General features: G+C 40.2%; 11 protein-coding genes and 3 long non-coding RNA genes across 22 annotated transcripts in view; 9 read left to right on the top strand and 5 right to left on the bottom strand.

Moving 5' to 3' along the window:
* Positions 1-40,159: 40,159 nt before the first annotated feature.
* On the top strand, positions 40,160-41,496 carry LOC130912337 (uncharacterized). Its single transcript, XR_009062597.1, has 3 exons — positions 40,160-40,366; positions 40,997-41,125; positions 41,225-41,496. It is a non-coding gene; the product is annotated as an uncharacterized LOC130912337 (long non-coding RNA).
* A 3,800-nt stretch (positions 41,497-45,296) lies between these two features.
* Positions 45,297-80,931, bottom strand: LOC130912159 (6-phosphofructo-2-kinase/fructose-2,6-bisphosphatase-like). The gene is made up of 14 exons (XM_057830033.1): positions 80,873-80,931; positions 64,316-64,441; positions 64,139-64,235; positions 60,926-60,992; positions 60,592-60,666; positions 57,325-57,381; positions 55,433-55,554; positions 55,162-55,369; positions 52,575-52,721; positions 52,399-52,503; positions 51,312-51,441; positions 51,179-51,241; positions 51,050-51,114; positions 45,297-45,437 (listed from the first exon to the last, which is right to left on the bottom strand). The coding sequence occupies exons 1-14, from the start codon at positions 80,919-80,921 to the stop codon at positions 45,378-45,380; spliced, it is 1,371 nt and encodes a 456-aa protein (XP_057686016.1). The 5' UTR covers positions 80,922-80,931; the 3' UTR covers positions 45,297-45,377.
* An 8,263-nt stretch (positions 80,932-89,194) lies between these two features.
* On the top strand, positions 89,195-128,697 carry LOC130912354 (UDP-glucuronosyltransferase 1-2-like). Of its 3 annotated transcripts, none has more exons than XR_009062598.1 (3): positions 91,221-91,287; positions 91,482-91,616; positions 91,852-92,016. XR_009062598.1 is itself a non-coding variant. In XM_057830391.1 (3 exons), exon 3 carries the CDS (start codon positions 124,019-124,021, stop codon positions 125,615-125,617), a length of 1,599 nt encoding a protein of 532 aa, XP_057686374.1. In that variant the 5' UTR covers positions 91,221-91,287; positions 91,482-91,616; positions 124,017-124,018; the 3' UTR covers positions 125,618-128,697. The 3 variants fall into 3 exon arrangements, 2 of the variants coding, with proteins under 2 accessions (XP_057686375.1, XP_057686374.1); XM_057830391.1 differs by lacking the exon at positions 91,852-92,016 and adding an exon at positions 124,017-128,697; XM_057830392.1 differs by lacking the exons at positions 91,221-91,287; positions 91,482-91,616; positions 91,852-92,016 and adding exons at positions 89,195-89,271; positions 124,017-128,697.
* Positions 128,698-139,286: 10,589 nt separating this feature from the next.
* LOC130912508 (UDP-glucuronosyltransferase 1A5-like) lies at positions 139,287-152,717 on the top strand. 2 transcript variants are annotated; one of them, XM_057830640.1, is made up of 2 exons: positions 139,287-139,317; positions 150,923-152,717. In XM_057830640.1, the coding sequence occupies exon 2, from the start codon at positions 150,925-150,927 to the stop codon at positions 152,521-152,523; it is 1,599 nt and encodes a 532-aa protein (XP_057686623.1). In that variant the 5' UTR covers positions 139,287-139,317; positions 150,923-150,924; the 3' UTR covers positions 152,524-152,717. The 2 variants fall into 2 exon arrangements, with proteins under 2 accessions (XP_057686623.1, XP_057686622.1); XM_057830639.1 differs by lacking the exon at positions 139,287-139,317 and adding an exon at positions 144,497-144,896 and having other exon boundaries at positions 150,923-152,715.
* Positions 152,718-157,873: 5,156 nt separating this feature from the next.
* Positions 157,874-162,991, top strand: LOC130912035 (UDP-glucuronosyltransferase 2C1-like). The gene is made up of 2 exons (XM_057829800.1): positions 157,874-157,916; positions 160,929-162,991. The coding sequence occupies exon 2, from the start codon at positions 160,931-160,933 to the stop codon at positions 162,527-162,529; it is 1,599 nt and encodes a 532-aa protein (XP_057685783.1). The 5' UTR covers positions 157,874-157,916; positions 160,929-160,930; the 3' UTR covers positions 162,530-162,991.
* LOC130912036 (UDP-glucuronosyltransferase 2B20-like) lies at positions 157,877-185,720 on the top strand. The gene is made up of 2 exons (XM_057829801.1): positions 157,877-157,916; positions 182,081-185,720. Exon 2 carries the CDS (start codon positions 182,083-182,085, stop codon positions 183,679-183,681), a length of 1,599 nt encoding a protein of 532 aa, XP_057685784.1. The 5' UTR covers positions 157,877-157,916; positions 182,081-182,082; the 3' UTR covers positions 183,682-185,720.
* Positions 185,721-207,365: 21,645 nt separating this feature from the next.
* tmem115 (transmembrane protein 115) lies at positions 207,366-240,298 on the bottom strand. Of its 3 annotated transcripts, none has more exons than XM_057829572.1 (5): positions 240,205-240,298; positions 239,913-240,017; positions 239,040-239,627; positions 225,875-226,239; positions 207,366-208,785 (listed from the first exon to the last, which is right to left on the bottom strand). In XM_057829572.1, exons 3-5 carry the CDS (start codon positions 239,529-239,531, stop codon positions 208,521-208,523), a joined length of 1,122 nt encoding a protein of 373 aa, XP_057685555.1. In that variant the 5' UTR covers positions 239,532-239,627; positions 239,913-240,017; positions 240,205-240,298; the 3' UTR covers positions 207,366-208,520. The 3 variants fall into 3 exon arrangements, with proteins under 3 accessions (XP_057685555.1, XP_057685556.1, XP_057685554.1); XM_057829573.1 differs by having other exon boundaries at positions 207,366-208,417; positions 208,495-208,785; positions 239,913-240,255; XM_057829571.1 differs by having other exon boundaries at positions 239,913-240,255.
* Positions 240,299-252,081: 11,783 nt separating this feature from the next.
* Positions 252,082-397,597, bottom strand: mtcl2 (microtubule crosslinking factor 2). Of its 3 annotated transcripts, none has more exons than XM_057860533.1 (24): positions 396,459-397,597; positions 384,582-384,683; positions 378,849-378,971; positions 345,880-346,029; positions 311,957-312,019; positions 310,503-310,670; positions 307,444-307,597; positions 303,034-303,559; positions 302,660-302,951; positions 298,391-298,612; positions 289,056-289,166; positions 285,176-285,322; positions 284,819-285,049; positions 284,193-284,297; positions 280,190-280,357; positions 276,282-276,431; positions 276,092-276,193; positions 275,482-275,546; positions 275,275-275,401; positions 272,003-272,509; positions 266,599-266,857; positions 266,324-266,533; positions 263,148-263,458; positions 252,082-255,465 (listed from the first exon to the last, which is right to left on the bottom strand). In XM_057860533.1, the coding sequence occupies exons 1-24, from the start codon at positions 397,278-397,280 to the stop codon at positions 255,319-255,321; spliced, it is 5,262 nt and encodes a 1,753-aa protein (XP_057716516.1). In that variant the 5' UTR covers positions 397,281-397,597; the 3' UTR covers positions 252,082-255,318. The 3 variants fall into 3 exon arrangements, with proteins under 3 accessions (XP_057716516.1, XP_057716508.1, XP_057716500.1); XM_057860525.1 differs by having other exon boundaries at positions 252,082-255,462; positions 289,056-289,169; XM_057860517.1 differs by having other exon boundaries at positions 289,056-289,169.
* LOC130931624 (uncharacterized) lies at positions 396,864-402,266 on the top strand. The gene is made up of 3 exons (XR_009067261.1): positions 396,864-397,094; positions 401,831-402,073; positions 402,147-402,266. It is a non-coding gene; the product is annotated as an uncharacterized LOC130931624 (long non-coding RNA).
* A 10,926-nt stretch (positions 402,267-413,192) lies between these two features.
* On the top strand, positions 413,193-416,359 carry LOC130930499 (uncharacterized). 2 transcript variants are annotated; one of them, XM_057858489.1, is made up of 2 exons: positions 413,193-413,207; positions 413,426-415,798. In XM_057858489.1, exon 2 carries the CDS (start codon positions 413,978-413,980, stop codon positions 415,334-415,336), a length of 1,359 nt encoding a protein of 452 aa, XP_057714472.1. In that variant the 5' UTR covers positions 413,193-413,207; positions 413,426-413,977; the 3' UTR covers positions 415,337-415,798. The 2 variants fall into 2 exon arrangements, with proteins under 2 accessions (XP_057714472.1, XP_057714469.1); XM_057858486.1 differs by lacking the exon at positions 413,193-413,207 and adding an exon at positions 416,221-416,359 and having other exon boundaries at positions 413,244-415,371.
* A 14,319-nt stretch (positions 416,360-430,678) lies between these two features.
* LOC130912088 (uncharacterized) lies at positions 430,679-457,732 on the top strand. The gene is made up of 3 exons (XR_009062537.1): positions 430,679-431,018; positions 457,345-457,456; positions 457,527-457,732. It is a non-coding gene; the product is annotated as an uncharacterized LOC130912088 (long non-coding RNA).
* LOC130912087 (beta-1,3-galactosyl-O-glycosyl-glycoprotein beta-1,6-N-acetylglucosaminyltransferase-like) lies at positions 431,488-461,885 on the bottom strand. The gene is made up of 4 exons (XM_057829892.1): positions 461,395-461,885; positions 452,491-452,584; positions 444,969-445,376; positions 431,488-432,747 (listed from the first exon to the last, which is right to left on the bottom strand). Exons 1-4 carry the CDS (start codon positions 461,703-461,705, stop codon positions 432,259-432,261), a joined length of 1,302 nt encoding a protein of 433 aa, XP_057685875.1. The 5' UTR covers positions 461,706-461,885; the 3' UTR covers positions 431,488-432,258.
* Positions 461,886-490,172: 28,287 nt separating this feature from the next.
* On the bottom strand, positions 490,173-524,887 carry LOC130912563 (beta-1,3-galactosyl-O-glycosyl-glycoprotein beta-1,6-N-acetylglucosaminyltransferase-like). Its single transcript, XM_057830727.1, has 5 exons — positions 524,872-524,887; positions 504,436-504,752; positions 503,426-503,519; positions 501,242-501,649; positions 490,173-495,163 (listed from the first exon to the last, which is right to left on the bottom strand). Exons 2-5 carry the CDS (start codon positions 504,744-504,746, stop codon positions 494,639-494,641), a joined length of 1,338 nt encoding a protein of 445 aa, XP_057686710.1. The 5' UTR covers positions 504,747-504,752; positions 524,872-524,887; the 3' UTR covers positions 490,173-494,638.
* Positions 524,888-532,508: 7,621 nt separating this feature from the next.
* LOC130910518 (oxysterol-binding protein-related protein 2-like) overlaps positions 532,509-576,716 on the top strand; it is a 52,824-nt gene continuing 8,616 nt past the window's right edge. Inside the window, exons 1-13 of the mRNA XM_057827904.1 lie at positions 532,509-532,656; positions 543,512-543,746; positions 543,815-543,935; positions 551,434-551,509; positions 552,166-552,300; positions 552,632-552,729; positions 556,419-556,601; positions 556,664-556,771; positions 560,873-560,962; positions 561,048-561,165; positions 561,237-561,362; positions 568,916-569,039; positions 569,185-569,275. Coding sequence (XP_057683887.1) covers positions 543,710-543,746; positions 543,815-543,935; positions 551,434-551,509; positions 552,166-552,300; positions 552,632-552,729; positions 556,419-556,601; positions 556,664-556,771; positions 560,873-560,962; positions 561,048-561,165; positions 561,237-561,362; positions 568,916-569,039; positions 569,185-569,275 — 1,307 coding nt within the window. The 5' untranslated portion in view covers positions 532,509-532,656; positions 543,512-543,709. The remainder of the gene's footprint in view (positions 532,657-543,511; positions 543,747-543,814; positions 543,936-551,433; positions 551,510-552,165; positions 552,301-552,631; positions 552,730-556,418; positions 556,602-556,663; positions 556,772-560,872; positions 560,963-561,047; positions 561,166-561,236; positions 561,363-568,915; positions 569,040-569,184; positions 569,276-576,716) is intronic.

A 576,716-nucleotide genomic window follows, 5' to 3' on the forward strand; every position in this document is an offset into this window, starting at 1 on the left:
AGTGCAAAGGTTGTTTTGATTTGCAAACATGGCACGAGATTCTCGGCCATTGCAATTACAATGATGTGCAAAAGTTGACAAAACTGGTTGATGGTATGGTAATCAAAGGGAAGTGTGAAAAACCTGTATCACCATGTGAAGTGTGTATTCAAGGGAAGTTTGTGCAAACCAGAAACGGAGAGCCGGATGCAAGAGCAACAGAGGTGTTTGGCTTAGTGCATACAGATCTGGCAGGACCCATAGATCCCATTTCTATAGATGGACACAGATTTGCAGTGTCATTTACTGATGACTTCTCCAGTACAGTTTTTGTGTACTTCCTCAAACACAAGAGTGACACAGTGACTGCCACAGAAAGCTTTTTAGCAGACACTGCCCCCTATCGGAAGGTTAAGTGTATTAGATCGGACAATGGTACTGAGTTTATGTCCAAAGAGTACCAAGAACTTATGCGTAAACATGGCATTAGACACGAAACCTCAGCACCATACTCACCACACCAAAACAATACAGCAGAGAGAAACTGGAGGACTTTATTTGACATGGCTAGATGCATGTTACTTGAAAGTGACCTACCCAAAACTTTGTGGACTTATGCAGTGCAGACAGCAGCAGTGGTCAGGAACCGATGCTTTAATAATCGCACAAGGCAGACTGCTTACTTTATGTTGACTGGAAAGAAACCAAATATTTCACAAATGCAAAAGTTCGGTGCTGTATGCTATGCATACAAGCATGACAAGAAGAAACTTGACTCTAGAAGTGAAAAGGGAGTTTTCATTGGATATGACAAAAATAGTCCAGCTTATTTTATTATCCAAACAGTGAAAAAGTACTAAAACACAGAATGTTGAAATTTGTGACAAAGCCATCTACGCAGCAACAAATCCAGACAGAAATGAGCTCAGATCAGGATGATAGTGATGATCATTTGGACTCTGGTTGAGCAGACAGACAGCCATATACAGTGGAAACAGTACAGGATGTGCAGAAATGGGCAACCCTGTATCTAACATGGTAACATAGCCGAGCAGTGCAGACAGTGTGAGACAATCAACTCGAGTCAAAAAGAAGCCTAGTTACCTAAATGATTATGTGACTGATGATGATGACCAAGTGTTTTCTAACATTGACTACTGTTATAGAACTGGCGTGCGACGTACCACAGACATTTAAAGAGGCAAAAAGTTCACTTAATGCTGACAAATGGACCAAAGCTATGGACGAAGAGATGGAGTCATTGAATGAAAACAACACTTTACCCTAACAGAGCTACCCCAAGGAAAGTGTGCAGTGGGGGTATATTGGGTTTATGCATTAAAGAGAACTGAGGATGGCACAGACAAATATAAGGCTTGTTTCGTTGCTAAGGGCTACAATCAAAAACATGGCATAGATTTGAAGGAAACATTTTCTCCAACAGCAAATATGTCAAGCGTGAGAGTACTAATGCAGAAAGCGGTTCAGGAAAATTTGGTACTCCATCAAATGGACGTAAAGACAGCTTATCTTCATGCACTCATAGATTATGAACTCTATGTAGAACAACCAGAGGGTTATGAGGTAACAAGTACTGAACAGAAGCTTGTGTGTAAACTTGAAAAGTCACTGTACGGCCTTAAACAGGCAGGTCGTAATTGGAATCTGATGTTACATTCTTACTTGATTGACAACGACTTCATTCAGAATGAAGCTGATCATTGTGTCTATTTCAAAGAAAACGGAAATGAAAAAGTCATAATAATATGGGTTGATGATTTAATCATAGCTGCTACTGATGATGAAATAATGCAAAATGTGAAAAACATGCTTGCAGCTAGATTCAAAATGAAAGATTTGGGAAAACGGACACATTTTCTGGGTATTGATTTTGATCAGTCAGAAGAGTGTGTGAAAATGTCACAAAAAACCTACGTGGAAAAGTTACGTGTGAGATTTAACATGGAGGACTGTAAAGCTAGAAAAACACCATGTGAACAGAAATCTGACTACTCTGATGATGCAAAGCCACTAGACAATGTAACTAAGTATAGACCCTACCCACGTGACGTCACAACTCCTTCCTCCTGACTGGTGCCGCCCAATTGTCCGTCAACACATCATGTTTCCCTGTTACGGCTACGTACATTCCTCCTATTTACAACGTGTTTTTCTGCTCGTCAACATTAATAATCAAAATGGTGAAGGCGTGTGTGGCGGTCGGTTGCAATAACAGAGAAGATAGACGGAGAAGACGGAGAGACTTGAAGTTCTACCGGATTCCGAGAGACCCGGAGAGAAGAGAGCGAGATGGGCTGCTGCAATTCAACGAGAAAACTGGGCTCCAAACGATTACAACAGATTATGTAGTAGTCATTTTATATCTGGTAAGATGCATTTAATATATATTTAGAGGGTTTTGGGCTGACAACCACAATTAAGATCATTGCTAGGCTAATCGCCGACAACATACACGTATGTATGTAGTGAGAGTGCTATCGCTAAACCATATAAACATTAAAAGCCCTAACTCCATTGACAAACGACATGAAATACATGAGACTTGACAGTGGATGTTAGCAATAACAAAAGATTTTGAATTGAAAATTTCGTAACTCACCTTTCCAAGCACAAGATGGATTCCTGCCGAATTTTCGTGGACGAGGACCTGTTTCACCCAACCAGCAACAAAGTATTTATAAGCCTCCAAGCTCTTAAAGTTTTTTAAACTTTCGTGAGAATAGGCTGATTTTGTGTGGACAAGATAGTTGTACAGTTCAGGGTAGCTAGCAGATGTCAGGCAAATACGGCGGAGACAGCGGGTCGAAAAACATCGATTTAGGCATCAAATATGGATCTGGCGAATGGATAAACTGAAGCTTTTCCACATAACGCCTTTTATGCAACGCATCAAGTGAGTTTACGGCATCCGAAAGCACCGGGTCTTCCATGAAATGCATTATAAATTGCTTGATCAATTGAGACCATTGATAATACAGACACAAAATGACGGACAAGAGGGCGGAACCATACAGCGAGCACGTGATTTTGTGACGTCGGTGGGTAGGGTCTATAGAGAAATGGTTGGAAGTTTCATTTACTTGTCTATATGCACACGGCCTGATTTGAATTTTGTAGTTAGTAGGTTATCACAGTCATTTACAAATCCCACTGAAGAGCACTGGGTAACTGCCAAACATGTACTGAGATATCTGAAAGGTGCTACAAACAAAGAACTATGCTACCGAAAATGTGACAGACTACAGATACAAGCCTACAGTGATGCCGACTGGGCAGCAGATGTTCCTGATAGACGCAGCACAACTGGCTATTGTGTATGTCTAAATGAAAGAGGTCCTGTTGTGTCATGGAAAACCAAAAAGCAGCAAACTGTGGCATTATCGACTTGTGAGGCCGAATACATGGCACAAGCTGCGACTATTCAAGAATGTTTACATTTGACCCACCTACTGAATGGTATGAAAACATGTGGGCATTCACCTGCCAGAGTGTTTGAGGATAATCAGGGTACTATAGCTCTAGCAAAGAATCCTGTGAACAGGCAGAGGAGCAAACACATTGACATTAGGTACCATTTTATTAGGTCTACTGTAAATGATGGCAAGGTAGACCTACAGTATTGTCCAACTGAAGTGATGCTTGCAGATTTTGTGACGAAACCTGCATCACAAATTAAGTTGTCGAATTTTTCCAAGTTGTTACTTGGGTCATGAGTATTTTATTTATTTTTGATGTTAAGTTACAAGGATGCCAATAATGTGAGAGCAAGTGGGGGTGTTGTGGACTGACAAATATGCTCTCAATTATTTCCTGTTTTACTTTGAAGGACCCGTCCCAACTTCCGGTTTGTCCGTTGTGTGTGTTATGCTACTTTATAAATAAAACTTGTTCCAGTGTTTGCAAAGCAAGAGACGTGTCACGCATATTTTTCCTCCGTTAAATATATAACTTATCCAGCCAACTTTGAGGGGTAACACGCGGGTATACTGCATAAGTAAGCCGCTGACAACATAGGGATCCGGAAGAAACTCAATGGTGTTCCGTCGAGCTGTACATTCTCCTTTCTATTCGATCGGTTGTTGCAATTCTTTACTGCACAATAATTTCCAACCATTTTTAAAGAGCGACCTGTGTTGAAATGCCTCACTGTTTATGTTTTCCGCTTCCAAAATGGCGATAGCGGCGGAAACCTCGCGAGTGCCACGTCATACGCTCGAGCCCAATTGATGCTTGTGGGTTTGTCAGTTTGTCAACAACAGAAAATAGTGTTCGAGTATTGTTGGTGTTTCTACTAATGATCTCTGAAAAATATCACTGTCTAGCATTTTTTAGTTCCTGGTTGTATTTACGAAGACTTTCTTTGTAGATATCATAAAAAACTAGGAGTTTGTTTTTTCGCCATCTGCGTTCCGCTCGTCTACAATCTTGCTTTTGTTTTAAAGCTAGTATGGCATTTCTCCAGGGTGACCTCTTCTTTCATGACAAAGTTTTTGTCTTAATCGGGGCAATAGTGTCAATTACAGTCATCACACTGGAACTGAAACTATTTTAAGTTCTTCCACTGGAGCTTTTGTAGCGGTTAATGGTGAGGCATAGGCCTTTGTGAATAACGCACAAGTGTTATCACTTATGTAACGCTTCCTAATCACCTCTGTTTCCCTTTTCAGAGGATGGACAGGGGTGGTCATTTTAAACATAATGCAGTAGTGATCAGACAGAGCAACATCATTCACTGTGACCTCAGAGATGTTAAGACCTTTGGATATTATTAAGTCCAGTATGTGCCCTCTGTTATGTGTTGGAACTCTGACATGCTGAGATAAACCAAATGTATCCAAAATATTTAAAAGCTCTCTAGCACATCCTTCTTCATGATTATCAACATGAATGTTAAAGTCACCCACTAAAACAACACAATCAAAGTCCATGCAGACAGAAGACAGTATTTTGGTAAACTCATCAAAAAACATTGTGTTATACTTTGGTGGTCTGTAAATTGTTACCAAGGCAACTCTGCAAGGGCTTTTTAGCTGAATGACAATATATTCAAAGGAATCAAACTGACCACATGAAATATTCGTGCATTGAAAACTGTCCCTGATCAGACTGGCAACCCCACCTCCTTTCTTATGGGTTCTTGGCGCACTAAAGAAATTTTAAAGAAAGTTTGTGGGAGTTACCTCAATCAGAACTGTAGAGCTATTATCTTGATCTAACCAAGTTTCTGTTAGGAACATGTCAAGGTTATGTTTGCTGATAAAATCATGAACTAAGAATGATTTGCCAGCTAAAGATCGGATATTTAGAAGAGCCAATTGCAGATTCCAGACTGGATTCACTGGTGAGTTTTGGGAATGACATACTATGCTTAAGAGGTTGGCAGAGTTGATTGAACGTTTTTTATTTCTCGCCAATCTAGCCCTTTTTTGTTGTTTATCACCACTGGGATTGTTGAGCATACAGACTGTACTCCATAGGGCCTCGGCTTTTGCTGGGACAGAACAGTCTTTGTAATGTTGTCACAGCCTGGACCCGGTGTGTATCATATTGGTGTCGCCAACATGGCTTCCTCGATAGAAGGATAATACCGTGTAGTTCCAGAGTTGTAGTGCTTTGGCTTGGCCCCGAGAGAATTCCAGGGTAGGCTGGTTGGTTTGTTGCCATCTTCCCCTGGCACCTGTCGGGTGAGACAGGTACAGGGTGGAAGTGAAGACATGAACTTGAGGAGATCAAGAGACTGGTTAACCTTGCTATTTAGATTTATGGAGTCCCGACCAGGTTGACTCATTATTCCATCCAAACTAAGTCGTCGGCGGGGTGGCTTCCGGAACTGTGGGGATTTAGGCTTTGATGAGGCCTTAGCCTGACTGAGTCGGCAGAGTGGTGGCGTCTTGGAGTGTGAGGATTTGGTGCTGGATGGGGCCTTAGCCTGGAGTCGGCGGCGTGGTGGCGTCTTGGAGTGTGAGGATTTGGGGCTGGATGGGGCCTCGTCAGTAGAGGATTGCACAGTCGGGTGGTTCTCCTCCTGTTGAGCTGATGGAGCCACTTCTTGGGTCTCGTCTGAAGGCTGAAAACCACGTGACTCCATACAGTGCTGCTCGAAAGTTTGTGAACCCCACAGCGATGGTCAGATTTTTTGTAAAAAAAACTAAAATAACCTTATTAAATGTTAAGTTATACCCAAATCCACAATACTGACATTCCAAATAATGGACTGAAACAAAAGAAATAGTTATATTGTCATTCTTTATTTAACAAAAGTGGTTGATTTAAGAAAAACTCAGATATCATGTGTGCAAAAGTATGTGAACCCCTTCAGTTAATAGGATATTGCGCCTCCTTTTGCAGAGATTACCTCAACCAAACGGTTTCTGTAGTGACTAATCAGCCTCTCACATCTACTTTGGGGGATTTTTGCCCATTCTTCCTTGCAGAACGCAGTCAGTTGAGAGAGGTTTGATGGGCGTCTGGCATGAACTGCTCGCTTCAGGTCCCGCCACAGCATTTCAATGGGATTTAGGTCAGGACTTTGACTGGGCCAGTCCAGAACACGAATCTTCTTCTTTTTCAGCCATTCCTTGGTTGTATTGCTGGAATGCTTTGGATCATTATCATGTTGCATGATCCACCTTCTGCCAAGCTTTAACTTCAAAACAGATGGCGTCAGGTTATGTTCTAGGATTTGACAATATTCCTCAGAATTCATGATTCCCTGGACTATGTGGAGTTGTCCAGATCCTGAGGATGAAAAGCAAGCCCAGATCTTGACATTCCCACCTCCATGCTTCACTGTTGGGAGAAGGTTCTTTTGGTGGTATGCAGTGTTGACTTTTCGCCAGACATGTCGGTTTTGGTTGTGACCAAACAGTTCAATTTTGCACCTACATCAGTTGATGAAAACTCTTTTTAATTTAGTCTCGACAACACAACTGTTAAAAAAACAAAAAAAAAACTACTGAATTGATTGATTAGGAAATCAGGTTGAAATAATAGAAAATTCCAAAATGTTGAGGGGGTTCACAAACTTTTGAGCAGCACTGTACGTAAGCACACTGACTGCTTTTTTAAAGGGGAATGAACATAGCCGAACAACACAGAGTCAAAGCGGGATGAAAAGACTATATTTTCTTGTTTTATTAAATTACCGAATTTACCGACATGGTCCAAATTACGTCGGTCATCGTGAAGAATTTCGGTAACGGTAAATTTTCGGTTTACCGCCCTGCTCTAGCTCAAACAACATTGCGGAATTATGGAGAGAGCATTACTATGACCTGTTCAACTTTATTAACGGAGATACATTCATACCCGATAATGGCGATCTCAATGAGATTTTAGTGACAACACCGGCTGAAAGCCATAAAGCCATTATTGATTTAGAGAACAATTAGGCTTGTGGTGCTGATTGCATCACAGCTGAACATTTAAAACACGCCAGTCGCAAGGTAATTCCTCTCCTTTCCTCGTGTTTTTATGGTTTTTTCAAGCATGGGATTCTACCCGATTCTATGATGGCAGTACAACTTGTGCCTGTTATAAAAGATAAGACTGGTAAAATCAATAGTAAAGAGGAGGATTTGGGCCAAAATACCAGCAACAGTGTGTGAAAAGCTCGTGAAGGGTTACAGAAAACATTTGGCCTCCGTTATTGCCAACAAATGTTAGGTTTTGTGTTAGTTTCCTCCTAGTGTGTCCCCGTGATTGCCTATTAATTTCACCTGTTGTGCCTTCTCCTAGTTTATCTCTGAACTTGCGTCCTCCTGTGCTCACCTGTTCCTCGTTGTCTCGTTACCCCTTGTCTGCATGTGTGTGTATATAAGCTCCCAGTTTCTTTTCATTCCTTGTTGCGTCATTGTCAATGTACTGGTCCACGTTCATGCCTGCGCCCCCCCCCCCCAGTTCCTCGTGTTACTCGCCCTGCTTTGAAAGTAAGTTTATTTGTTAGCCCGACTTTTGTTTGTTAAGAGTTGGTACTTTGTTTTTTGTTGGCATTAATTAAAACCTTTTGCACCGCCCTTCTGCCTCGTCTCCTTTCACTGCAATTGGATCCAGACAACCTGCCTGCCTGCCCGCATTCCTGACAGAATGTTTAATTAATGCCAACAAAAAACAAAGTATCAACAAACGACTGGGGTATCCAAAACCTCTTAACAAAAGTCGGGCTAACACATAAACTTACTTTCAAAGCAGAGCGAGTAACACGAGGAACTGGGGGGGGCGCAGGCATGAACGTGGACCAGTACATTGACAATGACGCAACAAAGAACTAAAAGAAACTGGGAGCTTATATACACACATGCAGACAAGGGGTAAAGAGACAACGAGGAACAGGTGAGCACAAGAGGATGCAAGTTCAGAGATAAACTAGAAGGCACAACAGGTGAAATTAATAGGCAATCACGGGGACACACTAGGAGGAAACTAACACAAAACCTAACAACAAAGGGTACAGTGCCCTCCATAATTATTGGCACCCCTGAAAAAGATGTGTTTTTTAGCTTCTAATATTTTTTTTTAATTCACATAATATGAGACCTTAATGGGAAAAAAAGAAAAATCCAACCTTCAGTACAAGTGCATTCATTCAGTGGGGGAAAAATCCCACATAAAGAAAAAAATATTTGACATCAAATAATGTGTGTCACAATTATTAGCACCCCCGGTGTTAATACTTTGTACAGCCCCCTTTTGCCAACAAAACAAGGTCTGGGGACCTAGATGGCCATGGGAGCAGCTTGATTTTGTGTCTGGTGAACCATTTCTGTGTAGATTTGGCCATATGTTTAGGGCCATTGTCTTGCTGAAAGACCCAGTGACGACTCATCTTCAGCTTTCGGGCAGAGGGCAACAGATTTTGACTGAAAATGTCCTGGTATTTCAAAGCATTCATGATGCCATGCACCCTAACAAGGTTCCCAGGGCCTTTGGAAGCAAAACAGCCCCACAGCATCACTGACCCACCCCCATACTTCACAGTGGGTTCAGGATCTTGGGCGAAAAATGCAAACACAACAATTGTTGGTTATATTCTTATGATACAATTCACCAAATTTTTTTTGAACACATTTAAATGAAAGATTGTTAAAACTGGAGAGTCCATCTTGTTAAAAAAAAACTTTTCTTTTTAATGAAAAAAAACAAAAAAAACAAAAAAACAAAACACCGGCAATCGGAGCGAACAGAAAAAAATGCCAGGTCAAATTTTAAAAATCATCACTCACTTTGGAAATGAGTGTCTGTTTCTGAAGGGGATGCTGACGATTCACCGTCCAGTTCATTCCGAAAACGATTCACCGTCCGGTTCGTTCCGAAATCCAAAACGTTCAAATATTCCTAACAAAAAAATTGTTAATGAAATACTCTTAAGATACATTTCACCAAACGTTTTTCGAACACATTTAAATGAAAGATTGTTAAAACTGGAGACTCCATCTTGTTAAAAAAAATCTTTTTAATAAAAACAAAACCAAAACAAAACACCGGCAATCGGAGCGAACAGAAAAAAATGCCAGGTCAAATTTTAAAAATTTTCACTCACTTTGGAAATGAGTGTCTGTTTCTGATGCTGCCGATTCACCGTCCAGTTCATTTGGAAATCCAACATGTCCAGATATTCCGAACAAAATAATTGTTAATGAAATACTCTTAAGATACATTTCACCAAACTTTTTTTGAACACATTTAAATGAAAGATTGTTATAACTGGAGAGTCCATCTTGTTAAAAAAAAACTTTTATTTTTAATAAAAAAAACAAAACAAAACAAAACACCGGCAATCGGAGCGAACAGAAAAAAAATGCCAGGTCAAATTTAAAAAATTTTCACTCACTTTGGAAATGAGTGTCTGTTTCTGAAGCGGATGCTGCCGATTCACTGTCCGGTTCATTCCGAAATCCAAAACGTTCAAATATTCCTAACAAAACAATTGCTCATGAAATACTCTTAAGATACATTTCACCAAACTTTTTTTGAACACATTTGAATGAAAGATTGTTAAAACTGGAGAGTCCATCTTGTTGAAAAAACACCGGCAATTAGAGCGAACAGAAAAAAATGCCAGGTCAAATTTTAAAAATTTTCACTCACTTTGGAAATGAGTGTCTGTTTCTGATGCTGCCGATTCACTGTCCAGTTCCATCAAAAATACAATAGGTTCATTTAGTCCTAAAAAAAAACAATTGTTAATGAAATACTCTTAAGATACATTTCACCAAACTTTTTTGGAACACGTTTAAATGAAAGATTGTTATAACTGGAGAGTCCATCTTGTTAAAAAAAAACTTTTCTTTTTAATTAAAAAAAAAAACAAAAACACGGGCAATCGGAGCGAACAGAAAAAAATGGCAGGTCAAATTTTTATTGAGGAAGGGAAAAATCATCACTCACTTTGGAAATAAGTTGCTGGTTCTGAGGGGAATGCTGCAGATTCAACATTCGGTTCTTTCCAAAATCCATTCCAACGTTCAACTGATCCTTGCAAAACAATTGTTAATTAAATGCTCTTAAGATACATTTCACAAAACTTTTTTTTTTATAAAATACGGAGCAAGATGGCGCCACCGGGAGGCAGCGGTGTAGCTACTGTCTTGTGTAACAAGTGTGAGCCGTGATGATCTGTTTCTGAAGGGGATGCTACCGATTCACCGTCCGGTTCGTTCCGAAATCCAAAACGTTCAGATATTCCTAACAAAACAATTGTTAATGAAATTCTCTTAAGATACATTTCACCAAACTTTTTTTGAACACATTTGAATGAAGGATGGTTAAAACTGGAGACTCCATCTTGTTATAAAAAAAAAAAAAAAAAAATCTTTTTAATAAAAACAAAAAACAAAACACCGGCAACGGAGCGAACAGAAAAAAATGCCAGGTCAAATTTTAAAAATCATCACTCACTTTGGAAATGAGTGTCTGTTTCTCATGCTGCCGATTCACCGTCGGGTTCGTTCCGAAATCCAAAATGTTCAAATATTCCTAACAAAACAATTGTTAATGAAATACTCTTAAGATACATTTCACCAAACTTTTTTTGAACACATTTAGATGAAAGATTGTTAAAACTGGAGTCTCCATCTTGTTAAAAAAAAACTTTTCTTTTTAATTAAAAAAAAAAAAAAAAAACGGGAATAGGAGCGAACAGAAAAAAATGCCAGGTCAAATTTTAAAAATCATCACTCACTTTGGAAATGAGTGTCTGTTTCTGATGCTGCCGATTCACCGTTCGGTTCCTTCAGAAATCCAAAACGTTCAAATATTCCTAACAGAGAAATTGTTAATGAAATACTCTTAACCCTTGAGAGTCGAAGGACGCGCCGGCGCGTCCTCAGCGCACGTCGTCTTTGAAGCACCCTCGCGTTTTAATTACGTCACCCACATGCCGTTGGTTGGTCTCGTTTTAAAGTGCGGAAGTTGCGGTTTACTCTCGTTGTTATTTGAAGTCAATCGACCAACTAAAACGTGAGATATTGTCATTTAAGTTTTATAGTTTTATTGTCGTCTCAAAAAAACATTAAAACGCTGCATGGATCATTTGTTTATGTCAATATTTCCATCATTTCTTGTCCTTTTTGAAAACGGAAGCTCCATGAAAAAAATCACAAATCAAACGAACCCTTTCGAAGTCACAGTGGAAGCACAAAATGTGTTTTTTTTTTTTTATAAATATAACTGCCGTGCGAGGTTCCACCGAACGAGAGGCAGGAGTGTTCTGAAGCAGCGAGGGGGCAAGCGACGGCCGTTTGAATCAAGCAAGCGAGCGAGCGACTTTGTGTGACTTTGAGGATGAACGGAAAACTAAATTTAGCGCAAGCAATTGTGCTTTTTGATCAACTTCAGGAAGAGGGTGGTCCAAATTCGTCATCATCGTCTTCTTCGGAAAAGTCCTCGAGTGAAGATAGTGACGGATTTGAACACGTGGGTGACGCCATCGACGAGCAGAGGTAAGCCAACTCGCTTTTTTTTTTTTTTTTTTTTTAATGCTGTAAAAGTTTCTTTTGATATTGCAAGACAAAATTAATTTTGATGCAATATAAGTGCGTGTTTGTGTATGTAATAATAAAATGTGCATATCAGATCAAAGTATAATTTGTGGTCTTCTTTCTATATGAAGATTAGGTATGTAGCACATATTCAGCTACGGTATTCTTTCTATTGTCATACATATAGATTTCCATTATTATTTATTGCTGTATATATTTTTATTTTATACTTTATTATTTTCATAAATACTGACTTTTGTTTCATGTACATTTATAGTGACAATGAAAGTAAAGTGAAATGAAAATGGAAGGGTGGAAAGAGGACCGACACCCCATGGAAGTGTGGGCTGTGATGTAGACCTGTGCCTAATTCCAGGACGAAACTGCTTTTCGGAGTGGCATGCCTGAAAAAAATTTAACTTGTTTATTGTAAATATTTTTGAAAAGACTTTTTTCCCCAATGTTATATATATATATATATTTTTTCCCCACAATCAGTCTTCTCAATTTGTGTATATAAATGTGTGTTCAAGAAGCTTGATTTGTGTACATAGTTTTCATCAGGTGATGGGCCGCAATACCTAAACTCATAAAGGGATGGCCTCTAAACACTTTTTGTGTTAGATGGTATATTTTTTCACTGTTCTTCACTGTTTGGTCTGCTGTATATAACCTGTTTTGACTAGAGCATGTATAAATGCAAAAAACGCCTATGGCTATACCTGTTGTTTATGTTGAATTGTCAAATAAAAGACTATTTATTCTAAATTTTTTTGGTTGAATGTTCATCCTAACATGTTGAATAAATATTACAAAGTTTCAAAACGGTTCGTTACGCATGTTTGGTTGTCAATTGGACATCAATATTAAAAATTTTGACAAAACGATTTTGGAATTTTTGGTCTTTTTGGGCCCAAAATTATGATTTATAATTGGTCAGTGAAGGAAACAACAGTTTGGACATGAAGTTCAAGGTGTCACAAAAAAAGGGACCAAACCAGGCCATCGTAAACAATTCTGTCTTTGAAATATAAAGGCAACTTCAAGGGCATGCAAAATCAGACAAAATAGGCCCAGACCTTAAAGGGTTAAGATACATTTGACCAAACTTCTTTTGAACACATTTAAATGAAAGATTGTTAAAACTGGAGTCTCCATCTTGTTAAAAAAAACTTTTCTTTTTAATAAAACAAAAAAACAAAAAACAAACAAACAAAAAAAAACACCGGGAATAGGAGCGAACAGAAAAAAATGCCAGGTCAAATTTTAAAAATCATCACTCACTTTGGAAATGAGTGTCTGTTTCTGATGCTGCCGATTCACCGTCCGGTTCCATCAAAAATACAATAGGTTCATTTAGTCGTAAAAAAAAAAAAAAACAATTGTTAATGAAATACTCTTAAGATACATTTCACCAAACCTTTTTGGAACACATTTAAATGAAAGATTGTTACAACTGCAGACTCCATCTTGTTAAAAAAAACTTTTCTTTTTAATTAAAATTTAAAAAAAAAAAAAAAAAAAAAAACACCGGCAATCGGAGCGAACAGACAAAAATGCCAGGTCAAATTTTAAAAATCATCACTCACTTTGGAAATGAGTGTCTGTTTCTGATGCTGCCGATTCACCGTCCGGTTCATTCCGAAATCCAAAACGTTCAAATATTCCTAACAAAACAATTCGTCAAACCCTCTTTTATCCCAGGCAATAGTAGGTAGTTTTATTTACCTTACCTGACATGTTTCGGCGGGCACTTCCGCCTTCGTCAGAGGGTCACTGATGTTGGTGTGACGCGTCTTTATCAGCTGATGGATGAAGGTGTGACTCACCTGCCAGAATGACAGGCGAGTCACGCCCTCTGCTGCCCATTCACTCTTCCAAGATGCTGTTCCAGGTCGTAGAGAGCAAGTATGCCCCCTCGTTCCTGTTGATGGTCCTCGGGCCCCGCTTGCGGATCTCAATGGCCTCCCTGATCCAGCGCTGATGTTTGTTTTCTTCGGTGCGGATGACTCTGGCCTTTTCCCAGTCCATGATGTGGTTTTCCCTTTTGCAGTGATCGGTGATGGCTGATTTGTGATGTTCTTGTTGTGATTGTTCTTTTATTGCCCTTGTTTGTCTCATTGTTGTCTCCTTTTCACATTTCTTCTTGTGTTCTTTTTTTCTTGTAATGAAGCTCCTCCCTGTCTCCCCGATGTACAGTTGTGGTCAAAAGTTTACATACACTTGTGAAGAACATAATGTCATGGCTCTCTTGAGTTTCCAGTTATTCTACAACTGATTTTTCTCTGATAGAGTGATTGGAACAGATACTTCTTTGTCACAAAAACATTCATGAAGTTTGGTTCTTTTATGACTTTATTATGGGTGAACAGAAAAAAGTGATCATATCTGCTGGGTAAAAAATATACATACAGCAGCGCTAATATTTGGTCGCCCTCGTCTCTGGTCTCGACCGGTCGATTCCGATCGCCGTGCCCGTCGCCCTCGTCTGCAGCCTCGACTGGGTGGTGCTGCTCGTCGCCAGTCTCGACCTCTTCCCCGACCGCTGCTGAGCAACGCGTGCCGCCTCTTTCGGCGTCCGCTTCTCCGGCCTCGCCTGGGCGGTGCTGCACGGCGCGCTCCTCGTCATGGGCGTCCTCCAGACCGTTCTGCTCGGACGTCCCGCATCTGGCGTCCTGGACAGCCGCCTGATCGTCGCGTTCCGTTGCCCGCCGCCTGGCATCCTGGGCGTCCTCCAGATTGTTCTGCTTGGGCGTCCCGCATCTGGCATCCTGGACGGCCGCCTGACCGTCCGTTCGGTCGTCTTCCACAGATGCCCCAGCCGCGCAACCCATGCGTTCTGTTCTGTTGATTCGGGTTGCGCCTGGCGTCCTGTGTGGGTGAATTCTGGGGGGACCTGTGTGGTGACCCTTTGTTTGTCATAATTCACCCAACGTACTTGTGTGTCTGTTTGGCCGAGCGCGTTACCGGCTGCGTCACAGTCACGTGACAGAGACACTATAAAGTAAGAGTGTGACAATATCTCGATACAGCGATATATCGCGATATTTTGCAACCCGATGGGTTATCGATATGCTCCCGCCAAGAATCGATACATTTATTTAACATATTGGCCATACAATGGAGTATGGATGCTGTAAACTGCTCAATGTTTGTTGAGCAATTCCTTGGCGGTCCACTAGGGGCGCTCGGGAGTGGCGGTGAGGGTACAGTGCGCACAAGTTATCTAGAGAAGAAGAGAGGAAGCTCCAAGTGGGTTGAAAAAATAAAAAAGCTCCGTGAGAACGGTGGAGGAAAAAATGAGAAAAATATTGCTACAAATCACACACGGGGACACACTTTAGATTTTACACCAACAAGAAAGGAAGTAAGGTGAACAAGGACTTTGCTGTATGCAAGAATTGTCTAAGAAAAATAAGTTTCACTGGGAGCTGGTGACGTAGTGGACACTGGAGTTTGTGAGCTTCGCTTTCATCACTTGAGGTAAGAACATGTATTATTTTGATGACATTTGGTGTTGAATGATATAAAATAAACCAGGACCCTAAACTGGATGAAAATGAATATCGAACAAGCCCACGTGAATTTACCGATTTATTTGAGAACCAATTTCCATCTAGTTTACTACACAAACTGTTATTACTGTCATTTTGATACAATAAGCTATAAAAATGGTTTGAATAGGTTCCAAGATATATAAAGTGATGTGCATGATAATTAATGTAGCCTACATATTAAAAATAGGTAATTATTGATGTAGCCTACATATTAAAAATAGGTAATTATTGAATTTTTAATGTCTATACATTCAATTCATATTTTTAAAAATTCAATACTTCCAACACAAAAAAAATCAGGATTTCAACTCAAACGCTATGAAGTAGCTAATATTTTTTGTTTTATTTTGTTGTTTTTAAGGTGAGGAAGACTGTGACTGAGCAAGTCTGACATCTTAAATGCTGAAGCAGATAGCGGAAGTGCTCAAACCAAGCAACAAAGGTCATATACGAAGAAAAGACCCACCAATTTTATCATTGCCCCACTCCAAGCTCAGCTGCTGACACCTACGGCACTTTTTATTTATTTTTATTTTTTTTTAAAGATTTAAAACTTTAAAGAAATTAAGGGTGCCATTCATCATGATCTCTCCAAGCGATATCAGTGGTCGTGGTTGGTTTCCTCTATATGTGCAGGGGCACAATTTGCAGTAGATTTATATTTTACAGCAATGTTGCACAGAAAAGGTGTCACTGTTTAATAAATGACTTAAACAGTATTTTTTCTATTTTTAAATATCTTTTTATTTTTTTTTTCCGTTTCAACAGTTGTATCGTAGAATGTCATGTATCCAATTTCTGACCAATATATCGATAATCGCTGTATCGTGATATAATCGTTATTGTGGGCCTTGTATCGCGAATCGTATCGTATCGTGAGGTGCCCTGAGGTTCCCACTTCTACTATAAAGAGCCGCACGCGTTCCGGCTCATTAGAGAGTGCACGAGAGTTCACAGAGTGCAGAGAGTTACAGCGCTGGACACAGCAATTGAGCTAACGACTCTATAAACATTGCAAACCGCTTCACGGTACATATTTTTTTTATTTCAGATTACTTACCTTGAATCGTACGAATTTGTCAAGTAGGTGACGAGAGGTTGGTCGTGACTCACAACTTGAACATCGCGGTCCAGGAAAAGATGTGGTGTCGTTTCTGGTCGGACCCGACTGAAACTATTGCTTGAAGTAGGTTCCTAGGCAATAAATCGACCGGCAGTGAACAAAGGCAGATGGTATTTTGGCCGCATTTTGAGCGGAAACAGTTTAATGCCGAATCGGCACGTATGGCATTAAGGGGTTAAATTGCATCGCCTCCTCGTGTCTGTCGGCAGTGACTCATGATAATAGTAAGCCACGTTTAAGACGTTTTTAGGAAAAAAGATGCAAAACACATCTGAAATATATGAATTTCAGACGTTTGTCTATGGAATGTTTAGCTGTGCGTACCCCCTACACAAAATGGCGACCCGTTGCTAAGCGAGGTGACGTCATCGTGACATCACGCCGACTTCCTCCATTCTTCCCTACATTTTAGGGGCGGGAAGTCGCTTCGTTGCCACAAAAAAAAAAAAAAAAAAAAAAAAAAAAAAAAAAAAAAAAAAAAAAAAAGGGGGTGAAAAGACCAATGTGATATCCAGTGTTGGGCACATAACTTTAAAAAAGTAATTAGTTACATTGCTCACTACTTCTTCCAAAAAGTAACTGAGTTAGAAACTGAATTACTCTATAGTAAAAGTAACTAGTTACCAGGGAAAGTAACTATTTCCGTTACTTTAAAAAGAACTTGTTGTATGTCATAGAATTGGAAATTTTCTGAGCAGTATTCGAGTCAGTGGAATAGAGAAAAACAGACAGGTTGTTAACTTGTTAGGTGCTTCAGCAGATTTGAATTGCTTACCACAGATGTCGACAAAAGCTTTGCCCCGGGACATAAATTACACATTACATGCAGGTTCTTTCCTTTAATTTCGACAAACTTGAAATAGTGTCTATATCTCCACCTCTTAAAGGACAATTTTTCTTCTGACTGCTCTGCCATTCCGACCCTGTGCATCTGTTTTGCGTGTGTGTGTTTGCCGCACGCGCTGTTCCGGTTTGCTTGTGAAATCACCGGCTCTGATTGGCTTACCGCGACACATGACTCTAACCCTCAGCCAATCACAATCACTTCCATCGCATCTTTCGAGGGGCTGCATTCAGGTAGGCTATTTTCCCGACAATTCACGTCACCTTCAAAGCGTCTGCCGTCCTCAAGATGGAAGCAGAATTATTGCTGGCTGACAGTGGGAGATGAGAACGAGGCTAGCATCAGGTGTAGCAAACACAGAAACGTTACCAAACTTTGGAAAGCATTGTCTAATTGAATGAGCAGGGACAAACAGCTTGGAGTCAGAAGTACGTGCGCTATTCTCGAACCTGAACGCACCCCAAGTCTTGGATGACAAATCAACAGAGCAGAGAGTCGACTCGACACGGCTGGTAGTTTCTTCAATTTATTCAGAGTAAGTAACGCACCGCTTTTGACCGTCAGTAACGGTAACGGCGATGTAACGGCGGAAAAAGTAATTAGTTAGATTACCCCGTTACTGAAAAAATAACGCCATTACGTAACGGCGTTATTTATAACTGCATTACTCCCAACCAGGGGTCGCGTTAACCGAATATTTTCCGTCGTTGACCGGTTTTTTAAAACGGTGACGGAAAAAACTGAAGTCCGTCCGTCATTTTGACAGGTTGCAATTCACAACCCAGACCACAGGGTGGCGAGTGAGCATATTAATTAGCTATTGTCTCTCTTAATGCATGACGTCGTTGGCTATTCTGTCAGAATACTGTAGAGTCGCCGGGGTCTGGCGGCAGCACCGTGATTGACACATCAACGCGAGGTTCTTATTGCTGCACCCGGTCTGCCAGCGCGTCATCCACAGGGCCTGGTCATCCAATTGGTGGACTAGATTGCCGCCTGTGTATAGACCCCAATCACATGACGTCACAACTCCGCCCCCCTGACTGGAGCCGCCATATTGTGTGTCAGCTCGTCGCGTTTACACATTACCGCTACGTACATGCCTCCTATTACGGCGTGTTTTTCTGCTCGTTAACATTAATAATCAAAATGGTGAAGGCGTGTGTGGCGGTTGGTTGCAGTAACAGAGAAGATAGACGGAGAGACTTGAAGTTCTACCGTATTCTGAGAGACCCGAAGAGGAGAGCGAGATAGACTGCTGTAATTCGACAAGAAATCTGGGCACCAAACGATCACCGCAGACTATGTAGTAGTCATTTTATATCTGGTAAGATGCATTTAATATATATTTAGAAGATTTTGGGCTGACAACCACAATTAAGATCATTGTGTGACGTTGGTGATTGGGGTCTATGTAGTTGCCTCTTTTTCTTTGGGGGCGGAGTTGTTGTTTTGTTGGCGGTAAGCAGAGTAAAAAGAGGGAGAAAAATACCACAACTTCCGTGTCTAATTTTTCGCCGCCAAGCAAGCGTTACAATATTAATTAGAAATGAATGAAAACTAAATATGTCATCATTATCATTTTAAAAATTTAAGTGACGGGTAAAAATAGATTATGACCGGATTTTTATGACCCTGTCAGTCAAAATGACAGACAACGAAAATGTCTAGCGCAACCTCTGCTCCCAACACTGGTGATATCCCTGCGCCCAGCTTGCTTTCTTCTCTGCAAAGCAACTGAGTTACTAATGTTGCTGTTCTTACTGCAGTTATTGACATGGAATGGTAAGTTTTAATAACTTTATCCTGAAAACATAGCCAACACTATTTATTGCATGCGTCATCGATGATTCTCCTGCGTGCATGTTTTTTTTTAATAGTATGCTAATTGGCCATATTGACCTGCATTAGCATAGCCACTCCGGAGCCCTGAAAAATAATAGAAGACTAACAAACGATACGGAAAATTTTCAATCAACTCCACTGACGAATAACCCCCCCCCAACTCGAAGATTAAGCCTGATGTCAAAAATTCTTTTAAGTGTGTTTTTCCCCAACCACGATTGCACCTGCAGCAGCTCCAATGATTCCATGCGCACGGCGAGAGCAAGCCTCTCTTTCTCAGAGCGGGGTCGTACCATTCTCGGCTAAAACAGAGGGGGTGGGGAGGGCGTTGAGTAAAAAGGAAAAAAATATACTGTGCATTTGAAGTATTTAATATGTTAAAGTTTTTAACTATATCTCGAGTAGAACATAATATTTAATCACACAATGATTTAAATAAAAAAAAACCAACATGTGAGGCCCGGGGCAACGTACCCGGTTGCCCCCCTGTGGACGGGCTTGTATTTATCAACTGCTAAAACAGTTAAAAGACACTATCACTTTCTTCTATTTGCCGTTAACTGCTGACCAAACAAAATGGGTTGGTTGTTTAAATTTAGTCTGGCTGTTATGATGGCTTTAGGTGAGTTTTATTTATTTCTAAAAGTTTTTTAAAAAGATGGAATCTGCAATACACGTACTACTGTGGTCACTTTTTTGTAATGACGACGTTAAAGCGCGGTGGTGACGCCGATTGTTAACGCCACTTTCACTTGCTCGTTCGTTAGCATCCTCGCTCTATCACTTTTCCGTGAATTTAATTGAACAAGTTCGCTTATCTTCACCTCGAAATACTGTACGTAGCTTTACTGGAACTCTTCTTTGCGTTAGCCCCTCTTCTGGTAACTTCGTCCGACAACTTTCACTGAGCACTGGGCCCGTTCTTCAGTTCTCACGTGTCCGAGTGAGAGGCGCCGTGTTCGGCATGGGAGCGTCACGACGACCGCCCTCACCTACGGTTCCCTCCTGGCGGCTTTTTCTCGTTTGGCTTTTAATACAGTGGGAGACGAGGAAAGACCACTATGTCTAAAAATTTTTGTAGCGGACAGCGGGAAGCCAAATCCATTAAAGTAACCCATTTAAGACGTTAGACCCCAATCTCATTGCTAAGCCGCTTGATTGTTTTTCTGCAAAAACGTGCCAACAACCTCCAGCTTTGTCAGTGTTACATTAGTAAACTCAGTGCTAAATAACCCAAGAGCGTAGGTTAGGTCTCAATATTGGTAGGGACGATATACAGTGGCATTCATTCATTCATAAAGTCACCTTTCGCTACTTCGCGCTTCAGATTTCGCGCCCTCAGTCCATCGCGGATTTTTTTCAATTAAAAAACATAATAAAATACAGATGAGCTCTAGAGTATGTACAGTAAAGTCAGGGGTGAAAGTGGGCCAGAACGGTCAGGAACGCAGTTCCGGTATAAGATTCAGGGCCGGAATGCTGTTCCGGTACACAGTGCTTTGATTCCGAAAATATGACAGCAACTGTCAAAACGCTTTGTAAAAAGAAAAAAAAATTTTTAAATGCTAAGCTGCCACACATGTATTTCATCTCCAAGAAGAAAAGAGTCTACCAACATCAGATTTACATACACAACTGTTAACAACAAGCATTATAAAGTGCTTGTGTAGACTAATCCGTTTCCACCTATATTATTTATTTTATTCCACGGACGGCATGGCGGTTGTCCCAGCTGCTGCAGTTATCTGAGTCTGACGATGATGAGTCACGTCAATGTGCGAATGCACGCAGCAAAGCAAAACGCCTGGACTCATTTATCCGTTCATTTGGCTGACATACTGACATGTGATCAGCAGAGATAGTGAGCTCTGATTGGTTCAAATGTGCATGTTTTCTCGAACAGAAAAAAAAAAAAAAAAAAAAAAAGGTTGTGTAGATGCGACAAAAAAAGGACATGCAACATAAAATGGATCAAATCTTTAAGAGCAACGAAAGAGTTGAGGAGGCTTGTTTATCATATTTTATTTGTTTTGATGGGGAGGTTCAGAACATCTTAGCTGTCAATGTGCACTTTGTACTTATATTTGTTCATTTCTGTTAGGCTACTTATTAATTTCCTTATGATTTAAAAAAGTCAATGTTTGCGCGATCTTCAAAATATATTCCATTTCATTCTCTATAATATGGGATTTGTACTTATATTTTTCTGAATGTATGTTACTTATATCTTTGTTTTAAAAAAAAAAAAAAAAAAACAAAGTAAATGTTTACATTAACTTAAATTTTAATATACATCCTATGTTCTTAAGTAGTTAAAATTGAGATTTGGCATTTAGTATGTGAGGAAATGAGGGAAAATAAAAATTTTAGGAGATGGAGGTTGGGGTTATTGCTGTTTTTGTAAACTTTTATTTTGCAAATCATTGAAAAAATACAATTTTGAATGAAAATCCGTTTTTGTATGTGTTATAGAAATAACTGCTAAAACTGTTTTCTTTGCATTTTAGTAGTTTAAGAGGTTTGAGCCCCCTGCCCCCCCAAAAAATGAAAGAAAAAAATCAATAGATAAATAAAATGTCTGGCTCCGCGGCGAACTTCACGTCTGGGAATTCTGGCAAGAAATTCTAGCCACTTTCGGCCCTGAGTAAAGTACAGTAGAGTATGTACAGTATGATAATGTTACATGATGCTAGGCCTGTCGCGATATCAAATTTTAGTGTGCGATAATTATTCTCATAAAGTATTGCGATATGCGATATTATTGCGCCCCCCCCCCCAATTTTTTAAACCAATTTACAATAACACAGTGCGAATACAGTATATATTAATAGATGAAGTACACCCATTTAAACGCGATATTTACACTTAAATTCAAATATACTTTTTAAGAAATCACAACTAAAAACAATAGACCATACCTCTTAAGTAAAAAACAACAATATTGATACCGCACAGAAACACAGAATAAATAAAATGTGTTTAAAAAAAAAAAAAAAAAATTGCACTTAACAACTTCAGCATTTAGAAAAATGAAAACTTTTCCCGTCATAGCTTCTGCAATGGTGTTCCATAGGGATGCAATGATACAGTTAAGTCATGGTTCGGTACGAATTTTGATACGAGGGACACGATTTTCGATCCGATTCAATACATTTAATGCTCTGTAAAAAAAAAATATAACAATTGTATTTTTTTTTTTTTTTTTTTTGCTAACGAGCAAAAATTAAATTGCCATCATATAAACATGCATTTTAGTGCATAATATTTATGTGCTTACTTCTTACTGATATGAAAAAAAAATTGTATAAAAGTGCTGAGAACAATCTTTACTGTTTGTAAAGTGAGGCAGGGCACACCGTTGATTGCTACAGCTCTCTTAGTAGCTAGGTTTACTACATGAGCAAGACATCCTATTTATGGTCCAAATCCATTTGTGTCACGTACTGAATTAACAATATTTGCAACATTATCTATAGTCACTGGTATGGATTGATTTGGCCTTCTTAACCTCATGTGACAAATGACAGTTTAGAATTCATCGATGTAGTATATGGACTACATGTCCCATAATCACTCTGGGCTCACGTAGCCAATGGCATGAGAAGTAGCACATCTAGTTTGCCATTTCAGGATATCTAGTGTGTGCGCGCAACCGCGCATTAAAAAAGTTAGCAAGCGCCGCTGAAGTCACGTCTGCTCATTACTACACAACACCAGCATATGAGGGCTTTCATATACAGGACGAGTTTGAAGCACAGCGCTCTTACCGGTAATTTCATTCAGCTGTTCGTTGTCAAAGTGAGGTTATTCGTAGCAGCCAAGTCGGTAACAATGTTTTGGCGGACTTAATTGTAAATATCCAGCGTTGTGCCGAAAAATAGCCGCCCCGCGTGAAATGTCACTCCTGACGGGAGCGCCCACACGTCAACAACACCGGCGCGCCATAGATGGTCCACAGTCACTCCGGAGCACTGACGCGGCCGGTATACGTTGAACAGTAGGATATAATGGGAACAATTGGCTCCGGCGCTAGTTTTTGGCGGACCTGGAACGAAGATGCATTTTGCGCAGTTGGTAACGAACTTTTAACAGCACGTCTGCCGCACGCGCACACACACGTGCACGCGAGGCGATAAATCGCAGCAGAAAAGTTACCGCCTTCATTTTTATATATCGCGCGATAAATGGAATTATTGCATATTGCGACAGGCTTACATGATGCATGAACAATGAAATGCGAACGTGGCCGTTATGTTAAGGTAACAAAGCTATTACGAGTTATTCAGATAACTATAGCATAAAGAACAAGCTAACAAGTTTACCAAACCATCAGTGTTTCTCCAAAACACCAAAATAACATGTGAAATGATATCATAATGTGTTAATAAGTCGCACTCCCAGCCAAACTATGAAAAACCTGCGACTTATAGTCTGAAAATTACGGTACTTTCATTTTTTAAATGACATCAAAATTTCATGAGAGTATCTTAGTTCGTGTCTTGGGGTCTACAAGTACTACATACATCAGAAGTAGAACTGTCGTCGGATATCCCTGTAAATTTTTAATATTTTTTAAAAATCAGTCTTGGGGTTGTTTAGTATACTTCAGAAGTGAAAGGGTCCTTGGATATCTCCCAGATTCTTTGAAATGAATTTTTTTAATCAGGTGAAAGGACGCCCATATTAGAATTTTGAGAGCACTTTTATTTTGAAATCCGAGGTTCATTTTTATATTACAATGCTTTACCGTAATTTCCCGAATATAACTTTTTTTCCCCCAAAATCAACTTGTAAAATCATGGTGCGCATTATAAACGGGTACATGGATGGAGACAGAAATATATATATATATATATATATATACTGTATACATCCTGAATTTTATATGTATATACTGTATATATTAGGGCTGTCAAAATTATCGCGTTAACGGGCGGTAATTAATTTTTTAAAATAATTACGTTAAAATATTTGACGCAATTAACGCACATGTCCCGCTCAGATAGATTTAAATGTCAGTAGAGTGAAATGCCCACTTGTTAATTGTGTGAATTGAATTGAATTTTATGGAGTTTTGCCGCCCTCTGCTGGCGCTTGGGTGCGACTGGTTTTATAGGCTTCAGCACCCATGAGCATTGTGTAAGTAATTATTGACATCAACAATGGCGGGCTACTAGTTTATTTTTTGATTGAAAATTTTACAAATTTTATTAAAACGAAAACATTAAGAGGGGTTTTAATATAAAATTTCCATAACTTGTACTAACATTTATCTTTTAAGAACTACAAGTCTTTCTATCCATGGATTGCTTTAACAGAATGTTAATAATGTTAATGCCATCTTGTTGATTTATTGTTATAATAAACAAATACAGTCCTTATGTACCGTATGTTGAATGTATATATCCATCTTGTGTCTTATCTTTCCATTCCAACAATTTATTTGACAGAATATATATATAATTTACAGAAAAATATGGCTTTTTTTATAGATGGTTTGAATTGCGATTAATTGCGATTAATTACGATTAATTAATTTTTAAGCTGTAATTAACTCGATTAAAAATTTTCATCGTTTGACAGCCCTAATATAAATCGATTTTTTTTTTAATTGACACGGCCACGTTGTGTTGAAGAAACGTATGCGGCGATCCGTTGCTGACCATTACGGTACGTGACGTCACCATTTTGTTTCGGTAATACTTCAATCTGATCGGCCGAATATTTCGTCTGTGTTAAATTCTGCTTTTTTCACTCTTCATAAAGCACAGAATTTAGTTTCTTGAACTCATTTGAGTCAACGTTTATTGCAGCTCCGCAACTCGGACTATAACAAACGTAACAACAGACGTCCTGTGTGTGTCCGTCAACTATATCTGTCCCTCGGGAAACTCAAACCCAATAACAATAGTTCCTATTGTTACTGTTGTGTCCACAGCGATGAGCGCTCTCGGATTTCCGACTTTTAATTTTACTGTATCAATCCATGGAAGAAACATTTATTCATCATGATGAAACGAGCAAGTTATACAGCAGCCTGTAAAAGAAAAATCACATCTGTTTTGTTTTCTCCTAGATTCTGGTAAGTTGGAGAAGTAGTCAAATCATATTATTACCGTAAATATCGTCAGTTTATGGTAATGTTTTGAACTACCAATATGCTATGCTTGTGCTGTGTTTCACCAGTCAGTAAAATGACATTTCTGTATCTGTACACGAGCTCTGTTTTCTTGTATTCTTCTATTTATTGGTGCTAAAATTAGGATGCGCGTTATAAACGGGTACAATAATTTTCTCTAGATTTTACAAGTAAATTTGGGGTGCGCATTATACACGGATGCGCCTTATATTCAGGAAATTACGGTAGTTTGAGTCTACGGGTGCTCCAGTGTCCCTCTAAAGTGGACCTGTTCTTGGATAGCTCCCTGTTTTTTTGTTTGTGTGAGTGAACCCATTTTTTGAATAAAGCATGAGGTTTCTTCTCGGCACTGTACGAAATCCTTGTCGAATACACAAGACTAAGACGAGAATTAAAAGGGCTGCCGAAAACAACACCGGTTCCAAATAAAAAGGTTGAGTCAGTGGATAAAGACAGAAAAGTCTTTGGCTCTTTCCTCGCTGCGACACCTCCCACTTGAACTCCTGGCGGGGACCGAAGGAGGTCACACAATTCTTTGGGGTCACACAGTTTTTCAGGTGTTAGGTGATTCTGGTTCTTCGACGGGTAATTGGACAAGAGGATGTCTCACATCCCTTTGGAGGATCGTGGTTGGAATTTTGTTCCTGGCTTGCTTTGTGGGGTTTATCTGGACTGGGTAACTTGGGAACACTTTTATATGAGCGTCCCTCACAATTCCTTTCTTTCCTATCTTAAGAGTATAACTTTAACAATTGTTGTGTTTGCAGTTTTTGCCTCAAATGATGGGTCATCAAAAAAAAGCTTGTCCGACGATCTTAAAGGTGAGTGATGATTTTTCTCTTTCGCTATAAAAATGTGCTTTTTTTTGTTTGTTTGCTGCGATTACAGGTTTTTTTTTTTTTTTTTTTTTTTTAAACAAAAGTTTTTTTTTTTTTTTTTAAAGGGTATTACAACACCTGGAGAAATGCTAATATTCCATTATTTATCCATAAACGCATGTCTTTTGGATTCATATCATGCCACTTTGTGTAATTACACACATCGCAACACCAAGAAAATGATAGAAATTTGAATCGATTGTCAAGCTAAAACGAACGGCGCCCGAGATCCCGGAAATCTAGCATATTGTGTGCGTGATGTCACAACAAGGAAACAACCGCATTAGCATTGAATGGCGGCGATGATGGCGGACAATTTTGTTTCTAGTTGCAGCGACGAATCCGATGTAACGAACGTTCTTCTAATGGTGACGAGGAGAGTTATGAACCTTTCTTTGGTGTTTTGGGTTATCAATTTGAGCCCAAACGAAAGCCAATGCAGCCTAATGAAAGGATCATTGAGGGGAGCAATCACACTGATGAAACACCGGCAACAGATCGTGTGGGAAACACCGAATGGTTTGTTTTGCATTTCTTTTTGTGAAGCTGATACACCATCACCGCAAAATAAAGTATAGAATAATTATCATTTATTTTGCTATCATAGGTTTTCGCCCTGCCAACAGACACAATTATGAATGGGATTAGAGGATTTGTTCTATATATTTTATGAGCGATAATTTATACATGTGTCCAATCCAGAGGTTACGCTAGACTTTTTCGTTGTCTGACATTTTGACTGACAGGGTCATAAAAATCCGGTCATAATCTATTTTTACCCGTCACTTACATTTTAAAAATGACTATATCTTGATGCAGTCACTATATGTCTATACACAATAATACAGTAATACTTTATAATATAAAGTAACTAACATTAATGCAGTCATGGATTACAGTAAGCAGGGCACTACTGTGTTTCCATATATATTTTTATTATATTATGTATATACAGGATATATATATATATATATCCCCCCCCCCCCAAGTGGGACCTTCCATGATCCTAATACATTTAATAATAATAAAATATTATATAATTCCATTTTATAAATATAATTTATTATTATTATTAAATAAAAATGCACGTTGATACGACGCACATAAAGGCAACTTCCAATTTTTTAAAAAATCGTTAGAAAGTTGTATGGACTTACAATCCGCTAGCTTGTTGTTTCCTGGTGTCTTCCGAAATACACCTGGGTGACGGCGCGTCAAGTGTTCGTTCATAGCCGACGTGCTACCGTGGTATGCGAGCTCAGCTTAGCAAAAAGACTACACACAGTGGTGGCACCCTCCATATTTTCCTTGAAATAATTTCAGGCTCTGGCTAGTCTGGTCCGCTTTTTTGGCTTTATGCCGCTTTTACCGTGTTACCAGTTCTGCCCTTCTTGGTAATTGGCGGCGTTTTCAACTGCTCGCCGCAGTGAAGAGTGAACCGGCGATTCACTTGATTCGTTGTCATCCTTCACTGCATCAGTCCTTCTTTTTTCAACTCTTTTATCAACACCATCGTCGTTTTGGGGCTTTTTGAAGAAACTTCGGACACTCAGTTGCCTTGACATTTTTCTGAGTAAGGCCAACAACGTCACGCATCAAGAGAGACAATAGCTAATTAATATGCTCACTCGCCACCCTGTGGTCTGGGGTGTTAATTGCAACCTGTCAAAATGACAGATGGACTTCAGTTTTTTCCGTCACCGTTGTAAAAAACCGGTCAACGATGGAAAATATTCGGTTAACACAACCCCTGGTCCAGTCCTATATCCAATACGTGATATGTTTTTTATTATAAAAGAGTATTCACTCTGGCCATTTCGAGCTTGGCTGCTCCGCTCCTTTGGTTAGCCTGGGGTGGTGGGGTGGTCTCATCAGAGCCAGTCATCGTCCTCTTTCTTGATATCTCTAAAGAAAGGTCAAAGATAAGCAGCCAACTTAGCACAATGTCACTTACAGCTACAAATCAAGTCAGAAACCTTGGCGTAATTATTGACTCAGACCTAAAATTTGATAGCCATCTAAAGTCCGTCACTAAATCCGCTTATTACCACCTAAAAAATATAACCAGAATTAAGGGGCTTCTGACTCAACAAGACATGGAAAAACTTATGCATGCATTCGTTTTCAGCAGATTGGACTACTGCAACGGTATATTTACAGGTCTTGATAAAAAATCAGCCAGGAAGCTGCAGCTAGTACAGAATGCTGCAGCCAGAGTCCTCACAAATACAAGGAAGCTGGACCACATTACACCGGTTTTGAAATCGCTACGCTGGCTTCCAGTGAGTCAAAGGATAGACTATAAAATACTACTGGTCGTCTACAAAACACTTAATGGCCTTGGACCAAAATACATGCTTGACTTGTTAGATTCCTATGAGACATCTAGACCCCTAAGGTCGTCTGGAACGGGTCTTCTGCATGTTCCAAGAACAAGAACCAAGCAGGGTGAGGCAGCATTTAGTTATTATGCTCCTCACCTCTGGAACAAGTTACCCGAACGTCTGAAGTATGCTCAAACCGTTAGCTCCTTTAAATCAGGGCTAAAAACGCTTTTGTTTAGCACTGCATATCCATAACTGTCTATATATTTCAATCTACCTGCCTTCTATTCCTCTTGTGCTTATCTCCATTGCTGATTTCAATGATTATTATTAGTAGTAGTTTTTGCTTTATTTCTATTTTTGTTTTATTTTTATTTATTTATTTTTATTCTGTGATTAAATGCGATCTTTTGTCTTGGTTTTTACGTTGTGTTGATTTAAATGTGATTTTTATGGTTTTCATGTGATGTAAAGCACTTTGAATTGCCTTGTGTTGAATTGTGCTATATAAATAAATTTGCCTTGCCTTGCCTATCTCGGGACATTTAGGTGGCTGCGCGTGTATGGTGGGCACCGCATCTGCTTTCAGCAGCAATTTCTTAGGAAAACCTGATTTCATTTGTCCATAGTTCGAATAGCTTTCAGGTGTAAACTGCGCACCACACAAAACCGTGCCGAATGCTGGGTCTGCAAAATTAGCCCTCTTAGCACGGACGACCTTTACTCATTGTCTGCGTAGTCCAGCTCTTTTTCTCGCGTTCGGGAACTCATGGGTACTACATTGGGACAAATGGCTATTTGTACACCACATAGCATGACAGGTTTGAACCATTTTAGCAATTTTTTGATAAAACACAAACGCAACTCTCTCTGGTCGATAAACAACGATGGCACCTGCCTCGACCTTTTGTTTCCCTGTTGTGACGCCTCCGCCCCATTCGGCTGTTTCCGGAATACTTTCAGAAATGTTCGTAATTTTCGATCTATTTTCGATAATTGCTCATGAAAGGACATGTGCCAGTTATCGGTTTCAAGGTTTACCGTGGTATGAAAACGCCACGGTTTCGAAACCACTAAAATTTTCAGTTATAACACGGTATTCGCTATTTTACATGTCCCAAAAATGCAGCCAGAAGTGTTTTGGAGCGGTAGCGCTCCCTCTCCTCCGGTTGTTGTTGTGTGTGTGTCACTAACACTATTCTGCTAGACATCTAGCGAACCAAAAAAGAAACTCCAAACAAAAAGCGTACTTTTCTGAATTTATGAAGGTCTCATATCATGGTAACTGAAAAATACAAAGTGTATACATTTAGTATTTTTAACACGTGTGAATAGCTTCATTAGCACAAACACAACAGAATGTGAGGAAGTTATATCCATGAACGCCATGAAAAAGTTAGCTAAAAACAAAACACACATTTTCCTTTCAAATTCAAAATACAAACTAACCAAAATCTTACAAAGACGAATGTTAGCCTAGTCTTAGCTGGGAGAGCAACTTTGTCGAGATTATAGCCGCTGACAAACAAGCTTGAACGAAGGGGAAAAGAATAGCGTCAAAGATCGCTAATTGCGACAGATGATCTTGCCCTAAGCACAAATCCACGTCCGCTGGACAAGGTGAGGTCTCACTCCCAATGTTTTTTTAAGATGAAACCTTTACACAACAATGTTTACATTTTGGCTAACTTATACATTTTTAACTAACTTAATAACTTATGAATTCTTTGTCTTTTTAACAAAAAGGCAAGACATGTAGACTAGAGTTGACACGATAGCTAAAAATAGTGAAACTTCACTTGCGCTTCCCCACCCTAAAAAAAAAAACAATAAGTGTGGATTTTTAAATTTTATTTAGAAGTGTTTTTACTTTTTTATAGCAATTATTTTTGTCTTGCGCTAATCTTGAGCAACCTGAGCTGTGGCTAGTCTATAAGTGCTATTTATTTTAATTTTATTTAAAATATTTGTTATTTTTTTGTTAATTAATTTATCTATTTTAACATTGTATTCATGGACCAATTTGCAAATATGTTCAAAAAAATTTTTTTTAAATCCTTTTCAATCGAAAAAAGTTTTTTTCAACCCATTCATCTCAAAATAACACATTTTGGAACTATAATTGCTGTACCGTGATACTGCGGTATTTTTGCTCAAGGTTATCGTACCGTCAAAATCTCATACCGGCACATGCCTACTCATGAATGTGATTTATTTTTTTGTTAACTTTATTAACCCTTTAACACCTAAGCCTATTTTGGCTGAATTTGCATGCATTTGATGTTGCCTTTATATTTCAAAGAAAAAATTTTTTACAATGGCGAAGTTGGGTCCCTTTTTTCAGGACACCTTGAATTTCATGTCTAAACTGTTGTTTTATTCACTGACCAATTATAATCCACCTTTTCGACCCAAAAAGACAAAAAAAATCCCAAAATCTTTTTTCAAAATTTGTAATTTTGATGTCCCATTGACAACCAAACATTCTCGACCAACCGTTTTGAAGCTTGATAATATTTATTCAACTTGTTAGGATAAACATTCAATAGAAAAAAAATAAGATTGAATAGTTTTATGGTTGACAATTCAACACAAACAGCAGGTATAGTCATAGGCGTTTTTGGCCTTTACACATACTATGGTCAAAACAGGTTATATACTGTGCAAAATAGTGAGAAAAAAAATTATATCTATAATTTAACACAAAAAGGGTTTGGAGGATATCTCTTTGTGAAGTTAGGTGTTGTACCCATCACCTTATCAAAAGTATACACGTACATGCAATCAAGCTTCTTGAACACACATCTACATAAAAATTAAAAAGATTATAGTGAAGAAAATATATATATATAACATTGAAAAAAAGTATTTTAAAAATATTGACAAGTAGTTTAGTTCATTCAAAATTTTCAGGCATGCGACCCAATAAAGTTTTTTTTTTTTTTTTTTTGCGCACTCAATAAAGCTTCTTCTTGAACAGGTCACGGAGCTGCGTCACCACACACAACGTCACACAACCTACTCTTTCGCCGTTTGCGCGCTGCTGTCACTTCTACTCGCCGAGACGCTGACTCATCCCAAGAAAACAATGACAAATACGGCACATCTTCTTCCTTGAGTTCATGAAATAATGCATTAGCTTGGGCTAAATGTAGTTTTAGATTCATTCTGCACATTTCAAAGTCGCTTGCTCAAACCAACCGGCCGTTGCTTCCTTCGCATGCCTCCCTTTCAATAGCTGGCGCCTCGCTTGGAAATTTATTAAAAACTATCACATTCGGTTCGTCCTTCTTAACATCACAACTAGGGATGGGAATTGATAGGATTTTTACGATTCCGATTCCATTATCGATATTGCTTAACGATTCGATTCTTTATCGATTCTCTTATCGATTCTAATTTGGGGAAAAAGAAGAACAAACGTTTTGATTGGCATCGAGTTTGTTTAATCAGAACTCACAACCTTACAAACTCACAACGAAATCAAAAGAGGCCCAAAGCCTCAATGTTAACTGTGGCAATAAGTGGCAAACACACAAGAATGTGTAACATTTTACTGAAACATTTATCTAATAGAAATAAAAAATATTGGTATATATTGGCAGATAGGTTGTTGTTCTGCCTTTGGCAATATGTGTTAAAGCAGGGGGTCCCCAAACTTTTTCCTGTGAGGGCCACATAACTTTTCCCTTCTCTGATGAGGGGCCGGGGTCAGTTTGTAACAGAAAAAGTGTGACGATTGCAGAAGTGCATATATGTAAAAAAATTATTGTTTTTCAGAAAGCCACAATCAAATAACCCTTTCTGGATTCTTCACGAAATGAAAATAAATAAAATAAAAATAATAATATAATAATAATAATTAATAAAACACTATTAATTAAATAGATAATAACCAAATAACCCTCTCTGAATTCTTCAAGGAAAAAGGCCAGGAAATAAATAACACGATTGAAAAAAAAATAAAAAATTCAAAATGGCCGGACCAAATGTGGAGGCGGGCCGTATTTGGGCCGCGGGCCGCAGTTTGAGGACTGCTGGAGCGCGCATACACCCAAAGAAGAAATGCCGCATCCAAGTGAGTGAGAGAGGGAAACACTTCTACGAGCCTACGTTCTTTGTTAATGTTAATATCTACAGAGGCAACGCCTGTATGTATCATCTTTTGTGTTGTTGTTGTTGTGTTTCCACTCGCGATCGGACACTTAAATCCAGTTGTGTAGTGGTTTGAACGATGTGCTAATGCTAGCGAACGAATGCTAACCATACTGTTATTAGCAGCTAATCATCGCTGTTTACGTTGATGCAAACCTGTTTGTTATTGGGGACGAAATTAATTTGTTTCATTTCTATTCTTAGTTTCACTCTTCAATTGATGGTTGAATAAAGTCAGCAAATTATACCAACGTCTTCTACATCGTCATTTGGGAGTTTAGCTAGCTGTATAGCCAGAACTGAGCTTTAGCCTCTCTGCGAGGACAGCGCAGTTTTATTCCCTCCCGATGCAGTTACCTCCACATTGCAATGACTGCAAGTCGCTTTGTTGTAATTTTTCCTCGTGAAGTGAAGACACACTTTAGAGCGTTTGAACCTACGTGCTGTCATTGTTATGTTTATGGCTGCAATGCTCGTGCTTACCCGTCGTAACCTTTCATTTTCACACTTTCCTGGTGAAGTGTAGGCAAACTTTGGAGCGAGTGGTTCTTGGCGCCATGCTAGTTTGATGCGTCTGGACAACAAGACACGTCACGACGCAATACGCGTCTTTAGGAATCGTTAAAGGGATTGTTAAGGCTTTTTCATTGTGATGTCGAGGCCTCGAAACACTCGGAACCGGTTCCGAATTGGAATCGGATTTCGATTCCCATCCCTAATCACAACGGCTCTTGGGATATGTAGTCTTTTGTGCTGCTTTCGGTTTTGAAAAAGGACAAGAAATGATGGAAATATGGAGATAGATACATGGTCAATGCAGTGTTTTAATGCATATTTATGAGTGCAATGACACTATTAGTGCTGCAACGATTAATCGATTAACTCGAGTATTCGATTAGAAAAAATATCCGAATTAAATTTTGCAGCTTCGAGTATTCGTTTAATTAAAGTGGCGTTGTAATGGTTAATTTTGAAAGTGTTTGTATTTAGTTTTATTGATTTGGGTGGATACACTGCCCTCCAGTCTGTCTCGTTTAACATGGCTGAATCCAGCTGCTCCATGTTAAGACCAACATAAGCAAGTTTTTGTTTGAGCTAATGTTTTTTTTAATGGATTCGTCATTTAGTTTATCGGTATCAGTGTTTCCCACCAATGAACGAACCCCCCCGCCGAAAAAAAAAAAAAAGATAATAATCAGATGCGTCAGTCAGCCGATTACACAGCTGTAGCCCACTCCACTCTACTACCCGCGCGAGCGTAGTAGAGTAGCATTTTAGAGTAGTATTTTATTTATTTATTTATTTAAGAGACGCAAGGGGAACGAGTAGGAAGAATGGGAGAACGAGCGAGATAGCGAGAGATAGCGGTCGCATGTCTTAGCAGCCCGCTGTTATTTTGTTATTGTTTTTCTTTATTATTGTTACCACAATCAAGTGGGTAAGCAAATACAGACTTCTCTCCTTCTTCCCCATATCCGGGGCATTACAATAGTTTGGATCGGCGAAAGTGAGCGGTGGACGGTCGTCTTGGACGGAAAGCAAACTTTGATTGAACTTGCGTGGAGAGGCGGGGCCCAAAATAAAGCCTTGCTCTATTTTCAGAGCGTTGGTCACAGTAAAATATTTATTAGTTCAAGCAGAGTAAAATGATACATATTCACGGTACAAGAACGTCGTTTCCGTGTCCATCGATTGGTAAGAAAAGGCTGTTTGTACGAGTGACGTGTGGGCGCTCCCGTCAGGGGAGACATTTCGCGTGGAGTGGCTATTTTTCGGCACAACACCGGCGTGCCAACTTCAGACAATTACGGCTGACGAAACTTGGATAAATGCGCCCCCCCCCCCCCCAATTTCGCGAGCTCTGGGACACTCGAAAAATGACTCTCATACCTCTCCTTGCCAAGTTAATGGTACCTCGATGTGCGTTTGTGTGGAAATTTAGTTCACGAACAACGGGGAAAAAAACTATTCACCTTCTCACCGAATCAAGTAAAACTCTTTACACGGCTATTAGAATTCCCCCAGTCCTGTAAATGGGTCAGTTGACAGAAGGACTGTTATTGTTGTGGTAATGTAGTACTTATGAGGGTCAAATAAAAAGGAAAAAGGAGGACTACGACGGCGGTCTGAAACCCGCGGCTCTCGGGCCGCATGCGGCTCTTTAGCGCTGCTTCGAGCTTTTTTTTTTTTTTTTTTTTTTTTAATGGAAAAAGATGGGGGAGGGAAATATATTTTTTGTTTTAATAGGATTCCTAGGAGGACAAACATGACACAAACATTCTTTCAATTCATTAATATTGTAATGAAGTTAAACTTGTGGTGGCATCGTACAACAGAGTAGTCACGTGGTGCGCTATAGGATCCACTGCAGGGAAAATAAACATTTAATCATGAGGGCTAATTGTGTATTTCTAGCCAACTTAGTCATTTTTATAGTAGGCTAATATAGCTAGTATTGATAATTATAAGGCTTGTACAAGGCTTTGAATTTTTTGCTGCTCCAGACATACTGTATCAGTTTTTTTTTTTTTGGGGGGGGGGGGGGGGGGGGGGGTCAAATATGGCTCTTTCAACAGTTTGGGTTGCCAACCCTGAGTCACTACGAGATGTAAGTCGTACTATTGCTACGAGGAAAAAAGTCGCATTATTACATAGGGTAACGTAGCTGTAATCAGCAACGCATTTTACATACATGTACCGTAGCTGAGAGCTATAACATTAGCCTAGCTAATGAAATATTTCAAATATATCTTTTTTATGGTTCTTCTTGGGGGAAAAAAATAATGAAAAAAAATAAAAAATCGCCGTGGCACGAAATGGTGTGGCTGTCCGACTCCGATGCAGCCCACCACCAGTTTCAAAAAATCCTATGGTCAGAGACCCTCCCACCACAGTCTCCTAAAATCCTGTGGGAAACACTGCGGTATATTTAGCCGTTTTTTGTAGGAATATTAGGAATATGTCTCTGAACCATTTGTTAAGAGCATTGTAAAAAAAAAAAAAAAAAAGTTAGCGTTTTATAGCATTTAAGCTAGCGGACTTTTGCTATGTAAGTTAGCCAATTGTTCTTTTGTTGTAAATAGATCCTTGTTTATTTTTTTTTTTTTAGCTCAGTTCAGGTATTTTAATTTTTCATGTTTCTTATCCGATTACTCGATTATTCGAACTAACTAGTTCATCGATTAATCGACTACTAAAATAATCGATAGCTGCAGCCCTAAACACTATAAAACTCAAATGACATTATCTCCTGTTTTTCTTGGTCAATTGACTTCAAATAAAAACTGGTGTGGACATCAACTTCCGCACTTTCAAACGAGACCAACCAGCGGCTCGTGTGTGACGTAATTACAGCGTGACGAAGCTTCAAAGACGATAAGCGTAAACGCGTCGCTGCCGACACGTTCGGTGTAAAGGGTTAATATTTGTTATCTTGCCACAAAACGGTTCTATTGCTATCTCACAGCCCCTTAGTATTATAATACCCTTTAAAAAAAGAAGGCGTCTGCGGTACTAACAGTCTTGCATTCAAATGTTTTAAAAAAAAAAACTTGGTTAAATGTATCTTAAGTCTATGTCTGCATTAGTTTGTGCTCTCTTTCTAGATATACAGATGATGTCGGATTTAATCAAGGAAAAATTGGAGTCCATCCAGACTTGGCTGTTAATGATTGAGTTTGGGACCAACGTTATCCTCGTACTGCTCATTAAAGATATCCTTGATCTTATTTTAGGTGAGTACATACATACGCTGGTTTCAAGTTTACTTTTCCATCGGGAAAAAAAAAAAGTCTGAATAAACTGACAATATAGATTTAGGGAGCCACATACCATAGGATCATGACTATCTCGATACAACAATGATAGATTCATTTAACGACAGTTGCCAACACAACAGAAAAACAAACTCTTTTCCGCTAGTTTTGTGCTTTTCTTCTTCTGATTCTTTAACCCCAACTCGCACTCAAAAAAATCAAGTTGTTGGATCAACATTAAAAAATTATGGAAAGTACTTCCACCGAATTATTCCAGTTTGAAGCGATTGCTTTGGATCCATTTAATTTGCTTGAGTTGGGGCAATTTAATCTAATCCAATTGTTACAACTGTATTCATTGACGTATGATTCAATACTAGCAGTGGATTCAGCATAGCTATGCCTTTGACCTAACCAGATTTTTCATGATCAATTGAACATTATTATAATGAACAAAACAAAGACAAGAACAGTTTTGACTTCAAATAAAGTGCCACTATTTATTTTTTTCAAATAAATATAATTTGAGTCATGACAATCAATCAGTCAGTGTCATTGACAATGTGTTCCCCTGAACAATGAGCAATAAACTAAAAGAAACATACATCCAACTGGTATAGTGCTTTGTCAGCGGATAAAACATTTGGTGCAACTGGAGAGGAAACTGTAGTGGTCTTGGTCTATGAAACAACTTTCTTAACCTGGCAATTATAGGACAGCAAGCCTATCAATAACAAAAATGCCTCTCAATGACTTGTAAACATAACATTGTAAAGTGCAAACATTTGCTAATGATGATGAAAAATAGGGCCTCTAGAACAGTAATAAAACATACAAATAAAACAAACGCATACATCCAAATACACCAACACCGTGCCAAAAATATTAAATATTATCGGGGCTATTAATAACGTAATTGGACTTATTGGGATGACGTCATAATTCCTATTATCAGTTCGATAATTATCTGTCCGATAAATATTGTGCACCTCTAATATATATGAAAGTTCTGTGCTGGGGATATGAACAATATACAAAAAAGAAATTGACCAAATATCACTGAGAGGACTAATGACAAGATGAGTAGAGGTAAAAGCTAAAACTTTTCTGTCTCTTCATCACAGACCGCTGATACAACGCACCAACCCTGAAGAAGCCACCACTGCTGATTTTGGCTGCCAAGCACAAGTTCGAGACATGATATTTTTGACAAAACCAGGGAGATACTGATTGTTATCATTGATAATTATTAAATGGTTACTAGAAACTGCAATTTCTGCAGAAATTACTCTGGCTCTTTGCTCTGTGGGGATACAGATCTTGGCCCCGCCCAGGTTGGTTTGGGGACATTTCGGGGACAATATCAGGTCACTTCCTGTTGATTAGGAGACATTTGGGGGGCGTGGCCTGATATATCAGGTCATTTGGGGGGCGTGGCCTAGTCATATCAGGTCATTTGTGGACAATTGGGGCGGGGCCTATTTATATCGGGTCATTTGGGGGCGTGGCCTAGTCATATCAGGTCATTTGTGGACAATTGGGGCGGGGCCTATTTATAGCGGGTCATTTTGGGGGCGTGGCCTGGTCATATCAGGTCATTTGGGGACAAGTAGGAGGCGTGGCCTAGTCATATCAGGTCTCTTGGGGACAAGTAGGAGGCGCGGCCCAGTCATATATGGTCATTTTGAGACAATTAGGCGCCGTGGCCTATTCATATTAGATCATTTGGAGACAAGTAGGAGGAGTGGCCTAGTCATATCAGGTCATTTGGGGACAAGTAGGAGGCGTGGCCTAGTCATATCAGGTCATTTGGAGACGATTGGGGTGCATGGAAGAGTCATATCAGGTCGTTTGGAGACCATTGGGGGCCGTGGTCTAGTCATATCAGGTCATTTGGGGACAAGTAAGAGGCGTGGCCTAGTCATATCAGGTCACTTGGGGACAAGTAGGAGGCGCGGCCCAGTCATATCAGGTCATTTTGAGACAATTAGGGGGCGTGGCCTAGTCATATCAGGTCTTTTGGAGACAAGTAGGAGGCGTGGCCTAGTCATATCAGGTCATTTGGAGACAAGTAGGAGGCGTGGCCTAGTCATATCAGGTCATTTGGAGACAATTGGGGTGCGTGGAAGAGTCATATCAGGTGGTTTGCGGACCATTGGGGGCCGTGGTCTAGTCATATCAGGTAATTTGGGGACATCTGGGGGGCGTGGCCTGGTCATATCAGGTCAGTTGGGGACTATTAGGGGGCGTGTCCGATTGATATCTGGTCATTTCCTGTTGCTTTGTTGACATTGTTTTTTTTGCAATTGAAAATGAATGGGGAAAATTTTGGACGTCTGTGGCCGTCAGTGGCTTCGACTTACATAGGCATCAATGGAATCCTAGTACATTGGCGTCAATAGAATGGACAAACATGCCCGTCAATGGCATTAAACAAAGTAAATGCCATTGTAAATGAATGGGAAATTTGGACGGCCTTGGCAGTCAAAGGAATCACCTTCCATAAGCGTCAATGGAATCGGGGGCTTTTGGTGGACACGTTCTATTAATAAATGGTAATTTCCTGTTGATTTAGGAATATTGTTTTTTTTTCCCATATAAAATGAATGGGAAAAAATTTGGATGTCCATGGCCGTCAATTGCATTCACTATCATAGGTGTCAATAGAATCCAAGTACATTGGCATCAATACAATGGACAAACATGCCAGTCAATGGCATTAAACAAAGTAAATGCCATTTTAAATGAATGGGAAATTGGGACGTCAATGGCATCGATTTACCTCCAGTTTGGGCACCTGTGACGTTAGTTCCCGCTTGGACTGCTGAAGAGATTTGGGAGTTGCCAGGTCGGAAAATTTCTCTCATTTCACTTTCAACAGCGTTAGTCGTGACGTTGGGTGCAACTGATCCTGTCCTCTGCCGCTCGAAACAGGATGACAGTCATGTGACTGTTTCGGGGGTCGACAAAATATTTCGTAATAGCCCAACTACTTGCCGAAGCGCTCGCATCTCCTCTTCCATGTTGACCTGTCCTCGACAGGAATTTGCTTCAGGTTCTCAGCCAATCACAGCTGCCTTCGGTTTCCACTATACATTCACTCACAAGTACATATATTCTCCTCTCACACGGATACATATTCACTCTTTTACCGGTATATTCTTCTCTCATTTACATATATTTTCTTTCTACATACTTACATTTCACAGAGTGAAAATGTAGGAATGTGAAAGTAAAAATGTATGACTGTGAGAGTGAGTATATATATTTGCATGTGAGAGGAGAATGTATGTGTGTGAGAGGGCCAGAATGAAATATGTCTTGCACGGACCCTCATAGCGATAATTTCCCACTCGCGTCACACTGGCGATGAGTTATCACTGTGATTGCCTCTTGAGTCGAAATCACGAACCAAGTTGTTTCTCTTTTACGGGCTTTAATCACAGAACTTGATTTGCTGTGACAATGCTGTGAGAACTGAGCAGCACAGATAAAAATACTAGGGGTGTCAAACGATTAACCCCTTAACGCCGAATGTCGCGATTCGGCATCGTACCGTTCCCGCTTTGAAAGCGGCCAAAATATCGTCTGCCTTTGTTCACTGCCGGTACATTAATGTCAAACACATGCCTAGGAACCTTTTTCAAGCATTAGTTTCAGTCGTGTCCGACCAGAGACAACACCGCTTCCTTTTCCGGACCGTGATATTCAAGATGAAAGCCACGTCGAAGTCCTGCGCACCAACTTGACTAATTCATTCAATTCAAGGTAAGTCAGCTAAAATAAAAAAAAATGTACCGTCTTATTGTGTACTTGTGTTGCTAACACGATGAGATAGAGTTTCTATGATGAGTATTTTTGAAGCTCTATGACGATTTTGGTTTGTAGCGCTATCGCTACAGCCGGCATCATCGGAAAAGCAGCCCCCCCCTCCCCCGACACCCCGCAAACGTAAATGCGTTGTTTGTCGAAGGTTTGCAACACTCGCACGCGTTTTATCTATAAACTATCACTCTCGTTATCATCTGTAAACATTACAAAAGTAATGTGTTGCATAAAAAAGGGCATTTGTGGTTACTATTTTTCTGTAGAACAAATAAATGAACGCATCCTTTATATGCAACGGTGCACACGGGTGCCTCCATGACGTTCCACTTTTAGACACGTTTTATTCAGACATTGCCACACTTGTTGTCATCTGTAGACATAATAAACATAACGTGTTGCATAAACAATGTCATTGCTATTGATTTATTTTTCTTATTTCTATATAATGAAAAATGAACACAGCATGAGCTGATAACTATCAAACAGAAGCAAATGTATGTATGTTGATGGTTTTCAACACATTTTGTTTTGAAATTATAACAGTAATTTCTTTACCTTGTTTTTCTGCAGAAATACAAATGAATGCAGCAGCTTTTTACGCAAAGCTAGCACACCGGGCCAAACCACCTCCTGTTGAGAGTGCTCTCAGTGAGAGTGAGGGCAGCGATGAGGAGTACAATCCTAATAAAGCAAGTGAAGGTGAGTTTGTTTGACATCTATGGATGTAACTACGTGAACACACTGAAAAGATAAAAATGTTTGGTGTTTCCTGAAGTGATTTATTATTTTCTGCACCAGGTGATGAAAGCAGCAGCAATGACTCTACAGTGGACATTAGCAGCAGTGAGGAAGATGATGATGATCCGCCTCATCCACCTCCAACCACCAGTGCTGCACCTGCAAGACCTGCAAGAGCTACATCAAGGGCAGATCGAGCCTAAAGCAATATATCCCAAAAAAAGCCATACAAATTGGGATACAAGATTTTTGTACTGTGCGACACAAGAGGTCTGGTGCACTCATTTGACATATTCACAGGGAAAATAGATCCAGTACCAGGCCAACCAGACATAGGAGCCAGTGGTAACATTGTGCTCAAGCTTGCAGAAGTCATTCATCCTGCTGTTCTTTGATAACTGGTTCTCATCTGTAGATCTGTTTGTTGCTCTTGCAAAAAAGGGCATACCTGCACTTGGGACCGTGCAGCACAATCGCCTGCGTGGGTGCTGTTTCAGTGCAGACTCATAGATGAAGAAGAAGCGAAGAGGGACATTTGAAGAGCAAGAGGCTCTTGTGGACAATGTCTGCATAAGAGCAGTCAAATGGTTTGACAATAGAGGGGTGATTGTTGCCAGTGCCCTGCCTGTTATGATAAAAATAATCTTTTATTTATTTATTTACATTATATGTCTTCTAGTCTGATTAAAAATGTGATGTACATCTGTGTTTAAACAAAAACAATAATTGTTTTTCAGAATTTCACAAGCAGTGAAAAAAGATGTTGCGATAAAAGTGTGTTCAGACCTGAGATGGGAATGTGCCTTTTTTGCCATTTGTTTTCCTTAATTGCCTGTTGTCGCTAATCGGCATCATACCTAAATGTATGACTATTTTATGGGCTATATTCAAATGAACACTTTCAATTTAATTTAGCATCTATTTGAAAGTAAAAACACACCCCAATTATTTTTTTTATGATTGGAAAAAAAATTAGGCATTAAGGGGTTAAAATTTTTAATCGAGTTAATTACAGCTCAAAAATTAATTCATCGTAATTAATCGCAATACAAACCATCTATAAAATATGCCATATTTTTCTGTAAAGTATTGTTGGAATGGAAACATAAGACCGAGATGGATATATACATTCAACGTACAGTACATAAGTACTGTATTTCTTTATTATAACAATAAATCAACAAGATGGCATTACCATTATTGACATTCTGTTAAAGCGATCCATGGATAGGAAGACTTGTAGTTCTTAAAAGATAAATAAAAATAATAAATAAAATATATAAATATTTTATAAAAATGTATAGAAAATAAAAGATAATAAGTAGTACAAGTTATAGAAATTGTTTTCGTTTTAATAAAATTTGTAAAATTTTCAATCAAAAAATAAACTACTAGCCCGCCATTGTTGATGTCAATAATTACTTATACAATGCAAATTGGTGCTGAAGCCTATAAAATCAGTCGCACCCAAGCGCCAGCAGAGGGCGGCAAAACTCCGAAAAACACAACAAGTACACCTTTCACTTTGCTGTCCTTTTGATATTTTTGAGCGGGGCATTTGTGCGTTAATTGCGTCAAATATTTTAACGGGATTAATTTAAAAAATTAATTACCGCTCGTTAACGCGTTAATTTTGACAGCCCCATAAACTACACATTAAAGAGTATACGACATGAGAAAAAAAGTCTTAAATAGCATTGTTATGTGAATTAGAATCATATTTTGAGACGATTTGACTGTATACAAAAATTTAGCAAAGAGCAGATGACGAGAAATTAGTCTTTTAATCTGCTGGTTAGCCACGCCTACCATTATAGGGCTCTAGCGTCCCCAACAGGTGGATGACGTCAGCGGGAGACTGGGCTCATCGGTGTTACTATTCAGCCCATTGAGGGGGAATTATTCAGAATGAGGAAAACGCGACGAAGAGAGCCACAAAATGTCATTGTTTCAGTCTCTCTTCTCCAAAATTTTTACAGGATATTCTTTTTAACCAAGTATTTTTCCCCAATTGCTAAATAAATGGCATGGTCATGACAAATAACAGTCTTGTGCTAAATGGAATATGAAATAATAAAAATGCACTTATTCAGGACGACATGGCAAAATTACTCCATAATGGTCAAAACTGTCGACTTCACCTTTACTGTCGCACCTCCCGAACGATATTTTATGACACCTAAATCCGACGTATGTCATTTCCCTTCCCCGGCTTCGGAGAATGTAAACAAACCAAGAGGCGTGACAGCTAGCCGACATGCTAACCCGAACCGAGTGATGTTTCAAAGTCTTCGAAGTGGAAAATCACACATAACTAGCCCGGATTATTTGACACGACGACTGGGTTGTCGATTGTCTTTGCGGATCGGCAAACCACCCGGCGGAGAGCAATTTACAGTTCGTTCCCCGAAGACGGGCGGCTGCAGTTGTTGTGCAGTTAATGTGCACGAGGAGAGCTTTTTACATGCCTATCAATGATCAAACGTAAGTAGTCCTTTATTTAAAGAAAGTTTGTAGTGTTTACTTTGTAATCGCTGTATTAATATTTGACATAATACAAAACAAGATGTTTACTCACTTCTTCGTAAGTCCAATGGTCCCACAGTAGTAGGGCTTGGCCAATATCCACGGTGAATGGGAACCTTTTGATACTCCAAAAAGGCGCACACGCCTCTCCCTCATGGAGCAAGATTTTTCTGCAGCTGTTTGGCTGGCGTGATGCGAAAAATAAACGTATGAATCTGCAAAATCAGCTGAATCCTTAAGCCTGAGTTATACTCCCGCGTTGCGGTGACGGCGCAGCGACACGGCGTCATTCGACATTCGATAGTTCTGTGGTGAGGGAACGCGTTGCTCTGTAATTCACCGCCAAGCCACTAGAGGGGTGTGGCGTTATGTTTGTATCATGTGTGAACTGTCTGTTATTGAAAATTAAAGATCAAAACAAGTCTTTTGACACCAAATCTGTGCTTTATTCTTCATATACTTGAAGTGTGACACGTAAATAAGTCACAGACTCACAGCAAACATATGTACACAATAAATGATGAAGTGCACCAACCAAAAATACGACTTAAATAGATTTCAAGGTCCTGGAGTGGCCTAGCCAGTCTCCAGATCTCAACCCCATAGAAAATCTGTGGAGGGAGTTGAAAGTCCGTGTTGCCTAAAGACAGCCCCAAAACATCACTGCTCTAGGGGAGATCTGCATGGAAGAATGGGCCAAAATACCAGCAACAGTGTGCGAAAAGCTTGCGAAGAGTTACAGAAAATGTTTGGCCTCCGTTATTGTCAACAAAGGGTACATAACAAAGTATTGAGATGAACTTTTGGTATTGACCAAATACTTATTTTCCAGCATGATTTGCAAATAAATTCTTTAAAAATCAAACAATGTGATTTATTGTTTTTTTTCCCCACATTCTGTCTCTCATGGTTGAGGTTTACCTATGTTGACAATTACACGCCTCTCTAATAAATTTCAAGTGGGAAAACTTGCACAATTAGTGGTTGACTAAATACTTATTTACCCCATTGTAAGTCCCGGATTATGGAGACGCCAAAATCAAGAGGTCTCTGATCCTGTTCCGGAAGGATCCGGCATAAATTAACCCCTGATTATACATACTGTGCATTATACATCTATCAAATCCTGAGTTTTTGAGTAAGTCTGACGAGCTTCTGGCAAGCTTTATCGGTGCTAGTGCAGCGATTGAAAGCTATGTCATGGCAAAATTTGGAAAGACATTCTTTTAAAATATGTCTAATTATCCAATTTTATCATTTTTCACAAAATATGACGCTAGCTTGTAAAAAAAAAAAAAAAAATCCATAAATAACCCGCTTCCTTATAAAAGCCACAGGGTATAAGCGGCGAGAAAAAGTAGCGGTTTGAAGCCTGAAAAATACAGTAGTGTGATTTTTAAACAATGTTAATATGTTTTAAAACATATTTACAGTCCAAACCAATGTTGTTAGCCAGGAACGTATCAGACGGTCACTTTTTGGAGCACATGTCCTGACAGACATGCATGTTTTCAAGTCACGTACTGTAGCAAGAGTAGCAGCACCAATTGACCTTTCAGCTGCTGCTCGTGGAGTATTCGGAGCAGCTGGTCACTGGAAGGTCCAGGCCAAGGAACCCGCAGTGCGGTTTCTACCAGGTCCCAGTTGTCAGCAGTATCCCATCTTAGACGTTTCTGCGCCACGTTGTTTACACGTGATCGGGAGCCGTCTGTAGAGCTTCTTCTGGGTTCCTGTTGATGTCTACATTCTGCAATGTGAAAATACACCCAATGGGCTATTAATATATACACACATACACGTATATAAATACATGGAGTATATACAGTGAGAAACAGTATTTGCACTCCATGCGATTTTCAATGTTCACCCACTTAGAAAATAGGAGGAGGTCTGAAATTTCAATCTTAGATGCATTTTCACTAATAGATACATAATCTAAAAAAAATCCAGAAATGAAATGTTTTTTTAAAAATAATTTATTTGTAATTTACTAGGCTTCAAAAGTATTTGTACACTTGAGAATCAGCAATTATGACACTCAAAAACTTGTCAGTCTACCTTAAAGTGATCCTCTACCTTAAGTACATGTACGCTCTAATTAACCACAATTGTTCTCTTGTACTAAAATATGTTGTTAGAAACACATAAAATGTTAACTCAATGGCAATATTTTATAATATTTAGTACACATTTTGACCGATAGTTGGCGCCATGTTTTGTGGGCTCACAGTGATGACGTAAATGGGATGTTTCCAAATGTCTATCGTATACAACAATTGCGTATTGCTGCCTAAACTCGCGAAATAAAATGCCACGATGTGCTGCTTTTGGATGCAATTTCCAGTCAAATGGTAACAAGTGGAGTGACGTGAGTGGTCAAGGTGGAATTATTATTTTTTGTGAATAAATGTGCATAAGTGGGAGCTTTTTGGTAGCCTACCTACCGCACGTTACAACTGGCGCCCGGACATTTTTCCTGGATCCTCAGTCAAGTGAGGGATCCGTCTAATTTCTGGATCCGACGGTCCCACGGCGGCGGCAATATTGGTTTAGGATCTGTCTAATTTCTGGATTTGTCGGTCCCACAGCGGCTTTTCGGATCAGTCTATTTTGTGGATTCAACGGCCTGATGGCGGTTGCAACATTGCCATGTGATCGGTCCAATTTCTAAATCTTCGAGTGAGTCAAAAAACGCAGATTTGGATTCCTATTGCTATCTTTTTTTCGACTATTCGTGGGAGTTTTCCCCAAATCATACCAAATAATTAAAGCACTATGGCACGCTACAGTGAAGACAGTGACTCTGACATGGACGTTACTTTTATGTTGGAGTTCGTCTGGGAACGCGTGTGTGCGTACCACTGAGGTCCCGAGTGACGAGTGGTCAAGGTGAAAATATTATTTTTTTTGTGAATAAATGTGCATACAGTGCCTTGCAAAAGTATTCGGCCCCCTTGAATCCTGCAACCTTTCGCCACATTTCAGGCTTCAAACATAAAGATATGAAATTTAATTTTTTTGTCAAGAATCAACAACAAGTGGGACACAATCGTGAAGTGGAACAACATTTATTGGATCATTTCAACTTTTTTAACAAATAAAAAACTGAAAAGTGGGGCGTGCAATATTATTCGGGCCCTTTACTTTCAGTGCAGCAAACTCACTCCAGAAGTTCAGTGAGGATCTCTGAATGATCCAATGCTGTCCTAAATGACCGATGATGATAAATAGAATCCACCTGTGTGTAATCAAGTCTCTGTATAAATGCACCTGCTCTGTGATAGTCTCAGGGTTCTGTTTAAAGTGCAGAGAGCATTATGAAAACCAAGGAACACACCAGGCAGGTCCGAGATACTGTTGTGGAGAAGTTTAAAGCCGGATTTGGATACGAAAAAGATTTCCCAAGCTATAAACATCTCAAGGAGCACTCTGCAAGCCATCATATTGAAATGGAAGGAGCATCAGACCACTGCAAATCTACCAAGACCCGGCCGTCCTTCCAAACTTTCTTCTCAAACAAGGAGAAAACTGATCAGAGATGCAGCCAAGAGGCCCATGATCACTCTGGATGAACTGCAGAGATCTACAGCTGAGGTGGGAGAGTCTGTCCATAGGACAACAATCAGTCGTACACTGCACAAATCTGGCCTTTATGGAAGAGTGGCAAGGAGAAAGCCATTTCTCAAAGATATCCATAAAAAGTCTCGTTTAAAGTTTGCCACAAGCCACCTGGGAGACACACCAAACATGTGGAAGAAGGTGCTCTGGTCAGATGGAACCAAAATTGAAATTTTTGGCCACAATGCAAAATGATATGTTTGGCGTAAAAGCAACACAGCTCATCACCCTGAACACACCATCCCCACTGTCAAACATGGTGGTGGCAGCATCATGGTTTGGGCCTGCTTTTCTTCAGCAGGGACAGGGAAGATGGTTAAAAAACACGGGAAGATGGATGCAGCCAAATACAGGAACATTCTGGAAGAAAACCTGTTGGTATCTGCACAAGACCTGAGACTGGGACGGAGATTTATCTTCCAACAGGACAATGATCCAAAACATAAAGCCAAATCTACAATGGAATGGTTCAAAAATAAACGTATCCAGGTGTTAGAATGGCCAAGTCAAAGTCCAGACCTGAATCCAATGGAGAATCTGTGGAAAGAGCTGAAGACTGCTGTTCACAAACACTCTCCATCCAACCTCACTGAGCTCGAGCTGTTTTGCAAGGAAGAATGGGCAAGAATGTCAGTCTCTCGATGTGCAAAACTGATAGAAACATACCCCAAGCGACTTGCAGCTGTAATTGGAGCAAAAGGTGGCGCTACAAAGTATTAACGCAAGGGGGCCGAATAATATTGCACGCCCCACTTTTCAGTTTTTTATTTGCTAAAAAAGTTTAAATTATCCAATAAATTTTGTTCCACTTCACGATTGTGTTACACTTGTTGTTGATTCTTGACAAAAAAATTAAATTTCATATCTTTATGTTTGAAGCCTGAAATGTGGCGAAAGGTTGCAAGATTCAAGGGGGCCGAATACTTTTGCAAGGCACTGTAAGTGGAAGCTTCTCCCCTTTTTGGTACTTTTATGCACGTATCCTACCTACCACGCGTTACAATGTAAAAGACATGGATTACACTCGATTCCAGGATTTGCTCCCGTCAAACTGTTGGCTTGTACTGTATGTAAAGCATACGACAGCTCTGGGCACTAACAATCTACATAATTATACTGGGATGAGTTTGAAAACGCAATATCTTACCTTGAAGATCTGCCAACAAAAACAAGAGTTCTCAACAGCATACACTCTCTCGCTCTGTTGTCAATGAGACGCACTTGCAGCGAGTAAATCACCAGTTTTGCCCAATTCTTCTCTTATAAGGTACTGTATTCCTGTTCTCATTTTGCCTTTGATGCTCGTCTTGTGAACGACCGACAGTGCTGTCCTGCTCTTCACTTTTCCGATCTGGTTCAAATTGGAAGGGCAGAACCGATGACATGTTGGGGTAGCTAAGAGTGACACGCTGGAAGTTCGGCCCGGTGACGTCACTCACTGCAACGTAACAAGAATGGCGAACTATCACTTAAAATAATTTTAGAATTTTTATTAAAACGAAAACATTAAGAGGGGTTTCAATATCAAATTATTTTAACTCATACTAATATTTATCTTTTAAGAATTACTTGTCATAAAGATCGAGGATCACTTAAAAAAAAAAAAAAAAGTCCACCTTTACCCCATGAGTAAACACCCACCCATCACCCATTTGAGCTCAATATAGTCACCTGTGCACTCCACAGTCAGTCATGAACCAACTGCTACCGTAGGCAAGACCAGATAACTTTCGAAAGACACCAGAGAAAAAAATTGTTGAGCTCCACAAAGCTGGAAAAGTAAAAGGCTAAACGTGACTGATAATCAACCTCGGACTGGGGCGCCATGTAAAATCTTGTGGAGAACTAGAAACTGCAATTTCTGGAGAAATTACTCTGGGTCTTTGAAATGTGGAGATACAGATCTTGGCCAAGCCCAGGTTTGTTGGGGACATTTCGGGGACAATATCAGGTCACTTCCTGTTGATTTGGGGACATTTGGGAGGCGTGGCCTGGTTACATCAGGTCATTTGGGGACAATTGGGGTCGTGACCTTGTCATATCAGGTTGTTTTGGACATTTGGGGGCGTAACTTAATCATACCAGGTCATTTGGGGAGGTTTGGGGGGCGTGGCCAGGTCATATCAGGTCATTTGGGGACAATTGTGGGCGTGTCCTATTTATATTTGGTCATTTCCTTTTGATTTGGGGACATTGGGAAAAAATTTGGACGTCATTCGCCGTCAATGACATCCAAGTACATTGGCATCAATAGAATGGCCAAACATGCCCGTCATTGGCATTAAAGTAAATGTCATTGGAAATGAATGGGAAATTTGGACATCCATGGCCGTCAATGGCATCGACTTACCTATGCGTCAATGGAATCCGAGTACATTTGCATCAATAGAATCGACATACATGGCCGTCAATGGCATTAATGCAATGCAAATGCTATTGGAAGTTCCTTTGAAAGTGAATGGGAAATTTCCCCATTAAAAATAAATGGGAACGTTTTTGGCAAATTTCCGGGGAACCATAAATTTTTTCAAATTCTGTATACAACTTTTAATGCTCCTCACCGTCCCGGAATTTTTGATGTCCAAATTACGTGATTTGGGTAAAAATTGCAGGTCTAGATACATTTTTAATTTTTTTTATTTTTTTCCATAAGTTTTTTCAAAGACACAGATAATCACTTGTGATGAGAAAAGTGAGGGTCCAGCCCAGAATTACACAACAGGAGCTGGTCAATGACCTGAAGAGAGCTGGATGCACAGTTTCAAAGGCTACTGTCAGTAGAACACTATGGTGCAATGGTTTAAAATCGAGCATTGCTCAGAAGGTTCCCCTGTTGAGGTCAGTACACGTGAAGGCCTGTCTGAAGTTTGCCAGGGACCATCTGAATGATGCAGAGGTGTCATGAGAGAAAGTCATGTGGTCAGATGAAACCAAAGTAAGACCATGTCATCTGTTCAACCCTTTGAGCCCGAGAGGAACATTAATGAGCATGACAGCACTGTCGACATTTCACAAAATGAGCAGCAAAAGCAAAATGAACAGGAAAGACGGGATGAGACAAGAGTAGGAAACAAAAAACGGTGCTCTGGCAAAATGTGCTCCACTGGCGAAACGTTTTACAAGAGCCGAATTGACACCCAAAGTACTACTGTGCGCTTTCAGCTTGTTTTGTGTAGATGCATTCAGACAGAACATACTAAAGATGCCTTAAGAAAATACTTAAATGTAGTAATATCAAATAAGGGTGGTTTAAATAAGCTACGTGACTCATATGGTCAACACGTCAACGATCTGCTTTGAAGCTCCCACAAGAAAACATGCAAAAAGTACAGTGTATCACAAAACTGAGTACACCCCTCGCATTTCTGCAGATATTCAAGTATATCTTTTCATGGGACAACACTGAAAAATGAGACTTTGACACAATGAAAGAGTCTGTGTGCAGCTTATATAATAGAGTTCATTTACAGTGGGGAAAATAAATATTTAGTCAACCACTAATTGTGCAAGTTCTACCACTTGAAAATATTAGCGAGGCCTGTAATTGTCAGCATGGGTCAACCTCAACCATGAGAGATAGAATGTGGGGAAAAAAAAAAACAGAAAATCACGTTGTTTGATTTTTAAAGAATTTATTTGCAAATCATGGTGGAAAATAAGTATTTGGTCAATACCGCAGACATGAGAATTTTCCCCAAGACTAGCAATATCGGCGTTTGATTTCTGTTCATTTGTCCTTACCCTCGGCTTCTCTCTGTGCGTGTTGACTGCCTCGATGTTAAGGTAAAACGATTCCACTTTGCACCCTAGCAGCAAAAACAACGTCAGGTCATAAAGGAAATAAGGAGTCCAGACAAGACCACTACTTACCGTATGCTATTGGTGTGAGTTTGAGCACCGTGTGGAGAGGACATCGTAGATAGGGGAGCTTGTCTTAAACCAGAGCGAAGGAAAGCTGATTATGAAGGAATGTAGACAACGGTGAGCGCAATGACTGGTGTACCTGCGGGTTTGTCCAGGAAGTAGGCCAAGAGACAGCGCATGACAGCTTGGTGGCAGACGACCAGAACATTCTCTTGCCTCTCCAGTTCCATGATGACTGGCTCTAGGCGATGGACCAGGTCTTCATAGGACTGGCACATAGAAAAATATTCATGTTGCAAAGGATTTATTGAACGCATGTAGAAAACTCCAATATCACAGTCAATGGCAGCCAATAAGATCATACTTTCCAATCCTCTGTTTTAACAAATGAAAGTGGAAGAATTTCAAGTTAGCCCTGACCTTTAATTGTTCTGAACATGGCTGATGTGGGAAAATATTACATTATGCTTTTGTGATGTATGATTGCTTCTGTGACATAGATTGTAACAACTTCTATTGTTTTTCACCTTGTTCCCATAGTTAGGAGACGCGCTTGAGTAGGGAATCTCACGAGATGACTTGTTTTGCACCATAGTACACGCCTGGGTTCCATAGAGATAACTTGTTTTGCACCAATAATATTTACCATTTGATGCATCTGTTGCAGCACAGCTCATTTGTCCCATGTGAAAAGTCATTTTTCAAGGGGGCTGAACCAAAAGTAGCTTGAGTGTTTGTGATTGGACGGAGCCGCGCCGCTCGGGGGCGGAAGTTGGCCTCTCCGCCTCCGAGGGGCGCGTCCCTATTAAAACCCGACATTTCCGGGCGACCAGTGAAGTCTACCAGCTGGTCGTGTACGGATCGCTTGGTTTTGTTCCTTTGCCGCGTTACTGGAGTGTTGTTGGCTTCCCACTCATTTGTCACGGCAAGCAATTTTCATTTCTAAGGGACAGATGTGCTGCAACGTAACGCGGGGATTCTGAGAATGACAAACTCAAATCTAGCATCACGTTACCATTTGTCTGCTTGTTTTTGATATCTGTTTGCTTGCTTTTGTGGGATTGTAATCAATAAATCTCATTTATTCTGCATTTTCTAATCAATAAACATCGTCTATTGAGCAAAAGTGTGCCTGTTGCTGATTCACTGCGAACCTGGAAATTTCGGAAAACAATGGCTCTCAGAATCAAAAGTTTGGACACCCCTGGAATAGACGGAGCACTTACTTCACCCTTTGGGTAACGGTAACGAAACTTGTCCTGGTCCCGAAGCGCAAACTCTTCGGGGAATTGCTCTTGAATCTCCTCGTAGGTTAATTCTTCACACACACCCTGTGAAAGTTTAAAAAAACACAACTGGGCTCTCTCAATAATACCATTTCATAGTTCTGAATGGACATTACCGCGTCAATCTCATTGAGAGCTTTCCACTGCTCATACTGGACCCCCAGAGTATGGGCCGTCTGGATGGTTCTCTTCATGTGGCTGGTCCATACCTTTAAGTCGTGGATTTTCTGACTCTGAATGAAGGTCTTCAAAGCAGCAGCGTACTGCAAGCAAGGAATTATGGATCTAATTTAGTTTGTTGATTTGTAAAAGATATGATAGAGGGGTCCATGCAAAGAATAAGTCAAGTACCGAATAAAAGACAACCCATGGAGCCCCATGTTAGCACAAACGTGAAACACTTTGGCTGAACTCACAAAAGTACCATATTCAATGTGAGGACTAGCCCACTCAGTAGACTACAGTTAAACCTTGATTTGACTGACCCAGAAATAAACCCTTTGCCAATGACAACAAAGACTAGTCTAGTCCAACTTTCAGTACAAGTCCTTGTCCAAGCCTCAGTCTAGTATGAATCCAAACCTATTTCTAGTCCAGTCCAAGCCCTAGTACAAGGCTAGTCCAAGTTTAGTTTAGTCCAACTCCTAGTCCAAGTCCTTGTCCAAGTCTAATTCAAGATTAGTCTTTGTGTAGTCCTAGTCCACATCTTGTCCTAGTCCAAACCTAGTCATAGTCCAAGATGATTCCCCATACAAATCTAATCCAAATTCAGCCATTCCAAGTCTAATCCAACTCTAATCAAAGTCTTAGTCTAGTCCCAGTTAAAGTCTAATTCAAGTTTAGTTTTAGTGTAGTCCTAGTCCTAGTTCAAGACTATTCCTCATACAAGTCTAATCCAAATTCAAGTTCAAGACTATTCCTCATACAAGTCTAATCCAAGTTCAGACAGTCCAAGTCTAATCCAACTCGAATCCAAATTTTAGTCCAGTCTTAGTCCAAGTGTCATCCGAGGCTGGTCCTAATCCAAGCCTATTCCCTGTCCAAGCCTATCCCTAAACCAAGTCTAGTCATAGACTAGTCCTAGTCAAAAACTAGTCCTAGTCTAGTTCCAGTTCAAGTCTAGTACTAGTCCAAGACTTTATAGTCCAAGTTCAGACAGTCAAAATCCAGTCTAATCCAGGTCTTGTCACAGTATAGCCCAAATCTAATTCTAGTATAGTCCTAGTCCAAACAGTCAAAAAGTACTCCTAGTTTAATCGTAGTCCAACTTTAGTCCTAGTCCAAGCCTATTCCTAGAACAAGTCTAGTCCAAGCCAATTCCTAGTCCAAAACTAGTCCAAATCTAATCCAAGTCGTTTTTAGTCTGGTGCTAGTCCACACCCAGTCCAAGCCTAGTTTTTCCAACTCCTATTCCAAGTCCTCGTCCTACTCTAGTCCAAGTCTAATTCAGTATTAGTCTTTGTGTAGTCCTAGTCCACGTCTAGTCCTAGTCCAAGACCATTACTCATACAAGTCTAATCCAAATTCAACCAGTCCAAGTCTAATCCAACTGTAATCCAAGTTTTAGACTAGTCCTAGTCAGAGTCTAATTCAAGATTAGTTTTATTGTAGTCCTAGTCCACGTCTAGTCCTAGTCCAAACCTAGTCCGAGTTCAAGACTATTCCTCATACAAGTCTCACCCAAGTTCAGCCAGTCCAAGTCTAATCCAAGTTTTAGACTAGTCCTAGTCCAAGTGTAATCAAAGACTGGTCCTAGTCGAAATTTACTCCCTGTCCAAGCCTATTCCCAGTCCAGGTCTAAACCATGTCTAGTCTTAGACTAGTCCTAGTTTAGTTCTAGTTCAAGTCTAGTCCTAGTCCAAGACTTTCTAGTACTAGTCCAAGTTCAATCAGTCAAAATCCAGTCTAATCCAGGTATTGTCAAAGTCTAGCCCAAATGTAATCCAACTCTAATCCAAGATTACACTTGTTTGGACTAGTTTTAGTCCAAACAGTCAAAAACTAGTCCTAGTCTAGTCGCAGTCCAAGTTTAGTCCCAGTCCAAGCATATTCCTAGACCAAGTCTAGTCCAAGCCCATTCCAAGTTCAAATCTAATCCAAGTTGTTTTAGTCTGGTCCTAGACCACACTGAGTCCAAGACTAATCCTCGTCTATTCGTTAACCATGTCTAGTCCTAATCCATGCGTATTCCTAATCCAAGCCTATTCTTAGTCCAAGTCTAGTCCAAATTCAGCCAGTCTAAATCCAATCCAAGTACAGTCGAAGGACAGCATCAGCCAAATTAGTAGTGTCTATCTGAAAATCTAAAAACTTGATTAACCATATTTTTGGACTATGAGACATGGTTTTCTTCTCCATAGTTTTGCCAGTGGGGCGATTTATACTCCAGTGTCGTGTATAGTAAATGCGGCGTAAAAGACGTCTGTTTTGGCAGAGTGCGCATGCGCAGTCAGTGGCCAGAAGTACCACCAAAAAATAAGTAGGGTTTGTTTTGTTCCATGCAAACATCAGAGCAGAGGAGGAACCCTGGACAAGAGACATTTGAGGATTTCTCAAACATAGGTTAACTGCTCAGAAAACCACTCCTGTGTTTTTAACCAGGCAATGAGCTTATAGCATGATTCAAAGCTCAAAAAAGTGACATTAGCCTGCAACCCCTTCATTAAGTCTTTTCAAGCGTGTCACTTCACTTCTGTCACTCACTTCATGTCCTCTGGCAGATAGACTGGAATCACCACCGATGCGACCAAGAAGATTGAGTTCGCTTTCCCCATGGCGGCTCAGGTAGATGGACCTCGGAGCGACGTGGATGTTCATTAGGTAGTAGACAATCCGACTCTGGATGTGGTCCTGAACCAGATTCACCAAGTACCTTTTCCCCACTTCGTAAATTTTGATGTAGGAAAGCTTCCTGTTCCACGAGAATAAACCTTTAGAGACAAATTTAGCCAGCATATCAATTTTGAATTCTGACCTGTCTTTCTCATCATCTATGGGCGAGTAGCTTGACTTGTAGCACTCAATGCGCTGGACAAAGTCTTCCATGGCTTCCTCCATGCTGCGATTCACATAATCCGGACTCCCAAATTTCACTTGCTACAAAGGACAGGCAATTGGGAGTACACATTTAAAGTCTAATCACACGTTTTTGAACCTTTATTCACTTCTACCATTACGGTGAACTAAATTTTACCTTCTTGAAACTTTTCAGTGTCAAGTTTTAGCACATTGTTTGTATATACAGTGGTATGAAAAACTATCTGAACGTTTTGGAATTTCTCACATTGCTGCATAAAATCACCATCAAGTATGATCTGATCTTTGTCAAAACCACACGAATGGGAAAAAAAAACCTTTTACCTAAAACTGCCCAAACATTTATAGGTTTTTATATTTCAATGAGAATAGGATGCAAACAATCACAAAGGGGTTAAAAATAAGTAAGTGTAACCTCTGCCTAAGGAGACTTAAAGAGCAATTGAAACCAATTTTTACCAAACGATTTAAGTCAGATGTGTGCCCAATCACTGTTGAGCAGTGTTGGGCACGTTACTTTAAAAAAGTAATTAGTTACATTACTCACTACTACAGAAAAAGTGATCAAATCTGCTGGGTCAAAAATATACATACATGGATCTGAAAAAGCGAATCATTGACTTGAACAAGTCAGGAAAGTCACTTGGAGACATTTCAAAGCAGCTGCAGGTCCCAAGAGCAACAGTGCAAACAATTGTTTGTAAGTATAAAGTGCATGGCACTGTTTTGTCACTGCCACGATCAGGAAGAAAACGCAAGCTATCACCTGCTGCTGAGAGAAAATTGGTCAGAAGGGTGAAGATTCAACCGAGAATCACCAAAAAGCAGATCTGCCAAGAATTAGAAGCTGCTGGAACACAGGTGTCAGTGTCCACAGTCAAGCGTGTTTTGCATCTCCATGGACTGAGAGGCTGCCGTGCAAGAAGGAAGCCCTTGCTCCAAAAGTGGCACCTTAAGGCTCGACTGAAGTTTGCTGCTGATCACATGGACAAAGATAGACCTTCTGGAGGAAATTTTTGTGGTCAGACGAAACAAAAATCGAGCTGTTTGGCCACAATGCCCAGCAATATGTTTGGAGGAGAAAAGGTGAGGCCTTTAACCCCAAGTACACCATGCCTACCATCAAGCAAGGTGGTGGTAGTATTATGCTGTGGGGCTGTTTTGCTGCCAATGGAACTGATGCTTTACAGAGAGTAAAATGAATAATGAAGAAGGAGGATTACCTTCAAATTCTTCAAGATAACCTAACATCATCAGCCCGAAGATTGGGTCTTGGGCGCAGTTGGGTGTTCCAACAGGACAATGACCCAAACACACATCAAAAGTGGTAATGGAATGGCTAAATCAGGCTAAAATAAAGGTTTTCGAATGGCCTTCCCAAAACCCCCATTGAGAACTTGTGGACAATGCTGAAGAAACAAGTCCATGTCAGAAAGCCATCAAATTGAACTGAACTGCACCAATTCTGTCAAGAGGAGTGGTCAAAGATTCAACCAGAAGCTTGCCAGAAGCTTGTGGATGGCTACCAAAAGCGCCTAATTGAAGTAAAAATGGCCAAGGGACATGTTACCAAATATTAGCACTGCTGTATGTATATTTTTGACCCAGCAGATTTGGTCACTTTTTTCTGTTCACCCATAATAAAGTCATAAAAGAACCAAACTTCATGAATGTTTTTTGTGTGACAAAGAATTATCTGTTCCAATGTCTCTATCAGAGAAAAATCAGAGTTGTAGAAATAACTGGAAACTCAAGAGAGCCATGACATTATGTTCTTCACAAGTGAATGTAAACTTTTGACCACAACTGTAAGTGTTGAAGAATTCTCACCTTGACATTCTCTGCAATTATTTCTGGGTCATCACAGATGGACTCCACAAAGAAAACCTGCATTTAAAAAAGTTTTAAAACAGTTATAATGGGGTTCAGGATAGGTCGTTTAAGGAGGAGGGATATATAGAGAAATTGGGAGATTCTTTTCAGGGTTTGGAAATACTAAATTCAACCACAGAATGTGGAGTAGAGGAAAAACAGAGTTGCACTTGCTCGCTTTGATTTACAGAGCGAGTCAAAAATGATCCGCACGTTGGTTTTTAGCATACTTTTTCATGTGTAACGGGTGCACGCTGATCCGTTGTGTGTGTGTGCAATGCATGGAAACTTTCCTCTTGATGCCTTCAAGAGGGCGCGCTGGCAGCTAAAGCTGCTAGCCTGGGCTTTTAGCTTGGCGGTTAGAGCGCTCGCTCGCCATGCTGGATGTGTAATGTGGCGCGGGTGCGAGTCCTGACCGACTGTATACACATGCATGAGCCTACTGCGATACCCAGTTTTTACTTAGTTACTCAGTTGTGGTGCCGTCTTGCCTGGGAGAAGCTGATGTCTCAGAACTGGCTGTGGGACTCTTTAAACGAGTAGTCTCCAAACTATTCCACATAGGGCCGCTGTAGGTGCAGGATTTTGTTCCAACAAAACAAGACGGCACCTTTGCACCAATCTGGTGTCTTACAAGTGTAATCAGTTGATTGCAGTCAGGTGCTGCTTGTTTTAGCAGACACCTCGTTGGTTAAACCAGGGGTATCCAACTCCGGTCCTCGAGAGCCCTTATCCACCTTGTTTTTCATGTCTCCCTCCTTTAACACACCTGAATCAAATGATCAGCTCATCAGCAAGCTTTGCAGAAGCCTGATAACAATCCTGATTATTATTACCATAGTCAGGTACGACTTACAGTGCCCCTCCATAATTATTGGCACCCCTGAAAAAGATGTGGTTTTTAGCTTCTAAAATATATATTTTTTTTATTCAAATAATATGGGACCTTATTTTTTCAATGAAAATTTTACAAATTTTATTAAAACGAAAACATTAAGAGGGGTTTTAATATAAAATTTCTATAACTTGTACTAACATTTATCTTTTACGAACTACAAGTCTTTCTATCCATCGATCGCTTTAACCGAATGTTAATAATGTTAATGCCATCTTGTTGATTTATTGTTATAATAAACAAATACAGTACTTATGTACCGTATGTTGAATGTATATATCCGTCTTGTGTCTTGTATTTCCAGTCCAACAATAATTTACAGAAAAATATGCCATATTTTATAGATGGTTTGAATTGCAATTAATTACGATTAATTTTTAAGCTGTAATTAACTCGATTAAAAAATTGTAATCGTTTGACAGCCCTAAATATAATATAATATAATATAATATAATATAATATAATATAATATAATATAATATAATATAATATAATATAATATAATATAATATAATATAATATAATATAATAAATAATAATAACACTATTAATTAAATAGATAATAACCCAATAACCCTCTCTGGGTTCTTCACAGAAAAAAGCCAGGAAATAAATAACACGATTGAAAAAAAAAAAAAAGTTTTTTTTTTTTTTCAGGGGGCCGGACCGAATGTGGACGCCGTAGTTTGGGGACCCCTGCCCTAAAGGTACATCGACAGAAATAAAATAAATTTAAACCATCTGGTGCGCACTAGAAACTATCTGGTACGCACCAGAAACAACCTATTAAACGTTAGCATCATATAGCATTTAAGCTAGCGGACTTTTGCTATGAAAGTTAGGTAATTGTTCTTTTGTAAGATACTTATTTATTTTTATTTATATCATTTGAGGCTAAGCTCAGGTGCCCATCAGATGCCAGCCGTTTCGGCGTGCAGAAAAAAAAAATACAGGATTTAGTTGAGCTTTACTTCACTCTTGGACTCAACTAGCGCCTGATGAGCTTTGCCTCAAACGATATAAAAGAAAAAAATAAATGAGGATCGAAGTACAACAAAAGAACAATTGGCTAACTTGCATAGCAAAAGTCCGCTAGCTTAAATGCTATTGTACTGACTAAGCCCTGTACCCAATCAAGTACTGGATGATATACAGTGCCCTCCATAATTGTTGGATTTATAATGATTATGTGTTTTTTAGCTTCTAATAATTTTTTTCTTCTAAATAATATGGGACCTTAATGGAAAAAAGAAAAATCCCACCTTCAATACAAGTGCATTTATTCAGTGGGGAAAAAATCCCACATAAAGAAATAATTATTTGACATCAAATAATGTGTGTCACAATTATTAGCACCCTGGTGTTAATACTTTGTAGAACCCCCTTTTGCCAACAAAACAAGGTCTGGGGACTGAGATGGCCGTGGGAGGAGCTTGATTTTGTGTCTGGTGAACCATTTCTGTGTCGATTTAGCCATATGTTTAGGGTCATTGTCTTGCTGAAAGACCCAGTGACGACCCATCTTCAGCTTTCGGGCAGAGGGCAACAGATTTTGATTTTGAATGTGCTGGTATTTCAAAGCATTCATGATGCCATGCACCTTAACAAGGTTCCCAGGGCCTTTGGAAGCGAAACAGCCCCACAGCATCACTGACCCACCCCCATACTTCACAGTGGGTATGAGGTGCTGTCTACACGCCAACAAGCTGTTTGGGAGGCATGCACCAAGCGATATTGGGGCTTCAACTGGGACCGTGTGCTTTGGTCAGATGGGACCAAGATTGAGCTTTTTGGCAACAAAAACTCTAGGTGGGTCTGGCGTGCCACAAAAGATGCGCATGCTGAAAAGCACCTCATACCCACTGTGAAGTATGGGGGTGGGTCAGTGATGCTGTGGGGCTGTTTGGCTTCCAAAGGCCCTGGGAACCTTGTTAGGGTGCATGGCATCATGAATGCTTTGAAATACCCAGTTGAGGACTGGGACCGTGTGCTTTGGTCAGATGAGACTATTATTGAGCTTTTTGGAACCAAACACTCTAAGTGGGTCTGGCGTGCCACAAAATATGCGCATGCTGAAAAGCACCTCATACCCACTGTGAAGTATGGGGGTTGGTCAGTGATGCTGTGGGGCTGTTTCACTTCCAAATGCCCTGGGAACCTTGTTCGGGTGCATGGCATCATGAATGCTTTGAAATGCCAGGACATTTTAAATCAAAATCTGTTGCCCTCTGCCCGAAAGCTGAAGATGGGTCGTCACAGGGTCTTTCAGCAAGACAATGAAAACAAGACATAACAGAGTATGTCCATTGATCCTTTTTATTTCCACTTGCCTTGTAGCCTCTCTCCTTAGCAAAGCTGGAGATGATCGCCCTTCTCTCTCTGGTAGTGTTCGTGGCATCAAAAACCTGCGTGATACCACAAGCGAGAAAAAATACAGTCAGAAAGAAATAAACATTTCAGGGCCATTGATAGCGATACACGTCAGATCCAATTACGTGAAATCATGCATATTTGTTCATTGATGTTCTATCACAGTATCACTGTATACTGTACTGGACTGTACCACACAAAAAAAACATGTTTTTTTTTTTTTTCTACAGGACGTACAGCGTCTAGCGCCATCAGTTGTACCCAATGTGTTATTACATCCCAATTGCGACTCACCGCCACTTGACCTTCCTCGCTTGCAAAGTAGGTAGCAACGTCACGGAGGGCAGCCGCCGCGCAGGCCCTGCAAGCAATGCACAATCGTGACATCTCTTAATAACAGTGCTGCAACGATTAATCGAATAACTCAAGTAATTCCGATTAAAAAAAAGCTTCGAATCAAATTTTGCTGGTTCGGGGATTCATTTAATTGGTGTTATCATGGTTTGTTTTAAAAGTGTTTGCATTTAGTTGTTGTTATTTGGGTGGATTCTCTGCCCTCTAGTGGTAACAGTGAATATGAAATAACTCATCTAACATAGCTGGATCCAGCTGCTCCCTGTTATGAATCGTATCGTCAGATATGAGGCAGTACACACCCCTAGTAAGCTCATGTACACGGAGAAACATATTTAAAACTATCATATATCTCCGGTTTTCCAAATAAAACTGCGAGAGAGTTTGGAATCTGAATTTTCAAGTAATATAGTCAACAATACTCCATTTGAAACCATAGACTTTTTTCAGGCGCCACGTGATCAATAACACTTGCGTAATCATAGGACTCAAAAGGTTAATTTATGAATCTATTTATATTAGGGCTGTCAAAATTATTGCGTTAACGGGTGTTAATTAAATTTGTAAATTAATCAGGTTAAAATATTTGACGAAATTAACGCACATGCCCCACTCAAACAGATTAAAATGACAGCAGTGTCATGTCCACTTGTTACTTGTGCTTTTTGTCTCCCTCTGCTGGCGCTTTGGTGCGACTGATTTTATGGGTTGACATCAACAATGGCGAGCTACTAGTTTATTTTTTGATTGAAAATTTTACAAATCTTATTAAAACGAAAACATTAAGAGGGGTTTTAATTAGGGCTGTCAAAACTGTCACGTTAACGGGCGTTAATTAATTTTTTAAATGAATCATGTTCAAATATTTGACGCAATTAACGCAGATGCCCCGCTCAGACAGATTTAAATGACAGTACAGTGAAACGCCAAATGACAGTACAGTGAAACGCTCACTTGTTATGTTTTATGGAGTTTTGCCGCCCTCTGCTGGCGCTTGGGTGCGACTGATTTTATAGGCTTCAGCACCCATGAGCATTGTGTAAGTAAATATTGACATCAAAAATGGCGGGCTGCTAGTTTATTTTTTGATTGAAAATTTTACAAATTTAATTAAAACGAAAACATGAAGAGGGGTTTTAATATAACATTTAACATATAGCTTGTACTAACATTTTACTTTTAGGAACCACAAGTCTTTCTATCCATAGATCGCTTTAACAGAATGTTAATAATGTTAATGCCGTTTTGTTGATTTATTGTTATAATAAACAAATACAGTCCTTATGTACCGTATGTTGAATGTATATGTGTGTGTGTATCTTGTGTCTTATCTTTCCATTCCAACAATAATTTACAGAAAAATATGGCATATTTTATCGATGGTTTGAATTGCGATTAATTGCGATTAATTACGATTAATTAATTTTTAAGCTGCAATTAACTCGATTAAAAATTTTAATCGTTTGACAGCCCTAGTTTTAATATAAAATTTCTATAACTTGTACTAACATTTATCTTTTAAGAACTACAAGTCATTCTATCCATGGATCGCTTTAACAGAATGTTAATGTTAACGCCATCTTGTTGATTTATTGTTATAATAAACAAACACAGTACTTATGTACAGTATGTTGAATGTATATATCCGTCTTGTGTCTTATCTTGCTATTCCATCAATAATTTACAGAAAAATATGGCATATTTTATACTAGATGGTTTGAATTGCGATTAATTACGATTAATTAATTTTTAAGCTGTGATTAACTCGATTAAAATTTTTAATCGTTTAACAGTTATTACGCATTATAACAATATATTTGAGAGAAAAAGCATGTTATTTTGCCTCATTCAAATCTTAATATCTGAACATTTAAACATGTAAACTAAAGCGCAATCACATTCGTAAATGAATGGCTTCTGGTTTTTGAAATGTAAACAAACCAATCTATTGTGATAAAACAACAAAATTGCAATAACTGCATTAACCATCAAAGTGAAGTCTAACTGTAACTGTAGTCTACAAACAAATATGAATAAGGAAAAACATTGCAATAAAATAATGCAACCTCGTTAAACTTGAGAGTTGCTGAGATCTGTCATCGCTTCAATTATATCTGGCGCCATCTAGCGTCATGAATGGGTATAACGTCTAGACCGTGAATATAAGACGACCCCCCACTTTTTCAGTCTTATTTCAATGCAAAAAACACAGTCTTATATTCGGGCCAATATGGTATTTGCTTAAGTTGTGTCAAGTTTGGAGCTCGCTCAACATTTTGCTGTGAAATAAACTAAAAGCCGATTTCTAGTGCTATAACGATTAATCGATTAACATAAGTAATTGGATTAGCAAAAAGCTTCGAATCAAATTTTGCTGCTACGAGGTTTCCTTTAATCAGAGTGGCACTGTCATGGTTTGTTTTTAACGGATTTGCATTTAGTTTTATTGATATGGGTGGTGGGAGGCTCTGCCCTCTAGTGGCAACAGTGAATATGAAATAACTCATCTAACATGACTGGATCCAGTTGCACCCTGTTAAGACCAACATAGGTTGGAAGTTTTTGTTGGAGCTAATATGATTGTTTATGCATTTGTAATGTAGTTTAGAGGTGTATTTTAGAGCTGTTTTTTGAGGGAATATATGTTTGGACAATTTGCTATGATTTGATTGAATATTGATATGAATTTGGTTTAATTTGTAATTTAGTTTAGAGGTATATTTAACAATTATTTGCAATTTGTTAAAAGCATTGTAAAAAAAAAAAAAAGTTTACATTTTATAGCATTTAAGCTAGCGGACTTTTGTTTTGCAAGTTAGCCAATTGTTCTTTTGTTGTACTTCAATCCTCATTAATAATTGTTTTGATATAGTTTGAGGCTAAAATCAGGTATTTAATTTTATTTTTAAATGAAATTGCAATTCCGCGTAGTTATTTTGTTTTCACATTTAATGCTCTTTTGAAAGTGAAATCTAAGCAAGGCTTTGTTTTACATCTCCTAAAATTGATTCTGCAATGCATTAAATGTTCCTAATCCGATGATTTGATTATTCAAACTAACTAGTTGACAGATTAATCGATTACTGAAATAATTGATAGCGGCAGCCCAACTTAATAATAATAATCTTCTCAAGTTTAGCTCTTGGTTCTTACTTGCGGATCCTCATGGCTTCCTCATTGTCAGGTTTAAAAAACTCAAAATTCTCATAGGTCTTGACGGCCTGTCGGCGGTACTGACCCACGTTGAACGCTGGCAGAAATGGACAACAATAAGCAAGGGCGTCAATCGCTTACGTCACTGGAAATTGTGTTTATTGCCCTAAAACTGACTTTTTGTGGGAACGCCGATCCAGTTCAGATAGCGGGTGAGCTTTTTGGAGATGTAGGTCTTCCCTCTGGCTGGCAAGCCTACCATGACGATGAGTGTAGGAGAGTTGCAGAACTGCGGCACTGATGCTGGACAACAAACACCATTTTTGAGTCACTGAAGTCATTTAGTAGATTACTATTTTAACACAACCCCAATAAAAATTGCCCTCAATAGATCCAAAAAATATGTGAAATTGCTTCCAGACATTAAAACATTGTACGTTATTGAAAAATGATGAAAACAGTATACAAAACTACGGAGCCCCTAAAGCAGGGGTCCCCAAACTTTTTCCTGTGAGGGCCACATAACTTTCCCCTTCTCTGATGAGGGGGCGAGGTCAGTTTGTGACAGAAAAGGTGTGACGATTGCAGGAGTTCCTAAATGTAAAAATAATGTTTTTCAGAAAGCCACAATCAAATAACCCTTTCTGGATTCTTCACGCAACAAAAGTAAATAAATTTAAAAAACAACAACATAATAATACAATATAATTAGGGCTGTCAAAATGATCGCGTTAACGGGCGATAATTAATTTTGTTAATTAATCACGTTAAAATATTTGACGCATTTAACGCACATCCCCCGCTCAAACAGATTAAAATGACAGCACAGTGTAATGTCCACTTGTTACTTGTGTTGTTGTTTTTTTGTGCTTTGTCGCCTTCTGCTGGCGCTTGGGTGCGACTGATTTTATGGGTTTCAGCACCACATGAGCATTGTGTAATTATTGACATTTAACAATATTGACAATTATTGACAGTCTTTCTATCAATCGATCGCTTTAACCGAATGTTAATAATGTTAATGCCATCTTGTTTATTTATTGTTATAATAAACAAATACAGTACTGATGTACCGTATGTTGAATGTATATATCCGTCTGGTGTCTTATCTTTCCATTCCAACAATAATTTACAGAAAAATATGCCATATTTTATAGATGGCTTGAATTGCGATTAATTATGATTAATTAATTTTTAAGCTGTAATTAATTCGATTAACAAATTGTAATCGTTTGACAGCCCTAAATATAATATAATATAATATAATATAATATAATATAATATAATATAATATAATATAATATAATATAATATAATATAATATAATATAATATAATATATAGGGCTGTCAAACGATTAAAATTTTTAATCGAGTTAATTACAGCTTAAAAATTAATTAATCGTAATTAATCGCAATTAATCGCAATTCAAACCATCTATATAATATGCCATATTTTTCTGTAAATTATTGTTGGAATGGAAAGATAAGACGCAAGATGGATATATATATTACACATGCGGTACATAAGGACTGTATTTGTTTATTATAACAATAAATCAACAAGATGGCATTAACATTATTAAAATTCTGTTAAAGTGATCGATGGATAGAAAGACTTGTAGTTCTTTATGAAAAATGTTAGTACAAGTTATAGAAATGTTATATTAAAACCCCTCTTAATGTTTTCGTTTTAATAAAATTTGTAAAATTTTAAATAAAAAAATAAACTAGTAGCCCGCCATTGTTGATGGCAATAATTACTTACACTAGAAAATCAGTCGCACCCAAGCGCCAGCAGAGGGCAGCAAAACTCCGCAAAACACAATTAACAAGTGGGCCTTTCACTTTACTGTCATTTAAACCTGTCTGAGCTGGGCAAGTGCGTTAATTGCGTCAAATATTTTAACGTGATTAATCAAAAAAAATAATTAACGCCCGTTAACGCGATAATTTTGACAGCCCTATTAATATAATATAATATAATATAATATAATATAATATAATATAATATAATATAATATAATATAATATAATATAATATAATATAATATAATATAATATAATAACACTATTAATTAAATAGATAATAACCAAATAACCCTCTCTGGGTTCTTCACAGAAAAGAGCCAAGAAATAAATAACACTATTGGGGTAAAAAAAAAAAAAAGTTTTTTTTTTTGTTCAGGGGGCCGGACCGAATGTGGACGCCGTAGTTTGGGGACCCCTGCCCTAAAGGTACATCAACAGAAATAAAATAAATTTAAACCATCTGGTGCGCACTAGAAACTATCTGGTGCGCACCAGAAACAACCTGCTGAACGTTAGCATTATATAGCATTTAAGCTAGCAGACTTTTGCTATGAAAGTTAGGTAATTGTTGTTTTGTAAGATACTCATTTATTTTTGTTTATATCATTTGAGGCTAAGCTCAGGTGCACATCAGACGCCAGCCATTTCGGCGTGCTAATAAAATGATAATACAGGATTTAGGCAAGGCAAGGCAAGGCAAATTTATTTATATAGCACAATTCAACACAAGGCAATTCAAAGTGCTTTACATCACATGAAAACCATAAAAATCACATTTAAATCAACACAACGTAAAAACCAAGACAAAAGATCGCATTTAATCACAGAATAAAAATAAATAAATAAAAATAAAACAAAAATAGAAATAAAGCAAAAACTACTACTAATAATAATCATTGAAATCAGCAATGGAGATAAGCACAAGAGGAATAGAAGGCAGGTAGATTGAAATATATAGACAGTTATGGATATGCAGTGCTAAACAAAAGCGTTTTTAGCCCTGATTTAAATGAGCTAACGGTTTGAGCATACTTCAGACCTTCGGGTAACTTGTTCCAGAGGTGAGGAGCATAATAACTAAATGCTGCCTCACCCTGCTTGGTTCTTGTTCTTGGAACATGCAGAAGACCCGTTCCAGACGACCTTAGGGGTCTAGATGTCTCATAGGAATCTAACAAGTCAAGCATGTATTTTGGTCCAAGGCCATTAAGTGTTTTGTAGACGAGCAGTAGTATTTTATAGTCTATCCTTTGACTCACTGGAAGCCAGTGTAGCGATTTCAAAACCGGTGTAATGTGGTCCAGCTTCCTTGTATTTGTGAGGACTCTGGCTGCAGCATTCTGTACTAGCTGCAGCTTCCTGACTGATTTTTTATCAAGACCTGTAAATATACCGTTGCAGTAGTCCAATCTGCTGAAAACGAATGCATGCATAAGTTTTTCCATGTCTTGTTGAGTCAGAAGCCCCTTAATTCTGGTTATATTTTTTAGGTGGTAATAAGCGGATTTAGTGACGGACTTTAGATGGCTATCAAATTTTAGGTCTGAGTCAATAATTACGCCAAGGTTTCTGACTTGATTTGTAGCTGTAAGTGACATTGTGCTAAGTTGGCTGCTTATCTTTGACCTTTCCTTTTTTGGCCCAAAAATGATCACCTCTGTTTTCTCCACATTTAACTGGAGAAAATTCTGGCACATCCATTCATTGATTTGATGAATGCATTTACTCAGGGAGACTAAGGGACTATAATCATGTGGGGACACAGAAATGTACAGTTGTGTGTCATCTGCATAGGCGTGATAGGAGATGTCATACTGTTCCATTATCTGAGCTAACGGAAGCATATAGATGTTAAATAAGAGTGGTCCAAGAATTGACCCTTGAGGGACTCCACACGTGAATTTGGTTCGTTCTGACTGATAATTTCCGATTGACACAAAGAAATCCCTATCATGTAAATAGGATGTGAACCACTGAAGAATAGTGTCAGTAAGCCCTACCCACTGTTCCAATCTGCTGAGTAGTATGTTGTGATCAACCGTGTCAAATGCGGCGCTGAGATCCAATAGTAGCAGAACAGATGATTTGCCTGCATCGGTATTCCGACGAATATCATTTAGGACTTTGATAAGCACGGTCTCGGTGCTGTGTTGTGGCCGAAATCCAGACTGAAATGAGTCAAAAAGATTGTTTTGGATCATAAAAGTCTGGATCTGTTCAAACACAACCCTTTCGATAATTTTCCCCAGGAATGTCAGATTTGATATTGGCCTGTAATTACTAATGGTTGAGGCATCCAGATTAGGTTTTTTTATGAGAGGTTTTATTACTGCAGTTTTTAAAGTCTGAGGAAACTCTCCTGTTTGGAGGGAAGTATTTATAATCTGAAGTATGTCTGGGGCTATGCAATGAAAAACAGTTTTGAAAAAGTTTGAAGGAAGGATGTCAAGGCAGCATGTTGTGGGCTTTAGTTTCGACACAATTTCTGTTAAAGTGGCATAGTCCAAGAGGCTAAACTGTCTAAGATTGACGTGGGGGACATGTTGGGAGGCATTTAGTGTAACATTTGTTAATCCGGAGTTGCACACAGTCTGTCTAATCATTAGTACTTTGTGTGTAAAAAATGCTGCGAAATTATTACAGGACACCTCAGATGCCAATTCCTGAGGTATTGATGCTTGTGGGTTTGTCAGTTTGTCAACAACAGAAAATAGTGTGCGAGTATTGTTGGTGTTTCTACTAATGATCTCTGAAAAATATGATTGTCTAGCATTTTTCAGTTCCTGGTTGTATTTGCGAAGACTCTCTTTGTAGATATCATAAAAAACTAGGAGTTTGTTTTTTCGCCATCTGCGTTCTGCTCGTCTACAAACTTGCTTTTGTTTTATAGCTAGTATGGCATTTCTCCAGGGTGACCTCTTCTTTCTTGACAAGGTTTTTGTCTTAATCGGGGCAATAGTGTCCATTACAGTCATCACACCGGAACTGAAACTATTTACAAGTTCTTCCACTGGAGCTATTGTAGGGGTTAATAATGAGGCATAGGCCTGTGTGAATAACGCACATGTGTTATCACTTATGTAACGCTTCCTAATAAACTCTGTTTCCCTTTTCAGAGGATGGACAGGGGTGGTCATTTTAAACATAATGCAGTAGTGATCAGACAGAGCAACATCATTCACTGTGACCTCAGAGATGTTAAGACCTTTGGATATTATTAAGTCCAGTATGTGCCCTCTGTTATGTGTTGGAACTGTGACATGCTGAGATAAACCAAATGTATCCAAAATATTTAAAAGCTCTCTAGCACATCCTTCTTCAGGATTATCAACATGAATGTTAAAGTCACCCACTAAAACAACACAATCAAAGTCCATGCACACGGAAGACAGTATTTTGGTAAACTCATCAAAGAACATTGTGTTATACTTCGGTGGTCTGTAAATTGTTACCAAGGCAGCTCTGCAAGGGCTTTTTAGCTGAATGACAATATACTCAAAGGAATCAAACTGACCACATGAAATATTCGTGCATTGAAAACTGTCCCTGATCAGACTGGCAACCCCACCTCCTTTCTTATGGGTTCTTGGCGCACTAAAGAAATTGAAGTTTGCGGGGGTTGCCTCGATCAGAACTGTCGAACTCTTATCTTGATCTAACCAAGTTTCTGTTAGGAACAACATGTCAAGGTTATGTTTGCAGATAAAATCATTAATTAAGAAAGATTTGCCAGCTAAAGATCTAATATTTAGCAGAGCCAATTGGAGATGCCAGACTGGATTCACTGGTGAGCTTTGGGAATGACATACTATGGTTAACAGGTTGGCAGAATTTATTGAACGTTTTTTATTTCTCACCAGTCTAGCCCTTTTTTTGTTGTTTATCACAAAGGGATTGTTGAGCATACATACTGTACTCCATAAGGCCCCGGCTTTTGCTGGGACAGAAAAGTCTTTGTAATGTTTTCACAGCCTGGACCCGGTGCACATCATATTGGTGTCGCAAACATGGCTTCCTCCATAGAAGGATAATACCGTGTAGTTCCAGAGTTGTAGTGCTTTGGCTTTGCCCCGAGAGAATTCCAGTGGAGGCTGGTTGGTTTGTTGCCATCTTCCCCTGGCACCTGTCGGGTGTGGCAGGTACAGGGTGGAAGCGAAGACATGAACTTGAGGAGATCAAGAGACTGGTTAACCTTGCTATCTAGACCCATGGAGTCCCAATCAGGTTGACTCATTATTCCATCCAAACTAAGTCGTCGGCGGGGTGGCTTCCGGGACTGTGGGGATTTAGGCCTTGATGAGGCCTTAGCCTGACTGAGTCGGCGGAGTGGTGGCGTCTTGGAGTGTGAGGATTTGGTGCTGGATGGGGCCTTATCCTGGAGTCGGCGGCGTGGTGGCGTCTTGGAGTGTGAGGATTTGGGGCTGGATGGGGCCTTAGCCTGGAGTCGGCGGCATGGTGGCGTCTTGGAGTGCGAGGATTTGGTGCTGGATGGGGCCTCGACAGCAGAGGATTGCACGGTCGGGTCGTTCTCCTCCTGTTGAGCTGATGGAGCCACTTCTTGAGTCTCGTCTGAAGGGGGTCGATCACCTGCTACCAGGGTCTCCTTCCGTTGAGGCAGTGGAGCCTCAGCAGAGGAGGGTTGGTCACAGCCTGGCGGGGCTAGCTTAGTCACTTCCCCTTCAGCGACTATCGGCTCCATTTTTGGAGGAGAGATTGATCCTGCGTGCACACTGTCTGATTCAGCACTCATCCCAGCCACCATGTTTATCCGATGTTTTGGGACAGCTTGCCTCCTTTCCTCGAGATAAGCAGACTGTCTGTGCCTCAAGAGATAAAACATGCTGCTGCTTAGTAACCGCACTCCTGACTTATTTAGGTGAAGGCCATCGTTCTTAAAGAGGTGCCTGCGCCCTGAAAATATGTTGAAATTGTCAATGAAGTACATCGATTGTCCAGCGCATGTTGCTTTGAGCCATTTGTTAAGCATCATCACTCTGCTGAAACTTTCATCCCCCAGCCTGGGCGCGGGTATGGGTCCACTGAAAAACACCTCAGTATTTAAAGTTCCGACTTTGTTTATCAGTTCAGTGAAGTCTTGCTTTAAAAGCTCTGATTTTTGCTTCGCAATATCGAGGGCTCCTGTGTGTATTATCAGACTAGTGGCTGTTGGATGCTGAGCAGCAATGCTCAGGATACGTTCAGAGATAACAGACACCGTAGCTTTGTTTAAACAACATACTCTGGTATTGTTGCTACAAAAGTGTTTCATCCCATTCACAGCAAAGTCGCCCACTATCAGAGTGCGGGGCCCATTGGGTCGCTTTCTCTGTAGCCTGCTAGCACATGCATTAGCATCGTACCTCTCTTTCGAGCTGGGTGTTCCAACTTTCCCTGGGTCAGGAGTCTCGGAGAGTGGCGTAAATCTATTTTCCAGTAGAATTCCAGCAGCTTGAGGCACTTTGCTTTGAGCCTTTGTTGTTGCCTTGATCTGTGATAATTTTCCTTCTGGTGCCGGAGTAGATGACGCATTCTTCTGCAGAGGTGGCCATTCCTTTTCATCGTAAATCTGCCAGTGCTGGGTTCTGCCAGGGTCCCGTTGAGTCTCGATGGTGTTTGTTTGCATTCTGTGGGTCCGCTCCCACTCGCTGTTTTGGGAGATCGGCAGAGTGGTTTCATTCCCGAGCTGTCCATTTACCTCCATATTCACTTCAAGCCGGTAGATTTTTGTTTCCAGTACTGCTATCTTCTGGAGCAGTTTGTGGTAATCATCCATTGACAGGGGAGGCATGTTGCTGCTACTTAGCTTTCGTTAGCCGAATTCCTCAGCTCCGATAAGGCAGACTTGTGTTCCAGTAACGACAAAAAAGCACTTTAAAAGGCTCAAAAATGCTCAAAAAGCCTTTGTTTGAATATAAACATGATTAAAAGATAATTCCAAGACCTCCTGAGTAATTTAGAGGTGTTTAAAAATGATTAAAAAGATGATTGAAGCTTGAGAAGCAGGAGCAAAGCAGAGAGACGTCTGCACAGTAGCGAAGCAGCAATGGTTAGTTGTTAGTTGAGCTTTACTTCACTGTTGGACTCAACTAGCGCCTGATGAGCTTTGCCTCAAACGATATAAAAGAAAAAAATAAATGAGGATCTAAGTACAACAAAAGAACAATTGGCTAACTTGCATAGCAAAAGTCCGCTAGCTTAATGGCTATTGTACTGACTAAGCCCTGTACCCATTCAAGTAATGGATGATATACAGTGCCCTCCATAATTATTGGATTTATAGTAATTATGTGTTTTTTAGCTTCTAATATTTTTTTCTAAATATTATGGGACCTTAATGGAAAAATCCAACCCTCAATACAAGTGCATTTATTCAGTGGGGAAAAAATTCACAATTATTAGCACCCCTGGTGTTAATACTTTGTACAACACCCTTTTGCCAACAAAACAAGGCCTGGGGACTGAGATGGCCATGGGAGGAGCTTGATTTTGTGTCTGGTGAACCATTTCTGTGTCGATTTGGCCATATGTTTAGGGTCATTGTCTTGCTGAAAGACCCAGTGACGACCCATCTTCAGCTTTCGGGCAGAGGGCAATAGATTTTGATTTAAAATGTCCTGGTACTGTATTTCAAAGCCATGCACCCTAACAAGGTTCCCAGGGCCTTTGGAAGCCAAACAGCCCCATAGCATCACTGACCCACCCCCATACTTTACAGTGGGTGTGAGGTGCTTTTCAGCATGCGCATCTTTCATGGCACGCCAGACCCACTTAGAGTGTTTGGTTCCAAAAAGCTCAATCTTGGTCTCATCTGACCAAAGCACACGGTCCCAGTTGAAGCCCCAATACCGCTTGGCGAACTCCAGACTTTTGCGTTTATGATTGTGAGTGAGGAAAGGTTTTCTCCGTGCATGCCTCCCAAACAGCTTGTTGGCGTATAGACAGCACCTCATACCCACTGTGAAGTATGGGGGTGGGTCAGTGATGCTGTGGGGCTGTTTCACTTCCAAAGGCCCTGGGAACCTTGTTAGGGTGCATGGCATCATGAATGCTTTGAAATACCAGCACATTCAAAATCAAAATCTGTTGCCCTCTGCCCGAAAGCTGAAGATGGGTCGTCACTGGGTCTTTCAGCAAGACAATGACCCTAAATATATGGCCAAATCTACACAGAAATGGTTCACCAGACACAAAATCAAGCTCCTCCCATGGCCATCTCAGTCCCAAGACCTCAACCCCATTGAAAACCTATGGGGTCATCCAGAACCCAGGTCTCTGGATGATTTAGAGAGATTCTGCAAAGAGGAATGGCTGAAGATCCCTCGTTCTGTCTTTTCCCATCTTGTGAAACATTATAGGAGAAGATTAGGTGTTGTTTTGTTGGCAAAAGTGGGTTGTACAAAGTATGAACACCAGGGGTGCTAATAATTCTGACACACATTATTTGATGTCAATTATTTCTTTATGTGGGATTTTTTTCCCCACTGAATAAATGCACTTGTATTGAAGGTTGGATTTTTCTCTTTTTTTCCATTAAGGTCCCATATTACTTGGAAGAAAAAAAATATTCGAAGCTAAAAAACACAAAATTATTATAAATCCAATAATTATGGAGGGCACTGTATAATGCAAATTTTTACCAGACTAGAAGCAATCCGGTGCTCACCAGATGGTTTAAATTTTTTTTATTTCTGTTGGTGTCCCTTTAGGGGCTCCGTACAAAACATTTGATGACCAAATGTGCCTTGTTGAAATGTTTGCTTTGTCAGCATTATTCAGTCTTCAGAAAATTGAAATTTATCACCCGGACAGATTGTTGACACTTTGTACAGTAAAATAATGGCCTCTTGGAGTGGTCACAGAAATGTACTGTACACTGTTTTTTCTGTGAAACTTGGAAGACGCTGTGTTATTTTCTGGGGTTGGTTTGGGTGCGACATAGAATGTCGATTGAAGAAATGAAATCTCATGACTCGAAATATACGAAAGGTTCAGTACACAAAAACAAACAAAATATACACATCACAGTGTCCTACACAATGCTCATGAATATGAACAAAAATAAGAATATCATTTTTTCAAAGCAGAAACACCGAGATTAAATGGCCAACAATGGCTGCAGAAGTTAGCTCATCTATTTTCGCGCTGTGTTTGCTATGAGCTTCAGTAGTCATGTAATAACTAGGGCTGTCAAAATTAACGCGTTAACGAGCGGTAATTAATTTTTTAAATGAATCCCGTTAAAATATTTGACGCAATTAACGCACAAATGCCCCGCTCAAACATATTAAAAGGACAGCAAAGTGAAAGGTGTACTTGTTGTGTTTTTCGGAGTTTTGCCGCCCTCTGCTGGCGCTTGGGTGCGACTGATTTTATAGGCTTCAGGATCCATGTGCATTGTGTAAGTAATTATTGACATCAACAATGGCGGGCTACTAGTTTATTTTTTGATTGGAAATTTTACAAATTTTATTCAAACGAAAACATGATGAGGGGTTTTAATGTAAAATTTCTATAACTTGTACTAGTTATTATCTTTTATTTATTTTCTATAATTTTTTTGATAAATATTTATATATTTATTATTTTTATTTATCTTTTAAGACCTACAAGTCTTTCTATCCATGGATCGCTTTAACAGAATGTTAATAATGGTAATGCCATCTTGTTGATTTATTGTTATAATAAAGAAATACAGTACTTATGTACCGTATGTTGAATGTACATATCCATCTCGGTCTTATCTTTCCATTCCAACAATAATTTACAGAAAAATATGGCATATTTTATAGATGGTTTGAATTGCGATTAATTGCGATTAATTACAATTAATTAATTTTTGAGCTGTAATTAACTCGATTCAAAATTTTAATCGTTTGACACCCCTAGTAATAACATCTGTAGAATGAGCCGAAATCTAAAAAAAAAAACACTGAAGTGCCACTAGGAGGTGACAAAGCATTACAAATAAAGACAGGCAATCACATGACAACAAATTTAACGTGTTTTCAATTTTGGAAAAATGTTCATGACAAAAATCATCTAATTTCACAAAAAATGCTCAGTGTATAGAGTTAATAGATCAATCGAACTGCTCCAAACTGGTTGGCTCTTTCGTTAAGAAACGTCAACTATGAGAAGAACACGTCTCTTACCCAGTCGTGATTCTGTTGCTGCATGCCATGACTAAAACCAAAAAGGTTCAGTCATTTATATAAGGTGGCCCGCAGATGCTTGCGCCACCCACCACATCTGTGAATGGCTTATGAAGGGGGTGCTGGGTGCTTGCCCATTACTAACGGATTATGCCGCATGGGCAAAATGTCGAAAGGGCCGCGTCATTGACCTGGCCTACTAGTCAGGTCTAGACTGGCTGGCATGACATCAAGTCTGTCTGGATCCCCCGACAGCATGTGAGTGACGCAGAATGAAGACACATCAGGCATTCAGTGGGAAACAAATCAATCTGTTTATGGTGGCAAACCACAGCCAACTGTCTGGTGCCTTCTCCATTCCTCTGCAACCTTGTTTTACATTCAAAAGTACTCCAACAATAGAATAGTGTCTAAGTTAGCTTACTGGCTGACTGGCTAGACCGCCAATTCATTTTGACAGGATTGGAGGTCAAGCACCGTCAATGGCGCTGAAACTAGACCATTCACAGCCAGTCTATTGTAGGCATTCACTTTCTATTGATTTTAGGGCATTTACAGGTCAGTTGGGGATATTCTCTAGTCACTTCCTGTTCAGTAAACCAGAATAAACAAGAAGACATGTAAATGCCCCAAAATCAACAGGAAGTGATTCGTAAATGCCTCATAAGAAAAAGGAAGTGACCTGTAAATGCCCTAAAATTAATAGGAAGTGACCTGTAAATGCCCCAAAATCAACTGTGGACTGAAATTCAACAGAAAACATCCTTGAGTCACTTCCTGTTCAGTAATTCAACATAAATAGGAAGTGGCTTGTAAATGGGGGAGTGAGAATGAGAAAAATGAGAATGGAAGTCTAAGTGTCCGGATGGTCTAAACAGTTTTAATATTTCACATTGAGAGTATGACATACTCCCATTGTGATCATTCAACATACAGTGCCTTGCAAAAGTATTCGGCCCCCTTGAATCTTGCAACCTTTCGCCACATTTCAGGCTTGAAACATAAAGATATGAAATTTAATTTTTTTGTCAAGAATCAACAACAAGTGGGACACAATCGTGAAGTGGAACAACATTTATTGGATAATTTCAACTTTTTTAACAAATAAAAAACTGAAAAGTGGGGCGTGCAATATTATTCGGCCCCTTTACTTTCAGTGCAGCAAACTCACTCCAGAAGTTCAGTTAGGATCTCTGAATGATCCAATGTTGTCCTAAATGACCGATGATGATAAATAGAATCCACCTGTGTGTAATCAAGTCTCCGTATAAATGCACCTGCTCTGTGATAGTCTCAGGGTTCTGTTTAAAGTGCAGAGAGCATTATGAAAACCAAGGAACACACCAGGCAGGTCCGAGATACTGTTGTGGAGAAGTTTAAAGCCGGATTTGGATACAAAAAGATTTCCCAAGCTTTAAACATCTCAAGGAGCACTGTGCAAGCCATCATATTGAAATGGAAGGAGCATCAGACCACTGCAAATCTACCAAGACCCGGCCGTCCTTCCAAACTTTCTTCTCAAACAAGGAGAAAACTGACCAGAGATGCAGCCAAGAGGCCCATGATCACTCTGGATGAACTGCAGAGATCTACAGCTGAGGTGGGAGAGTCTGTCCATAGGACAACAATCTGTCGTACACTGCACAAATCTGGCCTTTAAGGAAGACTGGCAAGAAGAAAGCCATTTCTCAAAGATATCCATAAAAAGTCTCGTTTAAAGTTTGCCACAAGCCACCTGGGAGACACACCAAACATGTGGAAGAAGGTGCTCTGGTCAGATGAAACCAAAATTGAACTTTTTGGCCACAATGCAAAACGATATGTTTGGCGTAAAAGCAACACAGCTCATCACCCTGAACACACCATCCCCACTGTCAAACATGGTGGTGGCAGCATCATGGTTTGGGCCTGCTTTTCTTCAGCAGGGACAGGGAAGATGGTTAAAATTGACGGGAAGATGGATGCAGCCAAATACAGGAACATTCTGGAAGAAAACCTGTTGGTATATGCACAAGACCTGAGACTGGGACGGAGATTTATCTTCCAACAGGACAATGATCCAAAACATAAAGCCAAATCTACAATGGAATGGTTCAAAAATAAACGAATCCAGGTGTTAGAATGGCCAAGTCAAATTCCAGACCTGAATCCAATGGAGAATCTGTGGAAAGAGCTGAAGACTGCTGTTCACAAACACTCTCCATCCAACCTCACTGAGCTCGAGCTGTTTTGCAAGGAAGAATGGGCAAGAATGTCAGTCTCTCGATGTGCAAAACTGATAGAAACATACCCCAAGCGACTTGCAGCTGTAATTGGAGCAAAAGGTGGCGCTACAAAGTATTAACGCAAGGGGGCCGAATAATATTGCACGCCCTACTTTTCAGTTTTTTATTTGTTAAAAAAGTTTAAATTATCCAATAAATTTTGTTCCACTTCACGATTGTGTCCCACTTGTTGTTGATTCTTGACAAAAAAATTAAAATTTTATATCTTTATGTTTGAAGCCTGAAATGTGGCGAAAGGTTGCAAGGTTCAAGGGGGCCGAATACTTTTGCAAGGCACTGTACATCGTTTATTATGACAAAGCAGCGAACAGGAAGGGGTTATGGGGGAGCAGAAGAAACGAAAAGAAACACAGGAAAAGAAACACAAACAACAACAAGAAATACATTGAATGCCTAATAACATCAACGCCCTACCACAGACATCTAATATCTCCTGGGGACCTGCCTTTGTTCGTGAAGGGGCCACAGCTGCCATGAGGTCTACTACACCATCAGAGAGAAGCCAGTTGTTCCCAACACGCGACTGGGTGATGCTGGCAAATGTTGGCAAACAGCTGGTGTTCCCCTCAGAGATCGCCACTACCACCTTGAGGCCTGACCTAGTGCTCTGGTCCCCCTCCTTAAAAAAGGTATTTATCATCGAGCTCTCTGTACCATGGGAGGACTCCATAGAGGAGGCATATGAGCGAAAACACCTGCGGTATTTCGAGCTAGCCGCTGAAGCTCAACAGCGTGGCTGGAACGCTGAAGTCCGCCCAGTGGAAGTCGGATGCAGAGGCTTTGTAGGAACAACTTACACAAAGCTCCTGAGGGACTTGGGAGTCAGGGGCCAGAGCCAGCGCACAGCCATCAAAGCTGCGTCAGAAGCAGCTGAAAGAAGCAGCCAGTAGCTATGGCTAAAGAGGAACGACCCAAGCTGCAGCCCCAGGTAGTGCGTCAGGAGGTATGCGGTCAGCCTTAGCCTGGCTCAGGGAACTGGACACCCCTTCCATGCATAGTCCCCCTGAGGTTTTTTGCCACCTTGCGCCAAGGTGACTGCCTTGGCTAATTGGGCCTGGGACGCGAGCTCAGGGCTGATCACCCTGCAGCTGGCCGCTTCTGGGGAGGGTGTATAGTGTCAAAGGCCGAAACACCCCATGACCCAGTGGAACACTACTGAGGATGCGTACCCACAAATTAATTCCCCCATCTTTTCTACCAGCATTCATTGAAGTCTTTTGCATGTGCCTGCACAGGAATTATACCATCCCATTCTGTGTTTTCTGGAAACTACACTATGAATATATTGGTGCTATCGTCAGCTAGATATATTTCCGGTTGACACCATGTGGGGGGCCTGTTCACCAGGGAAAGAAGGGAAGGGGGTGGGGGAGTCGCTACGCTGAGTGATTGGGAGGGCTAGAGTGTACACTAATCAGCTCTGTGATCTAGGAACCAGTAATCGTGTGAATCCTATGTGGGTGTAAGCCCGTTGGCAACCGATCCACCGGCACCGGAACCTCCCACCTGAGTGCGCCCAATCACATGCGAGCCCCACCCAACACGCGACAGCCACGCAGATGAGCGGAGACACCATGTGGGCGCCAACCCAGGGCCACGGCCCCCACCCAGCCAGCCCGGGGAGGGGGGGTTGTGGGCAGCGCAGCCCATCTCTCCTCCCACAGCCCAGCAAAGGAGCCATCGTCGGGGCCACCCGCGCCCCCATCAACTGGCCTTCAGGGTTGGGAAGAGGGGACGCACCACCCCCTCCACCCCCGTCCCCCCACCCGGCCCACGAGCCACATCTGCAGCCCCCCAACTGGCACAGCACGCCACGGGACCCCCAGCGGCCCACCAAGCCCAGGGCAGGGTCTCCCGCCGGAGCAGGTGACATCCAGCCAATACACCGGCGTTCAGCCAGCGACCCGCGACGGAGCGCAGGGCGGATACCCAGGCAGAGAAACGAGGGGACAACAAAAATTTCATTGCTAAATTAGTTAAAAAAAAGAAAATTATTAGATGAGTCGATTAATCGTAAAACTAGTCGGCTAACTAATCAGGAGAAAATCTGTCGTTTAGGACAGCCCTAGTGTACCAGAACATATTTCCTCCACACCCTTCTCACCTTTTTAACCCCTGACCCATGAAGAGGGCCCCTGGATATGTTCGCCTTAGGCCCCAAAATTGCCAAGTCCGCCACTGGCCATAGCACACTACAGTCAATGTTTAACAAGTTAAACGAGTTGGCGCCTTTGAAATGTAGTACTCTCAAGTTTCTCAGGCAAGTTCAAAGCAGCTCCCTTGTCACTCATCGTTAACTTTAACCAGCTGCAGCTGCCTGGGGAGAAGGAAACGTTTCAGGAGGTAGAGCGCAACAAATCCAGCATTTCTTTTTTAATAGAAAGTAAAAAAAAAAACATCAGCGATGGACTGAGGGTGCGATGTTTGAAGTGCGAAGTATGGAGGGATCACTGTAGTTGTATACTTCAAAATAAATACTTTGTGGTGACCCTTTGTTGTGACATAATTCACCCACAGAAACCTTGTGTGTACATTTGGCTGAGCACGTTACCGGACGGATACTTAACAGCTGTGCGCCTTCCGGCTGAGTTCAGAGTTCACAGAGAATTCAGAGAGAGTCCCAAGCGGCCGGACACAGCAACTCGTCTACTCAACGAGACAACAAGACTCCCCGCATCTCTATTCAGCCACTTTTTTTTTTAATTTACTTTTTTCTATGGCTGTCAAAATTATCGAGTTAACGGGCGTTAATTTTTTAAACTAATCACGTTAAAATATTTGACGCAATTAACGAACATGCCCCGCTCAAACAGATTAAAATGACAGCAAAGTGCAATGTCCACTTGTTACTTGTGTTTCTTGGGAGTTTTGTCGTCTTCTGCTGGCGCTTGGGTGCGACTGATTTTATGGGCTTCAGCACCCATGAGCATTGCGTAATTATTGACATCAACAATAGCGGGCTACTAGTTAATTTTTTTATTGAACATTTTACAAATTTGTTAAAACGAAAATATTAAGAAGTGTTTTAATATAACATTTCTATAACTTGTACTAACATTTATCTTTTAAGAACTTCAAGTCTTTCTATCCATGGATCGCTTTAACAGAATGTTAATAATGTTCATGCCATCTTGTTGATTTATTGTTGTAATAAACAAATGCAGTACTTATGTACCGTATGTTGAATGTATATATCCATCTTGTGTCTTATCTTTCCATTCCAAGAATAATTTACAGAAAATATGGCATATTTTTTAGATGGTTTGAATTGCGATTAATTAATTTTTAAGCTGCAATTAACTCGATAAAAAATTTTAATCGTTTGACAGCCCTACTTTTTTCTCTTTTTACCTGGTTCCAATCCTTAGTTCAACAAATGAAAGTGGAAGGATTTCAATCAGACAAATGGGTGTAACATCCTGTCAAAAATCAGACCTTCACAATAAGTTTCAATAACCCTTTGACCACAACTCCCTCCCAATCTTACCTGTGTTGCTGTCGCACCTTCTCCGTCTCAACGGCTGGAGAAGCTCCATCGCGGGCGACCGATCGCGCAACTCGGTGGCACAAGAAGTCATGCTGTTTTTAAAGATGTCACACCCCCACATGCCGGAGTTATTTTCTTGCAGACCCCTCTCACCCACCCGCTGCCCAACCTCTTTTTAATGACACACGGACATACGATAGCAGCGCACTGGTGATGTCCTTTAATGTTTGCCAGGGCCGGAGTTCATAACACACACACACGCGTAAACACCTAATCTGGATGCAGTGGGTGGGTCCTAAAATGTACAAAGGTCACCAAGAAAGTGATAGTGTCTTGCTTGCTGCTGTTGTTTTTTTCATTAGCTAACCAGTGGGTGGCAGTCAAGGTGGGTAGTAACTCGAAGTGTGACGATATACAGTGGGGTAAATAAGTATTTAGTCAACCACTAATTGTGCAAGTTCTCCCACTTGAAAATATTAGAGGCCTGTAATTGTCAACATGGGTAAACCTCAACCATGAGAGACAGAATGTGGGGGGGAAAAAATCCCAGAAAATCACATTGTTTGATTTTTAAAGAATTTATTTGCAAATCATAGTGGAAAATAAGTATTTGCTCAATACCAAAAGTTCATTTCAGTACTTTGTTATGTAGCCTTTGTTTGCAATAACGGAGCCCAAATGTTTTCTGTAAGTCTTCACAAGCTTTTCACACACTGTTGCTGGTATTTTAGCCAATTCCTCCATGCAGATCTTCTCTAGGGCAGTGATGTTTTGGGGCTGTTGTTGGGCAACAAGGACTTTCAACTCCCTCCTCACCCCATGATATCAAAATGATAAGAACGGTGAGCAAAAATCCCAGAACCACACTGGGGGGACCTAGTAAATGACCTACAGAGAGCTGGGATCACAGTAACAAAGGCTACTATCAGTAACACAATGCGCCGCCAGGGACTCAAATCCTGCACTGCCAGATGTGTGCCCCCTGCTGAATAAAGTACACGTCCAAACCCGTCTGCGGTTCGCTAGAGAACATTTGGATGATCCAGAAGAGGACTGGAACCAATGTGTTATAGTCAGATGAAACCAAAAAAGAACTTTTTGGTAGAAACACAGGTTCTCGTGTTTGGAAGAAAATTAATACTGATTTGCACCATACCCACTGTGAAGCATGGAGGTGTAAATATCATGCTTTGGGGCTGTTTCTCAGCATAGGGACCAGGGCGACCGATCTGTGTAAAGGAAAGAATGAATGGGGCCATGTATCGAGAGATTTTGAGTGAAAATCTCCTTCCATCAGCAAGGGCATTGAAGATGAGACGTGGCTGGGTCTTTCAGCATGGCAATGATCCCAAACACACAGCCAGGGCAACAAAGGAGTGGCTTCGAAAGAAGCATTTCAAGGTCCTCGAGTGGCCTAGCCAGTCTCCAGATCTCAACCCCATAGAACAGGGGTCCCCAACCTTTTTTGCACCACGGACCGGTGTTATTTGGGTCTTTCTTTCACGGACCGGTGTTCCGACAAATTTTGCAACCCATCAAAAATTGTAACAGTGCGGTTCTGCGCATGCGCGTAACGTTAAACATAGCCGCAAAATGCCCAAATGCAGCGATTCCAAGGTAAACACTAAAAACTTTCTTGAAAGAATGGAATATTAACTTACGTTTGATCATGAAAGGACTTGTAGAAAAGTTCTCCTCAGATACATCCTGCCATGTAAGCTGCACACAACTGCACACCGCTCTCACCATTAACGACTTCGCCTTGTCGTTAAACAGAAGCCCGCTTCACAAAGATACGATGTTGGAAATTGTAGTAAGGTTTTCAATGCTCTTGTCGCAATGTCAGGATATTCCAGAATGACTTTAATCCAGAACCTCGGTAGAGTTGTTGTCTCAAATGTACGTTAAATAAGGTTGCCGTCATTTGCGATCTCTACAAGTTGATCTTCCTGTTGAACAGACATGCTCAAATCACTCGATTTATTCACAAACGGGTCACGAATCCACTCCTTCGCAGTTCGTGGGTCTTCGAGGTTGTAGGCTCGTCAGGTGCCCTTTTCGCCGTAAAAATATCTCCAAAAGTTTTTCAGTCATATTCGCTCGTGTGGGGGCTAATTATTTCCGGGAACAAATGTGCTGCGCCCGCGGCCTAGCAATACGTTATTATAGAGGACAAGCGCACATAGATAAATTATATACACAAACAAGATGTACTGCTAGCGGTCCAATTAATAGACTTCTATGATGACATCCTAATCTATCCCGTAGTATTATATCTAGAGTAGAAAGGGATATTGGTGTGTTAAGCAGGGGCACAGGGTTGATTCAGCCAGAATGCGATCATTATTAAATTATTATTTCTGTGCAGCCCGGTAGCAAATGCCCCCTGCCATAGAAAATCCGTAGAGGGAGTTGAACGTCTGTGTTGCCCAACGACAGCCCCAAAACATCATTGCTCTTGAGGAGATCAGCATGGAGGAATGTGTCAAAATACCAGCAACAGTGTGTGAAAAGCTTGTGAAGATTTACAGAAAATGTTTGGCCTCCGTTATTGCCAACAAAGGCAAACAAAGTATTGAAATGAACTTTTGGTATTGACCAAATACTTATTTTCCACCATGATTTGCAAATAAATTCTTTAAAAATCAAACAATGTGATTTTCTGTTGGTTTTTTTTCCACATTCTGTCTCTCATGGTTGAGGTTTACCCATGTTGACAAGTACAGGCCTCTCTAATATTTTCCAGTGGGAGAAGTTGCACAATTAGAGGTTGACTAAATTCTTTTTTGCCCCACTGTATATGTAGAACTATATGCAAAATGACAGACAATGGCGGTGGTAGAACATGTAAAAAGAACTAGATGCAAAATGACAGACTTGCCGTTTAGTAGTTGCCGCGTTGTTAACAGCCGCCATCTTAAAGCAGTAGACTTCTCTAGAAGGCTCTATTGTAGCAAACCTAATGAACTTTTTATATAAAATACTCCTAAATCGGCAAAATCTTAAACTTGAATCAGTCTTTAAATGATGAAACAGTTTTAAAACTTTGATATGTCAAAAGTAGACAGAAGGGAAATGGTGGAATAACGGGAGAATTTTAACAACTTTAACGGTTGATTCACATCATTAAATTAATTGAATGTAGTTTAAAGCTGCTGATACAGAATGGGACTTGAGTATTTTATTTACTGTTTTAAAAAGGTGAGAAGGGTGTGGAGGAAATATGTTCTGTTTCACTATGGCTTTCCTAAACGACAAATTTTCTTCTGATTAGTCAGCCGACTAGTTTTACGATTAATCGACTAATTTTCTTTTTTTTTTTTACTAATTTAGCAATGACATTTTTGTTGACGCTTATAAATTCACAAAACTATTTTGGAACACTTACATTTTTTTATTAAAGTGTAAATAACAATAATTAATCACAAATAAACAATGAGGTTTGTAGTGGACCAACATAAACACGAGGACACTGGTGTTTCAACTCAGGTTAACATTCAATTTAATAAAGTCACAAAAAAATCCAATATAACAAAATATTTTGGGCCCAACATAAAGGAGGCCAATCATAACAAAATGCTTTGACCAAAACTGACCTGCAGACCCATCACTGGGGCTGCTTAAATAAGGACAGACCACTAACGACCACCAGATGCCAGACCATGAACAGCTGTGGTCGCTACCTCTAATTAGAAGAAAAAATCAGATCCCATAAGCATTCAAACAAACTTTCACCAAAGTGTACATGTTCAAAGAATATCACATAAATAACAGTCCTGTAACACTAAATGGAGGTGGTAGCCACCACAAGGTTAAATGCTAATAGCATTTACTAGTGCAAAAGAATGGAAAGTAAACAGATTCAGAACACTGACTTTGCCTTTCCAACATTATTCAAAACAATTCTTTCAAAAAAAAATTCTAGAAATATTATTACAGTATATGACTATATATAATAGTTGTGTAATCATTATAATAATTATTCATTGCCAATCATATTTGTCATGAAGAGTGTCATTTGAAAGCTACAGTTGTGGTGAAAAGTTTACATACGCTTGTGAAGAACATGATGTCATGGCTCTCTTGAGTTTCCGGTTATTTCTACAACTCAGATTTTTCTCCGATAGAGTGATTGGAACAGATACTTCTTTGTCACAAAAAACATTCATGAAGTTTGGTTCTTTTACGACTTTATTATGGGTTAACAGAAAAAGTGATCAAATCTGCTGGGTCACAAATATACATACATGGATCTGAAAAAGCGAATCATTGACTTGAACAAGACAGGAAAGTCACTTGGAGCCATTTCAAAGCAGCTGCAGGTCCCAAGAACAACAGTGCAAACAATTGTTTGTAAGTATAAAGTGCATGGCACCGTTTTGTCACTGCCATGATCAGGAAGAAAACACAAGCTATCACCTGCTGCTGAGAGAAAATTGGTCAGGAGGGTGAAGATTCAGTGGGAAGTGGGAAAACCAGCAAAATCGGCAGTGTATCAAATACTTGTTCTCCCCACTGTAGCATCTCCATGCTATGAAGCAACGCTGTGTTGGGTGAGGCTTCCCCGGCTGACGTCACATTCGCATTCGTCCTAAACTCGAGACTGAAGCCGGAAATCACTCATTTTCATGGCGTGGGATTCAAAAATTTAATATATAAAACGATCGCTTCCACACACATCCAAGTGGTCCATTTCATTCAGGAGCATAAAAAACGCGTGAAATATGAAATAAACATGCTTTTTGGTGTCATATGCACTTTAACACCAGAAGTCCCAGACAATTCTGGTACTCCTAATAGTCCCAAGCAATGGCCGATTGGTGATAGCAGTATTCAAAAAATTATACAAAACAATAAAACAAAAGAACAACAAAACCGTTCATCATAAGTCTTTAAATAATAATGAAATCATTTTTCTAGCGTGCCTTCCGCCCGTTTCACTTTTTCCTGTGATGCGATAATTTCACCACAGACCCTGTAGTCTCACTCACCACCCAGCAGACCAGCGAGCTACCTGAAGGTGCTATTTTTAGCCCCCGCAGTAATTGAGTGACGTTACGGTGACAAGTCAACTTCATGAAAAGACAAAAGCCCTCCAGATCGGACGTGAAGAAAAACAGAGGTTTGTTGTTGTCAAGTTCAAAAATAGATCCTTAGGTAGACATTGTAAAATTACCCAAAAATAAGGAGAGAAGACACTCAGTTTTCTTGGCCAAGGAGAGCAAAAAGTGACTCGTGACAGTCACCAAAATTGATCTAAAGAAAAAAAAATCCTCCTTGGTATTTTATTTAGGGGTTTGTCCTAAAAAAAAAAGGATGCTACCCTGAGGGAGGGGAGAGCAAGCTGGAGACACCCATGTGGTTTTCGATTGGATATGTGTGTGCATGTAGGTGGACCTAAGTAAATACACTTGTGTAAGCAAGAGGTCATGTAAACAATCATGTAAACAGTCAAAACAATCATGTAAACAGTCAAAATGACCCAGACACTTCAGTTATGTAACGCTGCAGCCATGGAAGATGTCCTCGGATGGAAAATTGTCCTCGAAGGTCTAGACGAAAGTCCAGACGCCAGGTGCTGAAGATGCCTCGGAAGGTCTAGTTACGCAATGATGCGGCCATGAAGCAAAGCAGTTGTCATCCCGACCCTCTTTTACTCTTTGTAACACTTAAGCATTATACTACAACCTGGTATAGCAAGCAATTATCATCTACTGGTTATATTAGTAAGAAAAATATGGCAATATGATTTTTTCAAGATGATTTTTTTCAACAGCATAAGCATGTAGACTGAGGGGCGTAGCAAGGGTCGTCGGGGGCCCCAGGCAACAAGCAACATGGGGCCCTTCAAGCGTGTGTAGGAAAGGGGGGCAGTTGGACTTGGAGCAAATTGCTCCAAATCCAACTGTCCCCCTTACTTGCACATGTGTATGTGTAAAGGCTTTACACATACCGTATTCTACTGACTAGCTGGTAAGTTATATTGCTTTTACTTAGTAAGGATAACATTCTGGCACAGAAGTGAATCATGTAACATCTTATCAGTTTGGCTGATCAGTGTATGTAGATACTAAACACTGATTTTATGTTCTAAGTAACCTCTTTATGTATGAAGAAACGCTAGCATGCTGCAATGCTGTTAGCAAACGCTAACAAGCTAGTTACAACCAGTCAAGGCAGTTAATTGGTTTAGGACATAAAAATTAAAGATGCACTGATACTAGTATCGGCAGGGGGTGCCGATCCGGCCCGAAATGTTGGTATCGGTATCGGCGAGTACCAACAAAGACGGCGCCGATACCATTTACCGGTCCATTATTATAACATTTGACGGCAGCCTTTTTTTTTCTCCAGGCGCTCACTACACTCTGTCTCTGTGTTGTGTGATGACACGTGAACACCAAGCAGCTATCGCTATTGGCCTGCACGGGTAAACCTCAACCATGAGAGACAGAATGTGGAGAAAAAAAACAGAAAATCACATTGTTTGATTTTTAAAGAATTTATTTCCAAATTAGAGTGGAAAATAAATATTTGGTCACCTACAAACAAGCAAGATTTCTGGTTGTCAAAGAGGTCTAACTTCTTCTAACGAGGTCAAACGATGCTCCACTCGTTACCTGTATTAATGGCACCTGTTTTAACTTATTATCGGTATAAAAGACACCTGTCCACAAGTGTCAGTCACACTCCAAACTCCACTATGGCCAAGACCAAAGAGCTGTCGACGGACACCAGAGATAAAATTGTAGACCTGCACCAGGCTGGGAAGACTGAATCTGCAATAAGTAAAATGCTTGGTGTAAAGAAATCAACTGTGGGAGCAATTATTAGAAAATGGAAGACATACAAGACCACTGATAATCTCCCTCAATCTGGGGCTCCATGCAAGAGCTCACCCCGTGGCGTCAAAATGATAACAAGGTAAGCAAAAATCCCAGAACCACACGGGGGGACCTATAGACCCTACTCACCTACGTCACAAAATGGGCGTGTCGCTGTTTCCGGCCGCCATATTGTACCTCTTTTTTAGACCTATTCTCATTGTTTTCAATTAGTCGAGCAAGTTATAGAGCAATTCATGGAAGCCCCGGTGTTATCTGACGCTGTAAACTCATTGGATGCGTTGCATAAAAGGCGTGACGTGGAAAAGCTTCAGTTTATCCATTCGCCAGATCCGTATTTGATGCCTAAATCGATGTTTTTCGACCCGCTGGCTTCGCCGTATATCTGCTATCCTGATATTTACAACTATCTTGTCCACACAAAATCAGCCTATTCTCACGAAAGTTTGAAAAACTTTAAGAGCTTGGAGGCTTATAAATGCTACGTTGCTGGTTGGGTGAAACAGGTCCTCGTACACGAAAATTCGGAATCTTGTGCTCGGAAGGTGAGTTACGAAATTTTCAATTCAAAATCTTTTGTTCTTGCTAACATCCACTGTCAAGTCTAATGTATTCCATGTCATTTGTCAATGGAGCTAGGGCTTTTAATGTTTATATGGTTTAGCGATAGCACTCTCACTACATACATATATAATATGTAATAAATATGAAGTGCGATAGCACTACTCCAGATTGTCCTTAGTTGAATTTATTTTTTGGCTTTTGGCCTCAATAGTGAAATTGTAAATTAATTGTATGACAACTGTCTGATTATCCCCTTATAATTATATATTTTTAGGTAGTTCATTCACAACGTCTGAGTGTATGTTGTCGGCGATTAGCCTAGCAATGATCCTAATTGTGGTTTTCAGCCCAAAACCCTCTAAATATATATTAAATGCATCTTACCAGATATAAAATGACTACTACATAATCTGTGGTAGTCGTTTGGAGCCCAGTTTTCTCGTCGAATTGCAGCAGTCAATCTCGGTCTCCTCTTCGGGTCTCTCGGAATACGGTAAAACTTCAAGTCTCTCCGTCTACTTTTTTTTTGCAGCCGACCGCCACACACGACTTCACCATTTTGATTATTAATGTTAACGAGCAGAAAAACACGCCATAATAGGAGGAATTTACGAAGCGCTAATGCATTAACATGACGAGTATACGGACAACATGGCGCGGGGGTGTGGCTGTGACGTCACGTGAGTAGGGTCTATAGTAAATGACTTACAGAGAGCTAATTTCTCGTCATCTGCGCTTTGCTAAATTGTTATATATAGTCGAAACATCTCAAAATATGATTCTAATTCACATGACAATGCCATTTAAGACTTTTTTTCTCCTGTCGTATGCGCTTTAAAGCATCCTGTTCCTTTAAGAGACTGCTTGCTTGAGACTAGTCACGTGATCTCACACCAGATGTGGTTAGAGTCAAAAGAATTTACCCGTGTCCTCGCACACTCTGTGGATACGTAGCAGCTGTATACATCCCATGCACACGAGGCATCGTCGGTATGTATCTTTTATTTTTGTTAAATCTATTAGTTTTAATATTTCTAAGCATTTTCCCGGAATGTGTATGCTGAGAGACGTAAGAGTAAGTACGTTTTCATGTTTTAGCACTTGTTGCTCAGTAGGTAATACGCGCCACCTTGTGGCCATATCGAGTCTTTCATTGTCTCGTGATGCATTCTAAAGTTGTTGCCAAATGCTGCCATCATTATGGAGGTAGATTTCTATGGAGGACCAAAGCTGCCAAAAATAAAAATAAAAATAAATAAATCAATAAAAAGCTAAATAAAAACGAATATAAATACAAAATTAAGAAATATACAAAAAATGAAAATAAATACAAAAATAAATATGGAAATAAATAGCTAATTAAATAAAAGTAGAAATAAGAATGAATATATATATATACAAAAAAAAAAGAAATAACATAAAAAAATGTAAGAATAAATACAAAAATAAATGTGGAAATAAACACAACAATAAATATATTGATTGAAATAAAGGTCAATCAATAAATAAAAGCGCATTGCCTTATATTTACTTCTTCATTGTCTGCGGCAACTTGCAAGTGGAAATGTAATTCTTTTTTTTTTAACCTGTTCTGTTCAGCTGTTTGACACAGAGAATGGAAGTCTAAGAGCCCGGGTTGTCTGAACAGTTTTAATGTTTCACATTAAGAGTCTGATATACTCCCACTGTGATCATTCAAAATACCTTTTTATTACGGCAAAGCCGCGAACAGGAAGGGCTTATGAGGGACAGAAGAAAAGCAACACAAGAGAAGAAAGAAAAGAAGCACATACACGAACAACAACAAGAAATACATAGAACATTTAGACTAATTATTAATATGCTAGTGCCATCGTCAGCGAGATGTATTTCCGGTTTATACCATGTGGGGGCCTTTTGGCCAGGGAAAGAGGGAGACGGGGGTGGAGGTGTCTATAAGCTAAGTGATTGAAAGAGTGTACACAAAACAGTTCTGTGGTCTAGAACCGGTAATCATGTGAATCTCTTAGAATGTAAGCCCGTTGGCGACCAACCCTACGCCGCTCCATCGCCAATCCCGGCACCATGACCCCCAACCTGAGCATGCCCTACCGCATCCAGCAGCACGCGAGCCCCACCGGGCGCGCGACAGCCACGCAGACGGGTGGAGAAGCCGCGCGGGTGCCAACCCAGGGCCACGGCCCCCACCCAGCCAGCCCGTGGAGGGAGAGCGGGCGAGGGGGCTTTGGGGGGTCAAGCGCAGCCCATCCAGGGTGGTCCCCCGGGCCACCCTTGCACCCATCAACCGGCCTTCAGGGATGGCAGGAGGGGACGCATCACCAACCCCACGTCTATCCCCACCCCCACCCGCCCACCCGGGCCATGAGCCACAGCCCCCCAACCGGCATGGCACGCCACAGGACCCCCAGCGGTCCACCAAGCCCAAGGCAGGGCAGGCCCCCCCGCCGGTGCAGGCAACACCCCGCTGATACACCGGCGCCCAGCCAGTGACCCGCGACGGAGCGCAGGGCGGCTGTCCAGTCAGGGCAGGAGAACGCCGAGGAACTGCCACGGGGCGATGCAAGGTCGGAGCCCCGACCCCACACCCCACTCCCACGGCCGGCCGCCCAGGCGAAGGGGAGGCCACACCCCAGGAGCCACGCCATATAGAAAAAGTGGGGGATCCACCTATCACCCTATTACTGTGGCTGCCAGGTTCCCAGCTGGCAGCCATCCCCCAGCACCGTGATGGGATTGTGAGGGGAGGGTAGTGCAATGTATGCATTAAAATAGGAGAGCTTGGCTTGGGGCTGCGCCAACTTGCAAGTGGAAATGTAATTCAAATGAGGAGGCGTTCCTAAGGGTGCCATGGGTTGAAGTATTCGCTTATTGGCTGATCGACATTCTGAAATCTACTAGCCATGCCTGGCACCAAAAAACGTGGAGATTTACAGTTAGCGAATTAGCCGACCTACTTGGTGAGAAGCGAGAGAATGTCCACCGTCGAATGTCAGAGCATGGGAAAAGGTGAGTTTGTATGACAGTGGCATATTTTAAAATGAAAACTTGGTTATTCGTATGGCATGCTGCACTCTCTATATAGCTCACTGCTACTGGTATCAAAGCTATTATTTGTAACTGCTCCAGTGTAGCTTAGCAGAAGTTACAAGTTCTCATGAAAACAAACGATATTCCTGCTCACCATGTAACGTTGTTTTTAGAGTCTCTGACATGAATAATTCCACTGACATCGCAACGTTGGATGCTGGATGATTACAGGGATCCCAGGATCTCATCCAAATTCTGGGTTCAAAATATGCAAGGACATCTCCGGTTCTGACATACAAAGGTTCAACGTAAGTGAATGTCATTGATAATTTGACTTTGATTGTAGTTTTCATTCATTCAAATGAAGTGTCAAGAGAAAATATTTGTGTTAAAAAAAGATAACAAACAAGCCGAATCATGATTTTGCCACGAGGGTTAAACCATTTTGTTAATTCAAGTCCTGTTTAAACACTAGAAATTCTTTTTGCTTTTATACAATGCAACTTTTTAAATTGCAACTTGCTTTCCTGTTTTTTCATGGAGGACTTTGTGTGCAAGAATCCATACCACGTCTGGATCCACTGGGAATTGTCCGCACACTACAACTACAAACTGTTCGCCGTAGAAGATATTCTGTGCAAGCCAAGGCATATCTATGGCAACCATAAAACTCATAAATTAAAGCAGTAATGTGAAGTAATTTCTTCACATGCCAAATAGGGTCACAAGTAAAGTAATTAAACATTGTCCAACTAATAAAGTATGAAAAAATAATTTATATGTTGTATATTTGACAAAATAATCACGTTTCCGAAGTTTGAGCCTGAAAGGGGACGAACCCGGAAGTGATATGTCACACCGGGAACGCGATGGCACCTCCATACATACGGCCGCCTTACAAAGCCCTTCAAACAATGATTCAAACAGCGATATAAGCGATAGATCAAGCGCAAGGGAGGAAATTCAAGTTTTTGAAGAGTTGGAGGAAGAAGAGGAGATAGGAATTTTATGTTATTAGCCAGACGCTAATCAGGATGCAAACAATGTGCCTAGACTACATGACATGGAATGGATACAAGACCCATCGAGATTACAATATTGGTAAGATATAGGCTGTTATTATTTTCATGATTTGAAGATGCAGGCATTTGCACATAATTTTATGTTTTTGTCTATCTGATGACATTGTTAAAAAAAAAAATAATCACACTTCATGTTCATTTTGGCAGATCCGGCAGCTCTCGTGTATATAAAATAACAATATAAAAACTTTGGGGGGGAAAGAAGGAAATGAGTCGTTGTGATATCTTGACCGAGTGACCCACACGACACCTTTATTGGCTTTTACAACTTTACTCAATGTCTTGCCAAGTAACTCTGAACAACAATTTTTGTCTCTTTTAGTGAAGGAGTAAGGCACAAACAATACCACATCTAAATGACATGCGTACCCTCTACTGGATAACTCCCGTATTACAACTAAATAATATCCACTATATAACAGTCGTCAATGGCTTTCTCCACTTTGTTGTGGCAACAATAAGAAAACAAAGTGGCGTCTAATGGCGTGAGGAAATGTAGTTTTTTCACACAAGCGAACAGATTACAAAGCACCACTTCAGTGTTGTCCCGAGACTACATTTCCCATGATTCACTGCGTGACCTGCGCGCTCGCTGATTCGCTGCTAGACATTAACACCAACATGCTTGTTGTTGTCACCTGTCAGCGGCTCTCGCACATAAAACACAAACTAGAAGGCTATGAAGCAATCACCGTGAAAGAAACGCCGAACCGTACAAATGCAATGCAATGCTAGAAGCATGAAGGTGGAAATACATAATACAAATGCAAATAAATGTGCACGAACTCACCGGCGGCGTGTGTCTCTTACTGCAACGTGACCGTGAATTACAGCGACGCCGACCCGCTTATGTGCACATCCACACCCCTTTCCCGATTGACAGTGGATTAACCCTTTCGGACAAGATCGTAGATGACGCACAATTTAAACACGCTTAACCTAGCGAATGCAACAACAACTATGATCGGGGATTGCAACGAGTTAACTTGCGGCTAACGTCGCTAGCTTATACTGTTCATTCCACAACAGTTGGCAGCTCTGCTTTGACAAAGTCATCAGTCATCTATCCAAAAATCACACTTACTTTTTGGCAAATGCTTGATCATAAGCAGACCGGTTAAGGAAGCAGGCATCTTCGAAGTGTTTGCAGTAGAGAACACTACTCAATGATGGCATGAAATTCATTCGCTTCGTGCGAACGAAAGATGTCCATTTACGTGCCCTGCTGTCCTTTGGCCACTCATACAACTTTTCGTTTGAGTGAGAACAAAACATCGCCACACACCGCCGTGGCATCTTACCGATAAGCAATGCAACAAACAATACTGTTCTACTTCCCGCGCTCTTCCCGGTGTGACGTAATTTCCGAAGATTTCCGAAGATTGCCGAAGAAAAGCATTTTCGTTGTCAAGGGCGTTGCTATGGGTTAAACAAAGAATCTGGAAGGGTTACGTTAAAAAAAATAATGAAAATATGCTTATAACTGTTAATAATAATAATAATAATCTTTCGTTCGCACGAAGCGAATGGGAATCGTAGTCTCGGGACAACACTGAAGTGGTGCTTTGTAATCTGTTCGCTTGTGTGAAAAAACTACATTTCCTTTTCTTATTTTCTTATTGTTGCCATAATAAAGTGGAGAAAGCCATCGACGACTGTGATATAGACCCTACCCACGTGACGTCACAACTCCGCTCTCCTGACTGGCCACTTGTCCGGCAACACATCGTGTTGACCTGTTACGGCTACGTACATTCCTCCTATTTACGACGTGTTTTTCTGCTCGTTAACATTAATAATCAAAATGGTGAAGGCGTGTGTGGCGGTCGGTTGCAATAACAGAGAAGATAGACGGAGAGACTTGAAGTTCTACCGGATTCCGAGAGACCCGGAGAGGAGAGAGCGAGATGGGCTGCTGCAATTCGACGAGAAAACTGGGCTCCAAACGATTACCACAGATTACGTATGTAGCAGTCATTTTATATCTGGTAAAATGCATTTAATGTATATATTTAGAGGGTTTTGGGCTGACAACCACAATTAAGATCATTGCTAGGCTAATCGCCGACAACATACACGTATGTATGTAGTGAGTGCTATCGCTAAACCATATAAACATTAAAAGCCCTAGCTCCATTGACAAATGACATGAAATACATTAGACTTGACAGTGGATGTTAGCAAGAACAAAAGATTTTGAATTGAAAATTTCGTAACTCACCTTCCGAGCACAAGATTCCTGCCGAATTTTCGTGTACGGGGACCTGTTTCACCCAACCAGCAACGTAGCATTTATAAGCCTCCAAGCTCTTAAAGTTTTTCAAACTTTCGTGAGAATAGGCTGATTTTGTGTGGACAAGATAGTTGTAAATATCAGGGTCAGGCAGAGACGGTGAAGGCAGCCGGTCAAAAATCATCGATTTAGGCATCAAATATGGATCTGGCGACTGTATAGAACGAAGCTTTTCCACATAACGCCTTTTATGCAACACATCCAGTGAGTTTACGGCATCAGAAAGCACCGGGTCTTCCATGAAATGCATTTTAAATTCCTCGATCAATTGAAACCAATGCTAATACAGAGACAAAATGACGGACAAGTGGGCGGAACCATACAGCGAGCACGTGGTTTTATGACGTCGGTGGGTAGGCTCTATAGTGGATATTATTTAGTTGTAATACGGGAGTTCACCAGTAGAGGGTACGCATGTCATTTAGATGTGTTATTGTTTGTGCCTTACTCCTTGACTAAAAGAGAGAAAAGTTGTTGTTCAGAGTTACTTGGCAAGACGTTGAGTAAAGTTGTAAAAGCCAATAAAGGTGTCGTGTAGGCCACTCGGTCAAGATATAACAACGACTCATCTCCTTCTTTCCCCCCAACGTTTTTATATTATTATTTTATATGCACGAGAGCTGCCGAAGTGAACATGAAGTCTGATTATTATTTTTTTTAACCATGTCATCAGATAGACGAAAACATAAAATTATGTGCAAATGCCTGCATCTTCAAATCATGAAAATAATAACAGCCTATATCTTACCAATGTTGTAATCTCGATGGGTCTTGTATCCATTCCATGTCAGGTAGTCTAGCCACATTGTTTGCATCCTGATTGGAATTTTATGTTATTAGCCAGATGCTAATCTCCTCTTTTTAAAAACATGGATCTCCTCCCTTGCGCTTGATCTATCGCTGTTTGAATCATTGTTTGAAGGGCTTTTGTATGGCGGCCGTATGTATGGAGGTGCCATCGCGTTCCCGGTGTGACGTATCACTTCCGGGTTCGTCCCCTTTCAGGGTCGAACTTCGAAAACGCGATTATTTTGTCAAATATACAATATATAAATTATTTTTTCATGCTTTATTTGTTGGAAAATGTTTAATTACTTTACTTGCGACCCTATTTGGCATGTGAAGAAATTACTTCACATTACTGCTTTAAAGCAGTAAAAAACACACCAAATTACCGATTTAATACGTACCTTATCCTCATCCAACCGATTGCCAGCTTTTCGTTGCCGTAGCCGCTTGGACGCCGACCTTGTCGTCGACTCCCATTATTTTACGAAGCAAGCAACAGGCAGCCAGGCAGGCCGGTGTTGTGCCGAAAAATGGCCGCCCCACGGCCAGGCAAAGTTGATCGAGAGGATCGTTGTCGATTGACCAATGGGAGAATAGTTCAACACATGTAGGACCGCCCCCTCATTTGAATTACATTTCCACTTGAACGTTGTCGCTGACAATGAAATAAGTAAATATAAGGCAAAGCGCTTTAATTTATTGATTGACAATTATTTCAATCAATATATTTATTTTTGTATTTACGGTTACATTTTTTATGTAATTTTATTTTTTGTATATATATTCATTTTTATTCTTTTATTTAATTACCTATTTATTTCCATATTTATTTTTGTATTTATATTTAATTTTTGTATTTATATTTGTTTTTATTTTGACTTTTATTTATTGATTTATTTTTATTTTTAATTTTGGCAGCTTTGGTCCTCCACAGATTTGTGTCTTTAATATTCAATCAAAAAAAGTTGCTTCAATCAAAGAAAAAGTCACTTCAATCAAAAAACGTGTTTGAATGCAAAAATAAATTTGAAACACAGTTATTTGGAACCTATTTTTCTTTGAATTTTTTTTTGTTTTTTTTTGTTTTTTGATTGAAACAACTTTTTTGATTTACGTAATGTAGTTTTGCGTTTGGACCACATTTTGACTAGGACATTTGTGTCTTTATTATTCAATCAAAAAATAAGTTGCTTCAAACAACAAAATATATTTTCAAAAGAAAAATCACTTCAATCAAAAATAAAAAAAGATTCCATCGTAGAAAAAAATGTTGAATGTGAAAAATGATTTGAGACGCAGAAATTCTCTTCTGAACACTTCATTTTTCATTGAAACTGTTTTCTTTGATTGAAGCAATGCTTTTTGTGTTTGGGCCATATTACGGGTAGGACATTTGTGTCTAAATCACTCAATCCCAATAAAAGTTGCTTCAATCGAAAAAAACTTTTTAATTAAAGAAAGAAAATCACTTGCAAAAATTTTTCTTTTGAAAATATTTTTTTATTTGAAATATTTATTTTTTTATTGAAGTGTCACTATTGACACGCTGGAATTTCGGCAACGGGCCCAGTGACGTCACGCACTGCGACGTAACAAGAATGGCGACCTATCACCTAAAATAATTTTACAAACTTTATTAAAACAAAAACAAGAGGGGTTTTAATATCAAATTATTATAACTCATACTAACATTTATCTTTTAAGAATTACTTGTCTTAAAAATAGAGGATCCCTTTTAAGTGGAAAAAGTTTTGAAGGCACTTTTTTTGATTGAATCATTTTGACGCAAAGATTCAACTTCAACGCTACTTTCGACGTGTTGGAGTTACAAATGAATGGGAAATTTGGACGTCTATGGCCGTCAATGGCAGCACCCTTCAAAAGCGTCAATGGAATCGGGGAAGTTTGGGGGACACATCCTATCGATATCTGGTCATTTCCTGTTGATTTGGGGAATTTTTTGTATTTCCCATTGAAAATGAATGGGAAACATTTTGGACGTCCATGGCCGTCAATGGCATTGAGTTACGTAGGCGTTGATAGAATACAAGTCCATTAGCGTCAATAGATTTGACATACATGGCCGTCAATGGCAACAATGCAATGTTGATTCTAGTGGAAATCCCATTGAAAGTGAATGGGACATTTCCCATTAAAAATGAATGGGAAAGTTTTTGGCAAATTCCCGGGGAACTGTAAATCTTTTCCAAATTCTGCATACAATCTTCATGCCCCTCACTGTCCCGTAATTTTTTATGTCCAAATTATGTGATTCGGTCAAAAATTTGTAGGACAAGTAGCGTTTTGAATTTTTTTTAAAAAATCAGAAAATCGGCGTTTACGTGAAAACGGAAAAATTTTCGGGGCCGTTTGACAAAAAGCCACAGTCACACGGAAATTCCGGACGTGTCGATACCTGAATGGTGCCGATCGGTGCAGCGGTATGGGCTGTGAGGCGCGCCGAAAAAACACGGAGAATAAGTTGATTACAAAATAAATAAATGAATAATAATAAAGTCGCAGAATAACATTATCTGGCCTTTGCCAAAAAGGCAAAGACCAGATAATTATGCTTGCAATGAAAAAACACAAAAGAAAATGAACAAAAAAAAAAAAATCATTATAATTTTACACAAAACTCCAAAATGGGCTGGACAAAAGTATTGGCACCCTCAGCCTAATACTTGGTAGCACAACCTTTAGAAAAAAATAACTGTGAACAACCGCTTCCGGTATCCATTAATGAGTTTCTTAGAATGCTCTGCTCGAATTTTAGACCATTCTTCTTTGGCCAACTTCTCCAGGTCTCTGAGATTTTTCAGGGTGCCTTTCCAGACTGCCATTTTCAGATCTCTCCACTGGTGTTCTATGGGATTCAGGTCTGGACTCATTGCTGGCCAAGTCTCCAGTGCTTTCTCTCAAACCATTTTCTAGTGGGTTTTGAATCATTGTCCTGCTGCAGTGCTTCTCAGTTATTTTCTGTTACACCCCCCCAAGGAAGACGTAAATGTTTCGCGCCCCCCCAAACTCTGCCACCACTGTAAATAGTATCATTTGTCTATAACATTACCATTTTAAGTACGCCTCTGTCTCACATTGTGTCCTTTTTTTCTATAGGAGAAAATAACAGATCAACTTATATAGTATAACTTTATTAACATTGTTTTGTTTGTAACAGAAAAGACTTAACGCGCATCAATTTGCCTGGATTAAAAAAAAAAAAAAGTCGCATCCAAACTGTAAAATACACTCGAGGCACATTTTTTACCATTTGATACTGAAAAATAAAATCAGTAAATAATAATACATTCAAATGGATTAGAAACATTAACTCATGAGGACAATATGCCAAAAAATTTTACCGAAAAAACAAAACTGAATAGAAGAAAAAAAAAAAGTGTTTTTGTACAGAAGGACATTTTTTATTTTCGCTGCTCGCTGCTCACAGTATCACCTACAGTTTGCAATGGTGTGGGGTTATTTTGCACTAAGCATGCTAACAGTGCTCACTGGTTTACTGATATAACACTGACAAAGCGGGACGATTGTTGGCAATATTCGGCACGTTTTCGCTGAAAAACAACCAAGCGGCTTATCAATGAGATTGGGGTCTAATGTCTTTAAGTGGCGTCTTAATTGATTTGGCTTCCGGCTGTCCGCTATAATCATTTTTAGACACAGTAAACAGTGGTCTTTCCTTATCTACCACTGTATTAAATGTCAAAGCCAAAAGGCAAACAGCCCGAAAAAAGCGCATTCTCGGCGGCCGAGGGAGAACCGTAGGTGAGGGCGGTCGTCGTGACGATCCAAAGCCGAAAATGGTACTTCTCGGGCGGACACGTGAGAACCGGAGAAGACAGTGGGTCGCTGCGTGAGTCCGGCCGGAAAACGGCTTTCGAAAACGACGCACAGCTCTTCATATCTCTCTTCTGTGTGCTCTTGCTTACTTCAAAAATACTGCGCGCGCTTTGAAAATGAGAGCGCCACTGCCACCAGCTGAGTGGATGTGCAAGTACACTTTATTCTAGTACGGCAAAAAAAAAAAAAAAACATGTTCCCCGAGGTCACATGCGCCACCCCTGGCATCGCTAGGGGGGCGTGCCCCACTATTTGAGAAATACTTTCCTGTTGGAAGACCCATGACCTCTGAGGGAGACCCAGCATTCTCACACTGGGCCCTACACTATGCTGCAAAATTTGTTGGTAGTATTCAGACTTCATAATGCCATATACACGGTCAAGCAGTCCAGTGCCAGAGGTAGCAAAGCAACCCCAAAACATCAGGTAACCTCCGCCATGTTTGACTGAGGGGACCGTGTTCTTTCCTTTGAAGGCCTTGTTTTTTTTCCTGTAAACTCTATGTTGATGCCTTTTCCCGTAAAGCTCTACTTTTGTCTCATTTGACCAGAGAACATTCTTCCGAAACGTTTTTGGCTTTCTCAGGTAAGTTTTGGCAAACTCCAGCTTGGCTTTTTTATGTCTCTTGGTCAGAAGTGGGGTCTTCTTGAGTATCCTACCATAGAGTCCCTTTTCATTCAAACGCCGACGGATAGTACGGGTTGACACTGTTGTACCCTCGGACTGCAGGACAGCTTGAAATTGTTTGGATGTTAGTCGAGGTTTTTTTTTTATCCACCAGCCGCACAATCTTTCGTTGAAATCTCTCGTCAATTTTTCTTTTCTGTCCACATCTAGGGAGGTTAGCCACAGTGCCATGGGCTTTACAATTATTGAAGACACTGCGCACGGTAGACACAGGAACATTCAGGTCTTTGGGGATGGACTTGTAGCCTTGAGATTGCCCATGCTTCTTCACAATTTTGCTGTTCTTTGGTCTTCTTTCATTTCTCCATGCTCAATGTGGTACACACAAGGACACAGGACAGAAGTTGAGTTAACTTTAATCCATTTTAAGTGGCTGCAAGTGTGATTTAGTTATTGCCACCACTTGTTCTGTGCCGCAGGTAAGTAACAGGTGCTGTTATGACACAAATTAGAGTAACTCAAGTTCTAAGAGCTCTAACTTACTAAGATAAGAGCTAAGAGGCGCATCACATGATTTTTCAAAGGGTGCCAATACTTTTGTCTGGCCCATTTTTGGAGTTTTGTGTAAAACGATAATGATTAAACAAAAATTCCCATTCTCTTTTGTGTTTTTTTTTTTCATCGCAAGCAAAGTAAATGAGGATATTACTACCAAAACATTTGTAATTGCAATCATTTTCTGGGAGAAATTGAGCAATATTTGACAGAATTGCAGGGGTGCCAATACCTTTGGCCAGCAGTGTATATATAATAGTAATAATAATAATATACAGTGCCTTGCAAAAGTATTCAGCCCCCTTGAATCCTGCAACGTTTCGCCACATTTCAGGCTTCAAACATAAAGATATGAAATTTAATTTTTTTGTCAAGAATCAACAAGTGGGACACAATCGTGAAGTGGAACAACATTTATTGGATAATTTAAACTTTTTTAACAAATAAAAAACTGAAAAGTGGGGCGTGCAATATTATTTGGCCCCTTTACTTTCAGTGCAGCAAACTCACTCCAGAAGTTCAGTGAGGATCTCTGAATGACCAATGATGATAAATAGAATCCACCTGTGTGTAATCAAGTCTCCGTATAAATGCACCTGCTCTGTGATAGTCTCAGGGTTCTGTTTAAAGTGCAGAGAGCATTATGAAAACCAAGGAACACACCAGGCAGGTCCGAGATACTGTTGTGGGGAAGCTTAAAGCCGGATTTGGATACAAAAAGATTTCCCAAGCTTTAAACATCTCAAGGAGCACTGTGCAAGCCATCATATTGAAATGGAAGGAGCATCAGACCACTGCAAATCTACCAAGACCGTCCTTCCAAACTGTCTTCTCAAACAAGGAGAAAACTGATCAGAGATGCAGCCAAGAGGCCCATGATCACTCTGGATGAACTGCAGAGATCTACAGCTGAGGTGGGAGAGTCTGTCCATAGGACAACAATCAGTCGTACACTGCACAAATCTGGGCTTTATGGAAGAGTGGCAAGAAGAAAGCCATTTCTCAAAAATATCCATAAAAAGTCTCGTTTAAAGTTTGCCACAAGCCACCTGGGAGACACACCAAACATGTGGAAGAAGGTGCTCTGGTTAGATGAAACCAAAATGGAACTTTTTGGCCACAATGCAAAACGATATGTTTGGCGTAAAAGCAACACAGCTCATCACCCTGAACACACCATCCCCACTGTCAAACATGGTGGTGGCAGCATCATGGTTTGGGCCTGCTTTTCTTCAGCAGGGACAGGGAAGATGGTTAAAATTAACGGGAAGATGGATTCAGCCAAATACAGGAACATTCTGGAAGAAAACCTGTTGGTATCTGCACAAGACCTGAGACTGGGACGGAGATTTATCTTCCAACAGGACAATGATCCAAAACATAAAGCCAAATCTACAATGGAATGGTTCAAAAATAAACGTATCCAGGTGTTAGAATGGCCAAGTCAAAGTCCAGACCTGAATCCAATCGAGAATCTGTGGAAAGAGCTGAAGACTGCTGTTCACAAACACTCTCCATCCAACCTCACTGAGCTCGAGCTGTTTTGCAAGGAAGAATGGGCAAGAATGTCAGTCTCTTGATGTGCAAAACTGATAGAAACATACCCCAAGCGACTTACAGCTGTAATTGGAGCAAAAGGTGGCGCTACAAAGTATTAACGCAAGGGGGCCGAATAATATTGCACGCCCCACTTTTCAGTTTTTTATTTGTTAAAAAAGTTTAAATTATCCAATAAATGTTGTTCCACTTCACGATTGTGTCCCACTTGTTGTTGATTCTTGACAAAAAATTAAAATTTTATATCTTTATGTTTGAAGCCTGAAATGTGGCGAAAGGTTGCAAGGTTCAAGGGGGCCGAATACTTTTGCAAGGCACTGTAGTTCCGCAAGCACATTCATATCATTTTCTTCAACAAAAAGCAATAGAATTCTCAAAAGTAGGGATGGGAATCGAAATCCAATTCCAATTCTAGAGCTGGGAATCTTTGGGCACCTAACGATTCGATTACGATTATGATTCAGAGGCTCCGATTCGATTATAAAACGATTATTGATGCACCCCCTCCTTTTTTTTTTTTTTTTTTTTTTTTGTACATTAGTTCCAAAATTGTTCAAAAATACTCTCAGGCTAAACCAAACTACTATTTCAGTATCAAGTTAACATATAGCAGTAAACAAATATACAAAAATAACATTAAATAAAAAAACTCCAGTCCCCATTCTGTATCAGCAGCTTTAAACTACATTCAATTAATTTAATGTTGTGAATCAACCGTTAAAGTTGTTAAAATTGCTCCCGTTATTCCATAATTTCCCTAAAGTTTTAAAACTATTTTAAAGATAGATTCAAGTCAATATTTTACCGATTTAGGAGTATTTTAGATAAAAAGTTAATTAGGTTTGCTTGGAAGGTTCGCTACAACAGCCTTGCAGGGAAGTGTACTGCTTTAAGATGGCCGCCGTTCACTAACGCCCGCATCTAGCTTTTTGGAGATGTGCTGTTAACACTACCAAATCTATAATGCATCTAGTCTTATATAAATGATATCTACCGAAACATTATGTGGCTGTACTTTGTAGGAGCTTTTCGGCAGCAGTCAGGTATGTTGTTGTGTTTTTTTTATCTCGTGGCATGAGTTGAGCTAGAGCCGTGAGTTGAGCATTGGCATTACCCGAGGGGCCGGGTAATGAGAAGCATGATGTTTAGCTACTCTCGCTCCGTTCCGTCCCGAAGACCGCGCGGCGCGCTGAGTGTGTTGTACTTCCGCTTTACTTGGCATCTTTCAATCATCGGAATTTGGATGTTTGTGAATCGTTCTCGAATTTTCCACGGCCGAATCGCGAATAATCTAAGAATCGGAAATTTTGCACACCTTTATCCAATTCCGAAACGGTTCCGAGTATTTCGAGGCCTCGACATCACAATGAAAAAGCCTTAACGATCCCTAAAGAAGCATATTGCGTCGTGACGTGTCTTGTTGTCCAATTGCATCAAACTATCATGGCGCCAAGAACCACTCGCTCCAAAGTTTGGCTACACTTCACCAGGAAAAAAGGGTGAAGATGAAAGGTTACGATAGTTTAGTACGAGCATTGCCGCCGTAAACATAACAATGACAGCACGTAGGTTCAAACGCTCGAAAGTGTGTCTTCACTTCACGAGGAAAAATTACAACAAAGCGACTTGCAGTCATTGCAAGGTGGAGATAACTGCATCGGGAGGGAATAGACTGCACTGTCCTCACCGAGACGCTAAGGCTCAGTCCTGGCTATACAGTTAGCTAAACTCCCAAATGACGATGCAGAAGACGTTGGTATAATTTGCTGACTTTATTCAACCATCACTTGAAACTAAAAATAGAAATGAAACAAATCAATTTGGTCCCCAATAACAAACAGGTTTGCATCGACGTAAATCAGCGATGATTAGCTGCTAACACAGTAATAACAAACAGTTAGCATGTGTTCGCTAGCATTAGCACATCGTTTAAACCACTACACAAATGGATTTAACTGTCCGATCGCGAGTGGAAACACACAACAACAACACAGAAGACGATACATGCAGGCGTTGCCTCTGTAGATATTTTACAAACATTAACAAAGAATGTAGGCTCGTGGCAGTGTTTCCCTTTCTCACTAACTCGCTTGGATGCGGCATTTCTCCTTCTTCGTGTGTAAGCGCGCTCTTCTTCACGCGAGCGCGTTCTTCTTCGCGTAAGGAAGCGCAAGCGCGCCACCACTTGAGCGTGAAAGCACCATAAAAACTAAAAGGCATGCATTTCAATATACTGGTAAATAAAAACAGGGGTCTCCAAACTACGGCCCGCGGCTCCATATTTGGTCCGGCCTCCTGAACAATTCCAGAGAGCATTTTGAATTTTTTTTGTTTTTTTTCTCCCTCAGTAGTGTTATTTATTTCCTGGCCTTTTTCAGTGAATAACTCAGAGAGGGTTATTTGGTTATTATCTATTCAATTAATAGTGCTATTATTATTTATTATTATTATATTATGTTATTATTTTAATTTTATTTACCTTTGTTCCGTGAAGAATCCACAGAGGGTTATTTGATTGTGGCTTTCTAAAAAACAATAATTTTTTTACATTTACGCACTCCTGCAATCGTCACACTTTTTCTATTACAAACTGACCCTGGCCTCTCATCAGAGAAGGGAAAAGTCATGTGGCCCTCACAGGAAAAAGTTTGGGGACCCATGCTTTAACACATATTGCCAAAGGCAGAACAACGACCTATATGCCAATATATACCAATATTTTTTATTTCTATTAGAAAAATGTTTCAGTAAAATGTTACACATTCTTGTGCGTTTGCCACTTATTGCCACAGTTAACATTGTGGCTTTGGTCCTCTTTTGACCTCGTTGTGAGTTTGCAAGGTTGTGACTTCTGATTAAACAAACTCGATGCCAATCAAAATGTTTGTTCTTCTTTTTCCCAAAATTAGAATCGATAAAGAATCGAATCGTTAAGCAATATCGATAATTCAATTCAATTCAATTTTATTTGTATAGCCCTAAATCACAACAGATGTCTCAAGGGGCTTTGCAGAGGCAATATGATACACAATTAGAAATGAAGCAACAAAGATGAATGGATACAGTTCAAGTCCTGGGTATCCCCTATCCTTAAGACCCTCCATGCTGGCAAGGAAAAACTCCAAAAACTCCAGAGTCAATTGGGAGAAAAATGAGAAACCTTGGGGAGTACCACAGCCAGGAGAGATCCACTCCCAGGACGGCTAGACAGGCTGCACCAGGACTGCTAATGGGAATTAGCAGGCGAAGTTACAGTCCGTAAAGATGCAGTGGAGTAAAGGAACAAGAAGAGGTCCATCTAGCCAGATGAGATGGGGATAGCAACGAAGACGTCCATCCAGCCAGGGGTCCGGACAGTCAGTAGGCTGCAGATGAAAAATAGCCCCTCCCCAGAGGGGAGGGGGGAAAGGGGACACCGGGTGACTAGTGATGAAGCGACTAGACAACTAGATATTAACATTGGAAAATACAAATAAAGTAAGACAAGTGGTAGGTAGAGTGAGAAAAAGGAGATAGAACTCAGTGGCTGTACTCCCCCCCAGCATTATAGCTTCTAGTGCAGCTTAGACTAAACTGCGAGTCTACTCCGACTTCAACTAGCCTGACCATAAGCTTTGTCGAATAGGAACGTTTTTAATCTAATCGTAAATGTGTAGACTGTCTCGACTTCTTTAATATTAGCTGGAAGCTGATTCCATAAAACAGGGGCTTTGTGGCTAAAGGCTTTAGCTCCGGCAGTACTTTTATAAACCCTGGGAACTACCAGTAGACCTGCATTCTGAGATCGGAGTGTTCTGTTGGGGCGGTATGGAACCAGAGCATCTGTGAGATAAGATGGCCCCAACCCATTAATGGTCTTAAATGTAAGAAGGAGTATTTTAAATTTAATTCTAAACTCGACTGAAAGCCAGTGAAGTGCCTGGAGCACAGGGGTGATGTGCTCTCTTCTATTGGTTCCTGTTAAAAGCAGTGTTGTTAATCTTACTGAAAAAAAGTAATTAATTATAGTTACAAATTACTTCTCCCAAAAAGTAATTGAGTTAGTAACTCAATTACCTGAATGTAAGAGTAATTAGTTACTTGGCAAAGTAATTGGTGATAATTACTTTTTTTTTCCCCTCAAAAAAAAAAAAAAAAAAAAAAAAACATTGGCCACACTATGTGAAGTTTTTTGTGAAGGTTTTTGGTACAATTGGCCCGAGCCCAATTCTTTACCCTAATTTACCCTTTACCCTGAATCAACTGTTAAAAGTTGTTAAAATTGCTCCCATTATTGCATTTGTTCCCTTCTCTCTACTTTCGACATATGAAAGTTTTAAAACTGTTTCATCATTTAAAGATAGATTCAAGTCAAGATTTTGCCGATTTAGAAGTATTTTAGATAAAAAGTTACTTAGGTTCGCTAGGAAGGTTCTCTACAACAGAGCCATCCTAAAAAGTCTACTGCTTTAAGATGGCGGCTGTCTACTAACGTATTTAGTGCCATGCAGTGTTGTTAATTTTACTTTAAAAAGTAATTAATTACAGTTACAAATTACTTCTCCCAAAAAGTAATTGCGTTAGTAACTCAGTTACCTGAATGTAAGAGTAATTAGTTACTTGGCAAAGTAACTAGTGATATTTTTTTTTTCTCAATAAAAAAAACAAAACAAAAAAAAACAGGTCACACAATGTGAAGCTTAAAGGGTTTGGGGGACAATTGGCCCAAGCCCAATTCTTTACCCTCCACTTAACTAGACACAAGGGTATTGCGATAACTAGCTAGTAACCTTTGCTATGTGTGGAAGTCATTTAAAGTTGTGAATCAATCGTTAAAGTTGTTAAAATTTCTCCCGTTATTGCATTAGTTCCCTTCTGTCTACTTTAAACATGTGTAAGTTTTAAAACTGTTTCATCATTTAAAGATAGATTTAAGTTAAGATTTTGCCGATTTAGGAGCATTTTAGATTTTAAAAAATTACTTAGGTTCGCTAGGAAGGATCTCTACATCCGGGCCTTCCTGAGAGGTCTACTGCTTTAAGATGGCGGCTGTTTACAAACGCATGTAGTCCTTAAAACATGTTGGCAATGCAGCAGTGTCTGACATATGCATCTAGTTCTATAATATGATATCTACCGTGTCATGTGGGCGTAGTTTGTCGGCTATGGCTGCAGTCAGGTATTATTGGAGCCATCTAGCATCGCGGTTGCAACGGCGTCTTCCCCACTGATGCTCTGCTCTCGTCCCCGTGAGTCCGTTTCTCTCAGACTTTTTTTATTCAACCAACTTAGTAACGCATAGTAACGCACGCCTTTCCCGCCTCAGTAACGGTAACGGCGTTGCCAAGATGAGAAAAGTAATTAATTAGATTACTCATTACTGAAAAAAATAACGCCGTTAGTAACGCCGTTATATTGTAACGCCGTTATTAACAACACTGGTTAAAAGTCTTGCTGCTGCGTTTTGGACTAGCTGAAGACCTTTTAGGACAAGCTGCAAGCAGGGAGTTACAGTAATCCAATCTCGATGTAACGAACGCGTGAATTAATTTTTCTGCATCGCTTTTAGATAAAATATTTCTAATTTTGGCGATGTTGCGCAGGTGAAAGAAAGCCGTTCTACAGGTAATGGAATAATGGAATGGAATAATAATGGAATCGGACTCGTAAAAATCGTATCAATTCCCATCCCTACTCAACAGTGATCACCTCTTGGGCTTCAACACCAGTTGAGAGCAAATGAAACACCCTGAAGCTTTGAACCAATTTGGGTGCCAAGCTTCATTGCTTCAATAAGCTTCATTTGGCCATTACTGCTTAATGTAATTTCTCACTTCCCTTGGAAGAGATAGACAACCTCTACTGTCATCTGCTGCAGGGGTCCCCAACCTTTTTTGCACCACGGACCGGTGTGATTTGGGTCTTTTTTTCATGGACCGGTGTTCTGTCAAAATTTTCACCCGCACATGTAGAATTTGTCAGAACACCGGCAATGTGCGGCGGAAAAATACAGCAAATATAAAATAACATTTGTTTTTAGCCCCGTCGTGTTAAGTGCAGGGAAAATATAACTCACCCACTGAATCAGTGGGAGGCCTTGAGCTTGTTTCGTTGAGACGAGATGGTCCCATCAATGTGTGATGGCTGAGTCAGAGAAGCCCGCTCCACAAAGATACGATGTCAGAAATTGTAGCACGGTTTTCAGTGCTCTCTTAGCGATGTCAGGATATTCCGGAATGACTTTAACCCTTTAACACCAAACGTGTCGGAGGCGACACGTTTACGCATACCATCTTTGAAGCCTCGTAACGCTGTAATTACGTCACCCACGTGCCCCTGGTTGCTCTCGTTTGAAAGTACGAAAGTTGATGTCCACACCAGTTTTTATTTGAAGTCAATCGACCAAGTAAAAGGGGAGATAATGTCTTTTGAGTTTCATAGTTTTATTGCACTCATAAATATGCATTAAAACGCTGCATGGACCATGTGTCTATCTCCATATTTCCATCATTTCTTGTCCTTTTTTCAAAGCTGAAAGCAGCACAAAAGACTACATATCCCAAGAGCCGTTGTGATTTCTAGAAGGACGAACCTAATGTGAACATTTTTAATAAATTGACGAGCGAGGCGCCAACTAAGGGAAAGGAGACACGCGTAGCAAGCAACGGCCGGTTGGTTTGAGCGAGCGACTTTGAAACGTGCAGAATGAATCGAAAACTAAATTTAGCGCAAGCTAATGCATTATTTCATTAACTCAAGGAATAGGATGAGCTGTATTTGTCATTGTTTTCCTCGGATCAGTTGGCGTCTCGGCGAGTAGAAGTGACAGCAGCGCGTAAATGAGTAGGCTGTGTGACGTTATATGTGACGCAGTTTAGTGACATGTTCAAAAACAAACTTTATTGAGTGCGGAAAAAAACCCAAAAGCTATTGGGTCGCATGCCTAAAAAAATTGAAATGAACTGAACTACTTGTCAAGATTTTTGAAAAGACTTTTTTTTCAATGTTATTTTTTCTTCACCATAAATCTCTTCAATTTTTATATAGATGTGTGTTCGAGAAGCTTGATTGCATGTAGGTATATACTTTTGATAGGGTGATGGGTACAATACCTACCTTCGCGGGGTTCTTCCGGCTACTAAAAAAAAACTGATGGCGTAGTCAGGAGAATACAAGTGTTGTGAGTTTTTAATAGGTTCGAACCTTAGCAAAAACGAAGTGCACCATTGGATTATATACAAAAAAGAAAAATTTTATAATTATTTACAGCAAAAGTCAAAATCACAAAAAAAAAGGAAGAAAATACTAGTGATGTTACGCTCGAAGCAGACGCTCGAGACAAGTGTCGAGCGCTCGCGGCAGAAGTATTACGAATCAGTCGTCCCAATGTCTCGCTGGATCCGGTGGAACAGCTCGTGACGTCACGCTCGAAGCAGACGCCCGACAAGTGTCGAGCGCTCGCGGCAACAAGTATTCCGATACGTTGTACTGATGTCTCGCTTCATTCAGTGGAAAAACACCTGGCCGCGGAAGTAAAGCGTTGTGATGTCACACGCGTGTCGGCCGTGACCGTGTCACTCAGGTAGCGAGGGGTCGAGTCAGTCAATTTGGTTCAAACTCACAATGCTTATAAAAAGGGGAAATATCGCTCAAAATGTTGTGGGTTGTGAGGAGAGCTTTTGCGCGCATTACATCATATTGAGAACGAGGGAGAGTAAAGTGAAATTAGATCAGATTACACATTAATTTGCAAAGGCACATAGTATAGGCCAGGGGTCCCCAACCTATTCCACTAAGGCACACTGTGGGTGCAGGATTTCATTCTTACCAAACAAGATGACAACACTTTTTCCCCAATCTGGTGTTTTACAAGTGCAATCAGTTGATTGCAGTCAGGTGTGGCTTGTTTTAGCAGAAGCCTCATTGGTTCAACTGTCTCTGCTGGATCGGCTGGAACAAAAACCAGGACCCACAGTGTGCCTTGAGGACTGGGTTGAAAACCCCTGGTATAGGCATTCATTGACACACTATACACTGATTTATATAATACGCACACACACACACGCACCCCTCCGCCCCCCACCCCCACACACACGTTACTTTTTGTGTCTGTCAGTTAGTCAGTTTTTGTGTTTGTTTTTCTATCTGCCAGTTTTTATGTTTGTTCGTGCCATGTGAGAATATTCTCAAAAGCTGGAGAGGTCATTAGCAAAAAGAGGAACCGGCTGAAACCAGATACTGCTGAGATGATTTTGTTTTTAAATAAAAATTTGTGAAACACCCAAATCCACATCCCAGTGTCACTAGCATTCTATAGACCCTACCCACCGACATCACAAAATCACGTGATCGCTGTATCGTTCGGCCCCATTGTCCGTCATTTTGTGTCTGTATTATCAATGGTCTCAATTGATCGAGCAATTTATAATGCATTTAATGGAAGACCCGGTGCTTTCGGATGCCGTAAACTCACTGGATGCGTTGCATAAAAGGCGTTGTGTGGAAAAGCTTCAGTTTATCCATTTGCCAGATCCATATTTGATGCCTAAATCGATGTTTTTCGACCCGCTGTCTTCGCCGTCTTTGCCTGACATCTGCTAGCTACCCTGATATTTACAACTATCTTGTCCACACAAAATCAGCCTATTCTCACGAAAGTTTGAAAAACTTTAAGAGCTTGGAGGCTTATAAATACTTTGTTGCTGGTTGGGTGAAACAGGTCCTCGTCCACGAAAATTCGGCAGGAATCTATCTTGTGCTTGGAAAGGTGAGTTACGAAATGTTCAATTCAAAATCTTTTGTTCTTGCTAACATCCACTGTCAAGTCTAATGTATTTCATGTCATTTGTCAATGGAGCTAGGGCTTTTAATGTTTATATGGTTTAGCGATAGCACTCTCACTACATACATACGTGTATGTTGTCGGCGATTAGCCTAGCAATGATCTTAATTGTGGTTGTCAGCCCAAAACCCTCTAAATATATATTAAATGCATCTTACCAGATATAAAATGACTACTACATAATCTGTGGTACTCGTTTGGAGCCCTGTTTTCTCGTCGAATTGCAGCAGCCCATCTCGCTCTCCTCTCCGGGTCTCTCGGAATCCAGTAGAACTTCAAGTCTCTCCGTCTATCTTCTCTGTTATTGCAACCGACCGCCACACACGCCTTCACCATTTTGATTATTAATGTTAACGAGCAGAAAAACACGCCGTAACAGGTAAAAACGATGTGTTGACGGACAATTGGGCGGCACCAGTCAGGAGGGCGGAGTTGTGACGTCACGTGGGTAGGGTCTATACACCTACCATCAAGAGTTCCTTATTGCACAAGCATTTCCGTATTTCATTTAAAAGTAACAAAACAGCTTTTTTTGTTTTTGTTATTATTATTATTATTTTGAATTAATCTGGGGAAGAATAAAGATTAAATTTCATGCTAGGGGTCGCACCCACTACTGCTTGCACACTAGGCAAATTCTGTAACCACCATATGACCCACATATTTAGCTGCTCAGATGACACTTGGTTATATGAAAGTTCAATATATTTTTGTCCAACAGATGTCATCAAACTGAATTGTGTCAAATGCCTCGTCGCACTGAACCATTTCAACACATTTGCTTCAGTGATACAGAAAGCAGTGGTGAAGCAGTGTCGTGACTCACCACACTGATTCGTGGCAAACGCTTCATAACACTGAACCATTTCGACACATTGCTGGATATTGATTCACTGCTTCAGAAAGCTTCGGTTTCTCCATCACTGCCATTAACAAAAAATATGAATGGATTTCCACAGCAACATCCAGACACATATACACACAAGCAAAAGTGGGATTACGCTCAGACAAAACTACCTTTCTGCTCTGGCATGGACAAACCCACCTCACGCTTCCCTCTACCTTCTTCTTCTTTTTGTTTATTGGCAGTTTACCCCTCGCTGCCGTGGGGCATTACCGCCACCTACTGGACCGACGGTTTAGCACGAGATCAGGCAGTTACAGACTAAAAGTAATCCCTCCTGACAACCAGTGAAACACACCCAGAGTGTAGACAAAACCCGAGCCAAAAAATTGGATAAATGTAATACTAACAGCCAAATTAAATACTGATGAATTACCCTCTTCCTATATCCTGTCCAACAGCCCTGTGTCCCTGAGAAACTTTATTAGCCCTTTTTGAATATTGGCCCTTTTCATCTGCAGAACATTTCCCATCCCAAATGTCTCTTCTGCCTGGTCCAGCACCATTCTGAACCGATCCCTCTGCTCTCCATACTTCCCGCATACCATTAGAATGTGTTCAACCGTTTCACGCTCCCCACAGTGTTTACATTTCCCATCCTTGTGTTTTCCTATCCTATGCAACGAATCATTTAGCCCCGTGTGCCCTATCCTCATTCGACTCAACACCGCCTCCTCCCTTCTGCTTCTCCCCAATCTCCTTCCCACACCCACCTGTGACTGTATTGAGAATAAATGTCTCCCCGTTTCTTGTGCTTCCCAATACCCTTGCCACCTCTTTTGTATGTAGCCCCCAATAATGGATTTCCCTTCCGCTCTACTCAGGACGCCCCGCCTTTCTATCCCCGGTGCTCGCAGCGATTGCTTGGCCAGGATGTCCACCACCTCATTTCCCTCAATCCCCACGTGCGCCGGGACCCACACAAACTCCACCCTGAGCCCACCTTTCTGTGCTTCGTACAGTAGCCTGTGCGACTCAAATACTAAGTCAAGTCTACTGGACTTCATGGTTAAAATACTTGTGAGCGCCGACCAACTGTCTGAAGCAATCACTGCCAATTTTATCCCATTTGTTTGAACCCAACCAAGTGCCATTATAATTGCTGTTACTTCCACTGCATACACAGACAAGTGATCCGTACACCTCGTTTTAATGTCCACATTGTAGCTCGGCACATGTCCCGCCGCCCCAGTACGTCCAGTTTTAGGATCCTTCGACCCGTCCGTAAATATCAGGACGCTTTGCCCATACCTCTGTCCCAGATACTCCTCGGCCACCATACCTTGGTTTCCCCTCTCCCGGATCACTTCCTTGATCTCAAAATTTACCACTGGCATGGTGAATAGCCAGGGCGCAACACTGGACACTGGTACTGTTTTGCCGAACTCCAACTGGCTAAGCCCTGCCAGTTCTGCCACTGCATTCCCTACCCCGCTGAAGGTCATCTTCTGTTGATTTATGTCCTCCCACCTGTCCATCAGCACTTTCTTTACTGGATGTGTATCTCCACGGCCCCTTACACTCACCCAATACGCAAGCATAATTTTCAATCTTCTAAGTCTTAAAGGGAGCTCCCCCAATTCCACCTGTACTGCTGCGACTGGTGACGTTCTGAAAGCTCCACTGCATATTCTCAGACCGTGCGCTTGTTGCACCTCCAGCTTTCTGAGGTGGGAGTTCGCTGCCGAGGCATAAGCCATACACCCATAATCAATAGAAGACCTCATGATCGCCCGATATATATTGAGTAAGGCAGCTCTCGCTGCTCCCCTTTCCCTCCCTGACAGGCACCTCAATATGTTATTGACCTTTTTACATTTTTCCACCAATCTATCTATATGCTGTGCCCATGTAAGCTTTTCATCAAACCACATCCCTAAAAACCTCACGCTTTTTACCTGTTCAATTACTCGTCCATACAATTTTAACACCACCTCCCTATGTCTCCCAAAGAAGCATATTGCCTGCGTCTTCACAACCAAGAACCTAAACCCCCACCTGTCCGCCCACTCCTCAACCCTATTAATAGCCATTTGCATCTTCTTTTGAAGAAAGTCGCCATTTCGCCCTCTCACCCACAATACCCCATCATCAGCATACAATGCCCTCCCTACTCCTGGTCCAACATCATCAAATATATCATTAATCATAATATTAAATAAGGTTGGACTACAGACACTCCCTTGGGGAGTCCCATTGTCCACCTGGTACATCCCAGAAAAGTCTGCACCTACCCGCACTTCTATTTTTCTATTCAACAAAAAACTCAATATCCAATTATACAATCTGCCCTTTACCCCCAATCTAGTCAATTTAATAAGAAGCCCCTCTATCCACAACATATCATATGCTTTTTCAATATCAAATAATACAGCTATCACCATTTCCTTATTTACTCGGGCTCTACTAATCTCGGGATTCTAGACATATTACATTATCCATCGTTCCTCTTCCTTTTCGGAACCCACTTTGACTTCCCTCTACCTGTAGAAAATGCCTCTTTTTATACTAATAGCTCCTCCCCTCAAGCGCACCTGCTCCCAAATTACGCAGGAACTTTTCCCATTTAAGGGTCCCAAAACCTACACGCCTGTTTGGCTCTCCTCACTTCCTCCTTGCCGGTAAGTGATAACTGATCAGAGTGAATGGATTGTTTGATTGTATGTGGAATGGATTTATTTAACAATGTGTAGAGCGACGAGTGTGCACACCCGGTCGCTCTACCAATTGTGAGAGAATATTAGAAAGAGAAAAGTGTCCCGATTGTCCAAACAACGGCGTGAGGAATACAAAACGAGCGCCATGTGCGTGAGCGCAGCTGCTGCCTATTGTGTATGTGTGTGCGTGTATGCATGCGTGCGCCATCAGTGACGGAACCACTCCGTCACATTCACAAAGAGATATCCTCCAAATCCTTTTTATGTTGGATAATATGTATTTTAAAAATTTCTTACTATTTGCACTGTATATAACATTTTTTGACCATAGTATCTGTGAAGGCCAAAAACGCCTATGTCCATAGCTGCTGTTTGTGTTGAATTGTCAAACATAAAACTATTCAATCTTATTTTTTCCTATTGAATGTTTATCATAGCAAGTTAAATAAATATTATCAAGCTTCAAAACAGTTGGTCGAGCATGTTTGGTTGTCAGCGGGACATCAACATTACAAATTTTGAAAAAAGATTTTGGGATTTTCTTGTCTTTTTGGGTCCAAAATGTGGATTAAAGTTGGTCAGTGAAGAAAACAACAGTTTGTATTTGTATTTATTTTGATCTCCATTAGTTGTAACAGGTACAACTACTCTTCCTGGAGTCAATTCAGCCTGCTCCGTTCAAACATTTACACCAGTGCTTGCCTCACCAACCAAAATGCATACGGAAAAAAATAACAATAAAAAAACCCACACCCACCCCCTCCCCTCCCTCCCTATCCATACACTCACACACACACCCCTACATATAAATGCACATATAGTACAGACATACACATTACATATATCTCTATACATATCTATATACTACATGCATGTGCATGTACACATGTACAGAAAAGACCCAGTCTTTGTTTTCCTGACGTTCATTGAAATTATCTGGCTCATGGCGGTTAGTTATTTCGATTCAGAATTCATTACTAATGAAATGTCTCTTCAGAAGGAACTTAAACTAATTTTTACTGTTTGCAGAAATAATTTCAATTGGCACAGTGTTCCAGCCCAACATCGCTCTATACATGACTGAACTTTTTCCATGGTTTGTTTTGACACGAGGCAAAATGAATCTACCCCCCATGGCATGACGGGTCTCATGTTGATGTTTGGACATGAAGTTCAAGGTATCCTGAAAAAAGGGACCCAACCTGGCCATTGTGAACAGTTTTTTCTTTGAAATATAAAGGCAACATCAAAGGCATGCAAATTCGGCCAAAATAGGCTTAGGTGTTAAAGGGTTAATCCAGAACCTCGGTAGAGTTGTTGTCTCAAATGTACAGTACTTTTAAGCTCGCTGTCATTTACGATCTGTACAAGCTGATCCTCCTGTTTCACATGATGCTCGAATTACACGGTTTATTCACAAACAGGTCACTAATCCACCCCTTCGCAGTCCGTGGGTCTTTAGTGATTGGGAAGTAGCGTGGATTTTGTTTTCTTCAAGGTTGTAGGCTCATATTCTGCCTCGTTGGGTGCCCTTTTCCCTGTAAAAAATCTTGTCCAAAGACGACTTTTTTTCAGGCATTCTAGTGTTGGGGCTAATTATTTCCAGGAACAAATGTGATGCGCCCGACCTACGTTATACGTTATTATCGAGGACAAGCGCACATGGATATGGCGGAAAACACAAACAATACTGATAAAGCAGTTTCTGCTCTTGCACCCCTTTTTAAAATAAATTGCTGTACTTTAAGCCAAAATGACTGTTGTGTTTGATAGAACAATATGTCTATATGCTGCCATAGCAGATTCATGGCGCATGAAGCCTCTGAACTATTTTTAATTTGTCCGTTTTACCCTAAAAACCCACGTTTACTGACGTCGCGCAACCGCTTTTGTTTTAACCCAGCCATAAAACAAAGGTAATTAATTATATTTACTATTCAAAATGTCATTTTTAGCTTAGAATCATTAATTCAAAATGTCTAATATTTCGTTTAAAAAGAAAAAACATCTTTAAAAAATTATTCAATTGCATATTTTAAACTTTTAAACAAATTACGTTAAATTGAAAAAAAATGGCGTCTGTAAAAAAGTCACGGATATTTACCTCATAACTATCGCTTCATTGTATTTTTTTTGTTACTGTCGCATTTTCCCCAATATTTTAGATGATAAATAATCTATCCAAACAAAGAAAAATAGAAAAAAAAAGTTTAAAGGGGTAAATATATTAAAAAGAAAATCTCAACCACTCCTTGATGTCTGCGATTTCTGTAACACGACCCTTGTTATATTGCCATGTTTCACCCATAAAATCCCCCCAAAATCCAGCTCTGGGCATTCACAACTGTATCTTGACACTCAATGATACATGCTACATGGAGTTTTTGGATCGAAACAAGTTAAGTACGCGACAATATCTCGTTAAAGTCATGACGTCTGTAATCCTGCTCTCGCGTGCTCTTGCCTCCAGATAGGGTTTTACTGTTTAAAAAACTTTTTTTTTTTTTTTTTTAAAATGGCCCCTTGTTCAAAATTTTTCTTCCCCCAGAAAATTGAGATTTTAAGCTTTCCAATGATGTATCACACATGCATATTGGACAATTTTGAAAGTTGGCCAAATTGGGGGTCTCAGAGCGGAATTTCAAGTCACCTGAGTGTTTTACGCCATATACAAAACAAAATGTACTGCTGGCAGTGCAATCAATGGATTTCTATGACGACATTTTTTCCTGAGGTATTACTGTATATCACAGAATGCAGCCGTAAAAAATGAATATTTCTGTGCGGCCCGGTAGCAAATGCGCCACGGACCGGCACCGGTCCGTGGCCCGGTGGTTGGGGACCCCTGACCTACTGTCAACACTTGTTGTACAATCATTTCTCAACCATGCCTCATGCCTCCCAATATACCCTACCCACATGACGTCACAACTCCTTCCTCCTGACCAATTGTCCGTCAACACATCATGTTTACCTGTTACGGCTACGTACATTCCTCCAATTTACGACGTGTTTTTCTGCTCGTTAACATTAATAATCAAAATGGTGAAGGCGTGTGTGGCGGTCGGTTGCAATAACAGAGAAGATAGACGGAGAAGACTGAGAGACTTGAAGTTCTACCGGATTCCGAGAGACCCGGAGAGAAGAGAGCGAGATAGGCTGCTGCAATTTGCCGAGAAAACTGGGCTCCAAACGATTACCACAGATTATGTAGTAGTCATTTTATATCTGGTAAGATGCATTTAATATATATTTAGAGGGTTTTGGGCTGACAACCACAATTAAGATCATTGCTAGGCTAATCGCCGACAACATACACGTATGTATGTAGTGAGAGTGCTATCGCTAAACCATATAAACATTAAAAGCCCTAACTCCATTGACAAACGACATGAAATACATTAGACTTGACAGTGGATGTTAGCAAGAACAAAAGATTTTGAATTGAAAATTTTGTAACTCACCTTTCCAAGCACAAGATAGATTCCTGCCGAATTTTCGTGGACGAGGACCTGTTTCACCCAACCAGCAACGAAGTATTTATAAGCCTCCAAGCTCTTAAAGTTTTTCAAACTTTCGTGAGAATAGGCTGATTTTGTGTGGACAAGATAGTTGTACATATCAGGGTAGCTAGCAGATGTCAGGCAAATACGGCGGAGACAGCGGGTCGAAAAACATCGATTTAGGCATCAAATATGGATCTGGCGAATGGATAAACTGAAGCTTTTCCACATAACGCCTTTTATGCAACGCATCAAGTGAGTTTACGGCATCCGAAAGCACCGTGTCTTCCATGAAATGCATTATAAATTGCTCGATCAATTGAGACCATTGATAATACAGACACAAAATGACGGACAAGGGGGCGGAACCATACAACGAGCACGTGATTTTGTGACGTCGGTGGGTAGGGTCTATATGCAATGCGGCGCTACAGATCTAAATAAAGTACTAAGTTCATGTCCTGTGCTAATTGTTTCTTCCGTTACTGTTCCATTTGTTTTATTACTTGCTAGTCATGCGATTTAGTTTGTGTTTCTGTCATCATTTTTGTTTAGTTTTGATACAGGGAGTTTGAATAACCTTGATTTAATCGCTTACCATCAGTGTTGTTAACTCATTCACTCCCAGCCATTTTCACCAGAGCAAGGCCCTTTGCTCCCAGCCGTTTTACTGGATTTTGACTGATTTTGCAAGCCCCACAGAAAGTTCTGTTCTATTGCTATATAAACATCGAACCCACCAAAAGAAAGATTAGACTCTCTTCTTTTTGCAGGAAAAAAAGCAAGTTCATATCTTTTTCCATTCTTTAGAAATCAGCATGAGAAATAGCTTAGGTTGAGCAATTTTCCAATTTCTGATGAAAAAAACAGACATTAGCTTTTTGTAAACACATTAGGGTTGTTCCGATCATGTTTTTTGCTCCCGATCCGATCGTTTTAGTTTGAGTATCTGCCAATCCCGATATTTCCCGATCCGATTGCTTTTTTTTTTTTTTTGCTCCCGATTCAATTCCAATCATTCCCAATAATTTTTACCGATCGTATACATTTTGGCAATGCATTAAGAAAAAAAATGATTAAAACTCAATTCAATTGCTCCAAGTATGCTTTTTTTTATTGTCCAACATGACAATGCTCACAATGTTCCAAGTTTTTTTTTTCGGTGCCACACTTTGTGAGTGCAACAATAAATGGCAGGGGAGGATGTTTGTTGTTATTATGAACCAATCTTTAAACCAAAACTGAAGACTCTGGATGAGTGTAAGACATTTTGTCTGTAACATTAAATACAATTAGAAAACGATTTAATTAAAAATATTAGGGGTGTCAAACGATTAAAAATTTTAATCCAGTTAATTACAGCTTAAAAATTAATTAATCGTAATTAATCGCAATTAATCGCAATTCAAACCATCTATAAAATATGCCATATTTTTCTGTAAATTATTGTTGGAATGGAAAGGTGAAGACTGATTTATACATTCATAAGTACCGTATTTGTTTATCATAACAATAAATCCACAAGATGGCATTAACATTATTAATATTCTTTCTGTGAAAGGGATCCACTGATAGACTTGTAATTCTTAAAGGATAAATGTGAGTTTGTCTAGTGTATTTGTTGAGCTTTCATTAAATGATACTGAAGTGTTGTGCCCAAATGCAAGTGGCCATGACTACGTGGAAGTGGTGCAACCATGGCTTTGTGTGGTGGCTGCAAATGCTATATCTTCTCTGCGTTGGGTATATTGCATGGTGTTAAGATAATGATCAATCCTTGTCCAACTACTCCAAAGCGACTCCCACAACATTCATAGTCACTTTGGGAGTGTTGTAAAGCTTCTGCCCATTAATTGCACGGCTTTAATGAATGTTTGCATGTACTTTACTTGTTTGGCGTTGGCTCTTATCGCTGTACATAAGCAAACCAGCGATATTATAGGCTGTAACGACAATGCGTGAATGGGTCGTGCCGCGCATGCCTTAATTGCGTTAAATGTCCGATATTTTTTTGCCGATTCTGATACTTTGAAAATGACGTGATCGGAACATCTATGAAACGCATACATTTCAAACATAACTTTGACTTTAACACAGCTACTTTTTGCTTTAGTTACATCCCAAACATCTGAATAATGTTTTCCTTTTACAAAATATCATAAAGAACAAGACAAATAGATCTTTTGATAGCAAAGTAACAATTTATTTACACTTGACTGAGAGATGACGCTGTTGTCGCCGCGTCAGCCGGGTAAACTTTTCCCTCATCGTTGCCTGTCTCATAAAGATGGATTTTTTTGAGTCTTTGCGGGGTCTGCTCGGCGAGCCCGCTGCACTGGTGGTCCCAGTCGTTTTGCTCGGTCGTCCAGCGCTTGGCATCATGCCAACAGTGCTCCGAGCGTGAAGCCCGGCCTTTCATTGCTGTTGAATCGGGTTGCGGGTCTTACAAAATGCGCTACTGCCCTCCAGTGGCCAGTTTTATTGCTTTAAAATGGGTTTGGAGCTTTGTTATTTGTTTCTCAGATAGAGCGGAAGCAATAGATGCTTCTTGTAAAAAAAAAAAAAAATTTTAAACGCAAAAGACATATAAATATGTTTTTGGGACAATGAAGCATTTAAAAATAGACCGTATCTATACGTTTTTGGGAGCAAATGAGTTAATGATGGTGTTAAGAGTATAACTGTGTTTCTAACTAATTACCATAATTTTCGGACTATAAGCCGCTACTTTTTTCCTTCCATTTTGAATCCTGCGGTTAATATTCCAGTGCAGCTTCTTTGTTGATTTATTTGGGTTAATAGGCAACACATCAAGTTCCAGTTGTTTCATTAATTGCTTGTAATGGTATTTAGTAACACTTTGTTTGACAGTGGCGTCATAAGACTGTCATAAGCCGTAATTTTAATTATGACATAATACTATCATGGGCATTACTGAATGCTTATGGCAGATGTCATTAAGTGTCATCCGGAAAATTATGTCACTTACTCTATTTATGGCCAGCTCGGATCATTTACATCCATTCAAAATGGATAATTTGAATTCATTAATGCTCATGACAGTGTCATGTCATAATTATGATTGTCTAATGCCAGTCATATGCCACCACTGTCAAATACAGTGTTACCAAATACCATAACTAGCAATTAATGAAACAACTGGAATAGTAACTGAAGAAATAATTAGCACAGAACATGAATTTTGATAGCAATTTACATCTGTAGCGTTGCAATGCATGGTAGAAGGCATGTTTGACAACAGTGTTGACAGTAGGTGGCAGCAATGGTTGACTGTCTCCCTTAAGGGAGCAGTGATGGCCAAATGAAGCTGCTTGAACCAATGAAGCTTTGAAGCCAATTGGTTCAAAGCTTCATGGTGGTTCATTTGGTGCTATGAGTGTCGTATAAGGTCGCTGTCAAATAAAGTGTAATATCTTTTGGTGTAAATATCCCATAATACAGTGAGGACAGCTGCAGCTTATAGTCCAATGCGGCTTATCGAAGAACAAATGCCGTTTTTGTGCAAAATTTGGTGGGTAGCAGCTTAGGTGTGCCTTATAGGGCAAAAATTACGGTATTTAGTTTTCCCATCTTTGCAACGCGTTACCATTACGAAGGATGTGAAGGGGCGTGTTACAAAAATTTGGTCTAATGAACACGAGTTGTCTGATTTTGTCACAGCTGCCTGGCAGAGAGAGACAGAGCAGAGCAGAAGGGGTAATGGAAGGGGGTGGGGACGCCGTCGCAAACACGATGCTGATTGGCTAGGTGGCTCGGAGCATTAGCATAGCATTCACGTTCTCGTTAGCATTAGCATTTAGCAAGGCAAGTGTCATCTTAATGCAAAACTGTGTAACTTTTCAGTTTTAGTTGATTTTAGTGACACCGGTGGACAAAAGTGGTAGCGTTTTGCCTTAAGGAAGACTGCGCTTCCCATGAGGACAAGCGCACACCCACAGTGTCATAACATCATCAATCAATTAAAAATCAATCTAACGGTTGCCTGGAGATGGATTAAACAACATTTTGGTTTCTCGCGGCAAAATGAAGGATGGTTAAGGTAATGGGTCCAGTAGTGGCTAAACAATAGGATATGACGGTTAGCAACCTGTGGCTTAGTGTGACTAACTCCCCCACCCCACACGAACTCGTCAGCGCTGACGCGTTTGGTTGAGGGGGGGGTGTCATGCCAGCGAGTGAAAGCCTGGCCAATGTTTATTGTGCATGCCCTTTTTTCCCCTCTCAGACAAAACTTTTTGTCCCTTATGTTGCTCTGCCATCTATGCAGAATTTGCGCGAAAGTGTTCGCATCGACTTCCGTCTTTATAACAAATGGGGAAAGGACGTATGCCGTAAAGCAGTCAACACATTTGTAGTTTTTTTGTGTGGCAGGGTTCCTGCCATCCTCCTCAAAGTTAATTAGTGCCGGTGAAAGCCGTACAGACCCTTTAAGATATAAAAGAGGTGTCATTCAACTAGGTGTCAGTCAACAAATCATCACAAATGTTCTGAAAATATTTTATAAAGGTTTAAAAGTTACCTAGTAATTACCTGGGTAATGGCTGCCAAGTCCGGCAGCCACACTAATAGGGTGGGAGGTGGGTCCGACACTTTTTCTCTATGGCGTGGCTCCCGGGGCATGGCCTCCCTTCTGCCTCGTGTCGTGCCGTGGCGGCTCCTTGGCATTCTCCTGCTTCCGCCTTCCCCTCTCTTCTCTGCCTGGGTGTCTGCCCTGCCTTAGGCTTGGTGGGCCGTTGAGTGTCCCCTGGTGTGCCGTGTTGGTTGGGGGGCTGCAGCTGTGGCTCGTGGGCCGGGTGGGGGGTGGGGATGGTCGTGGGGCTTTGTGGTGCGTGCCCTCTTCTCATACCTGAAGGCTGGTCGATTGGGGGCGCGGGTGGCCCGGGGGAACACCCTGGATCCCTGGGGGGTGACGATAGACCCTTAGCTGGCCTGCGGGACGATAATGGCCTGCGCTGGCTCCCCACCCCACCCGCCCCCCTCCCCGGGCTGGCTGAGTGGGGGCCGTGGCCTTGGGGTAGCACTCGCGTGGCGTCTCTGCTCATCTGTGTGGCTGTCGCATGTTTAATGGGACTCGCGCATGGCTGGACTTGATTGGGTGCACTCGGGTGGGGGCCTCGTTGCCGGGATTGGCGATGGGGCAGCGTAGGGTCAGTTGCCAACACGCTTGCACTCATAAGGGATTCACACGATTACTTCTCTTTCTAGATCTAGATCTTTCTAGTTGTAGATCACAGGGCTAATTTGTGTACACTCCACCCTTCCCGATCACTTATCTTATATGACCCTGGTCAACAGATAGTGTCAACCGGAAATACATCTAGCTGACGATAGCACCAACATATTCATAGTTAGTGTAGGCATTCAATGTATTTGTTGTTGTTTGTGTTTCATCTCTCCTTTTCTTCTTTTCCCCCATAGCCCCTTCGTGTTCGCTGCTTTGTCTTGATAAACGAGGTATATTGAATGATCACAATGGGAGTATGTCATACTCCAATGTGAAACATTAAAACTGTTCAAACCAACCGGACACTTAGACTTCCATTCTCCCTGTCAAACTGCTGATCAGGACAGGTTTATTTAAATGAAATTGAAAAAAAAAAAAAAGAAAATTGCCTAGTCGTTTTGTAAACTTATTTTACACATCATTGAAAAAAATACAATTTTGAAAGAGAATCAGTCTCTCGTGTATGCCTTGTTACAGTAAGTGTAATGCAGTAGCCTAATGAATGTGTAAAACCTGTTGTGTTTTGTATGTATAACTGCCAAAAGCAGTTTACTGAAATGCAGAGAAAACTGCTTTTGGCATGGTTATACCTATAACACATCCAGCCCCGTCAATGGCAGTGATGGGGCTAACAGGGTTAGCTAACGTAGACGCTATTCTCGTGGTTTTTGTTTTGGTCGCAACTGACTGGTTCCTTTTTAAAACGATACATCAATTATTGGTGGGAGCATGACCTTTTGAGCTACAAAGTATTGCAATACATCACCTTTTCGATATATTGTCAGACCCTTCTATGTACTATGTGTGCCCTCTTTAGCGATGGCGCCATATCGGAGCCTGGCACTCCTGCTGGTGATGTCTGCCACGTGTTGGGGAGGGAAAATTCTGGTCTACCCCTTTGATGGCAGCCACTGGCTGAACATGAACCTTTTACTGGAGGCGCTTCACGCTCAAGGCCACCAAATCACAGTGCTGAGAACCTCCACCAGCTGGTACGTATCGGAGAAGTCGCCCTACTACAGCTCCATCACCATCGTGCAGGAAGAGTCTACCAATGTCGAGAACCAGAACTACATGACCGCCTTCTTGGAGAGGTCCATCCAGATCCAGAGACACAGGGGCTCGCTGTGGGCCTTCGTGGAGTTCTACAGGAACATCTATAGTTTGATTAGAGAGAGCCAGGTTTCCGTGGCCAAAATGGTTGTCAGCATATTTGAGAATCAAACTCTAACCACGCAACTGAAAGAAAGTCAATACGATGTTTGCTTGACAGACCCGGGCTTCCCAGGTGGGGTTTTGCTGGCTCATTATCTGGACCTCCCAACGGTCTTCAACGTGCGCTGGCTTTTTAACGGCGAGGGACACTTTGCCATTGCGCCGTCACCTCTGTCCTACATACCGCAACTCTTCTCCAATTATTCGGACAAGATGGACTTCACCCAAAGGGTCAACAACGTCATCTATCACGGCGCTCTGGTTTACATGCACCACTTTGTGTCCAATCCGCCTTACCGGGCCGTGTGTGAGCGATATTTCGGCGGTGACGTCAACGTCATGTCTCTCATACAGGGCGCCGATCTTTGGCTGATGAGGGTGGACTTTACCTTCGAGCTCCCCCGTCCCACCATGCCCAACGTGGTCTACATCGGAGGGTTTCAAGGGAAGCCCTCAAAGCCTCTCCCGGCGGATTTGGAGGACTTTGTGCAGAGTTCTGGGGAGCACGGAGTGGTGGTCATGACTTTAGGAACGCTGCTAGGCGACCTTGGACCGGAGATCTCACAGATCATCGCTTCTGCTTTCGCTAGGATTCCTCAAAAAGTCGTTTGGAGACATATTGGGGAGCGACCCGCCACTCTGGGGAACAACACTCTATTAGTGGACTGGTTACCCCAGAACGACCTCTTAGGTCATCCCAAGACCAAAGTCTTTGTAACACACGGAGGCACCAACGGCATATACGAGGCCATCTACCACGGGGTCCCCATTTTAGGGATTCCGCTCATCTTTGACCAGCATGACAACATGGTGCGAGTAAAAACCCGCGGCGTTGGCGAGTTTGTAGACGTGACGGCGCTAGATGTGGAATCTTTCACCGCTTCCCTCAGAAACATTCTAGATCCCCGGAAGTCCTACAAGCAGGACATGATGAAACTTTCCCAACTTCACCATGACAAACCCATGAAACCCATGGACACCGCTATCTTCTGGGTAGAGTACGTCATGAGGCATAGAGGTGCGCCACATTTGCGCACAGAGTCGTATAAGTTGCCGTGGTACGTCTATCACTCCCTGGATGTTATTGCTTTCCTTGCTCTTTTCAGTTTTCTGGTCGTCGCCTTCATTTGGCTTTCCTTTAGAATTCTCTGTAGGCACTTGATGAAAGCTAAGAGTTACATATTCAAATCTAAGAGTGAGTAGAATGAAAAACAGTTGAAATTTGGTCTTCGGAAGGCCTCCTCAGGGGCGCCGTATAGGGGTGAAAAGTGAGACTGATTCTAAGGGCCCATGCCCTGATGCGGGCCCACAAAGAAAATTAGAACATTAGGTAATCGTTTGCAAATTTAAATATTAATCATTATCATTTTAATAGGAATCAAATGAAGGGTTTCGTTTTCTTGTTTTGTTTTTGGCAAAAAGTAAACACCCAGAGCGCATATTTATTGCCAGGCCCCTCCCCCCCAAATTTTCATTAAATGGTTGGGTCCGCCCTTCCTTCAATCAGACCGGGAGCATCGCGGTGCGCATTTACTTTTACACTAGGGGTGCGCGATATCCATTTTTTGAAACCGATATCGATAATTTCCTGCTCCTCAAAGCCGATACCGATATCGATAACCAATAATAAATATATATATTTTTAAATGTATAACCTGAGTTTTTGAACACCTGGAGGTTAAAAAAAAACTAGTGGTGGATTCAACATAGATTTGCTTTTGATCTCACCAGATTTTTCATATTGACATGAACAAAACAGTGCGTTTCACTTATACACTGCCTGACAGCCAGTTAAAAATGAATGCACTTCCATAAACCACAAGGCTTGGTCTTTTCTTGCTTTTATGGGAAGACACTCGTCTTAATAATGTGAAAGTACAACAGAAAAATACACATATTCAATACTCAATATCCAACAAACTGCACAATACACTTATATACACAACTATTATATGTATAGCATAGCATACTAGCTTGAGCTACTAAAGCATTGGCTGGCTTCTATAACACGACAACTCATTAAGTTCTGTACATATGAACCTTCACCACAGAAGTAAACATATGGTGCACATCCATATGTTATAGTAAACATAAAATACTTACAGACATATTTCCGAGGCGGAAACGTAACAGAAAGCATTCATGATTGTCAATGCGACCGCTAGACACCGCAATGTGTATGTGAATGAGCTTGTAATGTGAACAAAACTACAGTGACAAAAAATAGATGCAACGAATTATTCTGACCAGCAGGTGGGAGCTGCTTTCCTATACTAGTGTGTAAAGTCACTGTAAACTGTAAAGCCAGCACAATACATATTATCGGTCCTATTAATAATGTTATTGGATTTATCGGGATGACGTCATAATTCCCATATCGGACCGATAATTATCGCACCAATAATTATCGTGCACCAGTATTTTACACCACTCAATGACTCAAATTGCGCGCAGCGCAGTACTGCAGAACTGCAGTACTGTTTTCAAAACAAAAATCGGGTTTTCAAAAGAGGAAAGAAAAGAAAGCAAAACAGGAGATGGGTAGAAAAGTCCAACGGGATTTGACAAAGTACTTCACAAAGGAAGGTTGGTGTCTTGTGTCAGTGTAGTGCTGAAAATTAACCTGTTATTTTAGCTCCGAAGCGAGGTCCCAGCTCACTCCGTAAGAAATACGGGATTTTCCCGGCCTCAATGAGCGACATGCCCCTATTAAAAAACATGAATTCCAAATAATGACGGCATTTTTTTGTATCCTACAGATGTTGAAAGTTGGTGTGGAAATTTTCTTTTTTAAATTTGGCTTGAATCCACTTGGTCAAGAATTTATTGAATTTAGTTTGTCATCAATTGAATTTAGTTTGTTAACAAGGGACCTCGCTTCGGAGCTGTAGCCTATAGGGGAGATTGCGAGTTTCCAGATGAGGCTAAGCTAGGGTGACCATATTTTGATTTCCAAAAAAGAGGACACTCGGCCCGGCCTTGAGATACTTGAATTTTACTCGCAGTTCACTCAAAGATGCTTATATCACTTTAATATATTTAATGTGTGCCTCCTTAGTCTGGACAGAATTTTTTTTTTTTTTTTAAATGTCATATAGTATATATTATATACTATATGGAAATAGGTTTTTTACTTAGCAGGCTTTATTCTCATAAAACATAAAAAAAAAAAAAATAGCATGCAGACCCGTAGAAATATAGTACAGTCAATACAGACACACAGTAGGCTTGTGCCACATAAATTTTATAAATTACTATCATGACAATTGTCTTTGAGAAATTGTTACTCCCACTCAATTTTTATTCCCATTCAATGTTCTAGATTACACGCAAACAATAACCAAAATAAACTGACAAACTATTCAACCAGCATGTTTCCAAACGCAGCAGTTCAAAACTACGTTTCCCATAATGCCTAGCGCGGATTAGCTCACTGATAGCTACCCTATTAGCGAGGCAAAATCAAACTTTGCTATCTAAGTTTACTACAATCATCGGTAGCGCAACGATTTGACACCAAACGAGATTTTACAGAACACGCCAGTACAAAGCTCCGACAGAAGTCAACAGTTGCCATTATATACGTATTCATCTTTAAAAAAAAAACTCTTAACTACTGGGCTACTGGGCAACTAGGCTACTTAAAATATAATAGTAACATTAAACCAAATACACTAACGCAGAACAATTAATACAAGACTAATACAACATACTGCATTTCTTTGTACCCATATAATGTATAATGTATAACAGAAGACACATGAGCCACATTAACAGAAGATAAATTTACAGAAAGGTGTACGGAGCACGATAAACGTCTCTTAAAACTACTCCTTATTGTAGTCTGTAACTGCCTCTTCTCTTGCCAAACCGTCAACCCAGTAGATGGCGGTAGTGGCCCATAATACAAGGGGTAAAATGTACTCCTTCTCCCGCACCTACTAGTAGGAGCCACGACAACGCAGGCAAGCGCTGCCCCCCAGCGGCCGGAGATATTGTCTTCAAATTGGTCCTGTGAAAAATCATAAAAAATGGACATTTTCATGGATTTATAAAACCCGGCCGGATGACGAGGACAAGACGTGAAAGGTGGACATGTCCGGGCAAAAGAGGACGTTTGGTCACCCTAGGCTAAGCCTACTCCATAATGAAATACTGTAATTGTTTGCTAGCTAGTGTTTGCTCCACTTTTAGCTTACATTTAATCCTGAGCAATCTCTTCATACTAATACACTTGTATACTGTATACTGTCGTATAGTTAAGTTCAAACAAAACATTTATTTTTAAGTCATTCATTACTGTATTTGCTTTGAGAATATTTCTAATAAAAATATATTTAGATTGTAAAAGATGGCCTTCAGTACATTTCTTATAGATGATATGAGTATTCATTATTGCTCTATACACTGTATGTTTACTTAAATATATTTTCATCTTATATTAATGCAGAAAATGTACAAATTAGTGTGTAAAGATTCACCAGAATGCAGGAAATTATCTAGTTGATACTCTAAATGTGTGTGTGTCCCCTGGCACTGGTGGTGATATCTTTTCATGGAGCCCAAAATCCCTGGCAGCGCCCTGGGCTTCCTGTTTTTACGATTTGACCCATACTTATTCTAAATATCATAGATAACAGGCGTCAAACTCATTCATTGCAATTAGATCTCATCTGAGCCTGGCCAGTATATTTTTGGCCAAATAAATTAACTCCGTGTCTGCCATTGACTGCGCCAAGACGTCTAATCCATTTTGACTGGGAGGGGGCTACATTTTGCAGACTAGTCTAAAACCTGTCCACACTATGTTGAAGGTGCATTTAAGCCCCCCCAAAACCTCCACCCCTGCTTCTGCAAGGTACTCAGAGGTGTAGCAAGGGTCCCCGGGGGCCCCAGGCAACAAGCAAAATGGGGCCCTTCGAGCGTGTGCAAGTAAGGGCGACAGTTGGACTTGGAGCGAGTAGCAACACAAAAATAACACCATCGGATGCGGAAGTATATACCTTTGTGTGAAATCAGTAGTCAGATTGGCCCTGCGACCCACCAAATTCAAATTATTCCGTAAAAACCACTGATTGGTGGACTACCAACCGAAGTGAGTATTAAAATTGCTAATAAAATTGTTTAGGATTATTTTAGATGCATATATGTTATATTTTTCTTATAGAGTATTCGACGAGGAATACGATAGACCCATGAATAGACTGTTTTGGAAAAATCACAATTTCTTTAAGTAGTCACATGAATAATGAGGTGGCCTGTGAAAATTAACGTACAACAACTCAGCAAGGACTTTCCAGAGAGTACTCGGCGAGTCACTCTTAGACAATCATGTGGTATTAATAGCTGATTGGACTGTCTTAAATATGTATAATGGTGGTTAGTGCTGATTGGGATTGATAACAGAATCATTAGGTAATCTGCCAAATGAGTTCATGGTATTGAAACACTCCCTACACTTGTCGCTACGACAGTGCAGTATAGCTGAGTCTGCTAAATCTGTTGGCCTTCTGGGGGCCCCTGCTGGCTAGGGGCCCTAGGCAATTGCCTGTTTTGCGTAATGGGACGCAACGCCTCTGAAGGTACTGCTACATTTATGCAAACTACGTATCCGTAGAAAGAAGCGGCCTCATGTGTTAAGTCATCGTCCACGCTTGCCTGGAACTCCAGATTCACCACTGTTCCAGCGATAGAGTCTGGCGACTGTTCTGCGGATAATAATCCCTGGGCGGAGCAAGCCACAGCAAACCGAAAGCGGAGTGGACCAATCAGCGACGGGCGGACGTGACGTTGGTAAGCGACAAGAAACTCTAGCGTGAGGAAGCACATCTTCTTTTAACTCATTAACTCCGAGCCATTTTCACTGGTGCAACCCCCTTCGCTCCTGGCCGTTTTACTGGATTTTGACTGATTTTGCAAGGCCCACAGAAAATTCTGTTCTATTGCTACATAAACATGGGGCCCACCAAAAGAAATATTACTCTTATTTCAGCTGGAAAAAAAGTTAGTTCATATCTTTTTCCATTCTTTAGAAATCAGCATTAGAAAATAGCTTAATTTGAGCAATTTTCCGATTTCTGATGAAAAAAACAGAAATTGAGCTTTTTGTGAAAGCATACATTTCTAACATAACTTTGATTTTAACACCGCTATTTTTTGCTTTTGTGACATCCCAAACATCTGAATAATGATTTCCTTTTACAAAATAACAAACAACAAGACACATTGAGCTTTTGATTGCAAAGTAACAATTTGTTTACACATACAGTGGGGCAAATAATTATTTAGTCAAGTAGTCCTACTTGAAAAGATTAGAAAGGCCTGTAGAGAGGACATACAAGACCACTGATAATCTCCCTCGATCTGGGGCTCCATGCAAGATCTCACCCCATGGCGTCAAAATGATAAGAACAGTGAGCAAAAATCCCAGAAACACACAGGGGGACCTAGTGAATGACCTACAGAGAGCTGGGACCACAGGAACAAAGGCTACTATAAGTAGCACAATGCACCGCCAGGGACTCAAATCCTGCACTGCAAGACGTGTCCCCCTGCTGAAGAAAGTACACGTCCAGGCCCGTCTGTGGTTCGCTAGAGAGCATTTGGATGATCCAGAGGAGGACTGGGAGAATGTGTTATGGTCAGATGAAACCAAAATAGAACTTTTTGGTAGAAACACAGGTTCTCGTGTTTGGAGGAAAAAGAATACTGAATTGCACCATACCCACTGTGAAGCATGGGGGTGGAAACATCATGCTTTGGGGCTGGTTTTCCGCAAAGGGACCAGGACAACTGATCTGTGTAAAGGAAACAATGAATGGGGCCATGTATCGAGAGATTTTGAGTGAAAATCTCCTTCCATAAGTAAGGGCATTGAAGATGAGACGTGGCTGGGTCTTTCAGCATGACAATGATCCCAAACACACAGCCAGGGCAACAAAGGAGTGGCTTCGTAGGAAGCATTTCAAGGTCCTGGAGTGGCCTAGCCAGTCTCCAGATCTCAACCCCATAGAAAATCTGTGGAGGGAGTTGAAAGTCCGTGTTGCCCAACGACAGCCCCGAAACATCACTGCTTTAGAGGAGATCTGCATGGAGAAATGGGCCAAAATACCAGCAACAGTGTGTGAAAAGCTTGTGAAGAGTTACAGAAAATGTTTGGCCTCCGTTATTGCCATCAAAGGGTACATAACAAAGTATTGAGAGGAACTTTTGGTATTGACCAAATACTTACTTTCCAGCATAATTTGCAAATAAATTCTTTAAAAATCAAACAATGTGATTTTCTGGGTTTTTATTCCACATTCTGTCTCTCATGGTTGAGGTTTAACCATGTTGACAACTACAGGCCTCTCTAATATTTTCAAGTGGGAGAACATGCACAATTAGTGGTTGACTAAATACTTATTTGCCCCACTGTAATCACATTAAATAATGACATGTCAAATAGACAAATACAACCGAAATAACAAGATTTTTTGGAATATTCCAATTTATGGCCTTTCTGTGAAGACTTCATTGACAAAATTATTCAACCCATAAGGTATGTATAAGCTGTGAAACGATCACCACCAGGTGGTGTGTTGGCGCCGATGGCGGAGGAAGATGCTGGCCAGACATGGCAGCCCCAAACGTATTGTGAGGGTCTGCTGGGAACTTCTGGAAGAATCCCCTGTGAGAAACAGAACTTCTCCTTTGTCCCAGGGGAGGTGAGGGACATTGAGTCCGTGTGGGCCGGGTTCTGCACCTTCATTGTTGAGGCGGTCGATCGGAGCTGTGGCCGCAGGTGGTTGGTGACTGTTGTGGCGGCAATCCCTGAACCCGGTGGTGGACACCATCAGTAATGGATGCCGTCAAGCTGAAGAAGGAGGCCTACCGGGCCTTTTTGGCCTGTGGGACTCCGGAGGCAGCTGACAGGTACCGGCTGGCCACGCGGACTGTGGCTTCGGCGGCCGCCGATGTAAAAACTCAGACATGGGAGTCTGGTGAGGCCATGGAAAACGACTTCTGGACGGCTTCGAGGAAATTCTGGTCCACTATCCGGCATCTGAGGAGAGGAAAGCATTGCACCATTAACACTGTGTATAGTGAAGATGGGGTACTGCTGACCTCGACTCGGGACGTTGTGAGTCGGTGGGGATACTTCGAAGACCTCCTCAATTCCATCGACATGCCTTCCTTTGAGGAAGCAGAGTCTGGGGACTTTGAGGTGGGCTTTCCGATCTCTGGGGTTGAAGTCACTGAGATTGTTGGAAAGCTCCTCGGTGGCAAGGCCCCAGGGGTGGATGAGATCCGCCCGGTGTTCCTAAAGGTTCTGGATGTTGTGGGGCTGTTGTGGCTGACACGCCTATACAACATCGCGTGGACATCAGGGACAGTGCCTCTGGATTGGCAGACCGGGGTGGTGGTCCCCCTTTTTAAGAAGGGGGACCGAAGGGTGTGTTCCAATTATAGAGGGATCACACTCCTCAGCCTCCCCACTAAAGTCTATTCAGGGGTTCTGGAGAGGAGGGTCCGTCGGGAAGTCGAATCTCGGATTCAGGAGGGGCAGTGTGGTTTTCGTCCAGGCCGTGGAACAGTGGACCAGCTCTACACCCTCGGCAGGGTCCTCGAGGGTGCATGGGAGTTCACTCAACCAATCTACTTGTGTTTTGTGGATCTGGAGAAGGCGTTCGACTGTGTGCCTCGGGGAGTCCTGTGGGGGTTGCTCCGGGAGTACGGGGTACCGAGCCCCTTGGTAAGGGCTGTTCGGTCCCTGTACGACCGGTGTCAGAGTTTGGTCCGCATTGCCGGTAGTAAGTCAAATTCGTTCCCAGTAAGGCTTGGACTCCGCCAAGGCTGCCCTTTGTCACCAATTCTGTTCATAATTTTTACAGACAGAATTTCTAGACGCAGCGAGTTGAGGGCGACCGGTTTGGTAACCTCAGCATTGCATCTCTACATTTTGCAGATGATGTGGTGATGTTGGCTTCATCAAGCCGTGACCTCCAACTCTCATTGGAACGGTTCGCAGTTGAGTTTGAAGCAGTTGGGATGAAGATCAGCACTAAGCCTGTCGCAATATGCAATAAATCCATTTATCACACGGTAAAAAAAAATTAGGCGGTAATTTTCCCCACTGCGAGTTATCGCTCCGCGCGGTTACTATACTGTAAATTTGGCTTCCTTGTTGTTACCAGCGATGCAGTATGCTGTGATAAGAACTCACTCTGTTTTGACTTCTGGGTATGTTCGTTTTATACATTTGAGTTTGAGTGACCATCATGTCAATCATTCAGTTGAGGGAGGCGGGGCTGAGTGCACAGTTGACTGCCACCAAAACAAAAAGAAGCGTGCACAGTCGACGCGCAGCAATGAGCGAGCACAGTGGGATAGATGAAAAAGGAAGAATCCTTATTTCAAGCCAAACACCACAGCCTCGGTGTGGGAATATTTTGGTTTTAAACCAAATGACAATGGCGAGGCAGGCAACAAGGACGAACCAGTCTGCAAAATTTGTTTTGACGTTGTTTCAACGAAGAGGGCCAACACAAGAAATCTTCACGCTCACTTGAGACACCACCACCCTCTTCAATATTCACTGCTTGGTAAGCAAACTGCACCGCAGCGAGCAGAGCCCCTCTCGCTACGTCAATCAACAATTACGGAAGGGTTTGCTCGATGTCTAAAACACAAACGTGACAGCGCGAAGTGGCGTTCCCTCACAGTGTTGTGCGCTACATTGCCAAAGAAATGAGACCGTTTAACACTGTTGAAATCAGAGTTTGCGCTAGACATTTTCGTTGTCATTTTGACTGACAGGATCATAAAAATCCGGTCATAATCTATTTTACCTGTCACTTAGATTTTTAAAAAATGATAATGATGACATATTCAATAGTATTTAGTTTTCATTCATTTTTAATTAATATTGTAACGCTTGCTTGGCGGCGAAAAATTAGACACGGAAGTCGTGGTATTTTTCTCCCTCTTTTTACTCTGCTTACCGCCAACAAAACAACAACTCCGCCCCCAAAGAAAAAGAGGCAACTATAGACCCTACCCACGTGACGTCACAACTCTTTCCTCCTGACTGGTGCCGCCCAATTGTCCGTCAACACATCATGTTTACCTGTTACGGCTACGTACATTCCTCCTATTTACGACGTGTTTTTCTGCTCGTTAACATTAATAATCAAAATGGTGAAGGCGTGTGTGGCGGTCGGTTGCAATAACGGAGAAGATAGACGGAGAAGACGGAGAGACTTGAAGTTCTACCGGATTCCGAGAGACCCGGAGAGAAGAGAGCGAGATGGGCTGCTGCAATTCGACGAGAAAACTGGGCTCCAAACGATTACCACAGATTATGTAGTAGTCATTTTATATCTGGTAAGATGCATTTAATATATATTTAGAGGGTTTTGGGCTGACAACCACAATTAAGATCATTGCTAGGCTAATCGCCGACAACATACACGTATGTATGTAGTGAGAGTGCTATCGCTAAACCATATAAACATTAAAAGCCCTAACTCCATTGACAAACGACATGAAATACATTAGACTTGACAGTGGATGTTAGCAATAACAAAAGATTTTGAATTGAAAATTTCGTAACTCACCTTTCCAAGCACAAGATAAGATTCCTGCCGAATTTTCGTGGACGAGGACCTGTTTCACCCAACCAGCACCGAAGTATTTATAAGCCTCCAAGCTCTTAAAGTTTTTCAAACTTTCATGAGAATAGGCTGATTTTGTGTGGACAAGATAGTTGTACATATCAGGCTAGCTAGCAGATGTCAGGCAAATACGACGGAGACAGTGGGTCGAAAAACATCGATTTAGGCATCAAATATGGATCTGGCGAATGGATAAACTGAAGCTTTTCCACATAACGCCTTTTATGCAACGCATCAAGTGAGTTTACGGCATCCGAAAGCACCGGGTCTTCCATGAAATGCATTATAAATTGCTCGATCAATTGAGACCATTGATAATACAGACACAAAATGACGGACAAGGGGGCGGAACCATACAGCGAGGTAGGGTCTATATAGACCACAATCTTCAACGTCACAAAATGATTTTAATTGTGGTTGTCAGCCCAAAATCTTCTAAATATATATTAAATGCATCTTACCAGATATAAAATGACTACTACATAGTCTGTGGTAATCGTTTGGTGCCCAGATTTCTTGTCAAATTACAGCAGTCCATCTCACTCTCCTCTTCGGGTCTCTCAGAATACGGTAGGACTTCAAGTCTCTCCGTCTATCTTCTCTGTTACTGCAACCAACCGCCACACACGCCTTCACCATTTAGATTATTAATGTTAACGAGCAGAAAAACACGCCGTAATAGGAGGAATGTACGTAGCGGTAATGTGTAAACACGACGAGCTGACGGAAAATATGGGGGCTCCAGTCAGGGGGCGGAGTTGTGACGTCATGTGATTGGGGTCTATACACAGGCGGCAATCTAGTCCACCAATTGGATGACGCGCTGACACACCGGGTGCACCAATAAGAACCTCGTGTTGATGTGTCAATCACGGTGCCGTCGCCAGACCCCGGTGACGCTACAATATTCTGACAGAATAGCCAACGACGTCATGCATTAAGAGAGACAATAGCTAATTATTATGCTCACTCGCCACCTTGTGGTCTGGGGTTTGAATTTCAACCTGTCAAAATGACGGACGGACTTCAGTTTTTTCCGTAACCGTTTTAAAAAACCGGTCAACGACGGAAAATATTCGGTTAACGCGACCCCTGGTTGAAAAAGCAGCATTTCGAGACATGCTGCGAACATTTGACCCTCAATATGAAGTACCAGGGAAGTCATACAGTGCCTTGCAAAAGTATTCGGCCCCCTTGAATCTTGCAACCTTTCGCCACATTTCAGGCTTCAAACATAAAGATATGAAATTTAATTTTTTTGTCAGTGGTACACAATCGTGAAGTGGAACAACATTTATTGGATAATTTAAACTTTTTTAACAAATAAACTGAAAAGTGGGACGTGCAATATTATTCGGCCCCTTTACTTTCAGTGCAGCAAACTCACTCCAGAAGTTCAGTGAGGATCTCTGAATGATCCAATGGTGTCCTAAATGACCGATGATGATAAATAGAATCCACCTGTGTGTAATCAAGTCTCCGTATAAATGCACCTGCTCTGTGATAGTCTCAGGGTTCTGTTTATAGTGCAGAGAGCATTATGAAAACCAAGGAACACACCAGGCAGGTCCGAGATACTGTTGTGGAGAAATTTAAAGCCGGATTTGGATACAAAAAGATTTCCCAAGCTTTAAACATCTCAAGGAGCACTGTGCAAGCCATCATATTGAAATGGAAGGAGCATCAGACCACTGCAAATCTACCAAGACCCGGCCGTCCTTCCAAACTTTCTTCTCAAACAAGGAGAAAACTGATCAGAGATGCAGCCAAGAGGCCCATGATCACTCTGGATGAACTGCAGAGATCTACAGCTGAGGTGGGAGAGTCTGTCCATAGGACAACAATCAGTCGTACACTGCACAAATCTGGCCTTTATGGAAGAGTGGCAAGAAGAAAGCCATTTCTCAAAGATATCCATAAAAAGTCTCGTTTAAAGTTTGCCACAAGCCACCTGGGAGACACACCAAACATGTGGAAGAAGGTGCTCTGGTCAGATGAAACCAAAATTGAACTTTTTGGCCACAATGCAAAACGATATGTTTGGCGTAAAAGCAACACCGCTCATCACCCTGAACACACCATCCCCACTGTCAAATATGGTGGTGGCAGCATCATGGTTTGGGCCTGCTTTTCTTCAGCAGGGACAGGGACGATGGTTAAAATTGACGGGAAGATGGATGCAGCCAAACACAGGAACATTCTGGAAGAAAACCTGTTGGTATCTGCACAAGACCTGAGACTGGGACGGAGATTTATCTTCCAACAGGACAATGATCCAAAACATAAAGCCAAATCTACAATGGAATGGTTCAAAAATAAACGTATCCAGGTGTTAGAATGGCCAAGTCAAAGTCCAGACCTGAATCCAATGGAGAATCTGTGGAAAGAGCTGAAGACTGCTGTTCACAAACACTCTCCGTCCAACCTCACTGAGCTCGAGCTGTTTTGCAAGGAAGAATGGGCAAGAATGTCAGTCTCTCGATGTGCAAAACTGATAGAAACATACCCCAAGCGACTTGCAGCTGTAATTGGAGCAAAAGGTGGCGCGACAAAGTATTAACGCAAGGGGGCCGAATAATATTGCACGCCCCACTTTTGAGTTTTTTATTTGTTAAAAAAGTTTAAATTATCCAATACATTTTGTTCCACTTCACGATTGTGTCCCACTTGTTGTTGATTATTGACAAAAAAATTAAAATTTTATATCTTTATGTTTGAAGCCTGAAATGTGGCGAAAGGTTGCAAGGTTCAAGGGGGCCGAATACTTTTGCAAGGCACTGTATAACCCTATGTACAACAGAAGACACGTGATCGACATTAACAGGAGAAACTTACAGAAAGGTGTATGGAGCCACGTCTTTTAGAATTTCTTATTGAACTCCTTACTGTAGTCTGAGCTCTCGCCAAACCGTCAGTAGATGGTGGTAATTCCCCGTGAAACAAAGGGTGAACTGCCAACAAAGAAGAAGAAGAAGATCTACTCCTTCTCCCGCCCCTACTAGTAGGAGCAACGTCAACGCAGGCAAGCGCTGTCCCCTAGCGGCCGGAGGAATTCTCTTCAAGTTGGTCCCGTAAAAAAAAATCATAAAAACCGGACATTTTTATGAATTTATAAAACCCGCCCGGACAACGAGGATACTGCGTGAAAGTAGGACTTGTCCGGACAAAAGAGGACGTTTGGTCACCCTACTGTTGTCCCCTTGGACTGCGGGACAACTTGAACTTGTTTGGATGTTAGTCGAGGTTCTTTATCCACCATCCGCACAATCTTTCGTTGAAATTTTTCTTTTCCGTCCACATCTAGGGAGGTTAGCCACAGTGCCGTGGGCTTTACACTTATTGATGACACTGTCACACGGTAGACACAGGAATATTCAGGTCTTTGGACATGGACTAATAGCCTTGAGATTGGACATGCTTCCTCACAGTTTTGCTTCTGAAGTCCTCAGACAGTTCTTTGGTCTTCTTTCTTTTCTCCATGCTCAATGTGGTACACACAAGGACACAGGTTGAGTCAACTTTAATCGATTTTAACTGGCTACAAGCGTGATTTAGTTATTGCCGCCACCTGTTATGTGCCACAGGTATGTAACAGGTGTTGTTAATTACACAAATTAGAGAAGCATCACATGATTTTTCAAAGCATGCCAATACTTTTGTCCGACCCATTTTTGGAGTTTTGTGTAAAATGATAATGATTTAGTTTTATTTTCCATTCCCTTTTGAGTTTTTTTCATTGCAAGTAAAATAAATGAAGATATTACTACGAAAGCATTTGTAATTGCAATCATTTTCTGGGAGAAATTGAGCATTAGCTGACAGAATTGCGAGGTGCCATTACTTTTGGCCAGCACTGTAAGTCCTTGTCAATGGATTGGAGATCTATTATGAACTCTCACCTAGGGCACCAAATAATCCAGGGCAGGCCTGTGGTATCTTCATTCTTAGCTGCAGATAAATCTTTTATCTCATAAATTCCTAACAAGTTAATGTTTGACCACATCAAAGAAACCAGTCAGCACATGTTTTTGAAATATTCAGTGTGTTCAGATTCACTTTAGAAAAGATATGATTGCTTAAAACGTCAGATGTTGGACAAGATTGATAGGTGTCAAAAAACTAAACTGGTTTTGGACAAACAGAAGTTGTACATTAACTTAGATTTGGAGAGCAACCGCTGCACAGGATATGCTTCAGGATAACGACACACTCAGGATCTTCTCTGGTGGAGTGCTGACAAGAACTCAGGTGAGGATCTAATTCTAATGTGGAGTGTGTTTAATCATTAGTCCCTTCAGTTTAATAATCAGTAATTAGACATTTTTTGTGATTTATTTTTTGATTGCCGTGGAGAGACAATACAATTATTCCATACATATACTGTACTTACATGTAGGGCTGCAGCTAACGAATATTTTAGTAATCGAGTAATCGACTGAAAACTCTAACGATTAATCGAGTAATCGGATAAAACAAATATAATTTTAGGTGAAGAGCAATTATAAATATACATGAGAAAACAAGACATTTCATCTAATCTTCAACCATTTTCAGTCAATCAGTTTTAATTTTCGATGTATTTTGTTGAAAACGGGCAACAAGTGCATCTTAGATGTAACTAGAATAAAAAAATAAGACTAATTCACTGCTTTCATTCAAAACTTTTAGATCTTATTTAAAAAAAAAAAAAATATATATATATATATATATATATATATATATCTTACCTAAAACTTCCGTTACGCTTGATAACACACATCACTTAAAAGTTAGGATTTTTTCCCCACGTGTTTCAATTGAATTTCTATTTGTGTCAAGCCATGTATGAGCCATAATGTCTATTAGTGTTGATTTGATAATGTTAAACTATTTCTTTTGTTTAGGAGCCTGGTTATCTTCCTTTGCTTATTGTTTTGACTGTCTACTTTGGTTTCTAATTGGTAGGTGTGGGCGTGGTTTTAGGTAATCAGCCTTTGACACATTTCAGCTGTTATGCCTACTTCAAATGGGGATGTCAGAAGGAGCCAAGTCAGTTGAACACACAGAGCGAGGGGGTTACCTGGCTCAAGGCATATTTTCTGTTGACCGTTGTTTCACTGCTGCACGTTATTGTTTAGTTCTGTTTATTTGATATAGAAACCACAAGTAGTACTGTTTGAATTTTGAGTTGGAATAAACACCTTAAACTTTACGTTCAGTTTATCTTGAATGATTCAACGAGTCAAGGAACCCAGAGCCTTATAAGCCTCTCGGTGGCTATTTGTCAAAAAATAGTCCCCACAAGCCATTTTTAAGTTCTAGTTAAGTATTAAGTTAGTCTAAACTGTAAGTCCTGATAGGATTTTGAGTTTTTGCAGAGTTCAAAATAAATGTATGATACAGGCTGTATTGGAGCACATTAGGAACCAGTGCTACTCGGTGTTTTATCCAGCAATGACTACTGAGCTAAAATTGATAGTTAGCATTATTAAGTTTTTATTTTACACCCTCATCACTCCATAACGCTATGTTATGATAAAGCATGTAGGTAAGACACGTTAGCTACCCATCGACAGTGGTCATAATTAATAGAAACCTAGCCCTCCATAGGGCTATTGTTAGCGCTCTTTATTAGCGCTTAGCGCTCTACTGTTTTAAGATGGCGGCTGTTTACTAACGCTGCCCAGACGCGGCCTAGTCTGTCATTCCGCATCTAGTTCAACATACATGTGATCTCTATAGACCCTACCCACGTGACGTCACAACTCCGCTCTCCTGAATGGTACCGCCCAACTGTCCGTCAAAACATAGTGTTAACCTGTTACGGCTACGTACATTCCTCCTATTTACGGCGTGTTTTTCTGCTCCTTAACATTGATAATCAAAATGGTGAAGGCGTGTGTGGCTGTTGGTTGCACTAACAGAGAAGATGGAAGGAGGGACTTGAAGTTTTACCGTATTCCGAGGGATCCAAATAGGAGAGCGAAATGGACGGCAATTCGACGTGAAAACTGGGCACCAAAAAATCACCACAGACTATGTAGTAGTCATTTTATATCCGGTAAGATGCATTTAAGATATACTTAGAGGGTTTTGGGCTGACAAATAACCACAATTAAGATCATTGCTAGGCTAATCGCTGACAACATACACGTATGTATGTAGTGAGAGTGCTATCGCTAAACCATATAAACATTAAAAGCCTTAACTCCATTGACAAACGACATGAAATACATTAGACTTGACAGTGGATGTAAGCAATAACAAAAGATTTTGAATTGAAAATTTCGTAACTCACCTTTCCAAGCACAAGATAGATTCCTGCCGAATTTTCGTGGACGAGGACCTGTTTCACCCAACCAGCAACGAAGTATTTATAAGCCTCCAAGCTCTTGAAGTTTTTCAAATTTTCGTGAGAATAGGCTGATTTTGTGTGGACAAGATAATTGTAAATATCAGCGTAGCAGATGTCAGGCAGACAGGGCGAAGACAGTGGGTCGAAAAACATCGATTTGGGCATCAAATATGGATCTGGCGACTGTATAGAACGAAGCTTTTCCACATAACGCCTTTTATGCAACACATCCAGTGAGTTTACGGCATCAGAAAGCACCGGGTCTTCCATGAAATGCATTTTAAATTCCTCGATCAATTGAAACCAATGCTAATACAGAGACAAAATGACGGACAAGTGGGCGGAACCATACAGCGAGCACGTGGTTTTGTGACGTCGGTGGGTAGGGTCTATAGACCCTACTCACCAACGTCACAGAATGACGTGTCACTGTATCCGGCCGCCATATTGTCCGTCACTGTTTAGCCCTATTCTCAATGGTCTCAATTGATCGAGTAATTTATAATGCATTTCATGGATGACCCGGTGCTTTCGGATGCCGTAAACTCACTGGATGCGTTGCATAAAACGCAACAAATGTGTCTGCCTCATTTGCAAAGAGACAGTCGCTGTTTTCAAACAGTTCGATGTGACGCAATAGACCCTACTCACATGACGTCACAACCACGCCCCCGCGCCATATTGTCCGTCAACTCATCGTTGTTGATGCATTACCGCTACGTAAATTCCTCCTATTATGGCGTGTTTTTCTGCTCGTTAACATTAATAATCAAAATGGTGAAGGCGTGTGTGGCGGTCGGTTGCAATAACAGAGAAGATAGACGGAGAGACTTGAGGTTCTACCGTATTCCGAGAGACCCGGAGAGGAGAGCGAGATGGACTGCTGCAATTCGACGAGAAAACTGGGCTCCAAACGATTACCACAGATTATGTAGTAGTCATTTTATATCTGGTAAGATGCATTTAATATATATTTATTATAGGGTTTTGGGCTGACAACCACAATTAAGATCATTGCTAGGCTAATCGCCGACAACATACCGTTTCAAATTCAAGATGCTTATTTCCATCTTTATTTTTTGAATAATATTTAGCTGGTAACAAGTGAAAGAAGCTGGCCTCGCCTACGGATCATCGGTTAAACAGGGGTGTCAGGCGTTTCACTTCTGCACTGCCCGACAGCCAGCTAAGAATGAATGCACTTCCATAAACCACAAAGCTTGGTCTTTCTTGCTTTTATGGGAATGCACTCGTCTTAATATTGTGAAAGAACAACAGAAAAATACACATATTTAATACTCAATATTAGGCCTGTTGCGATAACAAATTTTAGTGTTCGAAAATTTATCTCATAAATTATTGCGATATGCGATATTATTGCCCCCCAATTTACAATAACACAGTGAGAACACAGTACAGTTGTGGTCAAAAGTTTACATACGCTTGTGAAGAACATAATGTCATGGCTCTCTTGAGTTTCCAGTTATTTCTACAACTCTGATTTTTCTCTGATAGAGTGATTGGAACTGATACTTCTTTGTCACAAAAAACATTCATGAAGTTTGGTTCTTATATGACTTTATTGTGGGTGAACAGAAAAAAGTGGTCAAAAATATACATACAGCAGCGCTAATATTTGGTAACATGTCCCTTGGCCATTTTCACTTCAATTAGGCGCTTTTGGTAGCCATCCACAAGCTTCTGGCAAGCTTCTGGTTGAATCTTTGACCACTCCTCTTGACAGAATTGGTGCAGTTCAGTTAAATTTGATGGCTTTCTGACATGGACTTGTTTCTTCAGCATTGTCCACAAGTTTAAGTCAGGACTTTGGGAAGGCCATTCGAAAACCTTAATTCTAGCCTGATTTAGCCATTCCATTACCACTTTTGATGTGTGTTTGGGGTCATTGTCCTGTTGGAACACCCAACTGCGCCCAAGACCCAATCTTTGGGCTGATGACGTTAGGTTATCTTGAAGAATTTGAAGGTAATCCTCCTTCTTCATTATCGCATTTACTCTCTGTAAAGCACCAGTTCCATTGGCAGAAAAACAGCCCCACAGCATAATACTACCACCACCGTGCTTGACGGTAGGCATGGTGTACTTGGGGTTAAAGGCCTCACCTATTCTCCTCCAAACATATTGCTGGGCATTGTGGCCAAACAGCTGGATTTTTGTTTCGTCTGACCACAGAACTTTCCTCCAGAAGGTCTTATCTTTGTCCATGTGATCAGCAGCAAACTTCAGTCGAGCCTTAAGGTGCCGCTTTTGGAGCAAGGGCTTTCATCTTGCACGGCAGCCTCTCAGTCCATGGAGATGCAAAACTAGCTTGACTGTGGACACTGACACCTGTGTTCCAGCAGCTTCTAATTCTTGGCAGATCTGCTTTTTGGTGATTCTCGGTTGAATCTTCACCCTCCTGACCAATTTTCTCTCAGCAGGAGGTGATAGCTTGCGTTTTCTTCCTGATCGTGGCAGTGACAAAACAGTGCCATGCACTTTATACTTACAAACAATTATTTGCACTGTTGCTCTTGGGACCTGCAGCTGCTTTGAAATGGCTCCAAGTGACTTTCCTGACTTGTTCAATGGTAAATGGTAAGTCAATGATTCGCTTTTTCAGATCCATGCTGAGCCCCTTTGACTTTCCCATTGTAGCGTTTGTGGGCGTTTGCATCCAATGAGCCCTATTTAAATGGCCTCAGAGAAGTCAAAATTACTAATTCGTGTTGCTGTATGTATATTTTTGACCCAGCAGATTTCATCACTTTTTTTGTTCACCCATAATAAAGTCATAAAAGAACCAAACTTCATGAATGTTTTTTGTGACAAAGAAGTATCTGTTCCAATCACTCTATTGGAGAAAAATCAGAGTTGTAGTAATAACTGGAAACTCAAGAGAGCCATGACATTGTTCTTCACAAGTGTATGTAAACTTTTGACCACAACTGTATAGATTAATAGATCAAGTACACTCATTTAATGATAAATATTTACTCTTAAATTCAAAATACTTTTTAAGAAATCACAAATAAAAACAATGGACCATGCCTCTGAAGTAAAAGACAACAATATTAAAGTGCTTGTGACACGAAAAAGCATGTTTATTTCATAATACACGCGGTATTTTATGCTCCTGAATGATATGGACCGCTTGGATGTGTGTGGAAGCGATCGCTATATTTATTTAGTTTTTTGAATCCCGCGCCAGGAAAATGAGTGACTTCCGGCTTCGGTCTTGCATTGAGGAGGAGGGCGCTGTGACGTGTACGGTAGAAGACGTCCTCTTCACGCTACAGTGTACTGTTGTGTATGAGGACGAAGGATTCAGCTGATTTTGCGGATTAATACTTTTATTTTTTGCATCACGCCAGCCAAACGGCTGCAGAAAAATCATTCTGTATGCGGGAGAGGCGTATGTGCCTTTTTGGAGTTTCAAAAGGTTCCCATTCACCGTGGATATTTACTGTGGGACCATTGGACTTACAAGGAAGTGAGTAAACATCTTGTTTTGTATTATGTCAAATACGAATACAGTGATTACAAAGTAAACACTATAAAATTCCTTTAAATAAAGGACTACTTACGTTTGATCATTGATAGGCATGTAAAAAGCTCTCCTCATGCTCGTTAGCAGTTAGCTGTTAGCACGTTAGCTACACAACAATTCCAGCCACCCTCCTCCAGGGAACGAACTGTAAATTGCTCTCCGCCGGGCGGTTTGCCGATCCGCAAAGAAACTCGACAACCGGGTCGTCATGTCAAATAATCCAGGCTAGTTATGTGTGATTTTCCACTTCGAAGACTTTGAAACATCCCTCGGTTCGGGTTAGCATGTCGGCTAGCTGTCACTCCTTCTGGTCTGTTTACATTCTCCGAAGCCGGGGAAGGGAAATGAGATATGTCCGATTTAGGTGTCATAAAATATCGTTCGGCAGGTGTGACAGTAAAGGTAAAGTCGACTGTTTTGACCATCATGGAGTAATTTTGACATGTCGTCTTGAATAAATGGATTTTTATTATTTTATATTCCATTTAGCACAAGTTATTTGTCATGACCATGCCATTTATTTAGCAATTGGGGAAATTACTTGGGTAAAAACAATATCCTGTAAAAATATTGAAGTAAAGAGACAGAAACAATGACATTTTGCCGCTCTCTTCGTCGCGTTTTCCTCATTGTGAATAGTTCCCCCTCGACGGGCTGACTGGTCCTTCTCAAGCCATTTATATAGCTATTGGGGAAAAATACTTGGATAAAAAGAATATCCTGTAAAAATATTGACGTAAAGAGACAGAAACAATGACATTTTGCCGCTCTCTTCGTCGCGTTTTCCTCATTTTGAATAGTTCCCCCTCGACGGGCTGACTGGTCCTTCTCAAGCCATTTATATAGCTATTGGGGAAAATACTTGGATAAAAAGAATATCCTGTAAAAATATTGGGAGTAGAGAGACAAACAATGACATTTTGCAGCTCTCTTCGTCTCGTTTTCCTCGTTCTGAACAATTCCCCCTCAATGGGCTGAATAGTAAAACCGATGAGCCTAGTCTACCGCTGACGTCATCCACCTGTTGGGGACGCTAAAGCCCTATAATTGTAGGCGTGGCTAACCGGCAGATTAAAAGACTAATTTCTCGTCATCTGCGCTTTGCTAAATTGTTGTATATAGTCGAATCGTCTCAAAATATGATTCTAATTCACATAATAATGCCATTTAAGACTTTTTTTCTGGTGTCGTATGCTCTTTAATACCGCACAGAAACACAGAATAAATAAAATGTGTTTTTCAAGGGAAAAAAAAAAAAATTGCACTTAATAACTTACGCATTTAGGCAAATGAAAACTTTTCCCCTCAAAGCTTCTGCTATGGTGTTCCATAGGGATGCAACGATACAGTTAAGTCACGGTTCGGTACGATTTTCGATACAGGGGACACGATTTTCGATCCGATTCAATACATTGAATGCTCTGGGGAAAAAAATAACAATTGTTTATTTTGTTCCGAGGTTTTATTTTTTTGTGCTAACAAGCAAAAATTAAATTGCCATCATATAAACATGCATTTTAGTGCATAATATTTATGTGCTTACTTCTTACTGATCTGAAGAAATTTTGTATAAAAGTGCTGAGAACAATCTTTACTGTTTGTAAAGTGAGGCGGGGCACACAGTTGATTGCTGCAGCTCTCTTAGCAGCTAGGTTTACTAGATGAGCAAGACATCCTATTTGTGGTCCGAATCCATCTGTGTCACGTACTGAATTAACAATATTTGCAACATTGTCTATTGTCAATGGTATGGATTGATTTGGCCTTCTTTACTTTCATTCAGTCATGGCGGTTTATAATTCATCGATGTAGTATATGGACTACGTGTCCCATAATCACACTGGGCTCACGTAGCCAATGGCATGGGATGTAGCACATCTAGTTTGCCATTTCATGATATCTAGTGTGTGCGCGCATTAAAATAGTTAACAAATGCCCCATTCGTCACGTCTGCTCATTACTGCACAACACCAGCATATGACAATCGACTTTCATAAACAGGACGAGTTTGAAGCACAGCGCTCTTAATTTGCCACTCAATGTCCATTCAGCTGTCCGTTGTCAAAGCGAGGTTGTTCGTAGCAGCCAAGTCGGTAACAATGTTTTGGCGGACTTCGTTGTAGATATCCGGTGTTGTGCCGAAAAATAGCTGCCCCGCGTGAAATGTCACCCCTGACGGGAGTGCCCATACGTCAACAACACCAGCACGCCGGAGATGGCACGCAGTCAATCCGGAGCACTGATACGGCTGGTATACTTTGAATAATAGGATATAATGGGAACAATTGGCTCCGGCGCTATTTTTTGCCTGACCTGGAACGAAGATGCATTTTGCGTAGTTGGTAACAAGGAATCCGAAAATTTAACAACACGTCTGTCATACGCGCGCACGTGCACGCAAGGCGATAAATGGCAGCGGAAAAATTACCGCCTTCATTTTTATTTATCATGCGATACATGGAATTATTGCATATTGCGACAGGCTTACTCAATATACAACAAACTGCGCAATACACTTATATACACAACTATTATATGTATAGCATAGCACACTAGCTTGAGCTACTAAAGCATTGGCTGAGTTCTATAACACAACAACTTATGAAGTTCTGTCCATAAGACCCTTCACCACAGAGATAAACATATATTGCACACCCATATGTAATATAGTAAACATAAAATACTTACAGACATATATTTCCGAGGCGGAAACGTAACAGAAAGCATTCACGATTGTCAATGCTACCGCTAGACACCGCAATGTGTAAGTGAATGAACCAAACTACTGTAACAAAAAATAGATGCAGCGAATTCTGACCAGCAGGTGGCAGCAATGCCCCGCAAATGGTCAACTGATTTCCCATATTAGTGTGTAAACTGCAAAGCAAGCACAGTACATATTATCAGCCCAATTAATAATGTTATTGAATTTATCGGGATGACGTCATAATTCCTATTATCGGACTGATAATTATCGGACCAATAATTATCGTGCACCAGTAATAAAATCACCATCAAATGTGATCAGATCTTTGTCAAAACCACACAGATGAAAAAACAGTGTTTTAACTAAAACCACCCAAACATTTACAGGTTTTCATATTTTATTGAGGATTGCATGCAAACAATGACAGAAGCGGGAAAAAATAAGCAAGTGAATCATCTGCCCAAGGGGGACTTAAAGAGCAATTGAAACCAATTTTTGTCAAACAATTTAAGTCAGGTGTGTGTCCAATCACTGATGAGTGGTTTAAAGCTGCCATGCCCACTATAAAACACACACCTAGTAAGAATTGTCTTGATTAGAAGCATTGTCTGACGTGCATCATGGCTCGGTCAAAAGAGCTGTCTGAAGACCTGCGATCAAGGATTTTACATTCGTATAAAGCTGGGAAAGGATACAAAATTGTCTCTAAAAGTCTGGATGTTCATTAATCGACAGTCAGAGAAGTTATCTACAAATGGAGAGAGTTTGCCACTTGCTTTTTTCCCAAGGAGTGGCCTTCGAGCAAAGATGACGCCAGGAGTTCAGCGCAGAATACTCAGAGGTAAAAAAAGAACCCTAGAGTATCTGCTAAAGACTGACAGAAATCACTTCCAATATCTATGTGCACACATCAACTAGATGTAAAACTATGGCCAAAAATGGTGTTCATGGGAGGACTCCACGGAGGAAGCCACTGCTGTCTAAAAAAAATATTGTTGCTTGTTTGATGTTCGCAAGAAGGCACTTGGAAACTCCACAGAACTTTTGGCAAAATATTTTGTGGACTGATGAAACCAAAGTTGAATTGTTTGGGAGTAACACACAGTGTCAAAGTGTGGAGGAAAAATGGAACAGCTCAAATAAAATATTAAATGTGATTGTTCACTAACTTTTTTCACCCTTCTGTCATTGTTTGCATACTATCTCATTGAAATATGAAAACCTAAAAATGTTTGGGTGGTTTTAGTTAAAGCAGACAGTTTTTTCTGTGTGATTTTGACAAAGATCTGATCAAATCTGATGGTGATTTTATGCAGAAATGTGAGAAATTCCAAAAGGTTCAGATACTCTTTCATACCACTCTATAACTGCCAAAAGCAGTTTTCTTTCCATTTCTGTGGAGCTAGAATTTTTAATATTATTTTTTTGTGGGTTCGAACCTCCTAAAATCAATGAACTGCAGAGAAAACGGCTTTTGGCACAGTTATACAGTTGTGGTCAAAAGTCGCAATTCAAACCATCTATAGAATATGCCATATTTTTCTGTAAATTATTGTTGGAGTGGAAAGATAAGACACAAGATGGATATATATACAGTTATGGTCAAAAGTTTACATACACTTGTGAAGAACATAATGTCATGGCTCTCTTGAGTTTCCAGTTATTTCTACAACTCTGATTTTTCTCTGATTGAGTGATTGGAACAGATACTTCTTTGTCACAAAAAACATTCATGAAGTTTGGTTTTTTTATGACTTTATTATGGGTTAACAGAAAAAAATGATAAATCTGCTGGGTCAAAAATATACATACAGCAGCGCTAATATTTGGTAACATGCCCCTTGGCCATTTTCATTTCAATTAGGCACTTTTGGTAGCCATCCACAAGCTTCTGGCAAGCTTCTGGTTGAATCTTTGACCACTCCTCTTGACAGAATTGGTGCAGTTCAGTTAAATTTGATGGCTTTCTGACATGGACTTGTTTCTTCAGCATTGTCCACAAGTTCTCAATGGGGTTTAAGTCAGGACTTTGGGAAGGCCATTCGAAAACCTTAATTCTAGCCATATTTAGCCATTCCATTACCACTTTTGATGTGTGTTTGGGGTCATTGTCCTGTAGGAACACCCAACTGCGCCCAAGACCCAATCTTCGGGCTGATGACGTCAGGTTATCTTGAAGAATTTGAAGGTAATCCTCCTTCTTCATTATCCCATTTACTCTCTGTAAAGCACCAGTTCCATTGGCAGCAAAACAGCCCCGCAGCATAATACTACCACCACCGTGCTTGACGGTAGGCATGGTGTACTTGGGGTTAAAGGCCTCACCTTTTCTCCTCCAAACATATTGCTGGGCATTGTGGCCAAACAGCTCGATTTTTGTTTCGTCTGACCACAGAACTTTCCTCCAGAAGGTCTTATCTTTGTCCATGTGATCAGCAGCAAACTTCAGTCGAGCCTTGAAGTGCCGCTTTTGGAGCAAGGGCTTCCTTCTTGCACGGCAGCCTCTCAGTCCATGGAGATGCAAAACATGCTTGACTGTGGACACTGACACCTGTGTTCCAGCAGCTTCTAATTCTTGGCAGATCTGCTTTTTGGTGATTCTCGGTTGAATCTTCACCCTCCTGACCAATTTTCTCTCAGCAGCAGGTGATAGCTTGCGTTTTCTTCCTGATCGTGGCAGTGACAAAACAGTGCCATGCACTTTATTATTACAAACAATTGTTTGCACTGTTGCTCTTGGGACCTGCAGCTGCTTTGAAATGGCTCCAAGTGACTTTCCTGACTTGTTCAAGTCAATGATTCGCTTTTTCAGATCCATGTATGTATATTTTTGACCCAGCAGATTTGATCACTTTTTCTGTTAACCCATAATAAAGTCATAAAAAAAAAAACGAACTTTACGAATGTTTTTTATGACAAAGAAGTATCTGTTCCAATCACTCTATTGGAGAAAAATCAGAGTTGTAGAAATAACTGGAAACTCAAGAGAGCCATGACATTATGTTCTTCACAAGTGTATGTAAACTTTTGACCACAACTGTACCTATAACACATCGAGCGCTGTCAATGGCAGTGAGTTAATTAACGTAGACACTATTCTCATGGTTTTGTTTTGGTCGCAACCTGCTGGTTCCTACAGTAATTAAAACAGTACATCGATTACTGGTGGGAGCATAACATTTTGGGCTACAAAGTATTGCAATACATCACCTTTTCGATATATTGTAACACCACTTCTTTGTACTATGTGTGCCCTCTTTAGCGATGATGCCATATTGGAGCCTGGCACTCCTGCTGGTGTTGTCTGCCACGTGTTGGGGAGGGAAAATCCTGGTCTACCCCATCGATGGCAGCCACTGGCTGAACATGAACATTTTACTGGAGGCACTTCACGCTCAAGGTCACCAAATCACAGTGCTGAGAACCTCCACCAGCTGGTACGTATCGGAGAAGTCGCCCTACTACAGCTCCATCACCATCGTGCAGGAAGAGTCTACGAGTATCGAGAGCCAAGACAACATGACTGCCTTCTTGGAAAGGTCCATTCAGATCCAGAGGAACAGGGGCTCGCTGTGGGCCTTTGTGGAGTTCTACCGGAACATCTATAACTTCTTAGGAGAGAGCCACGTTTCCATGGCAAAAATGGTTGTCAGCATATTTGAGAATCAAACTCTAATCAAGCAACTGAAAGAAAGTCAATACGATGTTTGCTTGATAGACCCGGGCCTCCCAGGTGGGGTGTTGCTGGCTCATTATCTGGACCTCCCAACGGTCTTCAACGTGCGCTGGATTTTTAACGGCGAGGCACACTTTGCCATAGCGCCGTCTCCTCTGTCCTACATACCCCAACTCTTCTCTAATTATTCGGACAAGATGGACTTCACCCAAAGGCTCAACAACGTCATCTATCACAGCGCTCTGGTTTACATGCACCACTTTGTGTCCGATCCGCCTTACCGGGCCGTGTGCGAGCGATATTTCGGCGGCGACGTCAGTGTCATGTCTTTAATGCAGGGCGCTGATCTTTGGCTGATGAGAGTTGACTTTACCTTTGAGCTCCCTCGTCCCACTATGCCTAACGTGGTCTACATCGGAGGGTTTCAGGGGAAGCCCTCGAAGCCGCTCCCGGCGGATTTGGAGGACTTAATGCAGAGTTCCGGGGAACACGGTGTGGTGGTCATGACTTTAGGAACGCTGCTAGGTGACCTCGGACCGGAGATCTCCCAGATCATCGCTTCTGCTTTTGCTAGGATTCCTCAAAAAGTCGTGTGGAGACATGTTGGGAAGCGACCCGACACTCTGGGGAACAACACTTTAATAGTGGACTGGTTGCCACAGAATGATCTTCTAGGTCATCCCAAGACCAAAGTCTTTGTAACACATGGAGGCACCAACGGCATATACGAGGCCATCTACCACGGGGTCCCCATTTTGGGGATTCCGCTCATCTTTGACCAGCATGACAACATGGTGCGTGTAACAGCCCGAGGCGGCGGCGAGTTTGTAGACGTGACGGCGCTAGACGTGGAGTCTTTCACCGCTTCCCTCAGAAACATTCTAGATCCCCGGAAGTCCTACAAGAAGGACATGATGAAACTTTCCCAACTTCACCACGACAAACCCATGAAACCCATGGACACCGCCATCTTCTGGGTAGAGTACGTCATGAGGCATAGAGGTGCACCACATTTGCGCACAGAGTCGTATAAATTGCCATGGTACGCCTATCACTCCCTGGATGTTATTGCCTTCCTTGCACTTTTCAGTTTTCTGGTCATCGCCTTAATTTGGCTCTCCTTTAGAATTCTTTGTAGGCACTTGATGAAAGCTAAGAGTTACATATTCAAATCTAAGAGTGAGTAGAATGAAAAACAGTTGAAATTTGGTCTTGTAACTGCCTCCTGTTTATGATTTCACGCATGCTTATTCTAAATATGATAGATTACGTTTGTCAAACTCATTAGATCTCATGTGGGCCAGACCATTATATTTTTGGCCAAATAAATTAACTCACTGTCTGCCATTGACTGTGCCAAGACGTCAAATCGATTTTGACTGGGAGGGGGCAAATGAACGAATGATCAAACAAAATTGCGATTTGAATGGGACTCACTGTCCACCATAATTTCCCGAATATAACGCGCACTTTTTTTCCCCAAAATCAACTTGTAAAAGCATGGTGCACATTATACATGGGTACAGGGATGGGCACAGAAATACAGTGGTACCTCTACATACGAAGTTAATCCGTTCCAGGACCTTGTTTGTAAGTCGAAATGGTCATATGTCGAGCAGGATTTTCCCATAGGAATACATTATAATTCCATTAATTCGTTCCACAGCCCAAAAACCTGCACTAAATCCTTAAAAAATACTGCTGGTACTATTACAAATGGCAATTACATATAGCAAAACAAATAAATAATAAATAAAAATCGGATTAATAATATAATAATAATAATAATTCCTGTAATAGTGTAACGAAATGGGTTCTAATAAGGCGGATGTTTTTTTCTGTACCTGAAGGCACCGCGGGGCTGACGTGACAAAAGGGAGGGGAGCGGGTGAGAGTTTACTTTCGCTTTCAATGCTTTCTTGAGAACATCATCAATTGCGGCAGACAGCAGGCGTTTTGTGTTGAATAATTTGTGAAAGAAATGATGAAAACGTTGCGAAGCTGGCGATTTCTCTGGAGATGTTACCACAATAAGAATTGTCAGCTTAACTTATAAAGACTGGCGAACGATGGTCGGAGGAGGACCGTGGAGATGTATTGTTCAGCCATTTCACGGATGCCCACCCTACGCTCATATTTTTCTGTCATTTGCATCTTCATTTAGAAGGTAAGCGTCAACTTTTTCCTTGTTTCACCACCTGTACCAACCTTTTCTGAAACCTGTGTTGATTTGTCACACAAGAAAATCCGCCGTGCATTCGTCTGCGGTGCTGCCATTGTCGTCGTATTTCGAGCATGTCGTCGGATGTAGAAACAAATGGCGAGTCAAATTGTACGTCGGATGTCGAAAAGTTCGTGTGTCGAAGCGATCGTATGTAGAGGTACCACTGTATATATATTAGGGGTGTCAAACGATTTTAATTTTTAATCGAGTTAATTACAGCTTAAAAATTAATTAATCGTAATTAATCGCAATTCAAACCATCTCTAAAATATGCCATATTTTTCTGTATATTATTGTTGGAATGGACAGACACAAGATGGATATATACATTCAACATACAGTACATAAGTACTGTATTTGTTTATTATAACAATAAATCAACAAGATGGCATTAACATTATTAATTAAAGCGATCCATGGATAGAAAGACTTGTAGTTCTTAAAAGATAAATGTTAGTACAAGTTATAGAAATTTTATATTAAAACCCCTCTTAATGTTTTCGTTTTAATAAAATTTGTAAAATTTTCAATCAAAAAATAAACTAGTAGCCCGCCATTGTTGATGTCAATAATTACTTACACAATGCTCATGGGTGCTGAAGCCTATAAAATCAGTCGCACCCAAGCGCCAGCAGAGGGCGGCAAAACTCTGAAAAACACAACAAGTACACCTTTCACTTTGCTGTCCTTTTAATATGTTTGAGCGGGGCATTTGTGCGTTAATTGCGTCAAATATTTTAACGTGATTAATTAAAAAAATTAATTACCGCCCGTTAACAGCCTTGATATATTCATTCATTCATTCATTTTCCATGCCGCTTTTCCTCACGAGGGTCGCAGAGGTGCTGGAGCCTATCCCAGCTAAGCCTTGATATATATATTATAAATATATACAAAGACCGATTAAAAAAAAATTTTTTTTTTAATTGACACGGCCATGTTGTGTTGAAGAAAATGTATGCGGCAATCCGTTGCCGACCATTACGGTACGTGACGTCACCATTTTGTTTCGGTAATACTTCACTCTGATTGGTCGAATGGTTTTGTCTGTGTTAAATTCTGCTTTTTTCACTCTTCATAAAGCACAGAATTTAGTTTCTTGAACTCATTTGAGTCAACGTTTATTGCAACTCGGCAACTCGGACTATAACAAACTTAACACAACACAGACTTACCCGACTGTGTCCGTCAACTAAATCTGTCCCTCGGGAAACTCAAACCCAAATAACAATAGTTCCTCTTGTTAGTCTACAGCGATGCGCTCTTTCCAATTTCCGACTTCAGTCCTCACTTTTATTTTACCATATCAATCCATGGAAGACACATTTATTCATCATGATGAAACGAGCAAGTTATAAGTTGGAGCTGCGGCAGCGTGGGTCTGGCGGTTCGCCTGGCTCAGAGAGTTCTTTGGTCTTTCTTTTCTCCATGCTCAATGTGGTACAAACAAGGAACCAGGACAAAAGTTGAGTCAACTTTAATCCATTTTAACTGGATGCAAGTGTGATTTAGTTTTAATTTTTGGAGTTTTGTGGAAAATGATAATGATTTTTTTTTTCATTCTCTTTTGTGCTTTTTCATTGTGAAGGGAATAGTTACCTTTCTCGCACACACCATATAATTGTTTGCATTACTCTAACACGTAATACAATCAATCAGGGAATAGTATTATTTCTCATATTTACTGTAGGATCGTTTGTATTATTCTAACACATCTAATATAAAATAAATTGCACTTCTACAAGTTTAATGAGAAGAAGCAAAATACAGGGCATAAAAGACACACAACGCCATCTTATCACAGAAGCCCAACGCGTCATGAGCAAGATTGACGCACCATCTCTTGCAATCAGTTCTCCCAGGCACTCCAGGACAAAGAGCAGGGCGCTCTGTCCTCAAACAAGTGGCTTCCCTCGCCCAATCAGGATAACAACTTGATAGCGCGGGCGCCTTGGAAGTCAAGACCTGCGTCGGTCGCCTTGGCAACCCGTCCCAGTCACGAAGGATGTCGCACGAACAAGACCTGCCACAGAGGGATGATCCCAAGACAACACCCAGCCACGCCTTCGGCCCGGCCCACTCCACCGCAGCTTTAAAAAGACTAAACACTGAGATGACAAACTGTCGCTGCTAGGGAACATTTCTACAGTGCCCTCTATAATTATTGGCACCCCTGGTAAAGATGTGTTTTTTAGGTTCTAATAATTTTCTTTTAATTCAAATAATATGGGACCTTAATGGAAAAAAAGAGAAAAATCCAACTTTCAATACAAGTGCATTTGTTCAGTGGGGAAAAAAATCCCACATAAAGAAATAATTATTTGACATCAAATAATGTGTGTCACAATTATTAGCACCCCTGGTGTTAATACTTTGTACAACCCCCTTTTGCCAACAAAACAAGGTCTGGGCCTAAAAGCTCTATTTTGGTCTCATCTGACCAAAGCACACAGTCCCAGGCTTCAACTGGGACCGAGTGCTTTGGTCAGATGCGACCAAGATTGAGCTTTTTGGCAACAAACACTCTAAGTGGGTCTGGCGTTCCACGAAAGATGCGCATGCTGAATTGCACCTCATACCCACTGTGAAGTATGGGGGTGGGTCAGTGATGCTGTGGGGCTGTTTTGCTTCCAAAGGCCCTGGGAACCTTGTTAGGGTACATGGCATCATGAATGCTTTGAAATACCAGGACATTTTAAATCAAAATCTGTTGCCCACTGCCCGAAAGCTGAAGATGGGTCGTCACTGGGTCTTTCAGCAAGACCAAATCTACACAGAAGTGGCTCACCAGACACAAAATCAAGCTCCTCCCATGGCCATCTCAGTCCCCAGACCTTGTTTAGTTGGCAAAAGGGGGTTGTACAAAGTATTAACACCAGGGGTGCTACTAATTGTGACACACATTATTTGATGTCAAATAATTATTTCTTTATGTGGGATTTTTTTCCCCGCTGAATAAATGCACTTGTATTGAAGGTTGGATTTTTCTCTTTTCCCATTAAGGTCCCATAATTTTTGAATAAAAAAAATTATTAGACGCTAAAAATCACATCTTAACCAGGGGTGCCAATAATTATGGAGGACACTGTATGTAACCTTGTTTTGGATCTATCAGGGTCCCTCCGTCGTCTGTTTTTGCCTTGTTTTTTTTTTTTTTTTTACCATTGTCGACGAATAAATTGTCAACCTGTTTCGGTGAGCCTTCTTCAAACTTTTGGAACATGGAGTCAGTGCAAAGGGTTAACACGGGCGTGAACGCGCGGAATTTGGCCCCATCTGCTTGGCTCACAGTAGCGGTCTGACAAGGATTCACTAAGGACCCAAATGCACGAATGTTCCGTTTAAACAAAAATATTTATTTTCAGTTCACAGGAGTTCAAAAAGAGCCAACGAAAAATCACAGCGCTTGTTGGACACCAAACATCTGAGCAAAGTCAACAAAGTAACAAAAAGGGCATTTGAACCCAACATAAATCTTGGTCAAGAAAAGGCTTACATGAGCTGGTAACATGGAACATGGCAGGATACAAGACGAGCCGACACCGGGCAAGGTTAGATGCAGACTATATATAAAATGGATCACAGGTGGATACGATCAGCCTGATTGGGTAGAGCAGGAAGTAAAGCTGGAACCAGGCAGAATGATATTACCAAAATAAAAGCAGGAAATTCTGCACCAACAAACAAAACACTAACATGACTTCCTAGACATGACACGGTCTCAGCGGAGCACCGTTTCCGTTCGACTGTTGCCGTTTCCGCGGCTTGGCCGGGGGAGCCAGATTCCTTCAATTGCAAGCAAAATAAATGAAGATATTACAACCAAAGTATTTGTAATTTCAATCATTTTCTGGGAGAAATTGAGCATTATATGACAGAATTGCAGAGTGCCAATACTTTTGGCCAGCACTGTAAGTCCTTGTCATGGGATTGGGGCTCCATTGTAAACTCTCACCAAGGGCACCAAGTCATCCAGGGCAGGCATGTTGTATCTCGATTCCTAGCTGCAGATAAATCTTTTATCTCATAAATTCCTAACAAGTTAGTTAATGTTGACCTCGTAAAAAAAAAAAAAAAAAAAAAAAAAAAAAAAAAAAAAAAAAAAAAAAAAAAACAGTCAACACATGCATTTGACATTTTTAATGTGTTCAGATTCACTTTAGAAAACGATACAATTGCTTAAAACGTCATCTGGTCAGAGGTTGGCCAAGATTGATAAGTGTCAAAAAGCTAAACTGGTTTTGGACAAACAGAAGTTGTACATTAACTTGGATTTGGAGAGCAACCACTGCTCAAACGCTTCAGGATAACGACACACTCTGGATCTTCTCTCTTGGAGTGCTGAGAAGAACTCAGGTGAGGATCTAATTCTAATGTGGAGTGCGTTTAATCATAATCATTAGTCCCTTCAATTTCATAATCAGTAATTGGACATTTTTTGTGATTTATTTTTGATTGCCGTGAAGACACAATACAAATTAGTCCATACATGTACTTACGTGTACAATGCACTGCACTGGTTCATCGAATTATAGTACAAAGGTCAGAAAAGACTAATGGAACATTAATGGGACTTTGATCTTATATGCATTTTTTTTTAAATAAGTGTTTTTTAGTTGTTTATTTTTAAGTATGAACTCATTGTCTACCATTGACAGCGATTGACGTCCAATCCATTTTCACTGGGAAGGTTGAAAGTGATCAAACTCATCAGTTTTATGACTCTGATTTAGAGGTGTGCATCGGTACTGCCCTCACTATTGGATTCGATTATGATTCGGAGGGCCACGATTCGATTCGATTCGATTCAGGGGGTCACGATTCGGTTCGATTCGGCAATGCATTGCGATGCCTTAAAGCCTGGGATGCATTAAAATTCTAAAGCAAAGCATATTTTTCGTGAATCTTGAGGCAACACAAGCGGTCAGACATTAAACAACTTTTTATTGGCTCTTGTGTCACTCCTGGTTGAAGTCAAATGAAAATACTTTCAGATATATATTTAAAAAAAAAAAAAAAAAATCACAGCATTTCATTGGTGCTTTGAATGAGACCAGGGCTTTCTCTTCTTTTTACACACAGTAGCAGCCTTTCACACAGTGCAACATCTGAACTCCTGTGCAAAATCAGTAATAACAGTCACTGTATTTTAGTCACAACAACCCATCGATAAAAATATTCAAGTAAATATTAAAGAAAGCGACAAAGAAGGTATTGTAGTGCAGCAATATCAATCCAGGGATCAGTTCAGTTGCAAACAAAACATCCAACTAAATTGCAATGTAGAACAAAAGTAAAATGTAGGCCTAGCCCACTATATATGTGCAATCAACTTAGAAATGCAATCAGTAAGTACCACATAACAATAAAAAATAATGAATTAAAATGAAGTGCAGCAGAATTTTAGCAGCCATAACAATCTGTTTCAACATGAGGAAATATCATTTTTTTTGCAACTGAGAGAGCAGAGAGATAGTAGAGGTTAGATAGGGCCTAAAAAATCCAGCCCGACCCGACACGGCCCGCTGGTATTGAAGCCCGACCCGGCTTGGAGTGACGCGAAAAAAAACAAACGCAGCAGCAGCAATTTATTTTCATTTCTTCGAGATGGCAGAAAAAAACGCATGTTTCTTAATGTTTAAATAGTCTACATATTTTTGTGATCTTAATAGAAGCATTTACACAACGAAATAACGCTGGAAAAGTTTAATATTAAAAAAAAAAAACATGCGATTTTGCAGACACACAGAGGAGATGCAAAAGGATCACATTTGTGCTTTCTTTGTGTGCATAAATAAAAGTGTCTTTCGTAACGAATCGCAAGCGCCACAGCGGAGGAGAAGAAGAAAAAGCGGGCGGCGCCACTGCTTCATGTGAGTGCACAAGCAAATGCACAATACAGAGAGCTTGCTCTCGGTTTTATCCCATTTTTTAAAAATATAATTTATTAGTCCGGCGCGGGGCGGCCCGACCCGACCCGACCCGAACGTGAATGCTTAACATTTTGAGCCCTACCCGTTCGGACTCGGGCACAAGATCTAACCTCTAAGAGATAGGACATAACATAACAATGGCTGAAGCGGAGAAAGAGGGAGCAAGAAAGATTCTTGATGCACCTAAGACATTGAAAGCTGACATCTGGAGACATTTTGGCTTCTATGAGGTTGGTGGGAAACTTGACCAGAGTTATGCAGTGTGTAAAAAAATGAAACATGACAATAATAATACAAATGGGGAAACCAAATCCATTGCATCACCGGAATTGCGCAGGGAAGATTTTTGAACGTACTTATATATTTTAAAATGCGCTGAATCGATTCGGCTTGTTGCCCACATCGAATCGAATCGTCCATGCCCCGCATCGGGATGCATCGCCGCATCGATTATTGTTGACACCACTACTCTGATTTTTACATTTATCAAGCGCAAGGTGGGTGACCAGGTGCGCTAGGCAAAAGTGTAACTAGGAGCTCCCTCCCCCCCAAAAATGACGATATAACATTTTGTGAGGGTGAGGAGGGAGTTGAAAGTCCGTGTTGCCCAACGACAGCCCCAAAACATCATTGCTCTAGAGGAGATCTGCATGGAGGATTGGGCCAAAATACCAGCAACAGTGTGTGAAAAGCTTGTGAAGAGTTACAGAAAACGTTTGGCCTCTGATATTACCAACAAAGGGTACATAACAAAGTATTGAGATGAACTTTTGGTATTTACCAAATACTTATTTTCGACCATGATTTGCAAATATATTCTTTAAAAATCAAACAATGTGATTTTCTGTTTTTTTCCCCACATTCTGTCTCTCATGGTTGAGGTTTACCCATGTTGACAATTACAGGCCTCTCTAATATTTTCAAGTGGGAGAACTTGCACAATTAGTGGTTGACTGAATACTTATTAGCCCCACTGTATGAAATAAACATGCTTTTTGGGGTCATTCGCAACTTTAAGTACCAGAGGCCAGTTCTGCTGGTGACCAAGAAAAACAGTATGGTCGCACTGCCTTTCAGGAGGGAGCGTGTGAGAGGCTGTACTAGCATGAATTAGAACAACATAAATATATTTTTTAAATTAAAAAAACAGATCCTTTTCAACCGATTCCGATCTTCTGAAAAATGGCGCAATCAGCATTGGGACATCTCTAATAAATACAGTGGGGTCATAGTGAGTAAACCAAAGTCTTTACAAAGAGAGTTATTCATCTAGTGAAAATTATTCTAGTTTTAATACCGTAATATTTCTCGCAGTATATCGCAAACCCCCCCCAAAAATTGAAATGTCAGTTTTTTTCCAACATCATTCAGCTCGCGATACCTCACCTTTTCGATTTGTCACACCCCTACTATGTACTCTGTGTGCCCTCTTTAGCAATGGCGCCATATCGGAGCCTGGCACTCCTGGTGGCGTTGTCTACCATATGTTGGGGAGGGAAAATTCTGGTCTACCCAATTGATGGCAGCCACTGGCTGAACATGAACATTTTACTGGAGGCACTTCACGCTCAAGGCCACCAAATCACAGTGCTGCGAACCTCCACCAGCTGGTACATATCGGAGAAGTCGCCCTACTACAGTTCTATCACCATCGCGCAGGAAGAGTCTACGAGTATCTGGAATCAGGACTACATGACCGCCTTCTTGGAGAGGTCCATTCAGATCCAGAGGAACAGGGGCTCGCTGTGGGCCTTTGTGGAGTTCTACCGGAACATCTATAGCTTCTTAGGATTGCACCACGTTTCCATGGCCAAAATGGTTGTCAGCATATTTGAGAATCAAACTCTAACCAAGCAACTGAAAGAAAGCCAATACGATGTGTGCTTGATGGACCCGGGCTTCCCAGGTGGGGTTTTGCTGGCTCATTATCTGGACCTCCCAACGGTCTTCAACGTGCGCTGGATCCTTAACGGCGAGGCACACTTTGCTATTGCGCCGTCTCCTCTTTCCTACATACCCCAAGTCTTCTCCAATTATTCAGACAAGATGGACTTCACCCAAAGGCTCAAAAACGTCATCTATCACGGCGCTATGGTTTACATGCACCACTTTGTGTCCGATCCGCCTTACCGCGCCTTGTGCGAGCGATATTTCGGCGGCGATGTCAGCGTCATGTCTCTCATGCAGGGCGCCGATCTTTGGCTGATGAGGGTGGACTTTACCTTCGAGCTCCCTCGTCCCACCATGCCCAACGTGGTCTACATCGGAGGGTTTCAGGGGAAGCCCTCGAAGCCTCTCCCGGCGGATTTGGAGGAATTTATGCAGAGTTCCGGGGAACACGGAGTGGTGGTCATGACTTTAGGAACACTGCTGGGCGACCTCGGACCGGAGATCTCCCAGATCATCGCTTCTGCTTTCGCTCGGATTCCTCAAAAAGTCGTGTGGAGACATATTGGGAAGAGACCCGACACTCTGGGGAACAACACTCTATTAGTGGACTGGTTGCCCCAGAATGATCTCCTAGGTTATCCCAAGACTAAAGTCTTTGTAACACACGGAGGCACTAATGGCATATACGAGGCAATCTACCACGGAGTCCCCATTTTGGGGATTCCGCTCCTTTTTGACCAGTATGACAACATGGTAAAAGTAAAAGTTCGCGGCGGTGGTGAGTTTGTAGATGTGACGGCGCTCGACGTGGAATCTTTCACCGCTTCCCTCAGAAACATTCTGGATCCCAGGAAGTCCTACAAGCAGGACATGATGAAACTTTCCCAGCTTCACCACGACAAACCCATGAAACCCATGGACACCGCTATCTTTTGGGTAGAGTACGTCATGAGGCATAGAGGTGCGCCACATTTGCGCACAGAGTCGTATAAGTTGCCATGGTACGCCTATCACTCCCTGGATGTTATTGCCTTCCTTGCAATTTTCAGTTGTCTGGTCGTCGCCTTCATTTGGCTTTCCTTTAAAATTCTCTGTAGGCACTTGATGAAAGCTAAGAGTTACGTATTCAAATCTAAGATTGAATAGAATGAAAAACAGTTGAAATTCGGTCTTCTGCTTCCAGTTTGTATGATTTTACTCATACTTATTCAAAATATGGTAGATTACAGGTGTCGAACTCATGCATTGCAATTAGCTCTCACGTGGGCCAGACCAGTATATTTTTGGCCAAATACATTAACTCGGGGTTGTCTACTGTCTTCGCCGATCGGCAATCCTGTGATGCTTCTCTAATTTGTGTAATTATCAGCACCTGTTACTTGCCTGGTGGCAATAAGTAAATAACACTTGATATACTGTAGAACACCTGTGGAGAGACCTGAAAATGGCAGTTTGGAAAAGGCACCCTTCAAATCTCAGAGACCTGGAGCAGTTGGCTAATGAAGAATGGTCTAAAATTCCAGCAGAGCATCGTAAGAATCTCATCAATGGATTCCAGAAGCGGTTGTTCGCAGTTATTTAGTCTAAAGGTTGTGCTACAAAGTATTAGGATGAAGGTGCCGATACTTTTGCCCGGCCCAGTTTTGTGTAAAATGTAGGGCTGTCAAACGATTAAAAATTTTTATCGAGTTAATTATAGCTTAAAAATGTATTAATCGTAATTAATCGCAATTCAAACCATCTATAAAATATGCCATATTTTTCTGTAAATTATGGTTGAAATGGAAAGATAAGACACAAGACGGATATATACATTCAACATACTGTACATAAGTACAGTGGTACCTCTACATACGATCGCTTCGACACACGAACTTTTCGACATCCGACGTAAAATTTGACTCGCCATTTGTTTCTACATCCGACGACATGCTCGAAATACGACGACAATGGCAGCACCGCAGACGAATGCACGGCGGATTTTCTTGTGAGACAAATCAACACTGGTTTCAGAAAAGGTTGGTACAGGTGGTGAAACAAGGAAAAAGTTGACGCTTACCTTCTAAATGAAGATGCAAATGACAGAAAAATATGAGCGTAGGGTGGGCATCCGTGAAATGGCTCAACAATACATCTCCACGGTCCTCCTCCGACCATCGTTCGCCAGTCTTTATAAGTTAAGCTGACAATTCTTATTGTGGTAACATCTCCAGAGAAATCGCCAACTTCGCCACGTTTTTATCATTTATTTCACAACTTATTCAAAACAAAAACACCTTCTGTCTGCCGCAATTGACGGTGTTCTCAAGAAAGCATTCAAAGTGAAAGTGAAACTCAAGCTCACCGGTCTCTCTGGCACGTCAGCTCCGCGGTGCGTTCAGGGTCAGCAAAAAACGTCCGCCACATTAGAACCCGATTCGTTACATTAATACAGGAATTATTATTATTATTATTATTCCGATTTTGATTTATAATTTATTTGTTTTGCTATGTGTAATTGCCATTTGTAATAGTACCAGCAGTATTTTTTAAGGATTTAGTGAAGGTTTTTGGGCTTTGGAACAAATTAATGGAATTATAATGTATTCCTATGGGAAAATCCTGCTCGACATACGACCATTTCGATTTACAAACAAGGTCCTGGAACGGATTAACTTCGTATGTAGAGGTACCACTGTACTGTATTTGTTTATTCTAACAATAAATCAACAAGATGGCATTAACATTATTAACATTCTGTTAAAGCGATCCTTGGATAGAAAGACTTGTAGTTCTTAAAAGATAAATGTTAGTACAAGTTATAGAAATTTTATATTAAAACCCCTCTTAATGTTTCCGTTTTATTAAAATTTGTAACATTTTTAATCAAAAAATAAACTAGTAGGTCGCCATTGTTGATGTCAACAATTACACCATGCTCACTCATGGTAGTAACCCATAAAATCAATTGCAGAGGGCGCCAAACACCAAAAAACAAGTAACAAGCAGACATTACATTGTACTGTCATTTTATTCTGTTTGAGCCGGGCATGTGCGTTAATTGCATCAAATATTTTAACTAGGGCTGTCAAAATTATCGCGTTAACGCGCGGTAATTAATTTTTTAAATTAATCACGTTACAATATTTGACGCAATTAACGCACATGTCCCGCTCAGACAGTATTCTGCCTTTTGGTAAGTTTTACAGCAAGGCTTTTTGTGCTGTCTAACAGCGAACTCTTGTGGTCGCTTTGCGACATGGTTTATTGTTTTCTTGCCATTTCAATATGGCTGCACGACGTCTCGGGCTGACGCATACGTTGTAATGTTGTGGTTATATGATCCTTGGACAAGATTTGTCCGTAAGTATGGTTGTTGTAAAGAATGTACATATTATGTTAGTAAGCGAAATGTTATATTTTTTGTATGAGACGCTTTTTGTTTATGTTTAGTAAACCTGTATAGCATGCTAAGCTAACGTTGTTGCCAATGCAATGCTTGTGTACTTTTTTTTGTAGTTTTACGACGGTCTAGAGAGGACAATGGTTTGAGGCCATCTTATTAATAAATCAGATGAAAAAGGAAGAAGTCTGATTATTAAGGCGTCGTTCACTAGCTGTCTAGCTTTGGAAAAAGTAGACGCTTCGGAGTGAGGACAGCATAGACAGATTTAAATGACAGTAGAGTGAAATGCCCACTACAGTCCTTATGTACCCTGTGTTGAATGTATATATCCATCTTGTGTCTTATCTTTCCATTCCAACAATTTTACAGAATATATACATAATTTACAGAAAAATATGGCATATTTTATAGATGGTTTGAATTGCGATTAATTAATTTTTAAGCTGTAATTAACTCGATTAAAAATTTTAATCGTTTGACAGCCCTAATTTTAACGTGATTGATTTAAAAAATTAATTACCGCCCGTTAACGCGATAATTTTGACAGCCCTAGTAAAATGATAATGATTAATTTTTTTCCCCTATTCTCTTTTGTGTTTTTTCCATTGCAAGCAAAATAAATGAAGATATTACTCGCAAAGCATTTGTAATTGCAACTGTTTTCTGGTAGAAATTGATCATTATCTGTCAGAATTGCAGTGGTGCCAATACTTTTGGCCAGCACTGTAAATCCTTGTCACGGGATTGGGGCTCCATTGTAAACTCTCACCTAGGGCATCAAATCATCCAGGGCAGACCTGTTGTATCTAGATTCCTATCTGCAGATAAATCATTTTATCGCTTAAATTCCTAACAAGTTAGTTAATGTTTGACCACATCAAAGAAATCAGTCAACACATGTATTTGAAATTCTTAGTGTGTTCAGATTCACTTTAGAAAAGGATACCATTGCTTAAAAGTCTGTCAGATGTTAGACAAGATTGATAGGTGTCAAAAAGCTAAACTGGTTTTGGACAAACAGAAGTTGTACATTAACTTGGATTTGGAGAGCAACCGCTGCTCAAACGCTTCAGGATAACGACATACTCAGGATCTTTTCTCTTGGAGTGCTGAGAAGAACTCAGGTGAGGATCTAATTCTAATGTGGAGTGCGTTTAATCATTTGTCCCTTCAATTTCATAATCAGTAATTGGACATTTTTTGTGGTTTATTTTTTCATTGGCCTGGAGACTTAATACAAATTAGTTTATACATGTTAGGGGTGCATGGTATCCATTTTGTTGAAACCGATATCGATAACTTCCTGCTCCTCAAAGCGGATACCGATATCGATAAATATCGCAAAAATTGTTTTTAATGTATAACCTGAGTTTTTGAACTACCTGGAGGTTTAAAAAAACAAAAAAACTGGTGGATTCAACATAGATTTGCCTTTGATCTCAATAGATTTTTCATAATGACATGAACAAAACAGTGCGTTTCACTTCTGCACTGCCCGACAGCCAGCTAAGAATGAATGCACTTCCATAAACCACAAGGCTTGGTCTTTTCTTGCTTTTATGGGAAGACACTCGTCTAAATATTGTGACAGTACAACAGAAAAAATACATATTTAATACTCAATTTACAACTAACTGCACAATACACTTATATACACAACTATTATATGTATAGCATAGCACACTAGCTTGAGCTACTAAAGTATTGGCTGCCTTCTATAACACAACAACTTATGAAGTTCTGTACATATGACCCTTCACCACAGAAGTAAACATACAGTGCCTTGCAAAAGTATTCGGCCCCCTTGAACCTTGCAACCTTTCGCCACATTTCAGGCTTCAAACATAAAGATATAACATTTTAATTTTTCGGCAAGAATCAACAACAAGTGGGACACAATCGTGAAGTGGAACAAAATTTATTGGATAATTTAAATTTTTTTAACAAATAAAAAAGTGAAAAGTGGGGCGTGCAATATTATTCGGCCCCCTTGCGTTAATACTTTGTAGCGCCAGCTTTTGCTCCAATCACAGCTGCAAGTCGCTTGGGGTATGTTTCTATCAGTTTTGCACATCGAGAGACTGACATTCTTGCCCATTCTTCCTTGCAAAACAGCTCGAGCTCAGTGAGGTTGGATGGAGAGAGTTTGTGAACAGCAGTCTTCAGCTCTTTCCACAGATTCTCGATTGGATTCAGGTCTGGACTCTGACTTGGCCATTTTAACACCTGGATACGTTTATTTTTGAACCATTCCATTGTAGATTTGGCTTTATGTTTTGGATCATTGTCCTGTTGGAAGATAAATCTCCGTCCCAGTCTCAGGTCTTGTGCAGATACCAACAGGTTTTCTTCCAGAATGTTCCTGTATTTGGCTGCATCCATCTTCCCGTCAATTTTAACCATCTTCCCTGTCCCTGCTGAAGAAAAGCAGGCCCAAACCATGATGCTGCCACCACCATGTTTGACAGTGGAGATGGTGTGTCCAGGGTGATGAGCTGTGTTGCTTTTACGCCAAACATATCGTTTTGCATTGTGGCCAAAAAGTTCAATTTTGTTTCATCTGACCAGAGCACCTAGACGTGAGCATATTACCCCCGTGCTATCATCACTCCACTGGCTTCCAGTCCATTTTAGAATTGATTTCAAACTTTTACTGTTTGTTTTTAATTCTATTTATGGCCAGGCTCCATCATATCTATCGGAAATTTTAACTTTTCGTAACTCTGGCAGAACTCTTCGCTCGACCGGCCAGCTTTTTTTAGATGTTCCGAGGTCAAAACTTAAACAGTGGGGAGACCGATCCTTTGCGGTTGCTGCCCCCAGGCTGTGGAACAGCCTTCCCTCCGAAATCCGCACCACCACGGATGTAGGTCTTTTTAAGTCTCGGCTAAAAACGCACCTTTTTAGACTCGCCTTTTACAAAGATTAGGATAGCCTGGTTTTATTAGCTTAAGGACTTTTTTTTTAATGTTTTTCGATTTTATCGGTTTTATTGTTTTACTTGCTGGACTTTTATTGTGATGCGCTCTTTGTTTTACTTTATTTTTTAAATGTCATTGTATAATATTTTCCTGCCTTTTATTTATCTTGAGCCATGTTTTGTTGTAAAGCACTTTGAGGGCCTTTCGGGTTTTTGTAAAGGGCTATATAAATAAATTTGATTGATTGATTGATTGATTCTTCCACATGTTTGGTGTGTCTCCCAGGTGGCTTGTGGCAAACTTTAAACGAGACTTTTTATGGATATCTTTGAGAAATGGCTTTCTTCTTGCCACTCTTCCATAAAGGCCAGATTTGTGCAGTGTACGACTGATTGTTGTCCTATGGACAGACTCTCCCACCTCAGCTGTAGATCTCTGCAGTTCATCCAGAGTGATCATGGGCCTCTTGGCTGTCTCTCTGATCAGTTTTCTCCTTGTTTGAGAAGAAAGTTTGGAAGGACGGCCGGGTCTTGGTAGATTTGCAGTGGTCTGATGCTTCTTCCATTTCAATATGATGGCTTGCACAGTGCTCCTTGAGATGTTTAAAGCTTGGGAAATCTTTTTGTATCCAAATCCAGCTTTAAACTTCTCCACAACAGTATCTCGGACCTGCCTGGTGTGTTCTTTGGTTTTCATAATGCTCTCTGCACTTTAAACAGAACCCTGAGACTATCACAGAGCAGGTGCATTTATACGGAGACTTGATTACACACAGGTGGATTCTATTTATCATCATCGGTCATTTAGGACAACATTGGATCATTCAGAGATCCTCACTGAACTTCTGGAGTGAGTTTGCTGCACTGAAAGTAAAGGGGCCGAATAATATTGCACGCCCCACTTTTCACTTTTTTATTTGTTAAAAAAGTTTAAATTATCCAATAAATTTTGTTCCACTTCACGATTGTGTCCCACTTGTTGTTGATTCTTGACAAAAAAATTAAATTTCATATCTTTATGTTTGAAGCCTGAAATGTGGCGAAAGGTTGCAAGATTCAAGGGGGGCGAATACTTTTGCAAGGCACTGTATATCATATAATATCATCAAACATGTTTACATACATGATTTACGTACATGTAGTTCGCTTGTCACAAAAGAAAATTGATCTACCATTTATAATGAACTCCGTAATCAAAACTAGAAACTGCAATTTCTGGAGAAATTACACCTGGTCTTTCCTGTGTGGCTATACAGATTGTAGCCCTGCCCAGGGCTATCAATAGAATGGAACAACATGCCTGTCAATTGCATTAAACAAATTAAATGCCATTAGAAATGAACGGAAAATTTGGACGACCATGGCTTTCAATGGCCTCCAAGTACATTGGCATCAATAGAATGGACAAACATGCCAGTCAATGGCAATTAACAAAATACATGCCATGAGAAATGAATGGGAAATTTGGACGTCCATGGCCTTCAATGGCAGCACCATCCATAAGTGTCAATGGAAGCGGGGAAGTTTGGGGGACACGTCCCATTGATATCTGGTCATTTTCTGTTAATTTGGGGATATTGGACTTTTTGCCATTAAAAATGAATGGGAAAAATTTTGGACGTCCATGGCTGTCAATGGCCTCCAAGTACATTGGCATCAAAAGAATGGACAAACATGCCAGTCAATGCCAATAAACAAAGTAAATGCCATTAGAAATGAATGGGATATTTGGACATCCAAGGCCGTCTATGGCAGCACCCTCTATAAGTGTCATTGTAAGCGGGGAAGTTTAGGGGGACATGTCCTATTGATATCTGGTCATTTTCTGTTGATTTGGGGAAATTTGGTTTTTTCCCCATTGAAAATGAATGGGAAAAATTTTGGACGTATATGGCTGTCAGTGGCATCGATTTACATAGGCGTCAATGGAATCCAATTACATTGGCATCAATAACCCTAACCCGTCACCGCAACGCGGGAGTATAACTCAGGCTTTACCTGTCAGTGACTACCCCGCCCCTTTTCTGACACCCGAGTTAAATCCAACAATAGTCCTGGCTGTGCATTTGGGATGAAATGTATAACTGATGCTACAACAATCTAATGATATACTGGCAAGCGGGGTGGCCACTGGGGTGGCCAACACATTTATAGGGGTGGCCACCCCTTAGTGGCGCCAAGTTGATTTACTTTAGTGTTTTGGATAATCGTCTTGTTGCAGCCTCCTAGGCCGTCAGGTCACCTACCTTTTCGTTCAGTTTCGCTCCACTACCAGGGGCACTAAATAATTTCTTCTTCATAAAATAGATTTATTAGTTCTAAGTAAGAATCCGTGGAGTTCACCCTCTGAAAACGTGTCAATTTTTTATTCACTGTGTTGAAACCCCGGGAGTATTTTGCGTTGAGGCGCATTGATCTCTGGTGTGCGCGTAGTACCATTAGGTCGGGAGTGGTGTGATTTTGGTCACATGAGCTAATCAGGTAGCCGCTTTCTCCTCACCATAACAACCAGATATCAAAAATGGCGACTACAACATCGGAGAGCAAAGACGAGCGAATGGAGAAAAAAGTTCAAAAGAGCGCAGAAAGTGGGAAATAAACGATGCTACATGCATCTTTTTTCCGTGAAGAATGAGGTCGGACGTCTTGGACCTCACTTTTCAACGGTGGAACCTGTACAGAACCTGCTTAAAAAAGTTTCTTTGTCTTCACGGCGCTAACAAGGAGCTTGCAGGAATATACAAACATTGCGTGGATATGGATTTTGAAAATATTCCTGGCGACGCTGGATTCCACACTACATGCTACCGGCGTTTTACTGATAAGCAGAAATTGTTAAAGGCTGAGAAAAAATTCGCACGTACTGGGGGAGAGCCATCTGCAGCCGCGAGCCATTCTGACCCCCCCTGCGAGTACGAACGAAAGTTGCAGAAGCGTCTGAAACTCCCAGAAAAAACTTCGTTCCTGTTCAGGTTTGCCCATCGCTTCTGCTGGCCCTGTCCTTCCAGCCATCTGCATCATTTGTAAAAAAGTGTCAAAGTATGCTCGTTTGGGATCGGAAGGCAAACGGCAGCGGGATCATCTCGCCAAAGCAGAGACATTGTCGGCAGGTATGTGCCTCACACACACGCGCCCATTTTTATTTACAATATGACCAATATTTATTAATGGACTGAAAAAAATTTGTTAATTTTTAAGGCTATAGTTTAGTAAACACGCGAGCTGCTGAATGATTTATCGAGTGAATCCAGCAGTGGTTACCAAACTCGGGTTAGCTGTGCCCCTCACAGTAAAGCCTGAGTTATACTCCCGCGTTGCGGTGACGGCGTAGCGACTACGGCGTCATTCGACATTCGATAGTTCTGCGGTGAGGGAACGTGTTGCTCTGTAATTCACCGCCACGCCACTACAGGGATGTGGCGTTATGTTTGTACGGTTTTGGGGCATGCTTGTTTACTTCCGCTAGTCCGAGAAAAAATAAACAATGCAAGATGGAACTCTTGAAAGTAAACATTCTGCTCATCAACACTGAATTAATATTGAACATACAAATGTTGACGGGCAGGCGACGCAGAAGACGGTTTCGAGGCGGTCTGGCCGACTTTTGATGCCGCACAGAGAGTTTTAGACTCGGGTGGAGAGAGCTAGCTGTGGCGGCTAGCTTCAAACTGGCGTCGAGCACTGCGTTCAAGGTCTGCAAAGCCCTCCAGCCCGATTTGTTTGCCGTGTCCTACAACCAGCCAGTGGGAAGCCATAGCAGATTTCTGGCGTCTAGGGAACTTCCCAAACTGCGTTGGGAGGCTTGATTTTAAGGTTATCATAAAAAGCACCGAGGCACTCTCAATCAGTGATGATGTATTGTGTGTGTGAACTGTCTGTTATTGAAAATTAAAGATCAAAACAACTCTTTTAATCTGTGCTTTATTCTTCATATACTTGAAGTGTGACACGTAAACAAGTCACAGACTCACAGCAAACATATGTACACAGTAAATGATGAAGTGCACCAACCAAAAATACGACATAAAGTGATAAAAAGTTGGCAGTTTTTGGCCGACTGGGTCACCGCTTCGTGTGGCCACTCGATTCCGAAAACCCACGTCTCGGTGGTTCTTCCATTTTTTTTTTTTCCCGATCGCCGACCTTGCCATTTGGCAATCATAATAATAATGTCTTGACGAGACTTGCTCTTCGATGATACTCCCGTCGGCTTGGTCCATTTTTGCGTGTAGAAAACAATGTTTGATTCTGTTCTACAATGGCGGTGTTTTCGTGGTAAACCGGAAACAACAGTCTGAGCGGACCAATCACAGTCCGTTTTCGCTACGTCATACGCGTCTACGCGACGCGAAGGTTACAAAAATCGAGAGGTGCGCGTCAGGCTACGGCGTAGGGTCGTAACTCGATTCTTCCTTGACGGCGTAGGTCTGACGCAGAAGTATAACTCAGGCTTAATAGATCACAGCTACACCCCACCCCCCCTCCCCACCAACCTCAACAAACCCTTTACTTTTAAATCTGTGATATGCATATACTGTGAAAAGCGGTGATGTGACAGTAATACTTATTATAATTCTTTTTTGTGTAAAGGCCGGTTGCTATAGGCAGCAGAGATGAAGACTCTTCAATCCTTCAACATATCAAAGACAAAGACTGCGTTGCAATGGAGATGCGGTACCATAAATCCTGTTACCGAGATTACACCAGGTTCCGAACCAAGTCAACAGCAACAGAAACTGCAACGAGGGACGAAGAACTGTGAGTTATTACATTGCACTACTCCATTGACACTTTGCTAAAATTACACATTTCAAAGGTAAAGCATTGTTAACAACATGTCACTTGTATTCTGCTTGCCTTTAGCCAAAGCATTGAAAGCGTTACCCTTTCCGCATCCTAAGTATGTGTGTGTTTCAGACAACCCTATGCCGAGAGCTACAAACTCTTTTGTGAACAAGTGGTCCGTCAAAGGATTATCGTTGACAAAGAAGTGCTCAGAATGGACAAGCTAAAAAGGTTGTTTGTGAACACCGTGAAGAACCATGAGGATCTTGATGCTTCAGACTACAGGTAATATATAAATCTTCATACTATTTTTTTTTTTTATATAAATTTAGTCTCTAATAAAAAAGGCTTTGAGAGAATGTTTAATTTTGTTCTCTTTGGTGTATTCGTGTGAATGAGAAATATAAGTGCAAGAGTGAATGTGGGTGTGTGTGATGTGAATATGTGTGTCTTGTGCTCATCTTTCCTTTTAACTTTGTTTCAGGTAGGTTTTGCTGAAAAGAAGATTGAAGTGCGATTTCCTCCAGTTGGTTTTTCACACCCCTTTCCAGCGCAACATGTCTGAAAAAAATTTTTTTTTTTTTTTGAGACATTATCAACAACAAACTTTTAGACAGGATACCTCAGTCATCGGGTACATCAGCTACCGAATCTACTGAGGTAAGCCAAGAAAGTGACACTGAAAAAATGGCTAGCACAACATCTGGTTGGAAAACCAGCTCTGGGCCCAAGTGTTTGTTCAGCCCTCATTGGCATCCATACATTCACAGGTTGTGACTCGACCAGTGCCTTTCATGGCAAGGGCAAAACAAAGACATTTTATCTTGCTTGTCAGCAAGTAGAATACCTGACTGCGTTTACAGATCTGGGTAGTAGTTTTAACCTTGACCAGTCTACATTTGAGGCATTGAGCAAATATATGTGCCATCTATATGGCCAGTCAACTGCCTAAAATGTCAACGATGCAAGATACAAGGCATTCTGTATGGCATCGTCAGCTTTGCCAGAACTGTCCATTCTTCCAACAAGTGATGCTCTCTTCCAACACAGCAAAAGGGCAAACTACCAAGCAGCAGTAATGCGACATTCTCTGACTGGTATGATGTGTGCCCCTTCACCAATTGGCAATGGATGGGACATTGAGGATGGTGAATTAACAGTAAAATGGATGACTAGAAATCCTGCCCCAGATAGTGTGCTACAGGTAGTCCACTGTGGTTGCAAGATAAGCAAGTGTGAGACTGAAAGATGTTCATGCTTGTCTGCAAAAATGTCTTGTACAGATTTATGCCACTGCCAGAACTGTGAAAACATTTCAAAGGAAACAGAAAGAGGCACATGGGATAATGACACTAATAGTGATATTGATGAGTAATCACCCACCATGTAAAATCTGTCCTAAGTTTTGATTCATTATCAAGATGGTACTCTCCATTTTAACACTTTTAAAACAAAAACAAATGTCTGTATTGCCTTTCCCCAAAACATAGACCTTTGTTCAATTTGACTGCCAAAAAAGATGGATGTTCCAATGAAGTGCCATGGTTTTATTGTGAATGCACATTTGATATATGTATATATTATTTTTTTGTGTGAGGCAGGGGTGGGGGTGTAAATGACATGCTGTGACATAATCTGACACTTTAATAAATACTCTTTGTTACAATTATCTGGGCTCTTAATGCATTTATTTTTATCCAGTCCATTTTGCCTTGTTCCAGTTTTGAGGTGCATGGTAGGATTTTCAGCCATTTTTGGCCAATGTGTGCTGCTTCTTGTGTACCTTTCATTACATAGTAGGTTGTGAATTGTTTTCATATATAAAACATAAGCTTTTAGATAAATGTAACATATGTTCTTCATGTGCTCGTGTCACCTCTAGTTGAAGTGATTTTTTTTTTTTGCACAGATTTGCTACATTTAATGATCTAAATTCACATATGAGTATACTAAACCACCAATACTTGTTTCTGATATTAGGTACATGTATGTATGACATTTGGGAAAGATTTTGTGTTGCCAAATTTAATGGAAGACATTTTACACCCAGAAATGGCAGCACCAGATTTTCGTTTTTTGTTATTTCCCTATGTATATATTCCTGGCTTTTGACAAAATTGGTGCAGGGAAACGTTGGGTGAACTTTTAACCCAAAGTTCAGAAGGGTATTATCTATCAAAAAATGCATTGAACAAGTAGTGCCCAGACAGTGGAACGAAACTCATTTTCTAGGCACTTTTTCAGGGTCCACCCCAAGGCCTATCCATCCTCTTTTTAGCTTCAACTGTCTACAGACAGCCTCAGGTTTTCCTGCAAAACATCCTGACAAACTTTTCAATTCATTCTTCCATTAATGATTGCAAGTTGTCCAGGCCCTGAGGTAGCAAAACATGATGCTCCCTTCACCATGCTTCACTGTGGGGACGAGGTGTTGATGTTGGTGAGCTGTTCCATTTTTTCTCCAAACCTGACGTGGTATCTTACTGCCAAACAATTCAACTTTGGTTTCATCAGTCCACAAAATATTTTGCCAAACTTCTGTGGAGAGTCCAAGTGCCTTTTTGCGAACATTAAACGAGCAACAGCAGTGGCTTCCTCCGTGGAGTCCTCCCATAAACACCATTCTTGGCCATAGTTTAGTTAATTTGTGCACCGAGATATTAAACTGTGCCCGTGATTTCTGTGAGTCTTTAGCAAACACTCTAGGGTTCCTTTTTACCTCTCCGAGTATTCTGCACTGAACTCTTGGCATCTTTGGTGGACGGCCACTCCCTGGGAGAAAAGCAATAGTGCCAAACTCTCTCCATTTGTAGACAACTTCTCTGACTGTCGATTGATTAACATCCAGACTTTTAGAGATGATTTTGTATCCTGTTGGAATTCGCCCCCCCCCGGCCAAGCCGCACGCGGGAGTGTGCCAACTGGGAAGGCGGATATTCCGCGCGTTCACCTCTGAGGTTAACCCTTTGTACTGACTCCATGTTCCAAAAGTTTGAAGAAGACTCACCGAAAGCAGGTTGACAATTTATTTGTCGACAATGGTCAAAAACAAGGCAAAAACAGACGACGGAGGGACAATTCTGGATCCAAAACAAGGCTACATAGAAAATGTTTTTTCGAGCAGCATATCTGTGTTATCTCAGAGTCCAGGGTTGTTTAAGTCCATGGTGGAGTAGGCCGGGCCGAAGGTGTGTCTGGGCATTGCTTTTGGGACCTTCCCTCTGTGGTCGGTTTAGGTTCGTGCACGGATGAGACGTGGTTGCCAAAGCGACCGAAGCTGGTCTTGAGGTCCCAAGCGCCCGCTATCAACTTTGTTATCCGGGCTGGCGCTACTTGTTTTAGGACAAAGCGCGCTGGTCTTTGTCCTTGTTCGTTGTCGGGAGAACTGATTGCCAGAGTTGGTGCGTCAATCTTGCTCGTGACGCAAACGTTGGGCTTCTGTGATAAGATGGCGTTGTGTATCTATTCTGCTTCTTCAGACTATGGTCTGCTATTTATTTTATATTAAGTATTTCTCATACTTATAGTAGTGCAGTCCTACAGTAAGTATGAGAAATGATACTATTCCCTGATTAATTATATTACGTGTGTTCGAGTAATACAAACAGTTAGACGGTGCCTACGAGAAATGATACCATTTTTTCAATTTCTCCTCATGAGCTCCGATAAAGTGATTCACTTTACTGTGTCAAGGGCATGGAGTGAAGTCTGCCTAAACTATAGTTACATGAATGTGTTAGACTAATGCAAACAATTATATGGTGTGTGCAAGAACGGTACCTATTCCCTTCAATCCTTTCCCAGCTTTATACAAATCAACAATCCTTGATCGCAGATCTTCAGACAGCTCTTCTGACTGAGCCATGATGGACATCAGACAATGCTTTTCATCCAAACAATTCTGTCCAGGTGTGTGTTTTATAGTGGGCAGGGCAGCTTTAAACTACTCATTAGGGATTGGACACACACCTGACTTAAACTGTTTGGTAAAAATTGGTTTCAATTGCTCTTCAGGTCTCCTTAGGCAGAGGTTTCACTTGCTTATTGCTCCCCCTTCTGTCATTGTTTGCATGCTATCCTCATTAAAATATGAAAACCTATAAATGTTTTAGTTAAAGCAGACGTTTTTTTTCATCTGTGTGATTTTGACAACAATTAGAACAGATTTGATGGTGCTTTTATGCAGAAATGTGAGAAATTCCAAAAGCTTCAGATACTTTTACTTCCTAATAAGGAAGTAACCTGGAAATTCCCCCAAATCAACTGTAAACGATTATCCGTCCCAGTGTAGACGTAGCCTCAAGCTCCTTGTGTGGGACATATTCAGTGATATTTTCATAATTTGCGCCAAGCCGATAAAAACTGAGTGGTGGGCCGCAGTTGGCCCGCGGACCGCAGTTTGGACATTTGCTAGCTTAAACCATCATTTGTCAGAAATTGGCCGTAAAGAGGGATTGTTGCCAGAGAACAAACTGTTTATGTTTTTGTTATTGTTGAGGGTTTTGGACAAACAGGCGGCAGAGTTGAGCAGTTGTACATTAACTTGCACTTGGAGACCAAGCCATGCATAAACGATTCGTGATAACAACACACTCGGGGAATCTTCTTTTTTGGAGTGCTAACAAGAACTCAGGTGAGGATCTGCTTCATGTGTAGCACTTGTTTGTTCATTACTATTCTCTAAATTCCATCAACAGTCATTTAAAGTTTTTTGTTGCTGTTATTTCACTGCATTGCAAAAACAAAAGAAATAGGCTACTCCATTAAACTGAGAACTGGTTTCACAAGAATGATTGACTGAATGTACTGAATTGTCGAAGTACAGCGCACAAGTCTGCAAGGAATTAAGAGAGCAAAAACAAACTCCGAGACCTTAAATAGAACTTCGATCATTGTTTATTTGCTACATGCTATAAATGATTGCACTACGAATTTGAGAAGCATGTTGTTATTAGTTTATAAAGAACAATAAAGATATTTATTGCCTTGTGTCTGAGAGGAAGTAATCTTTGGTTCAGTCCTGAGTTACAGTCTTTCCTTTTTAAAAAGTTTCTATTGCTATCACTGTCATGGTTTTGCTAGCTAGTCCCTAGTGAGAGTAGTGTTCCTTCAAAATAATACCGTCATTTTCGGATTATAAAACACTACTTTTTGAATCTCGCGGTTTATAGTCCAGTGCGGTTTATTTGTTGATTTATTTGGATAATAGGTAACACTTTACTTTGACAGCGGTGTCGTAAGACAGCCATAGGACCGTCATAATTATGATATGACACTATCACGGGTATTAATGAATGCTTATGACAGATGTCATTAAATGTCATCCGGTAAATTATGTCAGTAACTCCATTTACAGTGGGGCAAATAAGTATTTAGTCAACCACTAATTATGCAAGTTCTCCTACGTGAAAAGATTATAGAGGCCTGTAATTGTCAACATGGGTTAACCTCAACCATGAGAGCCAGAACGTGGGGGGAAAAAAAACAGAAAATCACATTGAATTTATTTCCAAATTAGAGTGGAAAATAAGTATTTGGTCACCTACAAACAAGCAAGATATCTGGCTGTCAAAGAGGTCTAACTTCTTCTAACGAGGCTCCACTCTTTACTTGTATTTATGGCACCTGTTTTAACTCATTATCCGTATAAAAGACACTTGTCCACAACCTCAGTCAGTCACACTCCAAACTCCACTATGGCCAAGACCAAAGAGCTGTCAGAGGACACCAGAGACAAAATTGAAGACCTGCACCAGGCTGGGAAGACTGAATCTTCAATAGGTAAAACGCTTGGTGTAAAGAAATCAACTGTGGGAACAATTAGTAGAAAATGGAAGACATACAAGACCACTGATAATCTCCCTTGATCTGGGGCTCCATGCAAGATTTCACCCTGTTGCGTCACAATGATAACAAGAACGTTGAGCAAAAATCCCAGAACCACCCGGGGGGACCTAGTGAATGACCTACAGAGAACTGGGACCACAGTAACAAAGGCTACTATCAGTAACATATCAGCCGCCAGCCTCAAACCCTGCACTGCCAGACGTGTCACCCTGCTGAAGAAAGTACACGTCCAGGCCCGTCCACGGTTCGCTAGAGAGCATTTGGATGATCCAGAAGAGGACTGGGAGAATGTGTTATGGTCAGATGAAACCAAAATAGAACTTTTTGGTAGAAACACAGGTTCTCGTGTTGGAGGAGAAAGACTACTGAATTGCATTCGAGGAACACCATACCCACTGTGAAGCATGGGGGTGGAAACATCATGCTTTGGGGCTGTTTTTCTGCAAAGCGACCAGGACAACTGATCTGTGTAAAGGAAAAATTGAATGAGGCCATGTATCGAGAGAATCTGAGTGAAAATCTCCTTCGATCAGCAAGGGCATTGAAGATGAGACGTGGCTGGGTTTTTCAGCATGACAATGATCCCAAACACATAGCCAGGGCAACAAAGGAGTGGCTTCCAGGCCATAACACATTCTCTCAGTCCTCTTCTGAATCATCCAAATGCTCTCTAGTGAACCGCAGACGTGCCTGGACGTGTACTTTCTTCAGCAGGGGGACACGTCTGGCAGTGCAGGATTTGAGTCGCTGGCGGTGTATTGTGTTACTGATAGTAGCCTTTGTTACCGTGGTCCCAGCTCTCTGTAGGTCATTCACTAGGTCCCCCCATGTGGTTCTGGGATTTTTGCTCACCGTTCTTGTTATCATTTTGACGCCACAGGGTGAGGAGGGAGTTGAAAGTCTGTATTGCCCAACGACAGCCCCAAAACATCACTGCTCTAGAGGAGAGCTGCATAGAGGAATGCCTCTGTTATTGCCAACAAAGGGTACATAACAAAGTACTGAGATGAACTTTAGGTATTGACCAAATACTTATTTTCCTCCATGATTTGCAAATAAAGTCTATAAAATCAAACAATGGGATTTTCTGTTTTTTTCCCCCCACATTCTGTCTCTCATGGTTGAGGTTTACCCATGTTGACAATTACAGGCCTCTCTCATATTTTCAAGTGGGAGCACTTGCACAATTAGTGGTTTACTAAATACTTATTTGCCCCACATTAAATATCTGCAGAAATGCGAGGTGTGTACTCATTTTTGTGATACACTGTCCCTACTGGTGACGTAGCACCAGGAGCAATGTGGGGTTAAGTATCTTGCTCAAGGATACTTAGCCTTAAACTTGTACTTAGTTCATCAGGGTAGAGAATTGAACCCACGACTTGTGGGCTGGGGAACAACTACTACTGAGCCACGCCACCCCAGATATAACGCAACAGCACAGCAGTTGAAAAACACCGTCCTATGCAACTGCCTCAGTAGACTGCTAAGGCTACGTTCATACTACAGGTCTTAATGCACGAATCCGTTTTTTTGTCATATCTGTTTTTTTGGCGTGCCCGTTCAGACTGCCTTTGTCCATTGAGACCATTCAAGTATTACGCATGCGCACTAATTCGCAGTCCAACAAGCGCTGAGCATGCGCAGAAGAATCAAAACAAATGACCACACATGCTGGCTGTCATCCGTCATTCCAGGAATATCATATTTTGCTTTTTAAAAAGAGAAGACAAATAACAGACAAAAATAATCCCAGTTTAGGCTTATATTGAAAGTATATGGATCGACAGCATGCACGCACTGTCCGTGCATGTCACACACACATACGCGCAGTTTGCCCCAACCCTCGGCCGTGTAAGCAATGTTGAAATATTGCTTATATGGAGCAGACAGAAAACCGATCATTCTCAGGCTTATCCTCAACCCATTTTTATTTTTTTAATGACTGTTGTCAAGTCATATCCTTCCTAAAAAGCCGTGTTCAAGGCTAGCTAGGCGCTAACAACTAGGAGTGGGAACCTCAGGACACCTTACGATACGATACGATTCGCGATACAAGGCTCACGATAACGATTATCTCACGATATCACGATACAGCGATTATCGATATATTGGTCAGAAATTGGATACATGACATTCTACGATACAACTGTTGGACAAAAAAAAAATTTAAAATGGAAAAAATACTGTTTAAGTCATTTATTAAACAGTGACACTTTTTCTGTGCAACATTGCTGTAAAATATAAATCTAATATAAATATAAATCTAAAATAATATATGTACCGTAATATAAATCTGATGAATGGTACCCTTAATTTCTTTAAAGTTTTAAATCTTAAAAAAAAAAAAGTGCCGTAGGTGTCAGCAGTTGAGCTTGGAGTGGGGCAATGATAAAATTGGTGGGTCTTTTCTTCGTATATGACCTTTGTTGCTTGGTTTGAGCACTTCCACTATCTGCTTCAGCATTTAAGATGTCAGACTTGCTCAGTCACAGTCTTCCTCACCTTAAAAACAACAAAATGAAACCAAAAATATTAGCTACTTCATAGCTTTTGAGTTGAAATCCTGATTTTTTTGTGTGTTGGAAGTACTGAATAAAAAAAAAAAAATGAATTGAATGTATAGAAATTAAAAATGCAATAATTACCAATTCTTAATCTGTAGGCTACATTAATTATCATGCACATCACTTGGAACCTATTCAAACCATTTTTATAGCTTATTGTATCAAAATGACTGTAATAACAGTTTGTGTAGTAAACTAGATGGAAAGTGATTCTCAAATAATATCAAATAAATCGGTAAATTCATGTGGGCTTGTTCGATATTCATTTTCATCCAGTTTAGGGTCCTGGTTTATTTTATATCATTCAACACCAAATGTCATCAAAATATTACATGTAAATTAAAAAGTCAATTACATTGCAAAAACTTTCTTACCTCAAGTGATGAAAGCGAAGCTCACAAACTCCGGTGTCCACTACGTCACCAGCTGCCAGTGAAACTTATTTTTCTTAGACAATTCTTGCATACAGCAAAGTCCTTGTTCACCTTACTTCCTTTCTTGTTGGTGTAAAATCCAAAGTGTGTCCCCATGTGTGATTTGTAGCAATATTTTTCTCATTTTTGTCTTCCACCGTTCTCACGGAGCTTTTTACTTTTTTCAACCCACTTGGAGCTTCTTCTCTTCTTCTTTAGACGACTTGTGCGCACTTTACCCTCACCGCCACTCCCGAGCGCCCTCTAGTGGACCGCCAAGGAATTGCTCAATAAACATTGAGCAGTTTACAGCATCCATACTCCATTGAATGGCCAGTATGTTAAATAAAAGAATCGATACTTGGCGGGAGCATATCGATAACCGATCGGGTTGCAAAATATCGCAATATATCGCTGTATCGAGATATTGTCACACTCTTACTAATAACGCACAGCTGCACCGCTACCGTAGCGCGTCTCTCGCTTTTTTGATGACGTAATTGCTGCATGAATTCCGATTTGAGAGACTGGACAGTACAGACCGCCACGACAGTCTGGAAAAATGTGGCCCAGATCGGATTTGAACCACATACGAAAGTGACCCAGATCGGATTTGAAATGGTCCAGTTCGATGCGACTTGTCACGTTCAGACCGCCTCACTCGAGTTGGAAAAACACAAAAAAATCGGATTCGTCCATCAAGACCTGTAGTATAAACGTAGCCTAATTGTATTCACTCTGTTATTGTTTCTGTCTTTGAACTGTGTGTGCCCTCTTTAGCAATGGCAGCATGTTACAGCCTGCCGCTCCTGCTGGTGTTCTTTGCGACATGTTGGGCGGGAAAAATTCTGGTTTACCCCTTTGAAGGAAGCCATTGGCTCAACATGAAAATCCTGCTGGAGGCCCTTCACGCTCAAGGCCACCAAATCACAGTGCTACGAACATCCACCAGCTGGTACGTATCGGAGAACTCGCCCTTCTATAGCTCCATCACTATCGTGCAGGAGGAGTCCATGAGTATCGAGAGCCAGAACTACATGACCGCCTTCTTGGAGAGGTCCATCCAGATCCAGAGGCACAAAGGCTCGCTGTGGGCCTTCGTTGAGTTCTACAGGAACCTTTTCAGTTTTCTTAGGGACAGCCAGGTGGTCGTGGCCAACATGGTGGTCAGCATATTCGAAAATCAAACTCTAATCAAGGAACTGAAAGAAAGCAGATATGATGTTTTCTTGATCGATCCGGCCGTTCCAGGTGGAGTACTGCTGGCTCATTATCTGGGCCTCCCGACGGTCTTCAACGTGCGCTTGCATTTTAGAGGGGAGGCACATTTTTTAATCGCGCCGTCACCTTTGTCCTACGTCCCTCAACTCTTCTCCCAATACTCGGACAAGATGGACTTCTCCCAAAGGCTGAAGAACATCATCTACCACGTCGCGCTGCTTTACATGTATCACTTTGTGTCCAATCCGCCTTACCAGGCTGTGTGCGATCGCTACTTCGGCAGCGACGTCAGCGCCACGTCTCTCATGCAGGGAGCCGATCTCTGGCTGGTAAGGGTGGACTTTACCTTCGAGCTCCCTCGTCCCACCATGCCCAACGTGGTCTACATCGGAGGGTTTCAGGGGAAGCCCTCAAAGCCTCTCCCGGCGGATTTGGAGGACTTTGTGCAGAGTTCCGGAGAACACGGAGTGGTGGTCATGACTTTAGGAACGCTGTTAGGCGACCTCGGACCGGAGATCTCCCAGATCATTGCTTCTGCTTTTGCTAGGATCCCTCAAAAAGTCGTGTGGAGACATATTGGGAAGCGACCAGCCACTCTGGGGAACAACACTCTATTAGTGGACTGGTTGCCCCAGAACGACCTCTTAGGTCATCCAAAGACCAAAGTCTTTGTAACACATGGAGGCACCAATGGTATCTACGAGGCCATCTATCACGGGGTCCCCATTTTGGGCATCCCGCTCATCTTTGATCAGCATGACAACATGGTGCGAGTAAAGGCACGTGGCAGTGGCGACTTTGTTGACGTGACAGCGCTAGACGTGGAATCTTTCACCGCTTCGCTCAGGAATATTCTGGATCCCCAGAAACCGTACAAGCAGAACATGATGAAACTTTCCCAACTTCACCACGACCAGCCTATGAAACCCCTCGACACTGCCATCTTCTGGGTAGAGTACGTCATGAGGCATGGAGGTGCAGCACATCTGCGCACAGAGTCATATAAGTTGCCGTGGTACGCCTATCACTCTCTGGATGTAATTGCTTTCCTTGCGCTTGTCTGTTTTCTGGTCATCGCTTTCATTTGGCTTTCCTGTAGATGTCTCTGTAGGTTCCTAATGAAGGCTAAACATTACAAATTCAAATCTAAGTGTGAGTAGAATCATTGTTTTTGCCCTGTTTGCCGTTTGCAGAAGGAACCTGTTAACTCTTTAATCATCACTCTGTTAACTCTTTAATCATCAAAGTTCTATGTGTGTTTGTTTTCTGTTAGGAAAATTGTACAAAGAGTTAACTAATTTTATGCTTTAATTACATTGTTCTGATTTGATGTTTCCTTCTACATTAATGTCACATGAAAATGTTCAAAGGATCGTTGTATGTGGCTCAGTTCTTGTACTTTTGAACGGACTGTATGTGATCTACTGTGATTACAAAGTGGTTGCATAGACTTCACTATCGGTTGACAGGACACGGGGCTCAGGGCCGATCCGTAGAGAGCAGTGTTGTTAAAGTGATCCTCTAACTTAAATACATTTAGGCTCTAATAAACCACAATTGTTCTCTTGTACTAAAATATGTTGTTAGAAATAGGGATGGGAATTGATACGATTTTTACGATTCCGATTCCATTATCGATATAGACCCTACCCACGTGACGTCACAACTCCTTCCTCCTGACTGGTGCCGCCCAATTGTCCGTCAACACATCATGTTTACCTGTTACGGCTACGTACATTCCTCCTATTTACGACGTGCTTTCTGCTCGTTAACATTAATAATCAAAATGGTGAAGGCGTGTGTGGCGGTCGGTTGCAATAACAGAGAAGATAGACGGAGAAGACGGAGAGACTTGAAGTTCTACCGGATTCCGAGAGACCCGGAGAGAAGAGAGCGAGATGGGCTGCTGCAATTCGACGAGAAAACTGGGCTCCAAACGATTACCACAGATTATGTAGTAGTCATTTTATATCTGGTAAGATGCATTTAATATATATTTAGAGGGTTTTGGGCTGACAACCACAATTAAGATCATTGCTAGGCTAATCGCCGACAACATACACGTATGTATGTAGTGAGAGTGCTATCGCTAAACCATATAAACATTAAAAGCCCTAACTCCATTAACAAACGACATGAAATACATTAGACTTGACAGTGGATGTTAGCAATAACAAAAGATTTTGAATTGAAAATTTCGTAACTCACCTTTCCAAGCACAAGATAGATTCCTGCCGAATTTTCGTGGACGAGGACCTGTTTTACCCAACCAGCAACGAAGTATTTATAAGCCTCCAAGCTCTTAAAGTTTTTCAAACTTTCGTGAGAATAGGCTGATTTTGTGTGGACAAGATAGTTGTACATATCAGGGTAGCTAGCAGATGTCAGGCAAATACGGCGGAGACAGCGGGTCGAAAAACATCGATTTAGGCATCAAATATGGATCTGGCGAATGGATAAACTGAAGCTTTTCCACATAACGCCTTTTATGCAACGCATCAAGTGAGTTTACGGCATCCGAAAGCACCGGGTCTTCCATGAAATGCATTATAAATTGCTCGATCAATTGAGACCATTGATAATACAGACACAAAATGACGGACAAGGGGGCGGAACCATACAGCGAGCACGTGATTTTGTGACGTCGGTGGGTAGGGTCTATTGTTTAACGATTCGATTCTTTATCGATTCTCTTATCGATTCTAATTTCGGAAAAAAGAAGAACAAACATTTTGATTGGCATCAAGTTTGTTTAATCAGAAGTCACAACCTTACAAACTCACAACAAGGTCAAAAGAGGCCCAAAGCCTCAATGTTAACTGTGGCAATAAGTGGCAAATGCACAAGAATGGGTAACATTTTACTGAAACATTTTTCTAATAGAAATAAAAAATATTGGTATATTTTGGCATATAGGTCGTTGTTCTGCCTTTGGCAATGTCCCCAAACTTTTTCCTGTGAGGGCCAAATAACTTTTCCCTTCTCTGATAAGAGGCCGGGGTCAGTTTGTAATAGAAAAAGTGTGACAATTGCAGGAGTGCGCAAATGTAAAAAAAATATTATTTTTCAGAAAGCCACAATCAAATAACCCTCTGTGGATTCTTCACGGAACAAAAGTAAATAAAATAAAAATAATAATATAATAATAAAAAATAATAATAGCACTATTAATTAAATAGATAATAATCAAATAACCCTCTCTGAGTTATTCACTGAAAAAGGCCAGGAAATAAATAACACTACTGAGGGAGAAAAAGAAACAAAAAAAATTCAAAATGCTCTCTGGAATTGTTCAGGGGGCCGGACCAAATATGGAGCCGCGGGCCGTAGTTTGGGGACCCTTGTTTTTATTTGCCAGTACAGTATATTGAAATGCATGCCTTTTAGTTTTTATGGTGCTTTCACGCTCAAGTGGTGGCGCCCTTGCGCTTCCTCACGCGAAGAAGAGCGCGCTCACGTGAAGAAGAGCGCGCTTACACCGAAGAGAAGAAATGCAAGTATCCAAGTGAGTGAGCGAGTTAGTGAGAAAGGGAAACACTGCCACGAGCCTACGTTCTTTGTTAATGTTTGTAAAATATCTACAGAGCCAACGCCTGTATGTATCATCTTCTGTGTTGTTGCTGTGTGTTTCCACTCGCGATCGGACACTTAAATCCAGTTGTGTAGTGGTTTAAACGATGTGCTAATGCTAGCGAACGCATGCTAACTGTTTGTTATTACTGTGTTAGCAGCTAATCATCGCTGATTTACGTTGATGCAAACCTGTTTGTTATTGGGGATGAAATTGATTTGTTTCATTTCTATTTTTAGTTTCAAGTGATGGTTGAATAAAGTCAGCAAATTATACCAACGTCTTCTGCATCGTCATTTGGGAGTTTAGCTAGCTGTATAGCCAGGACTGAGCCTTAGCGTCTCGGTAAGGACAGTGCAGTCTATTCCCTCCCGATGCAGTTATTTCCATCTCGCAATGACTGCAAGTCGCTTTGTTATAATTTTTCCTCGTGAAGTGAAGACAGACTTTCGAGCGTTCGAACCTACGTGCTGTCATTGTTATGTTTACAGTGGCAACGCTCGTGCTAAACTATCGTAACCTTTCGTTTTCACCCTTTTGCCTGGTGAAGTGTAGCCAAACTTTGGAGCGAGTGGTTCTTGGTGCCATGCTAGTTTGATGCGTCTGGACAACAAGACACGTCACGACGCAATATGCGTCTTTAGGGATCGTTAAAGGGATCGTTAAGGCTTTTTCATTGTGATGTCGAGGCGTCGAAACACTCGGAACCGGTTCCGAATTGGAATCGGATTTCGATTCCCATCCCTAGTTAGAAACACATAAAATGTTAAATCAATGGCAATATTTTATAATATTTAGTCCAAATTTTGACCGTTAGTTGGCGCGATGGTTTGCGGGCTTGCAACAATTGCTTATTGCTGCCTAAACTTGGGAAGTAAAATGGCACGATGTGCTGCTTTTGGATGCAATTTCCAGTCAAATGGAAACAAGGGGAGTGAAGTGAGTGGTCAAGGTGGAATTATTATTTTTAGTGAATAAATGTGCATAAGTGGAAGCTTCTCCCCCTTTTTGGTCCCTGTATGCACGTATCCTACCCACCACGCATTACAACTGGCGCCCGAATATTTTTCCTGGATCCTCAGTCAAGTGAGGGATCCGTCTATTTTCTGGATCCGACAGTCCCACCGCGTCTGCAATATTTGTTTCGGATCTGTCCATTTTTTTGATTCGTCGGTCCCACAGCGGCTTTTCGGATCATTCTATTTTGTGGAATCGACGACCTGATCTCGGCTGCGACATTGCCATGGGTCTAATTCCTGGATCTTCGAGTGAGTAAAAAACGCAGATTTGGATTAGTATTGCTATCTTTTATGTTGACTAGTCTTCGTGGGAGTTTTCCCCAAATCATACTTAATAATTAAAGCCCTATGGCACGCTACAGTGACGACAGTGACTCTGACGTGGACCTCACAACAATGTTGGAGTTCGTCAGGGAACGCGTGTTTGCGTTTTGCTGAGCTCCCGAGTGAAGAGTGGTCAAGGTGGAAATATTATTTTTTGTGAATAAATGTGCATAGTGGAAGCTTCTCCCCTTTTTGGTACTTTTAAACACGTATCTTAGCTACCACGCGTTACAATGTACAAGACATGGATTACACAAGGTGTGCTCTTTGGCCTGTACTGTATGTAAAGCACATGACAGCTCTGGATGCTAACAATCTACATAATTATATTGGGATAAGTTTGAAAACGCAATATGCTTACCTTGAATATCTGCTAATAAAACCGGATTTTCAAACAGCATACACTCTCGCTCCCAACCGGAGTTCCAAACAGCATACACTCTCGCATCACCAGTTTTGCCCAACTTTTGTCTTATCAGGTATTTGCTGCACGCATTTTTCCCTGAAGCTCGTCTTGTGAACGACCGACAGTGCTATCCTGCTCTTCACTTTTCAGATCTGGTTCAAATAGGAAGGGTAGAACTGACGACATGTTGGGAAAGCTAACGAGTGACACGCTGGAATTTCGGCAACGGGACCGGTGACGTCACGCACTGCGACGTAACAAGAATGGCGACCTATCACTTAAAATAATTTTACAAACTTTATTAAAACAAAAACATTAAGAGGGGTTTTAATATCAAATTATTATAAGTCATACTAACATATAGCTTTTAAGAATTACTTGTCTTAAAAATAGAGGATCCATTTAATCTTACTTTAAAAAAGTAATTAATTACACTCACAAATTATTTCTCCCAAAAAGTAATTGCGTTAGTAACTCAGTTACCTGAATGTAAAAGTAATTAGTTACTTGTCAAAGTAACTGGCGATAATTTTCATGTTTTTTTTTTGTTTTTTTTTTTAATTTAAAAAAAAAAAAAAAACTGGTCACACAATCTGAAGTTTAAAGGGTTTTTGGGACAACAGGGGTATTGCAGATATTGCGATAACTAGATAATAATGATAATAATAACTACATAATAACATTTGTTATGTGTGGAAGTCATTTAATGTTGTGAATTAATCGTTAAAGTTGATAAAATTGCTCCCATTATTGCATTAGTATTGCATTTTCGACATGTGTAAGTTTCAAAACACTTTCATCATTTAAAGATAGATTTAAGTTAAGTTTTGCTGATTTAGGAGCATTTTAGATAAAAAGTGACTTAAGTTCGCCAGGAAGGTTTTCTACAACAGAGCCTTCATGAGAAGTCTACTGCTTTAAGATGGCGGCTGTTTACGAACGCATCTAGTTCTTTATTATATATGTTGCTAATGCCGCCGTGTCTGTCATTTGCATCTAGTTCTGTATATATGTGATATCTACCGAAGCATCATATGGGCGTAGTTTGTAGGCTATCGGCTGCAGTCAGGAATTATTGGAGCTACTGTACCTAGCATAGTAGCAGTAGCATCGCGTTTGCAACGGCGTCACACTTGCTTGCACTTTCGGAAGCATGGAAGACGAAACCCAAGAATGTTGATGAACTATGGGAGGCATGCAAGACTGCTTTCTTTGATGTTCCTGATGAATTCATCAAGAAACTGTATAAATCTTTGCCGAAGCCCATGGAAGTCATACAAAATATTAAATTGGGATCTCACAGCACCATGATTTAATTAGCTTATTTTATGACACGTTTTTGTATTTGAAGTACATTTTTTGTTCAATTTTCACACTAATTTCTGTAGACGAAAAACTTTTGTCTTGCCAAAATTTGACCTTTATGTCTTCATTAAATGATCTTTTTTCAGTGAAACAAATATATTTTTGTACATTCAACATCATTTGGGAGGGTCTTAGCTTTCATATGAGCCATTTCTGAAACCAATTGAATAATTAAAAGTCAGGTTATTAGCAATTGTTTCTACAAAATGGATAAGCGACAAGACTTTTGTCAGGGACTGTATAACAAAACTTAAAGTGGCTAAAAATTCTCAAATATTAAGCTTGATGGACCAAAAAAAAAATCACCAAATGAAGAGATAATCACCTATATTTTCGGGATCAATAGCAATATTTAACATATATTTAAGATTTTTCCCAAAATAGCAACTTATTTTTTTAAATTTAAGTTTTCAGCAGCTAATAAATCACTCAAGTTTCAGAAACTTCATACTTGTGGAAAGCATGCAGGATAATCTTAATTTTACTCAACAAAAGCCAAATTTGCAGTTTTTATATACAATCACAACTTATTTAGGTTGAATTCCGCTATTGTGTAGCGATACTAAATCCAACATGGCGGCCGTCACAAAACAGAGCTTTGAAAGTTGAAAATTCTTGTACATAAATGCTTAAATTGCGGAATTTCTCCAGATATGAACGTAAAACAGTCTAGATTCTTGGTTAAAAGCAAAAAACGCAGTTATCGTTCATTTAACGTAAATATTTCAAGCAAAAGTTACGATATTGTGTAATCCAACATGGCGGCGGTCACGAAACAAAGAGCTTTTCAAGTTGAAAATTCTTGTAAGTCAATGCTTAAATTGCGAGATTTTTATAGACATGAACGTAAAACAGTCTAGATTCTTGGTTGAAAGCAAAAAATGGGCAGATATCGTTCATTTTACGTAAATATTTCAGGCAAAAGTTACAGTTTCGTGTAATTCAACATGGCGGCTGCCACGAAACTAAGCTTTTTAAGTTGAAAATTCTTGTAAATAAATGCTTAAATCCGGAATTTCTATAGATATGATCATAAAACAGTCTAGATCAGTCATGTCCAAAGTCCGGCCCGGGGGCCAAATGCGGCCCGTGGTCAAATTTCATCCGGCCCCCAGCCTCTGTCATAAAATCAATAACGTCCGGCCCGCACACAGACTTAATAAATTGGTCAGCAGTACTGCCACCAGCATATGAAGTAGCTTACACACTAAATGCTGCTCCTCATTTACCCACTAAAAGGCAGCAGCACTCTAAGCAACATTACCCCGCGTTACCCTTCATTCCCTATTTCTAAAATGGCGACAATCAAAAAAAAAAGAAAGTTGACTGTGACGGCCGACGCTTCAAGGATAGGTGGGAATTGAACTACTGTATTTCTTCTCTAAAATATGCAACAACTGTGTCTGCGTCATTTGCAAAGAGACAGTCGTTGTTTTCAAAGAGTTCAATGTGAGGCGATATTAACAAACAACGCGATGACATGTACGACAAGATTACAGGGAAGATATGTTGCGAGAAATTGAAGCAACTTGAAGCTAGTTTAATTATACAGCAGCAGTATTTCGCAAGAGCCCGAGAGTCGAAAGAGAACGCCACAAAGGGTAGTTGCTAGGTTGTTGAAATAATTAATTTAGGGCTGTTAAACGATTAAAATTTTTAATCGAGTTAATCACAGCTTAAAAATTAATTAATCGTAATTAATCGCAATTCAAACCATCTATAAAATATGCCATATTTTTCTGTAAATTATTGTTGGAACGGAAAGATAAGACACAAGACGGATATATACATTCAACATACTGTACATAAGTACTGTATTTGTTTATTGTAACAATAAATCAACAAGATGGCATTAACATTAACATTCTGTTAAAGCGATCCATGGATCGAAAGACTTGTAGTGCTTAAAAGATACTTGTTAGTACAAGTTATAGAAATGTATTAAAACCCCTCGATGTTTTTGTTTTAATAAAATTTGTATAATTTTTAATCAAAAAATAAACTAGTAGCTCGCCATTGTTGATGTCAGTAATTACACATTGCTCATGGTGCTTAAACCCATAAAATCCGTCGCACCCAAGCGCCAGCAGAGGGCGACAAAACACCAAAAAACACAAGTAACAAGTGAACATGACACTGTGCTGTCATTTTAATCTAATTGAGCGGGGCATGTGCGTTAATTGCATCAAATATTTTAACGTGATTAATTAAAAAAATTAATTACCACCCTTTAACGCGATAATTTTGACAGCCCTAAATTAATTTTTAAAAAATAATAAAGCAAATGTGACACACAGAATGGCTTGCTAAAATTTGCTCAAATATATTGTTCTACGTAAACGCCAAGGTCGGCCCTCCACATTTTTAACGCACCAAATCTGGCCCCCTCTGCAAAAAGTTTGGACACCCCTGGTCTAATGGTTTGGCATACTGTCCTCTTTAGTAAATGTTGGTAATTGCTTTGACTTTAGAGGGCAACTGAAGACCTTTCCGGATTTTGGTGTCATTTTATGAATATAAACTTTGGACGAGTTCGTCAAAACAACCATGACATTATCAACACGTAATTGTAAGGATAATTTGCGTTTTTTTAGTTTTTTTGCACACCGTTAATGGTCCCTTCGCAAACCCGGAAGTGTGACGTAGGCAACAGAAGACTACCCACAGCTAGCATAGCAGCAACAACGATGTCAGTGATATTTCCACCAAAGGTAACCATTCAGGATCGCTCTTTCGTGACGCTACCGATGGCAAAGGCTCCCAGGAAAGATGAACTACAATTAATCCCTACATGTTTGAACCTGAGGCGTCAGATGACGCCAATTGACAGCTCGACACTTCACGAACGGGAGAGTGAGTGGTAAGTCCAGCATCGTGATTTTTTTTTATTAGAATGCGATTACATGGTTGTATATTTTTCCATGCTCTACACATAGCTAAAACTGGATATTAGGTAATGGGACAGCTCCTACCGATCTAAATAGCCCAAATGTGGCTAAATGAATGCGCTACACATAGCTAAAACTGAATATTAGGTAATGGGACAGCTCCTACCGATCTAAATATGATAAAGCTAGCCCAAATGTGGCTAAATGAATGCTCTACACATAGCTAAAACTGGATATTAGGTAATGGGACAGCTCCTACCGATCTAAATATGATAAAGCTAGCCCAAATGTGGCTAAATAAATGATATGTTATTGATATTTCAAAATAAATGACAAAACCATTTTATTTTCCAGGTGTTGCTGTAAACCGTCAAGTAATTACCCTTCCAAGAGTATGCCTGTGTCATCAGGAGATCACAGACGTGAGAGCCAAACTTGAGGAGGCTGAAGCACTGACAGGGGCATGAATTACATTAAAAAAATAAAACCATAAATTGTTAACAACATTGACACATTTTGTTGACTGTTTAATGTATTCTATTGGTATATAATATATTGTAATTATATTACATTCTGAAAAAATATTCAATAGGCCACAGTAAGAAATGATACCAGATTTATGTTGAATCAGCATTAGCTTTCGTTGTCAGATTGTGACACATCATATGTTATACCAAGCACACAATGGCACACATCAAAGAGCATAATTTTAGTAAGCAACACAAAGTTAGGATAGCAATGGACTAGCGCAACATTGAAAAATGATAATGGCAGTGGGAAATATGTACTCTTTTCTGTAGCATGAAGTGTTCTTTATACAAAGATAATGCATTATCATTAAAATATGAAGGTAACTAGATTTTTCTTTTTAAAAATGTGTACTGTATATATGACTAGTTTATGATTTCATGTCATCAAAATTTGCTACATTTATTTCTCCTAAATCATCGTCATCTGATGTCGCAGACGGAAGAAATTCAGCATCTGGCAGGCCTCATAGGATCTCTTCAGTCGTCATCGCTGGACACCGCATCACTTCGGTCATCATATGACTCGACCCACTCTCTCTTGATTTTGGGAAACTGGGTGGCAACTGACTTGCAACGCTTTTTTCATCGTGTTGAGGGTTTCCGCCACTTAATTTTTTATGTTTGGCTTCCTGGAGAAAAAAAAATCACAGCAGCATGAAAATATTGGATGAATCCTAATTTCAATTTAATAATTTCTTGGTGATCAAATAATAATGCCCCAGTCATAGCAGCATCTATTTGATATAGAAAACAACGAGCCAAGGACCTATTTGGTGCTGGGGACATTTGAATTTACATAACACCTATTGATATAGTAATAAAATCACATGAGTAGACGACATGTCAGCCAACCTATCTACTTATGACAGGCCAACAGCAAAAAAAAAAAAAAAAAAAAAAATGTCGCACTTCAACAAACAGGCAGTAGGAGTCCCCGTCGTTTATCAAAAAAAGCCATTAATGTTCTACTTACGTCTTTTTAAAACCAAGGTTGCATTGTTGTAGGTTTTCAAAGCTGTCGTGGCTGAAATGATGAAAACAATGAGCCGATTGGGGACCTGTATGCATGCTAACAAAAACGGTCCAAACCTTTGCAGGAGAAGTTGTTTTGGGACCACTCCTAGAGTCTCGAATCTTCCTGTGAGTAATTCATCGCTACACATCGAGATGGCATGACGAATCCCGCTAGTAAAACCCAGAAAATGTTTGCAATATATGGCGAGGATAGCGTGGTGCTATATTTCCGCGTTCAGAGTGGTGGCGAGGCTTCCTGGAAGTTACGTCATGAGGTAGGGGTCGGCAGGACGGCGCGTCCCTCGTTGCTATGGTGTTGCTATGGCCATAACTCAAAAAGTACGCGGCCAATTATTATTGTTTTTTTTTATGTGACTTTTTGAGAGAGTGAATGACGCATTTAATACAATTCGACTGAGTAAAACACTTAAGAGCGAAATCTGAAAAGCTCTTCAGTTGCCCTTTAGGATTATTTTTTGATTTTATTATTTTTTTTCAGTGTCATACGGTCAAAAAATGTATCTTGAGTCTATTTTTACAGTATGGATGTGTTCTTTTTTTAACACTATTTTTTTTCTTCTTTAATATTAAAAAGGACACAATGTTATGCAAAGGTGTACTTATATTATAATAATAATAATTTTGTATATTTACAGTGGCGGCAGAGAGTTGGGGGGGGGTGCGGAACGTTTACGTCTTCCTGTGGGGGGGCATAACAGAAAATAATTGAGAAGCACTGGTGTAATCCACTGTGGCGGCTGCCACGAAACAAAGCTTTTTAAGTTAAAAATTATTGTAAATAAATGCTTAAATTGCGGGATTTCTATAGACATGAATGTAAAAAAGTCTAGATTCTTGGTTGAAAGCAAAATATGGGAAGTTAACGTTCATTTTACGTAAATATTTCAGGCAAAAGTTACGGTATTGTGTAATTCAACATGGCGGCTGCCACGAAACTAAGCTTTTCAAGTTGAAAATTCTTGTAAATAAATGCTTAAATTGCGGGATTTCTATAGACATGAATGTAAAAAAGTCTAGATTCTTGGTTGAAAGCAAAATATGGGAAGTTAACGTTCATTTTACGTCAATATTTCAAGCAAAAGTTACGGTATTGTGTAATCCAGTACTTCTCAAATAGTGGGGCAGGCCCCCCCAAGGGGGCGCAGAGTGATGCTGGGGGTGGTGAATGAGACCTTGGGGAACATACTTTTTTTTCCGAACTAGAATAAAGTGTAATTGCACATCTGCTGAGTGAGTGGCAGTGGCGCTCATTTTCAGCATGTGCGCAGTATTTTTGAACCAAACAAGAGCACACAGCAAAGAGCACTGGACATATAAAAAGCTAAGACAAAAAAATATGACGAAGCGTATGTAGCATTTGGCTTTTGACTTTTAGTACAGTGGGAGACGAGGAAAGACGAGTCTGTTTACTTTGTCTAAAAATGTTAGCAGCGGACAACAGGAAGTTTTTTTTTTCAACGAAAAGGTGCTGAATATTGCCAACAATCGTCCCGCTTTGTTAGTGTTACATCAGTAAACCAGCGAGCACTGTCAGCATCACATAAGGTGGCATACCAAGTTGCTCAATGCAAAATAACCCAACACCACAGCAAAGGAGCTGATACTGCCTGCAGCAAAAATAAAAACTGTCTTTCTGTCCAATCACACTGTCGTTTTTGTTCAATTAATTTTTGTTTATTCAGTCTAATGGTTTGGCATATCGTCCTCTTGAGTAAATGTCGCTAATCGCTTTGACTTTAGGATTATTTTTTTATTTTATTATTTTTTTCAGCGTCATACAGTCAAAAAATGTATCTTGAGTCTATTTTTACAGTATGGATGTGTTCTTTTTTTAACAATTTTTTTTTCTTCTTTAATATTAAAAAGGACACAATGTTATGCAAAGATGTACTTATATTATAATAATAATAATTTTGTAGACAAATGATACTACGGTATATTTAGAGTGGCGGCAGAGAGTTGGGGGGGAGGGGGGGTGGGCGTAACTTTTACGTCTTCCTGTGGGGGGGCATACCAGAAAATGATTGAGAAGCACTGGTGTCATCCAACATGGCGGCTGCCACGAAACAAAGCTTTTTAAGTTCAAAAGTCCTTTAAATAAATGCTTAAATCGCAGAATTTCTATAGATATGAACGTAAAATAGTCTAGACTCTTGATTAAAAGCAAAAAACGGGCAGTTATATTTCATTATACGTAAATACTTCAAGCCAAAGTTACACTAATTTTAACCGTTGATTTTTTTTCACGTTTCAAAGTGTATGCATGGTGCTATTTAATGTAATAATTACCTTGAATCCTCAACCAAATCACTCTTGAGACACTCCAGCCTACTTGTATGCAGTAAAACCTTTGTCCGATTTCCACCTAAATCTGGCGTTAGAACGCAGCGCGTTTGAGTTTATCACAGTGAAAGCCAACTCAACGTTCCGCCTTGGTCGGCCCCCTACAGGAAGGCGTGGCACAATGTCTGTGGGTACTGTCTTGTCAACTGATGGTGGAGTCTATGGTCACACATTGTGAACTTATGACGGAAACCAATTTTTATTTTGTTCTCGTCTCGCCAGACAAAAACTGGCATCCATCTCATAATGTTTTACTCACCCAAGACACGTTTTGAGCTTGTCATGACAAATAGTTCGTTGACAAAATATTTTCGTTATTGTCATCGTTGACGCAAACAATGATGAAGCAGCCGCAAAACGCAACGAAGATCGCCTGTCACCTCACATTTTGTGGATTTTGGGTTGTGAAAGAATAATCCATAGCCAGTGAAATACTTTACCTAATAAAAAAGAAACATACTAAGCCAGGGGTGTCCAAACTTTATGCGAAGGGGGCCAGATTTGGTGTGGTAAAAATGTGGGGGGCCGACCTTGGCTGACGTCCTTTACGTAGCACAATATACAGTGCCTTGCAAAAGTATTCGGCCCCCTTGAACCTTGCAACCTTTCGCCACATTTCAGGCTTCAAACATAAAGATATAAAATTTTAATTTTTTGTCGAGAATCAACAACAAGTGGGACACAATCGTGAAGTGGAACAAAATTTATTGGATAATTTAAACTTTTTTAACAAATAAAAAAACTGAAAAGTGGGGCGTGCAATATTATTCGGCCCCCTTGCGTTAATACTTTGTAGCGCCAACTTTTGCTCCAATTACAGCTGCAAGTCGCTTGAGGTATGTTTCTATCAGTTTTGCACATCGAGAGACGGACATTCTTGCCCATTCTTCCTTGCAAAACAGCTCGAGCTCAGTGAGGTTGGATGGAGAGTGTTTGTGAACAGCAGTCTTCAGCTCTTTCCACAGATTCTCGATTGGATTCAGGTCTGGACTTTGACTTGGCCATTCTAACACCTGGATACGTTTATTTTTGAACCATTGCATTGTAGATTTGGCTTTATGTTTTGGATCATTGTCCTGTTGGAATATAAATCTCTGTCCCAGTCTCCGGTCTTGTGCAGATACCAACAGGTTTTCTTCCAGAATGTTCCTGTATTTGCCTGCATCCATCTTCCCATCCATTTTAACCATCTTCCCTGTCCCTGCTGAAGAAAAGCAGGCCCAAACCATGATGCTGCCACCACCATGTTTGACAGTGGGGATGGTGTGTTCAGGGTGATCAGCTGTGTTGCTTTTACGCCAAACATATCGTTTTGCATTGTGGCCAAAAAGTTCAATTTTGGTTTCATCTGACCAGAGCACCTTCTTCCACATGTTTGGTGTGTCTCCCAGGTGGCTTGTGGCAAACTTTAAACGAGACTTTTTATGGATATCTTTGAGAAATGGCTTTCTTCTTGCCACTCTTCCATAAAGGCCAGATTTGTGCAGTGTACGACTGATTGTTGTCCTATTGACAACTCTCCCACCTCAGCTGTAGATCTCTGCAGTTCATCCAGAGTGATCATGGGCCTCTTGGCTGCATCTCTGATCAGTTTTCTCCTTGCTTGAGAAGAAAGTTTGGAAGGACGGCCGGGTCTTGATAGATTTGCAGTGGTCTGATGCTCTTTCCATTTCAATACGATGGTTTGCACAGTGCTCCTTGAGATGTTTAAAGCTTGGGAATTTTTTTTGTATCCAAATCCGGCTTTAAACTTCTCCACAACAGTATCTCGGACCTGCCTGGTGCGTTCCTTGGTTTTCATAATGCTCTCTGCACTTTAAACAGAACCCTGAGACTATCACAGAGCAGGTGCATTTATACGGAGACTTGATTACACACAGGTGGATTCTATTTATCATCATCGGTCATTTAGGACAACACTGGATCATTCAGAGATCCTCACTGAACTTCTGGAGTGAGTTTGCTGCACTGAAAGTAAAGGGGGTGAATAATATTGCACGCCCCACTTTTCACTTTTTTATTTGTTAAAAAAGTTTAAATTATCCGATAAATGTTGTTCCACTTCACGATTGTGTCCCACTTGTTATTGATTCTTGACAAAAAAAATAAATTTCATATCTTTATGTTTGAAGCCTGAAATGTGGCGAAAGGTTGCAAGATTCAAGAGGGCCGAATACTTTTGCAAGGCACTGTATTTAAGCAAATTTTAACAAGCCATTCTGTGTGTTATATTTGCTTTATTATTTTTTTAAATTAATAATTTCAACAATCTCGCAACTAGCCTTTTTGGCGTTCTCATTTGACTCACAGGCTCTTGCGAAATACTGCTGCTGTGAAATTAAACTAGCTTGAAGTTGCCTCAATTTCTCGCTGCGTATCTTCCCTGTAATCTTGCCGTACATTTCAGCGTATCTTGTTTGGTAATATTGCCTCACATTGAACTCTTCAACCCTTAAAGACCTGCAACATTAAGCAATTATCAGAGAATCCCAAAATTTGAAAAATAAGGTCCTAATGAAACCTTTTTTTTCCAAATTTGTAAAAGAAATGCCAAAATGAATATGTGTAATAGGCACTGTAATATCTATAACCTGAAGGGGAAACGATATCGTCATCGCACACACCATATAACTGTTTGCATTAGTCTAACACATATATAGTCTAACACATACATATGGTACAGGTTTTCGTAGGCACCGTCTAACTGTTTGCATTAGGCTAACACACGTAATATAATTAATCAGGAAATGTGTATCATTTTCATATTTACGGTAGGACTACACTACTAATATAAAATAAATAGCACACCATAGTTTAATGAGAAGAAATAGAGATACACAATGCCGTCTTATCACAAGAGTGACGCACATACTCGGGGAATCTGCTCTCAGCAAACTCCAAGGACAAAGCGCTTTGTCCTAAAACAAGCACCACCAGCCCGGACAGCAAAGTTGATAGCGGGCGTCCCAATCCGCGCACGAACCTAAACCGCCCAAAACCGGCCACAGCGGGGGCGGCCCCAAAGCAACGCCCAGAAACGCCTTCGACGAGACCCGCGTCAGCAAAGACTTCAAAAAGACTGGACACTGAGATAAGACAGATTTTCTTCTGCTCGGAAACATGTAGCCTTGTTTTGGATCCAGAATTGTCCCTCCGTCGTCTGTTTTTGCCTTGTTTTTTACCATTGTCGACGAATAAATTGTCAACCTGTTTTCGGCGAGTGTTCTTCAAGCTTTTGAAACATGGAGTCAGTGTGCAAAGGGTTAACACAGGAACGCGCGGAGTTTAGCTTCCTCCTTAGCCTGGCTCCTCGGGGGAGTCAGCGACGGAGCACATTTCCGTTCTGTTGCCGGCCTCCCCTTGCAGTTTGGGCTGGGAGGACTAAATTCCTTCAAACCCTAGCTAAATCCTGTTTTTTTTCTCGTGGAATCTGCAGATGCACGTGTTGCATCCATCTTTTTTTTTTTTTTTTCAAAAAGAAATGTCAAAATTCTGAATTACTCTCAAAATCATGAAATTTTAGGTATTTCAAATGTAAAACATTTGGCAGTAAAGGGTTAAAAACAGCGACTGTCTTTTTGCAAATGAGGCAAACACAGTTGTTGGATATTTTACTGATGAAATAGTCCAATTTCCACCTATCCTTGAAGCCAACTCTTTTTTTTTTTGTTGATTATCGCAATTTTAGAAAATTGGAAGGGTCACACGGGGTAATATTGCTTAGAGTGCTGCTGCCTTTTAGTGGGTAAATGAGGAGAAGCATTTAGTGTGTAAGCTACTTCATATGCTGGTAGCAGTACTGCTGACCAATTTATTAAGTCTGTGTGCGGGCCAGACGTTATTGATTTTATGACAGAGGCTGGGGGCCGGATGAAATTCCACCACGGGCCGCATTTGGCCCCTGGGCCGGACTTTGGACATGTCTGTACTAAGCCAATATGTGGGAAAGCTAATATTTCTAAATAAAAATGAATCTGAAATTATAGCACTTGTTGGATTTCGTCACTATAGTAAGGCAAACACATTCATACAATTTTCTCATATAGTCATATAATTCTCTACACTGTTGGACTCTGGCTTCAAGACCACTTGAGAGAAAATGAACCACCACAAAGCTTTGAACCAGTTAGTTGCAAGAAGCTTCATTTGGCCATCACTGCTCAATCTCTCACCTTGGAAGAGACTTCTAGTGCTACCTGATGTCAACACTGTTGTCCCAAAATATTGCAATTCATGACTCATGCCTCCGAACATGCAGTGCAGCACCACAGATGTAAACAAACTTCAAACTTCTCTGCTAATTGTTTTATTCCGTTACTGTCCCAGTTATTTCATTAATTACCGTATTGGCCCGAATATAAGACGGTGTTTTTTTTTTGGCATTGAAATAAGACTGAAAAAGTGGCGGTCGTCTTATATTCGCGGTCTAGACATTATACTCTGTAAGATGTGCTTTAATGCTTTTGCACGCTAAGGTTAATAATGTGTGTTTAAAACTAATAGCTATAACTACTGTCTTACTTAACAGTCTTAAGGCCTTACAAAAAGAAAGAATGTGCTGTGTAAGGTCACATCCAACTGAAGGACAGATGTCAGCATGACCCAGTGGGGCAGATTTCCTGGTTTAGGTTTCTATTGCTGACCATAAAGTTTCAACACAATGAGAAGACAAATAACTGCCCGCACCCATTCCTCAAGATAACAGCTATTTCTCAAGATGTGAAACTCACACATGTATGTTGAAACTCTCCCACTTTGTCAATAAAAGCAGCGACCCCAGGAAGGGAGCTGAGAGAGAATTACTGACTTGCGAGTAAAGCGTACAGCTCTGTCAATCCTCTTCCTGGCGGCCGCCGGTGAAAACATATCTCCGTTCCAAGTCTGATCCTTCTCAGGTCCCTCTCTGGGTCTTTAATTAATTACAAAAGTGAGTTTAGACCTAACATACTCATTCACGACGCTAGATGGTGCCAGATATCATTGAAGCGATGTTCTGTCATGACAGATCTCAGCTACTCTCAAGTCTAACCAGTTTGCATTATTTTACTGCAATGTTTTTCCTTATTCAGATTTGTTTCAAGACTACAGTTAGTTAGACTTCACTTTAATGGTTGATGCAGTTATTGCAATTTTGTTGTTTTATGACAATAGATTGGTTTATTTACATTTCAAAAACCAGACGCCATTCATTTACGAATGTCATTGCACTCTAGTTTACATATTTAAATGTTCAGATATTAAGATTTGAATGAGGCAAAATAACATGCTTTTTCTCTGAAATATATGGTTATAATCATTTGTTTCAGATGTACTGTAATTATTTTCTGTATAAAAATTAATTTGGTGTTCAAAAAGTCTTTTTTCAAACTTGAGCCTTGAAAAAGAGGGGGTTGTCTTATAATCAGGACAGTCTTATATTCGGGCCAATACAAAACTAGTTATGCAATTTTGTTATGTGAACATTTTAGTTTTGTTTTTAAGAGTTCGAATGACCTTTGATTAAATTGCCTGCTATAATATTTCAATATTTGCGTAACGGGTGGAAACCTGTTCCACTGGTTTGTTCTCATTAGTGCCACAAAATGGCAGGTGGCTACTCGTAATAAGGTTGCTGGGTCAGTAATACGATCTTACTATGTATTATACTGCTCAAATCATGTGGCAGTGCATGTGATTGTTGTATTTCGATCCTTTATTTCAAAGTAGATGTGCGTCGAGAGATTTTGTATTGTGATATATCGTCAGTCGATATTTTCTCCTGAATCTAGTGGAATGTTGGAATTTCCACTACGGCTGGGAACCCCTTGGTAGCTCATGATGCGATAAGCGATACATGATAACGATATTACGATAAGGCGATACAATAATTAACGATGCATGGGTCAGGAAATCATTTTGGGATATTCTACAAAACTAATAAATAGACAAGCTATTTTTTATCATTTTGTTGTGAATTGGAATGAGTTTATCACAAGTAGACGTCCAATCCGTTTGAAGTGGGAGGGATGTCAGCGAACCATTCGCTGCCATACTTCAAACATCTATGGCCGTCAGTGGCATCCAATGCAAGGCAAGGGGTTCATTTTGGTGCATTTCTGGGTCACTTCCTGTTGATTTTAGGGAATAGCGTACCGCATGTAACAAGTCACCTTTGCTCATTAATATTCATGACGTTAGCAACTGTTGCTAGGGCGGTCAAGCTCGTGTTTGTCCCTCATGCTAGATACTAGACCTGGGAATCTTTGGGCACCTAACGATTCGATTGCGATTCAGAGGCTCCGATTCGATTATAAAACGATTATTGATGCATCCCCCTCCTTTATTATTTTTTAAAAAATGTTTTGTACATTAGTTCCAAAATTGTTCAAAAACCCTCTCAGGATAAACCAAACTACTATTTCAGTATCAATTTAACATATAACAGTAAACAAATATACAAAAATAACAGTCAATAAAATACTCCAGTCCCCATTCTGTATCAGCAGCTCTAAACTACATTCAATTAATTTAATGTTGTGAATCAATCGTTACAGTTGTTAAAATTGCTCCCATTATTCCATAATTTCCCTTCTGTTTACTTTTGACATGTCAAAGTTTTAAAACTGTTTCATCATTTAAAGATAGATTCAAGACAAGATTTTGCCGATTTAGGAGTATTTTAGATAAAAAGTTAATTAGGTTCGCGACAAAAGACCCTTCTAGAAAAGTCTACTGCTTTAAGATGGCGACTGTTTACTAACGCCGGCAAGTCTGTCATTTCGCATCTCTGTTCAATAATACATGTTATAACATCACCGTCGTCTGTCATTTTGAATCTAGTTCTACATATATATATGATATCTACTGTAGCCCAAGGGCGTAGGTTTGGTGTCAACATTGGAAGGGACGATATAACATCATATACTGCATGTAAATTTTTGCTGGGCACGGGACATCAATAAGACCAAACAGATTATTGAACTGGGGTCCGGGGCTACATTTCTCAGGCATAGGAACCTAATAATTCATATGCTAAATGATCAATGCAAAAAAAAAAAAAATCTGTATTGATTGAACTTTCACGTGTATGTCATCTAGTGACCTGCCTGTTCAATTCAAAACTGCTAAAGAAACATTTTGAAAACTTCCAGAGTAAATGACCGGATTTTATTAGCAAATTTAAATTGCAATATTTCAACATAAATTATATTAACATGCACAGTAACTACAAACTTGTAAATAATCTCTTAACTATCCAGGAATGCAAAATATAAAGATTTGTCTTAAGACCACTCAACATTATCTGTCGCAATAAAGAAATTAAAAATAACTGAAAAAAACTCAAGTCAGGGTATAATAAAAATGGAGCCTTCGTTCAGGTAAAACACTACTGCTTTTGTCAACAAGTATAGCCAAACTCAACAAAATATGAAAACTTATTACCTCGATTATGATTAATGTATGATTATCTGTGGTTAAAAAAAATGTCTGCGTAGGCTGCAAATAAAAAACTTTTTCTAAATAAATATAGTAGAAAATAAATAAATTTGAAATAAATCCAAGTCATCAGCCAATCAAATGTGTGTTTGAGGAGGGATGGTAAATGTAAGTCTAAACATAATGAAAATGAAGCATTTGTAATTGCAATCATTTTCTGGGAGAAATTGAGCATTATCTGACAGAATTGCAGGGGTGCCAATACTTTTGGCCAGCAGTGTACGTAATAATAAATGTATGTCGTGTCATGTGTTTGCCACAGGATGGCAGTAAATACATATATTAGAGAGAGCCATAGAGCCAAAAATAACAAATTAATCAATGTGTAAACTTGAAATGATGTTCAACACATGTGTCCAAGCTAGAGTTTTGTAATATTTTTCATTTTTGACATGTTATGATTTTGGCAGATTCATCTTGACTCACCCTATAATGCAGTGCTTCTCAATTATTTTCTGTTACGCCCCCCCAATCAAGACGTGAATGTTTCGCGCCCCCCTTAACTCTCTGCCGCCACTGTAAATAGTATCATTTGTCTATAAAATTACTACCATAAATACGCATCTGCCTAACATTGTGTCCTTTTTTTCTAATAAAGAAAAAAAGTAACATAGATCAACTTATAATAAAGTATAACTTTATTAACATTGTTTTGTTTGTAGCAGAGAAGACTTGACGAGCATCAATTTGCCTGAATTAAAATTTTTTTTAAAAAAAGTCACATTCCAACTGTAAAAATACACACTCAAGGTACATTTTTGACCATTTGATACAGAAAAATAAAATGTAAAAAAATCAGTAAATAATAACAAATTCAAATTGATTAGAAACATTTACTCATGAGGACAATATGCCAAAAAATTTGACCGAAAAAAAAAAAACTGTATAGAAGAAAAAAAAAAAGTGTCTTTGGACAGAAGGACAGTTTTTATTTTTGCTGCTCACACTCAGTATTACCTCCTTTGCAATGGTGTGGTTATTTTGCAATGAGCATGCTATCAATGCTCACTGGTTTACTGATATAACACTGACAAAGCAGGACGACTGTTGGCAATATTCGGCACGTTTTCGCTGAAAAACAATCAAGCGGCTTATCAATGAGATTGGGGTCGAACGTCTTTAAGTGGCGTCTTAATTGATTTGGCTCATGGCTGTCCGCTATAATTATTTTTAGACACAGTAGAGCAAAGGGTAAACGGCACGAAAAAAGCGCATTCTCGGCGGCCGAGGTAGAACCGTAGGTGAGGGCGGTCGTCGTGACGATCCAAAGCCGAAAATGGCACTTCTCGGGCGGCGACGTGAGAACCGGACAAGACAGTGGGTCGCTGCGTGAGTTAGTCCCGTCGGAAAACGGCTTTCGAAAACGGCGGCGGCGCACTGCTCTTCATAATCTGTTTTCTGTGTGCTGAGTGCTCTTCCTTAGTTCAAAAATACTGTACGCACTCTGAAAATGAGAGCGCCACTGCCACCCACTGAGTGGATGTGCAAGTACACTTTATTCGAGTAGGGCAAAAAAAAAAAAAAAAAAAAAAAAGCATGTTCCCCGAGGACACATGCTGGCATCGCTCTGCGCCCCCCCAGGGGGGCGCGCCCCACTATTTGAGAAGTACTGCTATAATGCAAATAAGGTTGCTTAAAAGTTGGTGGGGACAATTTGAGGATCCTGAAAAGTTGCCAGTGTTATGTCCCTACCGTCCCGATGCAAACCTACAACCTTGCTGTAGCCGTATGTTTGTAGCAACTAGCAACTGAGCGTTGTTTGTAGCGGCTGTTGCGTATGATTGTTTTTTTTATCTAGCGGTATAAGTTGAACATGATATTTACTCTCGGTCCGTTCCTCATTTCGTCCCAAAGACCACGCCTACTGTGTTTTACTTCCGCTTTACCTGGTATAATTCAATAATTGGATTTTGGATGTTTGTGAATCGTTCTCGAATCTTCCACGGCCGAATCGCGAATAATCTAAGAATCGGAAATTTCGCACGCCTCTACTAGATACATGTAAATAGTAGGGCTGTCATAATTATCGCGTTAACGGGGGGTAATTAATTTTTTGTAATTAACCACGTTAAAATATTTGACGCACTTAACGCACATGCCCCGCTCAAACATTAAAATGACAGCACAGTGAAATGTGTACTTGTTGTGTTTTTCGGAGTTTTGTCGCCCTCTGCTGGCGCTTGGGTGCGACTGATTTTATAGGCTTCAGCACCCATGAGCATTGTTTAAGTAATTATTGGCATCAACAATGGCGGGCTACAAGTTTATTTTTTTATTGAAAATTTTACAAATTTTATTAAAACAAAAACATTAAGAGGGGTTTTGATATAAAATTTCAATAACTTGTACTAACATTTATCTTTTAAGAACTACTAGTCTTTCTATCCATGGATTGCTTTAACAGAATGTTAATAATGGTAATGCCATCTTGTTGATTTATCGTTATAATAAATACAGTACTTACAGTTGTGGTCAAAAGTTTACATACACTTGTGAAGAACATAATGTCATGGCTCTCTTGAGTTTCCAGTTATTTCTACAACTCTGTTTTTTCTCCGAGAGTGATTGGAACAGATACTTCTTCGTCACAAAAAACATTCATGAAGTTTGGTTCTTTTATGACTTTATTATGGGTGAACAGAAAAAAAAGTGATCAAATCTGCTGGGTCAAAAATACACATACAGCAGCGCTAATATTTGGTAACATGTCCCTTGGCCATTTTCGCTTCAATTCGGCGCTTTTGGTAGCCATCCACAAGCTTCTGGTTGAATCTTTGACCACTCCTCTTGACAGAATTGGTGCAGTTCAGTTAAATTTCATGGCTTTCTGACATGGACTTGTTTGTTCAGCATTGTCCACAAGTTCTCAATGGGCTTTAAGTCAGGACTTTGGGAAGGCCATTCGAAAACCTTAATGCTAGCCTGATTTAGCCATTCCTTTACCACTTTTGATGTGTGTTTGGGGTCATTGTCCTGTTGGAACACCCAACTGCGCCCAAGACCCAATCTTCGGGCTGATGACGTTAGGTTATCTTGAAGAATTTGAAGGTAATCCTCCTTTTTTATTATCCCATTTACTCTCTGTAAAGCACCAGTTCCATTGGCAGCTAAACAGCCCCACAGCATAATACTGCCACCACCGTGCTTGACGGTAGGCATGGTGTACTTGGGGTTAAAGGCCTCACCTTTTCTCCTCAAAACATAATGCTGGGCATTGTGGCCAAACAGCTCGATTTTTGTTTCGTCTGACCACAGAACTTTCCTCCAGAAGGTCTTATCTTTGTCCATGTGATCAGCAGCAAACTTCAGTCGAGCCTTAAGGTGCCGCTTTTGGAGCAGGGGCTTCCTTCTTGCACGGCAGCCTATCAGTCCATGGAGATGCAAAACACGCTTGACTGTGGACACCGACACCTGTGTTCCAGCAGCTTCTAATTCTTGGCAGATCTGCTTTTTGGTGATTCTCAGTTGAATCTTCACCCTCCTGACCAATTTTCTCTCAGCAGCAGGTGATAGCTTGCGTTTTCTTCCTGATCGTGGCAGTGACAAAACAGTGCCATGCACTTTATACTTACAATTGTTTGCACTGTTGCTCTTGGGACCTGCAGCTGCTTTGAAATGGCTCCAAGTGACTTTCCTAACTTGTTCAAGTCAATGATTGTTCAAGTCAATAATCACTCACAAGAAATTGCTAATTCGTGTTGCTGTATGTATATTTTTGACCCAGCAGATTTGATCACTTTTTCTGTTAACCCATAATAAAGTCATAAAAGAACCAAACTTCAAGAATGTTTTTTGTGACAAAGAAGTATCTGTTCCAATCACTCTATCGGAGAAAAAGTTGTAGAAATAACTGGAAACTCAAGATAGCCATGACGTTATGTTCTTCACAAGTGTATGTAAACTTTTGACCACAACTGTATGTACCGTATGTTGAATGTATATATCCATGTTGTGTCTCATCTTTCCATTCCAACAATAAGTTAGAGAAATATACTGCATATTTTATAGATGGTCTGAATTCCGATTAATTACAATTAATTTTTAAGCTGTAATTAACTCGATTAAAAATTTTATTCGTTTGACACCCCTAGTAAATAAGTGTACGAACAAGATGTTTCCTGAGCTAAACCTACCAATTCTGTCCGAAAATGATGTCCCCGGTGCCAAATTAACTGGGAAAGAAACATTAAAACTGTTCAGTTCATCCGGACACTTAGACTTCCATTCTCCGTGTCAAACAGCTCAACAGGACAAGTTTTATTAAAAAACAAAACCAAAAACAACTGTTTCCACATATGCTAAACAACCATGAACCGTTCTGCGCGTATGAAATAATGCAGTAAACACAATTTGATTTTACCCATTTTTATTATGTTTTCCGCATTTTGGCTTCTTCTGCGTTGAACATTTAACATGAATAACCCACCAAAGAAATCATTTTGGCTTTAAATATGAAAAGCCCTTCATCCCACTTAGCATGGATCGGAATCTGGGCTACAGAGCCCTTTCCGATCGTGGAGTAAACTCCGTATATAAAGTAATCCGTTCCAACTGGGATGGCTTGCAATGTCTGACCACGGTAGACGTGCGATCCGTTTGAACTGGGATGGCTAGCAGCGACCGTTCACCGATTTGGAGTCTATTGCCATCACTCAATGTATTTGTCCACACAAGTGCAGCAATAACTTTCACGAGTTATAGCAAACTAATAATAAAGGCGAGTCAAGTAGGACAGTTCAGAATTAGACTTGGAGTAAAATTAAATATCAGACAGATCAGAAAATGTTAAGCTAAGGACTGCACGAAAAATTGCCGAATCTTAAGTTTTGCGCTTCATGTTTAAATCCCAAAAACTGATCTCTCACCTGGAGCTGTAGACACCTTTAGTCAAGTCAAAATCTTCGTCGTGAAAAAGAGTTCTCTTGGCAAACATCTGTGGCTGCAGTGAAAAGACGCAAGAATGTAGCCAAGTTTGGACTTGACGTTCGTATTAACAGAGTGCGAAATGTCCGACACCTTCCGTGCCGACGATCTGAAGAGGGTTACGACCGAGAAGGCGCGTCCTCGAAGCTGATGATGCTCGATTCCGGGTTGCCTTGCGCTCCGTTGCCGGCGGAGGACGAGGGATTAGCGGAGAGCGCCGTGCCGACGGCGCCTCCGGAGGAAGGAGGATCGCGCTGAAGGAGAGGCCGAGTTTCGGTTCGGATCTCGTCGGCGTCTTCGTCTTCCTCGTCGTCCATGCTGGGCCAAGCTGACTGGTCCTCCACCCGTTTTAGACGCTCGTTAAGCGCTTTAAGCGCCAGTTGTCTGCGAGGAGAAGACATTTTCTTAGTGAGTGTTAGCGGTAGGAACTTGTGTGTGCCTCACGATGCAACAATTATCGATACATGAGTAAGAAAAACGTTCTAGAATATTCTACAAAACAAATAAAACAGAAAAACAGGCAAATTTCGTCCTTCTGCTGTCATTCGCTGCCACCATCTCACTTCAAACGGATTGGACATCTATGGCCATCAGTGGCAGCAAATTACAGCCAAGGGGTTCATTTTGGGGCATTTAAAGTAATTTCCTGTTGTTTTTGGGGCATTTAGGGGTCACTTCCTGATTATTTTGGGGCATTTACAGGTCACGTCATCTTGATTTTGCGTTATGAAGTCAGTATGCATCTCGCCTAATGCAACATTTCGATATGCTTGCTAAAAGTTAACAAACATTACCATGAATGGAGTTGTTCCTCACAGAAACTGCTGATAGTTATTTTCGCCTCAGATAATCATGAACCTTCCTGACCACGGAATGTCCCAGACCCGGCCTGTCTACTTTCTATATGTGTCAATGTATAACTGCCCACCAGCAAGGTGTATGACCCATTTTGCAAGAGAAGAGCAAACCACCAAATTTTCCAGACACACCTTATCTGTATAAAGGAAGACTGGCCCCTCTACTTGTGCATTTTATCCATTCAGCGTTATCTGTAACTAAATGCACCCAGAAATTTCTGAAATTTAAACTGCGTAGTATTCATCTCTTGCCTCCAGTCTTCATTTAACAATCTAGTCTTGCTGTCTCACCTGAACTGAAAAAGAACACGCAGAGGACCTGAAAAACTGCCTCCAACAGTTAGTGAAAAGGAAGTGACTCAATAAAGGCCCCAAATGAATAGGAAGTGACTCAAAATCAACAGGATGTAACCAGTCAATTCCCTAAAATGAACAGGAATAGACCTGTAAATGCCCTCAAAAGACTGGCTGTGAATGCCAAATCCAGTCAAAATGAATATGATGTCTAGTACCGTCGATGGCACCCAGTGAGCTCACAGAGACAATATTGTAATGGAAAATTTTGGTCGTCTTCTTTTGTTGTTTAACGGATAAAAAGACTTGTAGTTTTAAAAGATAAACGTTATTATGAGTTAAAATTAGGAGTGGGAACCTCTTGGTACCTCACGATACGATACGATTTGCGATACAAAGCTCACGATAACGATGATCTGACGATAAGGCGATACAACGATTATCGATACATTGGTCAGGAAATCATTCTTGGATAGTACAAACAACTAATAAACAGAAAGAAAAGTTTCTGCTGTGAATGGGAATGAGTTTATCACTAGTAGACGTCCAATCCATTTGAACTGGCATCCCTCCCACTTCAAACGGATTGAACGTCTATGGCTGTCAGTGGCAGTCAATGCCAGGCCATTAGGTAATTTTGGGCCATTTAAGGTCTCACTGGAACAGGTTCTTCAGGGAACAATCTTTGTAAATCTCACTGGAATGGCACCAAACAAAAGTTCCAGCATCATCACCTTGTCAAGAGTCAAGAATCTGCATTGGACAAGGTGATGATGCTGAAACTTTTGTTTGGTGCCATTCCAGTGAGATTTACAAAGATGGTTGCCTGAAGAAGACATCAAAATTCCCTCAGTCCTTGATGATGTAGGGCTGCATGTTAGGCAAAGGCACTGGAGATATGGCTGTGGTTAAATCTTCAATAAATTTCAAGAGTTTACATTGAAATTTTAGACATTTTAGATTTCTTATCCCTTCAATTGAAAATATGTCATTTTCCAAGATGACAATGCATCATGCCACAGAGCTAAAACCGTTAAACCAGTCCTTGGAGAAAGACTTATCCAGTCAATGCCATGGCCTACAAATAGCCCAGATCCCAACCCTCTTGATAACCTGTGGTGGAAACATTGACACCTTTTAAAAACGATATCTCGATTCTTGGCAGGAGCATATCGATAACCTTTTGGGATACAAAGTATCACGATATATCACCATTTCGATATTTTGTCACACCCCTAGTTAAAATAATTAGATATTGAACCCCCTCTTGATTTTTTCATTTTTATACAATTTGTAAAATTATTTTAACTAGTAGGTCACCATTGTTGTTGACGTCACATGGTTATGCTGCCGGCCTTCCAGAGTAAGACTTTCGCGACATAAACGTGTCATCTGTTCAACTCTTTCAATTTGAACCCGAGAGGAACATTAATGAGCATGACAGCACTGTCGATATTTCACAAAACGAGCAGCAAAAGCAAAATGAACAGGAAGGACGGGATGAGACGTGACGACAGTCGGGGGAAAAACACGTGGGAAAAAAAACGGTGTTCTGCCAAAATGTGCCACACTGGCAAAACGTGCTACAAGAGGCTAATTTGACACCCAAAGTGCAACCCAACCAGAGCGCTTGTAACTTGTTTTCTTTAGATGCATACAGACAGAACATACTAAAGGTGCCTAAAGAAAATACTTAACTGTAGTAACACAAAATAAGGGTGTGTTACGGATGGGGAGTAATTTTTCCTTTTTTTCAGGTATGTATGGTTTTCCTTTCACTTTATACTGGTTATGTTGGTTTTCACCTGTATTTTTCATTTGCTGTAGTTTCCACCTGTGTGATCTCAGAAGGCCTCCACAGCTGGAACCACTTCCTCATTAGTCAATCATCTGTTCGTCCTGCCACTATATAAGTTGAATTGTTTGCTCTGTTCAGGAGAGGCGGTGGCAGCTCTCAATTTGGTTGTATTGGTTTGTTGAAGCCTGTTATGTTTTGACTTTGATTCTGTTTGTGAAGTTTGCTTTCTGCCACTTGTTTATTAATGATCTCTTTTTTTCTTTTTTCTTTAGGTTGGCGCAGAGCACTAGTGACGGGATCTGTCGTTCACTTGAGTAAACGAATCCATTCCGGTTCGTTCAGTAAAACGATTCGTTCAAACGAATCGTTCAACGAATCGTTCGCCCCCCTCATCTCCCTCCCCACCCAAATGAATCGTTCGGTTAGTGAACGGGAAGTGACGTTGCCGAACGAATCACCAAAGACCGCTTCGCAGTATAACTGAACGGGAAGTGACATTGCTTGGTCCCTCCCTCTCTTGCACATTGACCACTCGTCGTAGTTTCAGAAATGAGTGACAGGCGATATCATTCTGCTCTCAGAGACAGCCTCGTCTCCCTCCCGCTGCTGCAAAAGCGAGGGAGAACTTCCGCGTCGTCTGTCCTAGTTCTATGGGCTCAAAGTCATGGCTCGTGCTTGCATTTCGAATTAGGACACGGTTAAACATTTTCCTTTTGAGGGGGAAGTCGGGGTTTGGGGTCGGGGGCGCACGGACTTTCTTTAGCATGATCTTGCTCACATATACAATGCTGCTGCTAACAGCCAACGCGGCATGCCTGCTGTCACGAAAATAAAAATAAATCGAAAGTTTAATTTCTAATTATGGAACGACCAACACATCATATTAACCTCTCGCTCTGTTGTATTTTTGTTTTTTATGATTAAGATGATCGTTTTGAATTTTTGCACTGGTATTAATAAATAAAATAATCCGGTCAGCTCCCCTGTCGTCCCCGCATCTCAGATCGTCAAATGCTGACGAGAAATAATTGTTTGCTTTATGATTTCGCCTTTCTACTCTCATTAGTCTGTTAAGAAAAATGTAGACATATTGCGACATCTCCCGTGTCCGCGCGCTTTGTTTTTGGGGCGCTTGAGTAGCACATGATGGACGGATTGACATAATTTGTCAAACCAACCGACACCCTCTGACACGAAAAAAAAAAAAAAAAAAAAAAAACACTCGGAAAAAATTGACATGTATATACAGTTTCATTGCAAATCAGTATTATGGTGATCATACTAAATATTATTTTTTTTTCTGTGCACATATGAGGTACATATCGCTGCCATGAAGCCTCCATATAGTGACAGTTCTCTGCCCGCTTCACTGCCGTCACGCGACCGCAGCTCAGGTTTTGCTTGCCTCGTAGCTACGCGTGTTTCAAATTACTGTAAATTTGATAGTATATCGTCATAGGCACAGTCCCGAGTCTGTTGAGAAAAGTAGAACACTAAACCATGCTCGCTAGATTTGTGTGGTGTTTTTGTCTTTTTGAGCAGCATTTGATAGGCTCCACGTTAACAAATATGTGACAAAGTCGTTTCCTTTCATTTTATGACTCGTTCACCGCATAGTCATTACTGGAAAGTCAAGTTAGCAGCAAGCTAGGTCAGGAACCGGAGGACCGAATCACTGAACGGGAAGTGACAAAACTCAGTCTTTCCCCCCTGCCTGCACGCTGGCTACTTATTGGCCACACGTGGAAATGAGTGACATACGCCATGATTCTGTTTCCGCTCCCTCCCCTGCCCGCGATGAGGCTGGCGTCTGATTGGTCGTGTGCGATGTCAGAAGACGCTGCCGCTTGCTCAACGCCCTCCCACGCAGCGAACAAGCGCCACCAACTTCATAGAACGAATCAGTGCAGAAGGTGATTAGTTCGGTCTCGTTCACCCAAACAATTCGTTCAAAAAGAACGAATCGTTCGCGACCGATACAACACTACAGAGCACAGAGGTAGGGACTTTAGCTATACACCTGCAGGTATACATTGTGTCTCCCACCTCACGTAGGTAACCCTCTGTATTAGTTCATTAGATAGAGCGGCAACACCACCCATGCATTTTGGGGTACACTAGGTGCCTGTCACGGTAGTGTTTTAGTTTGGGGATTGTTTTGGGCTCTAGTTTTAGTTGGGGTTTTTGAACTATTTGGTGTTTGCTGCATAGTGCAGGGGGTTGGGTAAATGTTTGTGTGCTCTGTGTCCATTGTTTCTTTTCTGTTAAATAAACTTTTTATTTGCAATTTTGACTTGACACTGCCTCCTCCTTGCTCACCTGCCGTCTTATGTTACGCTCGCGGCCCCTGACCACCAGGGGTACTCGTAACAGGGTAGAGCTGGGCGGTAAACCGAAAATTTACCGTCACCGAAATTCTTCACGATGACCGACGTAATTTTGACCATGTCGGTAAATTCGGTAAATTAATAAAACAAGAAAATAGTCTTTTCATCCCGCTTTGACTCTGTGTTATTCGTCTATGCTCATTCCCCTTTAAGAAAGCAGTGAATGTACTTACGTAGGGAGTCACGTGATCATCAGGAAGCCAATCAAACAGAAGCCCGGTAAGCTAACGCTAGCAGCTAATGCTACAAGCAAAACGTGATGGAGTGTGGCTTAAGGGAGGTTCGCCAAACTTTCACCCGACATTTAATAGACTCTTGGTGGCATCCAGACGGGCTTTCACCAGCTGTCCTCCCTTGTTCTCACAATTTCCGGAGATGGTGTGTTCAGTGCTTTCTACCGGTAGCCAGGCCACAGGCTAACGCTAGCCGCTAGCGCTAGCGGCCGCTAGCGGCTAACGCTACAAATGAACGTGATGGAGTCGGATAGCGGCTCTAACCTTGTCGAAACGGCTGAATTTAATGAGTGGATTGGGCATGGACTGCATCTAGCAATTACTATGTCGCGTTATTTTGTATCTGACTGTGTGTGATTTCTCTGATAGCTTTTGTGATGGTAAAGCATTCAGCATAGCACAAATGGCCCCAGCTATTTTTCTGTATGTGTTTAATTCTGTGTCATTATTGCTATCATAAAATCTTAAGTGTTTCATTTGCAGAAGATCAATATAGCTTTAATGTGTGTCTGTCTGTCTGTCTGTTTGGGGGTTCATGTATGTGTGCATTTATTAAAAAATGCACTGGGGGGGGGGGGGGAGACCCTGAAACCATAAAGTAAACACTTGTATTGAATAATTATGTCACAGCAGCCATTAACAATAAATTGTCTTTTTGAAGTGTACTGTTCGAGCTGCAAATCATTTGTGTTACAATGACATGTTTGCACAGGCATATCGATTTTGACAATGTACATTGTTTAAGCCATACACTCTGTTAAAAATGCTCATACTTGAATTCTTATTGTTTACAATTCATTTGTATAAACCTAATGTCTAGACTGCATGTACATTTGTTAAATATATCAAATTGAATGCTGGTAACTAAATCAACAAGAAACTGTTAATCTGTATTTCATGCATTGATTCAGATTTTCAAATTATATAACAGTCCGCTTGGACGACTTTATCGTCATTTATCGTTATCGAGATAAATCTGCTCCATTTATCGTGATACATGTTTAAGGCCATATCGCCCACCCCTATAACAGGGTGGTTTAAATATGCTATGTTACTAATCTGGTCAACAGATCAACAATCTGCTTTAAAGCTACCACAAGAAAACACGTGACGTTCATTTATTTTGAAATGTTCACCGGAAGTACGTTCACTAAACCGCTACCCGTACGTATGCTTTACACTCCGCAAAAAAGCTCTTTTTGTCATTGCACGTGGTGTCATTTATCAAATTTTTTTTATTTCCAAATGCTGTTAAGCAGCAATTTTTCATGTTTGAAGTGTCACCTTTCAACCGCAAGTTTGCGTTTTGAAGACTGCCAATGTTTTATAGCAGGCTAAAGTAGGTTGTCTTTTCCCCCCATTAGCCTCAATGTAGCAATGCTAACGTTTACAGCGTTTAATATAGATGTGTTTCCAAGTCTTGTATGTCGGAACTTTAATTCTACAGCGTGTTGATGACCAATAAACGTCTGTGAAAGGAACTGGAGTCTCATATCCCAACTACACACACGCACAAATGCATGCACACTAGGGCTGCAGCTATCGAATATTTGAGTAATCGAGTAATCGACTGAAAATTCTATCGATTAATCGAGTAATCGTATAAAACAAATATATTTTTAGGTTAAGAGCAATTATAAATATACATGAGAAAACAAGACATTTCATCTAATTTTGAACCACTTTCAGTCAATCAATGTCTTTATTTTCGATGTAGATTGTTGAAAACAGCCAACAATTGCATCTCAGATGTAACTAGAATAAAAAAAAAAAAAAAGACATTCACTGCTTTCACTCAAAAAACTTTTAGATCTTATTAAAAAAAATGTATATATATGTATATATATTAGGGCTGTCAAAATTATCGCGTTAACGGGCGTTAATTTTTAAAATTAATCCCGTTAAAATATTTGACGCAATTAACGCACTATGCCCGCTCAGACAGATTTAAATGTCAGTACAGTGAAAGGCCAACTTGTTAATTGTGTTTTATGGAGTTTTTCCGCCCTCTGCTGGCGCTTGGGTGTGACTTGCATATGTTATGTGGCGTAATGTCGCCCTCTGCTGGCGATTCAGTGCAGCGGATTATTTGGGTTTCGGCGCGCTTTTCTGATGTGATTATATGTGGACGCGAACTCACACTAATAGACAGTGCTATTCAGACCAGCTAACGTCCGCATCCAGTATTCAGTGGCAGTTCTCATAGCCCCATCACACTGTTTGTGTCTAATACATGCATCGCTTGTGAGTTATATTCCTCCTTTGTTTATATTCATGAGCATTAGATAGTTATTCTCCTCCTTGAGCCATCACCTTATCGTGGTGGAGGGGTTTGCGTGTCCCAATGATCCTAGGAGCTATGTTGTCTGGGGGCTTTAAGCCCCTGGCAGGGTCACCCATGGCAAACAGGTCCTAGGTGAGGGGCCAGACAAAGAATGGCTCACAAGACCCCTTATGATGGAGAAAATTACAGGATCCAAGTTTCCCTTGCTCGGACGCGGGTTACCGGGGCCCCCCCCTGGAGCCAGGCCTGGGGGTGGGGCTCGAAGGCGAGCGTCTGGTGGCCGGGCCTTTTCCCATGGGGTCCGGCCGGGCACAGCCCGAAAAGGCAACGTAGGTCCGCCTTCCCATGGCCTCACCACCTGTGGGAAGGGCCAAAGGAGTCGGGTGCGTAGCAATTTGGGCGGCAGCCAAAGGCGGGGGCCTTGGCGGTCCGACCCCCGGCTACAGAAGCTAACTCTTGGGACATGGACCGTCACCTCTCTGGCGGGGAAGGAGCCCGAGCTGGTGTGTGAGGCAGAGAACTTCCAACTAGATATAGTTGGACTCTCCTCCACACACAGTTTGGGCTCTGATACCAGTCCTCTCGAGAGGGGTTGGACCATCTTCCACTCTGGAGTTGCCCACGGTGAGAGGCGCCGAGCTGGTGTGGGCATACTTATTGCCCCCAGGCTTGGTGCCTGTACGCTGGGGTTTACCCCAGTAGACGAGAGGGTAGCCTCCCTCCGCCTTCGGGTGGGGGGACGGGTCCTGACTGTTGTTTGTGCTTATGCACCAAACAGCAGTTCAGAGTACCCACCCTTTTTGGAGTCCTTGGAGGGTGTGCTGGAGAGTGCCCCCTCTGGGGACTCCCTCGTTCTGCTGGGGGACTTCAACGCTCATGTGGGCAATGACAGTGAGACCTGGAGGGGCGTGATTGGGAGGAACGGCCCCCCTGATCAGAACCCGAGCGGTGTTCTGTTATTGGACTTCTGTGCTCGTCACGGATTGTCCATAACAAACACCATGTTCAAACATAAGGGTGTCCATATGTGCACTTGGCACCAGGACACCCTAGGCCGCAGTTCGATGATCGACTTTGTGATCGTGTCATCGGACTTGCGGCCGCATGTTTTGGACACTCGGGTGAAGAGAGGGGTGGAGCTGTCAACTGATCACAACCTGGTGGTGTGTTGGCTCCGATGGTGGGGGAAGATGCTGGTCAGACCTGGCAGGCCCAAACGTATTGTGAGGGTCTGCTGGGAACGTCTGGCAGAATCCCCTGTCAGAAAGGGCTTCAACACCCACCTCCGGCAGAACTTCTCCCTTGTCCCGGGGGAGGTGGGGGACATTGAGTCCGAGTGGGCCATGTTCCGCACCTCCATTGTTGAGGCGGCCGATCGGAGCTGTGGCCGTAAGGTGGTTGGTGCCTGTCGTGGCAGCAATCCCCGAACCCGCTGGTGGACACCAGCGGTAAGGGATGCCGTCAAGCTGAAGAAGGAGGCCTATCGGGCCTTTTTGGCCTGTGGGACTCCGGAGGCAGCTGACAGGTACCGGTTGGCCAAGCGGACTGCGGCTTTGGCAGTCGCCGAGGCAAAAACTCGGACATGGGAGGAGTTCGGTGAGGCCATGGAAAACGACTTCCGGACGACTTCGAGGAAATTCTGGTCCACCATCCGGCGTCTGAGGAGAGGAAAGCAGTGCACTATTAACACTGTGTATAGTGAAGATGGTGTACTGCTGACCTCGACTCGAGACGTCGTGAGTCGGTGGAGAGAATACTTTGAAGCCCTCCTCAATTCCACCGACACGCCTTCCTTTGAGGAAGCAGAGTCTGGGGACTCCGAGGTGGGCTCTTCGATCTCTGGGGTTGAAGTCACTGAGGCGGTTGGTAAGCTCCTCGGTGGCAAGGCCCCAGGGGTAGATGAGATCCGCCCGGAGTTCCTAAAGGCTCTGGATGTTGTAGGGCTGTCATGGCTGACACGCCTCTACAACATCGCGTGGACATCGGGGACAGTGCCTCTGGATTGGCAGACCGGGGTGGTGGTCCCCCTTTTTAAAAAGGGGGACCGGAGGGTGTGTTCCAATTATAGAGGGATCACACTCCTCAGCCTCCCCGGTAAAGTCTATTCAGGGGTGCTGGAGAGGAGGGTCCGTCGGGAAGTCGAATCTCGGATTCAGGAGGAGCAGTGTGGTTTTCGTCCCGGCCGTGGACCAGCTCTACACCCTCGGCAGGGTCCTCGAGGGTGCATGTGAGTTCGCCCAACCAGTCTACATGTGTTTTGTGGATTTGGAGAAGGCGTTCGACCGTGTGCCTAGGGGAGTCCTGTGGAGGGTGCTCCGGGAGTACGGGGTACCGAGCCCCTTGGTAAGGGCTGTTCGGTCCCTGTACGACCGGTGTCAGAGTCTGGTCCGCATTGCCGGCAGTAAGTCGAATTCGTTCCCAGTGAGGATTGGACTCCGCCAAGGCTGCCCTTTGTCACCGATTCTGTTCATAATTTTTATGGACAGAATTTCTAGGCGCAGCCGAAGCGTTGAGGGTGTCCGGTTTGGTGGCCTCAGCATTGCATCGCTGCTTTTTGCAGACGATGTGGTGCTGTTGGCTTCATCAAGCCGTGACCTCCAACTCTCACTGGGGCGGTTTGCAGCTGAGTGTGAAGCGGTTGGGATGAAGATCAGCACCTCCAAGTCCAAGACCATGGTCCTCAGCCGGAAAAGGGTGGCATGCCCTCTCCGGGTCGGGGATGAGATCCTGCCCCAAGTGGAGGAGTTCAAGTATCTTGGGGTCTTGTTCACGAGTGAGGGTAGGAGGGAGCGGGAGATTGATAGGCGGATCGGTGCAGCGTCCGCAGTGATGCGGACTCTGCACCGGTCCGTTGTGGTGAAGAAGGAGCTGAGCCAAAAGGCGAAGCTCTCGATTTACCGGTCGATCTACGTTCCTACCCTCACCTATGGTCACGAGCTGTGGGTCGTGACCGAAAGAACAAGATCACGGATACAAGCGGCCGAAATGAGTTTCCTCTGCAGGGTGTCCGGGCTCTCCCTTACAGATCGGGTGAGAAGCTCGGTCATCCGGGAGGGGCTTGGTGTCGAGCCGCTACTCCTCCGCGTTGAGAGGAGCCAGTTGAGGTGGCTCGGGCATCTGGTTCGGATGCCTCCTGGACGCCTCCCTGGAGAGGTGTTCCGGGCATGTCCCACCGGCGGGAGGCCCCGAGGTCGACCCAGGACACGCTGGAGAGACTATGTCACTCGGCTGGCCTGGGAACGCCTTGGAATCCCGCCGGAGGAGCTGGCTGAAGTGGCTGGGGGGAGGGAAGTCTGGGCTTCCCTGCTGAAGCTGCTGCCCCCGCAACCCGATCCCGGAATAAGCGGAAGATAATGGATGGATGGATGGATGGATGGATGGATGGATAGATAGTTATTGATGATGTGTATTTAAATTTGTTGACATATATGGTGAAATGCAGTTACATTGTTAGATGCTTGTGAGCTAATTGGCTAGTGCTACTGCTCAAATGGACACGTGTGTGTACATTTTATGTTATTTTGTGATTTATGCAAGTTATTGACACATTGCCCTGTTATTTTCAGTTTTACAAAAATACAAGAAACGTGCTCCTGTCAAAAAGAGATGACTTCAGTAAAGCCCATGCAACTTTGCCACACCGTCTGATTTCTTTTTGGAACTTATGTTCGCTATCTGTCAATTTGTGTACTCACACACATTGAGGACAGAATAGGGCTACTAGTTTATTTTTTGATTGAAAATTGTACAAATTTTATTAAAACGAAAACATTAACTCATTTGCTCCCGGAACCGTATAAATACGTTCTATTTCCAAATGCTTCAGTGTCCCGATTACGTATTTATACGTCTTTTGCGTTTTTTTGTACAAGAAGCATCTAGAGCAGGGGTCCCCAAACTACGGCCCGCGGGCCGGATACGGCCCGCAGCCACATTTGGTCCGGCCCCCTGAACAAAACAAAACAAAAAATTGTTTAAAAAAAAAAAAAAAAAAAAAAAAAAAAAAAAATTTTTTTTTTTTTTTTTTCAATAGAGTTATTTATGTCCTGGCTTTTTTCTGTGAAGAACTGAGCAATGGTTATTTGGTTATTATCTATTTAATTAATACAGTATTATTATATTATATTATATTACATGATATTATATTATATTATATTATATTCAGGGGTGCACATAAGTGGTCCGCACATGCGTACTGGACGTAGACAAACGCGCTGGCTCTCAACGGCTTCCATACGCTTTTGCGTACCGATGGCTGACCGCTCTATTTGCGGCGGACACGAGAAAATAACTTCTCAAAATGTCGATGAGGCAGGCCACACTGAGTAATTACTTCCGTGTTCCCCCACCCCCGTCAAAAGACAGACAGACGACAGAGACGTCACCGGAGCTACCGAAAAAAAGGACTTTTGCTGAAAAGTGGCTACAGGAGGTACCATGCCTAGAAGCGAATGATGCTCGCACGGAAATGCGGTACAAAATGTGCCGTGAGAATCCCAATGTCGCCGATTAGAGCAACGCATTTTATGTAGGGTCAAAGAATTTCAGCCATCCAAACTTTGAAAAGCACGAAAAAAAGAGAGCATGTGGCAATTAAGCAAACTATCGATGTCAAACAGGACCCCACTCGCCCTATGGACATGTGGCGGAATAGGGCGGAATAAAGGTAATGAACAGCGACATGCACTGACAAACGTGTTTTTGCTCGCATTTTACAAAGCTAAACATGCACGTTCAATGAGGTCTTATGAGGAGGACATCCCACTTTTAAAAAGGCTTGGAGTTAATGTGGGAGCCGCATAATGCCCTTTATTTTGAATTGGTGCTTTTATGTTTATTTCTTTACATTTCACTTCAAAGTAATGGCAATTTTGTTGTGCCAGTTGATGTTAATCAAGCATTAACTGTTAATATAATTAATCAAAGTTAATTGGCTCTAAGTAAAGCTTGTCATAAATTTATCGCATCAGGTGGGTCGGCTCTCAAGCTCAATGAGGACCAAGTCACATCTCCAGGTCCTCCTCTGAGAACCTGGGCAAAAAAATTATGTGCACCCCTGATTATATTATATTATATTATATGATATTATATGATATTATATGATATTATATGACATTATATTACATTATATTATATTAAGGGCTGTCAAAGTTATCGCGTTAACGGGCGGTAATTAATTTTTTTCATTAATCACGTTAAAATATTTGACGCAATTAACGCATATGCCCCGCTCAAACAGATGAAAATGACAGCAGTGTCATGTCCACTTGTTACTTGTGTTTTTTGTCTCCCTCTGCTGGCGCTTGGGTGCGACTGATTTTATGCACCATGAGCATTGTGTAATTCTTGACATCAACAATGGTGAGCTACTAGTTAATTTTTTTGATTGAAAATTTTACCAATTTTATTAAAACGAAAACATTAAGAGGGGTTTTAACATAAAATTTCTATAATTTGTACTAAAATCTATCTTTTAAGAACTACAAGTCTTTCTATCCAGGGATTGCTTTGACAGAATATTAATGTTAATGCCATCTTGTTGATTTATTGTTATAATAAACAAATACAGTACTTATGTACAGTATGTTGAATGAATATATCCGTCTTGTGTCTTATCTTTCCATTCCAACAATAATTTACAGAAAAATAAGGCATATTTTAGAGATGTTTGAATTGCGATTAATTACAATTTTTAAGCTGTGATTAACTCGCTTAAAAATTTTAATCGTTTGACAGCCCTAATTATATTATATTATATTATACTATATTATATTATATCATTTTTATTTTATTTACTTTGGTTCCGTGAAGAATCCAGAAAGGGTTATTTGATTATGGCTTTCTGAAAAACAATACATTTTTACATTTAGGCACTCCTGCAATCGTCACACTTTTTCTGTTACAAACTGACCCCGGCCCCTCATCAGAGAAGAGAAGGGTTATGTGGCCCTCACAGGAAAAAGTTTGGGGACCCCTGATCTAGAGCTTTCGATCTATCGCCAAAACAAAAAACAAGCCTCAAAACACATTTTAAAGCAATAAAACTGGCCACTGGAGGGCAGTAGCGCATTTGTTAAGAGCCCACAACTCAATTCAAACAGTACAACTTTATTAGGGAAGCTAGCAGAGCCCCTCCGCAGCTTGCTGGTCATGTCCCACGCACGCTCGAGGGTCCTGCACGGAAACGCGCACGGCCAAACCAGTTCCCCCCCAGGAACATAAGTTCCCCTGGTGAACGAGACAGTGGTCACCACAAAAAAAGACTTTAAAAAAAATCCATCTTTACGAGACAGTCGGCAATGAGGGAAAAGTTTAACCGCTGTCGCAGCCACCAAACGTCATCTCTCAGTTAGGTAAGTGTGAATAAATTGTTACTTTGCTATGAAAAGCTCTATTTGGCTGGTTGTTCATGTTATTTTGTAAAAGGAAAACATTATTCAGATGTTTGGGATGTCACTGAAGCAAAAAATAGCCGTGTTAAAGTCAAAATTATGTTTGAAATTTTTGCGTTTACAAAAAGCTCATTTTCTCCGTTTTTTCATCAGAAATTGGAAAAATGCTCAAACTAAGCTATTTTCTAATGCTGATTTCTAAAGAATGAAATAACGTATGAACTTACTTTTTTTTCTGCTGAAAGAAGAGAGTCTAATCTTTCTTTTGGTGGGTTCCATGTTTATATAGCAATAGAACAGAATTTTTTGAGGGCTGTGCAAAATCAGTCAAAATCCAGTAAAATGGCCGGGAGCGAAGGGCCTTGCTCCGGTGAAAATGGCTGGGAGTGAATGAGTTAAGAGGCGTTTTAATATAACATTTTATCCATGGATCACTTTAACAGAATGTTAATAATGTTAATGCCATCTTGTTGATTTATTGTTATAATAAACAAATACAGTCCTTATGTACCGTATGTTGAATGTATATATCCATCTTGTCTTATCTTTCCATTCCAACAATAATTTACAGAAAAATATGGCATATTTTATAGATGGTTTGATTTGCGATTAATTGCTATTAATTACGATTAATTAATTTTTAAGCTGTAATTAACTCGATTAAAAATTTTAATCGTTTGACAGCCCTAATATATATATATATATATATATATATATATATATATATATATATATATATATATATATAAAAATGCCGTTACGCTTGATAACACACATCACTTAAAAGTTAGGATTTTTTCCCACGTGTTTCAATTGAATTTCTCTTTGTGTCAAGCCATTTTAAAGTTCTAGTTAAGTTTTAAGTTAGTCTAAACTGAAAGTTCTGAAAGGATTTTGAGTTTTTGCAGTGTTCAAAATAAATGTATGATACAGGCTGTATTGGAACACATTAGGGACCTGTGCTATTTGGTGTTTTATCCAGCAATGACTACTGAGCTAAAATTGATAGTTAGCATGATTAAGTTTTTATTTTACACCCTCATCACTCCACAATGCTATGTTATGTTAAAGCCTGTATGTAAGACACGTTAGCCACGCATCGACAGTGGTCATAATTAATTGAAACCTAGCCCTCCGCAGGGCTAACGTTACGTGAGCTAGTAGTGACAGTGACGTTAATCTTACTTATTAGCGCTTAGCGCTCTTTATCAGCGCTTAGTGCTCTACTGCTTTAAGATGGCGGCTGTTTACTAACGCTGCCCAGACGCGGCCGAGTCTGTCATTTCAAATCTAGTTCAACATACATGTGATCTCTATGAGACGCACCAGACGCTACCTGTACCAACGTAGCATCGTGCGGGCTAGTATTTAGCAACGTCGGCATCGTTTGTGGCGGCTGTCGGCTGCAGTAAGTTTTTTTTCCTTTCCTTCTTCCTCTCCGCACGTGACAGCGCGTTGTCCCGCATTAAAAGTAGTCCGAGCAAAACGTGATGCTTAGAGCTGTCAAAATAAACGATTACTCGAGCTGAATAAAATTACTCGGATCAGTTTTTAAACTCGAGTTACTCGAGTTGCTCGAGTACTCGTTTCAGCTCTAATGCACACGTACGTGATGATAAAACGCAGCTGTGAAAATTACTGCCCTCATTTTTATTTACCGTGAGATAAATTGACTCATTGCATATTGCGACAGGCTTAGCAACTTCAATAAAACACATTTGTTAGTTAGTTAGTTAAATGGACTCACGATCTGCTAGCTTGTAATTCTCTCCTGTAGTCTTCCAAAATTACAACTGGGTGACAGCGCTTTAGGTGTTCATTCAGGGCTGACGTGCAGCCAACCTTAGCATTGAAGAGACAGCACACAACAGCGTACCCTCCTTTGTTTCATCAAAATAGTGCTTGTTTTGGCTACTCTGGTGCGCTTTGTCCGACATTAAAAAAAAAAATCTCCCGATAACCCCCGCCCCCCTAAATATTTTCTCCTCAGATCTACACAATTCACGTAGGTCACCCTTTTTGACTTCAAAATGGCGAACTTCGCGGAAGGGTGAGAGATTTTCCAGTTTTCCGTGGTGTATTGGTGCCAAATAAAAACTGACAGAGGTTCAAATCTGCGCTTTCGAGTTATGTTGATAGGAGGAGTGGGAACCTCTGGGTAAATCACGATACAAGGCTCATGATACGGCAAAACAAATATTCGATACATGGGTCAGAAAATCTTCCAACCGACTACTAGAGGTGGGAATCTTTGGGCACCTAACAATTCGATTACGATTCAGAGGCTACGATTCTATTATAAATCGATTATTGATGACACCCCCCCCCCCCCCCCCCCCCGCTATTAGCTGCTTTTAAGGTTTTGTACATTAGTTACAAAAACTATTTATTAAAAAAATAAATAAAAATAAAATAAAATAAAAAAAAGCTTCGCAGGCTTAAATAAACGACTATTTCAGTATCAAGTTAACAGTTAAAAATAAATATACTCAAATCCCCATTCTGTATCAGCAGCTTTAAACTACATTCAATTAATGTTGTGAATCAACCGTTAAAATTGTTAAAATTGCCCACGTTATTCCATAATTTCTCTTTTGTCTACTTTCGATATGTGAAAGTTTTAAAACTATTTTAAAGATGGATTCAAGTCAATATTTTACCGATTTAGGAGTATTTTAGATAAAAAGTTAATTAGGTTTGCTTGGAAGGTTCGCTACAACAGCCTTGCAGGGAAGTCTACTGCTTTAAGATGGCGGCCGTTTACTAACGCCCGCTTCTAGCTTTCTGTACATGTGCCGCTAACGCCACCGAGTCCATTTTGCATCTAGTCATATGTAAATATGATATCTACAGTACCATTATGTGGACGTACTTTGTAACAGCTGTCGGCAGCAGTCAGGTATGTTTTTTTTTTTTTTTTTTTTTTTTTTAATCTCGCGGCATGAGTTGAGCATTGGCATTACCCGAGTGGCCATGATGTTTAGCTCCTCTCGCTCCGTTCCTCATTGTGTCCTGAAGACCGCGCGGCGCGCTGAGTGTGTTTTACTTCCGCTTTACTTGACATATTTCAATAATCGGAATTTGGATGTCTGTGAATCATTCTCGAATCTTCCACGGCCGAATCGCGAATAATCTAAGAATCGGAAATTTCGCACACCTCTACCGACTACCCTAAATAATCATTTGTGGCAGCCCTAAAATGACTTCCACCGCCACCTCCCGACTCACCTCCTCCTCTCGGCATCTTGCGGGTCCGTCCCGGGCAGACTGATGGTGATTGCGGAAGGCGCGCCCACGTCGTACCTCTTGACCATCTTCCTGCACACCTTCACTTTGACCAGGGCGGCGTGAACCAACGCCGCCAGCAGAGCCACCGCCGGCTGCACCGCCTCCGGGAAGAAACTGGCAAAAGCAAAGTGGTCGGACATGTCGCCGCGGCCCCGACTGTGTCTCTGGTAGAAGCGCAGGTACACCCAGCCGGACAGGGCTCCGTAGCTGTAGGCAGCTAAGGGGGCGGAGCTCTCCAGCAGACCCGAGAGGCGGAGTAAGGCCAGGAGTAGAAGAATCAGTGCTGGAGCCGCTTTCAGACGGACCTGTTTGATGATGAAGAGTGGCTTTAATTCTTGGGAGGAAAATTTTAGCCTATTAAATTGATTGCTTAATCATCTGGTATGTTAATTATTTAGGTTTTAAGTTAATAGAAAACTGACCTAGAAAAAAGTATGGAATCACCGGTTTTGGACGAGAACTCACTCAAGACATTTTACCATATAGACCCTACTCACCAACGTCACAGAATGACGTGTCGCTGTATCCGGCCACCATATTGTCCGTCATTGTTTATCCGTATTCTCAATGGTTTCAATTTGTCGTGCAATTTATAATGCAATTCATGGAAGCCCCGGTGCTTTCAGACGCTGTAAACTCATTGGATGCGTTGCATAAAAGGCGTTATGTGGAAAAGCTTCAGTCTATCCATTCGCCAGATCCATATTTGATGCCTAAATCGATATTTTTCGACCCGCTGTCTTCGCCCTTTCTGCCTGACATCGGCAACCCTGATATCTACAACTATCTTGTCCACACAAAATCAGCCTATTCTCACGAAAGTTTTAAGAGCAGCACTCTAAGCAACATTACCCCGTGTGACCCTTTACTTCCAATTTTCTAAAATGGCGACAATCAATTAAAAAAAAAAAAGTTGACTGCGATGGCCGACGCTTCAAGGATAGGTGGCTATTGGACCATTTCTTCAATAAAACACGCAACAACTGTGTCTGCCTCATTTGCAAACAGACAGTCGCTGTTTTAAAAGAGTTCGATGTGACGCGATAATGGTATTACCGAACAAGACACGCTGAAATGTACGACAACATTACAGGGAATATACGCAGTGAGAAATTATAGCAACTTGAAGCTAGTTTAATTTCCCAGCAGCAGTATTTCGCAAGAGCCCAAGTGTGAAAAGAGAACGCCACAAAGACGAGATTGTTGAAATTATGAATTAAAAATAATAATAAAGCAAATGTGACACACAGAAGGGCTTGCTAAAATTTGTTTAAATATATTGTTCTATGTAAATCAGCCAAGGTAGCCCCCCGCATTTTTACCACACCAAATCTGGCCCCCTTTGCAAAAGGTTTGGACACACCTGTTTAACCAATGATCCGTAAACGAGGCCAGCTTCTTTCACTTGGTACCAGCTAAATATTATTCAAAATATAATGATGGTGGAAGAAATAAGCATCTTGAATTTGAAACTGTATGTTGTCGGTGATTAGCCTCGCAATTATCTTAATTGTGGTTGTCAGCCCAAAACCCTCTAAATATACAGTGCCTTGCAAAAGTATTCGGCCCCCTTGAACCTTGCAACCTTTCGCCACATTTCAGGCTTCAAACATAAAGATATAAAATTTTAATTTTTTGTCAAGAATCAACAACAAGTGGGACACAATCGTGAAGTGGAACAAAATTTATTGGATAATTTCAACTTTTTTAACAAATAAAAAACTGAAAAGCGGGGCGTGCAATATTATTCGGCCCCCTTGTGTTAATACTTTGTAGCGCCACCTTTTGTTCCAATTACAGCTTCAAGTCGCTTGGGGTATGTTTCTATCAGTTTTGCACATCGAGAGACTGACATTCTTGCCCATTCTTCCTTGCAAAACAGCTCGAGCTCAGTGAGGTTGGATGGAGAGTGTTTGTGAACAGCAGTCTTCAGCTCTTTCCAGATTCTCGATTGGATTCAGGTCTGGACTTTGACTTGGCCATTCTAACACCTGGATACGTTTATTTTTGAACCATTCCATTGTAGATTTGGCTTTATGTTTTGGATCATTGTCCTGTTGGAAGATAAAAAATCTCCGTCCCAGTCTCAGGTCTTTTGCAGATACCAACAGGTTTTCTTCCAGAATGTTCCTGTATTTGGCTGCATCCATCTTCCCGTCAATTTTAACCATCTTCCCTGTCCCTGCTGAAGAAAAGCAGGCCCAAACCATGATGCTGCCACCACCATACTTGACAGTGGGGATGGTGTGTTCAGGGTGATGAGCTGTGTTGCTTTTACGCCAAACATATCGTTTTGCATTGTGGCCAAAAAGTTCAATTTTGGTTTCATCTGACCAGAGCACCTTCTTCCACATGTTTGGTGTGTCTCCCAGGTGGCTTGTGGCAAACTTTAAACGAGACTTTTTATGGATATCTTTGAGAAATGGCTTTCTTCTTGCCACTCTTCCATAAAGGCCAGATTTGTGCAGTGTACGACTGATTGTTGTCCTATGGACAGACTCTCCCACCTCAGCTGTAGATCTCTGCAGTTCATCCAGAGTGATCATGGGCCTCTTGGCTGCATCTCTGATCAGTTTTCTCCCTGTTTGAGAAGAAAGTTTGGAAGGACGGCCGGGTCTTGGTAGAGTTGCAGTGGTCTGATGCTCCTTCCATTTCAATATGATGGCTTGCACAGTGCTCCTTGAGATGTTTAAAGCTTGGGAAATCTTTTTGTATCCAAATCCGGCTTTAAACTTCTCCACAACAGTATCTCGGACTTGCCTGGTGTGTTCCTTGGTTTTCATAATGCTCTCTGCACTTTAAACAGAACCCTGAGACTATCACAGAGCAGGTGCATTTATACGGAGACTTGATTACACACAGGTGGATTCTATTTATCATCATCGGTCATTTGGGACAACATTGGATCATTCAGAGATCCTCACTGAACTTCTGGAGTGAGTTTGCTGCACTGAAAGTAAATGGGCCGAATAATATTGCACGCCCCACTTTTCAGTTTTTTATTTGTTAAAAAAGTTTAAATTATCCAATAAATGTTGTTCCACTTCACGACTGTGTCCCACTTGTTGTCGATTCTTGACAAAAAAATTAAATTTCATATCTTTATGTTTGAAGCCTGAAATGTGGCGAAAGGTTGCAAGATTCAAGGGGGCCGAATACTTTTGCAAGGCACTGTATATTAAATGCATCTTACCAGATATAAAATGACTCTAAATAATCTGTGGTGATCGTTTGGTGCCCAGTTTTCTCGTCGAATTGCAGCAGTCCATCTCGCTCTCCTCTCCGGGTCTCTCGGAATACAGTAGAATTTCAAGTCTCTCCGTCTATCTTCTCTGTTACTGCAACCAACCGCCACACAAGCCTTCACCATTATGATTATTAATGTTAACGAGCAGAAAAACACGCCATAATAGGAGGAATTTACGTAGCGGTAATGAGTAAACACGACGACCTGACGGACAATATGGCACGGAGGCGTGGTTGTGACGTCATGTGAGTAGGGTCTATAGAACAAACTCAGATAAAAAGCTTGAAAAAAATAATGAATTAGTTCAAAAGTGAAACTCTTTAGCATTCAGATACACTCCTTGTCAAGAGTCAAGAATCTGCATTGGATAAAGCGATGATGCTCAAACTTTTGTTTGATTGCACATCCCAATCCGACACCGTGCCAAAAATATTATTAACAGGCCCGATAATATATAATGTTAACGGATTTATTGGGATGACGTCATAATTCCTATTATCGGACCGATACTTATCAGACCGATAATTATAGTGCACCTCTATTTTGGAGTAAAGCTACTCTTACTTGAGTAAAATCTTTGGCTACTCTACCCACTGGTGTGTATATATAATATAAACACCAAGTTGTGATTGATGAAAATCTTGAGAAAACGACAACGAAAGCCTAACATCGTTACTTGAAATGTTACAATCATTGCTCAGTTGTGCATTCACCGAGTGGGAAAACAAACAACTCGAAACATGGATTGTTTGCGTATATTTCCTGGAAGTGGAAACCACAACCAGGTGGACGTGTGCATCACAGCATATCATTTCGACATATGTTTGAAATGTCCAAGATCAATGTGTGAATGCGCCATCAGCTCATCACAGTTCGTTTATATGAAGCAAATTCAAAATTACGGGTTGGCTGAGACCCAGATGCACTCCTCAAAAGAGCCAGATATGGCTCACAAGCCATAGGTTCCTGACCCTTGCTCTAAAAAATAGGCAAAAAAAATATGTGTAAATGTTTTCTGTGAGAGCTTTAAAAAAAAAAAAAAAAACATCTTTGTGAAAGTGCACTCCTGTGGAAAGAAACTTCATCATATTCAAGTTCAAAGACCGATATTTACACAAAATAGTACTGTGAGAAATTCATAAAGTTAATTGAAAGTTCATGTAATTTAGAAAATAATCAAGAAATTAAGAAATTAATATAAACTATGCAAATTTTGTTGACAATGCCTATTAACAGTTTGGAACCGGAATCAAAATGTGGAATCTGAATTGGAGCCGTTGAAATTCAAACGATGCCCAACCCTAATCCCAAAGTAGAGCCAGGCGGTATACTGAAAATTTAACGTTACCGAAATTCTTCACGATGACCGATGTAATTCTGATCATGTCGGTAAATTCGGTAATCTAATAAAACAAGAAAATATAGTCTTTTTATCCCGCTTTGACTCTGTTTTGTTCGGCAATGTTGATTCCCCTTTAAGACAGCAGTCAGTGTGCTTACGTATGAAGTCATATGGTTATCAGGAACTCAAACAGAAGCCCAGTAGGCTAATGCTAGCGGCTAACGCTAGCAGCTATCGCTACAGGCAAACGTGTTAAGTTGGGCTTAAAAGAGCCTTGCCAAACTTTCACCCGACATTAAGTAGTAAAAGTTCTCAAAAAGAAAAGCACTTTAGTCTATAGTAATGAGGCCCTATTCAGACTCACAGTTCAACAACAATGCTAAATAAACTGGCATTCCATATCAATTTAGCTATGCAAAATACACGTTAAACTTTTCACTCTATTTTTATTATTATTTTTATTCTTATTATTATATTAACTCTACTTTTGATTGAAAATTTTACAAACTTTACTAAAACAAAAACATGAAGAGGGGTTTTAATATAAAATTACTATAACTTGTTACTATAACATTTATTGTTTAAGAACTACAAGTCTTTCTATCCATGGATCACTTTAACAGAAAGAATGTTAATGCCATTTGTGGATTTATTGTTAGAATAAACAAATACACTACTGATGTACAGTATGTTGTATGTATACATCCATCATGTGTCTTATCTTTCCATTCCAACAATAATTTACATAAAAATATGGCATATTTTAGAGATGGTTTGAATTGCGATTAATTGCGATTAATTACAATTAATTAATTTTTAAGCTGTAATTAACTCGATTAAAAATTTTAATCGTTTGACAGCCCTAATATATATATATATATATATATATATATATATATATATATATATATATATATATATATATATACCTAAAAATGCCGCTACGCTTGATAACACACATCACTTAAAAGTTAGGATTTTTTCCCCACGTGTTTCCATTGAATTTCCATTTGTGTCAAGCCATTTTTAAGTTCTAGTTAAGTTTTAAATTTGTCTAAATTGTAAGTCCTGATAGGATTTTGAGTTTTTGCAGTGTTCAAAATAAATGTATGATTACAGGCTGTATTGGAGCACATTAGGGACCAGTGCTTCTTGGTGTTTTATCCAGCAATGACTACTGAGCTAAAATTGATAGTTAGCATTATTGCGTTTTTATTTTACACCCTCATCACTCCACATCGCTATGTTATGTTAAAGCCTGTATGTAAGACACGTTAGCCAAGCATCGACAGTGGTCATAATTAATAGAAACCTAGCCCTCCGCAGGGCTAACGTTACGTTAATCTTATTTATTAGCGCTTAGCGCTCTTTATTAGCGCTTAGCGCTCTACTGCTTTAGGATGGCGGCTGTTTACTAATGCTGCCCAGACGCAACCGAGTCTGTCATTTTGCATCTAGTTCAACATACATGTGATCTCTATGAGACTCATCAGACACGACCTGCTACCAACTAGCATCGTGCGGGCTAGTATTTAGCAACGTCGGCGTCGTTTTTAGCGGCTGTCGGCTGCAGTTTTTTTTCTCTTCTTCTTCTTCTTCCTCTACGTACGTGACATCAGCGCGTCCCGCATTAAAAGTAGTTCAAGCAAAACGTGATGCTTAGAGCTGTCAAAATAAACAATTACTCGAGGTGAATAAAACTACTCGGATCAGTTTTTAAACTCGAGTTACTCGAGTTGCTCGAGTATTCGTTTCAGCTCTAGTTTGAAGTCTTTTGTTCAAATTGTCATTTGTGTTACAATGACATGTTTGCACAGTCGTCTTATTGATTTTTATAGTGTTGTACATTGTTCAAGTCGTACAAGCTGTTATAAATGTTCATAATTGAATTATTATGGTGTACAAGACATTTTTATATACTTAATGTTTAGACTGCATGTACAATTGTTTAATTACAGTCCGCTTGGGCGAATTTATCGTCACTTACCGTTATCGAGTAGAGGTGCATGATAATTATCGGTCCGATAATAGGAATTATGACGCCATCCCAATAACTCCAATAACATTATATATTATCGGGCCTATTAATATTTTTGGCGCGGTGTCGGATTGGGATGTGAGCGTTTGTTTCCACTCCTGTTTTACCAGTATGCAAAATTTTGTTAGTGTTCTAGATGCTGTATTTTTCCTTCAATGAGTTATAAACCTTACTATGGCAATTAGCAAATGTTTGCATTTTACAGTGTTATGTTTACAAGTTCTTGAGAGGCCTTTTGGTTATTGATAGGCTTGCTGTTCTATAATAACCAGGTTAAGAAAGTTGTTTCATGGACCAAGACGACAAAAGTCTCCTCTCCTGTGGCACCAAATGTTTTATCTGCTGACAAAGCACAATACATGTTGGGTCTATGTTTGTTTTAGATCACTGCTCATTGCTCAGGGCAACACATCGTCAATGATATTGACTGATTGTGATTGACTCAAATTATATTTATTCGAAAAAAATAATATGGGCACTTTTTCAGTCAAAACTGTTCTGGTTTTTGTTTTGTTCATTATAATAATGTCATCATAAAAATTGTGGTTTGGTCAAAGACTAATCTATGCTGAATCAACCCAGTGTTTCCCACCAATGAACGAGACTGTGGCGGCCCGCCACAGTCTCGTTTGGGCCCGCCACAGTCTCGTTTGCCCCCCGCCCGCCGGGGGGAAAAAAAAAAAAAAAAAAAAAAAAAAAGATAATGATCAGATGCATCAGTCAGCCGATTACACAGCTGTAGCCCACTCCACTCTACTACCCGCGCGAGCGAGAGCGCGCGCGTGCGTGCACACACACAGACACACGCGCCAACAGGTCGCGCTCATAGACGGGACTACTAGCCTGGTACACCAGACTCATAGCTGTGCTATGCAGGCATGAAAATCTCTCACCTTTCGGCGAAATTCGCCGTTTTGAAGTCAAAAAAATTGAATTGCGTAGATCCGAGGAGAAATTCTTTTTGGGGGGGGGGGGGTCGGGAGGTTTTGTTTAATTATTATTATTATCATCATCATGTGATTAACTTAGTACGTAAACTGAGCACTTAAGAACACAGTCAGCAAATCCTTCTAGATGCTTCGCTGACGAGAACCAATCATTGGCCCAAGCTGCGTTCCATTATTCCAAACGCGCGCACTCCTTACTGTACATGGAGTGCTCGGAGAGCCTTTGGTTGCATTGCAAAGCTGCGAAAACAAAAAGCAGGCCTTATCCACACCGGGGCAGACCAGAGCGCAGCATACACACTTGCCTGTATTTGCCAGCAGATTGAATTTGGTGAGTAATGGTTTCAATCGTTTTCACATTTTGCGATATAAAAAGTTACTGCCATTCGTTGCATCTTGCGTTGAACACTGCCAGAGCTAGCCAAATCTCCCATGAAAAAAAATAGCTCCCGTTAAATTGGCGTCAAGCTTGTGTATTTAGCGGTAATATAAACGAAGAAACACACTGTTGAGTCAAATTAAGGGGCATGCTCTCGGATGGAGGGGGCGCCTCACATCGCTCCCCTCGTCCGCCGGAGACGCGTTATTTTCGGCTTGGATTTGAGCTGACGGCCGGTGTCGGCACAACACCGGCCCGACGAGTGGTGGGAATGAGTCCTGCCTCTTAAAGCTTTTCAGAAATACAGGGATCCCTCGTTTTTCGCGGTTAATGGGGACCAGAACCCGCCACAATAAGTGAAAACCGCGAAGTAGCGCCCCCCCCCCCCATTTTTTTTGTGCGTGTTCAATGCATTTATTCAGATTTTACATTGGAAAAAAGAAAATGTTTGATTTTATTAAATGCTTCATAGTGAGTCTACTCAAACCCTCTCAGGCTTTGGTAAACGGTGATTGACACATGTGCAAAGTTTTTCTTTTTATATATATTTTTTTGTTTGAAGCAACTTATTTGATTGAATAATAAAGACACAAATGTCCTAGCCAAAATGTGGCCCAAACGCAAAACAACATTACTTCAATGGAAAAATTTGTTTCAATCAAGAAAAATAGTTTTCAAATGCTTTTTTTTGTCTTAAATTTATTTTTGCAATCAAAAACATTTTTTTTTTATTGAAGTGACTTTTTGGGGATTAAAATTATATACTGTATTTTGATTGAAGCAACTTTGTTTTTGATAGAAGTAACTGTTTTTTTGATTGAATAATAAAAACACCAATCTACCTCCATCGTTATTGAGAGAGAAAGAAATTAAGAAAGCTTTAAAACTAAAAGCCACCGGGGAGTCTTTTTTTTTTTTAAATATTTATATTTCATTACATAGACATGCATCGTAGGGAAGGGAGTTTGAGGGATAAAAAAAAGGAGTTAGATGAGGCTGCTAAAGGCAGTGGATACCTCATCAGCTGGGTGAATAGCAGACCTGGTAAGAACAAGTTTGCAAGGATAGTCGGGTATTAAATACAATTATAAACACAATTACAATGTTATTTTTCTATAAGATTTTTATGTCATTGCTTTATTAATCATTAGGTGCTAGAGTTGTTAAGTATGGATAATAATGAAATAATAGTTTTAAGAAAACTGTGCTGTTGGTGGCTCAGTGACCATCTGATGTGGTTTGTTCTCAAATGAACAAGTTGAGGAAGGAAGTTTTGATGCAGAGGTTGACGGAAGAAAAGAGGCAGACTGACTGAGTCACAGCCAGAAAGTGTTGATGACAGTTTTGATTTCCATTCACTGTTGCCCCCTCCCAATTAAAGTATGTCACAGTCGCAGCCAATTATTATCTAAAGCTGGTTAAAATTGAAGTTATGTTGTTTTAAGGTGTATTAAATACTTGTTCATGTGCCCCTTTTGATCTACGAGCACCCGCCCCTCCACCGGTCTCTGCATGGCCCTGCTGAAACACAGTGTGGGTCGACAGAGCTCAATATTTTGTTGGAGTGTACAGTGTACTGGAACATATTTCCTCCACACCCTTCTCACCTTTTTAACCCCTGACCCATTTTCATGCCTGGCTATGAGAGTATGAGTCTGGCCACCATTAAGCAGAAAAAAATTTCCAGGGCGGAGCCAGCCACAGCAAATAGACCGCGGAGCGGGCCAATCAGCGACGGGCTGACGCGATGTCGGTTAAGCGACAAGAAACTAGCGAGAGACATTTCAACATATTCAACATGGCGAGCGCGAGACAGACTGTTGGTTTTAGCGACTCGATGTGTTTTTGGTCATGTAAAACCGAATTTACCGCGGATTGGAACATATTGCCGCTGAGTCTGGTGTACCAGGCTACGGGACTACTGTCTGCTGCATTCTGCTGCATTTGGCGCGATCCGGCGACACCGCATACAGCAATTTATATTACATTCAGTGGTCTCAAAATGCCCTAAAGAGATACACCAGGCTTGAAAATGTACACACACACCCTACCCCGAGGGTCAGAGACCCTCCCACCACAGTCTCCTAAAATCCTGTGGCACTGCAACCACTAATATTTTTGACCTACAGGTGTTCAAAAACTTGGGTAAATATACATTGGAAAATTATATATATATATATATATATTATCGGTTATCGTATCGGTATCGGCCTTGAGGAGCAGGAAGTTATCGATATCGGTGTCCAAAAATGGATACCGTGCACCCCTATTATCGAAGTAAATCTGCTCCATTTACCGTGATACGTACTTTAGGAGATATCGCCCAACCCTATCCTAACGTCATCAATAATTATTCATCAATAATTGGCGCCGGTGAAAGAGATACCAACCCCCTCAAGATATAAATGAGGCGTCATTCAACTAGCTGTCATTCAATATATTATCACTAGGGCTGTCAAAGGATTAAAAATTTTTAATCAAGTTAATCACCGCTTAAAAATTAATTAATCGTAATTAATCACAATTTAAACTATCTTTAGAATATGCCATATTTTTCTGTAACTTATTGTTGGAAAGATAACACACAAGACGGATATATACATTCAACATACTGTATACATAAGTACTGTTTTTGTTTATTATAACAATAAATCCACAAGATAGCGAGTTTTAAATTAACTTAGAAATCAAGCCAAATAGAGTGTTTTGTCCCTCGACTGACGCAGTAGTTTACTGGTCCATGCATTGTACCTCACGGTCATTTGAGTGCTGGCTTCATAACGTACGAGACCTCTGATAATTTGTATAGTGTGACTAAATATTGCCATCCAGTGTTTTTGTTGAACTAAACGAATTGTTTGAATAGTGTTTGACCAGAGTCTGAGTAAGTTTTATGTGTATTTTGCATAGCTATTTTGATTGGGAATGCCAGTTCCCTTTGCAATGTTGTTTAACTGTGTGAGAATAGGGCCTTATTAATACAGATTAAAGCAAGTTTCTTTTTGTGAACATTATTTTTTGAGCGATATATTTTTATTTTATTTTCACTATATGAAACTTATGTTTGTCGTGAAGGGGTTGCCGAAGATTATGCCAATAAACGGGGCGGTCCAATGAACGCCCGTGTCCACTCGCCTTTTGTAATATTCTGATTAGGGCTGCAGCTATCGATTATTTTAGTTGTCGATTAATCGATGAACTTGTTAGTTCGATTAATCGAGTAATTGGTTAAGGAACATGAAAAGTTAAAATACCTGAGCTGAACCTCAAAAGGTATTAAAAAAAAAAAAAAAAAAGATCTATGTACAACAAAAGAACAATTGTCTAACTTAAATAGCAAAAGTCCGCTAGCTTAAATGCTATAAAATGCTAACTTTTATTTTACAATGCTCTTAACAAATGGTTTAGACACACATTCCCTCAAAAAAAAAAAAAAAAAAAAAGGCTAAATATGCCTATGAACTAAATTATGAATGCATAAAAAAACATTAGCTCAAACAAAAACTTAGCTTACATTGGTCTTAACAGGAAGCAGTTGGATTCAGCCATGTGAAATGAGGCAGACCAGAGGGCAGTATATCCACTAGAGGTGTGCGAAATTTCCGATTCTTAGATTATTCACGATTCGGCCGTGGAAGATTCGAGAATGATTCACAAACATCCAAATTCCAATTATAGAAATATGTCAAGCAAAGCGGAACTAAAACACAGTCAGCGCGGTCTTCGGGACGCAGTGAGGAACGGACCGTATTGCGTCCCGAGAGTAAACATCATGCTTGTCAATACCCAGGTAAGGAAAATGCTCACGTGAACTCACGTCTCTGGCTCAACTCAGGCCGCTAGATAAAAAAAACAATAATACCTGACTGCTGCCGATAGCCCCTACAAACTAAGTCCATCATGCTACGTTAGATAATAGATATATCTATATAGAACTAGATGCAAAATGAGACTCGACGCCATTAGCAGAACATGTATTGTAAACTAGATGCGAAATGACAGACTTGCCGGCGTTAGTAAACAGCCGCCATCTTAAAGCAGGAGACTTCGCTAGAAGGCTGTTGTAGCGAACCTTCCAAGCGATTAATCGTTGCAGCACTAATTCTGATATAGACTTATCCGAAGCACCCAGAAGTGCACGTGGCGCCAAAGCTGTTTACTGACATGATGCAGGAGTGAGTTAGAGTTACGGCCTGCCAAGAGCCGTAAGCTTTGTGAATGTTGAAGCTGAATGTGCTAATAAAGAAACAAAGTGCCAGCACATCGTGTGTGGTATACCTTTGTTAAGAGAAAGCACAAAACAAGAGATATTTCTCTGCCTCTTAGCTCTCAAGTGCGTCATTGTAATCTGTTTGAGGAAATACATGAGCGGGTCATGCGGTAATTGCGTTAGTGCTGCAACGATGAATCAATTAACTCGAGTATTCGATTAGAAAAAATATTCGAATTAAATTTTTTTTGCTTCGAGTATTCGTTTAATTAAAGTGGCATTGTAATGGTTTATTTTGGAAGTGTTTGCATTTCGTTTTATTGATTAGGGTGGATACACTACCCTCTGGTCTGCCTCATTTCACATGGCTGAATCCACCTGCTCCCTGTTCAGACCAACGTAAGTTAAGTTTTTATTTGAGCTCATGTTCTTTAATGCATTTGTAATCTATTTTATTGGTATATTTAGCCTTTTTTTTTGTGGGAATATGTGTGAACCATTTGTTAGGAGCATTGTAAAAAAAACGTTAGCTTTTTGTAGCATTTAAGCAAGTGGACTTTTGCTATGTAAATTAGCCAATTGTTCTTTTGTTGTACATAGATCTGTATTTATTTTTTTTTTTTTAAACCGTTTGTGGCTAAGCTCAGGTATTTTAATTTTTCATGTTCCTTATCAGATTACTCGATTATTCGAACTAACTAGTTCCTCGATTACTCGACTACTAAAATGATCAATAGCTGCAGCCGTCAAATATTTTAACGCGATTAATTTAAAATTAATCCCGCCTGTTAATGCGATAAATTTGACAGCACTAATGGTCACAAATGTTATGGAAACATTTGATAAAGGTTGAAAAGTTACCTAGTGTTGCTTTAAGGACCACATTTTCAATGTATTTTTTCATATTACATTCTATTACAAGTACTGTATTGTCGGCATCACCTGTGGAACTCGGAGCACTGTGGTATCCCCCATGGTCTGCTTCAGCGCCACGAGTACGCCTCCCAAGAAGCCGGCTGCCCCGTGGACGCGGACGGCGAACAAGTAGTCCAGGTTGAAGGTGGCCGCGTAGGTGAAGAGGTAGGAGAGTCCTGCTAAAAGGCCCGCTGATACATTCACCACCACAAAAAATATCAGCAGTTCCAGGGCACCCCACAAAGGTTCTAGCAGGCGTCCGCAGGACATGACAGTCGCAATGTTGACCAGCACGCCCCATGCGTGCTCCTCAACGACCCCATGGCTGAGCAATGTCCAAACCCAAAAGTTAGGAGGAAACAGGTACCCTGGAGTAACCCCCAGTGCATACGTCGTGTCCAAAGCCCAGGAGAGCAGATAAAGGATCACCACCAAAGCACTGATGGCTTTCACCACCACGCTAGTGCTAGCTAGTGCAGCCAGGAAGTGCTGTCTTGCCACAGGTAGATAACGATTCATGTTGGAAAGTGAAGTCCGTTGGGCTAACAGCAAGCCAAAGAGATGACAGTTGAAGCGTCACACAGCGGCACAAGCCGCATTTCTTTGGGGGGCGACCTGAAAACATAGAGTCAATTAAGCAGAGATTTCAAATATTGGGCACTGCAACATAAATAACGATAAAACGCTGTGACGTTTTATCTTCGTTTAGGGGAACAAATACGACACAAACATAACTAAAGGCGGTCTCAAGTCCTCTATATATACTTACGGTACCTTGATAGTTAGCTGAACAACACAGTGGAGCTAATGTTAGCTAGCGAGCTAACAGTGAAATGATATTATGCCCTCCGTGAACGAGAACAAAACAACGTCTTAGTTCGGTTCGGAGACTAGGCAAACCTTTCAGGTAGCTCCGGTTGCGCTCCTCTGCTAACCCGCGGCTCTCGGCGCCATTTACCGGGCGGGATAGTCCAATACTCCGAGGATTCCTCACCAGCAACAGGCCTTCCAAACGTTCAAAACAACAATTGGGTGCGTTTCACCAAGCAGGGACAATATTAGTTATCTAACGGCTAAATATATGTCAAAGTATTAGCGGCACATGGTTTCATATGAATCTAATTTGTTCTCAGAATGCTGGTGGAAGTAGAAATATTAGCTAGCATGAAGTACGTCCGCTGTCATAACAAACCTTTGCCGACAAACGACGGCCAGGAGAAAAGCGTCAAGTCACGGAACTTGGTCTTGTTCTTCTTTTGAATTCCAGCAGACTAGACACCGAAATGGCGCAGTGCTTCCTCACCCTGGTGATATTTGGTATTACGTCCCCTTCAGTTAAGAGTCAGAGGCGTTGCCACATTCTCTTAATTTTTGTTGTTGTACGCAGTGTTGTTAATCTTACTTTAAAAAAGTAATTAAAAAGTAATTATTCAACCCCTAGCAAAAAGTATGGAATCACCAGTCCCGGACGAGCACTAGGGTTGGGAATCTCTGGCATGAAGCCGATTCGATATGTATCTAGATACAGAGGTTACGATTCGATTAAGAAAACGATACATTCTTAAGGCCGAGCGATTCGATACAGTTTAAGAACGATACGGTTCGATACAGAGTGAAAACGATACGATAGTAAACATTTGTTGTGTGTGTTCATACAGTATTTTAAACAAATAAAAAAAAAAGATTAAATCTTAAATTAAACAACAAAATGTCATACCAATGTTATGTTTCATTTTTTTATGAAAATAAGCTGACTATACGACCGTCATTTTGTTGGATGGGATTGATTATAAAATAAAACTCCAGTGACAGACAATAATAGTTAGAAAAAAAAGCTGGAAAAAAGTAATCAAACCTGCTAGTGTTATCAAAAATAAATAATAAATTATGCTTTACCACTGGTATAACTGGGGGAATAAAAACAGCATTTTAGACATACAGGTCTATAATCATTACTTTAACCTTATACACAGCAAAGTCATTCACTTATGCCTGTGCTTCCACATTTTTTTATTCCTCATCACTGTCTATATCTTTTTTGAAGGGCAGATTTTTCTTGAGGAAGATCAACTGATCCACATGTTCATGTATAAGTAGACTGCGTTTCGTGGAAACAATATGCCGCCCTTTCCACCATTGTAGTGGGTTATTTTTCAGGGTTAAAAACTCACGATCTCTGTACCGCTTCATACTAGCTCTGTCCCATACGAACAGATCTGGCTGCCTTCGTCATTTCAAAGTCCGACTTTTGTTTTCCGGGGTGCGTTGACAATCAATCGCTGCACGTTGCTGGTGTGGTGTGCAAACTGTCCATTGTATTAGTATGTTGCTTCGTTGCCACTACTAGTGTCGTTTTGGGCTGTGAAGAAAACGCTACGGAGTACGGAGCGCGCGTTACAGTGGTTTTGTTAGCTCTCGCGTTGTTATGACACGCCCGTGACGATCAGGTAATGACGGTGACTACTAGCGGTTCTGCCTAAATGAATGGGAAGTTGAGGCAACCACGACGGCGGTCACAATCTAAGTGCGCTGTGTGGTGAATGACACAAGTGCAGCATGTGAGGTAAAAGCTAAATTATTATCATATTAAACAATGCATTGAACTAGGCATTAGAAGCCGATTCTTGTGTTCGTGATAGCTGAATTCTATCTCTACTATCGGTTCATTGAATATTTAATGGCTAATTACTGTCGAATGGTAAGTTTACTATCGATACAGCTGTATCACTCACCTGTAAAACCGGATATCCGGTTGTATCGGTTTATCGTTCTCAAGCTTAACGAGCACCCACTCAAACATTTTATCATGTAGAACAAAGTCAGATAATTATCTTTTTAATAAAAAGCTTGAAAAAATAATGAATTAGTTCAAAAGTGCAACTCTTTAGCATCCAGAAACACTCCTAAGCAACAATCAAGATTCCTTTCCAAGATTCCAAGCTTTTAGTAGCTTCTTAAGGAGACCTGGCTCATACGTAATCTTGGCTCAGCACACTTTGTAAATGTGTGTGTGAATAAATTTAAATTTAAATTCGAACACACTTGATATAATCAATCAGGGAATAGTATCTTTCCTCGTATTTACCGATCGACTGTTTGCATTACCCTAACACACCCAATATAAAATAAATAGCACTTATACCATAGTTTAAGGAAAACAGGCAGAATATAGGGCATAAGAGATACATGACGCCTCCTGATCACGGAAGCCCAACGTGTGCATCATGCAACCGACTGAGCTAGATTGACGCTGACATCTACAAGCCCACATCTGCATTACCAACTCTAGCAATCAGCAAATGGCGGGACGTCCTGTCCCAACAAGAGCCCCTTTAACGCTGAGGTAGTAAAATCCACAACCCTTGCTGCCCTGAAAACAGTAATCCCCGAATCCTCCTGTCCAATCCACAAACAGACAATAATCCTAAACAACGCCCAAACACACCCATCTTCCTGCCCAGGGCCTGCCCAGCGAGAGCCTTCAATAGACTGAACGTTTAACTAAGTAAGCATTGTCATTTTTTTTCTCTGGAACCTTTTGTTGACTTGTGATATGGTGATCTTGGATCCTCGCCTCTGTCCCTCTGTGCTATATGACTGCTGTCGACTCCGAACAAATTGTCAACTTGTGTTTCGAAGCCATATTCCAGCCTTCAAAATGGAGTCAGTACAAGGGGTTAAAACTAAGGTGAACGCGTGGAGTTTGGCCTTTTGGCCGGAGTCTCGTCGGCCCGGGTCGCTAGAGCTGTGCCAGAGTTGATCCGACAGTTTGATCCCGGCAATCTGGCTAAGGGGTCCGTTTCCTTCCACTTTCACTTGAGTAATATTATTTTGACGTAACGCTACTCTCGCTTGAGTAAAATTTTTGGCTTCACCCAAACAGTGAACATAACCGTTATCATATGATACAAGCTATACATTGGCCAACGGCCGATCTTGAAAAGCAGTCCACATATCGGCCCGATATATCGGGCGACAGAGATACAGGTAATTGGTCAAACGTGCTTTTTAAGCATCGTCGTCGGTCTTGTTGACATGGAGTAGCATCACGTCAAAGAGCACCTGGTGTCTGTTGTTCCACCCGATATATCGGCCGACCGATATATCCGTCCACCTTTAGTTAAAAATGAATTGCATAAACTTCATAATGATATTGACAGGACACGGGGCCGATTAATAGGGGGCCTGCATTGTTGGCGTGGCTGTCAAAGCTCAATCATGGGCTCATCTGACCAAAGCACACGGTCCCAGTTTGGCAACAAACACTCTAAGTGGGTCTGGCGTGCCACGAAAGATGCGCATGCTGAAAAGCACCTCATACCTACTGTGAAGTATAGGGATGGGTCAGTGATGCTGTGGGGCTGTTTTGCTTCCAAAGGCCCTGGGAACCTTGTTAGGGTGCATGGCATCATGAATGCTTTGAAATACCAGGACATTTTAAATCAAAATCTGTTGCACTCTGCCCTAAAGCTGAAGATGGGTCATCACTGGGTCTTTCAGCAAGACAATGACCCTAAACATATGGCCAAATCTACACAGAAATGGTTCACCAGACACAAAATCAAGCTCCTCCCTTGGCCATCTCAGTCCCCAGACCTTGTTTTGTTGGCAAAAGGGGGTTGTACGAAGTATTAACACCAGGGGTGCTAATAATTGTGACACACATTATTTGATGTCAAATCATTTTTTCTTTATGTGGGATTTTTTTCCCCACTGAATGAATGCACCTGTATTGAAGGTTGGTTTTTATCCCTTTTTTTCCCCATTAAGGTCCCATATTATTTCAATTAAAAAAATATATATTAGAAGCTAAAAAACACATCTTTTTCAGGGGTGCCAATAATTATGGAGGGCACTGTATGTCGAAGTACGATGCTAGTCTGTCAGTCATTGTGGCGGCCGCCATATGTAAACAGAGCTTTTCCGGTGAAAATCCTTGTGAATAAATGCCTGAATACCTGAATTGTTTATCGATATTGACGTAAAACAGTCTTGATTCTTGGTTAAAAGCAAAAAAAACGTGCAGGTAGCATTTATTTTACGTAAATATTGTGAACTATGAGGGTAGTCAGTAAGGAAATTAGCGGCCGTCATATGTAAACAAGGAGCTTTTTCAGTTGAAAATTCTTGTGAATAAATGCTTAAATCCCCAAATTCTTTATAGATATGGACGTAAAACAGTCTCGATTCTTGGTTAAACGCAAAAAAACGTGCAGTTAGCAGTTATTTTACGTAAATAATACGAAGTATAATGCCAACGCTTTAGCGGCTAATTTCTCCCATTTATTTCTTTTACAACGTTTCAAAATGCATGCATGGTACAAAAACATAATAATTACCTTGAATCCTTGAACAAATCACTCCTGATACAATCATTCCTGTTTGAATGCGGTACAGCTTTCGTACTTTTTCAACCTAAATCTGGCGTGAGATCGCTGCGTGCATTTGTTTGAGAATAACTCCTCTTGATGCTGGATGTGGGCTGCCCCCTACTTGAAGGCGTGGTGCAGTGTGTGACGGAAGTGACCCTTCAATATCATTATGAAGTCTATGGTCAATCTTTAGTTAAAAATAAATTGTTGACATATTCAAACAATGAAAAGATTTCCATTTTTGGCAGAATTCAATCTTTAGGAACCACAAAAGAACCTTGAAGAAAATTCAAACATTTATTTGTGATTTCTATGACAAAACACAGTGGGGAATTCAAATATTTTACAAGCTACGTCGATTGGGGGAAAGAACATTAAAAAGCCATCTCGGGATGACTAAGTTGTTTTTTTATTCACTACAAAGTAAGCGTACTTACAGAGAAAAATGCTCAAGTGTGGTCCGGGAAAGGCATAGCTACATAATTCCACGGCGAACTGTATTTCGTTCAGCCGTTGACATTCAGCTTTCCTCAGAAACAATAAAAGAATCAGTTAAATCTACCACGTCTTGAAAATGTAACTTTCATCGCATTCTCCTTATTATTGGGAAAAATAAAAAAAGGCAAGCCTATCGTACACCTCCATGAAGTTGGCCCCCCATCAGACATAGATGTACAGTATAAAACATGTCAATCGTTTGTGCTACTGTTTTTTAGATATTTACAATTCTTTCATAGGTCAAGCTGAGGTCAACCAGCTCATTTTGATTCAAAATGTCTAAAAATTTAGTCTGAATATTTGTTTGTGCTGCAAGTTTTGTAAATAATATACTTTCAATTTGTCATGATGACATCCAGTGTTGTTAATAACGGCGTTACAATATAACGGCGTAACTAACGTTATTTTTTTCAGTAGTGAGTAATCTAATTACTTTTCTCATCTTGGCAACGCCGTTACCGTTACTGAGGCGGGAAAGGCGTGCGTTACTATGCGTTACAAAGTTGGTTGAATAAAAAAAGTTAGAGAGACGGACTCACGGAGACGAGAGAGCAGAGCAGGAGCAGGGAAGACGCCGTTGCAAATGCGATGTTAATTGGCTCCAATAATACCTGACTGTAGCCTACAAACTAAGCCTGAACGATATATCGTTTAAACATCGCCATCGCGACATGCGCATGCGCGATAGTCCCATCGCAAGGACGTGCGATAGTTTTTTTGTTTTTTTTTCTGATCCTCAAACACTTGATCTGCTTCATTCGCCCGCACAGCCTCTCTCACCCCCTTTCGCAGCTCTCAGTCACTGCGGCACTTGCTTATTAAAGTTAACGATGGCTTTGATCTGGTCAAAGAAGCCGGGCAGCAATCTGTCAATCAAACTGTTTAACTTGTTAAACAGTTTCTGCAAAGGAGCGCGGGCTGGAATGAATGTGTTTGTCTGTGGGGGAAGAATGTGGAGACGTTCGAGACATATAAAATAAACGCAACAAGTAATTATGAGGAGTTTGTAATTTCTACATGTCACTCCAAGAGTCACAGCCATGTTAGGTAAACAAAAGCATTTAATAAAGCCAAGCATTTTTCTACTACAGTACTTTATTCTTGTTTAAAAATGATTCAGTGGGACAGTTATGTTTAAAACTGATCATAATTACCGTATTTTTCGGACTATAAGTCGCGTTTTTTTTCATATTTCGGCTGGGGGTGCGACTTATACTCAGGAGCGACTTATGTGTGGAATTATTTACACATTATGATATAATTTCACATGTTATTTTGGTGTTTTGCAGTGACACTGATGGTTTTGTAAAGTTGTTAGCATGTTCTTATGCTATAGTTATCTGAATATCTCTTTATAGCTATGGCCACGTTCGCGTTCTGCCTTTGGCAGTGTATGTTCAATTGTATTATTGACTTTTTTATCTTGAAATGGATGCATTTAGTTTGTGGCGCTTTCACGCCAACGTGAGGGCGCACTCGCACTTGTTTACGTGAAGAAGAGTGCTCACACGCCAGAAGAAGACGGACAGCTACGTAGCTCTGAGTGAGTGAGTGGGCGAGTTAGCGAGAGAGAATAGATGGCTGCGAACCTACTTTCATTGTTTATGCTTTTAAATCATCTCTACAGAGGCAACGCCTGCGTGTATCATCTTTTCTGTTGTTGTTGTGTGTTTTCCACTCGCGATCGGACACTTAGAGCCAGTTGTGTGGTTGTTTTAACGATGTGCTAATGATAGCGAACGCATGCTAACCTGTTACTTATTACTAATAGTACCTAATTATCATTTATTTACGTTGATGCGAACCTGTTTTCTATCGAGGACCAAATTGATTCAGCAAATTATACGGACGTCCAGCATTGTCTTTTGGGAGTTCGCTGTATAGCCAGGACCGAGCCGTAGCGTAGGACAGTATATTCACATTTCGTTGTTCATGCACTGCACACTGTACACTTATTTAGCATGTTGTTCTCTATTGTATTTTTATATTAAATTGCCTTTCAAGATGACATGTCTGTTCTATGTGTTGGATTTTATCAAGTAAATTTCCCCCAAAAATTCGACTTATACTCCGGTGCGACTTGTATATGTTTTTTTCTCTTCGTTGGGCATTTTATGGCTGGATCGACTTATACTCAGGAGCGACTTGTAGTCCGAAAAATACGGTATTACATTTAAAGTGCTTAAAAAGCATTTATTAAATGGGGGGGGGGGGGGGGCGTTTACGCGCTACTTCGCGGTTTTTCACTTATCGCGGAGGGTTCTGGTCCCTATTAACCGCGAAAAACGATGGAATACTGTACACTGTGGTCATGATGAGTCATCCAAAGTCTTTCCAAAGAGCTAGTCAAATCATCTAGTAAAAATGTCTTTAAAAAAAAAAATATATATATATAATTTTTTAATGTCGCAATATAATACCGCAATTTATCGCAAACCCCCAAAAAATCGCAGCAATAGTTTTTTTCCAATATCGTTCAGGCCTACTACAAACTACGTCCACATGATACGGTAGATATCACATATTATAGAACTAGATGCAAATGATAGACACGGCTGCATTGGCAACATGCTTTAAGGACTACATGCATTAGTAAACAGCCGCCATGTTAAAGCAGTAGACCTCTCAGAAAGGCTCTGTTGTAGAGATCCTTCCTAGCGAACCTTTTTTTTTTTTTTTTAAAATCTAAAATGCTCCTAAATCGGCAAAATCTTGACTTAAATCTATCTTTAAATGATGAAACAGTTTTAAAACTTACACATGTTGAAAGTAGACAGAAGGGAACTAATGCAATAGCGGGAGCAATTTTAACAACTTTAACGGTTGATTCACAACTTTGACTTCCACACATCACAGCAAAGGTTACTATCTAGTTATCGCAATACCCTTGTTTCTAGTTAAGTGGAGGGTAAAGAATTGGGCAAGGGCCAATTGTCCCAAAAACCCTTTAAACTTCCCATTGTGAGACCTTTTTTTTTTTTTGAGAGAAAAAAAAAACATGAAAATTATCACTAGTTACTTTGCCAAGTAACTAATTACTCTTAAATTCAGGTAAGTGACTTACTAACGCAATTACTTTTTGGGGGAGAAGTAATTTGTAACTGTAATTAATTACTTTTATAAAGTAAATTTAACAACACTGATTATTGACATCACCATTTTGTAGTAAATGGGATGCTTGAGATATTCATTTCAAGTGTTGACGTGACTCGCAGCCCCCCGAAAGGGGTGTAATTTATCTGTGCAGTGTTTGCACTAGTTGTTGGGACACCCCTTAGTTATGTAGAGAGTCGGTACACTTCGTCAGTCGCGACGGAAGTGCTGCAATTGACGTCATCACTCGAAATGAATATCTCAATATCTATAAAATGAAAGCAGGATAAAAGAAATTTTTTACAGCACAAATGAGCAAAAACATAGCACAAACGAATGACACCATCGCATTGCAGTTCCGTTACGCCATCGATAGGGGTTTGTGTGACGTCATCGCTACAAATTAAAAGCAGAATATTTACAAAACCATTGCAGCACAAACAATTGACAACATTTAATCAAAATGGGGGACTGGATGACCTCAGATTAACTGATATTTTAAATATCTCAAAAACGATAGCAGCACAAACTATACTTTTTACAGCACAAATGTAACACTAATACAGAGACCCTAAACGGACATCAAGAGAAATAAAATAAATTTAAACAATCTGGCAAACATTAGCATTAAATAGCATTTAAGCAAGCGGACTTTTGTTATGCAAGTTAGCCAATTGTCGTAAACATTAACATTATATAGCATTTTAGCTAGCGGACTTTTGCTATGCAAACCTTAGCTATGCAATCCTCAGTAGCGTAATGCTAATGTTTACAACAATTAGCTAACTTGCATAGCAAAAGTCCGCTATTTTATTATTATTATTATTTTTGCTATGCAGGTTAGCCAACTGTTGTGAACATTAGCTTTATATAGCATTTAAGCTTGCGGAATTTTGCTATGCAAGCCTCAGTAGAGTAATGCTAATGTTTACAACAATTGGATGACTTGCAGCGCGAAAGTCCGATAGCGTAAATGCTACATAATACTCATGTTTACCGATACCACCAGATTGCTTAAATTTGTTTAATTTATGTCGAAGTCCCTTAGCGCCTCCGTACACAAATGATTGACACCATTTTAATATAAATTTGCATCTGAAGGGGGGCCAAATTCACGGAAGTCCATCGTACTTGTATCAGTTCTAGCTCATTTACAGACAGTTGGTCTTGAACCCTAAATATTAGCTGCTACTATGAACAGTATGCGTGTGTAATGTACGTATTGCAAATAGATGCGATGAAGACAAAGAAGTTTAGGTAGTTTCTGAATATTTTTTTCATGGAATTCAAAATGATGACATCACTTTAAGGGAATGAAGCAATTATTGACAAACATTTCTTTATGAATACAGTAAAAACTCTTGGAATGGATAGAAAAAATGTGCATATTAACTAGAATAACCCAAGTTCTAATGTTTATTAGAATAAAGTAGAAAGGGAGCGGTGAGTAGAAAGCTAAAAACGTTTTGTACATTTTTTTGGGGCCATTTTAGTAATATCGTGCGTAAGAAGGCTTAAAGTTTTGACAATTCTTAATACCAATAATCCTACTAGAGTATTTTACATGTATGTACTTCAATGAGGTTTTTATGAAGGTCCAGAAGTGCCAAAATAAAATCAAGTTTGCAAGGGAAGCTAATGTTAGCTCGTGAGCTAACTGTGAAATTAAAGAAAAAAAATGAAATGTCATTAAAAGCGGAATGGAAGATAAAGTCTTAAATATTCTTTCAGTATTTATTGATTCATTTGTTTCAAATTGTATTTAAATATTTGAAGTTCTATTTGTTTAAACATTTCTATATTTGTATTTATTAGGGCCCAAGCACTAAGTGTGTGAGAGCCCTACTGGAATGCAAAGGATTAATATAATTTTTTTCATGGCAAATAACGGTCAATTTGGAGGCCTTCAAATACTCGAAAATCCTAATGTAACGAAAGGGCTCAGTGGCGCCCCCTTGAAATTTTCAAAAAGGCCTCTCCTATTTTTCAATGTAGAGCGATGAAATTTGGTGAGTCGATACCTTGTGCAAAACTGCTCCAAAAAGTCTCTTGCACCCATATTTCAAACCCAACAGGAAAATGGGTATTTTGGATTGAATGTGAAATTTGTATCGAGTTGCAGGTAGCATATCTGAGACATTGGCACCAAGGGAGTTAGTTGCATCCTCCTCAAAATAAGTGAGACTGTTCATGAGACATATGATATCTTAAGTTATCAAAATGGTGAGTAGTCATTCAACTGCCTGACCCAGTCGGGTGCCAAAGTCGGCCATTTTTTGTCAACACGCTGAATTCAGTGAATGAATAATAACTCCCGATACAAGGTTGAATACATGTATGAGAGGTATCCCAGCCTGAACACGACTGCATTGAAAAATTACCCATTACACACAAAAAAAAAAATAACAGGTGGATTTACTTGATAAAATCATTGTAACAATTTGCACTTACTTACTTTAATACCTTGTGCAAAAACCGCTCCAAAAAGTCTCTTGAACCCATATTTCAAACCCAACAGGAAAGAGGGTATTTTGGATTGAATGTGAAATTTGTATCGAGTTACAGGTAGCATATCTTAGACATTGGCACCTAGAGAGCTAGTTGCATCCTCCTCAAAATTGGTGAGACTGTTCATAAGACATATGATATCTTAAGTTATCAAAATGGTGAGTATTCATTCAACCGCCTGACCCGGGTGGGGTGCCAAAGTCGGCCATTTTTTGTCAAAACGCCAAATTCAGTAAATGACTAATAACTCCCAATACAAGGTTGAATACATGTATGAGAGGTATCCCAGCCTGAACACGACTGCATTGAAATATTACCCATGACACTGAAAAAAAATAACTGGTGGATTTACTTGATAATTAATTATTAATTTTACTGATTGTGAACTAAACTTAATATTGCAAGCAGTAAAATTGCACTTACTTTTATGAAGTAATTGTTACTGCTTGCAATATTAAGTTCAGTTCAATTGCACTTTTATTAAGTAAATCTTACTGCTTGCAATATTCAGTTCACAAGCAGTAACATTTACTGAATAAAAGTAAGTGCAATTTTACGGCTTGCAATATTAATTATAGTTCACAAGCAGTAAAATATACTTAATAAAAGTATGTGCAAATTGTTACAATGATTTTATCAAGTAAATCCACCAGTTATTTTTTTCAGTGTAATGGGTAATATTTCAATGCAGTCGTGTTCAGGCTGAGATACCTCTCATACATGTATTCAACCTTGAGTCAGGGAGCTATTAGTCATTTACTGAATTTGGCGTGTTGACAAAAAATAGCCGACTTTGGCACCCCGCCCAGGTCAGGCTGTTGAATGAAAACTCACCGTTTCGATAATTTAAGATTAGGGCTGTCAAAACTATCCCGTTAACGGGCGGTACATAATTTTTAAAATTAATCACGTTAAAATATTTGACGCAATTAACGCACATGCCCCGCTCAAACAGATTAAAATGACAGCACAGTGCAATGCCAACTTGTTACTTGTGTTTTTTTGAGTTTTGCCGCCCTCTGCTGGCGTTTGGGTGCGACTGATTTTATGGGTTTAAGCACCCATGAGCATTGTGTAATTATTGACATCAACAATGGCGGGCTACTAGTTTATTTTTTGATTGAAAATTTTACAAATGTTATTAGAACGAAAACATTAAGAGGGATTTTAATATACAATTTCTATAACTTGTACTAACATTTATCTTTAAAGAACCACAAGTCTTTCTATCCATGGATCGCGTCAACAGAATGTTAATAATGTTAATGCCATCTTGTTGATTTATTGTTATAATAAACAAATACAGTACTTATGTACCGTCGGTTGAATGTATATATCCATCTTGTGTCTTATCTTTCCGTTCCAACAATAATAATTTACAGAAAAATATGGCATATTTTAGAGATGGTTTGAATTGCGATTAATTACGATTAATTAATTTTTAAGCTGTAATTAACTCGATTAAAGATTTTAATCGTTTGATAGCCCTACCTAAGATCTCTTATGTCTCATGAACAGTCTCACTAATTTTGAGGAGGATGCAACTAACTCCCTAGGTGCCAATGTCTCAGATAAGCTACCTGTAACTCGATGCAAATTTCACATTCAATCCAAAATACCCATTTTCCTGTTGGTTTTGGAATATGTACAATTTTACTGCTTGTGAACTGAACTTAATATTGCAAGCAGTAACATTTACTTAATTAAAGTAAGTGCAAGTTGTTACAATGATTTTATCAAGTAAATCCACCAGTCATTTTTTTTCAGTGTACAGACATTTCCTATAGGGGGCCGTGCCAGGCAGAGCAGAAGCTTTAAAGCTTCCACGACGCTCAATTAAAGATGTCCGTTGTAGTTCCCATAGGAGCTGTCCTGTCAACTGATAGTGAAGTCTAAGATCTTATATTATCATCCCACTGTCCTCACTTTGGGACACAAATCAAACTTTGTTTCGAAACTTAGGTCTTATTAATCTCAAATAGCAAAGAGAAATGAAAGAAGAAAAAAAAAGCTCTGGTCTCAGGACGTTAAATAATAATTTCGACATTCAGTTGTTCAAATTTGGATATATTTATTTTATCATTCACTCAAATCAAGATTCCATCTGAATATTGAAATCTTTGAATGTATAAATAAATACTGAAACAAAATGAATGAAAAATGAATGATTAGTTAATTGATGTGTTTCATTTTGGCACTTATGGTCCTCTGAAGATTAGCTAAAAACAACCGAGTGGCATAAAAGCCCCCCAAAATGACTATAAATGTATACAATTAAAAAAAATAAAAATAATTTATTCCCAGATATAGTATTTGTATAAATGTGCAGTAGACATAATCCTGTAAACCCTTTGTTTGTTGTCCCTCAAGCATTTGTTGTTCTGCATAAAAACAATCATTGTCGTGAAAATAAAAGGCCTGCTGGCTTTGTTAGACAGGCACTTTCAATTGTAAAAGATGGAGGTGACGCAGCGCAATAAAATGCAATATGTAATGAAAGTTAAAACAACTAGAGATGACTTTTCTGCACTAACAGTCCAATCAGTAAATCCTGTTATAGTTTAGTAAGGGTTTAATACTTGTTACTTTTAATGGATACATATTCTGTTTTTCTTTTTTAACAGTAATTTATAGTTGAGGACCAGGAGTGCTCAAAGTAGATCAATAAAAACATAATAACTAGAGATGTTGATCGGGTCCGATCACGTCATTTTCAAAGTATCAGAATCGGCGAAAAAATATCGGCCATGCCTTTTTTTAATATATATATATTTTTTAATTAAATCGTTTACTAATTGTATTTAACGTTACAGACATAATATGTTTCACTCATCCGGAGTCTTTAGTTTAGGCTTAAGGTAGGGTTATCAAATTTATCCCGTTAACGGCGGTAATTCATTTTAAAAAAATGTATCACATTAAAATATTTAACACAATCAATACATGCGCTGCACAACCCACCCACGCATTGTTGCGCTCAATCTGTAATGGCGCCGTTTTACCTATATAGAGAGATAAAAGGCAGCGTAAAATCAGCAGAGTGAATTTTGACAGCCTTTGGAGCCTTTTTTAATTGGCTAAAACCTTAAATCCCTCTCCCTACGATTAGAAATATTATGGGAAGCAAGGTAGCAATTGATCTTTGTCTTAACACCTTATGTTATTACCCAACGCAGAGAAGATATGTCAATTGGTAGCACTACGCACAGTCATGGTTCCACTTGCCATCATGCATTTGGCCATGGCTACAGTATCATTTACTGAAAGCTCAACAAATACACTAGATGGCAATATTTAGTCACAATATACAAAGTCACAAGTCTTTCTAAACGTGGATCCCTCTCACAGAAAGAATGTTAATAATGTAAATGCCATCTTGAGGATTTATTGTCATAATAAACAAATACAGTACTTATGTACTGTATGTTGAATGTATATATTTCGTCCGAGTTTTATTCATTTTTTTCTTAATGCATTGCCAAAATGTGTATGATCGGGAAAAATTATCGGGAAAGATTGGAATTGAATCGGATCGGGAAATATCGGGATCGGCAGATACTCAAACTAAAACGATCGGGTTAAGATCGGGAGCAAAAAAAACATGATCGGAACAACCCTAATAATAACATAAAATAACAATGATGTTATGTTTTATAAAATGTTTTTGTTTTATTTATTTACGTGATTATTTCATTGCATATGTATTTTTGTTTTTCAATATTAACGGCTATTTAAATTTTATATTATTTTGGTACAATTTTTGTTCCGCAAAATTTTCTCGATTTGTATGTTAAATTAATTTAAAAATGTATTTATTTATTTTAACGTTGACGGAAGATGTAATGCGTTTATTTCAATTTGGATTTGTTGTTCGCTGTGTTCAAAAATGTGGAATTGAATCAATAAATATATGAATAAATTCATAAAAATTGAAATATATAAACATTGAAAAATAAACACTAATAACATTGATTGACACATTTAATCATTTATTTAAACCTCTCATAGCTGAATTATGATTTTTTTCCCCCACTCTTTTTTTAAATTATATTAATATAGGAAAGAGGTCTGAAATGTGTGGCTAAGGGGCCAATTGCGGCCCCTCCAACCTCATTTTTGACATTTGTAGTTTTTTTTTTTTTTTTTTAATAAATGAATTAATTGAACAATCCATTTTTTAAAGAATGAATCAAAAAATTTTTAAAAAAATGCTAATTAAAAACGCCACAAACAATTGAAAAAATATAAAGTTAAACAGTTGAAACTTTTTTTTTTTTTTTAAAATTAAAAAAATACAAAAGGAAATGTATATATTGAAATACTGTAAGTGTGGCAAGAGTGCATTTTTCTTAAAGGATTTTTATTTTTGTTTCGTTTTATAAATCTTATGACCGCTCATAGCTTAACTCTTTGGCTGCCATTGACAGTAATAGACGTCCAATTCATTTCAACTGGGAAGGGCTAGAAGCAATCCCTCCCATTTGAAACGGACTGGACGTCTATTCCCGTCAATAGGTGTTTTTAAATATGCATTTCCCTCTTATGATAACTACCACAGCGTATATTCTGTGACCTGGGCTAGCAGTAAATGAGTTAAGCTAATGCTAACTTTTGACTTATGTCCACTTTAATCACCACTCTCCCTGAAATGGTTACTCACGCACGCGCTTATTTCATTTGGCACTCCTGGTCCTCTATGTACGAGGGTTTATTGGCATTTAATTCTTGAAAATGTATTAGTTTCACGATCTGAGTAAAACAATGTGTTGACTTTGTCAGTGAATTTACAGCAAGTGTTGGGTTAAGCAAGTGGTAAAAGTGAACGTGTTGCAGTGTCACTCTGTCAAAAGGTCGCTCTTGTCCTCGACGGAGGCCGTCGACTCGTGCGGGCGGTGTTTGCATTGTCCCGGCGAACTGCGAGGGCCTCGAGAAGGTCGTCCGTGGCAATGGGACGGGGTTGCGCAGTCGCAGGCTCCATCCTGCTGAATCCAAACAATGAAAAGTTTCGTTAGCTGCTGGTAATTGTTGTATCGCCATATCCCTAGATCAAGTTCAAGTTTCAAGTTTATTGTAAGGGGAAACTTATCTTACAGCAGGTGAGCACACAGATACACAACAACAGATAACACATATAGTGCCTTGCAAAAGTATTCAGCCCCCTTGAATCTTGCAACCTTTTAGCCACATTTCAGGCTTCAAACATAAAGATATGAAATTCAATTTTTTTGTCAAGAATCAACAACAAGTGGGACACAATTGTGAAGTGGAACAACATTTATTGGATAATTTAAACCTTTTTAACAAATAAAATAGTGAAAAGTGGGGCGTGCAATATTATTCGGCCCCTTTACTTTCAGTGCAGCAAACTCACTCCAGAAGTTCAGTGAGGATCTCTGAATGATCCAATGTTGTCCTAAATGACCGATGATGATAAATAGAATCCACCTGTGTGTAATCAAGTCTCCGTATAAATGCACCTGCTCTGTGATAGTATCAGGGTTCTGTTTAAAGTGCAGAGAGCATTATGAAAACCAAGGAACACACCAGGCAGGTCCGAGATACTGTTGTGGAGAAGTTTAAAGCCGGATTTGGATACAAAAAGATTTCCCAAGCTTTAAACATCTCAAGGAGCACTGTGCAAGCCATCATATTGAAATGGAAGGAGCATCAGACCACTGCAAATCTACCAAGACCCGGCCGTCCTTCCAAACTTTCTTCTCAAACAAGGAGAAAACTGATCAGAGATGCAGCCAAGAGGCCCATGATCACTCTGGATGAACTGCAGAGATCTACAGCTGAGGTGGGAGAGTCTGTCCATAGGACAACAATCAGTCGTACACTGCACAAATCTGGCCTTTATGGAAGAGTGGCAAGAAGAAAGCCATTTCTCAAAGATATCCATAAAAAGTCTCGTTTAAAGTTTGCCACAAGCCACCTGGGAGACACACCAAACATGTGGAAGAAGGTGCTCTGGTCAGATGAAACCAAAATGGAACTTTTTGGCCACAATGCAAAACGATATGTTTGGCGTAAAAGCAACACAGCTCATCACCCTGAACACACCATCCCCACTGTCAAACATGGTGGTGGCAGCATCATGGTTTGGACCTGCTTTTCTTCAGCAGGGACAGGGAAGATGGTTAAAATTGACGGGAAGATGGATGCAGCCAAATACAGGAAAATTCTGGAAGAAAACCTGTTGGTATCTGCACAAGACCTGAGACTGGGACGGAGATTTCTCTTCCAACAGGACAATGATCCAAAACATAAAGCCAAATCTACAATGGAATGGTTAAAAAATAAACGTATCCAGGTGTTAGAATGGCCAAGTCAAAGTCCAGACCTGAATCCAATCAAGAATCTGTGGAAAGAGCTGAAGACTGCTGTTCACAAACACTCTCCATCCAACCTCACTGAGCTGGAGCTGTTTTGCAAGGAAGAATGGGCAAGAATGTCAGTCTCTCGATGTGCAAAACTGATAGAAACATACCCCAAGCGACTTGCAGCTGTAATTGGAGCAAAAGGTGGCGCTACAGAGTATTAACGCAAGGGGGCCGAATAATATTGCACGCCCCACTTATCAGTTTTTTATTTGTTAAAAAAGTTTAAATTATCCAATAAATTTTGTTCCACTTCACGATTGCGTCCCACTTGTTGTTGATTCTTGACAAAAAATTCAAATTTTATATCTTTATGTTTGAAGCCTGAAATGTGGCGAAAGGTTGCAAGGTTCAAGGGGGCCGAATACTTTTGCAAGGCACTGTATTTATTTTGTTTAATGATGGAGGATCAACGGCCCTCTGGTGGCAGCGGTGGTCTGGCTGAACTGTCACCTTGTACAGCGACACAATCGTCAAAGTGTAGCGGATAAGGGTGTAATGGCAGGGGTGAAAGTGGCTAGAATTTCTTGCCGGAACTCCCCAACATGAAGGTTGCCATGGAGCCAGAAATTTTTTTTGTTTCTTTCCTTTTTTTTTTTTTTTTTGTGTGTGTGTGTGGCGGGGTCAAACCTCCTACTGAAATGCAAAGAAAACTGTTTTAGCACAGTTATTTCTATAACACATACAAAAACTGATTTTCATTCAAAATTGTATTTTTTCAATGATTTGCAAAATAAAAGTTAACAAAAACAGCTATTACCCCAACCTCGAACTTGTTTTCCCTCATTTCCTCACATACTAAATGCCAAATCTCATATTTTAACTACTTAAGAACATAGGATGTATATTAAAATTGAAGTTAATGAAAACATTTTTTTTTGTTTTTGTTTTTTAATAACAAAGATATAAGTAACATACATTCAGAAAAATAAGCACAAATGACATATAATGCAGAGTGTGCACATTGACAGCTACGAAATTCTGAACCACCCCATCAGAGCAAATAAAACTAAATATGATAAATAAGCCTTCTCACGTCTTTCGTTGCTCTTAAGATTTGATCCATTTTATGTTGCATTGCCCTTTTTTGTCGCATCAATTCAACAACCTTTTTTTTTTTTTGCAGTTCCAAAAAACATGCACATTTGAACCAACCAGAGCTAACTACTGTATCTCTGCTGATCACATGTCAGTATGACAGCCAATTGAACGGATAAATGAGTCCAGGCGTTTTGCTTTGTTGCGTGTATTAGCACATTGACGTGACTCATCATCGTCCGACTCAGATAAACTGCAGCAGCTGGAGAAACCTCCATGCCGTTCATGGAATAAAATAAATAATAAATATCGGTGGAAACGGATTACGCTACACGAGCACTTTCATATGCTTTTTGTTAACACTGTGTATGTATATCTGATGTTGGTAGATTGTTTTCTTCTTAGAGATGAAATGCATGTGTGGCAGCTTAGCATTTTTTTTTTTACATAGCGTTTTGACAGTTGCCGTCATATTTTCGGAATCAAAGCACCGTGTACCAGAACAGCAGTCCGGCCCTGAATCTCATACCGGAACTGCGTTCCTGATCGTTTTGGCCCACTTTCACCCCTATGTAACGGTACATGTATTTGTATTGAACCGTTTCGGTACGTGGTGCTCGGTTCGCAACGGAGGCGTACCGAACGAGTTTCTGACGTAATATAACCCTTACTTTTCGAGTCGACAGTTTCTTTGTGTAGATTATATTTACTCCGTCTTGTCTACTATAATGAGGACCAACACGGTAGGACAGTATAACCCAGAAACGTCAACGGTGCGACAACGTGGCGGCCGCGAGAACGCAGTGAAACGCGGGCGTTAAAGTCAATCAGCCAATGCACACCAGTCGCAGTGCGGCTGCGTGTTAGACCCGTCCCAAGCGGCTCAACATGACGCACGCGAAAACAACGGCAGTGTTTAATATTTGACGCGAGACGCGACCCTCCTGCGTCAATACTACTACCGGTAGATAGGATCGGGCAGACCGGAAGTCACTCGTGTAAAAATACGGTGGATCCGGTCGATTTTCAAACTTATATGCAATCGTAACCCACTTTTTGAGTTCATCAGATCACTTGAATGGTAGATCAGGGCACAGTTGACTTGACTTTGTTGATTTACTGCTGTCTTCTCTGCTATCATAATAACCAACACGGCCCCGTGTTCAAAACAAAACCCTCCCACCACAACAAAACAAGCAGGAACTAATATTCACATAGGAACTAAAGTTATAAAACATAAAACATACAATATAAATGAATACTATATCACATTTGTAAAATATAAACACATAATAAAATAAATAATAGCCCATTTAAATAAAATAAATTGAAATGAGCTAAAACGCCTGTAATTAAATAATAAGAATAATACACACATCCTGCTTTTTTGGCCCCGATACCGATACCTGGCTGTGCAGTATCGGCCCATACCGATACCACCCCGATTATATTATATATATTTTTTTTTTCTTAGTTTTTTTTTTTCTTTTCCCAAAGAGCTACATAATTGGATGTGAAATCATTGCTATCAAGGCTTTGTCAGGCTGTTGCTTACCTTTGCAAAATAGGAAAAAGTACACTAAACCCTAGTAGACAATAGTTGAATAAACCTTCTGCTCTCAAAGGCCAAAATAGTGCTAAATTTGTGAAATTAATAAAACATGTATAATACTAGCCCAACAGTAAGAAAGTAAAAATAAATTCATAATATTAAACTCTGAATGAACTGAATAAACTTTTTTAAACATCTCAAAGTCCAAACAGTGCAACTTTCATGAAATTATTGTCACATTCTGCTGCTGGTTGGATTGTGTTTTGTTGCTGGGCGTGGGGGCGTGGCACTTGAATCCAATGCAGGCTCGTCAACGCAGCATTTAAGTACGGGTGATCTCAGAGAAGGCTGCCGAGATATTTGCCTTGCTGATCGGTATTTGACATCTGGCACAATAATCTCGCTACATTTGATTGTTATGCCCCTGCATTGGGTTTTTCTGTTAGTGTGCTGCTCTCGTTTGTAACCGCTGCCTATCGTCTTAGTTTGTCTGTCGACCTGCTGTCACGGACTCCTTTTGTTATTTCTACTATCCCGCGATCGCGTGTTATTTCTTGTTTGCAATCATTAAACCCTTTTATGTATCCCCCGCTTGTCGTCTGCTTCGAGGTTCAACCTTGTTTCCGCATTTGCGGACGCTAACAATTATAAGTAATAATAATTGACCACAGCATCCCGTCTCTCCTTTTTTTCGGGAGGTGGGAGTCCCTTATTTCTATTTCTGAAAGGTGGCAACAATACTTTGGAAACACTTCCCAAATTACTGCGGCATTTCTTTCAGTAAAAGACAATAAAAGTAAAGTAGACGAAGTGAACTGACCAGAGATTGTTGCTCCGGTCCAGCGGCCTTCTTCCTCTGGATAGCAGTCAAACTCGTTGTGTTCGTTCACGTTTTGTCTTCAAATGTTTTATCAAGTTCGAGGTATTGAAACTGGCCGATTTAACTCCACATCTCCAAACTTTCAGGCCGCAAATCTTGCATGCAGCCATTGATTTTAATCGACGGGATTTCTATTTGGAAATATTTCCCGACCGCCGCCATATTTCCTGGTTTGTTTTTCGTCCATATGAAAAAGCCCCCTTTTGATTGGTCAGGAGTGGCTATTGGCCCGCTCTCATTGGTCTGGAGCAGGCCAATAGCGATAGCTGCTTGGTGTTCACGTGTCGTCACACAACACAGAGACAGAGTGTAGTGAGCGCCAGGAGGAGACAAAGGCTGTGGTCAAATATTATAATAATGGACCGGTAAATGGTATCGGCGCCGTCTTTGTTGGTACTCGCCGATACCGATACCACCATTTCGGGCCGGATCGGCGCCCCCTGCCGATACTACTTTCGGTATCGGTGCATCTTTAGTTAAAATCATTCTCATTGGGATTGCTTTTCTCTTTAGCACAGGACTTCTTTCTTTCAGAAAGAAAGCTGACCAATACACAGGGTCTGAAAGGCAAATTGTTGTTGGATTATCTTTAAATACCCGCTACTTTTTGAGCAGAATTCTAGCTTTGTATAGGCTAATGTTCCTATTGTTGAAAGCACAAAGGTGTGTAGTAAACAACTAGCACATTTATATTTTGCATTTTGTTTTCTTACTGTACCGAAAATGAACCAAACCGTGATCTCAAAACCGAGGTATGTACCGAACCGAGTTTTTTGTGTACAGTTACTCTCTCGTGTCTCAGCTGGAAACGCGCACGGCTAAATTAGTCCCCCCCGAGGAACACAACATGCTCCACAAGAGTCACCCCGTCTACCGAGACAGCCGCGGCCACAACAGTGTCATCTCTCAGTTCAATAGTTTTGTTATGTGTAAATAAATTGTTACTTTGCTATCAAAAGCTCTATTTGTCTTGTTGTTTATGTTATTTTGTAGAAGGGAAACATTATTCAGATGTTTGGGATGTCACAAAAGCAAAAAATAGCTGTGTTAAAGTCAAAGTAATGTTTGAAATGTGTGCTTTTACAAAAAGCTCAATTTCTCTGTTTTTTTTCATCAGAAATTGGAAAATTGCTCAAACTAAGCTATTTTCTAATGCTGATTTCTAAAGAATGGAAAAAAAGATATGAACTAACTTTTTTTCCTGCTGAAAGAAGAGAGTCTAATCTTTCTTTTGGAGGGTTCCATGTTTATATAGCAATAGAACAGAATTTTCTGTGGGCCTTGCAAAATCAGTCAAAATCCAGTAAAACGGCCGGGAGCAAAGGGCCTTGCTCAGGTGAAAATGGCTGAGAGTGAATGAGTTAAGTATATCTTTTCATGGGACAACACTGACAAAATGACACTTTGACACATGAAAAGTAGTCTATGTGCAGCTTAAATAAGAGTTCATTTATTTTCCCTTCAAAATAACTCAAAATATAGCCATTAATATCTAAACCCCTGGCAACAAAAGTGAGTACACCCCTTAGAAACTACATCCCTTAATGTCCTAATTGAGTACTGCTTGTAATTCCCCCTCCAAAATGTTATGTGACTCTTTAGTGTTACTAGGTCCAGGTGTGCATAGCGAGCAGGTGTGTTCAAATTTGTAGTGCAGCTCTCACACTCTCTCATTCTGGTCACTGAACGTTTCAACATGGCACCACATGGCAAAAACTCTCTGAGGATCTTAAAAGACGTATTATTGCGCTACGTGAAGATGGCCAAGGCTACAAGAAGATTGCCAACACCCTGAAACTGAGCTGGAGCACAGTGGCTAAGACCATCCAGCATTTTAAAAGAGCAGGGTCCAATCAGAACAGGCCTCGGGTTGGTCGTCCAAAGAAGCTGAGCGAACGTGCTGAGCGTCACATCCAAATGCTTTCTTTGAAAGATCATCGCAGGAGTGCTGTGGGCATTGCTGCAGAGATTGAAGAGGTGGGGGGTCAGCCTGTTAGTGCTCAGACCATACGCCGCACTCTACATCAAATTGGTGTCCGTGGCTGCCACTAGAGCTGGGAATCTTTGGGCACCTAACGATTCGATTACGATTACGATTCAGAGGCTCCGATTCGATTATAAAACGATTATTGATGCACCCCCCCTCCTTTTTTTTTTTTTTTTTTTTTTAAATTAAATGTTTTGTACATTAGTTCCAAAATTGTTCAAAAATCCTCTCAGGCTAAACCAAACTACTATTTCAGTATCAAGTTAACATATAGCAGTAAATAAAAAACTCCAGTCCCCACTCTGTAACAGCAGCTTTAAACTACATTCAATTAATTTAATGTTGTGAATCAACTGTTAAAGTTGTTAAAATTGCTCCCGTTATTCCATAATTTCCCTTTTGTCTACTTTTGACATGTGAAAGTTTTAAAACTTTTTTAAAGATAGATTCAAGTCAATATTTTACCGATTTAGGAGTATTTTAGATAAAAAGTTAATTAGGTTTGCTTGGAAGGTTCGCTACAACAGCCTTGCAGGGAAATGTACTGCTTTAAGATGGCGGCCGTTTACTAACGCCCGCATCTAGCTTTTTGTAGATGTGCTGCTCACGCTACCGAATCAATGGTGCATCTAGTCCTATATAAAGGATATCTACCATTACATTATGTGGATGACGTACTTTGTAACAGCTTTTCGGCAGCAGTCAGGTATGTTGTTGCGTTTTTTTTATCTCGTGGCATGAGTTGAGCTAGAGCCGTGAGTTGAGCATTGGCATTACCCGAGGGGCGGGGTAATGAGAAGCATGATGTTTAGCTACTCTCGCCCCACCTCTGCCCCCGAACCCGAAGAACCGGCACCTCCCATGACACCGATCATCTCGTCGCCGGCCGTCTGTCTCATGAAGCGCTTGTTCACGATCCTGGTCACATTGTCGTTGCCTCCGCACAGTCCGGCCAAGGCTCCCGCGGCGACCGGCTCGTCGACACAGTCTCTGTGCGCTCCTCGGCCGCGACCGCCGCACACGTTGTGGAAAAACTCTGTGACTATTCCACCCAAGCGCTGAGCGCTTGGATCAGACGGACAGACTGACGCGAAGGAGGGTTTCCCTGCGGCGTGAACTTGTCGAACCGGACCGGCACCTGAGGACACATTGATCATCATGAGTTTGCTGATTGATTGTAACTGTAAAGTAGAAGTTAGAGGGCCGATATATGGACTTTTTTTTCAACACTGGCCATCGGCCGATTAACAATAGAAAATAAGACGATAAAAAAGGATTTTGATCAGGCATCTATGTAGGCAACTGTGGCCGCCGCTGACTGACGGTAGGACCCCGGGAGGACCCTGCAGCAGCTTGAAGATGGTTGATTATAAACAAAAAAAAAAAAAATTTAAAGATTTTGATCAGGCATCTGTGTGGGCAACTGTGGTTGCCGCTGACTGACGGTAGGACCCTTAAAAGACCCTGCAGCAGCTTAAAGATAGCTGATTAAGCACACACAAAATAAAATAAAATAAAAAAAAGACTTGAATCAGGCATCTGTGTGGGCAACTGTGGCCACTGTTAGCTGACAATATGACCCCGTATGGACCCTGCAGCAGCTTGAAAATGGTCGATTAACAAAAAATAAAAAAATAGGTAGGTAATAAAAAAAGTAGAAGTTAGAGGGCCGATATATGGACTTTTTTTTCCAACACTGGCCATAGGCCGATTAACAAAAGAAAATAAGACGATAAAAAAGGATTTTGATCAGGCATCTGTGTGGGCAACTGTGGCTCCCTATGACTGGCGGTAGGACCAGGTAAGAACCCTGCAACAGCTTGAAGATGGCCGAGTAACAAAAAAAAAAAAAAGATGATAAAAAAGGATTTTGATCAGGCATCTCTGTGGGCAACTGTGGTTGCCGCTGACTGACGGTAGGACCCCTAAAAGACCCTGCAGCAGCTTAAAGATAGCTGATTAACTACACACAAAATAAAAAAAAAAAAAAAAAGACTTGAAGCAGGCATCTGTGTGGGCAACTGTGGCCACTGTTAGCTGACAATAGGACCGCAGATGGACCCTGCAGCATCTTGAAGATGGTCGATTAACAAAAATATAAAAAAATAAAATAAAAAGATGTTTAACAGAATTTTGATCAGGCATCTGTGTGGGCAACTGTGGCTCCCTATGACTGACAATAGGACCCCGGAAGGACCCTGCAGCAGCTTGAAGATGGTCGATTAACTCAAAAAAATAAAATAAAAAATACAATGGAAAAAAAGGACTTTGATCAGGCATCTCTGTGGGCAACTGTGGCCGCCTCTGACAGTAGGACCCTGGAAGGACCCTGCAGCAGTAGAGATGGGCGATTAACAAAAAAAAAAAATAGGATGATTAAGAAAGATTTTGATCAGGCATCTGTGTGGGCAGGACCTTGCAAGGACGTCCGAAGGACCTTGCAGCAGCTTAAAGATGGCCGATTAACCCCCCCCCCCCAAAAAAAAAATAAATAAATAAAATTAAATTAAAAAAAGACTTAAATCAGGCATCTGTTTGGGCAACTGTGGCCGCTGTTGACTGACAATAGGACCCTGGAAGGACCCTTTAGCAGCTTGAAGATGGTCGATTAGCCAAAATAAATAAATAAACAAATACATTAGAAATAAAATGAAAAAATGGACTTTGATCAGGCATCTGTGTGGGCAACTGTGGCTACCACTGACTGACGGTAGGACCCCGGAAGGACCCTGCAGCAGCTTGAAGATGGCCGATTAACAAAACAAAAACAAACAAACAAACAAAAATTTAAACAGGACTTTGATCAGGTATCTGCGTGGTCAACTGTGGCTGCCGCTGACTAACGGTAGGACCCCGTAAGGACCCCGCAGCTGCTTGAAAATGTCTGATTAACAAAAACAAAAAAATGGTGATATAAAATGGATTTTGATCAGGCATCTGTTGCCCCCGCTGACAGACAGCATACACCGGAAGGACCCTGCAGCAGCTTAAAGAAGACCGATTAACGAAAAGGAAAAAAAAGGATTTAAAGAAAAGGATTTTGATCAGGCATCAGTGTGGGCAGCTACTGCAGCTGCTGACCGACGGTAGAACCTCGGAAGGACCCTGCAGCAGCTAGAAGGCAGGCTGTTACAGGAAGCTTTTTTTCTTTTGTAAGTTTTGTCAATTTTTAGCTTGCATGAGAGAACATGCAATATTGCTTTAGCCTTTTAAGGTGTCCACTGAGTGATACGTACACTCTGAATGTAACTCGTAGTATTAGCATAGCATTCACATTAGCATGGCGAGCATCCTCTTAAACTCTCACTTGTTCATATCTTGTCGTGACGTGGGTTTAATCATTTGAAAATAATGTACGGTTTTTGCTAAGTGTGTATAATCATAAACAGAAGTGCTGCGTTTTTTGGCTTTAAAAAAAATCAGCTCTGGATATAGGCAATCGGCTAAAAAAAATGTAGATATCGGTATTGGCATTTGAAAACCCCATACTGGTCAACTCGTACTGTAAAGGCTGATTTAGGCTTCTGTGTTGCGGTGATGGCGGACCTACGCCGTTAACGCAGACTTCGATTTGGACCCTACGCCGCAGCTTGAAGTGCGCCTCGGAAAAAGCCTGACTACGCGCCACATCAACACGGCGTGACGTTATTGTCAAAGGCATGTAATTGGTCCGCTCAGAATGTTGTTTCCGGTTCAGCGCAACATCGCCATTTTCAAACATTCTTGAGGGCAGAGGTTGAGATGGACCAAGCCGAAGAGAGGCTTATCGAGGAGATCCTCAAATACGACCACCAGTACAATGTTCCGTCTTCGTTGCCATTGCTGTCTATGTTTGGAAGAAAAACTAAAGGAAATCGACAAGAACTCCCCAAAAACGGTAAAAAGACAAAGCCTTGATGCAGAACTTCTATTGATTAATGACGACGTAGGGTCTACACCAGCGTTGTCAAACCGATTAGTTGGTGATCAGTGGATTAACCCTGGCAGCGTTCGCGTGATTTACCTCCATCACCCCTCCATAAGGTTTCTGTGCTTCCAGAATGTTCCACCACACTGAAGAGGCTAGACAGCCCGTCAGTGAGTCCGCTCAGCACGGGGCTGTCCCTGGTAGTGGTTGAGCGAGCCCACGCCGAGCCGCCACCGCCTCCGACGGGTCTCTGCTGGAGGCTCCACAGGCTGCGTTCTCGAGTCCCGTCCAGTCTGGAGGTGGACCCTAAAAAGCAGGCACATTGATAATCACGGGAAGGAATCGTTGCGACCGTCAAAAAGCAGAAATACCTGAGGACACGCGGCGCTGGAGCTTCGGAGATCCAAACTTGGGTGAGCAACACGGCCTTTCTATCCTGCAGTGAACTTTGTCTAGAGATGTCGATATGTGTCTGGTTCTCGCCGACGCCAACGGCGATCCGGTCGTAGACGAAGGCCGGGGAGACCAGGCTTTAGCGTGCAATCCCGCGCCCCTGCTGGCGGTGAGGATGTCGGTTTGAAGCCCGATGCTGACGCAGTGGGCTGCTGTTTGCGTGGACCTGCTGACGGTCTGCAAAAATAATAATAAAGAATATGAGCGTGGTTAATAGAGTGGGCATCCATTTAAAAGTTATCATTAGCTTAACGAAATGTCTCAGATTTTTGCCATCTTTTGGTGAAAAGCAGTAACTACATGAGCGACACAAAAACAGCATTTGTTTTATATATACAGTTGGGCAAATAAGTATTTAGTCAACCACTAATTGTGCAAGTTCTCCCACTTGAAAATATTAGAGAGGCCTGTAATTGTCAACATGGGTAAACCTCAACCATGAGAGACAGAATGTGGAAGCCCCCCCCCCCCCACCCCCAGAAAATCACATTGTTTGATTGTTAAAGAATTTATTTGCAAATCATGATGGAAAATAAGTATTTGGTCAATACCAAAAGTGCATCTCAATACTTTGTTATGTACCCTTTGTTGGCAATAACGGAGGCCGAACGTTTTCTGTAACTCTTGTTGAAATTCGCCCCCCCGGCCAAGGCGCACGGGAACAGCAACGGCCGAACAAAGTGCCGCTCTGCCGATGCTGCCTCCGCGCGCGCCAACCGGGAAGGCAGAACTTCGCGGGTTCTCTCTGACATTAACCCTTTGTACTGACTCCATGTTCCAAAAGTTTGAAAAAGACTCGCCGAAAGCAGGTTGACAATTTATTCGTCGACAATGGTAGAAAACAAGGCAAAAGCAGATGACGGAGGGACAATTGTGGATCCAAAACAAGGCTACATGTTTCCGAGCAGCAAAAATCTGTTATCTCAGTGTCCAGTCTTTTTAAAGTCCTTGATGAAGCAGGCCGCGCTGAAGGTGTGTCCGAAGGTGTGTCTGGGCGTTGCTTTTGGGTCATCCCCTCTGTGGCAGGTTTTGGGCGGCTTAGGTTCTTGCGCGGATGGGACACCCGCTATCAACTTCGTTGTCCGGGCTGGCTTGTACTTGTTTTAGGACAAAGCGCTTTGTCCTTGGAGTTTGCTGGGAGAGCTGATTGCAAGAGTTGGTGCGTCAATCTTGTTCGTGACGCAGGCGTTGGGCTTCTGTGATGAGACGGCATTGTGTATCTCTTCTATTTCTTCTCATTAAACTATGGTGTGCTATTTATTTTATATTAGTAGTGCAGTCCTACCGTAAATATGAAAATGATACTATTTCCTCATAAATTATATTACGTGTGTTAGAGTAATGCAAACAGTTAGACGGTGCCTACGAGAACCTGTACCATTCTTTCTAATCTCCCCCTCATTAGCCCGGATAAGGTGATTCCCTTTACTGTGTCAAAGGGCATGTAGTGGAGTCTGCTTAAACAATAGTTAGATGAATGTGTTAGACCAGGGGTGTCCAAACTTTTTGCAATGGGGGCCAGATTTGGTGTGGTAAAAATGTGGTGGGCCGACCTTGGCTGAGGTTCTTTACATACAACAACAATATATTTAAACAAATTTCAGCAAGCCATTCTGTTTCATATTTGCTTTTTTATTATAATTTCAACAGTCTTAAACATGTGTTTTGGTTAATTTGAAACATGCAATTCACATGCAGTTGAATATTCACGAACTTTTTTTTTTCTCAAACAGAAGTAATTGTACTCTTGAGTGCAAATTACATTTGAAAAATGAAATATAACAACATGGCAATTATTTGTTTACAGAACTTTAAAGTAAAATATCAGATAAATGAGAAAATCACAATAATGCAAGGCTCATTTGAAATATGACATCAGTAACTATAAACGTTGATTGAACTTTTAAAAGTTTATTCTGAAGTGAAATGATAACCTGACTGACTGATTTTGATCCAAACAAACGAAATCAATTCAGAGACTTACTGTAAATGACATATGAATAATTCTAAATATTGAATGACTTGCCTGCATTAATGTGACGGGTGATATTGGGATCTGGAATCCAGCACCAAGGCCAGGTCTGGCTCAAAGGCAGTGGTATTGATGCGCAAAATGTCTCGCAAGTGAGTGTCTGTTAGGCGTGTCCTCACACGGCTCTTATTTAAGTTCATAACCGAGAATGTCTTCTCACACAAATACGTCGACCCAAACAAGCTGAGCATTTTCTTAGCAAATGCCCGAATCTCTGGAAACCGGTCCTTGTCCAGCTGTCGGTAAAAGTTGGTGAGAGAAAGCTGCTGGTGCTCTCAGCGTCACACTGCAGCTCAATGAGCTCCAGCTGCAAATGGTCTGAAACATCATCTGTGTCCACGGAAAAAGGTGAGGAAAATAAAGCGATCTCCTTTTCGATAGCTGCAAAATCCTGAAAGCGCTGTTTAAACTCTCCAGCAAGAGATGAAATATCTGATGCGTACTTCCTCGTTTGGGCAATGACATTGCGCTGTGGGAATGTGGTCATTATTTCTTGCAGCGCTGAAAAGTGTGCCGTATTGGGGTGGGTCTGCGACAGGTGTCTTTCAAACAGTTGCAGCTTGGTTGCAAAGGCTTTTATGTGTGAATATAGTTGGCTTATGACTGCGTCTGGTCCCTGGAGACTGGTGTTGAGGACATTAAGGTGCTTTGTAATATCAACTAGAAAACCCAAATCAGCCAGCCAAATTGGGTGCTTAGTTCTCGCATAGGTTGTCCCTTTTCCGCCAAAAACTCACCGATTTGCTCCCTGATAGAGTAGAAGCGTGACAGCGTAGAACCCCGACTGAGCCATCCCACGTCAGTGTGATAGACAACATCTCCATATTCTGCATGAATCCCGCTTAGAAACTGTTGGAACTGGCGGTGGCATAGCGCTCTGGAGCGGATGTAGTTGATGGCCTTTATCACCGGTTTCATAACATGTTCGTATTGCAGATGTTTGGCACACAGAACTTGCTGATGAATGATGCAATGTAGTTTTACAGCTTTACCGCCTTCTTCATTTACTTTGCTACTTATTAGTGTTGCTAATCCACTTCGTTCACCTGTCATGGATGGTGCGCCATCCGTAATAATCCCAGAAATTCTATTCCACGGGAGTTTCATGTCATCCACGGCAGCGCAAACAGAAGAGAATAAGTCTGTTCCTCTCGTTTGGTTTTTCAAGCTCGCGAGGTCCAGTAGTTCTTCAGTAATGTTCATTTCATTATCCACTCCCGTCAAAAAAATGAGTCACTGAGCAGTGTCAGAGGCGTCTGTGCTTTCGTCACAAGCCAGCGAAAAAAAGTCAAACTCCTTTCCTCTGGCTCCCAATTGTCTTTTGATGTCCGATGATACTTCTTCAATCCTGCGCGCCACAGTGTTACGTGCCAGGCAGACTTTGGCAAACTCATGCTGCTTCTCAGGACAAATTTTTTTCACCATAGTCATCACGCACTCTTTAATAAATTCACCCTCAGTGAAAGGTTTGCAATGCTTTGCGATCAGTGCTGCTACCTCGTAACTAGCCTTTGTGGCGTTCTCATTTGACTCTCTGGCTCTTGCAAAATACTGCTGCTGTGACGATAAACTAGCTTCCAGTTTCTTCAATTTCTCATTGCGTTCCTTCCCTGCAATCTTGTCATAAATGTCAGCGTGTCTCATTTGATAATGTCGCTTGACATTGAATTCTTTAAAAACAGTCACTCTTTCCTGGCAAATGAGGCAGACGCAGTTGTTGCCTATTTCAATAAAGAAATAGTCAAATTTCCACCTCTCATTGAAGCGCCGGCCCTCACAGTCAACTTTTCATTTTTTGTTCATTGTCGCCATTTTAGAAAATTGGGGGTAAAACGTCACACGCAGTGATGTCACTCAGAGTGCTGCTGCCCTCTAGTGGGTAAATGAGGAACAGCATTTAGTGTAAACTACTTCATATACTGCTCAATTTATTAAGTCAATGTGCGGGCCAGACGTCATGGGTTTTATGACAGAGGCTGCGGGCCGGATGAAATTTGACCACGGGCCGCATTTGGCCCGCGGGCCGGACTTTGGACATGCCTGTGTTAGACTAATGCAAACAATATATGGCGTGTGCGATGACGGTATCTTTTCCCTTCACCTTTCACAAGCTTTTCACACACTGTTGCTGGTATTTTGGCCCATTCCTCCATGCAGATCCCCTCTAGAGCAGTGATGTTTTGGGGCTGTCGTTGGGCAACACGGACTTTCAACTCCTTCCAAAGATTTTCTATGGTGTTGAGATCTGTAGACTGGCTAGGCCACTCCAGGACCTTGAAATGCTTCTTACGAAGTCACTCCTTTGTTGCCCTGGCTGTGTGTTTGGGATCATTGTCATGCTGAAAGACCCAGCCATGTCTCATCTTCAATGCCCTTGCTGATGGAAGGAGATTTTCACTCAAAATCTCTCGATACATGGCCCCATTCATTCTTTCCTTTACACAGATCAGTTGTCCTGGTCCCTTTGCAGAAAAACAGCCCCAAAGCTGATGTTTCCACCCCCATGCTTCACAGTGGGTATGGTGCAATTCAGTATTCTTTTTCCTCCAAACACGAGAACCTGTGTTTCTACCAAAAAGTTCTATTTTGGTTTTATCTGACCACAACACATTCTCCCAGTCCTCTTCTGGATCATCCAAATGCTCTCTAGCGAACCGCAGATGGGCCTGGACGTGTACTTTCTTCAGCACGGGGACACGTCTGGCAGTGCAGGATTCGAGTCCCTGGCGGCGCATTGTGTTACTGATAGTAGCCTTTGTTACTGTGGTCCCAGCTCTTTGTAGGTCATTCACTAGGTCCCTCCGTGTGGTTCTGGGATTTTTGCTCACCGTTCTTGTTATCATTTTGACGCCACGGGGTGAGAAAGGAGTTGAAAGTCCGCGTTGCGCAACGACAGCCCCAAAACATCACTGCTCTAGAGGAGATCTGCATGGAGGAATGGGCCAAAATACCAGCAACAGTGTGTGAAAAGCTTGTGAAGAGTCAACAAAGGGTACATAACAAAGTATTGAGATGAACTTTTGGTATTGACCAAATACTTACTTTCCACCATTTGCAAATAAATTCTTTAAAAATCAAACAATGTGATTTTCTGTTTTTTTTCCCCATATTCTGTCTCTCATGGTTAAGGTTTACCCATGTTGACAATTACAGGCCTCTCTAATATTTTCAAGTGGGAGAACTTGCACAATTAGTGGTTGACTAAATACTTATTTGCCCCACTGTAAGCTTAAGTTGTCCACTCTAGTGACCACTGTCCCTGAGAGAGTTAAAAAAATGAGTTCTCTTACGGGTTCCTTAGCGGATTTCCTCTCTAGAGATGAGGAACGAATGGCTTGGCGCACACAGTTCGTCATCTCCTTCATGTCGTCGCTCAGATTTGCGGAAATCTCCCCCATTTCCAAGTTGTGGAACGCCGACGAGCTCATCCCGTCTGCCGAGACGGAAACTGCGGTGCATTCGCTCCTGCTCTCCAGCAACTCTAGATGCGACTTGGACAGCGAGCTCAGCCACTGCTCATAAGACCACGAAAAGCAGGACGGGGACTGCTGAAGCTCAACCGGACCGGTCCCCAGAGCAGGGCTCGCGTCAGGGTTACGATGCAGCTCATTGCCGTCCGGCGTACTTCGCTGATGCTCGACGCGTCGGACGGCCGGTGGGCTGTAGTACATCCGTATTCCTGTACTTTCTGGAGCGGTATGGCTCCTTGGGACCGACTCCAGATCCAGTTGCGAGCTCACTAAGTTGCTAGCACTGGGGCCATCCCATGTTTTAAAGGGGTCCCTGACATCCGGAGTCTGGAAGAAATACATATCAGAAAAAAATCAATGACCTGAGGCAATAGTAGGTTGATCAAATGTTTACATACAGTAGACAAAGATAGGCGTGATTAACTAATTTGCTCCCAAAAACGTATAAATGTTCTTTTTTTAATTTTTTCAGTGTCCCAAAGACATATTTATGTTTTTTTTCACAAGAGACGATCGATCGGGTCAGATCACGTCATTTTCAAAGTATCGGAATCGGCAAAAAAATATCGGACATGCCTTTTAAAAAAAAAAAAAAAAAAAATATATATATATATATATATATATATATATATATATTTTTTTTATTAAATTTTTTTTTTATTTAAATCGTTTTCTAATTGTATTTAACGTTACAGACAAAAAATCTTACACTCACCCAGAGTAGTTTTGGCTTAAAGTAGGGCTATCAAATTTATTGCGTTAACGGCGGTAATTAATTTTTTAAAATTAATCACGTTAAGTAATTTCCGCATGTCGGGTTCAATCTAGAAAGACGCCGTTTTACCTATAGATAGCGCTAAAAGGCAGCGTATAATGAGTAGAGAGAATTTTGACAGCCTTTGGATCCATTTTTTATGTGGCTAAAGCCTTACAATACCTCTCTCAGCAATTAAAAATAACGTGGGAGGCAATGTGGGGAAGAAAGGTAGTCGTTGATCATTTTCTTAACACCCTATGTTCTTTCCCAACGCAGAGAAGATATATCAATTGGTGCCCCTACGCAGTCATGGTTGCACTTCCCAACATGCATTTGGGCAGAAGTTAAATGGCTGCAGTATCATTTACTGAAAGCTCAACAAATACACTAGATGGCAATATTTAGTCACGATATACAAAGTCACATTTATCCTTTAAGAATTACAAGTCTTTCTATCCGTGGATCCCTCTCACAGAAAGAATGTTAATAATGTAAATGCCATCTTGAGGATTTATTGTCATAATAAATAAATACAGTACTTATGTACTGTATGTCGAATGTATATATATAGTATATAGTTTTATTCATTTTTTTCTTAATGCATTGCCAAAATGTATATGATCGGGAAAAATTATCGGGAATGATTGGAATTGAATCGGGAGCAAAAAAAGCAATCGGATCGGGAAATATCGGGATCGGCAGATACTCAAACTAAAACGATCGGGATCGGATCGGGAGCAAAAAAACATGATCGGAACAACCTGAGTTCTGATGCAACTTAGCTCCAAAGCACAATGCTGAAAATCCATTTTAAAGCAATAAACCTGGCCACTGGAGGGCAGTAGCGCATTTTGTAAGACCCGCAACCCGATTCAACGGAACGAATAGCCAGGCCGCACGGCCGGAGCGCCGGCGGAAGTCGAGCGAATGGATGTCCAGGATGCCAGGTGGTGGACGACCGAGCAGAACAACCGGGAAGACTCCCAGGATGCCAGGCGCTGGACGGCCGCGCAGAACGACCGTGACCACCATTGCAGCGAAGGATGCCGTTGAGTCCGTGCTGCTCGCCGAGCACAGCCCGCGCCGCCGTGCTCGGCCGCTCGCGTCCCCCGCACCCTCCAGTGTCCCGCGACTCAGCCGGAAACGCGCATGGCCAAACCAATTCCCCCCCATGAACAAAAGTTATCCAGGCGAACTCCGCCACGAGGCAATGGTCACCACAAAAAGTAGTGTTGCAACGATTAATCGATTAACTCGAGTATTCGATTAGAAAAAAAATTTCGAATTAAATTTTGTTGCTTCGAGTATTTGTTTAAAGTGGCGTTGAAATGGTTTATTTTGAAAGTGTTTGCATTTAGTTTTATTGATTTGGTTGGATACACTGCTCTCTGGTCTGCCTCTTTTCACATGGCTGAATCCAACTGCTACCTGTTAAGACCAACATAAACTAAGTTTTTGTTTGAGCTAATGTTTTTGAATGCATTCATAATTTAGTGTATAGGTATATTTTGCCGTTTTTTTGTGGGAATATATGTCTGAACCATTTGTTAAGAGCATTGTAAAAAAAAAAAAAAAAAAAAAACTTTAGCATTTTATAGCATTTAAGCTAGCGGACGTTTTCATTGTAAGTTAGCCAATTGTTCTTTTGTTGTACATAGATCCTCGTTAAAAAAAAATCTATACCGTTTGAGGCTCAGCTCAGGTATTTTAATTTTTCATGTTCCTTATCCGATGACTCGATTATTCGAACTAACTAGTCCATCGATTAATCGACTACTAAAAAATTTGATAGCTGCAGCCCTAAAAGAAAGACTAAAAAAAATTCATCTTGATGAGACAGGCGGCGGTGAGGGAAAAGTTTACCCCGGCTGTCGCGACCACAACAGCGTCATCTCTCAGTTCAATAGTTTAGTTATGTGTAAATAAATTGCTACTTTGCTATCAAAAGCTCTATTTGTCTTGTTGTTTATGTTATTTTGTGGAAGGAAAACATTATTCAGATGTTTGGGATGTCACAAGAAGCAAAAAAATAGCTGTGTTAAAGTCAAAGTTATGTTTGAAAAAGTTCAATTTCTGTTTTTTCATCAGAGATTGGAAAATTGCTCAAATTAAGCTACTTTCTAATGCTGATTTCTAAAGAATGGAAAAAGATATGAACTAACTTTTTTTCCTGCTGAAAGAAGAGAGTCTAATCTTTCTTTTGGTGGGTTCCATGTTTACATAGCAATAGAACAGAATTTTCTGTGGGCCTTGCAAAATCAGTCAAAATCCAGTAAAACGGCCGGGAGTGAAGGGGGTTGCACCGGTGAAAATGGCTGGAAGTGAATGAGTTAACCTGATTAGTCAGACAAGTCCAGTTCTTCTTGTTGGAGTCACTCAGCTGTGGGCAAATCAAATTAGGCAGGACTGTTGCTAAGCTGGTCTGGAATTCTGGTGCGTCAAGTTCTGGTGTGGATTTGGTCCTGAAAAAAATAAAATAAAAACATTCACATTTATATATTATGTTCATAAAGAAACTTTTATGACGCGGCCAAGCATTTACCTTGGTGATCCCGTTCTACTGGTGACGATTGTGTCTGAAGACGACCCAGCACTTGGAGACTTTGACTGTAGGTTCAAGAACAAGGGCAGGGAAAAAAAATATCAGCTAAACACACACGACATACCAAAGGGGCGCTAAAGGGGCGCTTGGAGTCTTGTCAGTCATGTTATCAGTTGGCTATCGGACCGGTGTTCCTTATAGGACACGATGTCCCGCCATTTGTTCTGGACTATCCTGAAGAACTGATTGCAGGATCTGGTGTTGGAGACGTGGGCTTATACTATGTCTAATGCCCTATGTCAAAAATATTCCGCTTTTTTTCCCTTAAACTATGATATAAATGCTATTCATTTTAGATTGGGTACGTTAGAGTCATACAAACAGTAAGTAAATACAAGAAAAGATACTATTCCCTTCACTAAGGAGGGCGGAGCTTTTCCAACGGGTCAATCACAATTTAAAATGAAACCTGGAAAAAAATTGTGACTCAAAGCTGTACTTCGTCGGGAGTGCTTTGGCTTTTTAATAAAATATCAAAAGAAATAGGGAACTGCCAACTATCATCATTGACGCACATTTGCATCTTTGATATTTTCATACATACACGCACCTTGCTCTCTCTCAGCCTCTTTTCCCACTGAGCTCTCTCCTGGCTGAACCTCTCCAACAGCTCCAGCTTCTCTCTGCCCCAGTTCCTCTCGCCGATCTGAAGCTGTCACAGCAAAGAACGGCATTGTTGTTAACCTCAAAATAGTTGAATCACTGCGGCTGTCCCGTACGGGCGGCAAAACATATCGGACCTGTTTAGTCAAGTCCATCACGGCCGCGTAGGACTCGGCCAAAAGGTGCTGGTGCTCCTCTCGCTCTCTGTTTAGCGCCACCTTTAAGTCCGGTGTGTCTGTTGCATCCGCTGAGGTCGGAGTGCTTGCTTTGGCTGCTTTGCTCTCAAGCTGAGGGAAAACATCACTGAATTAGGTTCACAATGACGCTATCAGCCGTAAAATAATGTTTTTCCCATACAAATGTTTCCTATTATTATGACTTACATACTGTGTTAGTATTTGTGGATGATATTAGCTTGGTGATAAAGTACAGTATTTTCCGCACTATAATGCACACCTAAAAGCCTTCAACTGTCTCAAAAGCCGATAGTGTACCTTATAATCTGAAGGAATCTGACCCTTTAGCCAGATTGCCAGAATCACGCCGACCCGGGTTGTTGGAGCCGCGCCAGCGCGTGTCCGGCAATTCGGCTGAGATCCTGACAACCCGGCCAAAAGGCCAAACTCCGCATGTTCACATTAGTTTTAACCCCTTGTCAAGACTTTTAAGACCTTTTTTATAGCCATTTCAACTGAAAATTAATACTTTTCTTGCACCCATTATTTAGATCATATTGAATCGTATTGATTAAATAAAGCACTGAACATCAAATTTAACCTCAATTACTAATTGTGTTTGACAAAAGAATGCACATATATTGAAGACACTATTGAAACACATTTAAAGTAACATTATAAAGTCTGTCGGAATTTTTTTAAACACACACACGCACACAATAATTATGGACAAAAAGAGGAGGAGGACAGGACTCAGACCAGCCATCTTCTGTAACAGGCTAGCCGCTAGTGCACCTGCCAAGACCCCAGTGAACATGGCTAATTCTCGAGTTAAAACGGCGAAATTCACATTCATTCGAAAGGCAAACCGAAATGTTTAAGCAGGTCCACTGCCTTCGCGTGACCCCTAAACTGCAACCTAAAGTATCTGGATGTAACTTGAGCCCCTATCACATACTCCAAAACAACGGGAATAGCGCGGGACTTAACCGTGCAGCAGTTGTGTGTGAAAACAATTTCCCGTGTCGACTGACATGGGAAGCAGTGTGCGTGAAAGCAGGCGTTAAATTCCCGGGTCACAGCAGATGGCTGATGACTTAAATATCATAGCGGCGGCCGATGTAACTTCCTCCCTCTTCGAAGTAAGAGGAAGAGCGGTAAACAAACATCACAATTATGAACATAGCAAGCTGGAAACAGCTAATTAAACTGAAAACATGACCAAAATTAAAATGTCAATTATTACGTCGGGCCGGGCCAAGGTTCTTTCTCGCTAAATTTTTGAAATAACTATATATTAATGATGTATGAATGATAAACTAAGGAATACTTGTTATAAAATAAATAATTTGGATTAAAAAAAAGAAGGCGCTGTATGGTCATTGCAGAGCCAGAGCGTGCCTATAGACCCTACTCACGTTACGTCACAGCCACGCCCCCGCGCCATGTTGTCCGTATACTCGTCATGTTAATGCATTAGCGCTTCGTAAATTCCTCCTATTATGGCGTGTTTTTCTGCTCGTTAACATTAATAATCAAAATGGTGAAGTCGTGTGTGGCGGTCGGTTGCAAAAACAGAGAAGATAGACGGAGAGACTTGAATTTTTACCGTATTCCGAGAGACACGAAGAGGAGACCGAGATTTACTGCTGCAATTCGACGAGAAAACTGGGCTCCAAACGACTACCACAGATTGTGTAGTAGTCATTTTATATCTGGTAAGATGCATTTAATATATATTTAGAGGGTTTTGGGCTGACAACCACAATAAAATCATTGCTAGGCTAATCGCCGACAACATACACTCAGACGTTGTGAATGAACTACCTGAAAATATATAATTATAAGGGGATAATCAGACAGTTGTCATACAATTAATTTACAATTTCACTATTGAGGTCAAAAGCCAAAAAATAAATTCAACTAGGGACAATCTGGAGTAGTGCTATCGCACTTCATATTTATTACTATTATATATGTATGTAGTGAGAGTGCTATCGCTAAACCATATAAACATTAAAAGCTCTAGCTCCATTGACAAATGATATGAAATACATTAGGCTTGACAGTGGATGTTAGCAAGAACAAAAGATTTTGAATTGAAAATTTCGTAACTCGCCTTCCGAGCACAAGATTCCTGCCGAATTTTCGTGTACGAGAACCTGTTTCACCCAACCAGCAACGTAGCATTTATAAGCCTCCAAGCTCTTAAAGTTTTTCAAACTTTCGTGAGAATAGGCTGATTTTGTGTGGACAAGATAGTTGTAATAAATATCAGGATAGCAGATGTCAGGCGAAGCCAGCGGGTCGAAAAACATCGATTTAGGCATCAAATACGGATCTGGTGAATGGATAAACTGAAGCTTTTCCACGTAACGCCTTTTATGCAACGCATCCAATGAGTTTACAGCGTCAGATAACACCGGGGCTTCCATGAATTGCTCTATAACTTGCTCGACTAATTGAAAACAATGAGAATAGGTCTAAAAAATAGGTACAATATGGCGGCCGGAAACAACGACACGCCCATTTGTGACGTAGGTGAGTAGGGTCTATACGCCCTTTTTAATCTTCCCCTCTGCGAGTCCGCAAAACCGCATCCGTTTAAGTATATTCAACAAACTTTTCCAGCGTTATTTCGTTGTGTAAATAAATTTATAATGTTCATAAAAATATGTAGTCTATTTAAACATTAAGAAAATGTGCGTTTTTTTTTCTGCCAACTGAGAATTCGTTATAAAAGACAGGCTTTTTTGCGCACATCGTCACAAATGTTGTCACACAAAACGCGGGTCAGGCTTTAATACCCGCGGACCAGTTCGGGTCGGGCTGGACTTTTTAGGCCCGATTTTACCTCCATCTTAAAGTCTTGATGAGCTTAAATTGGCTGCAGTTACGAAGTCGGGAATGCTCCCTCCGGGAAAAACACACGATTTGAGCAACATTATGTTTAACAAACTTTTCCAGCGTTATTTCATTGTCTAAATGCATTTACAATGGTCATAAAAATATGTAGACTATTTAAATATTAAAAAAATGTACGTTTTTTTCTGCCAACGGAAAATTCATTACAAAAGACAGTTAAGACATCGGGAACGCTCCCTCTGGGACAAAACGCAATATGACCAACATTGTGACAGCTGATGCCGACCAAAAATGACATAATATCCGAAATAGATCACCAATGGACTCATTTGAAGTATATGAATGGTGGTCTGTTTTGGTGTTCAGAATCCACAATACTGCTGGGTTTTCGTTCCACCGACAAACGGACGCATTCCCGATGATGAGGATTCTCCGTTTTGCCGGTTGTGGTGGTTTGGCACGCACGAGTTGCATTTCGATTTGTAGTGCAGTGCATCGTAAAAATTCTATGTGTCATCTTTGTTATGGATTTTTAAAAAAAACAAACAAACAAAAAAAACTTCGTCACGGATATAATTTAGGTTGCACTGAGATGTTCTTCAAAATTAAGACCACGGTGAAAAAATTCCAGACTTACAACAGCTAATTAAATACTTTTAATACCTTTAATAATGGAAAACTAAATTCAATATTTTTTTAATACTTTTAATAACCCGCGGGTACCCTGTAAATGATCACAATGGGAGTACGTCATACTCTCAATGAGAAACATTAAAACTGTTTGGACGAACAGGACACTCAGATTTCCATTCGCCACGTCAAGCAGCTGAAGAGGACAGGTTTTAAAAAAAAAAAAAAAAAAAGTTTTATCCAATTACTCGATTAATTGATGGAATTATCAGTAGAATACTCGATTTCTAAAATATTAGGTAGCTGCAGCCCTAAAATAATTATTCATAGCAGCCCTATTGCAAAGCGTTTCCTCGACTATTTTCAGTTTTCACCTGTGTGATGAGGCTTTTAAGTTGTGTCCTCTGGACTTCCCACGATGCCTTGGCTTTGGCAAATTGCTGGGTGAGTTCCTGGGAGCCTTGTCGCTCCTGCCGCAACTCGCCACTCAGGTCTTGCAGAGCAACCTTTAGATCCGCCAGGGTGCTGCTGACAGCGCTCGACTAAGGAGCCAAAAAGAATCAGTTTTGGAATGGTGTGTGTTTATGCGCACAGTGGTATGAAAAAGTATCTGAACCTTTTGGAATTTCTCACATTTCTGCATAAAATCCCCATCAAATGTGATCTGATCTTTGTCAAAATCACACTGATGTAAAAACAGTGCTTTAACTAACATCACCCAAACATCTATAGGTTTTCATATTTTAATGAAGATAGCATGCAAACATTGCCAGAAGGTGGAAAAAATAAGTACAGTTGTGGTCAAAAGTTTACATACAGTTGTGAAGAACATAATGTCATGGCTCTCTTGAGTTTCCAGTTATTAACTCTGATTTTTCTCCGATAGAGTGATTGGAACAGATACTTCTTTCTCACAAAGACATTCATGAAGTTTGGTTCTTTTATGACTTTATTATGGGTTAACAGAAAAAGTGATCAAATCTGCTGGGTCAATAATATACATACATGGATCTGAAAAAGCGAATCATTGACTTGGACAAGTCAGGAAAGTCACTTGGAGCCATTTCAAAGCAGCTGCAGGTCCCAAGAGCAACAGTGCAAACAATTGTTTGTAAGTATAAAGTGCATGGCACTGTTTTGTCACTGCCACGATCAGGAAGAAAACGCAAGCTATCACCTGCTGCTGAGAGAGCCTACCGTCAAGCACGGTGGTGGTAGTATTATGCTGTGGGGCTGTTTTGCTGCCAATGGAACTGGTGCTTTACAGAGAGTAAATGGGATCATGAAGAAGGAGGATTACCTTCAAATTCTTCAAAATAACCTAATGTCATCAGCCCGAAGATTCGGTGGCACCACCAGGGGGTGGCCAGGGGTGGCCACGGCCACCCCTATAAATTGGTTGGCCACCCCACTGGCCACCCCGCTTGCCAGGATATCGTTAGATTGTTGTAGCATGAATTATGCATTTCATCTCAAATGAATGCATTTATTTTGTTTTGTTAAATGTAGGGCTGTCAAATTTATTGCGTTAACAGGCGGTAATTATTTTTAAAAAAATTAATCACGTGAAAATATTCATCGCAATTAACGCATTCGCAGTACGACTCATTCACGCATTGCCGCAAACAGCCTACAATGGCGCCGTTTTACTTCTATACAGAGATAAGAGGCAGTGTCAAGTGAGTGGAGTAGATAAAAGCATTCATTGGGGCCGTGCTTTTAATTGGCAGAAGCTTTGTCATCTCTCCCACATCAACTATAAATATTGTGGGAATCGACGTGGGGAAGCGACAGGAGTTGATGTTTTTCTTAACACCCTGTAGTTTACCCAATGCAGAGAAGTTATAGCATTTGCAGCCACCACACACAGTCATGGTTGCACCACTTCCCATCATGCATTTGGGCAGAACAGTTAAGTCGCTACAGTATCATTTACTGAAAGCTCAACAAATACACGAGATGGCAATATTTAGTCACAACATACAGACTCACATTTATCCTTTAAGAATTACAAGTCTTTCTATCCGTGGATCCCTTTCGCAGAAAGAATGTTAATAATGTTAATACCATCTTGTGGATTTATTGTCATAATAAATAAATACAGTACTTATGTACTGTATGTTGAATGTATATAGCCATCTTGTCTTATTTTTCCACTACAACAATAATTTACAGAAAAATATGGCATATTTTAGAGATGGTTTGAATTGCGATTAATTACGACTAATTAATTTTTAAGCTGTGATTAACGCGATTAAAAAAATGTAATCGTTTGACAGCTCTAGTTAAATGTACACCTTATGCCTAATATATACATAACACAATAAAACAGAATTGTTGTGGAACTCAAAATGTTGACTGGACAATTATGGACTATGCACATTAAATCATTAGTAACATCAAATATTACATAATACACCAAAGTATATCAGTAGCCGTGTACTTAAGTCTTTCTGATCGTTTTCCCCTGACCTTTTTACTGCAATAATATAAGGAAAACCTGAAATTATGGCTTTTAGTTTGGCCACCCCAAGATTTTAAGTGGCCCCATCTGGCCACCCCTATGAAAAATTTCTGGAGGCGCCACTGCGAAGATTGGGTCTTGGGCGCAGTTGGGTGTTCCAACAGGACAATGACCCCAAACACACATCAAAAGTGGTAATGGAATGGCTAAATCAGGCTAGAATTAAGGTTTTCGAATGGCCTTCCCAAAGTCCTGACTTAAACCCCATTGAGAACTTGTGAAGAAACAAGTCCATGTCAGAAAGCCATCAAATTTAACTGAACTGTACCAATTCCGTCAAGAGGAGTGGTCAAAGATTCAACCAGAAGCTTGCCAGAAGCTTGTGGATGGCTACCAAAAGCGCCTAATTGAAGTGAAAATGGCCAAGGGACATGTTACCAAATATTAGCGCTGCTGTATGCATATTTTTGACCCAGCAGATTTGATCACTTTTTTCTGTTCACCCATAATAGTCATAAAAGAACCAAACTTCATGAATGTTTTTTTGTGACAAAGAAGTATCTCTTCCAATCACTCTATTAGAGAAAAATCAGAGTTGTAGAAATAACTGGAAACTCAAGAGAGCCATGACATTATGTTCTTCACAAGTGTATGTAAACTTTTGACCACAACTGTAAGTGAACCCTCTGCCTAAGGAGACTTAAAGAGCAACTGAAGCTAATGTTTACCAAACAATTTAAGTCAGGTATGTGCCCAATCACTGATGAGTGGTTTAAAGCTGCCCTGCCCACTATAAAGCACACACCTGGTAAGAATTGTCTTGATGAGAAGCATTGTTTGCAGAGTTTGGCACTGTTGCTTCTCTCCCAAGGAGTGGCCGTCTACCAAAGATGATGCCAAGAGTTCAGCGCAGAATACTCAGAGGTAAAAAAAAAAAAAAAAAAAAAAAAAAAGAACCCTAGAGTGTCTGCTAAAGACTTACAGAAATCACTGGCATAGTCCAATATCTCTGCTCACATAAACTATATGTACGCCACAGAGGAAGCCACTGCTGTCGATTGAAAACATTGTTGCTCGTTTAATGTTGACAAAAAGGCACTTGGACACTCCACAGAAGTTTAGGAAAAATATTTTGTCGACTGATGAAACCAAAGTTGAATTGTTTAGGAGGAACACACAACGTCATGTGTGTGGGGAAAAATGGAACAGCTCACCAACATCAACACCTCATCCCAACCGTGAAGTAAGATGGAGCGAGCATCATGATTTGGGGCTGTTTTGCTTCCTTGGGGCCTGGACAGCTTGCAATCATAAATGGAAGAATGAATTCAAACGTTTATCAAGATGTTTTGCAGGAAAACCTGAGGCCGTCTGTCAGACAATAACAAGACAACGATCCATAACACAGAAGTAAATCAACTTCAGAATGGTTTCAGAAGAACAAAATACACGTTCTGGAATGGCCAAGTCAAAGTCCAGACTTGAACCCCATTGAGATGCTGTGGCATGACCTAAAGACAGCGATTCATGTTAGACATCGCAGGAATCTGACTGAACTATAGCAGTTTTGTCGAGAAGAATGGGCCAACATTAGTCGTGATCGTTGTGCCAGACTGATCCGTAGCTACAGGAAGCGCCTGGTTGAAGTTTTTGTTGCCAAAAGGGGTCACAAAATATTAAATGTGATGGTTCACTTACTTATTTTCCCCCCTTCTGTCATTGTTTGCATACCATCCTCATTAAAATATGAAAACCTATAAATGTTTGGGTGGTTTTCGTTAAAGCAGACCCTGTTTTTTCATCTGTGTGATTTTGACAAAGATTAGATCACATTTGAAGGTTAATTTATGCAGAAATATGCGAAATTCCAAAAGGTTCAGATACTTTTTCATACCACTGTAAATGATGCTAACCTTGATTGATGGGTTAAGTCCTTGTTGGTCTCCATCAGCCATTTTACTGGGGCTTCCCAGGCTATCCTCTTCCAATAAAAGGTAGAGGTCCTTCAGGTTGTTCATCTAGAGAAGCAAATACAGAAAACGAATGATTTTGGCCTCCACTCATGTCAAATGTATGGTATTGCAACTTGTACCTCAAGCCTCCCAGCATCCAATGCGACGCTGAGGCTGTTTTGTGCTAATTATTTCTTCAGTTACTGTTTCAGTTGTTTTAATTCATTGTTAGTTACGCTATTTAGTTACCTGTTATGTGGTTATTTTAGTTGCGTTTTGAAACCGTGAGTTTAAATGACCTTGATTTAATCAGATGCTATTACTTGTAGGAGCCTGTGAAGTGGGCTTCAGCTCACACGTTATTAAACGGAATAAATCATTCCTACCTCACGAGTGCCATAAAATGGCTAATGTTTACTCGTGGTACAGTTGCTGAGTCAGTAAAGCAGTTTGATGAAAATGTTTATGGACCATATTGTTCAAAACGTGGCAGTGCATGTAGTCTACAGGATATATCGCAATCATGATCATGATATTCTGTCTCAAATCTAGTCAAGATGTCATTCTTAGACATGAGGAATTCCTACCTCAAGGATATCCTTCCACTCAGTGTCCTTGTTGCTCCCCAGCCGCCAATGTTTGAGGAAACAGCGCAGCTTGAGGCTGAGCAGCAACAACGCTTGTTTGAGATGCTGGGACTCCTGCACTAGCAGTGTCCTCTCTTGACCCCACAACTTGTGCTGAAGTCGAGCCTGGAGGCCCAAACTTTGCAGTTGGAAGTCCCGGCGGAGAAGAGCCTTCTGTTGCTCTTCCTGGAGCTGACAATTTCACAGTGAGGATAGTTATTTTTATATTATTTGACTCTTCTTTGAACAGTCAATATTCTGTAAAACTGGTTCACTCTTTCAATGTTAAAGAGAATTGTACAGCAGTTTGTGACTGACCTGAGAGAATTTGAGTGTCATTTCTCTGTGAGCTTCCGTCTCCTTATGCAGCTCCGCTTGAGCGGAAGCGTCTGCCTCGCACGACTTGCTGTGGGAATCACTGGACTGGACCGTATTGGCGAAGAAGCCAGTTTGGAGGCACGTATCCTGTCAATTATTCAAAACTGCCAGTTTTCATCAAATAAATAATCCAAAATATGATTCACTCATTCACTCAGATTCATGCAACTAAAGTTTGGGGAAAGTCAAATGGTCTTGTAGTCAAATTTGTAGTGCCTTTCGATACCCTCTATTGGTGAGAAGTGGTACTAATTAGTCGGTGGTTGGTACAATTTGTCAGCAGGGCCAAGAACGAAAAGTGGTATTTCGTATGGTAGAAGTGGTATGGTTTGCTATGCGTGTCACAACCACACGTTTTCCTGCCATTTAAAATGAATGGAAAATTTGGATGTTCGTAGCTGTCAGTGCATAGCCTTGACTTAGGTGCCAGTTGCATGTCAATGCGCTATAATGGTAAGTGTATGGTCAGAAATCAAAGCCACACATGTTTTTCTGCCATTTAAAATGAATGGAAAATTTGGACGTTTATAGCCGTCAGTGGTATAGCCTGACTTGGGTGCCAGTTGAATGTCTATGCGCTGTAATGGTACGTGTACGGTCAAAAATCACAGCCAGACCTGTTTTTCTGCCATTCAAAATGAATGGAAAATTTGGACGTTTATAGCCGTCAGTGGCATAGCCTGACTTGGGTGCCAGTTGTATGTTAATGCGTTGTAAGTGTACAGTCAAAAATCACAGCCACACGTTTTTCCTGCCATTTAAAATGAGTGGAAAATTTGGACGTTTATAGCCGTCAGTGGCATAGCCTGACTTGGGTGCCAGTTGAATGTCAAGGCATTGTAATGGTACGTGTATGGTCAAAAATCACAGACACACATGTTTTTCTGCCATTCAAAATGAATGGAGAATTTGGACAGCAAAAATGCCATATACAAAAAAAAATGCCACATACCCCCCCCCCCCCCCCCCAAAAAAAAGCCACATACCTAAATCAATTTTGCCACAAACAAAAAAATGCCACATACAAAAAAAAAAAAAAAGGCATATACCAAAATCCATTTTGCCACATACCCCCAAAAAATGCCACATGGCAAAAAATGCCACATGACAAAATGCATTTCGCCACATGGCAAAAAAAATGCGGCATGGCAAAATCAATTTTGCCACAGGGCAACAAAAATGCGCAAAATCAATTTTGCCACATGGCAACAAAAATGCCACATGCCAAAATCCATTTTGCCACGTGACAAAATCAATATTTTCCACATGGCAAAAGAAAATGCCACATGACAAAATGCATTTTGCCACATAGCAAAAAAATGCTGCATGGCAAAATCAATTGTGCCACATGGCAAAAAAATGCCACATGCTAAAATCCATTTTGCCACATGGCAAAAAAATGACACGTGGCAAAATCAATTTTGACACCGGTCCGTGGTGCAAAAGAGTTTGGTGAAGGGAATAGTATCCTTTCCCATATTTACTGTTTAACTGATTGTATTACTCAGACACACCCAATATAAAATAATTTGCATTTAGATCATAGTTTCATCAAGTAGAATATGCAGGTATCTGCAGTATGAGTGGAGTTGGGGTGATTGGAATTTACAGTGCCAAGACTTCGGGCAATTAAGTGCGATAACAACTACAGGATGCCTGCTGTAGGACAACATGCATCATGCAGCTGACTGAGCGAGCTTGATGCTGACGGAGCGAGACAAGCAGGAGATGGCCAGGACATCTACAAGCCCACATCTGGATCACCAAATCCCGCCATCAACTCTTCAGGTAACCAACAATGGACAGTCCAGAACAAAGAAAGGACATCCTCTCCTCCCACAAGGAACATCTGATAACGGATGAACCCGCGACTGAGAAGTTGACACTCAGCACTCACGTGGCGCTAAGGCTGGAAAAATCGTCACCTCTCATTGCCTTGACAACAGTAACGCCCGAACACTCCTGCTCTAGCCACAACAGACAATAAACCTAAACAATGCCCAAACACACCCTTCTTCCGGACCACAGCCCGCCTCACCAGAGCCTTTAAAAGAATGAATGTTTAACTAATCGCTGTCATTTTGCTCAGCAATATTTTGACGACACGCCTCTACAACATCGTGTGGACATCGAGGACAGTGTCTCTGAATTGGCAAACCGGAGGGTGTGTTCCAGTTATAGAGGGATCACACTCCTCAGCCTCCCGGTAAAGTCTATTTGGGGTGGCTAGAAAGGAGGGTCCGTCGGGAAGTCGAATCTCGGATTTAGGAGGAGCAGAGTAGTTTTCGTCCCGGCCGTGGAACAGTGGACGAGCTCTACACCCTCGGCAGGGTTTTCGAGGGTGCATGGGAGTTCGCCCAACAGGTCTACATGTGTACTGTGGATCTGGAGAAGGCGTTCGACCGTGTGCCTCGGAGAGTCCAGTGGGGAGTCCTTCGGGACTACGGGGTACCAAACCCCTTGGTAAGGGCTGTTTGGTCCCTGTACGACCGGTGTCAGAGTTTGGTTAGCATTGCCGGCAGTAAGTCGAATTCGTTCCCAGTGAGGGTTGGACTCTGCGAAGGCTGCCGTTTGTCACCGATTCTGTTCTTAATTTTTATGGACAGAATTTCTAGGCACTGCCGAAGCGTTGAGGGTGTCCGGTTTGGTGACCTCAGCATTGCATCTCTGCTTTTTGCAGATGATGTGGTGCTGTTGGCTTCAACAAGCCGTGACCTCCAACTCTCGCTGGAGTGGTTCGCAGCCGAGTGTGAAGCGGTCGGGATGAAGATCAGCACAACCAAATCAGAGACCATGGTCCTCTGTCGGAAAAGGGTGGAGTGCCCTCTCCGGGTCGGGGAGGAGATCCTGCCCCAAGTGGAGGAGTTCAAGTATCTTGGGCTCTTGTTCACGAGTGAGGGTAGGAGGGAGCGGGAGATCGACAGGCGGATCGGTGTAGCGTCTGCAGAAGTGCGGACTCTGCACCGGTCCGTAGTGCTGAAGAAGGAGCTAAGCCGAAAGGCAAAGCTCGAGTTACCAGTCAATCTACGTTCCTACCATCACCTATGGTCAGCAGCTGTGGGTCATGACCGAAAGAACAAGATCTCGGATACAAGGGGCTGAAATGAGTTTCCTCCGCAGGGTGTCCGGGCTGTCCCTTTGAGATAGGTTGAGAAGCTCGGTCATCCGGGAGGGACTCGGCGTTGAGCTGCTACCCCTCCGCGTTGAGAGGAGCCAGCTGAGCTTGCTCCAGCATCTGGTTTGGATGCCTCCCCGGAGAGATGTTCCGGGCATGTCTCACCGGCGGGAGGCCCCGGGGACGACCCAGGACACACTGGAGAGACTATGTCTCTCGGCTGGCCTAGGAACGCCTTGGGATCCCGCCGGAGGAGCTGGTTGAAGTGGCTGGGGAGAGGAAAGTCTGGGCCTCCCTGCTAAAGCTGCTGCCCCCGCGACCCGACCCCAAAGCAAGCGGAAGATAGTGGATGGATCTTTTGATGACTCTGGATCCATCCTTCCTCTTCGTCTATGTCTTTTTGCTGTTTTTGCCTTGATGTCAGATTGCTGTCGACTTGGAACTAAATTGTCAAGTTGTGTTTCCAAGTCTTTTTCCAGCTTTTAAAATGGAGTCTCTACAAGAGGTTAAGGTGAATGCGCGGAGTTTGGCCTTTGGGCCAGGTTGTTGGCACCGCCCTGGCCCAGGTCATTGGGATTGCGCTAGCGCGGTTCCGGCGGTTCGGCTGGCGTGGTTACATCAATTTGGTTAAAACTTAAAAGGTTAAATTGCAACATTAATGACCACTGAATTAGAAATCAATTGCTGTCAAAGGCAATTACTTACAAGTGCATTTTGTGTTTCCTCTTCCTCGGCGTGCTTTTGACTTGTCTCATGGTCACCCGTCTCCTCCGTTTGGCCTTTGAGCCCTGGCTGCAACGGCTCCCTACAATCAGGCTGCTGCATCCATGCATGGGCGAGTCAATGGAGAAAGAAATGAAAAACAAACATACAAAAAGAAGAAAGCATAGAGGGGAGAGGGCGAAGGCTGGTGGGAAAACAAGCCAAGACATGACCAGAAAAACTAAAGAGACACAAACAGCATTCGGTGGGTTTTACATAGGGCTGCCACGATAAATTGATTATCAAATGAATCGACAACTATTTTGATATTTGATAGTTTTGAGAGCTAAAAATATATTTTGTTTCCATGTTTATTTAATTCAAAGCAACAGTAGGTAAAGTAACTTTTTAGTTTTTGGCGATTTTAGCGACGCCGGTGGACAAAATCGATAGTGTTTTGCCTGAAGGAAGACTGCGTTTCCCATGTGGACCAGCGCACACCCGCACAGTGTCGCAAAATCATGATCTCCCGGCCACCTGCAGATGGATTAAACAATACGAACATATTTTATAAAGGTTGAAAAGTTACCTAGTGTTACTTGAAAATATATAAAGGGAAACAAAACAGCAATATTCTCTTTTGTATAATTGGGGCCCGAGCACCAAGTGGTCCAAGAGCCCTATTGTAAAGCAAATCTTTACTATTCATATTTTTTCAGGGCAAATGAAAATGGACAATTTGGACCCTAACCCTAACATGCCCTAACATGCTTAAAAACTCCCCAAAACTTACACATACACATACAGTATATGCCACTGGGCGTAAATTTCAATAATTTTGCGACCTTGCGAAAATCGTAACAAAATAGCTCAGTGGCGCCCACTTGAAATATCAAAAAAGGCTTCAATTATTAGTTTTTAAAAAAAAATTTTTAAAGTAGAGCGATGAAAAATGGTCAGTCAATACCTTGTGCAAAACTGCTCCAAAAAGTCTCTTGGACCCATAGCCCAAACCCAAAAGGAAATTGGGTATTTTGGGTTGAATGTGAACTTTCAGTCAATTTACAGGTTGCACATTTGAGACACTAGCGCCTAGGTAGTTAGTTGGATCCTCCTCAAAATTGGTGAGACTGGTCATGAGACATATGACATCTAAAGTTGTCAAAATGGTGAGTTTCCATTCAAGGGCCTGACCTGGGCAGGGTGCCAAAGTCGGCCTTTTTTTTTAGCAACACGACAAATTCAGTAAATGACTAATAACTCCCTTATCCAAGGTTCAAGGAGAGGTATCCCAGCCTGAATTTGACAGCATTGAAATATTATCCATTAGGCCTGGCGCCTCCTGCTGGGAACAGGAAACACCCTTTTGTACTAAACAGGCTTTTGACCTCAAACCTGCAGCAGGGTAGCCTTAAGAGATGTATTCAGGTGCCTGATGAAAAACATTGATATTTCGTCGAACCTTGTCTGTTTACCATAATAGGGCCTAATTAACCCTATACACTCCGCACTCTACAAATGAGGAGGCCGGCGTCCCCCTTAATTTCTCTGGGCCATAAAGTCTATTGTACTTGTCATAAAGACGTCTTTTTTTTTTTAACAGCATATAGATCAGTAAGGGCTCTTTCATTCAACACCAGATAGCAGCACTGTCTTATCGTGACTAAACAAGTTTTCCTGGGGCGACTGGAAAAATCTAGGGAAAGTTCGCGTCAGTGGCAGCCATCTTGCATCCACAAAGCTTTATGTACTCTCTATGCTGGAATAATAAATTTTGATGACAATTATATTGGAAATATGGCATCACAACGACAAGGAAGGGGTAGAAGAAGGTGTGGAACACCAGGAGAAGACCACTCAATCCGTAGGAGGCGAGTAAATTATTTAGAGTCTGATGTGGGGTCTCAAGAAAGCGGGGACATGGATTCGGAGGAAGAGGAGTTGATAAACAATGACATTGATCCCCTCCAAGAAGGTAATGATATATTGCCATTTATCATAAACATATCAAAGATGCACTTAAATTAAATCAGATTTGAACCCTCCGTACCTACATTGAACAGAGTGACACTCACTGCTGAATCGATAACATACTGTGTTATTGCCCATGTAAACAATTACAAATTACAAAATTTTTTTTTTTGTTTGTCAGCTGCTAAAAATCCACTGGAAATAGTATATATATATATATATATATATATATATATATATATACATATATACTAGTATATTTATACTAATATGTATATAAAAGCTAGAGGTAGGTAGTAACATGTTACATTTAATCAGTTACATTTACTTGAGTAACTTTTTGAGAAAAATGTATTTTTTGCTTTTACTTGAGTAGATTCGTGAAGAAGAAACGCTACTCTTACTCCGCTATTTTGTGCTACACAAAAGTCATTACATTTTCGTCTTTATTCCACATATTGAATTTCTGTCAGTAGCTTCACCAGTTTCACCAATGAAATGTCGCAATAATGATCACATGACTAAATTATACCACTCAGACTAAAGCCTGCCATTCTTCTATCACGCCAGCCTGTTCAATCACGTCGTCACGTTAACAATGTGTAACATTTTATGCGTCGTTAGCCTGCATCGTAGCAGTGTCTGGTTTGGTCACTCATGTGACATGCTGCTGCTTTCCAGTCTCCAGGCTTGCACAAACGGTAAGATTGGTTTTCTTACCTTTGCCAGAGAGAATATGCAATGTTGCTTTAGCCTTTAAAGGTCTCTGCTGAGTAATCCTCATACACTGAATGTAACTTGTAGCGTTAGTATTCGCGAATGAGTTAGCATTCAGCTAATGCTAATAGCAAGCGTCCTCTTAAGCTCTCAGACAATTTTTTTTTTTTTTTTTACATACGGTTCGTGGCGTCCACGTGGATGTAATTAATTGAAAATCATGTAATGTTTTCCTGCCGAGTATGTATTATCAGGAAGTTGGTGTTGTCCTGGTGTTGTGACACTATGGAGAGACAGCGAGAACCAAGGTGGCATTTGGTATGTGGCAAAATTGATTTTGACATGTCGCATTTGTTTTAACCATGTGGCATTTTTTTTGTCATGTGTCAAAATGGATTTTGCCATGTGGCATTTTTTTTTTGCCATGTGGCATTTTTTTTATGTGGCAACAAAATTGCCACGTGGCAAAATCCATTTTGCCACATGGCAAAAAAATGCCACATGGCACAATCCATTTTGGCACATGGCTATAAAAAAAGCCACATGGCCAAAGCCATTTTGCCAAATGGCCTGAAATGCCACATGGCAAAATCCATTTTGTACAATGGCAAAAATGCCACAATGCAAAAAATGCCATATGGCAAAATTCATTTTGCCACAATGCAAAAAATGCCACATGGCAAAATCCATGTTGCCCCATGGCAAAAAAATGCCACATGGCAAAATCAATTTAGCCACATGGCAAAAAAACGCCACTTTTCATTCTTAGCCCTGCTGCTCATCTGTCAATGTTCATTCCAAATCATTGCAAACCTTTATTTAATTATTTTTGATTTTTTTAAATTTTATTTTACAAACAAAAACTTTTAGTAAACGTCGACCATAACTAGATGAAATTAGTCTTGAGTTTTCATTAACAAAAACTAGACGAAGACATTCACACTTCGAGATGACTGAAATATGACTACGACCAATAAGTATTATTGTCGAAAAGACGGACTAAAACAAAAATTAAAAGGGCTGCCAAACACAATACTTCTTTTCACCAAATACTTTTTTACTTGTATTTGAGTAATTGGATAATCTACCCAGCTCTGATAACAGGGCCATGTCTCTGCATCCTTGCTGCTTTGAAGAAGCAAAAAAACCCCAAAAAAACAAAAACACAATTGCACGTCCTGCCACAGGACTATTGCGCATGCGCACATTGCGATGTTCATATTGTGTAGGCCTAATCGGAAACCTAAAGCTTCATTGATAGATTATGAGATAACATTATTAGATTTTACTTTTAAATGATACTCATGTGTGAAATTGAAAATACAGTGTGAAAATGGCTATTCGTCTACAATAGGTGAAGTTTCATTTCGTTGAAATGAATAGAAAATGTTATTCATCAAGATTCTCAAAACTGCCATTTTTGAAATATAAATTACTCTGCGCTCATTTGCTCAGCCTCTTTTTTTTTCATTCATCTTATCGACTATTTATCAGTTGTCAAAACTTTACTGAGATTTATAGTTTATCAGTAGTGAATTAATGTGTGTGATTTTCCATTTTAGGCATTTGAAATTCTTCAACTTTAACTGGTTATGACACTTGCAAAAAATGTAAACATTTTGGAAAAAAGTTCATGACGTAATCCTTTGATGATTTAGTAATAAAAAGATGTACAACAAGGCTTGTTTGAACTGTTTTTCAGTTAATAAATACTCATAGAAAAATCAACCCCTAATTTCACAGAAAATGCTTAGTTTATAGGGTTAATTAAGAAAAATTAGGAGCTAAAAACCAAACAAGGGGCTATAACCACACAGAAAACCAGATATACAAAAAACATGACAAGGCAGGATTCAAATACAATTGTAAAAATCTCAAACGCTTGTAAAAATGCTAACAGCACCCCCTGCTGACGGACGTAAATCACTAAGACGGAGAACTTTAAACCATGTGATTCAATCAACTGTTCGTGGCAGCCCTTCTGTCACATGACAAAAAAAAGGATGTAGAGGAAAAAGAGCTTTGACAGAGAGGAGAATGAGAGCGTGGAGAAAAAAAAGAAAAGCAAAACGGAGGAAATGATGAAAGGCTGAAGCGAGGAGAAAGGTAGAAAAGGGAGAGCGAGAGAAGGATACGAGTGAAAGGTCAAAGCAAGCGACACACCAGGAAGCGAAGGGGGGTGAATGAGAGCACGTGAAATGTGGTTTTAAGAAGAGGATGATAGACGGGTTGTGGTTCCGGGCAGGAAGAGGGACAAGAAGAAGGAAAAAAAAAAGGAAGGCAGGGATGTTTGGACTCAGAATTGGCCTCTCAAGGAGTCTAAAAATTCTTTCGCTAATCTGCAAAATTCAATCCTCGCTTTATGAAAAATCCAGGAGAGCCATGACAGCACTCCTGAATACAGTGTAGCAAGATTGGGCTAGTTCATCGAATTTGGAAGTTCAACTACAGTGGTACCTCTACATACGAAGTTATTTCGTTCCAGGACTTTGTGGTACACTGCTGGCCAAAAGTATTGGCACCCCTGCAATCCACACTTGAACCAGAACCGCTGAAAAACGCTTCCTCCTCCTTTGGGCTCAATGATAAATCTGTTGAAATCACTCTTTCGCTGACCCAGATGGAGGCGCCAGTGCGCTATAATGACAGGAAGAGCTAAACGGCAGATTAAAAAACGAATTTCTCGTCATCCGCGCTTTGCCAAATTGTTGTATATAGATAGTCGAATCGTCTCAAAATTAAGGCTGTCAAAAATATCGCGTTAACGGGCGGTAATTAATTTTTAAAATTAATCACGTTAAAATATTTGACGCAATTAACGCACATGCCCCGCTCAAACAGAATAAAATGACAGTACAGTGTAATGTCAGCTTGTTACTTGTTTTGTGGTGTTTTGCGCCCTCTGCTGGCGTTTGGATCCAACTGATTTTATGGGTTAGTCCCATGAGTGAGCATGGTGTGATTATTGACATCAACAATGGCGAGCTACTAGTTTATTTTTTGATTGAAAATTTTACAAACTTTAATAAAACGAAAACATTAAGAGGGGTTTTAGTATAAAATTTCTATAACTTGTACTAACATTTATCTTTCAAGAACTACAAGTCTTTCTATCCATGGATCGCTTTAAGAGAATGTTAATAATGTTAATGCCATCTTGTTGATTTATTGTTAAAATAAACAAATACAGTACTTATGTACCGTATGTTGAATGTATATATCCATCTTGTGTCTCATCTTTCCATTCCAACAATAATTTACAGAAAAATACGGCATATTTTATAGATGGTTTGACTTGGGATTACTTACGATTAATTAATTTTTAAGCTGTAATTAACTCGATTAAAAATTTTAATCGTTTGAAAGCCCTACTCAAAATATTATTTTAATTCCAATAATAATGCTATCTAAGATTTTTTTTAATGTGTCACAGGATCTTTAAAGGTCAATGCTGTCTATGTTCTCTTAAACTCTCGAACAACTTTGTGTGTTTTTTTTAACATACAGTTTGTGGCATCATTTGATAGCCATCTAAAGTCTGTCACTAAATCCGCTTATTACCACCTAAAAATATAACCAGAATTAAGAGGCTTCTGACTCAACAAGACATGGAAAAACTTATGCATGCATTCATTTTCAGCAGATTGGACTATTGCAACGGTATATTTACAGGTCTTGATAAAAAATCAGTCAGGAAGCTGCAGCTAGTACAGAATGCTGCAGCCAGAGTCCTCACAAATACAAGGAAGCTGGACCACATTACGCCGGTTTTGAAATCGCTACACTGGCTTCCAGTGAGTCAAAGGATAGACTATAAAATAGTACTGCTCGTCTACAAAACACTTAATGGTCTTGGACCAAAATACATGCTTGACTTGTTAGATTCCTATGAGACATCTAGACCCCTAAGGTCATCTGGAACCGGTCTTCTGCATGTTCCAAGAACAAGAACCAAGCAGGGTGAGGCAGCATTTAGTTATTATGCTCCTCACCTCTGGAACAAGTTACCTGAACGTCTGAAGTACGCTCAAACCGTTAGCTCTTTTAAATCAGGGCTAAAAAGGCTTTTGTTTAGCACTGCATATCCATAACTGTCTGTATATTTCAATCTACTTGCTTTCTATTCCTCTTGTGCTTATCTCCATTGCTGATTTCAGTTATTATTATTAGTAGTAGTTTTTGTTTTATTTTTATTTATTTTTATTCTATTTGTGATTAAATGCGATCTTTATGTATAAATTTTGTTTCCGATTTTGATTGTCTTGGTTTTTACGTTGTATTGATTTAAATGTGATTTTTATGATCTTCATGTGATGTAAAGCACTTTGAATTGCCTTGTGTTGAATTGTGCTATATAAATAAATTTGTCTTGCCTTGCCTTGCCATCCAGGTGAGTATAATTCATTGAAAATAATGTACCTTTTTCCTGCTGAGTGTGTATTATCATCAAGATGGTGATGTCCTTATAGATGCTTTAATATGTGCTTGTCTATCAATGTTCATTTCAAATTGTTGGAAACCTTTATTTTTTTTTAATTCATTTTTGGACTAAACCTTAGAATTTTTAAAGATAAAAACTAGAGTTGTATAAACTTTCGAACTTTCAAATTCAATACTGGTATCGATATACTAGTCCTTCTCAAAAAATTAGCATATTGTGATAAAGTTCATTATTTTCTGTAATGTACTGTTAGACATTAGACTTCCTATATTTTAGATTAATTACACACAACTGGAGTAGTTCAAGCCTTTTAATGTTTTCATGTTGATGATTTTGGCAAAAAAAGTCAAGAAAACCAAAAAATCCCATCTGAAAAAATTAGCATATTTCATTCGACCAATACAAAAAATGTGTTTTCTAATACAAACAAAAGTCAACCTTCAATTAATTCTATCAGCTATTCACTCAATACTTGGTTGGGAATGCTTTTGCAGAAATGACTGCTTTAATGGGGCGTGCCATGGAGGCAATCAGCCTGTGGCACTGCTGAGGTGTTATGGAGGCCCAGGATGCTTTGATAGCGGCCTTAAGCTCATCCACAGTGTTGGGTCTGGTGTCTCTCAACTTCCTCTTCACAATATCTCAAAGATTCTCTATGGGTTCAGTTCAGGAAAGTTGGCAGGCCAATTGAGCACAGTAATGCCATGGTCAGTCAACCATTTACCAGTGGTTTTGGCACCGTGAGCAGGTGCCAGGTCATGCTGAAAAATGAAATCTTCATCTCCATAAAGCTTTTCAGCAGATGGAAGCATGAAGTGCTCCAAAATCTCCTGATAGCTAGCTGCTTTGACCCTGCCCTTGATTAAACACAGTAGACCAACACCAGCAGCTGACATGGCAATCACTGACTGTGGGTACTTGACACTGGACTTCAGGCATTTTGGCATTTCCTTCTCCCCAGTCTTCCACCAAACTCTGGCACCTTGATTTCCGAATGACATGCAAAATTTGCTTTCATCTGAAAAAAGTACTTTGGACCACTGAGCAACAGTTCAGTGCTGCTTCTCTGCAGCCTCGGTCAGGCGCTTCTGCCACTGTTTCAGGTTCAAAAGTGGCTTGACCTGGGAAATACGGCATTGTAGCCCATTTCCAGGTTTCTGCAGGTCTCCCAAGGTCTGCAATCGGCCCCTCTCTACAGCGTTTCCTGCCACACTTTTTCCTTCCCACAGACTTCCCACTGAGGTGCCTTGATACAGCACTCTGGGAACAGCCTATTCGCTCAGAAATTTCTCTCTGTGTCTTAGCCTCTTGCTTGAGGGTGTCAATGATGGCCTTCTGGACAGCAGTCAGGTCGGCAGTCTTGCCCATGATTGCGGGTTTGAGAAATGAACCAGGCTGGGAGTTTTTTAAAGCCTCAGGAATCTTTCGCAGGGGTTTTGAGTTAATTCGTTGATTCAGATGGTTAGGTTAGTAGCTTCTTTAGAGTACCTTTTCATGATATGCTAATTTTTTGAGATAGGGATTTTTGGTTTTTCTTGACTTTTTGCCAAAATCATCAACAACAAAAGGCTTGAACTACTTCGGTTGTGTGTAATGAATCTAAAATATATGAAAGTCTAATGTTTATCATTACTTTACAGAAAATAATGAACTTTATCACAATATGCAAATTTTTTTAGAAGGACTAGTATGTGGTCCTGCACTTAACGTGTTATTGCTAATTGTATTTTGTATTGTTGTATCATCGTATCGTGAGATCATCATTATCTTATCGCAAATCGTATCGTGAGCTACACAGAGGTTCCCATCCCAAATCTTTTACAAGAAAGTTTACTCTACACTGCACGGATGGTAGAGTGAAAAGAAAACTGTTCATTAAATCTTTGAGCAGCATTTTTGAGGAGGAATTATCTATTAAAGTATATTTTTCATAATATAAAACGGGAAAAAAAGCTTTGAAAAAACTTTCCATAAAATGATTTTTTCTTGTACCGAAGCCTTCGTATCTAGAGGTACAATGTCTGTGTAATCTTATGATACTGAGTCAGTTTTGAAATGCATCATTGTAAATCCATTGCAAGAGAAGTTGGATTGGGGAGGGTTAGCTCAGGATTAGTATAATGTAGGAAAAAGAAAAGCACTGCAACACAATTCTTGAAAAATAATAAGAAAAGGGATGCTGAAGAGGAGTAAAAATGGTCTATTTTACCTTCTCTTCTGCAGTCTTGAGTGTATCGTGTTCGTCTCCAGAGCAGGATGACGACTTGAAAGGTGAGGTCGAGGATGACGCAGCCTCACCGGCACCGATTGACGGTTTCCCCAGGTTGTCCACACATTCCACAAAGACCTGCAGTTGGCCGTGCAGGGCCTGCAGCCTGCTGGTCAAAGCGCCGACCAGAGGCCTATCCGCCAAGTCGGAAAGCTCCGATATCTGTTTAGACAAACAGTTTTGTGAGGTACTGATGGGGAAAATATTATGTGACCCGAAGTGAATTAGCACATTATGCCGTATGATAAATTCAATCCGGGTCAAAGGGCGGAATGATGGGGGAAAATATTATGTGATGCCTTAACATTAGCACATTATGCCTTTCTGTGACCTAGATTGTAGCAACTTCTCCTTGTTTACTCCGCCTGTTATTGTTTTTCACCTTGGGTTCCATAGTTAGGAGGGAATCTCACGAGACAACTTGTTTTGCGCCATAGTATTGTTTTTTTACGCGCTTGGGTTCCATAGTTAGGAGGGAATCTCACGAGATAACTTGTTTTGTACCCATAATATTTACCGCAGGGACAGAACATCTGTTGCCAGGACAGCACAGCTTGCTACCGTGTGCGAAGCCCTTTTTCAAGGGGCTGAACCAAAAGAAGCTTTAATATTTGTCATTGGGCGGGGTGCGCGCCTTCTGGGGGCGGGGTTTGACCCCGCCCCCGCAGGGTGCGTTCCTACAACAACCGGACATTTCCGGGTGACCCGTGAAGTACGCTGGAGGATCACGTACGGATCGCTCGGCTTTGTTCCATCGCTGTTTTACCGGAGCGTTGGCTCCCCGCTCATTTGTCACGGTAAGCGATTTTCATTGCTAAGGAAAATCTCGTTGTGCTGTAACGGTAGCGCGGGGATTCTGGGATTGACAAGCTAGATCTAGCGTCATCGTTACCACTTGTTCTTGTTTTGATGTGTGTTTGCTTGCTCTTGTGGGATTGTAATCAATACATCTCATTTATCCTGCATTTTCTAATCAATAAACATCGTATATTCCGCAAAAGTGTGCCTGTTGCTGACTCACTGCGAACCTGGAAATTTCGGAAAACAGGTACTATAAACAGAGAGGCTGGGAATCGGGAAGGAAGGATCAGGTTTTTAAAATGCAATGGCCTAATGAAGCTTCTTGAAGCAATGAAGCTTCATGGTGGTTCATTTGCTCTTAAATGGTCTTGAAGTCCAATAGGTCAACACTGTTGAGAATTCTATGGCTATTTGTTTCTTTTTTTATACAGTTATACATTAGGGCTGCAGCTATCGAGTATTTTAGTAGTCAATTAATCGATGGACCAGTTAGTTCGAGTAATCGAGTAATCAGATAATGAACGTGAAAAATTAAAATACCTGAGCTGAGCCTCAAACGGTATATATTTTTTTCTTTAAAAATGAGGATCCATGTACAACAAAAGAACAATTGGCTAACTTGCATAGAAAAAGTCCGCTAGCTTAAATGCTTAAAAATGCTAATGTTTTTTCACAATGCTCTTAATAAATGGTTAAGACACATATTCCCACAAAAACAGCTAAATATACCAATAAACTAAATTATGAATGCATTAAAAAACATTAGCTCAAACAAACACTTAGCTTACGTTGGTCTTAACATGGAGCAGTTGGATTCAGCCATGTGAAAAGAGGCAGACCGGATGACAGTGTACCCACCCTAATCAATTAAACTAAATGCAAACACTTTCAAAATAAACCATTACAACGCCACTTTCATTAAACGAATACTCGAAGCAGCAAAATTTAATTCGAACATTTTTTTCGAATCGAATACTCGAGTTAATTGATTAATCGTTGCAGCACTACAGTCAATTAATCGTTTGGAGACACACTTTTCACATTTGACAGTGATTTTATGCAGAAATGTGAGAAATTCCGAAAGGTTCAGATACTTTTGCATACAAGGAACAAGGAAGTCTATTCTACACTCACTCTATTCTACACAATATATTAATTAGGGCTGTCAAACGATTAAAATTTTTAATCGAGTTAATTACAGTTTAAAAATGAATCACAATTCAAACCATCTATAAAATATGCCATATTTTTCTGTAAATTATTGTTAGAATGGAAAGATAAGACAAGACGGATATATACATTCAACATACGGTACATAAGTACTGTATTTGTTTATTATAACAATAAATCAACAGGATTTAACGTTATTAACATTCTCTTAAAGCGATCCATGGATAGATAGACTTGTAGTTCTTAAAAGAAAAATGTTAGTACTAAAGATGTCCCGATCGATCGCGTCCGATCACGTCATTTTCAAAGTATCGGAATCGGCGAAAAAATATCGGACATGCCTTTTTAAAATATATATACTGTATATATTTTAATTAAATCGTTTTCTAATTGTATTTAACGTTACAGATAAAATGCCTCACACTCATCCAGAGTCTTTAGTGTTGGCTTAAAGTAGGGCTATCAAATTTATCGCGTTAACGGTGGTAATGAATTTTTTTTAAATTAATCACGTTAAAATATTTAACGCATTTAACGCATGCGCTGCACAACCCACTCATGCTTTGTTGCATTCAATCTATAATGGCGCCGATTTACCTATATAGAGAGCTAAAAGGCAGCATTGAATGAGTAGAGGGAATTTTGGCATTCTTTGGAGCCTATATTTAATTGGCTAAAGCCTTAAAGTCTCTCTTTCAATAATTAGAAATATCGTGGGAAAGCAATGTGGGGAAGTAAGGTAATAGTAGCTCTTTTTCTTTACACCATATGTTACTTCCCAACGCAGAGAAGATATATCAATTGTGCCACTACGCACAGTCATGGTTGCACTTCCCATCATGCATTCGGGCAGAATAGTTAGATGGCTGCAGTATCATTTCCTGAAAGCTCAACAAATACACTAGATAGCAATATTTAGTCACAATATACAAAGTCACATTTATCCTTTAAGAATTACAAGTCTTTCTATCCGTGGATCCCTCTCACAGACAGAATGTTAATAATGTAAATGCCATCTTGAGGATTTGTTGTCATAATAAACAAATACAGTACTTATGTACTGTATGTTGAATGTATATATTAGTCCGAGTTTTATTCATTTTTTTCTTAATGCATTGCCAAAATGTATATGATCGGGAAAAATTATCGGGAATGATTGGAATTGAATCGGGAGCAGAAAAAAAGCAATCGGATCGGGAAATATCGGGATCGGCAGATACTCAAACTAAAACGATCGGGATCGGATCGGGAGCAAAAAAACATGATCTGAACAACCCTAGTTAGTACAAGTTATAGAAATTTTGGTAACACTTTATAATAACTATCCGTTTTACTACTTAATAGATCATTAGTAAACTGTTGATAAATGTTTTATTGTTGAATTGTGAAGTATTTGTTAACAGTTTGTTAAGCATTTACAGGGTGTTCCAATATGGTTGACCCCATTCCAATGCTAGTTGATGGATCTTAATAAAACTATATACACTTTATGTTGAAGGTCATAAGTTTTATTGGTTAAATATACAAAGTATAAATATTTGTTGGTTCTATGGCAGATTTTCATAAATGTGCAACATGAGCGCTGCCTGCAAAATGCCTTATCAAAATGCCTTTTCTTTTGAAGTGAACGGCATTTCTTAGACATGCCAAACATTAAACACAAAAACATTTCTACACAAACTGTGTTTCAGGTTAAGAACACCCTGTAAATGCTTAACAAACTGCTCACAAATTCTTCACAAATCAACAATAAATCATTTATTAACAGTTTACTAATGATCTATTAACTAGTAAAACAGATAGTTATTATAAAGTGTTACCGAAATTTTGTATTAAAACCTCTCTTAATGTTTTCGTTTTATTAAAATTTGTAAAATTTTCAATCAAAAAATAAAATACTAACTCGCCATTGTTGATGTCAATAATTACACCGTGCTCACTCACGGTACTAACCCATAAAATTAGTTGGGCCCAAGCGCCAGCAGAGGGCACCAAACACAAAAAAGCAAGTAACAAGCGGACATTACACTGTACTGTCATTTTAATCTGTTTGAGCGGGGCATGTGCGTTAATTGCGTCAAATATTTTAACGTGATTAATTTAAAAAATTAATTACCGCCCGATAACGCAATATTTTTGACAGCCCTAATATTAATCAAATCACATCTAGAAACTATATAGTTCATGCTGTGTTGTAAGATGTATCCAATAGAAACTAGAGGAAAGAAAGACGAGGACCTGGTAATGAGGATGCACTTTTGTCACGTCGCACAACTCTGCTGCCTCGCTGCTGTGATAAACGGACGGTAAGCTTGGAAGGCAGTTGGATTCCGGGGAGGTGAGGAGCTGTATCGCCGTGGAAATCAGCCGAGCCTGGTCCCTCATGGCCTGCAAAACGTCATTGTCCTTCAACCCAGGGAGGGCCAACCGTGAGGTTTTTAGCCCAGGGGTTTTGTCCATCTTGTTGTTTTGTTCACCGCTCTCCAGTGACACATTCTCTACCCCTAATGGCTCTTTGCGGTGCGGTGGTCTAATGGAGAAACAAAGAAATGTTTGACTCAAACCACAACTTTTCTAGTGTTGTGTTCATTTGTTTTGCACTTAAATGTTACCGTTTAGGGACACAATCTCCAATCTCTCCATCCGTATCCGGAGCAACTTGCAGAGACGAGGAGGACGACTGAGGCTGGTAGGAAGCCAAGTCACACTGCTGCAAGTTGGAAAGAAGTACTCTGTTCTCATACTGCAGTTTTTTCACCTTCCCGCTCAGCTCTCCGATCTGATGCCGCGCCACTCCGAGTTCTTCCTCCAGAGGGGAAACGTCGGGGCTGATGAGAACAGCCGCCTCTTGCACGGAGTGAAGCGTTCCGTCGTAAAGCAGCCGGTCCGAAAGCGACGTGACGGAAGGGGAAGAGAGTGGATCCGTCAGTGGTGGCAGTTCGGACTTGTAGCGGTTGATTTCGTTCATCAGGAGCTTGTTTTGTTCTTCCATCTCAATCAGAGACCTACGCAGGAGTTCCGCCTCTTCCTCCACGAACTGGAGGTGTCGCTGAAGCTCCATGACATTTTCGGATGAAGCGCCGACGATTGGTCCCGTCCCTGGACTAACGCTCCCACTACTAAGTTCTTGAGGCCCATCTACATAGGACAAGAGCAGTGTTGTTTATGGACCAGACCACAACAGATTTGACACTGCTGGCCAAAAGTATTGGCACCCCTGCAATTCTGTCAGATAATGCTCAATTTCTCCCACAAAACGATTGCAATTATGGCTGCAGCTATCGATTATTTTAGTAGCCGATTAATCGATGAACTAGTTAGTTCAAATAATCGAGTAATCGGACAAGGAACATAAAAAAATACCTGACCTGAGGCTCAAACGTTATTAAAAAAAATTAGAAAATAAGGATATATGTACAACAAAAGAACAATTGGCTACCTTAGAGCAAATGTTCGCGAGCTCAAATGCTATAAACCCGTTTTTAAAAAAAAAAATTTATACAATGCTTTTAACAAATAGTTCAAACACATATTCCCACAAAAATGGCTAAAGATACCGTTAAACTAAATTACAAAAGAATAAAAAAAAAAACATTAGCTCAAACAAAAACTTAGCTTATGTTGGTCTTAACAGGGAGCAGCTGGATTCAGACATGTGAAATGAGGCAGACTAGAGGGCAGTGCATCCATCCAAATCAATAAAACTGAATGCAAACACTTTCAAAATAAACCATTACAACGCCACTTTCATTAAACGAATACTCAAAGCAGCAAAAATTAATTCAAATGTTTTTTTTCTGATCGAATACTCGAGTTAATCGAATAATCGTTTTAGCACTAATTGCAATTACAAATGCTTTATATCTTTAATTATTTCGCTTGCAATGAAAAAACACAAAAGAGAATGAAAAAAAAAATTAAATCATTGTCATTTTACACATAACTCCAAAAAATGGGCCGGACAAAAGTATTGGCACCCTCAGCCTAATACTTGGTAGCACAACCTTTAGACAAAATAACTGTGATCAACTGCTTCCGGTATGCATCAATGAGTTTCTTACAATGCTCTGCTGGAATTTTAGAACATTCGTCTTTGGCCAACTGCTTCAAACCTCTGAGATTTTAAGGGCACCTTCTCCAAACTCCCACTTTCAGATGTCTCCACAGGTGTTCTATGGGATTCAGGTCTGGACTCATTGCTGGCCACTTTAGAAGTCTCCAGTAGTTTCTATCTAACCATTTTCTAGTGCTTTTTGAAGAGTGTTTTGGGTCATTGTCCTGATGGAAGACCCATGACCTCTAAAGGAGACCCATCTTTCTCACACTGAGCCCTACATTATGCTGCAAAATTTGTTGGTAGTCTTCAGACTTCATAATGCCATAAACATGGTCAAGCAGTCCAGTGCCAGAGGCAGGAAAGCAACCCCAAAACATCAGGGAACCTCCGCCATTTTTACTGTGGGGAGCGTGTTCTTTTCTTTGAAGGCCTCGTTTTTTCCCCCTGTAAAGACCCCTGTTGATGACCTTTCCCAAAAAGCTTGACTTTTGTCTCATCTGACCAGAAAACATTCTTCAAAACGTTTTTGGCTTTCTCGGATAAGTTCTGGCAAACTCCAACCTGGCTTTTGTACACACAGGTGCTGGTATTTTTGCCCATTCCTCCATGCAGATCTCCTCTAGAGCAGGGATGTTTTGGGGCTGTCGTTGGGCATTACGGACTTTTAACTCCCTCCTCAGATTTTCTACTGGGTTGAGATCTGGAGACTGGCTAGGCCACTCCAGGACCTTGAAATGCTTCTTACGAAGCCACTCCTTTGTTGTCCTGGTTGTGTGTTTGGTATCATTGTCATGCTGAAAGACCCGGTCACGTCTATATCTTCAATGCCCTTGCTGATGGAAGGAGATTTTCACTCAAAATCTTTCAATACATGGCCCCATTCATTCTTTCCTTTACGCAGATCAGTCGTCCGGGTCCCTTTGCAGAAAAACAGCCCCAAAGCATGATGTTTCCACCCCCATGCTTCACAGTGGGTATGGTGCAATTCAGTATTCTTTTTCCTCCAAACACGAGAACCTGTGTTTCTACCACAAAGTTCTATTTTGGTTTCATCTGACCATAACACATTCACCTAGTCCTCTTCTGGATCATCCAAATGCTCTATAGCGAACCGCAGACGGGCCTGGACGTGTACTTTCTTCAGCAGGGGGACACGTCTGACAGTGCAGGATTTGAGTCCCTGGCGCGCATTGTGTTACTGATAGTAGCCTTTGTTACTGTGGTCCCTGCTCTCTGTAGGTCATTCTCTAGGTCCCCCCGTGTGGTTCTGGGATTTTTGCTCCCCGTTCTTGTTATAATTTTGACGCCACGGGGTGAGGAGGGAGTTGAAAGTCCGTGTTGCCCAACGACCGCCCCAAAACATCACTGCTGTTGAGGAGATCTGCATGGAGGAATGGGCCAAAATACCAGCAACAGTGTGTGAAAAGTATGTGAAGAGTTACAGAAAACGTTTGGCCTCCGTTATTGCCAACAAAGGGTACATAACAAAGTAGTGAGATGAACTATTGGTATTGACCAAATACTTATTTTCCACCATGATTTGCAAATAAATTCTTTAAAGATCAAACAATGTGATTTTCTGTTTTTTTTTCCCCACATTTTGTCTCTCATGGTTGAGGCTTACCCATGTTAACAATTACAGGCCTGTCTAATATTTTTAATAGTGAGAACTTGTTCAATTAGTGGTTGACTAAATACTTATTTGCCCCACTGTATGTCTCTTGGTTAGAAGTGGGGTCATCCTGGGTATCCTACCATAGAGTCCCTTTTCATTCAGACGCCGACGGATAGTACGGGTTGACACTGTTGTCCCCTCAGTTTGCAGGACAGCTTGAACTTGTTTGGATGGTAGTCGAGGTTTTTTAATCCACCATCCGCACAATCTTTCGTTGAAATCTCTCGTCAATTTTTCTTTTCCGTCCACATCTAGGGAGGATAGCCGCAGTGCCATGGGCTTTACACTTATTGATGACACTGCGCACGGTCGATACAGGAACATTCAGGTCTTTGGAGATGGACTTAGATTGCCTATGCTTCTTCTCAATTTTGCTTCTCAAGTCATCAGACAGTCATCTTTGGTCTTCTTTCTTTTCTCCGTGCTCAATGTGGTACACACAAGGACACAGGACAGAGGTTGAATCAACTTTAATCCATTTTAATTGGCTGCAAGTGTGATTTAGTGATTGCCACCACCTGTTATGTGCTACAGGTAAGTAGCAGGTGCTGTTAATTACACAAATTGGAGAAGCATCACATGATTTTTCAGAGGATGCCAACACTTTTGTCCGGCCTATTTTGGGAGTTTTGTGTAAAAAAATAATGATTTTTTTTTTTTCATTCTCTGTTGCAAGCAAAATAAATGACGATATTACTACCAAAGCATTTGTAATTGCAATCATTTAATGGGAGAAATTGAGCATTTAATGGGAGAAATTGAGCATTATCTGACCGAATTGCAGGGGTGCCAATACTTTTGGCCAGCAGTGTATGTTATTGTGAAGAATAAGTATCACCTTAGATTTGGAATATATCATGAAAGGTCATATACGGAGTCAGTTTTTTACTCGTGGCTGCCAAATCCGACCTAAAGCGTAACTGCAGCTCGTGCATGGCGAGCATGCCTGTACGAGCACGAACATAAAGCAACGAGCGTTTGGCTCATCAAATCAGACCTCTGTGAAGTTGGTCCCCTATCAGTGTCATGTAATATGCACTTTGAGCGGTTCAAAAAAGTGTTTTCGCCAAGCGGCGACAAGGCGGAGGCTTGGTGAAACAGCGCTGCTGCCGCGTGGACGTGCACAGGCCGAAATGTCTCAATTGAAATTAAGAAAAAGGGCTTTCTGGAGAAGTCTCAGTTAAAATGTCAGGGCTCTGTGTACTCATCAGGGCATTGGTAGTATTTTAAATGAACTCTAAAATCCCTTATAGTGCCTTTAAAGTAACAAGACATGTAATAAAATGCTACCTTGTGGCCCTTTCATGTCATCCATTTCAGCTCGTAGGCCTCTGTTCTCCACCTCCAGCTCCACGATTCGCCGACTCAGCAGGTTGGCTTCCTCTTCCACTAGCTTCAAGTGAACTCTGACCTCTGCTTCGCGGGTGTGAGGTGAATCAGCAACCTGACCAAACACATGCAAGGGAACAAGAGTAGCAGCTTGTCTTAATTGTGACCTAGCATGGCATAATGAGTCTGATATTGAATCACAATTCCATTATTTTGAAATAATCATTGCCGAGTGTTCAAAAAACATATTACTACACCAAGACAATAGAAATTATCTCAATCAGTTGCTCATTTCAATTTATGGGTATCGGTGTAAATATAAAGATTTCTCTTTGCTAATTTTGTACCCAATGAAAAATTCATTGTCATGATCAGCTAAAATTAGCCATTTAAGGTGATTTTTTTCCCAATAAACTCCCATCAATTCTAGTATAAGCTGCTACATTTAAAAAATACGGGTCTCTGATTAGTCTATTTTGATCTACTGACCAAAGTTGATTAGGAAAAAAAGCTTTAGGTTAAATTTCGCTGCTTAATTAATCAATAAAAGCGGCTTTATAATGGCTTGTTTTCAAAGTGTTCTATTTAGTTTTATTGATTTGGGAGGATACACTGTCCTCTGGTGGCGACAGTGAATATGACATAGTGCTTGTCTAACATGGCCACATTGAGAATGAGCAGAGCAGGCACAAAGTCATAATTTACAGCAAAAATCATATAAAACAATTCACAACGATGTCTAACGAGTTGCAAACTGGTCAGGGCAAACAAGTGTGCGTTTATGTTGAAGTCGAGAGCTACCATTAGCTAGGCATGCTATAAGCCTTAATGTTTAATTGTGTTATATATGTTTTTTTGCTAAACTATGTCTTGTTCAACAATGTATACAAACCAATCGTTGTTCTAGAAGTGCTGATTATTATTGTAGTGGTTATACTATCATTCTTGTTTGAATATTACGCTAATTAGCACGAGGCTAGCGCTAGTCGCAAGTGGCTAATCGCTATGCTAGCAGATACAGCTCATGTACTACTTAGTGTAGGTACATTGTGCATGATAAATATGCGGCTAGGCATTAAATGTTTGTTAACTGATGACTTGATGATAGATTAATCAATGACTTTTTTGGGATATGGAGTCTGGATCAGCTGTGGGTTTGTAATTTAAATGGCATTGCAAACCTCACTTTTTTGACTCGTTTAACTTTACCGGGTCACAATTGTATGAATGGCGTACCGCACGCATACTATTTTTAGACCGTGACGTCACATCGTACAGCGGAAGTAAAGCCGAAGTGGGACATTATAGACCCGCCCTCGCATAGAAACAACGTAATTTGTGCCACTTTTTTCCGGTAATCTTTCAAAAACGAACATGCTGATCACGCATTGCTTTTTTGGAACTTGTAGAAACGACTCTAGACATTACGACACATGAAGGATGTTTTCTTCATACGTTTCCGGAAACCAAAAACTGGAAAAATGTAAAGACCGAATCAACTTGCGCGGAATTTAACACCAGCTCGGCGAATCCATTCACGTTTCATATGCAGTAAACATTTTGTTGGGTTGGGATGGTCTTTCAGAGGACAAAGAGGTAAGATAATTTTTATATTTTTAACTTATTTTTTAACGTAACGTTGTGCCGTACTGCTTCTGTCTGACAATGAATGACCTGAAAAGAATTACAATGGTATCTGACTGCCACTGTTACAGTTTCTGTTATATATATATATATATAAAAAATTTAGTAGGGGGGAAGTGTAAATAAATTATAGAATTAAGATTTGTTATCAATGAAAAAATTACAAGTGTTCGTTGGCTGTCACTTGCCCCTTTCCCACTGAAACGAGTGGGTCAACGCGCGTTTTTTCCAAGCTGATGCAACCCACTACCAATTGGCATTTGGCACCTTTCCCATTAACAAAAAAAAGCCGCGTCTTTTTTTTTTTTCCACCCGTCTAACCCCCCACCCCTCCTCAGCTGTGCGTAAGGTTACCTGAAGTCACCACGCTAAAATGCGCGTCGACAAGTGCGACCAAATTCATTCAGTTCAAGGACGTAAACAATGCAGAGCAACACGGAAGCCTCCTTTCCGTTTGTGTTCTCTGTTTTCATGCTTTTTACTGCCCTCAAAATGATCGAAATGCAGCAAAGGATCAACACTCTGCTTGTGCTGAGGCAACGTAGGCGACGTGAATTCTTCTTCTTCTACTAGCTTTGTTATGAGCATCGACGTAACTACGGTTGTGGGGCGTGTTAAATGGGAGGCGACTGGCACGTTGTTATGATGCATCACGTAAGAGCCTACGTCACCACGTAGATTAGGGTGTTGACTGTTGACCCGGGGTTTTGCTTTCACACTGCATGACGATCAGAGCCGAGGTTATTTTAACACGGGTCGCTTGGCGGGTTGATTGACACGGGTCGAGGCGGGTCACTGCACCTTTCCCACTGCCACCAAAAGCCGATTGTTAGTGGGTTGACATGGGTTTTTTGGCCAGTGGGAGAGGGGTAACTGAGTAGCATTTGCGCTCGCTACACAAAGCTAACTAAATTACCCCCAAGAACGGTAAGAGACGTAGGACAACCAGAGGATATATAAGAACGACAGGGCTGATGGTAAAGGATAGCTTGTTGAAACAGGAGAATGTCATTGTCAGTCGCGTCGATAAAAAAGCTAAGACTATGCTTAGATCAGCTCCTTTTTTCGTCTTTTTCAGCCTTCGACACTCAAGCCATCTCTTTAACTGAACATTTTTATGTTCTTCCACATCTTTGCCAGTGAATTTGGCACCAGGCACATCATTTTCGGAGAGAATTGGTAGGTTTAGCTCTGTAAACATCTCCTCCGTACATTCATTTCCTATTAGGGACAACAGGTGGTTTGTCCCTACTTAGCAACAGTAGCTAATGTCATAAATATTAATGAACGGAAGGGACATGTTGCTTGTGGTACGCCATTGATGCTACATTCAGAGCGAATGTGATACTTTCAATGAAATCATCCGTGATAGTTACCTCCTCTATGGTGATGGAAGCATCAACATCCCCGTACAATGACCTGTATTTGGCTAGCTCCTCCTTCATGGCCTCGCTGTCCTTCACCAGTTTGGTCAACTTCTTGCACATCAGAGCCGATTCTTCCTTGGCGAAGTGAAGCTGACACTTCAGGTCTGAGCTGTCCTCCTGCCGTCACAGAATCCAAGAGAACATAGCGTGCACTCAATACCACTAGTTGTGTTTGCAATTGACGCACTGATCAAAGTGAAATAATTTGACTGATTTGTTTGTTTGTTTTTTTAATTAATTCAAATATTGCCTATACTAAACATAAGGGGGATAATATTACCGAGAAGGTATTCGAGTTAATTCTGTTCTGGCAAATCAACCTATTTTCATTCATTGGACATTCATAACGAAGCCGGACGACAGAGGGCGCTGATGCGACGTGAACACTAGCGCTGAGATTCAGTACAGGAGGGAACATTATTGTGACCTGCTGATCCAGTGGACAGACTTAATTTAAAAAAAAAAAAAAACTTTTAAAGCAATGGTTGTCTTGTTTTTTTGTCAAATTTTTGAAACTGAATGTTTGGTTTTGTCTATTAATTTTGTTGACATTGTCAGACACCTAAAAACTTCATGCACAAAAGACTAACGTGTTGCTGGGTGTAAATTTAAATTAGTTTGTCCATTTATGGTGACTTAATTTTTTTGAGATTGCATATCTACCTCAGATTTTGTGCAATGTTCCTCATATTTGTGAAATGCTGTGTTGTAGTTTGTCACCATGTATGCATCTTTTTTCTGGCACTAAAGATTGGTAAAAGCAGCATCTGGTTTTGTCAACTTTCTCTCAGGTGCAAAAATCAGACTTCAAATTTGAATGAAAAAATCGTGATAATTATCAATTTCGACTTGTATCTTGATTACAATTTTTTGTTGTGCCGCCCAGGCTTAGAATACAGGGTCCGTAGACCTTTTTAATGGCCAAATACAAGGACTTTTTAAGAACATAAGACCAAATTTTCAAGTACCTTTCTAATGTAATCCCCAAGTTTTTTTTTTTTACAATGAGGAAGAAATTAAATATTTCCGAAACTTTCTACGACCCTTGAGAAATTTAGCTTGAAAGGTGCCGTTTCTGAAACGCCTTACTTTATGGTAGGGTGCCTTCCCGAGAGCAGTGAGCGTTTTGGTGTCAAACTCTGAACGCGTCCAATAGAAGAGGCGCGGGTGTAGTGATAGCATGCTGATCGGTGGACGGACACACACGTCCCGGCCGAGGAAACCTTGATAAATGCGCTTCCTTGAAGTTTGGGACACTCGAAAAATGGCTCTCAAGCCTCCAATTAGAACTGGAAGCGGCTAGTAGTGACCATATTTTCTTTCCATTTCCAACCTATTGCATTCCATGATATCTCAGCTTGTGCTAATATAGCAGTTGGTCTCTATTGTTTGGTTAGTTTTACCTGCGGAACAAGCTTCTTGTCAGGTTTGTTGTTGGGGCGCGCTCCTCTTTTCTTCTGGCAATTCTGAAAAAGCAACAAGTCATATTAGCTTATGCTGTGAGTATTTGGGTGGTGCAGAAAAGGTTGCCTTATTCACAGCAGCTTCATCTGGTTAAAGGAAGAAGGATGGTTTAGTATAAATTAGGGATGTACCGATCCAGGTTTTTGCACTTCCGATCCGATACCGATATTGTTTTGCACTTCCGATCCGATACCGATACTGGCCGATACAGATACTGGTCTATCTGAGTATGTGTTAAAGTTAGGGCTGTCAAAATTATCGCGTTAACGGGCGTTAATTATTTTTTAAAATTAATCACGTTAAAATATTTGACGCAATTAACGCATGCACTAAATGACCTGCTTGCACATTGCCTCAAACAGATTACATTGAGGCCGTTTATGGACATTAAGAGTGAAGAGAACGCCACCGGCCGCTTGGGGGCAGCGCTGTTCCATACTCATGTTATTTCTTCTAAACGTGGAAGAATCAGTAGTTGTGAGATGTTCATGCTGTATTCACAACGCAATGCTAATTGCTATTTGTGCTCCACACATATTTCGGTAAGTTTTCTTTCTTTTAGTGGCAATTATGTGTCTCTTGTTGTATTTTGGGTAAGATAAGCACAACAAAAATAATATTCCTATCTCTCCAAAAAAATAATGTTCACAAAAAGAAAAGTACTTCAGTCTATATGAACTGGCATTCCATATCAAAATAGCAATGCAAAATACACGTAAAACTTAGACTTTGGTCACTCTATTTTTATTATTGTTATTTTTATTCTTATTATTATGATATTAACTCTACTTTTGATTGAAAATTTTACAAATTTTATTAAAACGAAAACATGACGAGGGGTTTTAATATAAAATTACTATAACTTGTAACTATAACAATTATCTTTTAAGAACTACAAGTCTTTCTATCCGTGGATCACTTTAACAGAAAGAATGTTAATAATGCCATTTGTGGATTTATTGTTACAATAAACAAATACAGTACTTATTTACAGTATGTTGTATGTATAAATCCATCGTGTATCTTTCCATTCCAACAATAATTTACAGAAAAATATGGCATATTTTATAGATTAATTGCGATTAATTACGATTAATTAATTTTTAAGCTGTAATTAACTCGATTAAAAATTGTAATTGTTTGACAGCCCTAATTAAAGTTAAAGTTATTTAGCCTCCTTACTTAGTTGTCAGACTCATGTTGAAAAAGGTTTTATTACTCTTGATAACACCTAGCCAGCTGAATTAGGTGAGTTTGAATATCACACAACGGTTGGTAACAAGAAACTGACCTGTTTATTGAGTGACAAACACAAAACAAAAAAATATAAAAAGCCTCTCAGGTTTAAATAAACGACTATTTCAGTATCAAGTTACATTTTAAAACAGTACATGAAATACTCAAGTCCCCATTATGTATCAGCAGCTCAGACAAATTCTGCAGCAGGATGGTGCTTCATCGCATACTTCGATCTCTACCTCAAAGTTCCTCAAGGCAAAGAAGATTAAGATCCTCCAGGACTGGCCAGCCCAGTCACCAGACATGAACATCATTGAGCATGTCTGGGGTAGGATGAAAGAGGAAGCATGGAACACGAAACTCAAGAATGTTGATGAACTCTGGGAGGCATGCAAGCCTGCTTTCTTTGATGTTCCTGATGACCTCATCATTAAATTGTATGAATCCTTGCCGAAGTCCATGGAAATCATACAAAATATTAAATTTATATCTCACAGCACCACTACTTAATTCGCTTATGTTATGTAAGATATTTTTGTATTTGAAGTACATTTTTTGTTCAATTTTCACACTACTTTCTCTCGGCGACAAAACTTTTGTCTTGCCAAAATTTGACCTTTATGTCTTCATTAAATGATAAATCTTTTTTCAGTGAAACAAATATATTTTTGTACATTCAACATCATTTGGGAGGGTCTGAGCTTTCATATGAGCCATTTCCGAACCCAATTGAATCATTAAAAGTCAGTTTATTAGCAATTGTTTCTACAAAATAGATAAGCGACAAGACTTTTGTCAGGGACTGTACTGTGTTTTAGAGACGCATATAAGCGTTTGAGTATTTCAGGGTCCCCCCAGGATTGATAAATCTAAATTCAAGACTTTTAAGACCTTTTTTTAAATGTCATTTCAATTGAAAATTAATACTTTTTTTGCACCCATTATTTAGATCATATTGAATTATATTAAAAAAATAAAGCACTGAACATCAAATTTAACCTCAATTACTAAGTGTGTTTGACAAAAGAATGCACATTTATTGAAGATACAGTTAAAACACATTTAAATATAAGGTCTTTCAGAATTTTTTCCCCCCAGGATAAAATGGATTTTACACTATTATTCGAAAGCAACTTCAGAAATTACATTTGCAATACAACAGGTTTCCCTTTTAAGAGGACCTAGTCGAGGTGGTAGGTTGGTGATTGTCAAGTTGGCCACCTTAACTGTAAAGTGCTTGCAATTGGCAGTGAAAGTTTAAAAAAACAGCCACTAAATGGCAGTAGTTTACCATTAATTACCACAAAATAAAAAAGCGACACATCACCATTTCCCTTGGTAATCGTTTTTTTTCGAATCACATTACAAGAAGTATACAAAACACATGTTAATCCTTTGTTAGCTATTGAAGACATTTCTTTTAATCAGAAAGAGAAAAGCCATACTCTTATTTAATTAAAAAAAAACATAAATATACCAGGAGGTGTTTTATTATCACCTACATTATAATTTGCCTATCACCACGCCATGTTATTCAGATCAACGTTACCCCGCACTTGTTCCAATAATAGACAGTGTATCCGTGTTGTGTATCTGAGAGTGATGGTGAATCTACGACTCCGGTTTATCCATGCTAAGGCTAGTGCACCTGCCAATACCCAATTGAACATGGCTAACTTTTGAGTTAAAACTGCGAAATTCACATTCACATTCGAAAGGCAAACCGTGCAGAAATACATTATTGCATCTAACACATTTTAATTGGAGAAATTGGCAACTTACTTTGAATTGTTAAGCAGGTCCACTGCCTTCGCATGACCCATAAACTGCGACCCAAAGTAACTGGATGCGACTTGGTCGCCGATCCAATACCTCACATGCTGGTCAAACTGTTTGGAATTGGTTGTCTTGTTGAGGCTTTCGTCGAACATAATAACTAAGGCATCTGAGCAGTTCCTTGCGTTAGCACACAGTACTGTGCGATTGTATGCTGTTGTGATGTTGATGCTAATGATGCTAACAGTGCAGTGCATCGTAAAAATTCTACGCGTCATCTTCGTTATGGATTTAAAAAAAAAAAAAAAAAAAAAAAACTTGGTCACGGATATAATTTAGGTTGCACTGAGATGTTCTTGAAAATTAAAACCACGGTGAAAAAATTCCAGACTTACGACAGCTAATTTAATACTTTTAATACCTTTAATAATGGAAAACTAAATTCAATGCTTTTTTAATACTTTTAATAACCCGCGGGTACCCTGTTATTGTTAGATAGTAAAGTTGTCTCATTTCTTCTTAGAAAGAAACCACACACAAACTGATCCATATAACAGCTTCAAATCTCAGCACAAACTCCCATTCAAACTGTAAAGTATCATCGAGGTTTTTGCATATTTTGTTCTGGCTCAAAGGTTGAAAAACACGGCGCTAGTGCTACAACACTCATTGTGTTGCATCAACTCATTGCCCTGGTGATGTTTATCACCAGGGCAACACTGTGAGGAGTCAAAACATGACACAGTACTGGCAGAAGGAATCACAGCTGCATTGCTGTCTCCATCTGGATCACGTAAGATTACGAACTAAAAAAAAAAAAAAAAAAAAAAAAAAGCGTATCAGAGCGAGTAAAAATAATCCTGCAAATAAAAAAGTGGTCAACTACTCTGAAACCAATCTCTGTTCATCCAAGAGTCTGCTCAGCGAATTACACACTCCTAAGTCATCATACCGTATTCATTTTAGCACACACAAACACGCACGCTTCCGAGTGAGCTTATCGTGGCTCTGTGGGTCTCCATGGAAACAAGCTACTCTGCAGTGGACAACAACAAAAGAGCAAAAATGGAGGGAGGGAAGGAGGAAGGAAGGGGAAGGAAATTAAAAAATAATAATAATACTACGGTCTAGGGCTGGGCGATATGGCCTTAAGTACGTATCACGATAAATTGAGCAGATTTACCTCGATAACGATAAATGACGATAAATTCGCCCAAGCAAACTGTTATATAATTTGAAAATTTGAATCAATGCATGGAATACAAATGAACAGTTTCTCGTTAAAATTATTTACCAGCTTTCAATTTAACAATTGCACATGCAGTCTAAACATTAAGTATTAAAAAAAATCTTGTAAACAATAAGAATTCTTGTGTGAACATTTATAACAGCTTGTATGACTTAAAAAATATCATCACTTGAATTTCATTAAATTCATTCCGCATTGTCATACACTAGATAGTGGCATACGTTTAGATATTTAGAATAGATACAAATACGACACATCCACCCGCCCCCCAGAAATTATACTTAATTAAAAAATAAAATGTTTCACAAACCTTTCTTTTATTCGGCTCAATTATTTACATCTTATGATTTTGGAAATCCTTACAGTATGCAATAAATAATATTACTGTTCCCAAGCACTGTGCTTACTGTACTGTAATTTTTACAAAAAATAAACAATAGTAGTTACTCCCCGTCATCTAGGACGAGCCACTTACAAGACTAGCACTGTCGTGTATTACAAATACTGCTTTGAACACATCTTCACAGACAAAAGCAATGACACAGGCTTAAAGAGGTCAACTTTAATTGTGTAAATCACACTTAATGACGACACGATCTCCTGGTTGAAATAGACGACATCCACTTAATTCTATTGAAGATATGTAATGCTGAGGCAATTTGTCAACTTTACTTTTAAAAGGAAACATGCACTGTTTATCCAGTAGATGGGGCTCTTGCAGTGTGTCAAACAGTGATTCAATTTAGGGCAATTGTCTTAAAAGTGGTTCATTGTTTCAGAAAGCCTCGGTTTTTCCATCCCTATTTGGAACCCGTCAAGAGTTTACTTAATGTCGGGTGAAAGTTTGGCGAAGCTAACTTAAGCCCGACTTCATCCCGTTTACTTGTAGCGTTAGCCGCTAGCGTTAGCTGCTAGCGTTAGCCTACCGGGCTTCTGTTTGATTGGCTTCCTGAAAACCATGTGACTCCAAACGTAAGCACACTGTCTGCTTTCTTAAAGGGGAATGAAGATAGCCGAATAACACAGAGTCAAAGCGGGATGAAAAGACTATATTTTCTTCTTTTATTAAATTACCGAATTTACCGACATGGTCAAAATTACGTCGGTCATCGTGAAGAATTTCGGTAACGGTAAATTTTTGGTTTACCGCCCTGCTCTACTACGGTCTTAAAAATACTGTCACTTGATTGTGTTCTCTTATAAAATCTATAAATAGATTTAAATTTATTTCTATAGTTCTTTACAAAAACCCGAGAGGTCCTTGAAGTGCTTTACAACAATGCAAATTATAGTACACAATCAATAAAAGGCAGGATGTACTATACAATAAAAACGGTAGAAAAAAATCGAATCTGTAACTTTAGTAGATTAAATTAGCGTAATCTGCCTAACAAAAATCCGCTAGTTTTAGTGCTACGAATGCTAACATATTACACTCACACGTAATGCCACAAACTGTAGCTGTAAACTTAATTACGAATGCTACATACAGTTGTGGTCAAAAGTTTACATACACTTGTGAAGAACATAATGTCATGGCTCTCTTGAGTTTCCAGTTATTTCTACAATTCAGATTTTTCTCCGATAGAGTGATTGGAACTGATACTTCTTTGTCACAAAAAACATTCATGAAGTTTGGTTCTTTTATGACTTTATTATGGGTTAACAGAAAAAGTGATCAAATCTGCTGGGTCAAAAACATACATATATGGATCTGAAAAAGCGAATCATTGACTTGAACAAGTCAGGAAAGTCACTTGGAGCCATTTCAAAGCAGCTGCAGGTCCCAAGAGCAACAGTGCAAACAATTATTTGGAAGTATAAAGTGCATGGCACTGTTTTGTCACTGCCACGATCAGGAAGGAAACGCAAGCTATCGCCTGCTGCTGAGAGAAAATTGGTCAGGAGGGTGAAGATTCAACCGAGAATCACCAAAAAGCAGATCTGCCAAGAATTAGAAGCTGCTGGAACACAGGTGTCAGTGTCCACAGTCAAGCGTGTTTTGCATCTCCTTGGACTGAGAGGCTGCCGTGCAAGAAGGAAGCCCTTGCTCCAAAAGCGTCACCTTAAGGCTCGACTGAAGTTTGCTGCTGATCCCATGGACAAAGATAAGACCTTCTGGAGGAAAGTTCTGTGGTCAGACGAAACAAAAATCGAGCTGTTTGGCCACAATGCCCAGCAATATATTTGGAGGAGAAAAGGTGAGGCCTTTAACCCCAAGTACACCATGCCTACCGTCAAGCACGGGTGTGGTAGTATTATGCTGCGGGGCTGTTTTGCTGCCAATGTAACTGGTGCTATACAGAGAGTAAATGGGATAATGAAGAAGGAGGATTACTTTCAAATTCTTCAAGATAACCTAACGTCATCAGCCCGAAGATTGGGTCTTGGGCGCAGTTGGGTGTTCCAACAGGACAATGACCCCAAACACACATCAAAAGTGGTAATGGAATGGCTAAATCAGGCTAGAATGGCCTTCCCAAAGTCCTGACTTAAACCCCATTGAGAACTTGCGGACAATGCTGAAGAAACAAGTCCATGTCAGAAAGCCATCAAATTTAACTGAACTGCACCAATTCTGTCGAGAGGAGTGGTCAAAGATTCAACCAGAAGCTTGTGGATGGCTACCAAAAGCGCCTAATTGAAGTGAAAATGGCCAAGGGACATGTTACCAAATATTAGCGCTGCTGTATGTATATTTTTGACCCAGCAGATTTGATCACTTTTTTCTGTTCACCCATAATAAAGTCATAAAAGAACCAAACTTTATGAATGTTTTTTGTGACAAAGAAGTATCTGTTCCAATCACTCTATCAGAGAAAAATCAGAGTTGTAGAAATAACTGGAAATTCAAGAGAGCCATGACATTATGTTCTTCACAAGTGTATGTAAACTTTTGACCACAACTGTAAAACATATACAGTGGTATGAAAAAGTATCCGAACCTTTTGGAATTCCTCACATTTCTGCATAAAATCACCATCAAATGTAATCTAATCTTTGTCAAAATCACACAGATGGAAAAACAGTGTGTGCTTTAATTAAAAGCGCCCAAACATTTGCAGGTTTTCATATTTTATTGAGAATACTATGCAAACAATGACAGAAGGGGGAAAAAAAGTCAGTGAACCATGACAATAAATATTTTGTAGGCCCCCCTTTGGCAGCAATAACTTCAACCAGACGCTTCCTGTAGCTGCAGATCAGTCTGGCACATCGATCACGACTAATCTTGGCACATTATCTTTTACAAAACTGCCGTAGTTCAGTCGGATTCCTGGGATGTCTGACATGAATCGCTGTCTTTAGGTCATGCCACATTATCTCAATGAGGTTCAAGTCTGGACTTTGACTTGGCCACTCCAAGAACGTGTATTTTGTTCTTCTGAAACAATTCTGAAGTTGATTTACTTCTGTGTTTTGGATCATTGTGTTGCAGCCTTCAACCCTTTTTTCCAGCTTCAACTTTCTGACAGGCGATAAACTTTTGAATTCATATTCCATTACTGATTGCAAATTGTCCAGGCCCTGAGGAGCAAAACAGCCCCAAATCATGATGCCCCCTCCACCATGTTTCACGGTAGGGATGAGGTGTTGATGTTGGTGAGCTGTTACATTTTTCCTCCACACATGATGTTGTGTTACTCCCAAACAATTCAACTTTTGTTTCATCAGTCCACAAAATATTTTGCCAAAACTTCTGTGGAGTGTCCAAGTGCCTTTTTGCGAACATTAAACGAGCAACAATGTTTTTATTAGAAAGCAGTGGCTTCCTCCGTGGAGTCCTCCTATGAACACCATTCTTGGCCATAGTTTTACATAAAGTAGAAATTGGACTGTGCCAGTGATTTCTGTAAGTCATTATCAGACACTCTAGGGTTCTTTTTTACCTTTCTGAGTACTCTGCGCTGAACTCTTGGCATCATCTTTAGTGGACGGCCACTCATTGGGAGAGAAGTAACAGTGCCAAACTCTCTCCATTTGTAGACAACTTCTCTGACTGTCAATTAATGAACATCCAGACTTTTAGAGATGGCTTTGTATCCTTTCCCAGCTTTATACAAATCAACAATCCTTGATCGCAGGTCTTCAGGTATCTCTTGACCGAGCCTTGATGCACATCAGACAATGCTTCTCATCAAGACAATTCTTACCAGGTGTGTGTTTTATAGTGGGCAGGGCAGCTTTAAACCATTCATCAGTGATTGGGCACACACCTGACTTAAAATGTTTGGTAAAAATTGGGGCTGTCAAAATTATCGCGTTAACGGGCGGTAATTGATTTTTGAAATTAATCACGTTAAAATATTTGACGCAATTAACGCACATGCCCCGCTCAAACAGATTAAAATGACAGAACAGGGTCATGTGCACTTGTTACTTGTGTTTTGTTGCCCTCTGCTGGCGCTTGGGTGCGACTGATTTTATGACTATGAGAATTGTGTAATTATTGACATCAACAATGGCGACTAACTAGTTTATTTTTCGTTTGAAAATGTTAACAAATTTTATTAAAACGAAAACATTAAGAGGGGTTTTAATATAACATTTCTATAACTTGTACTAAAATTTTATCTTTTAAGAACTACAAGTCTTTCTATCCATGGATCGCTTTAACAGAATGTTAATAATGTTAATGCCATCTTGTTGATTTATTGTTATAATAAACAAATACAGTACTTATGTACAGTATGTTGAATGTATATATCAGTCTTGTGTCTTATCTTTCCATTCCAACAATAATTTACAGAAAAATATGGCATATTTTATAGATGTTTTGAATTGCGATTAATTACGATTAATTAATTTTGTAGCTGTGATTAACTCGATTAAAATTTTTAATCGTTTGACAGCCCTAGTAAAAAATTGGTTTCAATTGCTCTTTAAGTCTCCTTAAGCAGATGGTTCACTTACTTATTTGTCCCCTTCTGTCATTCTTTGCATTCTATCCTCATTAGAATATGAAAACCTATAAATGTTTGGGTGGTTTTAGTTAAAGCAGACACTGTATTTTCATCTGTGTGATTTTGACAAAGATCAGATCACATTTGATGGTGATTTTATGCAGAAATGTGAGAAATTCCAAAAGGTTCAGATACTTTTTCATACCACCATATGTTAGCACTTAGCTGGAGCACTTGTATTGTGACTGCAGTGTTTTAGGCAACAATTCAATCCGTTTGAGCGGCTCTACTTTTTCTTCAGCTAAAGAAGCTAATTGGCGACAAATTGCAGAGAATGTACACTACGTTTTCCTCCAGAAATTCCCCATATAATCCAATGTCTGATGCATTTTTTTGCTTAGTTCGTTTTCTACTCCAAAGCGACGTACAGCCAGGAAAATACGTTAATATCGGAGTAAAGCGAGCCGGCTAATTCTGTTTAAACATTTTAAATCATGCAAATATGAGGAAAAGTTAAACATAGTGAGAGAGACAGAACAAAGGAGCAAGGTGAGGAAGAGGGAGACAAAAGAAAGGACGGGAGGGAGTCGTTGGCCCTTTGTTAGCATGGCTTTGCTCAATTTCAACCAATTGTATTAGAGACAACCTTTTGTGTGTGTGTCTGTGCATAAGTGCTAGTGCCTCCAGACACTTCTTAATGAGGCGCTGTGTGAGAACTCTAATTGACCTTGTACAAATGAACAGTCATTCCAACAACACCAACGTTGTATATTGATCGGAATTCTCTGTCTTTGACAAGTTGTCTTTTTTGTGCAGTATTTATGTGGACAGTCAACTCAAGCGCCAACAGAACTGTCAAAGAGGAAGCACCATCTGTGTACAAATATTCTCCTCTCAGACTGCCAGAAATGATTATTCCCATACGCGATTAATCAAGGATTACTTTTACGATTAGTCAGCTCTTTTATTATTTACCGTTCTATTAATCTGGCTTTTACATTGTAGCTGAAATTGTATACGTAGGGCTAATGTAGCTGAATAAGCAGCTACGTACTTTACGTAGCATGTTGCTGTCCCCATTGAAATCAGCAATATTGAAAGCATCGTGTTTTTTAAAGAATCAATTTAACAAATAAGGAAATCTTTCATATTTTGACATTTTCAACTCGGCGCCGACGTCGTCAGGCACAATCTTGCAACAGGTGAACCGATGTGATTTTCAATGTAAAGCGTTTAAAGGAAAAATTTGTATTTGACGTGCTATCTCAGACTATGGCTAGCAAATAGTGTGTAAATAATTAGCTATATATTTAGACATACTGTTAAATTATGCAAATTATAAATCACAAAAAAAAATCTCATTTGCAAGGCGTGGCAGCTTTTATTTTGGTGTAACGGTGCACCACAATCTTATATATGTAGGGGAAACCCTGCGAAAAAGAAAATGCACATGGATGCCTTTTAGTACTTCAGGTAATCCCAGGGTTGCGACGTACCCGATTTAAGTGTTTTCGACTTTACGACGCCAAAGTCTTGTCTGTCATTTTGCCTCCGGTCTTTTTTTTTTTTTTTTTTTTTTAAAGAGTACTAAGGATGCAGCTATTGAACATTTTGGTAGTCGATTAATCGATGGACTAGTTAGTTCGAATAATCAAGTAATCGGATAAGGAACATGACAAATTAGAATACCTGAGCTGAGCCTCAAACTGTACATGTATATATATATTTTTTTAATGAGGATCTATGTACAACAAAAGCACAATTGGCTAACTCACATAGAAAAAGTCCGCTAGCTTAAATGCTATAAAATGCTAATTTTTTATTTTTACAAGGCTTTTAACAAATGGTTCAGACACATATTCCCACATAAAAACAGCTAAATATACCAAGAAACAAAATTATGAATGCATTAAAAAACATTAGCTCAAACAAAAACTTCGCTTACGTTGGTCTTAACAGTGAGCAGTTGGATTCAGCAATGTGAAAAGAGGCAGACCAGAGGGCAGTGTATCCACCCTAATCAATAAAACTAAATGCAAACACTTTCAAAATAAACCATTACAACGACTTTAATTAAACAAATATTCGAAGCAAAAAAATTTATTTCGAATATTTTTCCTAATCGAATACTCAATCGATTAATCGTTGCAGCACTAAATAGTACCTTACTGTATCTCAGATTATCTTATATTTTTTACTTTATTTTAATAATACGACGTATAATACATAACACATCGTTATTTTGAGATTTAGGGAGTATTCAGGGGTACTTAAAGGCTTAATTCCAATTTAGGTAGAAATTCGGGTTACGTTGCCAGTGTAGGAACGGGACTCGTACGTAACCCGGGGTCTACCTGCACTATATTTGTACACCGTTCGCTGATTAACCACCAAGTTACTCAAGCACGGACTCAAATGCACTGCTGCCATGTGTTAATGTTGAGTTATATTTTGCTAAGCAATGTGCAGCCATTTTGGCTGACTGAAATCTATTACTTGTATGCAAATGTTCCTGTCTTATCTTGTGACCTAATAAACGTGGTTGTCCGTGAGCTCAGAGCCTCCCTTACAATGCAAGTGATAAGATCCCTCCAAAAAAGACAATGCCCCTCCTGAGTGTTTTTCTAAAGTTAGATTAGACATGAATTAATGTTTAACCCCAACAATTAGTTTAAAAGATAATCAGCTTGCTCTCCTGTACTTCTGTAGAAATTTGTAAATTTACTATTAACCTTCCAGGTAAAATACAGTGGGGCAAATAAGTATTTAGTCAACCACTAATTGTGCAAGTTCTCCCACTTGAAAATATTAGAGAGGCCTGTAATTGTCAACATGCTTAAACCTCAACCACGAAAGACAAAATGTGGGGAAAAAAAAACAGAAAATCACATTGTTTGATTTTTAGAGAACTTATTTGCAAATCATGGTGCAAAATAAGTATTTGGTCTATAACAAAAGTTCATCTCAGTACTTTGTTATGTACCCTTTGTTGGCAATAATGGAGGCCAAACGTTTTCTGTAATTCTTCACAAGCTTTTCACACACTGTTGCTGGTATTTTGGCCCATTGCTCCATGCAGATCTCCTCTAGAGCAGTGATGTTTTGGGGCTGTCGTTGGGCAACACGGACTTTCAACTCCCTCCTCACCCCGTGGCGTCAAAATGATAACAAGAACGGGGAGCAAAAATCCCAGAACCACATGGGGGGACCTAGTGAATGACCTACAGAGAGCTGGGACCACAGTAACACAATGCGCCGCCAGAGACTCAAATCCTGCACTGCCAGACGTGTCCCCCTGCTGAAGAAAATACACGTCCAGGCCCGTCTGCGGTTGGCTAGAGAGCATTTGGATGATCCAGAAGAGGACTGGGTGATTGTGTTATGATCAGATGAAACCAAAATAGAACTTTTTGGTAGAAACACAGATTCTCGTGTTTGGAGGAAAAAGAATACTGAATTGCACCATACCCACTGTGAAGCTTGGGGGTGGAAACATCATGCTTTGGGGCTGTTTTTCTGCAAAGGGACCAGGACGAATGAGCTGTGTAAAGGAAAGAATGAATGGGGCCATGTATTGAGAGATTTTGAGTGAAAATCTCCTTCCATCAGCAAGGGCATTGGAGATGAGACGTGGCTGGGTCTTTCAGCAAGACATTGATCCCAAACACACAGCCAGGGCAACAAAGGAGTGGCTTTGTAAGAAGCATTTCAAGGTCCTGGAGTGGCCTAGCCAGTTTCCAGTTCTAGCCTTCCAGGAATAGCCTTCCCCCCGAAATCCGCACCACCACGGATGTAGGTCTATTTAAGTCTCGGCTAAAAACGCACCTTTTTAGACTTGCCTTTCACACAGATTAGGATAGCCAGGTTTTATTTGCTTAAGGGTCTTTTTAAATGTCCTTGGATTTTATCGGTTTTATTGTTGTATTTGTTGGACTTTTATCGCGATGCGCCGTCTTTGTTTTATTTTTTGTTTTATTTCTTGTTTTATTTTTTCAAATGTCATTGTATAATATTTTCCTGCCTTTTATTTATCTTGAGCCATGTTTTGTTGTAAAGCACTTTGAGGGCCTTTCGGGTTTTGTAGAGGGCTATATAAATAAATTTGATATATTGATTGATTTTTTTTTTTTTTTTTTTTCCACATTCTGTCTCTCATGGTTGAGGTTGAACCATGTTGACAATTACAGTCCTCTCTAATATTTTCAAGTGGGAGAACTTGCACAATTAGTGGTTGACTGAATACTTATTTGCCCCACTGTAGATTGGACATACATCGCCGTCAATGGCAGCCAATGAGTTAAAAGGCTCCGAGATGCTAATTTTGACCATTTTCAGTTGAAAAACATGACTTTAAACAATTAATCTATTTCAAATTACTTGTTAATTAAAACATGTTTTAATTGAAGGAGTTTTAAGTTGCTTTTATAACTAATGTCCCTTTAAAAGCATACCCAGAGTGGTAATACAAATCACTATTACTGTGATCCAGATGGAATTGACCTGTGGTCAGGGTCCACTAGTGTCCTCTAGCAGCATGCGATAAATCTCTCTTACTGCAGGATTATAGAGTCATCCACTCAACTGAGCACATCTGCAACACACGTCACACCGAAATAACGCTTTTACAGGACAGAGAATAGCCCAAATTCATTCGATTCAACTTAACGGCCCCTGCAGACAACAAGAAAGCAAGAGCGAAAAGAATCAAGTATTTTGCAAATTAAATAATTACAGTTTGCTTTAATTGAATAAAATGTGTAACAAAAAATTTAGTGCAGCAACAATTAAAATGATTAGAAAAAAGCTTCAAATCAAATTTTGTTGCTTCAAGGATTCGTTTGATTCGAGCGGCGTTGTAATGGTTTGTTTTGAAAGTGTTTGCCTTTAGTTTTATTGATTTGGTGGCTCTAGTGGCAACAGTCAATAAGACATACTGTGGTATGAAAAAGTATGTGAATCTTTTGGAATTTCTCACATTTCTGCATAACATCTCCATCAAATGTGATCTGATCTTTGTCAAAATCACACAGATGAAAAAACTATACTATGTAGGGCTGCAGCTATCGAATATTTCAGTAATCGAGTATTCGACTGAAAATTCTATAGATTAATCGAGTAATCGGATAAAACTTTTTTTGGGGGGGTAAGGAGCAATTATAAATGTACATGAGAAAACAAGACATTTCATCTAATATTGAACCATTTTCAGTCAATGTCTTTATTTTCAATGCACATTGTTGAAGACAGCTAACAACTGCATCTCAGAAGTACCCCCCAAAATTTTTTTTTTACTGTTTTCACTCAAAAACTAGATCTTATTAAAAAAATAAAAAATAATAATAATCTTATTTCCTACCTAAAAATTTCATTACGCTTTATAACAAAACACTGGTGCTGAAGCTATCGATTATTTTAGTAGTTGATTAATCGATGAACTAGTTAGTTGGAAAAATCAAGTAATCGGATAAACATGAAAAAATTAAAATACCTGAGCTGGGTCGCAAACAGTATAAAAAAAATAAATAAATTAAAAAAATAAAAATAACAATCTACATATGTACAACAAAAGAACAATTGGCTAACTTACATAGCAAAGGTCCACTAGCTTAAATGCTATAAAATACTACCTTTTTTTTTTTTTTTTTTTTTTACAATGCTCTTAACAAATGGTTCAGACACATATTCCCACAAAAATTGGCTAAATATCCCTCTAAACTAAATTATGAAAGCATTAAAAAACACTAGCTCAAACAAAAACCTAGCTTATGTTGGTCTTAACAGGGCGCTGCTGGATTTGGCCACGTAAAATGAGGCAGACTAAAGGGCAGTGTATCCACCCAAATCAATAAAACTAAATGCAAACACTTTCAAAAACCAATCATTACAACGCCACTTTAATTAAACGAATACTCGAAGCAGCAAAATTTAATTCGAATCTTTTTTTCTAATCGAATACTCGAGTTAATCGATTAATCGTTGCAGCTAACTAATACTATGTACTAGTACTATGTGTACTATAACCACCTACACATTTATAGGTTTTCATATTTTCATGAGGATCGTATGCAAACAATGACAGAAAGGGGAAAAATAAGTAGGTAAGTGGACCCTTTGCTTAAGGAGACTTAGGGGCAGTTTACATGGCGACTGCGACACAAAGATGCAATGACTGAGTAGCGGACTCGCCTCGCGTGCATATAGTGTCGGCGAAGACGGAAGGCAAAGATGAAAAATTCTGAATCCTGCCTCCAAAGTGGAAGAATCCGATTGCGGGGGGAGGAGGGGGGCTTCCTCGGCATGCATATCCAAGGCTCCTGCGGCGCAAGATCGCGCCGTTAACGTCAGCACTCGTACACGTCACATTGGGCGTGCGCAGCGGTGCTACTAAACATTAAAAACAGCAAATATTGCGGAATGTTGGCTTTAATTTACTGTTTTAATAATATTTTTAAATTAAATATGTTGAACGTTTCCATTTTTGTGCCTTTTTAAACAAAGAAAAATGACATTGCTTCGAGTGGGCTGGCATATTTTTTGAGGGAGCTTGGTGGGGTCAAAGTGCATCATTCTCTGTCGCCCTGTAAATCTGCACTGCCCCCCAGGGCCTGGCATGAATACTACATCGTTTTCATTCGGAATTGTGACATTGTTCAAATGGAGACGCAAATGCAAATGCAAATTTGAAAGTTTTCGTTTTCTCGGAGAGTCACCATGTAAACGGCCCCTTAAAGAGGAATTGAAACCAATTTTTACCAAACAATTTAAGTCAGGGGTGTGCCCAATCACTGATGAGTGGTTTAAAGCTGCCCTGCCCACTATAAAACACACACCTGGCAAGAATTGTTTTGATGAGAAGCATTGTCAGATGTACATCATGGCTCGGTCAAAAGGGCTGTCAGAAGACCTGCGATCAAGGATTGTTGATTTGTATAAAGCTGGGAAAGGATACAAAAAAGTCTGGATGTTCATCAATTGACAGTCAGAGAAGTTGTCTACAAATAGAGAGAGTTTGGCACTGTTGCTTCTCTCCCAAGGAGGGTCGGTCCACCAAAGATGATGCCAACAGTTCAGCGCAGAATACTCAGAGAGGTAAAAAAAAACCTGAGAGTGTCTGCTAAAGACCTACAGAAATCACTGGCACAGTCCAATATCTATGCACACACATTAACTACATGTAAAACTGGCCAAGAATGGTGTTCATGGGAGGACTCCACTGAGGAAACCACTGCTGTCTAAATAAGACATTGTTGCTCGTTTATTGTTTGTAAAAAGGCACTTGGACACTACACAGAAGTTTTGGCAAAATATTTTGCGGACTGATGAAACCAATGTTGAATTGCTTGGGAGTGACACACTACGTCATGTGTGAAGGAAAAATGGAACAGCTCTCCAACATCAACACCTCATCCCAACCGTGAAGCATGGTGGAGGGAGCATCATTATTTGGGGGGTGTTGCTGCCTCAGGACCTGGACAACTCGCAATCAGTCATGGAAGAATGAATTCAGGTGTTTATCAGGATGTTTTGCAGGAAAACCTGAAGCCGTCAGACAGTTGACTCTAAAAAGAAGATGGATGCTGCAACAGGACAATGATCCAAAACACAGAACTAAATCAACTTCAGAATGGTTTCGGAAGAAAAAAATACACGTTCAGGAGTGGCCAAGTCAAAGTCCAGACTTGAACCCCATTGAGATACTGTGGCATGATCTAAAGACAGCAATTCATGCCAGAAATCCCAGGAATCTGATTGAACTACAACAGTTTTGTCGAGAAGAATGGACCAGGATTAGTCCTGATCGATGTGCCAGCCTGATCAGCAGCTACAGGAAGCGTCTGGTTGAAGTTATTGCTGCCGGGGGATGCAAAATATTAAATGTGATGGTTCACTTACTTATTTTCCCCCTTCTGTCACTGTTTGCATTAGAAGCGTGCGAAATTTCCGATTCTTAGATTATTCGCGATTCGGCCGTGGAAGATTTGAGAACGATTCACAAATATCCAAATTCCGATTATTGAATTATACCAGGTAAAGCGGAAGTAAAACACAGTAGCGCGGTCTTTGGGACGCAATGAGGAACGGACCGAGAGTAAATATCATGTTCAACTCATGCCGCTAGATAAAAAAAACAATCATACCTGACTGCGGCCGACAGCCGCCACAAACAACGCCTAGTTGCTAGTTGCTACAAACATATGGCTACAGTAGATATCATATATATGTAGAACTCTATTTGCAAAATGACAGACAACGGTGGTGTTGAACATGACTTTCCGGCGTTAGTAAACATCCGCCATCTTAAAGCAGTACTAAAGCAGTGACTTCTCTAGAAGGCTCTGTTGTAGCGAACCTAATTAACTTTTTATCTAAAATACTCCCAAATCGGCAGAATCTTGTCTTAAATCTATCTTTAAATGATGAAATAGTTTTAAAACTTTGACAAAAGTAGACAGAAGGGATATTATGGAATAACGGGAGCAATTTAAACAACTGTAACAGTTGATTCACAACATTAATTTTGGACGTCCAAAATTTTTCCCATTCATTTTCAATGGGAATTTTTTTTTCTTCCCCAAATCAAAAGAAAATGAATAGATATCAATAGGACGTGTCCCCCAAACTTCCCCAATTCCATTGACGCTTATGAAGGGTGCCACCATTGACGGCCATGGACGTCCAAATTTCCCATTCATTTCGAATGGTATTTTATCATGTTTTTTCATTCCATTGATGCCAATGTACTTGGATTCCATTGACACCTATGTAAGTTGATACCATTGACGTCCATGGACGTCCAAATTTTTTCCCATTCATTTTCAATGGGAATTTTTTTTTCTCCCCAAAATCAACAGGAAATGACCAGATATCAATAGGATGTGTACCCCAAATGTCCCCGATTGCATTGACACTTATGGAGGGTGCTGCCATTGACGGACATGGACGTCCAATTCTCCCAATCATTTCTAATGGCGTTTACTTTGTTTAATGCCACTGACTGGCATTATTGTCCATTCTATTGATAGACCTGAGTGGGGCTAAGATCTGTATCTCCACAGAGGAAAGACCCAGGTGTAATTTCTCCCGAAATTGTAGTTTCTAGTTTAATTGAATGTAGTTTAAAGCCGCTGATACAGAATGGGGAGTGGAGTATTTTATTTACTGTTATTTTTGTATATTTGTTTACTGTCATATGTTAACTTGATACTGAAATAGTAGTTTGGTTTAGCCTGAGAGGATTTTTGAACAATTTTGGAACTAAGGTACAAAACATTTAAAAAAAAGAAGAAAAAAAGGAGGAGTTGCATCAATAATCGTTTTATAATCAAATCAGAGCCTCTGAATCGTAATTGTAATCGAATCGTTAGGTGCCCAAAGATTCCCAGCTCTAGTTTGCATGCTATCCTCATTACTAAAATTAATAAAATTTAAATAAAATTAAAATTAGAACTCCGGTTTCCTCCCACATCCCAAAAACATGCATGGTAGGCTGATTGAACACTCTAAATTGTCCGTACACTCCGTATGAGTGTGTGCGTAAATGGTTGTATGTCTCCTTGTGCCCTCCGATTGGCTGGCAACTGGTTCAGGGTGTACCCTGCCTACTGCCCGTAGTTAGCTGGGATAGGCTCCAGCACCTCCGCGACCCTCGTGAGGAAAAAGCGGCATGGAAAATGAATGAATGAATGAATAAAATTAAAATATGAAAACCTCTAACTGTTTGGGTGGTATTAGTTAAAGCAGACACTGTTTTTTTTTCATCTGTGTGATTTTGACAAAGATCAGATCACATTCGATGGTGATTTTATGCAGAAATGTGAGAAATTCCAAAAGGTTCAGATACTTTTTCATACCACTGTAAATCCCAAAGTTCCCTTTAAAAGATTTTCCGATGCTACAGTTCTCGATGAAAGCATATAATTATTTTTTGTAATGAATCAACATATTTGCAAACATCTGCTTTTGCCTTGGAAAACCATTATTCATTGTTACGTAATATTCCAACTCCAACTTTTGTCATCGAATCAGTTTTGGTTCCAATGCAATTTCAAGCTAATCGTTATATAACATCAAATAACAAATGACAAAACTGTATATATAAGCCACTTATTGAAAAATAACAGTCGATTAATCTTATGATCGGGGTTATCATCTTGTTAAGGGTGGGTATAACATGTTGTTACATTTACTCCTTCGCATTACTCACGTAACTTTTGGAGAAAAATGTACTTCTCAGAGTAGTTTTACCATGCCAAATCTTTTACTTCTAGTTGAATAGATTTTTGAAGGAGAAATGCTAGTCTTGCTCCACTAATTTGGCCTACACTAGTTTTTCGTCTTTATTCTACATACAGCGCCCTCCATAATTATTGGTACCCCTGGTTAAGATGTGTTTTTTAGCTTCTAATTTTTTTTAAAAATTCAAATAATATGGGACCTTAATGGGAAAAAAAAGAGAAAAATCCAACCTTCAATACAAGTGCATTTATTCAGTGGGGGAAAAAAATCCCACATAAAGAAATAATTGACATTGACATTTGAAATCAAATAATGTGTGTTTTTTGAAATAAAAAAAATATTAGAAGCTAAAAAACACATCTTTTTCAGGGGTGCCAATAATTATGGAGGGCACTGTATGTTACGCCCTTAGCGAGCCGTCCGTGGGACGTAACAGTGGGATTATGGGATGCATGAGCGGGCATTTCGCACTTGCGTTAAATGCGTCAAATATTTTAACGTGATTAATTCAAAAAATTAATTACTGCCCGTTAACGCGCTAAATTTGACAGCACTTTACATTATGTCAGAAACTCGTTCGGTACGCCTCCGTTCCAAACCGAGTACCGTGTACTGAAATGGTTCAATACAAATACACATACCGTTACACCCCTAGTTAATACCATCTTGTGGATTTATTGTTAAAATAAACAAATTGTGTTTTATCTTTCCATTCCAACAATAATTTACAGAAAAATATAGCATATTTTAGAAATGGTTTGAATTGCGATTAATTACGATTAATTAATTTTTAAGTAGAGATGTCCCGATCGATTGTTCGATCGGGTCCGATCACGTCATTTTCAAAGTATCGGAATCGTCAAAAAAATATCGGCCATGCCTTTTTTTAATATATATATATTTTTTAATTAAACCGTTTTCTAATTGTATATAACGTTACAGACATAATATGTTACACTTATCCAGAGTCTTAGTTTAGGCTTAAGGTAGGGTTATCAAATTTATCCCAATTACGGCAGTAATTAATTTTTTAAAAAATGTATCACGTTAAAATATTTAACGCAATTAATGCATGCGCTGCACGACCCACTCACGCATTGTCGCGCTCCATCTGTAATGGTGCTGTTTTGCCTATATAGAGAGCTAAAAGGCAGCGTAAAATGAGTAGAGTGACTTTTGGCAGTCTTTGGAGCCTTATTTTAATTGGCTAAAAGCCTTACAATCCCTCTCCCTTCGATTAGAAATATCATGGGAAGCAATGTGGGGAAGCAAGGTAGCAATTGATCTTTTTCTTAACACCTTATGTTATTTCCCAACGCAGAGAAAATATATAATTGGTAGCACTACGCACAGTCATGGGTCCACTTCCCATCAAGCATTTGGGCATGGCCTTCAGTATCATTTACTGAAAGCTCAACAAATACTCTAGATGGCAATATTTAGTCACAACATACAAAGTCACAAGTCTTTCTATCCGTGGATCCCTCTCACAGAAAGAATGTTAATAATGTAAATGCCATCTTGAGGATTTATTGTCATAATAAACAAATACAGTACTAAAGTACTGTATGTTGAATGTATATATTCGTCCGAGTTTTATTCGTTTTTTTCTTAATGCATTGCCAAAATGTATATGATCGGGAAAAATTCTCGGGAATGATTGGAATTGAATCGGGAGCAAAAAAAGCAATCGGATCGGGAAATATCGGGATCGGCAGATACTCAAACTAAAACGATCGGATCGGGAGCAAAAAAAAACATGATCGGAACAACCCTATTTTTAAGCTGTGATTAACTCGATTACAAATTTTAATCGTTTGACAGCCCTAATATAAATCGCTTCCACACACGTCCAAGCGGTCCATTTCATTCAGGAGCATAAAATACTGCGTGTAATATGAAGTAAACATGCTTTTTTTGTGTGTCACAGGCACTTTATTAAGCCTGTTATAGAATTTGAGATACCGGTCTATTTACTTCGCATGTTACATTAGTGCCCTAATTATGTAACAGGATGAAGGGACAGAAAGAAAAGCACTGTTCTCTCGGTGCCCCACTTCCTCTATTTCTCACGGATGAGCAGATGATGTGAAAGATGCTGAGTAGTGCAGACAGCCCACTTTGATTGCATCAGGAGAAAGAGTGAAAGCTCTCTTTAAAGGTGGAATTCCAATTCTTGGCTACTAGCAAGATTTCAATGTAGCTGACTGTCAATCCCCTCTAAGCCTCTCACTAAAGCCAGTGTGAACAAGTCAAAGTTTGCCACCACTGCAATTTCTGGTTTTCTTTGCATCTTTGCATCTTTGCAGCCTGCATACACGGCAATAAGATTGAAAATACCCTTCGGTCAAACCTTCTGTCTTTATAGTCTATGATCTGTAGTAGGGCTGTACAAATGATTGACTTCTTCAAATAAAGCATGGGTAGTTTTATTGGCCCGAAGCAAATGATGAAAATATCTTTGAATATAGCCCACACAAAAAGCTTGAGTTCAGCCTGCATTACCTCACGATAAGGAAAATGTCACGATATAGTGATACAACGATTATATTGATCGATACTTTGGTCAGGAAATCATTCTACCAAACAACTAATAAACAGAAAATGAACCCCTCCCACTGCACAACCGGCCGTCAGTTGCAGCCAATGCCAGGCAACGAGGTCATTCAGAAAGATAAGTGATTAGGAGGGGTTAAGTGTACACAAACCAGCAATTTGAGGTGTAGAACCCTGCATTTGTGTGAATACCTTGTGAGTGTGGATATACAGTGCCTTGCAAAAGTATTCGGCCCCATTGAACCTTGCAACCTTTCGCCACATTTCAGGCTTCAAACATAAAGATATAAAATTTTATTTTTTTGTCAAGAATCAACAACAAGTGGGACACAATCGTGAAGTGGAACAAAATTTATTGGATAATTTCAACTTTTTTAACAAATAAAAAACTGAAAAGTGGGGCGTGCAATATTACTCGGCCCCCTTGCGTTAATACTTTGTAGCGCCACCTTTTGCTCCAATTACAGCTGCAAGTCGCTTGGGGTATGTTTCTATCAGTTTTGCACATCGAGAGACTGACATTCTTGCCCATTCTTCCTTGCAAAACAGCTCGAGCTCAGTGAGGTTGGATGGAGAGTGTTTGTGAACAGCAGTCTTCAGCTCTTTCCACAGATTCTCCATTGGATTCAGGTCTGGACTTTGACTTGGCCATTCTAACACCTGGATACGTTTATTTTTGAACCATTCCATTGTAGATTTGGCTTTATGTTTTGGATCATTGTCCTGTTGGAAGATAAATCTCCGTCCCAGTCTCAGGTCTTGTGCAGATACCAACAGGTTTTCTTCCAGAATGTTCCTGTATTTGGCTGCATCCATCTTCCCGTCAATTTTAACCATCTTCCCTGTCCCTGCTGAAGAAAAGCAGGCCCAAACCATGATGCTGCCACCACCATGTTTGACAGTGGGGATGGTGTGTTCAGGGTGATGAGCTGTGTTGCTTTTACGCCAAACATATCGTTTTGCATTGTGGCCAAAAAGTTAAATTTTGGTTTCATCTGACCAGAGCACCTTCTTCCACATGTTTGCTGTGTCTCCCAGGTGGCTTGTGGCAAACTTTAAACAAGACTTTTTATGGATATCTTTGAGAAATGGCTTTCTTCTTGCCACTCTTCCATAAAGGCCAGATTTGTGCAGTGTACGACTGATTGTTGTCCTATGGACAGACTCTCCCACCTCAGCTGTAGATCTCTGCAGTTCATCCAGAGTGATCATGGGCCTCTTGGCTGCATCTCTGATCAGTTTTCTCCTTGTTTGAGAAGAAAGTTTGGAAGGACGGCCGGGTCTTGGTAGATTTGCAGTGGTCTGATGCTCCTTCCATTTCAATATGATGGCTTGCACGGTGCTCCTTGAGATGTTTAAAGCTTGGGAAATCTTTTTGTATCCAAATCCGGCTTTAAACTTCTCCACAACAGTATCTCGGACCTGCCTGGTGTGTTCCTTGGTTTTCATAATGCTCTCTGCACTTTAAACAGAACCCTGAGACTATCACAGAGCAGGTGCATTTATACGGAGACTTGATTACACACAGGTGGATTCTATTTGTCATCATCGGTCATTTAGGACAACATTGGATCATTCAGAGATCCTCACTGAACTTCTGGAGTGAGTTTGCTGCACTGAGAGTAAAGGGGCCGAATAATATTGCACGCCCCACTTTTCTGTTTTTTATTTGTTAAAAAAGTTTAAATTATCCAATAAATGTTGTTCCACTTCACGATTGTGTCCCACTTGTTGCTGATTCTTGACAAAAAAATTAAATTTCATATCTTTATGATTGAAGCCTGAAATGTGGCGAAAGCTTGCAAGATTCAAGGGGGCCGAATACTTTTGCAAGGCACTGTATTAGAGGAGTTCCAAAAAGTCGATTATCACATGCATCGCGATTCGACACGTGACGATTCGATTACGATTCATAAAGCTTCCAAAACGATGATTTTCACTCATAACTTTATGACAGCCGCTCGTAGTGGAGCGAAATTCAATACACGTCTGCTGCCCGTACACCTTAAACGGACGCACGCACAATGTTATAATGTATGCTGCCTGTAACTGAGTGAGAGATTTACTCCTTTTTTAAAAGACTGGAAAATAAATTTGTGTATACGACACAGGCAGGCACAGAATGTGCGCAGGTTAATATTTTTCTAATCATTTTATAAATTGTGATTTATTGACCTGTTTTGCACATGCACCAATCGTTTTAAATAAAACAAGAAATTGAATCATGTTGTCCAAATGTTTTTTATTGCGATCATTATCTGCCATAAAAAAAAAAAAAGACATACATTTATGTACATGCCTTGTAGTATTTCCTTGTAACAACAAAATCCGTGTTAGCCCTTCAGCATTTGGCAAACTTTACCTCATTTTGATCACTCAAGTGGCCAGTGTATCAATCTATACCTCACTTTAACACAGGCTGACAGGTTGCTATAATTTTGTCCACGAATGATCAACGAAGTGATAAGAACATTCATACAATCTCATCTACGTCTCATCTACGTCGTGCTGAATCCATTTATGGAGATTCCGTGAGTTCCTCTGCTTAAATTTTGCAGTTTTAACTTTGCCAAAATACTGCTTACTTCAACCGAAATTCATCTTGTTTTTTCTGAACCGGAGGTTCGAGGTAGACATTGTCCAAGATGGTGCCACCCATATTTCACTCAAGAAACTTGTCTATGGCGGAAAACACAGACAAGACGGAAAAAGCAGTTCCTGCTCCTGCACTCCTCTTTAAAAGAAACTGCTGTATTTTAAGCCAAAACAACTGTTGTGTTTGATAGAACAATGTGTCTATATGCTGCAATAGCAGATTCACCACGCATTAAGCCCTGAACTATTTTTAATTTGTCCGTTTTACCCTGAAAACCCCCGTTTACGGACGTCGCGCAACCGCTTTTGTTTCAACCCAGCCATAAAACGAAGGTAATTAATATATCTATTATTCACAATGTCTGTCATTTTTATTTTAGAATCATTAATTGATGTCTAATATTTCGTTTAAAAAAAAAAAAAAAAAAACGACTTTAAAAAATTATTCACTCGCATATTTTGAACCTTTAAATAACAATGAAAAAAATAGTTTCTGTAAAAAAGTCATGGATATCTACCTCATAACTATCACTTAATTGTATTTTGTTTTGTTTTGTTACTGTCGTATTTTCTTCGATATGTTAGATGATAAATAATGGATCCAAACAAAAAAAAAAATGAAAAAAATTGTTTAAAAGGGTAAATATATGAAAAAGAAACTCTCGACCACTCCTTGATGTCTGCAATTTCTGCATCATGACCCTTGTTATATAACCATGTTTCACTCATAAAATCCCCCAAAAATCCAGCCGTGGCCATTCAAAGCTGTGTCTTGACACTCGGTGATACATGCTACATGGAGTTTTTGGATCGAAACAAGGTAAGTACGCGATAATATCTCTTTAAAGTCATGGCGTCTGTAATTCTGCTCTCGCGTGCTCTCGCCTCCAGATAGGGTTTTGCTGTTTAAAAAATATATTTAAAAAAAAAAAGCCCTCCTGTTCAAATTTTTTCTTCCCCCAGAAAATGGAGATTTTAAGTTTTCCAATGATGTATCACACATGCATATAGGACAATTCTGAAATTGGCCAAATTAGGGCTCTCAGAGCAGAACTTCAAGTCTGCTCTGAAGTGTGCAAGTGTGTTTTCCACCCTATATAAAAGTTTTACGTAAAGGTTATACAAAACGTTGTATGACCATTTTGATTCATTTTTTTCTAAAGTGGTACAAAAATATCGAAATAATCGTGACATAAATCGTAGCACCAGATATGAGGCTAAAAAACATTCAGTCTCTGTGTATAGTTTTTTTCCAATGCACATTCATTCAATCACTCATTCATTTTCAGCTAAAATGTTCACCAAACAGTATAACAATATTAACATGTCATTTTTCTACGAAACTATGAGTCCACTCATTGCAAAAAATAACCTTTATTATAATCCTTTAGTCATTCTATTTTCTTTCCTTCTTTGTTTTATTTACGTTTTTTGTCAAATATTTAATAATATGTAATAATTATATATTAATGAAAATGTGAAAAATTTCCAGGATGTCTATGTTCATCTGGCCTAGGACTACAGACAAAAAAATGAGCCTTTTGGCTAATTCTGTCATATTTTACATTGAGTTGTAATGTTAATATGCACTGTCCACATAAATAGATAAATAATAACCATTGATTAATCGACTATCAGAATATTTTTTGTGGTAGCCCAACTTAAAGCCGAGGGTAAACAATCATTGTACAGTCCAAGCAATCCCCCTGCCAGGAGTACAGCTGCACTTTAAGGTAACCATAGCAACACATATGACACGCCAGTGTTAGCCAGACAAGCGCGAGCCGGAGGTGCCAGCTCCTTATTTGCCACGTCTCCACTTCCTCTTTTAAAAGAGATGGACGCGCACTGATGATGTCACGCTGCCTCCCTGAGGAGCCAGGAAAAGGGCAGCGGTGGGGGAGGAGATAAAATTTCAATGAAAGAGGGGGAGGGGTAAATATAGACAAGAACAAGTGAGGGACGAGGGGGAAGAAACAGTGGAAACAAAAGAGGAGTAGCCAATGAGTTAAAACACTCAGAGAATTTGAACAAGATCTCTAAACGATTCATGAAAATAGCTCTTTTCATCCTTCTGCTGTAAATTGAATTGAGTTTATCACAAGTAGACGTCCAATCCATTTGAAGTGTGAGGGATGGCAGCGAATGATGTTCATTCGCTGCCATCCCTCACACTTCAAACGGATTGGAGGACTTTGGCTGCAGGGCCGAGAACCAAAAGTGGTATTTGCCATGTGGCAAAATGGATTTTGGCATGTGTTTATGCCATGTGTCTTTTCTTTTTTTTTTTTTTTTGCCATGTGGCAAAATGGATTTTGCCATGTGTCATTTTTTTTGCCATGTGGCATTTTTTGCCATATGACAAACTGGATTTTGCCAGGAGGCATTTTTTTGCCATGTGGCAAAATGGATTTTGGTCTGTGGCTTTTTTTGCCATGTGGCATTTATTATTGCCATGTGTCGTTTATTTTTTTTTTGCCATGTGTCGAAATGAATTTTGCCATGTGGCATTTTTTGCCATGTGACAAACTGGATTTTGGCATGTGGCAAAATGGATTTTGTTTTGTGGCTTTTTTTGGTCATGTGACAAAATGGATTTTGCCATGTGGCATTTTTTTTGCCATGTGGCAAAATGGATTTTGTTTTGTGGCTTTTTTTTTGTCATGTGACAAAATGGATTTTGCCATGTGGATTTTTTTGCCATGTGGCAAAATTGATTTTGCCATGTGGCATTTTTTGCCATCTGTCATTTTTTGCCATATGACAAACTGGATTTTGCCAGGAGGCATTTTTTTGCCATGTGGCAAAATGGATTTTGGTTTGTGACTTTTTTTGCCATGTGTCGTTTTTTTTTTTTTTTTTTGCCATGTGTCGAAATGAATTTTGCCATGTGGCATTTTTTGCCATGTGACAAACTGGATTTTGGCATGTGGCATTTTTTTTGCCATGCGGCAAAATGGATTTTGTTTTGTGGCTTTTTTTTTGTCATGTGACAAAATGGATTTTGCCATGTGCCATTTTTTTTTGCCATGTGGCAAAATGGATTTTGTTTTGTGACTTTTTTTTGGTCATGTGACAAAATGGATTTTGCCATGTGGATTTTTTTTGCCATGTGGCAAAATTGATTTTGCCATGTGGCATTTTTTGCCATCTGTCATTTTTTTGCCATGTGTCAACATGGATTTTGCCATGTAGCATTTTTTGCCATGTGGCAAAATTGATTTTGCCATGTGGCATTTTTTGCCATCTGTCATTTTTTTGCCATGTGTCAACATGGATTCTGCCATGTGTCATTTTTTTGCCATGTGGCAAAATTGATTTTGCCATGTGGCATTTTTTTTGCCATGTGGCAAAATGGATTTTGGTTTGTGACAGAATGGATTTTGCCATGTGGCATTTTTTTTGCCATGTGGCAAAATGGATTTTGGTTTGTGGCTTTTTTTGCCATGTGTCGTTTTTTTTTTTTTTTTTGCCATGTGTCGAAATGAATTTTGCCATGTGGCATTTTTTGCCATGTGACAAACTGGATTTTGGCATGTGGCATTTTTTTTGCCATGTGGCAAAATGGATTTTGTTTTGTGGCTTTTTTTTTTGTCATGTGACAAAATGGATTTTGCCATGTGGCATTTTTTTTTTTGCCATGTGGCAAAATGGATTTTGTTTTGTGACTTTTTTTTTTTTGTCATGTGACAAAATGGATTTTGTCATGTGGATTTTTTTTGCCATGTGGCAAAATTGATTTTGCCATGTGGCATTTTTTGCCATATGACAAACTGGATTTTGCCAGGAGGCATTTTTTTGCCATGTGGCAAAATGGATTTTGGTTTGTGGCTTTTTTTGCCATGTGTCGTTTTTTTTTGTTTTTTTTGCCATGTGTCGAAATGAATTTTGCCATGTGGCATTTTTTGCCATGTGACAAACTGGATTTTGGCATGTGGCATTTTTTTTTTTGCCATGTGGCAAAATGGATTTTGTTTTGTGGCTTTTTTTTTTGTCATGTGACAAAATGGATTTTGCCATGTGGCATTTTTTTTTGCCATGTGGCAAAATGGATTTTGTTTTGTGACTTTTTTTTTGTCATGTGACAAAATGGATTTTGCCATGTGGATTTTTTTTGCCATGTGGCAAAATTGATTTTGCCATGTGGCATTTTTTGCCATCTGTCATTTTTTTGCCATGTGTCAACATGGATTTTGCCATGTAGCATTTTTTTGCCATGTGGCAAAATTGATTTTGCCATGTGGCATTTTTTGCCATCTGTCATTTTTTTGCCATGTGTCAACATGGATTTTGCCATGTGTCATTTTTTTGCCATGTGGCAAAATTGATTTTGTCATGTGGCATTTTTTTGCCATGTGGCAAAATGGATTTTGGTTTGTGACAGAATGGATTTTGCCATGTGGCATTTTTTTTGTCATGTGGCATTTTTTTACCATATGGCAAAATTGTTTTTGCCACGTGTTTTTTTTTTTTTTTTTTGCAATGTGGTATTTTCTGCCATGTGGCAAAATTATTTTGGTTTGTGGCATTTTTTTTGCCATATGGCAAAATGGATTTTGGTTTGTGGCATTTTTTTGCCATATGGCAAAAAATGGCACATGGCAAAATCCATTTTGTAGTAGGTCATGATCAATTTAAAAAAAAAACAAAAAAAACAGAGGGACAACCGCGGTGAGAGGCACATAAACGACAAAAACAAGGCAATGATGCAACTAGCAACGACGGGATATACGAATTGTAAAATGTCAGCAAGTCAATATCTCGGCAAGCCGCCTAGGATCGGTTTAAAGACACTGGTGATCTGGAATTGGATGCAGGTACGACGTCGGGAACTCATCCCACAGCACTGTTGCAAAACAATCTGACCAGCAGCAGAATGTGAAAAAATCACGCCAGTCGCCTTACTAGCTTCGCTTGCTAGCAAACACAGCTATTCTCCCAGTCCAGCCCAACCGCGTCATCACCCCCAGACAACATGGTGCCCTCCGTAGGTCAAAACATGTACTAAATATCATAGATTTTTCAATCAATGGCAATAATACATGTGTTCATAATAACATATTTTAGTAAAAGAGAATAAATATGGCTTATTAGAGCCTACAAGTCTTTAAGTCCGAGCTTCCCTTTAAAATGAACGGAAAGACAGTGACACCCTTTTAAAAGGATATATCGATAATTGGCATGAGCATATCGATAACATTTTGGGGTACAAAGTATCTTGATATATCCTCTTTTCCAGATGTCCAGTCTATCTTTGACCCTGACATTCAAAATGGATTGGACGTCTCGCGCCGTCAATTGCAGCCAATAGGCTAACACAGACACTAATCCAGTGAAAGATTTTGGTAGCAAGTTGTTGGTTCCATTCTTTTTCCAAACAGAGACACGTTTTTAAAACGATAAATCAATTATTGGCGGGGAATATCGATAAACTTTTGGGATACAACGTATCACAATACATCACCATTTCGATATTTTGTGTCAAACGGGACAAAATACATTTACAATGGTTCTAATTATGTGAAGATCGGAGAGGAAGCTTTTAAGTGAGCTCATCTGCCCTCCCACAGGTGAGATGATCTGCACTCCCGTTATCCCTTAATGGCTTCATGATCTATTACTGTATGTGTGTGTATGTGTGGGTTTGTGACCAGAAGCGTTTTGTCGCAGGACAATGCAACGTTCATGTACACCCGTTGCCAAACTCTGTTTTGCGTTCACACCGTCCTTTTACATCGCTAAAAATTTAAGTCTGTGTACCCTCCCTGAACAACCTCCAATTCAAATTAAGGGTGGGAACCTCTAGATACCTCACGATGTGATATGATTTGCGATACAAGGCTAACGATAAAAATGTATCGCGACTAGAGCTGAACCGATTACCGTAATTTTTGGACTATAAGCCGCTACTTTTTCCTTCATTATGAATCCAGCGGCTTAGTCGGCGCAGCTTTGTTGATTTATTTGGGTTAATAGGCAACACTTTGTTTGACAGCGGTGTCATAAGACTGTAATAAGATTGTCATAATTATGACATGACACTATCATGGGCATTACTGAATGCTTATGACAGATGTAATTCAGTGTCATCCAGAAAAATATGTCACTAACTCCATTTTTTTCCAGTTCGGATGTGTTACATCCGTTCAAAAATAAGATAATTTGCAGGATAACACTTTATGACATCTTTTATAAGCATTCAATAACGTTCATAACAGTGTAAAGTCACAATTATGATTGTCAAATGACAGTCTTGTGGCGCCACTGTCAAATAAAGTGTTACCAAATACCATATCTAACAATTAATGAAACAACTGGAACAGTAACTGAAGAAATAATTAGCACAGAACATGAATTTTGATTGTTTTGTACATCTGTAGCATTGCAATGCATGCTAGGAGGCATGTTGGACAAGAACAGTGTTGACAGCAGGTGGCAGCAGAGGTTGACTATTTCCCCCAAGGGAGCAGTGATGGCCAAATGAAGCTTCTTGAAGCAATGAAGCTTTGCAGCCAATTGTTTCAAAGCTTCATGGTGGTTTATTTGGTCTTATGGCAGTCGTATGATGCCGCTGACAAATAAAGTGTTACCGGTTGATATCTTTTGGAGTAAACATCCCATTATACAGTGAGGACAGCTGCACCTTATAGTCCAGCACGGCTTATCTATAAACAAATGCTGTTTTCGTGTCAAATTTGGTGGGTGGCGGCTTATCGTCAGATGTGCCTTATAGTCTGAAAATTAAAGTACTCGAATAATGCGAGTAGTGCTGCAATGATTAATCGATTAACTCAAGTATTCGATTAGAAAAAAAATATTCAAATTAAATTTTGTTGCTTCGAGTATTCGTTTAATTAAAGTGGCGTTGTTATTTTTAAAAAGTGTTTACATTTAGTTTATTGATTAGGGTAGATACATTGCCCTCTGGTCTGTCTCATTTCACATGGCTGAATCCAACTGCTCCCTGTTAAGACCAACGTAAACTAAGTTTTGGTTTGGGCTAATGTTTTTTAATGCATTCGTAATTTAATATATGTTTAGCCTTTTTTTTTTTGTGGAAATATGAGTCTGAACCATTTGTTAAGAGCATTGGAGAAAAAAAAGTTAGCATTTTATAGCATTTAAGCTAGCGGACTTTTGCTATGTAAATTAGCCAATTGTTCTTTTGTTGTACATAGATCCTCATTTATTTATTCTTTATACCAGTTTAGGCTCAGCTATTTTCATTTCAATTTTTTTCATGTTCCTTATCCGATTACGCGATTATTCGAAATAAGTACTTCATCGATTAATCGACTACTAAAGTAATCGATAGCCGCAGCCCTAAATTCGAGTAACTAGATTTTAAAACTTGATTGACTCAATCTTCGTCTCAAAGAATCGTTTCATTTTGCCCGCTCTAAGCATGACATTTTGCCTTGACTACTTTTAATGCGGCACAACACGCTGATGTCACGTGCGTACAAGTAGGTACATTTTGACCTTCTAAAAATTACATGATCAGGCCTAATTTCTGATCACGTGATTGGATCGAGGACATCCCTATTACCATCCTGGTTTTCAGTTCAGAAATGACCAAAGGACAACTATTGTTATGCCCTTTCACAGACTTTTACGTCCTAACTTAGTCAGTCTAATATGCTTTTACTAAATTAGCCGTCTATATTCTGTAAACCTCACTCAATCAAATGTGACCTTGCCGCCTTCCAATGTCAAACAGCTGGAGTGGATCCAATATTTCAATTACTGTTCCATTACTCTGGGGCGGAACATTTTAGCTGGAAACGTGTAAATGTGTACTAATTTTTGCCATTGAAATAAGACTGAGGTCCCAATGCCCTCTGTCTCTTATTTTCCATGTTGCCTGTAAACGGATTGTCAAAATAAGTAGAGCTGTCCCGACTAGTCGACGTTGTCGACATCATCGATGATGTAAATGCGTCGACGGGCAAAACATACCGTCGACGGGTAATGACGGGTTAAAAAAAAAAATTACATGCTGATAAAGTTTAGAATGGCGTGCGCTCGCGATGCAGGCGGTTGTTACCGGCACCCCCAAGGCAGCCGCTGTTATTCTCAATGTGACTGGCAATGTCAGATTGAGCGGAGAGGAAGAATGTGGGCGAGCGAGAGAGAGGGAGCAAGTTAGGTGAGAGTTGGGAAAGTGCGCGGGTACCGCGGCGTTAAATGGGTGCATCCCCATGTTTTTGTTTTGGTCAATAAAAGTATCCATAAAAAGCCATCCGACACCTCTTGGTGTTTTTATGCACGCCGCCGCCTTCCTGAGGAAGAAATCGGACGAACCGACAACAACCGACGACAACGAGCCAAGTGAATCGCCGGTTCACTCCTCACTATGGCGAGGAGTTAAACACCGCCAATTACCAAGAAGGGCAGAATTGGTGACACGGTGAAAACTGCATAAAGCCAAAAAAGCGGACCAGAAAAGCCAGAGCCAGAAATTATTTCATGGAAAATATGGAGGATGCCACTGTGTGTACTCTTTGCTAAGCTCGCATACCACAGTAGCACGTCAGCTAAGAACGAACACTTGGCTCCATCACCCACGTGTAATTTTGGAAGACAACAAGAAACAACAAGCTAGCGGATCGTAAGTCCATACAACTTTCTAACGATTTTTTAAAAATTGAAGTTGCCTTTACGTGCGTCGTTATCAACGTGCATTTTTTTTAAATAAAATAATTAATAAATAATATATATATATATATAATTATATAATATTTTAATTATTATTGAATATATTAGGATCATGGAAGCTCCCTCTTGGGGAAAAAAAATATTTATATATGTATGTAAATTAAAGTTAATCGACTACTAAAATATTCGATAGCTGCAGCTCTAAATTACAAATGCATACACAAACAAATATTAGCAGAAAAAACTTACAGAGAGCAGCTATCCTTTACCCAGTCCGACGTCTGAGTCTGCTTCTCAAACATTTTAGTCAACAGTCCAGCCAGACCCAATGCTGCCACCAGAGGGCAGTGTATCCTCCATCATTACACAAAATACAATACTTTTGAACTTTTGGGTATTTGTTTTAGGGTACTTAAAACGTTAACTTCAACGTATGCGGAAATTCGGGTTACATCATCAGCATGGGAACGGAACTCGTAACCAGAAGACTACCTGTATAAAGATATATCACCATTTTGATATTTTGTCACACCCCTTGTCAAAATAGATTTGACATCCATTACTGTCAACGGCAGCCAATGATACAACTTTGAAGGCAGCCTAGCCTTGGTGGTGTTTGTTGAGAGCAAGGAGAATGATAAAGTCCTACCTTGTCGATTTCCTGCTGCAGGACCTGTTTGGCAACCTCCAGATCCTGGAGTCGGGTTCTGAGTTCCTCATTCTCCTCCTCCAGACGGGCCCTCTTCTTCTCTCCGCTGTCTAATTGACTGTGGAGACGTATGGACACGTCCTTCGCCACCTGTGTGGTTGAGGAGTGAGAGGAAGTGTTGAGTGCCAAAAAATGGTGCAACACTAATAATAATTAAATATGTGCAACGCTAACATCCAGTGTTGTTTTTGGCAGCCCTTTTATTTTTCGTTTTGGTCTTAGTGTCTTGGATGAAAATATTTATTAGCTGTAGTCGTAGTTTAAGATTTTGACTGATAAGAAAACTAATAATGATAACAATTTTTGTCATATCACCAAGACTTAACGTGGAGTACGTCAGCTTGCGTCGTAGCAAAGTTTGGGTCGTGTCATTCATATGAGATATGCTGCGCCTCTCCCACAATCTTCTCACCGGAGTTTAGGATGTGTTTCAAGCTAGGCTACGCTCCATTTTGCTCGTTTGGAAACACATGGTAAGTTTTTTTTTCATACCTTGGCGACAGAGAATACACCATGTTGCTTTAGACTTTAAAGGTCTGTGCTGAGTGATCATCACACACTAAAGGTAACTCGTCGTGTTAGCATAGCATTTGCGTAAGCATCAACTTTAGCGAGGCGAGCATCGTCTTAAACTCTCAGACAAAATTTTAATACATACAGTTCGTGGCTTCTTGGGGGGTTTAATTGAAAATAATGTAATGCTTTTCCTGAGTGTATTATCATCACGTAGTTGGCATTGTCCTTGACAACGCTACAATATGTGCTCGTCCTTCTATGTTCACTCCAAATTGGCCGAAACCTTTATTTATTTACGGACTAAAACTTTTTGAATTATACAGACAAAAACATTTTGAGCAACTGTCAACTAAAACTAGACGAAATTTGTCTGACATTTCGCCAACTAAAACTTGATAAAGGCAAACACATTTTGAAATGACTAAAATACAGTATCCTCCATAATGATTGACACCCTTGAAAAAGATGTGTTTTTTAGCTTCTAATAATTTTTTTTTATTCAAATAATATGGGACCTTAATGGAAAAAAGAGAAAAATCCAACCTTCAATGCAAGTGCATTCAATCAGTGGGGAAAAACCCACATTATTTGACATCAAATAATGTGTGTCACAATTATTAGCACCCCTCAAGCTAAATCTTGGTCTCGTCTGACCAAAGCACACGGTCCCAGCCTGGGACCGTGTGTATTTTTGTTTGAGACCAAGCTTTTTGGCAAAAAACACTCTAAGTGGGTCTGGCGTGCCACGAAAAATGCGCATGCTGAAAAGCACGTCATACCCACTGTGAAGTATGGGGGTGGGTCAGTGATGCTGTGGGACTGTTTCGCTTCCAAAGGCCCTGGGAACCTTGTTAGGGTGCATGGCGTCATGAATGGATCGTCACTGGGTATTTCAGCAAGACAATGACCCTAAACATATGGCCAAATCTACACAGAAATGGTTCACCAGACACAAAATCGAGCTCCTCCCATGGCCATCTCAGTCCCCAGACCTTGTTTTGTTGGCAAAAGGGGATTGTACAAAGTATTAACATCAGGGGTGCTAATAATTGTGACATACATTATTTGATGTCAAATAATTTTTTCTTTATGTGGGATTTTTTCCCCACTGAATGAATGCACTTGTATTGAAGGTTGGATTTTTCTCTTTTTTTTCATGAAAGTCCCATATTATTTGAATAAAAAAATATATATATTAGAAGCTGAAAAAACACATATTTTTCAGGGGTGCCAATAATTATGGAGGGCACTGTATGACTAAGACCAATAAGTATTTTTGTCCAAAAGACAAAAATTAAAAGGGCTGCCAAAAACAATACTGATGCAACTAGAGTTGTCCCGGCTAGTCGACGTCGTCGATGTCATCGATGACGTAAATGTGTCGACGAGCACATCATCCCATCGACGGTTGATGAAGGGTAAAAAAAAAAATACATGCGTGGAAAGTTGAGCATGGCGGATGCTTGGTATGCAAGCAGGGAAAGTGGCACAATGCCAAAAAAGCGCACCAGAGTCGCCAAAGCATGGATTTAGTATTTTAACGAAACAAAGGAGTGTACACTGCCTGTGCAGTCTCTTCAATGCTAAACTTCCATACTATAACGCCATAGCATACCACGGCAGCATGTCGGCCGTGAATGAACACCTAAAGCGCCATCACCCAGTTGTAATTTTGGAAGATGACAGGGAACAACAAGCTGGCAGATCGTAAGTCCATAAAACTAATTAGCGACATTTTTTTTTTTTGAAGTGGCTAAGCCTGTCGCGATATGCAATAAGTCCATTTATCGCATTGTTAATAAAAATATGAGGGCGGTATTTATCACCGCTGCGTTTTATCGCCGCGTAAGTGCGTGCATACATTTAGGCATGCGTGTACACATGCGTGTTGATGGCATATGAGACTCCAGTTCCTTTCAACACGCTGTAGAATTAAAGTTCAGACATACAAAATAAGGAAACACATCTATATTAAACACTGTAGGACAATAGCGTTGCTACATTGAGGCTAATGGAGAAAAAAGACAACGTACCAACCAATTTAGCCTGCTATAAAACATTGGCAGTCTTCTCCAAAACTCAAACTTGCGGTTAAAAGGTGACGCATCAAACGTGAAATTCGCTGGTTCACAGCATTTGCAAACCGGTGTAAAGCTTACGGTTAGCGGTTTAGCGAACGGACGTCCAGTGAACATTTTGCTAGGTTTTGTGCTGGTTCCCTCCTCGTGTGTCTCTGTGATTGCCCATCAATTTCACCTGCTGTGCCTGCTCCTAGTGTATCCTCCAATCTGCATCCTCCTGTGTCACCCACCTGTTCCTCGTTGTCTCGTTACCCCTTGTCTGCGTGTGTGTATATAAGCTCCCAGTTACTTTTCACTCCTCGATGCGTCATTGGCAATGTCTTCGTTCATGCTAACGTTGATTCTTGTCCGTTCCTACGCCCCAGCCATTGTGGTCCTCTGTCTAGTACTGTATTGGCCCGATTATAAGACGACCCCCTCTTTTTCAAGACTCAACTTTGAAAAAATACTTTTTGAACACCAAATTAATTTTTATACAGAAAATAATTACAGTACATCTGAAACAAATGATTATAACAATATATTTGAGAGAAAAAGCATGTTACTTTGCCTCATTCAAATCTTAAAATCTGAACATTTAAATATGTAAACTAAAGTGCAATCACATTCGTAAATGAATGGCTTCTGGTTTTTGAAATGTAAATAAACCAATCGTTTGTGATAAAACAACACAATTGTAATAACTGCATCAACCATCTAAGTGAAGTGTAACTAACTGCAGTCTTGAAACAAATCTGGATGAGGAAAAACATTGCAATAAAATAATGCAAAACGGTAAAAACTTGAGAGTAGCTGAGATCTGTCATGACAGAACATCGCTTCAACGATATCTGGCGCCATCTAGCCTCGTGAATGGGTATAATGTCTAGACCGCGAATATATGACGACCCCCACTTTTTCAGTCTTATTTCAATGCAAAAAACACCATCTTATATTAGGGCCAATACGATAATAATTGTCAACAAAAATGTAATCGCTAGATTAGTTAAAAAATTTTTTTTAAAAAATAGAATAACGTATTAGATTAGTCGACTAATCGTTAAAAAAGTCGGCTAACTAATCGGGAGAAAAATAGTCGTTTGGGACAGCCCTAATGCTAACGTGAACGCTATGCTAACATTACGAGTTACATTTAGTGTGTGTTTTCCGAAATTTCCAGGTTCGCGGTGAATCAGTAACAGGCACACTTTTGCTCAATAGACGATGTTTATTGATTAGAAAATGCAGAATAAATGAGATTCATTGATTACAATCCCACAAGAGCAAGCAAACAGATGTAAAAAACAAGCAATCAAATGGTAACGTGATGCTAGATTTGAGTTTGTCAATCTCAGAATCCCCGCGTTACGTTACAGCACAACTAGTTGTCCCTTCGAAATGAAAATCGCTTACCGTGACAAACGAGTGGGAAGCCAACACTCCAGTAAAGCGGCAAAGGAACAAAACCAGGCGACCCGTACGCGACCCGCTGGTGGACTTCACTGGTCGCCCGGAAATGTTCAGTTTTTGTAGGGACGCACCCCCCGGAGGTGGAGAGGCCAACTTCCGCCCCCGAGCGGCGCGGCCCCGTCCAATCACAACCATTTAAGCTACTTTTGGTTCAACCCCCTTGAAAAACGGCTTTTCACATGGGACAAATGAGCTGTGCTGCAACAAATGCCAACAAATGGTAAATATTATGGGTAGAAAACATGTTATCTCTATGGGACCCAGGCGTGTAGTAAAACAATACTATGGTGCAAAACAAGTAATCTCGTGAGATTCTCAAGCCCGTCTCCTAACTATGGTAACTAGGTGAAAAACAATAGAAGTTGTTACAATCTATGTCACAGAAGCAATCATACATCACAAAAGCATAATGTAATATTTTCCCTTATCAGTGTGAAAGAAAGAGAGTGAATGAATGAATGAGACAACCAAACACTAGTACGACGCTGATTTTGGGGCATTTACGGATCACTCTCTATTGATTTTGAGTCGCTGAACAAGTAGTGACCCGGGAATGACTCCAAATGAATAGGAAGTGACTCAAAATCAGCAGAAAATAACATGTAAATGCCCTAAAATGAACATGAAGTGACCTATAAATGCCCCCCAAACCGGGGAGACTGACTGTGAATGCTCTGTTTCAGTACCAATGACAGCGGTAGATGTCCATTCTATCTTCGACCCTCCCAGTCAAAATGGATTGGACGTCTACTGCCTTCAATAATCCAACAAAGACATTACTCTAGTGGAAAATTTTGTTGGTTCCTTATTTTTGAACCAGTTACATCTTTTTAAAACGATATATCGATTCTTGGCAGAAGCATATCGGTAGCCTTTTGGGATACAAAGTGTCGCGATACAATCCAACTTTTCTTTTGATTTGGCCTCATAAGTTGGGACCACAGTTATTTCTTGCTCGGAGCTCCAATGCCTCTGTTGTCAATTACTTACATAATCGATTTGTTGTCTATTAGTTGAATTTAGGGGTGCACGATATCCATTTTTTGACACTGATACGATACCGATATCGATAACTTCCTGCTCCTCAAGGCCGATACCGATATGATAACCGATAATATTAGGGTTGTTCCGATCATGTTTTTTTGCTCCCGATCCGATCCCGATCGTTTTAGTTTGAGTATCTGCCGATCCCGATATTTCCCGATCCGATTGCTTTTTTTTGCTCCCGATTCAATTCCAATCATTCCCGATAATTATTCCCGATCATATACATTTTGGCAATGCATTAAGAAAGAAATGAATAAAACTCAGACGAAATTATACATTCAACATACAGTACATAAGTACTGTATTTGTTTATTAAGACAATAAATCCTCAAGATGGCCTTTACATTATTAACATTCTTTCTGTGAGAGGGATCCACGGATAGAAAGACGTGTGACTAAATATTGCCATCTAGTGTATTTGTTGAGCTTTCAGTAAATGATACTGTAGCCATGCCCAAATGCATGATGGGAGGTAGAACCATGACTGTGCGTAGTGCTACCAATTGATATATCTTCTCTGCGTTGGGAAATAACATAAGGTGTTAAGAAAAAGATCAATTGCTACCTTGCTTCCCATGATATTTCTAATCGTAGGGAGAGGGATTGTAAGGCATTAGCCAATTAAAAAAAGGCTCCAAAGGCTGCCAAAATTCACTCTTCTCATTTTACGCTGCCTTTTATCTCTCTATATAGGAAAAACGCCGCCATTACAGATTGAGCGTGACAATGCGTGAGCGGGTCGTGCAACGCATGCATTAATTGCGTTAAATATTTTAACGTGATAAAAAAATTTTTTAATTAATTACCGCCGTTATCGGGATAAATTTGATAACCCTACCTTAAGCCTAAACTAAAGACTCTGGATGAGTGTAACATATTATGGCTGTAACATTAAATACAATTAGAAAACGATTTAATTACAAAATATGTATATATTAAAAAAAAGGCATTGCCGATATTTTTTTGCCGATTCTGATACTTTGAAAATGACGTGATCGGACCCGATCGATCGGCACATTTCTAGATAATATATATATATAATTTTAAATGTATATTTACCTGAGTTTTTGAACACCTGTAGGTCAAAAATACTAGTGGTTGAATCAGCATAGATTTGCCTTTGCATTTTCATGATGACATGAACATTATTTTAATGAACAAAACAAAGACGAGAGCAGTTTTGACTTCAAAAAAGTGTTCATATTATTTTTTTTCAAATAAATATAATTTGAGTCAATCACAATCAGTCGTCAATATCATTGACTTCCCCTGAACCAGTACTTCTCAAATAGTGGGGCGCGCCCCCCTGGGGGGGCGCAGAGCGATGCCAGGGGGGGGCGCACGTGTCCTCAGGGAACATGTTTTTTTTTTTTTTTTTTGCCGTACTGGAATAAAGTGTACTTGCACATCCACTCAGTAGGTGGCAGTGGCGCTCTCATTTTCAGAGTGCGCGCAGTATTTTTGAACTAAGGAAGAGCACTCAGCACACACAGACAACAGATATGAAGAGCAGTGTGCCGCCGCCGTTTTCGAAAGCCGTTTTCCGACCGGACTCACTCACGCAGCGACCCACTGTCTTGTCCGGTTCTCACGTCGCCGCCCGAGAAGTGCCATTTTCGGCTTGGGATCGTCACGACGACCGCCCTCACCTACGGCTCTCCCTCGGCCGCCGTGAATGCGCTTTTTTCGTGCCGTTTGCCTTTTAGCTTTGACTTTTAATACAGTGGGTGATGATGAAAGACCACTGTTTACTGTGTCTAAAAATAATTATAGCAGACAGCCAGAAGCCAAATCAATTAAGACGCCACTTAAAGACATTACACCCCAATCTCATTGTTAAGCCGCTTGATTTTTTCAGTGAAAACGTGCCGAATATTGCCAACAATCGTCCTGCTTTTTCAGTGTTATATCAGTAAACCAGTGAGCATTGTTAGCATGCTCATTGCAAAATAACTCCACACCATTGCAAAGGACGTAAATACTGTGAGCAGCAAAAATACAAACTGTCCTGTCCAAGGACACCTTTTTTTCCCCTCTTTTATTCAGTTTTGTTTTTTCGGTCAAATTTTTTGGCATATTGTCCTCATGAGTGAATGTTTCCAATCAATTTTAATTTGTTATTATTTACTGATTTTATTTTTCTGTATCAAATGGTCAAAAATGTACCTTGAGTGTATTTTTTAGTTTGGATGTGAATTTTTTTTTTTTAATTCAGGCAAATTGATGCATGTCAAGTCTTCTCTGTTACAAACAAAACCATGTTAATGAAGTTATACTTTATTATAAGTTGATCTGTTACTTTTTTTCTTTATTAGAAAAAAAGGACACAATGTTAGGCAGATGCGTATTTATAATAGTAATTTTATAGACAAATGATACTATTTACAGTGGCGGCAGAGAGTTTGGGGGGGCGCGAAACATTTACATCTTCCTTGGGGGGGCGTGACAGAAAATAATTGAGAAGCACTGCCCTGAACAATGAGCACTGCTCTAAACAAACATAAACTCAACAGGTATTGTGCTTTGTCAGTAGATAAAACATTTGGTTCAACCGGAGAGGAGACTTTTGTCGTATTGGTCCATGAAACAACTTTCTTAACCTTGCAATTATAGATCAGCAAGCCTATCAATGACCAAAAGACCTCTCAAGAACTTGTAAACATAACACTGTAAAATGCAAACATTTGCTAATTGCCATAATAAGGTTTATAACTCATTGAAGGAAAAATACAGCCTCTAGAACAGTAACAAAACTTTGCATACTGGCAAAACAGGAGTGGAACCAAACGCTCACATCCCAATACGACACTGTGCCAAAAAATATTATTAATAGGCCCGATAATATATAATGTTATTGGAGTTATTGGGATGACGTCATAATTCCTATAATCGGACCGATAATTATCAGTTCACCCCTAGTTGAATTATCGTGGCATCCCTTGCGGATTGCTAACAGTAGTTGACCTTTATGGCGTTCAGCCAACACCGATTCCTCTTGACGTCCATTTAAAGGATGTTACATCACGACTAATCTGCTGCGTGTCTAAATATAAGAGCCATTATGTGCAAACGAGAGCGAGACGTTGGCACGACAGCTGTTCCGTGCTCGAGCGCTGATCTTTTGATTGGATGATGGAATATGATTAATACTCAAAATCCTCTGCACATATTTACTTAATAGCATCGTAAAGAAAAAAATCACACGCTAAATCAAAATATTTGTTTATGAAAAAAATGTCGTACGATTATTTCCCTGAATCTTTCAGCTCTCGTCCTCGCAGATGAACAGGTCGTTTTAATTGTTCGTTTACTGCACGTAGTGCTCTATGTCACTGGTCCTGTTCATAACTTTTATGGACAGAATAAATAAGCACACTCAAGGTGTTGAGGAGGTCCAGCCTGGTGTCGTGCTACAACGATTAATTGATTAATTAGAGTAGAGCTGAAACTAGAGCTGGGAATCTTTGGGCACCTAACGATTCGATAACGATTACGATTCAGAGGCTCCGATTTGATTATAAAACGATTATTGATGCACCCCCCTCCTTTTTTTTTAATGTTTTGTACATTAGTTCCAAAATTGTTCAAAAATACTCTCAGGCTAAACCAAACTACTATTTCAGTATCAAGTTAACTTATAGCAGTAAACAAATATACAAAAATAATAGTAAATAAAAAACTCCAGTCCCCATTCTGTATCAGCAGCTTTAAACTACATTCAATTAATTTAATGTTGTGAATCAACTGTTAAAGTTGTTAAAATTGCTCCCGTTATTCCATAATTTCGCTTTTGTCTACTTTCAACATGTGAAAGTTTTAAAACTATATTAGAAATAGATTCAAGTCAATATTTTACCGATTTAGGAGTATTTTAGATAAAAAGTTAATTAGGTTCGCTTGGAAGGTTCGCTACAACAGCGTTGCAGGGAAGTGTACTGCTTTAAGATGGCGGCCGTTTACTAACACCCGCATCTAGCTTTTTGTAGGTGTGCTGCTAACGCGACCGAATCTATAATGCATCTAGCCCTATATAAATGATATCTACCGTAACATTATGTGGATGTACTTTGTAGCAGCTTTTCGGCAGCAGTCAGGTATGTTGTTGTGTTTTTTTTATCTCGTGGCATGAGTTGAGCTATAGCCGTGAGTTGAGCATTGGCATTACCCGAGGGGCCGGGTAATGAGAAGCATGATGTTTAGCTACTCTCGCTCCGTTCCTCATTGACCGCGCGGCGCGCTGAGTGTGTTGTACTTCTGCTTTACTTGGCATATTTCAATAATCGGAATTTGGATGTTTGTGAATCGTTCTCGAATCTTCCACGGCCGAATCGCGAATAATCTAAGAATCGGAAATTTTGCACACCTCTAGCTGAAACGATTACTCGAATAATTCGAGTAACTCGATTTTAAAAATTGATTGAGGAATCGTCTTCACCTCGAGGAATCGTTTAATTTTGTCAGCTCTAAACATGTTGTTTTGCCTGGACTAGACATGTGCCGAATACCTGTTTCAAGGTATACCCTGGTATGAAAACGTCACTGTTTCAAAAGCGCAAAAATTTTCTGTCATACCGTCCCTATGGTATTACCGTAATTTTCGCACTATAGACCCTACTCACCGACATCACAGAATGACGTGTCGCTGTATCCGGCCGCCATATTGTCCGTCTCTGTTTAGCCCTATTCTCAATGGTTTCAATTAGTCGTTCAGTTTATAGGGCAATTCATGGTAGCCCCAGTGCTTTCAGACGCTGTAAACTCATTGGATGAGTTGCATAAAAGGCGTTATGTGGAAAAGCTTCAGTCTATCCATTCGCCAGATCCATGTTTGATGCCTAAATCGATATTTTTCGACCCGCTGTCTTCGCCCTGTCTGCCTGACATCTGCTACCCTGATATCTGCAACTATATTTTCCACAGAAACTCGGCCTATTCTCACGAAACTTTGAAAAACATTAAGAGCAGCACTCTAAGCAACATTACCCTGTGTGATTTCTAAAATGGCGACAATCAAAAAAAAGAAAAAAAAAGTTGACTGTGCTGGCCGACGCTTCGAGGATAGGTGGATATTGGACTATTTCTTCAATAAAACACGCAACAACTGTGTCTGCCTCATTTGCAAAGAGACAGTCGCTGTTTTCAAAGAGTTCGATGTGACGCGATAATAACAAGACACGCTAACATGTACGACAACATTACAGGGAAGATATGCAGTGAGAAATTATAGCAACTTGAAGCTACAGCAGCAGTATTTCGCAAGAGCCCGAGTGTCGAAAGAGAACGCCACAAAGACCAGACTGTTGAAATTATGAATTGAAAAAAATAATAAAGCAAATGTGACACACAACACACAGAAGGGCTTGCTAACATTTGTTTAAATATATTGTTCTACGTAAATCAGCCAAGGTAGCCCCCCACATTTTTACCACACCAAATCTGGCCCCCTTTGCAAAAAGTTTGGACACCCCTGTTAAACTGATGATCCGGAGACGAGGCCAGCTTCTTTTACTTGGTACCAGCTAAATATTATTCAAAAAATAATGATGGCGGAAGAAATAAACATCTTGAATTTGAAACTGTATGTTGTCGGCGATTACTATGGAGATAGAATAGTGCGCCTCGCAATGATCTTAATTGTGCTTGTCAGCCCAAAACCCTCTAAATATATATTAAATGCATCTTACCAGATATAAAATGACTACTACGTAATCCGTGGTAATCGTTTGGAGCCCAGTTTTCTCGTCGAATTGCAGCAGTCCATCTCGCTCTCCTCTCCAGGTCTCTCGGAATACGGTAGAACTTCAAGTCTCTCCGTCTATCTTCTCTGTTATTGCAACCAACCGCCACACACGCCTTCACCATTTTGATTATTAATGTTAATGAGCAGAAAAACACGCCATAATAGGAGGAATTTACGTAGCGGTAATGCGTCAAAACGACGAGTAGACGGACAATATGGCGCGGAGGCGTGGTTGTGACGTCACAGCCACGCCCCCGCGCCATGTTGTCCGGATAGCCTACTAGTCATGTTAATGCATTAGCGCTTCGTAAATTCCTCCTATTATGGCGTGTTTTTCTGCTCGTTAACATTAATAATCAAAATGGTGAAGTTGTGTGTGGCGGTCGGTTGCAAAAACAGAGAAGATAGACGGAGAGACTTGAATTTTTACCGTATTCCGAGAGACCCGGAGAGGAGACCGAGATTGACTGCTGCAATTCGACGAGAAAACTGGGCTCCAAACGACTACCACAGATTATGTAGTAGTCATTTCATATCTGGTAAGACGCATTTAATATATATTTAGAGGGTTTTGGGCTGACAACCACAATTAATATCATTGCTAGGCTAATCGCCGACAACATACACGTATGTATGTAGTAAGTGCTATCGCTAAACCATATAAACATTAAAAGCCTTAACTCCATTGACAAACGACATGAAATACATTAGACTTGACAGTGGATGTTAGCAAGAACAAAAGATTTTGAATTGAAAATTTCGTAACTCACCTTCCGAGCACAAGATTCCTGCCGAATTTTCGTGTACGAGGACCTCTTTCACCCAACCAGCAACGTAGCATTTATAACCCTCCAAGCTCTTAAAGTTTTTCAAACTTTCGTGAGAATGGGCTGTTTTTGTGTGGACAAGATAGTTGTAAATATCAGGATATCAGATGTCAGGCGAAGCCAGCGGGTCGAAAAACATCGATTTAGGCATCAAATACGGATCTGGCGAATGGATAAACGGAAGCTTTTCCACGTAACGCCTTTTATGCAACGCATCCAATGAGTTTACAGCGTCAGATAACACCGGGGCTTCCATGAATTGCTCTATAACTTGCTCGACTAATTGAAAACAATGAGAATAGGTCTAAAAAAGAGGTACAATATGGCGGCCGGAAACAGCGACACGCCCATTTTGTGACGTAGGTGAGTAGGGTCTATAAGGCGCATCTGACTATAACCCGCCACCCACCAAATGCGGCACGAAAACGGCTTTTGTTCATAGATAAGCCCCACTGGACTATAAGCCGCAGCTGTCATCACTGTATTATGGGATATTTACACCAAAAGCTATTAATCGGTAACACTTTATTAGGCAGCGGCATCATATGATGGTCAGAAGACCAAATGAACCACGATGCTTTGAACCAATTGGCTGCAAAGCTTCATTGCTTCAGGAAGCTTCATTTTGCCATCACTGCTCCTTTGGGGGAGACAGTCAACCTCAGCTGCCACCTGCTGTCAATGCTGATATTGTCCAACATGCCTCCTAGCATGCATTGCAGCGCTACAGATGTAAATAACATAAATCAAAATTCATGTTCTGTGCTAATTATTTTTTCAGTCACTGTTCCAGTTTCGTTAATTCCTAGTTATGGTATTTGGTAACACTTTATTTGACAGTGGCGCTATAAGACTGTAATTAGACAATCATAATTATGACATGACACTGTCATAAGCATTAATCAATACTCATAACAGATGTTATTTAGTGTTATCCGGCAAATCATCTCACTTTTGAACAGATGTAAAAGATCCAAGCTGGACATAAATGGAGTTAGTAACTAAAGATGTCCCGATCGATTGGGTCCGATCACGTCATTTTCAAAGTATCGGAATCGGCAAAAAAATATTGGACATGCCTTTTTTAAATATATATATATATATATATATATATTTTTTTTTTTTAAATTAAATCGTTTTCTAATTGTATTTAACGTTACAGACAAAATGTCTTACACTCATCCAGAGTCTTTCTTTAGTTTTGGCTTAAAGTAGGGCTATCAAATTTATCGCGTTAACGGCGGTAATTAATTTTTTCAAAATTAATCAGGTTAAAATATTTAACGCATTAACGCATGCGCTGCACAACCCACTCACGCATTGTCGCGTTCAATTTATAATGGTGCCGTTTTTCCTATACACAGAGCTAAAAGGCAGCGTAACATGAATAGAGAGAATTTTGGCAGTCATTGGAGCTTTATTATAATTGGCTAAAGCCTTAAAATCCCTCTCTCAACAATTAGAAATATTGTGGGATGCAGAGAAGATATATCAATTGGTGCCACTACGCACAGTCATGGTTGCACTTCCCATCATACATTTGGGCAGAACAGTTAAATGGCTACAGTATCATTTACTGAAAGCTCAACAAATACACTAGATGACAATATTTAGTCACAATATACAAAGTCACATTTATCCTTCAAGAATTACAAGTCTTTCTATCGGTGGATCCCTCTCACAGAAAGAATGTTAATAATGTAAATGCCATCTTGAGGATTTATTGTCATAATAAACAAATACAGTACTTATGTACTGTATGTTGAATGTATATATTCGTCCGAGTTTTATTCATTTTTTTCTTAATGCGTTCCCAAAATGTATATGATCGGGAAAAATTATCGGGAATGATTGGAATTGAATCGGGAGCAAAAAAAAAAGTAATCGGATCGGGAAATATCGGGATCGGCAGATACTCAAACTAAAACGATCGGATCGGGAGCAAAAAAAACATGATCGGAACAACCCTATTAGTAACACGTCATACACGTCTACGCAACGCAAAGGTTAGAAAATTCGAGAGGCGCGCGTCAGGCTACGGCGCAGGGTCGTAACTCGGCTCTTCCTTGACGGCGCAGGTCTGACGCGGAAGTATAACTCGGCCTTTACTGTTCCAGTTGTTTCATTAATTGTTAGTTAGCTACTTTATTTGACAGTGGCGCTATAAGACTTTCATAAAACAATCATTATTATGACATGACACTGCCATGAGCATTAATGAATGGTTATGACAGATGTCAAATTATCTCACTTTGAATGGATGTAAAAGATCCAGGATTGACATAAATGGAGTTGGTGATATAATTTGCCAGATGACACTTAATGACATCTGTTATAGGCATTCAGTAATTCCCATGATAGTGTCATGTCATAATTATGACGGTCTTATGACAGTCTTTTGACGCCGCTGTCAAATAAAGTGTTACCAAATACCATAACAAGCAATTAATGAAACAACTGGAACAGTAACTAAATAAATAATTAGCACAGAATATAAAACTATTTACATCTGTAGTGCTGCAATGCATGCTAGGAGGCATGTGCTGCCTACTAACCCAAATAAATCAACAAATAAGCCGCAGTGGACTATAAGCTGCAGGATTCAAAAGAAAAGAAAAAAGTAACAGTTTATAGTCCGAAAATTACAGTAGCTATTTTTTTATGTCCCAAATATTGCAGGGACAAATCCCTCGCTTGCAACTGCAAGGCTCAACACTCCCCCACCGGTTGTTGCTCAGTGTTAGTGAGTCAGCTGTGCTACACGATGGCTGGAGGAGGTGAAACTCCTGAACTTTTTCCCCCCATCAAATAAAATGAAATCGCTGGTATGGGAATACTTTGGCTACAGAAAAGTTACAGACTGCTGCGGCTTAGAGGAGAGCTAACCGACATGTAAAACAGGCTTTCGTAGGGTGGCTGCTGAGGAGGCAATACCCCAAATATAATTTATAAAAATTAGAGGTTAGTAAACACAATCATTAACGTTTCCCGCCAGCTACAATGGAGAACTCCAGCGAGTTTAGTGAGCGGCGGTAAAACGTTTTTTTTTTTCTCTCTCTGGCAACAGTCTGTGTTGAGAAAGAAAGTGTGTATATAATGTAAACATGATACGAGTAATACAACACATGCTTTTTATGGAAAATAATACAATTATTTTTGTTCTGACGATAATATGGTGGAGTTGTGACTGTGAGTTTATGCTCACCTAAAGGGTCAAAATTATCGCATTAACGGGCGGTAATTAATTTTTTTAATTAATCACGTTAAAATATTTGACACAACGCACATGCCCCGCTCAAACAGATTAAAATGACAGCAGTGTAATGATCACTTGTTACTTGTTTTTTGGTGTTTGGCGCCCTCTGCTGGCACTTGGGTCCAACTGATTTTATGTGTCACACCATGAGTGAGCATGGTGTAATTTTTGGCATCAACAATGGTGAGCTACTAGTTTTTGACTGAAAATTTTACAAATTTTAATAAAACGAAAACATTAAGAGGGTTAAACTTGTACTAACATTTATCTTTTAAAAACTACAAGTCTTTCTATCCATGGATCGCTTTAAGAGAATGTTAATAATGTTAATGCCATCTTGTTGATTTATTGTTTTAATAAACAAATACAGTACTTACAGTGTCTTGCAAAAGTATTCGGCCCCCTTGAACCTTGCAACCTTTCGCCACATTTCAGGCTTCAAACATAAAGATATAAAATTTTAATTTTTTGTCAAGAATCAACAACAAGTGGGACACAATCGTGAAGTGGAACAAAATTTATTGGATAATTTAAACTTTTTTAACAAATAAAAAAACTGAAAAGTGGGGCGTGCAATATTATTCGGCCCCCTTGCGTTAATACTTTGTAGCGCCACCTTTTGCTCCAATTACAGCTGCAAGTCGCTTGGGGTATGTTTCTATCAGTTTTGCACATCGAGAGACTGACATTCTTGCCCATTCTTCCTTGCAAAACAGCTCGACCTCAGTGAGGTTGGATGGAGAGTGTTTGTGAACAGCAGTCTTCAGCTCTTTCCACAGATTCTCCATTGGATTCAGGTCTGGACTTTGACTTGGCCATTCTAACACCTGGATACGTTTATTTTTTAACCATTCCATTGTAGATTTGGCTTTATGTTTTGGATCATTGTCCTGTTGGAAGATAAATCTCCGTCCCAGTCTCAGGTCTTGTGCAGATACCAACAGGTTTTCTTCCAGAATGTTCCTGTATTTGGCTGCATCCATCTTCCCGTCAATTTTAACCATCCTGTCCTGTCCCTGCTGAAGAAAAGCAGGCCCAAACCATGATGCTGCCACCACCATGTTTGACAGTGGGGATGGTGTGTTCAGGGTGATGAGCTGTGTTGCTTTTACGCCAAACATATCGTTTTGCATTGTGGCCAAAAAGTTCAATTTTGGTTTCATCTGACCAGAGCACCTTCTTCCACATGTTTGCTGTGTCTCCCAGGTGGCTTGTGGCAAACTTTAAACGAGACTTTTTATGGATATCTTTGAGAAATGGCTTTCTTCTTGCCACTCTTCCATAAAGGCCAGATTTGTGCAGTGTACGACTGATTGTTGTCCTATGGACAGACTCTCCCACCTCAGCTGTAGATCTCTGCAGTTCATCCAGAGTGATCATGGGCCTCTTGGCTGCATCTCTGATCAGTTTTCTCCTTGTTTGAGAAGAAAGTTTGGAAGGACGGCCGGGTCTTGCTAGATTTGCAGTGGTCTGATGCGCCTTCCATTTCAATATGATGGCTTGCACAATGCTCCTTGAGATGTTTAAAGCTTGAGAAATCTTTTTGTATCCAAATCCGGCTTTAAACTTCTCCACAACAGTATCTCGGACCTGCCTGGTGTGTTTCTTGGTTTTCATAATGCTCTCTGCACTTTAAACAGAACCCTGAGACTATCACAGAGCAGGTGCATTTATACGGAGACTTGATTACACACAGGTGGATTCTATTTATCATCATCGGTCATTTAGGACAACATTGGATCATTCAGAGATCCTCACTGAACTTCTGGAGTGAGTTTGCTGCACTGAAAGTAAAGGGGCCGAATAATATTGCACGCCCCACTTTTCAGTTTTTTATTTGTTAAAAAAGTTTAAATTATCCAATAAATGTTCTTCCACTTCACGATTGTGTCCCACTTGTTGTTGAGTCTTGACAAAAAAATTAAATTTCACATCTTTATGTTTGAAGCCTGAAATGAGGCGAAAGGTTGCAAGATTCAAAGGGGCCGAATACTTTTGCAAGGCACTGTATGTACCGTATGTTGAATGTATATATCCGTCTTGTGTCTTATCTTTCCATTCCAACAATAATATACAGAAAAATATGGCATATTTTATAGATGGTTTAAATTGCGATTAATTACGATTAATTAATTTTAAAGCTGTAATTAACTCGATTAGAAATTTTAATCGTTTGACAGCCCTAACTTTAATTTTATTTAGCATATTTCAGTCTTTTTTTTTTTTTTATTTACTCTTGATATTATATGTACTGAATGTTCCAATTTGCTAATACGTATGTTTAGAAAAAAAAATCCTGTTCAATGGAAAAACGGGGGAGCACTGACAAGTAAAAAAATTGTATTTTTTAGAAATTACCATCTTCGAACCCTACGTATACCAGGTAAGGTACCACAACATTAACGTGTGTGTGTCTCTATGTGTGTGCGTGCGTGAGCTCTACAGATAACTCATAACAGAAGGTCCTTTGAGTGAGCTCATTTTTCAACAAAGCCGCAACATCGACAATGAGGAAGTGAATAGGGAAAATATGGAAATGAGTCTCAGGAAAATTCAGACATCATTCATTGATATAATGATGATTTAAGATTGCTGCCAGTCCTCCCAGTTCAAATGGATTAAACGTCTAACGTCGCTAACGGCAGTGAAAGAATTCAATTGTGATTAATGTGTCAATTTTAATCAGAAAGTCAACACATTCACTTTGACAGTAGTCCGAAAATTAATCCTAATCTATAAAATATTCATGATTCTTCTGTTTTTTAGCTTGGATAAGAGCTAAAAACAACTACTTTTAAAGGGTTCCAGGATTACAGGAATGCAAAATTATCATTTAGACACAAGAAATGACGGAAAATGTCACATCGTATAGAAGTCTGGTTTTTAGGTCACAGCTAAGTAGGCTGCTTCCTCTCCTTATTTGGCACTCATAAGACCTTTTGCATTGCTGTCAGTTTGCGCTGTGCAACAAATAGTGGTCATGCATTTGACTGTATTAGGTCAGACCAGAAAATCTTGTAAAGAAATGATCTTATTCATACACAATCTGTGACGAACCCTTTAAAGGGAACCTCAGACTTAAAGACTTTTGCCACAATTGTTCTTTTACTACAACCACTTAGAGGGGTTCCAAAAAAAATCATTACATGCATCGCGATTCGACACGTGAAGATTCGATTACGATTCATAAAGGTTTAAAACGATGATTTTCATAACTTCATGACAGCTGCTTGTTGCTGAACGAAATTCAAGACACGTCTGCCGCCCGGACACCGTTAATGTACGCACGCACAACGTTATGCTGGATGCTCCCAGTTACTGGGAGAGAGATTTACTCCTTTTTAAAAGACTGGAAAATAAATTTGTGTAAGAGACAGGCAGGTAAAGAAGCGCGACCAGGTCGCGCTTTTTTGCGCATTATTTTTTAGAGCGAGAGGGGAAGAGAAATAGTTTGTTGCTCTTTGTTTTTTCTACTGTCCAGCAGTAGTTTTAAGGCATTTCAATTGAAAAATGTCCTGAGTGTGTTGCTAAGACCTGTGCGTCTATTGAAGGTGAGTACACGAACACTCTTTTAATGTTTAGCATTTATTGTTGTTGTTTTTGAGAAGTTAATAGTTAGTACCGAGCGCTAAGCTAATTAGCTAATTCGCTAAAGTGTATTTCATATGCAGAACCTTTAAAACCATGATTAAGTACAGCGATCACACTACAAACCTGTGAAATAGTACAGAAATCTGTTGTTGCAAGTGTTGCCTGGGAGCCCACAGGCATGTGTGTGTGCGTGGGCGGGCAGGGAGAGAAGAAAGTGTGCGCGCTGTAATGAATGGGTGCGTGGTGATGTTTTTTTGTGTGCTCGGCAATAAACGCCACAAGTTAAAAGTGTTCAAGAGAAGTTGTGATTTCCACCTGTCACTCCAAGAGTTACACAAGGGAGGTAATACTGTGAAAACAAAGTATATTGGTTAAAAGAAGTCTTATTTCTAAAGACACTTTGTTTGTGTCAAGAAAATGTGGAATTCATTCCACCAGTGTAAATTTTCTTGTATTGTTGAGAGAAATAAGTAGGCTACTCCCTTTAAAATTGACAGTGTTTTTGCACTTTCTTGTAAAAAATAAATAAATAGAAAAGCAGATTTTTGTTGTATGGGCATGTTTCCATCTTTCCTGTTGAATCATAAGGATATTTTAAATAAATAATGGACATAAATTTGTTTGGCTAATTTATAAATCAATACTGTACGATGCATCGATGATCGTCATAAATGCGATAATCGCGATAATCGTCGATACCGTGATCATCGTTCAAAAATCGAATCGTGGCACCCTGAATCGTAATCGTAATCGAATCGAATCGTGGGGTGCCTAAGATGGCACACCCCTACAACCCCTAGCAAAAAGTATGGAATCACCAGTCTTGGACAAGCACTTACGCAGACATTTTATTATGTAGAACAAACGTAGATAGAAAGCTTAAAAATTAACGAAGTTCAAAAGTGCAACTCCTTGGCATTCAGAAACATGGAAAGAAATTAATAAAAAATATTGTGGAGGTCAATAAATGTATAGCGCAAGTGCACAGAAATAAATATAGAATCACTCCATTCTGATGAAAAAAATATGGAATCACTCCATTTTGAGTAGAAAATACAGACACACCCAGTCAATATTCCTTCCTTAATTGGGCCCCTGCCTTTGATTAGATCTGCTTGTTAGTCAGCAGTTAAAAAATGTGCAGTTATCACACCTTGGCGGTCTGCTGGACCAAGTGGATTCACAGGAATCATGGCTCCAACAAGCGAGATATCTCTTGAGACCAAGGAGAGGATTATTAAACTTCTTGAAGAAGGTAACGCTACACGTATGGTTGCCAAAGATGTGGGCTGTTCACAGTCAGCTGGACCAAGTACGAACAGCATGGCAAGGTTGTTAAAGTTAAGCGTACTGGTAGACCGAGGAAGACATCCAAACGTCATGACAAACAACGAAAGGCCATATGTCTTGAAAACAGAAGATGTACAACAAGACAAATGAAGAAGAAATGGGAGGAAGCAGGAGTCAAGGTATGTGACAGAACTTTGCAAAATTGCCTAACGGGAATGGGATTTTCATACAGGAAAGCTAAAAGGAAACCATCATTGACACTTAAACAGAAAAGAACAAGACTGCAATGGACTAAGGAGAGGCAATCTGCATTGGACAAGGTGATGATGCTGGAACTAACTACTAAATACTGGACTACTGGAACTGGACTACTAAATACTAGAGATGTGTTTTCATTAGTGCTGCAACAATTAATCGATTAACTCAAGCATTCGAAAGGAAAAAAATATTCCAATTAAAATTTGTTAATTCGAGTATTCGTTTAATTAAAGTGGCGCTGTAATGCTTTATTTTGAAAGTGTTTGCATTTAGTTTTATTGATTAGGGTGGATACACTGCCCTCTGGTCTGCCTCTTTTCACATGGCTGAATCCAACTGCTCCCCGTTAAGACTAATGTAAGCTAAGTTTTTGTTTGAGCTAATGTTTTTTAATGCATTCATAATTTAGTTTATAGGTATATTTGGCCAATTTTAGAGGGAATATGTGTCTGAACTATTTGTTAAGAGCATTGTAAAGAAAAATTTAGCATTTTATAGCATTTAAGCTAGCAGAATTTTTCTATGTAAGTTAGCCAGTTGTTCTTTTGTGGTACATAGAAACTCATTAAAAAAAATATATACCCTAATTTTCGGACTATAAGTCGCTACTTTTTTCTCTCACTTTGAATCCTGCGGCTTCTAGTCCAGTGCGGCTTATTCGTTGATTTATTTGGGTTAATAGATAGGACTTTATTTGACAGCGGCGTCATAAGACCGCCAAAATTAGGACATGACACTAACATGAGCATTAATGAATGCTTATGACAGATGTTATTAAGTGTCATCTGGCAAATTATATCACCAACTCCATTTATGTCAATCCTGGATCTTTTACATCCATTCAAAGTGAGATAATTTGACATCTGTCATAATAATGATTATTTATGAAAGTCTTATAGCGCCACTGTCAAATAAAGTAGCTAACTAACAATTAATGAAACAACTGGAACAGTAACTGAGCACAGAAAATGAATTTTGATATTTACATATACAGAGAATTTGATATTTACATATACAGAGCTGCAATGCATGCTAGGAGGCATGTTGGACGAAAACAGTGTTGACAGCAGGTGTCGGCAGAGGTTGACTATCTCCCCCAAGTGGCCAGTGATGGCAAAATGATGCTTCTTGAATTAATGAAGCTTTGGAGCCAGTGATTCATTTGGTTTTATGACAGACTTATGATCCCGCTGCCAAATAAAGTGTTACCGATTAATATCTTTTGGTGTAAATATCCCATTCTACATTGAGCACAACTGGGGCTTATAGTCCAGTGCGGCTTATCTATGAACAAATGCTTTTTTCATGTTAAATTTGGTGGGTGGCGGCTTATAGTCAGGTGCGCCTTATAGTCCAGAAATGACGGTATATATCGTTTGAGGCTTAGCTCAGGTATTCATTTTTCATGTTCCTTATAGGATACTCGATTATTTGAACTAAGTAGTCCATCGATTAATCGACTACTAAAATATTCGATAGCTGCAGCCCTAGTTTTGATTGTTATTTCTTTGTTTGTTTCTCATGATTCCATATTTTTTTCCTGAGAATGGAGTGACTCCATAGACATTTCCCTGCACTTGCTCTATAAAAGTAACATTTACTGACCACCACAATGTTTTTTATTCATTTCTTTCAGTTTTTCTGAATGCTAAAGAGTTGCACTTTTGAACTAATGCATTATTTTTGTACTACATGATAAAATGTCTGAGTGAGTGCTTGTCCGAGACTGGTGATTCCATACTTTTTGCTAGGGGTTGTAACATTAAAATAAAACATCCTTTTACTTGGCATTCCCTTTAACAAGACTATAAATAAAACTCTCTGAAATGTTGCTTTGTGTTGACCTCGTGGGCAACATAACTGGCTACATCCTGTCTACTGTACTGTATATTCAGCGTAAGCGTCCGGAGCTGTCTGTGGGAATGAGAGCAGTGTGTGAGTAGAACAGGAAATGATGTCAGACGTTCAAGGAGATTCTGCTTTGTTCTGGGAACACACTAACCGAGTCACATGGTGACTGGCTTTAATACGCTTAGGAAAATGAACAGTGACATGTGATGGGTTTCAGAATAACCCTCGCGTGAAAAACGTCAACTACAATACTTGCATTTCATCTGTCGTGACAGTTTTCACACCCGGCTTCAAGGAACGAGCAGCAAAGTTGGAGCAAGGGAATGCGATCAGTGCCTTCGAGCATTAGCTACGTTAAGCCAATTGGCTAAAGCAGATCAGCTCAGTTTTGTTACATTTAGAAAGTCCAGGTTAAGTTGTCACTTGGAAGTGAAATGCTTATAATGACTGATAGTCAATGAATGGTTCAGAGATATTGTTTATCTAAATATAGTGCAAAACCTCTATTACTTAATTTTTTTGACATTGTTTTATTAAAATGGGAGGGGAAGGGGACTAACTATTTCACATGTTCATTTATGTTTAACTTGATTTCATCAGGATTTCTACAGGTATCAGCAAATCTCATTTAATGTTTTTTAATGCCATGTTATAGGGTACCACGGACTTAAAGACTTGTAGGCTCTAAACACCACAAATTTTCTCTTTTATTAAAATATGTTTTTTAAAACATATAAAATATTGCCATTGATTTAATAATCTAGTAGGGCTGGGCGATATGGCCTTAAGCACGTATCGTGGTAAATTGAACAGATTTACCTCGATAACGATAAATGACGATAAATTCGCCCAAGCGGACTGTTATATAATTTGAAAATCTGAATCAATGCATGAAATACAGATGAACTGTTTCTTGATGTATTTACCAGCTTTCAATTTAATATGTTTAACAATCGTACTGTATTGTAAACAATAAGAATTCAAGTATGAACATTTATAACAGCTTGTATGGCTTGAACAATGTACATTGTCAAAATCAATATGCCTGTGCAAACATGTCATTGTAATACAAATGACTTATAGCTTGAACAGTACACTTCAAAAAGACAACTTATTGTTAATGGCTGCTGTGACATATTTACTTAACACAAGTGTTTACTTCAAGGTTTCAGTTTTTTTTCCCAGTGCACTTTTTAATACATGCAAGCACACATGAACCCCCAGAGCCGCTATCCGACTCCATCACATTTATTTGTAGCGTTAGCCGCTAGCGTTAACCATTAGCGTTAGCCTGTGGCTTGGCTACTAGTAGAAAGCATTGAAAGTATCCTCTTTGGAAATCGTGAGAACAAGGGAGGACAGCGGGTGCAAGCCTGTCTGGATGCCGCCAAGAGTCTATTTAATGTCGGGTGAAAGTTTGGCGAACCTCCCTTAAGCCACACTCCATCACGTTTGCTTGTAGCGTTAGCCGCTAGCGTTAGCCACAGGGCTCTTGTTTGTTTGGCTTCCTGATAACCACGTGACTCCATACGTAAGCAAACTTTCTGCTTTCTTAAAAGGGAATGAACATTGCCGAACAACACAGAGTCAAAGCGGGATGAAAAGACTATATTTTCTTGTTTTATTAAATTGCCGAATTTACCGTCATGGTCAAAATTACGTCGGTCATCGTGAAGAATTTCGGTGCCGGTAAATTTTCGGTTTACCGCCCTGCTCTATAATCTAGTATTACGACTGGAATGATTTTGTCACATTCTGCTGCCGGTCAGATTGTTTTGTTACAGAGCTGTGGGACGCATCCAATTCTAGCTCATCAGCAGTGACTTTTAACCGATCCTAGGCGGCTTGCCGAGATATTGACTTGCTGCCATTTGACAGTTTGTATTCTCGATCCCTTCGTTGCTAGTTTCATTCTTGCAAGGAATAGTATCTTTTCACGTATTTACTGTTTGACTGTTTGTTATACTCTAACACACTAAATATTAGGGTTGTTCCGATCATGTTTTTTTGCTCCTGATCCGATCCCGATCGTTTTAGTTTGAGTACTGCCGATCCCGATATTTCCTGATCCGATTGCTTTTTTTGTGCTCACGTTTCAATTCCAATCATTCCCGATAATTTTTCATACACATTTTGGCAATGCATTAAGAAAAAAATGAATAAAACTCGAATATATACATTCAACATACAGTACATAAGTGCTGTAATTGTTTACTATGACAATAAATCCTCAAGATGGCATTTACATTATTAACATTCTTTCTGTAAGAGGGATCCACAGATAGAAAGACTTGTAATTCTTAAAGGATAAATGTGACTTTGTATATTGTGACTAAATATTGCCATTTAGTGTATTTGTTGAGCTTTCAGTAAATGATACTGTAGCCATTTAACTGTTCTGCCCAAATGCATGATGGGAAGTGGAACCATGACTGTGCGTAGTGGCACCAATTGATATATCTTCTCTGCATTGGGAAATAACATAGGGTGTTAAGAAAAAAAGATCAACTCTACCTTGCTTCCCCACATTGCTCTCCACGATATTTCTAATTGTTGAGAGAGGGATTGTAAGGCTTTAGCCAATTAAAAACTGCTCCAAAGACTATCAAAATCCACTTTACTCATTTTACGCTGCCTTTTAGCTCTATGTATAGGTAAAACGGCGCCATTATAATTTGAACGCGACAATGTGTGAGTACGTCGTGCAGCGCATGCGCTAACTGCTTTAAATATATTAACGTGATTAATTTAAAAAAAAAAAAATTACCGCCGTTAACACGATAAATTTGATAGCCCTACTTTAGGCCATAACTAAAGACTCTGGATGAGTGTAAGGCATTTTTTCTGTAACGTTAAATACAAATAGAAGACGATTTAATTAAAAAATACATATATATTAAAAAAAGGCATGTCCGATATTTTTTTGCCGATTCCGATACTTTGAAAATGATGTGATCGGACCCGATAGATCGTTGACATCTTTACGAAATATAATAAATCAGGGAATAGTATCTTTTCTCGTATTTACTGTTCGACTGTTTGTATTACTTTAACACACCCAATATAAAAGCATAGCATTCATATCACAGTTTAAGGAAAACAAGTATGATATATTTGAGATTATGAACAGTTGGACTTGGAATGATTAGAACTGGCAGAGCCAAGACAACGGGCAGATAAGGATAAAAGGATACAGGACGCCTTCTGACCATGGAAGCCCAACGCGCGATTCATGCAGCGAACTCAGTGTTTTTCGACCGGTGTGCCTCGGCACACTAGTGTGCCGTGAGAGATTGTCAGGTATGCCGCTAGAAGTCATCCAATGTCGCATCTTTTTATTTACTTATTTATTATTTTTTTTAACATCATCGGGAAGAGATGCTGTAGGAAAGAAAGAGTAGGTTGAAAGTTCGCCGTCGTGTGCAGATGAGCGAGGAATTTTGTCGCGTTCAAGAACTTCTCGGATTTCTAGCCATCAGCCACCTCGCTGTCCGCAACAACGTGGACCCCAGCCCGTCTACTGTACATCATTTGAATAGACTCGTTGTACTGACTGATCCCTGTTCCCAGTCTAGTACTGGATGATAGTTAGGGGATTGTAGTGATGACGTGCGCTCAGTGCAGTTGGAGACGCGAAGCAAACACCAGCGAGTCCATTTCTCAGTTCCAATAAGTTTATTCTGGTGGCGTTTAATAAGTTAACTCAAAAGCACTTTGTCCAAATAAAAGTAACAAACCAAAAGACTCAAAACGTATTCACAAAAGAACAAAAAAAATGAGTAATTTCCATTCCTGCACGCTGCACTAAGACACAGTCAAAAACTGTTTACCCTCCTAACTGCCAACACCTGTGACATGATTAGCTGTCATTTTAAGCATACCTGGGCTGATTCGAGGTCAGTGGAAAGACGCGATTGACAGCCTCTAGTGGCGAGGAGTAAAATTACATATAATAGGACAAATCAGGAATATGGCTCTTACACTCGTCAAGTGTCAATATACACAATCCGTCAATCCTCCCCCTGTGTTTTATTCCAACACATTGTCGAGGATAGCAAAGTGGCTGATGACTAGAAATCCGAGCAGTTCTTGAACGTGACACGAGCAGCTATCGACAGCGCTACAGTACCAAGCAAGCTTAAACGTCAACTCCAACGAAACACCCGTCGCTTGAAAACGAGTCCATGGACTATTTTGTTTTGAAAAACTACAAAGGTAAAAGAAAAACCCCTCAAAGCCAGTACCTTGTTGCTGAACTTGTTGGTAATTCCAAAAAGTCCCACATTGTGGCAGGGACATTAATACTACCTGCCTGCAAAGTCATTGTCAGCGAGATGCTCGGCCCTGATGCGGTTAAAGACATTGCTAAAGTCCCTTTGTCTGATAATTCTGAGCTTTTCAAGCCTAACTGCTCTAAAAAATAAAAACAGAGAGACAGATTGAGAGGTGTTGAAGAACATTCCTGCCAGGGTATCAGCTTTGTGTTCCTCTAAACAGGCTCAAGTTTCACATTGAGTAAGTATAAATACTGAGAAATCTTTTTATAATTAAATATACTGTATAGAAAGTCATTTTGGGACATTTTTAGTTTGTGGTGTGCCACAAGATTTTTTCGGATGTAAAAACGTGCCGTGACTCAGAAAAGGTTGAAAAGCACTAATCTAACTGAGAAAAATTGACACTGACGACCAGGTTATAGGCAAAACATCTACAAGCCTACGTCTGCGCCACCTATTCCTGCAATCAGCTCTTCCAGACAGTCCAGAACAAATGGTGGGACATCTTGTCTTGCCACAGGGAACATCTGATATGGAGGAACCCGTGACAGAGACGTGAACACTCAGCACTCACGTGGCGCTGAAGATGGCAAAATCTTTAACTCTCGTTGCCCTGATAACAGTAACGCCCGAATCCTCCTGTCCAATCCACAAACAGACAATGATCCTAAACAACACCCAAACACACCCTTCTTCCAGACCACAGCCCGCCTCACCAGAGCCTTTAAAAGACTGAATGTTTAACTAATTGTTGTCATTCTTTCCTAATATTGAACACGTAAAAAAACACGCGATCGCGAAAAGGGAGACACAAAAAGGGCCGTAACAGTAGGTCGCGATCAAAAAACAACAACTAGGGGTATCAAATGATTAAAATTTTTAATCGAGTTAATTACAGCTTAAAAATTAATTAATCGTAATTAATGGCAATTAATTGCAATTCAAACCATCTATAAAATATGCCATATTTTTCTGCAAATTATTGTTGGAATGGAAAGATAAGACACAAGATGGATATATACATTCAACATACAGTACATAAGTACTGTATTTGTTTATTATAACAATAAATCAACAAGATGGCATTAACATTATTAACATTCTGTTCAAGCGATCCATGGATACAAAGACTTGTAGTTCTTAAAAGATAAATGTTAGTACAAGTTATAGAAATGTTATATTAAAACCCCTCTTCATGTTTTCGTTTTAATAAAATTTGTAAAATTTTCAATCAAAAAATAAACTAGTAGCCCGCCATTGTTGATGTCAATTATTACTTACACAATGCTCATGGGTGCTGAAGCCTATAAAATCAGTCGCACCCAAGCGCCAGCAGAGGGCGACAAAACTCCAAAAAACACAATTAACAAGATGACATTTCACTGTGCTGTCATTTTAATCTGTTTGAATGGGCCATGTGCATTAATTGCATCAAATATTTTAACGTGATTAATTTAAAAAATTAATTAACGCGATAAGTTTGAAAGTCCTAAAAAAAACAACAACAAAAAAAGAGGGGAAACTGCGGTGAAAGGCAGACACAGACAAACGAAAAAAACAAGGCAATGATGCAACTAGCAACGAAGGGGTATACAAACTGTCAAATGGCAGCAAGTCAATATCTCGGCAAGCCGCCTAGGATCGGTTTAAAGACACTGCTGATAAGCTGGAATTTGATGCAGGTACGACATTGGGATTTCATCCCACAGCTCAGTAACAAATCGGGTTCAGATCTGGTGACTGGCTAAGCCACTCCAGGACCTTAAGATGCTTCTTACGGAGCCACTCTTTAGTTGCCTTGGCTGTGTGCTTTGGGTCGTTGTCATGCTGGAAGACCCAGCCACGACCCATCTTCAGGGCTCTCACTGAAGGAATAAGGTTGTCAGCCAAGATCTGGCGATACATAGCCCCATCCATCCTCCCCTCAATACGGTACAGTCGTCCTGTACCCTTGGCAGAGAAGCAGCCCCAAAAAATGATGTTTCCTCCTCCATGTTTCACGGTTGGGATGGTGTTCTCGGGGTTGTACTCATCCTTCTTTTTCCTCCAAACACGACGAGCCGAGTTTAGACCAAAAAGTTCAATTTTGGTCTCATTCGACCACATGACCTTCTCCCATTGCTCCTCTGGATCATCCAGATGGTCAGTGGCAAACTTCAGACGTTTCTGGACATGCACTGGCTTCAGCAGCGGGACCTTGCATGCACTGTAGGATTTTAATCCATGACGGCGTAATGTGTTTTCCATGGTTTTCTTCGAGACTGTGGTTCCAGCTCTCTTCAGGTCATTAACCAGGTCCTGCCGTGTAGTTCTGGGCTGATCCCTCACCTTCCTCATGATCAGTGATGCCCCACGAGTTGAGATCTTGCATGGAGCCCCAGAACCAGGCAGATTGACCGTCAACTTGAACTTCTTCCATTTTCTAATAAACGCTCCAACAGTTGTTACCTTCTCACCAAGCTGTTTGCTTATTTTCCTGTAGCCATCCCAGCCTTGTGCAGGTCTATTATTTTATCCCTGATGTCCTTACACAGCTCTTTGGTCTTGGCCATTGTGGAGAGGTTGGAGTTTGTTTGTTTGAGCATGTGAACAGGTGTCTTTTATACAGGTAAGTTCAAACAGGTGCAGTTACTTCCGGTAATGAGTGGGGAACAGGAGGGGTTCTTAAAAAAGAACTACGAGCCGAAATATTTACTAGTTGGTAATGTATCAAATACTTATGTCATGTTGTTAAATACAAATTTATTTATTTTTAAATTATACAATGTGATTTTCTGGAATTTTGTATTAGATTCCATCCCTCACAGTTGAAGAGAACTTATGATACAAATTACAGACCTCTACATTGCTTGCAAGTGGGAAAACCAGCAAAATCGGCAGTGTATCAAATACTTGTTCTCCCCACTGTAACTGTGGCTTATTAGAGCCTACAAGTCTTTTAAGTCTGTGGTACCCTTTAAGAACTACAAGTAGGAACGGAATGCTTGAATGTAAAGCCCAGATAAATTTTACTATAAATAATGTGATTTAACGATTAGCCAATAAATCGTCTCTTTGCAAAAAATAATGTATTGTTGCAGCGCTACTGAAAAGTAACCATGCAACACAACACAATGTGGTGTAACTTGAACCCCCGCCAGAACGGCGACAATCGCCGGTGTTGTTGAGGGACACAAAGCGATGTCAGCTTGTGTCTCCCACAAGTGTCGTTTTTCACTACTTTGCGACTGTAGCCCACTTCTGCTCTCGCTAAAGACGTCCGTGTGTACATGACTATTTTTTTATGAAAAGCCATAAATAAACATTTAAATCTGTTTCTAGACAAGGCTTCTCTTTCCTATAAGATTCATTCCATTTGAGGCTTCGAATTTAAATTCCTTGGATTTCAAATCCGTTTCAGTTGTTTTTCCATGTTTAGTCTTCTTCCCGTTTTACATCCCCACCCCCCAGCCTCATCGCTTGACTCTGAGTGGCTGGTTTGAATTTTCAAACAGTCACAAGTCGATCCTCTGAAGCTAGGAAAAGCAAACCGAGTTATTTTAAAGCAGGAAAGCGTGACCTCACTGCACTCGGTGGGAAAAACTAGGTCATCCACAAGCAAGGTTATTTGTGGAAAATATATTCGAGTTTGTTAAATAGTGTCTCATGGACTTTTTGCCATGTTAAGTTAGTTAAAAAATTAGGTTTTGAGGGCTAGTTTTAGCCAAACAATTTATTGAGTTTGACAGACAAAAGTTCTTTGAGGCTTTCTTATGTTGCGGTTCTGAACTGGACCGCTACTGTGTAAGGTAGAGAAAAGGATTAGGGCTGCAGCTATCGATTATTTTAGCAGTCGATTAGTCAATGAACTAGTTGGTTCGAATAATCGAGTAATCGGATAAGGAAAATGAAAAATTAAAATACCTGAGCTGAGCCTCAAACGATATAAAAAAACTAAGGCTGTCAAACAATTAAAATTTTTAATCGAGTTAATTACAGCTTAAAAGTTAATTAATCGTAATTAATCGCACTTCAAACCATCTATAAAATATGCCATATTTTTCTGTAAATTATATATATTTTCTGTAAAATAAATTGTTGGAATGGAAAGATAAGACACAAGATGGATATATACATTCAACATACGGTACATAAGGACTGTAGTGGGCATTTCACTCTACTGTCATTTAAATCTGTCTATGCTGTCCTCACTCCGAAGCGTCTACTTTTTCCAAAGCTAGACAGCTAGTGAACGACGCCTTAATAATCAGACTTCTTCCTTTTCACCTGATTTATAAATAAAATGGCCTCAAACCATTGTCCTCTTTAAACCGTCGTAAAACTACAAAAAAAAAAAGTACACAAGCATTGCATTAGCAACAACGTTAGCTTAGCACGCTATACACGTTCACTAAACATTAAAAAAAAAGCGTCTCATACAAAAAATATAACATTTCGCTAACTAACATAATATGTACATTCTTTACAACAACCATACTTATGGACAAATCTTGTCCAAGGATCATATAAGCACAACATTACAACGTAGGCGTCAGCCCGAGACGTCGTGCAGCCATATTGAACTGGCAAGAAAACAATAAACTATGTCCCAAAGCGACCACAAGAGTTCGCTGTTAGACAGCACAAAAAGCCTTGCTTTAAAACTTACCAAAAGGCAGAATACTGTCTGAGCGGGACGTGTGCGTTAACTGCGTCAAATATTTTAACGTAATTAATTTTAAAAATTTATTACCGCGCGTTAACGCGATAATTTTGACAGCCCTAAAAAAAACAAATAGATGATGATCTGAGTCCAACAAAAGAACAATTGGCTAACTTACATAGCAAAAGTCCGCTAGCTTAAATGCTATAAAATTCTAACGTTTTTTTTTTTTTTTTTTTTTTTTTTTTACAATGCTCCTAACAAATGGTTCAGACTAGGGCTGCAGCTATCGAATATATTAGTAATCAAGTATTCGACTGAAAATTCTATCGATTAATCGAGTAATCGGATAAAACATTTTTTTTTAGGTGAGGAGCAATTATAAATATACATAAGAAAACGACATTTCATCTAATATTGAACTATTTTCAGTCGATCAATGTCTTTATTTTCGATGTACATTGTTGAAAACAGCCAACAATCGCATCTCAGAAGTGACGAGAAAAAAACAAAAAACAAACTTTTTTACTGTTTTCACTCAAAAACTTCTAGATCTTATAAAAAACTTATTTCTTACCTAAAAATTTTATTACGCTTGATAACACACGAGGGCTGCAGCTATCAATTATTTTAGTAGTCGATTAATCAATGACCTAGTTAGTTCGACTAATCGAGTAATCGGATAAACATGAAAAAATTAAAATACCTGAGCTGAGCCTCAAACAGTATAAAAAAAGAAATAAGTATCCACATATGTACAACAAAAGAACAATTGGCTAACTTACAAAGCAAACTTCCACTAGCTTAAATGCTATAAAATCCAAACTTTTTTTTTTTTTTTAATAATGCTCTTAACAAATGGCTCAGACACATATTCCCACAAAAAATGGCCTTTAAACTTAATTACGAATGCATTAAAAATAACATTAGCTAAAACAAAAACTTAGTTTATGTTGGTCTTAACAGGGAGCAGCTGGATTTTGCCATGTAAAATGAGGCAGACTAGAGGACAGTGTATCCACCCAAATCAATAAAACTAAATGCAAACACTTTCAAAAACAAACCATTACAACGCCACTTTAATTAAACGAATACTCGAAGCAGCAAAATCTAATTCGAATCTTTTTTTCTAATCGAATACTCGTGTTAATCGATTAATCATTGCAGCACTAGTTCAGACGCATATTGCCACAAAAAAACGACCAAATATACCTATAAACTAAATTATGAATGCATTAAAAAAAACATTAGCTCAAACAAAAACTTAGCTTACGTTGGTCTTAACAGGGAGCACTTGGATTCAGTCATGTGAAATGAGGCAGACAAGAGGGCAATATATCCACCCTAATCAATAGAACTTAATACCAACACTATCAAATTAAACCATTACGACACCACTTTAATCAAACGAATATTCGGAGCAACAAAATTTAATTCGAATATTTTTTTCTAATCGAATACTCGAGTTAATCGATTAATCGCTGCAGCACTAAAAAGGATGTGATTAGGAGAAGGAACTAGGCCTGAACGATATTGAAAAAAACTATCATCGTGATTTTTGGGTTTTTTGTTTCGGTATATTGCGATATTAAAACTAGAAGAATTTTCACCAGATAACTTGAATAGCTCTGTTTGGGATTGGCCTGAACGATATCAGAAAAACAATAATGTTGCAATATACAGTACAACACCTAGCAAAAAGTATGGAATCACCAGTCTTGGACAAGCACTCACTCAGACATTTTATCATGTAGAACAAACCCTATAATGGTAGGCGTGGCTAACCGGCAGATTAAAAGACCAATTTTTCGTCATCTGCGCTTTGCTAAATTGTTGTATATAGTTGAATCGTCTCAAAATATGATTCTAATTCACATAATAATCCTATTTAAGACTTTTTTTCTCCTGTCATACGCACTTTAAATCACCAAAAGAAAAACAGTCACACATGAAAGTAAGCACACGAGGTCCTATTTAAATCAAATTCAATTAAAATCTAGCAAGGCTATGACGTGTCTTTATCCAATACAATAAGAAGCTTTCAGCTCATGATACTCAGAGAGAGCTTTGACGCAAACACTCACTTTGACATCCTGTTCCAGTGTTCGGATCAGTTCACCGTCCACTTGTCCCGTTTGGGCCACTCGCAGGGAGCGCCGCTCTGCCTTCCTTAGCCGGTACTGCAGGATGCGGCAGGTCTTGTTTGCCTGCCCGTTGAAAACAAAGTCAAGATCCAAATGGTTTTCCAACACAAACACATTGTCGAACTTATGACGAAACCTGCAACAAAACTTGAAGGACAAGTTGACTACAACATTTGTTCATTCGCCCCTCCCAGTCAAATTGAATTGGACGTCTAGCGCCATCCACGGCGGCCAATTAAGCTAACACGGACACGATTCTAGTGGCAAATCTTGGTAACACCCTGTCGGTTCCTTTATAAAACACTGCCATCTCTTTAAACTGATAAATTGATTCTTGGCAGAAACACATCAATAACCTATCACAATTAATCAGGGCCAGCCCAGCCTATACGCAGACTATGCAGCTGCTTAGGGCCCCTGACCACTGGGGGGGAACCCAATCCGGCAATTGTTTAATTAAATTCTATTTTGTTTACTACAGTTTGCTTTATTTGACTTTTGTGAGTTTTTATACTTAATTTCAAGCTTTAAAAAAAATAAAAGTTCTTCCTTTCTTTTCCTCTTTTAGAAATAGGTTTGGCGCTATCTACTGTAAGTACTGACAATCATTTGTGGTAAGAAGTTTGAAGTATGTAGTGCAACAATCTGATTAATATACAAAATATGGACATATGGGTTGGATTGCATGTAAGGCAGACATGTCCAAAATCCGGCCCGGGGGCCAAATGCGGCCCGTGGTCAAATTTCATCCGGCCCCCAGCCTCTGTCATAAAATCAATAACATCTGGCCCGCACAAAGACTTAATAAATTGGTCAGCAGTACTGCAACCAGCATATGAAGTAGCTTACACACGAAATGCTGCACCTCATTTACCCACTAAAAGGCAGCAGTACTTTAACCCTTTATTGCCAAATGTATCACATTTGATACACCTAAAATTTCATGATTTTCAGACTAATTTAGAATTATGACATTTCTTTTTGGGGAAAAAAAAAAATGATGGATGCAAGTCAACACATGCATCTGAAGGTTCCATGAGAAAAAACATGATTTAGCATGGGTTATGGATATTAGAGCGCTTATTACACATATTCATTTTGACTTTTCTTTTCACAAATTTGAAAAATAGGTTTCATTAGGACCTTATTTTTTCAAATTTTGGGATTGTCTGATAATTGCTTCATGTGGCAGGTATTTAAGGGCTAAGCAACATTACTCCGTGTGATTACTCCTCTACTTCCAATTTTCTAAAATGGCGACAATCAACAAAAAAAAGTTGACTGTGACGGGCGACGCTTCAAGGATTGGTGGAAATTGGACTATTTCTTCACTAAAATACGCAACAACTGTGTCTTGCCTCATTTGCAAAGAGACAGTCGCTGTTTTTAAAGATTTCAATGTGAGGCGATATTACCAAACAAGACACGCTGACATGTACGACAAGATTACAGGGAACATACTCAGCGAGAAATTGAAGCAATTTGAAGCTAGTTTAATTTCACAGCAGTAGTATTTCGCCCGAGAGACGAAAGAGAACGCCGCAAAGGCTAGTTGCGAGATTGTTGAAATTATTCATTAAAAAAATAATAAAGCAAATGTGACACAATGAATGGCTTGCTAAATTTTGCTTAAATATATTGTTCTACGTAAAGGACGTCAGCCAAGTTCAGCCCCCCACATTTTTACCACGCCAAATCTGGCCCCCTTTGCAAAAAGTTTGGACACCCCTGATGTAAGGGTTTCACAGTACACAGCAACGAAATGGTTGGCCAAAAATATAGGCCCCTTGGCATTATTTTGCTTAGGGCCCCCAAATGGCCTGGGCCGGCCCTGCGATTAATCAACATATTTTCACAACCCCAACAGATCAACACCATAAGCGGATGTTAAGGGGGGCCCCCCTGGTGGCCGATAAGTGTCATTGCATGAAATTGACCTTCTTATATATATTAACGTTTTAAAGCAATAAAACTGCATGAAATGAACAAAAATATATATATATATACATATATATACAGTGCTGCTCAAAAGTTTGTGAACCCCCTCAACATTTTGGAATTTTCTATTATTTCAACCTGATTTCCTAATCAATCAATTCAGTAGTTTTTTTTTGTTTTTTTAACAGTTGTGTTGTCGAGACTAAATTAAAAAGAGTTTTCATCAACTGATGTAGGTGCAAAATTGAACTGTTTGGTCACAACCAAAACCGACATGTCTGGCGAAAAGTCAACACTGCATACCACCAAAAGAACCTTCTCCCAACAGTGAAGCATGGAGGTGGGAATGTCAAGATCTGGGCTTGCTTTTCATCCTCAGGATCTGGACAACTCCACATAGTCCAGGGAATCATGAATTCTGAGGAACATTGTCAAATCCTAGAACATAACCTGACGCCATCTGTTTTGAAGTTAAAGCTTGGCAGAAGGTGGATCATGCAACATGATAATGATCCAAAGCATTCCAGCAATACAACCAAGGAATGGCTGAAAAAGAAGAAGATTCGTGTTCTGGACTGGCCCAGTCAAAGTCCTGACCTAAATCCCATTGAAATGCTGTGGCGGGACCTGAAGCGAGCAGTTCATGCCAGACGCCCATCAAACCTCTCTCAACTGACTGCGTTCTGCAAGGAAGAATGGGCAAAAATCCCCCAAAGTAGATGTGAGAGGCTGATTAGTCACTACAGAAACCGTTTGGTTGAGGTAATCTCTGCAAAAGGAGGCGCAATATCCTATTAACTGAAGGGGTTCACATACTTTTGCACACATGATATCTGAGTTTTTCTTAAATCAACCACTTTTGTTAAATAAAGAATGACAATATAACTATTTCTTTTGTTTCAGTCCATTATTTGGAATGTCAGTATTGTGGATTTGGGTATAACTTAACATTTAATAAGGTTATTTTAGTTTTTTTTACAAAAAATCTGACCATCGCTGTGGGGTTCACAAACTTTCGAGCAGCACTGTATATATATAATGGGAGCAAAATTATTTTCGAACAGATCATGTGACTAGCACCTTAGTCGGTCATTTGCTTTGCATATAATAAAAGAAAAAATTAGGGGAGGGCAATTTTATTTTTCAAATGATTTTTTTTCTTTGATTGAATATATTTTCTTTTAATTGAAGCAACTTTTTTGGGGGGATTGAACGGTTTAGACACATGTCCTACCCATAATATGGCCCAAACACAATAAGGCTTCAATCAAAGAAAACTTTGTCAATGAAAAATTAAGTGTTCAAATGCTAATTTTTCAATCTCAAATATTTTTTCGCATTCAAAAACATTTTCTATGATTTAAATTTTTCTTTTTTTGATTGAAGTGATTCTTCTTTTTGAAAATATATATTTTTAAGCAACCTATTTTTTGATTGAATAATAAAGACAAACACATCCTAGCCAAAATGTGGCCCAACCACAAATCAACATTACTTCAATCAAAAACGTTGCTTCAATTAAAAAAAAGAAAGAAAAATAGCTTTCACATGCATTTGTTTGAGTTTCAAATGTATTTTTGCATTCAAACACATTTTTTTTAATTGAAGCGACTTTTTATTTTATTGAAAACATATTAGGGCTGCAGCTATCGATTATTTTCGTAGTCGATTAATCGATGAACTAGTTAGTTCGAATAATCGAGTAATCGTATAAGGAACATGAAAAATTAAAATACCTGAGCTGAGCCTCAAACGGTATAAATTTTTTTTTTAAATTAGGATCTATGTACAACAAAAGAACAGTTGGCTAAAATACATAGCAAAAGTCTGCTAGCTTAAATGCTATAAAATGCTAACATTTTTTACAATGCTCTTGACAAATGGTTCAGACACATATTCCCACAAGAAAAACGGCTAAATATGCGTATAAACTAAATTATGAATGCATAAAAAACATTAGCTCAAACAAAAACTAAGCTTATGTTGGTCTTAACAGGGAGCAGTTGGATTCAGCCATGTAAAATGAGGCAGACCAGAGGGCAGTGTATCCACTCTAATCAATAAAACTAAAAGCAAACACTTTCAAAATAAACTATTAAAACGCCACTTGAATTAAACGAATACTCAAAGCGATAAAATTTAATTCGAGTATTTTTTTCTAATCGAATACTCGGGTTAATCGATTAATCGTTGCAGCACTAAAATATATATTTTGATTGAAGCAACTTTTTTTTTATTGGTGCAACCTTTTTTTAATTGAATAATAAAGACACAAATCTACCTCCACATGGCTCCGCCCAGGGGATACAATTTTTGACTGGGGTAACTACATTGGCACGACACCGGCGGGCATACTATATTCAATGGATGACGATCTTGGCGAAAAGTATTGCCTAAGCAGTCCGATTTAGAATTCCCCTCAAGAATGATGGGAAACAAAAAACACTCATTGTCAACTTATAAATATTCTTGTCAGTTAATTTTATTGCTGACACTGCGTTTCGGGGTCATCAAATTGTTGTGGCCCCCCTTCCCCAAAAGTCAAACTCCGCCTATGATTGCATGTAACTGACTTTCCTATATTTATATATATATATAAGTTGTAAAGCAATAAAACAGCAACAAAAATGAATGAAATGAACAAAAAATATATTTTTATAATGAGTCAAAATAATTTTTCGAACAGCTCATGTGAATAGCACATTAGCCGGTCATTTTCTTTGCATATATTTTTCACACACACAAAAAAAAAAATACTAGGGGAGGGCAATTTTATTTTTCAAATGATTTGTTTTCTTTGATTGAAAAAAAAAAAAAAATATATATATATATATATATATATATATATATATATATATATATATATATATGTATATTTTTTTTTATTGAAGCAACTTTTTGGGGGATTGAACGATTTAGACACATGTCCTACCCATAATATGGCCCAAACACAAAAAGAAAACTTTTTCAATGAAAAATTAAGTTTCCAAATGCAAATTTTTCAATCTCAAATATTTTTTCGCATTCAAAATCTTTTTCTATGTTGAAATTTCTCTTTTTTTGACCGAAGTGTTTTTTCTTTTTGAAAATAATATTTGTTTTGAAACAACTTATTTTTCGATTGAATAATAAAGACAAAAATGTACTAGCCAAAATGTGGCTCAAACACATATGAACATCACTTCAATTAAAAAAGTTGCTTCAATCAAATTAAAAAAAAAAAAAAATCAATCATAGAAAAATTGTTTTCACATGCATTTTTTGAGGTTTTGAGTTTCAAATTTATTTTTGATTTCAAACACATTTTCTCTTGATTGAAGTGACTTTATGGGGGGTTGAAAATATATATAATATATATATTAATATATAATATGTTGATTGAAGCAACTTTTTTATTGAAGTAACTTTTTTGATTGAATAATAAAAACACAAATCTGCCTCCATATGGCTCCGCCCAGGGGATACAATTTTTGACCGGGGTAACTACATTGGCACGACACCAGCCGGCATACCATATTCAATGGATGACGATCTTGGCGAAAAGTATTGCCTAAACAGCCTGATTTAGAATTCCCCTCCAGAATGATGGGAAACAAAAAAAAACGCTCATTGTCAATTTATTATTATAAATATTCTTGTAAGTTAATTTTATTGCTAACACTGCATCTCGGGGTCATCGGGGTTGTGTCCCCCCCCCGCCCCAAAAGTCAAACTCTGCCTATGATCGACACACACCTGCTCAAGTTGTTGCCGCAGTTCCTGAAGCTGGTAGACGTCATCCTCCATGTACATGTCTCGCATCTCCAGCATTTCAGATCGCAGCTCTTCCATCTCGTCCTGGAAAGAAACCATGGAATTGAATTGAATATATACAGTGGTATGAAAAAGTATCTGAACCTTTTGGAATTTCTCCCATTTCTGCATTAAATCACCATTAAATGTGATCTGACCTCTGTCAAAATCACACAGATGAAAAAACTGTCTGATTTAACTTAAACCACCCAAACATTTATAGGTTTTCATATTTTATTGAGGATCGTATGCAGACAATGACAGAAGGGGGAAAAGTAAGTACCCTAATTTTCGGACTATAAGCCGCTACTTTTTTCCCTCATTTTGAATCCTGCGGCTTATAGTCTAGTGGGGCTTATTTGATGATTTATTTGGGTTAATAGGCAACACTTTGTTTGAAAGCGGCATCATAAGACTGTCATGAGAACGTCATAATTATGACATGACACGACACTATCATGGGGATTACTGAATTATTATGACAGATGTCAAAATGTGTCATGCTGCATATTATGTAACTAACTCCATTTATGTCCAGCTCACATCTTTTACGTCCATTCAAAAGTGAGATAATTTGCTGGATGACACTGACCGACATCTATCATAAGCATTCAATAATGCCTATGACAGTGTCATGTAATAATTATGACAGTATTATGACACCACTATCTAAGAAAATGTTACCAAATACCATAACTAACAATTGATAAAACAACTGGAACAGTAAATGAAGAAATAATTAGGACAGAACATGAATTTTGATTTTTACATTTGGAGCGCCGCAATGCATGCTAGGAGGAATGTTGGATGACAACAGTGTTGACAGCAGGTGGCAGCAGAGGTTGACTGTCTCCCCCAATGGAGCAGTGATGGCCAAATGAAGATTTTTAAAACAATAAGGCTTTGCACCAAATTGGTTCAAAGCTTAATGGTGGTTCATTTGGTTTCATAACAGTCTTATGAGGCCATTGTCAAATGAAGTGTTACCAGTTCATATCTTTTGGTGTAAATATCCCATAATACAATGAGGACAACTGCAGTTTATAGTCCAGTGCGGCTTATCTATGAACAAATGCTGTTTTCGTGTCAAATTTGGTGGCTGGCGGCTTATAGTCAGGTGCGCCTTATAGTCCAGAAATTACGGTTAGTGAACCCCCCACGCCACCTTTGGCAGCAATAACTTCAACCAGACGCTTCCTTTAGCCATAGATCGATCTGGCAGATCGATCAGGAATAATCTTGGCCCATTCTTCTCTACAAAACTGCTGTGGTTCGGTTAGATTTCAGGGATGTGTGGCATGAATCGCTGTCTTTAGGTCATGCCACAGGTTCAAGTCTGGAGTTTGACTTGGCCACTCTAGAAAAGGTATTTTGTTCTTCCGAATCCATTCTGAAGTTGATTTACATCTGTGTTTTGGATCATTGTCTTATTGCGGCATCCATCCTCTTTTTAGCTTCAAATGTCTGACAGACTGCCTCAGGTTTTCCTGTAAAACTTTTCAATGCATTCTTCCATTAATGATTGCAAGTTGTCCAGGCCCTGAGGCAGCAAAACAGCCCCAAATCATGATGCTCCCTCCACCATGCTTCACGGTGGGGATGAGATGGAGATGATGGTGAGCTGTTCCATTTTTCCTCCACACATGATGATGTGTGACGTATTACGTGCGGTACGCTATTCACTTACTGTAGATACTAGCTTGCCAGCTAAGGTATATCAGTTTTGAATTTGAAAAAAAAAAGCTTTTTTATGGAATTCCTCGGGGTTTGGTGACTGCGCATGTGAAACAATTGGGATTCAGAACCTTTAGCAAGATTTGGAACTCAAGGACGGACTTTTGATAAGCAAGTTAGCCAATTGTTGTAAACATTAGCATTATATAGCACTTAAGCTACCAGACTTTTGCTATGCAATTTAGCCAGCAACAATAGGCTAACTTGCATAGCAAAAGTCCGCTAGCTTAAATGTTATATAATGCTAATGTTAGCAGACTTTTGCTATGCAAGTTAGCCAGCAACAATAGGCTAACGTGCATAGCAAAATTCCGCTAGCTTAAATGCTATATAATGCTAATGTTTACTAGATCGTTTTTAAGCTGCACTAGAAACTATTGCTTAAATTTATTTCTGTCGATTTCCCTTGAGCGGCTGCGTAGTAAATAACCAATTTGATGACCATATGAGATAGGGTTGCAGCTATCGGTTATTTAAATAATCGATTCATATTAGTGGAGTAATCGGATAACAAACATTTCATGCGTTCATGCGATGTTAAAAAAAACAAAAAACAACAAAGGTTTATGCTTGCAATAACATATATTTTGACCTGCACCAAGTTTGCATTTTTAAAAGAGCATTAAAACCAATATTCAAAATAAAATACGTGAGTATATTAAAATACCAGTGCGTTAACGGCAAAATGGTATATAAAAAAATAATAATAATAATAATTAATGATAATCCAACTACACAAAAGAATACTGTCTGTAAGCTATGGCAATGTATTAAAGAACAACCAGTTGTTGATTTGCTGTCTACTGTCTTTTGTAACAATAATAACAAAAACCCCAGTCAGCCACAGCTTATAAATCATTTTAACTCGCCTGTCTTCACTAAATGTGAAGTTATTCAGCTAGACAGACAGCAAACTAGACACTGTCTGCATCTTTAAAATTCTTGACTTCTTTCACTTTTGTCCACATTTGATTTCTTTGTAAAGCTGTCACACAAACACATTCAATTCAATTCGATTCAATAGTGGAACTATGAGCAAAAACACACACATTTCGAATTTTGAGACACTTAACACAAAATAATTGCAGTTTAAATGTCTAATTAGTCAAATATACGTGGCGGAAAACACTCGGGTGACTTGAAGTTCTGCTCTGAGACCCCCAATTTGGCCAACTTTCAAAATTGTCCGATATGCACGTGTGATACATCTTTGGAAAGCTTGAAATCTCAATTTTCTGGGGGAAGAAAAATTTTGAACAGGCCATTTAAAAAAAAAAAAAATTAAATTAAACAGCGAAACCCTATCTGGAGGTGAGAGCATGAATGAGCACAATTAAAGACGCCATGACTTTAACGAGATATTATCGCGTACTTACCTTCTTTCGTTCGAAAAACTCCATATAGCATGTATCACTGAGTGTCAAGACACAGCTGTGAATGGCCATAACTGGATTTTGGGGGGATTTTATGGGTAAAACATGGTTATATAACAAGGAAGAAATCGCAGACATCAAGGAGTGGTCGAGGTTTTCATATATTTACCCTATTAAAGGTTGGGGTTTTTTTGTTTTTGTTTTTTTCAAATTTTTCTCTGCTTGGATCGATTATTTATCATCTAACATTTCGGAGAAAATGTGACAGTAACAAAAAAAAAAAAAAAAAAAAAACAATTAGGCGATAGTTATGAGGTATACAGTATATCCGTGACTTTTTTAGACACCATTTTTTTATTGTGATGTAATTTGTTTAAAAGTTTAAAATATGCAAGTGAATAATTTTTTAAAGTTGTTTTTTTTTTTTTTTTTTTTTTTTAAACGAAATATTAGACATCAATCAATGATTCTAAGCTTAAAATGACATTTTGAATATTAAATACAATTACCTTAATTTTATGGCTGAGTTGAAACAAAAGCGGTCGCCCGACGTCTGTAAACGGGGGTTTCCAGGGTAAAACGGACAAATTAAAAATAGTTCGGGGGCTTAATGTGCCATGAATCTGCTATGGCAGCATATAGACAAATTGTTCTCTTAAACACAAAAGTTGTTTTGGCTTAAAATACAGCAGTTTCTTTTAATGAGGAATGTAAATTAGTAACTTGCATGGCTAAAGTCCGCTAGCTTAAATGCTATAAAATGCTAACGTTTTTTTTTTTTTTTTTTTACAATTCTCTTTACAAATTGTTCAAACACATATTTCCACAAAATCAGCTAAACATACCTCTAAACTAAATGATGAACGCAGAAACAAACATATTAGCTCAAACAAAAAATTAAAAGACGAAATACAACATTTTGAAAACAAACTGTCATAACGCCAAGCATCAAAACTAAATTCGAAGCTTTTTCCTAATCGAATTACTCGATTTAAAAGATTACTGATTGAAGCCCTCCAAAACACTTCAACCAAAGCGACTAAAAGACTTCACCGCAACTGATTTGTAAAGAAAAAAAATCAAGACATGATTTAAGAGTGAAAACAGGAAATAGGAGGGCGAAAAGACAGGAAACGCGGGAAATTAAAGGGACAAAACAGTACCGGAAAAGGTGGGGAAAATGAAGCATGAAAAACGTGGAGACTGTTGTGAGGCAGAGAAAACAAGATGTGAGGTCACGGAGCTGGGGAATCACTTCATGTGCTGACAGAAATGCTCCACTGACCCGCTTTTCACAGCTAACTCAAAGAACAACACTGACAAGGTTTTCAAGTGCAAGGAGATGAAAAAAAAAAATGAATAGTGGCATGTGAGAGTTATGTTGTAAGCTTTGTCATTCTGCCTGCATGATGAATATTTATATAATAGCAACAAGCGGAAATGTTTTATTTGGATTGCAATTAGCGTAGCAAAAAAACTAGTATCAGAAAAGACCCCATTAAAATGCAGGCATCTACTAGTACTACTGTTGTTTATGTCAACGATGACGATAGCCGAAATATTTCGTCACCGAACAAATTTTTCATGACGATGACTAGGTGATAACAAGACAAAAATGTACTGTATTTTCCGTCATATGTGCCATTTTCTTATTGTACAGCGGTATGAAAAAATAGCTGAACCTTTTGGAATTTCTCACATTTCTGCATAAAATCACCATCAAGAGTGATGTGATCTTAGTCAAAATCACACTGATGTAAAAACTAGGGGTGCACGATATCCATTTTTGAAACCGATACCGATATCGATACCTTCCTGCTCCTCAAGGCCGATACCGATACGATAACCGATAATATATATACAATTTTTCAATATATATTCATCTGAGTTTTTGAACACCTGTAAGTCAAAAATACTAGTGGTTGATTCAGCTTAGATTTGCCTTTGACCGAACCAGAATTTTCATGTTGACATGAACATTATTATAATGAACAAAACAAAGACAGTAACAAAACTTTGCATACTGGAAAAACAGAAGTGGAAACAAACGCACAAATCCCAATCCGACAGCGTGCCAAAAATATTATTAATAGGGCCGATAATATATTATGTTATCGGATTTATTGGAATGATGTCATAATTCCTATTATCGGGGTCCGATAATTATCGTGCACCGCTCGTAAAAACGATGAATGCTTTAACTAAAACCACCCCCCCTTAAAGAGCAATTGAAACCAATTTTTGCCAAACAATTTAAGTCAGGTGTGTGCCCAATCACTGATGAGTGGTTTAAAGCTGCCCTGCCCACTATAAAACACACACCTGGTAAGAATTGTCTTGATTAGAAGCATCATGGCTCGGTCAAAAGAGCTGACTGAAGACCTGCGATCAAGGATTGTGGATTTGTATAAAGCTGGGAAAGGATACAAAACCATCTCTAAAAGTCTGGATGTTCAACAATCGACTGTCAGAGAAGTTGTCTACAAATGGAAAGATTTTGGCACGGTTGCTTCTCTCCCAAGGAGTGGCCGTCCCTGGCCGTCCACCAAAGATGACGCCAAGAGTTCAGCGCAGAATACTCAGAGAGGTAAAAAAGAACCCTACAGTATCTGCTAATGACTTACAGAAATCCCTGGCACAGTCCAATATCTCTGTGCACACATCAACTATAAGTAAAACTATGGCTAAGAATGGTGTTCATGGGATTACTCCCTGGAAGAAGACACTGCTGTCTAAAAAAAACATTGTTGCTCATTTAATGTTTGCAAAAAAGGCACTTGGACACTCCATAGATTTTTTGGCAAAATATTTTGTTGACTGATGAAACCAAAGTTGAATTGTTTGGGAGTAACACACAACGTCATGTGTGGAGGAAAAATGAAACAGCTCACCAACATCAACACCTCATCCCCACCGTGAAGCATGGTGGAGGGAGCATCATGATTTGGGGTTGTTTTGCTACCTCAGGGCCTGGACAGCTTGCAATCATTCATAGAAGAATGAATTAAAAAATTTATCAGGATGTTTTGCAGGAAAACCTGAGGCCGTCTGACAGACAGTTGAAGCTAAAAAGAGCATGGATGCTGCAACAAGACAATGATCCAAAACACAGAGGTAAATCAATTTCAAGAATGGTGTCAAAAGAGTAAAATACACGTTCTGGAGTGGCCAAGTCAAAGTCCAGACTTGAACCCCATTGAGATGCTGTGGCATGACCTAAAGACAGTGATTAATGCCAGACACCCCAGGAATCCGACTGAACTACATCAGTTTTATAGAGAAGAATGGGCCAACATTGTCCTGATCGATGTGCCGGACTGATCTGCAGCTACAGGAAGTGTCTGGTTGAAGTTATTGCTTCCCAAGTTGGGGCCACAAAATATTAAATGTGATGGTTCACTAACTTGTTTTCCCCCTTCTGTCATTGTTTGCATATTATCCACAGTAAAATATGAAAACCTATAAATGTTGGGGTGTTTTAGTTAAAGCAGAGTTTTTTTTTTTTTCATCTGTGTGATTTTGACAAAGGTCAGATCACATTTAATGGTGATTTTATGCAGAAATGTGAGAAATTCCAAAAGGTTCAGATACATACATACAGGTTCAGATACCATTGTAAGTACTTCCAGGTTTACTTTCCTGAGGTCGGTCAGTTACATAGAAGAAGAAAAGAACAGATAAGTGTTTTTCAATGTGCTCATTTAGCAGTCATATTTTCGAAGTACTCAGCACTGCTAAAGCACCATGGCATATCTAGCCATGATAAGAAAACAAAACTTACCAAGCAGCACATGACATGTGCATACCTGTCAACCCGAGGCCATTGGCAATCTTACAAATAGTGGCGGAAGCTCTTACAAATTGGTGATTGGTGATTAATCTTACAACGTTTTATATAGCGTGCAATATGAAACAAAAATAAAATAAAATTAATAAAATTTTTAAAATAATATTTATTTATTGGTAATATTGTCACATACAGTGGGGCAAATACATAGTCAACCGCCAATTGTGCAAGTTCTCCTACTTGAAAAGATTAGAGAGGCATGCAATTGTCAACATGGGTAAACCTCAACCATGAGAAACCGAATGTGGGGGGAAAAAAACCAGAAAATCACTGTTTGATTTTTAAAGAATTTATTTCCAAATTAGAGTGGAAAATAAGTATTTGGTCACCTACAAACAAGCAATATTTCTGGCTGTCAAAGAGGTCTAACTTCTTCTAACGAGGTCTAACGAGGCTCCACTCATTACCTGTATTAACGGCACCTGTTTTAACTCATTATCGGTATAAAAGACACCTGTCCACAACCTAAGTCAGTCACACTCCAAACTCCACTATGGCCAAGACCAAAGAGCTGTCAAAGGACACCAGAGACAAAATTGTAGACCTGCACCAGGCTGGGAAGACTGAATCTGCAATAGGTAAAATGCTTGGTGTAAAGAAATCAAATGTGGGAGCAATTATTACAAAATAGAAGACATACAAGACCACTGATAACCTCCCTCGATCTGGGGCTCCATGCATTATCTCACCCCGTGGCGTCAAAATGATAACAAGAACGGTGAGCAAAAATCCCAGAACCACACGGGGGACCTAGTGAATGAACTACAGAGAGCAGGGACCACAGTAACAAAGGCTACTATCAGTAACACTAGAGCTGAAACGAATACTCGAGCAACTCGAGCTTAAAAACTGATCCGAGTAATTTTATTCACCTCGAGTAAACGTTTATTTTGACAGCTCTAAGCATCACGTTTTGCTCGGACTACTTTTAATGCGGGACAACGCGCTGATGTCACGTGCAGAGAGGAATAAGCACAAAAAAAAAAAAAAAACTTACACCAGCCGACTGCCGCTACAAACGACGCCGACGTTGCTAAATACTAGCCCGTACGATGCTACGAATGTAGCAGGTAGCGTCTGATGAGTCTCATAGAGATCACATGTATGTTGAACTAGATGCGTAATGACAGTCTCGGCCGCGTCTGGGCAGCGTTAGTAAACAGCCGCCATCTTAAAGCAGTAGAGCGCTAAGCGCTAATAAAGAGCGCTAAGCGCTAATAAATAAGATTAACCTTACTGTCACTAGCTCACGCAACGTTAGCCCTGCAGAGGGCTAGGTTTCTACTAATTATGACCACTGTCCATGCGTGGCTAACGTGTCTTACATACAGGCTTTAACATAACATAGCGTTGTGGATTGATGAGGGTGTAAAATAAAAACTCAATAATGCTAACTATCAATTTTAGCTCAATAGTCATTGCTGGATAAAACACCAAGTAGCACTGGTCCCTAATGTGCTCCAATACAGCCTGGATCATACATTTGTTTTGAGCACTGCAAAAACTCAAAATCCTATCAGGACTTACAGTTTAGACTAACTTAAAACTTAACTAGAACTTGAAAATGGCTTGACACAAATAGAAATTCAATTGAAACACGTGGGAAAAAATCCTAACTTTTAAGTGATGTGTGTTATCAAGCGTAACGGCATTTTTAGGTATATATATATATATATATATATACTTTTTTTAAAAATAAGATCTAAAGGTTTTTTGAGTGAAAGCAGTGAATGTCTTTTTTTTTTTACTCTAGTTACATCTGAGATGCAATTGTTGGCTGTTTTCAACAATATACATCGAAAATAAAGACATTGATTGACTGAAAATGGTTCAAGATTAGATGAAATGTCTTGTTTTCTCATGTATATTTATAATTGCTCTTCACCTAAAAATATATTTGTTTTATCCGATTACTCGATTAATCGATAGAATTTTCAGTCGATTACTCGACTACTAAAATATTCGATAGCTGCAGCCCTAAGTCACACAATGCGCTGCAAGGGACTCAAATCCTGCACTGCCAGACGTGTCCCCTTGCTCAAGCCAGTACACGTCCGGGCCCGTCTGTGGTTTGCTAGAGAGCATTTGGATGATCCAGAAGAGGACTGGGAGAATGTGTTATGGTCAGATGAAACCAAAATAGAACTTTTTGGTAAAAACACAGGTTCTCGTGTTTGGGGCAGAAAGAATACTGAATTGCATCGGAAGAACACCATACCCACTGTGAAGCAAGGGGTTGAAACATCATGTTTGGGGCTGTTTTTCCGCAAAGGGACTAGGACGACTGATCTGTGTAAAGGAAAGAAAGAATGGGGCCATGTATCGAGAGATTTTGAGTTAAAATCTCCTTCCATCAGCAAGGGCATTGAAGATGAGACGTGGCTGGGTCTTTCAGCATGACTATGATCCCAAACACACAGCCAGGGCAACAAACGAGTGGGTTCGTAAGAAGCATTTCAAGGTCCTGGAGTGGTCTAGCCACATCCAGATCTCAACCCCAAAGAAAATCTGTGGAGGGAGTTGAAAGTCCGTGTTTGCATAACGACAGCCCCAAAACATCACTGCTCTATAGGAGATCTGCATGGAGGAATGGGCCAAAATACCAGCCACATTGTGTGAAAAGCTTGTGAAGAGTTACAGAAAACGTTTGGCCTCCATTAATGCCAACAAAGGGTACATAACAAAGTATTGAGATGAACTTCTGGTATTGACCAAATACTTATTTTCCACCATGATTTGATAATAAATTCTTTAAAAATCAAACAATGTGATTTTCTGTTTTTTTTCCACATTCTGTCACTCATGGTTGAGGTTTACCCATGTTGAGAATTACAGGCCTCTCGAATATTTTCAAGTGGGAGAACTTGCACAATTAGTGGTTGACTAAATACTTACTTGCCCCACTGTATTTAGCTCGTCATCTTCACATCATCGTTATGAAAAAAAATGTTTGTCAATGAAATATTTTCGTTATTGTCATAGTTGACAAAAACAACTTTGGTTAAAAGGAGGGAAAACTGGAGAAAGTAGCCTAGCGAACTTTTGTCCTCTGCTAGCCAAAGTGATTAGCACACTAGCTAAGGCAATGTACTAACGTGGTATAATGACACCAATGTGGACTTGAACAAACAATTAAAAGACAACATCTGAACATCAACACCTGAATGAGTCTCAGGTTTTAAAGTTCATTGTATTATTGTCAACACTGGCAGGTAGGCACAATTCACAAAGGTTGTTAAGCTAATTCTGACCAAGCCATGATAGCAATTATTTTAACATTCAAGTGAGTATGCAGTAATTTAGTAGTAAAAGGGGGGAAATACTTTGTTTCCAAAAAATGTGATAACACACAGCCATGTAGCAGAACACACTGCACTAATTGCAATTAATGCTAGATTTACGAGAAGATCCTTCATTTATTAGGACCTCATGTGGTTTTGTTGCATTGTTTGTATGAAGCAGGTGTTCCTCACAGCTGCAAAGACAGTTGCAGCTTTTTGGGGGGTGGGGAAAATAAAGTGTGCTCATGTGATTACATCAAGATCAAGCTAGATCTAGCTTTCAATGGCTTATTTTGCCAGAAAATAAATGTAATTATGCTTTTATTCACTTTTAGTTTGACGTTATGTACAGCCAGGCTGCCACGATGAATCAGATTACCGATTATCAAAACAAAAGACTTTTTTGATAATCAGTGATTCGCTTACAGATGCCGTTGACCCAAAAATTGTCCACAATTTCAGGTCATTTGCTTTTGATTTTTTGTAACTTCCTGATGATTTTGGGTCACTTCTGGTTTATTTTGGGTTACAGAACAGGAAGTGACTACATGTGCCGATGATCGGTTTCAAGGTATACCGTGGTACGAAAATGTCAAGGTTTCAAAACGGCAAAAATTTTCCGTCAAACTGTCCCTAAGGTATTTTTCACGTCCCAAAAATGCATGGAAAAGTCCCTCGCTTGCAGCTGTAAGGCTCAACCCTACTCCACCGGTTGTTGCTCAGTGTCGGTGAATCAGCTGTGCTACACGATGGCTGGAGGAGGTGAAACACCTGAACTTTTTCCCCCATCGAAGAAAATGAAATCGCTGGTATGGGAATACTTCGGCTACAGAAATTTTACAGACGGCCGCGGCTAAGAGGAGAAAGGCCAACCGACATGTAAAGCATGTTTGCGGCGGGTGGCTGCCGAGGAGGCAATACCTCCAACATGATTTCGCATTTATACAAAATTAAAGGTTAGTTAACACTGTCATAAACGTTTCCCACCAACTACAAGAGTTAACTCCAGCGTGTTTAGTGTGTCTAGCTGTGGTAAAACATGGCGATTTTTTTTCTCTCTGGCAACTGTGTGTTGAGAAATAACGTGTATAATGTAGACATGATACGAGTCATACATGTTTTTTGTGGAAAATAATACAATTATTCTTGTTCTGATGGTAATAATGTTGAGCTGTACTACATGGTTTTCATGCGGAATCGCGACATTGTTCAAATGGAGACGCAAATGCAAATTTGACATTTTTCGTATTCTCGGACAGTTACCATGTAAGCGGCCCCTTAAATTTGGGCCAATACGGTGTGTTAATTTTTTGGACCCTGCCTATTAAAGTAATCTGAATCGATAATCATTTGGAACCGGAATTGAAACATGGAATCGGAACCGTTCAAATTCAAACGAAGCCCAACTCTACTTTACGGATACAAAGTATCACGATATATCACAATTTCGATATTTTGTCACACTCCGGATAAATATATTTAAAAACTCCATCTTTTTGACCCAATTCCAGTCTTCTTAAAAAGACCTAATTTCGGCATCCCTTCTACAAATCGAATGACTTAAAATGAATGGAATGTGACTTACTTTGAGATAATCGTTCTCCGATCTCAACTCCTCGATTTCCCTGACAAACTCCTCGTGCATTCCGTCCACCAACTCCTCGGTCAGGTCAGAGAAGGCCAGAGATGTGCTCGCTGGCACCGAAGTCACCGACTGTTCTTCCCCCGTAGACGCGATCTGCTCGCCGGCTTCGACACCGACGGACGACCGGTGACTTTTGGCCCCGTTGCTGAGCGGGTTGTCTCCTTCCAGCCCTCCGCCTCGGCTGCTCCTGGATTCGGTGTCGCTGCTGGAGAGTTTCTGCTCCTCGGAGGCGCAATCCGACAATTCCGAGCTGCTATCCGTCGGGGAGAGTTTCCCGGGAGCGCAGCCGGAATCCTTGGACAGATCGTCGGAGCCGATGCTGGCGTCTGACACCTTCCTCCTCGCGCCGCCGCTACTTTTCGCATTCTTAACAGCCGAGTTTTTCGCGTAAGTGGAAGACTTCGACACCGATTTGCCAGCGCTTTTAGCATCTTTTAGACTTCCGATCGGGCTGCGCCTGGAAATATGGATGGCTCCCGGCTTCACGCTCAAACTGGGGACTCCACCGATACCACCGCGGATCTTCGCGAGGGACCACCCGGGCACATCCTTGGGTCTAGCCGGTGAAGGAGCACGGTGAATTTTCTTCTTCCCCCCCTGAGCTAATAGTATCTCCGCGTGTTGCGTCTGTCCGCTATCCGAGCTCTCCCCCCCGCCTCCGCTTTCCATCTTGTGCCGGAGATGGAGTCTCCGTTCCTTAGGCGAAGCGAAGGTGAGGTGAGCCGGGTTGTTGTGGACATCAACCTCCTTTGACTTGGTCATTCATTCCGTTTAAACGAAAACTGAAACGAAAGCGGACGCTGTTGTTGTCGAGAGGCACAAGTTCAAGCGATATGAATAAACAACAGCGAACAGACAAAAGGAGCGAGATCCTCGGCTCGGCTACGTTGAAAAGCTCCCGCTGGGGGAAAATGCGATGTAGGTCCTCCGAGAAAATGAAGGGATATTGATCACAATGTCTAATATTGGAAATAATACTGAGATTCAATCGCAAAAATAGGGATTTTCCGCTAAGAAGCCAAGCTAATATCGTCCAACGGTGTCTGCCTTCCAGGAGAAGTTGTGCGTGAAGACTAGTAGGCGGGGTTGCCAGATCGGAAAGACGGTGTTGCCAGATAATTGGGCTAGTTTCAAGGACTCGCAGCGGGAGACATCTACAGAGGGCTGTAGGGGTGAAACGGTACACATAAAGCCAGGGCCGTTCCTGACCAATTTGGTGCCCTAGGCAACATATTTATTGCCCCCCCCCCCCCCACCCCTCCCCATTTTCCCCATATACAGTGCCTTGCAAAAGTATTCGGCCCCCTTGAATCTTGCAACCTTTCGTCACATTTCAGGCTTCAAACATAAAGATATGAAATTTAATTTTTTGGTCAAGAATCAACAACAAGTGGGACACAATCGTGAAGTGGAACAACATTTATTGGATAATTTAAACTTTTTAACAAATAAAAAACTGAAAAGTGGGGCGTGCAATATTATTCGGCCCCTTTACTTTCAGTGCAGCAAACTCACTCCAGAAGTTCAGTGAGGATCTCTGAATGATCCAATGTTGTCCTAAATGACCGATGATGATAAATAGAATCCAAATGTGTGTAATCAAGTCTCCGTATAAATGCACCTGCTCTGTGATAGTCTCAGGGTTCTGTTTAAAGTGCAGAGAGCATTATGAAAACCAAGGAACACACCAGGCAGTTCCGAGATACTGTTGTGGAGAAGTTTAAAGCCGGATTTGGATACAAAAAGATTTCCCAAGCTTTAAACATCTCAAGGAGCACTGTGCAAGCCATCATATTGAAATGGAAGGAGCATCAGACCACTGCAGCTGAGGTGGGAGAGTCTGTCCATAGGACAACAATCAGTCGTACACTGCACAAATCTGGCATTTATGGAAGAGTGGCAAGAAGAAAGCCATTTCTCAAAGATATCCATAAAAAGTCTCGTTTAAAGTTTGCCACGAGCCACCTGGGAGACACACCAAACATGTGGAAGAAGGTGCTCTGGTCAGATGAAACCAAAATTGAACTTTTTGGCCACAATACAAAACCATATGTTTGGCGTAAAAGCAACACAGCTTCATCCCCACTGTCAAACATGGTGGTGGCAGCATCATGGTTTGGGCCTGCTTTTCTTCAGCAGGGACAGGGAAGATGGTTAAAATTGACAGGTAGATGGATGCAGCTAAATACAGGAACATTCTGGAAGAAAACCTGTTGGTATCTGCACAAGACCTGAGACTGGGACGGAGATTTATCTTCCAACAGGACAATGATCCAAAACATAAAGCCAAATCTACAATGGAATGGTTCAAAAATAAACGTATCCAGGTGTTAGAATGCCCAAGTCAAAGTCCAGACCTGAATCCAATCGAGAATCTGTGGAAAGAGCTGGAGACTGCTGTTCACAAACACTCTCCATCCAACCTCACTGAGCTCGAGCTGTTTTGCAAGGAAGAATGGGCAAGAATGTCAGTCTCTCGATGTGCAAAACTGATAGAAACATACCCCAAGCGACTTGCAGCTGTAATTGGAGCAAAAGGTGGCGCTACAAAGTATTAACGCAAGGGGGCCGAATAATATTGCACGCCCCACTTTTCAGTTTTGTATTTGTTAAAAAAGTTTAAATTATCCAATAAATTTTGTTCCACTTCACGATTGTGTCCCACTTGTTGTTGATTCTTGACAAAAAAATAAAATTTTATATCTTTATGTTTGAAGCCTGAAATGTGGCGAAAGGTTGCAAGGTTCAAGGGGGCCGAATACTTTTGCAAGGCACTGTATATTTAAACACTCACACTGAAAAAGCACGTTATCTCTTTGTAATTTATTATCAGGGGTGAAAGTGGGCCGGAACGGTCAGGAACGCAGTTCCGGTATAAGATTCAGGGCCGGAACGCTGTTCAGTGGCGCCTCCAGAAATTTTTCATAGGGGTGGCCAGATGTGGCCACTTAAAATCTTGGGGTGGCCAAACTAAAAGCCATAATTTTTTAGGTTTTCATTATATTATTGCAGTAAAAAGGGGAAAACTCAGAAAGACTTCAGGACACGGCTACTGATATACTTTGGTGTATTGTGTAATATTTGATGTTACTAATGATTTAATGTGCATAGTTCACAACTGTCCGGTCAACATTTTGAGTTCCACAACAATTCTGTTTTATTGTGTTTTATGTATATATTAGGCATAAGGTGTACATTTAACTAGGGCTGTCAAACGATTTAAATTTTTAATCAAGTTAATTACAGCTTGAAGATTAATCGTAATTAATCGCAATTCAAACCATCTCTAAAATATGTCATATTTTTCTGTAAATTATTGTTGGAATGGAAAGATAAGACAAGACGGATATATACATACAACATACTGTACATAAGTACTGTATTTGTTTATTATAACAATAAATCCACAAGATGGCATTAACATTATTAACATTCTTTCTGTGAAAGGGATCCACGGATAGAAAGACTTATAAAAATGTGAGTTTGTATATTGTGACTAAATATTGCCATCTAGTGTATTTGTTGAGCTTTCAGTATAGACCCTACCCACGTGACGTCACAACTCCACTCTCCTGAATGGTACCGCCCAATTGTCCGTCAAAACATAGTGTTAACCTGTTACGGTTATGTACATTCCTCCTATTTACGGCGTGTTTTTCTGCTCCTTAACATTAATAATCAAAATGGTGAGGGCGTGTGTGGCTGTTGGTTGCACTAACAGAGAAGATGGAAGGAGAGACTTGAAGTTTTACCGTATTCCGACGGATCCAAAGAGGAGAGCGAAATGGACGGCTGCAATTCGACGTGAAAACTGGGCACCAAAAAATCACCACAGACTATGTAGTAGTCATTTTATATCCGGTAAGATGCATTTAAGATATACTTAGAGGGTTTTGGGCTGACAAATAACCACAATTAAGATCATTGCTAGGCTAATCGCCGACAACATACACGTATGTATGTAGTGAGAGTGCTATCACTAAACCATATAAACATAAAAAGCCCTAACTGCATTGACAAATTACATGAAATAAATTAGACTTGACAGTGGATGTTAGCAAGAATAAAAGATTTTGAATTGAAAATTTCGTAACTCACCTTTCCAAGCACAAGATAGATTCCTGCCGAATTTTCGTGGACGAGGACCTGTTTCACCCAACCAGCAACGAAGTATTTATAAGCCTCCAAGCTCTTGAAGTTTTTCAAATTTTCGTGAGAATAGGCTGATTTTGTGTGGACAAGATAGTTGTACATATCAGGGTAGCTAGCAGATGTCAGGCAAATACGGCGGAGACAGCGGGTCGAAAAACATCGATTTAGGCATCAAATATGGATCTGGCGAATGGATAAACTGAAGCTTTTCCACATAACGCCTTTTATGCAACGCATCAAGTGAGTTTACGGCATCCGAAAGCACCGGGTCTTCCATGAAATGCATTTTAAATTCCTCGATCAATTGAAACCAATGCTAATACAGAGACAAAATGACGGACAAGGGGGCGGAACCATACAGCGAGCACGTGGTTTTGTGATGTCGGTGGGTAGGGTCTATATGATATTGTAGTGACTTAACTGTTCTGCCCAAATGCGTGATGGAAAGTGGTGCAACCATGACTGTGTGTGGTGGCTGCAAATGCTATATCTTCTCTGCATTGGGTACACTACAGGGTGTTAAGAAAAAGATCGACTCCTGTCATTCTTCCCCACGTCGCTTCCCACAATATTTATAGTTGCTGTGGGAGAGATGACAAAGCTTTTGCCAATTAAAAGCATGGCCCCAATGAACGCTTTTATCTACTCCACTCACTTGACACTGCCTCTTATCTCTGTAACAGGGGTCGCGTTAACTGAATATTTTCCGTCGCTGACCGGTTTTTTAAAACGGTGACGGAAAAAACTGAAGTCCGTCCGTCATTTTGACAGGTTGCAATTCACACCCCAGACCACAGGGTGGCGAGTGAGCATATTAATTAGCTATTGTCTCTTTTAATGCATGACGTCGTTGGCTATTCTGTCAGAATATTGTAGCGTCACCGGGGTCTGGCGGCGGCACCGTGATTGACACATCAAGGCGAGGTTCTTATTGGTGTGCCAGCGTGTCATCCAATTGGTGGACTAGATTGCCGCCTGTGTATAGACCCCAATCACATGACGTCAAAACTCCGCCCCCCTGACTAGAGCCACCATATTATCCCTCAGCTCGTCGGGTTTACACATTACCGCTACGTACATGCCTACTATTACGGCGTGTTTTTCTGCTCGTTAACATTAATAATCAAAATGGTGAAGGCGTGTGTGGCGGTTGGTTGCAGTAACAGAGAAGATAGACGGAGAGACTTGAAGTTCTACCATATTCTGAGAGACCCGAAGTGGAGAGCAAGATGGACTGCTTGTCAGGCCTAGGGCTGGGCAGGTGTGTGTCTGTGTGTGTCATCCAATTACAGGCCCAGCACCTGACGGGTGGAGCGACGGCAGCTGTCAGCAATCACCATCACCAGCCTACATAAGCCAGCCAGAGCTCCACCACGTCGCTGGATCGTCTCTTTCAGTATACTGTTAGTGCCTTCTCGCGTTTTGAATGCTTATTGAGTGACCTTATCTGATCATCGACCTTTTGCCTTGTCCTAGGATCCCGCCAACGCCTCACGTCTTTTGCTACCTCTGCCCAGGCTCTCTTCACCGAAGAACAACACGGCTCTGGAACAAATAAACCTTTTGACTCCCTACCACGCCATCTCTTGTGCCTGCTTTAGTGTTCTCTGCTCACGAACGTAACACTGCTGTAATTCGAAAAGAAATCTGGGCACCAAACGATCACCACAGACTATGTAATAGTCATTTTATATCTGGTAAGATGCATTTAATATATATTTAGAAGATTTTGGGCTGACAGCCACAATTAAGATCATTGTGTGACGTTGGTGATTGGGGTCTATATAGTTGCCTCTTTTTCTTTGGGGGTGGAGTTGTTGTTTTGTTGGTGTTGTTGGCGGTAAGCAGAGTAAAAAGAGGGAGAAAAATACCACGACTTCCGTGTCTAATTTTTCGCCGCCAAGCAAGCGTTACAATATTAATTAAAAATGAATGAAAACTAAATACTATTGAATATGTCATCATTATCATTTTAAAAATTTAAGTGACGGGTAAAAATAGATTATGACCGGATTTTTATGACCCTGTCAGTCAAAATGACAGACAACGAAAATGTCTAGCGCAACCTCTGCTCTGTATAAAAGTAAAACGACGCCATTGTAGGCTGTTTGCGGCAATGCGTGAATGAGTCGTACTGCGAATGCGTTAATTGCGATAAATATTTTCACGTGATTAATTTGTAAAAATTAATTACTGCCCGTTAATGTGATCAATTTGACAGCCCTACATTTAACAAAACAAAATAAATGCATTCATTTGGGATTAAAATGCATAACTGATGCTACAACAATCTAACGATATACTGGCAAGTGGGGTGGCCAGTGGGTTGACCAACCAATTTATAGGGGTGGCCGTGGCCACCCCCTGGTGGCGCCACTGATTTAAATCCGTGGCACTTTTAGTCCCCAATACCACAGAACTTTGAAATTATTAATTCCATATTCATTGGTGTATTTATTTAATTAACCTTGGCACTTTTAGGCAAGGCAAATTTATCTGAAAAGCACAATTCAACACAAGGTAAAAGTGGTTCACATCACATGAAAATAAGTAAGACAATTTTAGTCTCCCATACACTTTGTCCAAATTTCTCTAAAATTGGAAGGGGGAGTAAATTTAACTGAAACTAATCCACAGCCGGCTGAATACTGAAAATATTTCTAAAACAGCCTGGCTAACGATACAGTATAATTTTGCCTCAGCACTAAGTCATATAAGCTCTACGTAAATAACCGCTAGCTTGCAGTTGCACTAAGTCTACGTGCTTATGCTGTTGAAAAAAACCATCACAACAATCCTCTTTCTTTCTTCACGTCTTTGCTGTCTTTTCTTTTTTTTCTGATCCGAAGAGCTTTTATTTTTTCATGAAGTTGACTTGTCACCGTAACGTCGCTCAATTGCGGAGGCTAAAAATACTGTAGCACCTTCAGGTAGCTCGCTGCATGGTCTGCTGGGTGGTGAGAATAGGGTCCGTGGTGAAATTATCGCATCACAGGAAAAAGTGAAACGGGCAGAAGGCACACTGGAAAAATGATTTCATCATTATTTAATGACCTTTTATGAACGTTTTTGTTGTTCTTTTGTTTTATTGTTTTGTATAATTTTTTGAATACTGCTTTCATCAAATATTACTTGAATATTTTTCTTGATGCCTTTTTGGATACTGGTGCGGCCTTAGGTGGTTGTTTAAATTGCTTTATGGGCAGCACGGGTCTGCAGAAAGCAGGGGTCTGCAACCCGCGGCTCCGTAGCCGCAAGTGGCTCTTTGATCCATCTGATGTGGCTCAGATTTTAAAATATACACAAGAATTTGATTAAAACATATTGTGGCACTTACAAGATTCAAAGTGGTCCATAGATAGAAAGGCTTGTAGTTCTTAAAAGATGAATGTTATTATGGATTAAAATCATTTGATATTGAAACCCCTCTTGATGTTTTCATTTTTATACAATTTGTAGAATTAGTTAAGTTGCCATTGTTGTTGATGTCGCAGGGCGTTGATGTCACATGGTTACGCTGCCAGACTTTGAAGGACTTTTTTCGTAGGCACCGTCTAACTGTTTGCATTATTCTAACACACTTAACTCATTCACTCCCAGCCATTTTCACTGGTGTAACACCCTTCGCTGGCGGCCCTTTTAATGGATTTTGACTGGTTTTGCAAGGCCCACAGAAAATTCTGTTCTATTGCTATATAAACATGGAACTAAGATGTCTCAATCGATCAGGTCCGATCACGTCGTTTTCAAAGTATCGGAATCGGCAAAAAAATATCGGACATGCCATTTTTATGTTTATATATATATATATATATATATATATATATTTTTTTTTAAAGCGTTTTCTAATTGTATTTAACGTTCCAGACAAAATGTCTTAAACTCATCCAGAGTAGTTTTGGCTTAAAGTAGGGCTATCAAATTTATTGCGTTAACGGCGGTAATTAATTGTTTTTAATTAATCACGTTAATTAATTAACGCATGCGCTGCACGACCCACTCACGCATTGTCGCGTTCAATCTGTAATGGCGCCGTTTTACCTATATATAAACCTAAAAGGCAGCGTATAATGAGTGGGGAGAATTTTGACAGGCTTTGGAGCCATTTTTTATTTGGCTAAAGCTTTACAATTCCTCTCTCAGCAATTACAAATATCGTGGGAAGCAATGTGGGGAAGAAAGGTAGTAGTTGATCATTTTCTTAACACCCTATGTTCTTTCCCAACGCAGAGAAGATATATCAATTGGTCGCACTAGGCACAGTCATGGTTCCACTTCCCATCATGCATTTGGGCATGGCTACAGTATCATTTACTGAAAGCTCAACAAATACACTAGATGGCAATATTTAGTCACAATATACAGAGTCACATTTATCCTTTAAGAATTACAAGTCTTTCTATCCGTGGATCCCTCTCACAGAAAGAATAATAATGTAAATGCCATCTTGAGGATTTATTGTCATAATAAACAAATACAGTACTTATGTACTGTATGTTGAATGTATAAATTCGTCGGAGTTTTATTCATTTTTTTCTTAATGCATTGCCAAAATGTATATGATCGGGAAAAATTATCGGGAATAGATTGGAATTGAATCGGGAGCAAAAAAAAAAAGCAATCGGATCGGGAAATATCGGGGATCGGCAGATACTCAAACTAAAACGATCCGGATCGGATCGGGAGCAAAAAAACATGATCGGAACAACCCTACATGGAACCCACCAAAAGAAAGATTAGACTCTCTTTTTTTCAGCAGGAAAGTTATTTAATATATTTTTCCATTCTTTAGAAATCAGCAGTAGAAAATAGCTTAGTTTGAGCAATTTTCCAATTTCTGATGAAAAAACAGAAAATTGAGTTTTTTGTAAAAGCATACATTTCAAACATAACTTTTGAGTTTAACACAGCTATTTCTTGCTTTTGTGACATCCCAAAAATCTTAACAATGTTTCCCTTCTACAAAATAACATAAACAACAAGACAAATAGAGCTTTTGATAGCTAAGTAACAATTTATTTACACATAACTAAACTATTGAACTGAGAGATGACGCTGTTGTGGCTGCGACAGCCGGGGTAAACTTCTCCCTCATCGCCGCCTGTCTCATCAAGATGGATTTTTTTTAGTCTTTCTTTTGTGGTGACCACTGCCTCGTGGCGGAGTTTGCCTGGGGATTTGTGTGGAGTATGTTGTGTTCCTGGGGGGGAACTGGTTTGGCCGTGTGTGTTTCTGGCTGAGTCGCGGGACACCGGAGGGCAGCGGGGGACGCGACCGGCCGAGCACGGCGGCATGGGCTCTGCTCGGCGAGCAGCACGGACTCAACGGCATCGTCCGCTGCACTGGTGGTCCCGGTCGTTCTGCTCGGTCGTCCAGCGCCTTACATCCCGGGCGTCCTCCCGGTTGTTCTGCTCGGTTGTGCGCTGCCTGGCATCCTGGACGTCCTCCTGGTCGTCGCACTTGGTCGTCCGTCACCTGGCGTCCCGGTCGTCCTGCTCGGACTTCCCGCGCCTGGCGTCCTGGACGTCCTCCTGGTCGTCCGTTCGGTTGTCTTCCGCCGGCGCCCCCGCCGTTGTTCCATTGAATCGGGTTGCGGGTCTTACCAAATACTCTACTGCCCTCCAGTGGCCAGTTTTATTGCTTTAAAATGGATTTTTCAGGATTGTGCTTTGGAGCTAAGTTGCATCAGAACCTAGATATGTCTCTTGTGAAAAAACAACATAAAAGATGCATAAATGCGTCTTTGGGACACTGAAACAATTAAAAATAGAATGTATTTATACGTTTTTGGGAGCAAATGAGTTAAAGAGGAGTACAAGAGCAGAAACTGCTTTTTCAGTCTTGGGTGTTTTTTCCGCTGTATTTACTGTATATGAATCTTTCCAATGCTAAATCTGAATAAATACATTGAACCCCCCCAAAAAAATTGGGGGGCGGGGGGGGGGCGCTGCTTCACGGTTTTTCACTAATCGTGGCGGTTTCTAGTCCTCATTAACTGCGAAAACCACGGGATCACTGTATTTTATATACCAAGTGTTTACTGGTTCCCCTTGTTATTAGTTCACTTGTCCACCAGAGGGCATCATAGGATTTCCTTATAATCCCAGGAGAGTCGAGTAACTGAAGTTTTTTTTTCTGTTTTAAAGAAACAGATTCCGAGGTACTTCCGCTTTACTTAATAATAATAATAAAACATTTTATTTATAACGCACTTTATATTTGAAAAACAAATCTCAAAGTGCACATTACCATGTAAAAAATATAAAAAGACTAAGAATAAAAGAGTTAAGCAAAAATAGACAGAAACAGATAAAATCAGATAGAAATCAGATAAAATAAGATAGATAAAATAAGCCAGGGTACGCTTTTCGAAAAAGGTGAGTTTTTAGTCCTTTTTTAAAGGCATCCACTGTCTGTGGGGCTCTGGGGTGGTCTGGGAGGGCGTTCCACTGACGGGGAGCAGCAGCTGCAAAGGCCCTGTCTTGAGTCTTGGCATAGTCTTGAGCCGAGTCCTGGGCGGGAGTAGACGGTGCAGTTGGCCTGACCAGTAGGTGGGGCTACACCGTGTAGACAGTGATGGGTGTGAACAGGGCCGGCGCTAGCTATTTTGGTGCCCTAGGCATAAATGCTTTGTGGTGCCCCCCCCCATCCACCAATACAAGACAAAACATTCAGGGATTATACGGTGAAGTATTGTTTTGAACCATGGTACAAACATTTTCTAAATTAATTATAGTATTATGCAGGCCCATATTTAAAACACAGATACATTAAAAACTTTATTATTATACCTTTATAGACATGGACTGATAGGGCACTATAAAAACATTCTGGACATAATGTGGAAACAATGAATATGAAAGGGGAAATCTACATAGCTTTAAGATTGTTTTATTTTCTAATTAGTTTCACCAGTAGATGTCGCTCTTGGCTTCTGAACCTCTCGAAAATGACTACGGCTTCTTACTAATGGAAAAATTTCGGTATCAACATAGTAGTTGCATAAAACCACTACCGGTATGTCTCGTAACATTCCATTTAATTTTGATTGTGCAATGAATTTGCAAGTCACATCATTTCCACCACAGCGTTTTGTCGTGGGTTTTTTTTTGGTTGTGCACACTAATAAACCGATCATAACCCGATTTCTGGAGTTACCAGATTATTCAAGTGGTCATGTAAAGAGCATGTTTCGCTATCCTTTAACTGATAAACACCGCTATTTTACATCTCGGAGCATGTGTACAAATGGAAAAACGGATGTCGCTAGAGAGGCCTTAGGGACGCCAAACGGATTCGCTTTCAGCCAATGGGCCTACTCTGCAGTTAGCGAGTTTGTGTAACGCAATCGCCACACTCGCATTTTGAAGAGGTTCAGTGGGACAGCTTCAAGCAAGCATGGGTTTTTGGTAGACATGGAGGAAGGCCTATGCTGAGACCAAGAGTTTTACGTCATGTACTTGGAAAGAAATCGAGCTATTGACTTAACATGTAAACCAGGTTTTTCCTGATTATCACATCACTGAAGTGCACGTAAATGCGTCAAATCTCATTATTGTCATTACCTGGTTATTCCCAGTTATCAGATTATTGTTGTCATGTAAACGTAGCTGATAATAAATAAACAATTGTTTAAAAAAAAAAAAAGTTCTTACCTGCAAGTGATGCGCGGGCATCATCTCGCTGCTTTTTCCTTTTCCTTTTTTCCGCACCCGACTCTTGTTGTCTTTTCGATGACATTTCCTTTCAAGAATAAACTTCTACCAAATTTGCGACTGAAGCATAATGGAGCAAACCACTAGGGAATTTGGGGGGGGGGGGGGGGGTGGGGGCAGAGGCCAGAATATGTTCCAATCCACGGTAAAATCAGTTTTAAATGACCAAAAACACATCGATACGAGTCATTGACAACAGTCTGTCTCGCGCTAGACATGTTGAATAAACTCCGCTCTCCTCGTATGTTTACTTCCGCGCGCAAGTCCCTCCTCCTGCCCTCGTCGTTTTACTAACGTCACGTCTGCCCGTCGCTGATTGGCCCACTCCGCTGTCTGTTTGCTGTGGCTTGCTCCGCCCTGGAAATTGTATCCGCTGAATGGTGGCCAGACTCAATAGCTGTAACAGTGGTGAGTCTGGTGTACCAGGCAAGGGCCTCACAGGAGATTCTTTTTTTGTGTAAATAATGAGCCTATGTTACTTATATTTGTATTACTTGCATTTATCAGTTATAAGTTTTATTTTAAATACTATATATTGTTGTTATTATTACAGTTACTATTTTTTAGGATTTTTTTACAAACTTGATTTTTTTTGTGCCCCTTCAGGCAGAGTTGGTGCCCTATGCGCAGTGCGTGTTATGCGTATGCGGAGCGCCGTGTCTGGGTGTGAAGGAAGATTTTGAATTCAATACGGAGGTAAACAGGGAGCCAGTGTAGGCTGTGAAGGATACGGGTGATGTGCCTGTGTCTACGCACCCTCATCAGGACCAAGGCAGCGCTGTTTTGGACATACAGGGGGGCAAATAAGTATTTAGTCAACCACCAATTGTGCAAGTTCTCCTACTTGAAAAGATTACAGAGGCCTGTAATTGTCAACATGGGTAAACCTCAACCATGAGAGACAGAATGTGGGAAAAAAAGAAAATCACATTGTTTTATTTTTAAAGAATTTATTTCCAAATTAGAGTGGAAAATAAGTATTTGGTCAACTACAAACAAGAGGTCTAACTTCTTCTAACGAGGTTCCGCTCGTTACCTGTATTAATGGCACCTGTTTTAACTCATTATCGGTACAAAAGACACCTGTCCACAAGTGTCAGTCACACTCCAAACTCCACTATGGCCAAGACAAAAAAGCTGTCGAAGGACACCAGAGACAAAATTGTAGACCTGCACCAGGCTGGGAAGACTGAATCTGCAATAGGTAAAACACTTGGTGTAAAGAAATCAACTGTGGGAGCAGTTATTAGAAAATGGAAGACATACAAGACCATTGATAATCTCCCTTGATCTGGGGCTCCGTGCAAGATCTCACCCCGTGGCGTCAAAATGATAACAAGAACGGTGAGCAAAAATCTCCGAACTACACGGGGGGGGGATCTAGTGAATGACCTACAGAGAGCTGGGACCACAGTAACAAAGGCTGCTATCAGTAATACAATGCGCCGCCAGGGACTCAAATCCTGCACTGCCAGACGTGTCCCCCTGCCGAAGAAAGTACACGTCCAGGCCCGTCTGCGGTTCGCTAGAGAACATTTGGATGATCCCGAAGAGGACTGGGAGAATGTGTTATGGTCAGATGAAACCACAATAGAACTTTATGGTAGAAACACAGGTTCTCGTGTTTGGAGGAAAAAGAATACTGAATTGCACCATACCCACTGTGAAGCATGGGGGTGGAAACATCATGCTTTGGGCCTGTTTTTCTGCAAAGGGACCAGGATGACTGATCTGTGTAAAGGAAAGAATGAATGGGGCCATGTATCGAGAGATTGTGAGTGAAAATCTCCTACCATCAGCAAGGCCATTGATGATGAGTCGTGGCTGGGTCTTTCAGCATGACAATGATCCCAAACACACAGCCAGGGCAACAAAGGAGTGGCTTCGTAAGAAGCATTTCATGGTCCTGGAGTGATCTAGCCAGTCTCCAGATCTCAACACCATAGAAAATTTTTGGAGGGAGTTGAAAGTCCGTGTTGCCCAACGACAGCCCCAAAACATCACTGCTCTAGAGGAGATCTGCATGGAGGAATGGACCAAAATACCAGCAACAGTGTGTGAAAAGCTTGTGAAGAGTTACAGAAAACGTTTGGCCTCCGTTATTGCCATCAAAGGGTAGATAACAAAGTATTGAAATGAACTTTTGGTATTGACCAAATACTTATATTCCACCATAATTTGCAAATAAATTCTTTAAAAATCAAACAATGTGATTTTCTGTGTGATGATCAACAGTATCAAATGCAGCAGAGAGGTCGAGAAGGCTAAGGGGAGAAGTACAACCGGAGACAGAGGTCATCAGAAGGTCATTGGTGACTCTGATGAGCGCCGTCTCGGTGCTGTTGGATGGACGAAAACCGGATTGAAATTTTTCATATAAACGGTTTGATTTAAGGTGGTTGTGAAGTTGGATGGATACAATTTTTTCAAGAATTTTGGAAATGAAGAGGAGATTGGAGATGGGTCTATAATTTGACAGAGGACTTCCTTCCTTATGTCTGCCCACCACTTCCGTGTCCAATTTTTTTTTACCATTGACTTTAATAGCGCTGGAGTGGCATCACTCAATAAAAACACTGAAAAACCACGATACTTCTGCCATCTCGACACGGGAAGACAAATTAAAGAAGTGGTTGAGGGTGACCACAAGTAAAATATTATTTTATTGACTCTACGGCATGGGATGGAAACGCTCCGAGGCATTCCAGTACCTGCACCGCCACATACTTCATACACGAACACCGGAATTTTGTATTCATGAAGGCGGCTGTAGAGCCAAGCCAGTGCCTCAATGATGTGCTCCAATAATACGAAACCTAAAATCTGGAGCATGAAACGACTCGTTGCCCTTGCTATTCATATTATGATAACAATGGTAATTATAGGTAATTGCAGTTATGATATTTAATATTATTCACTACAACTACTGCTGCTAGCCTGATGCCAATCAGTACATATTGGATGGCACCCATAAAAGAAAGTTTTTTGTTCGTTTGTTTACAGGTGGAAAACTATATTAGACAAAGGAATACAAGTTGATGTGCCTCACGGCAACACTTACTGTACGTTGATGGACATACAGTGCTGACCAAAAGTATTGGCACCCCTGCAATCAGGGCCGGAGTGGGACTCATTTTCGGCCCTGGAATTTCATGCCTCAGACTGGCCCACTCATTTAAAATAATGTCATTATGCATACACGTGTTAAGTTCAGTGTTCTCTAAAGCCGTGTACTGTAATTCTGTGTATTCCAATTCAGTGCAGGTAATGGTTGTTTAACAAGGTGGCTTTATCTTAACAAGTGCAACACAACATATTTTGAACAAATTTAAAAATGGATTAAAAAAAAAAACTATATTAAATGATACATTTGAAAAATAATTTAGGGCTGTCAAACGATTAAAATTTTTAATCAAGTTAATTACAGCTTAAAAATTAATCGTAAATAATCGCAATTCAAACCACCTATAAAATATGCCATATTTTTCTGTAAATTTTTTGTTGGAATGGAAAGATAAGACACAAGATGGATATATACATTCAACATACGGTACATAAGGACTGTATTTGTTTATCATAACAATAAATCAACAAGATGGCATTAACGTTCTGTTAAAGCGAACCATGGATAGAAAGACTTGTAGTTCTTAAAAGATAAATGTTAGTACAAGTTATAGAAATTTTATATTAAAACCCCTCTTAATGTTTTCGTTTTAATAAAATTTGTAATATTTTCAATCAAAAAAAAAAAAAACACTAGTAGCCCGCCATTGTTGATGTCAATAATTACTTACACAATGCTCCTGGGTGCTGAAGCCTATAAAATCAGTCGCACCCAAGCGCCAGCAGAGGGCGGCAAAACTCTATAAAACACAATTAACAAGTGAGCGTTTCACTGTACCGTCATTTAAATCTGAGCGGGGCATCTGCGTTAATTGCGTCAAATATTTTAACGTGATTAATTTAAAAAATTAATAACGCCCTTTAACGCGATAATTTTGACAGCCCTAATATAAATTAATAAATAAGACCTTTTCTGCAACATCAAATATTAATAAAATGAGTGCTTACAGATAAAACAAACATAGCAACATAACAATATGAAAAATAAAGAATACGTATTGCGCATTGTAACAACTTCTAATGATACTATTATCCATTTTCCATTTCCACTTTAAAAACGCCACGTAATTGATTATTTTAATTCTAATTTTCACTCGCTGAACGACATGGCAATCCTACCTTCCAGCTCTGCACCTGTGGTGTGTTCATTATGGCTAATGCTTGCTGCTACATATCCCTTGTGAGGTGCTACAAGAAGCCACAGTTTCCACAATTACATATTGTCGTATCACACGGTGCAAGTTGCATTTTATTCGCCATCTGGCCTTACCACTTTCGTTGTAATCCTCTGTAGTTTGAGGCAGCAAGGTCGTTGCATGAAAAAAATTAGCTATTTTCGCGCATTTTGCCGATTCTTTCACGAGTGCTTTTCTTTTTAATTCTTATTTTTCAGCGCCACCCTTGCTCTTTTTATCCATCCGAGCACCGAGATAGCAGCTAATTTGGCTCAATACGGACTACAATTAGGGGGCGGAGCTGCACGCTGTATTTTTCGTCTGCACACGTGAGGATGAGTCTGGAAAAAAAAAATACTGTATATAAATATATATATGTAACATAGTTAAAAAAAGAGTTTTATAAAATCCAGTTAAATTGAGAAATGCGTCATCTTGTGGTGCAACCGCGTAATTGCAGGTGCACTTGCTGCAAGTGGTTGTGGGAATGTATCCACTTCAGTCGTCGTGGATTCGTTCTCAAGGTAACATGTGTTGAAGTCTGTGGGCAAAGTTTTCATGATTTAATTGAGAAATAAGAAAATTCAAGTGGCTGGCTTCGTTTAGTTAGCGTATGTGAGTCTCTAGGTGGTATCAGTGTTCATTGTTTTTTTGTGTATATTGCACCGTTTTATCCACTACATGAGCGAAGCCATTCACAAGTATTGACTTGCTAAATGCTAACGCAATGCTATTTTTCTAGATTCTGTTGCCCACGTGACGTTGCCTTTTTCTTTTTCCCCTTGCTGCAAATGCATAGGTAGGTTGCAGAAGTTTGTGAAAACATTATTTTGTATTCAATTTGCAATTGCTTAGTGTAATATGGAAAAAAAATGTTGCTCTATTTGTTGGAAACTACAGTGTATTTTTGTTTATTATAAAAGAAATGTACCACTATACGATCACAGTATTGGAAGTGAGTCGTCGTGGATTCGTTCTCAAGATTCTGTTGCCCACGTGACGTTGCCTTTTTCTTTTTCCCCTTGCTGCAAATGCATAGAAATTGTCAACAATAAAAAAGCTGTCAACACAAGCCACAAAGTCTCCTCGGTTCCTTCGTGAAGGCATCCCAGAAGACAGCGTTACATTGGTGCCGTGACCTGTTCATGACTACGCCGGACCGGGTGGATGTCTCCATAGCGTCGAGGAGCTGCTGATATTCTTCTGTGACGGCGACAGTTTGGGCCTTTAATTGCTTGCTACTCTGCCTTTGATTGTTTTCTTTTTCAAATATTGTGTGGGATTTATTTGCACAATGAGTTTTGACAAATTTGGGACCTTTACTATGACACCAGTTGGTCGGGGTAGAGGTTTGCACAGTACACCGGTCTCATTTTCAATGAGTGTGCATGGTAACGATGTATGTGATAATGAAAACATTCAAAGTCATGTGGGCAGTGATGATGTAGTAGTACCTGGTAGCCCCCTTGTGGATGATCATCGCTCACCTCATATTGCTGACACATCCGTCCCAGTGTCAGCTGCTGGTAATGCTGAATTGGTTAGTCAGATGAGCTCAATTATTCAACAGTTGGGGCGACAGATAGCTGATAGCATTTTGTCACAAATTAGTGCGTCAACCCCGGCAGCTGCTGTTCCTTCCAAGCAGGAAGTCATGCACGAGAAGAAAGGCAATTCTCCCAGCCACACCCTGGACTTGTCCCACGTCCAGCTGGTCACTCAGAGAGCTGTCAAAGACCCACCTGTTTTTCGAGGAGAAGATTCGGACACTTTGTCAATTGATGATTGGGAGGAAGGAATGAGGGACTATGTCCGTAAAAGTAATGTTCAAATTGAAGACCAAGCTGAGGAGATTCTTATGCATCTGAGAGGCAGAGCGAAAGATGTGGTCAGGTTTGGAATCAGGAATGGAGAAGTTGATGTCCAGAATAACCCTGAGGCAATTTATGGACTTTTGCGCAAACATTTTAGTTCAAGCCGTTATTCATCTGTGCCGCTTGCTGATTTCTATTCTACGTTTCCCTATGTTCAGGAGGATGCATATGAGTATTGGCTCCGGCTCAACAGGGCTGCTGATGTTGCTGCAAGCTGCCTCAAAGATCAAGGAAAGACCTTTGACAACCCGTCTGTAGAAGTGGCACGCATGTTCATCAGGCATTGTCCAAATAGAGATTTAGCTTTTACGTTTAGGTCCAAGACAATTGACAAATGGTCATCTCGCGAGGTTCAAGAGGTGCTGGATGAGTACCATCTTGAAAAAGGGAACAAGTCTTCCACGGGCCAAGCCGGCAGAGTCAATGTAAATAAGGTGGAGGTTGCCCTGAATAACAGTGATGTCTCTAGTGCCCCTGAGCAGCCAGCTGCTGTGAGCCAAGACACTGCTACTCTTGAAAGGCTGATAGGGATGTTAGAAAAGGTGTTGCTCAAGAATTCAGGTTACACTCAAGCTAGACGTAACCCACGTAACAACGCCCCTTCAAGAATTCAGGGTTTGAATGACACACCATGTTCCATTTGTAACGACAGCTCTCACTCTGCCTTCATACATTGTCGTGAAAATAACCTGTGTTTCCTTTGCCATGCCCCTGGCCACTCCAGTCGTTTCTGCTCAGTCGGAATGCGCCGACCTTCAGCTGGCCAGCAGGGAAACTAAATGGTCTGCGTGCAGGGGAGGACAGCGTGGATCAAGTGAGTCACCCTCCCAACATGGATTTAACAAATGATGATTGTGAAACTTTGTATAATTCGTTCAGCAATATGGTGCCATCGGAGAAGACACTCATAGTGCAAAACCTGCAAAAGCTCTCAAAGACTGATAGCTTGTTCTACACAGACGTTACTGTTGGTGGCGAATATGTTTTCAAAGCATTGGTGGACAGTGGCTCTATGGCATGCACTATAAGTGAAAAAGTTGATGAAAGACTTTCTAATTCAAACATCCCCATTGAGAGAAAATCAGCCAAAGACTTTGTTATTGTTGGCTGCGGTGGTCAATTTGTCACTCCTTCCGCCACGTATGATCTCGCCGCGTCAATTTATGGCCACAAAGTGATAATGCCGGTTTTAGTCCTGCCTGGTCAGGTTGATGAAATGATCCTTGGCAGTAATGCCATCAAATGGCTTATCTCCAGTATGCAAATGACTGTTGGGGATCAATGCAGCTCATTGCAAGCGAATGGTGGTGGGTCCGATGAGTTTCCCCAGCTAGCCTCTCTGCTATTCCAATCACATGAGAACTCCTTTCCATACATGATTGGCACGGCTAAGCTCAAAAGGAGTGTCTCATTGCAACCACTTTCTGAACATTTGGTGTGGGCAAAACTGCCCAAATTTGATGTTACAGCTGTGGGCTGTCCAGTCGTTATTGAGCCCACACGCTGCAAACCCAGACCTGCTCAAATACTGGTGGGTAGAGTTGTGACACCTTTATGGGGTGATGGCTGCGTCCCTGTCAAGATAATGAACCCAACTGAAAAGACACTCACCTTGAGAAGAAATTCCAAAGTTGCTGATGTGTGTTCCTGTCTCAATGTGCAGGGCTTGCCTGTTCCTGCTCAAGTCCAATCTAATACTCAGCACGCTTGGAACCAGCCACTTGCAGCAAGATCAGATGAGGAAATCAAACTCACCCTCAATGACATGGGCTTGCATGATTTAGATCTGTCATCTTGTGAAGTCTCCCAGGAGTGGAAGGATAAATTATTGCAAGTCATTGTGAAATATGAATCCATCTTTTCAAGACATAAAATGGACTGCGGTGAAGTGCCAGATTTTGTTCATAGGATCCATTTGGTGGATGACAAGCCCTTCAGATTTCCTTACAGACGCATCCCACCCTGCCACTATGACAAGCTTCGAACTGCTCTGAACGAGATGGAAGAGTTGGGGATTATTCGCAAATCCCAAAGTGAATATTCATCTCCTCTTGTTTTAGTTGTCAAGCCGAATGGTGATCTTCGTATTTGCAACGACTTCAGGTGGCTGAATGCTAGGACAGTGAAGGACGCTCATCCTTTGCCACATCAAACAGACGCTCTTGCTGCACTGGGAGGCAATGTGTTTTTCTCAACGATGGATTTGACCTCTGGTTTCTACAATATCAGACTCCATGAAGATGACAAAAAGTTCACAGCGTTTTCTTCTCCATTTGGTCTCCATGAATATAACAGAATGCCCCAGGGTCTGACGAATAGTCCAGCCACTTTTATGCGCATGATGATGTCCATCTTTGGAATGAGAATTTCACAAGCCTGTTATGTTATTTGGATGATCTTATGGTATTTGCTCCATCCGAACAACTTGCTCTCGAATGCCTCCAATTGGTTTTTTCACGCCTTGCCTCCAATAACCTGAAACTTTCGCCCAAGAAATGCCATTTTCTTTGCCGCTCAGTCAAGTTCTTGGGTCATGTCATTTGTGAAGAAGGTGTGAAGACAGATCCTAGTAAAGTGCAAGCTATTAATGATGTTCAGGAAAGTGATTTGATGGATCCTGATGGAAGAACACCGTCTGCTAGGAAAATTAGATCATTCTTGGGCATGGTCCTCTATTACCATCACTTCATTGAGGCATGTTCAGCTAAGGCTAAACCACTTTTCAACCTTGTGGCTGAACCACCTGACCCGTCGAAGAGGGGAAGAGGCCGCAAACCGAAATTCAAGAAAGGCTATGTGAAACTGTCCCCTGCAGATTGGACTGAACAGTGCAAAGAATCTTTGAAGACTCTGAAGCAGGAACTGGTACAAAGTGTCACCCTGGCTCATCCAGATTTTGATGCACCTTTCATTCTCGCTGTTGATGCCTCCTTCGATGGATTAGGAGCTGTTCTCTCACAACTGCCTCCTAATGGACAGTTTGCTAGACCGGTGGCATTTGCAAGCAAGACGCTATCTCATGCCCAGCTGAACTATCCTGCACATCGTCTTGAGTTTCTCGCTCTCAAGTGGGCTGTCTGTGACAAGTTTAGCCATTGGCTCAAGGGGCGGTCTTTCACAGTTTGGACGGACAATAATCCGCTAACGTACATCCTCACCAAACCTAAGCTTGATGCATGTGAACAGAGCTGGGTTTCAAAGCTTGCCGCGTACAGCTTTGACCTGAACTATGTCCCTGGCACTAAAAATGTGGTTGCTGACGCATTGAGTAGAGAACCATTTGTCCAGTCATGCATTGCCCACCGTCTTGTAACTGAGCCTTATGTGTCTCTGCTCAACCAAGTGAATGGAATGGTGGATAGGAGTGTACAGGATGCTTTTCGGTGCACAACAAATTGCCTTATGGTTGTTGACCAAGCCAGTGCAGAAACACTTGCCCCTCCATCCTCACCTCAAGGGAACGTTCCCGCCTTGGATGTCTCTGCTGTGTTGGATGCACACATCTCAGGTGGTGTTAGCCAAGTGAGTGCCACAGGTCCTGCCATTCCCCAGCTTGTCAATAATGATCAGCTCACTTCTTTGCCTAAAAGTGAGTTGGCTAATTCACAAGAGCAAGATGGTGTCTTGAGCAGAGTCTTCTTCTACATCCATCGTCACAAGAGGCCCACAAAACATGAACGAACTGCAGAACCACGTGGTGTGATGAAACTTCTGAGACTTTGGTCCAAATTCTCGATCCGCGAAGGTCTGCTTTACAAAGTCAAGAAAGACCGACACCTCAGTAAGACCATTCACCAGTTCGTTGTTCCTGATTCCCTCAAATCCCAGGTTCTTCAGGGCATCCACGACTCAGCTGGCCATCAAGGACAAGCTCGCACTCTCTCACTTGCAAGGCAAAGATTCTTTTGGACAGGGATGGAGCATGACATTGTGAACCATGTGAGAAATTGCTTACGATGTGTGGTCGGTAAGACCCCTGAGCCCAACGACCGTGCACCCCTGGAAAGTATCTGCACCACCGAGCCTATGGAATTGGTGTGCGTTGACTTTTGGACTGCAGAACAAACTGACAAGAAGTGTGTGGATGTCTTAGTGGTTACCGATCATTTTTCCAAGATGGCACATGCTTTTCCATGCAAGAACCAGTCTGCCAAGCAGGTAGCCCGTCGTCTCTGGGATGACTTTTTCTGCATCTACGGCTTCCCTAAACGCATCCACTCGGACCAAGGGGCAAATTTTGAGAGTCGCCTCATGAAAGAGCTCTTGGAGATGGCGGGCATTCAAAAGTCACACACTACCCCGTACCATCCGATGGGTAATGGGGTTGTTGAGAGGTACAATAGAACTCTTGGCAGCATGATAAGGACTCTTCCCTCTCATTCCAAGTCCAGGTGGCCTCAAATGCTTCGCATGCTGACGTTCTGTTACAACTGCACCGAGCATGAGACAACTGGTTTTGCACCTTTTTTTCTCATGTTTGGGAGAATTCCTCGTCTACCCGTTGATGTCATGTTCCAGCATGTACTCCCCTTGGATGGTGTTGTCAGTCATCGGGAGTTTGTCTCTCGATTGAAGCACGACCTGTCCGTAGCAGCACACATTGCCCAGCAGAACAGTCGAACTGAACAAGCGCGTCAAGCGAAACTGTATGACCGCAACGTGAAAGGATCTTCACTCACTGTTGGTGACAGAGTCTTGCTTGCCAACCGTGGAGAAAAGGGAAAGAGGAAGATCGCGGACAAATGGGATTCTGCTGTCTACGAAGTGACTTCTGTGAGACCTGGCATTAATGTATATCACATCAAAGACCCTGTCTCATCTAAAGTGAAAGTTGTCCATAGAAACCTCCTTCTTCCAGTGAACTTTCTCCCTTTGGAAGATGACAACTTGGGGTCTGATTGCTCCTCAGTGGCTGGTAGCGTTCAAGGTGATCTGGAGGTCTCGGATGACGTGCAAGACAGTGGATCAGCTGTGGATTGCTCTCCAGTCAGTCCTCGAGTTGTGTCAACGGACCCCTTAGTCTCTGATGCTGCTCTGACTGAAGTCCCCTGTGCCAATGCTTTGCCAACACAGTCTGTGCAGCTGCCGGTACCACCGGTTGACACACTAATTGTCCATTCATTCGCCCCAGCTGACATGGTTCAACGTTCCTCAGACTGTGTCACTGATACACAGGTAGATATTGCCACACAGGGTCAAGTGATTAGTTCCCAACCACCTAAAGTTTTCACTAAATTGGGTCGGGAGGTAAAGCCCCCTGCTAGACTAATTTGTGAAATGAATAGGCAGGTTGTAGATGACCCTGCATTTACTGTGAGATCTTTGATTTCTCTAGTGGGGTCAATGTTTTCTGTTTAGGTTATATATTTGGTTTGTTTTGAAGGTGCATACATTTCATGTGTGTTACCTGAGATATGCTAAAGGTACTAATCGAGCAATGTTTGCATTATTCGAGCTACACTTACATTTTAAGTAATATACGCAGTGTTGTCCACAGGTCACGGACAGTTCATGCTGTAGTTGGTAGTTATGGTAGAATATCCGGTGGGAGTGTTTTTCCAAAAAATAAATGATACTTTGCGGGTAATAATTGAAATCTGGAGGGTAGCCATAGGCGTCAAAGAATGTTGCATCACCGTCCTCTTCCAATGTCAGTGCGAGCCAATGCTCACCAGGCTGGTGACGAGGATGTGTGTTCACGATGTAATATGTCGTCGTAGTAGGGGTTAAGTAGTTTAACTCGTCCGAAGCATAGACACCTCCAAATAACTTGCCTTGGACCCGTTTCATAAGAGTCTCTAACGTTCTCCCATTCATGTTTTTTCAGTAATAATCCACCAACACTTCACGCTTCGAATTTATCTCCAAAATAGAGTCATAGCATGCGTAGACTATAAGGGTTATAGTTTGAGGGAGGGCGACCCTGAATCTCATCTCCAACCTGACGCTACCGCTAGAGACTAAGGATAAAGCCGATGTATCCTCATTAGGAGATAAATTAAATACGTATAATGCGTAACCTGCTGAGAAGTCGTCATGATCAATGCAGAGAGGTAGATCTTTCAAATGTCTACCTGTAGCTGTAAACAAGTTATAGAACTCGCGTACAGAATTGTCATCGTTAAATTGAGGTTGAAAGGCTTTCGCTGGGATCTGACGTCCCTCTTGACATAAAGCTAAATATTCCAAATTAAAATGTTCAAAGTCAAAAGGATTACCATCTCTTCTACCGACAAAAATGTTATGGTTCACAAGTGAGAGGACTACGTAGCGAGGTATCGATCCTAGAAAAAGGTTATCTTGCTGACAGGTGCGAGAATTTTGTGGTATAGAATATGTTTTTATGCTAATGCGTGACAGGGGGTACAAGGCATTCTCTTTGTTGAGAGCCGCGGCGTGTCCTAAAGCTACAGCCGGCGAAACTGTTACTCTTTTTACAAAGAGAGAAGCCCCTATTATTTTCAGACGATAATCATTGTTAGCAGGTGTCATAAAGCAAAAATCATCGCTTGCTTTAATGAGTTTGACACGTAGATCCACATTGTTTAACAAGAGTCTCTCACAAAAAAATATGTCAGCATGCAGGGGTCCTACAAGGTAGAATGGCCTTGAACCCACTACTCTCTGTGATCTTTTCAACAGACCCTCATTTACATCATTTCCTGCGAGAGCTGTCGATTCCATTCGACCACTTGTGTCTTTATGGAACATGCCTGCTGAGAATTGACTTCTCAGAGAAGATTCGGAAAAGTTTAATAAAGTTTCTATGATGGCTCGGTAAGGGTGTGTGGCACTGGCTTGGGAGATCAAACGTTCTCCTAAAGACACATCCACTTGTGAAAAAATTGTATTGAGGGGGTAATTAATGAGCCCCACCCGTTCCGCCTGTGGTAGGTCAGTCCCATCAGCTCGTGTGACTTTTAGCTGAAGCTGTAGTAGGGTGTCAGGGAGGTCCAGATATTTTGATCCATCGCCTGGCACAAAAAATTCAATAGGTCCGTCGTCGGTGAGGGCAGAGACCGGTAGCATTTCCACATACTGGCTATGATCGATTGAAAGTTGGGTCATAGGGGGAGAGAAAAGATCCAATTCAGCCATGGTACATTCCTGTGATTTATGATGAAGTAGAGCCATTTTGTATCAGAGGGAGTTAAGAGAAAATATCCGCGTTGCTTCTTCGACGCTTCCTTCTGGATACTGATCTCTTTCTAGATACACTCCGACGCTTTTTACGCTGCTTCGGACGTCTCCGCCCCCTTCTAACAAGTCTTTGAACAGGTCTTCTAGCGGGTCTACGAGCCAAGACCATTAAACCGGAACCTTCTTGAGGCTCAGGTTTCTTCTGGAATCTCTCCAAGACGCGTCCTGCAACATCCGTCGCTATGTTTTTAGCCCCTGTCTGAAGGTGAGGCTTCGCCATGCTAAAACCCTTCCTTAGTAGAGGACTTACAAAACGGAACAGTTTAGCAAAGATGGAGCCCAGCCCCCGCCCATATTGAACAGGTGTCCCATGAAAACCAGGTAATGAACCGCCAGCTTGACTTTCGTAGTAGTCCACAAACCGGTAGAGATCCGGATGTGTCGCTAGCACTACCATCTTCGTCGAGGTCTAAAATGTAATATAACGATAACTTTCCCGTACTTAAATTCTACAGGTTTATTCTGATCGGTCTTGACTTCAATTGCTATGTCTTCAATATGCTTTCTGTTAACTGGGACGTAACGAGCCGGGTTAAATGTTACATTAACAACGTCCTTGTATTTCCCTGTCACGGGGATTGTCCTCAGTAGCGGTGCGAGCGTGTCTCCGACCAGCTGGTGTTGTATCACATCAGTGTAAATGTAAAAATGGTACAGACCCGCTTTTATATCGGCTGCGTGGGGGGCTGCTTGCCAGTGGGGTTCAAAGGAATACCACTCATTTTCCTCTAGACCGAATATATAGGATAAGGGAGGTTTAAGTTTTATTTTGTAATGTCCGCTTCCTTTGAAATAAAATCTACCTATGCGAGAGTTGTAAAAAATCTCAGCATTGTCAAGATTTTCCCGTAAAACTGCCTCTAAGGCCGATCCGATTTCCTCACAAGTTTTGTAATATCCTTCAGGAATCTGTAGAGTTGTAATAGGATATTGTTTTCTATCATATTCTCTTGACGTTGATGTGCCATCGGCACAATGTAGGCATTCGATTGATGTCGTGTATTCAGGACTATTGTACCATGTGTGTGGATAAGATAACTCTGATAACCCAACCTCCCATTCCCCATCAAGATCAATGTGCTGAGCCAGGTTTACTCTGAATCGGGAAATTGAATTGTCTGTGAAGATCTTGGAACTGGCATTGGAAGGCAATGTCATGTAAAACCCTTCCGTTAGATTCGGATTCATGATGTCGAATGAGTGTCAATATGCCGGCTAATTTGAATTTATATGTCCACGACTTGGTCTGCCGGTACCCAAGTGTCAAATTTCTCAGGCCAACCCTTCCATCGAATAAGAAATTGTCTTACGCCGCCTACCACGCGTTTTTTCAGGATTTTTTCAAATTTAAAAAAATGGTCTTTTGTTATCTTCACTTTCTGGAGTTCGGATTCATAAAAGGAACCTTTTATCAACTCCTTGTCATAATCTTGTAGTTTGTAAACTGGTGGGGTCCGTGGCAAGCATTCCTTTATAGTAAATAATTCATCCGTATAGCTCTGTTCATATTTCTTGTCGAATACACCTCTCAGTTTTGATATTCTTACTATATCGCCTACTTTAAACTTCATTTTTATTTTAGTGCGACTTCGGCATGGGAAATTATCGTATAAGTTCCGAAATACCTGAGGACTAGTCTCGTCATTCACCTGATTAGGTTTCATTTTAATACTCGAATGATAGCTATCATTATAACTCGTTACTAAGTCTTGTACAACATCGACATAACGACGTGTATTTTTAGCTGTAAAATATCGCCACATTCTCGTTTTCAAAGTCCTGTTGAATCTTTCCACGACCGAAGCTTTCAAATCGCTGGCTGTTGCAAAATGAGTAATTTTGTGTTTTTTCATCAACTTTTGGAAAGTAAGGTTAAAAAATTCTTTTCCATCGTCAGTTTGGAGCTTCCGTGGTACGCCGCTCTCTAATAGTACAGATTCGAACGCTTTAACCACTTCGTTAGCTTTCTTATTTTTCAAGACTCTTACATAGGCCTTTTTAGAAAACATGTCGATGACTGTTAACAGATATTTAAACTGATCGTTGAACTGAAGGTTGAAGGTCACAAAGGTCAGCTTGAAACTGATTCAGAGCTTTCGAGACAAAAACCCTATTCCTGGGAAATTTAACTCTAGCAGGTTTATGCAGGCTATATGTGTCCTCGCCTGCTAAAAAATCCTTGACTTCATCGCGTTTAATTTTTTTCCCCGTTTCATCTTCTAGACCGCGGTGCAATCTTTCCACACCCCCGAAACTAGCAGGGTGAGTCGTGTCAAAGTATAACGCCTTCATGTGCCTCTTCAGAGCCATGTTGGAAAATGAATCAGACTTGTAATACTCTGCAGTTTTATACATGTTCAAAAGAAAAAAAACACAGGAGTATTTTTCCATTTTTAAATTCTTTTTTTTAATTTGATACATGGAGAGAAAGGTAAAACACATGTCAGTTACATATCATTACTCAAAAAGAAACAATTCAGGAGATATAATTAAAAAAAAGAAAAGCAAATCAGGAGATATTACTCAAAAAGGAAGCAAATCATGTGAAAATGAGGTTGGAGATCTTGTTTAAGGCCTTAGGTCGGACTTTTATCTGCATTACACTTTCAATACCGGCCAATTCTGAGGGTATGTCAACAGGATAGTTGTTCTTGAGACAATATTTGACAGAGTCGGCAAATAAGGTAATAATTGTCATTGCTTGACCAAAAGTGGCTTTGGACTTCCAGGTGTCTATTATTTCTCCACATGTTTGAGATAGACATACGGCTGATATACATGTATCACGGTTACAGTCTGTTTCGCAGGCACAGACTGCACTTATTTTTACACACCACTTTACAAAAGTTCCCCAAGCTCTATTGAACAGCATATAGGACAAGGGTCTTACTCGCCTCATTTGCAACAACATTCGCTCCACTTCTTCATCTATAGCGGAGTCAGGTTCATAATGAATGGTTCTGTCCAAAATGTCCTTCAGATTACCCGCTGTGACATCTACCTCTGTTGTACTCCCGAGGCACTCCTCCAATTCCCTCAAAGTCTCAAGAATGTCCTTGAAATTACACGTTGTAAGATGCTCCTCGGCTAGCCCCGAGATGAGGTTTCCCATCTTCAAACTCCAAAGAGGTAATCCTCTGCACTTTGTCCAAAGTAGTATTGATCCAAGCTTTGTTTAATTTCCAAGGTAAATGAATCGATGTTCACCGATGACAGTCTGTCCAATATATTTTTTTCCTGTTCGAGCTCAAGCAGAATAATCTCAGCAGCAGCTTCAACTTTTTTAGCGTCGACCACGTGTCCGTGATGCTTTAGGATGAAATGGATACTCAGCAGGAACTTAGGCGAATACAATCGATGGATCACACGTTGAAAGTGATTACTGAAATAATAGTCTTCTGGTATATATAGACAGGCGTGTTGTTTTTGACTTGGGTGTCCCACCTGACAGCCGTAACACTCGTCTTTGATGTACTTGGATAGCACGCGATTGAGGAGGTAATAGATCGTTTTCTTAATACAATCGTACTCATCAACCTCTAACCAGCCCTCTCTAGCGCCCCTGGAAACGATCTTACCGTACTTTGTAATCTTGAACAACTTTACTGGAGACCAATAGTGAGGTGCTGGAAGAGAAGGGGTCTCTGAAGCCTCTGGGGTATCCTTTTCCACTGTGACTATCTTATTATCATTTGTAAGCTTGTACAACTTGACAGGCGTGTCTGTCTCTGGAGGGGCGGGGTTAACAGAAGCCCCAGGGAAATGAGGAGGAGGAGGTGGATCCTTTTTCACCGGAAACACTGGTGAGGATGGGGATGCTGGTGGTAGGCGGTCCTCTGATGGGAAGATCGGTGAGGAAGGCATTGATTCCAAAATGGCAGCCCTTTTCCTCATTCTCACAGTACGGGTGGGTGGAGGGGCTCCCTCAGGCCAAAAGGAGGGTGAGTCGGGCATAGTCATTGCTGCTGACATTTCGGTTTCAGAGTTCTCGGTGACGGTACCGGCAACTGACGACTCATTAAAAACCGGTTGCATAGTTAATGAGGCGTCCCCCTCATTAAGGACCGTTGGCTCCGCTGGTATTGAAACCTCTCCTACATCGACCACATCCTCCCCACCGTTCATCCTCTCCTGCTCAGATCCAAAGGGTGTCCAAACGGTGGCTATACGACGAGCTGGTTTACGAGTTTGCATCTTTTTCCACAAGGTAATGTAGATGGCTCAGTTGCTACTCTGGTGTGAGGTGAAAAGTCTCTGATGACCATGAAATATACTCAATAGGGGAACAAAGGGGGTGCGGTCTTAGGGTTTTTTTTCTCCCTAGAGGCGTGGTTAGACAAACGTCAACGCCTTTTTCACGCCCACCACATTATGCCATAGGCGAGAACTGTGATAGAGGGCGGAGATTCTCGGTGAGAATACAGACATTGCTTCACTCCAGTCTGCTAGCGGGACCGAAAGGATCTTGTTGAAGACGCCACATTCGCTGTTAAATGATTCTAAGAGGAAATTCAACTCATCCTGATCAATGCTTTCGCCATCCTCTTTTTCCATACCGTCTTGTGAATCAATCTTCACCCTGTAAAACAACTGACCGCCTTTGGAGCTACTGGAAAGCCAAACGATGCTTAGATCTTCCCAGACATCTGATGACTTCAGGCATTTTTGCAGCACTTCAGGTATGAGATCATTTATTACTCCCCAATCGTTTGAATTCAGTATGGCTACTTCAGAAGGTTGTATACGAACGTCGTCCTATTTGCTGTAAAAATTCAGCTCCCCCCTCAGATAGTTAAATCTGAACCCCCATGATCCTGTGTCAGATAACGGTCTGTTCACCTCCAATTCCTCATTTGGCGGATATTGCACACGTCGTAAGTACATCTGAGTTTTGTTGAGTCCCCCCGCATTAGCATCAGACCAACCGCGGCTAATGCTTACACACGTCTCGTTGATCATGGTTGATCTTTCCTCGTTGCCACTCATTGAAAAAATGTTCACTTAGCAATGCTACAAAACTAGCCTACACGCAGACCACACCCACCCAAATCCCATGGTTCTTAGGGGTTTTGTTCAGACATGCCTGGACATGCCTGGACACGTTCCCCCTTCTCACCCACACTTTCCCATAACCCCTCCTTGTTTCCCAAAAGGTACGGGTCAAAGGGCACATCGCTTTCACCAGACATCTGGACATGCCTGGACACACTTCCCTTCTCACCCACACTTTCCCATAACCCCCCTTGTTTACCAACAGGTGCAGGTCAAAGGGCAACATCGGGTAATCCCTTAATTGAGGGGGGTGACAGGTGGGGATCAAATGTCAACCCATCAATCAAAGGTCAAAAGGTCAACCTGTCAATCAAAGGTCAAAGGTAGGGTCATAAATCATCATAAATCAACGCCCACATTCCTGAGTGAAGATAACTGGATTATCCCTCTCTCTGGGGTCATAGCATTCCTATGAGCAGATATGAAGAGTTGTTTGTTCCTTATTAATTTCTTCCATATCGCACAGAAACCTTAAATGCACATGCAATCGAAACTTTATGCACATACAAACGAACCGAAATTGGTAGAGTTCTCGATGCTACAAATTTATCAAGGAACGCCATTAATATCGTGCATTTCCACGTCGGCCGGCGCGGACAATGATCCAAAACATAAAGCCAAATCTACAATGGAATGGTTCAAAAATAAACGTATCCAGGTGTTAGAATGGCCAAGTCAAAGTCCAGACCTGAATCCAATCGAGAATCTGTGGAAAGAGCTGAATACTGCTGTTTACAAACACTCTCCATCCAACCTCACTGAGCTCGAGCTGTTTTGCAAGGAAGAATGGGCCAGAATGTCAGTCTCTCGATGTGCAAAACTGATAGAAACATACCCCAAGCGACTTGCAGCTGTAATTGGAGCAAAAGGTGGCGCTACAAAGTATTAACGCAAGGGGGCTGAATAATATTGCACGCCCCACTTTCAGTTTTTTATTTGTTAAAAAAGTTGAAATTATCCAATAAATGTTGTTCCACTTCACGATTGTGTCCCACTTGTTGTTGATTCTTGACAAAAAAAATTACATTTCATATCTTTATGTTTGAAGCCTGAAATGTGGCGAAAGGTTGCAAGATTCAAAGGGGCCGAATACTTTTGCAAGGCACTGTATATAAAAATGAAGGCGGTACTTTTTCCGCTGCGACTTATCGCCTCGCGCGCACAGACGTGCTGTTAAAAGTTCGGATTCCTCGTTACCAACTGCGCAAAATGCATCTTCGTTCCAAGTCCGGCAAAAACTAGCGCCGGAGCCAATCGTTCCCATTATATCCTGTTGTTCAACATATACCGGCCGCATCAGGGCTCCGGAGTGACTGTGGACCATCTACAGCGCGCCGGTGTCGTTGACGTGTGGGTGCTCCCGTCAGGAGTGACATTTCACGCGTGTGGCTGTTTTTCGGCACAACGCCGGATATTTACAACGAAGTCCGCCAAAACATTGTTACCGACTAGGCTGCTACAAACAACCTCGCTTTGACAATAAACAGCTGAATGAAATTAAGAGCGCTGTGTCATATGCTGGTGTTGTGTAGTAATGAGCAGACGTGACTTCAGCGACGCTTGTTAACTTTTTTAATGCGCGCACACACTAGATATCATGAAATGGCACACTAGATGTGCTACGTCCCATGCCATTGGCTACGTGAGCACAGAGTGATTATGGGTTACGTAGTCAATATACTACATCGATGAATTCTAAACTGTCATGACTGAATGGAAGTTAAGAAGGCCAAATCATTCCATACCAGTGACTACAGATAATGTTGCAAATATTGTTATTTCAGTACATGACACAGATGGATTCGGACAACAAATAGGATGTCTTGCTCATGTAGTAAACTTAGCTGTTAAGAAAGCTGTAGCAATCAACAGTGTGCCTTGCCTCACTTTTACCAACTGTAAAGATTGTTCTCAGCTCTTTTGTACAAACATTTTTCAGATCAGTAAGAAGTAAGCACATACAGTAAATATTATGCACTAAAATACATGTTTATATGATGGCAATTTAATTTTTGCTCGCTAGCAAAAAAAACAAACAAAACAAAAAATTTAATTGTTATTATTTTTTTTACAGAGCATTAAATGTATTGAATCGGATCGAAAATCGTGACCCCCGTATCAAAAATCGTTCCGAACCATGACTTAACTGTATCGTTGCATCCCTATGGAACACCATTGCAGAAGCTATGACGGGGAAAAGTTTTCATTTGCCTAAATGCTTAAGTTATAAAGTGCAATTTTTTTTTCTCTCTCTTTTTTTTCCTTTTAACACATTTTATTTAATCTGTGGTGCTGTGCGGTATCAATATTGTTGTCTTTTTTTACTTAAGAGGCATGGTCTATTGTTTTTAGTTGTGATTTCTTAAAAAGTATTTTTGAATTTATCTATGAATGTATACTGTATTCTCACTGTGTTATTGTAAATTGGTTGAAAAAAAAATGGGGGGGCGCAATAATATCGCATATCGCAATAATTTATGAGAATAATTATCGCACACTAATATTTGTTATCGCGACAGGCCTAGCTGACCACTGTATTTGCGGCGGACACGAGAAAATAACTTCTCAAAATGTCAAAGAGGCGGGCCCCACTGAGTAATTATTTCCGTGTTCCCCCACCCCCATCAAAAGACAGACAGATGACAGAGACATCACCGGAGCTACCGAAAAAAAGGACTTTTGCTGAAAAGTGGCTGCAGGAGGTACCATGGCTAGAAGCAAATGATGCTCGCACGGAAATGTGGTGCAACATTTGCCGTGAGAATCCCAATGTCGCTAATAAGAGCAGCGCATTTTATGTAGGGTCAAAGAATTTTAGCCATCCCAACTTTAAAAAGCACGAAAAAAACAGAGCATGTGGCAATTAATCAAACTATCGATGTCAGACAGGACCCCACTCGCCCTATAGACAAGTGGCGGAATAAAGTTATTGTAGAACAGCGCCATGCGCTGACAAACGTGTTTTTGCTCGCATTTCACAAAGCTAAACATGCACATTCAATGAGCTCTTATGAGGAGGACATCCCACTTTTACAAAGGCTTGGAGTTAAAGAGCATATGACACGAGAAAAAAAGTCTTAAATGGCATTATTATGTGAATTAGAATCATATTTTGAGACGATTCGACTATATACAACAATTTAGCAAAGCGCAGATGATGAGAAATTAGTCTTTTAATCTGCCGGTTAGCCACGCCTACCATTATAGGGCTTTAGCGTCCCCAACAGGTGGATGACGTCAGCGGTAGACTATGCTCATCGGTTTTACTATTCAGCCCATTGAGGGGGAACTATTCAGAACGAGGAAAACGCGACGAAGAGAGCCGTAAAATGTCATTGTTTCAGCCTCTCTACTACAATATTTTTACAGGATATTCTTTTTATCCAAGTATTTTTCCCCAATAGCTATATAAATGGCTTGAGAAGGACCAGTCAGCCCGTTGAGGGGGAACTATTCACAACGAGGAAAACGCGACGAAGAGAGCCGCACAATGTCATTGTTTCAGTCTCTCTACTACAATATTTTTACAGGATATTCTTTTTATCCAAGTATTTTTCCCCAATAGCTATATAAATGGCTTGAGAAGGACCAGTCAGCCCGTCGAGGGGGAACGATTCACAACGAGGAAAACGCGACGAAGAGAGCTGCAAAATGTCATTGTTTCTGTCTCTTTACTTCAATATTTTTACAGGATATTCTTTTTATCCAAGTATTTTCCCCAATTGCTAAATAAATGGCATGGTCATGACAAATAACAGTCTTGTGCTAAATAGAATATGAAATAATAAAAATGCATTTATTCAGGACGACATAGCAAAATTACTCCATAATGGTCAAAACTGTCGACTTCACCTTCACTGTCGCACCTCCCGAACGATATTTTATGACACCTAATTCGGACATATGTCATTTCCCTTCCCCGGCTTCGGAGAATGTAAACAAACCAAAAGGCGTGACAGCTAGCCGACATGCTAACCCGAACAGAGTGATGTTTCAAAGTCTTCAAAGCGGAAAATCACACATAACTATCCTGGATTATTTGACATGACGACCCGGTTGTCTATTGTCGTTGCGGATCGGCAAACCGCCCGGCGGAGAGGAATTTACAGTTCGTTCCCCGGAGGAGGGTGGCTGGAGTTGTTGTGCAGCTAACGGGTTGCTGCTAATGACCATTAGGACAGCTTTTTACATGCCTATCAATGATCAAACGTAAGTAGTCCTTCATTTAAATAAAGTTTGTAGTGTTGACTTTGTAATCGCTGTATTCGTATTTGACATAATACAAAACAAGATGTTTACTCACTTCCTCGTAAGTCCAATGGTCCCACAGTAAATATCCACGGTGAATGGGAACCTTTTGAAACTCCAAAAAGGCACATACGCCTCTCCCTCATACAGAATGATTTTTCTGCAGCTGTTTGGCTGGCGTGATGCGAAAAATAAACGTATTAATCCGCAAAATCAGCTGAATCATTCGTCCCCATACACAACAGTACGCTGTATAGTGAAGAGGACGTCTTCTACCGTACACGTTACAGCGCCCTCCTCCTCAATGCAAGACCGAAGCCGGAAGTCACTCATTTTCCTGGCGCGGGATTAAAAAAACTAAATGAATATAGCGATCGCTTCCACACACATCCAAGCGGTCCATATCATTCAGGAGCATAAATACCGCGTGTATTATGAAATAAACATGCTTTTTCGTGTCACAGGCACTTTAATGTGAGAGCCGCATATGAATGCCCTTTATTTTGAATTAGTGCTTTCATGTTTATTACTTTACATTTCACTTCAAAGTAATGGCAATTTTGTTGTGCCAGTTGATGTTAATCAAGCGTTAATTGTTTATATAATTAATTAAAGGTAATTGACTCTAAGTAAAGCTTGTCATAATTTTATCGCATCAGGCGGGTCGGCTCTCAAGCTCAATGAGGACCAAGTCACATCTCCAGGTCCTCCTCTGAGAACCTGGGCAAAAAAATTATGTGCACCCCTGATAATAAGATTATGAAATAAAGAAATAAAAATAAAGTTGAGGAATTTTACTAGCTGGGCCTGTCCCTTGCAAAGCCCCATCTAATAATTTAAAAAAAAAAACACTTTTCACAAACAAAATAATTAAATAGTGACGGTTATTGGGCCGGCCAGCTCTACCAATGAGGTGTCACTTGTTTTTTCAGGGAGTTGGCAACCCTACTTTTAAATCTCGCGACAAATGACGAGACTATTGCAATTGGTTGGAAAGGAACTTTAACATTATGTTGCATCAACATGTTCTAATCTAGCTACTCAATCACTGTTCATGTTTATGTAGAGACTGCATGATTCAATCATGCTCACCTTGGAAACATGATGTGTTCTTGCTGAAACTGCACATTGTCTTTTAGTAAACTTTACAACCTACCGGAGTCATTTTTTGAGTGTATCGGTAGGTTCCGACCCATACCCGTCATTTTACTTCCAGTAGCTGTTCCAGCACTCTTTGTCGGAGGTAATTTTCCAGACAGTAGATGGCGACGGGGTCCGTGTTTATGTCAAACTTGTTCGCAAAGAGATGCCGGTGTGTCAACAGCCATTGAAGATCGCCTGCCCCGTACACGCAAATGTCTCTCACGTGGACGCCTTGGCACGGCGGATACGCGGCATTTTTGGATGACCGATCGCCTTCGTGCCAGGCCCACTTAACAAGCCTGGCGATGGCGTGTAGGTCGGTCATGTCGTACTTGTTGTTGGCCCATGTAGAGCCGGGCACGCCGGGTATACGCTGAGCGGTCGCCCACACTGTTTCCTCGGCGTCGAAGGTGTCTTTGGCCCAATCGATTAGGGTACGGATGCGTTGGTCCTCCAGAACACTTTGGACGAAGCCCCTCGACACGATTATGTAGGCGTTCCCTGAAAAGAGCTGAACGGGCGGTGGTCCCTTTTTCTTTCCCTTGTCCTGACAAAAAAAAAAAAAATGCATTTGTGTTGGAAAAAAATAATCACTCTATACTGTACTTATTGATGGTAGATTTGCATGTGCTAGTCCTTCTAAAAAAATTAGCATATGTGATAAAGGTCATTATTTTCTGTAATGTACTGATAAACATTAGACTCTCATACATTTTAGATTCATTACACACAACTGAAGCAGTTCAAGCCTTTTATTGTTTTAAATGGCAACTGAAGACCTTTCCGGGTTTTGGTGTAATTTTACGAATATAAACTTTGGACGAGTTCGTCAAAACAACCATGAAATTATCAACACGTAATTGCAAGGATAATTTGCGGTTTTTGCACTCCGGTAATGGTCCAGCTAGCATAGCAGCAACAACTATGTCAGTGATATATCCACCATTCAGGATCGGTCTTTCATGAAGCTACCGATGGCAAAGGCTCCCAGTAAAGATGAACTACAATTGATCCCTACATGTTTGAACCTGAGGCGTCAGATACGGCGATTTACTTGACACAGCATATGTCGTCATGACGCCAATTGACAGCTCGACACTTCACGAACGAGAGTGAGTGGTAAGCTTAAGTCCAGCATTGTGTTTTTTTTATTTGAGAGAATGCGATTACTTGGTTGTATATTTTTCCATGCTCTCACATAGCTAAAACTGTATATTAGGTAATGGGACAGCTCCTACCGATCTAAATATGGTAAAGCTAGCCCAAATGTGGCTAAATGAATGATATGTAATTGATTTTTGAGGCTTTATATTTACCCTGTGACAGGCCAAAAAACAATGAGCCAAGGATCTATTTGGTGCTGGGGAAATTTGAATTTACATAATACCTATTGATATAGTAATAAAATCACATGAGTAGACCTGTCAGCAAACCTATTTACAGTGCCTTGCAAAAGTATTCGGCCCCCTTGAATCTTGCAACCTTTCGCCACATTTCAGGCTTCAAACATAAAGATATGAAATTTAATTTTTTTGTCAAGAATCAACAACAAGTGGGACACAATCGTGAAGTGGAATAATATTTATTGGATAATTTAAACTTTTTTAACAAATAAAAAACTGAAAAGTGGGGCGTGCAATATTATTCGGCCCCTTTACTTTCAGTGCTGCAAACTCACTCCAGAAGTTCAGTGAGGACCTCTGAATGATCCAATGTTGTCCTAAATGACCGATGATGATAAATAGAATCCACCTGTGTGTAATCAAGTCTCCGTATAAATGCACCTGCTCTGTGATAATCTCAGGGTTCTGTTTAAAGTGCAGAAAGCATTATGAAAACCAAGGAATACACCAGGCAGGTCCGAGATACTGTTCTGGAGAAGTTTAAAGCCGGATTTGGATACAAAAAGATTTCCCAAGCTTTAAAAATCTCAAGGAGCACTGTGCAAGCCAACATATTGAAATGGAAGGAGCATCAGACCACTGCAAATCTACCAAGACCCGGCCGTCCTTCCAAACTTTCTTCTCAAACGAGGAGAAAACTGATCAGAGATGCAGCCAAGAGGCCCATGATCACTCTGGATGAAATGCAGAGATCTACAGCTGAGGTGGGAGAGTCTGTCCATAGGACAACAATCAGTCGTACACTGCACAAATCTGGCCTTTATGGAAGAGTGGCAAGAAGAAAGCCATTTCTCAAAGATATCCATAAAAAGTCTCGTTTTAAGTTTGCTACAAGCCACCTGGGAGACACACCAAACATGTGGAAGAAGGTGCTCTGGTCAGATGAAAGCAAAATTGAACTTTTTGGCCACAATGCAAAACGATATGTTTGGGGTAAAAGCAACACAGCTCATCACCCTGAACACACCATCCCCACTGTCAAACATGGTGGTGGCAGCATCATGGTTTGGGCCTGCTTTTCTTCAGCAGGGACAGGGAAGATGGTTAAAATTGACAGGAAGATGGATGCAGCCAAATACAGGAAGATTCTGGAAGAAAACCTGTTGGTATCTGCACAAGACCTGAGACTGGGACGGAGATTTATCTTCCAACAGGACAATGATCCAAAACATAAAGCCAAATCTACAATGGAATGGTTCAAAAATAAACGTATCCAGGTGTTAGAATGGCCAAGTCAAAGTCCAGACCTGAATCCAATCGAGAATCTGTGGAAAGAGCTGAAGACTGCTGTTCACAAACACTCTCCATCCAACCTCACTGAGCTCGAGCTGTTTTGCAAGGAAGAATGGGCAAGAATGTCAGTCTCTCGATGTGCAAAACTGATAGAAACATACCCCAAGCGACTTGCAGCTGTAATTGGAGCAAAAGGTGGCACTACAAAGTATTAACGCAAGGGGGCCGAATAATATTGGACGCCCCACTTTTCAGTTTTTTATTTGTTAAAAAAGTTTAAATTATCCAATGAATTTTGTTCCACTTCACGATTGTGTCCCACTTGTTGTTGATTCTTGACAAAAAATTAAATTTTATATCTTTATGTTTGAAGCCTGAAATGTGGCGAAAGGTTGCAAGGTTCAAGGGGGCCGTATACTTTTGCAAGGCACTGTCCTTATGACAGGGCAACAGCAACAACAAAAAAATGTCGCGCTTCAACAAACAGGAAGTAAGAGTCCCCCTTGTTTATCAACAGAAGTGCATCAAATTTTAGAATCAGAAGATCTACTTACGTCTTTGTAAAACCAAGGTTGCATTGTTGTAGGTTTTCAAAGCTGTCGTCGCTGAAATGATGAAAACAATGAGCCGATTGGGGACCACTATGCATGCTTACAAAAACGGTCCAAACCTTTGCAGGAGAAGTTTTTTTGGACCACTCAAAGAGTCTCGAGTCTTCCTATGAGCAAATCATCGCTTCACATAGAGATAGCATGACAAATCTCGCGTGTAAAACCCAGAAAAGGTTTGCAATATATGGCGAGAATAGCGTGGTGCTATATTTCCGTGTTCAGAGTGGTGGCGACACTCCCTGGAAGCTACGTCATCAGGTAGCGGTCGGCAGGGTGGCGCGTCCCTCGTTGCTATGGCCATAACTCAAAAACTATGCGGTCAATTATTATTATTATATTTTTTTTATGTGACTTTTTGAGACAGCGAGTGATGCATTTAATACAATTCAACCGTGCAAAACACTCAAGAGCGAAATCCGCAAAGCTCTTCAGTTGCCCTTTAATATTGATGATTTTGGTAAAAAAGTCAAGAAAAATAAAAAATCCCTATCTCAAAAAATTTGCATATTTCATCCGACCAATACAAAGAAGTGTTTTTTATACAAAAAAAGGCAACCTTCAATTAATCATATCAGATATACACTAAATATTTGGTCTGGAATCCTTTTGCAGAAATGACTGCTTCCATGCGGTGTGGCATGGAGGCAATCAGCCTGTGGCACTGCTGAGGTGTTATGGAGGCCCCGGGATGCTTCGATATCGGCCTTAAGCTCATCCACGGTGTTGGGTTTGGTGTCTCTCAACTTCCTCTTCACAATATCCCGCATATTCTCTATGGGGTTCAGGTCAGGAGAGTTGGCAGGCCAACTGAGCACAATAATGCCATCGTCAGTAAAGCAGTGGTTTTGGCACTGTGAGCAGGTGCCAGGTCGTGCTGAAAAATGAAATCTTCATCTCCATAAAGCTTTTCAGCAGATGGAAGCATGAAGTGCTCCAAAATCTGATAGCTAGCTGCATTGACCCTGCCGTTGATAAAACACAGTAGACCAACACCAGCAGCTGACACGGCACCCAAGACCATCACTGACTGTGGGTACTTGACAATGGACTTCAGGCATTTTGGCGTTTCCTTCTCCCTGGTCTTTCTCCAAACTCTGGCACCTTGATTTCCAAATGACATGCAAAATTTGTTTTCATCTGAAAAAAGTACTTTGGACCACTGAGCAACAGTCCAGTGCTGCTTCTCTGTAGCCCAGGTCAGGTGCTTCTGCCATTTCCAGCACAAGCCTGCGCACGGTGGCTCTGGATGGTTCTACTCCAGACTCAGTCCACTGTTTCTGCAGGTCCTCCAAGGTCTGGAATCGGCCCTTCTCCACAATCTTTCTCAGCATGCGGTCCCCTCTTCTGATTGTGCAGCGTTTCCTGCCACACTTTTTCCTTCCCATTGAAGTGCCTTGATACAGCACTCTGAGAACAGCCTATTCGCTCATAAATTTCTTTCTGTGTCTTAGCCTTTTGCTTGAGGGTGTCAATGATGGCCTTCAATGATGGTCTTCTGGACAGCAGTCAGGTCGGCAGTCTTGCCCATGGTTGCAGTTTTGCGTAATGAACCAGGCTGGTTTTTTTAAAAAGCCTCAGGAATCTTTTGCAGGGGTTTTGAGTAAGTTCGTTGATTCAGATGATTAGGTTAGTAGCTTCTTTAGAGTACCTTTTAATGGTATGCTAATTTTTTTAGATATGGATTTTTGATTTTTCTTGACTTTTTTGCCAAAATCTTCAATATTAAAACAATAAAAGGCTTGAACTACTTCAGTTGTGTGTAATGAATCTAAACTATATGAAAGTCTAATGTTTATTACAGAAAATAATGAACTTTATCATAATGATGCTAATTTTTTGAGAAGGACTAGTACAGTAATCTACGGAGCCCCCCAGGTGCCAGGATAGAAAAAATAAAAAATCATGGCTAAGCTGTACTTTAAAAAAAAAAACCTGCGATCCACTAAATCCGTGAAATGTAAACCGCGAAGTAGCAAGGGATAACTACGGAGCCCCCCGAATGCCAGGGTAGAAAAATTAAAAAATCTGTGGGTACGATTTACTAATCTGTGGGTACAGTTTAGTAATCTGTGGGTCTGTAGTAATCTGTGGGTACAGTTTACTAATACTGTACGATTTACAGATTACGATTTACTAATCTGTGGGTACAGTTTAGTAATCTGTGGGTACAGTTTACAGTACCCACAGATTACTAAATACAGTAATACAGTGTCGTTTTGAATAAGAGTGTGACAATATCTCGATACAGCGATATATCGCGATATTTTACAACCCAATCGGTTATCGATATGCTCCCGCCAAGTATCGATACTTTTATTTGACATATTAGCCATACAATGGAATATGGATGCTGTAAACTGCTCAATGTTTATTGAGCAATTCCTTGGCGGTCCACTAGGGGCGCTCAACAGTGGCGGTGAAGCTAAAGTGCGCACAAGTCGCCTAGAGAAGAAGAGCGGCCCCAAGTGGGTTGAAAAAAATAAAAGAGCTTCGTGAGAACGGTGGGAGGAAAAGTGAGGAAAAATATTGCTGAAAATCACACATGTGGACACACTTTGGATTTTCCATCATCAATAAAGGAAGTAAGGTGAACAAAGACTTTCCTGTATGCAAGAATTGTCTAATAAAATAAGGTTCACTGGCAGCTGGTGACTAATTGGACACCGGATTTCTATGGAGCATAACTTGAGGTAAGAAAATTTTGCAATGTACTAGTAATTGATTTTTTAATTTACATGTATTATTTTGATGACATTTGGTGTTGAATGATACAAAATGAACCAGGACTCTAAACTGGATGAAAATGAATAGCTAACAAGCCTACATGAATTCACTGATTTGATGTTATTTGAGAACCACTTTCCGTCAAGTTTACTACACAAACTGTTATTACTGCCATTTTGATACAGTAAGCTATAAAAACGGTTTGAATAGCTTCCAAGATATATAAGGTGATGTGCATGATAATTAATGTAGCTTACATATTAAAAATAGGTAATTATTGCATTTTTGATTTCTTTACATTCTATTCATATTTTTTTTTAATTCACTCAATACTTCCAACACACACAAAAAAATCAGGATTTCAACTCAAAAGCTATTAAGTAGCTAATTTTTTAAATTTTTTGTTTTGTTGTTTTTAAGGTGAGGAAGAATGAAACTGTCAGTCTGACATCTCAAATGCTGAAGCAGATGGTGGAAGTGCTCAAACCAATGCTTTTGACAACAAAGGTCATATACAAAGAAAAGACCAACCAATTTTATCATTGCCCCACTTCAAGCTCAACTGCTGACTGACACTTAGAGCACTGTTAAAAATTTTCAAAAGATTTAAAACTTAAGAAATTAAGGGTGCCATTCATCATGATTTCTCCAATAAATATCAGTGGTTGAGGTTTGTTTCCTCTACATGTGCAGGTACACAATTATCAGTAGATTTGTATTTTACAGCAACATTGCACTGAAAAGGTGTCAGTGTTTAATAGATGACTTAAACAGTATTTTTTTCTATTTGAAATATATATATTTTTTCCATTTCAACAGTTGTATCGTAGAATATCATGTATCAAATTTCTGACCAATGTATCGATATTTGCTGTATCGTGATATCGTGTGATAATCGTTATCGTGAGCCTTGTATCGCGAATCGTATCGTATCGTGAGGTGCCTTGAGGTTCCCACTCCTAGTTTTGAATATAAGTGTACATATGTGTTACAGCCTTACAAATTGTCAAAAGTGAAGCGAATAGTGAAGTTATACCTTTAAAACACAACAGGTTTTACATGCATTTGGCAAGAGTTTTTCAACCGGTGTGCCGCAGCATGTGGATCACGTCGGGGTCACCAATTTAGTGGTTGATGTTGGCCTGACTTGTCGCTTGGTGAGTTGAGTTCGTGTGTGATGTGTGGGCGCTCGTGTGTCTCATTTCTCTGATCTGGAGGCCGCGTGTCAAAAAAAAATATGTAAGGGAGCTGTAGTGGTCACTACAATATCACTTTTGTTTTTCTTTATTAACGTAGTTGGGCGGAGCTGCAGTAGGGAGGAAGCAGTACGTAGAAGGTTTCGGTCGCGTGCAGATGAGTGAGGTATTGCTCGTGTCGCGTTCAAGAACTGCTCGGATTTCTAGCCATCAGCCACCTTGCTGTCTGCAACAATGTGGACCCCAGCACGTCGACTGTACATCATTTGATTGGACTCATTAAGTGTCGATATACACGTAAGTGTCCTTCCCATTTTATCCATATGTGACGAGTACAACAGACGTTACGGCCCAAAGAAATCAAGAGGACGCCGGCGTCTTTTATTGTACAACGTAGAGTAAAGGGTAAATCGTCAGTTTATTTATGATATATTAACTATCTATAAAGTATGATTATAAATGCTTAACAAACTCATTGACTTCATAATATATTGACGTGACACATTGCCCATTCACTGCATCACACCTTCCCGAAGGGGGCCGTCCCACACTCCGCCTCATTTATTAGCAGTCGGTCACATGCAGCGATCTAACGCCGGATTTAGGTTGAAAAAGTATGAAAGCTGTACTGCATACAAACAGGAAGGATTGTCTCAGGAGTGATTTGTTCCAGGATTCAAGGTAATCATTATGTTTTCGTACCATGCATGCATTTTGAAACGTGAAAAAAAAAAAATGGGAGAAATTAGCCGCTGCAGCATTGGCATTATAATTCCCAATATTTACGTAAAATAACTGCTAAGTGCCCGTTTCTTTGCTTTTAACCAAGAATCGAGACTGTTTTACATCCATATCTATAAAGAATTTAGGGATTAAAGCAATTATTCACAAGAATTTTCAACGCAAAAAGCTCTTTGTTGTACTAAGGTTGGCCGCCACAGTGACTTAGACTAGCAGCACATTTGGCATATTTACGTAAAATAAATGCTAACGGCCCGTTTTTTTTGTTTTGTTTTGTTTTGCTTTTAACCAAGAATCGAGATTGTTTTACATCCATATCTATAAAGAACTCAGGGATTCAAGCATTTATTCACAAGAATTTTCAATGGAAAAAGCTCTTTGTTTACATACGGCTGCCACTAATTTGCTTACTGACTAGCATCATACTTGGCAATATTTACGTAAAATAAATGCTAACTGCATGTTTTTTGTCATTGTTGCTTTTAACCAAGAATCGAGACTGTTTTACGTCGATATATATATAGAATTCAGGGATTTAAGCATTTATTCACAAGAATTTTCAACAGAAAAAGCAATTGGTTTAGATATGGTGGCCGCTAATTTCCTTACTGACTAGCATCATACTTCACAATATTTACATAAAATAATAATAAATACATGTTTTTTTTTACTTTTAAAGGGGATGTTGCGGCAAAGGGGGTGTGAGACATCAATAGAACCGTTATGCGCCAAGATAACAAATATTGATAAAGTTAACAAAAAAATCAATCACATTAATGAGCAATTATCGAAAATGACGAACATTACCGAAAGTGTTCCGGAAACAGCCGAATGGGGCGGCGACGTCACGACAAGTGATTGAAAGTCGAGGCGGAGCTAGGTGCCATTGTTTTTTAACGACGAGAGAGCAGCGTCGGGGTTTGTTTGACCAAAACATCACAACAATGGTTCAAAACTGCTGTGCTATGTGGTGTACAAATAGTTATTTATCGGAATATAGTATCTATGAGTTCCTGAATGCGAAAAAAAAAGCTGGACTACACAGAAAATGGGTAAAGTTCGTCCGTGCAAAGAGGGCTAATTTTCTAGACACAGCCTCCGGCACGCTTTTCTGTGGTGCGCATTTTCCAACTGAAAGTTTCTCGAACTATGGACAAGAGAAATCGGGTTTTGCTAAAAGATTGCTGCTCAAAGGATATGCGGTGCCGACCATACAGGCACAGCCACCTAAATGTCCCGAGATATCAAGAAAGAGGACGAGTAGTGGCAAAGGAGGCTAAGGCTAAGCAAAGGAGGGAGCAGCCAAGCTCGAAATGGCCAGAGTGAGTACTCTTTTATAATAAAAAAAAAAATGTCACGCATTGGATACAGGACTCGACACATGTATAAATTATCGTTCGTAAAATATATAGAACAAATCCTCTGATCCCGTTCATATTTGTGTCTGTTGGCAGAGCGAAAAGCTATGATAGCGCAATAAATGATAATTATTCAATGCATTCCTTTATTTTGCAGTCACGGTGTATCAGCTTCACAAAAAGAAATGCAAAACAAATCATTGGTGTTTCCCACACGATCTGCTGCCGATGTTTCATCAGTGTCATTGCTCCCCTCAATGACCGTTTAATTACGCTGCATTGGCGTTCGTTTGGGCTCAAACTGGTAACCTATAAAACCGATTAAAGCTTTGTAACTCTCCTCGTCACCATTAGATGAACATTCGTTACGTCCTTCTACGTCGGATTCGTCGCTGAAACTAGAAACGAAATTGTCTGCCATCATCGCCGCCATTCAGTATTAAAGCACTGAGCCTTTTGTTGTTGAAGAAACAGCCCTCACTGTCAATTCTGAATTCTCTTTTATTGACAACGAGCGGTGTTTCTTCATGAGGGAGCCTGGAATATGTGCAGGACGAACACAATGCATCAGCATAAACAGCTCAAAACACCCCTAATTCTCCCCACACTAGAAGGAATTATATTGATGCAGACAGGCGCTGCCCCCCTAGTGGCCGGTGGCACTCTCTTCACTTGTCGTGACGTCACGCACACAATCTGGCAGATCTCGGGCGCCGGTCGTTTTAGCTTGACAATCGAGCCAAATTTCTCTCATTTTCTTGTGTGTAATTACACGAAGTGGCATGATATGAATACAAAAGGCATGCGTTTATGGATAAATGATGGAATATCAAAATTTTCCCAGGGCACTACATCCCCTTTAAATAAGAATCGAGACTGTTTTACGTCCATATCTATGAAGAATACAGGGATTTAAGCATTTATTCACAAGAATTTTCAACGGAAAAAGCTCTTGTTTACAAATGGCGGCCGCTAACTTGCTTACTGACTAGCATCATAGTTCACAATTTTTACGTAAAATAAATGCTAACTGCACATTTTTTTTCTTTTAACCAAGAATCAAGACTGTTTTATGTCCGTATCTGAATTTGAATTTATTGTCATTTGTCATCATCATCATCAACATCATCATCATCATCAACATTAAAATCAACGTAAAAACAAAAAAGAAGAAGAAGGAAAAGGAAGAAATGAAAAGAGAGGAATATTTGTTTATCCAAGAAGATGAAAAGAGACGAAGAGAGGGAACGGAAAAAAGCCAAAGCTTATCGGGACCCGTCCCCCGGGACCCGTGTATTCTATAAAGAATACAGGGATTTGAGCATTTATTCACAAGAATTTTCAATGGAAAAAGCTCTCTGTTTCCAGACGGTCAGCTTTGACGGAGATTGGCCCCCTATAAATCGGCCCTGTGCTCCGTGTCACGTCATTATATTATGAAGTCTATGAACAAACTGTTAACAAACACTTCATAAATCAACAATAAATCATTTCTCAACAGTCTATTAATGATCTATTAACTACTGTAGTTATAACGTTATTATGAAGTGTTACCGACTATTGAACTGAGAAAAACTAAAATCAGTCAATTTTTTTTTTTTCCAAGTCACTAACTGTCGCGCGCCTGGTGGGGCTCGCGGGCGGCTGATCGGATGCGCTCGGGTAGGGGGTCCCGGTGGCGGGATTGGCGATGGGGCGGCGTAGGGTCGGTCGCCAATGGGCTTACACTCACAGGGGGTTCACACGATTACTGGGTTCTAGATCACAGAGCTGATTTTTGTATACTCTACCACTTAATCACTTAGCTTATAGACTCCCCCATCCCCGTACCCCTCTTTCCCTGGTCAACAGGCCCCCCACATGGTGTCAACCGGAAATACATCTAGCTGACGATAGCACCAACTTATTAGTAGTTAGTGTAGACGTTCACTGTATTTCTTGTTATACAGTAGTTTGTGTTTCTTTTCCTTCTTCTCTTGTGTTTCTTTTCTTCTGTTCCCCCATAACCCCTTCCTGTTCGCTGCTTTGTCATAATAAACGAGATATGTTGAATGATCACAATGGGAGTATGTCAGACTCTCAATGTGAAACATTAAAACTGTTCAGACTAAAGATCCCGATTGATCGGGTCCGATCACGTCATTTTCAAAGAATCTGAATCGGCAAAAATATATCGGACATGCCTTTTTTTAATATATATATTTTTTATATAAATCGTTTTCTAATTGTATTTAACGTTACAGACAAAATGTCTTACACTCATCCAGAGTAGTTTTGGCTTAAAGTAGGGCTATCAAATTTATTGCGTTAACGGCGGTAATTTTTTTTTTTTTTAATTAATCACGTAAGTAACTGCATGACCCACTCACGCATTGTCGCGTTCAATCTATAAAGACGCCGTTTTACCTATAGATAGCGCTAAATGGCAGCGTATAATGAGTAGAGAGAATTTTGACAGCCTTTGGAGCCATTTTTTTTATTTGGCTAAAGCCTTACAATTCCTCTCTCAGCAATTAAAAATTACGTAGGAGGCAATGTGGGGAAGAAAGGTAGTAGTTGATCATTTTCTTAACACCCTATGTTCTTTCCCAACGCAGAGGAGATATATCAATTGGTGCCCCTACGCACAGTCATGGTTGCACTTCCCATCATGCATCTGGGCAGAAGTTAAATGGCTGCAGTATCATTTACTGAAAGCTCAACAAATACACTAGATGGCAATATTTAGTCACAATACACAAAGTCACATTTATCCTTTAAGAATTACAAGTCTTTCTATCCGTGGATCCCTCTCACAGAAAGAATGTTAACAATGTAAATGCCATCTTTAGGATTTATTGTCATAATAAACAAATACATTACTTATGTACTGTATGTTGAATGTATATATTCGTCCGAGTTTTATTCATTTTTTTCTTAATGCATTGCCAAAATGTATATGATCGGGAAAAATTATCGGGCATGATTGGAATTGAATCGGGAGCAAAAAAAAACAAAAAAACAATCGGATCGGGAAATATCGGGATCGGCAGATACTCAAACTAAAACGATCGGGATCGGATCGGGAGCAAAAAAACATGATCGGAACAACCCTAGTTCAGACCATCCAGGCACTTAGACTTCCATTCTCCGTGTCAAACAGCTGAACAGGACAGGTTTAAAAACACAAAACAAAACAAAAAACAGTGTATTAATGATCTATTAACTACTGTAGTTATGACGTTATTATAAAGTGTTACCGACTACTGAATTAAGAAAAACTAAAATCAGTCAATTATTTTGCCACCAGTTATCACTACAATTATTTGAAGTCACCAATTGTAAAGATTGTATCATTTTTCGTACTGCTTATCCTCACGAGGGTGCTGGACCCTATTTCAGCTAACAATGGGCAAAAGGCGGCTACGCCCTGAGCGGTTTGCCAACCAATCGCGGTAAATTTACTAGTAAGGGAATTAATATTTTAAATGTCTTTGAGATGAATGAACATATTTTTTCTCACCGGCACCCAGCGTCCGTTCACCACCTTGTAAACTTTGTCCACCCTCCACATCTTTTCCTTGGGGAAGGCTATCGTCCCCAGGCTGTTGCCGCCGTCGAGCGCCCGCAACGCCCGCACCATCTCCAGGTTGGTCTTGAGTGGGAAGTCCTGGCCACAGACGTTGAGGAAGTACTTCCACGCCACGTTGCTGGCATTCAGTTCGGCCATGCAGTTGAGGTCAGCCTGGACTCGGGACCAACCGTTGTAGATCATGTTCTCGCGCCGCCCGACCAGGAACACGTTGGGAAAGCAGGCGGCCACGGACGAGACGGCCGCGAAGAACGAAGGCGGCGCCTTCAGGTCTACGTGGATGCAGTAGATGTTCTGTGGAGCGTAGATTGTCCGCAGAAGACGTTCGAAGCTCTGCATCTGACGTACAACATACAACAGTATTTATGATGATGATTATTGTATAATGTTATGAAGTGTGGCATTTCAGGGACACGTCCTGTTGCATGGCTGTCAAAGGCATCGACTTACTTAGGCGCCAGTTGAATGTCAATGAGTTGTAAAGGCAAGTTTTTGGTCAAAAATTACAACCGCACAAGTTTTTCTACGATTGAAAATGAATGAAAAATTTGGACATACATGGCCGTCAATGGCATGGACGTGCATGGCTGTCAAAAGCATCGACTTAATCGGGCACCACATGAATGTCAATGGACTGTCACGGTAAATGGTCAAAAATGCCGAGGACCTTTGGTTTTCCTTCCATTGAAAATGAATGGGAAATTTGGACGTACATGGCTGTCAATGGTATCCCACTAGAAATGAATGGGGTCAGTTTTAGCAAATTTTGAGGGAACTGTAGGTTTTTGGCCTATTCTGTAGACAACTTTTATGTCCCTTACCGTCATGGAATTATGCGATGTGCTAATTATGTTATTTGGTCAAAAATGTAGGACCAGATACATTTTGGAAAAAAAAAATAAACATTTCAAAAAAATCTGAAACAGAACATATTTGTGGTTCATTTGAAAATTCCCCGCGTCACGCGAAAATTCCGGTCATTTTGATATTTGAACAGTGACATCGTTCAAACGGTTTGGGCTGTGCGGCGCGCCGAAGCAACGCCATTGGAAAAATTAAAGGAATTTTACTATATGGGCATCTAGTTAGAATTTAATCATTCTGTGTGCAAGTAAGGATGGCAGCATATCCTCCATTATAACAAAATACAATGCTTTTGGACTTTTTGGATAGTTATTTTGGGGTACTTAAGGGGATAATTCCGATTTAAGCAGAAATTCAGTTTACGTCCAGCCAGACCCAACGCCACCACCAGAGAGCAGTGTATACTCCATCGTTAAAAAAATACAACACTTTTGGACTTTTTGGACAGTTAATACTTAGAGGGTCGATTCTGACTTTGAAATTCGGTTTAGGTCGCCAGCGTAGGAACGGACCTCGTTCGTAACTGCAGTTATGGAGCACAGAATACTGTAATTTTCGCACTATAAGGCGTACCTGACTATAAGCCACCACCCACCAAATTTGGCACGAAAAAAGCATTTGTTCATAGATAAGCCGCACTGGACTATAAGCCGCAGCTGTCCTCACTGTATTATGGAATATTTACACTAAACGATATTAACCGGTAACACTTAATCTGACAGCGGCATCATACGACTGTCATATGACCAAATGAACCACCATGAAGCTTTGAACCAATTGGCTGCAAAGCTTCATTGCTTCAAGAAGCTTAATTTGGCCAACACTGCTCCCTGCCACCTGCTGTCAACACTGTTTTTTCCCAACATGCCTCCCAGCATGCATTGCAGCACTACAGATGTAAATATCAATCATAAATGATCACGTCATTTTCGAAGTATCAGAATCGCCAAAAAATATCGGACATGCCTTTTTAAAAAATATGTATATTTTTTAATTAAATCGTTTTCTAATTGTATTTAACGTTACAGACATAATGTGTTACACTCTTCCAGAGTCTTTAGTTTAAGCTTAAGGTAGGGTTATCAAATTTATCACGTAAACGGCGAGAATATTTTTTACATATATCACGTTACAATATTTACCGCAATTAATGCATGCGCTGCACGACACACTCACGCATTATCGCGCTCAATCTATAATGGAGCCGTTTTACCCATACAGTACATAGAGCTAAAAGGCAGCGTAAAATGAGTAGAGTGAATTTTGGCAGCCTTTGGAGCCATTTTTTAAATGACTAAAGCCTTACAATCCCTCTCCCAACGATGAGAATAATTGTGGGAAGCGATGTGGGGAAGAAAGGTAGTAGTTGATCTTTTTCTTAACACCCTATGACAGGGATGTCCAAACTTATTGCAAAGGGGGCCAGATTTGGTGTGGTAAAAATGTGGGGGGCCGACCTTGGCTGACGTCCTTTACACAGAATATATTTAAGCAAATTTTAGCCAGCCATTCTGTGTGTCACATTTGCTTTATTATTTTTTTTAACTAATGATTTTAACAATCTCGCATCTAGCCTTTGTGGCATTCTCTTTCGACTCTCGGGCTCTTGCGAAATACTGCTGCTGTGAGATTGAACTAGCTTCAAGTTGCTTCATTTTCTCGCTGCGTATCTTCCCTGTTATCTTGTCGTACATGCCAACGTGCCTTGTTTGGTAATATCGCCTCACATTGAACTCTTTAAAAACAACGACTCTCTCTTTGCAAATGAGGCAGACACAGTTGTTACGTATTTTAGTGAAGAAATAGTCCAATTTCCACCTATCCTAGAAGCGTCGGCCGTCGCAGTCAACTTTCTTTTTCTTGTTGATTGTCGCCATTTTAGAAAATTGGAAGTAAAGGGTCACACGGGGTAATGTTGCTTAGAGTGCTGCTGACTTTTAGTGGGTAAATGAGGAGCAGCATTTAGTGTGTAAGCTACTTCATATGCTGGTAGCAATATTGCTGACCAATTTATTAAGTGTGTGCGGGCCAGACGTTATTAATTTTATGACAGAGGCTGGGGCCCGGATGAAATTTGACCAGGGGCCGCATTTGGCCCCCGGGCCGGACTTTGGACATGTCTGCCCTATGATATTTCCGGACGCAGAGAAGATATATCAATTGGTACCACGACGCACAGTCATGGTTGCACTTCCCATCATGCATTTGGGCAGAAGTTAAATGGCTACAGTATCATTTACTGAAAGCTCAACAAATACACTAGATGGCAATATTTAGTCACAATATACAAAGTCACATTTATCCTTTAAGAATTACAAGTCTTTCTATCCGTGGATCCCTCTCACAGAAAGAATGTTAATAATGTAAATGCCATCTTGAGGATTTATTGTCATAATAAACAAATACAGTACTTATGTACTGTATGTTGAATGTATATATTCGTCCGAGTGTTATTCATTTTTTTCTTAATGCATTGCCAAAATGTATATGATCGGGAAAAAATATCGGAAATGATTGGAATTGAATCGGGAGCAAAAAAAAAAAAAGCAGTAGGATCGGGAAATATCGGGATCGGCAGATACCAGGGGTCGCGTTAACCGAATATATTTTACAACGGTAACGGAAAAAACTGAAGTCCATCTGTCATTTTGACAGGTTGCAATTCACACCCCAGACCACAGGGTGGCGAGTGAGCATATTAATTAGCTATTGTCTCTCTTGATGCATGACGTCGTTGGCCTTACTCGGAAAAATGTCAAAGCAACTGAGTGTCCGAAGTTTCTTCAAAAAGCCCCAAAACGACAATGGTGTTGATAAAAGAGGTGAAAAAAGAGGGACTGATGCAGTGAAGGATGACAATGAATCAAGTTAATCACCGGTTCACTCCTCACTGCGGCGAGCAGTTGAAAACGCCGCCAATTACCAATAGGGCAGAATTGGTAACACGGTGAAAGCGGCATAAAGCCAAAATAGCGGACCAGACTAGCCAGAGCCTGAAATTATTTCAAGGAAAATATGGAGGGTGCCACCACTGTGTGTTGTCTTTTTGCTAAGCTGAGCTCGCATACCACGGTAGCACGTCGGCTATGAACGAACACTTGACGCGCCGTCACCCAGGTGTATTTCGGAAGACAACAGGAAACAACAAGCTAGCGGATTGTAAGTCCATACAACTTTCTAACGATTTTTTAAAAAATTGGAAGTTGCCTTTATGTGCGTCGTATCAACGTGCATTTTTATTTAATAATAATAAATTAAAAAAAAATATATATATATATATATATATATATATAAAATGGAATTATATAATTTATTATGATTAAATGTATTAGGATCATGGAAGGTCCCACTTGGGGGAAAAAAAAAAATATATATATATATATATATATCCTGTATATACCTAATATAATAAAAATATATATGGAAACACAGTACTGGCCTGCTTACTGTAATCCATGACTGCACTAATGTTAGTTACTTTATATTATAAAGTATTATTGTATTATTGTGTATATACATATAGTGACTGCATCAAGATATAGTCATTTTAAAAATGTAAGTGACGGGTAAAAATAGATTATGACCGGATTTTTATGACCCTGTCAGTCAAAATGACAGACAACGAAAAAGTCTAGCGCAACCTCTGGCAGATATTCAAACTAAAACGATCGGCATCGGATCAGAAGCAAAAAAACATAATCGGAACAACCCTAATCATAAATTAATGTTCTTTGCTCATTTTTCTTCATTTACTGTTCCAGTTGTTTCATTAATTGCTAGTTATGGTATTTGGTAACACTTGATTTGACAGTGGCGCCAAAAGACTGTAATCAGACAATCATAATTATGACATGACACTGTCATGAGCATTAATGAATTCTTATCACAGATGTCATTTAGTGTTATCCGGCAAATGATCTCACTTTTGAATGGATGTAAAAGATCCAAGCTGGACATAAATGGAGTTAGTGACATCATTTGCCGGATGACACTTAATGACATTTGTCATAAGAATTCAGTAATGCCCATGATCGTGTCATGTCATAATTACGGCAGTTATATGACAGTTTTATGACGCCCCTGTCAAATAAAGTGTTACTTATTAACCCCAATAAATCAACAAGTATGCCGCGCTGAACAATAAACTGCAGGATTCAAAATGAAGGAATAAAGTAGCGTTTTACAGTCTGAAAATTACGGTAGATTATTTTTTTGTTCAATATATTTTTACCTGCTCAAAATGTATCACGGCCTGCTCAATATACAGTGGGGCAAATAAGTATTTAGTCAACCACTAATTGTGCAAGTTCTCCCACTTGAAAATATTAGAGAGGCCTGTAATTGTCAACATGGGTAAACCTCAACCATGAGAGACTGAGTGAAAAAAAAAACAGAAAATCACATTGTTTGTTTTTTAAACAGTTTATTTGCAAATCATGGTGGAAAATGAGTATTTGGTCAATACCAAAAGTTCATCTCAATACTTTGTTATGTACCCTTTGTTGGCAATAATGGAAGCCAAATGTTTTCGTTAACTCGTCACAAGCTTTACACACACTGTTGGTGGTATTTTGGCCCATTCCTCCATGCAGATCTCCTCTAGAGCAGTGATGTTCTGGGGCTGTCATTGGGCAACACGGACTTTCAACTCCCTCCACAGATTTTCTATGGGGTTGAGATCTGGAGACTGGCTAAGCCACTCCAGGACCTTGGAATGCTTCTTACGAAGCCACTCCTTTGTTGCCCTGGCTATGTGTTTGGGATCACTGTCATGCTGAAAGACCCAGCCATGTCTCATTTTCAATGCCCTTGCTGATGGAAGGAAATTTTCACTCAAAATCTCTCGATACATGGCCCCATTCATTCTTTCCTTTTCACAGATCAGTCGTCCTAGTCACTTTGCAGAAAAACAGCCCTAAAGCATGACGTTTCCACCCCCATGCTTCACAGTGGGTATGGTGTTCTTCGGATGCAATTCAGTATATTTCTCCTGCAAACCTGTGTTTCTAACAAAAAGTTCTATTTTGGTTTCATCTGACCATAACACATTCACCCAGTCCTCTTCTGGATCATCCAAATGCTCTTTAGCGAACCGCAGACGGGCCTGGACGTGTACTTTCTTCAGCAAGGGGACACGTCTGGCAGTGCAGGATTTGAGTCCTTGGCGGCACATTGTTTTACTAATAGTAGCCTTTGTTACTGTGGTCCCAGCTCTCTGTAGGTCATTCACTAGGCCCCCCCGTGTGGTTCTAGGATTTTTGCTCACCGTTCTTGTGATCATTTTGACGCCACGGGGTGAGATCTTGCATGGAGCCCCAGATCGAAGGAGATTATCAGTGGTCTTGTATGTCTCCCATTTTCTAATAATTGCTCCCACAGTTGATTTCTTTACACCAAGCATTTTACCTATTGCAGATTCAGTCTTCCCAGCCTGGTGCAGGTCTACAATTTTGTCTCTGGTGTCCTTCGACAGCTCTTTGGTCTTGGCCATAGTGGAGTTTGGAGTGTGACTGACTGAGATTGTGGACAGGTGTCTTTTGTACCGATAATGAGTTAAAACATGTGCCATTAATACAGGTAAAAAGCGGAACCTCGTTAGAAGAAGTTAGACCTCTTTGACAGCCAGAAATATTGCTTGTTTGTAGGTGACCAAATACTTATTTTCCACTCTAAATTGGAAATAAATTCTTTAAAAATCAAACAATGTGATTTTCTGTTTTTTTATCTCCACATTCTGTCTCTCATGGTTGAGGTTTACCCATGTTGACAATTACAGGCCTCTCTAATCTTTTCAAGTTGGAGAACTTGCACAATTGGTGGTTGACTAAATACTTTTTTGCCCCACTGTATAATAAGCGTGCATCAAACAATTTGTGGCATTATACTTTGAACCGACTGCCAGTAAGTGACACATCCTGGAATCTTTCCGCTCACTGGAATCTTTCCGGAGTATGATGTAGTATTCGGGTTAGTATTAGGTTAGTTATTAGTATTAGGTTGTGGACAGGTGTCTTTTATACCAATAATGAGTTAAAACGGGTGCCATTAATACAGGTAATGAGTGGAGCCTCGTTAAAAACACGTGCCATGAATACAGCTAACGAGTGGAGCCTCATTAGACTTCGTTAGAAGAAGTTAGACCTTTTTGACAGCCAGAAATCTTGCTTGTTTGTAGGTGACCAAATATTTATTTCCCACTCTAATTTGGAAATAAATTCTTTCAAAATCAAACAATGTGATTTTCTGTTTTTTTTTCTCCACATTCTGTCTCTCATGGTTGAGGTTTACCAACATTGACAATTACAGGCCTCTCTAATCTTTTCAAGTAGGAGAACTTGCACAATTGGCTGTTGACTAAATACTTCTTGCCCCACTGTATTTTTCTGTGCTAAACTATCATTCCTTATTTGCTAGTGTAGAATTAAGAGGGAAAAATGTGTCGCCCAATGCAGCGGAATAATCTGTTCAAGCAAAAGTAAAAAGTATGGCGTGGTAAAATTATTTTTTCTCAAAAAGTTACTCAAGTCAGTGCAACGCAGTTAATGCAAGGCGTGACTATCTGCAAGGCATACTTTGACACCTGACATACTTTGTGATGGAGAACAATGGAGTAAGCAAGCGGAAAGTCTTTCTCTTCCTGGCTTAGGGGGAATGTGAGATACTTCCGGCTCGCCTTAAATTGCCTGCGGAAAGATAGAAACAAGAAAAGCAACCAAATAAAAGCAAGGCATTTTTTGTATGGCACAATGTAAAGCAGCACTAGATAACTTTTCAACCTGTGTAAACGTAAAGTATTTTCATAATCTGGTAATATTACAACTTTAATCATGTAATATTATGATTTTTACCCCCTCCTACTACGGCGAATTCGTGTAAAATTACCACTTTAATCTGGTAATATTACAATTTTAATCCCGTACTATTCAAACATTTTTCCTCATACTAACACTACGACTTTAATCTTGTAATAGTACTTTTTTCCTCGTACTAATACTACGATTTTAATCTCGTAAAATTACGATTTTAATCATGTAGTATTACAACTTCAACGTGTGTATGGCACCCCAAAAAATATCTCATATTTCACGCGATAGCGTTGTTCCGATCATGTTTTTTTGCTCCCGATCCGATCGTTTTAGTTTGAGTATCTGCCGATCCCGATATGTCCCGATCCAATTGCTTTTTTTTTTTGCTCCCGATTCAATTCCAATCATTCCCGATAATTTTTCCCGATCATATACATTTTGGCAATGCATTAAGAAAAAAATGAATAAAACTCGGACGAATATATACATTCAACATACAGTACATAAGTACTGTATTTGTTTATTATGACGATAAATCCTCAAGATGGCATTTACATTATTAATATTCTTTCTGTGAGAGGGATCCACGAATAGAAAGACTTGTAATTCTTAAAGGATAAATGTGACTTTGTATATCGTGACTAAATATTGCCATCTAGTGGATTTTTATGAGCTTTCAGTAAATGATAATTCAGCCATTTAACTTCTGCCTAAATGCATGATGGGAAGTGCAACCACGACTGTGCGTAATGGTACCAATTGGGAAATAAAAGAGGGTGTTAAGAAAAAGATCAACTACTACATTTTTTCCCCACATTGCTTCCCGCAATATTTCTGATCATTGAGAGAGGGATTGTCAGGTTTTAGCCAATTAAAAAGAGGCTTCAAAGGCTGCCAAAATTCTCTCTACTCATTTTACGTTGCCTTTTAGTTCTATGTATACGTAAAACGGTGCCATTATAGATTGAATGCGTTAACACATGAGTGGGTAGTGCAGCGCATGCGTTAATTGCGTTAAATATTTTAATGTTATTACCGCCGTTGACGTGACAAATTTGACAGCCCCACTTTAAGCCAAAATTAAAAACTCTGGATGAGTGTAAGACATTTTGTCTGTAACGTTAAATACAATTCGAAAACGATTTAATTTAAAAAATCGATGAAATGCCGATCGATTGGGACATCTCTATCATGCGATGTTTTATGCTCCTAAATGAAATGGACCACTTAAATGTGTGTGCAAGCGATCGTTTTATATATTCAATTTTTGAATCCCGCGCCATGAAAATGAGTGACTTCCGGCTTCGGTCTTGCATTGAGGAGGAGGGCGCTGTGATGTGTACGGTAGAAGAGGTCCTCTTCACGCAGCATTGTACTGTTGTGTATGAGGACGAAGGATTCAGCTGAATTTGTGGATTAATACGTTTATTTTTCGCATCACGCCAGCCAAACGGCTGCAGAAAAATCATTCTGTATTAGGGAGAGGCGTATACGCCTTTTTGGAGTTTCAAAAGGTTCCCATTCACCGTGGATATTGGCCAAGCCCTACTACTGTGGGACCATTGGACTTACGAGGAAGTGAGTAAACATCTTGTTTTGTATTATGTCAAATATGAATGCAGCGATTACAAAGTAAACACTACAAACTTCCTTTAAATGAAGGACTACTTACGTTTGATCATTGATAGGCATGTAAAAAGCTCTCCTAATGCTCATTAGCAGCAGCACGTTAGCTGCACAACACCCTCCTCCGGGAAATGAACTGTAAATTGCTCTCCGCCGGGCGGTTTGCTGATCCGCGAAGACAATCGACAACCAGGTCGTCATGTCAAATAATCCAGGCTAGTTATGTGTGATTTTCCGATTCGAAGACTTTGAAACATCACTCGGTTCGGGTTAGCCTGTCGGCTAGCTGTCACGACTTCTGGTTTGTTTACATTCTCCGAAGCCGGGGAAGGGAAATGACATATGTCCGATTTAGGTGTCATAAAATATCGTTCGGGAGGTGCGACAGTAAAGGTGAAGTCGACAGTTTTGACCATTATGGAGTAATTTCGCCATGTCGTCTTGGATAAATGGATTTTTATTATTTTATATTCCATTTAGCACAAGATTGTTATTTGTCATGACCATGCCATTTATTTAGCAATTGGGGAAAGTACTTGGGTAAAAAGAATATCCTGTAAAAATATTGAAGTAAAGAGACAGAAACAATGACATTTTGCCGCTCTCTTCGTCGCGTTTTCCTCGTTGTGAATAGTTCCCCCTCGACGGGCTGACTGGTCCTTCTCAAGCCATTTATATAGCTATTGGGGATAAATACTTTGATAAAAAAAATATCCTGTTAAAATATTGGAGTAGAGAGACTGAAACAATGACGTTTTGCGGCTCTCTTCGTCGCATTTTCCTCGTTCTGAATAATTCCCCCTCAATGGGCTGAATAGGAAAACCAATGAGCCCAGTCACCTGCTGACGTCATCCACCTGTTGGAGACGCTAGAGCCCAATGGTAGGCGTGGCTAACCGGCAGATTAAAAGACTAATTTCTCGTCATCTGTGCTTTGCTAAATTGTTGTATATAGTCGAATCATCTCAAAATATGATTGTAATTCACATAATAATGCCATTTAAGACTTTTTTCCTCGTGTCGTATGCTCTTTAATGTGTTTATTTTTCGTATCACGCCAGCCAAATGTGCTGCAGAAAACTGTTGCTGCACCAGGGAGAGGCGTGTGGGCCTTTTTGGGTTTCAGAAAGATCCAGTTCACCCCGAGATCGGCCGAAACAAGTGTGATCTCTAATTTGTCTCAAATCTCTAATTTCTGTAGTTAACAGCACCTGTTACTTACCTGTGGCACATAACAGGTGGTGGCAACAACTAAACCTTCCAATTTCTTCCAAATTTCAAATTTACTACAAATAATGTTGCCTTTTGCTGTAGATTTTCACGCTGGTAAATGAAATGGAACTAATTTCATTTCACACTGTTCGTTTTTTTGTTTTCATGTGTACATTCTCATTTTATTGTCTCTTCCTTGCATCACATACTATTTTCATGACGTAAAATGACACAATCATTTTTTTTTTTTTTTTTAATGATCGACGCAGTTCACGCGATCTGTAGGTCTGTTATACTTCCTCATACCAAGTGCCAGTCAGCCTTCCACTGAGCAATCCGATTTCTTCTCCCATTCGATAGAGGGAAAGAAATTGAATAAAGCCTGTAAATTGCGGGAAAACCAGTCCAAAACCTGCTCTAAAACACCACGTTGCCTAGATTTAGTCAGGATAGAAAGTGGGGCCCTGCGTTTCTTAACCGTCACCTGAGGCTTACTCACCAAACCCCAGTTAAGAACCACTGGTCTAAACGTTGTGCATAGACCTCAAAAAGCTATTGACTTGACACCTCGTCATTCTTTGCGCGACGCCTCATCAGAGGGGCCGAGCTTCATTTCATTTCACAGACACGTCGGATTTAAGCTTGAATTTACTTACGATTGGATTTAACTACGCGTACAAACAGGAACGATTGTCTCAAGAGTGATTTGTTCGAGGATTCAAGGTAAATATTATATTTTTTGTACCATAAATGCATGATTGAAGCATTTATTGTTAGGTTTTGTGTTGGTTTTCTCCAAGTGTGACTTGTCCCTGTGTTTGCCTATTGATTTCACCTGTTATGCCCCCTAGTGTATCCTCCAATCTGCATCCTCCTGTGCTCACCTGTTCCTCGTTGTGTCGCTACCCCTTGTCTGTGTGTGTGTGTATATAAGCTCCCAGTTTCTTTTCACTCCTTGTTGCGTCATTGTCTATGTCTATGTCAACGTCAATTTCAAGTCCTGTCCAAGCCCTCGTGTACCAGTCCCTCTGTTTAAGTAAGTTTTGGTTTGAACATTGCCTTTGTGATCACCAATCCTTTTGGTTGTACTTTGTGCTTTTGGTTAGTTGTTATTAAAACGTTTTTTGAGTTCACCACCACCACCTACCTTGCTGCTTTTTGTTTTTCCCTGCAATTGGGTCCACACCACCTGCTTGCCCGTGTATTCCTGACAGAATGACGCAACAAGGAGTGAAAAGAAACTGGGAGCTTATATACACACACACAGACAAGGGGTAACGACACAACGAGGAACAGGTAAGCACAGGAGGTTGCAGATTGGAGGATACACTAGGAGGCATAGCAGGTGAAATCAATGGGCAATCACAGGGACAAGTCACATTAGGAGAAAACCAACACAAAACCTAACATTTATTCGCCGGAATTTTCTTCTTTGTTGACACATGGAACTGACTAGCCTCATAGTTGGCAATATTTACGCGAAATAAATCGGTATCTTTGCTTTTTACCAAGAATCGAGACTGTTTTACGTCCATATCTATAAAGAATTCAGGGATTTAAGCATTTATTCACAGGAATTTTCGCCAGAAAAGCTCCTTTTATGCCAGGCGCATTTGCTAACATAGTAGCATGGTAGTTTGTCAATATGCGTAAAATATGTGTAAAATAAATGCTAACAGTACCGTTTCTTGGCTTTGAACCAAGAACCGAGACTGTTTTTGTTAGGAATCCTGCCCCCTGAGCCCTGCTCCTCCCTCTGTGTGTGTGTGTGTGTGTGTGTGTGCGCGTCCTGATTGCAGGATTGGACAGATGGGTGAGCCTGGGACCAGGTGCAGGTGATCGTCGTTAACAGCCTACTTAAACCAGTGCCTGGCCTCACCTCATCGCCAGATCAACAACTCAGCTCAAAGAGTTGGTGACTCCAGCCTCAGTCAAAAAACCTGAAAAATACCATTTAGCTAATTTTTCTTTTATTCCCTAGATGCTGCGATACTTGCCTGCCTGAACACCTGCTTACCCATCTGCTCATCTATCGCAAAGACACACCTGACTATTTCAACACCTTCCGCCAAACCTGCCAATAAAGTGTTGTCACTGCCAGTTTTGCCTGTCATCTCTGCGCTTGGGTCCTCTGCTCAATCAGAACCACAACAGTTTTATGTCCATATCTATGAAGAATTCAAGAGTTTAAGCATGTATTCACAAGAATTTTTGCCAGAAAAGCTCATTTTACGCCAGGCGTCTGCTAGCCTCATTCGCTAACATAGTAACATGGTACTTCGTCAATATACGTGATGTGAAATAAACGCTAACTGTACGGTTTCTTTCCTTTGAACCAAGAATCGAGACAATTTTAGGTCGATATCTATGAAGAATTTGAGGATTTAAGCTTTTATTCACAAGATTTTTTGCCAGAAAAGCTTTTATGCCAGGCGCCTGCTAGCCTCATTCGCTAACATAGTAGCATGGTAATTCGTCAATATACGTAAAATAAACGCTAGCTGTATGGTTTCTTTCCTTTGAACCAAGAATCGAGACTGTTTTACGTCCATATCTATGAAGAATTTGAGAATTTAAGCATGTATTCACAATAATTTTTACCAGAAAAGCTCCTTTTACGCCAGGCGGCCGCTAGTCTCATTCGCTAACATAGTAGCATGGTACTTCGTCAGTATACGTTAGGGTGACCAAACGTCCCCTTTTGCCCGGACAAGTCCTACTTTCACGCAGTATCCTCGTTGTCCGGGCGGGTTTTATAAATTCATAAAAATGCCCGGTTTTTATGATTTTTTTTTTTTACGGGACCAACTTGAAGAGAATTCCTCCGGCCGCTAGGGGGCAGCGCTTGCCTGCGTTGACGTTGCTCCTACTAGTAGGGGCGGGAGAAGGAGTAGATCTTCTTTTTTGTTGGCTGTTCACCCTTTGTTTCATGGGGAATTACCACCATCTACTGACGGTTTGGCGAGAGCTCAGACTTCAGTAAGGAGTTCAATAAGAAGTTTTAAAAGACGTGGCTCCATACACTTTTCTGTAAGTTTCTCCTGTTAATGTCGATCACGTGTCTTCTGTTGTACATAGGGTTTTATGTGTACACAGAGATGCAGTATATTGTATGAGTCTTGTAATTGTTCTGCGTTAGTTAGTGGTTGAATGCTAGTAGAGCTAAATAGCTGTGTTGCTTATGAGTTTTTTTACGATAAATACGTATATAATGGCAACTGTTGACTTCTGTCGGAGATTTGTACTGGTGTAATCTGTAAAATCCCGTTTGTTGTCACATCTTTGCGCTGTCGATGGTTGTAAACTTTTATAGCAAAGTCTGATTTTGCCTCGGCTCCCGTATTCGCTAATAGGGTAGCAATCAGTGAGCTCAGCTGCGCTAGGCATTATGGGCAATGTAGTTTTGAATTTGAACTGCTGCGTTTGGAAACATGCTGGTTGAATCGCTTGTCAGTTTATTTCAGTTATTGTTTGCGTACAATTTAGAACATTGTATGAGAATAAAAATTGAGTGGGAATAACATTTTGTCAACGACAACTGTCGTGATCGTAATTTTAAAAAATGTTGAGTTGGCACATAGCCAACTGTGTGTGTATTAACTGGAATACATTTACATGAGTCTGCATTATATTATTTTTTTAAATAATTTTTTTTTAATGGTTTGATTATTTTTTTAGGAAGAATAAAGCCTGTTGAGTAAAAACAGTGGGAGATATACGCATCTTTGAGTGGTCTTTGAGTAAAATTCAAATATCTCGAGGCCGGGCCGAGTGTCCTCTTTTTTGGAAATCAAAATATGGTCACCCTAATAAACGTGACGTGAAATAAACGCTAACTGTACGGTTTCTTTCCTTTGAACCAAGAATCGAGACAATTTTAGGTCCATATCTATGAAGAATTCGAGGATTTAAGCTTTTATTCACAAGATTTTTTGCCAGAAAAGCTCCTTTTACGCCAGGCGCCTGCTAGCCTCATTCGCTAACATAGTAGCATTGTACTTCGTCAATACACGTAAAATTAACGCTAACTGTACGGTTTATTTGCTTTGAACCAAGAATCGAGACTGTTTTACGTCCATATCTAGGAAGAATTCAGGGATTTAAGCATTTATTCACAAGAAGTTTCGCCAGAAAATCTCTGTTTACATATAGCGCCCGCTAGCATAATTCGCTAACAGTATATAGTGGTATAATGATAATAAAGGGCTATTTTATTCTATAATACAGTGGGGCAAATAAGTATTTAGTCAACCACTAATTGTGCAAGTTCTCGCACTTAAATATTAAGTAAAGAGGCCTGTAATTGTCAACATGGGTAAACCTCAACCATGAGAGACAGAATGTGGGGAAAAAAAAGAAAATCACATTGTTTGATTTTTAAAGAATTTATTTGCAAATCATGGTGGAAAATAAGTAATTGGTCAATACCAAAAGTTCATCACAGTACTTTGTTATGTACCCTTTGTTGGCAATAACTGAGGCCAAACGTTTTCACAAGCTTTTCACACACTGTTGCTGGTATTTTGGCTCATTCCTCCATGCAGATCTACTCTAGGGCAGTGATGTGTTGGGCCTGTCGTTGGGCAACACGGACTTTCAACTCCCTCCACAGATTTTCTATGAGGTTGAGATCTGGAGACTGGCTTGGCCACTCCAGGACCTTGAAATGCTCCTTAAGAAGCCACTCCTTTGTTGCCCTGGCTGTGTGTTTGGGATCAATTTCATGCTGAAAGACCCAGCCACGTCTCATCTTCAATGCCCTTGTTGATGGAAGGAGAGTTTCACTCAAGATTTCTTGATACATGGCCACATTCATTCTTTCCTTTACACAGATCAGTTGTCTTGGTCCCTTTGCAGAAAAACAGCCCCAAAGCATGATGTTTTCACCCCCATGCTTCACAGGTGGTATGGTGTTCTTCGGATGCAATTCAGTATTCTCTCTCCTCCAAACATGAGAACCTGTGTTTCTACCAAAAAGTTCTATTTTGGTTTCATCTGACCATAACATTCTCCCAGTCCTCTTCTGGATCATCCAAATGCTCTCGAGCGAACCGCAAGCGGGCCTGGACGTGTACTGGCTTCAGGAGGGGGACATGTCTGGCAGTGCAGGATTTGACTCCCAGGCGGTGCATTGTGTTACTGATAGTAACCTTTGTTACTGTGGTCCCAGCTCTCTGTAGGTCATTCACTAGGTCCCCCCGTGTGGTTCTGGGATTTTTGCTCACCGTTCTTGTTATCATTTTGACGCCACGGGGTGAAATCTTGCATGGAGCCCCAGATGGAGGGAGATGATCAGTAGTCTTGAATGTCTTCCATTTTCTAATAATTGCTCCCACAGTTAATTTCTTTACACCAAGTGTTTTACCTATTGCAGATTCAGTCTTCCCAGCCTGGTGCAGGTCTACAATTTTGTCTCTGGTGTCCTGCGACAACTCTATGGTCTTGGCCATAGTGGAGTTTGGAGTGTGACTGACTGAAGTTGTGGACAGGTGTCTTTTATACCGGTAATGAGTTAAAACAGGTGCCATTAATACAGGTAACGAGTGGAGCCTCGTTAGACCTCGTTAGAAGAAGTTAGACCTCTTTGACAGCCAGAAATCTTGCTTGTTTGTAGGTGACCAAATACTTATTTTCCACTCTAATTTGGAAATAATTTCTTTAAAAATCAAACAATGTAATTTTCTGTTGTTTTTTTTTTTTTTCCACATTCTGTCTCTCATTGTTGAGGTTTACCCACGTTGACACTTACCGGCCTCTGTAATCTTTTCAAGTAGGAGAACTTGAACAATTAGTGGTTGACTAAATACAAATTATAAATAAATTTGTCCCACTGTATACTCATTACTCACGTGCAGTCTTTGCTGGCATTCACGTAAAATTCATCCGGAACTTGGACGCGTTTGCGGAAATTCCGGTCCAGATTCAATAGCTTGGCCTCTGCCAGCGCCTCATTGTCACCTTCCAAGATGGCCTGGCAGTTGCACACCTTCTCTGGCCTGTTTTCATCATCGTAGCCCAGCTGGGTAAATTTAAAAGTCTTCCTGCTGGAGTCGGGTTTCCGGTAACCCTTGCTGATCAGGTAGAGTATAGCCAGGGTGGCCAGCAGGGCAGCAAGCTTGACGGAGAAATATCCTACTCGTCTCGTCAAAATCAGTCTCATTATTGGCTATGAAAGCATACAAATCGAGCTGTTGCTTTTCAGTGTCAAGATCACGGTGTGAAATTTTAGCGTGTCAGACGTCGGTAATTGTACCTGACTGGAACAGCGAGTGATACGTTGTTCACACAAGTTTTTCAAGATAGCTGGCTCGCGTCCAGGTCTCGATGTATTTCCCCTGACTTCATCTGTAAACTTAGTGACACGAAACACAGAAAAGAGATTGACTAACAGATGGATAAACAATAAGCCACATTCTCAGCTTACCAGTCTGACCACCTCTCTCTGCTCTTGTTTCCCACATACTCCCCCCTCGCGAGGTCACAAAAGCCAGCCATCAAATCCATCAGAGTGTGGCCCGAGGATGCTCTCTCTCAACTGCAGGGCTGCTTTGATGACACACACTGGGATTTATTTGACCACGGATACCTGGAGGAATATACTGAGACTGTGTTATCATACATCCAGTTCTGTGTTAACAATCTTACAGTTGTTAAGCACATTCGTATATTTTCCAATCAAAAGCCCTGGATGACTAGCGAAGTTCAGAGTCTCCTTAAAAAGCGTAATAGCGCTTTCGGGTCAAAAGATAAGGCACTCTACAGCACTGCCAGAGCTGAACTGAGGAGGGGCATCAAGGTGGCAAAGGAGGCCTACAGGAGAAGAATAGAAGCCCATCTATCACAGAACAACCCTCGGAGGATGTGGCAGGGGATACAACACATAACAAACTATAGACCCTACTCACCTACGTCACAAAATGATGTGTCGCTGTATCCGGCCGCCATATTGTCCGTATTTTTTAGACCTATTCTCATTGTTTTCAATTAGTCGTGCAAGTTATAGAGCAATTCATGGAAGCCCCCGGTGTTATCTGACTCATTGGATGCATTGCATAAAACGTGTTATGTGGAAAAGCTTCAGTTTATCCATTCGCCAGATCCATATTTGATGCCTAAATCGATGTTTTTCGACCCGCTGTCTTCGCCGTCTTTGCCTGACCCTGATATTTACAACTATCTTGTCCACACAAAATCAGCCTATTCTCACGAAAGTTTGAAAAACTTTAAGAGCTTGGAGGCTTATAAATGCTACGTTGCTGGTTGGGTGAAACAGGTCTTCGTACACGAAAATTCGGCAGGAATCTTGTGCTCGGGAAGGTGAGTTACGAAATTTTCAATTCAAAATCTTATGTTCTTGCTAACATCCACTGTCAAGTCTAATGTACTTCATGTCATTTGTCAATGGAGCTAGGGCTTTTAAATTTTATATGGTTTAGCCATAGCACTCTCACTACATACAGTGCCTTGCAAAAGTATTCGGCCCCCTTGAACCTTGCAACCTTTCGCCACATTTCAGGCTTCAAACATAAAGATATAAAATTTTAATTTTTTGTCAAGAATTAAGAACAAGTGGGACACAATCGTGAAGTGGAACAAAATTTATTGGATAATTTAAACTTTTTAACAAATAAAAAACTGAAAAGTGGGGCGTGCAATATTATTCGGCCCCCTTGCGTTAATACTTTGTAGCGCCACCTTTTGCTCCAATTACAGCTGCAAGTCGCTTGGGGTATGTTTCTATCAGTTTTGCACATCGAGAGACTGACATTCTTGCTCATTCTTCCTTGCAAAACAGCTCGAGCTCAGTGAGGTTGGATGGAGAGTGTTTGTGAACAGCAGTCTTCAGCTCTTTCCACAGATTCTCCATTGGATTCAGGTCTGGACTTTGACTTGGCCATTCTAACACCTGGTTACGTTTATTTTTAACCATTCCATTGTAGATTTGGCTTTATGTTTTGGATCATTGTCCTGTTGGAAGATAAATCTCCGTCCCAGTCTCAGCTCTTGTGCAGATACCAACAGGTTTTCTTCCAGAATGTTCCTGTATTTGGCTGCATCCATCTTCCCGTCAATTTTAACCATCTTCTCTGTCCCTGCTGAAGAAAAGCAGGCCCAAACCATGATGCTGCTACCACCATGTTTGACAGTGGGGATGGTGTGTTCAGGGTGATGAGCTGTGTTGCTTTTACGCCAAACATATCGTTTTGCATTGTGGCCAGAAAGTTCAATTTTGGTTTCATCTGACCAGAGCACCTTCTTCCACATGTTTGGTGTGTCTCCCAGGTGGCTTGTGGCAAACTTTAAACGAGACTTTTTATGGATATCTTTGAGAAATGGCTTTCTTCTTGCCACTCTTCCATAAAGGCCAGATTTGTGCAGTGTACGACTGATTGTTGTCCTATGGACAGACTCTCCCACCTCAGCTGTAGATCTCTACAGTTCATCCAGAGTGATCATGGGCCTCTTGGCTGCATCTCTGATCAGTTTTCTCCTTGTTTGAGAAGAAAGTTTGGAAGGACGGCCGGGTCTTGGTAGATTTGCAGTGGTCTGATGCTCCTTCCATTTCAACATGATGGCTTGCATAGTGCTCCTTGAGATGTTTAAAGCTTGGGAAATCTTTTTGTATCCAAGTCCGGCTTTAAACTTCTCCACAACAGTATCTCGGACCTGCCTGGTTTGTTCCTTGGTTTTCATAATGTTCTCTGCACTTTAAACAGAACCCTGAGACTATCACAGAGCAGGTGCATTTATACGGAGACTTGATTACACACAGGTGGATTCTATTTATCATCATCGGTCATTTAGGACAACATTGGATCATTCAGAGATCCTCACTGAACTTCTGGAGTGAGTTTGCTGCACTGAAAGTAAAGGGACCGAATAATATTGCACGCCCCACTTTTCAGTTTTTTATTTGTTAAAAAAGTTTAAATTATCCAATCAATGTTGTTCCACTTCATGATTGTGTCCCACTTGTTGTTGATTCTTGACAAAAAAAATTAAATTTCATATCTTTATGTTTGTAGCCTGAAATGTGGCGAAAGGTTGCAAGATTCAAGGGGGCCGAATACTTTTGCAAGGCACTGTACATATATAATATGTAATAAATAAGAACTGCGATAGCACTACTCCAGATTGTCCCTAGTTGTATTTTTTGGCTTTTGACCTCAATAGTGAAATTGTAAATTAATTGTATGACAACTGTCTTATTATCCCCTTATAATTATATATTTTCAGGTAGTTCATTCACAACGTCTGAGTGTATGTTGTCGGCGATTAGCCTAGCAATGATCTTAATTGTGGTTGTCAGCCCAAAACCCTCTAAATATATATTAAAATCATCTTACCAGATATAAAATGACTACTACATAATCTGTGGTAGTCGTTTGGAGCCCAGTTTTCTCGTCGAATTGCAGCAGTCAATCTCGGTCTCCTCTTCGGGTCTCTCGGAATACGGTAAAACTTCAAGTCTCTCCGTCTATCTTCTCTGTTTTTGCAACCGACCTCCACACACGACTTCACCATTTTGATTATTAATGTTAACGAGCAGAAAAACACGCCATAATAGGAGGAATTTACGAAGCGCTAATGCATTAACATGACGAGTATACGGACAACATGGCGCGGGGGCGTGGCTGTGACGTCACGTGAGTAGGGTCTATAAAGGCAGCGGCAACAGCACCACACATGCTGACGCCTCACTGGCTGAGGAGCTGAACTTTTTCTTTGCCAGTTTTGAGGTTAACAGGCCCGCTCCAGTACCTCCGCCCCCTCTAGCCTCCGATACGTGCACACTCTCACTGCAGGAACACGATGTGAGGCGTGTGATGAGGTCTTTGAACCCGAGGAAAGCTGCTGGACCGGATGGGGTTCCAAACAGAGTACTCCAGTCCTGTGCTGACCAGCTTGCCGGCGTATTTACCAGGATTTTCAACATCTCCCTGTCACAAGCCTGCATTCCACCCTGCTTAAAGACAGCCACCATCATTCCTGTGCCGAAACAGACTCCACAGACCATAACAACTTCAGGCCAGTTGCACTCACTCCTGCTGTGATGAAGTGTTTTGAAAAGTTGGTCCTGCGTCACATCAGAGCCAGCATTCCTCCCTCCTTTGATCCTTGTCAGTTTGCCTACAGAGCCAACCGGTCAACTGAAGATGCTATTGCCATAGCAACCCACACAGCACTGAGCCACTTGGAACAACAGCAGTGCTACGTCAGGATGCTTTTCATTGACTTCAGCTCTGCATTCAATACCATCATCCCCAAAATCCTGGTGGCCAAACTGCTTCACTTTGGCCTCCTCCCCTCCATTTGTTCCTGGGTCAAGGAATTTCTGATTAACCGCTCACAGTATGTTAAACTCGGCCACTACACATCCCTACCATCAAACTGAGCACTGGAGCCCCTCAAGGCTGCGTGCTGAGCCCACTTCTCTATTCCTTGTATAGCTACTCATGACTGCACACCTGTCCAGTCATCAAACACCATCATAAAATTTGCTGACGACACAACTGTTGTTGGTCTCATCTCTGGAGGAGACAAATCTGCCTACAGAGATGAGGTACAGCGACTGCCAGCATGGTGCTTGGAGAACAACTTGGTTCTGAATTCCACCAAGACCAAGGAAATAATAGTGGGCTATGGGAAGGTGCCTGCCTCAGAACCGGCACCTCTCTGGGTAAATGGAGTATGTGTGGAACGTGTAAAGACCTTCAAATTCCTCAGCGTCCACCTATCTGATGACCTCTGCTGGTCAGCTAACTCCTCGGCCGTGGTGGTGAGGAACTTTTTGAGCGGCCTCAGGAGGAACAACACGGGCAAGGAACTAATGACTGCCTTCTACCGAGCAGCTATTGAGTCCATCCTTACCTACTGCATCTCAACGTGGTATGGAACCTGCTCGGTAGCGGACAAAAAATCACTGCAGAGGGTGGTGAAAGCGGCGGAGAAAATTATTGGCTCCTCTCTGCCACCACATTGCTGCTGCGCGACACCTCAAAAGAGCTAAGAACATTATTTTGTATACATCTTTTTATTGAGCTTTGGAATACATTGACATGATGTAGTAGTTCTCAGCCACATCTGAGATAACAGATCAGATAGTCTTTTTCATGGCACATTTGATGTAGATGGGAGAAAAAAAAGAAAAAAAAAAAAAATTAACAAAGGATAGGTAGATAACAACACTTTGTCTTTGCCATGAGAGAGAAAAAACAAAACAGGAGTTATGTTTGGCTGTATCATGAGCAAGTCCTCATCTATTTTACACAAACCACACATACGCACACACATACCCACACACACAAAAACAAAATAATAGTAATGAAAATTTTAAAAGAAAATAAATAAAATTCAAGGAAAACAAAACGCACCATTCGAGCATACCGTAGCACAGTAGGTAGGCTTGAATGCTATGGAGAGAGAGAAAAAAGAGAGAGAGAAAAAAAAAATAAAAAAATAAAAAATAAATAAATAAAAATGAAAAAAAAAGCCTCAAAATGAATTTAAGAGGGGAGGGGGTGGGGCAGGGCATCTGGTTGCAATTCTGTGGAGATTATTAATCCATCCAGGTAGTCTCTAAAGGGCTGCCAGGTTTCGTGAAAAATATTTTCCCTGCCGGAGACTGAGAGTCTTATCTTTTCTAACTTTAAATGAGTCAGAACCTCTTCGAGCCAACTATTGAATGATGGAGGAAGTGCATGTTTCCACTTAAGCAAAATAAGACGTCTCGCTAATAAGGTCGTGAAAGCGATTAGATGCCGTGTTGGCACGGGTAGAGTGGGAGATAGAGGAGGGCAGCCAAAAAGTGCTATACATGCATCGTTTGCCAAGTTTGTGCCAGTCACGTTTTCCAGAGTGTCAAAAATCTGGCGCCAAAAACCAGCAAGGTTAGGACATGTCCAGAACATATGCGTGTGGTTAGCGGGTGATTGTTTGCATCTATTGCAGCTGTCAGTGGTAGTGGGGTAAATTTTTGCAAGACGAGCGTTGGTGTGAGAACTTTTGGTGCTAAGAACATTATTAAAGACTTCCCATCCTGTTTGAACTGTTGCCATCTGGGAGGAGATACAAGGCGATGAGATCACACGTACAACTAGACTCGGAGATTCCCAGGGCCACCCGCGTTCTCAACACTGAACAGCACTAATTGTTCATGATGCTGCTATGTAGCGACTTTTGCACAATAATTTATTCTTTGTCTTTTATTTAGTAGTACAGTGGTACCTCTACATACGATAGCTTCGACACACGAACTTTTCGACATCCGACGTAAAATTTGACTCGCCATTTGTTTCTACATCCGACGACATGCTCGAAATACGACGACAATGGCAGCACCGCAGACGAATGCACGGCGGTTTTTCTTGTGTGACAAATCAACACAGGTTTCAGAAAAGGTTGGTACAGGTGGTGAAACAAGGAAAAAGTTGATGCTTACCTTCTAAATGAAGATGCAAATGACAGAAAAATATGAGCGTGGGGTGGGCATCCGTGAAATGGCTCAACAATACATCTCCACGGTCCTCCTCCGACCATCGTTCGCCAGTCTTTATAAATTAAGCTGACAATTCTTATTGTGGTAACATCTCCAAAGAAATCGCCAGCTTCGCCACGTTTTCATCATTTCTTTCACAACTTATTCAACACAAAACGCCTGCTGTCTGCCGCAATTGACGGTGCTCTCAAGAGAAAATTCAAAGTGAAAGTGAAACTCAAGCTCACCGGTCCAGGCACGTCAGCCCCGCGGTGCGTTCAGGTACACGAAAAAACGTCCGTTTTATTAGAACCCGATTCGTTACACTATTACAGGAATTATTATTATTCTTTTTATTATATTATTCCAATTTTGATTTATAATTTATTTGTTTTGCTACGTGTAATTGCCATTTGTAATAGCACCAGCAGTATTTTTTAAGGATTTAGTGCAGGTTTTTGGGCTGTGGAACGAATTAATGGAATTATAATGTATTCCTATGGGAAAATCCTGCTCGACATACGACCATTTCGATTTACAAACAAGGTCCTGGAACGGATTAACTTCGTATGTAGAGGTACCACTGTATGTTTAAGTTGTGTGTTATTTTACTGTCTTGTGTTTTTTGGTCCCGCAGAGTAGCTTTCCAATTTCGTTGTTTGCTTGGCTTGCAACGACAATAAAGGAATTGAATTGAATTGTAGGAGATTTAACGGTTTGTGTTGTTCAGACATTGAAAACATATGTACTCATAATTAGCCGGCTGTGAAACCACCTCAGCTACATTCTGCCTTTGACAATGTGAAAGGAATGTTGCCTTAGGGCAGTCCTGAAAAAGAGGCACGCACTCGAGCAATCATAGGCGGAGATTGAGGAAGTGGCCAAAAAAATGTCATTGACATGTAAGTGACTTTCCGATAAATCCATTTAAAGCTTTGAATTTTTGACGCAAGGTCAGGGGTGAAAGCGGAAATTCAGAGCCAGCATACGGTGTTTTAATTCCTGAAAATATGACGGCAACTGTCAAAACCCCATGTTTAAAAAACCCCTGCCTTGCTGCCAACAATGTGAGCAGTATAAAACAATAGAGAAAATAATTATAAATTAAAAGCCGGTTTAAAAAGGGGAGTTTTTAACAATTTGTTGAATGTAGGAAGATCAGAACAGGTGCGGACAGGTTTAGGAAGCGAGTTCCAAAGGGAAGAGGCAGCAACGGAGAAGGCTCTGTCCCCCCAAGTACGGTGTGTTATTTGTGGGGGCAGTGCGAGAATGTTTCCATTATTGACTGATTGATTGATTGAATTTATTTCGAAAACATGCATCACATTATGGATATACAAGAATACAAAACAAAACATAAGATTTGAAAAGGAGTAGGAAGAAGTAAAAAAACTTATATGAATCCTACCCCTTTGTCCGCTACATACTCATCAGCATGAATCAGACAAAACAAATACAATTCACAACAGTTCAATAATGCCTAAAGAACAATGGTTGGCTTCACTCAACATTTTCTCAACATAAATACTATAGTTCATTTCTATAATTACAGAAAACAAGATCTTTGTATTTTCTCTTAAAGTGTATGACAGCACCTGGGGAAATGCTAATATTCCATCATTTATCCATCAACGCATGCCTTTTGAATTGATATCATGCCACTTCGTGTAATTACACACATCGCAACACCAAGAAAATGATAGAAATCAGGTCGATTGTCAAGCTAAAAGGACCCGCCCCCGAGATGCCGGAAATCTAGCATATTGTGTGCGTGACGCCACTTTCAGGAAACAGTGCTTAGAAGTGACTGGCGTAACCAGTGATTTTAGATTCGATCTGATACCAAGTAATACCAAAGCCAAATATTGCGATCATGATCCAATATCGATACCGGAAGTTCATATTTTCCATACAACACATATATATTTGTATACACAACCCTGCAGAGTTCTCAAATAGCACTCAAAAACTATTAAAATTCTCTTTGTGTCAAATATGCATTGCAATGGAAAAACTGCTGCTTTTAATAACTTGCAAAGCAGTTTCCCTACAAACTCACAAACCAATCCATCAGCAACAAAATCTGATTAGTCAGTCTCACTCTTTAACCCTGACCCTTAAATTCATACACGCAGAACATTTCCCTGCAACACATTGTATTTGATCAAATTTCAATCTACCTAAGTGAAATATTTTTGATCTAATTAAAGAACGAATTAATAGTAGCATGTTACTGCCCTCTAATAGTAGATCATTAAAAAAAATCCAATAAACAATAGTCACTTGCAATTAAAAAAAAAAAAAAAAAAAAAGTAATAATAGTTAATATTAGAAATACAGTAAGGGGTGATGTGTCTATTTAAAATGTTAAGGAATAATTTATACAATTTTTTATACCCAACTTGCTTGGTAGTCAGTGTTGTTAATCTTACTGAAAAAAAGTAATTAATTATAGTTACAAATTACTTCTCCCAAAAAGTAATTGCGTTAGTAACTCAATTACCTGAATGTAAAAGTAATTAGTTACTTGGCAAAGTAATTGGTGATAATTACTTTTTTTTTTTTTCCCTCAAAAAAAAAAAACAAAAAAAAACATTGGCCACACTATGTGAAGTTTTTTGTGAAGGTTTTTTGGTACAATTGGCCCGAGCCCAATTCTTTACCCTAATTTACCCTTTACCCTGAATCAACTGTTAAAAGTGGTTAAAATTGCATTAGTTCCCTTCTCTCTGCTTTCGACATATGAAAGTTTTAAAACTGTTTCATCATTTAAAGATAGATTCAAGTCAAGATTTTGCCGATTTAGAAGTATTTTAGATAAAAAGTTACTTAGGTTCGCTAGGAAGGTTCTCTACAACAGAGCCGTCCTACTGCTAGTCTACTGCTTTAAGATGGCGGCTGTCTACTAACTCATTTAGTGCCATGTCTGTCATTTTGCATCTAGTTATATCTATGTACAGTACATGTGATATCTACCATGTCTACCATATCTACCATAACATGCGGGTGTAGTTTGTAGGCTATCGGCTACAACATGTATTATTGGAGCAGAGGTTGCGCTAGACTTTTTCGTTGCCTGTCATTTTGACTGACAGGGTCATAAAAATCCGGTCATAATCTATTTTTACCAGTCACTTAAATTTTTAAAATGATGATAATGACATTGTGGTGACCCTTTGTTTGGCATAATTCACCTTCCGTACTTGTGTGTCCATTTGGCCGAGCGCGTTACTGGCTACAACACAGTCACGTGACAGAGACATTTAAGAACCGCGCGCGTTCCGGCGTGAATAGAGAGTTCACAGAGAGCAGCAGTGCTACAGCGGTTGGACACAGCAATTCGAGCTAACAAGACTCTTAACATTACATACCGCTTCAACAGTATTTAGTAGTGATGGCCAAATGAAGCCTCATGAAGCAATGACGCTTTCGGTTCGCACATGTAGCAAAGCTTCATTGTGCTTCATTTACTCTATGGCGCCATCAAGTGGTCTACAACAGGGGTCCCCAACCTATTCCACTAAGGCCCACTGTGGGTGCAGGATTTCATTCTTACCAAACAAGATGACAACACTTTTTCCCCAATCTGGTGTTTTACAAGTGCAATCAGTTGATTGCAGTCAGGTGTGGCTTGTTTTAGCAGAAGCCTCATTGGTTCAACTGCCTCTGCTGGATCAGCTGGAACAAAAACCAGGACCCACAGTGGGCCTTGAGGACTGCATTGGAGACCCCTGGTCTACAAGCCCAAGTGGTCAACATTTTTAAGAATTCAATGGTTATTTGATTATGACAAAGATATGAATGTGCTTATGTTAGTAATTTAGTATGTGAACAAAATACAACAAGTGCTAAGGATAATTTGTTATTCATTTTTGTTGAGAAATAATAGCTTTCCCACAGTGGCTGGCTTTAAACAGTTTCTTTTTTTTGGACAATATTTCACCAGCTTTAGAAAATATTCTTTCACAAGGCACAGATGAAGCTGGGGTGCAGATAAATGTGAGTGCCAGTTTATATAAATTTGGGTAGGTATTCTTTTGTGCCTCCCAGTACACTAATGGATTGTTCATTCTGTTGATGTTTGGTTCAGATAGGTACACACACTCACATTTATATTAATGTAGTTCTTCTCCCTTACCTTATTGAAAGCAATCAAATGAAAATGTTCCCATACAGGGGAGGGTCGCTTTTTTTGCGCAGTTTCCCTCGCAAGCAAAGGACAAGGCTCGAAAAAAGATTGCACTGGTTGCACTGTTGCGCACAGATCATGTAACAAGTACAGGAGCCCGAAATGCACAAAATGTGAGATAACAGACGATCGCCATTGCGTTTTGCAACCAATTTATACCGTAGTCTGTAGCCTACTGTGTTTGCAACGAACGTCGGATCACTTCCGAAGCATTCATCAGATTCAGCCGGCCGGCGAGGCTTCTCACGACATCATTTCCGGGTTCTGCTGAAATGACGCGCGCCTCGCTACAAGCTTCGTGGAAACACCCCTCCCATTACTCGACACAAGCTTCGGAACCCCGGCCCATTTCGTCCCATCACCAGTATTTAGTTTTCATTCAAATTAATATTCTGTCCGAACAAGCTTAACAGAGTATCCACACCGTGCCATCACACATCAAGCAGATGAATATGTAACTTTTTCTCCGCAGTGACAAAAACAGCTGACTGTGGCCCAGGTAGGTATGGAACAATGAAATTAAAAGTTCACCTGCTGTGGCCTGAACGCAGTCTTCCTCATGGTGCGCATGGACTTGAATTGCGCGCCCGCTTGTGCAGTCCCTGTTTTTTCACCTCTTTTATCAACACCATAGTCGTTTTGGGGCTTTTTGAAGAAACTTCGGACACTCAGTTGCCTTGACATTTTTCAGAGTAAAGCCAACGACGTCATGCATCAAGAGAGACAATAGCTAATTAATATGCCCACTCGCCACCCTGTGGTCTGGGGTGTGAATTGCAACCTGTCAAAATGACGGATGGACTTCAGTTTTTTCCGTCACCGTTTTAAAAAATCAGTCAACGACGGAAAATGTTCGGTTAACGTGACCCCTGTATTGGCGCTACCTAGCATCGCATTTGCTCGGCGTCACAACTTTCTTGCCTCTTCCCTACTCCTGCTCTGCTCGGTGAGTCCATCTCCCTCAGACTTTTCGACCAATATAGTAACGCATGCCTTTCCATCCTCAGTAACGGTAACGGCGTTGCCAAGATGAGAAAAGTAATTAATTAGATTAGCCACTACTGAAAAAAATAACGCCGTAAGTAACGCCGTTATATTGTAACGCCGTTATTAACAACACTGTTGGTAGTAGTTCACTTGACTATCCTATGGAATGTAATGTGGGCTGATTAGTCCTCATTGTATCAAAAATTAATAAAATGGAAACTCACATTTAGGTTACAGTAATACTTCACTGTTAAATATGTCACTATGGTCATTTTACCTTTTTTATATAATGCGGTATGAACTTTGCTTTTCACAAACAAGATGTAGCTAAAGTAGTACAAAAAGTGTGCACAAAAATATATCCAAAAAATAGACAAAGACAATATAATACTGTATATTAATTCCAAATATCGATACTTTTGCTTGGGGATCGATACCTAAAACTCGATATCGATACTTTGGTATCGATCTTCCCATCATTAGTGCTTAGTACTGAATGGCGGCGATGATGGCGGACAATTTTGTTTCTATTTGCAGCGACGAATCCGACGTCACGAACATTCTTCTAATGGTGACGAGGAGAGTTATGAACCTTTCTTTGGTGGTTTGGGTTATCAATTTGAGCCCAAACGAAAGCCAATGCAGCCTAATGAAAGGATCATTGAGGGGAGCAAACACACTGATGAAACCCCGACAACAGTTCGTGTGGGAAACACCAAATGGTATGTTTTGGATTTCTTTTTGTGAAGCTGATACACCGTGACCGCAAAATAAAGTAATGTATAGAATAATTATCATTTAATATGCTATCATCGGTTTCGCTCTGCCAACCGACACAAATATGAATGGGATTAGAGCAGGGGTCCCCAACCTTTTTTGCACCACGGACCGGTGTGATTTGGGTCTTTTTTTCACGGACCGGTGTCCCACTTTTATATTCAGTTGGACTCTCAATGTTATCCAATGGTGCTAAAAAACTATTTACATCACAAACATACATGTGCAACACGGAAATGGCGTAAATTAACGCTTAACGACACGGCGAAGTCCTTAAGTGAGAGGGCTACGTGCAGTTGTTGTGTGCGCCAAACATGGCAAACGTAAGTTCATATTCCTTTCTTTAAAGAAAGTTTGTAGTGTGTACTTAGGAATCGCTGCATTCGCGGTCCTTTTTAACGTTACGCGCATGCCAACTTTGTCAGAACACTGGCAATGTGCGGCAGAAAAATACAGCAAATATAAAATAGCATTTGTTTTTAGCCCCGTCGTGTTAAGTGCAAGGAAAAAATACAACTCACCCGCAGAATCAGTGGGAGGGCTGAGTTTGTTTGGTTGAGACGAGATAGGAGAGTGAGAGAAGCTAGCATCACAAATACACGATGTTGGAAATTGTAGCACAGTTTTCAGCGCGCTCCTAGCGATGTCGGGATATTCCGAAATGACTTTAATCCAGAACTTCGGTAGAGTTGTTGTCTCAAATGTACGTTTAAATCGGCGTGATTTGCGATCTCTACAAGCTAATATTCCTGTTCCACAGACATGCTGGAATCACTCGATTTATTCACATACGGGTCACGAATTCACTCCTTCGCAGTTCGTGGGTCTTTAGTGATTGGGAAGTAGCATAAATTTTGTTTTCTTTGAGGTTGTAGGCACATCTTCTGGCTCGTCAGGTTCCCGTTTCCCTGTAAAATTGCAAAATTAGCCCTCTTAGCACTGACGAACTTTACTCATTGTCTGCGTAGTCCAGCTCTTTTTCTTGCGTTCTATTGATGTCTCACACCCCCTTTGCGTTTTCATACCCTTTAAACACACTCAAATTAGCGCTTTTCTTTAGGTCCTCAGTAAGTTTGTTCCACAAGTCCACAACTAAAATTGAAGGGCAAAAGCTCTTTTTTGTTGTACGGTGATATTGCTTTTTGAAATTTAACTCCCCTCTCAGATTATACCCTCCTTGTCTATTTGAAAACAAAACTTGTATATTTCCCGGGTAATACGTTTTTCCGTGCCTTAAACATGATTATGGCCGTTTTGAATTCGACTAGATCCAGGAATTTTGACTGCTTGGATTCCAAGAACAGTCTATTTGTATGTTTGAGGTATTTAGCCTTGTGCACTGTTCTTATTGCCTTTTTTTGAAGTACCACAAGTGACTGACTGTAAATTGCTGGGATATGTATAGACCCTATTCACCGACGTCACAGAATGACGTGTCGCTGTATCCGGCCGCCATATTGTCCGAGTCTGTTTAGCCCTATTCTCAATGGTTTCAATTAGTCGTTCAGTTTATAGAGCAATTCATGGAAGCCCCAGTGCTTTCAGACGCGGTAAACTCATTGGATGCGTTGCATAAAAGGCGTTATGTGGAAAAGTTCCAGTCTATCCATTCGCCAGATCCATATTTGATGCCTAAATCGATATTTTTCGACCCGCTGTCTTCGCCCTCTCTGCCTGAAATCTGCTACCCTGATATCTACAACTATCTTTTCCACAGAAACTCGGCCTATTCTCACGAAACTTTGAAAAACAAGAGCAGCACTCTAAGCAACATTACCCTGTGTGATTTCTAAAATGGCGACAATCAAAAAAAAAAAAGTTGACTGCGATGGCCGACGCTTCAAGGATAGGTGGATATTGGACTATTTCTTCAATAAAACATGCAACAACTGTGTCTGCCTCATTTGCAAAGAGACAGTCGCTGTTTTCAAAGAGTTCGATGTGACGCGATAATAACAAGACACGCTGACATGTACAAAATGAGGGGCGGCTAGCGTGACTTCGTTTTAAGGAGTGGAGGGTGGCTTGACCGCAGTTTCGCAAGAGCCCGAGTGTCGAAAGAGAACACCACAAAGACGAGACTGTTGAAATTATGAATTAAAAAAAATAATAAAGCAAATGTGACACACAGAAGGGCTTGCTAACATTTGTTTAAAGGGTATGAAAACGCAAAGGGGGTGTGAGACATCAATAGAACCGTTATGTGCCAAGATAACAAATATTGATAAAGTTAACAAAAAAATCAATCACATTAATGAGCAATTATCGAAAATAGATCGAAAATGACGAACATTTCCGAAAGTGTTCCGGAAACAGCTGAATGGGGTGGACACGTCATAACAAGGAAACAAAAGGTCGAGGCAGGTGCCATCGTTGTTTATCGACGAGAGAGTTGCGTTCGTGTTTTATCAAAAAATCGCTAAAATGGTTCAAACCTGTCATGCTATGTGGTTTACAAATAGCCATTTGTCGCAATGTAGTACCCATGAGTTCCCGAACGTGAGAAAAAGAGCTGGACTACGCAGACAATGAGTAAAGTTTGTCAGTGCTAAGAGGGCTAATTTTGCAATTTTACAGGGAAACGGGAACCTGACGAGCCAGAAGATGTGCCTACAACCTCAAAGAAAACAAAATTTATGCTACTTCCCAATCACTAAAGACCCACGAACTGCGAAGGAGTGAATTCGTGGCCCGTATGTGAATAAATCGAGTGATTCGAGCATGTCTGTGGAACAGGAATATCAGCTTGTAGAGATCGCAAATCACGGCGACTTAAAAGTACATTTGAGACAACAACTCTACCCAAGTTCTGGATAAAGTCATTTCGGAATATCCCGACATCGCTTGGAGCGTGCTGAAAACTGTGCTACAATTTCCAACATTGCTAGCTTGATGCTAGCTTCTCTCACTCTCCCATCTCGTCTCAACGAAACAAACTCAGCCCTCCCACTGATTCTGCGGGTGAGTTGTATTTTTTCCTTGCACTTAACACGACGGGGCTAAAAACAAATGCTATTTTATATTTGCTGTATTTTTCTGCCGCACATTGCCGGTGTTCTGACAAAGTTGGCATGCGCGTAACGTTAAAAAGGACCGCGAATGCAGCGATTCCTAAGTACACACTACAAACTTTCTTTAAAGAAAGGAATATGAACTTACGTTTGCCATGTTTGGCGCACACAACAACTGCACGTAGCCCTCTCACTTAACGACTTCGCCGTGTCGTTAAGCGTTAATTTACGCCATTTCCGTGTTGCACATGTATGTTTGTGATGTAAATAGTTTTTTAGCACCATTGGATAACATTGAGAGTCCAACTGAATATAAAAGTGGGACACCGGTCCGTGAAAAAAAGACCCAAATCACACCGGTCCGTGGTGCAAAAAAGGTATCTCGGACCTGCCTGGTGTGTTCCTTGGTTTTCATAATGCTCTCTGCGCTTTAAACAGAACCCTGAGACTATCACAGAGCAGGTGCATTTATACGGAGACTTGATTACACACAGGTGGATTCTATTTATCATCATCGGTCATTTAGGACAACATTGGATCATTCAGAGATCCTCACTGAACTTCTGGAGTGAGTTTGCTGCACTGAAAGTAAAGGGGCCGAATAATATTGCACGCCCCACTTTTCAGTTTTTTATTTGTTAAAAAAGTTTAAATTATCCAATAAATGTTGTTCCACTTCACGACTGTGTCCCACTTGTTGTTGATTCTTGACAAAAAAATTAAATTTCAAATCTTTATGTTTGAAGCCTGAAATGTGGCGAAAGGTTGCAAGATTCAAAGGGGCCGAATACTTTTGCAAGGCACTGTAACAAAACTTTTCAGTGTTATTTCGTTGTATACGTGCATTTATAATGATCATAAAAATATGTAGACTATTTAAACATTAAGAAAACTTGGGGTTTTTTCTGCCAACTCGAAGAAATTAAAATAAATGTCTGTTGCTGCATTTTGCCAAGGAAATGACGCATGAACTATCCACCTGATAGAACAGACACACAAATATAAACGATATAAATGTTTACTGAATATGCATCTTACAGTCTTGTTTAACTGAGAGAATTTGTTACATAAGACAGGTTTTAATTTGTTATCATTATGTACATAGGCATCGCAACCACGCATTGCATCCCCGCATTTGCTCCTCCTCATGTGTCCTCATAAATAAAACGGACTCGGGCCTACAAATGAAACGTACATTTTTGAGGGGTTTTCGGGCTCAAGCTTACAAATAAAACGTAAAATTTCAGGGTTTTTTCGGGCTTGGGCATACAAATAAAAAATAAAATTTCGTGTTTTTTCGGGCTCGTGCCTTAAGGTTAAGTTAATTGCTCGGGCTCGGACCAGGTCGGGCTTTAATACACGCGGGCCTGGTCGGGCTGGATTTTTTAGGCCCGAACTAGGCTCTAACGGGAGGGGTTGTGGGGGCAGAAAAGATCCGTGAGGTAAGGAGGGGCCAAGTTATTGAGTGCTTTGTATGAGAAAAGGACGCTTGAGGACCGCCCGGCCCGTCTCCGTGTCCCTGTGTTCCTTGGGGTTAGGGTTTAGGTTAGGGTTTAGGTAGGGGAGATGGCCCTTCCCTCTCCTGGAGGTAGAGAAATACCCTCCCCTCCGGGATCGGGAAAGGAATGCTCTGTCCATCTACCTCTCGTTCGAGTCCCCCCTTTGAGGACGTTGTTGTGGACGTCCCCGGCGTCCATATCTAACAAACGTCCAGTCTTCATCTTTTTATTTTTTTTAACCACGTGGGCTCTGTTATTTATTTAATAAGTGTTTGTGTGTGTATTGTGTAGGGTAAGGATTAACTTATTCGAATGAATTGAAGTTATTTTTTTATGAATTAATGAGTTTTGTCCAATTAATCAATGAATTTACTCCAGTTATAATGATTTCAAATCAAATGATCTGCCGTGTGTACGCCGTCGACGTTTCGGTCCGGACGGGAACTTCCTCAGGACTAGTAAACACTTCAAATCAGTCCAAATAGCACCAGGCACTTTACTGAATGCACAATGCACTTCAAAATGCAACTCAGCACTTTAAAATCCAATTTTCCGTAATAAATCGGATCATTCAATTGTCTTTTAACTTCCGTCACATATTGGTCTTTGCCCAAAATCACAACCGCCGACCCCTTGTCAGCTGGTTTTATCACAATATGTTTTGCTTTTTGCAATTCTTTCAATGCTCTAAATTGGCTTTCGGTCAAATTCGTTTTTTCTTTTATAGGTCTGTAATTTGTTGTTACCCATTTTTTTCTTTGTCAATTAATTCCATCAATTCCGTCGGCAATTTGTCCAAGAGCGGTAAAAAAGTAATTATAGTTACTCACTACTTCTTCCAAAAAGTAACTGAGTTAGTCACTGAATTACTCTATAGTAAAAGTAACTAGTTACCAGGGAAAGTTATTATTCCGTTACTTTAAAAAGAAGTTGTTGTATGTCAAAGAATTTGAAATTTTCTTAGCAGTATTCGAGTCAGTTGAATAGAGAACAGACAGGTAGTTGTGTTATAGAACCTTGTGATATTTATTGCACCTCACCAGCAACAGATTTATCCTACACTTAAAGTGCAACAAAAATAAACAGATTTGAATTGCTTACCACAGATGTTGACAAAAGCTTTGCCCTGGGACCAGTGGCGGACTTGGCAATTTTGGGGCCTAAGGCGAACATATCCAGGGGCCCTCTTAATGGGTCAGGGGTTAAAAAGGTGAGAAGGGTGTGGAGGAAATATGTTCCGGTACACTACGGCTGTCCTAAATGACAAATTTTCTCCTGATTAGTCAGCCGACTAGTTTTACGATTAGTCGACTAATTTTATATATATATATAAACATTTTTTTTTTACTAATTTAGCAATGAAATTTTTGTTGACGCTTATTAATCCACACAACCATTTTGGAACACTTAAAAACAAAAAACAAATACAAAACAAAAACAAATAATCATGTAAATAGCAATAATTAATCACAAATAAACAATGAGGTTAAATGCTGATGGCATTTACTAGTGCAAAAGAATGGAAAGTAAACAAATTCAGAACACTGATTTTGCCTTTCCAACATTATTCAAAACAATTCTTTTAAAAAATTCTAGCATTATTATTATAGTATAATACTATCTATAATAGTAGTATAATGATTATAATAATTATTCATTGCCAATCATATTTGTCATAAAAAGTGTTATTTGAAAGCTATTCTTAGTGTAAAATCTGTATTCTGTAGTACTTTACATATTATAATATTAATTCTGAAGTATGTGGGATTAACTCCAGAAATCTTATGACGAACATTGCGTGCTTTTATTTTGAAATGTTCACCGGAGGTACGTTCGCTAAACCACTAACTGAGAGCTTTACATTCCTTAAAAAAACATTCTTCATCATTGGTTGTGATGTCACTAATAGATTTCTTTTTTTTTCATTAGCAAATGCTGTTAACCAGCAGTTGAGTGTTATTGTATGACTGATTGGAACTGTACTGCATTGTTTCACCACAGGGTGTGCTGTCGTGTATTTTATGTTCAGTGTGAAGAAGAATAAGAAAGTTAAAAGAGGCATTAGCGGCCTGTTCTCAACGTCTCCTTCACTGCATTTTGACTCTTATGGAGAGCACATTCGCGCATGTGTTCGATATAAACGATAGTCGACGCGCAAAGTAGCAATTGAGCTGTAAAAATAGCGAGCTTAGTGGCGTGAAAAACGTGGGAGAGCTAAGTGAAAGCTAACGAACAGCTAAGCGAGGCTAAACGGCGCTAAATGAAGCTAAGCGACTGAAACGTCATCGTGGAACAGTCTTTTGTAGTGCGTGTGTGTGGGGGAGAGATAATATAAATGCAGTATTCAAATGGCTGTCTTTTTTTGTTGTTGTGTTATTTGGTTTCTTTAGTATGCTGACATGACGAATAGTTGGGGTTGCTGCTGGCTCCGGTGGCCCAAGCCCTTGCTCGTTGGGGCAAGGACAGCTGGTTGGGGGCCTAAGGTGATCGTCTACTTCGCCTGAATAGTAGATCCGCCTATGCCTGGGACATAAATTACTCTTTAAATGCACGTTCTTTCCTTTAATTTCGACCAACTTGAAATAGTGTTTATATCTCCACCTCATAAAGGACAAATTTTCTTTTGAATGCTCTGCCATCATATCCCTCTGCATCTGTTTTGCGTGTGTGTGTTTGCCGCACGCGCTGTTCCGGTTTGTGTGTGAAAACACCGGCTCTGATAGGCTTACCATGACACATGACTAACCCTCAGCCAATCACAATCACTACCATCGCATCTATCCAGGTGGTGCATTCAGGTAGCCTCATCCCCCTACTCCTCCCGTCACCCTCAAAGCGTCTGCCGTCCTCAAGATGGAAGCAGCATTCTTGCTGGCTGACAGTGGGGGATGGGAACGAGGCTAGCATTCAGGTGTAGCAAACACAGAAACGTTAGCAAGCTTTGGAAAGCATTGTCTAATTGAATGAGCAGGGACAAACAGCCTGGAGTCATAAGTACGTGCCCTATTCTCGAACCTGAACGCTACATATGCTGCTGAACGCCAGTACATACAGTGCCTTGCAAAAGTATTCGGCCCCCTTGAATCTTGCAACCTTTCGCCACATTTCAGGCTTCAAACATAAAGATATGAAATTTAATTTTTTGGTCAAGAATCAACAACAAGTGGTTACTTTTATTTCCCAAGCTTTAAACATCTCAAGGAGCACTGTGCAAGCCATCATATTGAAATGGAAGGAGCATCAGACCACTGCAAATCTACCAAGACCCGGCCGTCCTTCCAGACTTTCTTCTCAAACAAGGAGAAAACTGATCAGAGATGCAGCCAAGAGGCCAATGATCACTCTGGATGAACTGCAGAGATCTACAGCTGAGGTGGGAGAGTCTGTCCATAGGACAACAATCAGTCGTACACTGCACAAATCTGGCCTTTATGGAAGAGTGGCAAGAAGAAAGCCATTTCTCAAAGATATCCATAAAAAGTCTCGTTTAAAGTTTGCCACAAGCCACCTGGGAGACACACCAAACATGTGGAAGAAGGTGCTCTGGTCAGATGAAACCAAAGTTTTTGGACACAATGCAAAACGATATGTTTGGCGTAAAAGCAACACAGCTCATCACCCTGAACACACCATCCCCACTGTCAAACATGGTGGTGGCAGCATCATGGCTTGGGCCTGCTTTTCTTCAGCTGGGACAGGGAAGATGGTTAAAATTGACGGGAAGATGGATGCAGCCAAAGACAGGAACATTCTGGAAGAAAACCTGTTGGTATCTGCACAAGACCTGAGACTGGGACGGAGATTTCTCTTCCAACAGGACAATGATCCAAAACATAAAGCCAAATCTACAATGGAATGGTTCAAAAATAAACGTATCCAGGTGTTAGAATGGCCAAGTCAAAGTCCAGACCTGAATCCAATCGAGAATCTGTGGAAAGAGCTGAAGACTGCTGTTCACAAACACTCTCCATCCAACCTCACTGAGCTCGAGCTGTTTTACAAGGAAGAATGGGCAAGAATGTCAGTCTCTCAATGTGCAAAACTGATAGAAACATACCCCAAGCGACTTGCAGCTGTAATTGGAGCAAAAGGTGGCGCTACAAAGTATTAACGCAAGGGGGCCGAATAATATTGCACGCCCCACTTTTCAGTTTTATATTTGTTAAAAAAGTTTAAATTATCGAATAAATTTTGTTCCACTTCACGATTGTGTCCCACTTGTTGTTGATTCTTGACAAAAAATTAAAATTTTATATCTTTATGTTTGAAGCCTGAAATGTGGCGAAAGGTTGCAAGGTTCAAGGGGGCCGAATACTTTTGCAAGGCACTGTAACGGCGTTATAAATAACGCCACACTGGTGATCTGTGATATTGCTGTACATCAAACATTATTTGGTGTTTTTGGTCTTTCAAAATTTGTGTCGAGGGAATGAATGACAATCCCCTTCTTAGTACTTCATGTCGGTCTTTTGTTAGTATGAAATTCTTGGCAAGTACGACCACATATCGGCCAACCAAGGAGCGTGTTGACTTGGTCCTCTGTACATTCCTGTTTAGGGGAATTTCAAGTTTAATGTACGGTACCAATGTTGCAGCATTTTGCTGGCCGTCTCCGCTGTCCAATGAATATTGTCGTCTTCCACCTCAAAGTCATTGCCCGGCAATGGCTCAATGAATGGCATGTTCCGTCTGACGTGCTCATTGAGCTCTGTCAGGTTTCCTTGCTCTTCAGCTGGCAGTCGCTTCGAGAAATTCAGCTGAGGGAGCCATGTCTCAGCATATGGGAAGGTTTTCTTTGCCGCCCGAATCGCTGCTTGAAAGTTTTTTATAGTCCTCTCTCGTGGTTTATTCATGCGACTGTTGATGCCATAAGACAGAACCAGTTTGCATTCTGTCACATTCTTCGGTACTTCCGGCTTCGTCATCACCATGTCGCCATGTCGAAAATTAGCCCCCGGATAACTTTCGATTTGAAGGTTGTCGACATCGAAACCTGGAATCCTTGCCAGGTTTAAGTCACCAATAATCAAAAACTTGTTCTATTCAATTCAATTCAATTCAATTTTATTTGTATAGCCCTCAATCACAACAGAGGTCTCAAAGGGCTTTACAGTTCTATACTCTCAACTTCCAATCCACATTCTTCCTCGAGGAAGGGTGTCTGTAAAATGCATATTTACGGGTCTGGGGTACTGCCTGTACATCGACTGAGCTTTGTGTTGGCCCGTCCACCATACTTTGTGACAGTTCTCCAGACCTTTGGACCACAAGTTCATCCAAAGTCAAGAACTGTTCACCTCCGACTCAGACTCCGAAGAATCCGATCCGTCACACGATCCGTCCTGTTCTTCCTCATCACCATCTCGCCATGTCGAAAATGAGCCCCCGGATAACTTTAGATCTGAAGGTTCTCGACATCGAAACATGGAATCCTTGCCAGGTTCAAGTCACCAATAATCAAAAACTTGTTCTGTACTCTCAACTTCCAATCCACCTTCTTCCTCTAGGAAGGGTGTCTGTAAACCGCATATTTACGGGTCTGGGCTACTGCCTGTACATCCACTGAGCTTTGTGTTTGCCCGTCCACCATACTTTGTGACAGTTGTCCAGACCTTTGGACCACAAGTTCATCCAAAGTCAAGACCTGCTCACCTCGGACTCAGACTCCTGAGAATCCGATCCGTCACACGATCCGTCCTGTTCTTCCTCATCACCATCTCGCCATGTCGAAAATGAGCCCCCGGATAACTTTAGATCTGAAGGTTCTCGACATCGAAACATGGAATCCTTGCCAGGTTCAAGTCACCAATAATCAAAAACTTGTTCTGTACTCTCAACTTCCAATCCACCTTCTTCCTCTAGGAAGGGTGTCTGTAAACCGCATATTTACGGGTCTGGGGTACTGCCTGTACATCCACTGAGCTTTGTGTTTGCCCGTCCACCATACTTTGTGACAGTTGTCCAGACCTTTGGACCACAAGTTCATCCAAAGTCAAGACCTGCTCACCTCGGACTCAGACTCCTGAGAATCCGATCCGTCACACGATCCGTCCTGTTCTTCCTCATCACCATCTCGCCATGTCGAAAATGAGCCCCCGGATAACTTTCAATTTGAAGGTTCTCGACATCGAAACCTGGAATCCTTGCCAGGTTCGAGTCATCAATAATCAAAAACTTGTTCTGTACTCTCAACTTCCAATCCACCTTGTTCCTCTAGGAAGGGTGTCTGTAAACCACATATTTACAGGTCTGGGGTACCACTGGTACATCCACTGAGCTTTGTGTTTGCCCGTCCACCATACTTTGTGACAGTTCTCCAGACCTTTGGACCACAAGTTCATCCAAGGTCAAGAACTGTTCACCTCCAACTCAGACTCCAAAGAATCTGATCCGTCACACGATCAGTCCTGTACTTCCTCCTGCTGGTCTTCCTCAAACTCTATGAGGTCTTCAACCAACACTTCATCCAAATTGCGTTCAGTGAGCACTATTCCCCTCGTGCTTCTCCCCAGTCTCGGCGCCTCTACCGTTCTGTCAGGTAGAGCCATCCGGACCCCCACATCTTCTCTAAGGAGCGGTTCCTGCGCTCCCTGGGACGTTTAGTTGAAATCTGGTCTTCGCTCTCCCTATAAGTCTTTCTCTCCCTCTTCTTGTGACTTTCTTTGGCCTTTTGTCTTTCCATCGTATCAATTCTCATGGATTCGACTCTTTCCACAACTAACGCCTCAGAGTAGTCCCTCGCATCCTGTGACAAATGTAGCATGTTCCTACTTGCCCATCGGTTTGCCACTTCCCATGCCGATTTCCATTCCGGGGTCAGCAGTTGCCCCAAGTCATCCAACAATGCCTGCAGTCTGTCCTCGTAACGCTGCTTCAAAATGAGGCAGGTGGTGTGCCCCCAATTCAGCGCATTCCCCATGATCATGTTTTTAGTCGTACCATTTGGGAAAGCAGGCTTAATCATCGTTGCAAGCACATGCACCATTCGCGAGATCGTTCTTGGCTCCGGTCTATCCTCTCCTTGGTCCACATTCCGCAGATGGTGGACAGTTTTAATGACGCCGTGCAAGCATCGCACGAGCCTACCAAACTCTGGGTCGGATCTCCGTTGTACCGACAGGATCAGGTCAAGGTTTTTGAGTCCTGGCTCGCCCCCATTGGCGACTCATTTATGAATTAATGAGTTTTGTCCAATTAATCAATGAATTTAGTCCAATTATAATAAATTCAAATCAAATTATCTGTTGTGTGTACGCCGTCGACGTTTCTGTCCGGACGGGACATTCCTCAGGACAAGTACACACTTCAAATCAGTCCAGAGTTAGGGGTTAGGGTCATCATGGCGAGGAGCCTCACCCCGGCGACCGTGTTGGCGTTGACAACCGGCATGATGAGCCTGACGCTCAACCCTGCCCCACTGGTTGTTGCTCAGTGTCAGTGTTGTGCTACACGATGGATGGAGGAGGTAAAACTCCTGAACTTTTTCCCCCAATCAAAGAAAATGTAATTGCTGTTATAGGAATACTTCGGTTCCAGAAAAGTTAAAGACGGCCGCGGCCGAGGAGGCACTATCTCCAATATGATTTCATGTGTATACACAAAATTAAAGGTTAGGAAACACTGTCATGAACGTTTCCCACAAGCTACGAGAGTTAACTCTAGCATGTTTAGTGTGTCTAGTGGTGGTAAAACATGTGTTTTTTTTCTCTCTGGCAACTGTCTGTGTTGAGAAAGAGACTGTGTATAATGTAAACAATATACACATGTGCTTTTTATTGAAAATAATTCAATTATTTTTATTCTGATGGTAATAATGTTAAGCTGTGGCTGATAAAGCTCCCTTAAAGGACTGCATTTATTTTAATTTTATTTAGAATATTTTGTTTCTTTTTAAAATTATTTAACTTAAATTACTTACAGTGGGGCAAATAAGTATTTAGTCAACCACTAATTGTGCAAGTTCTCCCACTTGAAAATATTAGAGAGGCCTGTAATTGTCAACATGGGTAAACCTCAACAATGAGAGGCAAAATGTCGAAAACCCCCCAGAAAATCACAGTTTGATTTTTAAAGAATTTATTTGCAAATCATGGTGGAAAATAAGTATTTGATCAATACCAAAAGTTCATCTCAATCCTTTGTTGGCAATAACAGAGGTCAATTTTTTTCTGTAACTCTTCACAAGCTTTTCACACACTGTTGCTGGTATTTTGGCCCATTCCTCCATGCAGATCTCCTCTAGAGCAGTGATGTTTTGGGGCTGTCGTTGGGCAACACGAACTTTCAACTCCCTCCAGAGATTTTCTATGGGGTTGACATCTGGAGACTGGCTAGGCCACTCCAGGACCTTGAAATGCTTCTTAGGAAGCCACTCCTTTGTTACCCTGGCTGTGTGTTTGGGATCATTGTCATGCTGAAAGACCCAGCCACGTGTCATCTTCAATGCCCTTGCTGATGGAAGATTTTCACTCAAAATCTCTCGATACATGGCCCCATTCATTCTTTCCTATGCACAGATCAGTCGTTCTGGTCCCTTTGCAGAAAAAAAGCCCCAAAGCATGATGTTTCCACCCCCATGCTTCACAGTGGGTATGGTGTTCTTTGGATGCAATTCAGTATTCTTTCTCCTCTAAACACGAGAACCTGTGTTTCTACTAGAAAGTTCTATTTTGGTTTCATCTGACCATAACACATTCTCCCAGTCCTCTTTTGGATCATCCAAATGCTCTCTAGGGAACAGCAGACAGGCCTGGACGTGTACTTTCTTCAGCAGGGGGACACGTCTGGCAGTGCAGGATTTGAGTCCCTGGCGGCGCATTGTGTTACTGATAGTAGCCTTTGTTACAGTGGTCTTAGCTCTCCGTAGGTCATTCACTAGGTCCCCCTGTGTGGTTCTGGGATTTTTGCTCACCGTTCTTGTTATCATTTTGACGCCACGGGGTGAAATCTTGCATGGAGCCCCAGATCGAGGGAGATTATCAGTGGTCTTGTATGTCTTCCATTTTCTAATAATTGCTCCCACAGTTGATTTGTTTACACCAAGCGTTTTACCTATTGCAGATTCAGTCTTCCCAGCCTGGTGCAGGTCTACAATTTTGTCTCTGTGGTCCTTCGACAACTCTTTGGTCTTGGCCATAGTGAAGTTTGGAGTGTGACTGACTGAGGTTGTGGGCAGGTGTCTTTTATACCGATAATGAGTTAAAACAGGTGCTATTAATACAGGTAACGAATGGAGCCTCGTTAGACCTCGTTAGAAGAAGTTAGACTTCTTTGACAGCCAGAAATCTTGCTTGTTTGTAGGTGACCAAATATTTATTTTCCACTCTAATTTGGAAATAAATTCTTTAAAAATCAAACAATCTGATTTTCTGTCACTCATGGTTGAGGTTTACCCATGTTGACAATTACAGGCCTCTCTAATCTTTTCAAGTAGGAGAACTTGCACAATTGGTGGTTGACTAAATACTTATTTGCCCCACTGTATGTTCCAATTTGCTAATGTGTTTTGAAAAATAAGAAATCCTGTTCAATGGAAAAAAGTTTAACATTTTTTTTTTTTTAACCCAGATATCTAAAAGTAACACATTATAGAGCTGTAATTACAATACCTTGAAACTGTGATATTGAAAACAATACAGTCGTGACAGCCTCAGGCACCTGGCTTGAGTTATTACTTTTCCGCTATTAAGGTTTGTTTATTTAGAGTGTTTTATTAGCGATCGACTGATATTCGTATTTCAGGACCAATACCAGTTCCAATTTTTAGTAGTTAGAGTGGCTGATAACTGATTGTTGGAACCGATATTCATTTGCAGTAAAAGTGTAAAAATTGGCGTTAAAAAATTGAATAATGAAAACACAGAACTTCATTAAAATGCCCAAAGCATGTTTATTGAATCTCAAAAACAGAAAATAATAGCTCCAGAAGTGCATGAATTTCGCGGCTGCATCTGTGCCGAAACAACCCAGTTTTACATTGATTTTTTTTTTTTCATATCGGCCAGTCGGATTAAAAAAAAAAAGGCAGATACCAAAATGCGTCAAATTTCCAAATACTGGCGTCAATAATTGACAGTGTGTCACTCATGTGACGTGCTGCACCCCTTCCCCCAATTCTACACACACACACGCTTACTCACCGATGTCATCTCTATAGGCCAGGCTTACTTATTTTGAAAAACACACAGTAAGTCGAGCGCCGTCAATGGCAGCCAGTGAGCTAACACAGACACTATTCAAATGGAATATTTTGGTAGCTAACTGTTATTATTATTTATATATTATTATTATTATTATTGTTATTATTCTAACACGCTTAATATAATCAATTGGGGAACAGTATTACGGAGGTCAATCAAAATATATTTTTTCAATCGAAGAAAAAGTCACTTCAATCAAAAAAAAAAAAAAAAAAAACGTTTGAATGCAAAAATAAATTTAAAACAAAAAAATGTATTTGAAAACTATTTTTCTTTGATTGAAAATTTATTTTTGATTTAGGTCAAGCTGTTTTTGATTGAAAAAACATTTTTGATAGAAGTCATGGAATTTTGCGTTTGGACCACATTTTGGCTAGGACATTTGTGTCTTTATTATTCAATCAAATAATAAGTTGCTTCAAACAAAAAAATATATATATTCAAAAGAAAAATCACTTCAATCAAAAATTTAAAAAAAAAAAAAATCAATTGTAGAAAAAAAGGTTTGAATATGAAAAAATATTTTAGACTCAGAAATTCGCATTTGAACACTTCATTTTTCATTGAAACTGTTTTCTTTGATTGAAGCAATCCTTTTTGAGTTTGAGCCATATTATGGGTAGTACATTTGTGTCTAAATCATTCAATCCCAATAAAGGTTGCTTAAAAAAAAAAGAAAACTATTTTTAATGAAAGAAAAAAATCATTTGCAAAAATATATTTGGAATTTTTTTATTTCTTATATTAAACTTCCTTTTTTTTTTTAAAGTGGAAAAAGTTTTGAACGTACTTTTTTTGAAGTGAAAAAAGTTTTGAAGGCACTTTTTTTCGACTGAATCATTTTGACACAAAGATTCCACTTCAGGGCTACTTCCGGCAGGTGACTTCCAGGTGACTAAGCCAATGGCATACAAGTATGAAGCAAGAATAATGGCCACCAGGGCTCCATCCAGCCATCGGACTCTGCTCGAGTCCAAGCCGAAAATAGGGCACCGGTACGGGGGTGTGACATCGGCATTTCACCGGAGTACCCGCGACAGTACGTTGCCCTGTCGCGGCACACTGGTGGGACCCTGATATCACCCCCCAGGCGCGGAGGCCGGCTGTCGGGTGGACATCCCGCGAATAACACGACACTCATTCAAAGCTGAAGCGACGGGGCTCCCGACAGGGCTCCCGGCACTGACGCTGGCGACTCGCCGGTAGCCCACTCGCTTACTGAGCAAGCTAGTGTCGGGCCACTCACCGGCCACTCTCGTACCGGCGCGTCGTGGACCCAATTGCCAACCGTCACGTCAAGGCAGCGGGTGAAGATCCCCGTGTTGAATCACATTAAGCAGCAGGGCACCGAACCGTCGCGGGCACTCCAGTGAGATCCCGATGTCACACCGCCGCAGCAGTGCCATATTTTCGGCTTGGACTCGAGTAGAGTCCGATGGCTGGATGGAACCCTGGTGGCCATTATTCTTGATTCATGCTTTAATGCCATTGGCGTAGTCACCTGCCACTCACACATGTCGGAAGTAGCATTATCTATATCTATAAAGAATTCAGGGATTTAAGGAATACTCTCAAGAATTTTCAATGCAAAAAGCTCTTTGTTGTACTAAAGGGGCTGCCACATTGGCGAACAGACTAGCATCACATCCGACTTATTTACGTAAAATAAATGCTAACAGCCCGTTTTTTTTTTTTTTTTTGCTCTTAACCAAGATTCGAGACTGTATTACGTCCATATCTATAAAGAATTCAGTGATTTAAGCATTTATTTAGGAGAATTTAAACATAAAAAGCTCTGAGGTGTTGTAAGGCGGCGAAACAGTGGCTTAAAGACTAGCAGCACATTCGAGATATTTACGTAAAATAAATTCTAACTGCCCGGTTCTTTGCTCTGTTACTAAAGAATCAAGACTGTTTTACGTCCATCAGGCATGAAAATCTCTCACCTTTCGGCGAAATTCGCCGTTTTGAAGTCAAAAAGGGCGACCTACGTGAATTGCGTAGATCCGAGGAGAAATTCTTTTTGGGAGGAGGGGGGGTCGGGAGGTTTTATTTAATTGTTATTATTATTATCATCATGTGATTAACTTAGTACGTAAACTGAGCACTTAAGAGCACAGTCAGCAAATCCTTCTAGATGCTTCGTTGACGAGAACCAATCATCGGCCCAAACTGCGTTCCATTATTCCAATTGCGCGCACTCTTTATGTGTACATGGAGTGCTTGGAGAGCCTTTGGTTGCATTGCAAAACTGCGAAAACAAAAAGCAGGCGTTATCCAGAGCGGGGCAGACCAGATCGCAGCATACACACTTGCCTGTATTTGCCAGCAGATTGAATTTGGTGAGTAATGGTTTCAATCGTTTTCACATTTTGCGATATAAAAAAGTTACTGCCATTCGTTGCAGCTTGCATTGAACACTGCCAGAGCTAGCCAAATCTCCCATGAAAAAAAATAGCTCCCGTTAAATTGGCGTCAAGCTTGTGTATTTAGCGGTAATACAAACGAAGAAACACACTGTTGAGTCAAATTAAGCGGCATGCTCTCGGATGGAGGGGTCGCCTCACATCGCTCCCGTCGTCCGCGGGAGACGACGCGTTATTTTCGGCTTGGATTTGAGCTGACGGCCGGTGTTGGCACAACACCGGCTCGACGAGTGGTGGGAATGAGTCCTGCTTCTTAAAGCTTTTCAGAAATACAGGGATCCCTCGTTTTTCGCGGTTAATGGGGACCAGACCCTGCCGCAATAAGTGAAAACCGCGAAGTAGCGCCCCCCCCCACACATTTTTTTTGTGCGTGTTCAATGCATTTATTCAGATTTTACATTGGAAAAACGATACATATATATAAGACATGTTTTTTCACTTTTTTCACCAAAGTATCATTTATGAATGGTTTTCAAGCACTTCAAAATGTAAGAATTATGATAAGTTTTAAACATGTTACTGCCCCACCGAATTAGTTTTAAACAAGAATAAAGTAGTAAGAAAATGCTTGGCTTTATTAAATGCTTCACCCTCTCAGGCTTTGGTAAACGGTGATTGACACCTGTGCAAAGTTTTTCTTTTTATATATATTTTTTTGTTTGAAGCAACTTCTTTGATTGAATAATAAAGACACAAATGTCCTAGCCAAAATATGGCCCAAATGCAAAACAACATTACTTCAATGGAAAAATTTGTTTCAATCAAGAAAAATAGTTTTCAAATGCTTTTTTTGTCTCAAATTTATTTTTGCAATCAAAAACAATTTTTTTTATTGAAGTGACTTTTTGGGGATTAAAAGTATATACTGTATTTTGATTGAAGCAACTTTGTTTTTTGATTGAATAATAAAAACACAAATCGTTATTGAGAGAGAAAGAAATTACGAAAGCTTTAAAACTAAAAGCCACCGGGGAGTCTGTTTTTTAAAATATTTATATTTCATTACATAGACATGCATCGTAGGGAAGGGAGATTGAGGGATAAAAAAAGGAGTTAGATGAGGCTGCTAAAGGCAGTGGATACCTCATCAGCTGGGTGAATAGCAGACCTGGTAAGAAGAAGTTTGCAAGGATAGTCGGGTATTAAATCCAATTATAAACACAATTACAATGTTATTTTTCTATAAGATTTTTATGTCATTGCTTTATTAATCATTAGGTGCTAGAGTTGTTAAGTATGGATAATAATGAAATAATAGTTTTAAGAAAACTGTGCTGTTGGTGGCTCAGTGACCATCTGATGTGGTTTGTTCTCAGATGAACAAGTTGAGGAAGGAAGTTTTGATGCAGAGGTTGAAGGAAGAAAAGAGGCAGACTGACTGAGTCACAGCCAGAAAGTGTTGATGACAGTTTTGATTTCTATTCACTGTTGCCCCCTCCCAATTAAAGTATGTCACAGTCGCAGCCAATTATTATCTAAAGCTGGTTAAAATTGAAGTTATGTTGTTTTAAGGTGTATTAAATACTTGTTCATGTGCTCCTTTTGATCTACGAGCACCCGCCCCTCCACGGGTCTCTGCACGGCCCTGCTGAAACACAGTGTGGGTCGACAGAGCTCAATATTTTGTTGGGGTGTACAGTGTACTGGAACATATTTCCTCCACACCCTTCTCACCTTTTTAACCACTGACCCATTCTCATGCCTGGTCCATATCTAAAGAATTCAGGGATTTAAGCATTTATTAACAAGAATTTTCAACGCAAAAAGCTCTTTGTTGTACCTGGGGGGCTGCCACATTGGCTAACAGACTAGCATCACATTCAACTTATTTACGGAAAATAAATGCTATGTGCCCGTTTTTTTTCTCTTAACCAAGAATCAAGACTGTATTACGTCCATATCTATAAAGAATTCAGTGATTTAAGCATTTATTTATGAGAATTTGGATATAAAAAGCTCCTAGTTGTGGTAAGGCGTTGATACAGTGGCTTACAGACTAGCAGCACATTCAATATATTTACGTAAAATAAATGCTAACTGCCCGGTTCTTTGCTCCTTTATCAAAGAATCGAGACTGTTTTACAGCCATATCTATAAAGAATTCAGGGATTTAAGGATTATTCTCAAGAATTTTCAACGCAAAAAGCTCTTTGTTGTACTAAGGGGACTGCCACATTGGCTAACAGAGTAGCATCACATCCGACTTATTTAAGTAAAATAAATGCTAACTGCCCGTTTTTTTGCTCTTAACCAAGAATCGAGACTATTACATCCATATCTATAAAGAATTCAGCGATTTAAGCATTTATTTAAGAGGATTTCAACATTTAAAGCTCTTAGTTGTGGTAAGGCGGCGATACAGTGGCTTAAGACTAGCGGCACATTCAACATATTTACCTACAATAAATGCGAACTGCCCGGTTCTTTGCTCTTTTACAAAAGAATCAAGACTGTTTTACAAACATATCTAAAGAATTCAGGGATTTAAGCATTTATACTCAAGAATTTTCAACGTAAAAAGCTCTTTGTTGTACTAAGGGGGCTGCCACATTGGCTAACAGATTAGCATCACACCTGACTTATTTACGTAAAATAAATGCTAACTGCCCTTTTTTTTTTTTGCTCTTAAACAAGACTCGAGACTGTATTACGTCCATATATATCAACAATTCAGAGATTTAAGCATTTATTTAGGAGAATTTCGACATAAAAAGCTCTTAGTTGTGGTAAGTTGGCGATGAAGTGGCTTCAAGACTAGCAGCACATTCGACATATTTACGTAAAATAAATGCTAACTGCCCGGTTCTTTGCTCTTTTATCAAAGAATCGAGACTGTTTTACATCCATATCTATAAAGAATGCAGGGATTTAAGGATTATTTACAAGAATTTTCAACACAAAAACCTCTTTGTTGTACTAAGGGGGCTGCCACATTGGCTAACAGGCTAGCATCACATTCAATTTATTTACGGAAAATAAATGCTATCTGCCCGTTTTTTTTTATCTCTTAACCAAGAATCGAGACTATATTACGTCCATATCTATAGAGAATTCAGTGATTTAAGCATTTATTTACAAGAATTTCAACCTAAAAAGCTCTTTGTTGTGGTAAGGCGGCGCCACAGTAACTTAAAGGTTAGCAGCACATTCGACATATATACATAAACTAAATGCTAATGGCCGTTTTTTTTTTGTTTTTTTTTGCTTTTAACCAAGAATCAAGACTGTTTTACGTCCATATCTGTAAAGAATTGAGGGATTTACACATTTATTCACAAGAATTTTCAACGGAAAAAGCTCTTTGTGTTTCCACTCGGTCAGCTTCGACGGAGATAGGCCCCCTATTAATCGGCCCCGTCAATATCATTATGAAGTTTATGTACCTGTTTATCAATTCCTGATGGGAGTATATCGGTAACCTTTTGGGCTAAAAAGTATCATGGAATTTGTCACCTTATCGATATAATGTCACAACCCTAATAGCTATTTCGTGAGACCATCGTAATTGTTAGCCTTGCATCCAAATCTTATTGAGAGGTACCCGGAAGTTCCCACCCATACTCGCCATTCATTTCCCTTAGCTGGTCCAGCACTTTTTGTCGGAGGTACTTTTCCAGACAGTAGATAGCGATGGGATCCGTGTTTATGTCAAACTTGTTAGCAAAGAGATGCCGGTGCGTCAACAACCACTGTAGGTCGCCCGCCCCGTACACGCAAACGCCCCTCACGTGTACACCTTGGCAAGGCGGGTACGCAGCATTTTTGGACGTTGGATTGCCCTCGTGCCAGGCCCACTTAACCAGCCTGGCAATGGCGTGTTGGTCGCCAATGTCGTACTTGGAGTGGGGCCATGTGGAGCCGTGTACGCCGGGTATACGCTGAATGGTCGCCCACACCATCTCCTCAGCGTCAAAGGTGTCTTTGGCCCATTCCAAGAGGACCTGGATGCGTCGGTCCTCCAGAACGCTTTGGATGAATCCTCTCGTCACGATTATGTAGGCGTTCCCTGAAAAGAGCTTGAAGGGCGGTTGTCCTGTTTTCTTAGTCCCGTTCTGACAAAATAAAGAAAAAAAATGCATTTGTGTCGGACAAAATTATGACTTTATTTAAAGATGCACCGATACCGATACTAGTATCGGCAGGGGGCGCCGATCCGGCCCGAAATGGTGGTATCGGTATCGGCGAGTAACAACAAAGACGGCGCCGATACCATTTACCGGTCCATTATTATAACATTTGACCACAGCCTTTTTCTCCTCCTGGCACTCACTACACTCTGTCTCTGTGTTGTGTGATGACACGTGAACACCAAGCAGCTATCGCTATTGGCCTGCTCCAGACCAATGAGAGCGGGCTAATAGCCACTCCTGACCAATCAAAAGGGGGCTTTTTCATATGGACGAAAAACAAACCAGGAAATATGGCGGCGGTCGGGAAATATTTCCAAATAGAAATCCCGTCGATTAAAATCGATGGCTACATGCAAGATTTGCGGCCTGAAATTTTGGAGATGTGGAGTTAAATCGGCCAGTTTCAATACCTCAAACTTGATAAAACATTTGAAGACGAAACGTGAACGAACACAACGAGTTTGAGCCTGCAAGAGCAGGACTGCTATCCAGAGGAAGAAGGCCGCTGGACCGGAGCAACAATCTCTGGTCAGTTCACTTCGTCTACTTTACTTTTATTGTCTTTTACTGAAAGAAATGCCGCAGTAATTTGGGAAGTGTTTCCAAAGTATTGTTGCCACCTTTCAGAAATAGAAATAAGGGACTCCCACCTCCCGAAAAAAAGGAGAGACGGGATGCTGTGGTCAATTATTATTACTTATAATTGTTAGCGTCCGCAAATGCGGAAACAAGGTTGAACCTCGAAGCAGACGACAAGCGGGGGATACATAAAAGGGTTTAATGATTGCAAACAAAAAATAACACGCGATCGCGGGATAGTAGAAATAACAAAAGGAGTCCGTGACAGCAGGTTGACGGACAAACTAAGATGATAGGCAGCGGTTACAAACGAGAGCAGCACACTAACAGAAAAACCCAATGCAGGGGCATAACAGGCAAATGTAGCGAGATTATTGTGCCAGATGTCAAATAGCGATCAGCAAGGCAAATATCTCGGCAGCCTTCTCTGAGATCACCCGTGCTTAAATGCTGCGTCGATGAGCCTGCATTGGATTCAAGTGCCACGCCCCCACGCCCAGCAACAAAACACAATCTAACCAGCAGCAGAATGTGACAATAATTTCATGAAAGTTGCACTGTTTGGACTTTGGGAGGTTTAAAAAAGTTTATTCAGTTCATTCAGAGTTTATTATTATGAATTTATTTTTACTTTCTTACTGTTGGGCTAGTATTATACATGTTTTATTAATTTCACAAATTTAGCACTATTTTGGCCTTTGAGAGCCAAAGGTTTATTCAACTATTGTCTACTAGGGTTTAGTGTACTTTTTCCTATTTTGCAAAGGTAAGCAACAGCCTGACAAAGCCTTGATAGCAATGGTTTCACATCCAATTATGTAGCTCTTTGAAAAAAAAAAAAAAAAATTAAGAAAAAAAAAATATATATGTATATATATATATATATATATAAACAGGGTGGTATCGGTATGGTATCGGTATCGGCCGATACTGCACAGCCAGGTATCGGTATCGGGGCCAAAAAATGGTATCGGTGCAACACTAACTTTATTCTCATCTAGTATAGTATTTGTTTTTTTTTCAATTGCGCTTCTTCCCTGTCAAAACCGTTTGACTCACCCGCATATTTAGTTAATATTAAGTTCTCCCACTTGAAAATATTAGAGAGGCCTGTAATTGTCAACATGGGTAAAGCTAACCAATGAGAGACTGAATGTGGAAAAAACCCAGAAAATCACATTGTTTGATTTTTAAAGAATTTATTTGCAAATCATGGTGGAAAATAAGTATTTGGTCAATACCAAACGTTCATCTCAATACTTTGTTATGTACGCTTTGTTGGCAATAACGGAGGCCAAACGTTTTCTGTAACTCTTCACAAGCTTTTCACACACTGTTGCTGGTATTTTGGCCCATTCCTCCATGCAGATCTCCTCTAGAGCAGTGATGTTTTGGGGCTGTCGTTGGGCAACACGGACTTTCAACTCCCTCCACAGATTTTCTATGAGGTTTAGATCTCGTGACTGGCTAGGCCACTCCAGGACCTTGAAATGCTTCTTACAAAGCCACTCCTTTGTTGCCCTGGCTGTGTGTTTGGGATCATTGTCATGCTGACTTGGCAATTTTGGGGCCTAAGGCGAACATATCCAGGGGCCCTCTTCATGGGTCAGGTGTTTAAAAGGTGAGAAGGGTGTGGAGGAAATATGTTCTGGTACACTAGGCCTGTCCTAAACGACAAATTTTCTCCTGATTAGTCAGCCGATAGGGATTAATCGACTAATCTAATAATTGTCTTTTTTTTTTTTTTTTTAACCAATTTAGCAATGACATTTTTGTTGACGCTTATTAATTCACCAAACTATTTCGGAACACTTAAATTCTTTATTAAAGTACAAATAACCATGTAAATAACAATAATTAGTCACAAATAAACAATGAGGTCAAATGCTGATAGCATTTACTAGTGCAAAAGAATGGAAAGTAAACAGATTCAGAACACTGACTTTGCCTTTCCATCTTCATTCAAAACAATTCTTTAAAAAAATTCTAGCAATATTAATAACTTATTAATAATACGTTTTTGTGTGTAACATTTGGCATTTCTATCTTGTTAGGTTAAGAAATACCGTTCACTTCAAAATAAAAGGCATTTTGATAAGGCATTTTGCAGGCAGCGCTCATGTTGCACATTTATGAATATCTGCCGTAGAACCAACAAATAGTTGTACTTTTCTTTGTATATTTAACCAATAAAACTTATGACCTTCAACATAAAGTTTATATAGTTTTATTAAGATCCATCAACTAGCATGGGCATTTAGAATGGGGTCAACCATATTGGAACACCCTGTAAATGCTTAACAAACTGTTAACAAATTCTTCACAAATCAACAATAAATCATTTATCATCAGTTTACTAATGATCTATTAACTAGTGAAACGGATAGTTATTAAAAGGTGTTACCCATATTTGTCATGAAGAGTGTCATTTGAAAGCTATTCTTAGTGTAGAATCTAGATATTTTAGTATTTACTCAACATATTATAACCAGCTGTTGAATGTTATTGTATGACTGATTGGAACTGCACTACATTGTTTCGCCACAGGGTGTGCTGTCGTGTATTTTATGTTCGGTGTGAAGAAGAAGAAGAAAGTTAAAAGAGGCATTAGAGGCCTGTTCTCAACTTCTCCCTCACTGCACTTTAGCTCTCATGGAGAGCACGTTCGCTCATGTGTTCGAAATAAACGATAGCCGACGTGCAAAGTAGCAAGTGAGCTGTAAAAATAGCGAGCTTAGTGGCGTGAAAACCGTGGGAGAGCTAAGTGAAGCTAACGAACAGCTAAGCGGAGCTAAGCGATGCTAAACGGCGTGAAATGAAGCTAAGCGACTGATACTCTGTCCGTCGTCGTGGAACAGTCAATTGTAGTGCGTGTGTGTGTGTGTGTGTGTGGGGGGGGGATAATATAAATGCAGCATTCAAATGGCTTTCTTTTTTGTTGTGTTATTTGTTTGTGTGATATGCTGACGTAATTATACATGACGAATAGTTGGGGGTGCGGCAGGCTCCGGTGGCCCAAGCCGTTGCTCGTTGGGGGAAGGCAGCTGGTTGGGGGTCCCCAACTGGTTCGGGGCCTAAGGCGATCATCTACTTCGCCTGAATAGTAAATCCGCCTATGCATGCTGAAAGACCCAGCCACGTCTCATCCTCAATGCCCTTGCTGATGGAAGGAGATTTTCACTCAAAATCTCTCGATACATGGCCCCATTCATTCTTTCCTTTGCACAGATCAGTCTTTCTGGTCCCTTTGCAGAAAAACAGCCCCAAAGCATGATGTTTCCACCCCCGTGCTTCACAGTGGGTATGGTGTTCTTTGGATGCAATTAGTATTCTTTCTCCTCTAAACACGAGAACCTGTGTTTCTACCAAAAAGTTCTATTTTGGTTTCATCTGACCATAACACATTCTACCAGTCCTTTTCTGGATCATCCAAATGCTCTCTAGCGAACCGCAGACGGGCCTGGACATGTACTTTCGTCAGCAGGGGGACACGTCTGGCAGTGCAGGATTTGAGTCCCTGGTGGCGCATTGTGTTTCTGATAGTAGCCTTTGTTACTGTGGTCCCAGCTCTCTGTAGGTCATTCACGAGGTCCCCCCGTGTGGTTCTGGGATTTTTGCTCACCGTTCTTGTTATCATTTTGACGCCACAGGGTGAGATCTTGCATGGAGCCCCAGATCGAGGGAGATTATCAGTGTATGTCTTCCATTTTCTAATAATTGCTCCCACAGCTAATTTCTTTACACCAAGCGTTTTACCTATTGCAGATTCAGTCTTCCCAGCCTGGTGCAGGTCTGCAATTTTGTCTCTGGTGTCCTCCGACAGCTCTTTGGTCTTGGCCATAGTGGAGTTTGGAGTGTGACTGACTGATGTTGTGGACAGGTGTCTTTTATACCGATAATGAGTTAAAACAGGTGCCATTAATACAGGTTACGAGTGGAGCCTCGTTAGACCTCGTTAGAAGAAGTTAGACCTCTTTGACAGCCAGAAATCTTGCTAGTTTGTAGGTGACCAAATACTTATTTTCCACTCTAATTTGGAAATAAATTCGGTAACACTTTATAATAACTATCCTTTATAACTAGTTAATAGATGGAGCCTCGTTAGACCTCGTTAGAAGAAGTTAGACCTCTTTGACAGCCAGAAATCTTGCTAGTTTGTAGGTGACCCAATACTTATTTTCCACTCTAATTTGGAAATAAATTCGGTAACACTTTATAATAACTATCCTTTATAACTAGTTAATAGATAATTAGTACACTGTAAATGAATGATTCAGTGCTGATTTGTTAAGTGTTTATTAACAGTTCGTTAATAATTTGTGATTGATGATGATATCATAAATAAACTGATGGTTAATGAGTAATAAATGACTTTTAAGCTGTATATCGCTAATTTATACGTAAACCTTATAAATTAACAATATACCATAAACAAGAAATTAGTAACTGACTAACTAATGAGTTCTTAAGTATCAGTTAATAGTTCATTTATGTTATTGGGATGTTATTTTAAATTCGCAACTACTCGTCATTTCTTAATTGTTAGTAAATGAGGAATAAGTGATATCACGTCGAACGTTATAACGAGTAACGTCCCAATAACGTTTATAACTTTATAACTAATACTTAATATATTAACACTTTAAAGATCAATTCTTAAGACTGTGCTAACCAGCTACTAAACTTTGAAGACTAGGTTGAACAAGTTCAAGATACAGAATTTTTTTGTGACATTTAAAACATCAAATTTTTGTACCTCAAGATTGCTCCACTCATAATGAGCCATCCCATGGCAAGAAAACAAAATACGACAGCACCGTACAAACCGATGAATTTGGGAAAGTTTTTTTTTTTTTTTCAAAACACAGTACAAACTGAATTTAAACATCCATACATCACAGCAAACTGTTAACAGACACTTAACAAGTCGACAATATATCATTTATTAATAGTGTATTAATGATTTATTGACTAGTTATAACATAGTTATTATAAAGTGTTACCATAAATTCTTTAAAAATCAAACAATGTGATTTTCTGTTGGGTTTTTTTCTTCATATTCTGTCTCTCATGGTTGAGGTTTACCCATGTTGACAATTACAGGCCTCTCTAAGCTTTTCAAGTAGGAGAACTTACACAATTGGTGGTTGACTAAATACTTATTTTCCCCACTGTAATTGCATTAATTTCTGTGAGAAATGCTGTATTCTCTGGAAAAATTTCAGGGGTGCAAATAAATTTGTCCATAACTGTATATGGGTAACGCATATCCTCACGGGGGTGCTGGAGCCTATCCCAGCTAACAATGCGACGGAAGCGGACAACGCCCTGAACGGGTTACCAGCTAATCGCCATGAATTTACAAGTAACAGAGTTTATATTTGAATGTTTTTATAACGAATGAACCAATTCTATTCTTACCGTGTTCCATTTTCCTTTCACCACCTTGAAAACCTTTTCCGTCCTCCACTTCTTATCCCAGGGCATGGGTATCGACCCCAGGCTGTTGCGGCCGTCGAGCGCCCGCAGCGCTCGCACTATCTCCAGGTTCGTCTTAAGCGGAAAGTCCTGCCCGCAGAGATTGAGGAAGTACTTCCACGGCACGCTGCTGGCATTCAGCTCGGCCATGCAGTTGAGGTCAGCCTGGACCCGGGACCAACCGTTATAGATCATGTACTCGCGCCGGCTGACCAGGAAAACGTTGGGAAAGCAGGAGGCCACAGACGAGACGGCCGCGAAGAACGAAGGCGCCGCCTTCCGGTCTACGTGGATGCAATAGACGTTCTGGGGAGCGTAGATTGTCCGCAGGAGACGTTCGAAGCTCTGCATCTGATGAAAGCAGTGGTTAGTAGTCCGACTATCACCATTATGATGGTTTGCACTACAGTCCCTGATAAAAGTCTTGTCGCTTATCCATTTTGTAGAAACAATTGCTAATAACCTGACTTTTAATTATTCAATTGGTTTCAGAAATGGCTCATATGAAAGCTAAGACCCTCCCAAAAGATGTTGAATGTTCAAAAATATGTTTCACTGAAAAAAGGTTTATCATTTAATCAAGACATAAAGGACAAATTTTGGCAAGACTAAAGTTTTGTCGCCTACAGAAAGTTGTGTGAAAATTGAACATAAGATGTACTTCAAATACAAAAATATGTTACATAACTTAAGCGAATGAAGTAGTGGTGCAGTGAGATCCAAATTTAATATTTTGTGTGACTCCCATGGGCTTCGGCAAGGATTCATACAATTTATTGATGAAGTCATCAGGAACATCAAAGAAAGCAGTCTTGCATGCCTCCCAGAGTTCATCAACATTCTTGAGTTTCGTCTTCCATGCTTCCTCTTTCATCCTAAACCCAGACATGCTCAATGATTTTCATGTCTGATGACTGCGATGGCCAGCCCAGTCACCAGACATGAACAGGATGAAATACTGAATTGCATCCGAAGAACACCAGACCCACTGTGAAACATGGGGGTGGAAACATCACGCGTTGGGGCTGTTTTTCTGCAAAGGGACCAGGATGACTGATCTGTGTAAAGGAAAGAATGAATGGGGCCATGTATCAAGAGATTTTGAGTGAAACGCTCCTTCCATCAGCAAGGGCATTGAAGATAAGACGTGGCTGGGTCTTTCAGCATGACAATTATCCCAAACACACAGCCAGGGCAACAAAGGAGTGGCTTCGTAAGAAGCATTTCAAGGTCCTGGAGTGGCCTAGCCAGTCTCCAGATCTCAACCCCATAGAAAATCTGTGGATGGAGTTGAAAGTCCATGTTGCCCAATGACAGCCCCAAAACATCACTGCTCTAGAGGAGATCTGAATAGAGGAATGGGCCAAAATACCAGCAACAGTGTGTGAAAAGATTGTGAAGAGTTACAGAAAACGTTTGGCCTCCGTTATTGCCAACAAAGGGTACATAACAAAGTATTGAGATGAACTTTTGGTATTGACCAAATACTTATTTTCCACCATAATTTCGAAATAAATTCTTTAAAAATCAAACAATGTGATTTTCTGTTTTTTTTCCACATTCTGTCTCTCATGGTTGAGGTTTACCCATGTTGACAGTTACAGGCCTCTCTAATATTTTCAAGTTGGAGAACTTGCACAATTGGTGGTTGACTAAATACTTATTTGCCCTACTGTAGATCGACTGGTAAATCGAGAGCTTCGCCTTCCAGCTTTCAAAATGGAGTCAGTACAAAGGGTTAAGACTAAGGTGAAGGCGCAGAGTTTTGCTTTTTGGGCGGGTTGTTGGAGTTTCACCGGCCTGGGTCACTGGAGCTGCGCCAGCATGGGTCCGGTGGTTCGGCTGGCGTGATTCCGGCAGTCTGGCTAAAACGTCAGATTCCTTCACTAGCTAGTAGTTGGTAGGGTGTCTTAACTTTTTCCTCAGTTAGAATATGCAGTTTTGTTGATATATTTGGTTTAATGAGTAAAACAATGTTAACTGTTTTTGTTTACCTGCAATTAAATTACTTTCTTTTCCAGAGATAGAAACAACATCAGATGTGTGAACATTTCTTCATAAAAAAACTGAATATTTCATGTGGTGTCCTAATTTTTTCACATGACTGTACTTTGACACCTTACATACTTTGTGATGGAGAACAATGGAGTAAGCAATGGGAAAGTCTTCCTCTTCCTGGCTTAGGGGGAATGTAAGATACTTCCGGCTCGTCCTATATTTCCTGCGAAACGATAGAAACTTCCAAATGTTAGGCAAGGCAAGTCACATTTATTTGTATAGCACAATTCAACACAAGGTTATTCAAAGTGCTTGTTTTGGAGGTCCACCAGTCACAAGGATAAATAAGCGTATTAGGGCCAAATCTCATAATATTACTACTTTAATCTCGTAATATTTTTTCACTTCATACTAATACTACACATAAGCGGAGTTTAAAGGGGGGCCAGGGGGGCAAGCCCCCCCTTGGTGGCCAAAAAGTGTCATTGCATGTAATTGACTTTCCTATATACAGTGCCTTGCAAAAGTATCCGGCCCCCTTGAACCTTGCAACCTTTCGCCACATTTCAGGCTTCACACATAAAGATATAAAATTTTAATTTTTTGTCAAGAATCAACAACAAGTGGGACACAATCGTGAAGTGGAACAAAATTTATTGGATAATTTAAACTTTTTTAACAAATAAAAAACGGAAAAGTGGGGCGTGCAATATTAGTCGGCCCCCTTGCGTTAATACTTTGTAGCGCCACCTTTTGCTCCAATTACAGCTGCAAGTCGCTTGGGGTATGTTTCTATCAGTTTTGCACATCCAGAGACTGACATTCTTGCCCTTTCTTCCTTGCAAAACAGCGCGAGCTCAGTGAGGTTGGATGGAGAGTCTTTCAAGCGGAAGATAATGGATGGATGGATTATCTCTCTAACAACTAGTCTGGATAATAGGCATACTAGCCGACATGCTGTATAGGCCAAGTAATTACACGTTTAAGTCCATTATCCGTCCTAGTGTAGACGTAGCCATAGCCTCAATCACTTGAAAGATTTTAGAACAATTAAAAAAAACAAAACTATAGTGATACAAGCAGTTTGATGCACCCTGTTTACATGCTTAAGAAACACATTCAACACATTCAATACTCACATGCAGTCTTTGCTGGCATTCACGTAAAATTGGTCCGGAACTTGGACTTGTTTGCGGAAGGTTTTGCCCAGGTTTAATAACTTTGCCTCCGCGAGTGCCTCACGGTCACCCTTCAATATGGCCTGGCAGTTGCACGCCTTCTCTGGCCTGTTTTCATCGTCGTAGCCCAGTTGAGTAAAATTGAGAGTCTTACTGCTGGAGTTTGCTTTCCAGTTACCCGTGCCAATCAGGTAGGATATAAACAGGGTGGCCATCAGGGCAGCAAGCTTGAAGGAGAGCCGTCCTGCTCGTCTCGTCAAAATCATTCTCATTGTTGGCTAGTAAAAACATACAAAACAAATGAAATAATGATTACTTTACACTTCAGACCATTTAAGTAGAAGTAAATTTTGTCTATATTTTAAAGCAACATGATGTAACTTTTTAACTTTTATAAAATACTTTCATAACATTTGTGAAAATACAGTATGTCATCTGACAACTAGTTGAATGTTATAGTTATATCTTGAGAGGGTCTGTATGGCTTTTGCTGCCACACACACACACAAAAAAATAAAAAAATACGAATGTGCTGATTGCTTTACGGCATACGGTGGCATGAAAAAGTATCTGAAACTGTAGAATTTCTCACATTTTTGCATAAAATCACCGAAAATGTGATCTGATCTTTGTCAAAATCACACAGATGAAAAAACTGTTTTTATGTATTCTGTTTTTTTAGTACTTATTTTTCCCACTACTGTCATTGTTTGTGTGCTATCCTCATTAAAATATGAAAACCTACAAATGTTAGGGTGGTTTTAGTTGAAGCAGACCATTTCTTCATCTGTGTGATTTTGACAAAGATCAGATCTGATGGTGATTTTATGCAGAAATGTGAGAAATTCCAAAAGGTTCAGATACTTTTTCATACCACTGTAAGTCACTTCCCCATTTCACCGTTCATTAAAAAGACGGAGGTCGATGCGAATGCTTTCGCGTGAAATCTGCAAAGGTGGCAGAGCAACAAACGAGACAAAAAGAGTTTTGTCAGAGCAGTGCAAAAAAGGGAGGCTAATAGGATATACAGAATAAGCATTGGCCCGGCTTTCACTCGCTGGCGTGACGTGGTGGTGGGGGGGTTTGGGGGGGTCTAGCCACACGGTTGCTAACCGTCATATGCTATTGTTAGGGCCACAAGTGGATTAATTACCTCAAACACAGAGATTAAGGGAGGGTCGGCATAGCCCCTCCCCTGGTGGCTGAAAATGTCATTGCTTATAATAGACATTCCAATATATGAATTTAAAATTAAGACTTTGCCGGTAAAATGTTGTCTATAAAAGTTGTAAAGCAAGAAAATGAACAAAAAATTATTTTTATAATAGTTTAGGATTTTTTTCAAACAGATCATGTGACTAGCAACTTATGGTGTTATACAGTGGTACCTCTACATACGAAGTTAATCCGTTCCAGGACCTTGTTTGTAAGTCGAAATGGTCGTATGTCGAGCAGGATTTTCCCATAGGAATACATTATAATTCCATTAATTCGTTCCACAGCCCAAAAACCTTCACTAAATCCTTAAAAAATACTGCTGGTACTATTACAAATGGCAATTACACATAGCAAAACAAATAAATTATAAATCAAAATCGGAATAATAGTAATAATAATCATAATAATAATAATTCCTGTATTAATGTAACGAATCGGGTTCTAATGTGGCGGACGTTTTTTGCTGACCCTGAACGCACTGCAGTGCTGACGTGCCAGAGGCAGACCGGTGAGCTTGAGTTTCACTTTCACTTTGAATGTTTTCTTAACACCGTCAATTGCGGCAGACAGAAGGTGTTTTTGTTTTGAATAAGTTGTGAAATAAATGATAAAAACGTGGCGAAGTTGGCGATTTCCCTGGAGATGTTACCACAATAAGAATTGTCAGTTTAACTTATAAAGACTGGCGAACGATGGTCGGAGGAGGACTGTGGAGATGTATTGTTGAGCCATTTCACGGATGCCCACCCTACGCTCATATTTTTCTGTCATTTGCATCTTCATTTAGAAGGTAAGCCTCAACTTTTTCCTTGTTTCACCACCTGTACCAACCTTTTCTGAAACCAGTGTTGATTTGTCACACAAGAAAATCCGCCGTGCATTCGTCTGCGGTGCTGCCATTGTCGTCGTATTTCGAGCATGTCGTCGGATGTAGAAACAAATGGCGAGTCAAATTTTACGTCGGATGTCGAAAAGTTCGTGTGTCGAAGCGATCGTATGTAGAGGTACCACTGTACTTATATAGCGCTTTTCCACCTTTCAAGGCGCTCAAAGCGCTTTACACTATCTTGCCATCTACCTACTGGTGACGCAGCACCAGGAGCAACGTGGGGTTCAGTATCTTGCTCAAGGACACTTAGACGAGTTCATCAGGGCGGAGAATCGAACCCACAACCTCTGGTTTGGGGGGCAACTACTCTACCACTGAGCCACGCCACCCCAACTTAGAAACCGTCATTTGCTTTGCTTAGCACACTCACAGCTGGGATGCCTGGATGTACGAGCATGTGCTGAACTACTATCTGAACATATATCTTGTAAGTTAATTTTATTGCTGACACTGCATTTCGGGGTCATCGACATTTTTGCCCCCCCCCTGCAAAAAATGTCAAACTCCGCCTATTACCTTATAACTATTCATACTTCACACAGCCGATGGAAACAGAAATGTTATTTAATCTATCTGCAGGCGACTGGGAGATTGATTTTTGATTGATTTTTTGATTGATTGATGATTTTGCAACACTGTGCGGGTGTGCGCTGACACGCAGTCTTTCTCAAGGCAAAACACTACCTTTTTTGTCCACAATTGACCAAAACTGAAAAGTTACCAAGTGTTGCTTTAATAAATACACTGCAATACCCTCCCCACACAACCCCATCATGGTGCTGGGTATTGGCAGCCTAAGAAGTTATTAAATGAAGGAATTTTTTTTTTTTTTTTTTTTTTAATTTGCTTCATCGCTGTTACACGCTCGTTCTGAAGGTGCTTTTCATTGATGTCCCCTGTCACATTGAGTACAGTGCATTTGAGCACGTGCGTGACTAGTTTGGAGTTCATGCAAACAGTATTCAAATAGTATTTAAATTCATACATGTGCATTTACTGTGGTTCAGTACAATACGTTTATGGCACGACCACTTCCTCTTTCTGTCCCTTTTTTTCCCGCGATTTCCACACCCCTTCTGCCAGTCAATGTTAAATCCGGCCGGGAGCAACTTATCTCTTACACCGACCTTTGTTGCTATGGCCAGCCCAAATAAAAAGACAGGGAATGGGGGACTTACAGTGTATCACAAGAGTGAGTACACAACTCGCATTTTTTAAGATATTTAAGTATATCTTTTCATGGGACAACAGTGACTAGGCTTGTGTCAGGGAATGCGCGGGCAGGCAGGTAGGTTGTGTGGACCCAAAAGCAGTGAAACAAAAATGCAAGGCAGGTGGCAGAGAACTCAAAAAGGCTTTAATGATAACTAACAAAAGGCACAAAGTACAAAACAAAGGCTGTGGTGATCAAAAAACTATCAACAAATAACTTAGGTCACTAACAAAGGCTGAATATCAAAAACTTACTGAGACGAACACGAGGGCTAGGACAGGACTTCAACTTTGACGCAGACACAGACATTGACAATGACGCAACCAGGAGTGAACAGAAAATGGGAGCTTATATACACACAAGCAAACAAGGGTTAACGAGACAACAAGGAACAGGTGAGCACAGGGGGATAGGCAAGGAGAAGGCACATCAGGTGAAATCAATGGGCAATCACAGGGACAAGTTACACTAGGAGAAAACAAATACAAAACCTAACAGTACCCCCCCCTCAAGGGACGGATCCCAGACGTCCCGATGAAAACAAAGTCCCAAACACTGCGAGAAGAAGGATGCTGAAGGAGGGAGCAACATTAGCCCGTCAGGGCTAGTCAGGCGGGCGTCCAGGACGCCAGACGTGGGCCGATTGCACGGGTCGACCGGGTGGGCGTTTGGGGCGCCAGACGTTGGGTGACCGCACAGGATGATCAGGCGGGCGCCCCGGGCGAGGTAGGACTTTGCCGTTCATGCCACTAAGCCGTGGCAGGAAGCGAGGAGCGACGTCGTCGTCATCGTAAAGAGAGTCAGGCACGTCGTCGGAGTCGGGCGGACCAGGCACTGAGGCGTCGTCGGAGTCGGGCGGACCAGGCACTGAGGCGTCGTCGGAGTCGGGCGGACCAGGCACTGAGGCGTCGTCGGAGTCGGGCGGACCAGGCACTGAGGCGTCGTCGGAGTCGGGCGGACCAGGCACTGAGGCGTCGTCGGAGTCGTCGTCGGAGACTGCTGGCGGAACAGCAGCGGAGTCGTCGCCGGAGACTGCTGGCGGAACAGCAGCGGAGTCGTCGCCGGAGACTGCTGGCGGAACAGCAGCGGAGTCGTCGCAGGAGACTGCTGGCGGAACAGCAGCGGAGTCGTCGCAGGAGACTGCTGGCGGAACAGCAGCGGAGTCGTCGCAGGAGACTGCTGGCGGAACAGCAGCGGAGTCGTCGCAGGAGACTGCTGGCGGAACAGCAGCGGAGTCGTCGCAGGAGACTGCTGGCGGAACAGCAGCGGAGTCGTCGCAGGAGACTGCTGGCGGAACAGCAGCGGAGTCGTCGCAGGAGACTGCTGGCGGAACAGCAGCGGAGTCGTCGCAGGAGACTGCTGGCGGAACAGCAGCGGAGTCGTCGCAGGAGACTGCTGGCGGAACAGCAGCGGAGTCGCAGGAGTCTGCTGGCGGAACAGCAGCGGAGTCGCAGGAGTCTGCTGGCGGAACAGCAGCGGAGTCGCAGGAGTCTGCTGGCGGAACAGCAGCGGAGTCGCAGGAGTCTGCTGGCGGAACAGCAGCGGAGTCGCAGGAGACTGCTGGCGGAACAGCAGCGGAGTCGCAGGAGACTGCTGGCGGAACAGCAGCGGAGTCGCAGGAGACTGCTGGCGGAACAGCAGCGGAGTCGCAGGAGTCTGCTGGCGGAACAGCAGCGGAGTCGTCGGGCACTGGAACGAAGGTCAGACGGCGAGGCGCCGGGACAGGCACTAGACTGCGTGGAGTCGGCGCGGGCACTGGAACGGAGGCCAGACGGCGAGGTGCCGGGACAGGGAGTAGGCGACGAGGCGCCGGGACGGGCACCTCGGGCAGCTTGGACTTTGGCGCGGGCACTGGACTGCGTGGAATCAGCGCAGGCACTGGAACGGAGGCCAGACGGCGAGGTGCCGGGACAGGGACTAGGCGACGAGGCGCCGGGACGGGCACCTCGGGCAGCTTGGACGTCGGCGCGGGCACTTGACTGCGGGGAGCCGGCGCTGGAGGAACTTGACTGCGGGGAGCCGGCGCGGGAGGAACTTGACTGCGGGGAGCCGGCGCGGGAGGAACTTGACTGCGGGGAGCCGGCGCGGGAGGAACTTGACTGCGGGGAGCCGGCGCGGGAGGAACTTGACTGCGGGGAGCCGGCGCGGGAGGAACTTGACTGCGGGGAGCCGGCGCGGGAGGAACTTGACTGCGGGGAGCCGGCGCGGGAGGAACTTGACTGCGTGGAGCCGGCGCGGGAGGAACTTGACTGCGTGGAGCCGGCGCGGGAGGAACTTGACTGCGTGGAGCCGGCGCGGGAGGAACTTGACTGCGTGGAGCCGGCGCGGGAGGAACTTGACTGCGTGGAGCCGGCGCGGGAGGAACTTGACTGCGTGGAGCCGGCGCGGGAGGAACTTGACTGCGTGGAGCCGGCGCGGGAGGAACTTGACTGCGTGGAGCCGGCGCGGGAGGAACTTGACTGCGTGGAGCCGGCGCGGGAGGAACTTGACTGCGTGGAGCCGGCGCGGGAGGAACTTGACTGCGTGGAGCCGGCGCGGGAGCTTCGGGAACCCACGACGTCAGCACCGCCGCCCGCCGTCGGCGTTGACGGCCACGCCGAGGCTTTTGCTGAGTGCCTTCAGGTGGCAGGGGCGGCAGAATAGCCCCATTAGGCCGCAGTGAGCCTGGGCGTCCCCGCAGACCACCCCGGGGGGGTCCCCGATAGATGGCCCACCGGGATCCCAGGTAGGAGTCTTTGGCCAAGATTTCGGAACGGGACACAAAGTGCGACGGGTGGAAGGAAAAATTACCAGGGGAAACGGAGGGCGTGAAATCAAAATCCAGGTCTGAGTCAGAATCAGACTCCAAAAATATATGCCGAGGGAACACAAAATCGGGGGAACGGGCAGAAAGCCGTCGGCGAGCATGCCGGTGCCGGTTGTTTCCCGCTGGGTCCACTAGTGTTTGCGTCATTCTGTCAGGGAATGCGCGGGCAGGCAGGTAGGTTGTGTGGACCCAAAAGCAGTGAAACAAAAATGCAAGGCAGGTGGCAGAGAACTCAAAAAGGCTTTAATGATAACTAACAAAAGGCACAAAGTACAAAACAAAGGCTGTGGTGATCAAAAAACTATCAACAAATAACTTAGGTCACTAACAAAGGCTGAATATCAAAAACTTACTGAGACGAACACGAGGGCTAGGACAGGACTTCAACTTTGACGCAGACACAGACATTGACAATGACGCAACCAGGAGTGAACAGAAAATGGGAGCTTATATACACACAAGCAAACAAGGGTTAACGAGACAACAAGGAACAGGTGAGCACAGGGGGATAGGCAAGGAGAAGGCACATCAGGTGAAATCAATGGGCAATCACAGGGACAAGTTACACTAGGAGAAAACAAATACAAAACCTAACAGCTTGCCACCCGTCCCTTGAAATATGGAATCGTTCCGTAATTGGGAATTTAAAGTTGTGTTCTGAAGATTAGTTCTTTTTGTTATTAGTTCGCTCGCCCACCAGAAGGCAGAATAGGATTCCCTTATAGTCCTGTGAGAGTAGAGTAACTGAAGTTGTGTTTTTCTTCCTGGTTTAAGAAACGTTATTGAAAAGAGAGGAGGTTGCTCTTCTCATTCCATCCGAACTATTAACAATTCCTTGTGCTATCCCAAGTTATTGTGTGCGTCCAACACCAAGTGAGTGCCAATTATCATTTAATACTTGTTAATTCAATATTATTGTTGTTTAGTTATAGTAATTGTTTAAGTGAACCTCATTGAGAGTACTATTGCCACTCTTATATTGTCTTTCACTTTGCTGTGCTGTGTTTGCTAGCTTATAATGGTAATGTTTTATGTTATTCCTTCAGAACCACACCCATCTGTCTGTATTAACGTGGATGGAATTCAAGTAAACTTCTAATTCGCAACTCCTCTACTGTCTTCATTTAACCCTAAAGTCTTGGCGAATATTACATTCTAATAGATGTACATTCTGCGATTATCAAACAAGATCGCCAGTAATCATTCGACACTCCAAAATAAGTTGCGTTCCGTATTGAACCAATACGGAACGCAGTTTATTCCGTATTTCACAATTGTCCCATGGGGCGACCCTGCGCGACCCGCGGCTCCTGTGGCGGGGAGTCCATGCACGTCTCTCACACACAAACACACACCTCCTGCGCTCATGAGTGGCCACTGAGCCAACAATAATGAACAAAAAGTGCAGGATATATTAAAGACAGCAAGATAGTTATCAGCCTGCCCGCTGCTGTCTGCCCTGCACTGCGCTCCACGTCCAGGTTCGTTGCCTAGTTACCTCGCTCGCTCTGTTCAGCGCACCGCCCCGCGCGTTTTCAAAACAAAAATGTCTTCGTCAACAGCAGAAGCTCAGGACACCCCACCTCATCCTCAAAAGGGGAAACGTCTCCAAAAAATAGAGTGGAGTGGGAAAAGGGGAACCCGTGGCTCGATAGAGTCACTGACGGTGTTGTCACAGATTACTTGAAAAAGTAATTTAATTACTGATTACGCCTCGCAAAAGTAATCTATTTACTTTACTGATTACTTCATTATCAAAGTAACTAAGTTACTTTAAAAGTAATCCATCAGTTACTTTTTACCCGTTTTTCTCCCTTCGCTGCCTCAACATAAGAATGACAACAGAAAAATGTCATCACATGTAATTGACTTTCCGATGATTGAATTTAAAGGGGAATATCAGAATTTTGCGCTAGCATAGCCACTCTGGAGCCCTGAAACTAACAAATATATCTGATAAACTGCTTGGAATTTGTTGAAATCAACTCCACCGACCAATTAAACCTAGCTAACTCTGAGATTAAGCCTAATGTCAAAACTTCTGAATTTTGGGTTATGGTTAACAGCATATCAGTGCCAATGTAAAACAATGCAAACTGACAGCACAAAATTACAAAGGTGGTGGCGTGCGCGGATGCGCGTGCATAACCCGGAAGTTATCCTCTCAACGCACACGTGGTCAATTTGGCCACAAAACGTGGCAGCAACTAAGCACTTTACATTCAATCGGACTTACAACACATCCCACAGATGCCAAACGAACACATCACCTCACGGCATAAATGTGCAACACGCATATGAAGTAAACGAAGCTTGCCAACTTGGAGCGATGACTACCCGTTGTTGCTACGGCAAAGCTACGAAACGGCCGCGCATGTAGGGAGTCCAACCTTTTGCTGGTACCCTCCAGAATGAAGGAAAAATACTCATCTTCATTCATGGATATCCACAGATCAACATTCCCTCGCAACGTCTCAACACTCGGCTCGAATGTCCACTCGCCTGGCCCACACCTTCAGTCCCACAACACATGTGACGCGGGACCAAAACAGGAAATAGCTAAGAGGTTGTCATGGTAACACGTACCGGGAACCTTTTATTCTAGCATTTTCTATTCAAAATGCTCCTCGTACATGACTACAATATTCTTCATTCTACATACGTTATGAGGCAATGAAAAAATAGTAACGCAGAGACACTAAGGAAACTAACTTTAATCAGATTACTGGTGTAGAAAGGTCAGATTACTTGTTACTGAAAAAAGTAATCAGATTACAGTAACGCGTTACTAACTAACGCGTTACTGACAACACTGGTCACTGATGATTACAAAGCGAACTTCAAGGCAGGCAGGAAAGTTTTGCAGCGTCTCACGTAGGTGTAAAACAGCATGCTGCAGGGGACCTCCACAAACGGAATATAAGATCCCAGAAGAGCCTTCGTCAAAATTCTTTGTACCTGAAACATCCCCTAAGCTTGATTTGGTATGTTATTATGCTCTTGTACAGGGTGACCCGAAAAAAACGGGCCCCAACTCTAATTAGGCCCCGTTTCTTAGTGTTTCGTCCGAATGAAATGAAACTTTGGTCATAACTAGTTTATTATATTCAAAACATCCCATCAAAACACTAGGGTCTTTGGCCTTTTTTCCTCCATTATACAGCATATGTTCTAGATGGCCTCCATTTAGCTCCAAGCATTTCCTGAGGCGCTACTTCATTGGGTCTGGAGGACCCCCAGAAGACATTTGTCTTGGAGTTCGCCTTTCCATCAAGATGGAAGTGGACTTCATCTAATGAAGTAGCCACCAAGCCCCTGCACTCTCCTAAGTGCACGGTGTGGGCTGCAATCTTGGCCAGAGGCATCATTGGACCAATCTTCATCGAAGAATCTGGCGCAGCAGTGACAGTCACCAAGGAGCGATATGTGAAGGTCCTCAAAACCTTCAAGAACGAGCTCCAGACCATCTACCCGTCGCTCATGAGCAAGTTCTGGTTCCAGCAAGACGGAGCAAGTTCTCACACCTCAAACCTGTCCCGAGATTGGCTGAAAGAGAACTTCGGAGGCCGAGTGATCAGTCTCAAGACTGATTTTGAGTGGGCACCCCATAGGCCGGACCTAAGCCCCCCAGATTTTTTTCTTTGGGGCTATCTTAAGGACAGAGTCTACGCAATGAAACCCAGAACCATCACGGAACTCAAGAAAGCCATGAGGGAGGAGATGAGAGCCATTACCAATTGGGTCTGTAAGAACATCATCGACAACTTCGTGCTGCGCCTCAAGAAATGCATGGAGCTAAATGGAGGCCATCTAGAACATATGCTGTAGAACGGAGAAAAAAAGGCCAAAGACCCTAGTGTTTTGATGGGATGTTTTGAATATAATAAACTAGTTATGACCAAAGTTTCATTTCATTCGGACAAAACACTAAGAAACGGGGCCTAATTAGAGTTGGGGCCCGTTTTTTTTTTTTGGGTCACCCTGTATATGGATAACATATAGGTTATATTTATATTTACCTTCATACATCTTGCATTGATAGGAGCGTAGCTAGGCTATTTCAGTTGCTACTATGGTTGATTATTTTCAGGAATGTTGATTTTTTTTTTTTTTTTTTTGAAACATGCATTTATTATCAATCAATATGGAATGAATGTATGTACCAATAAAGAACATCTTATTTTGTTACGCTAACTAATGCTCCTCATTTGGAATTATTCCTAATATATTAACAGCAAATAAACACTGAATAAATAGTCCTACTGCGGATATATACTATTGATATATTAATAGTGAATTTGACATAACCCCACTCCTACCCTCTAAATTACTGCAGCTGATGTGACACAGGTATACCACACAGTAAAACGTAGCCAGCCAGAGCTACAATAGTGTTGACTGTGGACACAGGCTCAATCAGAAGATTTTCATGTGATTCCAAAATGGTGAAGAAAATGACTTTGGGGAGAACAAAGCAAGAGGCACTGTTGAAACAAGTCCTGGGTCCAAAGGCAGTGGGTGATGTGCTCAAGATCTTAACGTCACCCATCCCATTCTCCATACGGACCGATGCCTCGACTAAATTGAACAGGAAGATGCTTCCCCTTGCTGTCCAGTACTTCAGTCCAGAGTCTGGGCTCAACAACAAAATGCTGGACTTCATAGAGAATGCAGACGAGTCAGCTGCTGGAATTGTAGCTCTCCTGGAACATTCCCTTAAGAAATTTGGCTTGTCAATGGATCACGTGAACGGATTCAGTGCCGACAACACAAATGTTAATTACGATATCCATAACTTCGTTTTCACTATGCTGCAGAAAAAAACAAAACAGTCTGCTGCAAGGAAACTGCCATGCCCACATAGTGCACAATACAGTTTTCTCATCTAAAAATAGATACATTTCTATGCTTTTTAGGAGTTTTGGGGATGCCCCTTTTTTCGCCCGTATGGCTTTGGGAGCGAAGGGGGCATCTCTTATTTCTAATTCTGAAAGGTGGCAACCCTAAACACTGACAAAAGGACACTTTGACACAATGAAAAATAGTTTGTGTGCAGCTTATATAATAGAGTTCATTTAATTATTCCCTGAAAATATAGCCATTATTATCAAAACCCCTGGCAAAAAAGCTGCCCTTTGAGACAACCTTGTTGTGATAAAGGGCTATACAAATAAAATTGAATTGAATTGAACAAAAGTGAGTACACCCCTTAGTGAAAGTTGTCAATATTAACATACAACATGTCAACTGTCAATATTTTGTGTGGCCACCTTATTATCCAGAACTGCCTTTAAGCTCCTGGGCATGGAGTTGACCAAAGCTTCACAGGTTGCCACTGGAATGCTCTTCCACTCCTCCATAATGACGTTGCCAGATATTTGAGACTTTGCGCACCTCCACCTTCCGTTTGAGGATCCCACAAAGATGTTCTATTGGGTTCAAGTCTGGAGACACGCTTGGCCAGTCCATCGCCTTTACCCTCAGCCTCTTCAGTAAAGCAGTGGTCATCTTGGAGGTGTATTTGGGGTCATTGTCATGCTGGAACACTGCCCTGCGACGCAGTTTCTGGAGGGAGGGGATCATGCTCTGCTGCAGTATTTCACAGTACATGTTGGAGTTCATGTTTCCCTCAATGGAATGTAACTCTCCGGCACCTGCAGCACTCATGCAGCCCCAGACCATGACTTTACCACCACCATGCTTGACTGTAGGCATGACACACTTATCTTTGTACTCCTCACCTGGTCGCTGCCACACATGCTTGAGACCGTCGGAACCAAACAAATTAATCTTCGTCTCATCAGACCATAGGACATGGTTTTAGTAATCCACGTGATTTGTTGACATGTCTTCAGCAAACTATTTGCGGGCTTTCTTGTGTACCGTCTTCAGAAGAGGCTTCCTCCTGGGGTGACAGCCATGCACACCCATTTGATATAGAGTGCGGTGTATGGTCTGAGCACTAACAGGCTGACCCCCCTGCCTCTTCAATCTCTGCAGCAATGCTGACAGCGCTCCTGCGACGATCGTTCAGAAAAATCATTTGGATGTGACGATCAGCGCGTGCGCTCAGATTCTTTGGACGACCAACCCGAGGCCTGTTCTGAGTGGCTCTTTTAAAACGCTGGATGATCTTAGCCACTGTGCTGCAGCTCAGTTTCAGGATATTGGCAATCTTCTTGTAGCCTTGGCCATCTTTATGTAGCGCAACAATACGTCTTTTAAGATCCGTAGAGAGTTCTTTTCCATGCGGTGCCATGTTGGAACTTTCAGTGACTAGTATGAGATAATGTGAGAGCTGCATTACAAATTTGAACACACCTGCTCCCTAAGCACACTTGGACCTAGTAAAACTAATGAGTCACATGACATTTTGGAGGGAAAGTGACAAGCAGTACTCAATTTGGACATTTGGGGATGTAGTTTCTAAGGGATGTACTCACATTTGTTGCCAGGGGTTTAGATATTAATGGCTATATTTTGCGTTATTTTGAGAGAAAAATAAATGAACTCTACATAGACTACTTTTCAATGTGTCAACGTGTCATTTTGTCAGTGTTGATCCATGAAAAGATATACTTAAATATCTGCAGAAATGCGAGGGGTGTACTCACTTTTGTGATACACTGTAGGTCAGAACGAGTGTGTGTATTGTGTAGACTTAGTATCGGCTTGCCTAGCTTCTCTCCGCTCTCTTTGCATGCTGTTCAATTAAACATTGAGTGTCATCTCCTTATTTTATGTGATGTTAACCCTTTAACACCTAAGCCTATTTTGGCCGAATTTGCATCCATTTGATGTTGCCTTTATATTTCAAAGAAAAAATTGTTTACAATGGCCAAATTGGGTTCCTTTTTTCAGGACACCTTGAACTTCATCTCTAAACTGTTGTTTTCTTCACTGACCAATTATAATCCACATTTTGGACCCAAAAAGACAAAAAAAAAAAACCAAAATCTTTTTTCAAAATTTGTAATTTTGACGTCCCATTGACAACCAAACATGCTCGACCAACCGTTTTGAAGCTTGATCATATTTATTCAACTTGTTAGGATAAACATTCAATAGAAAAAAATTAGATTGAATAGTTTTATGTTTGACAATTCAACACAAACAGCAGGTATGGTCATAGGCGTTTTTGGCCTTTACACATACTATGGTCAAAACAGGTTATAGAGTGCAAAATAGTGAGAAAAAAAATTATATATATATATATCATCAAACACAAAAAGGGTTTCGAAGATATCTCTTTGTGAAGTTAGGTGTTGTACCCATCACCTTATCAAAAGTATATACGTACATGCAATCAAGCTTCTCGAACACACATCTACATAAAAATTGAAAAGATTATAGTGAAGAAAAAATATATATAACATTGAAAAAAAGTATTTTAAAAAATATTTACAAGAAGTTGAATTCAAATTTTTCAGGCATGCGACTCAATAGAGTTTTTTTTTTTTTTTGCGCACTCAATAAAGCTTCTTCTTGAACAGGTCACGGAGGGAGCTACGTCACACAGCCTACTCTTTCGCCGTTTGCGCTCTACTGTCACTTCTACTCGCCGAGACGCCGATTCATCAGAGGAAAACAACGACAAATACGACTCATCTTCTTCCTTGAGTTAATGAAATAATGCATTAGCTTGTGCTAAATGTAGTTTTAGATTCATTCTGCACGTTTCAAAGTCGCTCGCTCAAACAAACCGGTGTTGTGCATTTTTCGGCACAACACCGGCCGTTGCTTGCTTCGCATGCCTCCCTTTCAATAGTTGGCGCCTCGCTCGGAAATTTATTAAAAATGATCACATTCGGTTCGTCCTTCCTGACATCACAACGACACTTGGGATAAGTAGTCTCTTGTGCTGCTTTCGGTTTTGAAAAAGGACAAGAAATGATGGAAATATGGAGATGGATATATGGTCCATGCAGCGTTTTAATGCATATTTATGAGTGCAATAAAACTATAATACTCAAATGACATTATCTCCCGTTTTTCTTGGCTGATTGACTTCAAATAAAAACTGGTGTGGACATCAACTTCCGCACTTTCAAACGAGACCAACCAGCAGCACGTGGGTGATGTAATTAAAGCGTGACGAAGCTTCAAAGACGATATGCGTAAACGCGTCGCTGCCGACACGTTCGGTGTTAAAGGGTTTATAAATGTCCTCCTCAGGATTTGTGTTTGAACTTGACATTTTAATGGTCCTTCGAGCCGGATTCGAACTAGTGACCTGGGGATGTTTATTAAATATTTGCTTTAAAACTATTTCTGATCGCAATGAAGAAATGTTTTGTCTTGTTTTGTTTCGCAACGAAGAAATGTTTTGTCATGTTTTGCCCGCTCGAGACACCGGGGAAAGGATGGCGTTGCTTTGACAAACATGAATGAATCTCACCTACATGCACAGATTACAGAGACTGCAATATGAAATAAAATGCTTGTGAAACAGCTGGAATTATGATGAGCACACATACAAAGTTGTTCGAGGTTATATTCCAAAGATAGGCAATTCATTCATACAGATGGATTCCATTCATTGTGGTCATATAAACAAATAGCCAAAATAGAATCAATATTGATATGGTTCAAATACCACATGTCATTTTTAACACAGTATTCGATAAAACGCTTGAGTGAGACTCTCGATCAAATCGCATTGAATGGCGTACCGCAAGCAACACGTCACTTTTGCTCATTAATTTTCATGACGTGAGCAATTGTTGCTAGGCGGGTCAACCTTCCGTTTGTCCCTAATAGCAAATAAATGGAAATAGTGTACGAATTAGACGTTTACTGAGCTAAACCTACCAATTCTGTCCAAAAATGATGTCCCTGGTGCCATATTCACTGGTAAAGATTTGGAAGAACATACAAATGTTCAATTAAAGACATGACTTGAGTATCGAGGGCTGAAAAAGACGGGAAAGAGAGCTGACCTGATCCAGAGTTAGCTTTTTTATTGACACCTTTTTTTTTTTGTGCATTGCCTTACGCCAAAGACAATGACATTCTGCTGTTTTAATAGTCCATCCTTTACCACCATATTCCCCCAACAAAATGTTTACTGCATAAGAAATTTGAATGGCTTCACCTTGTAGGCGTTTTTGGTCTTGGGAAACGTATGAAGAAATTATCCTCCATATGTCGTAATGTCTAGAGTCGTTTCTACAAGTTCCATTGCGGCAGTGTTTGATCGACATGTGTTTTTATAAAAGATTACCGGAGAATGAAAGCAGATTGGATTGTATGCGAGAGCGTGTTTATAATGTTACACTTCTGCGTCACGATGGCGCCGGCACGGTCTAAAATGCTATTGTCATTGTATTCAAAGCCAGTTAGTAAAAATACAGCAGCTAATCTGCAGCAACATCACCTTGTCAAGAGTCAAGAATTTGCATTTGACAAGGTGCCAAGAGTCAAGAATCTGAATTGGACAAGGTGATGATGCTGGAACTTTTGTTTGGTGCTGTTCCAGAGAGATTTACAAAGATGACTGCCTGAAGAAAACATCAAAATTCCCTCAGTCCTTGATGATATGGGGCTGCATGTCAGGCAAAGGCACTGCGGAGATGGCTGTGGTTAAATCTTTAATAAATGCACAAGTTTACATAGAAATTTTCGACAGCTTATTTATCCCTTCAACTGAAAATATGCTTATCATTTTCCAAGATGCAAATGCATCATGCCACAGAGCTAAAACTGTTTAAGCCTTCCTTGGAGAAAGACTCTTCCAATCAATGTCATGGCCTGCAAATAGCCTAGATCTCAACCCTATTGAAAACCTGTGGTGGAATTTGAAAAAAAAAAAGGTCCACAGCAAGGCTCTGACCTGCATGGATGATCTGGAAACTGCAATCAAAGAGAGTTGGCACCAAATCGATGAAGAATACTCATCAAGTCCATGCCCCAGAAACTGCAAGCTGTCATAAAAGCCAGAGGTGGTGCTACAAAATACTAGTGATGTCTTATGATTCTTATTTCTTTGTTTGTTTCTCACGATTCCATATTTTTTTCCTCAGAATGGAGTGATTCCATATATATTTCCCTGCATTTGCTCTATAAACATAACATTTACTGACCACCACAATGTTTTTTATTCATTTCTTTCAGTGTCTCTGAATGCTAAAGAGTTGCACTTTTGAACCAATTCATTCATCAACTGGTCTTTTAGAGTTTTTTGTTTCAGGAAACGTATGAAGAAAACTATGGGGCGCCGTTTGTTAAGTAGAACATGCTGAAAATTACGACAACATTTTCTCACATTTAGCGCCGCACAGTGTTAAAAACCTGGTGTGACATTTTTACAGTCCCTTTTTTTGCACACTTACATTATTTAGCAACTTAAATATTTATTTTTAAATAATAAGTATTGGACTTGAATGTGTAAATCCACAACTAAATATGTATTTAAATCGTAAATGTAATTGTTAAATGTATTTCCAAAATGTAAATGTGATATGTATATCCTAAATATTTATAACATTTAATATTTATTTTAAATTGGAATTTTATATTTATATGCTAAATCGTAAATATAAATAATAAATATAAATCTAAATACTAAATTTAAATGTTAAATCTGGAAACGGTTGCAACTATATATTTAGTGTAATATGCAAATTCACATGACTGTAGACCGGAAGTAACAAAATAAAAGCTCAGACTTTTTACATTGCTTGAAAATGAATAGAAAACCTTCTCAAAGGTGGCAGTCGGCTCTTGGACATGAATCATTGTGATAATAACAATATCTAGGTAAAATTCACATTTAGGAGAAAGCATTTGAAGAGTTTTAGTGGCACTTTTTACGCACGAGCCCAGTAAAGTTACTATGAATAGCCAGGAGGGGTCTCTGTTTGACTGGACTGGACAGCAATGTTGTCCAGTTGTCTCCCCCCCCCCCCCCCCCCCCCACCAAAAATGCGAAAATTACCCTTGCAGTTACGCGTTAATAATGATATGGTTGTTTTGACGAACTCGTCTGGATTATATTCGTAAAATTACACTGAAATCCAAAAGCTGTTCAACTGCCCTTCAAGAGAAGTGAACATTGCTGTCCAGTCCAGTCCAACAGAGACGCCTCTTGAGCTATTCATAGTAACTTTACTGGGCTCGTGCGTAAAAGTGCCACTAAAACTCTTTAAATGCTTTCTCCTAAATGTGAATTTTACCTAGATATTGTTATTAAGAGCCGACTGCCACCGTTGAGAAGGTTTTATTCATTTTCAAGCAACGTAAACAGTCTGAGCTGCTCCAGGTTTTGTTACTTCCGGTCTCCAGTCATGGGAATTTGCATATTACGCTAAATATATAGTTGCAACCGTTTCCAGATTTAACATTTAAATTTAGTATTTAGTAGGGTTGTTCCGATCATGTTTTTTTGCTCCCGATCCGATCCCGATCGTTTTAGTTTGAGTATCTGCCGATCCCGATATTTCCCGATCCGATTTCTGTTTTTTGCTCCCGATTCAATTCCAACTATTCCCGATAATTTTTCCTGATCATATACATTTTGGCAATGCATTAAGAAAAAAATGAATAAAACCCGGACGAATATATACATTCAACGTACAATACATAAGTACTGTATTTGTTTATTATGACAATAAATCCTCAAGATGGCATTTTCATTATTACCTTCTTTCTGTGAGAGGGATCCACGGATAGAAAGACTTGTGACTTTGTATATTGTGACTAAATATTGCCACCTAGTGTATTTGTTGAGCTTTCAGTAAATGATACCTCAGCCATGCCCCAATGCATGATGGGAAGTGGAACCATGATGGGAAGTACAACCATGACTCTGCGTGGTGCTACCAATGGATATATGTATCTTCTCTGCTTAGGGGAATAACTTAAGGTGGTAAGACAAATATCAATTGCCACCTTGCTTCCCCACATTGCTTCCCAAGATATTTCTAATCATAGGGAGAGGGATTGAAAGGTTTTAGCCAATTGAAGAAAGGCTCCAAAGGCTGCCAAAATTCAATCTACTCATTTAGCGCTGCCTTTTACTCTATATAGGTAAAAGAGCGTAATTACAGATTGAGCGCGACAATTAGTGAGAGGGTCGTGCAGCGCATATTTTAAGAGCGTTAAATATTTTAACGTGACACATTTTTTAATAAATTAATTGCCGCCGTTATCGGGATATTGTTGATAACCCTACCTTAAGCCTAAACTAAAGACTCTGGATGAGTGTAACATATTATGTCTGTAATGTTAAATACAATTAGAAAATGATTTAATTTAAAAATTATATATTAAAAAAAGGCATGGCAGATGTTTTTTTTGCCAATTCCGATACTTTGAAAATGACGTGATTGGACCGGATCGATCGGCTAGTATTTAGATTTATATTTATTATTTATATTTATATTCACGATTTAGCATATAAATATAAAATTACAATTTAAAATAAATATTAAATATTATAAATATTTAGGATATACATATCAGATTTAGATTTCGGAAATACATTTAACATTTACGATTTAAATAAATATTTAGTTGTGGATTTACACATTCAAGTCCAATACTTATTATTTAAAACTAAATATTTAAATTGCTAAATAGTGTTGTAAGTGTGCAAAAAAAAAAGGGACTGTAAAAATGTCACACCAAGTTTTTAACACTGTGCGGCGCTAAATGTGAGAAAATGTTGTCGTAATTTTCAACATGTTCTGCTTTACAAACGGCGCCCCATAGAAAACATCCTTCATACGTCTTAATGTCTAGAGTCGTTTCTACAAGTTCCGTAGCAGCAGTGTTTGATCGACACGTGTTTTTACGGAAGATTACCGGGAAAAAAAAACAATTACAAGTAGACAATTACAATTACAAGCAGAATTCACATGGATTGTATGCGAGGGTGTGTTTATAATGTCCCACTTCCGCTTTACGGATGGCAACGGCACGGTCTGAAAATAACATTCGTGTGGTATGCTATTGTCATTGTTTTCATTGCCAGTTAGCTAATCTGCGACCTCAATTCGCGACCAGAGTAGTTTACCGCAGTTCACTGCCTAATACATAATGAGTAAAACTGAACCATTTAAATTCACAATTCATGTGAATAGGCGACAAGACAAACATCAACACGGAGGTAAAAACAAACAACAATGAAGGGCACTTTATAAGGCACTAATCTGTGGAGAAGGTAGGAGGATGGAATTTGCATTGTCAACTTTGATTGGCAGTTTGGCACGCGCACGATAATGTTAAACCTACAAAAGCAGCAAACAGTCACTCAACTGATGAAGCATCGTCTGAGCATAAAAACAGGCTAATCTACTTTTTAACAATTGTGTTTTTATCCCACATTACAACTTTACAGAACATCAGAACGACTTGGGAACGCAGATCTACCAACACACATGAACGCAGCATATTTACAGAAGGTGCCTATTATACATACATACATACATACATACACATACATATATATATATATATATATATATATATATATATATATATATATATATATATATATATATATATATATATATATATATATATATATATACACACATATATATACATATACACACACACACACACACACATATATATATATATATATACACACATATATATATACACACATATATATATATACATATACACACACACACACACACACACATATATACATATATATATATATATATATATATATATATATATATATATAATTTGCCTATCATAGCCAAAATTACGTGCATAAATTATCATATAGCCATTCATTCATATATATATATCATATATAGCCATGTGTAGATTGTGTATATGGTGTGAATAAAGTATTGGAGGCGTGAGACCAGTTTTTCGTAATTAAAGTAATTTTTTCGGTTACCTCCATGACAAAAACAAAAAAAACTTGAGCGCACACACACATTCTTTTCAAAATGTCAGTTTCTCTGTTATCATAAACCCAAGAAATTAGTGATTTTCACATTTAGTTTCTTTGAGCAACAATATAAAACTTCTGATAAAAGATTAGCATTATTTTAAAATGACGGTTTGAGTGAACAAGCAAACATTTTATTATAAGACAAACTCAGGAGGGTTAAGGTTTTAAATTACATATAAAATGTTAAACAAAAGTGGACTGTCTGATCCACAGAATTAAAAATGTATTTAACATCTCAAACTTCAATCAATAAAAGTACTTTACCATTAAACAGCATCTAAAGTTTATTTTGAAAAATAGATGGATCAAATGTAAATCAATGTATAGAAATTATATCAATAAATACATCTTACCTGTGTGTCTGCTGATTGATTTTGTTCCTTATGAGCACTCATGAAATTGTAGCCTTTTGTTTAACCAGTAGTGATGAACACTTCCTGTTGGCAATTTTTCAAAATAGAGTTTCACCCTGACTCAAGACTTGTTTTTGTTCATTCAGTTCTTTAAGTGATATTGTAATGTAAGTAAATAGTGTAATTACTGTAATATTTCTGATTTCATTTGTTATTTGTGCAAAGTCACGTTTCTTTTAAACACTATATGGTTCTGATTAAACGTCGTAATTTCACTGATTTATCTAAAATAAAATATTTAGTCATTTAGTCAATTTATTTCTTATTTTTTATCATCCGGATAAGCAGTAGCGGAGATGAATGACTGTTTTACATGTTGTGTGTTTAAAATTATAGTAATTTTTTTCAATACATTTTTAAAAAATACACTAAATTAAAAGTAAACAAATTTATTTGAACCAGACGTTTTTTTTTTTTTAAATATGATTCCATTGTTTAGTTGGTCTGTATTTCAGGTTTTTATTAGGGCTGTCAAACGATTAAAATTTTTAATCGAGTTAATTACAGCTTAAAAATTAATTAATTGTAATTAATCGCAATTAATTGCAATTCAAACCGTCTATAAAATATGCCATATTTTTCTGTAAATTATTGTTGTAATAGAAAGATAAGACACAAGATGGATATATACATTCAACATACGGTACATAGGGACTGTATTTGTTTATTATAACAATAAATCAACAAGATGGCATTAACATTATTAACATTCTGTTAAAGCGATCCATGGATAGAAAGACTTGGAGTTCTTAAAAGATAAATGTTAGTACAAGTTATAGAAATTTTATATTGAAACCCCTCTTAATGTTTTCGTTTTAATAACATTTGTAAAAATTTCAATCAAAAAATAAACTAGTAGCCCGCCATTGTTGATGTCAATATATATTACTTACACAATGCTCATGGGTGCTGAAGCCTATAAAATCAGTCGTACCCAAGCACCAGCAGAGGGCGACAAAACTCCATAAAACACAATTAACATGTGGGCATTTCTCTGTACTGTCTTTTAAACCTGTTTGAACGGGGCATGTGCGTGTATTGCGTCAAATATTTTAACGTGATTAATTTAAAAAATTAATTACCGCCCGTTAACGTGATAATTTTGACAGCCCTACTTTTTTATCAATTAATATATTAAGATTTAAGTGAAATTTTCAATTTTGATATATTTTTACACAATTTATTTTTAATGAAAACGGTTTAAAGGTGGATTAGTATTTATATTTAAATTACATTTTAATTTGTTCCTATTTGTATAGTCGATTGCAATATTGTTAGGATGCTCCTCAATTGTGGAACGAACAATCTGAGGTGGTCTCAAGCGGTTAGTTCATTAAACCAGGGCCAAAAACATAAGCATACGATTTACTGCCTTAAATGTTGAAATCGGCAATGCATGACTTGTGCCGTTTCCTATTTTAATTGTTTGTTTTTAACTGTCTTGCTGATTTTAATGTGACTTCCATATATCCTTTTATTTGTACTTTTATATCTCAAATTATTATTATTTTTGTTTTGTTTTAATTACTTCTTGCTGATTTTATGATGATGTAAAAGCACCGCGTGTTGAATTGTGCTATTCAAAAATAAATTGCCTTGCCATGCCTTACATTTATAATTAGTCGTGACCGCCCTCTTGTGGTCAAATAAAGCATGAAAACAAATACCGACGCGTATTGGGCGTGGGCCTATGTTTATTTACATTATAAAAGGTGAGTGTACTCTTATTACCCATCCATCCGTCCATTTATCCAGCCACACAAGCTAGCCAACCCAATCCATCATCCATCCGTCCATCTATCAACCCACACAAGCTATCCAACCCCATCCATCCACCCACACATCTTCCTCCCATCCATCCGTCCATCCATCCATCCATCCATCCATCCATCCATCCATCCATCCATCCATCCATCCATCCATCCATCCATCCATCCATCCATCCATCCATCCATCCATCCATCCATCCATCCATCCATCCATCCATCCATCCACCCACCCAACACACAAGCTATCCAACATGATCAAGCATCATACATCAACCCACACAAACTATCTAACCCCACCCACCCATCCATCCATCCATCTATCCATCCATCCATCCATCCATCCATCCAGCCATCCATCCATCCATCCATCCATCCATCCATCCATCCATCCATCCATCCATCCATCCATCCATCCATCCATCCATCCATCCATTCATTCATCCACACAACCTATCCAACATGATCCATCCATCCACCAAACCATTCATCCAGGCATCAACACGAGCTATCCAACATGATCCATCCAACATGATCCATCTGTCCGTCAGTCCGTCCGTCCGTCCGTCCGTCCGTCCGTCCATCCATCCATCCATCCACACAAGCTCTCAACATGATCCATCCATCCATCTTCCTCCCATCCATCTATCCATACATAATCCATCCATCCATCCATCCATCCATCCATCCATCCATCCATCCATCCATCCATCCATCCATCCATCCATCCATCCATCCATCCATCCATCCATCCACCCACACAAGCTATCCAACATGATCCATCAATCCATCCACCAAACTGTCCGTCCGTCCGTCCGTCCGTCCGTCCATCCATAAATCCATCCATCCATCCATCCATCCATCCATCCATCCATCCATCCATCCATCCATCCATCCATCCATCCATCCATCCATCCATCCATCCATCCATCCATCCATCCATCCACACAAGCTCTCCAACATGATCCATCATCCATCTTCCTCCCATCCATCCATCCATCCATCCATCCATCCATCCATCCATCCATCCATCCATCCATCCATCCATCCATCCATCCATCCATCCATCCATCCATCCATCCATCCATCCATCCATCCATCCACACAAGCTATCCAACATGATCCATCAATCCATCCACCAAACCGTCCGTCCATCCGTCCGTCCGTCCGTCCGTCCGTCCGTCCATCCATCCATCCACCCATCCATTTTTTTTTTTTTTTTTAAGAAAAAGGCACTCCTGAAGTCTTTTAAAAGTTTACTTATGATCACAAGAAGAACATCAATCACACACAGACTACAATGATGCTTAGACGCGGCAGAGCTCAGAAGACTGTTATCATACTGAAAGGCGGGATTAACTGGTGAAAACATTGGTCACATGATTATTAAAAAAATACGTCATATCACGGTGGCCAGGCCGTGCTTTGCGAATTAAATGTTACATTGAACCTTTTGAAGAACAGCTTTACGTTTAAGAGCACCTGCCTGCCCTCCCTCACCTCAAGATGTAGACAGCTGTGCTCTGAATTTTATTTTCAATAATAAAGCTTAAGCTATACTAGTGTATCAACATCTGAGAAGCATATATTGAGAAGTAATTCCTTGACAATTAGTCAAAGGAGCTTTTGTTAGATCTACAGTCAAACGTTGGAATTTGGAGAAGAAAAAAAAATCCAGCTATTTCATTGCTGTCGAGTAGCAAAACAGCAATGGGAACAATATTACTTCTCTAAAAATGAATGCTGTCATAGTTTCAGATTTGGGAGATATCTTAAGGCAGGGTTGTCAAACTGTTTGGGGGAGGGTGGGCAATGTGACATTTGTCCGCCCATCGCCGGCCACGCCATTTCCGAATTCTTTTAATGCACCACATACATTATACTTCATGGGGCAATGTGTCACCCCATCCAGGTGGCCTTCCTCGCCTACCCTGGGCCTAGTGGGCCGTGTGGGTCCCTGTGTAGGATTGGAGCAGAGGTTGGGGATTTGGATGGGTGGGTGGTGGCTGGGGACCCAAGGACCCTTGGGGTGGCCCATTTGGCGGAGCCTGATCACTGCTTTCTGCTAAGAAATAAAACATAATGTACAATCCCAATGGGAGCATATTAAACTCCCATGTGACACATTAAAACTGTTCAGACCATATAGACACTCGGATTCTGTCTAAGCAGCTGAACGGACAGGTTAAGAATGTTAATCACATGTAAAAACGACAAGAGCAACGATATGGGGGGGGGGGGGGTGAATGCGCAGTAGGATTTCAGAGCACAATTCGACGGGGAGCTAAAATCGACTGAACACCGGGCCTTGCAGAGCGCCCTCAATATCATGGCTAGCGCCCCCCCTGGTGGCTCGTCTTTGATAGTGAACCAATTTACTGTAAGACGTTTCACCATATTTTTTAAATTAAATGCTGTTAATACATGAATTTCTGTGCAATATGATTTAATTTGTTTATGAAGATTTAGAATATCTGATTATTTGTATGTATTTTGTGTTTTATATGTTCTGTGTGTGTTTTGTTTTTGATTATTTTTCAATTAGAAAAAGCAGTATTATTATATTTTTCCAGTCTATAAAGGAAAAAACCATCAAAAAGTGTAAGTCGGCAATTGATTTTCATTTAGAAATATTGACAAAGAAATATGCATATACCAGTAAATTTTTACTTATTACGGTATGTATTTTTTGCGTTTCAAATATTGAAATGTCATATTGTAATTGTTTCTATTGGTTTATATGTGTATATACTGCATATATTTGATTGTAAAGTACCTTCTTTATAAATATTTGTTCAATTTCATGTAAATTAATTGAACATTATTTGTTCTGTTTTTTCTTTTGTAATGAAAAAAACAAAAAACAAACATGAAAGGTAACACCAGTTACTTTGCCAAGTAACTAATTACTCTTACCTTCAGGTAACTGAGTTACTAACTCAATTACTTTTACTTTTTAAAAGTAAGGTTAACAACACTGGCCATAAAGAGGAAGTCTGCAGAATGAAAAATGACGAAAGCGGAGATTTTATTCTGCCAATTTGTTGCCGAACATAAATTGCCCGCAACTATTGCTTATCCCTTCTCAGAATTAGCTAAAGAAATGTTCCCTGACTCAAAAATTGCATCGGTAAGTTAATTTTATCAATTGACCTTTTTAATTTATAATTGGACACACTAATGAACTACCAACTGAACGCAACTGAATTGCGAGCTGTAGTGTCATTAAGTGCAGCCATCAAAAGGCATGATAGAAATTGCCAAAAGAGCTATATGGCACAGACAAGGCTGAAAAAGCAGTTTCTGCTCTTGCACTCCTCTTTTAAAAAATGTGCTGTATTTTAAGCCAAAACAACTGTTGTATTTGAAAGAACAATATGTCTATATGCTGCCATAGCAGATTCATGGCGCATTAAGCCCCCAAACTATTTTTAATTTGTCCGTTTTACCCTGAAAACCCCCGTTTACAGACGTCGCGCAACCGCTTGTTTCAACCCAGCCATAAAACGAAAGTAATTAATCATATTTATTGTTCAAAATCTCTGTCATTTTTAGCTTAGAATCATTAATTCATGTCTAATATTTCGTTTAAAAAAAAAAAAAAACTAATGAACTTATTGTGACTTATGTCACAATGAAAGAAATGGTGTCTGTAAAAAAGTCACGGATATCTACCTCATAGCTATCGCTTATTTGTATTTTTTGTTGTTGTTACTGTCGCATTTTCTCCGATATGTTAGATGATAAATAATCGAGTCAAACAGAAAATTGGAAAAAAAAAAAAAAAACATTTAAAAGGGTAAATATATAAAAAAGAAAATCTCGACCACTCCTTGATGTCTGCGATTTCCTTATTAGGACCCTTGTTATTATACCATGTTTCACCCATAAAATCCCCCCCAAAATCCAGCTGTGGCCATTCACAGCTGTGCCTTGACACTCAGTGATACATGCTACATGGAATTTTTGGATCAAAACAAGGCGAGTCCGCGATAATATCTCGTTAAAGTCATGGCGTCTGTAATTCTGCTCTCGCGTGCTCTCGCCTCCAGATTGGGTTTTACTGTTTAAAAAACTTTTTTTTTTTTTCAAAATGCCCTCCTGCTCAAACCCCCCCCCCCCTCCCCCCCCAAAATCTGAGATTTTAAGCTTTCCAATGATGTATCATACATGCATATCAGACAATTTCGAAAGTTGGCAAAAATAAGGGTCTCAGAGCGGAACTTCAAGTCACCCGAGTGTTTTCCGCCATACACAATTATAACAAAAGTCACTGTTAAATTTTAGTAATCATGATGTAACTGAAGATATTGATTGTTCTTCGATTGCACCAGGTTATATGCAGTGTTGTTAATCTTACTGAAAAAAAGTAATTAATTATAGTTACAAATTACTTCTCCCAAAAAGTAATTGCGTTAGTAACTCAATTACCTGAATGTAAGAGTAATTAGTTACTTGGCAAAATAATTGGTGATAATTACTTTTTTTTTCCCCCCTCATAAAAAAAAAAAAAAAAAAAACATTGGCCACACTATGTGAAGTTTTTTGTGGAGGTTTTTAGTACAATTGGCCCGAGCCCAATTCTTTACCCTAATTTACCCTTTACCCTGAATCAACTGTTAAAAGTTGTTAAAATTGCTCCCATTATTGCATTAGTTCCCTTCTCTCTACTTTCGACATATGAAAGTTTTAAAACTGTTTCATCATTTAAAGATAGATTCAAGTCAAGATTTTGCCATTCAAGTCAAGATTTTGCCGATTTAGAAGTATTTTAGATAAAAAGTTACTTAGGTTCGCTCGGAAGGTTCTCTACAACAGAGCCGTCCTAAAAAGCCTACTGCTTTAAGATGGCGGCTGTCTACTAACGCATTTAGTGCCATGTCTGTCATTTTGCATCTAGTTATATCTATATACAGTACATGTGATATCTACGATGTCTACCATATCTACCATAACATGCGGGCGTAGTTTGTCGGCTGTCGGCTACAACCTGTATTATTGGAGCTACCTAGCATCGCGTTTGCTCGGCGTCACAACTTTCTTGCCTCCTCCCCGCTCCCGCTCTGCTCTGTGTCTCGGTGAGTCCGTCTCCCTCAGACTTTTCGACCAATATAGTAACGCATTGTAACGCATGCCTTTCCGTCCTCAGTAACGGTAACGGCGTTGCCAAGATGAGAAAAGTAATTAATTAGATTACCCACTACTGAAAAAAATAACGCCGTTAGTAACGCCGTTATATTGTAACGCCGTTATTAACAACACTGGTTATATGTGACAGTATTATCAATAAATTTAGATTATTTTAAAAATGTAGTTTTATTTTGTTTCATATTGCACGCTATATAAAACGTTGTAAAATCTATCACCAATTTGTAAGGGCATACATCACTGTTTGTAAAATTGCCAATGGCCAAGGGTTGATAGGTATGCTCATGGGACTCGGAACCACTGCTTTTAGTGTTGTCAGTTGGGGCGTTGAGTGAAAAGCCCCCTCACCGCTCGGCTGAAGGGGCCCGTGAAAACTTAATGCACCCGGGCCTTGCTCGCATTTGTTCCGCCACTGCTACAGTAAAAAAAGTAATTTAAATTGTCCTGCGAAAAACATGAACGTAATGATGAGTAAAATAACGATATAACACGTTTTCCATCTTAGCATTATCAATGCTCAAAAGTGTTTGGTTCATTTTTTTATTAGTATTTTTCATTAGTGTTGGTGGCGTTTGATCATCTGCTTGCTGTCTTGCGCCATCTTCCGGTAACTCCTTCATTCTTCTTCGGCGTATTATCATTGGACAGTATTCTCCCACCCTCAAATTTGATTGGCTGTCAATAATGTCACTCATTCCTCCATCCCTCTCGCCAAATGCTAGCAACTTCCGCTTCTGTGTCAAACCCAAAGCTGAGCTTCAAGTTCCTTTTCTGGACTTGTCAAAGCGTTTACTTTGGACACACCGTCCAGGTAAGGCACATTTTTATCATGTTTCTTCATAATGCTCTAATTTATCTCGTAGTTTGGTATTTTAATAGCTATTTTATCCTAAAGAGGCTTCTGTGTTGGGTTGCCCTGCTCTGTGTTAGCTGCGAGGCTAACATGAACTATGCTACCTGTCAATAGTCTTTATGTACTGTCAGTAGTATTGTATCAGATATTTGAATATACGGATGAATTTTGTTATGACTGAGAATGAGGTAAGTTTTCGGCCTTGATTTGCTTAAACATTCGATGAGTTAAGTTTGTTAAGCATGAAGATGTGTTAGCTGCATCAATTGTTGTACACTACAATAAGTGCGAATGATAGCAGCCAACTCAGCATTTGAGATACTTTTATATTTCTGTCATTGGTGACTGGATGTAGCCTTTTTGCAGCTGTTGGATGTAGTATTTAATTTATATGAATTTCCGCTCTGTCCGTATAATTTGACGTCCTTTAACTGCATCGTATTTTGGAATTAGGACAGAATGTACTGTTGTTTTATGTGGATTTACATGAATCGCGCCGTGTGTTTTGTTACCTCAAAGTACAGTACTCAAGAAATACTGCGAATAATCTACTTCCTGTACAGATTTTTAACGGGTTGATGAACATCTTATTCTGACTTTGAAAATAACACCACCCAACGTCTTAATATGTGATCTAGAACTGCAAATAGCAAAGTCATGTGTTGATGTGAGTACTAGAGTTGTCCCAATCACATAATTTTTTGCACCGGACTTCGAGTCACGGATTTTGAGGATCTGCCAATACCGAGTACCGAATTTCTGATGATATGATAACCTTAAGCCAAAATATCACGGTATTGTAATTACAGCTATAAAATGTGTTACTTTGAGCTATGTGGGTTAAAAAATCCATTGAACAGGACTGGAAATAAGTATAAAGTCAAGTTAAAAAAATAAAAATAAATAACTGTAGGGCTGCAGCAATCGATAATTTTAGTAGTCAAGCTGAGCTGAGCCTGAAATGGTATAAAAAAATTAATGAGGCTCTAAGTACAACAAAAGAACAACTGGCTTACATGGCAAAAGTTGGCTACCTTAAATGCTATAAAATGCTAATCTTTTTTTTTTTTTTTCAATACAATCCTCTTAAAAAATGGTTCAAACACATCTTCCCACAAAACAAAAACGCCTACATTGGTATGAAAAAGTATCTGAACCTATCCGTATTAAAATGATCCCAGTATTTGACATAACACAAAACACGATGTTTACTCACTTCCACGTAAGTCCAGTGGTCCCGCAGTAGTAGGGCTTGTTTTTGGCCAATATTTGCCGGTGAATGGGAACCTTTTGAAACCCCAAAAAGGCTCACACGCCCTGTATTGGAGCACATTAGCATACCTGTCAACCCGTGGCCATTTGCAGTCTTACAAATAGTGACGTATGCCCTTACAAATTGGTGACTAATCTTACAACGTTGTATATAGCTTGCAATATGAAACAAAAATACAACTGAAGTTTTTAAAATAATATGAATTTATAGGGAATATTGTCACATATAACCTGGTGCAATCAAAGAACAATCAATATCTTCAGCTACATCATGATTACTAACATTTAACAGTGATTTTTGGATAGTTGTATGTAGCACTTTTGGCAATTTCTATCATGTCTTTTGATGGCTACACTTCATGGCACTTCAGTTTGACTTCAAGGTAGTTGGTTAGTGTGTCCATTATAATTTAAAAAGGTCAGTTGATAAAATTAACTTACCGATGCAATCTTTTGAGTCAGGAAACATTTCTTTTGCTAATTCTGAGAAGTGATCAGCAATAGAACCCAATCACCAACGTCACACAATCACGTGATCGCTGTATTGGGCCGCCATATTGTCCGTCATTGTGTGTCCATATTGTCAATGATTGTAGTTTCTAAAGATGGATTCACTTGCAAATTATGGAAGCCCCGGTGCTTTCAGACGCTGTAAACTCATTGGATGAGTTGCATAAAAGCAGTTATTTGGAAAAGCTTTGGTCGATCCAGTCGCTAGATCCATATTTGATGCCCAAACCGATGTTTCCTCCCGTCCGGTCTCGTCCCGTGCGTCAGAGCTCGTCCTGAGACCACAAAATTTCCAATCATACTCCAGTTTATGTCACGATGAGGAGTCGGGTACCCAAAATCGGCACCGGCCCGAATTAGAGGTGTGTAAAATTTCCGATTCTTAGATTATTCGCGATTCGGCCGTGGAAGATTGGAGAACGATTCACAAACATTCAAATTCCGATTATTGAAATATGCCAAGTAAAGCGGAAGTACAACACACTCAGCGCGCCGCGCGGTCTTCGGGACGCAATGAGGAACGGAGCGAGAGTAGCTAAACATCATGCTTCTCGTTACCCGCCCCCTCAGGTAATGCCAATGCTCAACTCACGGCTCGAGCTCAACTCATGCCACGAGATAAAAAAACACAACAACATACCTGACATGCTGCCGAAAAGCTGCTACAAAGTACATCCACATAATGTTACGGTAGATATCATTTATAGAGGACTAGATGCAATATAGATTCGGTAGGGTTAGCAGCACATCTACAAAAAGCTAGATGCGAGTAGAGCTGTCCCGACTAGTCGACATAGTCGACGTCATCGATGACGTAAATCCGTCGACGAGCACAACATCCCGTCGACGGTTAATGAAGGGTTAAAAAAATATTTGAGTTAGAATGTCGGATGCTCTGTTTGCAAGCGGGGAAAGCGGCACAAAGCCAAAAAAAGCGCACCAGAGTGTCCAAAACATTGCCTTATTTCAAAGAAACAAAGGAGAGTACACTCTTCTGTCGTGTCTCTTCAATGCCAAGCTTGGCTGCACGTCGGCCGTGAATAAACACTTCAAGCGCCTTCACGCAGTTTGTAATTTTTTTTTTCATTTTTTGTACACCAGAGGGTGCTGTCGCCTTACTAAATAACAATGTTTCATTGACAATGGGCCTGTAAGTGCTATTAGTATTGTTCTTAATGCTAATTGAAAGGTTTATTTCATGTTATGGTTTATTTTATGGTATAGAAAATTATATAAGGTTAAAAGGTCATAAATATATACAGTATATACAGTGATTGCACTCAAGGGAGAGACTGTCAATGATAAGGTAATAAATTAAGGTAAAGGCAATTCATATAGGCAATTCATTGATATATAAATAAGGTTTAAAAGGAAAAAGGTGAAAAGTTTTTGTTAATTTCTAATTGTGTTGCTTTATTTGTGTGCACCGTAGCTCTTACAGTGTGTTTACATCAAGGATGAAATAAAAGTTGTAAACCATCAGTTTAAGAGACCATCTTTTCAATCGGGATGCTACACTAGTTAATTCTATCAGCATTTGAACTAATTGTTTATTTGTGATTTATTATTGTTATTTACGTGTTTATTTGTACTTTAATAAATAATTTGAGTGTTCCAATATGTTTTTTGTGAATTGATAAGCGTCAACAAAAATTTCATTGCTAAATTAGTAAAAAAAAAAAAAAAAAGAAAAGAAATTAATTATTAGATTAGTCGACTAATCGTAAAAATAGTCTGCTGACTAATCGGGAGAAAATTAGTCGTTTGGGACAGCCCTAGATGCGAGCGTTAGTAAACGGCCGCCATCTTAAAGCAGTACACTTCCCTGGAAGGCTGTTGTAGCGAACCTTCCAAGCGAACCTAATTAACTTTTTATCTAAAATACTCCTAAATCGGTAAAATATTGACTTGAATTTATCTTTAAAATAGTTTTAAAACTTTCAAATGTCGAAAGTAGACAAAAGGGAAATTATGGAATAACGGGAGCAATTTTAACAAATTTAGCAGTTGATTCACAAAATTAAATGAATTGAATGTAGCTATTCTAAATGCTGATACAGAATGGGGCCTTGAGTATTTTATTTACTGTTTTAAAATGTTAACTTGATACTGAAATAGTCGTTTATTTAAACCTGAGAGGCTTTTTATACAAATATTGTAACTAATGCACGAAACATTAAAAGCATCAAGCAGCAAGTTTAACAACTTTAACGGTTGATTCACAACATTAAATTAATTGAATGTAGTTTAAAGCTGCTGATACAGAATGGGGACTGGAGTTTTTTATCTACTGTTGTTTTTGTATATTTGTTTACTGTTATATGTTAACTTGATACTGAAATAGTAGTTCGGTTTGCCTGAGTATTTTTGAACAATTTCGGAACTAATGTACAAAACTTAAAAAAATTTTTTTTTTAATTTAAAAAAAGGAGGGGGGTGCATCAATAATCGTTTTATAATCGAATCGGAGCCTCTGAATCGTAATCGAATCGTTAGGTGCCCAAAGATTCCCAGCTTTAGCCCGAATATAAACCGACATTTGGTCAGCTGAGCGTCACCGTTGTCACGATTGTAAAATGAAACTTGATCGACAACGGGCCGGTGTGTGCCGAAAAATTGCTGCCCCGCGTGAAATGTCCCGTCTGACGGGAGCGCTTGTTTTTAACGCTTTATTGATGTGAAAACATCAAACGTTTTCATGGATGCATTACAGTAATGGATTCACAACTGTAAGATCAGTTTTAAATAATTGAATTACACAAAATATTAGTACTGCATTTTAGTAACAAATCGTGGACTTGGCCACATAACCATCTTTGAACAGAAATGTATTAGTCTACAGGTTTTCACGACCATATCCCAATGACAATCACACAGGTATGACATGTATTAGTTCAAGCAGAGTAAAATAATACATATTCACGGTACAAGAAAGTCGTTTCCGTGTGGGCGCTCTCGTCGGGGGGACATTTCACGCAGGGCGGCTATTTTTCAGCACAACACCTGTTGTTGCGCTCACCTTCTTGCTGCGCAACCGTGGCGACGAGCTTCGTAGTCTCCGTCTGATGATGTCTGCGATCGTGTTGACATCATATTGACGTTTTCGCCGCTGTCTGACGGCTGTCGACACAAACGCATCATGGACCGAGATAAACAAACCGTGCTTCTTTAGAGATTTGCCCTTTTAACAATGGGCACACAGCAACGACTAAAATGACCGTTTATCTTCTCTGTTACTGCAACCAACCGCCACACATGCCTTCACCATTTTGATTAATCAGTGTTAACCATTGTCAGGAAGGTTTTTGGGTTCGTTTAAAAGGCGGTGATTCCTTAGACAAGCAGAAAGACATGCAGTAATAGGAGGAATGTACGTAGCAGTAATATGTAAACACGATGAGCTGACGGATAATATGGCGGCACCAGTCAGGGGGGCGGAGTTGTGACGTCACATGATTGGGGTCTATAAGGCTCACCTGACTTGAGGCCGCATACATGGCAATCTTGCCAATTACACACAGTAGCACCTTCACTCTTTTTGAAAAACCCTTCCCTGCACACTCATCACACAGTTACCCGTTAGTTTGGCCACCGCTGCAACATTCCTCTCAAATCTGTTGAAATGAGGCCTAGGGGACATGTGTTTGCAAAATGTCTTTCCTGTCACAGTTTTAACCACACGTCAACAATAATTGGAGAACAAATCGTACACTTACTCAAACAGTAACCAGTGATCCAAGAACAAAAGATACAGTATAACTATTTGCCAAAAGATTGTGTGTGATCTATTGTGACCTAAATGGACATTTAACATTGGATCATTGTGTAAAGTTGGCTCAGAAGTACTCTTTTCAAAAATCCAATTGCACAATTATTCATGTTAGCTGAAGCTGGAGAATTTGTCCAAACAACGCTCAAATCCCATTAGGCTAAACATAATTATTTAGCTAATACGTCACGTTGTCCATTAGGGCTGGGAACCTCTGCGTACCGACACATCGGTCAGCAGTGGTGTTACCAGGATGCCAGGTGTGGGTGGGCATTAGTCTTATCTGAGGGGGGTGGGGGGGTTTATTATTAATATTATTATAGTTATTCTTTGTTCCGCAGCCCCTTTGAGCTCAATTTTACCCCCTTAGAATGCTTCAAAATGCACCAAAATCGGCAGGCAGGTCAAGACAGGTGCAATCTTTGATACCGTGTGAAGACAAATTCCAGATACACTATGTAGCGCCCCCTAGCAGTCATTCTTTGTCCTGCCGATGCTTTGAGCCTTACTTTGATCCCCTCAGAATGCTTCAAAACTCACCAAACTCAACAGCCAGGTGAACACTGGTGAAAACTTTGATAAAATGTAAAAAAAAAATCAAAATATGCGTAAATGTGTGTAGCGCCCCCAAGGAACAAAATCAACATTTCATTTTTTTTAAGGTGTAAGAGGAGGTAATGACACAAAGGTTAAAACTCCACACATCAGTACTATATGAATGGGATACCATACGCGGTGCCCAGACTGCTGTTAGTACTACATCCAGTTTTCTTTGGGTGGGCAGAGCGTGTCCGTGGGTGGGCAATGCCCCCCCGCCCCCCCCGGTAACGCCCCTGTCGGTCAGGAAATCATTCTAGGATATTGTACGAAACAAGTTTTTTAAAAAAGTAGTCGATTACTCTATCAAGTAGTTAGTTCGAATAATCTGATTAGGAACATTTAATGCGTTGCAGAATAAATTTTAGGCGATGTAAAAAAATTGAATATAAAAAAAATGGCTAGCTAAGATTGCGCTTTCAAAAGACCATTAAATGCGAATACAAAATAAAATTCTCGAACGTTTCTTCAAACAATGCAGGACTGCACTTTCGTTTAAAAATGCCTGAGTTTAGCCTTAAACGGTATAAGAAAATAAATAAATGAGGATCTCAGTGCAACAAACCACAATTGGCTAACTTGCACAGCAAAAATCCATTACCTTAAATGCAACTTTTTTTCAAATTTTCTTTTTACAATGCTCTTCACTAATCGCTGAAACACACATTCCCACAAAAAAAAAAAAAAAAAAAAAACGCTAAATATACTTCCAAGCTAAATAACAATTGCATAAACAAACATAGTAGCTCAAACAAAAACTTACCTTATGTTGGTCTTCACTAGGCCTTTCGCGATAACAAATTTTAGTAGGCGATATATTGTCTCATAAATTATTGCCAATATGCGATAGTATTGTCATTTTTTTTATTTTTTAACCAATTCAACTACTAAAGTAGTGAGAATACATCCTAATAAATCACCCATTCAAATGCAATAAATTGTTATTTAAAAAAAAAAAAAAAAAAAAACTACAGTGATATGAAAGGTTATCTAAACCTTTTGCATAAAGTCACCATCAAATGTGATCTGATCTTTGTCAAAATCGCACAGATGAAAATACAGTGTCTGTTTCAATTAAAACCACCCAAACATATTTGGGAATTTGAAAGCTAGCTAAGTGCAGAATATGAAATACATGAGAAACCAATGCCATTTTTTTCTCTGCCAATTTGAGTCCATTAAAAGCGTTTGCAGTATTTGATCCAAAATGACTGTCATCTTGTTCTGCTAAGTGCACGTGCAAATTTGAAGCAAAATTATCCACTGCCAATCAGATTTTTCATAAAGGGTTCCATTTCAAAGCTATTCTTCATGTAGAATCTGAAGTATGCGAGATTAACTCCAGAAATCATCATTTATATGTTGAACATGACGTCCATGTAGTTTGAAATGTTCACCGGAAGTACGTTCGCGAGACCGCTAACCGTAACCTTTACACTCCGTAAAAAAAGTGCACTTCTCTTTTCATCATGCATGTGGTGTCAGTAAGATTTAAAAAAAAGTTTACAAATGCTGTTAACCAGCGACTTTTCATGTTTGAAGTGTCACCTTTTAACCACAAGTTTGCGTTTTGATGAAGACAGCCAATGTTTTATAGCAGGCGTTTTCTTTTTCCCCCATTAGTCTCGATGTAGCAATGCTAACGTTTTACAGCGTTAAACATAGATGTGTTTCCATATTTTGTATGTCTGAACTTTAATTCTACGGCGCGTTGGATTCAGCCATGTTAAATGTTATGTCACGTTCACTGTTGCCACTAGAGGGCAGTTTATTCACCCATATCAATAAAACTCAATGCAAACACTTTCAAAACAAACCATTAGAATGCCATTCTAATTAAACAAATTCTTGTAGAGGCAAAAATTCAAGCCTTATTTCTAATTGAATTACATGAGTTAATTGATTAAGCGTTGCAGCACTATTGTCTGTAAAACTCGATGAAATTTGCATGACATTTTGTTGACGAAATCTAGATGAAGAAAAACACATTTTGCTAGTATTTTTGTCCAAAAGACTAAAACTAATAGAAAAATGAAAAAGGCTGCCAAAAACAACACTGATGCATGGCGCCGTCAATGGCAACTAACGTAGACACTTTCGTAATGGAAGATTTTTGTAGCAACCCGTTGGTTCCTTTTTATTTTATTTATTTATTTCAACAGTGACCCCTTTTCAAAATGAAATATCGATTCGTAAAGGGAGTGTATCAGTAACGTTTTTGGCTACACAGTACTGCGATATATCACCTTTCCAATGTATTGTCACACCTCTAATCCATGTATATTGTAATATAAACTGAGTCAAATAGAGTTGCAACCCATGAACAGGTATGGCTGGAATTTGACAACTTGTGTTGAACTCTGTATTGTGTTGGTGTCTTAGCTTGCTTTTATGAATCAATTGATTTACTTCCTAGTAAAACTCATGACTTAGTCATAGGCAGCGACACAAAGTAACTTGACCCCAGGACTACTTTACATAAAGGCTCATCTCGCATTTGCTAAAAAAACATGCCGATGACTCTAATAAAACATTCTATGAACTGATGAAGAAATGGAACTTTCCGGGAAGTGTGCAGCATCAGCAACATGGGGCATAAAAATGGCACAACATTTGATTAAAAAGAATAGTATGCCAAGAAGGAAGCATGGTGGTTGCAGTGTGATGGTCTCGGGCTGCTTTGCTAAGTCAGGACCTGGACAACTTGCTGCGATTAACGGAACAATTAAGTCTTTCTGTGTACTAGGAAATCCAGAAGTTCAATGTGAAGTCGATCTGAAACACAAGTCCACCTCTGATTGGCTAAAAATATATACATAAACAAGGCTTTGTGTGCGCAAGTCAAAGCCTGTCTTTAAACCCAAATGAGATTCTGTTATGTGAATTTAAATGGGCACTTTGTGCTACAGAACACTCCAATATGACACAATTGAAACAATTCATCACCAGTTATCACAGAAGCTGGATTTTAGTTATTACTTGGGGAACTTCTGAGTAGCGCACGATACAATTTGCGATACAAAGCTTATGATAACGATGATCTCACGATATGGCAATACAACAATTATCTTTTTTTTTTTTTTTTTTTTTTTAAAACCTGTCCTGTTCAGCTGTTTGACACAGAGAATGGAAGTCTAAGTGCCCGGATAGTCTGAACAGTTTTAATGTTCCACATTGAGAGTCTGACATACTCCCATTGTGATCATTCAACATACCTCGTTTGTTATAACAAAATCATTATTGATATCACATTATCATTCACTGATATACAATAGAGGTAGTCACTGGGTTGCGCTGGCGACGTAACCGGAATTTACGCTTAAATCTAAATGAACCCTTTAAGTTCACCTAAATACCACTTAAATTTCAAAATAACTACCCAAAAACATGTATTATCCGTCATTGGACTGTCCTCGCCAAGATGTTGGAGCTAAGTCGTAGCTGAATAGCGAGCTTTAAGCTCGGAAATGACTATGTCAGACGTCCGTGTGGTTTGCTGACTTTATTCGGCTGTTCATGACATCTACACTTGCGGGATCTAACTAAAATAAAAAATTACCGTAGGGCCCGAATATTAGACGGCCCTGATTATAAGACAACCCCCTCTTTTTCCAAGACTCAAGTTTGAAAAAAGCCTTTCTGAACACCTAACTCATTTTTAAACAGAAAATAATTACAGTACATCCGAAACAAATGATTATAACAATGTATTTGAGAAAAAAAGCATGTTATTTTGCCTCATTCAAATCTTAATATCTGAACATTCAAATAAGTAAACTAAAGTGCGATCAAACTCGTAAATGAATGGCTTCTGGTTTTTGAAATGTAAATAAATCAATCTATTGTGATAAAACAAAAAAAATGTAATTACTGCATTAACCATCAAAGTGAAGTCTAAGTGTAACTGTAGTCTTGAAACAAATCTGATTAAGGAAAAACATTGCAATAAAAATCATGCAAACTGGTTAAACTTGAGAGTAGGTGAGATCAGTTATGACAGAACATCGCTTCAATGATATCTGGCGCCATCTAGCGTCGTGAACGGGGAGAGCAGCTGAGATCTGTCATGACAGAATATCGCTTCAATGATATCTGGCGCCATCTAGTGTCGTGAATGGGTATAATGTCTAGACCGCTAATATAAGATGACCCCCTCTTTTTCAGTCTTATTTCAATGCAAAAAACGCCGTCTTATATTCGGGCCAATACTGTATATCAATTACATCTTCAATAACATCAATTCAAATTTGCGTTTTGCTGATACGGCTATAACAATCCACACAAACAATTAGCATCTAATCAGCGTCAGCACATCATCAAAAATCATTAAAAGTAATCTGGGCAAAAGGTCATGCTTAGAGCTGGCAAAATTAAACGATTCCTAGGGGTGGAGAAAATTCTTGGATCAATTTTTAAAATAGTTACTCGAATTATTCAATTAATCGTTTCAGCTCTTATTGACAGTTTCATTACAGAGTGTAAAATTACAACAAACACCAGGTTGTGGGGTATTTGAGCAGGTGTATTTTTATATAAGAAACATGTACATTTTATATAATTTAGTAAACAGACCTCAGACGTCATGTATTGACTAGGAGATCCTCAGCAATCATTGGGCATCAATGGCAGAAACAATGCTAACAATTTGATTTTTTTTCTCTGCAGGCATCGCTCTTCTCGGACAAAAGATCCATCCCAACCATTTTGTGGACGGCGTTACTGTTTTGCTGTTGCCGTGGTGCCGATCCAGAGGGAACCTTGACCGATAGGTGTATGTCCAGAATTCTCTGAGGGATGATGTGCTAGAAATTGAACAATCATCAGGTAGATTTCACGTCGATTTGTCAGCGTTGACGACAGAAGATGAGCAATGAGGATGAGTTCTACGACGCCGTTACAGGTTGGTGTTGAATGTTGGTTCTCTGTTGCAGTTTTCTTATATTGACAGGGATGCGCTCTGCTTCTCAGGCCTGGATTCGGACGAGTCGTATGAAGGGGTGTCGGAGTCCAGTTACAAAGACGCTCTGGTGTATGACAGCAGCAGAAATAATGGATCAAAGGCACAGGAGAATGGCCTCAAGAAACATAGGTATTGCTGCATTTGCATTGTCACAGATTACTTGAAAGAGTAATTTAATGAATGATTACTGATTACGGCTCAAAAATGTAATCTAGTTACAGCATACCAGTGCCAATGTAAAACAATGCAAATGACTGCACAATAATCAACAACACACAAATTAATTGCACAGTGCAATAAACACAAATGTTGGGGGCGGGCACGAATGCGCAAGCACAACTCGGAAGTACGGCGTAAACACACGCGGTCAATTAGGCCACAAAATGTGTCTGCAACTAAGCACTTTAGACTCAATCGGACTTTCAACACATCCCAGAGATGCTAAACGAACACGTCACCGCACAGCATAAATGTGCAACACCAATGTGATGTAAATAATGCTTGCAGAGTACGTACCGTTGCAGCGGCAAGGCTACAAAACGGCCGCGCATGTAGCGGCTCCAACCTATCGCTGTAACCCGCCAGAATAAAGGAAAAATACTCACGTTCATTCTTGAACGCACACAGATCAACGTTCCCTCACACATCTCAACAGGTGGCTGCACTCGGCTCGACATACCTTTCTCCAAAACACTTAGCGACTGTGACCAAAACAGGAAGTAACTATGAGCGATTACATGGAAACGAACACGTAGTAGGAACCTTTCTAACAATTTCTATTCAAAATGCTTTTCGTACATGACCACAGTATTCTTCAATCTACATACATTATGAGACAATAACAAAATAGTAACGCACAGACACTAAATTGCACAGATTAGTGGTTTGAAAAAATGAACGCGTTAGATTGCTTGTTACTAAAAGAAAGTAATCAAATTACAATAAAGTGTTACTGAGTAACAACGCAAATTACGACAACTATTTTGTTAGTTGATTAATGGCTTGCGGACATTGTTGACATTGTTCACCGAAAACTGTACAAAATACTAGAGTTGTCCTGATAACATATCTTTGCATTCGAGTTGGAGTCGGTCACGATTTTAAGGATCTGCCGATGCGGAGTACTGATCCGATATACCTCTGCAATAAATTAATTAATTTCTTGCAAAACACAATTTTTTTAATGTTTCGGCAATATCCTTGTCCTTCTTGATTACCGTATTGGCCCGAAAATAAGACGGCCCTGATTTTAAGACGACCCCCTCTTTTTCAAGACTCAAGTTTGAAAAAAGACTTTTGGAGCACCAAATAATTTTTTATTTAGAAAATAATTACAGTACATCTGAAACAAATGATTATAACAATATATTTGAGAGAAAAAAGCATGCTATTTTGCCTCATTCAAATCTTAATATCTGAACATTTAAATATGTAAACTACAGTGCAATCACATTCGTAAATGAATGGCTTCTGGTTTTTGAAATGTAAATAAACCAATCTATTGTGATAAAACAACAAAATTGCAATAACTGCATTAACCATAAGGGGTTCGCTTTGGCCTGGGGAGTCAAGTTCAGCATTCGCTTCAATGATATCTGGCGCCATCTAGCGTCGTGAATGGGTATAATGTCTATATTGCCCCGAATATAAGACGACCCCCACTTTTTCAGTCTTATTTCAATGCAAAAAAACACAATCTTATATTCAGGCCAATACGGTATTTTATTGCTGTGTAGCCATTTAAAAAAATCTTAACAGCACAATCTTTTTCCACCTGATTCAGATTAGAGATGTCCCGATCCGATATTTGGATCGGATCGAACGCCGATATGGGCAAAAAAAATGGGCATCGGATCGTCCGACACGGAAAAATTCCGATCCAGACGTCCGATCCAGTTTTTTTTTTTTTTTTTTTTTTGAAAGTCCGGTCCGGGTTTTCCAGCGCACCGATTTACATAATCCATTCCAGTTTTTGCTTCGGTTTCCCTAAAATCCGGTCCGCATTTTACGGCACACATTCAACAAACTACATTACCGTCTCCCAATTTACCGAGAGACTTTATCGGTAAAAATGTCAGCTTTGTAGGATCATTGCATCTTAAAGGACGACAAAGACGAAAAGGCAGAGTGCAACATACTGTGTGCCACAATAAGGTCAAGTGTGGTGGTAAAGCTGTAAGAAGTTTTAATACAACCAACCTAATCAAGCATTTAGCGAAATACCACCACAAACAAGATAAGGAGTATGTTAAGAGAACCGAAAAAAAAAGAAAGGTCCTACGCAACTAACACTGGCAGAAACTTTTGCTATGCGTGACAAACTGGCACTCGTCAGTCCCAAAGCCCAGGGAATAACAAGCGTCATTGCCGAAGAATTCATTCTGGATGACGAGCCATTGTCTCTCGTGAGTAAAGACGCACCATCCAACACTTAGAACCACGGTACAACATGCCCAGCCGTCATTACATCCTTGAGCGATTCGGCCGTGTAAGATTCGAGAACGATTCACAAACATCCAAATTACGATTATTGAAATATGTCAAGTAAAGCGGAACTAATACACAGCGCAGTCTTCGGGACGTAATGAGAAATGGACCGCATTGCATCCCGAGAGTAAACATCATGCTTGTCATAGACCCGGGTAATGCCAATGCTCAACTCACGGCTTTAGCTCAACTCATGCCGCTCGATAAAAAACACAAGAATACCTTACTGCTGCTGACAACCTCTACAAACTACGCCAACGTCGTTTTACTTGAGATAATAGATATCATATGTATATAGAACTAGATGCAAAATGACAGACTCGACTGCGTTAGCAACATTGAAGTATTGAAAACTAGATGTGTTAGTAAACAGCCGCCATCTTAAAGCAGGAGACTTCCCTAGTAGGCTGTTGTGAACCTTCCAAGCGAACCTAATTAACTTTATATCTAAAATACTCCTAAATCAGCAAAATCTTGACTTGAATCTATCTTCAAAACAGTTTTAAAACTTTCACATGTCGAAAGTAGACAGAAGGGAAATTATGGAATAACGGGAGCAATTTTAACAACTTTAACAGTTGATTCGCAAAATTAAATGAATTGAATGTCGTTTAAAGCTGCTGATACAGAATGGGGACTTGAGTATTTTATTTTCTGTTTTAAAATGTTAATGCACGAAACATTAAAAGCATCTAATAGCTTGGGGGTTTTTGGGGATTTTCCACTGAGGTTGTTTGTGTGTTTTGCTTTTTTAAGACAGTTTACAATATTATTTGCACGTTTTTCTGACTGACGATGCCATTTCTGTTTGTTATTTATAATGTATTGTGTTTGTCACTGAATAAACAGGTCAGTTTCTTGTTACCAACCGTTGTGTGTAATTCAAACTCACCTAATTCAGCTGGCTAGTTGTTATCAAGAGTACTAAAACCCTTTTCAAAATGAGTCTGACAACTAAGTAAGGAGGCTAAATAACTTAAAACTTTAATACATGCGCAGATAGGCCGGTATCGGTATCGGAATCGGATCGGAAGTGCAAAACAATATCGGGATCGGATAGGAAGTGCAATAACCTGGATCGGCACATCCCTAATTCCGATCTTATAAAAATGTTGCGTAATACAAAACATATATGCATTTTTTGGTTTATTTTACAATATCCTTGTACTTCTTAATGTGATTTTTTTGTAGCCCTTAAATAAAGAGAAAAAAGTCTCAATACTCGATTCGGATCTTTTAAAAAAATGATGTAATTGGGCCCGATTTCTGATGACATTGCATGTGAACGTTGTGCTACACGGTTTCCTTTCATTTCCCTCCTCAAGAACAAATCATGTATCCCTTTCTGATAGCAGACCAGATGGGCAACATGCTGTTCTTATCTATAGACTTTGTACCGCTGATTCACACTTGATCATAGTGATATATTTTCAGTTTCAACTGTCAATATGAGAAATTTTAAGTTCTTGCTTTGTGTGGGGAATATTTGATTCACTTATGGTCATTACCTATTAGCGAGTAAATAACTAAAGCAAGTAAATAGTTAGATCAATAACTGTATATAGCACCACTTTCCATATCGCCAATTAGTAAGGAGGGATGTGACACTTAAACTCATGATAAGATAAGACAGAGTCACGATAAGATATAAAAAATGTTTACAAAGATATAATGTAATTAAAATTTATTTATTATGGTTTTAGTTGCACATGCAAATGCAGTACAGACTACAGTATAAAGCGGCCTCAAAGCGCAATAGCAATCGCCTGTCATCTCACATGAGAACTTTATCACTAAACTGAGAAACTGTTAAAAGCCAAACACTGTGGGAAAGCTATTATTTCTAAATAAAAATGAATACTTTTGAATTTTGTCTATATAGTGCCACAAGCACATTCAAATAGCCTTAGAGTTCTCAACACTGTTTGCCTCTCAGGCTTCAAGACCACTAGATAGCACCACAGAGCAAATGAACCATCATGAAGCATTGAATCAGTGTTATTTTTGGCACCACTTTTAATTTTTGTCTTGACGAAAACACTTTTTTGTCTTAGTAATACTTTAGTCATTTCAAAATGTGTTTGTCTTTGTCTAGTTTAAGTCGGCGATTACTCTAAATGTGTTTGTCTGTAAAATTTAAACGTTTTCGTCCCAAAATAGATTTCCAACAATTTGAAAAAATGACAAACAAGCTCATATTGTAGCGACTACAAGGACGACAACCACTTGGTGATTATAATACACACTCAGCTGGAAAACAAGTATTATTATTGTTATTATTTTCAATAACGATACCCAATTGCATGCCAAAATCTGTATGTAGAAAAAAAAAAAATTGTCGCTGAGTTTAACACAAAGCTCGCCACACTAAAGGCTGATGGTAATGTGAATGCTACGCTAACGCCACGAGTTACATTTATTGTGGGGTGATCACTCATCGCAGACCTTTAAAGGCTAAAAAATATAAGTATATGAAGCATATTTTCTCTTGCCAAGATAAGAAAACAAATCTCACCATTTGTTTAAAACAAGCAAGCCAGGAGAGGACACTGGAGAGTTGGGGGATGCAGTACGTCACACGAGTGACACACCTAAACACTGTAACAATGCAGGCTAACTACACGTAGAATAAGAAAATGTCACACATTTTTAGCATTTGACGGAAACTACAGCTTATTTGTTCTTATTGTTATTGTTGTTTGTGCTGTGTTGTTGTTGTTGTGTATTTGTTGTTGTTGTATTTGTTTATTTATTTGTTCTCGTTCAGTCAGACGAAAACTGGAATTCATCTTGTCACATTTTACTCTCCCAATTATCGTCTCGCCATGAATAAAATTGTTCGTTGACGAAATATTTTAGTCATCGTTGACGAAAGCGTTTTGAACTAGTTGGCTGCAAAGCTTCACTGCTTCAAGAAGGTTCATTTTGCCCTCAATGCTCAATGTAATCTCTCACTTCCTATGCGCGAGACACTCTGCTGTTACCTGTTGTCATACAACATTTGGCATATTGCCACATGCTTCCCAGCATGCAATGCAGCGCTACAGCTTTAAATGAATAATAATAATGATAAAGTTGATGCTCAGTGATAATTATTTTGTTATGCCATTTAGTTCCTTGTTATGTGATAATTTTAGTTTCGTTGTGAAACCCTCAAGTTAAATCACCTCTGATTTAATGACCTGCTGTTACGTAACATTGTTCATAAAAAGTATGGGAGCCTGTTGTTCTGCTTACACATTATAGGCAGGATTTTTTCTAACCTGACTCATAAGCGTCAAAGAATGGTTAATGGCTACTACACAAGGTAAAGTTGCAGGGTCTGTAGAGCAATTTGACCAAAAATATTTATGGGATATAGTGCTCAAATCATGTGGCAATGCATCTAGTCTATATATTACGATCCATTTTTCTCTCAAACTCGATGCGTATCTCGATATTTTGTCGTAAATCTACTTACAATGGGGCAAATAAGTATTTAGTCAACCACTAATTGTGCAAGTTCTCCCACTTGAAAATATTAGAGAGGCCTGTAATTGTAAACATGAGTAAACCTCAACCATGAGAGACAGAATGTGGGGAAAAAAAAAAACAGAAAATCGCATTGTTTGATTTTTTTAAATAATTAATTTGCAAATCATGGTGGAAAATAAGTATTTGGTCAATACCAAAAGTTCATCTCAATACCTATGTACCCTTTGTTGGCAATAACGGAGGCCAAACGTTTTCTCTAATTCTTCACAAGCTTTTAACACACTGTTGCTGGTATTTTGGCCCATTCCTCCATGCAGATCTCCTCTAGAGCAGTGATGCTTTAGGGCTGTCGTTGGGCAACACGGACTTTCGACTCCCTTCACAGATTTTCTATGGGTTTGAGATCTGGAGACTGGCTAGGTCACTCCAGGACCTTGAAATGCTTCTTACGAAGCCACTCCTTTGTTGCCCTGGCTGTGTGTTTGGGATTGTCATTGTCATGCTGAAAGACCCAGCCACGTCTCATCTTCAATGCCCTTGCTGATCGAAGGAGATTTTCACTCAAAATCTCTCCATACATGGCCCCATTCATTCTTTCCTTTACACAGATCAGTCGTCCTAGTCCCTTTGCAGAAAAACAGCCCCAAAGCTTGATGTTTCCACCCCCGTGCTTCACAGTGGGTATGGTGTTCTTCGGATGCAATTCAGTATTCTTTCTCCTCCAAACACTAGAACCTGTGTTTCTACCAAAAAGTTCTATTTTGGTTTCATTTGACCATAACACATTCTCCCAGTCCTCTTCTGGATCATCCAAATGCTCTCTAGCGAAGCGCAGACGGGCCTGGACATGTACTTTCGTCAGCAGGGGGACACGTCTGGCAGTGCAGGGTTTGAGTCCCTGGCGGCGCATTGTGTTACTGATAGTAGCCTTTGTTACTGTGATCACAGCTCTCTGTAGGTCATTCACTAGGTCCCCCCGTGTGGTTCTGGGATTTTTGCTCACCGTTCTTGTTATCATTTTGATGCCACGGGGTGAGATCTTGCATGGAGCCCCAGATCGAGGGAGATTATCAGTGGTCTTGTATGTCTTCCATTTTCTAATAATTGCTCACATAGTTGATTTCTTTACAACCAGCGTTTTACCCTTTGCAGATTCAGTCCTCCCAGCCTGGTGCAGGTCTACAATTTTGTCTCTGGTGTCCTTCGACAGCTCTTAGGTCTTGGCCATAGTGGAGTTGGACTGACTGACTTTGTGGACAGGTGTCTTTTATACCGATAATGAGTTAAAACAGGTGCCATTAATACAGGTAACGAGTGGAGCCTCGTTAGACCTCGTTAGAAGAAGTTAGACCTTTGACAGCCAGAAATCTTGCTTGTTTGTAGGTGACCAAATACTTTTTTTCCACTCTAATTTTGTAATAAATTCTTTAAAAATTAAACAATGTGATCTTCTGTTTTTTTTTTCCACATTCTGTCTCTCATGGTTGAGGTTTACCCATGTTGACAATTACAGGCCTCTCTAATCTTTTCAAGTAGGAGAACTTGCACAATTGGTGATTGACTAAATACTTATTTGCCCCACTGTAGTTTGTGAAACCCTGATCTTTGCTGTCTTTTCTCTCCATTCACATATGCTCATTTGCTCATTTCTCTTTTCACCCTCCAGGACATCATTACCAGCACCGATGTTTTCCAGAAACACCGTTAGTGTCTGGAGTATTCTTAAAAAATGTATTGGAATGGTAAGAATGTGAATTTACTTTGCCTTTTATATACTGTAATGTCATCTATTCTACTCATTTCTTACAATAATTGCTAGTCGTTTCAAAACATTTTTTCCTGGCCCCTGCTTTTTAATGCAGTGGAACTTCTGAAAGCTTTCCCAATGCCGCTTGCTAGGTTCTAGCTCATTCTACATATGTTAGCACATGACTACTCGAGTTCATAGCAAACACAAAGTGCTAAAAGACGAGTTAACTTCAGCAGGCGAGCGGGAATTATCTATTGCAGTTCGTATTATTTTACATAATTTTTCCTTATATGAAGTAAAAAAAAGTCTCGAAAAAGCTTTTGGTAAAATGAATTTTTCGTGTACCGAAGCTTTCATATCTCAAGGTATCACTGTAATGTGAAAAAATTATAGTGAAGTACATGTTTCATTTCATCCAGATTGGCACGGGACTAATTTATCCCCTGTTAATTACGACAAATCACCAATGGTTCACAGGTAATATTAGTAGAAAATAATAGTAGCTTGGGTAGCTAGCAGCTAGTCATGGCGGTTCCTGGTCCTTAATGTCTATCAAATTCCAATTGGAAAAGCATCAGAATTTTATCATGGTCATGATTATAAAAGTAATTTCCTCAACTAACGTTTTGATGTCTTGCACGTTGTCAGGAACTCTCCAAGATTACGATGCCTGTCATCTTCAACGAGCCCCTCAGCTTCTTGCAGAGGATTACAGAATACATGGAACACACTTACCTCATCAACAGAGCCTGCTCGTTATCGGACTCCGTAGAGCGCATGCAGGTCAGGACTGAAGCGATGTTTTTTTTATCTCCCGATTTGAAGATTTTAATGATCAGTATGCATCTAGGACCCCATATATAAGCTAACCCTAAGCGTAGCTTAGCCTAAAATGTTATAGACAAGTTTCCTGAGCGAAATACGAGCGACGCCATCTTGGAAAATGTCTGCTCCAAACTTCAGGTTTAGAAAGATATATCCATAAGACAAAATAATCGGGGATTTTTGGACTAATAAATTTAATTTTTGCGGCAGCCCTACTTTAAATACAGTGCAAACAGTTTGCTATTCATTTGGAAAGCAATAACCGATTCATTTTTTTCCACTTTCCAAGGCCGTGGCTGCATTTGCTGTGTCGGCAGTTGCGTCTCAGTGGGAACGAACTGGAAAACCCTTCAACCCTCTTCTTGGGGAGACCTTTGAACTCACCAGGTACATCTGAACATACTGTACAGTGAGAGGTGTGTACAGTAGCCAAAAATTTGACTGGAGTAGCATTACTTCAACATAATATCACTCAAACGTAGTCATCCAGAAAACTGACTCAAGTCCAAGTCAAAAGGTATTCGGTGAAAAGAATACATTGTGAGTAAATTTTTATGTCAGTTTTTTTTTTTTTTCTCAGCACAATGTAATCTATAACAGTGGTCCCCAAACTTTTTTTCACCTTGGACCGGTGTGATGTGGGCTTTTTAAAGGAACATTTAGCGCAGGGAAAATGTAACTCGCCATACACTGAATCAAACCTTTTTTTAACAGCGGCCTCTCCTAAAACTTGACGGCAAATGGTGTTTGCATTTATTTTTATTGATTTGGGTTGATACGCGGCCCTATAGTCTACCTCATTTCACATGGCTGAATACATCTGCTCCCTGTTAAGACCAGCATAAGCTAAGTTTTTGTTTGAGCTAATGATTTTTTTGAATGCATTCGTAATTTAATTTAAAGGTATATTTAGTAGGGCTGTCAAAATTATCACGTTAACGGGCGGTAATTATTTTTTTAAATTAATCACATTAAAATATTTGACGCAATTAACGCACATGCCCCGCTCACAGATTAAAATGACAGCACAGGCTCATGTGCAGTGGTTACTTGTGTTTTTTTTAGTTTTGTCGCCCTCTGCTGGCGCTTGGGTACAACTGATTTTATGGGTTCAGCACCATGAGAATTGTGTAATTCTCCATCGACAATGGCGAGCTACTACTTTATTTTTTGATTAAATATTTTACCAATGGCGTACCGCAAGCAACACGTCCCTTCCGCTCATTAATATTCATGACATTAGCTACTGTTGCTAAGTAGGGATAAGCCACCGTTTGTCCCTAATAGGAAATGAATGGAAATTGTGTACGAAGGAGATGTTTACAGAGTTAAACCTACCAATTCTCTCCGAAAATGATGCGCCTGGTGCCAAATTCACTGGCAAAAATGTGGAAGAACATAAAAATGTTCAGTTAAAGAGATGGCTTGAGTGTCAAAGGCTGAAAAAGACAAAAAAAAATAGCCGACCTAAGCATAGCTTTAGCTTTTTTATCGACGCGACTGACAATGACATTCTCCTGTTTCAACAAGCTATTTTTTACCATCAGCCCTGGCTTTCTTATATATCCTCTGGTTGTCCTACGTTTCTTACCGTTCTTGGGGGTAATTTAGTTTGCTTTGTGTAGCGATTGCAAATGCTACTCAGTGACAGCCAACGAACACTTTTAATTTTTTCATTGATAACACATCTTAATTCTATAATGTATTTACACTTCCCCCTTGCTAAAGTTGTTTTATTTATATATATATATATATATATATATATATATGTATATATATATATGTACAGTATATATATATAACAGGAACGGTAACAGTGGCAGTCAGATACGATTGTAATTCTTTTCAGGTCATTCATTGTCAGACAGAAGCAGTACGACACAAAAAAAAATAAGTTAAAAATATAAAAATGGCTTACCTCTTTGTCCTCTGAAAGACCATGCCAACCCAACATAATGTTTACTGCGTATGAAATGTGAATGGATTCACCGAGCTGGTTTTAAAGTCCGCGCAAGTTGATTCGGTCTTCACATTTTTTTCCTCCCGAGTTTTTGGTTTCCGGAAACGTATGAAGAAAACATCCTTCATGTGTTGTAATGTCTAGAGTCGTTTCTACAAGTTCCAAAAAAGCAATGCGTGATCGGCATGTTCGTTTTTGAAAGATTACCGACGAAAAGTGGCACAAAATACATTGTGTCTATGCGAGGGCGGGTCTATAATGTCCCATTTCGGCTTTACTTCCGCTCTACGATGCGACGTCACGGTCTAAAAATAGCCTGCGTGCCGTACGCCATTTCATTAAAACGAAAACATTTAGAGGGGTTTTAATATAAAATTTCTATAACTTGTACTAACATTTATCTTTAAAGAACTACAAGTCTTTCTATCCATGGATCGCTTTAACAGAATGTTAATATTAATGCCATCTTGTTGATTTATTGTTATAATAAACAAATACAGTACTTATGTACAGAATGTCTAATGTATATATCCGTCTTGTGTCTTATCTATCCATTCCAACAATAATTTACAGAAAAATATGGCATATTTTATAGATGGTTTGAATTGCGATTGATTACAATTAATTAATTTTTAAGCTGTGATTAACTCGATTAAAAATTGTAATCGTTTGACAGCCCTAATATTTAGCCATTTTTTGTGGGAATATGTGTCTGAGCCATTTGTTAAGAGCATTCTAAAAAAGCATTGGCATTTTAAGCTAGCTGACTTTTGCTATGTAATTTAGTTTGTTTTTGTTTTTTTATATATATACTGTGTGAGGCTCAGCTCAGGTATTTTAATTTTTCATATTCCTTATCCGATTACTCAATTATTCAAACTAAATAGTTAATCAATTAATCGACTACTAAAATTATCAATAGCTGCAGCCCTATTTCGAATGAGCAAACGTTCCCAGTCTAACTGGATTAGGCGTCGAGCACCGTCAATGGCAAAATTACAGTTACCCGAGACACGATTATGGTGGAAGATTTTGGTAGCAACTTGTTGGTCCCTTTACATTGCCACCTCTTTAAAACGATATCTCGATTCTTGGCAGGAGCATATCGATAACCTTTTAGTCTGCAAAGTATCACAATATATATATCACCATTTCGATATTTTGTCACACCCCTAATATGCAATACAGTGGTACCTCTACATACGATCACTTCGACACACGATCGTAAAATTTGAGCCGCCATTTGTTTCTACATCCGACGAGTTGCTCGAAATACGACGACATGACAGCACTGCAAACGAACCCACAGTGGATTTTCTTATGTGAGAAATCAACACAGTTTTCAAAAAAAGTTGATACAGTTGGAGAAACAAGGAAAAAAGTGATGCTTACCTTTGAAATGAAGATGCAAGTTATAGAAAAATATGAGCTTGGGGTGCGCGTCCCTGAACTGGCTCAACAATACAGCTCCATGATCCTCTTATGACCACCGTTCGCCACTATTTATAAGTTAAGGTGACAATTATTATTGTGGTAACATTGCCAAGGAAATCGCCAGCTTTGTCACGTTTTTATCATTTATTTAAGAACTTATCCAACACAAAACGCTCATTGTCTTAAGCAGTTGACTGCTCTCAGGAAAACGAAAGTATTATCTCTACCGCACCGACCTATCTCACTGGAGACGTCACCTTCGCGGTGCGTTCAGGGACAGTAAAAAGTGTCCGCCATATTAGAATCCGATTCGTTACATTATTTTCAGGAATAATTATTAATTCTTCTTCTTCTTCTTATATTATTCTGAATTATTTATTTATAACTTATTTGTTTTTCTATGCTTAATTGCCATTTGTAACAGTGCCAGCAGTATTTATTAAGAATTTAGTGTATGTTTTTAGGCTTTGGAACGAATTAATGGAATTATAATGTATTCCTATGGGAAAATCCTGCTCGACATACGACCATTTCGACTTACAAACAAGGTCCTGGAACGAATTAAATTCGTATGTAGAGGTACCACTGTATATTGATTTTTGGTTTACTACCCACCTCTGCATCTAATCCATCTCTTTTGAACGTGATGCAGTCAATGTTGTAATCTGTGGTACCTCTACAGAGAGGAGCAGGGCTTCCGGCTAATAGCGGAGCAGGTATCCCATCATCCCCCAGTAAGTGCCTTCCATGCTGAGAGCCTTTCAGGAGACTTTGTCTTCCATGGGTCTATATATCCCAAGCTCAAATTCTGGGGGAAAAGTGTTGAGGCAGAGCCGAAAGGGACCATCACTCTCCAGCTGCTTAAGTAAGTCAAAGAAATTCGGGGTTGTTTTAAGATATTTGAACGTCATTTTTCTTCTGTACAAGGTATAATGAGGCATACACATGGAGTAACCCCAACTGCTGTGTTCACAACATCATCCTGGGCAAACTATGGATAGAGCAGTACGGCACGGTGGAAATTGTCAACCACAGGTACACTCGCCGTACTTCTTCAAAATCCAGACTAAGCCAAATCATTACAAAGCCGAGCAAGATCATTACAAATCTATAAAACTGCTACGGACTCTCTGGAGGACCTAAGCTGACAAAATTAGATGTAAATAAATAAATACATAAAAAGTGAAAATTAAAAAAAATGACTAAATATAAAATATGAAATTAAAAAAAAAAAAAAAGGAAAATTCAAAGGTAATACTTTATTTGACAGTGGTGTCATAAGACTGTCATAAGACACTCTCATGAGCATTAATGAATGCTTATGACAGATGTCATTAAATGTCTTTTGGCATTTTTTCACTAACTTCAATAATATCCAGTCTGCATCTTTTACATCCATTCGAAAGTGACATAATGGCGTGGAACGGAAGATGAATCAATGAAATACAGATAGTCCCCGGGTTACGACGTACTCGACTTAGTTAATTTCGACATTACGACGCCGGAGTCTCGTCCACCATTTTGTCTCTAGTCATTTTTTTGTTGTCGCATAAACAGTACCTAATTTTACCTCATAATGTCTTCTTTTTTATTTTACTTTGTTAATGTGAGGTGTTCTGTCCTCACTAAACGTGAAGTTGTTCAGCTTGACAGACAGCAAACAAGACAATTGGGCTGTTTGAAACTTTTCACTTCTTCACTTTTGACAGTTTGTGAAGCTGTAACACACATATGTATACTTATGTTCAAAAAGACATGCATTTGAACAATAAAACACTTGACACAGAACAATTGGTGGTTAAATGTCCATCTAATCTGATCAATATGTAAATTTAGTTGATTAAAATAGCCAATGACTTCATAATGATGTTGACGGGACACATTCCCCAGACACTGCGCCACGCCTTCAAGTAGGGGGCTGTCCCACACTCCGCTTCAGTCGGTCGCAGTTATTCTCAAACACATGCAGGGATCAGACGCTGGATTTAGGTTGGAAAAGTAGGAAAGCTGTACCGCATACACACACAGCAAAGATTCTCAGGACTAATTTGTTTGAGGATTTAAGGTAACATATTTACGTGAAATAAAGGCTGCCTGCCCCTGTTTTTGCTTTTAACCAAGAATCAAGACTGTTTTACGTTCATATCTATAAAGAATTCAGCGATTTATGCATTTATTCACAAGAATTTTCAACGTAAAAAGCTCTGTGGTGATAAGGTGACGCCACAGTGGCTTAAAGACTAACAGCACATTCGACATATTTACGTAAAATAAAAATGCTAAGTACCGGTTTTTTTGCTTTTAACCAAGAATCAAGACTGTTTTACGTCAATATCTATAAATAATTCAGTGATTTAAGCATTTATTCACAAGCATTTTCAACTTAAAAAGCTCTTTGTGGTGATAAGGCGGCGCCACAGTGGCTTGAAAACTAGCAGCACATTCGACATATTTACATAGAATAAATGCCAACTGGCAAGTTTTTTTGCTTATAACCAACGATCGAGACTGTTTTACATCAATATCTATAAAGAATTCAGGTATTTAAGCATTTATTCACAAGAATTTTCAACGTAAAAAACTCTTGCTCCACAGTGGCCTAGCAGCTAGGACTGGCAGCACATTCGACATATTTACGTAAAATAAATGCTAACGGCCCGTTTTTTTTTTTTTTTTTTTGCTTTTAACCAAGAATCGAGACTGTTTTACTTCATATCTGAAAAGAATTAATAGAATTGTGTTCTCACTCGTTCAGTATTAATTGGCCCCGTGTCTAGTCAATATATTGCGAAGTCTATGAATTAGCCTAATTTGCCTAACAAAAGTCAGCTAGCTTAAATGCTACAAATGCTAACATATTTACAATTTTCATAGCAAATCGCTCAGACGTAACTCCCCAAGCTGTAGCTGTAAACTTAATTACTACCGTAATGCATACACAAACATATATTAGCTGATAGGGCTGGGCGATATGGCCTTAAGCACGTATCACGGTAAATTGAGCAGATTTACCTCGATAACGATAAATGACGATAAATTCGCCCAAGCGGACTGTTATATAATTTGAAAATCTGAATCTATGCATGAAATACAGATTAACTATTTCTCGTTGATTTATTTACCAGCTTTCAATTTTATTTAACAATTGTACATGCAGACTAAACATTAAGTGTATAAAAATATTGTAAACAATAAGAATTCAAGTATGAACATTTATAACAGCTTGTATGTCTTGAACAATGTACATTGTCAAAATCAATATGCCTGTGCAAACATGTCATTGTAACACAAATGACTTATAGCTTGAACAGTACACTTCAAAAAGACAACTTATTGTTAATGGCTGCTGTGACATAATTACTCAACACAATTGTTTACTTCAAGGTTTCAGGTTTTTTTTCCCAGTACATTTTTTGATACATGCAAGCACACATGAACCCCCACACAAACACACACACATTAAAGCTATATTGATCTTCTACAAATGAAACATTTAAGATTTTATGATGGGAGCAATGACACAGAATTAATCAAATACAGAAAAATAGCTGGGGCCATTAAACGGTCATATTATAATTTTCACTGTTGGATTGTACTTTATGCTAAATGCTTTACCATCACAAAAGCTATCAGAGAAATCACACACAGACAGATACAAAGTAACGTGAAATACTAATTGCTAGATGCAGTTCGTGCCCAATCCACTCATTAAGTTCAGCCGTTTCGACAAGGTTAGAGCTTCTATCCGACTCCATCACGTTCATTTGTAGCGTTAACCGCTAGCATTAGCCTGTGGCCTGGCTACCAGTAGAAAGCACTGAAAGTACCCTCTCCGGAAATCGTGAGAACAAGGGAGGACAGCAGGTGAAACCCCGTCTGGATGCCGCCAAGAGTCTACTTAATGTCGGGTGAAAGTTTGGCGAAACTTCCTTTAAGCCTGACTCCATCGCGTTTGCTTGTAGCATTAGCCGCTAGCGTTAGCCTACCGGGCTTCTGTTTGTTTGGCTTCCTGAAAACCACGTGACTCCATACGTAAGCACACTGTCTGCTTTCTTAAAGGGGAATGAACATAGCGGAACAACACAGAGTCAAAGCGGGATGAAAAGACGATATTTTCTTGTTTTATTAAATTACCGAATACCGACATGGTCAAAATTACATCGGTCATCGTGAAGAATTTCGGTGACGGTAAATTTTCGGTTTACCGCCCTGCTCTACAAGGGAGGACAGCGGGTGATAGCCTGTCTGGATGCCACCAAGTGTCTACTTAATGTCGGGTGAAAGTTTGGCGAAAATTCTTTAAGCCACACTCCATCACGTTTGCTTGTAGCGTTACACGCTAGCGTTAGCCTACCGGGCTTCGTTTGTTTGGCTTCCTGATAACCACGTGACTCTATACGTAAGCACACTGACTGCTTTCTTAAAGGGGAATGAACATAGCCAAACAACACAGCGTCAAAGCGGGATGAAAAGACTATATTTTCTTGTTTTATTAAATTACCGAATTTACCGACATGGTCAAAATTACGTCGGTCATCGTGAAGAATTTCGGTACCAGTAAATTTTCGGTTTACCGCCCTGCTCTATTAGCTGAAACAACTTACAAACTTATGTGGGCAAACCACAGCGCAGCTATCCTATATCAGTGTCAGACGTCTGAGTCTGCTTCTCAGTCATACAAGGCAACAGTCCAGCCAGACCCAATGCTGCCACCAGAGGGCAGTGTATCCTCCATCATAAAACAGAATCCAATACTTTTGGACTTTTAGGAGTGTTATTTTGTAGGGGTATTTAAAGGGTTCATTCCGACTTAGGCGGAAATTCGGGTTACGTTGCCAGCGTATGAACCTGTTCGTAACCCGGGGACTAATGTAGTTGATTCATCCTGGCAGCCCGAGCTAGCATGAAGCAAACGATCGCTGCTAGCCATCTCAATTCAAATGCGTTTGGCGTCTATCAATTTTCTTTTTTTTTTATTTATTTTTTTATTTTATTATTATTTTTTTTTAAGTATCTGGTTGTCAAAATAGTTGTGGAAGTATATTTTTGCTTGGACATGATCAAAACAAAACTGTTAGTAACATTTAGGTCATACAAGTGGATGGATGCTAAGTGCTTATACTCTTATATACACAGCACTGGAGACAAATGTGTGTTAAATTTCAAGCCTTGTGGGATGTTTGGCAAGGAGTTGCACAAAGTGGAGGGATACATCCAGGATAAGAGGTAAGGCTTACAATATAATCCGTATACATCGTTTTAGTTTTTGTTTTGTTTGAGCCTCCTCTCTTGTTTGTTTCACATTGTGTAGTAAAAAGAAGGTGTGTGTTATCTATGGAAAGTGGACAGAGTGCATGTGGAGTATTGACCCGCAATCCTACGAGGCCTACAAGAAGAGTGAGAAGAAAGGAGACAGGAAGCAAAAAACTGTAAATGGATTCATTGAGTCGCCTTCCCTATTAGCACATTCATGTAATTTCATTGGTCTCTGCTCAACCAGGAAGAGCCAATGAGATTGGAGAATGAGGACGCCGATGACATGCCAGAGATTCAAGAAACTGTGTCAGTCATACCAGGAAGTACTCTGCTCTGGAGGATCGAGCCAAGACCGGCTCACTCGTCTCAGGTGAACAAAATATCTAAAAACCAGTGTTGTTTAAGGCAGCCCTTTTAATTTTCGTCTTAGTACTTTGGACAAAAATACGTATTCGTCTTAGTCATATTTTAGTCATTTCACAAGGTTTTAGTCTTGGTCTAGTTTTTATTGACGAATAAAGTTTTCGTCCAGGTTTAATCAACGATTAATCAATGTTTTCAACTGTAAAAATTCAAAGGTTTCATTCTAAAATAGATACATAAGAGTTTTCCAACTAAGCCCTGTCACGATATGCAATAATGGCGTACCGCAAGCAACACGTCACTTCTACTCATTAATATTCATGACATTAGCTACTGTTGCTAAGTAGGGACAAGCCACCGTTTGTCCCTAATAGGAAAAGAATGGAAATTGTGTACGAAGGAGATGTTTACAGAGCTAAACCTACCAATTCGCTCCGAAAATGATGTGCCTGGTGCCAAATTCACTGGCAAAGATGTGGAAGAACATAAAAATGTTCAGTTAAAGAGATGGCTTGAGAAAAACGAGCCGACCTAAGCATAGCTTTAGCTTTTTTATCGACGCGACTGACAATGACATTTTCTCCTGTTTCAACAAGCTATCCTTTACCATCAGCCCTGTCTTTCTTATATATCCTCTGGTTGTCCTACGTCTCTTACCGTTCTTGGGGCTAATGTAGTTAGCTTTGTGTAGCGATCGCAAATGCTACTCAGTGACAGCCAACGAACACTTTTAATTTTTTCATTGATAACTTATACTTCCCCCTTACTAAAGTTTATACAGTGGGGAGAACAAGTATGTGTGTATATATGTATGTGTATATATATATATATATATATATATATATATATATATATATATATATATATATATAATATAATGGGGTTTCCCATTGGCAGTGTATCAAATACTTGTTCTCCCCACTGTATATATACATATAACAGAAACGGTAACAGTGGCAGTCAGATACCATTGTAATTCTTTTCAGGTCATTCATTGTCAGACAGAAGCAGTACAGTACAACGTTACGCTAAAAGAATAAGTTAAAAATATAAAAATGGCTTACCTCTTTGTCCTCTGAAAGACCATACCAACCTAACATAATGTTTAACTGCATATGAAATGTGAATGGATTCACCGAGCTGGTGTTAAAGTCCCCACAAGTTGATTCGGTCTTCACATTTTTTCCTCCCGAGTTTTTAGTTTCCGGAAACGTAAGAAGAAAACATCCTTCATGTGTTGTAATGTCTAGAGTCGTTTCTACAAGTTCCAAAAAAGCAATGCGTGATCGGCATGTTCGTTTTTGAAAGATTACTGGCGAAAAGTAGCACAAATTACGTTGAGTCTATGCGAGGGCGGGTCGATAATGTCCCACTTCGGCTTTACTTCCGCTTTACGATGCGACGTCACGGTGTAAAAATAGCCTGCGTGCGGTACGCCATTCAATTTATCGCACAGTAAATAAAAATCAAGGCGGAAATTTTCCCGCTGCGATTTATCGCCTGGCGTGCACGTGCGTGAGCGCTACAAACGTGTAACAGACGTTCTGGTAAAAATTCAGCTTCCTTGTTACCAACTACGCAATATGCTGCGATGAGGAATCATGGCGCAAATACACCAGACACATCTTTGTTCCAGGTTCGGTCCGGGGCCTGCAAAAAATAATCCGTTCCCATTATATTCTATTGTTCAACGTATACTGGCCGCGTCAGCGCTCCGGGTTGACTGCGGACCATCTCCGGCACGCTGGAGCCCACCGGATGGTTTAGCCTATTTTCTGTTTTTGCCGGAGACGCATCCGCCAAAATGGACGGAGCCGGGCCTGGAGTCAACAGCCCAGTTGCTTATTCACGGTTTAAACACCAGCAAACATGGACAAAGAACGCTCCGTCATGGAGGTGGAAAGTCATAAAGTGATTTATGATGCAGCAGATCATCATTATAAGGACACCATTAAAAAGGAAACTGGATTGTGTCCTATTATGTGTTTTTTTCTGGCAATGATATCAAACACACGACGTGCTTACATCTTGTTTTTTTTTATTAACACACGGCGCTAACAACACTTCCTCAACCTGTGGCTCTCGGCAGGATGTGTCTGTCTCTCTCAGTGCCGCGTCACATGAACAAAACAACATCACCGTTGTGTGAGCTTCAGGGTGCCTCGGAAAACATCCAATCAGAATATTACACATGGAACGCCATAGCAGAAGTTAATGCTTAAGTTATAAAATGCAATTTTGTTTTTTTCTTGAAAAAGACATTTTATTTAGTCTGTGTTTCTGTGCGGTATTAATATTGTTGTCTTTTACTTAGGAGAGACATGGTCTATTTTTATTTGTGATTTCTTAAAAAGTATTTTTGAAATTAAGAGTGAACATGTATTGCATTTAAATGGGTGTACTTGATCTATTAAAATTAGGGCTGTCAAAATTATCGCGTTAACAGGCGGTAATTAATTTTTTAAATTAATCACGTTAAAATATTTGACGCAATTAACGCACATGCCCCGCTCAAACAGATTAAAATGACAGCACAGTGCAATGTCACCTTGTTACTTGTGTTTTATGGAGTTTTGTCGCCCTCTTTTGGCACTTGGATGCGACTGATTTTATGGGCTTCAGCACCCATGAGCATTGTGTAATGATTGACATCAACAATGGCGGGCTACCAGTTTATTTTTTGATTGAAAATTTTACAAATTTTATTAAAACGAAAACATTAAGAGAGGTTTTAATATAAAATTTCTATAACTTGTTCTAACATTTACCTTTTAAGAACTACAAGTCTTTCTAGAATGTTACATGTTAATGCCATCTTGTTGATGTATTTTTATAATAAACAAATACAGTACTTATGTACCGTATGTTGAATGTATATATCCATCTTGTGTCTTATCTTTCCATTCCAACAATAATTTACAGAAAAATATGGCATATTTTATAGATGGTTTGAATTGCAATTAATTACGATTAATTAATTTTTAGTAAGCTGTAATTAACTCGATTAAGCATTTTAATCGTTTGACAGCCCTAATTAAAAGATAATGTATTCTCACTGTTATTGTAAATTGGTTTAATTGTTTTTTTTGGGGGGGGGGTGTTGGGCGCAATAATATCGAATATCGCAATAATTTATGAGATAAATTATCGCCCGCTAAAATTTGTTATCGCGACAGGCCTATTTCCAACAACGTCTCGTTATGTTAGTCATGCTGGACACGTTTTTAGTGCATCATTCTCATGAAAAAATTGTGAATCAACTAAACATTTTGGTCATCGTTGACAAAAAATATGCTAGAAACACTTTTTTAAATTTTTTTAAATTTTTTTTATTTATTTATTTATTTTTGAAAATAGTCAGGGGGCCAAAACTGACATTGTCACTGATGCGGCCATCTCAGGGTACAAGCTGACAACCTATAAAATATTAATATTTGATCCCTTGGGTTGTAATCTAGACTGGTTGTCAGCTTGGAAATTTTGATTTTGTCCATTTTATAACTATATCTTTAAAAGTGGCCAAAAGCGGAATTTATCCCTAAGTGTTTCCTTATTCTTCTCATCCCCTACTGTACTCTTGGTCATCATTCCAATATAATCAATCTTATGTGCAAATATAACCTTTGATAAATTGAATAATAAGCATAGCAAAGGAGTATTGCACCACAGGGACACAGTTTTGTTACCACAACTGTGCTGAGGCCTGAAGAAAGAGGTTCACTGGAGATCACCGAAGGTGTTTTCATAGGAAATCATTGACTAGATGAACTAATTTCTAATTTTCTACAACAAAAACATCTCTCTCATTTCTAACCGTCTACAACAACAAACCAGGTCTCACCACAAAGTGGCAGAAAAGGTAGGAAAACCTATTTCCCGACTAGCTAAACATCATAGCTAGATATTTAGGCTCACGTGCCTTGGTAATAACTACATGTTGATGTGTACACGTTTACTGGGAATATTTATTTCTGCACAATACTAAGTTCTACATTCTGCTAGATAAGTGTTGACCACCTTTTTAACTAGCATAGCAACTCCGCTCAAATAATCTATATTTTCGGTCTCCTAAAGAAGCAGGCTAAAGAAAAGATAATGATTCCCTTGCTTTTCAGATAAGTTAACATGGAGACAGACACAAAGCTTAGAATCCTAAGAAGATCAAATAGCATGAGGTATAAATTGGCACAAATGTTTTATTTGGAAAGTACAGCAAAGAAAAGCAGCTACAAAAACCACCTGAGGAAGGCCTGAATTGTATCAGAGTCAGAGCAAGTGAAAGAGCAAAATACAAAGATGTGGAATATGCAGATGCTCTGGATCGAATCCAGGCATTCCTACTCACAGACAAAATAAAATGGAACAAATCATGTTATGCTGCTTTTACCAATGTCAATTACATTTCTCGCCTTAAAAAGAGTTTTTTTTAAAAAAGCAAGTACATCGCAGGAACCTACAAGCACCTTCTGCCCCCGCTTCACTAGACAATCAGTATCTTCAGTCACTTGGGAAAATGTATCTTTTGTCAGAAAGATAAGCAAAGACACAAACTTCGCAACATCTAAGTCCTGAGCACATCTGAAAAGATTCTTCACCTAGCTCATCAAGACACAGAATTAGGACCAAGGCTAGCAGGAGTCCATGACTTGATTGCTGCAGAGGGCAAGTACCATCTTATCTGCTACAGGGCATTCTTAAGGAAATATCAGAATACATCATCAGGAGGAAATGATCCATATTCCATTTATTTAAATAATGCAGCAGATGAGTTTAGAGCAGGACTTGCCAGAGGTCAAATATACTCAATGAGAACAGTTTGGGAAAGATACTGTAAGCTGCTTGCAGACTTTGACTTGGATCAAGGAAGTTACAGATGTCAGTGTGTTAAGGAAAAGCTTGACAGGTTGCTTGATGGAAAAGTAATATTGGTGCATTCACAAAAAACAACTGATCCGATAATTAAATCTGAAATGAAGGCTGAGGATGCCATACTTAACATGAAGAAATCAACAGATAATGTACATGATGACACGCAAGAGGCAACCATGACTAGCTGTGGAACTGACAAGGATGCTCAGATATTGAGTTGGCTGTACTGGGTGGCATTGAAGATCAAGGCGGACATTAGGGAGTGTCCGGGACATGATGTTATTGGAGGAATAGATCTGCATCATGCGGTAGAAGTTGTGCCTGAAAGTCTATACATGTTGTTACGACTGCTTTGTATTGGTGATGCTGAACTAGAAAATGATAGTGAAGAAACTTTTAATACAAAACTACTCAGCATTGCTAAAGACAGTGTTTTCCTAGCTTCTGGTGGACGGAAACCAACACCAAAACACATTGGTATAGGAATAAGTGAAACTTGGTTTCAACGGCTCATCATTCAATGCAGAGACACAGATGTTCTGGTGTTGCTACTTGTCTTTGCACAACATTTGAGGCCTGAAGTTTGAATGAAGGCAGGAACAGCCAACAAACCCCGTTCCCCCCCAAAATGTCAAGTGACTCGTTACAGGAGTGCTGTCAGCATTCCTGCAGAGATTAAAGACGTGAGGGGTCAGCCTGTTAGTGCTCAGACCAAACGCCGCCCGTCTCATCAGACCATAGGACATGGTTCCGGTCTGATGAGACGGCCGGGCTTTCTCGTGTACAGTCTTCAGAAGAGGCTTCCTCCTGGGGTGACAGCCATGCACACCAATTTGATGTAGAGTGTGGCGTATGGTCTGAGCACTAACAGGATGACCCCCCACGTCTTCAATCTCTGCAGCAATGCTGACAGCACTCATGTAACGAGTCACATGACATTTTGGAGGGAAAATGACAAGCAGTACTCAATTTGGACATTTAGGGATGTACGAGGGGCATTCAATAAGTAATGCACTCAAGTGCATTGCTCGTACAGGATTTTACCAATCTCGTTCATATTTGGCACAAACATGATAGGAGACACGTTTTTGCGATTGTTATATGTGTTTTTCTTATTTTCAGATTTTTAAAGTTTAAACTAGCTTTCAAAATGGCTGCCCCTCTTGAAGCTGGTCAGAAACAAAGAGTTGTAATCAAATTCCTTGTTGCAGAGGGAGAAACACCTCAGAGGGTTAGGGTTTGTGGATTTGGTTTGTGGAGGTTTACATTGAGACTCTTAGGAAGCTCAAAGCAAGAATTCGACGTGTTCGACCCAACTTGGACATGGCAAACGTGCTCCTCCACCATGACAATGCACGTCCTCACACAAGCATCAGGACCATGGAGGTCATCACCTCATTTGGATGGACTGTGATACCACATCCGCCATATTCTCCTGATTTGGCACCGTCAGACTACCACCTCTTTGGTCCAATGAAAGAAGGACTCCGGGGCAATGACGATGAAGTGAAAACTGCTGTCAAGAATTGGCTTAGAGATCAACCGGCTGAGTTCTACAACACTGGTATACATGCCCTCGTTCATAGGTGGACTGTAGCTCTTGAGAGAGGTGGAGACTATGTGGAGGAGTAAAAATGTAATCCTCACACGTGTACCTTTATTTTTATATATAATACACGTTGCTATTATAATTTGTTTGTACATAATAAAGTTGGGTGCAATACTTTTTGAATACCCCTCGTACGTTTTTTCACAGGGGTGTACTCACTTTTGTTGCCAGGGGTTTCGATATTAATGGCAGTATTTTTAGTTATTTTGAGAGGGAACTAAATTAACTTTACTATAAAAACTGCACACAGACTACTTTTCATTGTATCAAAGTGTCATTTTGTCAGTGTTGTCCCAGGAAAAGATACGTATACTTAAATATCTGCAGAAATGTGAGGGGTGTACTCACTTTTTGATACACTCTATATATATATATATATATATATAGATATAGATATATATAGATAGATAGATATCATAATCATGTCAAATCAATATAATTGGATTGGATTTATAGTCAAGTATATGAATTAAGTCAAATAGGACCTAATGGTATAGCCTTAAATGGAATTCAAGATTTCCGCCTGGTCATTAAATGCTAAAAACGTGCAGTGTTGTCCCATTTCACAATACATGCCTGACACTTGGCACAAATCTTTCCCCCAGATGGGGGTACTGATTTGTAGAAGTTTTGAGTTTGTATCCTATGTTTCCAAGCTGCTATTCATTTTATAAAGTGGTACACAGTAGGCGGAAATGGATTTTTACATGTTCATGCTCCATTTTCTCCTATGATGTAATAGGGACTGACATTCTGACAATTCTAAAGACATCCCAGAAGTGTCAGCTTTCATTTGATACCAAGTTTTTGTCTGTGGCCCTTGTGGTTCCCAAGATAATATGTCGCGTTACACAAAATAACTTATTTTCCTTATTTTCCTCCTAAAAGTCACAAAAACCTTTTTTCAGCCTGACAACCACTCTAGAATTTGACCTGCGGGTCCCTTCTAACTAAACAAATAGGTTGTCATCTTGTACCCTGACATGGCAGCAAACGTCTTAACGGAAGCACTTTTTAGAATTGGCCCCCTGACTAAAAGGCAGCAATCTGCTCCTAATGAAAATCTTCTTTTATATGTTCAGATGTATAGCTTCACCAACTTCGCTATGTCTCTCAATGAGCTGGACTCGGGCTTAGAGGCCATCTTGGCCCCGACGGACTGTCGCTTCAGACCTGACATCCGGGCAATGGAGAACGGAAGAATGGGTAATCCAATTTTCTACTAGCAGTGTTTAAGGTTATGAGGACAAGCAGAAAAGATAGTGGATGGATTGGAAAGGATTCTTGTCGCCCTCTGCTGTTTCTCTTTGTAACTGCCTGGTTTGAGGAACTACTATTTCCGGTTTTGCAGAAGAAGCCAGTCAGGAGAAGGAGAGGCTGGAAGAGAAACAGCGAGCTGCCAGGAAGCAGAGAGCCAAGGATGAGGAGGAGTGGTCCACAAAGTTAGTCTATTGTTTATTGTTTATACAGTAATCCCTCGTTTTTCCTAGGGGTGCAACGGTTCAGTTAGCCCACGGTTCGGTTTGAACCTCGGTTTTGGGATCACGGTTTCGGTTCGGTTTGCGTTTAGCATTTTTTTTTTTTTATTTGAACTGCGTTTATTTTGCTTTTTAAGAAATTGAAATAAACACTTAAAATGTAAACATTTTCGACTGTTAAAATTATGATGCGGATCGATCGGGTCCGATCACGTCATTTTCAAAGTATCGGAATCGCCAAAAAAATATCCGACATGCCTTTTTTTAATATATACTTTTTAAATAAATCGTTTTCTAATTGTATTTGTTACAGGCATAATATGTTACTCATCCAGAGTCTTTAGTTTAGGCTTAAGGTAGGGTTATCAAATTTATCCTGTTAACGGCGGTAATTAATTATCTTAAAAAATTTATCACGTTGAAATATTTAACGCAATTAATGCATGCGCTGCACGGCCCACTCGCATTGTCGCGTTCAATCTGTAATGGCACCGTTTTACCTATATATAGCGCTGAAAGGCAGCGTAACATGAGTAGAGTGAATTTTGGCAGAAAGGTAGTAATTGATCTTTTTCCTAACACCCTATGTTATTTCCCAATGCAGAGAAGATATATCAATTGGTACCACGACGCACAGTGCACTTCCCATCATGCATTTGGGTTGAATGGCTGCAGTATCATTTACTGAAAGCTCAACAAATACACTAGATGGCAATATTTGGTCACGATATACAAAGTCACATTTATCCTTTAAGAATTACAAGTCTTTCTATCCCTCTCACAGAAAGAATATTAATAATGTAAATGCCATCTTGAGGATTTATTGTCATAATAAACAAATACAGTACTTATGTACTGTATGTTGAATGTATATATTCGTCCGAGTTTTATTCATTTTTTTCTCAATGCATTGCCAAAATGTATATGATCGGGAAAAATTATTGGGAATGATTGGAAATGAATCTGGAGCACAAAAAAAAAAGCAATCGGATCGGGAAATATCGGGATCGGCAGATACTCAAACTAAAACGATCGGGATCGGATCGGGAGCAAAAAAACATAATCGGAACAACCCTAGTTAAAATGCCTCTTAGCTCTTTGGCTGATGTAGTGACTAACTACTGAAATACACACACAGTAGTAAAAAGTTACTCGACAAAGTAACTGGTGTTACCTTTCATGTTTTTTTTCCATTTAAAAAAAAAAAAAAAAAAAAAAAAAAAACAGTAACCTTTGCTATGTTAAAAAAATGTTTAAATTTTATTTTTTTTAGAATTTAAAACTTTCATCCTTTAAAGATACTCAACTCAAAATTTTGCCGATTTAGGAGTATTTTAGATAAAAAGTTACTTAGGTTCGCTAGGAAGGTTCACTACAACAGAGCCTTTCTGAGAAGTGTACTGCTCTAAAATGGCGGCTGTTTACTAACGCTACCGAGTCTGTCATTTCGTATGTAATTCTATATGCATGAGATATCTAGGCGTAGATTGTAGGCTGTCGGCTACAGTCAGGAAATATTGGAGCCACCTAGCCTAGCATCGCGTTTGCTACAGCGCCACAACACTCTTTCCTCTCAGTGTCTCTGACTTTTCTGGCGTCATTCAACCAACGTATTAACGCACATTGTCTCGTTGCCGAAAAGGGTGACAAAATCCGAACGGAGGAAAAAAAAAAAAAATACACGAAAAACATACACATTTAAAAATCGGTGCTCACTTGTACAAATTACGGCAAGACCGTACAACTTGACAGGTATGAATTATAGTGGACCATCACAGTTAGGTAGTAGCACTCTGTAGCACGGGACGTCCAACGATCAGTGGTCAGGGCGAAACTACGTGCTTTAGCGAAATCATCTTCGATGGCTTTGCGTGCCATTTCATAAATGTCGGGGAAATATGTCCGCGAGGGAACAATGTAACGCGGGTCAAGCGTTGCAAATAAATTAACGAAGCCCGCCGTATGTTTTCACTGGTGTCCTCTTCGGGGTAGTCCTGCTCTGTGCAAAATTTGTCAGAACACCGGCTGAGGTGCCGGAGTCATGTTATAAGTGTTGGCATTAGCATAGGGAACAAGCGCTGAGCAATGCTTGAAAATGGTTTTATTTTTTTCAATATTTTCTCTCCCCCTCCGCATTGTAGTCCACGGGGAAACCGAAAATAGTGCCACACCACAGACTTGAAAGAGGCCGGTGCTTCTTCAAAATCCGGTCTCTCCACTCCTCCGCTCGCCATAGTGTTTTGATTTCTGTCTTGTTTCACTTCGCTCGTAAGCGAGAGGGGGCATTTCTCTGCTTCTATTACACAGGTGCTTGACAGCGATCGGACATTTACTTGCGGGGCGGGAATTTCTCCACAGCTGTGCTTCACGGCACACACAGGCACACAGAGCTCAAACAATTCATTCCACAAGCGTTCGGAATAAATTAATTGCAAAACCGAAAAGGCGCGGTTCAAAATATTGAACCATACAGGGCGAACCGTACGGTTTGGCTTTGAACCGCAAACCGTTGCACTGCTAGTTTTTCCTGGTTAATGGGGACCAGAACCCCCTGCGAAAAGCAAAGAACAGTGAAGTAGGATTTGTACCTTTACACCCCTAAAAATAATAAATCACTCAAAATATCTCAAAAACGATGGCAGCACAAACCAGATTGACACAATTTTTAGCCATTTTTAATTAAAATGGGGGGGGTGGTTGACAGAGGTGGGTAGTAACGCGTTATATGTACTCCATTGCATGTACTTGAGTAACTTCTTGAGAAAAATGTACTTTTAAGACCAGGTTTACTAAGCCATACTTTTTACTTTGACTTGAGTAGATTTGTGAAGAAAAAAACGCTACTCATACTCAGCTACTTTGCGCTACACTAGTCGTTACATTTTTCCTCTTTATTTTATGTAGTAGATTTATTATTGTTTTGCCAGCGATGCCAAGAGTAGCTCTACCAATTTCACCAATAAGACGTCGCAACTAGGGCTGCAGCTATCGAATAATCGACTGAAAATTCTATCGATTAATCGAGTAATCGGATAAAACATATATATTTGTAGGTGAAGAGCAATTATAAATATACATGAGAAAACAAGACATTTGATCTAATATTGAACCATTTTCAGTCAATCAATGTCTTTATTTTTGATGTACATTGTTGAAAACGGCCAACAATTGCATCTCAGATGTAACTAGAATAAAAAAAAAAAAGACTAATTCATTGCTTTCACTCAAAAAACTTTTAAATCTTATATATATATTTCTTACCTAAAAATGCCATTACGCTTGATAACACACATCACATAAGAGTTAGGTGTTTTTCCCACGTGTTTCAATTGAATTTTTATTTGTGTCAAGTTATTTTTAAGTTCTAGTTAAGTTTTAAGTTAGTCTAAACTGTAAGTCCTGATAGGATTTTTTGAAGTGTTCAAAATAGATTTATGATACCTGCTGTATTGGAGCACATTGGGGACCAGTGCTCCTTGGTGTTTTATCCAGCAATGACTTCTGAGCTAAAATTAAGAGTTAGCATTATTAAGTTTTCATTTTACACCCTCATCACTCTACAACGCTATGTTTTCACAGATTGAATAAAGCCTCTATGTAAGACACGTTAGCCTCGCATCGACAGTGGTCAAAATTAATAGAAACCTAGCCCTCCGCAGGGCTAACGTTACGTGAGCGAGTGACAGTAACATTAATCTTATTTATTAGCGCTTAGAAGTCTACTGCTTTAAGATGGCGGCTGTTTACCAACGCCGCTGACTCTGTCATTTTGCATCTAGTTCAACATACATGTGATCTCTGAGACACTTCAGACGCTATCTGCTACCACCGTAGCATCATGCGGGCTAGTTTTTAGCAACATGGGCATCATTTGTAGCGGCTGTCGGCTGCAGTTTTTTTTTTTAATTGCTTCTTCCTCTACGCATGTGACATCAGCGTGTTGTCCCGCATTAAAAGTAGTCCGGGCAAAACGTGATACTTAGAGCTGTCAAAATTAAATGATTACTCGAGGTGGATAAAATTACTCTGATCAGTTTTTAAACTCGAGTTACTCGAGTATTCGTTTCAGCTCTAGTCGCAACATTAATCACATGACTCCATTACACCAATCTGAGGCAAGCCTGCCGTTCTATGATCACGCCAGCCTGTTCATGTGGTGTCTTTAAAGCAACACAAAAAATGAAGTATTTGACATAGAGCGCTGCCCTCAACATGAATCGAAAGCACGGATTTAAAATTATCTCCCAGTTTTTATTTGGCACTGATTGACCACTGAAAACCGGAGATATGAACCTTTTTAATATCAAAATAGTAACAATGAAGGATATATTCACTATTTAAACTAGGAACTATATTCTCCACTAGAGGGCACTCATGCTCTTTGGATGAATTTGCTTCATTTCTGTCTTTTTTTTCTCTCTCGCTGTAATTCAATGATTTTCTTTGTTATTGTATTTCTTCGGCTTAATGCGGTTATTGAATGGATTATTGTACAGTATCATTATAATAACAGTTCATTGAGGTACGTTTGTGGTGAGAGAAAAAAAATACCATCGTTTAAAAAGGGGGGGAAAAAAGCAGTTACTCTTAATTTTACACCTAACTTAAGTATTTTCAAGGGATAATTTTTTTACTTGTACTTGAATACATTTTTTGGATGACTACTTTTACTTGAGTAATATTATTTTGAAGTAACGCTACTCCTACGTCAGTCAAATTTTTGGCTACTGAACCCACCTCTGTTGACCCAATTTTGACCTAGAAAAGAATTGAGAGCAGCACAATTGAAACTTTTTACAGCACAAACATCACAAACAATTGATGTCATTTTTATTTATGGCGGAAAACACTCAGGTTCTTTTAGTTCCGCTCTGAGACCAATTTGGCCAACTTTCAAAACTGTCCAATATGCATGTGTGATACATCATTGAAAAGCTTAAAATCTAAATTTTCTGGGGGAGAAACATTTTGAACAAGAGGGTACTTTTTTTTTTTAATTAAAAAAAAAAGTTTTTTTAAACAGCAAAACCCTATCTGGAGGCGAGAGCACACAAGTGCAGATGCCATGACTTTAATGAGATATTATCATGTACTTACCTTGTTTCGATCCAAAACCGAGTGTCAAGACACAGCTGTGAATGGCCACAGCCGGATTTTTGGGGGATTTTATGGGTGAAACACGGTAATATAACTAAGGTCGCGATGCAAAAATCGCAGACATCAAGGAGTGGTCGAGAGTTTCTTTTTCATATATTTACCCTTTTAAACGTTTTTTTTTTTTTTCATTTTTTTTTGTTTGGATCCATTATTTATCTTCTAACATATTGGAGAAAATGCGACAGTAACAAAAAAATACAATAAAGCGATAGTTATGAGGTAGATATCCGTGACTTTTTTTACAGACGCCAATTTTTTCATTGTGACGTTATATTGTTTAGAAGTGTAAAATATGCGAGTGAAAAATTTTTTAATGTCTTTTTTTTTTTTAAACAAAATATTAGACATCAATTAATGATTTGACGCCAAAGATGACACATTTTGAATAATAAATATCCGTTATATGGCTAAGTTGAAACAAGCGGTTGCGCGACGTCTGTAAACGGGGGTTCCCAGGGTAAAACGGACAAATTAAAAATAGTTCTGGGGCCTAAATGCGCCATGAATATCCTATGGCAGCATATAGACATATTGTTTTATCAAACACAACAGTAGTTTTGGCTTAAAATGCAGCCGCTTCTTTTAAAGAGGAGTGCAAGAGCAGAAACTGCTTTTTCAGTCTTGTCTGTGTTTTCTGCCATATATTTGCATCTGATGGGGGTCCAACTTCACAGAGCTGGTTAAAATGTACTGTAACACAATAATCCAGAAGTACAATGGCATTGCCAAAAGAAACAAATACAGGTAGTCCCCGGGTTACGAAGTACCCGACTTAAGTGATTTCGACATTACGACGCCGGCATGTCGTGCGCCATTTTGTCTCCAGTCGTTTTTTTTTTTTTTCTAAATAATGTTGACTTTTGTTTTGTGATGCATGCTTTTATTTTGGCGCAGGAAGCATAGAGCAGGTATTACTTCCGCACGCAAGTAAGAACGCATGTCGCACAAAGAAGAATGTATTTACGCACACGAAGAATAGCGCACGCGCACACACGATGAAGAGCGAATTAGTCGCGCAGCCGAGTAAGAGAGAGGGGAAAGTTGACAGCTGCAAACCTGAGTGCACATTTGTTGCTTGTGAAGCATCCACAGAGGCAACACCTGTACAATGGTATGCAAAAGTATCTGAACCATATGGAATTTCTCACGTTTTTGCATAAATTCACCATCAAATGTGATCTGATCTTTGTCAAAATCACACGGAGGAAAAAAACGTGTCTGCTAGGGTTGTTCCAATCATGTTTTTTTGCTCCCAATCGTTTTAGTGTGAGTATCTGCCGATCCTGATATTTCCTGATCCGATTGCTTTTTTTGTTTTGCTCCCGATTCAATTCCAATCATTCCCGACAATTTTTACCCGATCATATACATTTTGGCAATGCATTAAGAAAAAAATGAATAAAACTCGGAGAAATATATATATTCAACATACAGTACATAAGTACTGTATTTGTTTATTATGAAAATAAATCCTCAAGATGGCATTTACATTATTAACATTCTTTTGGTGAGAGGGATCCATGGATAGAAAGACTTGTAATTCTTAAAAGATAAATGTGACTTTGATAAATGTGACTAAATATTGCAATCTAGTGTATTTATTGAGCTATCAGTAAATGATATTGTAGCCATTTAACTGTTCTGCCCAAATGCATGATGGGAAGTGCAACCATCACTGTGCGTAGTGGCATCAATTGATATATCTTCTCTGCGTTGGGAAATAACATGGGGTGTTAAGAAAAAGATCAACTACTACCTTGCTTCCCACATTGCTTCCTACGATATTTCTAATTGTTGAGAGAGGGATTGTAAGACTTCAGCCAATTAAAAAAAAGGCATCAAAGACTGCCAAAATTCACTCTATTCATTTTACGCTGCCTTTTAGCTCTATATATAGGTAAAATGGCGCCATTATAGATTGAACGCGACAATGCGTGAGTAGGTCGTGCAGCGAATGCATATTTTAACGTGATTAATTTATAAAAAATAATTACCGCCGTTAACGCAATAAATTTAATAGCCCTACTTTAAGCCAAAACTAAAGACTCTGGATGAGTGTAAGACATTTTGTCTGTAACGTTAAATACAATTAGAAAACGATTTCATTAAAAATATATATATATTAAAAAAAAAAGCATGTCCAATATTTTGTTGCCGATTCCGATACTATGAAAATGACGTGATCGATCGGGACATCTTTAGTGTCTGCTTAAACTAAAGCCACCCAAACATTTATAGGTTTTCATAT

This window comes from Corythoichthys intestinalis, chromosome 2, assembly GCF_030265065.1.
Source record: "Corythoichthys intestinalis isolate RoL2023-P3 chromosome 2, ASM3026506v1, whole genome shotgun sequence".
Classification (NCBI taxonomy): domain Eukaryota; kingdom Metazoa; phylum Chordata; class Actinopteri; order Syngnathiformes; family Syngnathidae; genus Corythoichthys; species Corythoichthys intestinalis.

Excerpts from the sequence above, each read along its gene's own strand:
- LOC130912159 (XM_057830033.1), bottom strand. The coding sequence starts at position 80,921 with ATGGAGCTTCTCCAGCCGTTGAGACGGAGAAGGTGCGACAGCAACACA. Across the intron at positions 52,722-55,161 it reads TATCTGCCAGAGGACATGAA|TACGCTGCTGCTTTGAAGAC; the intron begins GTGAGTGACAGA and ends CCTTGCTTGCAG. Across the intron at positions 51,115-51,178 it reads ACTCACACCAATAGCATACG|GGTGCAAAGTGGAATCGTTT; the intron begins GTAAGTAGTGGT and ends TTTTGCTGCTAG.
- LOC130912354 (XM_057830392.1), top strand. The coding sequence starts at position 124,019 with ATGGCGCCATATCGGAGCCTGGCACTCCTGCTGGTGATGTCTGCCACG.
- LOC130912508 (XM_057830639.1), top strand. The coding sequence starts at position 144,806 with ATGCGGGAGAGGCGTATGTGCCTTTTTGGAGTTTCAAAAGGTTCCCAT. Across the intron at positions 144,897-150,922 it reads ACCATTGGACTTACAAGGAA|CGATGATGCCATATTGGAGC; the intron begins GTGAGTAAACAT and ends TGCCCTCTTTAG.
- LOC130912035 (XM_057829800.1), top strand. The coding sequence starts at position 160,931 with ATGGCGCCATATCGGAGCCTGGCACTCCTGGTGGCGTTGTCTACCATA.
- LOC130912036 (XM_057829801.1), top strand. The coding sequence starts at position 182,083 with ATGGCAGCATGTTACAGCCTGCCGCTCCTGCTGGTGTTCTTTGCGACA.
- tmem115 (XM_057829572.1), bottom strand. The coding sequence starts at position 239,531 with ATGAATCGTTATCTACCTGTGGCAAGACAGCACTTCCTGGCTGCACTA. Across the intron at positions 226,240-239,039 it reads CAGTGCTCCGAGTTCCACAG|GTCCGTCTGAAAGCGGCTCC; the intron begins GTGATGCCGACA and ends ATCATCAAACAG. Across the intron at positions 208,786-225,874 it reads CAAGATGCCGAGAGGAGGAG|ACAACTGGCGCTTAAAGCGC; the intron begins GTGAGTCGGGAG and ends TTCTCCTCGCAG.
- mtcl2 (XM_057860517.1), bottom strand. The coding sequence starts at position 397,280 with ATGACCAAGTCAAAGGAGGTTGATGTCCACAACAACCCGGCTCACCTC. Across the intron at positions 310,671-311,956 it reads ACAAGAAGCTTGTTCCGCAG|GAGGACAGCTCAGACCTGAA; the intron begins GTAAAACTAACC and ends CTGTGACGGCAG. Across the intron at positions 275,547-276,091 it reads AGAGGCTGAGAGAGAGCAAG|TCAAAGTCTCCAAGTGCTGG; the intron begins GTGCGTGTATGT and ends TTGAACCTACAG.
- LOC130930499 (XM_057858489.1), top strand. The coding sequence starts at position 413,978 with ATGAGTTTTGACAAATTTGGGACCTTTACTATGACACCAGTTGGTCGG.
- LOC130912087 (XM_057829892.1), bottom strand. The coding sequence starts at position 461,705 with ATGAGACTGATTTTGACGAGACGAGTAGGATATTTCTCCGTCAAGCTT. Across the intron at positions 452,585-461,394 it reads AATGCCAGCAAAGACTGCAC|GCAATTTAAGGCGAGCCGGA; the intron begins GTGAGTAATGAG and ends ATCTTTCCGCAG. Across the intron at positions 445,377-452,490 it reads CCATTGTTCTCCATCACAAA|ATGCAGAGCTTCGAACGTCT; the intron begins GTATGTCAGGTG and ends GTTGTACGTCAG.
- LOC130912563 (XM_057830727.1), bottom strand. The coding sequence starts at position 504,746 with ATGAGAATGATTTTGACGAGACGAGCAGGACGGCTCTCCTTCAAGCTT. Across the intron at positions 503,520-504,435 it reads AATGCCAGCAAAGACTGCAT|GAAATATAGGACGAGCCGGA; the intron begins GTGAGTATTGAA and ends ATCGTTTCGCAG. Across the intron at positions 495,164-501,241 it reads TGAAAGGAAAATGGAACACG|AACGGGACTAAGAAAACAGG; the intron begins GTAAGAATAGAA and ends TTATTTTGTCAG.